The sequence below is a fragment of the Ranitomeya imitator genome, chromosome 2 (assembly GCF_032444005.1).
Source record: "Ranitomeya imitator isolate aRanImi1 chromosome 2, aRanImi1.pri, whole genome shotgun sequence".
NCBI lineage: Eukaryota > Metazoa > Chordata > Amphibia > Anura > Dendrobatidae > Ranitomeya > Ranitomeya imitator.
The window spans coordinates 18,576,964-19,153,679 of record NC_091283.1 but is presented as its reverse complement, the minus strand read 5'-3'; the positions used below and the strand labels follow the sequence as shown (position 1 = coordinate 19,153,679).

Sequence of the window (576,716 nt, the reverse complement as noted above, 5' to 3'; positions counted from 1 at the left end):
CAAAAGTCCTTGGCATCGAATTTGGCCAGGGGGATTACCCCAAACAAAATTGGGACAGCAGGCTAGAGATCGCCACTCAGAAGGTGAACCAATGGAAGGGTTGGTCTTTGACCCTAAGGGAAAGGGTAAACCTGATCAAAACTTACCTGCTCCCTTTACTGATTTATCTGGGCAGTGTATGCATCTTGCCGGAATCTCTCTGGACTCGGGTCTACAGTTTGTTCTTCCAACTGTTATGGGGGAATAGACTGAACCTGGTCAAGAGGGAGGTTACTTACCGTACGAGGAGACTAGGAGGGTTGGGTATGGTCAACCCTGTGGTATTCCTTGTGGATACCTTCATTAAGATCAATATCGCAAACCTCTGGAAAGAGAGGGCTCCTCCGTGGGTATTCTCCTGTAGGGGATGGTTTCAGCCTTTCTTCCAGGAATGGGAGACAAGAGGGCAAGTGAAGGATCTTCGCACACCGCATGGACATCTTCCGGCTTACGCTACCTTGGTTCTGAAGGTAATTCGTCGGTGGGGTCTGGGAATGTGGGAGATCAGGACTCTGCCAAGGAAACTCCTTGACAATAGGGTTCTGTTGACCCATTTCCAGAGGCCTCTGGCGCTCAGGGACTGCCCAAGTCGGGATTTTGGGGTGGGTTTGCATCTTTTGAATTCTATCAGGATCCCCTCGAAGTTTTGGGACTTAGCTTGGCGCTGCTTCCATGGGAAACTGTGTGTGAGGGACAATCTGAAGTGTAGGAGCTCTGAGGACAGGAATTGTCCTCGGGAGCATTGTGGTAACATAGTAACATAGTAACATAGTAACATAGTTAGTAAGGCCGAAAAAAGACATTTGTCCATCCAGTTCAGCCTATATTCCATCATAATAAATACCCAGATCTACGTCCTTCTACAGAACCTAATAATTGTATGATACAATATTGTTCTGCTCCAGGAAGACATCCAGGCCTCTCTTGAACCCCTCGACTGAGTTCGCCATCACCGCCTCCTCAGGCAAGCAATTCCAGATTCTCACTGCCCTAACAGTAAAGAATCCTCTTCTATGTTGGTGGAAAAACCTTCTCTCCTCCAGACGCAAAGAATGCCCCCTTGTGCCCGTCACCTTCCTTGGTATAAACAGATCCTCAGCGAGATATTTGTATTGTCCCCTTATATACTTATACATGGTTATTAGATCGCCCCTCAGTCGTCTTTTTTCTAGACTAAATAATCCTAATTTCGCTAATCTATCTGGGTATTGTAGTTCTCCCATCCCCTTTATTAATTTTGTTGCCCTCCTTTGTACTCTCTCTAGTTCCATTATATCCTTCCTGAGCACCGGTGCCCAAAACTGGACACAGTACTCCATGTGCGGTCTAACTAGGGATTTGTACAGAGGCAGTATAATGCTCTCATCATGTGTATCCAGACCTCTTTTAATGCACCCCATGATCCTGTTTGCCTTGGCAGCTGCTGCCTGGCACTGGCTGCTCCAGGTAAGTTTATCATTAACTAGGATCCCCAAGTCCTTCTCCCTGTCAGATTTACCCAGTGGTTTCCCGTTCAGTGTGTAATGGTGATATTGATTCCCTCTTCCCATGTGTATAACCTTACATTTATCATTGTTAAACCTCATCTGCCACCTTTCAGCCCAAGTTTCCAACTTATCCAGATCCATCTGTAGCAGAATACTATCTTCTCTTGTATTAACTGCTTTACATAGTTTTGTATCATCTGCAAATATCGATATTTTACTGTGTAAACCTTCTACCAGATCATTAATGAATATGTTGAAGAGAACAGGTCCCAATACTGACCCCTGCGGTACCCCACTGGTCACAGCGACCCAGTTAGAGACTATACCATTTATAACCACCCTCTGCTTTCTATCACTAAGCCAGTTACTAACCCATTTACACACATTTTCCCCCAGACCAAGCATTCTCATTTTGTGTACCAACCTCTTGTGCGGCACGGTATCAAACGCTTTGGAAAAATCGAGATATACCACGTCCAATGACTCACCGTGGTCCAGTCTATAGCTTACCTCTTCATAAAAACTGATTAGATTGGTTTGACAGGAGCGATTTCTCATAAACCCATGCTGATATGGAGTTAAACAGTTATTCTCATTGAGATAATCCAGAATAACATCCCTCAGAAACCCTTCAAATATTTTACCAACAATAGAGGTTAGACTTACTGGCCTATAATTTCCAGGTTCACTTTTAGAGCCCTTTTTGAATATTGGCACCACATTTGCTATGCGCCAGTCCTGCGGAACAGACCCTGTCGCTATAGAGTCCCTAAAAATAAGAAATAATGGTTTATCTATTACATTACTTAGTTCTCTTAGTACTCATGGGTGTATGCCATCCGGACCCGGAGATTTATCTATTTTAATCTTATTTAGCCGGTTTCGCACCTCTTCTTGGGTTAGATTGGTGACTCTTAATATAGGGTTTTCATTGTTTCTTGGGATTTCACCTAGCATTTCATTTTCCACCGTGAATACCGTGGAGAAGAAGGTGTTTAATATGTTAGCTTTTTCCTCGTCATCTACAACCATTCTTTCCTCACTATTTTTTAAGGGGCCTACATTTTCAGTTTTTATTCTTTTACTATTGATATAGTTGAAGAACAGTTTGGGATTAGTTTTACTCTCCTTAGCAATGTGCTTCTCTGTTTCCTTTTTGGCAGCTTTAATTAGTTTTTTAGATAAAGTATTTTTCTCCCTATAGTTTTTTAGAGCTTCAATGGTGCCATCCTGCTTTAGTAGTGCAAATGCTTTCTTTTTACTGTTAATTGCCTGTCTTACTTCTTTGTTTAGCCACATTGGGTTTTTCCTATTTCTAGTCCTTTTATTCCCACAAGGTATAAACCGCTTACACTGCCTATTTAGGATGTTCTTAAACATTTCCCATTTATTATCTGCATTCTCATTTCTGAGGATATTGTCCCAGTCTACCAGATTAAGGGCATCTCTAAGCTGGTCAAACTTTGCCTTCCTAAAGTTCAGTGTTTTTGTGACTCCCTGACAAGTCCCCCTAGTGAAAGACAGGTGAAACTGTACAATATTGTGGTCGCTATTTCCTAGATGCCCGACCACCTGCAGATTTGTTATTCTGTCAGGTCTATTAGATAGTATTAGGTCTAAAAGTGCTGCTCCTCTGGTTGGATTCTGCACCAATTGTGAAAGATAATTTTTCTTGGTTATTAGCAGAAACCTGTTGCCTTTATGGGTTTCACAGGTTTCTGTTTCCCAGTTAATATCCGGGTAGTTAAAGTCCCCCATAACCAGGACCTCATTATGGGTTGCAGCTTCATCTATCTGCTTTAGAAGTAGACTTTCCATGCTTTCTGTTATATTTGGGGGTTTGTAACAGACCCCAATGAGAATTTTGTTACCATTTTTCCCTCCATGAATTTCAACCCATATGGACTCGACATCCTCATTCCCTTCGCTAATATCCTCCCTTAAAGTGGACTTTAGACAAGACTTTACATAGAGACAAACCCCTCCTCCTCTCCGATTTTTACGATCCTTTCTAAACAGACTGTAACCCTGTAAGTTAACTGCCCAGTCATAGCTTTCATCTAACCATGTCTCGGTTATTCCCACTATGTCAAAATTACCTGTAGATATTTCTGCTTCTAGTTCTTCCATCTTGTTTGTCAGGCTTCTGGCGTTTGCGAGCATGCAGTTTAGAGGATTTTGTTTTGTTCCAATATCCTCGCTGTGGATTGTTTTAGAAATGTTCTTACCTCCCTTCTGAGTATGTTTTCCTGGGTCGTCTTTGTTCGAGTCTAATGTTTTTCTTCCCGTCCCCTCTTCTTCTAGTTTAACGCCCTCCTGATGAGTGTAGCGAGTCTTCTGGCGAATGTGTGTTTCCCAGGTTTGTTGAGGTGTAGTCCGTCTCTGGCGAGGAGTCCATCATACCAGTAATTCACACCGTGGTCCAGGAATCCAAATCCTTGTTGTCTGCACCATCGTCTTAGCCAGTTGTTTGCATCAAGGATCCTGTTCCATCTCCTGGTGCCATGCCCGTCTACTGGAAGGATAGAAGAAAAAACTACCTGTGCATCCAGTTCCTTTACTTTCTTCCCCAACTCTTCAAAGTCCTTGCAGATTGTCGGTAGGTCCTTCCTTTCCGTGTCATTGGTGCCAACATGTATCAGAAGAAATGGGTGGACGTCCTTGGAGCTGAAGAGCTTTGGTATCCTATCGGTCACATCCTTGATCATCGCACCTGGAAGGCAGCATACTTCTCTTGCAGTTATGTCCGGTCTGCAGATGGCTGCTTCGGTGCCTCTCAGTAGTGAGTCTCCCACCACCACCACTCTTCGTTGCTTCTTGGCTGTACTTTTTGCTGTCACTTGTTGCTGTGTGCCATTTTCTTTTTTGCTTGCTGGTATTGCTTCATTCTTAGGTGTGCCATCTTCATCCTCTACAAAGATTTGATATCGGTTCTTCAGTTGTGTGGTTGGTGATTTCTCCATGGTCTTCTTGCTTCTTTTGGTCACATGCTTCCACTCATCTGCTTTTGGAGGTTCTCTGACACTTTTTGCACCTTCTGTGACCAGTAGAGATGCTTCTGTTCTGTCTAGAAAGTCTTCATTCTCTTTGATGAGTTTCAAAGTTGCTATTCTTTCTTCCAGACCCCGCACCTTTTCTTCTAAAAGGGCCACTAGTCTACACTTCTGACAGGTGAAATTGGATTCTTCTTCTGGTCGATCTGTGAACATGTAGCACATGCTGCAGCTCACCATGTAGGTTGTCACATCTGCCATGTTGCTCCTAGATCCTGCTGACTTGCTGTGTGTTTTCCTTCTTGTGTAATCTACTCAGCCAAGCTCTCTTGCAATAATGTCCTACAGGCAAAAATTACGGCGCGCGGTTTGGTGATGCTTTCGAAGCAGCTGGTCCCGGCTGTATCCAACGATCTTCTAGCTTAGGGAGACTTCGCTTCTCCCAGAAGGCACCTGGAATATGCAAATTAGCCTCCTGAAGCTTGAATCCCTGGTTTGGTGATGCTTTCGAAGCAGCTGGTCCCGGCTGTACCCAACGATCTTCTAGCTTAGGGAGACTTCGCTTCTCCCAGAAGGCACCTGGAATATGCAAATTAGCCTCCTGAAGCTTGAATCCCTGGTTTGGTGATGCTTTCGAAGCAGCTGGTCCCGGCTGTATCCAACGATCTTCTAGCTTAGGGAGACTTCGCTTCTCCCAGAAGGCACCTGGAATATGCAAATTAGCCTCCTGAAGCTTGAATCCCTGGTTTGGTGATGCTTTCGAAGCAGCTGGTCCCGGCTGTATCCAACGATCTTCTAGCTTAGGGAGACTTCGCTTCTCCCAGAAGGCACCTGGAATATGCAAATTAGCCTCCTGAAGCTTGAATCCCTGGTTTGGTGATGCTTTCGAAGCAGCTGGTCCCGGCTGTACCCAACGATCTTCTAGCTTAGGGAGACTTCGCTTCTCCCAGAAGGCACCTGGAATATGCAAATTAGCCTCCTGAAGCTTGAATCCCTGGTTTGGTGATGCTTTCGAAGCAGCTGGTCCCGGCTGTATCCAACGATCTTCTAGCTTAGGGAGACTTCGCTTCTCCCAGAAGGCACCTGGAATATGCAAATTAGCCTCCTGAAGCTTGAATCCCTGGTTTGGTGATGCTTTCGAAGCAGCTGGTCCCGGCTGTACCCAACGATCTTCTAGCTTAGGGAGACTTCGCTTCTCCCAGAAGGCACCTGGAATATGCAAATTAGCCTCCTGAAGCTTGAATCCCTGGTTTGGTGATGCTTTCGAAGCAGCTGGTCCCGGCTGTACCCAACGATCTTCTAGCTTAGGGAGACTTCGCTTCTCCCAGAAGGCACCTGGAATATGCAAATTAGCCTCCTGAAGCTTGAATCCCTGGTTTGGTGATGCTTTCGAAGCAGCTGGTCCCGGCTGTACCCAACGATCTTCTAGCTTAGGGAGACTTCGCTTCTCTCAGAAGGCACCTGGAATATGCAAATTAGCCTCCTGAAGCTTGAATCCCTGGTTTGGTGATGCTTTCGAAGCAGCTGGTCCCGGCTGTACCCAACGATCTTCTAGCTTAGGGAGACTTCGCTTCTCCCAGAAGGCACCTGGAATATGCAAATTAGCCTCCTGAAGCTTGAATCCCTGGTTTGGTGATGCTTTCGAAGCAGCTGGTCCCGGCTGTACCCAACGATCTTCTAGCTTAGGGAGACTTCGCTTCTCCCAGAAGGCACCTGGAATATGCAAATTAGCCTCCTGAAGCTTGAATCCCTGGTTTGGTGATGCTTTCGAAGCAGCTGGTCCCGGCTGTACCCAACGATCTTCTAGCTTAGGGAGACTTCGCTTCTCCCAGAAGGCACCTGGAATATGCAAATTAGCCTCCTGAAGCTTGAATCCCTGGTTTGGTGATGCTTTCGAAGCAGCTGGTCCCGGCTGTACCCAACGATCTTCTAGCTTAGGGAGACTTCGCTTCTCCCAGAAGGCACCTGGAATATGCAAATTAGCCTCCTGAAGCTTGAATCCCTGGTTTGGTGATGCTTTCGAAGCAGCTGGTCCCGGCTGTACCCAACGATCTTCTAGCTTAGGGAGACTTCGCTTCTCCCAGAAGGCACCTGGAATATGCAAATTAGCCTCCTGAAGCTTGAATCCCTGGTTTGGTGATGCTTTCGAAGCAGCTGGTCCCGGCTGTACCCAACGATCTTCTAGCTTAGGGAGACTTCGCTTCTCCCAGAAGGCACCTGGAATATGCAAATTAGCCTCCTGAAGCTTGAATCCCTGGTTTGGTGATGCTTTCGAAGCAGCTGGTCCCGGCTGTACCCAACGATCTTCTAGCTTAGGGAGACTTCGCTTCTCCCAGAAGGCACCTGGAATATGCAAATTAGCCTCCTGAAGCTTGAATCCCTGGTTTGGTGATGCTTTCGAAGCAGCTGGTCCCGGCTGTACCCAACGATCTTCTAGCTTAGGGAGACTTCGCTTCTCCCAGAAGGCACCTGGAATATGCAAATTAGCCTCCTGAAGCTTGAATCCCTGGTTTGGTGATGCTTTCGAAGCAGCTGGTCCCGGCTGTACCCAACGATCTTCTAGCTTAGGGAGACTTCGCTTCTCCCAGAAGGCACCTGGAATATGCAAATTAGCCTCCTGAAGCTTGAATCCCTGGTTTGGTGATGCTTTCGAAGCAGCTGGTCCCGGCTGTACCCAACGATCTTCTAGCATAGGGAGACTTCGCTTCTCCCAGAAGGCACCTGGAATATGCAAATTAGCCTCCTGAAGCTTGAATCCCTGGTTTGGTGATGCTTTCGAAGCAGCTGGTCCCGGCTGTACCCAACGATCTTCTAGCTTAGGGAGACTTCGCTTCTCCCAGAAAGCACCTGGAATATGCAAATTAGCCTCCTGAAGCTTGAATCCCTGGTTTGGTGATGCTTTCGAAGCAGCTGGTCCCGGCTGTACCCAACGATCTTCTAGCTTAGGGAGACTTCGCTTCTCCCAGAAGGCACCTGGAATATGCAAATTAGCCTCCTGAAGCTTGAATCCCTGGTTTGGTGATGCTTTCGAAGCAGCTGGTCCCGGCTGTACCCAACGATCTTCTAGCTTAGGGAGACTTCGCTTCTCCCAGAAGGCACCTGGAATATGCAAATTAGCCTCCTGAAGCTTGAATCCCTGGTTTGGTGATGCTTTCGAAGCAGCTGGTCCCGGCTGTACCCAACGATCTTCTAGCTTAGGGAGACTTCGCTTCTCCCAGAAGGCACCTGGAATATGCAAATTAGCCTCCTGAAGCTTGAATCCCTGGTTTGGTGATGCTTTCGAAGCAGCTGGTCCCGGCTGTACCCAACGATCTTCTAGCTTAGGGAGACTTCGCTTCTCCCAGAAGGCACCTGGAATATGCAAATTAGCCTCCTGAAGCTTGAATCCCTGGTTTGGTGATGCTTTCGAAGGTACCTTGCTGGAAAGCATGGACCACTTCCTGCTTCATTGTCCCTTCAACACAGAGGTGTACAACAGGGTGGGCGCCTTCATTGGCTGGTCTCGGCTGGCCGGTCTCTCCTATGCGGAATGGGCCTATGGAGCATTCGGAGACCTTGGTGGTCGGGACCGCTGCACCTTATTTCTAGTTAGCGCAGTGGTTAGGTATCACACGTGGAACGCACGGTGCTTAGTATCGACGCAACGAAAAATCCTCCCAGTGGAAGATGTGTTTAGGACCATACTCGGTGACCTGGTGAAGGTGCGCTCTCTGGAGTATGGGAGACTGGGCGCACGGAGGGCCGCTCTCCTCTGGAGGGGCTTTTCTTTTAGTGTGCCCTAGTCTGGTCATCTCTTTTCCTGGTGGTGGGCTGCTGCTGACACTGTAGATTTTTGTTTTGTTTGATCATTATACAGTGATGTAGGGCTGCAGGCGCCGAACTTGGGCTTCGTGATTTGTAATTATTGTGGTGTGTGCTGCTGTATATAATGTATATATTGTATATAGGGATATAGATTTGGGTGTAGGTGTTAGGTTGGGTGGTGGGAAAAGGGGGGAGGTGGGATTATCTTGTGGGACTATAGGACACTGGGTTGTTTGGGGGAAAACTGTCACTGCCTGATCTGGCCTATGGACGTTGGACATGGACTGAGGCATGAGACGCAGAACCAGCTCTCAGGTCAGTGCGGGGGGTTGGGAATGAAGGATAGCTTAGTATTGTATATATTTGTAGTTGTTTTATTTAAAAAAAAAAGTTCATGTATATAGTTTTTGTTTGCCATTGTTTATTTTATTTGTTATTATTATTTTTGTTTGGTGACCGGACCAGAAGGTCAAAGTAGTTATTCTGTATATACTGTATAATATGTGTGAGAGGAGAGAATGAGCGGCTGGACCAGTGTTCAGTATACTGTTTATTTTCTGGCTAATATTTTTGTTATGTTTTCTGCTATTATTATTGTTATGTTTTTCATTTTTATGATAAAAGATCTACAGGATGTAACTCAGGATCAGTAATGTAATGTATGTACACAGTGACTGCTCCAGCAGAATAGTGAGTGCAGCTCTGGGGTATAATACAGGATGTAACTCAGGATCAGTAATGTAATGTATGTACAGTGACTGCACCAGCAGAATAGTGAGTGCAGCTCTGGGGTATAATACAGGATGTAACTCAGGATCAGTAATGTAATGTATGTACACAGTGACTGCACCAGCAGAATAGTGAGTGCAGCTCTGGGGTATAATACAGGAGGTAACTCAGGATTAGTAATGTAATGTATGTACACAGTGACTGCACCAGCAGAATAGTGAGTGCAGCTCTGGGGTATAGTACAGAATGTAACTCAGGATCAGTAATGTAATGTATGTACACAGTGACTGCACCAGCAGAATAGTGAGTGCAGCTCTGGAGGATAATACAGGATGTAACTCAGGATCAGTAATGTAATGTATGTACACAGTGACTGCTCCAGCAGAATAGTGAGTGCAGCTCTGGGGTATAATACAGGAGGTAACTCAGGATCAGTAATGTAATGTATGTACACAGTGACTGCACCAGCAGAATAGTGAGTGCAGCTCTGAGGTATAATACAGGAGGTAACTCAGGATCAGTAATGTAATGTATGTACATAGTGACTGCACCAGCAGAATAGTGAGTGCAGCTCTGGAGTATAATACAGGATGTAACTCAGGGTCAGTAATGTAAGATATGTACACAGTGACTGCACCAGCAGAATAGTGAGTGCAGCTCTGGGGTATAATACAGGATGTAACTCAGGATCAGTAATATAATGTATGTACACAGTGACTGCACCAGCAGAATAGTGAGTGCAGCTCTGGAGTATATAACAGAATGTAACTCAGGATCAGTAATGTAATGTATGTACACAGTGACTGCACCAGCAGAATAGTGAGTGCAGCTCTGGAGTATAATACAGGATGTAACTCAGGATCAGTAATGTAATGTATGTACACAGTGACTGCTCCAGCAGAATAGTAAGCGCAGCTCTGGAGTATAATACAGGATGTAACTCAGGATCAGTAATGTAATGTATGTACACTGACTGCACCAGCAGAATAGTGAGTGCAGCTCTGGGGTATAATACAGGATGTAACTCAGGATCAGTAATGTAATGTATGTACACAGTGCCTGCACCAGCAGAATAGTGAGTGCAGCTCTGGAGTATAATAAAGGAGGTAACTCAGGATCAGTAATGTAATGTATGTACACAGTGACTGCACCAGCAGAATAGTGAGTGCAGCTCTGGGGTATAATACAGAATATAACTCAGGATCAGTAATGTAATGAATGTACACAGTGTCTGCACCAGCAGAATAGTGAGTGCAGCTCTAGAGTATAATACAGGATGTAACTCTGGATCAGTAATGTAATGTATGTACACAGTGACTGCACCAGCAGAATAGTGAGTGCAGCTCTGGAGTATAATACAGCATGTAACTCAGGATCAGTAATGTAATGTATGTACACAGTGACTGCACCAGCAGAATAGTGAGTGCAGCTCTGTGGTATAATACAGGATATAACTCAGGATCAGTAATGTAATGAATGTACACAGTGTCTGCACCAGCAGAATAGTGAGTGCAGCTCTCGAGTATAATACAGCATGTAACTCAGGATCAGTAATGTAATGTATGTACACTGACTGCACCAGCAGAATAGTGAGTGCAGCTCTGGGGTATAATACAGGATGTAACTCAGGATCAGTAATGTAATGTATGTACACAGTGACTGCTCCAGCAGAATAGTGAGCGCAGCTCTGGAGTATAATACAGGATGTAACTCCGGATCAGTAATGTAATGTATGTACACTGACTGCACCAGCAGAATAGTGAGTGCAGCTCTGGGGTATAATACAGGATGTAACTCAGGATCAGTAATGTAATGAATGTACACAGTGTCTGCACCAGCAGAATAGTGAATGCAGCTCTGGAGAATAATACAGCATGTAACTCAGGATCAGTAATGCAATGTATGTACACAGTGACTGCACCAGCAGAATAGTGAGTGCAGCTCTAGAGTATAATAAAGGATGTAACTCAGGATCAGTAATGTAATGTATGTACACAGTGACTGCACCAGCAGAATAGTGAGTGCAGCTCTGGAGTATAATACAGGGTGTAACTCAGGATCAGTAATGTAATGTATGTACACAGTGACTGCACCAGCAGAATAGTGAGTGCTGCTCTGGAGTATAGTATAGGATGTAACTCAGGATCAGTAATGTAATATATGTACACAGTGACTGCACCAGCAGAATAGTGAGTGCACCTCTGGAGTATAATACAGGATATAACTCAGGATCAGTAATGTAATGTATATACACAGTGACTGCACCAGCAGAATAGTGAGTGCAGCTCTGGGGTATAATACAGGATGTAACTCAGGATCAGTAATGTAATGTATGTACACAGTGACTGCACCAGCAGAATAGTGAGTGCAGCTCTGGAGTATAATACAGGATGTAACTCAGGATCAGTAATGTAATGTATGTACACAGTGACTGCACCAGCAGAATAGTGAGTGCAGCTCTGGGGTATAATACAGGATGTAACTCAGGATCAGTAATGTAATGTATGTACACAGTGACTGCACCAGCAGAATAATGAGTGTAGCTCTGGGGTATAATACAGGATGTAACTCAGGATCAGTAATTAATGTATGTACACAGTGACTGCACCAGCAGAATAGTGAGTGCAGCTCTGGAGTATAATACAGGGTGTAACTCAGGATCAGTAATGTAATGTATGTACACAGTGACTGCACCAGCAGAATAGTGAGTGCTGCTCTGGAGTATAGTACAGGATGTAACTCAGGATCAGTAATGTAATATATGTACACAGTGACTGCACCAGCAGAATAGTGAGTGCAGCTCTGGAGTATAATACAGGATATAACTCAGGATCAGTAATGTAATGTATATACACAGTGACTGCACCAGCAGAATAGTGAGTGCAGCTCTGGGGTATAATACAGGATGTAACTCAGGATCAGTAATGTAATGTATGTACCCAGTGACTGCACCAGCAGAATAGTGAGTGGAGCTCTGGGGTATAATACAGGATGTAACTCAGGATCAGTAATGTAATGAATGTACACAGTGTCTGCACCAGCAGAATAGTGAATGCAGCTCTGGAGTATAATACAGCATGTAACTCAGGATCAGTAATGCAATGTATGTACACAGTGACTGCACCAGCAGAATAGTGAGTGCAGCTCTAGAGTATAATAAAGGATGTAACTCAGGATCAGTAATGTAATGTATGTACACAGTGACTGCACCAGCAGAATAGTGAGTGCAGCTCTGGAGTATAATACAGGGTGTAACTCAGGATCAGTAATGTAATGTATGTACACAGTGACTGCACTAGCAGAATAGTGAGTGCTGCTCTGGAGTATAGTATAGGATGTAACTCAGGATCAGTAATGTAATATATGTACACAGTGACTGCACCAGCAGAATAGTGAGTGCACCTCTGGAGTATAATACAGGATATAACTCAGGATCAGTAATGTAATATATATACACAGTGACTGCACCAGCAGAATAGTGAGTGCAGCTCTGGGGTATAATACAGGATGTAACTCAGGATCAGTAATGTAATGTATGTACACAGTGACTGCACCAGCAGAATAGTGAGTGCAGCTCTGGAGTATAATACAGGATGTAACTCAGGATCAGTAATGTAATGTATGTACACAGTGACTGCACCAGCAGAATAGTGAGTGCAGCTCTGGGGTATAATACAGGATGTAACTCAGGATCAGTAATGTAATGTATGTACACAGTGACTGCACCAGCAGAATAATGAGTGTAGCTCTGGGGTATAATACAGGATGTAACTCAGGATCAGTAATTAATGTATGTACACAGTGACTGCACCAGCAGAATAGTGAGTGCAGCTCTGGAGTATAATACAGGGTGTAACTCAGGATCAGTAATGTAATGTATGTACACAGTGACTGCACCAGCAGAATAGTGAGTGCTGCTCTGGAGTATAGTACAGGATGTAACTCAGGATCAGTAATGTAATATATGTACACAGTGACTGCACCAGCAGAATAGTGAGTGCAGCTCTGGAGTATAATACAGGATATAACTCAGGATCAGTAATGTAATGTATATACACAGTGACTGCACCAGCAGAATAGTGAGTGCAGCTCTGGGGTATAATACAGGATGTAACTCAGGATCAGTAATGTAATGTATGTACCCAGTGACTGCACCAGCAGAATAGTGAGTGCAGCTCTGGGGTATAATACAGGATGTAACTCAGGATCAGTAATGTAATGTATGTACACAGTGACTGCACCAGCAGAATAGTGAGTGCAGCTCTGGAGTATAATACAGGGTGTAACTCAGGATCAGTAATGTGATGTTATTGATTCTATATATTATCTACAAAGTGCACTTAGTGTTTGGTGATTAACATTTGTATCATAAATCTCTTCGCCAGAGAATAACGATGTTTCAGAGAATTTTCTCAGTATCTTAGAATTTGTTTTGGATTGTCTTAGTCTTTCGCTGTATGGGGATAAAATCCCGATGGTGAATTAATGAATTCTCCGCCTCTCGAGTCTTTTGCGCCTTTCATTATTTGCACGATGTGAGTGGCGGTTGAATAAGTGATGGCGCCCTCGCTTCACCGTTCACATTGACAAACAATGAGTAGAAGGAACATTATATTTCTTGGCTGACACTAAAGAAACAACTTGAATAATTGTCTGGTGCAGAGCAAACAATATTTCCTTATGATGAAGCAGAGCTCTGATCATGACAGTAATCCAGAGATAAAGGTGACGTTTGGTGCAGAAGCTCCAGAGGCAGCCGCCAGTGCTGGTGGATCTCCAAGCTGCTCCCGCACTCCACATTATGGACATTTTATTGGATCTTTGTAGAAATGTGCGTTCTGTGTTCTATCGTCTGGACCAGGTGTAAAAATGCAAGGTTTCCAGAAAGTGTATTTCCACTTACCTGCTTGACGTTTGTAAATTCACAAGCCGCATGACCTGAAAACATTGACATCACCCCCTGCTGGTTCAGTGTCTGCTGCCATAGTAAATAATGAACTGGATCAGTGGGGTCCTAGAGGTATGTTAGGATTGGAAATATTTCTGCATTTTACGTAAAACGTCCTTTAATGAGTGCGTCTGGCTGAGCGGCACCGGCGCTGCGCCATATACCTGCCCGTGACGCCAGCCATCAGCCGCACTCCGGCACATTTGCTTCTTGGTAAGCCAGACGAGGCGCTCGCAGCTTTGATATTCCGCTCATGTGGACGTCTCTCGCGGACTCGGAGGCTAAATATGAAACGTTTCATTTCTGGGTGAATGATCACACGGGGAGCGATTCGGGTTTATAGACAAGAAGAGATGTTATAACTCCTTCCCTCCCCGATGTCAGCTGTGAACTGACAGCTCCGGACCATCCGCCTCCAAACTTAAAAGAAATTGAAACCGCGGCCCTCAGTCCTCGGAGATCTTTTCATTCTGTGTTCAAATGAGGGTTATCAGACGTCTACATCCTTATGTGAGCCGTAAAACGAGCGCTAGACACGAGCCAAGGTCTAATGGATACGAGAAGCTCAAAACGCGTGGGGACAAATTTCCATCAGTTCTCGCATCATACACATCGAGCCATGTAGACCTGCGGGAATCAGAAGAATGATCCTTGGTCACTCGTGACTTATGTTGCTTAGCTGGAGGAACGAGGAGGCTGGAACAAATTCCATAATTCTTGAGTTGAAGCAATTGGATACTAATTCATGTCAAAAGTTAAGAAATTCACCTGTCCCAGCAAATTCAGATAATTTGGGATTCTAGTAGAGAGAATTGACAAAAAAAATGCAAGATGCCATTTTATACGATGTACAAGATTGCGTGAGCCAGAGATAGCTAAAATGACCTCATGGGCGGCCGCAGGAGCTTCCCCGCAATATTGTTAAGCCATCTTATCACACGGCCAATTAGGATACAGTATTGGAGCCTGTATAAAAGCAGAGGCAGGGAATGTAGCAGGCATACTGTATTTTGTTGAATCTGGATAGTGAGTGTTGTGAATTCTGTTGTCGGGCTCCCTCCTGTGGTCATGAATGGTACTTCGGCTGGTTCTGTCCATGGACTTTCTCTGGTGGCTGTGGGTGTTTCTGAGTTTCCTTCCACAGGTGACGAGGTTAATTCGTTAGCTGGCTGCTCTATTTAACGCCACTTAGATCTTTGCTCCATGCCACCTGTCAATGTTCCAGTATTGGTCTAGTTCACTCCTGGATCGTTCTTGTGACCTGTCTTCCCAGCAGAAGCTAAGTGACTGCTTGTTTTTCTCTGGTTTGCTATTTTTCTGTCCAGCTTGCTATTTTGATTGTTGTCTTGCTTGCTGGAAGCTCTGGGACTCAGAGGGAGCGCCTCCGCACCGTGAGTCGGTGCGGAGGGTCTTTTTGCGCCCTCTGCGTGGTCTTTTTGTAAGTTTTTGTGCTGACCGCAAAGCTACCTTTCCTATCCTCAGTCTGTTCAGTAAGTCGGGCCTCACTTTGCTTAATCTATTTCATCTCTGTGTTTGTATTTTCATCTTTACTCACAGTCATTATATGTGGGGGGCTGCCTTTTCCTTTGGGGAATTTCTCTGAGGCAAGGTAGGCTTTATTTTTCTATCTTTAGGGCTAGCTAGTTCCTTAGGCTGTGCCGAGTTGCATAGGGAGCGTTAGGAGCAATCCACGGCTATTTCTAGTGTGGTTGATAGGATTAGGGATTGCGGTCAGCAGAGTTCCCACGTCCCAGAGCTCGTCCTATATTATCAGTAACTATCAGGTCATTCCGTGTACTCTTAACCACCAGGTCCATTATTGTCCTGACCACCAGGTCATAACAGTACAGGTGGCCCAATGTACTAATGCATCTCAATAGAGGGATAAGAGAAGTTCTGAGACCATTTTTTTTTCTTTGCAGTGTGTTTTGTCTCTCTTTTCCCCTTTACCTCTGGGTGGTTCAGGATACAGGTGTAGACATGGACATTCAAGGTCTGTCCTCTTTGATGGATAATCTCACTATAAGTGTACAAAACATTCAAGATTTTGTGGTTCAGAATCCGATGTCAGAGCCTAGGATTCCAATTCCTGATTTGTTTTTTGGTGATAGATCTAAGTTCTTGAATTTCAAAAATAATTGTAAATTGTTTCTTGCTTTGAAACCTCGCTCCTCAGGTGACCCTGTTCAACAAGTAAAGATCATTATTTCTTTGTTACGTGGTGACCCTCAAGACTGGGCATTTTCCCTTGCGCCAGGAGATCCGGCATTGCGTGATGTTGATGCGTTTTTCCTGGTGCTTGGATTGCTTTATGACGAACCTAATTCAGTGGATCAGGCAGAGAAAATCTTGCTGGCTCTGTGTCAGGGTCAGGATGAAGCGGAGATATATTGTCAGAAGTTTAGAAAGTGGTCTGTGCTCACTCAGTGGAATGAATGTGCCCTGGCAGCAATCTTCAGAAAGGGTCTCTCTGAAGCCCTTAAGGATGTCATGGTGGGGTTTCCCATGCCTGCTGGTCTGAATGAGTCTATGTCCTTGGCCATTCAGATCGATCAACGCTTGCGTGAGTGTAAAGCTGTGCACCATTTGGCGGTACTATCTGAGCATGGGCCTGAGCCTATGCAATGTGATAGGACTTTGACCAGAGCTGAACGGCAAGAACACAGACGTCGGAATGGGCTATGTTTTTACTGTGGTGATTCCACTCATGCTATCTCCAATTGTCCTAAGCGCACTAAGCGGTTCGCTAGGTCTGCCACCATTGGTACGGTACAGTCTAAATTTCTATTGTCCGTTACTCTGATTTGCTCTTTGTCATCCTATTCTGTTATGGCATTTGTAGATGCAGGCGCTGCCCTGAATTTGATGGACTTGGAGTATGCTAGGCGCTGTGGTTTTTTCTTGGAGCCTTTGCAGTATCCTATTCCATTGAGAGGAATTGATGCTACGCCTTTGGCCAAGAATAAGCCTCAGTACTGGACCCAATTGACCATGTGCATGGCTCCTGCACATCAGGAGGATATCCGCTTTCTGGTGTTGCATAATCTGCATGATGTGGTCGTTTTGGGGTTGCCATGGCTACAGGTTCATAATCCAGTATTGGACTGGAAATCTATGTCTGTGTCCAGCTGGGGTTGCCAGGGGGTACATGGTGATGTTCCATTTTTGTCTATTTCGTCTTCCACTCCTTCTGAAGTTCCAGAGTTTTTGTCGGATTATCGGGATGTATTTGATGAGCCCAAAGCCAGTGCCCTACCTCCTCATAGGGATTGCGATTGTGCTATTAATTTGATTCCTGGTAGTAAGTTTCCTAAGGGCCGACTGTTCAATTTATCTGTGCCAGAACACGCCGCTATGCGGAGTTATATAAAGGAATCCTTGGAGAAAGGCCATATTCGCCCGTCGTCATCACCGTTAGGAGCAGGGTTCTTTTTTGTGGCCAAGAAGGATGGCTCTTTGAGACCTTGTATTGATTACCGCCTTCTTAATAAAATTACAGTCAAATTTCAGTATCCTTTGCCGTTGCTGTCTGATTTGTTTGCTCGTATTAAAGGGGCTAGTTGGTTCACCAAGATAGATCTTCGAGGGGCGTATAATCTTGTGCGTATTAAACAAGGCGATGAATGGAACACAGCATTTAATACGCCCGAGGGCCATTTTGAGTACCTGGTTATGCCATTCGGGCTTTCCAATGCTCCATCAGTATTTCAGTCCTTTATGCATGACATCTTCCGAGAGTACCTGGATAAATTCCTGATTGTATATTTGGATGATATTTTGGTCTTTTCGGATGATTGGGAGTCTCATGTGAAGCAGGTCAGAAGGGTGTTCCAGGTCCTTCGTGCAAATTCCTTGTTTGTGAAGGGGTCAAAGTGTCTCTTTGGAGTTCAGAAGGTTTCATTTTTGGGGTTCATTTTTTCCCCTTCTACTATCGAGATGGACCCTGTTAAAGTCCAGGCCATTTACGATTGGACTCAGCCGACATCTATGAAGAGCCTGCAAAAGTTCCTGGGCTTTGCTAATTTTTATCGGCGCTTCATCGCTAATTTTTCTAGTGTTGCTATACCGTTGACTGATTTGACCAAGAAGGGTGCTGATGTGGTCAATTGGTCTTCTGCAGCTGTAGAGGCTTTTCAGGAGTTGAAGCGTCGTTTTTCTTCTGCCCCTGTGTTGTGCCAGCCAGATGTTTCGCTCCCGTTTCAGGTTGAGGTTGATGCTTCTGAGATTGGAGCTGGGGCTGTTTTGTCGCAAAGAAGTTCTGATGGCTCGGTGATGAAGCCATGTGCTTTCTTTTCTAGAAAGTTTTCGCCTGCTGAGCGCAATTATGATGTTGGTAATCGAGAGTTGTTGGCCATGAAGTGGGCATTCGAGGAGTGGCGTCATTGGCTTGAAGGAGCCAAGCATCGCGTGGTGGTCTTGACAGATCACAAGAATTTGACTTATCTCGAGTCTGCCAAACGGTTGAATCCGAGACAGGCTCGATGGTCGTTATTTTTCTCCCGTTTTGATTTTGTGGTTTCGTACCTTCCGGGCTCTAAGAATGTGAAGGCTGATGCCCTGTCAAGGAGTTTTGTGCCTGACTCTCTGGGTGTTCCTGAGCCGGCGGGTATTCTCAAAGAGGGGGTAATTTTGTCTGCCATCTCCCCTGATTTGCGGCGGGTGCTGCAAAAATTTCAGGCTGATAGCCCTGACCGTTGCCCAGCAGAGAAACTGTTTGTCCCTGATAGATGGACTAGTAGAGTTATCTCTGAGATTCATTGTTCAGTGTTGGCTGGGCATCCTGGAATCTTTGGTACCAGAGATTTGGTGGCTAGATCCTTTTGGTGGCCGTCTTTGTCGCGGGATGTGCTTTCTTTTGTGCAGTCCTGTGGGACTTGTGCTCGGGCTAAGCCCTGCTGTTCTCGTGCCAGTGGGTTGCTTTTGCCCTTGCCGGTCCCGAAGAGGCCCTGGACGCATATTTCTATGGATTTTATTTCGGATCTCCCCGTCTCTCAAAAGATGTCGGTCATTTGGGTGGTCTGTGATCGCTTTTCTAAGATGGTCCATTTGGTACCTTTGTCTAAATTGCCTTCCTCCTCTGATTTGGTGCCATTATTTTTCCAGCATGTGGTTCGTTTACATGGTATCCCGGAGAACATCGTTTCTGACAGAGGTTCCCAGTTTGTTTTGAGGTTTTGGCGATCTTTTTGTGCTAGGATGGGCATTGATTTGTCTTTTTCCTCGGCTTTCCATCCTCAGACAAATGGCCAAACCGAACGAACTAATCAGACTTTGGAAACATATCTGAGATGCTTTGTTTCTGCTGATCAGGATGATTGGGTGTCCTTTTTGCCGTTGGCTGAGTTCGCCCTTAATAATCGGGCCAGCTCGGCTACCTTGGTTTCGCCATTTTTCTGCAATTCTGGGTTCCATCCGCGTTTCTCTTCAGGGCAGGTTGAGTCTTCGGACTGTCCTGGTGTAGATACTTTGGTGGATAGGTTGCAGCAGATTTGGACTCATGTGGTGGACAATTTGACATTGTCCCAGGAGAAGGCTCAACGTTTCGCTAACCGCCGGCGTTGTTTGGGTCCCCGACTTCGTGTTGGGGATTTGGTTTGGTTGTCATCTCGTTATGTTCCTATGAAGGTTTCCTCTCCTAAGTTTAAGCCTCGCTTCATTGGTCCGTATAAGATTTCTGAGGTTATCAATCCTGTGTCATTTCGTTTGGCCCTTCCTGCTTCTTTTGCCATCCATAATGTGTTCCATAGGTCGTTGTTGTGGAGATACGTGGCGCCTGTGGTTCCATCCGTTGATCCTCCTGTCCCGGTGTTGGTTCAGGGGGAGTTGGAGTATGTGGTGGAGAAGATTTTGGATTCTCGTATTTCGAGACGGAAACTCCAGTACCTGGTCAAGTGGAAGGGTTATGGTCAGGAAGATAATTCCTGGGTTTTTGCCTCTGATGTTCATGCTGCCGATCTGGTTCGTGCCTTTCATTTGGCTCGTCCTGGTCGGCCTGGGGGCTCTGGTGAGGGTTCGGTGACCCCTCCTCAAGGGGGGGGTACTGTTGTGAATTCTGTTGTCGGGCTCCCTCCTGTGGTCATGAATGGTACTTCGGCTGGTTCTGTCCATGGACTTTCTCTGGTGGCTGTGGGTGTTTCTGAGTTTCCTTCCACAGATGACACGGTTAATTCGTTAGCTGGCTGCTCTATTTAACTCCACTTAGATCTTTGCTCCATGCCACCTGTCAATGTTCCAGTATTGGTCTAGTTCACTCCTGGATCGTTTTTGTGACCTGTCTTCCCAGCAGAAGCTAAGTGACTGCTTGTTTTTCTCTGGTTTGCTATTTTTCCGTCCAGCTTGCTATTTTGATTGTTGTCTTGCTTGCTGGAAGCTCTGGGACTCAGAGGGAGCGCCTCCGCCCCGTGAGTCGGAGCGGAGGGTCTTTTTGCGCCCTCTGCATGGTCTTTTTGTAGGTTTTTGTGCTGACCGCAAAGCTACCTTTCCTATCCTCAGTCTGTTCATTAAGTCGGGCCTCACTTTGCTTAATCTATTTCATCTCTGTGTTTGTATTTTCATCTTTACTCACAGTCATTATATGTGGGGGGCTGCCTTTTCCTTTGGGGAATTTCTCTGAGGCAAGGTAGGCTTTATTTTTCTATCTTTAGGGCTAGCTAGTTCCTTAGGCTGTGCCGAGTTGCATAGGGAGCGTTAGGAGCAATCCACGGCTATTTCTAGTGTGGTTGATAGGATTAGGGATTGCGGTCAGCAGAGTTCCCACGTCCCAGAGCTCGTCCTATATTATCAGTAACTATCAGGTCATTCCATGTGCTCTTAACCACCAGATCCATTATTGTCCTGACCACCAGGTCATAACAAGTGAGAGAACGTCACATTTCATGCCTCTGCCATACAGATAGAGTGGGAAGGCCATACATGACTGAATAAACATTACAGTGTGTGACAGCACAGTCGTGGAGATCAATTACCATATATTTATCTATAACCAGATATGTGGAGCTTGAATGGGGTTGTATACTGTGCTAGGAGACCTCATGGTGTTGCACATGAGTTTTCAGGACAGTTGGGTGTTTTACAATATTTACATTTATGGCGTCCATGTGTCAGAATAAGAATTCTACTTTAGTTGTGAGCCATGAGTTGGAGTCAATTTCTGCTTGCATATGTTCCTTATCTTTACCCCCTACATCCCTAAAAAGGAATCACCCCCCAAAAACTCATACTGTAGAAATTTCGAAGAGAAGATATGGCATTAAATTTCCTCCTGGACTCTTCTATGTCTGGTTCAGCAGTGCTGGGGATCAGACATGAGCGAATTGATCCGTAATTAATTAATTTGATACAAATGTTTCCAAAATTTTTTATTTGAAAATTTCGGGATACGGTTCACACGATTCCTTAAATCCAGCCCAATGGTCACCACCAGCCGGCTGACATTTTGCTAGATTATTTTGAGAACCAGGTAGGGATGAAACGTTTTAACATCAGACTTAAGTCAGCTGAATCCGCTGATATGAACAGGTCTGTCCGGTGGTCTTACGTGCTTGGGATCGTTGGCCGACTGATGGTGGAGGGAGATGATGATCGGACAGCCGATTGCTTAGTTGCAACTGAGAGAAGCTGGTGGTCAATGTGTTAGTTGGCGGCTTTCTCATAGAGAACACAGGAGCGCTCGTCTGAACATACGCTCCCGTCTATGGGAGAGTCAGTTTAGATGGCCGTCGGCAGAAGGATCAGCCAAAGCAATCAGTCAACATCTCAAATAATCTTGGGAAGGAAGTCATACAATGGATCTGTTCTAATTAGACAAAATCCCATGAATTTTGATTGATTTAGGTTTGACAGTTTGTATTCTATAGGGAAGGCATTCATTTGGTTCTGTGGCCCCTTTATTTCAATACTTGGTAGTAGTCCTGACCCTGGGCTGGACCACCATGGATGACATCCCATGAGAAGTCTCAGGGTGGACACCTGGGATACAGTGTTGTGTTTGCACTGAGCAGTGAAACAAGACAGTAAAGCATCCTCCATTATTCCACCCGAAGACAACACGGGAGTCTCTAAATATATCTGCTGTTTTCTGGAAGTGACAGCAGCGAGCTGTAAATCACCGGAGCGGCCCTGTGTATCGCCATCGTTTGTCAATATGACAGCTGTGTATTCTTCTGCACAACCTTGTGCATCAGGACAGGAGGTTTTCAAGGTCGTTTTTTGGCCGAGCTCCAGCGTTCGTCACTTCTTCCAGATGTCAGTTAGTGAAGGTCTCTGACCTCTCCTGAGTTCCATCTTTTGTGCCTTCAGGGATTCATATCTCTGTTATGTTCTCCTTTATAAACTTCAGGCCAAGTCTCAATCTGTTGGTTAGGTCCTTGGACATTTCATATAACATAACATTAAATGTATATTGAGTATTGAAAAAAGGCTCCTTGGCCATATCACTACCCAACAAAGTCCTCAACATACTATACTCTGTAGAACGCACCTGTCCTGGCTCCAGTGCTGGACCTCACAGCCTTCACCTATGGGTGGATCCCTCTGTGTTAGTTTGCACCAGCTTACTTTGGTAACACAGCAAACATCTCTGATGCCATCATCAAAAGCCTTTTAAGAACAGCTATGTATTCAGGAAGGCATAGCACTGTTTTCATTATCCTCTTGATTTTGCTCCAGCCAGAAGACCAATCATCCTCCCTGCAGCTCCTTCATGCTTTCCAGACTTATACTTCTACAATTTGTTCATCCCAATGAATCTTGCTGTTATTTTAACTCTCCTGAATCTGACTTCAATCTGCAATTGGATACACAATTCTACTTATCCTGAGGTTAACTGTTTCCTTGCTGCAAGTTCTTGACTGCATGCATGTCTGTGCTTAACCATTTCACTTCTGCAAATTCATAATTACATGTGTCTGCTTATGCTGTTGCTCCCCTTAACCCTGCTGCAACTATATGATTAACTGATGCAATTTCATTATTTCAAGCACATTATGTGTCTACTAATCCTGTGGTTAACCGTATCACTGCTGCAAGTTCCTTTATACCACTATTCTCCAGCTCCTTCCACTGCTTTCAGCTTTGCTTATACAACTGCTGTCGTGCATACTTTGCGGTTCTTGTCCTCAATGATCCACACAGTCCATTTCCACTCCACCCTCACCTCTGTGGTCTGTGTTTTTAACTGTGACCTATGGTTTCCACCTTACCAGCTGAAACCAAAGTATTCTTAATTTTTTTGCTTCCAGGATTCATTAGTTGGAATAACTGTACATGTCTTTGGAAATAGGCACATGTGCCAGAGTTGGACCATCGCAGTCAGGTCCACACCTAGTTTCCAGAGGAGACAACCTCAGACCCTGTGAGTGGGACCCTGGAACTGATCACACATCACGGTCATTCACTGCGGCGTGTTCAAACCTGGACTCAAGGCGTAAAGTTTTTGTCTACACTGATACAATGCAACAAGCTCCTCATCACCTCGACTGTGAATACAAATAAGGACAATGATTCAGCCTATAAATATAAGCAATGAATGTTCTATTCACTGACAGCAAGAAGAGATGTGGCACCGATACAGGAGGCTTCAGGGACTCTATTATAGACTGGAAGACGCTTCCATCATCCAACGACAGCGCTGGGCGTCCGTCGTGTGTTATATCTGGATTATTTGTGCTGTTATTATTCTTAAATGCAAATGTTATTAATTCTGGTTGATTCATCTTGACTGTATAAGTAAGTACCCCCCGTGGCTCCAGATCATGTACAGACCAATTATCAAGAATAATGACACTTGGCGCACTGCCAGATGGGCAGGGAACGTGCGGAGCAGGAAAATGTCACAAATTTCCTTCACCAAGTAGCTAATTATATCTTGTTTATCACATTTACCTTGTTTATTGCTCTCTGCAGTCAGCCACATTCACTTCTCCATGAGGGGGAATCATACAAATATAAACAGCACAAAGGATTTCTAGGACAACGGTCATGAAAAATGGTCTGTTACCTGCAGCTAATGAGAGCGGAAAGTATGCCAATCGCAAGATCAGCGCTCCAACCGTCCGTGTGGTTAAACTCCAAATCCTACTGGAAGAGCCAGGGGCATTGGTGGAGATCAGGCAGGAAAATAACTTTAGGGGCCATGAAATGTGTGTCCGGAAGCCAAAGGTGCACCAACAGGCCAAGAAAGGGGCAAAATCTTATATACCTCTATATACAGGCAGCTCCTGGACCAATGCTGCGTTACAGGGGTCCTCTGGGGGATGTTATTGCAGCACGGATGGTACACTTCCCACAGGTGAAGCGGGGTCCCCAGGGGTCCCAATGTGTATGGTGGTGATGACGGTTGCCGGAGACAAGTTGCAATATCAAGGTGGATAAACCCGTACAGTCCACTGTATACAAAGCATGTAGTAGATGATATCTGCAGTCCTATGTAACAGCCCAGAGAACACAGTGATTAGAGTGCAGTGAAACAGAGCGAAGATCTGCCACCTCCAGGCTGAGTTTCTGCCGTTGCCCAGCCAGAGCAGTAATTGGATCCATAATGGATCAAAAAATGGTAAAAATGGTATGATAAGATCCTCATACAGCCTGACGTCACTGAGCCTTTCATCGTCGAGGTTGACGTGTCCAAGGTGGGAGTGGGGCCGCATTGTCGCAGGGTACGTCTCCTGGTGCAGTTTGTTTCCAAATTTTAGAGGACTTTTAGCACTCGTTTGGGGATCCACCTGTCGTTCTTTCCAACATTTTACCCGCAGTCTAATGGGCAAACTGAACAGTTAACCCTCTCTTAGGTGTTTTGTGTCTGAGAATCAGGAGGACTGGGTTATCTACTTACCCCCAGCTGAATTTGCGGTAAATAATCAATGTCATGAATCTACTGATAAGTCCCTGTTTTTCGGGGCATACGTGTTTCATTCTAATTTAATAAGAATCGTTCTTCTGGAATACATGAAGAGGTACAGTTTTCATCATCTACTACGTCCGTGTGACAGGGGGTTAGTGATAATTTGAGGAAGATGGGGATCGGTGATGTTTGGTGGGTCCGGACCTGTGTGTTGGTGACTTGGCGTGATTCTCCTCAAGGAACATTAAGTTGGAGGTTCCATCTTGAAAACTGGGTCCCAGGTTCATTGGTCCTTAAAAGATTGTGGCCGTCATCAATCTCCGTAGCATTCTGCCTTGCTTTGCCTCCTACTTTTAGTATCCATAATGTGTTTCATTGATTTCCTCTCAATAAATACGTTGCGTCCTCTGTAACATCTCCACTACCACCGTCTCCGGTCATTGTGGGTGGAAACTTAGAATTTCAGATAGCAAAGATCTTTGATTCTTGATTAGTTCGTACATTGGAGGAGGTATGGTCCTGAGGAGAGGATGTTGGTACCTGCTTCTGACGTCCACGCAGCTAGACTGATCCGGTCTTTTCACGTGGCACAACCTGATAAACCCAGTTCTGAGGTTCCAGAGGTCTCTCGTAGAAGGGGGGTACTGTTACGGGTTTACCGCGAGAGAGGAGCCAGAAGACGGCAGCATCTGAGTCCTACTCCTGTGCTGAATAGAAGCACTTCACCTTCAAATTAAAAGGTATAAATGTATTTTGGCATTGCAGGGGTTAATCTGCTCCGTTGAGAACTACTGGAGAGTTTAGACTCTCAGATGAGCATGGTTAGCTACTCCTATCTCCTATATAATCTGGGTCCTGCCTAGCACTCATTGTCAGAGATAGCTTATGCTGCATGGCTGGTGAATAGTGGTGGTTATATGAGAAGGTGTTTGGCAGATTAATCTGTGACTGTTGCTTTGGTTTTGAGTGTGTGTTGATTCACTTTCTTCTCCTTCTTTGATTTAACCCTATCCTCCACTCCCTGGTGCATTACTCTGTTATATGTGAGTGTGTGTTTGGTATTTTCCGTTATCTCTATTTATATTACCTTGTTAGTCTAGTTAGTGTGTTATGGTGCACTACTACTCCCCTCTTCCCTGGGTGGGGGAGGAGTACAGAGTGAAGGAGGATTCAGGAGCTAAGGCAAAGTATGTGGCCCCGGCATCTTCACCTTCAGAAGTAAACTGCGGAACATTGCTAGGTAGGGTGCCCCGGGCATTGGGGACAGGGAAGGATCCCCTGGTCTCGAGACACCTGACAACAGTCGTGTTTATAATTCTCTGAGTATAGATAATATAGTAGATGTCACTTGGAGTCCTATGTAACACCACAGATAACACAGTGATAACTCTCTGAGTACAGATAATGTAGTAGATGTCACCTGCAGTCCCATGTAACACCACAGATAACACAGTGATAACTCTCTGAGTACAGATAATATAGTAGATGTCACCTGCAGTCCTATGTAACACCACAGATAACACAGTGATAACTCTCTGAGTATAGATAATATAGTAGATGTCACTTGGAGTCCTATGTAACACCACAGATAACACAGTGATACCTCTCTGAGTACAGGTAATGTAGTAGATATCACCTGCAGTCCTATGTAACACCACAGATAAAACAGTGATAACTCTCTGAGTACAGATAATGTAGTAGGTCACCTGCAGTCCCATGTAACACCACAGATGACACAGTGATACCTCTCTGAGTACAGATAATGTAGTAGATGTCACCTGCAGTCCTATGTAACACCACAGATAACTCTGATAGCCCCGAGCCCCCCCACACACCAAACTCTGCTGCTTTTTTTACTTTGCTCTTTTTAGTTATACCAATTCTTTAGAAGACATGTAGAAATATTAGACAGATACAAAGTTTCCGCTCTGTGAATTCGCCCAGCACTATTAATACTGAGGAGCAGGCTCGGACTGGCCCACAGCAGAGCAGGAGAATCTTCCGGTGGGCCCCTGTGAATTAGTGCTAATGAGCCGGATAGAAAAAAAGTATCATCTTATCATTCATGAATCAAGCTAGCCCATTAATTATATTACATAGAAGCAGAAGTACATTTGTTCACTGGGGTCAGTTAGTTTTGCATTTCGCTGAACAGTGGACCCTATAAGCGCTGTTACTGGTGGGCCTCTGCCAATCCAGTCTGACACTGCTCCGGAGAGTCAGGCTCCGCCCCTTTTTCTTTGGCCGGAGGCGGCGCGGGGACGACTCTTCAGAGAGAAGTCGGTAAATGAGCTCTTAGTGTTTTATCAGAAGAGACATCAGACGCTCTCCGCCTCGCTACATTGCTCCTCGTCAGACGTCTCGCTTTCCTCCATCGTTCTCCGCGTTACGTTTTTGCGATGTCTAATTAGTAGATCTGACATTTTCTCCAGAATCTGAGAAGGATTTAGCAGAAGATATGAAGGAAACGTTACAGATAACTTAAGATTTCTGCTTTGACTTTGCGGAGATGATTCTGATATCAGGCGGTGAGAACGGAGAAGACGAGCTACAAAGTGGTGGGAGACGCAGAAATATAAAGGGGCGGCGTACACCAGCGCGGCTGCGAGTACCGTCCCCCACTGCGCTCTTGCAATCAGTTCTGACGAAAGTCTGAATTAAAGACCGAAAACATTCAACTTTTTCATTGCAACAAAAGAGACTTTATTTCACCGTTCAACCATTTGAGGGCCAAGTTTTTCTTATAGTGCTATACACGGGCTGAATATCCTACTCGTGCACCAACCCTCCAATTAGGAGTGCGGTATATCATTCTTTTACAAGTGTTTAACCGCTATAATACCTAATCCGAGCCCCACAATTCTACCTCGAGGTTCATCCGTCATAGTCAGATTTATTCCAGACCTTCAGCAAACTTTTTCCCTGAGCTGAGATGTATCCAGGGCCGGATGAAAGAAGAGTTACTTGTGTAACAATGTAGCGCCTAAATAATGCCGCCAAACCATGCCAAATCACACTGATACCATACATTGTACCACCGGCATTGTTCCTATGCACGGCTTTGAACCGACCACTAATTTCGGACCATCTCCAGCTCTTTTCATCCATTCTCCACAGCCTGATATATAAGTCTATGAGTCTGTTGAGTTCTCTGATCAGCCCCATTGTTGCGGGGCTCCATCCGAGCACGTGGGCGCACGGCCACAATGATCGCCGGAGACCTTGATCTAGACATTCGCTTTGCTACATCCTTCATGTATCATTGGAGACAATGGAGAGGAAACATTGCAGTAAGGCTACGTTCACATTTGCGTTGTGCGGTGCTGTGTCGGCGATGCAACGCACAACGCAAACAAGAACGCATGCAAAACGCATTGCTTTGTGACGCATGCGTCCTTTTTTGGCATGATTTTGGACGCAAAAAGAATGCAACTTGCTGCGTCCTCTGCGCTCTGACGCTTGCGCCAAAAATGACGCATGCGTCACAAAACGCAAGACAACGCATGTCCATGCGCCCCCATGTTAAATATAGGGGCGCATGACGCATGCGTCGCTATACGTCGCCGAACCTGCGCCCGACGCAACGCAAATGTGAACGTAGCCTAACAGAGACTTCCTACACTGCAGCTTCCCATGCGGCCGCCATCATTACCGCGCTGCACTTTGCAAATGTAGTTAAGTTTAATTAACTTTTTTTTTTTTAATTAATACTTTCCTGGAAATGCGGATGGAACATTTTCCTCCGCTTCTCGGGCTCCTTCCTCATATTTATGAAGCTTTCTTGAGATTTAATTACATCTGCGGCTTCAGACCTGAATGACGTCTTCCCAGCTGGAGCGCGGCACATTGCTGCCGTACAAGATATGAACACAAAGCTGTGAGCGATGTACAGCGGAGCGGAGAGCCAGCTACACCTGAATATCATTCATCACAGCCCCGGGCCCCCGGTGTACAGACACGGCCTCATCCCAACGCTCCGAAGCCGTCAGTCTCACTAAGGGGTTTCTGAGGGCTTCTGTGGTGGTCTAGTGAAGGATTAGAATAATATGCATTATGGTTTATGGCATTAAAAGGGCAAAATATTACATCACTGGTAGGTGGGCTAAGGTAATGAGGATAATAATGTAACATCCCTGGTGGGCTAGGGTAATGAGGATAATAATGTAACATCCCTGGTGGGCTAGGGTAATGAGGATAATAATGTAACATCCCTGGTGGGCTAGGGTAAAGAGGATAATAATGTAACATCCCTGGTGGGCTAGGGTAAGGAGGATAATAATGTAACATCCCTGGTGGGCTAGGGTAATGAGGATAATAATGTAACATCCCTGGTGGGCTAGGGTAATGAGGATAATAATGTAACATCCCTGGTGGGCTAGGGTAAGGAGGATAATAATGTAACATCCCTGGTGGGCTAGGGTAAGGAGGATAATAATGTAACATTCCTGGTGGGCTAGGGTAATGAGGATAATAATGTAACATCCCAGGTGGGCTAGGGTAATGAGGATAATAATGTAACATCCCTGGTGGGCTAGGGTAATGAGGATAATAATGTAACATCCCTGGTGGGCTAGGGTAATGAGGATAATAATGTAACATCCCTGGTGGGCTAGGGTAAGGAGGATAATAATGTAACATTCCTGGTGGGCTAGGGTAATGAGGATAATAATGTAACATCCCAGGTGGGCTAGGGTAATGAGGATAATAATGTAACATCCCTGGTGGGCTAGGGTAATGAGGATAATAATGTAACATCCCTGGTGGGCTAGGGTAATGAGGATAATAATGTAACATCCCTGGTGGGCTAGGGTAAAGAGGATAATAATGTAACATCCCTGGTGGGCTAGGGTAAGGAGGATAATAATGTAACATCCCTGGTGGGCTAGGGTAATGAGGATAATAATGTAACATCCCTGGTGGGCTAGGGTAATGAGGATAATAATGTAACATCCCTGGTGGGCTAGGGTAATGAGGATAATAATGTAACATCCCTGGTGGGCTAGGGTAAGGAGGATAATAATGTAACATTCCTGGTGGGCTAGGGTAATGAGGATAATAATGTAACATCCCAGGTGGGCTAGGGTAATGAGGATAATAATGTAACATCCCTGGTGGGCTAGGGTAATGAGGATAATAATGTAACATCCCTGGTGGGCTAGGGTAATGAGGATAATAATGTAACATCCCTGGTGGGCTAGGGTAATGAGGATAATAATGTAACATCCCTGGTGGGCTAGGGTAATGAGGATAATAATGTAACATCCCTGGTGGGCTAGGGTAATGAGGATAATAATGTAACATCCCTGGTGGGCTAGGGTAAGGAGGATAATAATGTAACATCCCTGGTGGGCTAAGGTAATGAGGATAATAATGTAACATCCCTGGTGGGCTAGGGTAAGGAGGATAATAATGTAATATCCCTGGTGGGCTAGGGTAATGAAGATATTAATGTAAGATCCCTGGTGATCTAGGGTAGTGAATGAGCTAATGCAAGATCTTGGTGATATAGGGTAGTGAATGAGTTCATGCAGGATCCCTGGTGATCTAGGGTAGTGAATGAACTAATGAAAAATCCCTGGTGGTCTAGGGTACTGAATGAGCTAATGTAAGATCCCTGGTGGTCTAGGGGGTAGTGACTGAGCTAATGTAAGATCCTTGGTAGTTTGGGGTTAATGGTGATCTCCCATTTAATAACATTTAGTGCAATGATTAATGTATTATATCTGTCGTTCAGGGATTATGAAGTGGTAAGAGGACCTGTCAGCTTTCATGTTCTGTTTGTTTTAGTAAATACAGTTAGGTCCATATATATTTGGACATGGACAACATTTTTCTAATTTTGGTTATAGACATAGACATTACCACAATGAATTTTAAACAAAACAATTCAGATGCAGTTGAAGTTCAGACTTTCAGCTTTCATTTGAGGGTATCCACATTAAAATTGGATAAAGGGTTTAGGAGTTTCAGCTCCTTAACATGTGCCACCCTGTTTTTAACGGGACCAAAAGTAATTGGACAATTGAGTCCAAGGCTATTTCATGGACAGGTGTGGGCAATCCCTTCGTTATGTCATTCTCAGTTAAGCATATGAAAGGCCTGGAGTTGATTTGAGGTGCGGTGCTGCATTTGGAAGGTTTTGCTGTGAAGTAAACATGCGGTCAAAGGAGCTCTCCATGCAGGTGAAACAAGCCATCCTTAAGCTGCGAAAACAGAAAAAACTCATCTGAGAAATTGCTACAATATTAGGAGTGGCAAAATCTACAGTTTGGTCCATCCTGAGAAAGAAAGAAAGCACTGGTGAACTCATCAATGCAAAAAGACCTGGACGACCACGGAAGACAACAGTGGTGGATGATCGCAGAATAATCTCCATGGTGAAGAGAAACCCCTTCACAACAGCCGACCAAGTGACCAACACTCTCCAGGAGGTCGGCGTATCAATATCCAAATCTACCATAAAGAGAAGACTGCATGAAAGTAACTACAGAGGGTTCACTGCACGGTGCAGCCACTCATAAGATTCAAGAATAAAAAGGATAAAAAACATCTAAAAAAGCCGCACAGTTCTGGAAGAACATTCTATGGACAGATGAAACCAAGATCAACCTCTACCAGAATGATGGAAAGAGAAAAGTATGGCGAAGGCGAGGTACAGCTCAGGATCCAAAGCATACCACATCATCTGTAAAACACGGCGGAGGCAGTGTGATGGCGCGGGCATGCATGGCAGCCAGTGGCACTGGGTCACTAGTGTTTATTGATGATGTGACACAGGAATGAATCCTGAGGTCTTCAGAGCCGCCATACTGTGTGCTCAGATCCAGCCAAACTACATAATACAGATGGACAATGACCCAAAACATAAAGCAAAAGAAACCCAGGAGTTTATTAAAGCAAAGAAGTGGAATATTCTTGAATGGCCAAGTCAGTCACCTGATCTCAACCCAATTGAGCAGCATTTCACTTGTTAAAGACTAAACTTCAGACAGAAAGGCCCAGAAACAAACAGCAACTGAAAACCACCGCAGTGAAGGCCTGGCAGAGCATCAAAAAGGAGGAAACACAGCGTCTGGTGATGTCCATGAGTTCAAGACTTCGGGCAGTCATTGCAAACAAAGGGTTTTCAACAACCAAGTGCTAAAAATGAACATTTTATTTAAAATTATTGAATCTGTCCAATTACTTTTGGTCCCTTTAAAAACAGGGTGGCACATGTTAAGGAGCTGAAACTCCTAAACCCTTCATCCAATTTTAATGTGGATACCCTCAAATGAAAGCTGAGAGTCTGAACTTCAACTGCATCTGAATTGTTTTGTTTAAAATTCATTGTGGTAATGTCTATAACCAAAATTAGAAAACTGTTGTCTCTGTCCAAATATATATGGACCTAACTGTATATGTATACCCTATGAAAAAAAAACAATTCTGGAACGTCTTATATCAGAGCTCTACATTGTGCCACTCCTTTGTTATTCCTCCAAAAACGTAAATAAAATGAAACTGAGCATCATAATTCCGCTGATAAAGGGGGCATCCATACACCTACACAATCTGTCAACGCTGACCGATCACTTCTGGACTGAGCAGGGACTCGCCACCTGCCGGTAGCACCCAGTTGTTCATTTATTCCGACATGTCCAGGTTTTTCCCCATTTGGAAGCAACAGAAAATAGTTGGAGTGAATGCACCATAAAAGGTCCCCATAACTGCTATGGAACCGTAAAGATAAGCGGCTCCGTCCTGGTTGTCGCCACTAGTTGTTGGTTTTCACGCTATGCCTATTGCAATATCAGCAATAAGAGAGAGTAATGAGATGGGGAACATACAGTTGTCACATGTTTGTCACACTTAAATGTTTCAGATCACAAAACAAATGTAAATAGACACAGATAAAGCAAGTAACCACAAAATGCAGGTTTTAAATGAAGGTCTTAATTATTAAGAAAAAAGAAATCCAAACCTACAGGGCCCTGTGTGAAAAAGTGATTGCCACTCCATAACATATAAATTAACTGTGGTTTATCACATCTTTTGGAAGCGAAGTTCAAATTCCCTAGCCACACCCAGGCCTGATTACTGCCACACACAGGCCTGTTCTCAATCAAGAAATCACTTAAATAGGAGCTGCCTGGCAAAGTGAAGTAGACCAAAAGATCCTCCAAAGCTAGACATCATGCTGCAATCCAAAGAAATTCTGGAACAAATGAGAAACAAAGTAATTAAGATCTAGCACACTGGAAAAGGTTATAAAGCCTTTAAAAAAATGGGGACTCCAGTGAGCCACAGTGAGAGCCATTATCCATAAATGGCAAAAAAAACATGGAGCAGTGGTGAACCTTCCCAGGAGTGGCCGACTGACCAAAATTATCCCACGAGTACAGCTACAACTCATCCAAGAGGTCACAAAAAGACCCTAGAGCAATATCCAAAGAACTGCAGGTCTCACTTGCCTCAATTAAGGTCAGTGTTCATGACTCTACCATATGAAAAGACTGGGAAAAAATGGCCTGCATGGCAGAGTTCCAAGACGAAAACCACTGCTAAGCAATAAGAACATAAAGGCTCATCTCAGTATTGCCAGAAAACATTTTGATAATCCCCAAGACTTTTGGGAGACTATTCTGTTGACTGACGTGACAAAAATTGAACTTTTTGGAAGGTTTATGTCCCATTACATCTGGTGTAGAAGTAATATAGCATTCAGAAAAGGAACAGCATACTAACAGTAAAGTATGGTGGTGGTAGTGTGATGGTCTGGGGTTGTTTCTCTGCTTCAGGATCTGGAAGACTTGCTGTGCTAGATGGAACAATGAATTCTGCTGCCTACCAAAAAATCCAGAAGGAGAATGTCCGGCCATCTGTTCCTGATCTCAATCTGTAGCGCGCTTGGGTTATGCAGCAAAACAATGATCCACAACACACCAGCAAGTCCACCTCTGAATTGCTTAAGAAAAACAAAACTAAGACTTTGGAGTGGCCTAGTCATAGTCCTGACCTTAATCCGATTGAGATACTGTGTCATGACCTTAAAAAGGCGGTTCATGCTGGGAAACCTCCAATGTGGCTGAATTACAACAATTCTCCAAAAATGAGTCGCCAAAATTCCTCCAGAGCGTTGTAAAAGACTCATTGCCAATTATCACAAACGCTTGATTGCAGTTGTTGCTGTTTAAGGGGGCAATCACTTTATCACACAGGGCCCTGTAGGTTTGGATTTCTTTTTCCCTTAATAATAAAGACTAGGGTTGAGCGAAACGGGTCGATATTGTTCAAAAGTCGCCGACTTTTGGCAAGGTCGGGTTTCATGAAACCCGACCCGACCCCAGTGGGGGGTCGGCCATGAAGTCGGCGATCTTTTTAATCTGGAATCGGAATTCCGATCCCGATTCCCGATATGTTTAAGATATCGGGAATTGGTATCGGAATTCAGATTAAAGTGTAAAATATAGAATTAAAATAAAAAATATTGCAATACTTACCCTCTGACGCGCCCTGGTACTAACCGGCAGCCTTCCTCCTTCGAATCCGCGCTTCTAGGACCTTGCTGTGACGTCGCGGTGACGTCGCGGCTTGTGATTGGCCGCGTGGCCGCCCATGTGACCGCTCGCGCGGCCAATCACAAGCCGCGACGTCACCCGCGACGTCACCGAAGGTCCTGGAAGGGCTGATTCTTAGGAAGGAAGGTTGTCGGAAGGAAGCAGGGCGCTTCCGAGGGTGAGTATATACCTAATAGGAATATACTCACCCTCGGAAGCACCCTGCTTCCTTCCGACAGCCTTCCTTCCTAAGAATCAGCCCTTCCAGGACCTTCGGTGACGTCGCGGGTGACGTCGTGGCTTGTGATTGGCCGCGCGAGCGGTCACATGGGCGGCCGCGCGGCCAATCACAAGCCGCGACGTCACCCGCGACGTCACCGAAGGTCCTGGAAGGCTGATTCTAAGGAAGGAAGGTTCCCGGTTAGTACCAGGGCGCGTCAGAGGGTAAGTATAAGGATATTTTTTATTTTAATTCTATATTTTACACTTAAATATGGATCCCAGGGCCTGAAGGAGAGTTTCCGCTCCTTCAGACCCTGGGAACCATGGAAACCCAATGCACTGCATTGGGTTTCGAGTTTCGGCCGACCCCGACTTTTTTATAGGATCGGCCGATTTCACTCGACCCGACTTATCCAAAAGTCGGGTTTCGTGAAACCCGACCCGATCCTATAAAAGTGAAGGTCGCTCAACCCTAATAAAGACCTTCATTTATAAATTGCATTTTCTGTTACTTGTGTTGTCTTTGATATTTACGTTTGTTTGGTGATCTGAAATATTTCAGTGTGATTAAACATGCAAAAGAATAGGACATCAGGAAGGGGGCAAACACTTATTCAAACAACTGTATAAAAGCCCTATAAATCCAGATGAGGAGGGACATGCTAGAGTTAAGAAAAGAGCCTCCGTTACACAGGAGCCCTCTTCCTGTTCTACTCAGAGAAAATCTTAGGTGTCACTTAGTTCCGTCTTTAGAAACACGGAAGTATTGTTCTATATATTACAACTGTACGCTTTTTGTTTTACAGAAGTACAATTGTTACATTTTTGTTAGTGACACGATATTCTTATTGTGTAACTGTCACGTTGTGTCCACTGTGCAATCAGCCTCGCTCCTCGGCCGTTTCGAGGGGAACCAAGGCATGATACAATGTCATTTTCTAATGAGTGCAATCCAATTGTCCTAATCTCTTCGTATTATTCTCGGCAGAACAGAAGTGTCCTCAGCGATTCCTTCAATCTCACAATCAATACTTAGGTTTACAGTGTAAATTACTTCTGCAGAAATTACAACAATGCTCCATATAAGACAGCGAGCAGAGGCCAGGCCGGGGAAAGGGACGCCACGAGCTCTAACAATGACATAAAAAAAAGCATTATGATCACTTGCGTGTTCGGTGAGCTTCTGGATTAGAAGATTTTTCAGAAGCACAATTGTGCTTTAACCCCTTTACCCCCAAAGGTGGTTTGCACATTAATAACCTCCCGAAGAAGCAGTGCGAAACGCGCGTCGGGGCAGAGGGACGCCGAGGCATTCACCCATGTGGCCCACTTACAGGTAGTTCACCCTTTTCTCTGTACTTAATGGTTTATTGTTCTTAGAACCATGCATTGCACTAGAGGACCAGCATTTGCTCACCTCAATAGAACATAGGTACTGAGAAGTACTTTCTAAATAGATGGTTTTATTTTTATGTCCATTACTTATTAAGGGTGTTATGCCTGTATGGGACGTGTACTATTGTTATTGACTCCATACTCAGATGTTGGCCCATAGTTAGGGTTTAGCCTATGGCATTTTTTGTCCCTCATGTGTTTGGTCCAGTACCCTTTTTTCTATACATTATGTTGTTTTTTAAGAGAACTATTTTCTAATAAACTGGTGTTTTACATTAGTACCATGGTCATAGTCATTTCTATTTTTGTTTGATTAGACCTGATGTGAGACATTAATAACCAGGCCAGTTTTTACAATTCTGACCAGTGTCACTTTATGTGGTTATAACTCTGGAACGCTTCAGTGGATCCCTGTGATTCTGAGACTTTTTTTTTTTTTCGAGACATATTGTATTTCATGATAGTGGTAAAATTTATTCGGTATGACTTAAGTTTATTTGAGAAAAAATCCTACATTTGGCAAAAATTTAGCAATTTTCAAACTTTGAATGTTCATGCCTTAAAGCCACAGAGATATGTTACACAAGTAGTTAATAAGTAATATTTCCCACATGTAACATAGTAACATAGTAACATAGTTAGTAAGGCCGAAAAAAGACATTTGTCCATCCAGTTCAGCCTATATTCCATCATAATAAATACCCAGATCTACGTCCTTCTACAGAACCTAATAATTGTATGATACAATATTGTTCTGCTCCAGGAAGACATCCAGGCCTCTCTTGAACCCCTCGACTGAGTTCGCCATCACCACCTCCTCAGGCAAGCAATTCCAGATTCTCACTGCCCTAACAGTAAAGAATCCTCTTCTATGTTGGTGGAAAAACCTTCTCTCCTCCAGACGCAAAGAATGCCCCCTTGTGCCCGTCACCTTCCTTGGTATAAACAGATCCTCAGCGAGATATTTGTATTGTCCCCTTATATACTTATACATGGTTATTAGATCGCCCCTCAGTCGTCTTTTTTCTAGACTAAATAATCCTAATTTCGCTAATCTATCTGGGTATTGTAGTTCTCCCATCCCCTTTATTAATTTTGTTGCCCTCCTTTGTACTCTCTCTAGTTCCATTATATCCTTCCTGAGCACCGGTGCCCAAAACTGGACACAGTACTCCATATGCGGTCTAACTAGGGATTTGTACAGAGGCAGTATAATGCTCTCATCATGTGTATCCAGACCTCTTTTAATGCACCCCATGATCCTGTTTGCCTTGGCAGCTGCTGCCTGGCACTGGCTGCTCCAGGTAAGTTTATCATTAACTAGGATCCCCAAGTCCTTCTCCCTGTCAGATTTACCCAGTGGTTTCCCGTTCAGTGTGTAATGGTGATATTGATTCCCTCTTCCCATGTGTATAACCTTACATTTATCATTGTTAAACCTCATCTGCCACCTTTCATCCCAAGTTTCCAACTTATCCAGATCCATCTGTAGCAGAATACTATCTTCTCTTGTATTAACTGCTTTACATAGTTTTGTATCATCTGCAAATATCGATATTTTACTGTGTAAACCTTCTACCAGATCATTAATGAATATGTTGAAGAGAACAGGTCCCAATACCGACCCCTGCGGAACCCCACTGGTCACAGCGACCCAGTTAGAGACTATACCATTTATAACCACCCTCTGCTTTCTATCACTAAGCCAGTTACTAACCCATTTACACACATTTTCCCCCAGACCAAGCATTCTCATTTTGTGTACCAACCTCTTGTGCGGCACGGTATCAAACGCTTTGGAAAAATCGAGATATACCACGTCCAATGACTCACCGTGGTCCAGTCTATAGCTTACCTCTTCATAAAAACTGATTAGATTGGTTTGACAGGAGCGATTTCTCATAAACCCATGCTGATATGGAGTTAAACAGTTATTCTCATTGAGATAATCCAGAATAACATCCCTCAGAAACCCTTCAAATATTTTACCAACAATAGAGGTTAGACTTACTGGCCTATAATTTCCAGGTTCACTTTTAGAGCCCTTTTTGAATATTGGCACCACATTTGCTATGCGCCAGTCCTGCGGAACAGACCCTGTCGCTATAGAGTCACTAAAAATAAGAAATAATGGTTTATCTATTACATTACTTAGTTCTCTTAGTACTCGTGGGTGTATGCCATCCGGACCCGGAGATTTATCTATTTTAATCTTATTTAGCCGGTTTCGCACCTCTTCTTGGGTTAGATTGGTGACCCTTAATATAGGGTTTTCATTGTTTCTTGGGATTTCACCTAGCATTTCATTTTCCACCGTGAATACCGTGGAGAAGAAGGTGTTTAATATGTTAGCTTTTTCCTCGTCATCTACAACCATTCTTTCCTCACTATTTTTTAAGGGGCCTACATTTTCAGTTTTTATTCTTTTACTATTGATATAGTTGAAGAACAGTTTGGGATTAGTTTTACTCTCCTTAGCAATGTGCTTCTCTGTTTCCTTTTTGGCAGCTTTAATTAGTTTTTTAGATAAAGTATTTTTCTCCCTATAGTTTTTTAGAGCTTCAATGGTGCCATCCTGCTTTAGTAGTGCAAATGCTTTCTTTTTACTGTTAATTGCCTGTCTTACTTCTTTGTTTAGCCACATTGGGTTTTTCCTATTTCTAGTCCTTTTATTCCCACAAGGTATAAACCGCTTACACTGCCTATTTAGGATGTTCTTAAACATTTCCCATTTATTATCTGTATTCTTATTTCTGAGGATATTGTCCCAGTCTACCAGATTAAGGGCATCTCTAAGCTGTTCAAACTTTGCCTTCCTAAAGTTCAATGTTTTTGTGACTCCCTGACAAGTCCCCCTAGTGAAAGACAGGTGAAACTGCACAATATTGTGGTCGCTATTTCCTAAATGCCCGACCACCTGCAGATTTGTTATTCTGTCAGGTCTATTAGATAGTATTAGGTCTAAAAGTGCTGCTCCTCTGGTTGGATTCTGCACCAATTGTGAAAGATAATTTTTCTTGGTTATTAGCAGAAACCTGTTGCCTTTATGGGTTTCACAGGTTTCTGTTTCCCAGTTAATATCCGGGTAGTTAAAGTCCCCCATAACCAGGATCTCATTATGGGTTGCAGCTTCATCTATCTGCTTTAGAAGTAGACTTTCCATGCTTTCTGTTATATTTGGGGGTTTGTAACAGACCCCAATGAGCATTTTGTTACCATTTTTCCCTCCATGAATTTCAACCCATATGGACTCGACATCCTCATTCCCTTCGCTAATATCCTCCCTTAAAGTGGACTTTAGACAAGACTTTACATAGAGACAAACCCCTCCTCCTCTCCGATTTTTACGATCCTTTCTAAACAGACTGTAACCCTGTAAGTTAACTGCCCAGTCATAGCTTTCATCTAACCATGTCTCGGTTATTCCCACTATGTCAAAGTTACCTGTAGATATTTCTGCTTCTAGTTCTTCCATCTTGTTTGTCAGGCTTCTGGCGTTTGCGAGCATGCAGTTTAGAGGATTTTGTTTTGTTCCAATCTCCTCACTGTGGATTGTTTTAGAACCTCCCTTCAGAGTATGTTTTCCTGGGTCGTTTTTGTTCGAGTCTAATGTTTTTCTTCCCGTCCCCTCTTCTTCTAGTTTAACGCCCTCCTGATGAGTGTAGCGAGTCTTCTGGCGAATGTGTGTTTCCCAGGTTTGTTGAGGTGTAGTCCGTCTCTGGCGAGGAGTCCATAATACCAGTAATTCACACCGTGGTCCAGGAATCCAAATCCTTGTTGTCTGCACCATCGTCTTAGCCATTTGTTTGCATCAAGGATCCTGTTCCATCTCCTGGTGCCATGCCCGTCTACTGGAAGGATAGAAGAAAAAACTACCTGTGCATCCAGTTCCTTTACTTTCTTCCCCAACTCTTCAAAGTCCTTGCAGATTGTCGGTAGGTCCTTCCTTGCCGTGTCATTGGTGCCAACATGTATCAGAAGAAATGGGTGGACGTCCTTGGAGCTGAAGAGCTTTGGTATCCTATCGGTCACATCCTTGATCATCGCACCTGGAAGGCAGCATACTTCTCTTGCAGTTATGTCCGGTCTGCAGATGGCTGCTTCTGTGCCTCTCAGTAGTGAGTCTCCCACCACCACCACTCTTCGTTGCTTCTTGGCTGTACTTTTTGCTGTCACTTGTTGCTGTGTGCCCTTTTCTTTTTTGCTTGCTGGTATTGCTTCATTCTTAGGTGTGCCATCTTCATCCTCTACAAAGATTTGATATCGGTTCTTCAGTTGTGTGGTTGGTGATTTCTCCATGGTCTTCTTGCTTCTTTTGGTCACATGCTTCCACTCATCTGCTTTTGGAGGTTCTCTGACACTTTTTTCACCTTCTGTGACCAGTAGAGATGCTTCTGTTCTGTCTAGAAAGTCTTCATTCTCTTTGATGAGTTTCAAAGTTGCTATTCTTTCTTCCTTTCTTCTTTACATCAGCACAATTTTGGAAGCAACATTTTTTTTTAGTTAGGAAGTTATGAGGGTTAAAAGTTGACCATCGATTTTTCATTTTTCCAACAACATTTACAAAACCTTTTTTTTACGGACCACCTCACATTTGAAGTCACTTTGAGGGGTTGACAGGTGCTTCTCACAAAATTAGAATATCATCAAAAACTTAATTTATTTTGGTTCTTCAATATAAAAAGTGAATCTCATATATTCTATAGAGCCATTACACACAGAGTGATCTATTTCACGTGTTTATTTCTGTTAATGTTGATGATTATGGCTTACAGCCAATGAAAACCCAAAAGTCATTATCTCAGTAAATTAGAATAATTAACAATAAACACCTGCAAAGGCTCCTAAGAGTTTATAAAGGTTCATTAGTCTGTTTCAATAGCTCCACAATCATGGGGAAGACCTGACAGATGTCCAGAAGGCGTCACTGACACTCCACAAGGAGGAGAAGCCACAAAAGGTCATTGGTAAAGAAGCCAGCTGTTCACAGAGTCCAGTATTCAAGCAGATTAATGGAAAGTGGAGTAGAAAGAACAAGTTAAATGTCACAATCTCTGACAGTGGCATTTAACTTGCGCTCCCGGGAAACGCGCCGGAAATCCCACTCATCGGTGAACCCGCTACATGATTCACCGATGGGTTGGCATGACAACCAGTGGTCTCCAGCAGACCTCTATGGTCGTCATTCCAGTGGTCGGCACTCGTAGCAAGTGAGGTGTTCTACTACATACACTTAATCTGTACACCATTGAGCGGTAAAGAAAGAGTAAATTACATTTTTACCACTAAAATGTTGTTTTAGCCCCAAGTTTTAAATTTTTCTAAGGGCTAATAGGAAATTTTTTTTTACAACAAATTGAGGTCCATTTTTTTCCTCAGTGTGCCAATAACCTACATGTAATCGGGAAACATTTTTTAGGAACAGTGCAAAGCTCAAAAGACAAGGAGCGCCAAATTTTACTGTTATGGTTTGCTGGGAGTGCCTATGAGGTGCTGGAACAGCAGAACCCCCCATAAGTGACCCCATTTTACAAACTACACTTCTCAATGAATTCATCTAGGGGTGCAGTGATGACATTGACACAATAGTCACAGAATTCTATACCATTGGGCAGTGAAGAAAAAATAAGTACATTTTTACCACCCAAATTTTGTTTTAGCCCCAGACTTTACATTTTCACACAAGAAGTGGGTAAAAATGGCAACAAAATGTATCCCATAATTTCTACTGAATGTGGCAATGCCCCATATGTGGCTGTACAGTACTCCTTAGCCATACGGATAGATTCGGGAGGAACGGAACGCTATTTGCCTCCTAGAGCGCAGATGTTCCTAGATCAGTTTGCAGACTCCATATACAGAGCCTCTAATTGCTAGAAGAACAGAATCCCCCCTCAAGTGACCCCATATTGGCGGGTCAGGAGCCATTTTGCTTTTCCAGAGCCTTTGTACTACCAGTAACATGGAGGCCACTATATTTCTGTTAAAAGATGACAGACCTGAATGGGGACTTGCCTTTTTGTTGTGGATTAAGTTGAAGCTTTTATTGGGAACATTTTGCATAACATTTATGATCACCGTTATCCAGCGCTCTACGCTGAGCACTTACTTTGGGGTTTCCATCTAAACCTCTGAGTGACTTGATTCAGATGAAACCCCCGAGGGATACATTCACTATAATGATGCAGCAGAGTTACTCTGGACTCTGACTGGCCACTGCTCAGCTGTGTCTTTCTTTTCAGTAGTGCACAAAATTGTGCACTTTTATGCAATCCTAAAAAATACTGACACGTGGATCACAGGTTAGATGGTGTCCACAGTGCTTCCATCTGCCTCATTATAGGGAATCTTCTGCCAAAGATTTTGTCTGAATCTCGTATTTCAGAGATTTACATGGAAACCTTGATGTATGCGCTCAGCGCAGAGTGCAGGATAAATGTCCGCCGAGCCCTACTGGGAGGCAGAATGAAAAAATCAACAGCAGGTGAAGAGTCAGTTTTATTTATTTTTTTATGCCGCTGTTGTGCAGTATAAATAATTAGGCAACTTTATTTTTAGGGTCGGCGCGATTACAGCGATATCTGATTTATATTGGGATTTTATGTTTGGCTGCTGTCACTAGAGATGAGCGAATATTTCAATATTCGGTTAGGCTCACAATTTGCAATATACGCCAATTTAATCGCACAATATAGCCAAACATACACAGTACAAACACAGACATAGCACTTCTGTTTGGCGGTATCATTACTGTCGGTAGATTGTTACCGCCATCAGAGCCCTGCGGTGTTACGGTGTCAGATATTGGCGTGACCCCGCAGAGATGCGGTAAAAAGCTTACCACATGACAGCAGGCATCGGCTGATGAGATAATGCTTCTCCCATCAGCCTGCATCTGCTGTCACTGATAATAGTGACAGCTGGTGCCGCTGATGGTAGGAGTAGTCTTTCGTCAGTCGGTGCATGTTGTCAAAGTTAGAAAAAAAAACAACTTACCACTGTTAGATGTCAGCATGATCCCGCAGATATACTGTGACCTGCAGCGGTGACCCGCGGTAAAAAGCTTACCGCAGGTAAGCAGGCACCGGCTGATGAGAGACTACTCCAATCAGGCTATGTCTGCTGTCACTGAGAACAGTAATAGCAGGAGCAGCTGTTGGGAAAAGTAGTCTCTCGTCATCCGGCGCCTGTGATCAAAGTTAAAAAGCAAACAAAAAACATGCAAATGAATTAAATACATATTCAAATAAGAACAAAACCACATTACACTCACCTAATGCCCAATCACTTATGCCCTTGTCTCCTATAAGAAATGTAACATAAAAAAACAACATATACTCACCTTAACACCTAATCCCCGATGCCCATGTCTCCTTGAAAAATATAAAAAATAATAAACCACAATATCTGCCGTAGTCCACTTATCCCGAGTGTCCCACAGAGATCTCACATGTAGAACAGTTACATCGGGAGATGTGATGTGACTGCTCTACCCAGCCGCCGGCGATATACTGACAGGAGCGTCATCGCTAGCGCAGTGTAAAGCGCTGAGCTACTGTGAGAGAGGTCACATGAGTTCATCGGCTGATGAACTATTGTGAACTTTTTCACGCAGCAGTACTGCCGTAAATGAGATCACCAGAACTCATCAACTGATGAACTCGTGTAACTTCTCTCCTGACAGCTCAGTGCTATACACTGCAGCAGCGATTACCTCCTGTCAGTGTATCGCCGGCTGTCTTTGAGAGAAGTCACATCGTCATGGGACATTATGGATTATTATTTTCTCGGTGGACAGGTGAGGAATATCGTGGTTTATTATTTTATATTTGTTTCAGGAGATGTTGGCATCAGTGAATTAGGCCTTCGATGAGTATGGTTTAATTTAGATTCAATAAAGAAGTCTGTGTCATTATTTCAAATAAAGGACTTTATTGTGTGGGTGTGCATTTTTTTAATAATATCACTATGGAGTTAGTAACAGGGGCGTCTTATAGCCGCTTATCCATAACTAATCTGTGAGCTTGAGGTCACCAGACAAAACAAATGTGACATCAACCCCCCAACCATTACCCCACTTGCCATCACTTCAGGGCAATTGGGAAGAGTGAGGCTAAGCGCCAGATTTGGCGCATCTTACAGATGCACCTTCTCTGGGGTGACTGAGAGATAATGTTTTTAGTCTGGGAGGAGGCCAATATCCATGGCCCCTTCCTAGGCTATTAATATCAGCCCGAAGACACAAAAGAGCACAGTGAGGTCAAAAATACTCTGTTGTAAAAAAAATCACAGTAATAAGCAAGTGCTATTCAAAAGATGGAAAAAACAGGGTATTTAGTTGATATGCTTTTTTCGCAAAAAATGTATACTAAGCTGCTCCACCAATCGTCAAGGTATACCCATAGAGAGCAGTCCTACCTAATGTATATAATCCCTATCTGATGTATTTAAAAACCTTATCATATGTATAGTACCTGTATAAGCAGGGTTCAGAGAGGGAATTTTCATGTGGACATGCTGGATGGAACAGCTTTGATGTAAATGACCCATAAGGAGTGGTGGACTTCTTAGTCTTGTAGAAACAAGAGAACAATTACAGAACCAGAAACACATGGGCTACTTGCACAATGAATAAGTCTGTAGGAACCTGTTCACACACCACCAAGAAACTTGAAGACACAAAAGAGCACAGTGAGGTAAAAAATACTCTGTTGTTTCTGGTTATTAATACCAGCCCTCAGCTGTCTGCCTAGTCATTGCTAGTTAGATTTTATAGGGGTCCCTATGTCAAATTTTTTCTTGAGTCCCTCTAGAAACTAGCCAGTAAAGGCTAAGCAAACAGCTGTCAGCTGATATTAATAGCCTGGGTACCTTTATGGATATTGGCTCCTTTCCAGAATATTAAAATCAGCCCTCAGCCATTGTCTCTACCTCTGCTGGTAATGAAAATTACATGGGAGCCCACGCCATTTTTTTTTAAAATATTAACAGTTGCTGCTTGGTTACAGCCTATGTAGGTTCATTCTGCTAATGCTCTAACATAGGTTGGTTACAGTGTGTGTATTTGAGCAGGTCTTTGTGTGTCTACTTACTGATTTAGTAAAGAGGGTGTCCGGTTGACACCTTTTCATTACTAAGCCTAGGGCTGGGTGTCAATGACAGCTGCTGACACCAAGCCTTAATCCCATTACCCTGATGCTACTGCATGATAATTAAAAGAAGATGTTAAACCAAGATATTACATCACAAAACTTTTTAAAATATCTTTATTTAGCTCAACAAATCCTTAATTGCTGCACAAAAATGCATGCAAAAACGCATACAAAACCGCAGCAAAAAAGTGCCAAAAACACGGCAAAATGTGTTTTTTTTGCTGCCAAGAGATGCAGAAATCTTACAGAAATTTCTGTAAACAAATACTCAACGTGCGCACATACCCTAGGCTGGTGTCACACTAGCAATTTTAAAATTGGTCCTATTTTGTTCCTGCAAATCATCATCACCGCCGGTCAGAGAGCCGTGTTCCGGCATGAGCGCTCAGCTGTGATCGGAGGCATAAAGTTCACCTCTGGACACTGGTGTCAGCTGATGGGACTACAGCTCCCATCTGCTGCCGCCTGCTGCCGCTAATAACAGCGAGATCAGGAGCGGCTGATGAGTATTCATCAGCCGGCTGCTGTGCTGTAAATAAATAATTAAAAAAAAAATAGGCATGGGTTCCCCTGTATTTTTGATAACCAGCCAGGTAAAACTCACAGCTGGGAGCTGCAACCCTCAGCTGTCAGCTTCAGCAAGTCTGGTTATCAAGAATAGATTGCACCCCACACCATATTTTTGAATTATTTAAATAAATAACTTTAGAAAACGGCGTGGGGTATTCCCCATTTTTGACAACCAGCCTTGCTAAAGCAGACAGCAGGGGTTTGGTATTCTTAGGCTGGTAAGGGGCCATGTATATTGACCCCCTCCAGCTTAAAAATAGCAGCCCACAGATGCCCATAAAATGCACATCTATTAGATGCGCCATTTCTGGTGCTTTGCCCGGCTCTTCCCTCTTGCCCTGTAGTGGTGGCAACTCGGGTTTATATTTGTGGTGTTGATATCACCTTTGTATTGTCAAGTGACATCAAGCCCATGGCTTAGTAATGGAGAGGCGTCTATAAGACACCTATCCAATACTAATCCTATAGTTATATGGTAAGTAAAGACACAGCCAGAATACAGTCTTTTATTAGACATAAAGCAAAACACACTTTTCCATTTTTATTTAAAAATAACAAACACAGTTATACTCACCTAACGCCTAATTCCACTGAATCCCTCGTCTCCTGTAAAAAAACAAAAATAACAAACAACCATATTCCTTCATTTCTCCGTCATTCTGTCCCATGCTGTAATCCATCTCTGAGGGATAAACAGTTTTCAACCTGGACGGTGCCAAGATGTGACCATCCAGGCTGAGAATCACTGGTGAATGAGCTCACCGCAGTTCAACTCACTGACTTCACCGTGAGAATTTCTCATTGAGATCTGTGGTGAAGTCACTGAGCTTGAACTGCGGTGACCTCATCACTGACTTTTTCCCATGGTGCTGAGGTCACCACAGTTCAGCTCGACTGGAAACGCAGCCTCAGTGACCGGCAGTAACCTCATGACATCACCGCTAGTCACTGAGGCTGCGCTCGTAGCAGCTCATTCATTAGTGGTTCTCAGCCTGGACAGTTGCATCTTGGCACAGTTCAGGTTGAAAACTGTTTATCCCCCAAACATAGATTACGGCGTGGGACAGAACGACGGAGAGGTGAGGGATATTGTTATTTTTCTTTTTTTTTTTTTCTATAGGAGACGAGGGATTCAGTGGAATTAGGCATTAGGTGAGTATAACTGTGTTTATTTTTAAATTCCTAGCTCTGGTGACCCGGATGTCATCATGACAACATCGGATCACCATGGCAACGATCAGGACCCCACATCACGCAGCGGGGTCTCCGATCCAAGGGCAGAGGGGCTGTTATCCCTCTGCCAGCTCCTGGAATACAGAGATCGTGTTTGATTGCAGCATTTAGGGGGTTAAAGTGTCGGGAGTGGTGCAGGACTGCTCCTGGCACTTAGTGCTTGGTGTCAGCTGTCAGAGTCAGCTAACACCTGGCGGGGATCACCCGCTTGCGCAGCCGATTGCGATGACGTATAAATCTGTTCATCGTCAATAAAGCCTGGGGTGCAGGAACAAATTTGTTACCCCAGATGTCAGAAAGGGTTAATATAATATACAGATATAAAAGGATTATACGTGTCCATAAATGTTTTAAGTTACAAAGTGTTTGTAAAAACAGAAACCTTGTCATTTACCTCTCATTAAAATTTCTCCCCACTCTCAAGAACAGAACGACTTTTAAGTCTTTATTCTACATTCCCACAATGAGTTTTTGGTGATTCTTTTTTATGCTGCGTAGTGTGGAAAAAATGCAAGTTAACTATTTTACTTAATGGATGGAGAAATGGTGCAGAAAATCTGCAACATCAAAAACTCATCGAAACCTCATTGTGCAAACGTAGCCTTAGTGCACAACAGCTCATGGGTTATCGGCCAATTCTGCAGTCTCAAAGTAGCCGGTTATTTAGGTAAGGAACAGACGCCTCTCTGAGGACGGACCGCTTCAGAACCCCTGTGCTTCTCCAATACTGCAGAGGTAAAGCTGGCCCTGCTAGCTGCATGGAAGAAAACACATTTGGACCAGCGGCACGACAATGCTACTGAACCAACCCGTCAATCGTCTAAAGAGCACCATAAAATACACAATGATGATTTATGTTGCTACAGGAAAGAAATATATCTTGGTACCGTGTTTTCCAGTAGATAGAAAAATATTTAGAATTTAGAGTCCTCCTTGGTTGATACCTTTTAATGGCTAACTGAAAAGATGGTAACAAATTGCAGCTTTCGAGACTACACAGGTGTCTTCATCAGGCAAAGACTAATACAGAATCTGAAGAATAACATATTTATGCACAACACAGCACAGAACTGTGATTATGGAAGAGTGATAAACAGTTGTGTCCATAAATATTCCTAGATAAGGAGTGAGGCTGTGTGCACACATCAGGATTTTTTGCGTTTTTTTTTTTGCGTTTTTTTTCCACGGTTTTCCGCTATAAAAACGTGATAAAACCGCGAAAAAAACACATACATTAAGCATTCTATTATTAGAATGCAATCCACAATTTTTGTACACATGTTGCATTTTGTTTTCGAAAAAAAAAAAACCGCAGCATGTTAATTAATTTTTGCGTATTTTTCCACGTTTTTGCCATTATATTATTGAATTGGGGAAGCTCTGGAAAAAATGTGAAAAATCCACACAAAAAAGGCGAAAAAAACACATGCGGATTTCCTGCAGAACAAGTCCGGTTTTGGTCAGTAAATTTTTGCAAGGAATCCTGACGTGTGCACATAGCCGGAATGTTTTGTTGTCCTGATTGGGGTCTGCTTCTGTTATGATGCCCCCATAAGATCTGAAGTGCAAATTCCTTAATTGATGTAAAAAGACATAAATCCATGCGACACATTCATTCCTGCACTAAGTGTGTCAAGGGTTGTCATAAGTTTATACTCCCAGATTCTTCTGTCTCTCTGAGATTTGAAGTTGCCTTTCAATACAAGTACTTTCAGGTCCATAATGCTATGATCAGGCATACAAAAATGTTTGGCCACAGGTAGATCTTTTCTTTTTTCTCTTATTGTGTGGCGGTGAGAATTTGTCATTGTTCTCAGCTTCTTAGATGTGTCGCAGCTGAAAGTACCTGGGATCTTGTAGTCCTGATGTGAATTGGGGATCTTTATCTTGTCCGTGGTCATTATAAATGGACGGGTTTTACATTTTTTCTGGTTGCAGGGAAAGGTTCCTGCAGCTGTTGGAGAGGACAGGGGGCTTCTGACAATGATACTTCTTAGATTTGGGGGCTGCCTAAAACACAGTAGTGGGGGGTCTGGAAAAATAGATTATAAGCGGGCATCTTTTTGCAGTAAAGGTTGTAATTTCCATGCTGCTCCCCTCAGCACCTCCAGATTTGGATTGTAGGTGACTACTAGAGGCTCCCGGTTATTTTCTTCTTTAGCTTCGTAATGTAGCAGGTGATTCCTTGATATTCTGGCGGCTCTTGTAATCTGGTTTTCAATTGTTCTAGGATGGTAGCACTGATTCAAAAAGGTCTTTCTGAGGCAACCAAGGTGTTCATCCCTATCCATGGTGTTAGGGTTGGCGGAACGCACCAAATATATAATTTATTAAATGGAATTGGTGCGTTCGCAACCTGGGATCCACCGTGCAGGAAAGCACCTGCTGCTAAATAATGGCGGCTCTATATGGCGGTATATACCAACACTGTTAGCTTCACAGAGTAACCGCGAGAGGAAAGCTCTGTGCCCTGTTAGACTTTCACAGAGGCACAGGCCAACTACCCAGATGTGAGCAGTGAGTGGTCATGCATGCATACACAATCTCCTCGCCGGAGATGCCAGCATTCTAGGGGCTTATTTCAGCCGGGTCCCTGAACACACTTAAACACAATCTCCTCGCCGGAGGTGCCAGCATTCTAGGGGCTTATTTCAGCCGGGTCCCTGAACACATTCAAACACATGACCACATTGGCGCAAAGCATATAGCATAAGACGATACTAGCGCATGGCCGTGCGGTCATGCGCAGTTTATATAGTTGCAGCACATGAAGCTGCTACTGAAGTTTTTGCCCTTTCAGGACCTTCCAGAAGGACCAATGGAAAGTGCTACAGTACCTGAGCATGTTTTGCCCTTTCAGGACCTTCCAGAAGGACCAATGGAATGTACTGCAGCACCTGAGCATGTGCCGAACATGTGGCCCTCGACCTCCAATGGGAGACCCTGCCCTGGGCATGCTCAGTGTGAGTAAACAAGGTCTTTGTCCCAGAGAGGCTCGCTCGCCGCAGATCAGTGCAGGGTACCATAGGAAAGCCAGAAAAGGCAGTAGTGACCCTATGCACCGAATCAGCCCCAGCGAGACGCTGGGAGCGACGTCTCCGCTGAGCAGAGCCCACTGCGGCCGATACCGAATGGGAGACCGCAGCAGACACGGATCGAGATTCCCCCTGTGCAGCAGAGGAAATTCGACTCCTAACATTACCCCCCCCTCCTAGGGCCCCCCCTCCTTAAGCCTCACTACGCTCAAGAGCTGCGATAAGCAGCGGAGCCCGAATGTGCTCCACAGGCTCCCAGGTTCTATCCTCTGGGCCGTGACCCTTCCAGTCCACCAGATAAAATTTCTTGCCAAGTACCACCTTGCACCCCACAATAGCATTCACCTCAAACTCATTCGTGGATGAACCCGATGTCCCAGCAGATGACTCGGAAAACCGGGACAAATGAACGGGCTTTAAGAGGGAAACGTGGAAAGTATCGGTGATACCAAGGCGTGGAGGAATAGCCAAACGGTAGACCACAGGGTTGACCTGTTCCAGAACCTTAAACGGGCCAATGTAGCGAGGAGCAAACTTAGTGGACTCAACTCGCAGCCTGATGTTACGGGCGGAGAGCCACACTAAGTCGCCAGGAGCAAAGACCGGAGCGGGGCGCCGGTGTGTATCAGCCGAAACCCTCATTCTCTCCTTGGAGGCCCGGATGGCATCCTGTGTGCGGTCCCAGATGTCACGTGCCTCCACCGCCCAGTCTGCCACCCTTGAATCGGTGGATGACACGGGCATGGGCACAGGGACACGCGGATGCTGGCCGTAATTAAGGAGAAAGGGAGTTTGACCAGTGGAATCGGCTACGGCGTTGTTCAGGGCAAATTCCGCCCAAGGTAGCAAAGATGCCCAGTCATCCTGCCTAGCACAGACGAAATGTCGCAAATATGTCACCAGAGTCTGGTTGGTTCTCTCCACCAACCCATTCGTCTCGGGATGGTATGCAGAGGAGAGGTTTAACTCTATGCTGAGTAAACGGCAGAGCTCTCTCCAAAACCGAGATGCGAACTGGGGACCCCGATCGCTGACAATCTTATCAGGCATACCATGCAAATGGAAAACGTGTTTAATGAACAACACCGCCAAGGCCCGTGCTGAGGGTAACCAAGGAAGCGGCACCAAATGCACCATCTTGGAGAAATGGTCGGTGACAACCCAAATAATGGAGCAGCCACGCGACTTGGGTAGACCCACCACAAAGTCCATCCCGACCATCTCCCAGGGCCTGTCTGCCACCGGTAGAGGGTAAAGCAACCCAGCAGGCCGTTGCCGAGGAGACCGATTCTGGGCGCAAGAAACGCACGCCTGAATATAGTCCTTGACATCTCGGGCCATATGCGGCCACCAGTATGATCTCGCCAGAAGCTCAGATGTCCTCTTGGTCCCAAAATGCCCACCCGCTCTGGAGGAGTGAGCCCAAGAGAGAACCTCCGGTCGCAAGTTAGCTGGTACGAAAGTCTTGCCCGGGGGCACAGACTCTATCGAAACCGGAGCTACAGTTCTCAGGCTCTCAGAAGGGACAATAAGCCGAGGCTCCTCCTCCTCCTCCGATGACACCACGGAGCGGGAGAGAGCGTCAGCACGAACGTTCTTCTCCCCGGAGAGGAAATGGAGAGTAAAATGGAACCGGGAGAAGAACAGGGACCATCTAGCCTGGCGAGAATTCAGCCGCTGGGCCGTTTGCAGATACACCAAGTTCTTGTGGTCAGTAAAGACTTGGAAGGGAAAGCGAGCTCCCTCCAAGAGATGTCTCCACTCTGAAAAAGCCAACTTCATGGCCAGCAACTCCCTGTCCCCGATGGAATAATTCCTCTCCGCTGGTGTGAAGGTCTTGGAGAAGAAGAAGCAAGGATGCTTCCGACCTTGAGCATCCTTTTGGAAAAGGACTGCTCCAGCACCAACGGATGAGGCATCCACCTCCAAGATAAATGGCTTATCAACATCGGGGCGATGTAGGATGGGAGCGCTAGCGAAGTGTGTCTTGATCGAGAGAAAGGCTTTGGAGACCTCCTCTGACCACAACTTGGGATTTGTTCCCTTCTTGGTGAGGGCAACCAAGGGAGTTACTAAAGTTGAGAAGTGTGGAATGAACTGGCGATAGTAATTAATGAACCCCATAAAGCGCTGCACCGCTTTAAGAGAATGGGGTTCCTGCCAGTCCATTACAGCCTGTAGCTTGGCAGGATCCATAGCCAAACCCTGGGCAGAGATGATATAACCAAGGAAAGGCAAGGACTCCTGCTCAAACACACACTTCTCCAACTTGGCGTAGAGGGAGTTTGCCCGTAAGAGGTCGAAGACTTTGCGAACATCTCACCGATGGGAGTCAATATCTGGAGAGAAGATGAGAATATCATCCAGATAGACTACGACCGAGGTGGTGAGCATATCCCGGAAGATGTCGTTCACAAAGTCTTGGAAAACGGCTGGGGCATTACAGAGCCCGAAGGGCATCACCAGATATTCATAGTGCCCATCCCTGGTGTTAAAAGCCGTCTTCCATTCATCCCCCTCACGGATGCGAATCAGGTTGTAAGCACCCCGCAGATCTAATTTTGTAAATACCCTCGCTCCCCGTAGCCTATCAAACAGCTCAGATATCAGGGGTAGTGGGTACTTGTTCTTAACGGTGATGGCTTTAAGACCCCTGTAGTCTATGCATGGACGTAAGTCTCCAGTCTTCTTCTGTACGAAAAAGAACCCTGCCCCTGCCGGTGACACTGACTTCCTAATGAATCCTCTTGCCAGATTCTCCTGGATGTACTGGGACATTGCCTCCGTCTCCGGGAGAGATAACGGATAGACTCGACCCCGGGGAGGCTCAGCACCAGGCAAGAGGTCAATAGGACAGTCATAGGGGCGGTGAGGCGGAAGGGTCTCCGCAGCTCTTTTGGAGAACACGTCTGCATAGGGCCAATAGTGCTTGGGGAGAGAGGAAAGATCTGCGGGTACCTGTGTAGTAGCAACCTGAACGCACTCCCTCAGACATCTACCCTCGCAAGATTTACTCCAACCCAAAATTCTCCCAGAGGACCACTCTATATGAGGAGAATGATAGCGTAGCCATGGTATCCCCAACAGGACCTCATCAATTCCCTCAGGAATGACTAATAGGGAGATTATCTTCTGATGTGATGGAGACACAGATAGCGTGAAAGGAATGGTTTGGTGGGTAATCTGTGAAGGTAGTGTTGACCCATTTACCACTCGAACGGTTACCGGCTTGGCGTGCATCACCAAGGGTATTGCGTGACGCTGGGAAAAAGCAGAAGACATAAAGTTACCCTCTGCCCCAGAATCCACGCACAGCTCGACCATAAGAGTGGATGGGCCTATGGTAATTGTCCCCTTGAAGGACAACTTTGAGGCAAACGTCGCCGTGTCTAGTGTACCTCCTCCAACTGCCACTAGACGCTGACGTTTCCCCGACCGCTGAAGACCCTTGGAGGCAAGGTGTCCTGACTGCTGGCAAACATGACGGACCTTATGTGCACGGGCAGACTGAGACTTGGATCCCGCTCGTGTCACCTCTAAGGCCTCATGTGACTCGGATGCCTGGACTGGAGATTCCAAAGGTTTGGCGAAGGTGGGAGCCAGCCGAAACCTCTGCCTACACTGGGCTCGCTCCAACCTCCGCTCGTTAAAACGGAGGTCAATACGAGTAGATACGGCTATGAGCTCCTCCAGTGTGGCGGGAATCTCCCTAGTGGCCAAAGCGTCCTTCACATGGTCAGCCAGCCCCCTCCAAAATACGGGAATGAGGGTTTTATCTGGCCATTCCAACTCAGACGCTAATGTCCGGAAGTGAACAGCAAAATGGCTGACCATGGTTGAACCCTGAGTCAAAGCCAGCAGTTGGAGCGCTGTATCATGGGTGACTTGAGGTCCTAAAAAGACCTGTTTCAGAGTGTCCAGAAACCTAGGAACACTCTGCACCACATGATCGTTGCGCTCCCACAGCGGCGTAGGCCACTCCAACACTCTGTCCGACAGGAGAGAGATTATGAATCCCACCTTTGCCCGCTCAGTAGGGAAACGTGCAGCCAGAAGCTCGAGGTGTATACCACATTGGCTCACGAAACCCCTACAGGACTTACTGTCCCCAGAGTATCTCTCAGGCAAAGGAAGGTGAAATAGGGTCGGAACAGAGGTGGCAGTGGGTAAAGCTGCTGCAGCCACGCTAGCAGCCTGAACAGCTATTGCGGTAACATCCACCGTTGAGGTTGCACGCTCAAGAGACGCCAACCGGCTCTCCAGCAGCTGGATGTACCCCTGCAATCGCTGTTCATCCGCCATTACTTAGCCAGATCCTGGCGCTAGTATACTGTTAGGGTTGGCGGAACGCACCAAATATATAATTTATTAAATGGAATTGGTGCGTTCGCAACCCGGGATCCACCGTGCAGGAAAGCACCTGCTGCTAAATAATGGCGGCTCTATATGGCGGTATGTACCAACTCTGTTAGCTTCACAGAGTAACCGCGAGAGGAAAGCTCTGTGCCCTGTTAGACTTTCACAGAGGCACAGGCCAACTACCCAGATGTGAGCAGTGAGTGGTCATGCATGCATACAAAACTCCTCGCCGGAGATGCCAGCATTCTAGGGGCTTATTTCAGCCGGGTCCCTGAACACACTTAAACACAATCTCCTCGCCGTAGGTGCCAGCATTCTAGGGGCTTATTTCAGCCGGGTCCCTGAACACATTCAAACACATGACCACATTGGCGCAAAGCATATAGCATAAGACGATACTAGCGCATGGCCGTGCGGTCATGCGCAGTTTATATAGTTGCAGCACATGAAGCTGCTACTGAAGTTTTTGCCCTTTCAGGACCTTCCAGAAGGACCAATGGAATGTACTGCAGCACCTGAGCATGTGACCGAACATGTGGCCCTCAACCTCCAATGGGAGACCCTGCCCTGGGCATGCTCAGTGTGAGTAAACAAAGACTTAGTCCCAGAGAGGCTCGCTCGCCGCAGATCAGTGCAGGGTACCATAGGAAAGCCAGAAAAGGCAGTAGTGACCCTATGCACCGAATCAGCCCCAGCGAGACGCTGGGAGCGACGTCTCCGCTGAGCAGAGCCCACTGCGGCCGATACCGAATGGGAGACTGCAGCAGACACGGATCGAGATTCCCCCTGTGCAGCAGAGGAAACTCGACTCCTAACACATGGGGTTGGAACATATACGATTGTATCTGATGGCTTGGCTGTAGACAATAGAGTTTTTTATAAGTATTTTATATTTTTATATTTTATATTTATTTATTTATTTATATTATAAGTAAGTTTTTTATGAGTATATAAGGGGACAATTCAAATATCTCGCTGAGGATCTGTTTATACCAAGGAAGGTGACGTGCACAAGGGGGCATTCTTTGCGTCTGGAGGAGAGAAGGTTTTTCCACCAACATAGAAGAGGATTCTTTACTGTTAGGGCAGTGAGAATCTGGAATTGCTTGCCTGAGGAGGTGGTGATGGCGAACTCAGTCGAGGGGTTCAAGAGAGGCCTGGATGTCTTCCTGGAGCAGAACAATATTGTATCATACAATTAGGTTCTGTAGAAGGACGTAGATCTGGGGATTTATTATGATGGAATATAGGCTGAACTGGATGGACAAATGTCTTTTTTCGGCCTTACTAACTATGTTACTATGTTACTATGTTTTATGTGTTTTGGATGGAAACTGTCCCATTTAAGGTATGTTGGGCGGTCGATTGGCTTCTGATACAGGGATGTCTCTATTTTATTGTTCTGCAGCTTAATGATGGTGTCCAAAAAGTTAATTTCAGTGCAGGAGTAGTTGAGTGTCAAGTTGATGGTGGGATGAAATTGATTAAACTGTTCATGGAACGTCTTTAGCTGCGGCTCAGACTCCGTCCAGATGATTAAAATGTCATCAATGTAGCGGTAGTACGCCGGAGGCCTGATGGGACATGAGGACAGAAAGTCGCTTTCAAGCTTGGCCATGATAACATAGTAACATAGTAACATAGTAACATAGTTAGTAAGGCCGAAAAAAGACATTTGTCCATCCAGTTCAGCCTATATTCCATATAAGATAAGATTTGCCTACTGTGGGGCCATTTTACTTCCCATCGCTGTGGCAGTCTCCTGTAGATAGATCTTGTTGTTAAATTCAAAGTAATTGTGGGTGAGGATGAATTTTATTATCCGCATCAGTCCCTGCGTTTTCCAGGAAGAATTTGCAGGCATTAAATCCATCCTGGTGTGGGATATTAGAGTACAGAGAATCCACATCCATGGTGGCCAGGATGGTTCCTTCTGGTGGAGGACCTATTGCTGATAGTTTATTCAATAGGTCAGTTGTGTCCTGAATGAAGCTGGGTGTCTCCTTTACCAGGGGTTTAAGAATACCCTCTACCCATCCAGATACCTGCTCAGTAAGGTGCCCACACACGAAATAATTGGTCTTCCTGGATTTCCAGATTTGTGGATTTTGGGAAGCATGTAGAATGTCCCTATTCTTGGACTTTCTGGTATTAGGTCCTCAGCTCTTGTGGATTCGTTGGGCAGACAAGATACCAACTTGTTTAGTTCCTTGTAATAGTCCTGTTTAGGATCTGACTCCAATTTGTTGTAGTAGCGTGTGTCCATAAGTTGTCTGTTTGCTTCCATCATATAGTCTGATGTGTTCATCATGACTATTGCACCTCCCTTGTCAGCAGGTTTGATGACAACCTTTGACACACTTAGTGCAGGAATGAATGTGTCGCATGGATTTATGTCTTTTTACATTAATTAGGAAATTTGTACTTCAGACCTTATGGGGCATCATGGCAGAACCAGACCCCAATCAGAGGACAATAAAACATTCACTCCTTATCTATGAGCTGTTCCAATATTTATGGCCACAACTGTTTATCACTCTCCCATACTGACAGTTCTGTACTGCGTTGTGTATAAATATGTGATTCTTCAGATGTTGTATTAGTTTATGCCTGATTTATGTTGCTGATATTCTCTTTTACTGATCTTTAATTACATGATGTTTTATCCCCTAGTGTTATCCAAGGCAGCATTTGCAATCTCCTGGCCGGTAACCTGCATTCATCAGCCCCGTGCAGAGACGCACACCCTCTATTAGTTTAGTCACACTGTCATGTGTGAAGTTCTGCTCCATTGCAGTGACAGACGCGTGTTTTATCTATCTCCCGCAGTAGAGCACGCTGTGTACAGGTAATAAATGTTCAGAGAACAGCAGAGAGCTGTGATGTGCTGAAGCATTGGGAACAATGAAAGTAAGGAGACATGCTGCAGCAAATTTGCAGGGTGGAATATATAAGGAAAGGTTGGATATTGCAATTTCTCATGAGCGAACCATATTGCCAATAGATGAGCAAGGTATGATGGTGACATCCAGTAAAAAGAGTAGAGTGCTATCACTTATTGTATAGTGTCCTCCTTTATTATGTATAGAGATTGATTGTGGAGACACAGAGGTCAGCAGGTGCCTTAGTCCGCCAGCCAAAACAGCATACACCAGGTATCATCCCACCGAACGCCCGCTCTCCTTTTCCCGTTGGCATAAGACTACTCACACAGCACAAGGTTTACCGTAAAACAGTATGGCAAAACTTTGTTCAACTCCAAAAAGCATACAAATAACATGCAGGATAGTCCCAGCACAATACCCATGATGCTGCAAAATTACAGAGTCTCACCCTTCTGCTGACTCGCCATCATAAGAGCAGATGTTACGTCAGAGTTCCAGGGCTGACTACAAGGGATGAGCGAATAGCTCTGGATAACTCCTTATCCAAAAAGCTACAGCGCTTACCGAATACCTGCATTGGGAAACCGGATACCTGGAGCGCTCCCGATAACCAGGTGTCTGGCGCCGCAGCAGCATGTGTCGGGGCTGTGTGAGAGTCACAACACATGAATGGAGAGCCTGTTTGTTGTGACTGTCACACAGCCATGACACATGCAGCTGCGGCTCCGAACAGCTGATTATCGGGAGCGCTCCAGTTATCAGGGTTCCCGATTCAGCTATTCGGTAAGCACTATAGTTATTTGGATAAGGAGTTATCCGAAGCTATTCGCTCGTCCTTACTGACTACCCTGCCTGTGTCATGCACAGAGAGGAGGTAATAACAAGCATTGGAAGGTGACAGTCGATAGAGGTGCAAGGCCAGTTGACCAGAGGGTCGCAACCTGGCTTCCCCAAAAATTTCCATGGAGCCAGGTGAATGGTTGGTCCCATTACTGACTTTCACAAATGTATCCATGGGGTTCAGATGACCGGTGAGTCCAAATCCCGACTACTCCAAACGTATTCACGGTTCAGCGATGGTAAATGGAGCAGATCTGTATTCTTTCAGCCATAAGCTGGCATCTTGTAGAATGAAAAATCTGTGTCCCTCGTGATGGAGCCATGATGTCTTGGCTGCAGTCCTGTAGAGAGTCTCTGGTTCTTTGGATGTCTGGATGTATATCTGTATATGGAGGTATCTGGCCTTTTCATAGTTAACGACTGTCCGTCAAGCCAGCACGAACAGATAAAAGGGAATAATGGTGACTATAACAACTCACGTTGTTTAATAGTGTAATCTATTTGCGTAGTTTTTCCTCCTCTGTTTTGCAAGTCAACAAACTAATACCCAAAGAAGAAAAGGAGTATTCAGTCCAAAAATTCATAAGAAGTGTATATAAATGTATTAAATAGTCAATCAAAAACATACAAATCAATATGACAACCTGTACATAAGGATGGATCAGGTCAGCCACAGGTATACCAGCAGGATATCGTAAACAACAAAAAGTGCCCAGTGCTTATAGTTACTGTGGGAAGCATCCACAATATACCCCTATTATAGGATACATTAACCAAATACGTATTCGTTGCTCAGTGGCAGCATAGTAATATGTAGCAATGCTTGTTAGGAATGCTTACATGCTTAGGAATTTTACAAGGTTCGCAGCTTGCAAAAGAGCCGCGAAATGCACGTCGGTAGCGGCGAGACACGGGTCCAGCATTACGCTTCAACATGGGTAAGTATTCCTAACAAGCACTGCTACATATTACTATGCTGCCACTGAACAACAAATACGTATTTGGTTAATGTATCCTATAATAGGGGTATATTGTGGATGCTTCCCACAGTAACTATAAGCACTGGGCACTTTATGTTGTTTACGATATCCTGCTGGTATACCTGTGGCTTACCTGATCCCTCCTTATGTATAGGTTGTCATATTGATTTGCAGGTTATTGATTGACTATTTAATACATTTATATACACTTCTTACAAATTTTTGGACTGAATACTCTTTTTCCTCTTTGGGTATTATTGCATTCAGGAGTGTCCTCTCGAAAGAGATTGCCTTAGACATAGAGTTAATGTGATGTATGTCTCTGGCACCCTAACGTCAAAATTGTTCCCTTTGGGTTGGATTTATAAGTCAACAAACTAGTTGGCCTTGACAATGTGTAATCAATATATCAGCAAACTCATTGTTTAGTTACCCTACATCTCCCTCATCCAGGATAATAGCACAATATGTTACAAAAAATGTCAACTTACAAGTCAATATTACAGACTTATACGAACAAAAGTCTTTGTTTAATTGACAAGCAGAAAGAAACACATAAATTCAAACTCAACATATAGATAACAGTCTATTCTTCCTGGCTTGCTGAAAATAGATGTCTGGTTAATTAAGATAAAATGCTGAGTCATTTCATGTGTTATAATACATACTGCCCTACCTTATTAACTTATTATGGATAGTGCTGTCTATTGTTTTATAATGTACCCTTATTATGTATAATACATTGTATATTACATCCTTGTTATGTAAAACACTATTCTTTTTGCATATAAACAGGAGAAAATCCAGCTCAAAAGACTCTCTTTATTCACCAAAAGTGCTCAGCAGAGGATAAAACACAATCAGCAATACAAGTTACATGATATGCGACATCGACATATTTCAGGTCGCTATGCCCCCTTAATTTGAGGTGCGCAGCCACCTGAAACACATCGATGTCGCATATCATGTAACTTGCATTGCTGATTCTGTTTTATCCTCTATAGAACACTTTTGATGAATAAAGAAAATGTTTGTTCACTAGTCCATAGCGCTGGATTTGCTCCTCTTTATGTGATTGCTCTACACTCTGGAACAGTGTTTCCTATGCTCAAAACAGCAAAGGATGTTTTCTACATTGAGTTGGACTTAATTTGTTTCACTATACTTGTATACATAGTGTTCTCCCTAATTATATAGCACCTTGCTGTATCACACAGTGTCCTGCCTTTTGTGTTTAGACCTATCCAATATTACAGTGTCCTCCCTTATTATGAATAGTGCAGGTTCTTAATATAGAAAAATTGTGCCTTATTATGTATAGTGTCATCACTTATTACATAGTGTACTCCATAATATGTATACAAATGTTTCTTATTACAGTGTCATCCTTTATTATATAATGTACTTAATAATTATGTATAGCCCTGTCCCTTATCAAATAGTATCCATCCTTATTATATATATTGCCATCCCTTATTACATGGTGTCCTCCCTTATTATGTATAGTGTCATCTCTTATTATATAATGTAGTTCATAATTATGTATAGCACTGCTGCTTATTACAGAGTGTCCTCTCTTATTATATACAGTGCTCTCCTTTATTACATAATGTCCTCCCTTATTATGAATGGTGCTATCCTTTATTGCATAGTGCCCTCCGTTATGTGTATTGTCATCCCTTATTATATAATGTACTTCATAATTATGTATAGCACTGTCCCTTATCACAGTGCCCATCCTTATTATATATACTGCCATCTATTATTGCATGATGTCCTCCCTTACTCCCTTATTGTGTATAGTGTCATCTCTTATTATATGATGTAGTTCATAATTATGTATATCACTGCCACTTATTGCATAGTGTTGTCCCTTATTATCGATAGTGCCATCTCTTATTAGTTTCCTCCATAATTATATCTAGCATGCCCCTTATTATGTAGTATCCTCCCTTATTAAGTGCATTGTTATCCCTTATTATACAGTTTACTTCATAATCATATATAGCACTTTCCCTTATTACATAGTGCCCTCCGTTTTATATATATAGTGCCATTCCTTATTACATAGTGTCCTCCCTTATCATGTATTGTGTCATCCCTTATTATATAATATACTTCACAATTATGTATAACACTGTTCCTTATTACACAGAGGCATCAAATGCTGTAGGTAGACCAATGTATAAAGAAAAATATTTTCCATGGCGTGCTTTACCATACCTTCATTGTCTATTAAATGTGCACCTGAGCACAAGGGTGTTGATCACATGACATTTCATGTCTTACCTGACATGTGACCGCTCTCCCATCACGCGATGCTCAGTCTGATCCGCTCTGTGTCCTGCCTAATATTAATCCACACGGTCCTGAAACGCGTGTCTAATAAAATAACTTCTTAACAAAATGCATTGAGCCCTCACCTGATCACACTAGCAGAATATTTATAGATATTTTCACAATGTCACCCTTCTATTACATCATTTCTTGTGTATTTTAAACATATCTTCATCAGCCATGTATCTCCTACAAATCGCATTGAGAAAATATTAAAAACCATTTCACTTCCACCCTTCTACTGGATGGTAAATGATGTTATCTGCCCGCGCCATTTCTCCTCGTATTTGCTGGCGCCAGTCTGTCTCTCCGGTCGCCCTCTGCATATAATGTGATGGTGCATTCTTTTATTTTTAGTCTCATGACGATCATTTGCTTGAAGACAAGGACTAGGGAGAAATATCTGATCATCGGATGCTTTGTCCTAGATGTAATCGGCTATTTATAGAGAAAACAAAATTAATTTTCCGGCTTTTCTCTCTCTTCTTCCATATGGCATCTTGAAAATGAGAAAAACGGATGAGTGTGAAATGTAACAGTAAAGTATCACCCGCTCTGGAAGTGGACGACAGATGTGAGCGCTCCATTCATGATATGTGCAGTGATAGAAAGATACAAAACTGCCACAAAGTAACAACATAATACGATGAACATTAACCTCTCAGGTCCAAGATAGATTTGTTCATAAAGTGGTTGTTACATTTCAATACTGTTCTATATAATATAGGAGAATCCTATAACCTATTGATCTGATTGAACGCTGTGTAATGCTTTACTACTCCTGTGGTGGCGCTGCAGAGCACTGAACACTTTCTGACAGATACAGCCAATAACTGGGGGTCTCAGTAGGAGGACACTTTGGGGCCCGTTCATTAGAGGCTCTTCCCTAATAATTAATTTGTAGCATTTTTTAGACAACCTCTGCATCAATATCTGAAGTTTAGGCCAGCAGCAGTGTGGAGTAGCTTTTTCCTACTATTTATGCCACTTTTTGGCATGAATCTGCTAAGTCGGGTCTGCTCATACTGCTACTGCTAAGCGGTACCCATTTCTTTATATAAAAAGGATTCGGGGAAAGTGTAAAAACACCTAAAATCACAAAAGTACAAAAAAAATCCAAATTTCATATACCATGAAGATTAATGCAAATAGGGATCAATTCTCCAGTTTGTAATTTGCTGATTGGTGGAATTATCTGTGACTGTTACTGGGTTTTGAGTGTGTGATAATTCCCTTTCTCCTCCTACTTTGGTTTAACCCCCATCCTCCACTCCCCGGTGTTTACCTCTGTTGTTTGTGTGAGTATATTTGTATGATTTGTATTTTTCTTTATCCCTGTTCGTTTTACCTTGTTAGTCTGGTTGGTGTATTGCGACACACTACTACTCCCCTCTTCCCTGTGTGGGGGAAGGGTACAGACTGAGGGTGGATTCAGAAGCAAAGGCAAGGTACGTGGCCTCGGCGTCTTCACCATCCGAAGTAATCTGTGGAACAGGGTGAGCTAGGGCGCTACTATCATTAGGGACAGGGAGGGAACCTCTGGTTCTGGGACACCTGACAACAGAGTCGTGACAGAAGGTCTGGATTTGAAATGATGCTCAAAATGAAAGTGAAAAATCAAATTTCAGGCTGATCCAACCTCAGTGGAAATGCCTCAAGACAAGAAAATGATGCTCAGTAGTGTGTGTGGCCTCCACGTTCCTGTATGATCTCCCTACAATGCCTGGACATACTCCTGATGAGGTGGTGGATGTTCTCCTGAGGGATCTCTTCCCAGACCTGGTTTAAAGCATCAGTCAACTCCTGGACAGTCTGTAGTTCAAAGTGACATTTGTAGATGGTGCGAGACATGATGTACCAGATGTGCTTGATTGGATTCAGGTCTGGTGAACGGACGGGCCAGTCCATAGCTTCAATGCCTTCATCATGCAGGAACTGCTGACACACTTGAGCCACATGAGGCCTATCAACCAATGGCCCATTGCGCCAGCATATGGTCTTAAGGGGTCTGAGGATCTCATCTCGGTACCTAGTGGCAGTCAGGCTACCTCTGGCGAGCACATGGAGGGCTGTGCGGCCCTCCAAAGAAATGCCACCCCACACCATTACTGACCCACTGCCAAACCGATCATGCTGAAGGATGTTGCAGGCAGCAGATCGCTCTCCACGGCGTCTCCAGACTCTGTCACGTCTGCCACATGTGCTCAGTGAAACCTGCTTTCATCTGTGAAGACCACAGGGCGCCAATGTTAAATCTGCCAATCTTGGTGTTCTCTGGCAAATGCCAATCGCCCTGCCCAGTGTCGGACCTGTAAGCACAACATTCACTTGTGGAGCACTTGAGCAGACACATGGAAGTTAATGGCCTGCTTGAGGTCATTTTGCAGGGCTCTGGCAGTGCTCCTCCTGTTCCTCCTTGCCCAAAGGAGGAGGTAGCGGTCGTGCTGCTGGGATGTTGCCCTCTCATGGCCCCCTCCCCATCTCCTGGTGTACTGGACTGTCTCCTGGTATTGCTCCATGCACTGGACACTGTGCTGACAGACACAGCAAACCTTCTTGCTGCAGCTCGCAGCTTCTTTCACTACCTGAGCAACTTCTGTGGGATGTAGACACCAGCTCATGCTAATGTATTGTACCTCTGGGGGTGAAAGCAATGATGAAATGCAAAAGTGACCAAAACTACATCCAAAAAGGATGAGAACAGAGAAATGGTCTGTGGACACCCCCTGCAGAACCTCTCCTTTATAGGGGTTGTCTTGTCAATTGTCTATTATTTCTACCTGTTGTCTGTTACATTTGCACAACAGCAGGTGAAATTGATTCATAATCAGTGTTGATTGACTTGGAGTTACATTGTGTTGTTTCAGTGTTCCCTTTATTCCCTTTATTTGTTTGAGCAGTGTATTTGGGATGATGTTATATATTCAGGTTAACTACTATATAACTGCCTAAGGGTCACTTCTGTCTGTCTTTCTGTCTGTCACGGATATTCATTGGTCGCGGCCTCTGTCCGTCATGGAAATCCAAGTCGCTGATTGGTCGTGGCAAAACGCCCACGACCATTGCCACGACCAATCAGCGACGGCCATAGTCTGGCAGCGAAATGGCCGCTGCTTTACTGCCCTGCAGTCAGTGTTGAGCGCTCACACAGGGTTAATGGACCATGGTGTAACGCACTTCGTTAACGCAGCTATTAACCCTGTGTGACCAACTTTTTACTATTGATGCTGCGTATGCAGCATCAATAGTATAAAGATCTAATGTTAAAAATAATAATAATAATAAAAAGGTTATTCTCACCCTCCGACGTGTTGTCCTGTCCTCGGCAGTGCAAGCGGCACGTTCCGGTGCCATGATGTCACAGTCATGTGACCGTGATGTCATCACAGGTCCTGCGCTCATACCAACCCTGGGACCGGAAGCTGCCGCGTGCACCGCACACAGGCGCCAGGACTACAAGGGGCCTTCGGAAGGTGAGTATATCTTTATTTTTTATTTTAAGTCTTTTTTAACCACGCATATAGTGCCCACATTGCTATATACTACGTGGGCTGTATTACATACTGCGTGGGCTCTGTTATATACTACATCTCTGTGCTATATACTATGTAGCTGGGCAATATACTACGTGGCTCTGCTATATACTACGTCGCTGACCAATATACTACATAGCTGTGCAATACACTACGTAGCTGTGTTATATACTTCGTGGCTGTGCAATATACTAAGTGGCTCTACAATATACTACGTGGCTATGTTATATACTACGTGGCTCTGCTATATACTACGTGGCTGACCAATATACTACATACCTGTGCAATACACTATGTGGCTATGTTATATACTACGTACGCTGTGTTACATACTACGTAGCTCTGTTATATACTACGTAGCTCTGTTATATACTACGTAGCTATGTTATATACTACGCCGGTTGTGTTATATACTATGTCACTGTGCAATATAGTACCTACATATTCTAGAATACCCGATACGTTAGAATCGGGCCACCATCTAGTGTTAAATAATGGAGCTGAGTGAATCTGATGAAATTCCATTCATCCCATCCCCTAAAATTAACAGTGATATTTGATTTGCATCACATTTATTCTAAGTGAAGCGATTTGTTGGTTAAGGCATTAATTATGTTCTGTGTTCTCTCCAGACTCTAGAATATAATGAACAGAAGGGCTGTCATAGAGAATACGTAAAATCCACAAGACCTCTCCAGATGGGAGAAAGAGCCGACGCTTCAAACTCCTTTTGAACATTTGGGGAAGGCAGAGAGAAACTAATTAAAACAAGCTTTAAAGAAGAGACCTTGTGCCGTGGACAGGTGATTACTAGGGTTGAGCGACCTTGACCTTTTTAGAGTCGAGCCGTGTTTCGCGAAACCCGACTATCTTAGAAGTCGAGTCGAGTGGAATTGGCCGATTATCGCGAAAAGTCGGGTATCGCCCGAAACACGAAACCCAATGCAAGTCAATGGGGGAGCATAGTCGGCAGTGAGTGGAGGCCAGGAAAACACCTACACTGCCCATTTTAATGGCAAAAACATCCATTCTTGTTAAAGAAGCTTGTCAAGCGTAATTTACCTTATAATAATTGGAAGGCATTTGAAATTGGGGGTCATTTGGCTAAAGTTGTGGTGGGTAGGGCTGGTTCAAGTAATTAGTGGGCCCAGTAAATCTGGACCACGTCACGGCAGTGGAGCAGGGAGAGGTAAGTATTTAAACTTTGCAAGTGCTGTGATCCTGAGCAAGCAGGGGGGGCCCACTCGTTGGCATTGGCACTGGCACAGGGCCCCTCAAAGTACAGCGATGTGTTTGCACGGCGGGGGCGCCTCCCACCGGCAGCAACACTTTTGCATACTATGAGAGGCCCTGTGCCAGTGACGTCGCCAACTAGTATTCCTCCCCCCACCTGATGAAGGAACCTGCACTTTCATCTGCACCTTCCTCTTTGTCCCCGTGTAAGGTGGTATGGTATGCGGGAAGAGGAACCTGACTTTCAGCAGGGTCACAATCTTGCTGTGTAGCGTGCACGGGGAATTTTGCGTTATGGGTCAATGTACCAGCAGACTCATCTATCACTGGCTGGGCAATGGGCAGGATGAGGAGGAAACACAGATATAGGCCCAAAGAATAAAGTGGGCTAAATGCAGTTCAAAATTGATAACACAGGACTAACCAGGGGGCATTGCAGTGGAGGCCAACTGGAATGAGAGGCTGACACAGAGAGTAGGCCCAAATCAGTAAGTAGTCGAAATGCAGTTCAAAATTGGCAACCGTAGTAAACAGGCGGCACAGCTTTGTTCAGTGGAGGAGAACAGCAAGGAGTGGCAGACACCGATAGTAGGCCCCAACCCAACTAGTAGGCCAAATGCAGTCTAACATTAACAACTAATTAACGAGAGCCTGAAAATGGAATTTCAGGACAGGAAACCAGGAGAACAGCAAGGAGTGGCAGACACCGATAGTAGGCCCCAAACCAACTAGTACGCCAAATGCAGTTGTTCCGTTTAACCACAATTTAATGAGAGCCTGAAGATAGAAGTTCAGGAAAGGCAACCTGGAGAACACCTTGGAGTGTAACACACCATCTCTCTACACCCCATACCCAATTTGTAGGCCTAATGCAGCGTAGTTTCCAACAACTACTAAACGAGAGCCGGAAGATCGAAGCTCAGGAAAGGCAACCTGGAGAACACCTTGGAGTGGAACACACCATCTCTCTACACCCCATACCCAATTTGTAGGCCTAATGCAGTGTAGTTTCCAACAACTACTAAACGAGAGCATGAAGATCGAAGCATTGGCGAGGAAACCTGGGGAACACCTTGGAGTGGAACACACCATCTCTCTACACCCCATACCCAATTTGTAGGCCTAATGCAGCGTAGTTTCCAACAACTACTAAACGAGAGCCGGAAGATCGAAGCTCAGGAAAGGCAACCTGGAGAACACCTTGGAGTGGAACACACCATCTCTCTACACCCCATACACAATTTGTAGGCCTAATGCAGTGTAGTTTTCTACAACTACTAAACGAGAGTCGGAAGACCGAAGCAATGTGGACGAAACCTGGGGAACACCTTGGAGTGGAACACACCTTCTCTCTACACCCCATACCCAATTTGTAGGCCTAATGCAGTGTAGTTTCCAAGAACTACTAAACGAGAGCCGGAAGATCGAAGCTCAGGAAAGGCAACCTGGAGAACACCTTGGAGTGGAACACACCATCTCTCTACACCCCATACCCAATTTGTAGGCCTAATGCAGTGTAGTTTCCAACAACTACTAAACGAGAGCCGGAAGATCGAAGCTCAGGAAAGGCAACCTGGAGAACACCTTGGAGTGGAACACACCATCTCTCTACACCCCATACCCAATTTGTAGGCCTAATGCAGTGTAGTTTCCAACAACTACTAAACGAGAGCCGGAAGATGGAAGCTCAGGAAAGGCAACCTGGAGAACACCTTGGAGTGGAACACACCATCTCTCTACACAGCATACCCAATTTGTAGGCCTAATGCAGTGTAGTTTCCAACAACTACTAAACGAGAGCATGAAGATCGAAGCTCAGGAAAGGCAACCTGGAGAACACCTTGGAGTGGAACACACCATCTCTCTACACAGCATACCCAATTTGTAGGCCTAATGCAGTGTAGTTTCCAACAACTACTAAACGAGAGCATGAAGATCGAAGCATTGGCGAGGAAACCTGGGGAACACCTTGGAGTGGAACACACCATCTCTCTACACCCCATACCCAATTTGTAGGCCTAATGCAGCGTAGTTTCCAACAACTACTAAACGAGAGCCGGAAGATCGAAGCTCAGGAAAGGCAACCTGGAGAACACCTTGGAGTGGAACACACCATCTCTCTACACCCCATACCCAATTTGTAGGCCTAATGCAGTGTAGTTTCCAAGAACTACTAAACGAGAGCCGGAAGATCGAAGCTCAGGAAAGGCAACCTTGAGAACACCTTGGAGTGGAACACACCATCTCTCTACACCCCATACCCAATTTGTAGGCCTAATGCAGTGTAGTTTCCAAGAACTACTAAACGAGAGCCGGAAGATCGGAGCTCAGGAAAGGCAACCTGGAGAACACCTTGGAGTGGAACACACCATCTCTCTACACCGCATACCCAATTTGTAGGCCTAATGCAGTGTAGTTTCCAACAACTACTAAACGAGAGCATGAAGATCGAAGCATTGGCGAGGAAACCTGGGGAACACCTTGGAGTGGAACACACCATCTCTCTACACCCCATACCCAATTTGTAGGCCTAATGCAGCGTAGTTTCCAACAACTACTAAACGAGAGCCGGAAGATCGAAGCTCAGGAAAGGCAACCTGGAGAACACCTTGGAGTGGAACACACCATCTCTCTACACCCCATACCCAATTTGTAGGCCTAATGCAGTGTAGTTTCCAACAACTACTAAACGAGAGCATTAAGATCGAAGCAATGGCGAGGAAACCTGGGGCACACCTTGGGGAGGCAGACACCGTTAGTAGGCCCTACCAAAGTTGTACCCCCAATGCAGTTTTAAAATTCCTAGAGGCTGAAAACAAGACTATTGACGCTCAGCTTTTTTCAAAGGAACACAGCTGAATTGAGTGGCGCAGACAGACACAGGTAGTAGGACTTAACCCAAAAATGTGGCTCACTGCAGCTTAAAAAAGTTACAGGGGTACACAAGCAGCAGTGCTCTGGGCAGTGGAGGACAATTTCAATAGTGGACCGCAGACAGACTTTGTACGCCTACTATTAAAAAAAGGATGCTCTATGCAATTAAAAATAGGTTCCAGGGGTCCACGGGCAGCAGTGGTGTGGTCAGTGGACGAGTATTGGAAGGAGGGACCGCAGACAGGCGTAGTAGGCCTAACATAACAAAATTAGGCTGTAGACACTGTAAAATTGGTTCCAGGGGTACACGGGCAGCAGTAGTGTGGTCAGCGGAGGAAAATTGGAATTAGGGACTGCAGACAGACTTTGTAGGCTGTCCCCTGTGGACCATGCATCCAACACATTAACCCAGTGCGCCGTAATGGACACGTAACTTTTTGTGGACATGCCTACTGGTCCATGCGTCTCTTGTCATGTGCACCTTTCAACTGTTTGATTGCCTGAGTGCTATGACAATGCAGACTTTTTCATGCCGGTGGAGGGCTGGGATGGCTTTTCTCGCAAAAGAAATGTCGACTGGGTAGCTTGAACCGTGGTACAGCGTAGTTCATCTGGGCTTTCTAAATATAAAACAAAGAAAAAAAGGAGGCTACATGCACTTTCAGCTGGGTTCCAGGGGTACACGGCCAGCATTGGTCTGGTCAGTGGAGAACTATTGGAAGGAGTGACCGCAAACAGGCATCGAAGCCCTAACATAATAACACATTGCTGTTGGCAATTTTAAATTGGTTCCAGGGGAAAACGGGCAGCAGTGGCCTGGTCAGTGTAGTAGTAGTAGAAAGAACGGACCGCAGACAGGCATCGAAGGCCTAAAATAAAAAAATTGGGCTGGCTGTAGGCAATTTTAAATTGGTTCCAGGGGTACACGGGCAGCAGTGGTGTGGTCAGTGGAGACATATTGTAAGGAGTGACCGCAGACAGGCATCGAAGGCCTAAAATAATAACACATGGCTGTAGGCAATTTTAAATTGGTTCCAGGGGTACACGGGCAGCAGTGGTGTGGTCAGTGGAGGCCTAGTGGAAGGAGTGACCGCAGACAGGCATCGAAGGCCTAAAATAAAAAAATTGGGCTGGCTGTAGGCAATTTTAAATTGGTTCCAGGGGTACACGGGCAGCAGTGGTGTGGTCAGTGGAGGCATATTGTAAGGAGTGACCGCAGACAGGCATCGAAGGCCTAAAATAATAACACATGGCTGTAGGCAATTTTAAATTGGTTCCAGGGGTACACGGGCAGCAGTGGTGTGGTCAGTGGAGGCCTAGTGTAAGGAGTGACCGCAGACAGGCATCGAAGGCCTAAAATAATAACACATGGCTGTAGGCAATTTTAAATTGGTTCCAGGGGTACACGGGCAGCAGTGGTGTGGTCAGTGGAGGCCTAGTGGAAGGAGTGACCACAGACAGGCATCGAAGGCCTAAAATAATAACACATGGCTGTAGGCAATTTTAAATTGGTTCCAGGGGTACACGGGCAGCAGTGGCCTGGTCAGTGTAGTAGTAGTAGAAAGAACGGACCGCAGACAGGCATCGAAGGCCTAAAATAAAAAAATTGGGCTGGCTGTAGGCAATTTTAAATTGGTTCCAGGGGTACACGGGCAGCAGTGGTGTGGTCAGTGGAGGCCTAGTGTAAGGAGTGACCGCAGACAGGCATCGAAGGCCTAAAATAATAACAGAAGGCCTAAAATAATAACACATGGCTGTAGGCAATTTTAAATTGGTTCCAGGGGTACACGGGCAGCAGTGGTGTGGTCAGTGGAGGCCTAGTGGAAGGAGTGACCGCAGACAGGCATCGAAGGCCTAAAGTAAAAAAATTGGGCTGGCTGTAGGCAATTTTAAATTGGTTCCAGGGGTACACGGGCAGCAGTGGTGTGGTCAGTGGAGGCATAGTGGAAGGAGTGACCGCAGACAGGCTTCGAAGGCCTAACATAACAAAAATGTCAATACAATGGTTTTGTCAGTGGCAGGCATTGAAGGATGTCAGCGCATAGACTAAACATTGGTGGAGCTGTGAGATAATTTTGCAAGTGGTAGAGCACTGTTTGAGCTGGGGGGGGGGAACTGTCTTGTGGCCGGCGGTACAGGCCCAGGGCCCCTCATATTACAACGGTGTGTCTGATGTTGGGTGCACACCACCACCGCCAGAGACACTTTATTGTACTAGGAGGGACCCAGTGGCAGTGCCGTCGACCAAAAGCGGGCACACCCACCTCTTCAGACAAACAGCACTCTCACGGGTGCTGTCGCCAAGTGTCGATACCACGGCCCCGTGTGGGGAGTTTGGCCATTTAGTGAGGTGTAAACATGTCGTATGCTGGACAATCAGGTGCAGAAAATTACGAGATTGGAAAAGGCATTCAGAATAGTCCACAGGCAAGACCTTTTCATAGGAAAGCTAGGTGTCAGCCGGGCAAGGTGGGGCAAAAGATTTCGAAATCCAGTTGTGGTTCATTTTAATGAAGGTTAGATCATCTACATTTTGGGTAGCCAGACGAGTCCTTTTTTCTGTTAGTATTGAACCTGCAGCACTGAATACTCTTTCTGATAGGACACTAGCTGCCGGGCAAGCAAGCTCCTGCAATGCATATTCTGCCAATTCTGGCCAGGTGTCTAATTTGGATGCCCAGTAATCAAATGGGAATGACGGTTGAGGGAGAACATTGATAAGGGATGAAAAATAGTTAGAAACCATACTGGACAAATGTTGTCTCCTGTCACTTTGAATTGATGCTGCAGTACCTGTCCTGTCTGCGGTCATAGCAAAATCACTCCACAACCTGGTCAGAAAACCCCTCTGGCCAACGCCACTTCTGATTTCTGCCCCTCTAACACCTCTGGTCTGCTGGCCCCTGCAGCTCATAGTAACATAGTAACATAGTAACATAGTTAGTAAGGCCGAAAAAAGACATTTGTCCATCCAGTTCAGCCTATATTCCATCATAATAAATCCCCAGATCTACGTCCTTCTACAGAACCTAATAATTGTATGATACAATATTGTTCTGCTCCAGGAAGACATCCAGGCCTCTCTTGAACCCCTCGACTGAGTTCGCCATCACCACCTCCTCAGGCAAGCAATTCCAGATTCTCACTGCCCTAACAGTAAAGAATCCTCTTCTATGTTGGTGGAAAAACCTTCTCTCCTCCAGACGCAAAGAATGCCCCCTTGTGCCCGTCACCTTCCTTGGTATAAACAGATCCTCAGCGAGATATTTGTATTGTCCCCTTATATACTTATACATGGTTATTAGATCGCCCCTCAGTCATCTTTTTTCTAGACTAAATAATCCTAATTTCGCTAATCTATCTGGGTATTGTAGTTCTCCCATCCCCTTTATTAATTTTGTTGCCCTCCTTTGTACTCTCTCTAGATCCATTATATCCTTCCTGAGCACCGGTGCCCAAAACTGGACACAGTACTCCATGTGCGGTCTAACTAGGGATTTGTACAGAGGCAGTATAATGCTCTCATCATGTGTATCCAGACCTCTTTTAATGCACCCCATGAACCTGTTTGCCTTGGCAGCTGCTGCCTGGCACTGGCTGCTCCAGGTAAGTTTATCATTAACTAGGATCCCCAAGTCCTTCTCCCTGTCAGATTTACCCAGTGGTTTCCCGTTCAGTGTGTAATGGTGATATTGATTCCTTCTTCCCATGTGTATAACCTTACATTTATCATTGTTAAACCTCATCTGCCACCTTTCAGCCCAAGTTTCCAACTTATCCAGATCCATCTGTAGCAGAATACTATCTTCTCTTGTATTAACTGCTTTACATAGTTTTGTATCATCTGCAAATATTGATATTTTACTGTGTAAACCTTCTACCAGATCATTAATGAATATGTTGAAGAGAACAGGTCCCAATACTGACCCCTGCGGTACCCCACTGGTCACAGCGACCCAGTTAGAGACTATACCATTTATAACCACCCTCTGCTTTCTATCACTAAGCCAGTTACTAACCCATTTACACACATTTTCCCCCAGACCAAGCATTCTCATTTTGTGTACCAACCTCTTGTGCGGCACGGTATCAAACGCTTTGGAAAAATCGAGATATACCACGTCCAATGACTCACCGTGGTCCAGCCTATAGCTTACCGCTTCATAAAAACTGATTAGATTGGTTTGACAGGAGCGATTTCTCATAAACCCATGCTGATATGGAGTTACACAGTTATTCTCATTGAGATAATCCAGAATAACATCCCTCAGAAACCCTTCAAATATTTTACCAACAATAGAGGTTAGACTTACTGGCCTATAATTTCCAGGTTCACTTTTAGAGCCCTTTTTGAATATTGGCACCACATTTGCTATGCGCCAATCCTGCAGAACACACCCTGTCGCTATAGAGTCCCTAAAAATAAGAAATAATGGTTTATCTATTACATTACTTAGTTCTCTTAGTACACGTGGGTGTATGCCATCCGGACCCGGAGATTTATCTATTTTAATCTTATTTAGCCGGTTTCGCACCTCTTCTTGGGTTAGATTGGTGACCCTTAATATAGGGTTTTCATTGTTTCTTGGGATTTCACCTAGCATTTCATTTTCCACCGTGAATACCGTGGAGAAGAAGGTGTTTAATATGTTAGCTTTTTCCTCGTCATCTACAACCATTCTTTCCTCACTATTTTTTAAGGGGCCTACATTTTCAGTTTTTATTCTTTTACTATTGATATAGTTGAAGAACAGTTTGGGGTTAGTTTTACTCTCCTTAGCAATGTGCTTCTCTGTTTCCTTTTTGGCAGCTTTAATTAGTTTTTTAGATAAAGTATTTTTCTCCCTATAGTTTTTTAGAGCTTCAATGGTGCCATCCTGCTTTAGTAGTGCAAATGCTTTCTTTTTACTGTTAATTGCCTGTCTTACTTCTTTGTTTAGCCACATTGGGTTTTTCCTATTTCTAGTCCTTTTATTCCCACAAGGTATAAACCGCGTACAGTGCCTATTTAGGATGTTCTTAAACATTTCCCATTTATTATCTGTATTCTTATTTCTGAGGATATTGTCCCAGTCTACCAGATTAAGGGCATCTCTAAGCTGGTCAAACTTTGCCTTCCTAAAGTTCAGTGTTTTTGTGACTCCCTGACAAGTCCCCCTAGTGAAAGACAGGTGAAACTGTACAATATTGTGGTCGCTATTTCCTAGATGCCCGACCACCTGCAGATTTGTTATTCTGTCAGGTCTATTAGATAGTATTAGGTCTAAAAGTGCTGCTCCTCTGGTTGGATTCTGCACCAATTGTGAAAGATAATTTTTCTTGGTTATTAGCAGAAACCTGTTGCCTTTATGGGTTTCACAGGTTTCTGTTTCCCAGTTAATATCCGGGTAGTTAAAGTCCCCCATAACCAGGACCTCATTATGGGTTGCAGCTTCATCTATCTGCTTTAGAATTAGACTTTCCATGGTTTCTGTTATATTTGGGGGTTTGTAACAGACCCCAATGAGAATTTTGTTACCATTTTTCCCTCCATGAATTTCGACCCATATGGACTCGACATCCTCATTTCCTTCGCTAATATCCTCCCTTAAAGTGGACTTTAGACAAGACTTTACATAGAGACAAACCCCTCCTCCTCTCCGATTTTTACGATCCTTTCTAAACAGACTGTAACCCTGTAAGTTAACTGCCCAGTCATAGCTTTCATCTAACCATGTCTCGGTTATTCCCACTATGTCAAAGTTACCTGTAGATATTTCTGCTTCTAGTTCTTCCATTTTGTTTGTCAGGCTTCTGGCGTTTGCGAGCATGCAGTTTAGAGGATTTTGTTTTGTTCCAATCTCCTCGCTGTGGATTGTTTTAGAAATGTTCTTACCTCCCTTCTGAGTATGTTTTCCTGGATCTTCTTTGTTCAAGTCTAATGTTTTTCTTCCCGTCCCCTCTTCTTCTAGTTTAACGCCCTCCTGATGAGTGTAGCGAGTCTTCTGGCGAATGTGTGTTTCCCAGGTTTGTTGAGGTGTAGTCCGTCTCTGGCGAGGAGTCCATCGTACAAGTAATTCACACCGTGGTCCAGGAATCCGAATCCTTGTTGTCTACACCATCGTCTTAGCCAGTTGTTTGCATCAAGGATCCTGTTCCATCTCCTGGTGCCATGCCCGTCTACTGGTGCCATGCCCGTCTACTCGTGTGAGAACGATCACGGGCGCTGTGTGCAGGGAATGCCAGAAGCAAACGGTCAACAAGAGTTGATTGTTTGGTTGCTAATATTAGTTCCAAGTTCTCATGTGGCATTATATTTTGCAATTTGCCTTTATAGCGAGGATCAAGGAGGCAGGCCAATCAGTAATCGTCATCGTTCATCATTTTAGTTATGCGTGTGTCCCTTTTGAGGATACGTAAGGCATAATCCGCCATGTGTGCCAAAGTTCCAGTTCTCAAATCTGCGGTTGTGCTTGGTTGAGGGGCAGTTTCAGGCAAATCCACGTCACTTGTCTCCCTCCAAAAACCAGAACCCGGCCTTGCCGCGCCACCAATTTCCAGTGGCCCCGGAAAAGCTTCCTCATTAAAAATATAATCATCCCCATCATCCTCCTCGTCCTCCTCCTCCTCTTCGCCCGCTAACTCGTCCTGTACACTGCCCTGGCCAGACAATGGCTGACTGTCATCAAGGCTTTCCTCTTCCTCAGCTGCAGACGCCTGATCCTTTATGTGCGTCAAACTTTGCATCAGCAGACGCATTAGGGGGATGCTCATGCTTATTATGGCGTTGTCTGCACTAACCAGCCGTGTGCATTCCTCAAAACACTGAAGGACTTGACACATGTCTTGAATCTTCGACCACTGCACACCTGACAACTCCATGTCTGCCATCCTACTGCCTGCCCGTGTATGTGTATCCTCCCACAAAAACATAACAGCCCACCTCTGTTCGCACAGTCTCTGAAGCATGTGCAGTGTTGAGTTCCACCTTGTTGCAACGTCTATGATTAGGCGATGCTGGGGAAGGTTCAAAGAACGCTGATAGGTCTGCATACGGCTGGAGTGTACGGGCGAACGGCGGATATGTGAGCAAAGTCCACGCACTTTGAGGAGCAGGTCGGATAACCCCGGATAACTTTTCAGGAAGCACTGCACCACCAGGTTTAAGGTGTGAGCCAGGCAAGGAATGTGTTTCAGTTGGGAAAGGGAGATGGCAGCCATGAAATTCCTTCCATTATCACTCACTACCTTGCCTGCCTCAAGATCTACAGTGCCCAGCCACGACTGCGTTTCTTTCTGCAAGAACTCGGACAGAACTTCCGCGGTGTGTCTGTTGTCGCCCAAACACTTCATAGCCAATACAGCCTGCTGACGTTTGCCAGTAGCTGCCCCATAATGGGAGACCTGGTGTGCAACAGTGGCAGCTGCGGATGGAGTGGTTGTGCGACTGCGGTCTGTGGACGAGCTCTCGCTTCTGCAGGAGGACGAAGAGGAGGAGGAGGGGGTGCGAACGGCTACAGCCAACTGTTTCCTAGACCGTGGGATAGGCAGAACTGTCCCAAACTTGCTGTCCCCTGTGGACCCTGCATCCACCACATTTACCCAGTGTGCCGTGATGGACACGTAACGTCCCTGGCCATGCCTACTGGTCCATGCATCTGTTGTCAGGTGCACCTTTGTGCTCACAGATTGCCTGAGTGCATGGACGATGCGCTCTTTAACATGCTGGTGGAGGGCTGGGATGGCTTTTCTGGAAAAAAAGTGTCGACTGGGTAGCTCGTAGCGTGGTACAGCGTAGTCCATCAGGGCTTTGAAAGCTTCGCTTTCAACTAACCGGTAGGGCATCATCTCTAACGAGATTAGTCTAGCTATGTGGGCGTTCAAACCCTGTGTACGCGGATGCGAGGCTAAGTACTTCCTTTTTCTAACCATAGTCTCATGTAGGGTGAGCTGGACTGGAGAGCTGGAGATCGTGGTACTAGCGGGTGTGCCGGTGGACATGGCAGACTGAGAGACGGTGGGAGATGGTATTGTTGCCGCCGGTGCCCTAGATGCAGTGTTTCCTACTACGAAACTGGTGATTCCCTGCCCCTGACTGCTTTGGCCTGGCAAAGAAACCTGCACAGATACTGCAGGTGGTGCGGAAAATGGTGGCCCTACACTGCCGGAAGGGATGTTGCGTTGATGACTAGCTTCATTGGCCGAGGGTGCTACAACCTTAAGGGACGTTTGGTAGTTAGTCCAGGCTTGCAAATGCATGGTGGTTAAATGTCTATGCATGCAACTTGTATTGAGACTTTTCAGATTCTGTCCTCTGCTTAAGGTAGTTGAACATTTTTGACAGATGACTTTGCGCTGATCAATTGGATGTTGTTTAAAAAAATGCCAGACTGCACTCTTTCTAGCATCGGATACCTTTTCAGGCATTGCAGACTGAGCTTTAACCGGATGGCCATGCTGTCCTCCAACAGGTTTTGGCTTTGCCACGCGTTTTGGGCAAGATACGGGCCCGGCAGATGGAACCTGTTGCGATGTTGATGCCTGCTGCGGCCCCTCCTCCTCCGCTTCAGAACTGCTGCCGCCTGCACCCTGTTCCCCCAATGGCTGCCAATCGGGGTCAAGAACTGGGTCATCTATTACCTCTTCTTGTAGCTCGTGTGCAACTTCGTCTGTGTCACCGTGTCGGTCAGTGGTATAGCGTTCGTGATGGGGCAACATAGTCTCATCAGGGTCTGATTCTTGATCATTACCCTGCGAGGGCAATGTTGTGGTCTGAGTCAAAGGACCAGCATAGTAGTCTGGCTGTGGCTGTGCATCAGTGCACTCCATGTCAGATTCAACTTGTAATGGGCATGGACTGTTAACTGCTTCACTTTCTAAGCCAGGGACGGTATGTGTAAAGAGCTCCATGGAGTAACCCGTTGTGTCGCCTGCTGCATTCTTCTCTGTTGTTGTTTTTGCTGAAGAGGACAAGGAAGCGACTTGTCCCTGACCGTGAACATCCGCTAACGACGCGCTGCTTTGACATTTACCAGTTTCACGAGAGGAGGCAAAAGAGCTAGAGGCTGAGTCAGCAAGATAAGCCAAAACTTGCTCTTGCTGCTCCGGCTTTAAAAGCGGTTTTCCTACTCCCAGAAAAGGGAGCGTTCGAGGCCTTGTGTAGCCAGACGACGAACCTGGCTCCACAGCTCCAGACTTAGGTGCAATATTTTTTTTCCCACGACCAGCTGATGCTCCACCACTACCACTACCCTCATTACCAGCTGACAATGAATGCCCCCGGCCACGACCTCTTCCACCAGACTTCCTCATTGTTTTAAAAACGTAAACAACAAACGGTATTTGTTGCTGTCACACAACTTACACGGTGAGCTATAACTTCAGTATGATTTAGCTACCCCTTTACAGGTGAGTGAGACCACAACGAAAATCAGGCACAATGTTACACACTCTGTTGTTGGTGGCAACAAATGAGAGAGATGCCACACACGCAGGACTGTCACTGAAGCACAAATGTAAATATTAATCTCCCACTGATTTGTTTTTTGTTTTTTTTTTCAGGGAGACTTTAGGAAAAAAAAATAATAGAATAAAATGATTATTTCAGGAAGAATTTAGAAACCAAATAAAATAAAATTATTTTTTCAGGGAGAATTTAGAAAACAAATAAAACAAAAAAAGGCTTTCTATGGCCCACTGAGTGAGAGATGACGCACACAGGAGTCAGGAGTGGCACACAAGCCCAGAGGCCAATATTTATCTCCCACTGATTGATGTAGTGATTTTTTCAAGTAGATTTTGGAACCCAAATCAAGCTAAAAAAATAATAGGCTTTCTATGGCCCACAATTGGAGAGAGAGAGAGAGAGATGGCACACCCAGGAGTCAAGACTGTCACACAAGCAGAAAGGGCAATATTAATCTCCCACTGATTTGTTTTTTTTTTTTTTTTTCAGGGAGACTTTAGGAAAAAAAAATAATAGAATAAAATGATTTTTTCAGGAAGAATTTAGAATCCAAATAAAATAAAATGATTTTTTCCGGGAGAATTTAGAAAACAAATAAAACAAAAAAAGGCTTTCTATGGCCCACTGAGTGAGAGATGACGCACACAGGAGTCAGGAGTGGCACACAAGCCCAGAGGCCAATATTTATCTCCCACTGATTGATGTAGTGATTTTTTCAGGTAGATTTTGGAACCCAAATCAAGCTAAAAAAATAATAGGCTTTCTATGGCCCACAATTGGAGAGAGAGAGAGAGAGATGGCACACCCAGGAGTCAAGACTGGCACACAAGCAGAAAGGGCAATATTAATCTCCCACTGATTTGTTTTTTGTTTTTTTTTCAGGGAGACTTTAGGAAAAAAAAATAATAGAATAAAATGATTTTTTCAGGAAGAATTTAGAAACCAAATAAAATAAAATGATTTTTTCAGGGAGAATTTAGAAAACAAATAAAACAAAAAAAGGCTTTCTATGGCCCACTGAGTGAGAGATGACAAACACAGGAGTCAGGAGTGGCACACAAGCCCAGAGGCCAATATTTATCTCCCACTGATTGATGTAGTGATTTTTTCAGGTAGATTTTGGAACCCAAATCAAGCTAAAAAAAATAATAGGCTTTCTATGGCCCACAATTGGAGAGAGAGAGAGAGATGGCACACCCAGGAGTCAAGACTGGCACACAAGCAGAAAGGGCAATATTAATCTCCCACTGATTGATTTATTGATTTTTTCAGGTAGAATTTAGAACCCAAATAAAGCAAAAAAAAAAAAAAAATGGGCTTTCTATGGCCCACTGAGTGAGTGATGATGCACACAGGAGTCAGGAGTGGCACACAAGCCCAGAGGCCAATATTTATCTCCCACTGATTGATTTATTGATTTTTTCAGGTAGAATTTAGAACCCAAATCAACCAAAAACATAAATAGGCTTTCTATGGCCCACTATTTGTGAGAGAGATGGCACGCTCAGGACTGGCACACAAGCCCAGAGGCCAATATTAATCTCCCACTTTTTATTTTTTTTCAGGGAAAATTTATAAACCCAATAAAAAAATAAATAAATAGGCTTTCTATGGCCCACTATCTGAGAGAGAGAGATGGCACGCTTAGGACTGGCACACAAGCCCAAAGGCCAATATTAATCTCCCTTTTTTTTTCAGGGAGAATTTATAAAACCAAAAAAAAAAACATAAATAGGCTTTCTATGGCCCACTATTTGTGAGAGAGATGGCACGCTCAGGACTGGCACACAAGCCCAGAGGCCAATATTAATCTCCCACTTTTTTTTTTTTGTTCCAGGGAAAATTTATAAACCCAATAAAAAAAATAATAAATAGGCTTTCTATGGCCCACTATCTGAGAGAGAGAGAGATGGCACGCTTAGGACTGGCACACAAGCCCAAAGGCCAATATTAATCTCCCACTGATTGATTTATTGATTTTTTCAGGAAGAATTTAGAACCCAAATAAAGCAAAAAAAAAAAAAATGGGCTTTCTATGGCCCACTGAGTGAGTGATGATGCACACAGGAGTCAGGAGTGGCACACAAGCCCTGAGGCCAATATTTTTCTCCCACTGATTGATGTAGTGATTTTTTCAGGTAGATTTTATAACCCAAATCAAGCAAAAAAATAAATAGGCTTTCTATGGCCCACTGACTGAGAGATGGCACACACAGGGATGGCACTCTAGCAGAAATGTCAATCTTAATCTCCCACAAAAAAAAAAAAAACAGGGAGTGTCCTTCAATTACTATCTCCCTGCAGTAATCTCAGCCAGGTATGGCAGGCAGCAATAAGGAGTGGACTGATGCACAAATTAAATAAAAAGTGTGGACAAACAAACAAGATAGCTGTGCAGAAAGGAAGGAGCAAGAGGATTTGTGCTTTGAAAAAAGCAGTTGGTTTGCACAGCGGCGTACACACAGCAATGCAGCTATCAGGGAGCCTTCTAGGGCAGCCCAATGAGCTACAGCGCTGAGGGGAAAAAAAAAAAAAAATGTAGCTTCCACTGTCCCTGCACACCGAAGGTGGTGTTGGACAGTGGAAATCGCTACAGCATAAGCGGTTTGGTGGTTAATGGACCCTGTCTAACGCTATCCCTGCTTCTGACGAAGCGGCAGCAACCTCTCCCTAGGCTCAGATCAGCAGCAGTAACATGGCGGTCGGCGGGAACGCCCCTTTATAGCCCCTGTGACGCCGCAGACAGCAAGCCAATCACTGCAATGCCCTTCTCTAAGATGGTGGGGACCAGGACCTATGTCATCACGCTGCCCACACTCTGCGTTTACCTTCATTGGCTGAGAAATGGCGCTTTTCGCGTCATTGAAACGCGACTTTGGCGCGAAAGTCGCGTACCGCATGGCCGACCCCGCACAGGGGTCGGATCGGGTTTCATGAAACCCGACTTTGCCAAAAGTCGGCGACTTTTGAAAATGAACGACCCGTTTCGCTCAACCCTAGTGATTACAACAGGAAGATCTACTGTGGGAACCAGATAACCAAATTGGACATTCAGAGGAGGAGAACCGTCCACCCCCAGCCAGAAGCTTCCTTTCATGGAAGAATGTGCTTCAGACCAGCCGGTGCTAGTGTTCAGATATGAATATCGGGGTTCGATCTAATAATTGTGAGAGATACATTTTCAGCTTCATAGAGAAAGGATGAATATCATGCATTCACTCACATCTCTGTGGGGCCATTCTAAAACCTCAAACCTAATAATGATCCGATAGATGAGGCTATCCAGGTTATGTTTGGTCTCTATGTAAAGGTAAAATCATGTAAAGAAATATGAAGACAATATCTACCCTCTAAGATCTGCAAGGGTGAAGATATCTTATAAGTTGGGGGATCTCATAAAATTCTGAAGGGCTGAGAACATCCCACAAAGAGCTCAAACATGAGGTCATAAAGTGGAGGTGTATGGATGTAACATAGATCTAATAAAAAGCCATATCAGGGTGTGAATCCACTCTCAGATTTTGGAAGGCATAGTTGGGTGTGGAGGTTCTGTCAGTTATTTTTCAATCACAGTGCTTCCCTCCGCTAAGCTCTAAGCCATTGCCGTGACAGGTTTAGTAGTTTTCTTTTATCTTTTATATTTTATGTTATTGTATATATCATATTCTTTGTTCCCATTTTGCATCATCTTTGTATATTTTATAAACATTGCCTATCTTTCTGGATTAAATATATCAAATTGAATAGTTCTATTCCTCTTGCTCTGGAAACCGCACCCCTGAAGCATACATTTAATCAGCACCGAAAAGTACAGCAAAAAGCAAATCAAAAACGATACAAAAATGCTAAAACATTTTCATTTCGAATGCAGCATTTTTACTGCCAAGAAAGATGTTTTTGGCTGGAAAAAAAACTGCAGCAAAAACCTGCCAGAACGCAGTTGTTGCAATATTACAGTAAAGACGAACTTACTGTATCTCAGATTCTTGTCCTCATGTTTTAAAGAACAGGAATTCCCCAGACACAAATCAAGGAGAGATAATTAACTTTTTAGTGCATGATAAAAGTCATTATTAGCTTAATTGATTTTAAGCCACTTTCTTTGCTCATTTATTTAAAGTGCAGCTAAACTATGTGACATTTGTGTGATAGAAATGATGAGGGATCAGACACGGTGTGATACATTTTACAGGAGGCAAAGAGGTAAAAGAAATATATCGTAGAAGTGTCCAGTGTTCTGGTTATGGGATGAGTGCGGCTCGGAGTCACGATGAGAGTTCTCCTCCTGCATTTGTCATCTATAATTAGGAAGATTGTAAGACTTTAAAAATAGATACTTATATGACTGCAAGCAGAGATCTTGAAAACTAATTAATATATTAAGGAATTAACCCCTTTACCCCCAAGGGTGGTTTGCACGTTAATGACCGGGCCAATTTTTACAATTCTGACCACTGTCCCTTTATGAGGTTATAACTCTGGAACGCTTCAATGGATCCTGGTGATTCTGACATTGTTTTCTCGTGACATATTGTACTTCATGACAATGGTAAAAATTCTTTGATAGTACCTGCGTTTATTTGTGAAAAAAACGGAAATTTGGCGAAAATTATGAAAATTTCGCAATTTTCCAACTTTGAATTTTTATGCAATTAAATCACAGAGATATGTCACACAAAATACTTAATAAGTAACATTTCCCACATGTCTCCTTTACATCAGCACAATTTTGGAACCAAAATTTTTTTTGTTAGGGAGTTATAAGGGTTAAAAGTTGACCAGCAATTTCTCATTTCTACAACACCATTTTATTTTAGGGACCACATCTCATTTGAAGTCATTTTGAGGGGTCTATATGATAGAAAATACCCAAGTGTGACACCATTCTAAAAACTACACCCCTCAAGGTGCTCAAAACCATATTCAAGAAGTTTATTAACCCTTCTGGTGCTTCACAGGAATTTTTTGAATGTTTAAATAAAAATGAACATTTAACTTTTTTTCACAAAAAAATTAATTCAGCTCCAATTTGTTTTATTTTACCAAGGGTAACAGGAGAAAATGGACCCCAAACATTGTTGTACAATTTGTCCTGAGTATGCCAATACCCCACATGTGGGGGTAAACCACTGTTTGAGCGCATGGCAGAGCTCGGAAGCGAAGGAGTGCCATTTGACTTTTCAATGCAAAATTGACTGGAATTGAGATGGGACGCCATGTTTCGTTTGGAGAGCCCCTGATGTGGCTAAACATTGAAACCCCCCACAAGTGACACCATTTTGGAAAGTAGACCCCCTAAGGAACTTATCTAGAGGTGTGGTGAGCACTTTGACCCACCAAGTGCTTCACAGAAGTTTATAATGTAGAACCGTAAAAATAAAAAATCATATTTTTTCACAAAAACTATCTTTTCGCCCCCAATTTTTTATTTTCCCAGGGGTAAGAGAAGAAATTGGACCCCAAAAGTTGTTGTACAATTTGTCCTGAGTACGCTGATACCCCATATGTGGGGGTAAACCACTGTTTGGGCGGATGGGAGAGCTCGGAAGGGAAGGAGCGCCGTTTGACTTTTCAAAGCAAAATTGACAGGAATTGAGATGGGACGCCATGTTGCGTTTGAAGAGCCACTGATGTGCCTAAACATTGAAACCCCCCACAAATGACACCATTTTGGAAAGTAGACCCCCTAAAGAACTTATCTAGAGGTGTGGTGAGCACTTTGACCCACCAAGTGCTTCACAGAAGTTTATAATGCAGAGCCGTAAAAATAAAACAAAATTTTTTTCCCACAAAAATTATTTTTTTAGCCCCCAGTTTTGTATTTTCCTGAGGGTAACAGGAGAAATTGGACCCCAAAATTTGTTGCCCAATTTGTCCTGAGTGCGATGATACACCATATGTGGGGGGAACCACTGTTTGGGCACATGGGAGGGCTCAGAAGGGAAGGAGTGCCATTTGAATGCAGACTTAGATGGAATGGTCTGCAGGTGTCACATTGCGTTTGCAGAGCCCCTAATGTACCTAAACAGTAGAAACCCCCCACAAGTGACACCATTTTGGAAAGTAGACCCCCTTAGGAACTTATCTAGATGTGTGCTGAGCACTTTGACCCACCAAGGGCTTCACAGAAGTTTATAATGGAGAGCCGTAAAAATAAAACAAAAATTTTTTCCCACAAAAATTATTTTTTAGCCCCCAGTTTTGTATTTTCCCGAGGGTAACAGGAGAAATTCGACCCCACAATTTGTTGTCCAATTTGTCCTGAGTGCGCTGATACCCCATATGTGGGGGGGAACCACTGTTTGGGCGCATGGGAGGGCTCGGAAGGGAAGGAGCTCCATTTGGAATGAGGACTTAGATGGAATGGTCTGCAGGTGTCACATTGCATTTGCAGAGCCCCTAATGTACCTAAACAGTAGAAACCTCCCACAAGTGACATCATTTTGGAAACTAGACCCCCTAAGGAACTCATCTAGATGTGTTGTGAGAACTTTGAACCCCCAAGTGTTTCACTACAGTTTATAACGCAGAGCCGTGAAAATAAAAAATCTTTTTTTTTCCCACAAAAAATATGTTTTAGCCACGAGCTTTGTATTTTCCCAAGGGTAACAGGAGAAATTGGACCACAAAAGTTGTTGTCCTATTTGTCCTGAGTACGCTGATACTGCATATGTTGGGGTAAACCCCTGTTTGGGCACACGGGAGAGCTCGGAAGGGAAGAAGCACTGTTTTACTTTTTCAACGCAGAATTGGCTGGAATTGAGATCGGACGCCATGTCGCGTTTGGAGAGCCCCTGATGTGCCTAAACAGTGGAAACCCCCCAATTATAAATGAAACCCTAATCCAAACGCACCCCTAACCCTAATCCCAACAGTAACCCTAACCACACCTCTAACCCAGACACACCCCTAACCCTAATCCCAACCCCATTCTCAACTGTAAATGTAATCTAAACCCTAACTGTAACTTTAGCCCCAACCCAAACTGTAGCCCTAGCCCTAACCCTAATCCTAACCCTAGCCCTAACCCTAGCCCTAACCCTAACCATAGCCCTAACCCTAACCCTAGCCCTAGCCCTAACCCTAGCCCTAACCCTAACCCTAGCCCTAACCCTAGCCCTAACCCTAACCCTAGCCCTAACCCTAGCCCTAACCTTAGCCCTAACCCTAGCCCTAGCCCTAACCCTAGCCCTAACCCTAGCCCTAACCCTAGCCCTAACCCTAGCCCTAACTCTAACCCTAGCCCTAATGGGAAAATGGAAATAAATACATTTTTTTAATTTTTCCCTAACTAAGGGGGTGATGAAGGGGGGTTTGATTTACTTTTATAGCGGGTTTTTTAGCGGATTTTTATGATTGGCAGCCGTCACACACCGAAAGACGCTTTTTATTGCAAAAAATATTTTTTGCATTACCACATTTTGAGAGCTATAATTTTTCTATATTTTGGTCCACAGAGTCATGTGAGGTCTTGTTTTTTGCGGGACGAGTTGACGTTTTTATTGGTAACATTTTCGGGCACGTGACATTTTTTGATCGTTTTTTATTCCGATTTTTGTGAGGCAGAATGACCAAAAACCAGCTATTCATGAATTTCTTTTGGGGGAGGCGTTTATACCGTTCCGCGTTTGGTAAAATTGATAAAGCAGTTTTATTCTTTGGGTCAGTATGATTACAGCGACACCTCATTTATATCATTTTTTTATGTTTTGGCGCTTTTATACGATAAAAACTATTTTATAGAAAAAATAATTATTTTGGCATCGCTTTATTCTCAGGACTATAACTTTTTTATTTTTTTGCTGATGATGCTGTATGGTGGCTCGTTTTTTGCGGGACAAGATGACGTTTTCAGCGGTACCATGGTTATTTATATCTGTCTTTTTGATCGCGTGTTATTCCACTTTTTGTTCGGCGGTATGATAATAAAGCGTTGTTTTTTGCCTCGTTTTTTTTTTTTTTTCTTACGGTGTTTACTGAAGGGGTTAACTAGTGGGCCAGTTTTTTTCTATTTAGATAAAGAAATGTATTTATGGGAATAATATTTTTTTTTTTTTTCATTATTTTGGAATATTTTTTTTTATTTTTTTTTACACATTTGAAAAATTTTTTTTTTACTTTTTTACTTTGTCCCAGGGGGGGACAATACAGATCGGTGATCTGACAGTGTGCACAGCACTCTGTCAGATCACTGATCTGACATGCAGCGCTGCAGCCTTCACAGTGCCTGCTCTGAGCAGGCTCTGTGAAGCCACCTCCCTCCCTGCAGGACCCGGATCCGCGGCCATCTTGGATCCGGGGCTGGAGGAAGCAGGGAGGGAGGTAAGACCCTCGCAGCAACGCAATCACATCGCGTTGCTGCGGGGGGCTCAGGGAAGCCCGCAGGGAGCCCCCTCCCTGCGCGGTGCTTCCCTGCACCGCCGGCACATCGCGATCATCTTTGATCGCGGTGTGCCAGGGGTTAGTGTGCCGGGGGCGGTCCGTGACCGCTCCTGGCACATAGTGTCGGATGTCAGCTGCGATAGGCAGCTGACACCCGGCCGCGATCGGCGGCGCTCCCCCCGTGAGCGCCGCCGTGAGCGCTGGACGTACTATCCCGTCCATGGTCATAGGGGCCCACCCCACATGGACGGGATAGTACGTCCGATGTCAGAAAGGGGTTAATATAGATTGTAAATTGGAATATTTTTCAACTTTTAGGCTATGTGCCCACGTTGCGGATTGGGCTTAGGAAGTTTTTGTGCATCTCTTGGCAGAAAACGCAGGTGCGGATTTTATGCAGATTTGCTGCGGATTTACTGCAGATTTTGTACGGATTTCTTGAATTTTTTACCCCTGTGGATTTCTAGAATGGAATGGGTACAAAAACGCTGCAGATCCACAAAAAAGAAGTGACATGCTCCTTCTTTTAATCCGCAGCGTTTCCACACGGAATTTTCCGCACCATTAGCACAGTGGTTTTATTTTCTCATCGATTTACATTGTACTGTAAATCACTTGCGGATCTGCAGCGTTTCTGCATGGAAAATAACGCTGCGGATCCCCAGGAAATCCGCAACGTGTGCACATAGCCTTAATCATATAAAAAGATTTCTTATTTTATTCTTGCGTTTATTCTTGCATTGAAATATGCAAATATCACAAGTTTTCTAACGAGGGTGATTTTCTTAAAGGGATTGTCTGATTAGAACCTGAATAGGAGTTGATCTGCAGTACCTGGCAGCGGCTGCTACACACTCAATGGAGGCACATACTGCAGCTTGGTTCTATGTGTTGTCATCCAGCATCTATAACCCAGGATCGGCCGGTGGAGGTGCTAAGTGTCGGCTTTGACGCTGCCCATTCGGAATGGTGGCATAATGCATCTAAACAGGTGTTATAAAATGTAAAGTCCTGCGCACTAATCAGGGTGCACTCACTTGCAATTTTTTGCTTTTAAATTTGAAATATTAAAATAAATGTATAAGAAACCAAAAGAGGAAGCAAAGCTCCAAAAATAGCGCAAATTCTAGGACAATAATGGCCCATGTGGTGACGTTTCGGATCATGGTGTGAACCTTTCTCGAGCCGTAATTAAATAGATACATGAAAGAAAACAAAAAAAACCTTATTATACATATTTGCCAATTTTGACTTTCATTTCAGGCTTCACATCCATATTCCCCATCGTGTTCTTATCTGCGGCTAAAATGCTAATTTCACGCAAAGGTCGCGGTCAGCGGTGAAGGTCAGAGATCTGGTTCCGCAGATTGACATCAATTAGGATGATGAAATGTAATGTGCGCCCTCAATAAATGTTTCCTAATCATTCACTGATGAGTCCCATGTATTTAATGACCCTGCCCAACAACAGGTCTGACCTTGTCTGTAATTCTGCCCCTGAGCCTGGAGAAAATTCAGCGTGTAAAAGTCCATGCGCCCCCATAACAGATGAGATTAACAAGTTGTAAAATAAAGAAATGTTACAATTCCATTATTTGTCCTCATCTTCCTCCGTCATGTAATTTCATCTCTCGCAGAAACAAGAAAATGACTTGATGATCCATCATCAGCATCCACCATAAACTGAATCACTATCAACCTAAAAAAAGAGAATGAAACAATGGGTTAAACCGATGAAGCAAAATAAGGGGGGACACAGCGACCTTATGAAAACAGGACAAGCCCCTCGCGTCACCGCTGGGTCGGAGGGCTATACGTTATCATGATGTATTTTAAACACTACAGATTTTTTTCTCATTGTTCATTTGCTTCCTAATGACAAATGGAAGCAACATTCCAAACAATGTTTAATCAGAATGTTTTCCCAGTTTGCAAACTCAAGTTTTGTGGTTACTTTTTTTTTGTTAAAAATTATGAAAAAAATAATCTTTTTCAATGTTGACATTTTCCATAACCTTTAAGTTACATGTCACGCATGGCTGAAATTTTTATTAGCTTAACCCCTTATGGACATCTTATAAATGTTTAAGGCACTTCTGTGTACCTAAGGAGCATCTCAGGGGCATCATCAAACCATTCCAGGAGTTCCCCCATGAGAGACATTTCTGGTTTATGAATCTGACCTCATCGATTCAACGTGGTCCTGTCTGTGCAATCACTCTCCATTATAGTCTAAGGTCCATAAGTGATAAAGGGCTCAAACAAATAAGGTATCCGTGCCTTTTATAGGAAACTCAAATACAACTTAAACTGGTTACAAATGTCCTAAAAAAAGTAAATTTCAAAAATGTTTTCTCCAAGTCTTTTCTAGAATAAGACTTGAATGTCATCTATATATCTGCCCGCGACATATTGTATGATACATTATAACACTTGTATGATGAGATGTAACATGACATGAAATAAGACAATAAGTAACAATGTAGCATTATGTAGCGCGTCCTATGGTAACAGGATTGGATGACATTGTAGCACTGACATAAGTGTCACACGTGTGGCCGCTAGTCACTTCAACCCGAAATAACGTGCATTGTTTATCCGCACTGTTTTCCTTCTGCCGCTCTCCATGTGTGTAGCAATCTCCAATTATTTCTCCATTAGGAAAAGGGAGACAGTTTTAATTGGAGATATGGTCCAGTGCACAAAATTCACAAACATGCATAAGACAGAATAATTACCCTGCCACATCTGCTTAGGCGAGACGCGGGTGTCACCCGGATAGAAGCCATCACTCCGAGTCCTGGTGACCTGAGCACTTCAAAACTGAAGGCAAAAATCAACTTCACATCACGGCCCAAGTCGCATCCTTATTACAGCCGCAATCACGCCGAAGTCCTTTTTTTCCCGACAAGTCAAGATTTGATTAATTTTCAGCTTCTTACAACATCACCCGTTTGTTGTCGCTTTGCATTTTTATGTGTCTTTGTGTGAATTTCTGGGTTTATTATAAGTAAAAAAAAAAGTAAAAAGTCAATTCTGGAATTTGTCTAATTTTATAATCTGCTTATACATAAGTCTGAGTGATATTAGATGTAATGCAACTGTAGCCAAAATATAAAAGAAAGTTTTGCTTTAAAAGTCCATTACTGTATAGAAATGTTACATTACGATGCGTAAAGTTCATGCACCAGGGAGAAGTTATTATCAAGCAAGCGACGACCAATATTAAAGAATTTGGACACATGATTTTTGGATAAAAGATCATATTTGTTACATTTAGGATTCTGCACCATTGGCCTTCTATTGCTGTTGCAGAATAAGTTAACTGAGAATCCTTTAGTGACGAGAAAGAGTGACTTTTATCTTCCTTATTCTCCGCACTTATCAATATATATAGGATCACATTAAAATTGAACTGAACATTATGAAAGGTTCTGAAAAGAATGAAGATGAATCCCCCCTTCACAAACAATTCAGTGATGGATTATTTTATTCAGCGGCCAGAAATTGTGCAACAGAAGAGTCAAACAGTGCAACATTTTTAATGAAACTCAAATTGCAAAAATAATTTTTCAGACAAAAAGATGCCTTTAAAGTCACAAAAAATTGCCTCTGAGTTGTCCACATCCTTTTATTTGCCCAAACACCTCAGATAAAAGTCATCCTAGCCTGCCAATGTGACAAGGATCCGCCAATTATCTAAGATACATGGTTGTGATGTGACCCCCCTAACATTCCTAATTCCGAGTGATCGATTGAATGGAATTGGATGAAAAAAAAGTTGGTTCTGGCAAATTTTAATCATTTACGGTTTAGTTCATGTGAATTGCAAAAAAAAATGCCAACGACTGTTTTTTTACTTTATAGAGTATTGCAGATGAATTGGGAAGGGGCTGAATTTTTGCTCTTTGCACACCTGTTTATCTAGTCCAATTTGATAATCATACACATCACACCTATAGACACATGAACCTAAATAACTCGCCTATCCAGCAATTCTTATTAAATTTTTGTTTGGCAAGGATTTAATAAATGAAGTTGAAAAAATTGCCAAAGGTTATTTACAGCATTGTACAAAAGAAAAAGTGGCAATGGAGGTTGTAGCGTAAAAAACAATAAAATATCAAACCACGGGTTAGAATGTCAGAGCCACTAACAGCAGCAGAAGCACAGTCACAACCAGCGGCAACAGCCATTCCGTCTACCGAGCAGAGGATACTATCAGTCGCCAAAAAAGAAAGATGTTACCCCTGACAGCGACACCGTCAGTTTGATTTAGTGTTCTGCACAGAATTGACTGTATCATCACAAATAAGTGAGATTTTTTATTAAAAAGAAAAAATCATGACAAGTCCATCAGTCTACTGCAACATTAAATGAGTTCACATTGGGGAGGTCACATTGAAATTAGTAAGGTTGTGCTTGCATTAAAGGGAATGAAAGGTGTTGGATACAGTCCCAGGAGACCTCACAGTGTGATTCAGTGGTGCTTTTTACAGATATTGCTTCTGGAGCTGGTGCAGACCTCTGGCGCAGCCTGGGCTGGATCCGCAGGCGTGATTCAAGGTGAATATGCCTCCATTTGTTTTTTTTAAAATCATCCATGCTGTTGGGCTGCCCCTTCAAATTCTTAAACTTCTGCTTTGAGTCCACATTTTGGTCTAAAATATAAGGCCGTGTTCACATTAGGGGTGTGCTATACACGGACCAGAGGTGGATTATTGTCATTGCTGATATCGTCAGTACTGGACATTGGAGTAAGAGGATTTATTACCATTAGTGTTTTGTCATCCATTGTTGTAGTCGATATATATATCACCTCCATCAGTGCCGGGTCTCAGAGGGTCACAAGTTACAGAAACACGAAGCCTAAAAACCTGCCCTATAAATAATAGTAATAAACCACAGGGGTAATCCCCTCCTGATTTATTTTGGATGCCATAAGCTTTGAGTGTCAGCTGCTGTCCACACGATTGCAAACATCTCAATGTAGGAGATGGCTCAATACGTAAAGTCAATGATGGGTGCTACAAAAAGTCACAGTGTATCCATCGCCCAAGACTCTATGGTCTTATTGTAGACAGAGCAGTGAGGAAAGGTTCTTGCTACAAAGAGTCGCCTAACTTGTACAAAAGACAGAGGTTCCTGATTCTCCTGGAAATCCAAAGTCCGAAGGGAAATGCTCATCATGAGAACTAGCTCAGTAGTGGACGGAAGAAAACTGTCTCATTAGCGCCACCTATAGACGGTTTTCCTGTAACTCAATGCTCAATGCTTTATAGAACCTTCAACATTTTACGGAATATTTGCCAAAAAGACACGTTCACCTGTCTTACAGATAGACAGGGATAGATAGGATGCTTCACATAGTTTTTGGTTCTGATTGTATTTGTAGGAGTATAGGAGGAAAGGTGGAGGTTAAGGGGGGATTGCTGGGGTTGGCTTTATGTTTAGTGGGTATTCAATACTTATAAATGGTCATGGTTGTTTCAACAAACTTTGCATAAATCAATAGTACCAATAAGACACTTTTCAACAAATCTTAGTAAGGCCGGTTTTAGGGTATGTTCACACGTTCAGGATTTCCATCCTTTTTTTTTCCTGACTGTTTTTTAAAAAACTGCAGCTCTTGGCAGAAAACGCAGGTCCTTTTTTTGGTCCTTTTTTGGTCCGTTTTTGATGCGTTTTTTGATGCGTTTTTTGATGCGTTTTTTTGATGCAGTTTTCTAGCCAGAGTCTGTGTGTTTTCTAGGAATTTTTTTAGGGTTAAAATGGCTGAAAATACCCTAACCCTACCCCTAACCCTACCCCTAACCCTAACCCTAACCCTACCCCTAACCCTAACCCTACCCCTACCCCTAACCCTACCCCTAACCCTACCCCTAACCCTAACCCTAACCCTACCCCTAACCCTAACCCTAACCCTACCCCTAACCCTACCCCTAACCCTAACCCTAACCCTAACCCTAACCCTACCCCTAACCCTACCCCTACCCCTATTCTAACCTTAGTGAAAAAAAAAAAAAAAAAATTCTTTATTTTTTTTATTGTCCCTACCTATGGGGGTGACAAAGGGGGTGTGTGTCATTTACTATTTTTTTATTTTGATCACTGAGATAGGTTATATCTCAGTGATCAAAATGCACTTTGGAACGAATCTGCCGGCCGGCAGATTCGGCGGGCGCACTGCGCATGCGCCCGCCATTTTGCAAGATGGCGGCGCCCAGGGAGAAGACGGCCGGACGGACACCGGGACGCCGGGTGAGTATAAGGGGGGGAGATTAGGGCACGGGGGGGGCATCAGAGCACTGGGGGGGGGCATCGGAGCACTGGGGGGGGCATCGGAGCACGGGGGGGGCGGGATCGGAACACGGGGGGGGCAGCCACACTCCGCCCACGCACTTCCGCCCGCTCCCCGCACTTCCTGCTGCAGCGGTTCTGCACATCAAACCGCAGTAAAACCCGCAGATATATTTTTGATCTGCGGGTTTTACTGCGGTTTGGACCTCACAATGGAGGTCTATGGGTGCAGAACCGCTGCGGCTCCGGAAAAAGAATTGACATGCTCCTTCTTTTTTCCGGGAGCTATTCAGCGCGTCTTTTTTTTTACAATTTCCGGACCATGTGCACAGTGTGTCCTGTTTTCCATAGGGTACAGTGTACTGTACCCTGCATGGAAAACAGCTGCGGAACCGCAGCGGCAAAACCGCCGCGGTTCCGCAGTAAAAAACGCACTGTGTGAACATGGCCTTACACGTCAGTGTCTCCGGTACGTGTAGTGACAGTTTTCTCACGTACCGGAGACACTGACACACGTAGACCCATTAGGATCTATGTGTTTCTGCACATGTGCGTGTTTTCACACGGACCGTGTGTCCGTGTGCAAAACACGTAGACATGTCCGTTTTTTACCGGCAGCAAGGACAACACTACGGACAGCACACGTGCACACGGAGAACAGTGTACACTCTCCTCCGTGTGCACATACCGCCCGCAGGAGAGACAGCGCTACAGTAAGCGCTGTCCCCGCTGCGTGTGGTGCTGAAGCCGGCATTTGCTCCTTCTCCCCAGCAGCGTTCGCTGGAGAGGCGGAATGAAAATCAATGTTTTTCTTTTTCATTTTCCCTTAAAAATAAAGTTTGTGCATCCCCTGTGCGTCCTCCCTCCCCCCCGCTTGCCTGCCCGGAAATACTCACCCAGCTCCTGCGATGTCTCCTCTCAGCGGCCGCTGGCAGCAGGTCCTGTGTGAGCGGTCACATAGTCCCGCTCCTACAGTGATGAATATGCGCATATTCCTCACTGTAGTGAGCGGGACCATGTGACCGCTCACACAGGACCTGCTGCCGGCGCAGAGAGGAGATATCGCAGGGGCTGGGTATTTCCCGGCAGGCAAGCTGGGGGGGGGGGGGGGGTGCGGGCGCACAGGGGATGGGAGGCGGGAGGGGACGCACAAACTTTATTTTTAAGGGACAATTTAAAAAAAAATTTGATTTTTCATTCCTTCTCTCCAGCGAACGCTGCTGGGGAGAAGGAACGAATGCCGGCTTCAGCACCACACGAAGGGGAGAGTGCTAAACTGTAGCGCTGTCTTCTGCACGGTCCGTGTGGTCATCAGTCGGCACACGGGCGGCACACGGCTGCCGCACGTTTGCCACACTGATGTGCTACGTGAGCATATGGACACACGGACACGGATAATTCCGGTACCGATTTCTCCGGTACCGGAATTATCTGGACGTGTGAAGAAGGCCTAAGAAAAATTTGCTTCTTTCTCCAATTTAAAAAAGTGCAAAGCGCAATAGGGTCTTATCCAATTATATAGGGTTGATAAGCAATGGTAACGTGACATAACCACTATTGTTACATAGTTGCCAGCTGCTCCATCATCCACAGAGGGGCATACAATGTCCAGAAAGCCAGGATTCCAGGACTTCCAATGTGCTGCTGATTCCTAAAAAGGATCTGAAGACAAGATTATTTTTAGTGCTTTATTGTCAACGCGTTTCAGAGTAAAAAATGACTCCTTCCTCAGGACGACCACTTGTCTTTCTTCACTTGTGATCCATTTCTTCTTCCTTCCACCTCTTAAACTCATAATTCACTCTGGAAAAGAAAGCTAAAATACCTCCAACTCACCGAGAGATCGGAGTAAAACTGTCTTTTTAAGTTTATGAGATCAAGAGGAAGGAGAGAAGGGCTTAGTAGAGAAGCACACAAGCTGAGCAAAAAATCTAGGGATGGATTCACAGCTACACAGCTCAGTATTGCTGTATAATGTCCTCCATTCTGCAGCTGCCTCTAAACATAAGCTACATAGACAGAAGAGCAAGAATCCCTCATATCGGTGTATGGAAACATTTAAGCAGCTAATCTACACCCACCAGCTCAGAGATACCTGAAAATTAGAGAGCTCGTATACTGATAGGAAAACTGGTGAAAATACAGGATACAAGTCATATAATGGCAGAACTAGGGTTATTCCTCACGTATAAACCCTGGACAGCTTATTCTGAACTGTCACCTGTAAGGGCAGTTATGCTTTAATGTTTCTTTGAGGTGCAGTTGATGGAAGCCCTTGGACAAAACATACAAGCTCCATACTCTGTACTTCTATAGATATGAACCTGGGAGTCTAGAACCACATGCACCAATATGAACCAATGAGTCACTAAGCCAAAGACAATGCATGCGTAAGGGAAAAATAACTGGAATTATAGTGTGTCGAAACCCGAAATGACGACATGAACCTACTTAGGTCAGGCCGATGCCAACTTCCATTGATTCAGATTACCCTCCCCTCTGTATGATGCACCAGCCATCAACGCTCTTCCGGTTAGAAACATTTGGCTGCAATAATCCTGGAAAACGCGGCCGCTCAGGATGGTCATTGTGCTAAAGCCTTTACCATAGAGACGGGAAATTGCTTCACAAATTAAATAACGATTGAGCTTGGAAGGATTGTAATAGAGTCATAAGAGATGAATGGGACATGATTGCATGAGACACAATGTATCAGCAGAAGGATGACACAACGCCAGGACAGCAACTGGAGAACATTCTTCTGCTGGGAGAGAGAAAGACGAAGGTCGAGCAATTAGCAGCACCTGACAGTAATGAATGTGGACAGGTACAGCTGCCGTTGTCGGAAAACCTAGGGAGGATCAAAGTGAATGAAACGAACGGAACGTCGCCGGCTTTAGAGAAATCGTCATGGATATTAATATTTACATATTTAATGCTGGAACGTATTGCACTTCTGATGGACGGTGAGGACTGGGGATTAGGTCAAACGGAGTTTATTGGACTCCAGGAGAAAAGCTGTATGATCGCTCCTATGTATCAGCCAAGGACATTTCCCTCTGGACTTATTCTCACAAAGACCAAAAAGAGAGAAATATGCAAAAATTTATCTAAAATGAAGCATAAAATATCTACACGATGGGCGGACACGTAGATGTTCAGGTCCGTCGAGCTTGTTCGAGCATTAAAAAAAGTTTGGTTCGGGTACCAAAACACTACCCAAAATCGAACCTGGGGCTCGAATGTCCAATTTTTCCCACGCTGTTATCTGTATGACAGCTGCAGAAACAGTGTCTCTGATAGGCGGCAACCTTACTGACATTACCGCCGGTCACAGTGCTGCGATTCCCATGCTGTCACACAGATAGCAGCGTGACCAGCGGTATAAAGCTTACCACCGGTCACAGGTCTCGGGCTGATGAGATTACTACTCTCATTATCCTATGCCTGGTCTCCCTGATAGCGTCGAGAGCAGGCTTGCGATTATGAGATCATTCACCAGCTGGCGCCTGTTCATTCAGCTAATAAATAATTAACAAAACAATGTGGTGTTCCCCTTCATTTTCAGAACCAACAGAGGTAAAGCCGATGGCTGAGGGCTGATGTTAATATTCTGGGAAGGGGCCAATAGCCATAAAGGCTCCCAGGCTATCAATATCAGCTCACAGCTGTTTGCTTAGCCTTTACTGGTTATTATAGGGGAGACACCCCCAAATAAATTAAGCGAGGTTCCCCTATAATTAATAACCAGCCACAGCTAAACAAGACACCTGTTGGTTGATATTAATAGCCTAGGAAGGTGCCATGGATATTTGCCCCCTCCCATACTAAGAACATCAGCTCTATAAGATGCGCCAATTCTGGTGCTTAGCCTCCACTCTTCCCACTTGCCCTGGTACAGTGGAAAGTGGGGTAATAGTTGTGGGGTTGATGTCTGCTGTTTTTTGGCCGTTGACATTCCACTAACAGGGATCAAGTGAAACATTAATGACACAAGTCAGAAGTACAATTCCAGAGGTCCAATGCTGGGAATCACATTTTCTGTAACTCAACATCAAGAAACTACCTGATTAATGCTCAAGTCAGAGATTGAAGGTTAGACAGCCGGGAACCTGAGTGAGTTGTTGTGGGAAACAGTCAGCAAGCTTGATGACAGACACCTGTGAGCTTAACTGAGCCGCAGATTGCGATTATCACTGCAATGCATACACCACCATTATGTCCGGAAGGATACTGACATAACACTGTACACTTATAAATATAGATACAATGTATAACAGTGTGGTAAATGTATGAATACAGTCAGAAGCGGAAATACACACTCGTCTATCATCAGGACAACTCATCACCTCCATCTGTCTCGAATCTGTGCACCCCGGTCCGCTAAACTTTGTTGTGCTCCACTTTGGGCTTTACAACTAGCCCAGTGTGCTCCCATATGTATATTTCCTAGATCTATATAACGCCTCCCAAGACATACACCTACTGTATTTCTTGGTATTAAGACTTTCTAGTGCAACATATAGTTTGACTGTGCCCAGTTCCATCCAGTCTCCATGATACCCATGATTTCCAGTGCCTGAGTTACATGTCTGCGGATTTCAGCACCACTGCCAACTGGCTGATTCTCCTGGATGTCTCCTATCTGCCTGCAGCTGCCATGGTTTTCAGACTTTTTTGTTACTCCGGAGTTCTGTCAGCTATGTGTTCTCAGTCTTCCTGGACCTCTGCTGCATGTTCAGCAGTTTCTAGGACGTCTCCTAGCTGCCTGCAGCTTCCATGGTGTTTAATCTTTCTTAGGGCTCATCTCCACTTGTGTGAGAAAAAAACGGTCCGATTTACGGACCAAAAAAACTGATGTAACGTCTGCGAGTGCCATGCGAGTGCCATCCGAGTGTCATGCGAGTGTCATGCGATTTTTTTATCGCAACATCCGTATGACATCCATATTGCTGTCCGATTTTTACGCACGGGTCTCCTTTGAAAAGCCGGTAATTCAGCGCAGAGTACAGTAAAATCACAGTGACAGGTTAGATGAGAGTAGATATATACACATAGAATAGGTATATATAAATATATATATGTCAGGGAGACACCTATATATATATATATATTTATATTTATTCCAGCGCTATACAGCTTTAAAGCTGGTAATTCAATTACCGGCTTTTGCTTTCTCCTTCACAAACCCGACATGATATGAGACCTGGTTTACATACAGTAAACCATCTCATATCACCATTTTTTTGGGCATATTCCACACTACTAATGTTAGTAGTGTGTATATGCAAAATTTGGGCGTTCTAGCTATTATATTTAAGGGTTAAATGGCGGAAAAAATTGGCGTGGGCTCCCGCACAATTTTCTCCGCCAGAGTAGTAAAGCCAGTGACTGAGGGCAGATATTAATAGCTTGGAGAGGGTCCATGGTTATTGGCCCCCCCCTGGCTAAAAACACCTGCCCCCAGCCACCCCAGAAAAGGCACATCTGGAAGATGCGCCTATTCTGGCACTTGGCCACTCTCTTCCCATTCCCGTGTAGCGGTGGGATATGGGGTAATGAAGGGTTAATGTCACCTTGCTATTGTAAGGTGACATTAAGCCAAATTAATAATGGAGAGGCGTCAATTATGACACCTATCCATTATTAATCCAATAGTAGTAAAGGGTTAAAAAATACACAAACACATTATTAAAAATTATTTTAATGAAATAAAAACAAAGGTTGTTGTAATTTTTTATTTAACGCCCAATCCACTCAGTGAAGACCCTCGTTCTGTGACAAAAAAAAAATAATAAACCAACAATACACTTACCTACCACAGATCTGTAAAGCTCCCAGGCTTTCTAGGAAAGTTCCCACGATCTATGAACAGCCAGCAGAGGGCGCCTCACCGCAAATGAAGCTAAATATAGCTCATTGATCTATATTTAGACTCATTCCCCGGGGTTTTGCAGCGAGGAGTAGCATTGCATTAGCAAAGCTCCTGGCTGCAAAATGTTTTAACCCCTTCAGAAGGATTTACATCGTTGGACTTTACAGATCTCTGGTAGGTAAGTGTATTGTTGGTTTATTATTTTTTTTTTGTCACAGAACGAGGGTCTTCACTGAGTGGATTGGGCGTTAAATAAAAAATTACAACAACCTTTGTTTTTATTTCATTAAAATAAGTTTTAATAATGTGTGTGTGTATTTTTTTAACCCTTTCTTTCAATTGGATTAATAATGGATAGGTGTCATAATTGATGCCTCTACATTATTAATTAGGCTTAATGTCACCTTACAATAGCAAGGTGGCATTAACCCTTCATTACCCCATATCCCACCGCTACACGGGAATGGGAAGAGAGTGGCCAAGTGCCAGAATAGGCGCATCTTCCAGATGTGCCTTTTCTGGGGTGGCTGGGGGCAGGTGTTTTTAGCCAGGGGGGGGGCCAATAACCATGGACCCTCTCCAGGCTATTAATATCTGCCCTCAGTCACTGGCTTTACTACTCTGGCGGAGAAAATTGTGCGGGAGCCCACGCCAATTTTTTCCGCCATTTAACCCTTAAATATAATAGCTAGAACGCCCAAATTTTGCATATACACACTACTAACATTAGTAGTGTGGAATATGCAAAAAAAATGGTGATATGAGATGGTTTACTGTATGTAATCATGTCTCATATCATGTCGGGTTTGTGAAGGAGAAAGCAAAAGCCGGTAATTGAATTACCAGCTTTAAAGCTATCTCGCGCTGCATTAAATATAAATATATATATAGGTGTCTCCCTGACATATATATATGTATATATACCTATTCTATGTGTATATATCTACTCTCATCTAACCTGTCAGTGTGATTTTACTGTACTCTGCGCTGAATTGCCGGCTTTTCTAAGGACACGGGTGCGTAAAAATCGGACAGCACTCGCATGGTGCGAGTGCTGTGCGTTTTTTTTCTCGCACCCATTGACTTGCATTGGCGAGTCTCGTCCGAGAATCTCAGCAATACGCAGCATGCTGCGATTTTTTTCTCAGCCGACACAGATTTTTCTCAGTCCGATTTCGGCTGGGAAAAAAAAAATCGCAAATGGAGTGTCACATATTGATTAACATTGGTCCGAGTGCAATCCGATTTTTTATCGGATTGCACTCGTCCGTTTTCCTCACAAGTGGAGATGAGCCCTTACTCTGGAGTTTTGTCTGCCTGTGGTTTCCATGTCATCTCCTGTCTGCATGTGGCTCCCAGTCCTTGAGTCTCCAATCTGGCTGTGGTCTTCAGTAACCCTGTAATCTGCCTGCAGTCTTCTGTCCTCCATGCCTCACCTGCTTGCTGCACCGACGCCCATGGCCTGTGTGCCCACCTGGAACTTAGGCTTAGGCTAAGTGCCCACGATCTTGAACTGCCATCTTTTGAATGCAGGTGTAACAATTATAGTGGTATACTTAGGAATCTCTTGGCTTGAGACAGGAAGGCAGCAAAAACAAAATTTGTAGTGTAAAGTCTGTATTATTCAAATAAACACAGGTGCAAGGTGTGAGCAAGTACAAAACACAGCAAACAAAGGTGAAACCAGGAGAAGATTCTTTGCAGCTCTGCTGCAGGCAGTCAGTGTTTATTGTTATGAACAGGTGATTCAGAACCACAATGGACCTAGTGGTTAAGAGCACACAAAGTGACCTGATAGTTACTAACATAGGATGAGCTCTGAGACGTGGGAACTCTGCTGACCACAATCCCTAATCCTATCATGCCACACTAGAGGTAGCCGTGGAGCGCTCCTGACCAGACCTAGGCGCCTCGGGCACAGCCTGAGAAACTAGCTAGCCCTGAAGATAGAAAAATAAGCCTACCTTGCCTCAGAGAAATTCCCCAAAGGAAAAGGCAGCCCCCCACATATAATGACTGTGAGTAAGATGTCTTTAGAAATACCCTGGTTTAGGGAAAGAGGGGAAAAAAAAAAAAAGAGACAAGTGCGGCGCTTCCTCTGAGCGTAATACGTTTTTACCAACAAGTTAAAAACATTTCTTTTATTTGTGGTTATGCTCACCTTCTATCGGTAGGAAATGCACGTTGAGATTCTCAAGGAATCAATTCTTTAGGCAACTCTTCTTCGTATGTTGTATAATCCAATAAGGTGTGCAGCTCACTTTGGAGAACTATGTGTTGATCCTGCTTCAGATCCACATAGGTGACAATTTCAAAGAGAAAAAAAAAAAAAAACTCCAAGTAAATGTGGCGCTAAGCACCTACGGATTTTTTGAATTCATCCACTTCAAGTGAAAAATGTTAAAAATAGGCTGCACTGTAAAAATAGCAGCCGAAACGCATTGTACTGTTTTTTAAAAAAATTTACAAATATATTTTATTTTTTTATTTTGAGAAAATAAATGAATTTTTTAACATTTTTCACTTGAAGTGGATGAATTCAAAAAATCCATAGGTGCTTAGCGCCACATTTACTTGGAGTTTTTTTTTTTTTTTCTCTTTGAATGTGAGTAAGATGAAAATACAAACACAGAGATGAAATAGATTTTAGCAAAGTGAGGCCCGACTTACCGAATAGACCGAGGATAGGAAAGATAGCTTTGCGGTCAGCAGGAAAACCTACAAACAACCACGCAGAGGGGGCAAAAAGACCCTCCGCACCGACTAACGATACGGAGGTGCTCCCTCTGCGTCTCAGAGCTTCCAGCAAGCAAGAAAAACCAATATAACAAACTGGACAGAAAATAAAGCAAACAAAAGTAACACAAGCAAAACTTAGCTTATGCAGGGCAGACAGGCCACAAGAACGATCCAGGAGAGAGCAAGACCAATACTGGAACATTGACTGGAGGCCAGGAACAAAGAACTAGGTGGAGTTAAATAGAGCAGCACCTAACGACTTAACCTCGTCACCTGAGGAAGGAAACTCAGAAGCCGCAGCCCCACTCACATCCACCAGAGGAAGCTCATAGACAGAACCAGCCGAAGTACCACTCATGACCACAGGAGGGAGCTTGACCACAGAATTCACAACAGTTTATATGCACGAACGTGGGTGCAGCATGTGCACATAAGTTCAAGAGAATGGCAAACAAGGTCCTTCTTAGAAGTTCTTTTGCAACTCTGTTGCGGGCAAAGTCTTATGGGCGTAGCATTCTCTGTTGTAAGCAGATCAAGGCACAGTTCATACCAGGGCTGGCACACTAGAAAAGTGTCCGAAAGCAGTGCAGAGCTAGAAGTCCAGAAACAGTCAAATAAACAAGCAACGGATGCCAAACAAGATTAGCTGTAGCAGGCTAAGCTTACATGTCCCAGCAGGCAGGAGAAGAATGCAGAGTAATGCAGGAGAACCTCAGGTGGATATCCCTGCCATCTTATAAGATACTGAAGGCAATTTCTGTGGATCCTTGAATCAACGATCTCCTCCACCAAGAATTGATCTTGCCTATCAACCAGTACGGGTCGTGGAGGGGGCACAATGCGTCCCTGAAAGCTATTAGGCTTCAGTAGAGAGACATGAAATACTGGGTGTACCTTCATAGTCTTTGGCAGCTTTAGACTGCAAGCCAGAGAACTCACAATACCGTTGATCTTGAAAGGACCGATAAACTTCTGTCCCAGTTTCTGTGAAGGAACGTTCAGTCTTAGATTCTTAGTGGATAACCATACTGAATCTCCTACCTTGAACATGGGCGCCGGCTTTCAAAATCTATCTGCAGACCTCTTGTAACGTTCTTGAGCTGAAGTTAAGGATTCCTTAACGACTTCTAGATTCTCCCTCGTAGCAGTCAATCTCTCCTCCACTGCCGGAACTGGAACATCCATTGGAGATCTAGGAAAGATGCTTGGGTGATAACCTAGATTAGCGAAGAAAGGTGTTACCATAGTGGAAATTGTCTCTTCAGAGAGGAAGAGGACTAGAACTCTAGTGCCACCTATTGGAAGTAGCAATCCTAATAGTCAATGTCGACCCTTTAACGAGCCCTGTCACATGACTTAGGATAATAGCCAAACCAGAATCTCAATTGATCGAGATATCATGTCACTCTCCGCAAGGAGAAACAATACTTCTTGGACCATAGTGGAGGCATTATTACTGAATTACTGTATGAGAATTCTCCTAAAGGAAGCAGTTCCAACCAGTCATCCTGAAGATGGCAGACGTAACATTGTAGATATTGCTCCAGAGTCTGATTGGTTCGCTCGGTCTGACCATTCGTCTGAGGGTGATATGCGGAAAAAAGACGAACATTAATATTAACCCCTTCCCGACCTTTGACGCCACGTAGGCGTCATGAAAGTCGGTGCCATTCCGACCCATGACGCCTATGCGGCGTCATGGAAAGATCGCGTCCCTGCAGATCGGGTGAAAGGGTTAACTCCCATTTCACCCGATCTGCAGGGACAGGGGGAGTGGTAGTTTAGCCCGGGGGGTGGCTTCACCCCCTCGTGGCTACGATCGCTCTGATTGGCTGTTGAAAGTGAAACTGCCAATCAGAGCGATTTGTAATATTTCACCCATTATAACGGGTGAAATATTACAATCCAGCCATGGCCGATGCTGAAATATCATCGGCCATGGCTGGAAATACTAGTGTGCCCCCACCCCACCCCTCCGATCGCCCCCCCAGCCCTCCGATCTGGCCGGTACACTGCTCCGGCTCCCCTCCGTTCAGTGCTCCGCTCCCCCCCGTGCTCTTGTCCGCTCCCCCCGTGCTCCAATCACCCCCCCGTGCTCCAATCACCCCCCCGGTGCTCCGTTCCACCCCCCCGTGCTCCATTCCAGCCCCCCGTGCTCCGTTCCACGCCCCCCGTGCTCCGTTCCACCCCTCCCGCACTCCGATTCCCCCCCCCGTGCTCCGATCCCCCCCCCGTGGTCCCCCCCCACCCCATCATACTTACCGATCCAGCCGGGGTCCCGTCCGTCTTCTCCCTGGGTGCCGCCATCTTCCAAAATGGCGGGCGCATGCGCAGTGCGCCCGCCGAATCTGCCGGCCGGCAGATTCGTTCCAAAGTGCATTTTGATCACTGAGATATAATCTATCTCAGTGATCAAAATAAAAAAAATAATAAATGACCCCCCCCCTTTGTCACCCCCATAGGTAGGGACAATAAAAAAATAAAGAAATTTTTTTTTTTCCACTAATGTTAGAATAGGGTTAGGGTTAGGGGTAGGGTTAGGGGTAGGGTTAGAGGTAGGGTTAGGGTTAGGGGTAGGGTTAGGGCTAGGGTTAGGGTTAGGGCTAGGGGTAGGGTTAGGGTTAGGGCTAGGGGTAGGGGTAGGGTTAGGGTTAGGGTTAGGGCTAGGGGTAGGGTTAGGGTTAGGGCTAGGGTTAGGGTTTCGGTATGTGCACACGTATTCTGGTCCTCTGCGGATTTTTCCACTGCGGATTTGATAAATCCGCAGTGCTAAACCGCTGCGGATTTATGGCGGATTTACCGCGGTTTTTCTGCGCATTTCACTGCGGTTTTACAACTGCGATTTTCTATTTGAGCAGTTGTAAAACCGCTGCGGAATCCGCACAAAGAAGTGACATGCTGCGGAATGTAAACCGCTGCGTTTCCGTGCAGTTTTTCCGCAGCATGGGCACAGCGATTTTTGTTTCCCGTAGGTTTACATTGAACTGTAAACTCATGGGAAACTGCTGTGGATCCGCAGCGTTTTCCGCAGCGTGTGCACATACCTTTAGAATTAGGCTATGTGCACACGGTGCGGATTTGGCTGCGGATTCGCAGCAGTGTTCCATCAGGTTTACAGTACCATGTAAACATATGGAAACCAAATCCGCTGTGCCCATGGTGCAGAAAATACCACGCGGAAACGCTGCGTTGTATTTTCCGCAGCATGTCAATTCTTTGTGCGGATTCCGCAGCGTTTTACACCTGTTCCTCAATAGGAATCCGCAGGTGAAATCCGCACAAAAAACACTGGAAATCCGCGGAAAATCCGCAGGTAAAACGCAGTGTCTTTTACCCGCGGAGTTTTCAAAAATGGTGCGAAAATATCTCACACGAATCCGCAACGTGGGCACATAGCCTTAGGGTTAGGGTTGGAATTAGGGTTGTGGTTATGGTTAGGGGTGTGTTGGGGTTAGGGTGGTGGTTAGGGGTGTGTTGCGGTTAGGGTTGTGTTTAGGGTTATGGCTACAGTTGGGATTAGGGTTAGGGGTGTGTTGGGGTTAGTGTTGGAGGTAGAATTGAGGGGTTACCACTGTTTAGGCACATCAGGGGTCTCCAAACGCAACATGGCGCCACCATTGATTCCAGCCAATCTCGTATTCAAAAAGTCAAATGGTGCTCCCTCACTTCCGAGCCCTGACGTGTGCCCAAACAGTGGTTTACCCCCACATATGGGGTACCAGCATACTCAGGACAAACTGCGCAACAATTACTGGGGTCCAATTTCTCCCTTGTGAATCAAAAAAAATGCTTGCTAAAACATATTTTTTGAGGAAAGAAAAATGATTTTTTATTTTCACGGCTCTGCGTTGTAAACGTCTGTGAAGCACTTGGGGGTTCAAAGTGCTCACCACATATCTAGATAAGTTCCTTGGGGGGTCTAATTTCTAAAATGGGGTCACTTGTGGGGGTTTCTACTGTTTAGGCACACCGGGGGCTCTGCAAACGCAACGTGACACCCGCAGACCATTCCATCAAAGTCTGCATTTCAAAAGTCACTACTTCCCTTCTGAGCCCCGACGTGTGCCCAAACAGTGGTTTACCCCCACTCATGGGGTATCAGCGTACTCAGGAGAAACTGGACAACAACTTTTGGGGTCCAATTTCTCCTGTAACCCTTGGGAAAATAAAAAATTCTGGGCTAAATAATTATTTTTGAGGAAAGAAAACATATTTATTATTTTCACGGCTCTGCATTATAAACTTCTATGAAGCGCTTGGGGGTTCAAAGTGCTCACCACACATCTAGATAAGTTCCTTTCGGGGTCTAGTTTCCAAAATGCGGTCACTTGTGGGGGGTTTCTACTGGTAAGCCACATCAGAGGCTCTGCAAACGCAACGTGACGCCCACAGAGCATTCCATCAAAGTCTGCATTTCAAAACGTCACTACTTCACTTCCGAGCCTCGGCATGTGCCCAAACAGTGGTTTACCCCCACATATGGGGTATCAGCGTACTCAGGAGAAACTGGACAACAACTTTTGGGGTCCAGTTTCTTCTGTAACCCTTGGGAAAATAAAAAATTCTGGGCTAAATAATTATTTTTGAGGAAAGAAAACGTATTTATTATTTTCACGGCTCTGCATTATAAACTTCTATGAAGCACTTGGGGGTTCAAAGTGCTCACTACACATCTAGATAAGTTCCTTTGGGGGTCTAGTTTCCAAAATGGGGTCACTTGTGGGGGGTTTCTACTGTTAAGCCACATCAGGGGCTCTGCAAACGCAACGTGACGCCCACAGAGCATTCCATCAAAGTCTGCATTTCAAAACGTCACTACTTCACTTCCGAGCCCCGGCATGTGCCCAAACAGTGATTTACCCCCACATATGGGGTATCAGCGTACTCAGGAGAAACTGGACAACAACTTTTGGGGTCAAATTTCTCCTGTTACCCTTGGGAAAATAAAAAATTGCAGGCTAAAAGATCATTTTTGAGAAAATAATTTTTTTTTTTTATTTTCATGGCTCTGCGTTATAAACTTCTGTGAAGCACTTGGGGGTTCAAAGTCCTCACCACACATCTAGATTAGTTCCTTTGGGGGTCTAGTTTCCAAAATGGTGTCATTTCTGGGGGATCTCCAATGTTTAGGCACACAGGGGCTCTCCAAACGTGACATGGTGTCCGCTAATGATTGGAGCTAATTTTCCATTTAAAAAGCCAAATGGCGTGCCATCCCTTCCGAGCCCTGCCGTGCGCCCAAACAGTGGTTTACCCCCACATATTGGGTATCTGCGTACTCAGGACAAACAGGACAACAATATTTGGGGTCGAATTTCTCCTATTATCCTTGGCAAAATAGGAAATTCCAGGCTAAAAAATCATTTTTGAGGAAAGAAAAATTATTTTTTATTTTCATGGCTCTGCGTTATAAACTTCTGTGAAGCACCTGGGGGTTTAAAGTGCTCAATATGCATCTAGATAAGTTCCTTGGGGGGTCTAGTTTCCAAAATGGGGTCACTTGTGGGGGAGCTCCAATGTTTAGGCACACAGGGGCTCTCCAAACGCGACATGGTGTCCGCTAACAATTGGAGCTAATTTTCCATTCAAAAAGTCAAATGGCGCGCCTTCCCTTCCGAGCCCTGCCGAGTGCCCAAACAGTGGTTTACCCCCACATATGAGGTATCGACGTACTCGGGAGAAATTGCCCAACAAATTTTATGATCCATTTTACCCTACTGCCCATGTGAAAATGAAAAAATTGAGGCGAAAAGAATTTTTTTGTGAAAAAAAAGTACTTTTTCATTTTTACAGATCAATTTGTGAAGCACCTGAGGGTTTAAAGTGCTCACTAGGCATCTAAATAAGTTCCTTGGGGGGTCTAGTTTCCAAAATGGGGTCACTTGTGGGGGAGCGCCAATGTTTAGGCACACAGGAGCTCTCCAAACGCGACATGGTGTCCGCTAACGATGGAAATAATTTTTCATTCAAAAAGTCAAATGGCGCTCCTTCCCTTCCGAGCCTTACCATGTGCCCAAACAGTGGTTTACCCCCACATGTGAGGTATTGGTGTACTCAGGAGAAATTGCCCAACACATTTTAGGATCCATTTTATCCTGTTGCCCATGTGAAAATGAAAAAATTGAGGCTAAAAGAATTTGTTTGTGAAAAAAAAGTACTTTTTCATTTTTACGGATTAATTTGTGAAGCACCTGGGGGTTCAAAGTGCTCACTATGCATCTAGATAAGTTCCTTGGGGCGTCTAGTTTCCAAAATGGGGTCACTTGTGGGGGAGCTCCAATTTTTAGGCACACGGGGGCTCTCCAAACGTGACATGGTGTCCGCTAAAGAGTGGAGCCAATTTTTGATTCAAAAAGTCAAATGGCGCTCCTTCCCTTCCAAGCCCTGCCGTGCGCCCAAACAGTGGTTTACCCCCACATATGAGGTATCAGCGTACTCAGGACAAATTGGACAACAACTTTCGTGGTTCAGTTTCTCCTTTTACCATTGGGAAAATAAAAAAAATGTTGCTAAAAGATAATTTTTGTGACTAAAAAGTTAAATGTTCATTTTTTCCTTCGATGTTGCTTCTGCTGCTGTGAAGCACCTGAAGGGTTAATAAACTTCTTGAATGTGGTTTTGAGTACCTTGAGGGGTGCAGTTTTTAGAATGGTGTCACTTTTGGGTATTTTTAGCCATATAGACCCCTCAAACTGACTTCAAATGTGAGGTGGTCCCTAAAAAAAATGGTTTTGTAAATTTCGTTGTAAAAATGACAAATCGCTGGTCAAATTTTAACCCTTATAACTTCCTAACAAAAAAAAATTTTGTTTCCAAAATTGTGCTGATGTAAAGTAAACATGTGGGAAATGTTATTTATTAACTATTTTGTGTCACATATCTCTCTGTTTTAACAGAATAAAAATTCAAAATGTGAAAATTGCGAAATTTTCGAAATTTTCGCCAAATTTCCATTTTTATCACAAATAAACGCAGAATTTATTGACCTAAATTTACCACTAACATGAAGCCCAATATGTCACGAAAAAACAATCTCAGAACCGCTAGGATCCGTTGAAGCGTTCCTGAGTTATTACCTCATAAAGGGACACTGGTCAGAATTGCAAAAAACGGCAAGGTCTTTAAGGTCAAAATAGGCTGGGTCATGAAGGGGTTAAGCGCAAAACAAAACCTAGTCCAGAATCTTGAAGTGAACTGTACTCCATGGTCAGAGATAACTTCATCTGGGACCCCATGCAGCCGAAAAATATTCTGTATTACTAAGTTCACAGTCTCCTTAGCCGAGGGGAGGCCAGCACAAGGAACAAAATGAGCAGCCTTAGTCAGACGATCAACCACCACTAGAATCATGTTCATGCCACCAGAAGTAGGAAAATCCACAATGAAGTACATAGGTATTGAACCCCATGAACGAGATGGAACTGGTAGTGGTTGAAGTAGACCCTTAGGAGAAGCATGAGGAGTCTTAAAATGAGCACATACCTCGCTAGAGAGAACATAGTCCTTTGTACTTTGTATCATTCAGGCAAGTTGGCCACCAGAAAATTCTTGTGTCTTCTGAACCCCCTATGACCAGCCAACTTGGAGTCATGTACCAACTTGAGGATCTGAAGACGTACGGCCTCAGGAATGTAGATACATCGGTCACGGAACCACAAGCCTCCCTTAAAGGCAAGATTGATATCCACAGGCGGGTTAGCAAGCAATATATCACCATCATAGGCCTCCTTGATCTCTGTCCATAGATCTGAATCATGGATTACTCCAATGAAGTTGGCATCCGATAGAATGGTCTTGGATGGGCTCCAGGTACGGAATCCGCAGAATGGATTCGGGACAAAGCATTAGCCTTCCCATTACGTGAATCTGGCCGGTATGAAATAATAAAGTTAAATTGGTTTAAAAATAAATTCCACTGAGCCTGACGTGGAGACAGACATTTAGCAGATCTGAGGAACTCTAAATTGCGATGATCAGTGAGCACTACGATCTGTTGTGTGGCCCCTTGCAGATGGTGTCTCCATCCCTTAAATGCTGCAATAATCGCTAGGAGTTCCTTATCTCCCACGTCGTAGTTCCTTTCTGCAAGGGTAAGTCTACGAGAAAAGAAAGCACAGGGATGTAATAGAGCCTTCTCTCAAGTTCTCTGAGAGAGAATGGCTCCCAGTGCCCAATCAGAAGCGTCCACCTCCACGATGAAAGGCAGTGCTGGGTCTGTATGAATCAAAAGCGGAGCTGAGGTCAAACAAGACTTAAGCCGATCAAAAGCCTCCTGAGCCTGTGAAGACCACTTAAAGGATCTCTCCTTCTTAGTCAGAGAAGTGATGGGACGGACAATCTCAGAAAATTTTCGTATGAAACGTCTATAAAAATTCGCAAAGCCGATAAAGCGTTGAATCTCCTTAATGTTCTTAGGCATCGGCCAATCCAGGATTGCTTGAATCTTACTGGATTCCATGTTTATTCCCTGAGGAGAGATGACATAACCTAAGAACTGAATTTCAGAACGATGAAACTCAAACTTCTCTGGCTTGATATAAAGATGGTTTTCCTGCAAATGCTTCAAAACCATCTTGACCTGTTCTTGATGCTCCTGTAGAGAGTCAGAAAATATTAGAATGTCATCCAGATAGATTACAACAAACTGGTCCAGTAAATCTCTAAAAATATAATTGGCGAGATGTTAAAATGTTGCAGGGGCATTACACAGCCCAAAAGGCATCACCAAATACTCAAAATGTCCATACCGACATTTGAATGCCATCTTCCATTCATCACCTGGTCGGATACGTATGAGATTATATGCCCCGCGAAGATCCAATTTAGAGAATATTTTGGCTTGACGGATTCTTTCCAACATTTCTGGGATCAAAGGCAAGGGATAACAATTCCGAATGGTCACCTTATTAAGTTCCCGGTAGTCTATGCACGGTCTTGGGTCCCATCCTTCTTCTTTACAAAGAAAAGGTGCCCCTGCTGGTGAGGAAGAAGGACGTATAAAGCCTTTAGCCAAATTTTCATCAATATACTCCTTCAAAGCTTGGAGCTCAGGAGCTGCCAACTGGTATACATTACTGAAAGGAATAGCTGCCCCTGGAAGCAGTTCAATGGGACAATCATAATCCCTATGTGGGGGAAGCTGGTCTGCCTTAGTCTTATCACAGATGTCAGAGTATTCCTTATACACAGCAGGTTGTTGTGAATTCTGTGGTCACAAGTGGTATTGCAGTCTCTGGGCGTCCTCCCTCAGGTGTTTTAGTGAGCTCGTTGGCTGCCTTGCTATTTAGCTCCACCTGAGTCTGTCTTCCTTGCTCCTTGTCAATGTTCCAGTGTTGGATCTGAGCTACTGCATCTTTCCTTGGGCCTGCTGCTCTGCTAGATAAGTGCTTCTAGTTTGTTTTCTGTTTTTTCTGTCCAGCTTGTTATTATCTTTTGCTGGAAGCTCTGAGAAGCAAAGGGGTGCACCGCCGTGCTGTTAGTTCGGCACGGTGGGTCTTTTTTGCCCCTTTGCGTGGTTTTCGTTTTAGGGTTTTTTGTAGACTGCATAGTTCTCTTTGCTATCCTCGCTCTGTCTAGAATATCGGGCCTCACTTTGCTGAATCTATTTTATTCCTACGTTTGTCTTTTCATCTTGCTAACAGTCATTATATGTGGGGGCTGCCTATTCCTTTGGGGTATTTCTCTGAGGTAAGTCAGGCTTGTATTTCTATCTTCAGGCTAGTCAGCTCCTCAGGCAGTGCCGAGTTGCATAGGTAGTGATAGGCGCAATCCACTGCTGCTTCCAGTTGTGTGAGGACAGTTCAGGTACTGCAGTCTACAGAGATTCCACGTCTCAGAGCTCGTCCTATTGTTTTGGGTTTTTGCCAGATCTCTGTATGTGCGCTGATTACTGCACGCTGTGTTGCCTGATTGCCAGCCATAACAGTACAAGGAGCCAATTCAATGATTTCCAATAGAGGGAAAAAAGAAATCCTGACATCATTTTTTTTTCTTAGCTCTGTCTTCAGTCTTTTTTTTCCCCTAGACATTAGAGTGCTTCAGGACACAGCTGTGGACATGGATATTCAGGCTCTGTGCTCCTTAATGGATAATCTCGTTGTAAATGTACAAAAGATTCAAGATACTATTGATCAGAAATCGATGCTAGAACCAAGAATTCCGATTCCTGATTTGTTTTTTGGTGACAGAACTAAGTTCCTGAGCTTCAGAAATAATTGTAAGCTATTTTTGGCCTTGAAACCTCATTCTTCTGGTAATCCTATTCAACAGGTTTTGATTATTATTTCTTTTTTGCGCGGCGACCCACAGGACTGGGCGTTTTCTCTTGCACCAGGAGATTCTGCATTGAGTAATATTGATGCATTTTTCCAGGCGCTGGGATTGCTTTACGATGAGCCTAATTCAGTGGATCAAGCTGAGAAAAATCTGCTGGCTTTATGCCAGGGTCAGGATGATGTAGAACTATATTGTCAGAAATTTAGAAAATGGTCAGTACTCACTCTGTGGAATGAATCTGCACTAGCGGCTTTGTTCAGAAAGGGTCTCTCTGAAGCTCTTAAGGATGTAATGGTGGGATTTCCTATGCCTGCTGGTTTGAATGAGTCTATGTCCTTGGCCATTCAGATCGGTCGTCGCTTGCGCGAGCGTAAATCTGTGCACCATCTGGCGGTATTGTCTGAGAGTAAGCCTGAGCCTATGCAGTGCAACAGGACTATGACTAAAGTAGAACGGCACGAACACAGACGTCTGAACAGACTGTGTTTCTATTGTGGTGATTCTACTCATGCTATTTCTAATTGTCCTAAACGCACTAGACGGTTCGATAGCTCTGCCGTTATTGGTACTGTACAGTCCAAATTCCTTTTGTCCATTACCTTAATGTGCTCTTTGTCATCATATTCTGTCATGGCGTTTGTGGATTCAGGCGCTGCCCTGAATCTGATGGATTTGGATTATGCTAAACGTTGTGGATTTTTCTTGGAGCCTTTGCGGTGTCCTATTCCGTTGAGAGGAATTGATGCTACACCTCTGGCCAAGAATAAGCCTCAGTACTGGGCCCAGCTGACCATGTGCATGGCTCCTGCACATCAGGAAGTTATTCGCTTTTTGGTACTGCATAATTTGCATGATGTGGTCGTGTTGGGGTTGCCATGGCTACAAACCCATAATCCAGTATTGGATTGGAACTCTATGTCGGTAACCAGCTGGGGTTGTCAGGGAGTACATGGTGATGTTCCATTTTTGTCTATTTCGTCATCCATTCCTTCTGACATCCCAGAGTTCTTGTCGGACTTTCAGGATGTATTTGAAGAGTCCAAGTCTGATGCCCTTCCTCCGCATAGGAATTGTGATTGTGCTATCGATTTGATTCCTGGTAGTAAATTCCCTAAGGGTCGTTTATTTAATTTGTCCGTACCTGAACACACCGCTATGCGCAGTTATGTGAAGGAGTCCCTGGAGAAGGGACATATTCGCCCATCGTCGTCACCATTGGGAGCAGGGTTCTTTTTTGTAGCCAAGAAGGATGGTTCGCTAAGACCGTGTATTGATTACCGCCTTCTTAATAAGATCACTGTTAAGTTTCAGTATCCCTTGCCATTGATTTCTGACTTGTTTGCTCGGATTAAGGGGGCTAGTTGGTTTACTAAGATTGATCTTCGTGGTGCGTATAATCTGGTGAGAATCAGGCAGGGAGATGAATGGAAAACGGCATTTAATACGCCCGAGGGTCATTTTGAGTATCTGGTGATGCCGTTCGGACTTGCCAATGCTCCATCTGTTTTTCAGTCTTTTATGCATGACATTTTTCGTGAGTATCTGGATAAATTCTTGATTGTTTACTTGGATGACATTTTGATCTTCTCAGATGATTGGGAGTCTCATGTAAAGCAAGTCAGAATGGTTTTCCAGGTACTGCGTGCTAATTCCTTGTTTGTGAAGGGATCAAAGTGTCTCTTCGGTGTGCAGAAAGTTTCATTTTTGGGGTTCATCTTTTCCCCTTCTACTATCGAGATGGATCCGGTTAAGGTTCAGGCCATCCAGGATTGGACTCAGCCGACATCTCTAAAAAGTTTGCAGAAATTCCTGGGCTTTGCTAATTTTTATCGTCGCTTCATCTGTAATTTTTCTAGCATTGCCAGACCATTGACCGATTTGACCAAGAAGGGTGCTGATTTGGTTAATTGGTCTTCTGCTGCCGTGGAAGCTTTTCAGGAGTTGAAGCGTCGTTTTTGCTGTGCCCCTGTGTTGTGTCAACCTGATGTTTCTCTTCCGTTCCAGGTCGAGGTTGATGCTTCTGAGATTGGTGCAGGGGCGGTTTTGTCACAGAGAGGTTCTGGTTGCTCAGTGTTCAAACCATGTGCTTTCTTTTCCAGGAAATTTTCTGCTGCTGAGCGTAATTATGATGTGGGCAACCGAGAGTTGCTGGCCATGAAGTGGGCATTCGAGGAGTGGCGTCATTGGCTTGAGGGTGCTAAGCATCGCGTGGTGGTTTTGACTGATCATAAGAATCTTACTTATCTTGAGTCTGCCAAGCGCTTGAATCCTAGACAGGCCCGTTGGTCGTTATTTTTTGCTCGTTTTGATTTTGTGATTTCATACCTTCCGGGCTCTAAAAATGTGAAGGCGGATGCTCTGTCTAGGAGTTTTGTGCCCGACTCTCCGGGGTTATCTGAGCCGGCGAGTATCCTCAAGGAAGGAGTCATTGTGTCTGCCATCTCCCCTGATTTGCGGAGAGTGTTGCAGAAATTTCAGGCTAATAAACCTGATCGTTGTCCGGCCGAGAAACTGTTCGTCCCTGATAGGTGGACTAGTAAAGTTATCTCTGAACTTCATTGTTCGGTGCTGGCCGGTCATCCAGGAATCTTTGGTACCAGGGAGTTGGTTGCTAGATCCTTTTGGTGGCCGTCTCTGTCGCGGGATGTGCGTGCTTTTGTGCAGTCCTGTGGAATTTGTGCTAGGGCTAAGCCCTGCTGTTCACGTGCCAGTGGGTTGCTTTTGCCCTTGCCGGTCCCGAAGAGGCCTTGGACACATATTTCGATGGATTTCATTTCTGACCTTCCCGTTTCTCAAAAGATGTCTGTCATTTGGGTGGTCTGTGATCGCTTTTCTAAAATGGTCCATCTGGTGCCCTTGGTTAAATTGCCTTCCTCCTCTGATTTGGTGCCTTTGTTCTTCCAGCATGTGGTTCGTTTACATGGCATTCCTGAGAATATTGTTTCTGACAGAGGTTCCCAGTTTGTCTCAAGGTTCTGGCGAGCCTTTTGTGGTAGGATGGGCATTGACCTATCTTTTTCCTCGGCCTTCCATCCTCAGACTAATGGCCAGACCGAACGAACCAATCAGACCTTGGAAACATATCTGAGATGTTTTGTTTCCGCTGACCAGGATGATTGGGTGTCATTTTTGCCGTTGGCTGAGTTCGCCCTTAATAATCGGGCCAGCTCGGCTACCTTGGTCTCTCCATTTTTCTGCAATTCTGGGTTCCATCCTCGTTTCTCTTCAGGACAGGTTGAGTCTTCGGACTGTCCTGGTGTGGATTATGTGGTGGACAGGTTGCAGCAGATCTGGACTCAGGTAGTGGACAATTTGACCTTGTCCCAGGAGAAGGCTCAGCTTTTCGCTAATCGCAGACGCCGTGTGGGACCCCGACTTCGTGTTGGGGATCTGGTTTGGTTATCTTCTCGTCATATACCTATGAAGGTTTCCTCTCCTAAATTTAAACCTCGTTTTATTGGTCCGTATAGGATTTCTGAGATTCTCAATCCGGTGTCTTTTCGTCTGACCCTCCCAGACTCCTTTTCCATACATAATGTATTCCATAGGTCGTTGTTGAGGAGATACGTGGCACCTATGGTTCCATCTGTGGAGCCTCCTGCCCCTGTTTTGGTGGAGGGGGAATTGGAGTATATTGTGGAGAAGATTTTGGATTCTCGTGTCTCTAGACGGAAACTCCAGTATCTGGTCAAATGGAAGGGTTATGCTCAGGAAGATAATTCCTGGGTTTTTGCCTCTGATGTCCATGCCCCAGATCTTGTTCGTGCCTTTCATGTGGCTCATCCTGGTCGGCCTGGGGGTTCTGGTGAGGGTTCGGTGACCCCTCCTCAAGGGGGGGGTACTGTTGTGAATTCTGTGGTCACAAGTGGTATTGCAGTCTCTGGGCGTCCTCCCTCAGGTGTTTTAGTGAGCTCGTTGGCTGCCTTGCTATTTAGCTCCACCTGAGTCTGTCTTCCTTGCTCCTTGTCAATGTTCCAGTGTTGGATCTGAGCTACTGCATCTTTCCTTGGGCCTGCTGCTCTGCTAGATAAGTGCTTCTAGTTTGTTTTCTGTTTTTTCTGTCCAGCTTGTTATTATCTTTTGCTGGAAGCTCTGAGAAGCAAAGGGGTGCACCGCCGTGCTGTTAGTTCGGCACGGTGGGTCTTTTTTGCCCCTTTGCGTGGTTTTCGTTTTAGGGTTTTTTGTAGACTGCATAGTTCTCTTTGCTATCCTCGCTCTGTCTAGAATATCGGGCCTCACTTTGCTGAATCTATTTTATTCCTACGTTTGTCTTTTCATCTTGCTAACAGTCATTATATGTGGGGGCTGCCTATTCCTTTGGGGTATTTCTCTGAGGTAAGTCAGGCTTGTATTTCTATCTTCAGGCTAGTCAGCTCCTCAGGCAGTGCCGAGTTGCATAGGTAGTGATAGGCGCAATCCACTGCTGCTTCCAGTTGTGTGAGGACAGTTCAGGTACTGCAGTCTACAGAGATTCCACGTCTCAGAGCTCGTCCTATTGTTTTGGGTTTTTGCCAGATCTCTGTATGTGCGCTGATTACTGCACGCTGTGTTGCCTGATTGCCAGCCATAACAGCAGGTAAAGTAAAGACCGGTTCAGGGGGTTCCGAATCAAGAGACTCCGGAACAGTTTCCTTTACGGTTGAATCACTCCTGGTTGGGAATGTAATCTCCTTGGTCTCCCAGTTGATTGTTGGATTCTGTGAACGCAGCCAAGGAATGCCTAGAATCACTGGAAAATGAGGAGAAGAAATTACTAAAAATGAGAGTTGCTCCTGATGGTCCGGTTCCAACAAAATGACAAGCGGTACAGTCTCCTGATCAACAGGCCCAGAAATTAAAGGTGAGCCATCTACCGTCTCCATAGCAATTGGAGAAGCTCTATGCTGAATCTCTATGCCGTGTTTCTTGGCAAATGCAATGTCCATAAAATTATCCCCTGCGCCGAAATCAATCATGGCTGCACTAGAGATCCACTGTCCAGAACATAAGATTTTAATAGGGAGTGAGCAGTGAGAGTCTTTTTCCTTCTGCTCCGTGGAAGGAGTAGTCATAGAGAGAGAATGAAAAACCGCATTCAATGGTAGGCTAAATTCAGAGACATCAGATTCATCGTCATCATTATCATATTCCCCTACCGCTGCTAACACCTTGTTAGGCCGCTTCGGACAGTTGAGAAGTGATCAGATTGGCCGCAATAAAAGCAAAGACTCTCCCGGAGGCGGCGCTCCCGACGTTCATTACTCTCACGTCTCTGCACTGAGTCAATTTGCATAGGCACTACCTCTGTCTCCCGAGTGGTTTTACCTGCAGGTTCTTTGGGAGAAAGGGAATAATTAGACATACGATTAAATATCGCCAATTTCTCCTGTCTACGCTCAGTAAGGCGAATATCAATGCGTACACAAAGTTGGATAAATGTTTCTAGCTCTTGTGGTGACTCAGAGCGGGCTAGTTCATCCTTTATAACACTAGACAGACCTCTCCTGAAAATAGGCAATTGTGCATAACAATCCCAATTAGTATCCACAGCTAGCCTTCTAAAATCAGTGGCATATTCAATAACTGAACGTTTACCCTGACGCAAGGACTGTAAGGCGGTTTCAGCAGAGGCGCGGCGGTTAGGGTCATCAAACATTAATGCCATGGCAGCCAAAAAATCATCCAATACATCGGATTTGCCCAGGCGAGTGCTCGGGATGTCAATAGCATAATAATACATAACACTTTAGATCAATCAGTGTGAAAGCGGTCGGCATGCACATCAAAATATAACAAACATTGATTTACAAAACCACGAAATTTATCATGATCACCATTGTATCGGAATGGCGGCAGCTTAGGAGGACTGGCTGCCCGTGGCTGTCCAGGGGCTAAGACCACTTGTGTGGCCATCTGAGCACTTAAGTCCTGAAAGGCCTGTCCATACTGAGACTCCATGCTTTTAACTTTATTTTCCTGAGCGTCCATTCGAGTACTCAGATCCTGCAGAGTGTGTCCAAACACCTGCTGATTATATTCCAAGCCTCCAACCTTACTCTGCAGAGTGCCCATCTCTTTTTGCAGAGATCTCACCATAGAAAACAGTTGTTCAATCTTAGGTTCAGTAGCAATTGTCTCAGCAGATGCCTCTTTTGGCTTGTGTATCCTGTAACAATTATAGTGGTACACTTAGGAATCTCTTGGCTTGAGACAAATAAGCAGTAGAACCAGAGTATAGTGTAAAGTTGTAAAGTCTGTATTATTCAAATAAACACAGGTGCAAGGTATGAGCAAGTACAAAATACAGCAAATAAGGTGAAATCAAGATACAGTTAGGGCCAGAAATATTTGGACAGTGACACAAGTTTTGTTATTTTAGCTGTTTACAAAAACATGTTGAGAAATACAATTATATATATATAATATGGGCTGAAAGTGCACACTCCCAGCTGCAATATGATAGTTTCCACATCCAAATCGGAGAAAGGGTTTAGGAATCATAGCTCTGTAATGCATAGCGTCCTCTTTTTCAAGGGACCAAAAGTAATTGGACAATGGACTCTAAGGGCTGCAATTAACTCTGAAGGCGTCTCCCTCGTTAACCTGTAATCAATGAAGTAGTTAAAAGGTCAGGGGTGGATTCCAGGTGTGTGGTTTTGCATTTGGAAGCTGTTGCTGTGAGCAGACAACATGCGGTCAAAGGAACTCTCAATTGAGGTGAAGCAGAACATCCTGAGGCTCAAAAAAAAGAAAAAATCCATCAGAGAGATAGCAGACATGCTTGGAGTAGCAAAATCAACAGTTGGGTACATTCTGAGAAAAAAGGAATTGACTGGTGAGCTTGGGAACTCAAAAAGGCCTGGGCGTCCACGGATGACAACAGTGGTGGATGATCGCCGCATACTTAATTTGGTGAAGAAGAACCCGTTCACAACATCAACTGAAGTCCAGAACACTCTCAGTGAAGTAGGTGTATCTGTCTCTAAGTCAACAGTAAAGAGAAGACTCCATGACAGTAAATACAAAGGGTTCACATCTAGATGCAAACCATTCATCAATACCAAAAATAGACAGAAAAACACCTCAAGAAGCCAGCTCAGTTCTGGAAAAGTATTCTATGGACAGATGAGACAAAGATCAACCTGTACCAGAATGATGGGAAGAAAAAAGTTTGGAGAAGAAAGGGAACGGCACATGATCCAAGGCACACCACATCCTCTGTAAAACATGGTGGAGGCAACGTGATGGCATGGGCATGCATGGCTTTCAATGGCACTGGGTCACTTGTGTTTATTGATGACATAAGAGCAGACAAGAGTAGCCGGATGAATTCTGAAGTGTACCGGGATATACTTTCAGCCCAGATTCAGCCAAATGCTGCAAAGTTGATTGGACGGCGCTTCATAGTACAGATGGACAATGACCCCAAGCATACAGCCAAAGCTACCCAGGAGTTCATGAGTGCCAAAAAGTGGAACATTCTGCAATGGCCAAGTCAATCTCCAGATCTAAACCCAATTGAGCATGCATTTCACTTGCTCAAATCCAGACTTAAGACGGAAAGACCCACAAACAAGCAAGACCTGAAGGCTGCGGCTGTAAAGGCCTGGCAAAGCATTAAGAAGGAGGAAACCCAGCGTTTGGTGATGTCCATGGGTTCCAGACTTAAGGCAGTGATTGCCTCCAAAGGATTTGCAACAAAATATTGAAAATAAAAATATTTTGTTTGGGTTATGTTTATTTGTCCAATTACTTTTGACCTCCTAAAATATGGAGTGTTTGTAAAGAAATGTGTACAATTCCTACATTTTCTATCAGATATTTTTGTTCAACCCTTCAAATTAAACGTTACAATCTGCACTTGAATTCTGTTGTAGAGGTTTCATTTCAAATCCAATGTGGTGGCATGCAGAGCCCAACTCGCAAAAATTGTGTCACTGTCCAAATATTTCTGGCCCTAACTGTAAGTTCCTTGCACCTCTGCTGCAGGCAGTCAGTGTTTATCTGCAGAAACGCAGGTGCAGCATGTCCACATAAGTTCAAGAGAACGGCAAACAAGGTCCTTCTTAGGAGAAGTTCTTTTGCAGCTCTGCTGCGGGCAAAGTCTTATGGGCGTAGCACTCTCTGGAGTAAGCAGATCAAGGCACAGTTCATACCAGGGCTGGCAGCACTAGAAAAGTGTCCGGAAGCAGTGCAGAGCTAGGAGTCCAGAAACAGTCAAATAAACAAGCAACGGATGCCAAACAAGATTAGCTGTAGCAGGCTAAGCTTACATGTCCCAGCAGGCAGGAGAAGAATGCAGAGTAATGCAGGAGAACCTCTGAGAGCTGAGAAGGTTTGCTGAGGAGGCAGAGCTGGAGTTTCTGAAGAGGGGAAGTCTCTTGCAGCACAAGCCAGGGATTCAGGCAGAATACACAAGCAAGGAGTAGGAGGCAAGCCAGGCTTATAAAGACAGGGAAGTCAGATCACATGAGCAGATTAGAGGCAGCAGACGCCATCTTGGAAAATGGCAATAAAGCGCCACAGATGAACAAGAAATCCAGAGTCCTTACAGCAGGTGAATCCACATGTGCTTACTAAACCGCATGTCCATCTCCATGGGTAAGCCGCGAGCATCTCTGGAGGCATGGTGGGCATGGGAGTTCTCAAAATCCCATCTACTATACTGTACCATCTGGATGCTGTAGATTTGATGCGGCACAAGTACTCAGTATCCAACCCGCAGCGTTGACTGTGTGCACTTAACCTTAGTGGATCCACCTCATCTATGGAGCCTTCTTAACTTGACAACACAATTATCAGTAAGTTAAAGTTGCCATTTTCTCCTGGCATTTTATTGCTGCCACAAGAATTGCTGAAAGAAAAAAAAAAATCATAAAAGAACATCGGGAATAAAATAGGGGAAATACCTGGAGACGTCTGACCCCAGGTCCTCAGGCTGCCTCCATATTTGGTTTGCGGAGACTGAATACAAATGTAACAAACACTCAGTTGTGAGAAACAATTGCTCTGCACAGATGGCAAAGCTGAAAAGTGTCCAGAACGTGTAACCACCAAGCTGTGGTGAAATATGTGTATATATACAGTGGGGCAAAAAAGTATTTAGTCAGTCAGCAATAGTGCAAGTTCCACCACTTAAAAAGATGAGAGGCGTCTGTAATTTACATCATAGGTAGACCTCAACTATGGGAGACAAACTGAGAAAAAAAAATCCAGAAAATCACATTGTCTGTTTTTTTATCACTTTTTTTGCATATTATGGTGGAAAATAAGTATTTGGTCAGAAACAAACAATCAAGATTTCTGGCTCTCACAGACCTGTAACTTCTTCTTTAAGAGTCTCCTCTTTCCTCCACTCTTTACCTGTAGTAATGGCACCTGTTTAAACTTGTTATCAGTATAAAAAGACACCTGTGCACACCCTCAAACAGTCTGACTCCAAACTCCACTATGGTGAAGACCAAAGAGCTGTCAAAGGACACCAGAAACAAAATTGTAGCCCTGCACCAGGCTGGGAAGACTGAATCTGCAATAGCCAACCAGCTTGGAGTGAAGAAATCAACAGTGGGAGCAATAATTAGAAAATGGAAGACATACAAGACCACTGATAATCTCCCTCGATCTGGGGCTCCACGCAAAATCCCACCCCGTGGGGTCAGAATGATCACAAGAACGGTGAGCAAAAATCCCAGAACCACGCGGGGGGACCTAGTGAATGAACTGCAGAGAGCTGGGACCAATGTAACAAGGCCTACCATAAGTAACACACTACGCCACCATGGACTCAGATCCTGCAGTGCCAGACGTGTCCCACTGCTTAAGCCAGTACATGTCCGGGCCCGTCTGAAGTTTGCTAGAGAGCATTTGGATGATCCAGAGGAGTTTTGGGAGAATGTCCTATGGTTTGATGAAACCAAACTGGAACTGTTTGGTAGAAACACAACTTGTCGTGTTTGGAGGAAAAAGAATACTGAGTTGCATCCATCAAACACCATACCTACTGTAAAGCATGGTGGTGGAAACATCATGTTTTGTGGCTGTTTCTCTGCAAAGGGGCCAGGATGACTGGTCCGGGTACATGAAAGAATGAATGGGGCCAAGTATCGTGAGATTTTGAGTGCAAACCTCCTTCCATCAGCAAGGGCATTGAAGATGAAACGTGGCTGTGTCTTTCAACATGACAATGATCCAAAGCACACCGCCAGGGCAATGAAGGAGTGGCTTCGTAAGAAGCATTTCAAGGTCCTGGAGTGGCCTAGCCAGTCTCCAGATCTCAACCCTATAGAAAACCTTTGGAGGGAGTTGAAAGTCCGTGTTGCCAAGCGAAAAGCCAAAAACATCACTGCTCTAGAGGAGATCTGCATGGAGGAATGGGCCAACATACCAACAACAGTGTGTGGCAACCTTGTGAAGACTTACAGAAAACGTTTGACCTCTGTCATTGCCAACAAAGGATATATTACAAAGTATTGAGATGAAATTTTGTTTCTGACCAAATACTTATTTTCCATCATAATATGCAAATAAATTGTTAAAAAAACAGACAATGTGATTTTCTGGATTTTTTTTTCTCAGTTTGTCTCCCATAGTTGAGGTCTACCTATGATGTAAATTACAGACGCCTCTCATCTTTTTAAGTGGTGGAACTTGCACTATTGCTGACTGACTAAATACTTTTTTGCCCCACTGTATCTATATGTGAGTAGTGACATATGTCTAGGGTTATATGTGTGAATAGTGATAATGTAAGATCTGTCCTGAAGGCAAGTCACACCTAGGTGTTAATAGGTACTTCATTGGGACTAGTAGAAATTGTGTCTCCATATCTGACCAAGAGGTCTAGCTAGGGCCAAGAAGAAAGGTAACACTTGACACCTCCTAGGTCTTGGAAGGGAGTTGCGGCCAGAGGTTATCTATTCCTGAGAGCCTTTTCACAAGTGTCTCAAGAGAAAAATAATATATTCATTAATAGCGCGGCCGGGGCCAATCAACAAGCCAGCAATTATGATTTTAACCTGAGGGGCCGGTCTAGAAACCTGACCTCCTGACCAAAGTTATAGCTTTAGGCTGCAGACAGAGAATTGTATTCACATGATGGGGGCAGCCTGAGAAGCTGGTGTGATCCAATCTACATCGTCCTACCCTCAGGGAGCAGAAAGCAACTACTAGTTAGATAATTTCTGTAGCTTCCTCCTCTTTATTTTATACTGTTTTGCATAAGTTGTATGTCTTTTTATTATCATATTTGTATACCTTTTTCTTATTGTAAGCATTGAACCTTTTGTTATTAAAGTATAAAACTTTAACAACTTGAACCTTGAATGTTCTAAAAGAATCCATAGCCTAAGGTGTGTGAGCCTTATGAGTGATAGACATTATTAGTATTATTAGTTCCGGGACTCATCACCCGTGTATTCGATGAGTGGTGGCAGCGTGTATGAGCGGGTGTGTGGTCTGGGTCGGTGTGTGATTTTATGCACCCATTACAGCATAGGACAGAGGCTGAAGGCTGGACTGAGAGTGGGGAGATAGATTAACCCTTGCAGGCACAACCACAAGTCATGTGTGAGAGCGGGTATGTGACAAGTTAGTGACACCACGGAGAAGGGATCCGTGACAATTGGTGGCAGAGCGGTGGGATAGAATTACTTCTATTAGAGCATTAGTGCATGGTTTAAGCAATAATTCCCTGTACTAAAGAATTGGTATCCTTGCGAGGACTGCACCAGTTCTTCAAGGTTCAACTCAGTGCTTACTTAGACATACTTGCAAACAGTTTCCCCTCCCCATTTTTCTTTTCTATCTTTTATTTGGCAAAGGCTGTTCATCGACATGGCAGCCCAGTACAAGAAGCAGAGCAAAGAAGCTCTGACTGACCTCTGTGAGCAGAGAGGAATAGAGACAGCCGACAGATCCAGGGAGCTGCTGATACGCGCCTTGGTTGAGCATGACATGGAGCAAAGTGCTGAAGCATCTGGCCAAGGAGACAGTACACCTCAGAGAGACCCAGCAATGCCAGCTCTTGCACCAGAGATACCTGATGGAAATGTCAGCAATGCCAGTGCTGAGTAGCCTATGGACTCTACTTTGCAAATGGACTTACAACGGCTGGGAACAAGTGATCCCAATCTACGCATGCAGCTGATTCTACAGTACCGACAGGCTGAGAGAGAGGCTGCAGAATGCCGGGACCGACAGGCTGAGAGAGAGGCTGCAGAACGCCAGGAGGACAGAGTGTTCCAGCTTCAGATGGCTCAAATAGAGCGGGGTATCAGTCCTCAGATAACCCCCTCCCAGGACATAAATCCAAGGAGACCACGTCTTGAAAACTTCCCTGTGATGGAGAAGGATACAGACTTAGATACTTTCCTTCGGGGGTTTGAAAAAACCTGCAGGCAGTACCATCTATCCAGTGAGCAGTGGGCACAGTATCTAACCCCAGGGTTGAGAGGCAAAGCCCTGGAAGTTGTTGCTGGCCTCCCACCAGAGCTAGATGCAAACTATGAGGCCATTAAAGAGGCCCTGATCAGGAAATACAACCTGACACCAGAAGTGTATCGTAGAAAGTTTCAGAACCTACAACGTGGATCAACTGACAGCTATGCGGATGTTGTGAGCACCTTGAGGACCACGTTCCACCAATGGATTAGGGGACTTTCTGTTAACAGTTTTGAGGACTTAACGGATCTTATGGTCAAGGATCAATTTCTTCACATGTGCCCCATGGATGTGCGACAATTTGTGTGTGATCGGGAGCCACAAACTGCGGATCAGGCTGCAAGGATTGCGGACTGCTATGTGGCTAACAGGATGCCTGAGGTGCGGAAGCCATCGGTATTAAGCTGGAAGGGAAGTAAGCCAAACGGGGATCCTTCTCCCTCTGCCGACCAATCACCAGTGCTGTCCAAGCCCACCTTCAATGGGGCGCCGGGGAATAGACATTCACTAGACGATTTTTTTGCAAAAAAACGTATGAACTAAATACCCTGTATTTTTTTCATTTTTTGACTAGCACTTGCTTATTTACTGTGACTTTTTTACAACAGAGTATTTTTGACCTCTCTGTGCGTTTTTGTGTCTTCAAGTTCTTTGGTGGTGTGAACAGGTTTCTACAGGCTTGTTCACTATGCAAGTAGCCCATGTGTTTTTGGTTCTATAATTGTTCTCTTGTTTCTACAAGACTGGGGAGTCCACCACTCCTCTGTGGGTCACTTGCATTGTAGCTGTTCCATCCTGCATTTCCACATGTATATTTTTTCTCTCTGAACCCTGCTTATACAGGTACTATACAGATGATCAGGTTTTTAAATACATCAGATAGGGATTATATACAGGGTGGAGCGCGGTAATTTGCTTTTTTGCACTGCATGCTGTGGCGGCACTGTCGGTCGAAGAGAGGGGAGAGTGGGTGTGGCTTACAGTGGCTGATGGGAGATTTGTATTCCTCTGCCTTTCAGTTGCCATCATGCAGTGGACACGTGAGGAGAGGTCATTTTGTGTTGAAGCGTATTTTTCAAATGCCCACTCGATCATTGCAGTGCAGCGTGCTTTTCGTTTACAATTCGCTGTTCCTCCACGCGGACGTGTTCCTGGACGGCAATCAATTGTAAATTGGGTGAATGCATTCAGAACAGCAGGGAATGTGTCATGTGTACGAAGGGGACCTGAGAGAAGGATTACAACACCACAAAACATCGAGAGAGTTAGAGCAGCAGTACTGCAATCTCCGAAACGCTCTGCTCGGAAGCAATCATTTGCTCTTGGCATTTCAAGACGTTCTCTCCACCGGATTCTTCATGATGAACTGAATTTTCACCCGTATAAAATGTGCGTGGTCCAACATTTGTCAGCATGGGACTATTTGACACGGCGGACCTCTTGTGAAGACATGTTAGCAACGATACCCCGTGACGCAATTGTGTTTTTTTCTGATGAGGCACATTTTCACCTCAGTGGGTGTGTGTGCTTATCTCTTTGAGGGGAGATGTGAACTGGCCAGCTCGCTCACCAGATTTAGCCCCATGCGATTTTTTCCTTTGGGGTTACCTGAAGTCTAAGGTGTATATCAACCGTCCCAACACCTTGGAAGACCTAAGGAACAATATTGAAGCTGAAATTGGCAGAATACCAGTGGACATGCTTGTTAGAGTTCATGAAAACTTCAGAAAACGTATGCAGCAGTGTGTGGATAGCGAAGGTCGACATTTGCCAGATACACTATTTAAAACCATGTAATTTAAAATTTCCATTACTGTTCAGTATAATTAAAATATAAAATAAATTTTTCTAATGATCATAATTTTTTTATTTCATTCCCAAATCAGCAAATTACCGCGCTCCACCCTGTACATTAGATAGGATTGCTCTATTATGGGTATACCTTGGCAATTGGTGGAGCAGCTTGACATACATTTTTTTGCAAAAAAAAGTGTTAACTAAATACCCTGTATTTTTTTCATTTTTTGACTAGCACTTGCTTATTTACTGTGACTTTTTTTACAACAGAGTATTTTTGACCTCTCTGTGCGTTTTTGTGTCTTCGTTCTCTAGACGATGCACGCCGGTGCTTCTCCTGCAACAAAGTGGGACATGTTAGCGCTGTCTGCCCTGATAGGGAGAAATGTCCAACTACAACCACAAAGCCGTCTGTGTCCCCACCATCTGTCCTCTTTGTAGCCGGCTCTGATGCGAGGGCTAATGAGAACTGTCAATCTGTCACTGTTGGCAATAAAGTCACCATTGGTCTCAGAGACACTGGGGCAGAGGTGACCCTAGTGCATCCAGCCATGATAACTCCTGCCGATATCATACCAGGAAAGACTATGTCTATCACCGGGATTGGAGGGGTCAGCCCCGTCGTGCCCATGGCCCGTATGTACCTGGACTGGGGAGCAGGGAAGGGACTGAGGGAAGTGGGAGTATCAGATGCTATCCCCACCAATGTGTTGCTTGGCACAGACCTGGGGAGGATTGTGTCCCACTATGTTCCTCCCTTGCAAGTAAATGATGCAGAGAAGGTGGAAGAAAGTGACCCACCTGAGATCCCGTGCGAGGAGGGAAAATGTCCCAATTCACAGGACTGTAATTATGTGGCAGCTGTGACCCGGAGTCAGGCTGCGGCTCAGACTCAGGCCCAGAGATTAGAGGATGAGTCTCAGACAGAACTGCCAGAACAGGAGGCCCATACTGTGGTCCCAGAGCCTCCATACATGGCAGACCCACCAAGGTCCCTGATAACAGACACTGAAGACTCCGCTTCAGACCAGGGCATGGCAGTCGCACTAGGCCAGGGTGTCATGATATGTACTTTTGCCCTGTCCTGTATTTGAATAATATGCCATTTGATGTATGTAACTGTTCTCTGGTTTCTATTAGCTGTAATTTATGTATTTTCTTGGCTGGGAGTTCACCTGTAACAATGTCTCCTTCCCCCAATACTTGCAGCCCTAAGCTCTAATGTAATTAAGCTTTGTCAACATCACTAGTGGAGGAATAGCCATTCTTCCTCACAGCAGGTGGCTAGTCAAATGTACATATTACATAGACTGCCTGGAGCCCACCAGTCTAGAATCTTCTGGTGGACCCAACCATTGAATAGAAGGTGTAACCCCTAGCCCCTTCATGGGCGGATCCCAGGAGCTCAAACAATCCATTCTTATTTTGAGATCAGATGTGAGTTGATCCTTGAAGGAGAAGGAGTGGGGATTCTTAGCTGAGGCAAGACCCCACGTCCAGCTGTGACTGCGGAAGCGAACTGGGCGAGACTTGAGCTGAGGACATATCTTGTCGTTCGTGAGATTGTTTTGGGATCCCTTGGACTAATTGTGGACTATTGCTTTGTTACCTGGCACAAGGATTATCGGGAGGTGCCCCCGAACCTGTTCCATTGGACTAATTGTGGACTCTGTAGATCTACCTGCATGTGTTGTTCCAGCGTTCTTGATAATAAATCTGTTGAATCATCCCTCGGCCTGTTGTCCCTTCTTGCTCTGCCGTACACCCCGTCACAAACTGGTGGCAAGCAGTGGGATCAGAGCAGAAGGAATGGAGGACAACGGCCCATCAACATCGAGATCCAACACCACAGAGTACAAGAACTGGAGTTTGGGGAGCCTACATTCAAAGGCCCGGGAAGTAGGAGTCCGTTTTAAAGGACTCTCCAAGGAGCAGCTTATTGAGGCTTTGGAAGGAGTTCGCCTGCAAGATGACGCTGAGGAAGGATCCTCACAGCAAATGGAGGAAAGAAGGCAGCCGGAGGTAAATACCCAAAAAAGTCAGTGGGTTGTGTGGTACGAGGAGGAGTTGGCATTGCTGGGAGAAGAGGCCACCATAGACTATAAGAAAGAGGCCATTCACCGAGCTCAGGAGAGGGAGAGGGAGGCCATTCACAGAGCCGAGGACAGAGCTCAGGAGATGGCATTGCTGGAGAGGCAGATCGCTTTGGAAGCAGCTAGAAGCTCCAGACAGACTCTAACCCCAGCACCCACCATGAGGGAACTCCCCAGAGTGTCCCGCAAAGACTTCAAGCCCTTTAATGAGGCTGCAGGCGACATTGAGGGCTTCTTCCAGGACTTTGAGCATCAGTGTCGATTAATGGAAGTCCCGGAAAGGGACCGAGTCCGACATCTGGTGGGGCTCTTAGAGGGTGGAGCTGCCGCAGCCTATAGAGCTATGGACCCTCAGGGGAACTGTGAGTATGCGGAGATTAAACGGACTATTCTAGAACATTATGCTGTTACCCCAGACACTTACAGGACTCAGTTCCGTACTTTAGCCTGTGATGAGGAAGTGTCTTTCAAGATGTATGCCCACAGACTCAAACAGATATGTCATCGCTGGCTGGAGGCAGATGAGGCCTTAACCTGGGAGACATTCCTCCAGGTTATCCTAAAAGAGCAGTTTTACTTCAAGTGCCCTGCTGAGATCCGGGAATGGGTGCGTGAGAGGAGACCAGCCACTGTGGAGGAAGCTGCAGCTCTAGCTGATGAGGCTCTCACCATCAAGCCTCAGTGGAGGGTTTTGTTGGAGGATGGAGAGAAGCCTACCAGCTCCACAACACCGGTGGCCCCCTGTTCTTCTGTCCCCATTGTTCCCTGTTCCTCTAAGCCACCACCTCATGCTGATACCCGTGAAAATGTGCCTCCAGTTGCTTCTACTGCGTTTTCTGGAATACGACAAGGAGAGGAAGTAGCAGAGCGCAGGTGTTATGGTTGTGGGCATCTGGGGCATCTGCAGGCCTCATGCCCAGCCAGCTCATGGAGAAGTCGTCCTCAAACCCCTACAGCACCTTCAGGTGGGAGCCGGCCTCCAGGTTCCCTTACCCCTCGCCCAAGAGGACGCCTTGGATGGAGTGAGACCCAGCAGAGATGCTATCGATGTGGACAGCCGGGGCACCTGCAAGCCTCCTGCCCAGCTGTTCAAATGAGGATTAATCCTGTACCCAGTCATAGTATTAATTATGTACACCCAAATGCCATGGAGGACGACGTGTCACCACTACGTGAGGACTGGCCTAGTGCTTCACCCACCCATGTTGCACCACTAGGAGTTTATGGTGTGCGACCCGCAGCTATGACGACTTTTGCTCATCGAGGTAAGCACTTGCAGGAGGTCGTGCTGGATGGACAGAGACTTATTGGATTTTGTGACTCAGGGGCTTTCCTCACACTGGCTGATCCCCAGGATTATCCCCCTAATCCCCAAGATTATTATTATTATTATTATTATTATTATTATTATTATTATCCCCGAGTGGTTCGGCCTGAGGCAATCCATCGAGGACCTGGGATTGTCATTGAACTGGCTGGTGGACAATGGAGGACTATTCCCACAGCCACTGTGCATCTGAACTTTGGTTTTGGGGTCAGGCGATGTGTGGTTGGGGTGATGGGTGGTCTGCCTGCAGATGTTCTCCTGGGCAATGATGTGGGAGAGCTAAGATGTCAATTTGTGGCTGCATGAAGCCACATGTAAGTTACGCTCTGCCTGTGTGTACTTAACCAGCGACCTGTAGAGGTCTCTGGTACGTACACAAATTGGGAGGGGAAGGGATTGTCATGATATGTACTTTTGCCCTGTCCTGTATTTGAATAATATGCCATTTGATGTATGTAACTGTTCTCTGGTTTCTATTAGCTGTAATTTATGTATTTTCTTGGCTGGGAGTTCACCTGTAACAATGTCTCCTTCCCCCAATACTTGCAGCCCTAAGCTCTAATGTAATTAAGCATTGTCAACATCACTAGTGGAGGAATAGCCATTCTTCCTCACAGCAGGTGGCTAGTCAAATGTACATATTACATAGACTGTCTGGAGCCCACCAGTCTAGAATCTTCTGGTGGACCCAACCATTGAATAGAAGGTGTGACCCCTACCCCCTTCATGGGCGGATCCCAGGAGCTCAGACAATCAATTCTTATTTTCAAAAAGGGCTCTAAAAGTGAACCTGGAAATTATAGGCCAGTAAGTCTAACCTCTATTGTTGGTAAAATATTTGAAGGGTTTCTGAGGGATGTTATTCTGGATTATCTCAATGAGAATAACTGTTTAACTCCATATCAGCATGGGTTTATGAGAAATCGCTCCTGTCAAACCAATCTAATCAGTTTTATGAAGAGGTAAGCTATAGACTGGACCACGGTGAGTCATTGGACGTGGTATATCTCGATTTTTCCAAAGCGTTTGATACCGTGCCGCACAAGAGGTTGGTACACAAAATGAGAATGCTTGGTCTGGGGGAAAATGTGTGTAAATGGGTTAGTAACTGGCTTAGTGATAGAAAGCAGAGGGTGGTTATAAATGGTATAGTCTCTAACTGGGTCGCTGTGACCAGTGGGGTACCGCAGGGGTCAGTATTGGGACCTGTTCTCTTCAACATATTCATTAATGATCTGGTAGAAGGTTTACACAGTAAAATATCGATATTTGCAGATGATACAAAACTATGTAAAGCAGTTAATACAAGAGAAGATAGTATTCTGCTACAGATGGATCTGGATAAGTTGGAAACTTGGGCTGAAAGGTGGCAGATGAGGTTTAACAATGATAAATGTAAGGTTATACACATGGGAAGAGGGAATCAATATCACCATTACACACTGAACGGGAAACCACTGGGTAAATCTGACAGGGAGAAGGACTTGGGGATCCTAGTTAATGATAAACTTACCTGGAGCAGCCAGTGCCAGGCAGCAGCTGCCAAGGCAAACAGGATCATGGGGTGCATTAAAAGAGGTCTGGATACACATGATGAGAGCATTATACTGCCTCTGTACAAATCCCTAGTTAGACCGCACATGGAGTACTGTGTCCAGTTTTGGGCACCGGTGCTCAGGAAGGATATAATGGAACTAGAGAGAGTACAAAGGAGGGCAACAAAATTAATAAAGGGGATGGGAGAACTACAATACCCAGATAGATTAGCGAAATTAGGATTATTTAGTCTAGAAAAAAGACGACTGAGGGGCGATCTAATAACCATGTATAAGTATATAAGGGGACAATACAAATATCTCGCTGAGGATCTGTTTATACCAAGGAAGGTGACGGGCACAAGGGGGCATTCTTTGCGTCTCGAGGAGAGAAGGTTTTTCCACCAACATAGAAGAGGATTCTTTACTGTTAGGGCAGTGAGAATCTGGAATTGCTTGCCTGAGGAGGTGGTGATGGCGAACTCAGTCGAGGGGTTCAAGAGAGGCCTGGATGTCTTCCTGGAGCAGAACAATATTGTATCATACAATTAGGTTCTGTAGAAGGACGTAGATCTGGGTATTTATTATGATGGAATATAGGCTGAACTGGATGGACAAATGTCTTTTTTCGGCCTTACTAACTATGTTACTATGTTACTATGTTACTATGTTATTTTGAGATCAGATGTGAGTTGATCCTTGAAGGAGAAGGAGTGGGGATTCTTAGCTGAGGCAAGACCCCACGCCCATCTAGGACTGTGGAAGCGAACTGGGTGAGACTTGAGCTGAGGACATATCTCGTCGTTTGTGAGATTGTTTTGGGATCCCTTGGACTAATTGTGGACTATTGCTTTGTTACCTGGCACAAGGATTATCGGGAGGTGCCCCCGAACCTGTTCCATTGGACTAATTGTGGACTCTGTAGATCTACCTGCATGTGTTGTTCCAGCGTTCTTGATAATAAATCTGTTGAATCATCCCTCGGCCTGTTGTACCTTCTTGCTCTGCCGTACACCCCGTCACACAGGGCCTGCAGGCTGACAGTCAGCTTCCAGGAGGCCCTGCAGACAGATGTCAGTTTGGAGGAGCTCAGATGTCTTGCAGACCGACCCCCTGCTGCTTCTGGCAAAGAGAGAGTATACTTGCACCAGGGCAGACTGTATAAGGACACACTCCCCACGGATACTACAGAATCTTGGGACTATGAAAGGCGGCTGATCGTCCCTTATCCATTTAAGGAACAATTATTGAGGATTGCCCATGAAATTCCTTTGGTCGGACACCTTGGAATACAAAAGACTAAAGCTCGCCTGACACATAACTTCTATTGGCCCAAGATGGGGACAGATATTGCCAATTACTGCCGATCGTGCGTAGTTTGTCAGAGAGTTGGGAAGTCCGGAAATATACAGAAAGCTCCATTGATACCACTGCCTGTGATCGATGAACCTTTCCAGCGAGTAGCTGTGGATAGCATAGGGCCACTTGCAATCCCTAGCAGCTCTGGCAAAAAGTACATCCTCACAGTGGTGGACTATGCTACTCGATACCTGGAAGCTGTGGCGCTATCCTCCATCCGAGCAGACAAAGTGAGAATGCTTGGTCTGGGGGAAAATGTGTGTAAATGGGTTAGTAACTGGCTTAGTGATAGAAAGCAGAGGGTGGTTATAAATGGTATAGTCTCTAACTGGGTCGCTGTGACCAGTGGGGTACCGCAGGGGTCAGTATTGGGACCTGTTCTCTTCAACATATTCATTAATGATCTGGTAGAAGGTTTACACAGTAAAATATCGATATTTGCAGATGATACAAAACTATGTAAAGCAGTTAATACAAGAGAAGATAGTATTCTGCTACAGATGGATCTGGATAAGTTGGAAACTTGGGCTGAAAGGTGGCAGATGAGGTTTAACAATGATAAATGTAAGGTTATACACATGGGAAGAGGGAATCAATATCACCATTACACACTGAACGGGAAACCACTGGGTAAATCTGACAGGGAGAAGGACTTGGGGATCCTAGTCAATGATAAACTTACCTGGAGCAGCCAGTGCCAGGCAGCAGCTGCCAAGGCAAACAGGATCATGGGGTGCATTAAAAGAGGTCTGGATACACATGATGAGAGCATTATACTGCCTCTGTACAAATCCCTAGTTAGACCGCACATGGAGTACTGTGTCCAGTTTTGGGCACCGGTGCTCAGGAAGGATATAATGGAACTAGAGAGAGTACAAAGGAGGGCAACAAAATTAATAAAGGGGATGGGAGAACTACAATACCCAGATAGATTAGCGAAATTAGGATTATTTAGTCTAGAAAAAAGACGACTGAGGGGCGATCTAATAACCATGTATAAGTATATAAGGGGACAATACAAATATCTCGCTGAGGATCTGTTTATACCAAGGAAGGTGACGGGCACAAGGGGGCATTCTTTGCGTCTGGAGGAGAGAAGGTTTTTCCACCAACATAGAAGAGGATTCTTTACTGTTAGGGCAGTGAGAATCTGGAATTGCTTGCCTGAGGAGGTGGTGATGGCGAACTCAGTCGAGGGGTTCAAGAGAGGCCTGGATGTCTTCCTGGAGCAGAACAATATTGTATCATACAATTATTAGGTTCTGTAGAAGGACGTAGATCTGGGTATTTATTATAATGGAATATAGGCTGAACTGGATGGACAAATGTCTTTTTTCGGCCTTACTAACTATGTTACTATGTTACTATGTAAAGTGGCGGATGCTTTACTGACTGTTCTCTCGTGTGGGTTTCCCCAGGGAAATGTTGACCGATCAGGGAACCCAGTTCATGTCTGATCTGATGGAAAGCCTCTGTGAAAGAATACAAGTACAGCATTTTGTGGCCAGCGCCTATCATCCCCAAACCAACGGACTCTGCGAGCGTTTTAATGGAACATTAAAGCAAATGCTCAAAATGCTGGTGGAGACTGAAGGGAGAGACTGGGAGCATTACCTCCCCCATCTGTTGTTTGCCTACAGAGAGGTACCCCAGGTGTCTACTGGATTCTCCCCCTTTGAACTGGTTTATGGGAGGAGGGTCAGGGGGCCACTTGATTTGATTAAGGACTGTTGGGAGGACGACCCCAGAACTACTGGAGTCTCAGTGGTCGAATATGTACTGCGGCTCAGAGAGAGAATGCAGAAACTGAGCAACCTGGCCCATGAGAACGTGACCCAGGCCCAAATCAACCAGAAGGTCTGGTACGACCGTAATGCCAGACTGAGGGCCTACGAGGAAGGGCAGAAAGTTTGGGTGTTGGTCCCTATGTTACAGAATAAATTGCAGGCCGCATGAGAGGGACCATATACTGTACATAAGCGGCTGAATTATGTTAATTATGTGGTGACAGTAGATGAGCATGCAAAGCGTCAGAAAGTATTTCATGTAAATATCTTGAAGGCTCATCATGACAGGGAGACCTGTGTCTTAAGGTACTGTCACACTAGACGATATCGCTAGCAATCCGTGACGTTGCAGCGTCCTCGCTAGCGATATCGTCCAGTGTGACAGGCAGCAGCGATCAGGCCCCTGCTGGGAGATCGCTGGTCGGGGAAGAAAGTCCAGAACTTTATTTCGTCGCTGGACTCCCCGCAGACATCGCTGAATCGGCGTGTGTGACACCGATTCAGCGATGTCTTTGCTGGTAACCAGGGTAAACATCGGGTAACTAAGCGCAGGGCCGCGCTTAGTAACCCGATGTTTACCCTGGTTACCATCCTAAAAGTAAAAAAACAAACACTACATACTTACCTACAGCCGTCTGTCCTCCAGCGCTGTGCTCTGCTCTCCTCCTGCTCTGGCTGTGAGCGTCGGTCAGCCGGAAAGCAGAGCGGTGACGTCACCGCTCTGCTTTCTGGCTGCCCGGAGCTCACAGTCAGACCAGAGAAGCAGAGCGCCGAGGACAGACGGCTGTAGGTAAGTATGTAGCGTTTGTTTTTTTACTTTTTAGGATGGTAACCAGGGTAAACATCGGGTTACTAAGCGCGGCCCTGCGCTTAGTTACCCGATGTTTACCCTGGTTACCGGGGACCTCGGGATCGTTGGTCGCTGGAGAGCTGTCTGTGTGACAGCTCTCCAGCGACCAAACAGCGACGCTGCAGCGATCCGGATCGTTGTCGGTATCGCTGCAGCGTCGCTATGTGTGACGGTACCTTTACCTGTCTGTAGCCGGCCTGAAGAGGGGGAGGCTGATCTGTTACTAGATGTGGGGGCCGGGACTCAGTGCATGGAGTCCCTGGAGTCAGCAGAGTTTAACCCTAAGCTATCCCACAGTCAGAGGTCTGAGCTGATGGGGGCGCTCAGCGAGTTCACCGAAGTCTTCACAAGGGAGCCTGGGAGGACACACTTAGCAGTTCACCATGTGGACACTGGTACTAATCCCCCAGTACGGCAGTCGGCGTACCGTGTGTCAGCAGAGGTGAAGGCACACATGAGAGAACAGGTAGAGGAGATGCTGAAACTCAAGGTGATACAAAAATCCCACAGTGCCTGGGCCTCGCCTGTGGTTCTTGTCCCAAAAAAGGACCATACTACCAGGTTCTGTGTAGACTACAGGAAATTAAATGTACTGACTACATGTGAGGTCTACCCCATGCCGAGGATAGATGAGCTGTTAGAGCAGCTAGCTAAAGCATCGTACCTCACCATCATGGACCTGAGTAGGGGATACTGGCAGATACCCCTGACCAGAGAAGCTCAGGAGAGGTCTGCCTTTATAACGCCATTCGGGCTGTTTGAGTTTCTGGTGATGCCCTTTGGTATGAAGAATGCCCCTGCGACCTTCCAGAGGTTGGTCAATCACTTATTGGAAGGATGTGATGGTTTTGCCATCACTTATCTTGATGATATAGCCATCTTTAGTGATTCTTGGGAGGAACAGTTAGATAATTTCTGTAAGTTTCTCCTCTTTATTTTATACTGTTTTGCATAAGTTGTATGTCTTTTTATTATCAAATTTTTATACCTTTTTCTTATTGTAAGCATTGAACCTTTTGTGTATTCGATGAGTGGTTGCAGCGTGTATGAGTGGGAGTGTGGGGAGATAGATTAACCTTTGCAGTCACAACCCCAAGTCACGTGTGAGAGCGAGTACGTGACAAATTAATGACACCACGGAGAAGGGATCCGTGACACAAGCGTACTGCCTCAACGTAACTAACGCATTGCTGTTTTTTACCCTGACTTTTTCACTTCAATGGTGGGTTTGTAGTTAGTTTTCGTTTTGGGAGAGGGGACAAGCTTTTTTTATCTTCTGATTGGCTATTTAGAAGGTTTTCTTTTTGTACTGGATCCCACAAGTGGATTTGCTCTTTTAGCTCCTTTACGATTGGCTGAAAGTGGTGGATCGGCTGTAACAATTCGCTGATCGCCGCAGGTCCAGCTGAAGGATACATCTGCGTCAGAAGTCCCAGACACGGAGGGACATTTTATATTTATATATATATTTTAAGGTTGCAAAGATTTTCTAATTAGCCTCATTTTTCCAGTGAATCGACGTCGATTCATGCTGACGAGGCTGAATCCAATGAATGTAGAATTCTGGATAATATACGCCGTCCTCCCGAGCAGCAGATTCCTGTGTATTGGTGAATTTCAGTTTTCACACCATTTCCCAACTCAATTACAAACCTAGACGCAGAGTAAGTGCGGCCGCTTATTACCACAATATCAGACCAGCAGCGTCCGCTCCGAAGACAAACAGTGAGCGTCCCACGCGTAATTAGATTCTCGGCTGTTCTTCATTGAGGCGCGGGGGAGGGGGACGTTTTTTAATCAATACTTTTATGTTTCTCTATTTGCACAAGGTTTTGCTCATTGTAGGAAATAGGAAAATCAAACATAAGAGGAATTGTAGGAGGTAACTATCGGAAAGGAAGAGAAAGTTTCAGTCTGGGTTCACACGGGGACATCGATGGAGAGAAACAAACAAACGTATAATGCAGTAACGGTGTGCACATAAATAATGCCGTCAGCGGATGGCAGCTTTCCAGAGTGGACCATTGCCCTGCGTCGATGATACTGTAACAATGCCCGCTCTCAGACTGGCATTCGGCCCAAACTAGATGACAACTTCCAGATGCTGAATTAAAGTCACCCCCAAAATGCTAATTAGTTTTTAGCTACATTTCCATATATATAGACTATGAGGGTCACACCAAAAATTAATGTGACTGATAAGGAAGAACAACTATGCAACTGTATCATCCAAACAGTATAAGGCGATATTACTAAGATGGAAGTAAAAAAGCAAAATGTGTAAAGAGGTGCAGAGTTATAATCCAAAAATGATAATTGCGTCAGCCAGACAGAAACAGAAAGCAGCCGGTCACATCCAGCTAAAAAGGGCAGAAACTTTCCGAAAGGTATGGCTTGAGTATTTAACGCAGTGGTGATGCCCAAACCATCACAGGCTCCGATATGTATTTCCTGTAGTTTTACTATATCTCTATAATGATCAGAGTCCCATTTTTCTGACACATTTCTGCAAATCCCCTGTATACACAGAGACAAATATTGAAATTCATTCTGCTGCCATCACTGGGGGAAACTCACGGCAAACTGTTTTATCTTTCAGTTTAATGCTTAAACCTTTTGCAATTAGCTAATGCAAATGATGGCTACAGACATGATCTTATCATGTACAGTATCTCTGTATACAGGGAGCTCCCCCTAGTGGTGGCTGCAGACAGGATCTTATCATGTATCTCTGTATACAGGGAGCTCCCCCTAGTGGTGACTGCAGACAGAATCTTATCATGTATCTCTGTATACAGGGAGCTCCCCCTAGTGGTGGCTGCAGACAGGATCTTAGGTATCTCTGTATACAGGGAGCTCCCCCTAGTGGTGGCTGCAGACGGGATCTTATCCTGTATCTCTGTATACAGGGAGCTCCCCCTAGTGGTGACTGCAGACAGGATCTTATGTATCTCTGTATACAGGGAGCTCCCCCTAGTGGTGGCTGCAGACAGGATCTTATCATGTATCTGTATACAGGGAGCTCCCCCTAGTGGTGACTGCAGACAGGATCTTATCATGTATCTCTGTATACAGGGAGCTCCCCCTAGTGGTGGTTGCAGACATAATCTTATCATGTATCTCTGTATACAGGGAGCTCCCCCTAGTGGTGGCTGCAGACAGGATCTTATCATGTATCTCTGTATACAGGGAGCTCCCCCTAGTGGTGACTGCAGACAGGATCTTATGTATCTCTGTATACAGGGAGCTCCCCCTAGTGGTGGCTGCAGACAGGATCTTATCATGTATCTCTGGATACAGGGAGCTCCCCCTAGTGGTGGCTGCAGACAGGATCTTATCATGTATCTCTGTATACAGGGAGCTCCCCCTAGTGGTGGCTGCAGACAGGATCTTATTATGTATCTCTGTATACAGGGAGCTCCCCCTAGTGGTGACTGCAGACAGGATCTTATCATGTATGTCTGTATACACGGAGCTCCCCCTAGTGGTTACTGCAGACAGAATCTTATCATGTATCTCTGTATACAGGGAGCTCCCCCTAGTGGTGACTGCAGACAGGATCTTATCATGTATCTCTGTATATATGGAGCTCCCCCTAGTGGTGACTGATGAGTGACAGAATATTATAATGTATCCTTGTATGTGGGGCTCTAGAATTTTGTGTTTTTATGATATTGGAGTATTGTGACATTTGTACCAGAAAAAAAAATCTGTAAGGTTTGGAAATCGAGGGAAAGTAATGAGGAAACTTTGTCCCAGGATTCATCTGTAAACTTGCCTTGAATTTTGAATAAAATATATGATTATTGCCTTGAAGTCTTTACTCTAGATCTCCGGTGCTGCAGTAGAAGTTTAGTGGTGCAATGATGCCGATCTGATTGCCCTGCGTTCCCTGGACTTATATCACACATTAAAGTTCAAAGAAAATATTGAAGAGTTTCAGCGATGAGCAAACCAATAAAATGGCTCATCAATTAGCGGACAGAGCGGGGGAGGGGTGGAGAGTCTCTGGGATCTCGTCCATGAAGGGTGAACATAATCTCATTTTACATTTCAAATTGGAAATGAATGAAACAGAGAGAATGACTTCCAATTCTTTCAAAGGGTAAATCTTGACATTGCAGATTTGAGCTCTAAAGGGGCCAAGGTTAACCCTTTCGTAGCACTGGAGATTTGACCTGATAACAATTTAGTATTGGATTTTAATCCAGCAGCACTATCGTAAATTTGTCTCCCGGTTGTTGGACACAGTCAGGAACCCTGGAGAGAAGACAGGAGCGGGTCATCACCACTTCTGGTTTCTTCGGCTCAGTAATTATTTTTGCAGCTTTACAGGACTGTTATGCTGTGCTATCAGGCAACACAGCGTGCAGTAATCAGCGCACATACAGTGATATGGCAATAACCCAAAAACAATAGAACAAGCTCTGAGACGTGGAATCTCTGCAGACTGCAATACCTGAACCTATCCTAACACAACTAAAAGCAGCAGTGGATTGCGCCTAACACTACCTATGCAACTCGGCACTGCCTGAGGAGCTGACTAGCCTGAAGATAGAAATACAAGCCTGACTTGCCTCAGAGAAATACCCCAAAGGAATAGGCAGCCCCCACATATAATGACTGTTAGCAAGATGAAAAGACAAAACGTAGGAATGAAATAGATTCAGCAAAGTGAGGCCCGATATTCTAGACAGAGCGAGGATAGCAAAGAGAACTATGCAGTCTACAAAAAACCCTAAAGCAGAACCACGCAAAGGGGGGCAAAAAGACCCACCGTGCCGAACTAACGGCACAGCGGTGCACCCTTTGCATCCCAGAGCCTCCAGCAAAAGAGAATAGCACAGCTGGACAGAAAAAACGGAAACAAAAACAAAGAAACACTTATCTAGCAGAGCAGCAGGCCACAGGAAAGATGCAGTAGCTCAGATCCAACACTGGAACATTGACAAGGAGCAAGGAAGACAGACTCAGGTGGAGTTAAATAGCAAGGCAGCCAACGAGCTCACCAAAACACCTGAGGGAGGAAGCCCAGAGGCTGCAATACCACTTGTGACCACAGGAGTGAATTCAGCCACAGAATTCACAACAGTACCCCCCCCTTGAGGAGGGGTCACTGAACCCTCACCAGAACCCCCAGGCCGACCAGGATGAGCCACATGAAAGGCACGAACAAGATCTGGGGCATGGACATCAGAGGCAAAAACCCAGGAATTATCCTCCTGAGCATAACCCTTCCATTTGACCAGATACTGGAGTTTCCGTCTAGAGACACGAGAATCCAAAATTTTCTCCACAATATACTCCAATTCCCCCTCCACCAAAACAGGGGCAGGAGGCTCCACAGATGGAACCACAGGTGCCAAGTATCTTCTCAACAACGACCTATGGAATACATTATGTATGGAAAAGGAGTCTGGGAGGGTCAGACGAAAAGACACCGGATTGAGAATCTCAGAAATCCTATACGGACCAATAAAACGAGGTTTAAATTTAGGAGAGGAAACCTTCACAGGAATATGACGAGAAGATAACCAAACCAGATCCCCAACACGAAGTCGGGGACCCACACGGCGTCTACGATTAGCGAAAAGCTGAGCCTTCTCCTGGGACAAGGTCAAATTGTCCACTACCTGAGTCCAGATCTGCTGCAACCTGTCCAGCACAGAATCCACACCAGGACAGTCCGAAGACTCAACCTGTCCTGAAGAGAAACGAGGATGGAACCCAGAATTGCAGAAAAATGGAGAGACCAAGGTAGCCGAGCTGGCCCGATTATTAAGGGCGAACTCAGCCAACGGCAAAAATGACACCCAATCATCCTGGTCAGCAGAAACAAAACATCTCAGATATGTTTCCAAGGTCTGATTGGTTCGTTCGGTCTGGCCATTAGTCTGAGGATGGAAGGCCGAGGAAAAAGATAGGTCAATGCCCATCCTACCACAAAAGGCTCGCCAGAACCTCGAGACAAACTGGGAACCTCTGTCAGAAACAATATTCTCAGGAATGCCATGCAAACGAACCACATGCTGGAAGAACAAAGGCACCAAATCAGAGGAGGAAGGCAATTTAACCAAGGGCACCAGATGGACCATTTTAGAAAAGCGATCACAGACCACCCAAATGACCGACATCTTTTGAGAAACGGGAAGGTCAGAAATGAAATCCATCGAAATATGTGTCCAAGGCCTCTTCGGGACCGGCAAGGGCAAAAGCAACCCACTGGCACGTGAACAGCAGGGCTTAGCCCTAGCACAAATCCCACAGGACTGCACAAAAGCACGCACATCCCGTGACAGAGATGGCCACCAGAAGGATCTAGCCACTAACTCTCTGGTACCAAAGATTCCTGGATGACCAGCCAGCACCGAACAATGAAGTTCAGAGATAACTTTACTAGTCCACCTATCAGGGACGAACAGTTTCTCGGCCGGACAACGATCAGGTTTATTAGCCTGAAATTTCTGCAACACTCTCCGCAAATCAGGAGAGATGGCAGACACAATGACTCCTTCCTTGAGGATACTCGCCGGCTGAGATAACCCCGGAGAGTCGGGCACAAAACTCCTAGACAGAGCATCCGCCTTCACATTTTTAGAGCCCGGAAGGTACGAAATCACAAAATCAAAACGAGCAAAAAATAACGACCAACGGGCCTGTCTAGGATTCAAGCGCTTGGCAGACTCGAGATAAGTAAGATTCTTATGATCAGTCAATACCACCACGCGATGCTTAGCTCCCTCAAGCCAATGACGCCACTCCTCGAATGCCCACTTCATGGCCAGCAACTCTCGGTTGCCCACATCATAATTACGCTCAGCAGCAGAAAATTTCCTGGAAAAGAAAGCACATGGTTTCAACACTGAGCAACCAGAACCTCTCTGTGACAAAACAGCCCCTGCTCCAATCTCAGAAGCATCAACCTCGACCTGGAACGGAAGAGAAACATCTGGTTGACACAACACAGGGGCACAGCAAAAACGACGCTTCAACTCCTGAAAAGCTTCCACAGCAGCAGAAGACCAATTAACCAAATCAGCACCCTTCTTGGTCAAATCGGTCAATGGTCTGGCAATGCTAGAAAAATTACAGATGAAGCGACGATAAAAATTAGCAAAGCCCAGGAATTTCTGCAGACTTTTCAGAGATGTCGGCTGAGTCCAATCCTGGATGGCCTGGACCTTAACCGGATCCATCTCGATAGTAGAAGGGGAAAAGATGAACCCCAAAAATGAAACTTTCTGCACACCGAAGAGACACTTTGATCCCTTCACGAACAAGGAATTAGCACGCAGTACCTGGAAAACCATTCTGACTTGCTTCACATGAGACTCCCAATCATCAGAGAAGATCAAAATGTCATCCAAGTAAACAATCAGGAATTTATCCAGATACTCACGGAAAATGTCATGCATAAAAGACTGAAAAACAGATGGAGCATTGGCAAGTCCGAACGGCATCACCAGATACTCAAAATGACCCTCGGGCGTATTAAATGCCGTTTTCCATTCATCTCCCTGCCTGATTCTCACCAGATTATACGCACCACGAAGATAGTAACATAGTAACATAGTAACATAGTTAGTAAGGCCGAAAAAAGACATTTGTCCATCCAGTTCAGCCTATATTCCATCATAATAAATACCCAGATCTACATCCTTCTACAGAACCTAATAATTGTATGATACAATATTGTTCTGCTCCAGGAAGACATCCAGGCCTCTCTTGAACCCCTCGACTGAGTTCGCCATCACCACCTCCTCAGGCAAGCAATTCCAGATTCTCACTGCCCTAACAGTAAAGAATCCTCTTCTATGTTGGTGGAAAAACCTTCTCTCCTCCAGACGCAAAGAATGCCCCCTTGTGCCCGTCACCTTCCTTGGTATAAACAGATCCTCAGCGAGATATTTGTATTGTCCCCTTATATACTTATACATGGTTATTAGATCGCCCCTCAGTCGTCTTTTTTCTAGACTAAATAATCCTAATTTCGCTAATCTATCTGGGTATTGTAGTTCTCCCATCCCCTTTATTAATTTTGTTGCCCTCCTTTGTACTCTCTCTAGTTCCATTATATCCTTCCTGAGCACCGGTGCCCAAAACTGGACACAGTACTCCATGTGCGGTCTAACTAGGGATTTGTACAGAGGCAGTATAATGCTCTCATCATGTGTATCCAGACCTCTTTTAATGCACCCCATGATCCTGTTTGCCTTGGCAGCTGCTGCCTGGCACTGGCTGCTCCAGGTAAGTTTATCATTAACTAGGATCCCCAAGTCCTTCTCCCTGTCAGATTTACCCAGTGGTTTCCCGTTCAGTGTGTAATGGTGATATTGATTCCCTCTTCCCATGTGTATAACCTTACATTTATCATTGTTAAACCTCATCTGCCACCTTTCAGCCCAAGTTTCCAACTTATCCAGATCCATCTGTAGCAGAATACTATCTTCTCTTGTATTAACTGCTTTACATAGTTTTGTATCATCTGCAAATATCGATATTTTACTGTGTAAACCTTCTACCAGATCATTAATGAATATGTTGAAGAGAACAGGTCCCAATACTGACCCCTGCGGTACCCCACTGGTCACAGCGACCCAGTTAGAGACTATACCATTTATAACCACCCTCTGCTTTCTATCACTAAGCCAGTTACTAACCCATTTACACACATTTTCCCCCAGACCAAGCATTCTCATTTTGTGTACCAACCTCTTGTGCGGCACGGTATCAAACGCTTTGGAAAAATCGAGATATACCACGTCCAATGACTCACCGTGGTCCAGTCTATAGCTTACCTCTTCATAAAAACTGATTAGATCAAGATCAATCTTAGTAAACCAACTAGCCCCCTTAATCCGAGCAAACAAGTCAGATATCAATGGCAAGGGATACTGAAACTTAACAGTGATCTTATTAAGAAGGCGGTAATCAATACACGGTCTCAGCGAACCATCCTTCTTGGCTACAAAAAAGAACCCTGCTCCCAATGGTGATGACGATGGGCGAATATGTCCCTTCTCCAGGGACTCCTTCACATAACTGCGCATAGCGGTGTGTTCAGGCACGGACAAATTAAATAAACGACCCTTAGGGAATTTACTACCAGGAATCAAATCGATAGCACAATCACAATTCCTATGCGGAGGTAGGGCATCGGACTTGGGCTCTTCAAATACATCCTGAAAGTCAGACAAGAACTCTGGGATGTCAGAAGGAATGGATGACGAAATAGACAAAAATGGAACATCACCATGTACTCCCTGACAACCCCAGCTGGTTACCGACATAGAGTTCCAATCTAATACTGGATTATGGGTTTGTAGCCATGGCAACCCCAACACGACCACATCATGCAGATTATGCAGTACCAGAAAGCGAATAACTTCCTGATGTGCAGGAGCCATGCACATGGTCAGCTGGGCCCAATATTGAGGTTTATTCTTGGCCAAAGGTGTAGCATCAATTCCTCTCAACGGAATAGGACACCGCAAAGGCTCCAAGAAAAATCCACAACGTTTAGCATAATCCAAATCCATCAGATTCAGGGCAGTGCCTGAATCCACAAACGCCATGACAGAATACGATGACAAAGAGCATATCAAGGTAATGGACAGAAGGAATTTGGACTGTACAGTACCAATGACGGCAGAGCTATCGAACCGCCTAGTGCGCTTAGGACAATCAGAAACAGCATGAGTGGAATCACCACAGTAGAAACACAGCCTGTTCAGACGTCTGTGTTCTTGCCGTTCAACTTTAGTCATAGTCCTGTCGCACTGCATAGGCTCAGGTTTACTCTCAGACAATACCGCCAGATGGTGCACAGATTTACGCTCGCGCAAGCGACGACCGATCTGAATGGCCAAGGACATAGACTCATTCAAACCAGCAGGCATAGGAAATCCCACCATGACATCCTTAAGAGCTTCAGAGAGACCCTTTCTGAACCAAGCCGCCAGTGCAGATTCATTCCACAGAGTGAGCACTGACCACTTCCTAAATTTCTGACAATATACTTCTACATCATCCTGACCCTGGCATAAAGCCAGCAAATTTTTCTCAGCCTGATCCACTGAATTAGGCTCATCGTAAAGCAATCCAAGCGCCTGGAAAAACGCATCAACATTACTCAATGCAGGGTCTCCTGGCGCAAGAGAAAACGCCCAGTCCTGTGGGTCGCCGCGCAAAAAAGAAATAATAATCAAAACCTGTTGAATAGGATTACCAGAAGAATGAGGTTTCAAGGCCAGAAATAGCTTACAATTATTTTTGAAGCTCAGGAACTTAGTTCTGTCACCAAAAAACAAATCAGGAATAGGAATTCTTGGTTCTAGCATAGATTTCTGATCAATTGTATCTTGAATCTTTTGTACATTTATAACGAGATTATCCATTGAGGAGCACAGAGCCTGAATATCCATGTCCACAGCTGTGTCCTGAAGCACTCTAATGTCTAGGGGAAAAAAAACAAAAAACTGAAGACAGAGCTGAGGAAAAAAAAAATGATGTCAGGACTTCTTTTTTCCCTCTATTGAGAATCATTGGTTTGGCTCCTTGTACTGTTATGCTGTGCTATCAGGCAACACAGTGTGCAGTAATCAGCGCACATACAGTGATATGGCAATAACCCAAAAACAATAGAACAAGCTCTGAGACGTGGAATCTCTGTAGACTGCAGTACCTGATCTATCCTCACACAACTAAAAGCAGCAGTGGATTGCGCCTAACACTACCTATGCAACTCGGCACTGCCTGAGGAGCTGACTAGCCTGAAGATAGAAATACAAGCCTGACTTGCCTCAGAGAAATACCCCAAAGGAATAGGCAGCCCCCCACATATAATGACTGTTAGCAAGATGAAAAGACAAAACGTAGGAATGAAATAGATTCAGCAAAGTGAGGCCCGATATTCTAGACAGAGCGAGGATAGCAAAGAGAACTATGCAGTCTACAAAAAACCCTAAAGCAGAACCACGCAAAGGGGGGCAAAAAGACCCACCGTGCCGAACTAACGGCACGGCGGTGCACCCTTTGCGTCCCAGAGCCTCCAGCAAAAGAGAATAGCACAGCTGGACAGAAAAAACGGAAACAAAAACAAAGAAACACTTATCTAGCAGAGCAGCAGGCCACAGGAAAGATGCAGTAGCTCAGATCCAACACTGGAACATTGACAAGGAGCAAGGAAGACAGACTCAGGTGGAGTTAAATAGCAAGGCAGCCTACGAGCTCACCAAAACACCTGAGGGAGGAAGCCCAGAGGCTGCAATACCACTTGTGACCACAGGAGTGAATTCAGCCACAGAATTCACAACACAGGACCTGGTGATCAAACAAATGCAGGGCGTCCAGCAGCACAGCTGAGCTAGGTACACGGGGGCCCGGATGAGCTCTGCTAGCTGTGTGCTTCACTTTAGTAGGCTGTATATCCCTGTGTCTGTGGCCACGTGTATGATAACACATACATACTGTGGTAGAGCGTGTCTCTCGGCTGGACACAGAGGTATAAATTGAACACTGTCTCTTTAGGAATGTGCTTGGTTTATCGAGGCAGCATAATCCAAGCAGGGAAAAATAAACACAGCCCTCTGGGCAAAACAGTAAAACAAAAATATAACAAAGCACAGTCCTCCTAGCGGGCTTCAGCCCCCTCATGGGAACAATGGTGGAGTTTTCTTTTTAGAAAAGATTTTGGCTTTACATCTGTAGTCATGTGGTAATGACTTCTAGTATCACTGCCTCCATTATGGGGCACTAGAGATCCTGTTCTTTTCCTCTGACCACCATAAGACACAACAATGGAAGAAACCTGGAGTCATGATTTTGCACTCAGTGCTATACACACGGCTGGCGTCACCACCTGACGCACGCACGCCGTAGAGAACACCGGAACGCTATGGAACCTGTGAGTCGGAGGTTGGGGGTTGGGGGATGTGGTGCACTGTACCTTAAACTATTTCAAATATTCAGCTCTCCCGGTTCCACGCTGCTCCAGTCTCCGTTGCTCTGATCTCCTCAGCGTCTTATGACTTTCTGTGATGTCTCAGTGTAGAGGGTGCAAAGACGTCACTATAGCATGTCCTCTGTGCAGAGAGTCAGAAGACGCTGAGGAGACCCGAGCAGCGGGAAACGGGGAGAGGTGAGTATTTGCTTATTTTTTTATGATTGGAGCACTCTATAGGGCTCATTATACTGTATGTAGCACAATGAGGGGGCTCAACATACTGTATGGAGCATTATATGGGGCCCATAATACTGTATGGAGCAATATATGAGGTCCATTATTCTGTATGGAGAATTATATGAGGGCCACTATACTGTATGTAGCAATATATGGGGCCCACTATACTGTATGGAGCATTATATGGGGCCCATTATTCTGTATGGAGCATTATATGGGGCCCATTATACTATATGGAGCATTATATGGGGCCCATTATGCTGTATGTAGCAATATATGGGGCCCACTATACTGTATGTAGCAATATATGTGGCCCATTATACTGTTTGGAGCATTATATGGGGCCTATTATACTGTATGTAGCAATATATGGGGCCCAATATACTGTATGGAGCATTATATGGGACCCATTACACTGTATGGAGCATTATATGGGACCCATTATACTGTATGGAGCATTATATGGTGCCATTACACTGTATGGAACATTATATAGGGCCCATTATACTGTATGGAGCATTATATGGGGCCCATTATACTGTATGGGACATTATATGGGGCCCATCATACTGTATGTAGCAATATATGGGGCCCAATATGCTGTATGGAGCATTATATGGGGCTCATTATACTTTATGGAGCAAAATATGGGGCTAATTATTCTGTGTGGAAAATTATATAGGGCCATTATACTGTATGTAGCAATATATGTGGCCCATTATACTGTATGGAACATTATATGGGGCCCATAATACTGTATGGAGCAATATATGAGGCCTTTTATACTGTATGGAGCATAATATGGGGCCCATAATACTGTATGGAGCAATATATGGGGCCTTTTATACTGAATGGAGCATAATATGGGGCCATTATTCTGTATGGAGCAATATATGGGGCCCATTATACTGTATGGAGCATTATATGGGGCCCATTATACTGTATGGAGCATTATATAGGGCCCATTATACAGTATGGAGCATTATATGGGGCCCATTATACTGTATTGAGCATTATATGGGGCCCATTATTCTGTATGGTGCATTATATGGGGCCCATTATACTGTATTGAGCATTATATGGGGCCCATTATACTGTATGGAGCATTATATGGGGCCCATTATACTGTAAGAAGCATTATATGTGTCCCATTATACTGTATGGTGCAATATATGGGGCCCATTATACTGTATGGTGCAATATATGGGGCCCATTATACTGTAAGAAGCATTATATGGGGCTAATTGTTCTGTGTGGAAAATTATATAGGGCCATTATACTGTATGTAGCAATATATGTGTCCCATTATACTGTATGGAGCATTATATAGGGCCCATTATACTGTATGGAGCATTATATGGGGCCCATAATACTGTATGTAGTCGCCATCTTTACTTGGGCCCACTGCACCATGAGAGTGCATTTGATTTGAGGCCTAGACAGGTAAGCACCTTTGCCTGTTTCTCTGTGGTGTTTTTTCTAGAATAGTGGAGGTTTTTTCCTCCTTTTTTTCCTCCTGTTGTAGTTTTTGCTGTTAGACTAGGACTGGCAAGCGTGAGGACCCTTGACGTGGGTTGCCAGCTCATGTATTGTGGCCATAATATTAACTAATACCTTACATATTTTGATATGTTCTTGTGCACTTTTTTTTACTTTTACTTTTTGAGGTGCAGTTGGGCTCTGATGGCTTTGTAAGTTGTGGCCTCTGTTCGCACAGACACATTACAGTTAGCGCTGGTCAGCCCGCCACATGGCGTTACTAATAGGCTAGGATCCAGTTGCTGTGCATACTCTGTGTGAACACTGCTGCAGATTATTTATTAGCACTGGTGTGCCAAGCAGCCATTCCCTGATTGTAGGCTGGCTGTCTTATTTGGTATTATCACACCTGTGTAGTCGCCATCTTTACTTGGGCCCACTGCCCCATGAGAGTGCATTTGATTTGAGGCCTAGACAGGTAAGCACCTTTGCCTGTTTTTCTGTGGTGTTTTTTCCACTATACTGTATGTAACAATATATGTGGCCCATTATACTGTATGGAGCATTATATAGGGCCCATTATACTGTAAGAAGCAATATAATGGGCTAATTATTCTGTGTGGAAAATTATATAGGGCCATTATACTGTATGTAGCAATATATGGGGCCCATTATACTGTATGGAACATTATATGGGGCCCATTATTCTGTATGGAACATTATATGGGGCCCATTATTCTGTATGGAGCAATATATGGGGTCCATTATACTGTATGGAGCAATATATGGGGTCCATTATACTGTATGGAGCAATATATGGGGTCCATTATACTGTATGGAGCAATATATGAGGCCTTTTATACTGTATGGAGCATAATATGGGGCCCATAATACTGTATTGAGCAATATATGGGGCCATTATACTATATGAAGCAATATATGTGGCTCATTATACTGTATGTAGCAATATATGGGGCCCATTATGCTGTATGGAGCAATATATAATATTCCGCAGAACTTTACATTTTTAGGGGGGACTTGAACATACAATAAAGACTTTATATAGCAAACATAACTCAGATAGCAAGAGGAGTGAGGGTCCTGCTGCTTTCCAGCTTACAATCTATGAGGAAATGGGGGGACACAAAAGGTGACCGGTACAGTGTGCTTATATTGTACAGTACAGCCATAATATAATAACTAGAGTCTGCACATGACGCTGCGTGAACCGGTTACCAGCCAGTATGTGTACAGCACAGACACAAAGGGCTAATAAGAGCATGGGGTGTGTGAACAGATGCTATGGGGGTCCTCATTTTGAAGAAAATTTTATATGGGCCAAACGGGGATAGTTAGATAAGTGAGGTGGTGCGATAGGCTAGTCTAAAGAAATGCGTTTTTAGGCCACACTTAAAACTGTACGCATTGAGAATTAATCGAATTGTCCTGAGTAGTGCATTCCAAAGGATTGACACAGCATGAGAGAAGTCTGTAGACGGGAGTGAGAGCTTCGGATCACTGAGGATGTTAGGCACGGGAAGGGTGGTAGATGGAGACGAGGAGGAGATGTAGGGTGGTGCTGAACTGTGGAGGGAACGGGTAGAGTGATGCGTTTATTTTTTACTCTGCAGTAGATGGAGAGGAACATGTTCCTGGCTGGATTGGAGAGGGGAGAGTTTAGTGAGAGGAGACTGCTCAATAGAGAGTTGAAATAGTCCAGATGACAATGAATAATAGCAAGAGATTTGCTGAGTCAAAGACAAGAAAAGGTCAAATTCTAGAGATGTTTTAAAGGAGTAGGTGATATGAGCGAGTGATCAAATGTGGGGAGTGAAGGGAAGATCTGAATCAAAGATGGCACCAAAACAGCGGGCATGTTGCTGGGGAGTAATGGTGGAACCACATACGTAAATAGCAATATTGGGCATAAGTAGGTTAGCGGAGGGAGGAAACACAAAGTGGCAATTGGGGCCATTATACTATGTAGCACTACGTGTGGACAATAAACTGTATGGAGCAATATATGGGGCCCATTATACTGTATGGAGGACTATGTGGGGCCATTATACTGTATGGAAGACTATGTGGTACCCATAATACTGTATGGAGCAATATGTGGAGCTATTATCCTATATGGAGGACTATGTGGTACCCATAATACTTTATGGAGCAATATGTGGGGCTAGTAGACTGTATAGAGGACTATGTGGGGCCATTATACTGTATGGAGGACTATGTGGAACCCATAATACTGTATGGAGCAATATGTGTGGCCATTATACTGTATGGAGGACTATGTGGTACCCATAATACTGTATGGAGCACTATGTGGGGCCATTATACTGCATGGAGGACTATGTGGGGCCATTATACTGTATGGAGCAATATATGGGACCCATTAGACTGTATGAAGGACTATGTGGGGCCCATTATACAGTATGGAGGACTGTGTGGTACCCATACTACAGTATGGAGCACTATGTGGGGCCCATTATACTGTATGGAGGACTATGTGGGCCCATTATACGTATGGAGGACTATGTTGTACCCATGATACTGTGTGGAGCACTATGTGGGGCCATTATACTGTATGGAGGACTATTTGGGGCCCATTATACTGCATCGATGACTATGTGGGGCCATTATACTGTATGGAGGACTATGTGGTACCCATAATACTGTATGGAGCACTATATGGGGCCCATTATACTGCATTGATGACTATGTGGGGCCATTATACTGTATGGAGGACTATGTGGGGCCATTATACTGTATGGAGGACTATGTGGTACCCATAATACTGTATGGAGCACTATATGGGGCCCATTATACTGCATTGATGACTATGTGGGGCCATTATACTGTATGGAGGACTATGTGGGGCCCAATAAACTGTAAGAAGGACTGTGTGGGGCCCAATAAACTGTAAGAAGGACTATGTGGGGCCCAATAAACTGTAAGAAGGACTATGTGGTGCCCATAATACTGTATGGAGCACTATATGGGGCCCATTATACTACATTGATGACTATGTGGGGCTATTATACTGTATGGAGGACTATGTGGGGCCCAATAAACTGTAAGAAGGACTATGTGGGGCCCAATAAACTGTAAGAAGGACTATGTGGTGCCCATAATACTGTATGGAGCAATATACGGGGCTCGTTATAATGCATGGAGCAATGTATGGGGCTCATTGTTCTGTATGGAGGACTATACTGCCCTGTTTCTGAGCTATTGTAGAATATACAATAGATATCACTCATGTAATGCAAGAAGTGAAATATTTGGCATTGTACTGTATCTATATTTCTTATCTGTGCATACTAAAACATGGCATGTGTTAAAGGAGCCCACTGAGACTCTTTCATATGGGGTCCATGAAAACCTGGATCAGGCCTTGGCCATACTAGCCCCCACAGGACTGCCAGTCAGTGAATGTGCTCCATGCAGCCTTCCCTCATAATGGGGTCCATCCTCTGTGACTGCCTCTCGTTTGAGGGGGTGCAAGAGTAAATTGACTGATCTGCTTGGTGTCTTTGTTGGTCTTTGTGTCCATTATGTTTCTTCCATTCATTGATCTCAGTCTGCCATGGCTGTAATGTACAAGATACCAATCTCATGATCTCTATGCTGCAATGAAGGGATTTCTCCCAGGTCCAGGTGGTCAATGTGCACACACTTGAGGGTATGGAGTTGTCAAAGTGCCCCACCATCTAATTTAGTTTGGACATGTCCACAAGATTATAGTCATTCTTCATGACTCAGGAGAAGAATCGGGAAGGCTGGGTAGCGTCTGTAGCTATCACAACCCCGCAGCAGGCTGCTCCGTCTGCATCTGTGCTCAGAGCTGCCCTCCCTGCATTGCCGACACTGTCCCTGCATAAGGATCAGCCTGGGACCCTTCTCCTGACTGGAGGCCAAGAAACCAGGCAATCGCACCCGGTCCCTGGAGCCTAGGGGGCCCTAAAAGTCCCTCCGGCCTATAGAAAAAGACTATTGCTACTAAAGATTTAAAATATTTGGGGGATGCTTTGGAGCTTTCGCATCGGGGGCCCGTGAGTTTCAGGTTACACCACTTCAAGAAACCCTTGATTTCTGGAATGTTCATTGGTGACTCAACAAACAGAAGGCAAGAAGGCGAACCATCAGACACACGGGTACAACAAAGTCAAACACAGTGAGGTGTTTATCCAACCCCATTCAATAGATGGTCACAGTGATATTCTGGGACCAGGGGAGAAAACAGTGAAAAAGTGCCGAGCTGTATCGGTGAGAATCCCAGAGGTTGGACCTGCAGTGATGATTACATGACGGAGCATCCTAGAGATTATTTACTCAGATGGAAATATCCCTTTAATTCTGGGCCCTTGACCTGTAACTGCTCTGAGCCTTCTCTAGTTAATGATCATTATCTCGTTAATCGAGTCTTAGCCTCCGGTCAGGTCTCCTGATGCCCGAGCCGATAGGCGGCCAGATTCACTGGAATTGCTTGCCTGAGGAGGTGGTGATGGCGAACTCAGTCGGGGGGTTCAAGAGAGGCCTGGATGTCTTCCTGGAGCAGAACAATATTGTATCATACAATTAGGTTCTGTAGAAGGACGTAGATCTGGGGATTTATTATGATGGAATATAGGCTGAACTGGATGGACAAATGTCTTTTTTCGGCCTTACTAACTATGTTACTATGTTACTATGTTACTGTGAGACCTGATAGAGCTGCTGATTCTCGTAATGAGATCGAACGGAAAAACCAAACACAGCAGAAAGATGACCGGATTCATGACTGATGTGAAAGACCCAGGAGCGGGATGTGACCGGGGAAGGGGCTCGTTGGTCTTTCATTGTAACCTAGGATGGAAAAAAGACTCAAAGCCGAGCGAAGTACAAAGCAGCGAGGGAGCTTGGACCTGACACTGGAGGTTAAGCAGCTCGTTTCTTCCTCTCCGCGGCGTCTCCTCCCCGCCTAGCCCCAGTAAACCTCATTATCCGCGTCCCACTGGTGAATGTGCTATCTAGAAGAATTAAGCTGATCGATTTGTTCCTGCGAGCGCTAAGATAAAAAGGCAGAGGAAGAAGAAGAAATCGTCTGAAGGTGACCACGAGATTGGGAAAAAAAACAAAAACTTCTGGCTCCTTGATGTCCTAAAGTCAGGAGACGACCCCCCGTCCTCGAAAGGAGATGAAAATGAGCTGCTGCAAAAAGCGCCAAAGGAATCGGGCACGAGGGGTCTGGTACATGAAAAGGAAAGAGTTCGGTGATGATGTCACCTAAGGGAGTTGAGCGGTGGAGACAAAAAACTGGTCGGTTGGGTCAGAAAGCTGGACAGCACCCAGTGGACCACCTCTACATCTACATCTAGGCACTGGGTCTCCAGCCTGAAGCCTGGAGTGGCATGTAAAAGTTTGGGCATCCCTGGTAAAAATTACTGTTATTGTGAACAGTTAAGAAAGTTGACAATGAAATGATCTCTTAAAGGCCTAAAGTGAAAGATGACACATTTCCTTTGTATTTGAGGGGGGAAAATATCTTGCAATTTTTTTTACATTTTAAACATTTCAAAAATGAAAATAGGCCGATGCAAAAGTTCGAGAACCCTTGGAGATTTGTGTGCTCAGATAACGTTGACCAAGGTTTCACACCTTAATTATTCTGTTAAGGCTATGGCTTGTTCACTGTCATCATTGGGAAAGGTCAGGTGATGCAAATTTCCCAGCTTTATAAAAACCCAGCCTCCTCTAACCTTGTGCCAAAAAGCAGCAGCCATGGGATCTTCTAAGCAGCTGCCGAGCACTCTGAGAATGAAAAAGGTGGAGACCCACAAAGCAGGAGAAGTCTATAAGAAGATAGCAAAGAGTTTTCAAGTTGCCCTTTCTTCAGTTTGAAATGTAATTAAGAAATGGCCATTACCAGGAACAGTGGAGGTCAAGATAAGGTCTGGAAGACCAAGCAAAATTTCAGTGACAGCTGCTGGTAGGATTGCTAGAGAGGCAAATCAGAAATCCCGCTTGACTGCAAACGACCTTCAGGAAGATTTAGCAGACTCTGGAGTTGTGGTACATTGTTCTACTGTTCAGAGACACCTGCACAAATATGGCTTTCATTGAAGAGTCATCAGAAGAAAACCTCTCCTGCATCCTCACCATAAAATTCAGCATCAGAAGGATGAAAAAGAAGATCTAAACAAACCTAATGCATTTTGGAAACCAGTCCTGTGGACTGGTGAGGTTAAAATACAACTCTTTGGCCACAACGATCAAAGGTATGTGTGGAGAAAAAAGGGCAGAGAACTTCAGGAAAAGAACATATCACCGACCATTAAGCATGGGGCTGGAGCAATCATGCTTTGAGGTTGTGTTCCAGCCAATGGCGCAGGGAACATTTCACAGGTAGAGAGAAGAATGGATTCAATGAAATTTCAACTAATTCTTGATGCAAACATAAGACATCTGTAAAAATGCTGAAGGTGAAATGAGGAAGAGGATGGCTTCTACAAATGAATAATGATCCTAAACACACATCACAATCACAATAGACAACATCAAAAGGCGCAAGGTGAACGTTTTACCACGGCCCTCACAGTCCCCTGATCTGAGCATCATTGAAAATCTGTGGCTAGACCTCAAAATAGCGGAGGATGCAAGACGACCCAGGAATCTCACAGAACTGGAGGAATTCTCCTAGGGAGAATGGATGAAAATCCCTCAAACAAGAATTGAAAGACTCTTGGATGGCTACAAAAAGCATTTACAAGCTGTGATACTTGGAAAAGGAGGTGCTACTAGGTACTAACCATGCAGGGTGCCCAAACTTTTGCATCGGCCTACTTTCCTTTTTTCAATTTTTAAGATAATGTAGTAGATGTCACCTGCAGTCCTATGTAACACCACAGATAACACAGTGATAACTCTGAGGACAGATAATGTAGTAGATGTCACCTGCAGTCCTATGTAACACCACAGATAACAGTGATAACTCCAAATACCGATAATGTAGTAGATGTCACCTGCAGTCCTATGTAACACCACAGATAACACAGTGATATCTCTCTGAGTACAGATACTGTAGCAGATGTCACCTGCAGTCCTATGTAACACCACAGATAACACAGTGATGACTATCTGAGTACAGATAATGTAGTAGATGTCACCTGCAGTCCTATGTAACACCACAGATAACACAGTGATAACTCTCTGGGTAAAGATAATGTAGTGATGTCACCTGCAGACCTATGTAACACCACAGATAACAGTGATAACTCTCTGAGTACAGATAATGTAGTAGATGTCACCTGCAGTCCTATGTAACACCACAGATAACAGTGATAACTCTCTGAGTACAGATAATGTATTAGATGTCACCTGCAGTCCTATGTAACACCACAGATAACACAGTGATGACTCTCTGAGTACAGATAATGTAGTAGATGTCACCTGCAGTCCTATGTAACACCACAGATAACACAGTGATAACTCTCTGAGTACAGATAATGTAGTGATGTCACCTGCAGACCTATGTAACACCACAGATAACAGTGATAACTCTCTGAGTACAGATAATGTAGTAGATGTCACCTGCAGTCCTATGTAACACCACAGATAACAGTGATAACTCTCTGAGTACAGATAATGTATTAGATGTCACCTGCAGTCCTATGTAACACCACAGATAACACAGTGATAACTCTCTGAGTACAGATAATGTAGTGATGTCACCTGCAGACCTATGTAACACCACAGATAACACAGTGATAACTCTCTGAGTACAGATAATGTAGTGATGTCACCTGCAGACCTATGTAACACCACAGATAACAGTGATAACTCTCTGAGTACAGATAATGTAGTAGATGTCACCTGCAGTCCTATGTAACACCACAGATAACAGTGATAACTCTCTGAGTACAGATAATGTATTAGATGTCACCTGCAGTCCTATGTAACACCACAGATAACACAGTGATATCTCTCTGAGTACAGATAATGTAGTAGATGTCACCTGCAGTCCTATGTAACACCACAGATAATACAGTGATAACTCTCTGAGTACAGATAATGTAGTGATGTCACCTGCAGACCTATGTAACACCACAGATAACAGTGATAACTCTCTGAGTACAGATAATATAGTGATGTCACATGCAGTCCTATGTAACACCACAGATAACACAGTGATAACTCTCTGAGTACAGATACTGTAGTAGATGTCACCTGCAGTCCTATGTAATACCACAGATAACACAGTGATATCTCTCTGAGTACAGATAATGTAGTAGATGTCACCTGCAGTCCTATGTAACACCACAGATAACAGTGATATCTCTCTGAGTACAGATACTGTAGCAAATGTCACCTGCAGTCCTATGTAGCACCACAGATAACAGTGATATCTCTCTGAGTACAGATACTGTAGCAGATGTCACCTGCAGTCCTATGTAACACCACAGATAACACAGTGATGACTATCTGAGTACAGATAATGTAGTAGATGTCACCTGCAGTCCTATGTAACACCACAGATAACAGTGATAACTCTCTGAGTACAGATAATGTATTAGATGTCACCTGCAGTCCTATGTAACACCACAGATAACACAGTGATATCTCTCTGAGTACAGATAATGTAGTAGATGTCACCTGCAGTCCTATGTAACACCACAGATAATACAGTGATAACTCTCTGAGTACAGATAATGTAGTGATGTCACCTGCAGACCTATGTAACACCACAGATAACAGTGATAACTCTCTGAGTACAGATAATATAGTGATGTCACATGCAGTCCTATGTAACACCACAGATAACACAGTGATAACTCTCTGAGTACAGATACTGTAGTAGATGTCACCTGCAGTCCTATGTAATACCACAGATAACACAGTGATATCTCTCTGAGTACAGATAATGTAGTAGATGTCACCCGCAGTCCTATGTAACACCACAGATAACAGTGATATCTCTCTGAGTACAGATACTGTAGCAAATGTCACCTGCAGTCCTATGTAACACCACAGATAACACAGTGATGACTATCTGAGTACAGATAATGTAGTAGATGTCACCTGCAGTCCTATGTAACACCACAGATAACAGTGATAACTCTCTGAATACAGATAATGTAGCAGATGTCACCTGCAGTCCTATGTAACACCACAGATAGCACAGTGATCTCTCTCTGAATACAGATAATATAGTAGATGTCACCTGCAGTCCTATGTAACACCACAGATAACACAGTGATAACTTTGAGTACAGATAATGTAGATGTCACCTGCAGTCCTATGTAACACCACAAATAACACAGTGATAACTCTGAGTACAGATAATGTAGATGTAACCTGCAGTCCTATGTAACACCACAAATAACACAGTGATAACTCTGAGTACAGATAATGTAGATGTAACCTGCAGTCCTATGTAACACCACATATAACACAGTGATAACTCTGAGTACAGATAATGTAGATGTCACCTGCAGTCCTATGTAACACCACAGATAACACAGTGATAACTCTGAGTACAGATAATGTAGATGTCACCTGCAGTCCTATGTAACACCACAGATAACACAGTGATAACTCTGAGTACAGATAATGTAGATGTCACCTGCAGTCCTATGTAACACCACAGATAACACAGTGATAACGCTCTGAGTACAGACAGTGTAGTAAATGTCACCTGCAGTCCTATGTAACACCACAGATAACACAGTGATATCTCTCTGAGTACAGATAATGTAGTAGATGTCACCTGCAGTCCTATGTAACACCACAGATAACACAGTGATATCTCTCTGAGAACAGATAATGTAGTAGATGTCACCTGCAGTCCTATGTAACACCACAGATAACAGTGATATCTCTCTGAGTGCAGATAATGTTGTATATGTCACCTGCAGTCCCATGTAACACCACAGATAACACAGTGATAACTCTCTGAGTACAGATAATGTAGTAGATGTCACCTGCAGTCCTATGTAACACCACAGATAACACAGTGATCACTCTCTGAGTACAGATAATGTAGTAGATGTCACCTGCAGTCCCATGTAACACCACAGATAACACAGTGATAACTCTCTGAGTACAGATAATGTAGTAGATGTCACCTGCAGTCCTATGTAACACCACGAATAACACAGTGATAACTCTCTGTGTACAGATAATGTAGTAGATGTCACCTGCAGTCCTATGTAACACCACAGATAACACAGTGATAACTCTCTGAGTACAGATAATGTAGTAGATGTCACCTGCAGTCCTATGTAACACCACAGATAACTCAGTGATAACTCTGAGTACAGATAATGTAGTAGATGTCACCTGCAGTCCTATGTAACACCACAGATAACACAGTGATAACTCTCTGAGTACAGATAATGTAGTAGATGTCACCTGCAGTCCCATGTAACACCACAGATAACACAGTGATAACTCTCTGAGTACAGATAATGTAGTAGATGTCACCTGCAGTCCTATGTAACACCACGAATAACACAGTGATAACTCTCTGAGTACAGATAATGTAGTAGATGTCACCTGCAGTCCTATGTAACACCACAGATAACTCAGTGATAACTCTGAGTACAGATAATGTAGTAGATGTCACCTGCAGTCCTATGTAACACCACAGATAACACAGTGATATCTCTCTGAGAACAGATAATGTAGTAGATGTCACCTGCAGTCCTATGTAACACCACAGATAACAGTGATATCTCATGAGTACAGATAATGTAGTAGATGTCACCTGCAGTCCTATGTAACACCACAGATAACACAGTGATATCTCTCTGAGAACAGATAATGTAGTAGATGTCACCTGCAGTCCTATGTAACACCACAGATAACAGTGATATCTCTCTGAGTGCAGATAATGTTGTATATGTCACCTGCAGTCCCATGTAACACCACAGATAACACAGTGATAACTCTCTGAGTACAGATAATGTAGTAGATGTCACCTGCAGTCCTATGTAACACCACAGATAACACAGTGATCACTCTCTGAGTACAGATAATGTAGTAGATGTCACCTGCAGTCCCATGTAACACCACAGATAACACAGTGATAACTCTCTGAGTACAGATAATGTAGTAGATGTCACCTGCAGTCCTATGTAACACCACGAATAACACAGTGATAACTCTCTGTGTACAGATAATGTAGTAGATGTCACCTGCAGTCCTATGTAACACCACAGATAACACAGTGATAACTCTCTGAGTACAGATAATGTAGTAGATGTCACCTGCAGTCCTATGTAACACCACAGATAACTCAGTGATAACTCTGAGTACAGATAATGTAGTAGATGTCACCTGCAGTCCTATGTAACACCACAGATAACACAGTGATATCTCTCTGAGAACAGATAATGTAGTAGATGTCACCTGCAGTCCTATGTAACACCACAGATAACAGTGATATCTCATGAGTACAGATAATGTTGTAGATGTCACCTGCAGTCCTATGTAACACCACAGATAACTCAGTGATAACTCTGAGTACAGATAATGTAGTAGATGTCACCTGCAGTCCTATGTAACACCACAGATAACACAGTGATAACTCTCTGAGTACAGATAATGTAGTAGATGTCACCTGCAGTCCCATGTAACACCACAGATAACACAGTGATAACTCTCTGAGTACAGATAATGTAGTAGATGTCACCTGCAGTCCTATGTAACACCACGAATAACACAGTGATAACTCTCTGAGCACAGATAATGTAGTAGGTGCCACCTGCAGTCCTATGTAACACCACAGATAACACAGTGATATCTCTCTGAGTACAGATAATGTAGTAGGTGCCACCTGCAGTCCTATGTAACACCACGGATAACACAGTGATATCTCTCTGTGTACAGATAATGTAGTAGATGTCACCTGCAGTCCTATGTAACACCACACATAACACAGTGATAACTCTCTGAGTACAGATAATGTAGTAGATGTCTCCTGCAGTCCTATGTAACACCACAGATAACTCAGTGATAACTCTGAGTACAGATAATGTAGTAGATGTCACCTGCAGTCCTATGTAACACCACAGATAACACAGTGATATCTCTCTGAGTACAGATAATGTAGTAGGTGCCACCTGCAGTTCTATGTAACACCACGGATAACACAGTGATATCTCTCTGTGTACAGATAATGTAGTAGATGTCACCTGCAGTCCTATGTAACACCACACATAACACAGTGATAACTCTCTGAGTACAGATAATGTAGTAGATGTCACCTGCAGTCCTATGTAACACCACAGATAACTCAGTGATAACTCTGAGTACAGATAATGTAGTAGATGTCACCTGCAGTCCTATGTAACACCACAGATAACACAGTGATATCTCTCTGAGAACAGATAATGTAGTAGATGTCACCTGCAGTCCTATGTAACACCACAGATAACACAGTGATAACTCTCTGAGTACAGACAGTGTAGTAAATGTCACCTGCAGTCCTATGTAACACCACAGATAACAGTGATAACTCTGAGTACAGACAGTGTAGTAAATGTCACCTGCAGTCCTATGTAACACCACAGATAACAGTGATATCTCTCTGAGTACAGATAATGTAGTAGATGTCACCTGCAGTCCTATGTAACACCACAGATAACACAGTGATATCTCATGAGTACAGATAATGTAGTAGATGTCACCTGCAGTCCTATGTAACACCACAGATAACACAGTGATAACTCTCTGAGTACAGATAATGTAGTAGATGTCACCTGCAGTCCTATGTAACACCACAGATAACACAGTGATCACTCTCTGAGTACAGATAATGTAGTAGATGTCACCTGCAGTCCTATGTAACACCACGAATAACACAGTGATAACTCTCTGTGTACAGATAATGTAGTAGATGTTACCTGCAGTCCTATGTAACACCACAGATAACTCAGTGATAACTCTGAGTACAGATAATGTAGTAGATGTCACCTGCAGTCCTATGTAACACCACAGATAACTCAGTGATAACTCGGAGTACAGATAATGTAGTAGATGTCACCTGCAGTCCTATGTAACACCACAGATAACTCAGTGATAACTCGGAGTACAGATAATGTAGTAGATGTCACCTGCAGTCCTATGTAACACCACAGATAACACAGTGATAACTCGGAGTACAGATACTGTAGTAGATGTCACCTGCAGTCCTATGTAACCCTACAGCGCCACTCTAGTACAGTCTATACAGTGATCCCTTGTTATTTTACCGTCTTCCTCTCTGCTTTTCGTTTTCCTGCTTTTTGTGTTACATTAATAAGCGTCGGCCGCTTTTCGCCTGGAACCAGAGAAGCGTTTATTATATATTTAGCTGCTTCTCTTTGTTCTTCCACGCGGGAGGAATAAAATCCAAGGAACTTAATTAAAGATCAGTGCTGGGTATTTCTCTGCCTCTCAGGGCCGCCCTGAGCTCCGGTGCTTTGTCTCATCATTAACCGTGATTTACCTGAGTCACGGCTCAAAAGCGAACAGTAGCGCACACCCCCGGCTCCGGGAGAGCGGCCCCTAATTACACCCCCGACTCCGGGAGAGCGGCCCCTAATTACACCCGCGGCCCCTCGTTGTGACTGTCGTACTCCGAGCCTCCTCGCAGCATTTCCTTCATTTTCTACATTAAAACCCTTTTAAGCGATTTAAGTTTAATAACCGACTAATCAAAAGTTCTGCAGTTTCCCAACAATATTTGTTCTTTAGTTCTTCACCATTTTAAATATCTCTGCTTGCTGTCAATGTCTAAAACACATTCAAAGTTAGCTGTGATTTTCTTCATTGATTCCTATGATATTCCTGCGGCATTTGTATCCAGTTTGGACAATCCTCTGTGCGATAAACATTTCTAGTACAACCCCTGGAAAACACTATGGAATCACCGGCCTTGGAGGATGTTCATTCAGTTGTTCAATTTTGTAGAAAAAAAGCCGATCACAGACATGGCACAAAACTAAAGACATTTCAAATGGCAACTTTCTGGCTTTAATAAACACTAATAGAAATCAAGAACAAAAAATGATGTAGTCAGTAATGGTTACTTTGGTTACTTTTTAAGAACAAGCAGAGGGGAAAAATTATGGAATCACTCAATTCTGAGGAAAAAATTATGGAATCATGAAAAACAAACAAAAACCCTCCAACATATCTCTAGTATTTTGTTGCACCACCTCTGGCTTTTCTTACAGCTTGCAGTCTCTGAGGCCTGGACTTACTGAGGGTCACACAGGACTCTTCATCAATCTGGCTCCAACTTTCTCTGGTTGCTGTCCCCAGATCAGCTTTGCAGGTTGGATTCTTGTCATCGACCATTTTCTTCAACTTCCACCAAAGATTCTCAATTGGATTGAGATCTGGACTATTTGCAGCCATGACATTGACCTTGTGGCTATTTTCCAGGAATGTTCTCGCAGTTTTTGCTCTATGGCAGGATGCATTATCATCTTGAGAAATGATTTCATCATCCCCAAACATCCTTTCAATTGATGGGATAAGAAAAGTGTCCAAAATATCAACATAAACTTGTGCATTTATTGAAGATGTAATGACAGCCGTCTCCCCAGTGCCTTTACCTGACATGCGGCCCCATATCATCAATGACTGTGGAGATTTGCATGTTCTCTTCAGGCAATCATCTTTATAAATCTCATTGGAACGGCACCAAACAAAAGTTCCAGCATCATCACCTTGTCCAATGCAGATTCGCAATTCATCACTGAATATGACTTTCATCCAGTCATCCACAGTCCACGATTGCTTTTCCTTAGCCCATTGTAACCTTGTTTTTTTCTGTTTAGGTGTTAACCCCTTAACGACTGCCAATACGCCTTTTAATGGCGGCCGCTAAGGGTACTTAAACCACAGCGCCGTTAATTAACGGCGCTGTGGAAAAAGTAAATAGCGCCCCCCAGAGTCCGATTTTCTCCGGGGTCTCGGCTGCCGGGGGGTAGCCGAGACCCTAGAGAACATGATTCAGGGTTTTTTTTACCGACCCCGCTTTTGCGATCGCCGGTAGTTAACCGTTTACCGGCGATCGCAAAAAAAAAAGCGATTTCTTTTTAATTTCTCTGTTCTCTGATGTGATCGCACATCAGAGGACAGAGAAATGGGGTCCCAGGTAGCCCCCCGATACTCACCTGTCTCCCCCGATGCTCCTCGTGGCTCCCGATGGGCGCCGCCATCTTTTTCCGGCAAAAAAATGGAGGGCGCATGCGCAGTGCACCCGCCGGCCGGCACCGGGAGAATCTTTGGGGTCTCGGCTGCCGGGGGTAGCCGAGACCCCAAAGAACATGATCGGGGTCGGTTTTACCGACCCCTGTTTTGCGATTGCCGGTAATTAACTGTTTACCGGCGACCGCAAAAAAAAAAAAAGTAATGTGTAATTCTCTGTCCTCTGATGTGATCGCACATCAGAGGACAGAGAAATAGGGGGATTCGGGGACCCTATTATACTTTCCGGTGTCCCTGGGTCCTCCTGCATCCTTCTCCTGCCCGCCGGCGTCTTCATGGGGAAAGAAAATGGCGGGCGCATGCGCAGTGCGCCTGCCATCTGTCGCCATCTGCCGGCCAGCAGGAGAACAGCAGTTGGGGCTAAAATTAGGGTTAGGGTTAGGGCTAGGGTTAGGGTTAGGGCTAGGGTTAGGGCTAGGGTTAGGGTTGGGGCTAAATTTAGGGTTACGGTTGGGGCTAAATTTAGGGTTAGGATTGGGGCTAAATTTAGGGTTAGGGTTCTTTCACACTTACGTCGGTACGGGGCCGTCGCAATGCGTTGGCCCAACATACCGACGCACGTTGTGAAAATTGTGCACAATGTGGGCAGCGGATGTAGTTTTTCAACCCATCCGCTGCCCAATCTATGTCCTGGGGAGGAGGGGGCGGAGTTACGGCCACGCATGCGCCGTCAGAAATGGCGGACGCGACGTACAAAAAAGTTACATTGAACGTTTTTTGTGCCGACGGTCCGCCAAAACACAACTGATCCAGTGCATGATGGATGCGACGTGTGGCCATCCATCACAATCCATCGGCAATACAAGTCTATGGGCAAAAAACGCATCCTGCGGGCACATTTGCAGGATCCGTTTTTTTGTCCAAAACGACGGATTGCGATGGATGCCAAACAACGCAAGTGTGAAAGTAGCCTTAGGGCTAGGGTTAGGGTTGGGGCTAAAGTTAGGGCTAGGGTTGGGGCTAAAGTTAGGGTTAGAGTTGGGATTAGGGTTAGGGTTTGGATTAGGGTTGGTATTAGGGTTAGGGTTGGCATTAGGGTTACGCTTGGGATTAGGGTTAGGTTTGGGATTAGGGTTAAGGTTTGGGTTGTGATTAGGGGTGTATTGGGATTAGGGTTAGGTTTGGGATTAGGGTTAAGGTTTGGGTTGTGATTAGGGGTGTATTGGGATTAGGGTTAGGTTTGAGGTTAGGGTTGAGATTAGGATTAGGGGTGTGTTGGATTTAGGGTTTTGATTAGGGTTATGGTTAGGGTTGACATTAGGGTTGTTTTGGGGTAAGGGTTGTGATTATCATTAGGGTTGGTGATTAGGATTATGGATCGGGTTGGGATTAGGGTTAGGGGTGTGCTGGGGTTAGGGTTGGAGCTAGAATTGGGGGGTTTCCACTGTTTAGGTACATCAGGGGGTCTCCAAACACGACAGCCAATTTTGCGCTCAAAAAGTCAAATGGTGCTCCCTCCCTTCTGAGCTCTGCCGTGCGCCCAAACAGTGGGTTACCCCCACATATGGGGCATCAGCATACTCGGAATAAATTGGACAACAACTTTTGGGGTCCAATTTCTCCTGTTACCCTTGTGAAAATATAAACTTGGGGGCTACAAAATCTTTTTTGTGTAAAAAAAAATATTTTTTATTTTCATGACCCTGCATTATAAACTTCTGTGAAGCACTTGGGCATTCAAAGTTCTCACCACACATCTAGATAAGTTCCTTGTGGGGTCTAGTTTCCAAAATGGGGTCACTTGTGGGGGGTTACTACTGTTTAGGTACATCAGGGGCTCTGCAATCGCAACATAACGCCCACAGACCATTCTATCAAAGTCTGCATTCCAAAACGGAGCTCCTTCCCTTCCGAGCTCTGCCGTGCATCCAAACAGTGGTTTACCCCCACATATGGTGCATCAGCGTACTCGGGATAAATTGTACAACAACTTTTGGGGTCCAATTTCTCCTGTTACCCTTGTGAAAATAAAAACTTGGGGGCTACAATATCTTTTTTGTGGAAAAAAATAAATATTTTTTATTTTCACGACTTTGCATTCTAAACTTCTGTGAAGCACTTGGGCATTCAAAGTTCTCACCACACATCTAGATAAATTCCTTGGGGGGTCTAGTTTCCAAAATCGGGTCACTTGTGGAGGGTTTCTACTGTTTAGGTACATCAGGGGCTCTGCAAACGCAACATAACGCCCGCAGACCATTCTATCAAAGTCTGCATACTCAGGACGAATTGGATAACAACTTTTGGGGTCCAATTTCTCTTGTTACCCTTGTGAAAATAAAAACTTGGGGGCTAAAATATCTTTTTTGTGGAAAAAAAAAATATTTTTTATTTTCACGAAGCACTTGGGCATTCAAACTTCTCAGCACACATCTAGATAAGTTCCATGGGGGGGGTCTAGTTTCCAAAATGGTGTCACTTGTGGGGGGTTTCCACTGTTTAGGCACATCAGGGGCTCTCCAAACGTGACATGGCATCCAATCTCAATTCCAGCCAATTCTACATTGAAAAAGTAAAACGGCGCTCCTTCTCTTCCAAGCCCTGCGGTGCGCCCAAACAGTGGTTTACCCTCACATATGGGGTATAGACGTATTCAGGAGAAATCGCACAACAACTTTTGTGGTCTAATTTCTCCTGTTACCCTTGTGAAAATAAGAATTTGTGGGCTAAAAGATCATTTTTGTGTAAACAAATGCGATTTTTTTATTTTCACAGCTCTAGTGGGAACCACTGGGTAAATCTGACAGGGAGAAGGACTTGGGGATCCTAGTTAATGATAAACTTACCTGGAGCAGCCAGTGCCAGGCAGCAGCTGCCAAGGCAAACAGGATCATGGGGTGCATTAAAAGAGGTCTGGATACACATGATGAGAGCATTATACTGCCTCTGTACAAATCCCTAGTTAGACCGCACATGGAGTACTGTGTCCAGTTTTGGGCACCGGTGCTCAGGAAGGATATAATGGAACTAGAGAGAGTACAAAGGAGGGCAACAAAATTAATAAAGGGGATGGGAGAACTACAATACCCAGATAGATTAGCGAAATTAGGATTATTTAGTCTAGAAAAAAGACGACTGAGGGGCGATCTAATAACCATGTATAAGTATATAAGGGGACAATACAAATATCTCGCTGAGGATCTGTTTATACCAAGGAAGGTGACGGGCACAAGGGGGCATTCTTTGCGTCTGGAGGAGAGAAGGTTTTTCCACCAACATAGAAGAGGATTCTTTACTGTTAGGGCAGTGAGAATCTGGAATTGCTTGCCTGAGGAGGTGGTGATGGCGAACTCAGTCGAGGGGTTCAAGAGAGGCCTGGATGTCTTCCTGGAGCAGAACAATATTGTATCATACAATTATTAGGTTCTGTAGAAGGACGTAGATCTGGGTATTTATTATGATGGAATATAGGCTGAACTGGATGGACAAATGTCTTTTTTCGGCCTTACTAACTATGTTACTATGTTACTATGTTACGTTATAAACTTCTGTGAAGCACTTGGGGATTCAAAGTGCTCACCACACATCTAGATAAGTTCCTTAAAGGGTCTAGTTTCCAAAATGGTGTCACTTGTGGGGAAATTCCACTGTTTAGGTACATCAGGGGCTCTCTAAACGTGACATGGCGTCCAATCTCAATTCCAGCCAATTCTGCATTGAAAAAGTCAAACGGCGCTCCTTCACTTCCAAGTTCTGCGGTGTGCCCAAAAAATGGCTTACCCCCACATATGGGGTATTGGCGTATTCAGGAGAAATTGCATAACAAAATTTATGGTTACATTTCTGTTTTTACACTTGTGAAAATAAAAAAATGGTTCTGAATTTAAATGTTTGCAAAAAAAGTTAAATGTTCATTTTTTCCTTCCACATTGTTTCAGTTCCTGTGAAGCACGTAAAGGGTTAATAAACTTCTTGAATGTGGTTTTGAGAACCTTGAGGGGTGTAGTTTTTAGAATGGTGTCACACTTCATTATTTTCTATCATATAGACCCCTCAAAATGACTTCAAATGTGATGTGGTCCCTAAAAAAAATGGTGTTGTAAAAATGAGAAATTGCTGGTCAAATTTTAACCCTTATAACTCCCTAACAAAATAAAATTTTGTTTCCAAAATTGTGCTGATGTAAAGTAGACATGTGGGAAATGTTATTTATTAATTATTTTTTGTGACATATCTCTCTGATTTAAGGGCATAAAAATACAAAGTTTGAAAATTGCAAAATTTTAAAAATTTTCGACATATTTCCGTTTTTTTCATAAATAATCGCAAGTAATATCGAAGAAATATTACCACTATCATGAAGTACAATATGTCACGAAAAAACAGTCTCAGAATCAGCGGGATCCGTTGAAGCGTTCCAGAGTTATAACCTCATAAAGTGACAGTGGTCAGAATTGTAAAAATTGGCTCGGTCATTAAGTACCAAATTGGCTCTGTCACTAAGGAGTTAATGATGGCTTTTGTTTAGCTTTTCTGTAGGTAAATCCCATTTCCTTTAGGCGGTTTCTTACAGTTCGGTCACAGACGTTGACTCCAGTTTCCTCCAATTCGTTCATTTGTTTTGTTGGCCATTTACTGTTTTGGAGACATATTGCTTTAAGTTTCCGGTCTTGACGCTTTGATGTCTTCCTTGGTCTGCCAGTATGTTTGCCTTTAACAACCTTCCCATGTTGTTTGTATTTGGTCCTGATTTTAGACACAGCCGACTGTGAACAACCAACATCTTTTGCAACATTGTGCGATGATTTACCCTCTTTTAAGAGTTTGATAATCCTCTCCTTTGTTTCAGTTGACATCTCTCGTGTTGGAGCCATGATTCATGTCAGTCCACTTGGTGCAACAGCTCTCCAAGGTGTGATCACAGAATAACGAGCAGATCTAATTTGATGCAGGTGTTAGTTTTGGGGTATGAAAATTTACAGTGTCATTCCATAATTTTTCCTCAGAATTGAGTGATTCCATAATTTTCCCCCTATGCTTGGTTAAAAAAAGTAACCATTACTGACTACCACATTATTTGTTCTTGATTTCTTTTAGTGTTTCTTAAAGCCAGAAAGTTGCCATTTGAAATGACTTTAGTTTTGTGCCATGTCTGTGATCTGCTTTTTTTTTCCAACAAAATTAAACATCTGAATGAACATCCTCCAAGGCCGGTGATTCCATAATTTTTGCTAGGGGTTGTACAAACCGATACAATGTGTCAGTGCAGGAAAAAAATATCAAACTGTGCAGGAAAATTATCAACAAATATTGGCTGGACAGGTTACAGATGAAAAGGTTCTGCCACTGGTCTATGTTCTGTTGTGATTGATGAAATGTGAAAATCTCTGGTTGCTGTCAGTGAATTTAACTGGTGGCTAAAATACAGAACCAAACAGACTCTTCTCACAGCCAAGGGTTTGCTACATTATACAGCATCTCATTCCTATAGTGATAGTTTGCTGAAACGTATCATTGCAAGTAAATTACAGATAAACTTGTAACAAGCCCTCATCTGTGAGAAGTATTATACAACTATTCCCCTCTTCATAGATGGATCTTGTAAATACAAACTATGTTGCAATTTACTTCTTATTAAAATTTGCAACTGTTTTTAGATCTTACCACTTTTTTCGTTTACAGCTCGTTGTCTAGGAGACCGACCTCCGCTGCCGTGTAGTTTGGAAGCACTGCGCTGAGGCTTGCCGGGGTTAGGAGGTAACAGTGCACTACAGAGATTCTGTTCAGCATCACAACAGTGCTTACAATCTCAATAGACAAGAGCTTGTAAGCACTGTGCATTTTCTGCTGTTTGGCAGCGGTGGTCGGTCTCCAAGGTAGCAAGATGTAAACAAAAGAAAAGTGTTAATATTTCAGGAACAGCTGAAAATGTTAATAAGCAATAAATTAAAAAGTTGCTTGTAATCACAAGCTCTATCCCAAAATACCCCATTTATGAAGATGGAAGATAACCTTAAAGTGTTAAAAATGGTTTTCATGCTCTGAATGTAGGAATGTTGTCATTCACAGAGATTTGAAAAATGAGGGAAAGAAATGTGTATTTTTGCTCTTAGTTTTATAAAATTGAAGAAAAACAGCATCTTAATGAAAGAGAAATTAACAGAAACCCTGCGGAATGCACGTACCATCACAATATGTATTGTCAATATGTAGCTACATGAACATTGGATACATTGTGTACACACTGCATCCTCCGGTGATACAGTAAGTCACAGAATGCTCCACCAGTGCGAATCCTTATCAGGTCTCAGGACGCAAAAGTAATAATGAAATTAATAATCGGGGTACACAGCGCACACGTACAAGACGCGGCGATGGTTACCCAGAGACATCCGCGCTCTACCGCTCATAATACCGGTGGATATAAGTATAACACCGCCTTGTTTATGAAATAATAGAGGACGTGTGGCCACCGGAGACGTCTATTAATAAAGGTAATAAAATCGTAGCTGTATGCGGTGTATATATCACATCTCATGTCTGCAATAAAGGTGTCACCAGAGAGTCCGCAAGACACAGGAGTGTCAGGTTTATAGTCTGTTTCCACTCACAATGAAGGTTACAAATATGACATTTATTAGATTCTTTTATGGCAAAGTTCACAAGATAAAAAAAATAACGTTACGAACTAAGTAGACAGAAGCACTAGGGTGTTTGTGTGATTGTCTGATACAGCTAAACAGGTGGCTATGATTGCATCACAGCTCAGATAAATAGTACATGCAAAAATTTACCATAACATGCTATGCGATATCCAGATAATTATTGCTCACATTTCCCAAATAGTGCCATAGAGTGCCCAGATAAATAGTGCCATAAAGTTCCAATACAAATAGTGCCTCAGAGTGCTCAGATAAATAGTGCCATAGAGTGCCCAGATAAATAGTGCAATAGAGTGCCCAGATAAATAGTGCCATAATGTTCCAAGTCAAATAGCGCCTCAGAGTGCCCAGATAAATAGTGCCATAATGTTCCAAGTCAAATAGCGCCTCAGAGTGCCCAGATAAATGGTGCCATAAATTTCCAAGACAAATAGTGCCATAGAGTGCCCAGATAAATAGTGCCATAAAGTTCCAAGACAGGTAGTGCCATAGAGTGTCCAGATAAATAGTGCCATAAAGTTCCAAGACAAATAGTGCCCAGATAAATAGTGCCATGAAGTTCCAAGACAAATAGTGCCATAGAGTGCCCAGATAAATAGTGCCATGAAGTTCCAAGACAAATAGTGCCATAGAGTGCCCAGATAAATAGTGCCAAAGAGTACACAGGTAAATAGTGTAATAGAGTGCCCAGATAAATAGTGCCATAAAGTTCCAAGACAGGTAGTGCCATAGAGTGTCCAGATAAATAGTGCCATAAAGTTCCAAGACAAATAGTGCCCAGATAAATAGTGTCATAGAGTGCCCAGATAAATAGTGCCATGAAGTTCAAAGACAAATAGTGCCATAGCGTGCCCAGATAAATAGTGCCAAAGAGTACCCAAGTAAATAGTGTAATAGAGTGCCCAGATAAATAGTGCCATAATGTTCCCAGACATAGTGCCTCAGCGTGGCCAGATAAATAGTGCCAAAGAGTACCCAGGTAAATAGTGTAATAGGGTGCCCAGATAAATAGTACCATAAATTTCCAAGACATAGTGCCTCAGAGTGGCCAGATAAATAGTGCCATAGAGTGCCCAGATCAATAGTGTCATAGGGTGCCCAGATAAATAGTGCACATACAGTATCTACCATTCAATGCTATATAGTGATAAGATATTTCGTGTGCGTGTGCCATGCAGTGTCCAGATAAATAGTGCACACATTTACAATAAAATGCCATACAGTACCTAGACTGCACCCATTTACCACATACAGTATGTAGAAGGCTCAGATAACGCCTTACATTCCCTCTTTTCTGTGTTTGCCCATCTGAACGGCCCCATTTTCACAAACTCTTTTTGGACGGGCCGATATTCTCAAACGCTGCAATATGTAAAGTACCAGATGACAGATTTGCCCTTTTGGATACAAACGTTCTGTGCGCTGCTGTTTTATTCATATATTGCACCATAAAAAATATTACGAGGCCCGCCGGAGGGATTCCATCATTTATCTGTGCGCCATAAATTGTATCCTTCTGACGGGATTACTGGCTGCCGGAGCTTAATGAGCAGAAGGGTTTATCCCTCGCCTTTCAACAGTCTATAGTTTATACTGTTAGCATAATTTTTTAATGCAATATGCCTATAAAAAGTATTCACACCTCTTGGGCTTTTACACACGTTATTTGTTACCACAGTGGATTTAATTAGGGTTTATCGCAGAATTGTACTCTGGTGCTAAAGTGATAACTCAGCACAATTATAAACCCCCCAATACCTGTGTGCAGAATTATTCACCCCCACTCCTAGGGCACATTCACATTAGGAATGACGCAGGCAACTAACTACTTAAATGGAAACTTAAATTACATTTTCATCTTTTACACTACCATTCTGATTATCTAATCCCATTGACATTGACAGATTAATTAATATTTAGAAAATCAATTTAGAAATCAGTGAAATTAAATCACTTTGAGTCATCTGGGCGGAGCTGCAGAAACAAGGTGTCACGGTGTCCCTGTTAGGGCTCATTTCCACTTGAGAGAATAAAAACGGTCCGATTTATGGACCAAAAAAACGGAGGTAAATCATGTGAGTGTCATGCGAGTGTCATGCGATTTTTTATGGCAACATCCGTATGACATCTGTATTGCTGTCCGATTTTTACGCACCGGTGTCCTTTGAAAAGCCGGCAACAGTAACATCACACTGATAGATTAGAATAGAAAAGATAGAATAGATATATACACATAGAATAGGTATATATATATATATCAGTGAGACACATATATATATATTTTTTTTTTAATGCAGAGCTAGATAGCAGAAAAGCCGGTAATTCAATTGCCGGCTTTTCATTTCTCCTTCACAAACCCGACAGGATATGAGACATGGTTACATACAGTAAACCATTTCATATCCCGCAGTTTTTACATATTCTTCACTACTAATGTAAGAAGTGTCTTTGTGTAAAATTTGGTGGCTCTAGCTCTTAAAATAAAGGCTTAAATCACGGAAAAAATTGGCCAGTCACTGGCTTTCCCACTCTGGCGGAGAAAATTGCGCGGGAGCCCACACCAATTTTTTTAGTGATTTAACCCTTTATTTTAAGAGCTAGAGCCACCAAATTTTACACAAAGACACTTCTTACATTAGTAGTGAAGAATATGTAAAAAATGCGGGATATGAAATGGTTTACTGTATGTAATCATGTATCATATCCTGTTGGGTTTGTGAAGGAGATAGGAAAAGTCGGCAATTGAATTACCAGCTTTTCTGCTATCTAGCGCTGCATTAAATATATATATATATATATATATGTATATATACCTATTCTATGTGTATATATTGTAAGATTACGCTACCTGAGTGTGTTGGGGGACACTCGCTTGGCACAAGATTCAAGCACTCAGGCACGGTACCTCACATGAGTCTGGTTTATTAAACTGCATAAACCATATGATGTACAGTCCATTGCAATCCAGCCACGAAACATTAAAGGACATCAGACAGTACATGTAGCAGATAGGCTTCTCTGCTGTATATTACAATTCCCCCAGTCCGGGGTTAACATTCAGGAGTCCACTCCTCAAACTGACTTCACGTCAGTCCCAGGTCCTCAACACAGACCATCCAGGTCTACGGTCTCCAGGTGCTTCCAGGAGGACTCCACTCCTAGGAGCCTCCAACACCGACCGTCCAGGACCTTGCAGCACCCAGGCCACTCTGTAGTGTCCAGCCAGGACACATGGAAGTCTGTCCACAGTTGCAGTCTCCCAAACACTCACACCGTCTGCTACACACACCTACTTTTCATAGGTGTAACCACACCCAGGTACCTGTCACATGGCTAGTCAGGTGAGTGTGACATCACCACAGGTCCTTCAACACAAAACCAACTTACGTGTTCAGACACGCCTCTTTGGGTGGGTTTGTAGGTGACTAGACCCACCCATCTCTCCAATCACCTGGAAGCCTTCCCAATGTAAACAAATCCCTCAGTAGTAGATCTGCTTGAGCAAAACATACCCAGGCTTCCATCACAGGGCCACCTACCTCTGTGATACATAGCGTCCATCAATCACATGACCAGTTGCTGTTTCAAGCCAATTATGTCTCCATGTGCATCCCGAAGTGCACATGCAGCGCCCCCTGGCTGCAACATTGGTCACTGCACCACATACCTCCCCACTTGGTTCAACCCTATACCGGGAACCCACGTCACCTTTGACAGGCCTCCCCCACCGGTCAGTTTGTTGGTCCTGGGCTTCAACCCTTGAGTCACCATCCGTTTGTGTCAGCAGACCCTTTTTGGTCAACATACTTACAGACGAACTGACTGTCTGGTCTGAGTCTGAGCCTCCGCTACTACGTCTGCTACCAGGTCTCCCACCTCGGTCACTCAGCCCTGAGTTAACAGAAGAGTCACTTCTTTGGGCTCTTCTCTTTAGGGTGCCTTTTCGTATCTCCATACTCTGGGTTGGAAGTGGTCGCCATCTTATATTCTGCAGCTGTTTATTAATCTTCAGACGGTCCAGTCTTAGCTGCTCTCTCTCCTTTAGATACCTCACTCGGTACTCAAGAAGCACTCGAATGTTCCTAAGGCTATCTACTGAGCCAATTACAACCAATGGAACCATCTCATTTTCACCAGATACCTGGACTTCACCATCATCCGGAATCCTCAGTCTTACCACATCGGATCTATTCACCAGGTCCTGCATCACTTTTCCAAATCTTCCAATGACTTTCCCCACCAGACTTCTGGGTACTTGAATGACATCTTCCACAAAGCCCAGCCGCCTTTGCGCTTTCCTGGCATGCTTCAAACGTCGAGCTGCTTCCTTGTTCCTCAACAGGATCATTTGTTTTGTGCGAAGACATTGTAGGTGCATATCCTTCAGGACAGCTACCCGCTTAACTGTGACTTCCATAGTCGACAGTATCACCAACTGTTTAGTCTCTGGTGCCCAGTGCACACTACATGCTTCCACCGCTTTTCTAAAGGCCTCATGCACACCTTCACCGGTACAGGCTTCTTGCACATCCTCGGGTACATCTATCACACTCTTGAAGAGCGGGGTCTCACTCTCTTCATGGACGGACGGCTCCTGTTCTTCTATGGACCTTTCCATTAAGACATCTGCCACGACCGGGTGACTGTCTTGTTCTGCTTTGAGTGCCAATTCTTCCTCCGCTTTACACTCTTCCAGATCCCTGGTCAGGATGAGCACTGGTAGCTTCACCTCATTACCACTCTGCTACCGCTGCTGTGAGTCTGTGACCAGCATCTCCTTCTCTTGCAGAAGACCATTTAATTCTTCCCTGAGCACATCCACATCTTCCCTTAAGGCTTTATTCACACTGTAAGAGGGTGAACTGTAGTCCCACTGAGAGGGCACTAGGACCCTGTGGTTTTTGCCTGTTGCAGCAGAAGACAGACCCTGCAAAACTCCTGGAGACAATGTGTGCTGGGGGGTGGGGTCTAGTGTCTCCTGTGTAAAGCGAAACTAGGAAGTGAGAGCTGAGAGAGAAAAGGCGGGAAGAAAAGGCAGAAGCTGCTGTGAGATCTTAAAAAGAGACTGTGTGTGGATTTACTGCAAGTGTTTTTGGAGGAAAAGAAGCTTTTGAGAGACTTTTTGTTGCTAACGTTCCCCTGGAGAAGAGCTAACCTTTTGTTTAACTCTGTGAGAGACTTGTGTTGCTAACGTTTCCTGGAGAGGAGCTAACCCTTTATCTAAGAAAAGACTGAGACTTTACTAAGAACCCAGTACGTATTTGGAAGTCTGTGGATTCCCTGTGCATTGAGTGGAGAAACAAGTCTGGACAGACTGCTGATACAGAGACAGACGGGTTATCGTGGAAGCATTCCTAGGAGCTACAGAAGCAGAGACAACATCGTGAGACCACTAACTAAGTCCCCGGCGTTTGGGCTCGGCATCGGCCGACAAGACAAGAGGAGCTTGCTGCAACTTATTGGCGCTGTAGATATGGACTGGCTGCAGCCTGTGCGGATTCCTGCCTGAGAGGAAATCCATCTCAGGATACGGTACCATAGTTATAGATACCCGCGTATCTCTGCTCAGAGTGTTAAATTGTTACTTTAGAGGTGTATCTTATATTAGAGTGGTGTAAGTTATACTCAGTGTGCCGTTCCAGGGGCTCCCTTGATAACACTACATTCAATTTACACTTGTTCCTGTTTTTAGTTGCCTGTTAGGTAAATTTCTTACTAGTCTGTTGTAGTATACAGTTCTCAGGAGACCTTGGAGTGGCACAGTGATTTCAGCTGCTGCTGAATTAGTGTATCTTTGGGGTGCATCTGCCTTAATATTCTCCATATTACCTTGATTATTTTGCCTTTGAGTAAATACCGTTGGAGATTTCTGCCTTGGTCTTGGTTTGTGACTCACTGGATCTTATTCGGACCTCTGGTCATTACAACACTTTGCCACGTTGACAGGTGATGTTTGAGCTCAGAGACTTCCTTCTCCAGTTCATCTACTCTGTGCTCAACGGCTTGTCTCAGATGCCTTAACTCGGCCTGTAAATCTGTTACCTTTTGCTTCTCATGAGACAACTCATTAGCGTGAACATGGACCTCCTCTTTATCAACCTTCTCAGAGGGTGCAATTTGTTCAGTCCCTTTTCCTCTTTTACGTCTCCGGCGACGGGAGGAAGACTTGTCACTTATACTTGAGTCAGCTATATTGCACTCTTTTCCGCTGGCGTCATCATCTGAATGGGAGTCACCACCACTCAATCGGTCATCCTGTGACCTGCAGTCGCCCCTTACACAGGTCATAATTTCTGTTATGGCTGCCCCTGCCATCCTGACTTTACCTTGTGGAGCACTGTCATTCCCCTGTGTCAGTGTTTCTGTCCGCACAACCTCGTACTCAGCTCTAGTGGTTGCTACTGGTAATGAAACGTCACATTCACCCCCAGAGTCTGTGTCACACCCCACGACATGGTGAACGCTCAAGTTGCTCCCTAACCGGGTGTCAGCTTCAGGGGCTTTATTAACCACGTCACTTGCAGTCTTCTTGGGGTACACATCAGGTGCCATGTCCGTAAGTTGGGCAGACGCTCCCTCCCCACTGGTCAACCCGACATTTGACCCTTCAACATTGGGAAGAACACATGTTTTAAGGTACGCAACCCCACCAACTGAGAGCCCTCCATTCTCCTGCGGTAAAGAAACTCCCTTCTCCCACAAGTCTGTGAAGAACTTAGAGTCCCGGCCAATTATCACTGGGCAGGGTAAGGTTGAGACTACGGCCACATAATGGATTGCACGATCTTTGGCCATCTCTAGGACCACCCTGACTATTGGAAAACGCTTAATATGCCCATAGATGCAGGTGACCTTGATTTTCCTACCGGGTATTTCGAGTCCCTCAGGTGCAACCCTCAGAGTCACCAAGCCCCCAGAATCGACCAGTCCATACATTTCCATCTCTTGCATCCATATGACACACCCCCGTAAACTTTCACCAGGTGGATAGTTCACACAACATACCGGACACACATAACTCACAGGCCCCGGGCACCAATTTATCTGCGGTACCTCTTTGGGGTGCTCCTGCCCCTTTTGGGAAACCACCATTTCTCGAGATTCCACCTCTTTTTTGGCGAATACCCTTCTTTGGGTTACCGCCCCCATTTGGGACTTCACCTGTTATGTTTGCTAATGACAGGTGTTATGAAGGCAATCCAGAAACACAGTGTGCTTAGCGATCAGAGCGCACACAGTGATCTGACAAATACCCAAAAATACAAGAACGAGCTCTGAGACGTGGAAACTCTGTAGACTGCACACCTGATCCTATCCTAAACACAACTAAAAGCGGCTGTGGATTGCGCCTAACAACTACCTAGGCAACTCGGCACAGCCTAAGAAACTAGCTAGCCTGAAGATAGAAAAATAGGCCTGACTTGCCCCAGAGAAATTCCCCAAAGGAAAAGGCAGCCCCCCACATATAATGACTGTGAGTAAGATGAAAAGACAAAACGTAGGGATGAAATAGATTCAGCAAAGTGGGGCCCGATATTCCAGGACAGAGCGAGGACAGTAAAGCGAACTTTGCAGTCTACAAAAAACCCTAAAGCAAAACCACGCAAAGGGGGCAAAAAAAAAAACCACCGTGCCGAACTAACGGCACGGCGGTACACCCTTTGCGTCTCAGAGCTTCCAGCAAAACAAAAGACAAGCTGGACAGAAAAAAAGCAACAAAAAAGCAAAAAGCACTTAGCTATACAGAGCAGCAGGTCACAGGAACAATCAGGAGAAGCTCAGATCCAACACTGAAACATTGACAAGGAGCAAGGATAGCAGCATCAGGCGGAGTTAAGTAATGAAGCAGTTAACGAGCTCACCAGAACACCTGAGGGAGGAAGCTCAGAAGCTGCAGTACCACTTGTGACCACAGGAGTGAATTCAGCCACATAATTCACAACAGTACCCCCCCCTTGAGGAGGGGTCACCGAACCCTCACCAGAGCCCCCAGGCCGACCAGGATGAGCCGCATGAAAGGCACGAACAAGATCGGAAGCATGAACATCAGAGGCAAAAACCCAGGAATTATCTTCCTGAGCATAACCCTTCCATTTAACCAGATACTGGAGTTTCCGTCTAGAAACACGAGAATCCAAAATCTTCTCCACAATATACTCCAATTCCCCCTCCACCAAAACCGGGGCAGGAGGCTCAACAGATGGAACCATAGGTGCCATGTATCTCCGCAACAATGACCTATGGAATACATTATGTATGGAAAAGGAGTCTGGGAGGGTCAAACGAAAAGACACAGGATTGAGAACCTCAGAAATCCTATACGGACCAATAAAACAAGGTTTAAATTTAGGAGAGGAAACCTTCATAGGAATATGACGAGAAGATAACCAAACCAGATCCCCAACATGAAGTCGGGGACCCACACGGCGTCTGCGATTAGCGAAAAGTTGAGCTTTCTCCTGGGACAAGATCAAATTGTCCACTACCTGAGTCCAGATCTGCTGCAACCTATCCACCACAGAATCCACACCAGGACAGTCCAAAGACTCAACCTGTCCTGAAGAGAAACGAGGATGGAACCCAGAATTGCAAAAAAATGGAGAAACCAAGGTAGCCGAGCTGGCCCGATTATTAAGGGCGAACTCAGCCAACGGCAAAAAGGACACCCAATCATCCTGGTCTGCAGAAACAAAACATCTCAGATATGTTTCCAAGGTCTGATTGGTTCGTTCGGTCTGGCCATTAGTCTGAGGATGGAAAGCCGAGGAAAAGGATAGGTCAATGCCCATCCTACCACAAAAGGCTCGCCAAAACCTTGAAACAAACTGGGAACCTCTGTCAGAAACAATATTCTCAGGAATGCCATGCAACCGAACCACATGCTGAAAGAACAAAGGTACCAAATCAGAGGAGGAAGGCAATTTAGCCAAGGGCACCAGATGGACCATTTTAGAAAAGCGATCACAGACCACCCAAATGACTGACATCTTTTGAGAAACGGGAAGGTCAGAAATGAAATCCATCGAAATATGTGTCCAAGGCCTCTTTGGGACCGGCAAGGGCAAAAGCAACCCACTGGCACGAGAACAGCAGGGCTTAGCCCTAGCACAAATCCCACAGGACTGCACAAAAGTACGTACATCCCGTGACAGAGATGGCCACCAGAAGGATCTAGCCACTAACTCTCTGGTACCAAAGATTCCAGGATGACCAGCCAACACCGAACAATGAAGTTCAGAGATAAGTTTATTAGTCCACCTATCAGGGACGAACAGTTTCTCTGCTGGACAACGATCAGGTTTATTCGCCTGAAATTTTTGCAGCACCCGCCGCAAATCAGGGGAGATGGCAGACACAATGACTCCTTCCTTGAGGATACCCGCTGGCTCAGATAAACCCGGAGAGTCGGGCACAAAACTCCTAGACAGAGCATCCGCCTTCACATTTTTAGAGCCCGGAAGGTACGAAATCACAAAGTCGAAGCGGGCAAAAAATAACGACCAACGGGCCTGTCTAGGATTCAAGCGCTTGGCAGACTCGAGATAAATCAAGTTCTTATGATCAGTCAATACCACCACGCAATGCTTAGCTCCTTCAAGCCAATGACGCCACTCCTCGAATGCCCACTTCATGGCCAGCAACTCTCGATTGCCCACATCATAATTACGCTCAGCGGGCGAAAACTTCCTGGAAAAGAAAGCACATGGTTTCATCACTGAGCAATCAGAACCTCTCTGTGACAAAACCGCCCCTGCTCCAATCTCAGAAGCATCAACCTCGACCTGGAACGGAAGAGAAACATCTGGCTGACACAACACAGGGGCAGAACAAAAACAACGCTTCAACTCCTGAAAAGCTTCCACAGCAGCAGAAGACCAATTAACCAAATCAGCACCCTTCTTGGTCAAATCGGTCAATGGTTTGGCAATGCTAGAAAAATTACAGATGAAGCGACGATAAAAATTAGCAAAGCCCAGGAACTTTTGCAGACTTTTCAGAGATGTCGGCTGAATCCAATCCTGGATGGCTTGGACCTTAACTGGATCCATCTCGATAGTAGAAGGGGTAAAGATGAACCCCAAAAATGAAACTTTCTGCACACCGAAGAGACACTTTGATCCCTTCACAAACAAAGAGTTAGCACGCAGGACCTGAAAAACCATTCTGACCTGCTTCACATGAGACTCCCAATCATCTGAGAAGATCAAAATGTCATCCAAGTAAACAATCAGGAATTTATCCAGATACTCACGGAAGATGTCATGCATAAAAGACTGAAACACAGATGGAGCATTGGCAAGTCCGAACGGCATCACTAGATACTCAAAATGACCCTCGGGCGTATTGAATGCAGTTTTCCATTCATCTCCTTGCCTGATTCTCACCAGATTATACGCACCACGAAGATCTATCTTAGTGAACCAACTAGCCCCCTTAATCCGAGCAAACAAGTCAGATAACAATGGCAAGGGATACTGAAATTTAACAGTGATCTTATTAAGAAGGCGGTAATCAATACACGGTCTCAGCGAACCATCCTTCTTGGCTACAAAGAAGAACCCTGCTCCCAGTGGTGATGACGATGGGCGAATATGTCCCTTCTCCAGGGATTCCTTCACATAACTGCGCATAGCGGCGTGTTCGGGCACGGATAAATTAAATAATCGACCTTTAGGGAATTTACTACCAGGAATCAAATTGATAGCACAATCACAATTCCTATGCGGAGGTAGAGCATCGGACTTGGGCTCTTCAAATACATCCTAATAATCAGACAAGAACTCTGGGACCTCAGAAGGGGTGGATGACGAAATCGACAAAAATGGAACATCACCATGTACCCCCTGACAACCCCAGCTGGATACCGACATGGAATTCCAATCCAATACTGGATTATGGGTTTGTAGCCATGGCAACACCAACACGACCACATCATGCAGATTATGCAACACCAGAAAGCGAATAACTTCCTGATGTGCAGGAGCCATGCACATGGTCAGCTGGGCCCAGTATTGAGGTTTATTCTTGGCCAAAGGTGTAGCATCAATTCCTCTCAATGGAATAGGACACCGCAAAGGCTCCAAGAAAAACCCACAACGTTTAGCATAATCCAAATCCATCAGATTCAGGGCAGCGCCCGAATCCACAAACGCCATGACAGAAAACGACGACAAAGAGCATATCAAGGTAATGGACAGAAGGAATTTGGACTGTACAGTACCAATGACGGCAGACCTAGCGGACCGCTTAGTGCGCTTAGGACAATCAGAAATAGCATGAGTGGAATCACCACAGTAGAAACACAGACCATTCAGACGTCTGTATTCCTGCCGTTCAACTCTAGTCATAGTCCTATCGCACTGCATAGGCTCAGGTTTAACCTCAGGCAGTACCGCCAAATGGTGCACAGATTTACGCTCGCGCAAGCGTCGACCGATCTGAATGGCCAAAGACAAAGACTCATTCAAACCAGCAGGCATAGGAAATCCCACCATGACATCCTTAAGAGCCTCAGAGAGACCCTTTCTGAACAAAGCTGCCAGCGCAGATTCATTCCACTGAGTGAGTACTGACCATTTCCTAAATTTCTGACAATATACTTCTATATCATCCTGACCCTGGCACAAAGCCAGCAAATTTTTCTCAGCCTGATCCACTGAATTAGGCTCATCGTACAGCAATCCGAGCGCCAGGAAAAACGCATCGACACTACTCAATGCAGGTTCTCCTGGCGCAAGAGAAAATGCCCAGTCTTGAGGGTCGCCGCGCAAAAAAGAAATAATAATCAAAACCTGTTGAATAGGATTACCAGAAGAATGAGGTTTCAAGGCCAGAAATAGCTTACAATTATTTTTGAAACTTAGAAACTTAGTTCTATCTCCAAAAAACAAATCAGGAATAGGAATTCTTGGCTCTAACATAGTTTTCTGATCAATAGTATCTTGAATTTTTTGTACATTTATAACGAGATTATCCATTGAAGAGCACAGACCCTGAATATCCATGTCCACACCTGTGTCCAGAATCACCCAAATGTCTAGGGGAAAAAAAAAAGTGAACACAGAGCAGAAAAAAAAAAAATGATGTCAGAACTTTTTCTTTCCCTCTATTGAGAATCATTAGTTTGGCTCCTTGTACTGTTATGTTTGCTAATGACAGGTGTTATGAAGGCAATCCAGAAACACAGTGTGCTTAGCGATCAGAGCGCACACAGTGATCTGACAAATACCCAAAAATACAAGAACGAGCTCTGAGACGTGGAAACTCTGTAGACTGCACACCTGATCCTATCCTAAACACAACTAAAAGCGGCTGTGGATTGCGCCTAACAACTACCTAGGCAACTCGGCACAGCCTAAGAAACTAGCTAGCCTGAAGATAGAAAAATAGGCCTGACTTGCCCCAGAGAAATTCCCCAAAGGAAAAGGCAGCCCCCCACATATAATGACTGTGAGTAAGATGAAAAGACAAAACGTAGGGATGAAATAGATTCAGCAAAGTGGGGCCCGATATTCTAGGACAGAGCGAGGACAGTAAAGCGAACTTTGCAGTCTACAAAAAACCCTAAAGCAAAACCACGCAAAGGGGGCAAAAAAAAAAACCACCGTGCCGAACTAACGGCACGGCGGTACACCCTTTGCGTCTCAGAGCTTCCAGCAAAACAAAAGACAAGCTGGACAGAAAAAAAGCAACAAAAAAGCAAAAAGCACTTAGCTATACAGAGCAGCAGGTCACAGGAATAATCAGGAGAAGCTCAGATCCAACACTGAAACATTGACAAGGAGCAAGGATAGCAGCATCAGGCGGAGTTAAGTAATGAAGCAGTTAACGAGCTCACCAGAACACCTGAGGGAGGAAGCTCAGAAGCTGCAGTACCACTTGTGACCACAGGAGTGAATTCAGCCACAGAATTCACAACATTCACCCCCTTTTTGGGCAATCATCCCCATTTGGGTCACCGCCCACTTTTATGGACACTACCCCTTTTAGGGACACCCCGTGGACTTCCCCACGGCACTCAGGCCCCAGTTCGCACAGTACACCCCTATGTCTCTGGGCTTGTACTGGCCCTTTAAGAGTCTGCACAACTTGCAAAAAAAAAATAATGTTTTTTTTTTTTTTTTTCTCTTCAACACTTCACCAGCTCTGTTATGAACAGGTGATTCAGAACCACAATGGACCTAGTGGTTAAGAGCACACAAAGTGACCTGATAGTTACTAACATAGGACGAGCTCTGAGACGTGGAAACTCTGCTGACCGCAATCCCTAATCCTATCATACCACACTAGAGGTAGCCGTGGATTGCGCCTAACGCTCCCTATGCAACTCGGCACAGCCTGAGAAACTAGCTAGCCCTGAAGATAGAAAAATAAGCCTACCTTGCCTCAGAGAAATTCCCCAAAGGAAAAGGCAGCCCCCCACATATAATGACTGTGAGTTAAGATGAAAATACAAACACAGAGAAGAAATAGATTTAGCAAAGTGAGGCCCGACTTACTGAATAGACCGAGAATAGGAAAGATAGCTTTGCGGTCAACACAAAAACCTACAAACAACCACGCAGAGGGGCAAAAAGACCCTCCGCACCAACTAACGGTACGGAGGTGCTCCCTCTGCGTCTCAGAGCTTCCAGCAAGCAAGAAAAACCAATATAGCAAGCTGGACAGAAAATATAGCAAACAAAAGTAACACAAGCAGAACTTAGCTTATGCAGGGCAGACAGGCCACAAGAACGATCCAGGAGAAAGCAAGACCAATACTGGAACATTGACTGGAGGCCAGGAACAAAGAACTAGGTGGAGTTAAATAGAGCAGCACCTAACGACTTAACCTCGTCACCTGAGGAAGGAAACTCAGAAGCCGCAGCCCCACTCACATATACCAGAGGAAGCTCATAGACAGAACCAGCCGAAGTACCACTCATGACCACAGGAGGGAGCTTGACCACAGAATTCACAACAGTACCCCCCCTTGAGGAGGGGTCACCGAACCCTCACCAGAGCCCCCAGGCTGACCAGGATGAGCCAAATGAAAGGCACGAACCAGATCGGCAGCATGAACATCAGAGGCAAAGACCCAGGAATTATCTTCCTGACCATAACCCTTCCACTTAACCAGGTACTGAAGTTTCCGTCTCGAAATACGAGAATCCAAAATCTTCTCCACTATATACTCCAACTCCCCCTCAACCAAAACCGGGGCAGGAGGATCAACGGATGGAACCACAGGTGCCACGTATCTCCGCAACAATGACCTATGGAATACGTTATGGATGGAAAAAGAAGCTGGAAGGGTCAAACGAAAAGACACAGGATTAAGAACCTCAGAAATCTTATACGGACCAATGAAACGAGGCTTAAACTTAGGAGAGGAAACTTTCATAGGAATATAACGAGATGACAACCAAACCAAATCCCCAACACGAAGTCGGGGACCCACACAGCGCCTGCGGTTAGCGAAACGTTGAGCCTTCTCTTGAGACAATGTCAAATTGTCAACCACATGAGTCCAAATCTGCTGCAACCTATCCACCACAGTATCCACACCAGGACAGTCAGAAGACTCAACCTGCCCTGAAGAGAAACGAGGATGGAAACCAGAATTGCAGAAAAACGGCGAAACCAAAGTAGCCGAGCTGGCCCGATTATTAAGGGCGAACTCAGCCAAAGGCAAAAAAGACACCCAATCATCCTGATCGGCAGAAACAAAACATCTCAGATATGTTTCCAAGGTCTGATTGGTTCGTTCAGTCAGGCCATTTGTCTGAGGATGGAAAGCCGAGGAAAAAGACAAATCAATGCCCATCCTAGCACAAAAGGCTCGCCAAAACCTCGAAACAAACTGGGAACCTCTGTCAGAAACGATGTTCTCCGGAATGCCATGTAAACGAACCACATGCTGGAAGAACAATGGTACCAGATCAGAGGACGAAGGCAATTTAGACAAGGGTACCAAATGGACCATCTTCGAGAAGCGATCACAAACAACCCAAATGACCGACATTTTTTGAGAGACGGGGAGATCCGAAATAAAATCCATAGAGATATGTGTCCAGGGCCTCTTTGGGAGCGGCAAGGGCAAAAGCAACCCACTGGCACGAGAACAGCAGGGCTTAGCCCGAGCACAAATCCCACAGGACTGCACAAATGAACGCACATCCCGCGACAGAGACGGCCACCAAAAGGATCTAGCCACCAAATCTCTGGTACCAAAGATTCCAGGATGACCAGCCAACACCGAACCATGAACCTCAGAGATAACTCTACTCGTCCATTTATCATGGACAAACAGTTTCTCCGCTGGGCAATGGTCAGGTCTATTAGCCTGAAATTTTTGCAGCACCCGCCGCAAATCAGGGGAGATGGCAGACAAAATTACCCCCTCCTTGAGAACACCCGCCGGCTCAGACAAACCCGGAGAGTCGGGCACAAAACTCCTAGACAGGGCATCCGCCTTCACATTTTTAGAGCCCGGAAGGTACGAAACCACAAAGTCAAAACGGGAGAAAAACAGCGACCAACGAGCCTGTCTAGGATTCAACCGTTTGGCAGACTCGAGATAAGTCAAGTTCTTATGATCAGTCAAGACCACCACGCGATGCTTAGCTCCTTCAAGCCAATGACGCCACTCCTCGAATGCCCACTTCATGACCAGCAACTCTCGATTGCCAACATCATAATTACGCTCAGCAGGCGAAAACTTCCTGGAAAAGAAGGCACATGGTTTCATCACCGAGCCATCAGAACTTCTTTGCGACAAAACAGCCCCTGCTCCAATCTCAGAAGCATCAACCTCGACCTGGAACGGGAGCGAAACATCTGGTTGACACAACACAGGGGCAGAAGAAAAACGACACTTCAACTCTTGAAAAGCTTCCACAGCAGCAGAAGACCAATTGACCACATCAGCACCCTTCTTGGTTAAATCAGTCAACGGTTTAGCAATACTAGAAAAATTATTGATGAAGCGACGATAAAAATTAGCAAAGCCCAGGAACTTTTGCAGACTCTTCAGAGATGTCGGCTGAGTCCAATCATAAATGGCCTGAACTTTAACAGGGTCCATCTCGATAGTAGAAGGGGAAAAAATGAAACCCAAAAATGAAACCTTCTGAACACCAAAGAGACACTTTGACCCCTTCACAAACAAAGAATTCGCACGCAGGACCTGGAACACCATTCTGACCTGCCTCACATGAGACTCCCAATCATCCGAGAAGACCAAAATATCATCCAAGTATACAATCAGGAATTTACCCAGGTACTCTCGGAAGATGTCATGCATAAAGGACTGAAATACTGATGGAGCATTGGAAAGCCCGAATGGCATAACCAGGTACTCAAAATGGCCCTCGGGCGTATTAAATGCTGTTTTCCATTCATCGCCCTGTTTAATGCGCACAAGATTATACGCACCACGAAGATCTATCTTGGTGAACCAACTAGACCCCTTAATCCGAGCAAACAAATCAGTCAGACAGCAGCGGCAAGGGGTACTGAAATTTGACCGTGATTTTATTTAGAAGGCGGTAATCAATACAAGGTCTCAGCGAACCATCCTTCTTGGCCACAAAAAAGAACCCTGCTCCCAATGGCGACGACGACGGGCGAATATGACCCTTCTCCAAGGACTCCTTTACGTAACTCCGCATAGCGGCGTGCTCAGGCACAGGCAAATTAAACAGTCGACCTTTAGGAAACTTACTACCAGGAATCAAATCGATAGCGCAATCACAATCCCTATGCGGAGGTAGGGCTCTGGACTTGGGCTCATCAAATACATCCCGGTAATCCGACAAGAACTCTGGGACCTCAGAAGGGGTGGATGATGAAATAGACAGAAATGGAACATCACCATGTACCCCTGACAACCCCAGCTGGACACAGACATTGATTTCCAATCCAATACTGGGTTATGGACTTGTAGCCATGGCAACCCCAACACGACCACATCATGCAGATTATGCAACACCAAAAAGCGAATATCCTCCTGATGCGCAGGAGCCATGCACATGGTCAATTGGGTCCAGTACTGAGGCTTATTCTTGGCCAAAGGCGTAGCATCAATTCCTCTCAATGGAATAGGATACTGCAAGGGCTCCAAGAAAAAACCACAGCGCCTAGCAAACTCCAAGTCCATCAAATTCAGGGCAGCGCCTGAATCCACAAATGCCATGACAGAATAGGATGACAAAGAGCAGATCAAAGTAACGGACAAAAGAAATTTTGACTGTACAGTACCAATGGTGGCAGAGCTAACGAACCGCTTAGTGCGCTTAGGACAATCGGAGATAGCATGAGTGGAATCACCACAGTAAAAACACAGCCCATTCCGTCGTCTGTGTTCTTGCCGTTCAGCTCTGGTCAAAGTCCTATTGCATTGCATAGGCTCAGGTTTATGCTCAGATAATACCGCCAAATGGTGCACAGTTTTACGCTCACGTAAGCGTCGATCGATCTGAATGTCCAAAGACATAGACTCATTCAGACCAGCAGGCATAGGAAATCCCACCATGACATCCTTAAGGGCTTCAGAGAGACCCTTTCTGAAAATTGCTGCCAGCGCACATTCATTCCATTGAGTGAGCACAGACCACTTCCTAAATTTCTGACAAAATATCTCTACCTCATCCTGACCCTGACACAGAGCCAGCAAGATTTTCTCTGCCTGATCCACTGAATTAGGTTTGTCATAAAGCAATCCAAGCGCCAGGAAAAACGCATCAACATCACGCAATGCCGGATCCCCTGGCGCAAGGGAAAATGCCCAGTCTTGAGGGTCACCACGTAATAAAGAAATAATGATCTTTACTTGTTGAACTGGGTCACCAGAGGAGCAGGGTTTCAAAGCCAGAAATAGTTTACAATTATTTTTGAAATTCAGAAACTTAGCTCTATCTCCAGAAAATAACTCAGGAATAGAAATTTTAGGTTCTGAACCACTAAATCTTGAATGTTCTGAACACTTATAGCGAGATTATCCATCAAAGAGGACAGACCTTGAATGTCCATGTCTACACCTGTGTTCTGAACCACCCTGATGTAAAGGGGAAAAGACAAAACACAGTGCAAAGAAAAAAAAATGGTCTCAGAACTTCTCTTTTCCCTCTATTGAGAAGCATTAGTACTTTGGGCCTCCAGTACTGTTATGAACAGGTGATTCAGAACCACAATGGACCTAGTGGTTAAGAGCACACAAAGTGACCTGATAGTTACTAACATAGGACGAGCTCTGAGACGTGGAAACTCTGCTGACCGCAATCCCTAATCCTATCATACCACACTAGAGGTAGCCGTGGATTGCGCCTAACGCTCGCTATGCAACTCGGCACAGCCTAAGAAACTAGCTAGCCCTGAAGATAGAAAAATAAGCCTACCTTGCCTCAGAGAAATTCCCCAAAGGAAAAGGCAGCCCCCCACATATAATGACTGTGAGTTAAGATGAAAATACAAACACAGAGATGAAATAGATTTAGCAAAGTGAGGCCCGACTTACTGAATAGACCGAGAATAGGAAAGATAGCTTTGTGATCAACACAAAAACCTACAAACAACCACGCAGAGGGGCAAAAAGACCCTCCGCACCGACTAACGGTACGGAGGTGCTCCCTCTGCGTCTCAGAGCTTCCAGCAAGCAAGAAAAACCAATATAGCAAGCTGGACAGAAAATATAGCAAACAAAAGTAACAAAAGCAGAACTTAGCTTATGCAGGGCAGACAGGCCACAAGAACGATCCAGAAGAGAGCAAGACCAATACTGGAACATTGACTGGAGGCCAGGAACAAAGAACTAGGTGGAGTTAAATAGAGCAGCACCTAACGACTTAACCTCGTCACCTGAGGAAGGAAACTCAGAAGCCGCAGCCCCACTCACATATACCAGAGGAAGCTCATAGACAGAACCAGCCGAAGTACCACTCATGACCACAGGAGGGAGCTTGACCACAGAATTCACAACACAGCTCCTGCTGGCAACCACAAGCCGCTGCTGCTGAACCTCTTCCTGCAGCTGCAGCCGCACTCCACAATGCTCTGCCGCAGACTTCGTGGACCCGCCGATCCACAGCAAGCCGCTTGTCACCTTCGTGGACCCGCCGATCCACAGCAAGCCGCTTGTCACCTTCGTGACCCCGCCGAGCCACAGCAAACTTCGTGACCTCACCGAGCCACAGCAAGCTGACTTGAGAAAAAAAACTTCACAGTCTCTCACTGACCCCAGTCAGCACAGACTCCTGTCTGTTACACCCGGTTCTCAGACCGTTCTCTGGGTCAGATCAGCCAGCGCTGCAACATGTGCTTCTTGGACCGTTGCCCGCATTCTCCACAATATGTAAGATTACGCTACCTGAGTGTGTTGGGCGACACTCGCTTGGCACAAGATTCAAGCACTCAGGCACGGTACCTCACATGAGTCTGGTTTATTAAACTGCATAAACCATATGATGTACAGTCCATTGCAATCCAGCCACGAAACATTAAAGGACATCAGACAGTACATGTAGCAGATAGGCTTCTCTGCTGTATATTACAATTCCCCCCGTCCGGGGTTACCTTTCAGGAGTCCACTCCTCACACTGACTTCACGTCAGTCCCAGGTCCTCAACACAGACCATCCAGGTCTACGGTCTCCAGGTGCTTCCAGGAGGACTCCACTCCTAGGAGCCTCCAACACCGACCGTCCAGGACCTTGCAGCACCCAGGCCACTCTGTAGTGTCCAGCCAGGACACATGGAAGTCTGTCCACAGTTGCAGTCTCCCAAACACTCACACCGTCTGCTACACACACCTACTTTTCATAGGTGTAACCACACCCAGGTACCTGTCACATGGCTAGTCAGGTGAGTGTGACATCACCACAGGTCCTTCAACACAAAACCAACTTACGTGTTCAGACACGCCTCTTTGGGTGGGTTTGTAGGTGACTAGACCCACCCATCGCTCCGATCACCTGGAAGCCTTCCCAATGTAAACAAATCCCTCAGTAGTAGATCTGCTTGAGCAAAACATACCCAGGCTTCCATCACAGGGCCACCTACCTCTGTGATACAGAGCGTCCATCAATCACATGACCAGTTGCTGTTTCAAGCCAATTATGTCTCCATGTGCATCCCGAAGTGCACATGCAGCGCCCCCTGGCTGCAACATTGGTCACTGCACCACAATATCTATTCTAATCTAACCTGTCAGTGTGATTTTACCGTACACCGCACTGAATTTCCGGCTTTTCAAAGGACACCGGTGCATAAAAATCGGACAGCACTCGCATGGTGCGAGTGCTGTGAGTTTTTTTTGTCGCACCCATTGACTTGCATTGGCGAGTCTCGTCCGAGAATCGCAGCAATACGCAGCATGCTGCGATATTTTTCTCAGTCCGATTTCAGCTGAGAAAAAAAAATCGCAGATGAGATGTCACCCATTGAATAACATTGGTCCGAGTGCATTTATATTTTTTATTAGATTGCACTCATTCCGTTTTTCTCGCAAGGGGAAACGAGCCCTTAGTATCACACTCATCTTCATGTCAGGTTTGGAGGTTTTTCTGTTTAGCCCTTTTCTAAAGATTAAAAAAACCCTAGAATACAATGTTTCTATTTGTCTGTTCCCCTAAATGATAGCAATGAAAACTCTATCTCAGCCTGGAAGAAAAAAAACACCCTCGCACAGCTCCTTTGATTAAAAAAAAAAAAAAGTTTAGAATATTGAGACACAAAATGTGTTTTTATTTTTTATTTTGCTTTTTAAAAAAAAAAAAAGTGAATCAAAAACTGTCTAACTTTGGTATTGCGCTTACCATCATTGCGCTGACCATCAAAAAGTTAATGTCATTTATACTGAGCAGTGAAAAGAAAATTCTAAATAAGTCATTTTTAATTAATTAAATTAAGTCACCCCTATGGGAGGTGGAGCCGCATATTCATCACTGTAATGAGCGGTACCACGTGACCGCTCACACAGGACAGGCTGCCGGCGCTGAGAGGAGGCATCGCGGGAGCTGGGTGAGTATTTCTCTGCAAGCGGGCGGGAGCACAGGGGGTGGGAGGCGGGAGGTGACCCCAAACTTTATTTTTAACAAAAAAAAATGTGATTTTTCATCTCTTCTCTCCTGCAGGGGAGAAGAGATGAATACTGCCTTCAGCACCACACGCTGGGGACAGCGCTTACTGTAGCTCTGTCTCTCCTGCATGGTCCGTGTTGTCCTCAATATTTATGCAGTTATTAATTATTTATTTTTTTCTAATAAAAATAAAAATCTGAAAAATATAAATGGAAAAGAAAGTTTTGGTTCATTGTTTACATTTTAAATATTGCATTTATTGCCAACATGGTCTCCGTTCTCCTGGCTGACACTGGGAGCTGAGACGGAGGCCACATTGGTTGTCACCCAGCTTTCCTGTATTAGTCTATGTTCACATGTGGCATTTTTGCAGCGTTTTTTATGCAAGTTTTCAGCTGCTTTTCACAGTACCAGCAAAGACTATGAGCTTTCAGAAATCTCATGCACGCATCTTGTTTTTTATACGTGACTACTGCGTCAAACAGTTGTGTTTTAGCAAAATGCGGCATGTGTCACTTCTTTCAGTATTTTTTCAGCATTTTTCCAGCTTTTTTTTTTCACCCATTGAAAGCAATGGGTAGTGCAAAAAATGCTGAAAAAAACGCAGGTATCAGGATTTGTTGCGTTTTTGGTGCCAAAACCTGATGAAGTTGAATCACATTATTTTTTTATGCACTAAAGTTTATCAGCATGCACAAGAGACAAATATACCCTGTATGAAAAAATAAGGAAAAAAATGCACAAATAAAGCAGCAAAACCTGCTTTTTGACGATGTTGTATGCTGTCAAGACTACAGGTTTTACGTGCGGCAAAAAAACGTATCAAAAACGCAATGTGTGAACATTGCCTAGCTTAGGGGCCATTCACACTGCGCTTTGCTCTGTTGGATGTTTAGGATTCATATGGAAACCCCCATAAAACCTCCTGCCCAGGGGCGGATTATCAGTGGGTCAATATGGGCGGTAGCCCAGGGCCCAGTGGTCTGGGGGGGCCCTGGGCTGCCGCACAGATTGACCCTCCACTAATCGTCTGTGAATGCCCACCGCCGGGCCGGCATGTATGTGCCCCCGGATCCGGTGGGCAGAGAGAGGGGGCCCGCATTGGGCCCCTTCTCATTTGCTCACCGGGCCCCTTCCGGCGCTGCGGCGGTTTCCTATTGATGTGCGGGCGCGCGCCCGCACATCAATAGTTAACAACAACAGCCGCCAGCCAATTGGAGGCTGGCAGCTGATGTCGGCCGCAGCGCACACGTCGCCAGAGTCTGACGTCATTGTCAGTCGCCGGAGAGTGTGCGCTGCTGGAAGGAGCTCGCCACCTGGAGCGCGGACAGGTGAGGAGACTGTTTTTTTTTTGTTTTTTTTTTATAAGCTAGTGTTTACGGTGGACACACTGGGGGGCTATGCTGGAGGACACACTGGGGCAATGCTGGAGAACACACTGGGGGGCAATGCTGGAGGACACACTGGGGCAATGCTGGAGAACACACTGGGGGGCAATGCTGGAGGACACACTGGGGCAATGCTGGAGGACACACTGGGGGCAATACTGGAGACACTGGGGCAGATTGCTGGAGGACACACTGGGGGCAATACTGGAGACACTGGGGCAGATTGCTGGAGGACACACTGGGGGCAATACTGGAGACACTGGGGCAGATTGCTGGAGGACACAGGGGGGGCAATACTGGAGACACTGGGGCAGATTGCTGGATGACACGCTGGGGGCAATACTGGAGACACTGGGGCAGATTGCTGGAGGACACACTGGGGGCAATACTGGAGACACTGGGGCAGATTGCTGGAGACACTGGGGCAGATTGCTGGAGACACTGGGGCAGATTGCTGGAGACACTGGGGCAGATTGCTGGACACACTGGGGCAGATTGCTGGACACACTGGGGCAGATTGCTGGACACACTGGGGCAGATTGCTGGACACACTGTCTGGGGGCAATGCTGGACACACTGGGGCAATATGCTGGACATTCTGGGGCAGATTGCTGGACACACTGGGGGTAATATGCTGGACACACTGGGGCAGATTGCTGGACACACTGGGGGTAATATGCTGGACACACTGGGGGTAATATGCTGGACACACTGGGGGTAATATGCTGGATACACTGGGGCAGATTGCTGAACACACTGGGGCAGATTGCTGGACGCTGTCTGGGGGCAATGCTGGACATACTGTGGCAGATTGCTGGACACACTGGGGGTAATATGCTGGACACACTGGGGCAGATTGCTGGACACACTGGAGGCAGATTGCTGGACATACTGGGGCAGATTGCTGGACACACTGGGGGCAATATGCTGGAGTCAGACACTGGGACAGATTGCTGGACACACTGTCTGGGGGCAATGCTGGACACACTGGAGCAATATGCTGGACATACTGGGGCAGATTGCTGGACACACTGGGGGTAATATGCTGGACACACTGGGGCAGATTGCTGGACACACTGGGGGCAGGACTGGAGGCATGGGCAGAATGTAGACACGTGGCATGATTGGAGACATGGGGCAGAATGAAAGACATGGGGCAGGATTGGATCATGGGGCAGGATGGATACGATGGAGACAGATGGGGCAGGATGGGGAGATCATATGGGGTAGAATGGATAGTCATGAGTGCAGGATGGGAGAACATATGGCTGGAGCCAGGAATGAGACACACGGGGCCAGGGTGGGGAATATTATTACCATAGGGGCTAATTAAGGGATATTATTACTGCAGTGATGTATTTATTTTATTTTTTTGAGTATACTGTTTTAAATGGGGGGGCGGTCCTGTTACTGTGCAGAGTGACACTGTCGCCTTTTTTTCTTCGTGTTGTAATGTAGAAGTTGTGAAAAATTAAGTAATGTGTTCTGCAAGCGGAGCTCGAGATAACTGTGTTATTTCCTGCAGAAACGAGTCCTGGCTGGAAAAAATGATGGCGGTCTTTGCTGGATGAAAGATGAAGGACTTCACCTAGAGACGTCACTGGTGAGTCAGTGTTACCTATACACTGACACTATACACTGTATACTATATACAGAGCTCCTGTGTACTATGTCACCAGTGATCACTGTATTCCATATACATTATATACAGAGCTCCTGTGTATAATACCACCAGTGATCTCTGTATTACCTCTACACAGACACTGCATACTAAGTACAGATCTCCTGTGAATACTGGCACTTATAGTGATAGTATTGTGTTTGTTTGTTTGTTTGTTTTTTTTTTTTATTACTGATCAGTATTGTAGTATTCAGTCACTATGTGGTGGTAATATGTGGTCTGGAAATGGTGTTGTGGTATTTGTCCCTTGCATGTGCTATTTGGTCACCAAGTGGTAATATGTGGTCTTGACATGGTGCGGTGGTATTTGTTCCTTGTATGTGATATTATTCGATCACTGTGGTTGTAATTTGTGGTCTGGTCATGGTGCGGTGGTATTTGTTCCTTGTATGTGATATTATTGGTCAAAATATACCTAAATTGTATTGCAGATTTTAACAAATATTTAATAGGTTACAGTAGAGTAGGGCCCGGCCATTTTTCTGGAATAATCTGGCTCGGGTATGTCACATGACCCCGTCACATGACCCCCGGGCCCCGTCACATGACCCCCGTCACATGACCCCCGTCACATGACCCCCGTCACATGACCCGGGGGGCCCACAGTGTCTGAACAGCCCGGGGCCCTGGCTACCCTTAATCCACCCCTGCTCCTGCCTGACTAAATATTATTATTACCGGCCTTTGGCTTGATCTCGAGCCATGGCAACTTGTTGGATGGTGGCTCTGTAGGAAGCTGGATCTTGGGCAGCCTAGATGGGTCCACCAGGGTCTTCTCCACCATCATCTCGACTGTATCAAACCATCAGGTTCCTGCATGGGACAAAAATACAAATAGAGCGCATTTGATCCCCATTTGTCTCACTTTTTTGGGAATCAATTTGGGCAAAACGCAATGTGAATGGCGCAGCGGACATTGCCACACATTGGTGAGTCGCCCAATATTCTCAATGGTTTCTCACCACCCTCCCTCCTGGTACACAGGATAATTGCATCTTCTTCTCTCCGCTGTTATTTTTTATGTATCCTTTGTAAACACAACACGTGCGTCACAATGAAAATATTTTGACACATGGAAGGGAGAAAGATCTGCCGGGGTTCCAGAAACGTCTTGGGATCTATTTAAAGCTGTTAAATAAACAGTATTGTTATGAAGAGACTGGCGTCCTCGGCGGCGGAGGAGGAGGAGAGGCCGCGTCCTGCACTTTACATCTACCGTAATCTTGTGTCTCATCTCCGGACATCACAGAGCGGACACTCACAGTCGTCAGGGTCTCTCCGCCATACTGCAAAGCAGTGGGGCCATCTCTGGGCTTAGAGACCCTCATGGCTTCATGCACATTAGATTAAGCTGTGTATGACTGCGGCGCAGTGACCCACGGACACATTTTATTCAATATCTTTTTGGAAATAATTTTCAACGAACGTTGTTTTGTTTGACTTTTGGCTGAAAAAAATGAAAGACGTCCGACTTTACGATGAGACTGTGACCATCGGCTGAAACCATCATCCATACTTGAGTTTTTATGCAATAAATGATCATTTTGGTTGAAATCATTCATTTTCTTCAACATTAATCTGATCACTCTGTCTATTTTACCAGTAACCGGAAAAGTGTTTGCAGCGGCCGTAAAGCAGAGCAGCAGTCGGGTTGATCATGGATGGAGACGTTTTATATTGTTCTGTGTTTAATTATCAGTTCAGCACGAAGTGAGGGTCAGAAACAAAGACCCCATCACGGGGAGACTATAGACCCCATACACAGTCAATAGCGGTGGATAAATGATTGTCCAGCCAACAGAGGTTTGTTTCCCGTCTTCTCTATGAAGAGGCGCTGGGGAACAGTAACTATGTTACTATCAATTATTAGGTTCTGTAGAAGGACGTAGATCTGGGTATTTATTATGATGGAATATAGGCTGAACTGGATGGACAAATGTCTTTTTTCGGCCTTACTTACTAACTATGTTACTATCGATCATTGAAATTCAACAGTCCGGAACCTAATCTCCCCGACAGTCATCTCTCGGGGAATAATCAGGAGGCCCCAATACACATTAGCTGGTTGGCGAATCCCATCCAACTCTGCGTGACCAGATGACTCTTATCTATTGTGTATGGCGGCCATTAGGGTTGAGCGAAACGGGTCGTTCATTTTCAAAAGTCGCCGACTTTTGGCAAAGTCGGGTTTCATGAAACCCGATCCGACCCCTGTGCGGGGTCGGCCATGCGGTACGCGACTTTCGCGCCAAAGTCGCGTTTCAATGACGCGAAAAGCGCCATTTCTCAGCCAATGAAGGTAAACGCAGAGTGTGGGCAGCGTGATGACATAGGTCCTGGTCCCCACCATCTTAGAGAAGGGCATTGCAGTGATTGGCTTGCTGTCTGCGGCGTCACAGGGGCTATAAAGGGGAGTTCCCGCCGACCGCCATGTTACTGCTGCTGATCTGAGCTTAGGGAGAGGTTGCTGCCGCTTCGTCAGAAGCAGGGATAGCGTTAGGCAGGGTCCATTAACCACAAAACCGCTTGTGCTGTAGCGATTTCCACTGCCCAACACCACCTTCGGTGTGCAGGGACAGTGGAAGCTACATTTTTTTTTTTTTCACCCTCAGCGCTGTAGCTCATTGGGCTGCCCTAGAAGGCTCCCTGATAGCTGCATTGCTGTGTGTACGCCGCTGTGCAAACCAACTGCTTTTTTCAAAGCACAAATCCTCTTGTTCCTTCCTTTCTGCACAGCTATCTTGTTTGTTTGTCCACACTTTTTATTTAATTTGTGCATCAGTCCATTCCTTATTGCTGGCTGCCATACCTGGCTGAGATTACTGCAGGGAGATAGTAATTGAAGGACACTCCCTGTTTTTTTTTTTTTTTTTTGTGGGAGATTAAGATTGACATTTCTGCTAGAGTGCCATCCCTGTGTGTGCCATCTCTCAGTCAGTGGGCCATAGAAAGCCTATTTATTTTTTTGCTTGATTTTGGTTCTAAAATCTACCTGAAAAAATCACTACATCAATCAGTGGGAGAAAAATATTGGCCTCAGGGCTTGTGTGCCACTTCTGACTCCTGTGTGCATCATCACTCACTCAGTGGGCCATAGAAAGCCCATTTTTTTTTTTTTTTTTTGCTTTATTTGGGTTCTAAATTCTACCTGAAAAAATCAATAAATCAATCAGTGGGAGATTAATATTGCCCTTTCTGCTTGTGTGCCAGTCTTGACTCCTGGGTGTGCCATCTCTCTCTCTCTCCAATTGTGGGCCATAGAAAGCCTATTATTTTTTTATCTTGATTTGGGTTCCAAAATCTACCTGAAAAAATCACTACATCAATCAGTGGGAGATAAATATTGGCCTCTGGGCTTGTGTGCCACTCCTGACTCCTGTGTGCGTCATCTCTCACTCAGTGGGCCATAGAAAGCCTTTTTTTGTTTTATTTGTTTTCTAAATTCTCCCTGAAAAAATCATTTTATTTTATTTGGTTTCTAAATTCTTCCTGAAAAAATCATTTTATTCTATTTTTTTTTTTTCCTAAAGTCTCCCTGAAAAAAAAAAAAAGAAAAAAAAACAGTGGGAGATTAATATTGCCCTTTCTGCTTGTGTGCCAGTCTTGACTCCTGGGTGTGCCATCTCTCTCTCTCTCTCCAATTGTGGGCCATAGAAAGCCTATTATTTTTTTAGCTTGATTTGGGTTCCAAAATCTACCTGAAAAAATCACTACATCAATCAGTGGGAGATAAATATTGGCCTCTGGGCTTGTGTGCCACTCCTGACTCCTGTGTGCGTCATCTCTCACTCAGTGGGCCATAGAAAGCCTTTTTTTGTTTTATTTGTTTTCTAAATTATCCCTGAAAAAATCATTTTATTTTATTTGGTTTCTAAATTCTTCCTGAAAAAATCATTTTATTCTATTATTTTTTTTCCTAAATTCTCCCTGAAAAAAAAAAAAAAAAAATCAGTGGGAGATTAATATTGCCCTTTCTGCTTGTGTGCCAGTCTTGACTCCTGGGTGTGCCATCTCTCTCTCTCTCTCCAATTGTGGGCCATAGAAAGCCTATTATTTTTTTAGCTTGATTTGGGTTCCAAAATCTACCTGAAAAAATCACTACATCAATCAGTGGGAGATAAATATTGGCCTCTGGGCTTGTGTGCCACTCCTGACTCCTGTGTGCGTCATCTCTCACTCAGTGGGCCATAGAAAGCCTTTTTTTGTTTTATTTGTTTTCTAAATTCTCCCTGAAAAAATCATTTTATTTTATTTGGTTTCTAAATTCTTCCTGAAAAAATCATTTTACTCTATTATTTTTTTTCCTAAAGTCTCCCTGAAAAAACAAAAAAAAACAAATCAGTGGGAGATTAATATTGCCCTTTCTGCTTGTGTGCCAGTCTTGACTCCTGGGTGTGCCATCTCTCTCTCTCTCCAATTGTGGGCCATAGAAAGCCTATTATTTTTTTAGCTTGATTTGGGTTCCAAAATCTACCTGAAAAAATCACTACATCAATCAGTGGGAGATAAATATTGGCCTCTGGGCTTGTGTGCCACTCCTGACTCCTGTGTGCGTCATCTCTCACTCAGTGGGCCATAGAAAGCCTTTTTTTGTTTTATTTGTTTTCTAAATTCTCCCTGAAAAAATCATTTTATTTTATTTGGTTTCTAAATTCTTCCTGAAAAAATCATTTTATTCTATTTTTTTTTTTTCCTAAAGTCTCCCTGAAAAAAAAAAAAAGAAAAAAAAACAGTGGGAGATTAATATTGCCCTGTCTGCTTGTGTGCCAGTCTTGACTCCTGGGTGTGCCATCTCTCTCTCTCTCTCCAATTGTGGGCCATAGAAAGCCTATTATTTTTTTAGCTTGATTTGGGTTCCAAAATCTACCTGAAAAAATCACTACATCAATCAGTGGGAGATAAATATTGGCCTCTGGGCTTGTGTGCCACTCCTGACTCCTGTGTGCGTCATCTCTCACTCAGTGGGCCATAGAAAGCCTTTTTTTGTTTTATTTGTTTTCTAAATTTTCCCTGAAAAAATCATTTTATTTTATTTGGTTTCTAAATTCTTCCTGAAAAAATCATTTTATTCTATTATTTTTTTTCCTAAAGTCTCCCTGAAAAAAAAAAAAAAAAAAAACAGTGGGAGATTAATATTTACATTTGTGCTTCAGTGACAGTCCTGCGTGTGTGGCATCTCTCTCATTTGTTGCCACCAACAACAGAGTGTGTAACATTGTGCCTGATTTTCGTTGTGGTCTCACCCACCTGTAAAGGGGTAGCTAAATCATACTGAAGTTATAGCTCACCGTGTAATTTGTGTGACAGCAACAAATACCGTTAGTTTGTTTACGTTTTTAAAACAATGAGGAAGTCTGGTGGAAGAGGTCGTGGCCGGGGGCGTTCATTGTCAGCTGGTAATGAGGGTAGTGGTAGTGGTGGAGCATCAGGTGGTCGTGGGAAAAAAAATATTGCACCTAAGTCTGGAGCTGTGGAGCCAGGTTCGTCGTCTGGCTACACAAGGCCTCGAACGCTCCCTTTTCTGGGAGTAGGAAAACCGTGTCGGGATCACACTCAGTCGGAGCAGCCTTTGGAAGTGGGGAATCACCAGAAATAATACACAAGACACGTCTTGTATATTGTATCACTGGGAAGTCTCTGAAGCACGCCTGCCTTCAAGGTGCTACCCCTTCTTTATATAGTTGTTTCAGTAGGTTTAGTGGTTATACAAGTTTTGCATGTTTAAACAAAGAGACAAAACAGGAAAGAAAGAAAAGAAAAGAAAACAGTTTCGTGGGCGGCAGTTTCACAACAAACAGTACAAAGGCAATTCCACAGACAAGAAAAATAGGATTTCATACTATAGCTAAAATGTCCTTGAATGGACAGGTCAATATTTATCACAAATTCTTTTTTTTTATTTTTGTTCATTGAGGTAATCATTTTTGTTCTGCTCTTCACAATCCCCCCTTTGACATATTCCATTCAAAACCTTGTCGATCATTTTAGTCATTCTTTTTGTGATATTACAAAAAAAAACTTTATATTCTCGCATCCATTACACAAAATTTATTTGTGCATACCGAGATACCCTTGAGTACAACCTTGAATAATACATATATAATTACAATAACCATAACTGTATGTATTAGGCTTTGCATAATCCCGGTAACCCACCCACCGATCCCTCTGAACCAATTGGCCGGGTTAAGAAAAGAAAAGGTATCTGACCACCAGCTATCCTTATTTTGGTCATTGTCTTTGTCATACTGATCCCTGAGTCGTTGTACGTCTTTTAATTTAAATCTCATACTCATAGTACTATTCGGGTCTATATAATGACAGCAGGTGGGTCCAATGATTTGACACATACCCCCTTGTGAGGCAGTTAGGTAATCCAATACCAGGGTATGTTGGTTAGTGACTATTATAAGCTGATTCTGTACAGCTATACTAGTATTTAATATGTCCAATATATCCCAAATCTGATCATCTAGATAATCCGTGGCTCTAACTAATTTATCCCACATTTGTGTTAACATAGGATAAATAAAAATGGTACTAGCAATTTTGTTGGGAATTCCCATTTGTACTATATGCGGCCTCCCCGAGGGACGTGGTGAGTTATCTGCAGCTCTTTTATACAGTGTGTGCTTGGGTACGGCTTGCATATTCACTTGTTTATTTGAAATTATGAAAGTAGCCGGGGTTAGGCGTCCTAATGTACAAGTACCCTTTATACCTACGGGAAGCCATTTATATGCTCCTTCTCCGCATATCCAAAATGTACCCTCAGGCAGATCCCACAAAGCTGAGTGCTGCAATACCAATCTGTGAGCCAAATCCACAAAACTAGATACATTCTGAAGCATACACCAAGAGGGTTTTTGTCCCAAGGGGCTACAGTACCCGGCTGCGGGATTACCACATACATGCATTCCGTTGACATACTCATTGGATTCATTACAAACCAGGTTCCCCGGCTTACTTGTACAACTGTTTGCATCACCTTGGGGGAACAACTCAGAATGTTCCCATTTTCTATTATGTATGTATCTTTCCAATACTACAGGTTTGAAAGCATCAGAGGAAGGGGTGGTTGTACTGAAACTGAGCTGTAGATTTTCAGTGGGGACCTGTCCTAAATCAGTTAATCCAGTCTTATTCCTAGGTACCCATTTTCCTCCCTTGAATGCTAAATATTGTAAGTTGTCTATTTTTCCTGTAAGATTGCCCTGCCACCAAGGAAATTCTACCCATCCCACAATTGGTATGGCGATTGTAGTATTCCATAGTCTAGTATTGCCAGGTTGGTTGTTGGCCAGGTTGTCTGAACAATTAGGCCAAGCGAATATTTCTTCAGCTGACACGGGAACTGCTAGAAAAGGTATACTTGTGGCTGATACTGGTGAATGGGTACAGATCCAACAATCTGCCAGGGGTTGCGTATTATTTAACAAGTCATGCACTAATTTTCTATGATGTTGTACGAATCTATTGTTCAAAGGGGCTAGAGAATTCAGTCTTTCCCATGCCTCCGTTGAGGTTAACATTATTAACATCAATATCATGAGTCTTATACTGCTTTTTTGCAATGGCTTGCATGTATCCATGATGCCTTTCCTTCAAGCTTGACTGCTGTTGGAGTTGTTAACAGGACTTGGAAAGGTCCGTCAAATCTCGGTTCCAGAGTCTTTCTGGTGTGTCTTTTCACGTAGACTTGATCACCAGGTTCCAACTTGTGGCCTCCTTCGAGATTTTCTGGATCTGGAAGGGAAGCAAAAACTTGCGAATGCACTTTAGTTAAACGTTTTTGTAATTCTTGTACATAAGCAGTTAAAGTCTCAGTATTCAACATCAGGACAGTCAGCCATTGTCTGGCCAGGGCAGTGTACAGGACGAGTTAGCGGGCGAAGAGGAGGAGGAGGACGAGGAGGATGATGGGGATGATTATATTTTTAATGAGGAAGCTTTTCCGGGGCCACTGGAAATTGGTGGCGCGGCAAGGCCGGGTTCTGGTTTTTGGAGGGACACAAGTGACGTGGATTTGCCTGAAACTGCCCCTCAACCAAGCACAACCGCAGATTTGAGAACTGGAACTTTGGCCCACATGGCGGATTATGCCTTACGTATCCTCAAAGGGACACACGCATAACTAAAATGATGAATGATGACGATTACTGGTTGGCCTGCCTCCTTGATCCTCTCTATAAAGGCAAATTGCAAAATATAATGCCACATGAGAACTTGGAACTAATATTAGCAACCAAACAATCAACTCTTGTTGACCGTTTGCTTCTGGCATTCCCTGCACACAGCGCCCGTGATCGTTCTCACACGAGCTGCAGGGGCCAGCAGACCAGAGGAGTTAGAGGGGCAGAAATCAGAAGTGGCGTTGGCCAGAGGGGTTTTCTGACCAGGTTGTGGAGTGATTTTGCTATGACCGCAGACAGGACAGGTACTGCAGCATCAATTCAAAGTGACAGGAGACAACATTTGTCCAGTATGGTTACTAACTATTTTTCATCCCTTATCGATGTTCTCCCTCAACCGTCATTCCCATTTGATTACTGGGCATCCAAATTAGACACCTGGCCAGAATTGGCAGAATATGCATTGCAGGAGCTTGCTTGCCCGGCAGCTAGTGTCCTATCAGAAAGAGTATTCAGTGCTGCAGGTTCAATACTAACAGAAAAAAGGACTCGTCTGGCTACCCAAAATGTAGATGATCTAACCTTCATTAAAATGAACCACAACTGGATTTCGAAATCTTTTGCCCCACCTTGCCCGGCCGACACCTAGCTTTCCTATGAAAAGGTCTTGCCTGTGGACTATTCTGAATGCCTTTTCCAATCTCGTAATTTTCTGCACCTGATTGTCCAGCATACGACATGTTTACACCTCACTAAATGGCCAAACTCCCCACACGGGGCCGTGGTATCGACACTTGGCGACAGCACCCGTGAGAGTGCTGTTTGTCTGAAGAGGTGGGTGTGCCCGCTTTTGGTCGACGGCACTGCCACTGGGTCCCTCCTAGTACAATAAAGTGTCTCTGGCGGTGGTGGTGCGCACCCAACGTCAGACACACCGTTGTAATATGAGGGGCCCTGGGCCTGTACCGCCGGCCACAAGACAGTTCCCCCCCCCAGCTCAAACAGTGCTCTACCACTTGCAAAATTATCTCACAGCTCCACCAATGTTTAGTCTATGCGCTGACATCCTTCAATGCCTGGCACTGACAATACCATTGTATTGACATTTTTGTTATGTTAGGCCTTCGAAGCCTGTCTGCGGTCACTCCTTCCACTATGCCTCCACTGACCACACCACTGCTGCCCATGTACCCCTGGAACCAATTTAAAATTGCCTACAGCCAGCCCAATTTTTTTATTTAAGGCCTTCGATGCCTGTCTGCGGTCCGTTCTTTCTACTACTACTACACTGACCAGGCCACTGCTGCCCGTGTACCCCTGGAACCAATTTAAAATTGCCTACAGCCATGTGTTATTATTTTAGGCCTTCGATGCCTGTCTGCGGTCAGTCCTTACAATATGCCTCCACTGACCACACCACTGCTGCCCGTGTACCCCTGGAACCAATTTAAAATTGCCTACAGCCATGTGTTATTATTTTAGGCCTTCGATGCCTGTCTGCGGTCACTCCTTACAATATGCCTCCACTGACCACACCACTGCTGCCCGTGTACCCCTGGAACCAATTTAAAATTGCCTACAGCCATGTGTTATTATTTTAGGCCTTCGATGCCTGTCTGCGGTGACTCCTTCCACTAGGCCTCCACTGACCACACCACTGCTGCCCGTGTACCCCTGGAACCAATTTAAAATTGCCTACAGCCAGCCCAATTTTTTTATTTTAGGCCTTCGATGCCTGTCTGCGGTCCGTTCTTTCTACTACTACTACTACACTGACCACACCACTGCTGCCCGTGTACCCCTGGAACCAATTTACAATTGCCTACAGCCATGTGTTATTATTTTAGGCCTTCGATGCCTGTCTGCGGTCACTCCTTCCACTAGGCCTCCACTGACCACACCACTGCTGCCCATGTACCCCTGGAACCAACATCAGAAAATATAAAAATAAGTATTTTGCTTATAAAAAAGAAAATACTGGAGAGATATCAAATGCAGACATTTTACCATTAAAAACAAACACATACAACAAAAATCTGGTACAGTACTAAAAATGGCCACCAGCTACAATAACTTTCTCCTGCAAGTAGTTAACTGAAAGTTTTTTTCAATTTAAAACACAGATATGGCATCCACCGAGTGTTGTCCTGTCGCGTCTTCTTTATATTATTGCCAAGAAGATGCAAAACAATGAAAATAATAAAATTATTATTTACCAAAAAAATAGAGTAAGTCAAAACCACATTGCAAATAAACATTCATTACAAATAAAGAAGCAGGGCGCGTCCGAGGGTGAGTATATACCTAATAAGAATATAATCACCCTCGGACGCGCCCTGCTTCTTTCCGACAGCCTTCCTTCCTAAGAATCAGCCCTTCCATGGTGTAGAGAGAGGGTTTGTTACACTCCAAGGTGTTCCCCAGGTTGCCTTTCCTGAGCTTCGATCTTCATGCTCTCGTTTAGTAGTTGTCGGAAAGTAGGCTGCATTAGGCCTACAAATTGGGTATGGGGTGGAGAGAGATGGTGTGTTACACTCCAAGGTGTTCCCCAGGTTTCCTTGCCATTGCTTCGGTCTTCCGACTCTCGTTTAGTAGTTGTAGAAAACTACACTGCATTAGGCCTAAAAAATGGGTATCGGGTGGAGAGAGATGGTGTGTTACACTCCAAGGTGTTCCCCAGGTTGCCTTTCCTGAGCTTCGATCTTCATGCTCTCGTTTAGTAGTTGTCGGAAAGTAGGCTGCATTAGGCCTACAAATTGGGTATGGGGTGGAGAGAGATGGTGTGTTACACTCCAAGGTGTTCCCCAGGTTTCCTTGCCATTGCTTCGGTCTTCCAACTCTCGTTTAGTAGTTGTAGAAAACTACACTGCATTAGGCCTAAAAAATGGGTATCGGGTGGAGAGAGATGGTGTGTTACACTCCAAGGTGTTCCCCAGGTTGCCTTTCCTGAGCTTCGATCTTCCGGCTCTCGTTTAGTAGTTGTTGGAAACTACACTGCATTAGGCCTACAAATTGGGTATGGGGTGTAGAGAGATGGTGTGTTCCACTCCAAGGTGTTCTCCAGGTTGCCTTTCCTGAGCTTCGATCTTCCGGCTCTCGTTTAGTAGTTGTTGGAAACTACACTGCATTAGGCCTACAAATTGGGTATGGGGTGTAGAGAGATGGTGTGTTCCACTCCAAGGTGTTCCCCAGGTTTCCTCGCCAATGCTTCGATCTTCATGCTCTCGTTTAGTAGTTGTTGGAAACTACGCTGCATTAGGCCTACAAATTGGGTATGGGGTGTAGAGAGATGGTGTGTTCCACTCCAAGGTGTTCTCCAGGTTGCCTTTCCTGAGCTTCGATCTTCCGGCTCTCGTTTAGTAGTTCTTGGAAACTACACTGCATTAGGCCTACAAATTGGGTATGGGGTGTAGAGAGATGGTGTGTTCCACTCCAAGGTGTTCTCCAGGTTGCCTTTCCTGAACTTCTATCTTCAGGCTCTCATTAAATTGTGGTTAAACGGAACAACTGCATTTGGCGTACTAGTTGGTTTGGGGCCTACTATCGGTGTCTGCCACTCCTTGCTGTTCTCCTGGTTTCCTGTCCTGAAATTCCGTTTTCAGGCGCTCGTTAAGTAGTTGTTAATGTTAGACTGCATTTGGCCTACTAGTTGGGTTGGGGCCTACTATCGGTGTCTGCCACTCCTTGCTGTTCTCCTCCACTGAACAAAGCTGTGCCGCCTGTTTACTACGGTTGCCAATTTTGAACTGCATTTCGACTACTTACTGATTTGGGCCTACTCTCTGTGTCAGCCTCTCATTCCAGTTGTCCTCCACTGCAATGCCCCCTGGTTATTCCTGTGTTACCAATTTTGAACTGCATTTAGCCAACTTTATTCGTTGGGCCTATATCTGTGTTTCCTCCTCATCCTGCCCATTGCCCAGCCAGTGATAGATGAGTCTGCTGGTACATTGACCCATAACGCAACATTCCCCGTGCACGCTACACAACAACATTGTGACCCTGCTGAAAGTCAGGTTGCTCTTCCTGCATACCATACCACCTTACACGGGGACAAAGAGGAAGGTGCAGATGAAAGTGCAGGTTCCTTCATCAGGTGGGGGGAGGAATACTAGTTGGCGACGTCACTGGCACAGGGCCTCTCATAGTACGCAAAAGTGTTGCTGCCGGTGGGAGGCGCCCCCGCCGTGCAAACACACCGCTGTACTTTGAGGGGCCCTGTGCCAGTGCCAATGCCAACAAGTGGGCCCCCCCTGCTTGTTCAGGTTCACAGCACTTGCAAAGTTGAAATACTTACCTCTCCCTGCTCCACTGCCGTGACGTGGTCCAGATTTCCTGGGCCCACTAATTACTTGAACCAGCCCTACCCACCACAACTTTAGCCAAATGACCCCCAATTTCAAATGCCTTCCAATTATTATAAGGTAAATTACGCTTGACAAGCTTCATTAAGAAGAATGGATGGTTTTGACATTAAAATGGGCACTCTAGGTGTTTTCCTGGCCCCCACTCACTGCCGACTATGCTGCCCCATTGACTTGCATTGGGTTTCGTGTTTCGGTCGATCCCGACTTTACGTCATAATCGGCTGATTTCACTCGACCCGACTTTTGAGATAGTCGGGTTTCGCGAAACCCGGCTCGACTCTAAAAAGGTCAAGGTCGCTCAACTCTAGCGGCCATTGTTGGCTCACAGACCAGACCTCTTTTCTTACAAGAACTACCAATACCCTCACAGGTAAGACTTGTTAGATCCTCTGGTCTGGCAGTGGTGCCACCGCAATGTAGATAAAGTCACCCACCACAGGAAAATGGCCAACGATTGGGAGACAGAATTGGTCATCGTGGTGGGGGGCACCTTGGCTTGATGCCGTCGGCCGCACGGTGTGGTCGTAAACACGGGACAGACTTATTAACTGACAGGATCAACATAATCTTAAAGTGAAGACTTATAAGCTCACAGACAGACCTCAGGCTTCCATACACGATAGATACAAAATGGCTAAAGCCGCCAACACTGGATGCCACCCCGCTCTCCCAACAGATAATGTCGGGGAAGAAAAGGATCCAACCTGCTAAATTTCAGATCCTGCAGTTCTGTTTGTTCAGAGCACCGATAAGTGGCTGCTGGAGGAAGAATAAGACTGAGGAGACTGGATGAGGAGGACAACCTGTAGATGTCTGTAGGATGAGGAAGACAATCTATAGGAGTCTGTAGGATGAGGAGGACAATCTGTAGGAGTCTGTAGGATGAGGAGGACAATCTGTAGGAGTCTGTAGGATGAGGAGGACAATGTGTAGGAGTCTGTAGGATGAGGAGGACAATGTGTAAGAGTCTGTAGGATGAGGAGGACAATCTGTAAGAGTCTGTAGGATGAGGAGGACAATCTGTAGGAGACTGTAGGATGAGGAGGACAATCTCTAGGAGTCTGTAGGATGAGAGGACAATCTGTAGGAGACTGTAGGATGAGGAGGACAATCTCTAGGAGTCTGTAGGATGAGGAGGACAATCTGTAGACTGTAGGATGAGGAGGAAAATCTGCAGGAGTCTGTAGGATGAGGAGGACAATCTGCATTAGTCTGTAGGATGAGGAGGACAATCTGTAGTAGTCTGTAGGATGAGGAGGACAACCTGCAAGAGTCTGTAGGATGAGGAGGACAACCTGTAGGAGTCTGTAGGATGAGGAGGATAATCTGTAGACTGTAGGATGAGGAGGAAAATCTGCAGGAGTCTGTAGGATGAGGAGGACAATCTGCATTAGTCTGTAGGATGAGGAGGACAATCTGTAGGAGTCTGTAGGATGAGGAGGACAACCTGTAGGAGTCTGTAGGATGAGGAGGACAATCTGTAGACTGTAGGATGAGGAGGAAAATCTGCAGGAGTCTCTAGGATGAGGAGGACAATCTGTGGGAGTCTGTAGGATGAGGTGGACAATATGTAGGAGACAGTAGGATGAGGATACTTAAGTCTGTAAAATGAGGAGGACAATCCGCAGGAGTCTCTAGAATGAGGAGGACAATCTGTGGGAGTATGTAGGATGAGGAGGACAATCTGCATTAGTCTGTAGGATGAGGAGGACAACCTGTAGGAGTCTGTAGGATGAGGAGGACAATTTGTGGGAATCTGTAGGATGAGGAGGACAATCTGTAGGAGTCTGTAGGATGAGGAGGACAATCTAAGGAGTCTGCAGGATGAGGAGGACAATCTCTAGGAGTCTGTAGGATGAGTGGGACAATCTCTAGGAGTCTGTAGGATGAGGAGGACAATCTGTAGGATTCTGTAGGATGAGGAGAATCTGTAAGAGTCTGTAGGATAAGTAGGACAATCTGTAGGAGTCTGTAGGATGAGGAGGATAACCTGTAGGAGACTGTAGGATGAGGAGGACAATATGTAGGAGACTGTGGGATGAGGAGGAAATCTGTAGCAGTCTGTAGGATGAGGAGGACAATGTGTAAGAGTCTGTAGGATGAGGACGACAATCTGTAAGAGTCTGTAGGATGAGGAGGACAATCTCTAGGAGTCTGTAGGAAGAGGAGGACAATCTGTAGGAGTCTGTAGGATGAGAAGGACAACCTGTAGGAGTCTGTAGGATGAGGAGGACAATCTGTAGACTGTAGGATGAGAAGGAAAATCTGCAGGAGTCTGTAGGATGAGGAGGACAATCTGTGGGAGTCTGTAGGATGAGGTGGACAATCTGTAGGAGTCTGTAGGATGAGGAGGACAATCTGTAGGAGACTGTAGGATGAAGATACTTGAGTCTGTAAAATGAGGACAATCCGCAGGAGTCTCTAGAATGAGGAGGACAATCTGTGGGAGTGTGTAGGATGAGGAGGACAATCTGCATTAGTCTGTAGGATGAGGAGGACAACCTGTTGGAGTCTGTAGGATGAGGAGGACAATCTAAGGAGTCTGCAGGATGAGGAGGACAATCTCTAGGAGTCTGTAGGATGAGGAGGACAATCTGTAGGAGTCTGTAGGATGAGGACAATCTAAGGAGTCTGCAGGACGAGGAGGACAATCTCTAGGAGTCTGTAGGATGAGGAGGACAATCTGTAGGAGTCTGTAGGATGAGGAGGACAATCTGTAGGATTCTGTAGGATGAGGAGGAGAATCTGTAAGAGTCTGTAGAATAAGGAGGACAATCTGTAGGAGTCTGTAGGATGAGGAAGACAATCTGTAGGAGTCTGTAGGATGAGGATGACAATATGTAGGAGACTGTGGGATGAGGAGGACATCTGTAGCAGTCTGTAGGATGAGGAGGACAATGTGTAAGAGTCTGTAGGATGAGGACGACAATCTGTAAGAGTCTGTAGGATGAGGAGGACAATCTCTAGGAGTCTGTAGGATGAGGAGGACAATCTGTAGGAGTCTGTAGGATGAGAAGGACAACCTGCAGGAGTCTGTAGGATGAGGAGGACAATCTGCATTAGTCTGTAGGATGAGGAGGACAACCTGTAGGAGTCTGTAGGATGAGGAGGACAATTTGTGGGGATCTGTAGGATAAGGAGGACAATCTGTAGGAGTCTGTAGGATTAGGAGGACAATCTATGGAGTCTGCAAGATGAGGAGGACAATCTCTAGGAGTCTGTAGAATGAGGAGGACAATCTGTAGGAGTCTGTAGGATGAGGAGGACAATCTGTAGGATTCTGTAGGATGAGGAGGAGAATCTGTAAGAGTCTGTAGGATAAGGAAGACAATCTGTAGGAGTCTGTAGGATGAGGAGGACAACCTGTCAGAGTCTATAGGATGAGGAGGACAATCTGTAGACTGTAGGATGAGGAGGAAAATCTGCAGGAGTCTGTAGGATGAGGAGGACAATCTGTGGGAGTCTGTAGGATGAGGTGGACAATCTGTAGGAGTCTGTAGGATGAGGAGGACAATCTGTGGGAATCTGTAGGATGAGGAGGACAATCTAAGGAGTCTGCAGGATGAGGAGGACAATCTCTAGGGGTCTGTAGGATGAGGAGGACAATCTGTAGGAGTCTGTAGGATGAGGAGGACAATGTGTAGGATTCTGTAGGATGAGGAGGAGAATCTGTAAGAGTCTGTAGGATAAGGAGGACAATCTGTAGGAGTCTGTAGGATGAGGAGGACAATCTGTAGGAGTCTGTAGGATGAGGAGGACAATATGTAGGAGACTGTGGGATGAGAAGGACATCTGTAGCAGTCTGTAGGATGAGGAGGACAATGTGTAAGAGTCTGTAGGATGAGGACGACAATCTGTAAGAGTCTGTAGGACGAGGAGGACAATATGTAGGAGTATGTAGGATAAGGAGGACAGTCTCCTACAATCTCTAGGAGTCTGTAGGATGAGTAGGACAATCTCTAGGAGTCTATAGGATGAGGACAACCTGCAGGAGTCTGTATGATGAGGAGGACAATCTGCATTAGCCTGTAGGATGAGGACAATGGAGTATGTAGGATGAGGAGGACAATCTGCTGGAGTCTGTAGGATGAGGAGGACAATCTGTGGAAGTCTGTAGGATGAGGAGGACAATCTGTTGGAGACTGTAGGATGAGGAGGAGAAAGGAATCTGGAGAAAATGGATAGAAAAGTCTGAAGGAGGGCAGAAGGTTCTCAAGGAAAAAATAAGAAGAGAGGAGACAGAAGAGTCTGGAGGAAGTATAGGCTGAGGAGACTGGAGTAGGAGGAAGAAGACAGATGATTCTGAAGGAGGAGTAAAATAGAGGAGTCTGGAGAAAATGGATGAGAGGTCTGGAGGAGAAGGGGGAGGATGATCCAGGGTTCTGAAGAGGTCAGAGGAGTCCAAAGGAGGACAAAGGAGAATGGAGGAGGAGGACAGAGTAGTCTGGTGGACAGAGGAAGACAGAGCAGGCTGGGGGAAGAGAAGAAGGACAGAAGATTTTAGAGGGAGGAGAACAGAGGAGTTTAGAGGGAGGAGGACAAAGGAGTCTGGAGGGAGGAGAAGTGGAGAGGATTCTGGAGGGAGAAGGAGGGCAGAGGATTCTGGAGGGAGGAGGGCAGAGAAGGTTAAAGGGGGAGTTTGGAGGGAGGAGGACAGAGGAGTCTGGAGAAAATGGACAGAGGAGTCTGGAGAAAAGAGACAGATAAGTCTGGAAGGATGAGGAACAGGGGGGGGGGAGGACAGAGGAGGTTAAAGGGGGAAGGACAGATGAGTCTGGAGGGAGAAGGACAGAGGAGTCTGTAGAAAAGGGACAGAGGAGTTTGGAGAGAAGAGACCGATAAGTCTGGAGGGATGAGGACAGAGGGGTTGGAGGGAGGAGGAGGACAGAGGAGTTTGGTAAGAGGAGTCTGAAAGGAAGAGGACAGAGAAGTCTGAAAGGAGGAGGAGGACAGATGAGTCTGGAGGAAGGAGGACGTAGAGGAACCTGGAGGGAGGACAGAGGAGTCTGGAAAGAGAATGAGGACAGAGGAGTCTGGAGGGAAAAGGACTTGTAACTTTGAGATTGGTAAAAATTTTCAGCAATTCTGGTTCTCAAGTCCTCAGACAGTTCTCTTCTCCTCTATCTGTTCTCCATGCTTAGTGTGACACACACAGACACACAATGCAAACAAAGATTTAGTCAACTTCTCCCCAAATTTCTCAGAGCCACTATTAGGGTTTTGTGTGAATTGTCCAGTTTGCATTTTTTTCTCTGTTTTCTGTTATTTCAATACACACAAAGAAAATAAACGTGTAATTGTAATAATTTTCTTTGAGAAATGCTTCATTTTCTAAAACAATTTCAATGGTGTCAACACTTTCGACCATAACAGTATATAATGCATAACCCTGAATCACAGCTGTAATTTATTATCTCACAGTGTTAATTTACTATGTTGTTGCATATCTTATGATATGTGAAATTAACGATCTCATGGATTCATATTCCGTCTAGAGCAGTCCTGACTCCTAACAGACCTACAAATGACATACTATTTCCCAGCTCTGGACTTGTTATCTCATTACAGGATTTGTTTTAGAACTAATTTATTGTCTCCAACCACCGGATTGGCATATCACTACTAATCCCAAAGTCCTGGCTCTTTATATCATTATTTTCTAGATTTTGCTGTTTATAACACTCCATTAGGCTGAAAAAAATAGAACAACAGGAAATGTCAGAATTTCGGACGATCACTTCGCAGCCATTTCCTTTCTATCTAAACCTTTCTATTCTGACTATTTTAAGAACTTTCTAATATCTCAGAGCGCCGACTGATGGATTCCGGATATTTATGTTGCAGCCAAAACTAACTTTCCACGTTACTGATATGAAGTTCAGACACATTTGTGGCCACACACAATAATCAAGAAGAGCTCAGAAATGTGAGATAAAAAGCTCCCGGGATCAATTCTCTGTATTCTGCACAAAATAATTTTTATGTCCAGTAATAACCAGTCACAATACAGTAAATCATAAATTCATCACTGAGCCTCACTTATCAATTAATCTACCTCAAACTAGTCTTGTACTTTACTTCAGAGCTGCACTCACTATTCTGCTGGTGCAGTCACTGTGTACATACATTACATTACTGATCCTGAGTTACATCCTGTATTATACCCCAGAGCTGCACTCACTATTCTGCTGGTGCAGTCACTGTGTACATACATTACATTACTGATCCTGAGATACATCCTGTGTTATACTCCAGAGCTGCGCTCACTATTCTGCTGGTGCAGTCACTGTGTACATACATTACATTACTGATCCTGAGTTACATCCAGTATTATACTCCAGAGCTGCACTCACTATTCTGCTGGTGCCGTCACTGTGTACATACATTACATTACTGATCCCCAGTTACATCATGTATTATACTCCAGAGCTGCCCTCACTATTCTGCTGGTGCAGTCACTGTGTCCATACATTACATTACTGATCCTGAGTTACATCCTGTATTATACCCCAGAGCTGCACTTACTATTCTGCTGGTGCAGTCACTGTGTACATACATTACATTACTGATCCTGAGTTACATCCTGTATTATACCCCAGAGCTGCACTCACTATTCTGCTGGTGCAGTCACTGTGTCCATACATTACATTACTGATCCTGAGTTACATCCTGTATTATACTCCAGAGCTGCACTCACTATTCTGCTGGTGCCGTCACTGTGTATATACATTACATTACTGATCCTGAGTTAGATCCTGTATTACACTCCAGAGCTGCACTCACTATTCTGCTGGTGGAGTCACTGTGTACATACATTACATTACTGATACTGAGTTACATCCTGTATTATACCCCAGAGCTGCACTCACTATTCTGCTGGTGCAGTCACTGTGTACATACATTACATTACTGATCCTGAGTTACATCCTGTGTTATACTCCAGAGCTGCGCTCACTATTCTGTTGGTGCAGTCACTGTGTACATACATTACATTACTGATCCTGAGTTACATCCTGTATTATACTCCAGAGCTGCACTCACTATTCTGCTGGTGCCGTCACTGTGTACATACATTACATTACTGATCCCCAGTTACATCATGTATTATACTCCAGAGCTGCCCTCACTATTCTGCTGGTGCAGTCACTGTGTCCATACATTACATTACTGATCCTGAGTTACATCCTGTATTATACCCCAGAGCTGCACTTACTATTCTGCTGGTGCAGTCACTGTGTACATACATTACATTACTGATCCTGAGTTACATCCTGTATTATACCCCAGAGCTGCACTCACTATTCTGCTGGTGCAGTCACTGTGTACATACATTACATTACTGATCCTGAGTTATTTCCTGTATTATACTCCAGAGCTGCACTCACTATTCTGCTGGTGCAGTCACTGTGTACATACATTACATTACTGATCCTGAGTTACATCCTGTATTATACTCCAGAGCTGCACTCACTATTCTGCTGGTGCAGTCACTGTGTACATTCATTACATTACTGATCCTGACTTACATCCTGTATTATACCCCAGAGCTGCACTCACTATTCTGCTGGTGCAGTCACTGTGTACATACATTACTGATCCTGAGTTACATCCTGTATTATACCCCAGAGCTGCACTCCTTATTAGGCCACCTTCACACGTTCAGTATATGGTCAGTATTTCACATCAGTTTTTGTAACCAGTAGTGATGAGCGAATATACTCGTTTTCATCGCAGCAGCTGAGTGATTTACAGCTACTAGCCAGGCTGAGTACATGTGAGGATTCTCTAGCAATCAGGCAACCCCCACAGAGCGTCGGACTGGAGCACCTTGGGCCCGCCAGAGAAAATCATTCTTGGGGCCCACTATGTAGCTACATAGAAATAGATACAAGACGACCAATTGTGCTGTAAAAAGCACTAATATCAGGGTATAATATAAAGGTAGTTCACGTCTTAATTATGTAGCAACGGTTGGGGTAGCCCCCTCACAGAATATAATTTAGTCCCCTCATAAAATTTAGCACAGTCCCTACCATAGAATATAATGTAGCACCCTCATAGGGTATAATGCAGTCCCCCTCATATAGTATAATGCAGCCACCACAGAATATAATGTAGTCAACTGAGAGAATGCAGCCCCACCACATAATATAATGCAGCCCCCCATAGAGTATACTGTAGCCCCTTCACATAGTATGATGTAGCCCCCATAATATAATATAGTCCCCAGAGAATAATGCAGTCCCCCCACAGAATATAATGTAGCCCCCTCAAAGTATAATGCAGCCCATCTCCACCCCCATCATTGTCCTCATCACCATCTCCATCATTGCATTCTCCCCCACCACCTCCATCACTGCCCATTCTACCACCTGCATCATTGCCTCCTTCCCCACCATCATTGTCCATTTCATCACCTCCATCATCACCTCCATCAATGCCTCCCCCCATCACCATCATTGCCCATCACCTCCATCATTGCCTCCCCCACCACCTCCATCATTGCTTTCTCCCACCACCATCATTGCCCATTTCATCACCTCCATCATTGCCTCCCACCACCATCATTGCCTCCCCCACCATCATTGCCTATCATGAGGATCTGTTTATACCAAGGAAGGTGACGGGCACAATGGGGCATTCTTTGCGTCTGGAGGAGAGAAGGTTTTTCCACCAACATAGAAGAGGATTCTTTACTGTTAGGGCGGTGAGAATCTGGAATTGCTTGTCTGCAGAACAATATTGTATCATACAATTATTAGGTTCTATAGAAGGACGTAGATCTGGGGATTTATTATGATGGAATATAGGCTGAACTGGATGGACAAATGTCTTTTTTCGGCCTTACTAACTATGTTACTATGTTACCTCCATCATTGCCTCCCATACCATCATTACCTATCACCTCCATCATTGCCTCCCTCACCATCATTGCCCATCACTTCGATCATTGCCTCCCCTCACCCTCATTGCCCATCACCTCCATCATTCCCTCCCTCACCATGATTGCCCATCACTTCCATCATTGTCTCCCCCCATCATTGCCCATCACTTCCATCATTGCCTCCCCTCACCTCCATCATTGCCTCCCCACCACCACCATCATTACCCACCACCTCGATCATTGTCTTCCCCCCACCATCATTGTCCATCACCTCCATCATTGTCTCCCCAACCACCATCATTGCCCATAACATCCATCATTGTCTCCCCCACCACCATCATTGCCCATCACCTCTATCATTGTCTTCCCCCACCACCATCATTGCCCATCACCTCCATCATTGTCTCCCCTACAATATCATTGTCCTTCACCACCCACACACAGCTCACCGCAGCAGCAGTTCATCACACACACACGCAGGCACACACACACACTCTCACACACACACACTCTCACACACACTCTCAAAAAAACACACACACACACTCACACACACACACACTCTCACACACATACACACGCAGACACACACGCAGGCACACAGCACAGCTCACCTTCCCACAGCAGCAGCTCATCCAAGCAGCCTCTTCCTTGCTGGAAGCTTTCTGACTGAGACAGCACGCTGGATGATGACGTTATCCAGCTGGGCTGTCTCAGACAGGAAGCAGGACGCCGGGAGGTGAGCTGCTCTGTGAGACTGTGTGCCTGCGTGTGTGTATATGTGCAGTGCTTTGTGAGTGTGTGTGTGTGGGTGTGTGGTGCTGTGTGTGTGCGTGTGGTGGTGCGGCTTTGCATGCGGCCAGTGTTAGCTGCACCCTGCAGCTAATGCTGCCCACTATTAAAGACAAATGGTACTCACGCCTCTCCATGCCCATAGGATCCTGTCTCCAGCTGCTGCTTCTGGCACAGGGTGGGCCCCTTGACTCAGGGGCCCTATAGCCTCTGGCTGGGGGCCCCTGGAGCAGTGGGGGCCGAGCCCTAGGCAGCTGCTGGCCAGTGTGCCAGCAGGTGTCAGTGCCTGGGCCCACTAGAGAATCCTCCGGTTCTCCGGTGGGCCAGTCTGACCCTGCCCCCACATGTACTTAGGCTGGCTAGTAGCAGTAAATCATTCAGCTGCAGTGATGAAAACTAAACCTCCGAACACTAACAAATACTCAGAGACCACCCGAGCAACGAGTATATTCGCTCATCACTAATGGTGACGTGTTTCTATTCTCCTATTCCTCTGATTGTTCCACTCCTGACTCACAAACACTGAGTGTGTGAACGTGGCTTTAGAGTATAAGGCTACTTTCACATTTCCGTCGGTACAGGGCCGTCGCTATGCATCGGGCCGACGTACCGACGGACGTTGTGAAATAACTGCAAGACGTGGGCAGCGGATGCAGTTTTTCAACACATCCACTGCCCATTCTGCAGTCCGGGGGAGGAGGGGGTGAAGTTTTCGGGCGCTCATGCACGGTCGAAAATGGCGGACACGTCGCATGAAAAAACGTTACATTGAACTTTTTTTTGCATCGCGTCTACCAAAACACGACGGATCTGTGTGCCCATCCGTCGCGATCCGTCGCTAATACAAGTCTATGGGCAAAAAACGCATCCTGCGAGCACATTTGCAGGAACCGTTTTTTTGCCCATAACGACGGATTGCGACGGCGGACAAAAGACAGAAGTGTGAAAGTAGCCTTAGGCTACTTTCACACTAGCGTCGTGTGACGTCCGTCGCAATGCGTCGTTTTGGAGGAAAGTTGCCCGCAGGATGCATTTTTTCTTCATAGACTTGCATTAGCGACGCATTGCGGCGTATGGCCACACGTCGCATCCATCGTGCGACGGATGCGTCGTGTTTTGGCGGACCATTGGCACAAAAAAAGTTCCATGAAACATTTTTTTGTGCGTCGTGTCCTCCCCAGACATTACAATGGGGCAGCGGATGCGTTGAGAAACTGCATCCGCTGCCCCCGTTGTTCATTTATTTCACGCATGGCGACGGCCCCGTACCGACGGAAGTGTGAAAGTAGCCTTAGTTATGAGATACTGCTCCTTTGCACACTGGTATAACACTGTCTTCTATGGACACATCTTCTGGACTGAACTCTTGTATGTTTTCTATGTCCCTGTTGTGGCACTTTTATGTAATACATACAGTGGTCAGCCCCCCGTTGTGGGGTGTGTGGCGGGGGGTGTACGGGTCGTCCCCCCATTGTGGGGTGCGTGGCAGTGGGTTATGGGTCGGCCCCCCGGTGTGGGGGGTGTGGTGGGGGGTGTACGGGTCAGCCCCCCGTTGTGGGGTGTGTGGCGGGGGGTGTACGGGTCGTCCCCCCATTGTGGGGTGCGTGGCAGTGGGTTATGGGTCGGCCCCCGGTGTGGGGAGTGTGGCGGGGGTGTACGGGTCAGCCCCCCGTTGTGGGGTGTGTGGCGGGGGGTGTACGGGTCGTCCCCCCATTGTGGGGTGCGTGGCAGTGGGTTATGGGTCGGCCCCCCGGTGTGGGGGGTGTGGCGGGGGGTGTACGGGTCAGCCCCCCGTTGTGGGGTGTGTGGCGGGGGGTGTACGGGTCGTCCCCCCATTGTGGGGTGCATGGCAGTGGGTTATGGGTCGGCCCCCCGGTGTGGGGGGTGTGGCGGGGGGTGTACGGGTCAGCCCCCCGTTGTGGGGTGTGTGGCGGGGGGTGTACGGGTCGTCCCCCCATTGTGGGGTGCGTGGCAGTGGGTTATGGGTCGGCCCCCCGGTGTGGGGGGTGTGGCGGGGGGTGTACGGGTCAGCCCCCCGTTGTGGGGTGTGTGGCGGGGGGTGTACGGGTCGTCCCCCCATTGTGGGGTGCATGGCAGTGGGTTATGGGTCGGCCCCCGGTGTGGGGAGTGTGGCGGGGGTGTACTGGTGCTGTGCTTTGTGTAGTTAGACCTTTGTTCTTCCATAGATGATGGTCACATGCTGACCGTCCCTCGGTGTCATCGCTCCACACCGTCACGTTACTCACTGGTTGTCATCTGCCCCTCACAGACCTGTCACAGGCGAGTGTCGAGCTTTCATGGAGGGATTGACCCTGCGCCGCTGCCTTGGAGTTGGAGAATTAGCTGTGACAGCGATGCTGAGGAGGAAATAATCCCTTTATTAGGATTATCAGCAGCGCTTACATCTCCCCTGATGGCAGATCATGCAGATCCAGGCTGTGAATACTCTGGAGAATTATCATTACATTCCACCGGAGAAACGTACGTGGGAAAGTCTCATTAGCCTCACAGATCATCTGCAGCGTTTCTTTACAATGTTACTTTCATCTATGTGAAAGTTTCTCTATGGTAAAGTGACTACAATGTAACAAAACGTGATATCACCTCCTGAGGTTCATGATAATACGACCACCAGGGGGCGCCCCTGCATTACGTCCATACAGATACAGTTAATGATATTTAGAACAGAGGGGACATTTATTTTTGCTCTTGGGCACCAAAAGTTCATGTTAGACAGCCCAGGAATTTACAGGAACTGGAGGCTTTTTGCCAAGAAGAGTGGGCAGCTTTACCATGTGAGAAAATAAAGAACCTCATCCACAGCTACCACAAAAGACTTCAGGCTGTCATTGATGTTAGAGGGGGCAACACACGGTATTAAGAAAAGGGGTATGTGAACTTTTCATCAGGGTCATTTGGATGTTTTTTGTTGTCATTATGATTTATAAAGAGAAAACACAGTAGTTTGGCAATAAATGGCTTCACCCAATCACTAACCATGAGTGGAGGAAAAGTGTTGGTGTTATCATTCATATTCTCAGAAAAAAAGACAAGAAAGCAAAAATTCTGCCGGGATATGAAAACTTTTGAGCACAATTGTATCTACCTAATCCTAAATCCAGCACATTTACCCAGGCTGGAAGTGAGATATCTCCATCAAAATAAAATATATCATTAGGATATTCAGTATAGAATACGGTGTGAGATACAAGTGCAAATATAGTTACCTCTCGTACTAGGAGGGATTTTGGCTCCAACAGGAGGCCGAGGTAGAATTAAGCCCTTGATTTATCATATTTTTACGTTTGTTTGTCCTTGCACCTGCACCTTGGGTTACGCAGCCCGTTTTATTTTGATATTTTAATTAATTAATAATAAAAGTAAAATTTCATCCCATTTGCTATATCTCACCTTAATTTTCTGTTGAGACACCGTATTATTGCTACAATAACAGAAAACCTCTATTATACAAAAGAACAAACAAACAATTCGGAGGAAGAAAGGAAAAGGGAGGAATAAAATAAATGGGAACAGGATATATACACACACGTACTACAGCAAACCACAGAACGCTACAACAACAACTCCACTCCAACCACTTAGCTTTAGGACTCAGCACAGGAAGACAAATCTTTCACCGGCAGGGACTGAACGCCCAGAGCCAGTATATATAGAAAGAGTAAATGATAAGCAGTTGCAGCTCAGAACAATCATGCTGTACGGTCTTAAGAAAGCAAAAATTCTGCCGGGGTATGTAAACTTTTGAGCACAACTATACATGAAATACAGAAATAACTCCCACTCCCCTCCCCCCCCAAAAAAAAGAACAAACACTGCTGATTCCATGAATTAGTGTACTTCTCCTTTAAGGGCGTAATGCAGCCAGAAGCAAAATCACGGAGGAGGACCTGAAGCGGAGGAAGAATTGTGCCGTAATTTATCAGATACACAAGAGTCACAGAACATCAGCTGAAATACGTCCCCTCGATATATCACTAGACAAACAGCGCGGCGCTGTTAGCTAATAATCCGCTGACTTATGACAAAGCTGCCGAGTGATCGATGGCCGCTGACGGCGCGGGCGATATTATACCCTGTAATGATATATCTACACCCACAGAGATAGAAATGTAAATGTGGCCCGAACAAAGCATCTGCTCCAGGAAATGTATTCAAGAGCGAAGAATTAGACCCCGGGACCATTCATCAACAACTTTGTCCTGAGACCCAACACGCCAATTTGTAGGTCGTAAATCTTACAGACATTTTATAAGTGTAAAACCCAAAACATGAAGTTCTCCCGATCTGCTCCGTGTGAGATGTATTCCCATTTATATATGGGTCACTAGACATTGCCGTTGTCTTCTCCTTAACTCTTAGGTTACGTTTATCAGTGTACAGGTGTGGGCCGTCCTGTGGCTGATCCTGGCTCACTTTACTCATTTTATTCCCATTTTACCAACTTAAAAAAGTGCTGGGAGAAACAGATGTAAGCAGAAGTCTCTGGTCCATGAGGGTCTTAAGATGTTATGGCACACAGAAGGGTCTAATACCTTTTTAGCCAGGTAATGTAATGCTGGGGGGTGGACCCACTGTGCCCCAGGCTGGGCTTACCCTGGAGGGGCCTGGCTACCGGTTATTCACTAAAACCTATGATGTTGAGGATAGGCAGGTCCACGGGTAGTCACCAGGTACTTCTCCAGGGCAGTCCGGGGGTCTGCTGCAGCTGATCGGAGGTTCAGAGTCTCAGGTATGTAGTACAGGAGGACAGAGTCAAATATGTGGCCTGACAATCCGAGGTCAGGGCCGGACAAGTATCCCAGGTCAGGAGGGGAGAGATCAGGACAAGAGTCAAACGAGAAGGGTCAATAACAGGAGCAACAGTACGAGCATGCACAAACAGGAACTAGAGACAAGCTATTAGGAACCTATGTTCAGGCAAGGAGCGATGGGGGGAGCTGCCTGAGAAACCCCCTAGTTGTGAATTCTGTGGCAGAGCTCCCTCCTGTGGTCACAAGTGGTACTTCGGCTGATTCTCTCTGTGAGCTTCCGTTGGTGGAGGAAAGTGGTACTGTGGCTTCTGAGTTTCCTTCCTCAGGTGATGTGGTGAAGTCGTTAGGTGCTGCTCTATTTAACTCCACCTAGTGCTTTGATCCTGGCCTCCAGTCAATGTTCTAGTTTTGGACCTGTTTCCTCCTGGATCGTTCCTGTGGCCTGCTGCTCTGCATAGCTAAGTTCTGCTTTGCTATTTTGTTTGCTGTTTTTTCTGTCCAGCTTGTCTATTTGTTTTTTCCTGCTTGCTGGAAGCTCTGGGACGCAGAGGGTGTACCTCCGTGCCGTTAGTTCGGTACGGAGGGTATTTTTGCCCCCTTTGCGTGGTTTTTGTAGGGTTTTGTGTTGACCGCAAAGTTACCTTTCCTATCCTCGCTCTGTTCAGAAAGTCGGGTCTCACTTTGCTAAATCTATTTCATCTCTACGTTTGTCTTTTCATCTTAACTCACAGTCATTATATGTGGGGGCTGCCTTTTCCTTTGGGGTATTTCTGTGAGGCAAAGGCAAGGTAGGCTTATTTTCTATCTTCAGGCTAGCTAGTTTCTCAGGCTGTGCCGAGTTGCATAGGGAGCGTTAGGCGCAATCCACGGCTGCCTCTAGTGTGGTTGGAGAGGATTAGGGATTGCGGTCAGCAGAGTTCCCACGTCTCAGAGCTCGTTCTATGTTTTTAGGTTATTGTCAGGTCACTGTATGTGCTCTGACCTCTATGTCCATTGTGGTACTGAATTACCTTATCATAACAGTACTGGAGGCCAAAAGTACTAATGATTCTCAATAGAGGGAAAAAAGAAGTTCTGAGACCATTTTTTTTTCTCTGCAATGTGTTTTGCCTTTTTTTTCCCCTAGACATTTGGGTGGTTCAGGACACAGGTGTAGCAATGGACATTAAAGGTCTGTCTTCATGTGTGGATCAGCTCACGGAAAGAGTACAAAATATTCAAGACTTTGTGGTTCAGAATTCTATGTTAGAACCGAGAATTCGTATTCCTGATTTGTTTTTTGGAGATAGAACTAAATTTCTGAGTTTCAAAAATAATTGTAAACTATTTCTGGCTTTGAAACCTCGCTCCTCTGGTGACCCAGTTCAACAAGTTAGGATCATTATTTCTTTTTTACGTGGCGACCCTCAGGACTGGGCATTTTCTCTTGCGTCAGGAGATCCTGCATTAAGTAATATCGATGCGTTTTTCCTGGCGCTCGGATTGCTGTACGATGAACCTAATTCAGTGGATCAGGCAGAGAAAAATTTACTGACTCTGTGTCAGGGTCAGGATGAGATAGAGGTATATTGTCAGAAATTTAGAAAGTGGTCCGTACTCACTCAATGGAATGAATGTGCGCTCGCAGCTATTTTCAGAAAAGGTCTCTCTGAAGCCCTTAAGGATGTCATGGTGGGATTTCCTATGCCTGCTGGTTTGAATGAGTCTATGTCTTTGGCCATTCAGATCGGTCGACGCTTGCGTGAGCGTAAATCTGTGCACCATTTGGCGGTATTACCTGAGCTTAAACCTGAGCCTATGCAGTGCGATAGGACTTTGACTAGAGTTGAACGGCAAGAACACAGACGTCTGAATGGGCTGTGTTTCTACTGTGGTGATTCTACTCATGCTATCTCTGATTGTCCTAAGCGCACTAAGCGGTTCGCTAGGTCTGCCACCATTGGTACGGTACAGTCAAAATTTCTTCTGTCCGTTACCTTGATCTGCTCTTTGTCATCGTATTCTGTCATGGCATTTGTGGACTCAGGCGCTGCCCTGAATTTGATGGACTTGGAGTATGCTAGGCGTTGTGGGTTTTTCTTGGAGCCCTTGCAGTGTCCTATTCCATTGAGAGGAATTGATGCTACGCCTTTGGCCAAGAATAAGCCTCAGTACTGGACCCAGCTGACCATGTGCATGGCTCCTGCACATCAGGAGGATATTGGTGTTGCATAATCTGCATGATGTGGTCGTTTTGGGGTTGCCATGGCTACCAGTCCATAATCCAGTATTAGATTGGAATTCCATGTCTGTGTCCAGCTGGGGTTGTCAGGGGGTACATGGTGATGTTCCATTTCTGACTATTTCGTCATCCACCCCTTCTGAGGTTCCAGAGTTCTTGTCTGATTACCGGGATTTATTTGATGAGCCCAAGTCCGATACCCTACCTCCGCATAGGGATTGTGATTGTGCTATCGATTTGATTCCTGGTAGTAAATTCCCAAAAGGTCGACTGTTTAATTTATCCGTGCCTGAGCACACCGCTATGCGGAGTTATGTAAAGGAGTCCTTGGAGAAGGGGCATATTCGCCCGTCATCGTCGCCATTAGGAGCAGGGTTCTTTTTTGTAGCCAAGAAGGATGGTTCACTGAGACCTTGTATAGATTACCGCCTTCTAAATAAGATCACGGTTAAATTTCAGTACCCCTTGCCATTGTTATCTGATCTGTTTGCTCGGATTAAGGGGGCTAGTTGGTTCACCAAGATAGATCTTCGTGGTGCGTATAATCTGGTGCAAATCAGGCGAGGCGATGAATGGAAAACTGTATTTAATACGCCCGAGGGCCATTTTGAGTATCTAGTAATGCCATTCGGACTTGCCAATGCTCCATCAGTGTTTCAGTCCTTTATGCATGACATCTTCCGAGAGTACCTGGATAAACTCCTGATTGTGTACTTGGATGACATTTTGATCTTCTCGGATGATTGGGAGTCTCATGTGAAGCAGGTCAGAACGGTGTTTCAGGTCCTGCGTGCTAATTCTTTGTTTGTGAAGGGATCAAAGGGTCTCTTTGGTGTTCTGAAGGTTTCATTTTTGGGGTTCATCTTTTCCCCTTCTACTATCGAGATGGACCCTGTAAAGGTCCAAGCCATCCATGATTGGACTCAGCCGACATCTCTGAAAAGTCTGCAAAAGTTCCTGGGCTTTGCTAATTTTTATCGTCGCTTCATCTGCAATTTTTCTAGTATTGCTAAACCATTGACCGATTTGACCAAGAAGGGTGCTGATGTGGTCAATTGGTCTTCTGCTGCTGTGGAAGCTTTTCAAGAGTTGAAGCGTCGTTTTTCTTCTGCCCCTGTGTTGTGTCAACCAGATGTTTCGCTTCCGTTCCAGGTCGAGGTTGATGCTTCTGAGATTGGAGCAGGGGCTGTTTTGTCGCAGAGAAGTTCTGATTGCTCGGTGATGAAACCATGCGCCTTCTTTTCCAGGAAATTTTCGCCTGCAGAGCAAAATTATGATGTGGGCAATCGAGAGTTGCTGGCCATGAAGTGGGCATTCGAGGAGTGGCGTCATTGGCTTGAAGGAGCTAAGCATCGCGTGGTGGTCTTGACTGATCATAAGAACTTGACTTATCTCGAGTCCGCCAAGCGGTTGAATCCTAGACAGGCTCGTTGGTCGCTGTTTTTTGCCCGTTTTGACTTTGTGATTTCGTACCTTCCGGGCTCTAAAAATGTGAAGGCGGATGTTCTGTCTAGGAGTTTTGTGCCCGACTCTCCGGGTTTATCTGAGCCGGCGGGTATCCTCAAAGAGGGAGTAATTGTGTCTGCCATCTCCCCTGATTTGCGGCGGGTGCTGCAAATATTTCAGGCTAATAAACCTAATCGTTGCCCAGCGGAGAAACTGTTTGTCCCTGATAGGTGGACGAATAAAGTTATCTCTGAGGTTCATTGTTCGGTGTTGGCTGGTCATCCTGGAATCTTTGGTACCAGAGAGTTAGTGGCTAGATCCTTTTGGTGTCCATCTCTGTCGCGGGATGTGCGTACTTTTGTGCAGTCCTGTGGGATTTGTGCTCGGGCTAAGCCCTGCTGTTCTCGTGCCAGTGGGTTGCTTTTGCCCTTGCCGGTCCCGAAGAGGCCTTGGACACATATCTCTATGGATTTTATTTCAGATCTTACCGTCTCTCAAAAGATGTCAGTCATTTGGGTGGTCTGTGATCGCTTTTCTAAGATGGTCCATTTGGTACCCTTGTCTAAATTACCTTCCTCCTCTGATTTGGTGCCATTGTTCTTCCAGCATGTGGTTCGTTTACATGGCATTCCAGAGAATATCGTTTCTGACAGAGGTTCCCAGTTTGTTTCGAGGTTTTGGCGAGCCTTTTGTGGTAGGATGGGCATTGACTTGTCTTTTTCCTCGGCTTTCCATCCTCAGACTAATGGCCAGACCGAACGAACCAATCAGACCTTGGAAACATATCTGAGATGCTTTGTTTCTGCTGATCAGGATGACTGGGTGTCCTTTTTGCCTTTGGCTGAGTTCGCCCTTAATAATCGGGCCAGCTCGGCTACCTTGGTTTCGCCGTTTTTCTGCAACTCTGGGTTCCATCCTCGTTTCTCTTCAGGGCAGGTTGAGTCTTCGGACTGTCCAGGTGTGGATACTGTAGTGGACAGGTTGCAGCAGATTTGGACTCATGTAGTGGACAATTTGACCTTGTCCCAGGAGAAGGCTCAACGTTTCGCTAATCGCAGACGCTGTGTGGGTCCCCGACTTCTTGTTGGGGATTTGGTTTGGTTATCTTCTCGTCATATTCCTATGAAGGTTTCCTCTCCTAAGTTTAAACCTCGTTTCATTGGTCCGTATAGGATTTCTGAGGTTCTTAATCCTGTGTCTTTTCGTCTGACCCTTCCAGATTCTTTTTCCATACATAACGTATTCCATAGGTCATTGTTGCGGAGATACGTGGCACCTATGGTTCCATCTGTTGATCCTCCTGCCCCGGTTTTGGTGGAGGGGGAGTTGGAGTATATTGTGGAGAAGATTTTGGATTCTCGTGTTTAAAGACGGAAACTCCAGTATCTGGTTAAGTGGAAGGGTTATGCTCAGGAAGATAATTCCTGGGTCTTTGCCTCTGATGTCCATGCTCCCGATCTTGTTCGTGCCTTTCATATGGCTCATCCTGGTCATCCTGGGGGCTCTGGTGAGGGTTCGGTGACCCCTCCTCAAGGGGGGGGGGTACTGTTGTGAATTCTGTGGCAGAGCTCCCTCCTGTGGTCACAAGTGGTACTTCGGCTGATTCTCTCTGTGAGCTTCCGTTGGTGGAGGAAAGTGGTACTGCGGCTTCTGAGTTTCCTTCCTCAAGTGATGTGGTGAAGTCGTTAGGTGCTGCTCTATTTAACTCCACCTAGTGCTTTGATCCTGGCCTCCAGTCAATGTTCTAGTTTTGGACCTGTTTCCTCCTGGATCGTTCCTGTGGCCTGCTGCTCTGCATAGCTAAGTTCTGCTTTGCTATTTTGTTTGCTGTTTTTTCTGTCCAGCTTGTCTATTTGTTTTTTCCTGCTTGCTGGAAGCTCTGGGACGCAGAGGGTGTATTTCCGTGCCGTTAGTTCGGTACGGAGGGTATTTTTGCCCCCTTTGCGTGGTTTTTGTAGGGTTTTGTGTTGACCGCAAAGTTACCTTTCCTATCCTCGCTCTGTTCAGAAAGTCAGGCCTCACTTTGCTAAATCTATTTCATCTCTACGTTTGTCTTTTCATCTTAACTCACAGTCATTATATGTGGGGGCTGCCTTTTCCTTTGGGGTATTTCTCTGAGGCAAGGTAGGCTTATTTTCTATCTTCAGGCTAGCTAGTTTCTCAGGCTGTGCCGAGTTGCATAGGGAGCATTAGGCGCAATCCACGGCTGCCTCTAGTGTGGTTGGAGAGGATTAGGGATTGCGGTCAGCAGAGTTCCCACGTCTCAGAGCTCGTTCTATGTTTTTGGGTTATTGTCAGGTCACTGTATATGCTCTGACCTCTATGTCCATTGTGGTACTGAATTACCTTATCATAACACCCCCTGCTGCCGAGGGATAGGCTGGGGAAGTTAAACCCTTTAGGACACAGCAGGGTTAAGTTCCTGCAGGATGTGACTGCGCCTCCTTATAGCCAGGTATAGACAGTAGGGATATGCAGCAGAGTTGGAAGATTCATCAAACTAAAGGCTTCTAGATTTCTGGCACAATTTGCACAAAAAGACCCCCCAAAAAACAATTTTTAACACCCTACTCCAGAGTTGTGATGTGTTTAAAACACTTTTTACGACTTGTCAGATTAGGGGCTGTGTTCGGACTGAAATGAACTGTGGTCTTGCTGAAAGGGGCTTGGCTTATTTGAAAGGGACCTGGTTTAACAAACGACACAAAGCGGAAAAGAACCAAGGTGCACAATTCTAGCACAAAGTAAGAAAACAGATGGCGCAAACCCAGAATGATCACTCTTAAAATGTGATACATTCATCAAACAAAACAAACGTGAGAGATCTCCTGATCAGTGCATCCTTGATGCCGATACACTTCACACTATGGACCAACGTTTTGGGAATTTGTAAGCAATGTGATAGCTTCACTTTAAATTTGTTAAAATTTGTACTTTTCACACAAAAATGTCAGACATTATTGGTGACATGATAATAATGGGGAAAAATGAGCTGAAAAGCCGTAATAGATTTCTCCACCTGTTTCCATGCTGTAGTTGTAGTCAGTAACATTACACTGAGCAGTCCTCTAATAGATATCTACCATCCCTAATATACAGGATGAATCTTCACTTGATCCAGATAAGGTGTAATCACAATGTGACTTGTTCCTGGTTCAGTGTACAATAACTCCCATCCTCTCTGGGTCCTTGTGGATGAGCAGGTCAGAGTCAGCCTTGTCTTATCATATACACAATATTAATACACTGCAGTATGAAGTCGCAGGAAGCTTCTCCACGAATCTGCTACATTGTGTCCATTATTTGTTACAATATGATCTACAGAAATAAACAAACATGATTCCAGCCCAAAATCAGCCCCTGCGCCTGGCAGAGACAGATGAGCCGTCCCAGCAGCCGGCGTCCTCTGCGGTGTAAGGGTCCGTACATTATTTATCAGGACCGTACAAATACCGGGAGGGAGACGCAGCCGCTGCGCACACAACAGGCACAGAGTTTTTTATTTTAAACCTTTCAGTTGTCAGAGAAAATTTTTTTTTTTTTCCTCAAGAATTGTCTGCAGCCGAAAAACCTGCACATTAATATCCAAGATGAAAGTGGCCTCCTGCGCTGCTCCTGAAGTCCCCGCTAAATAATGAATGAGCCGATGAATTATACATCTGATGTAAAGAGGGAAGAAAGAGACTCGAGCAAAGTCTGGGGCAGGAATGTGTGTTTCTGCAGATTGTTCTAATACAGGGTGAGGAGGCTCTGTGCAGGTGATATAATACAGGGTGAGGAGGCTTTGTGCAGGGTGACATAATACAGGGTGAGGAGGCTCTGTGCAGGTGATATAATACAGGGTGAGGAGGCTTTGTGCAGGGTGACATAATACAGGGTGAGGAGGCTCTGTGCAGGTGACATAATACAGGGTGAGGATGCTCTGTGCAGGGTGACATAATACAGGGTGAGGAGGCTCTGTGCAGGTGATATAATACAGGGAGAGGATGCTCTGTGCAGGGTGATATAATACAGGGTGAGGAGGCTTTGTGCAGGGTGACATAATACAGGGTGAGGAGGCTCTGTGCAGGATGATATAATACAGGGTGAGGAGGCTCTGTGCAGGTGACATAATACAGGGTGAGGAGGCTTTGTGCAGGTGATATAATACAGGGAGAGGATGCTCTGTGCAGGGTGATATAATACAGGGTGAGGAGGCTCTGTGCAGGATGATATAATACAGGGTGAGGAGGCTTTGTGCAGGGTGACATAATACAGGGTGAGGAGGCTCTGTGCAGGTGATATAATACAGGGTGAGGAGGCTTTGTGCAGGTGATATAATACAGGGAGAGGATGCTCTGTGCAGGGTGATATAATACAGGGTGAGGAGGCTCTGTGCAGGATGATATAATACAGGGTGAGGAGGGTCTGTGCAGTGTGACATAATACAGGGTGAGGAGGCTCTGTGCAGGGTGACATAATACAGGGTGAGGAGGCTTTGTGCAGGTGATATAATACAGGGTGAGGAGGCTCTGTGCAGGTGATATAATACAGGGTGAGGAGGCTTTGTGCAGGTGATATAATACAGGGTGAGGAGGCTCTGTGCAGGTGATATAATACAGGGTGAGGAGGGTCTGTGCAGGGTGACATAATACAGGGTGAGGAGGCTCTGTGCAGGATGATATAATACAGGGTGAGGAGGCTTTGTGCAGGGTGACATAATACAGGGTGAGGAGGCTCTGTGCAGGATGATATAATACAGGGTGAGGAGGCTTTGTGCAGGGTGACATAATACAGGGTGAGGAGGCTCTGTGCAGGTGATATAATACAGGGTGAGGAGGCTTTGTGCAGGTGATATAATACAGGGAGAGGATGCTCTGTGCAGGGTGATATAATACAGGGTGAGGAGGCTCTGTGCAGTATGATATAATACAGGGTGAGGAGGCTCTGTGCAGGTGATATAATACAGGGTGAGGAGGGTCTGTGCAGGGTGACATAATACAGGGTGAGGAGGCTCTGTGCAGGGTGACATAATACAGGGTGAGGAGGCTTTGTGCAGGTGATATAATACAGGGTGAGGAGGCTCTGTGCAGGTGATATAATACAGGGTGAGGAGGCTTTGTGCAGGTGATATAATACAGGGTGAGGAGGCTCTGTGCAGGTGATATAATACAGGGTGAGGAGGGTCTGTGCAGGGTGACATAATACAGGGTGAGGAGGCTCTGTGCAGGGTGACATAATACAGGGTGAGGAGGCTCTGTGCAGGGTGACATAATACAGGGTGAGGAGGCTCTGTGCAGGGTGACATAAAACAGGGTGAGGAGGGTCTGTGCAGGGTGATATAATACAGGGTGAGGAGGCTCTGTGCAGGTGATATAATACAGGGTGAGGAGGCTCTGTGCAGGTGACATAATACAGGGTGAGGAGGCTCTGTGCAGGGTGACATAATACAGGGTGAGGAGGCTTTGTGCAGGTGATATAATACAGGGTGAGGAGGCTCTGTGCAGGTGATATAATACAGGGTGAGGAGGCTTTGTGCAGGTGATATAATACAGGGTGAGGAGGCTCTGTGCAGGGTGATATAATACAGGGTGAGGAGGCTCTGTGCAGGTGATATAATACAGGGTGAGGAGGGTCTGTGCAGGGTGACATAATACAGGGTGAGGAGGCTCTGTGCAGGGTGACATAATACAGGGTGAGGAGGCTCTGTGCAGGGTGACATAATACAGGGTGAGGAGGCTCTGTGCAGGGTGACATAAAACAGGGTGAGGAGGGTCTGTGCAGGGTGATATAATACAGGGTGAGGAGGCTCTGTGCAGGTGATATAATACAGGGTGAGGAGGCTCTGTGCAGGTGACATAATACAGGGTGAGGAGGCTCTGTGCAGGGTGACATAATACAGGGTGAGGAGGCTCTGTGCAGGGTAACATAAAACAGGGTGAGGAGGGTCTGTGCAGGGTGATATAATACAGGGAGAGGAGGCTCTGTGCAGGTGACATAATACAGGGTGAGGAGGCTCTGTGCAGGGTGACATAATACAGGGTGAGGAGGCTCTGTGCAGAGTGACATAAAACAGGGTGAGGAGCGTCTGTGCAGGGTGATATAATACAGGGTGAGGAGGCTCTGTGCAGGTGATATAATACAGGGTGAGGAGGCTTTGTGCAGGATGATATAATACAGGATGAGGAGGCTTTGTGCAGGGTGACATAATACAGGGTGAGGAGGCTCTGTGCAGGTGATATAATACAGGGTGAGGAGGCTTTGTGCAGGTAACATAGTAACATAGTAACATAGTTAGTAAGGCCGAAAAAAGACATTTGTCCATCCAGTTCAGCCTATATTCCATCATAATAAATACCCAGATCTACGTCCTTCTACAGAACCTAATAATTGTATGATACAATATTGTTCTGCTCCAGGAAGACATCCAGGCCTCTCTTGAACCCCTCGACTGAGTTCGCCATCACCACCTCCTCAGGCAAGCAATTCCAGATTCTCACCGCCCTAACAGTAAAGAATCCTCTTCTATGTTGGTGGAAAAACCTTCTCTCCTCCAGACGCAAAGAATGCCCCCTTGTGCCCGTCACCTTCCTTGGTATAAACAGATCCTCAGCGAGATATTTGTATTGTCCCCTTATATACTTATACATGGTTATTAGATCGCCCCTCAGTCGTCTTTTTTCTAGACTAAATAATCCTAATTTCGCTAATCTATCTGGGTATTGTAGTTCTCCCATCCCCTTTATTAATTTTGTTGCCCTCCTTTGTACTCTCTCTAGTTCCATTATATCCTTCCTGAGCACCGGTGCCCAAAACTGGACACAGTACTCCATGTGCGGTCTAACTAGGGATTTGTACAGAGGCAGTATAATGCTCTCATCATGTGTATCCAGACCTCTTTTAATGCACCCCATGATCCTGTTTGCCTTGGCAGCTGCTGCCTGGCACTGGCTGCTCCAGGTAAGTTTATCATTAACTAGGATCCCCAAGTCCTTCTCCCTGTCAGATTTACCCAGTGGTTTCCCGTTCAGTGTGTAATGGTGATATTGATTCCCTCTTCCCATGTGTATAACCTTACATTTATCATTGTTAAACCTCATCTGCCACCTTTCAGCCCAAGTTTCCAACTTATCCAGATCCATCTGTAGCAGAATACTATCTTCTCTTGTATTAACTGCTTTACATAGTTTTGTATCATCTGCAAATATCGATATTTTACTGTGTAAACCTTCTACCAGATCATTAATGAATATGTTGAAGAGAACAGGTCCCAATACTGACCCCTGCGGTACCCCACTGGTCACAGCGACCCAGTTAGAGACTATACCATTTATAACCACCCTCTGCTTTCTATCACTAAGCCAGTTACTAACCCATTTACACACATTTTCCCCCAGACCAAGCATTCTCATTTTGTGTACCAACCTCTTGTGCGGCACGGTATCAAACGCTTTGGAAAAATCGAGATATACCACGTCCAATGACTCACCGTGGTCCAGCCTATAGCTTACCTCTTCATAAAAACTGATTAGATTGGTTTGACAGGAGCGATTTCTCATAAACCCATGCTGATATGGAGTTAAACAGTTATTCTCATTGAGATAATCCAGAATAACATCCCTCAGAAACCCTTCAAATATTTTACCAACAATAGAGGTTAGACTTACTGGCCTATAATTTCCAGGGTCACTTTTAGAGCCCTTTTTGAATATTGGCACCACATTTGCTATGCGCCAGTCCTGCGGAACAGACCCTGTCGCTATAGAGTCACTAAAAATAAGAAATAATGGTTTATCTATTACATTACTTAGTTCTCTTAGTACTCGTGGGTGTATGCCATCCGGACCCGGAGATTTATCTATTTTAATCTTATTTAGCCGGTTTCGCACCTCTTCTTGGGTTAGATTGGTGACCCTTAATATAGGGTTTTCATTGTTTCTTGGGATTTCACCTAGCATTTCATTTTCCACCGTGAATACCGTGGAGAAGAAGGTGTTTAATATGTTAGCTTTTTCCTCGTCATCTACAACCATTCTTTCCTCACTATTTTTTAAGGGGCCTACATTTTCAGTTTTTATTCTTTTACTATTGATATAGTTGAAGAACAGTTTGGGATTAGTTTTACTCTCCTTAGCAATGTGCTTCTCTGTTTCCTTTTTGGCAGCTTTAATTAGTTTTTTAGATAAAGTATTTTTCTCCCTATAGTTTTTTAGAGCTTCAATGGTGCCATCCTGCTTTAGTAGTGCAAATGCTTTCTTTTTACTGTTAATTGCCTGTCTCACTTCTTTGTTTAGCCACATTGGGTTTTTCCTATTTCTAGTCCTTTTATTCCCACAAGGTATAAACCGCTTACAGTGCCTATTTAGGATGTTCTTAAACATTTCCCATTTATTATCTGTATTCTCATTTCTGAGGATATTGTCCCAGTCTACCAGATTAAGGGCATCTCTAAGCTGTTCAAACTTTGCCTTCCTAAAGTTCAATGTTTTTGTGACTCCCTGACAAGTCCCCCTAGTGAAAGACAGGTGAAACTGTACAATATTGTGGTCGCTATTTCCTAAATGCCCGACCACCTGCAGATTTGTTATTCTGTCAGGTCTATTAGAAAGTATTAGGTCTAAAAGTGCTGCTCCTCTGGTTGGATTCTGCACCAATTGTGAAAGATAATTTTTCTTGGTTATTAGCAGAAACCTGTTGCCTTTATGGGTTTCACAGGTTTCTGTTTCCCAGTTAATATCCGGGTAGTTAAAGTCCCCCATAACCAGGACCTCATTATGGGTTGCAGCTTCATCTATCTGCTTTAGAAGTAGACTTTCCATGCTTTCTGTTATATTTGGGGGTTTGTAACAGACCCCAATGAGAATTTTGTTACCATTTTTCCCTCCATGAATTTCAACCCATATGGACTCGACATCCTCATTCCCTTCGCTAATATCCTCCCTTAAAGTGGACTTTAGACAAGACTTTACATAGAGACAAACCCCTCCTCCTCTCCGATTTTTACGATCCTTTCTAAACAGACTGTAACCCTGTAAGTTAACTGCCCAGTCATAGCTTTCATCTAACCATGTCTCGGTTATTCCCACTATGTCAAAGTTACCTGTAGATATTTCTGCTTCTAGTTCTTCCATCTTGTTTGTCAGGCTTCTGGCGTTTGCGAGCATGCAGTTTAGAGGATTTTGTTTTGTTCCAATCTCCTCACTGTGGATTGTTTTAGAAATGTTCTTACCTCCCAGGTGATATAATACAGGGAGAGGATGCTCTGTGCAGGGTGATATAATACAGGGTGAGGAGGCTCTGTGCAGGATGATATAATACAGGGTGAGGAGGCTCTGTGCAGGTGATATAATACAGGGTGAGGAGGGTCTGTGCAGGGTGACATAATACAGGGTGAGGAGGCTCTGTGCAGGGTGACATAATACAGGGTGAGGAGGCTTTGTGCAGGTGATTTAATACAGGGTGAGGAGGCTCTGTGCAGGTGATATAATACAGGGTGAGGAGGCTTTGTGCAGGTGATATAATACAGGGTGAGGAGGCTCTGTGCAGGGTGATATAATACAGGGTGAGGAGGCTCTGTGCAGGTGATATAATACAGGGTGAGGAGGGTCTGTGCAGGGTGACATAATACAGGGTGAGGAGGCTCTGTGCAGGGTGACATAATACAGGGTGAGGAGGCTCTGTGCAGGGTGACATAATACAGGGTGAGGAGGCTCTGTGCAGGGTGACATAATACAGGGTGAGGAGGCTCTGTGCAGGGTGACATAATACAGGGTGAGGAGGCTCTGTGCAGGGTGACATAAAACAGGGTGAGGAGGGTCTGTGCAGGGTGATATAATACAGGGTGAGGAGGCTCTGTGCAGGTGATATAATACAGGGTGAGGAGGCTCTGTGCAGGTGACATAATACAGGGTGAGGAGGCTCTGTGCAGGGTGACATAATACAGGGTGAGGAGGCTCTGTGCAGGGTGACATAAAACAGGGTGAGGAGGGTCTGTGCAGGGTGATATAATACAGGGAGAGGAGGCTCTGTGCAGGTGACATAATACAGGGTGAGGAGGCTCTGTGCAGGGTGACATAAAACAGGGTGAGGAGGGTCTGTGCAGGGTGATATAATACAGGGTGAGGAGGCTCTGTGCAGGTGATATAATACAGGGTGAGGAGGCTCTGTGCAGGGTGACATAATACAGGGTGAGGAGGCTCTGTGCAGGGTGACATAAAACAGGGTGAGGAGGCTCTGTGCAGGTGATATAATACAGGGTGAGGAGGCTCTGTGCAGGTGATATAATACAGGGTGAGGAGGCTCTGTGCAGGGTGATATAATACAGGGTGAGGAGGCTCTGTGCAGGGTGATATAATACAGGGTGAGGAGGCTCTGTGCAGGTGATATAATACAGGGTGAGGAGGCTTTGTGCAGGGTGACATAATACAGGGTGAGGAGGCTCTGTGCAGGGTGACATAAAACAGGGTGAGGAGGCTCTGCAGGGTGACATAATACAGGGTGAGGAGGCTCTGCAGGGTGACATAATACAGGGAGAGGAGGCTCTGTGCAGGTGATATAATACAGGGTGAGGAGGCTCTGTGCAGGTGATATAATACAGGGTGAGGAGGCTCTGTGCAGGGTGACATAATACAGAGTGAGGAGGCTCTGTGCAGGGTGATATAATACAGGGTGAGGAGGCTCTGTGCAGGGTGATATAATACAGAGTGAGGAGGCTCTGTGCAGGTGATATAATACAGGGTGAGGAGGCTCTGTGCAGGGTGATATAATACAGAGTGAGGAGGCTCTGTGCAGGGGATATAATACAGGGTGAGGAGGCTCTGTGCAGGGTGACATAATACAGGGTGAGGAGGCTCTGTGCAGGGTGATATAATACAGAGTGAGGAGGCTCTGTGCAGGGTGACATAATACAGGGTGAGGAGGCTCTGTGCAGGTGATATAATACAGGGTGAGGAGGCTCTGTGCAGGTGATATAATACAGGGAGAGGATGCTCTCTGCAGGGTGATATAATACAGAGTGAGGAGGCTCTGTGCAGGTGATATAATACAGGGTGAGGAGGGTCTGTGCAGGGTGATATAATACAGGGTGAGGAGGGTCTGTGCAGGGTGATATAATACAGGGTGAGGAGGCTCTGTGCAGGGTGACATAATACAGGGTGAGGAGGCTCTGTGCAGGTGATATAATACAGGGTGAGGAGGCTCTGTGCAGGTGATATAATACAGGGTGAGGAGGCTCTGTGCAGGTGATATAATACAGGGAGAGGATGCTCTGTGCAGGGTGACATAATACAGGGTGAGGAGGCTCTGTGCAGGTGATATAATACAGAGTGAGGAGGCTCTGTGCAGGTGATATAATACAGGGTGAGGAGGGTCTGTGCAGGGTGATATAATACAGGGTGAGGAGGCTCTGTGCAGGTGATATAATACAGGGTGAGGAGGCTCTGTGCAGGTGATATACTACAGGGTGAGGAGGCTCTGTGCAGGGTGATATAATACAGGGTGAAGAGGCTCTGTGCAGGTGATATAATACAGGGTGAGGAGGCTCTGTGCAGGGTGACATAATACAGGGTGAGGAGGCTCTGTGCAGGTGATATAATACAGGGTGAGGAGGCTCTGTGCAGGGTGACATAATACAGGGTGAGGAGGCTCTGTGCAGGTGATATAATACAGGGTGAGGAGGCTCTGTGCAGGGTGATATGATACAGGGTGAGGAGGCTCTGTGCAGGCTGACATAATAAAGAGTGAGGTGGCTCTGTGCAGGTGATATAATACAGGGTGAGGAGGCTCTGTGCAGGGTGACAATACAGGGTGAGGAGGCTCTGTACAGGGTGATGTAATACAGGGTGAGGAGGCTCTGTGCAGGGTGATATAATACAGAGTGAGGAGGCTCTGTGCAGGTGATATAGGGTGAGGAGGCTCTGTGCAGGTGATATAATACAGTGTGAGGAGGCTCTGTGCAGGTGATATAATACAGGGTGAGGAGGCTCTGTGCAGGGTGACATAATACAGGGTGAGGAGGCTCTGTGCAGGTGATATATTACAGGGTGAGGAGGCTCTGTGCAGGGTGACATAATACAGGGTGAGGAGGCTCTGTGCAGGTGATATAATACAGGGTGAGGAGGCTCTGTGCAGGGTGATATGATACAGGGTGAGGAGGCTCTGTGCAGGCTGACATAATAAAGAGTGAGGTGGCTCTGTGCAGGTGATATAATACAGGGTGAGGAGGTTCTGTGCAGGGTGACATAATACAGGGTGAGGAGGCTCTGTACAGGGTGATGTAATACAGGGTGAGGAGGCTCTGTGCAGGGTGATATAATACAGAGTGAGGAGGCTCTGTGCAGGTGATGTAGGGTGAAGAGGCTCTGTGCAGGTGATATAATACAGTGTGAGGAGGCTCTGTGCAGGTGATATAATACAGGGTGAGGATGCTCTGTGCAGGTGATATAATACATTTGTATTTGGTGCCATTGCCATTGCAAAGAATGACTTGGGTTTGACGTTTGGGATCTCCTTCCACAAGCTTCTCACAATAGTTGGTCGGAATTTGAGCCCATTCCTCTTGACAAAACTGGTGTGACTGATCCAGGTTTGTAGGTCGCCTTGCTCACATTGGCCTTTCCATAAATTTTCACTAGGATTGAGATCAGGACTATGTGATGGCTGCTCCAAAACATTGACTTTGTTATCCTGAAGCCACTTTGTTTCCATTTTGTCAGTATGCTTTTGGTCATTGTCCATTTGGACACCAATTTCCCCCAAGCTTTAACTTCTTGGCTGATGTCTTGAGACGTTGCTTCAGTTTTGCCGTATAACCTTTTTTTCTCATGATGTCATCTATTTTATGAAGTGCACCAGTCTCTTGTGGAGATACGATGGGTCGGAAGTCGCTTCTAGGATCGACGACTCCACCTGTGACAGACACACAGAGAGGAGGTAACGACATGTGTAGGAAGATGACAATTCATTCAGATACAAGGCCAGTTGACCGGAGTGTCGCAAACTGGCTTCATCTTCCAGGGTTGATTACCCCACCTGTAGCACGCACACAGAGAGGAGGTAATGACAAAGTCAACACACTATCTGGACTACACAATGCACAATTAGCATATCAGTAAACATCACTAGTCATCAAGGAAAAGAGCACAAAATGTTTTATCAAATATCAGCTTACAAGTCAATATTCAAGACTTACACAAGCAAAAGTTTGTTTTCTTGACCATCCAGAAATCAGCACTTAAATTGAAAAGTCAACATATACAGTACAGACCAAACGTTTGGACACACCTTCTCATTTAGAGATTTTTCTGTATTTTCATGACTATGAAAAATGTACCTTCACACTGAAGGCATCAAAACTATGAATGAACACATGTGGAATTATATACTTATCAAAAAAGTGTGAAACAACTGAAAATATGTCTTATATTCTAGGTTCTTCGAAGTAGCCACCTTTTGCTTTGATGACTGCTTTGCACTCTTGGCATTATTTTGATGAGCCTCAAGAGGTAGTCACCGGGAATGGTTTTCACTTCACAGGTGTGCCCTGTCAGGTTTAATAAGTGGGATTTCTTGCCTTGTAAATGGTGTTGGGACCATCAGTTGTGTTGTGCAGAAGTCTGGTGGATACACAGCTGATAGCCGTACTGAATAGACTGTTAGAATTTGTATTAAGGCAAGAAAAAAGCAGCTAAAGAAAAACGAGTGGCCATCATTACTTTAAGAAATGAAGGTCAGTCAGTCCGAAAAGTTGGGAAAACTTTGAAAGTGTCCCCAAAGTGCAGCGGCAAAAACCATCAAGTGCTACAAAGAAACTGGCTCACATGAGAACCGCCCCAGGAAAGGAAGACCAAGAGTCACCTCTGCTTCTGAGGATAAGTTTATCCGAGTCACCAGCCTCAGAAATCGCAGGTTAACAGCAGCTCAGATTAGAGACCAGGTCAATGCCACACAGAGTTCTAGAAGCAGACACATCTCTACAACAACTATTAACCGATTTGCCTTTAATTGGACTATCATTTATTTTTCAACAGGACAATGACCCCAAACATACCTCCAGGCTGTGTAAGGGCTATTTGACCAAGAAGGAGAGTGATGGGGTGCTCCGCCAGATGACCTGGCCTCCGCAGTCACCAGACCTGAACCCAATCCAGATGGTTTGGGGTGAGCTGGACCGCAGAGTGAAGGCAAAAGGGCCAACAAGTGCTAAGCATCTCTGGGAACTCCTTCAAGATTGTTGGAAGACCATTCCCGGTGACTACCTCTTGAAGCTCATCAAGAGAATGCCAAGACTGTGCAAAGCAGTCATCAAAGCAAAAGGTGGCTACTTTGAAGAACCTAGAATATAAGACATAATTTCAGTTGTTTCACACTTTTTGTTAGGTATATAATTCCACATGTGTTAATTCATAGTTTTGATGCCTTCAGTGTGAATGTACAATTTTCATAGTCAGGAAAATACAGAAAAATATTTAAATGAGAAGGTGTGTCAAAACTTTTGGTCTGTACTTTAGGTAACAGTCTAATCTTCCTGGCTTGCTAAAAATAGTCATCTGGTTAATTAAGATACAATGTTGTGTCTCCACATCCCACCTGCAGCAAAAGAATCCCACAGTTGGTATGGTGCTCTTAGGCTTCCAAGCGTCTCACTTTTTCCTCCAAAACAAACGATGGTCATTATGCCCAAAAAGTTCATTTATAGTGTCACCAGACCACAAAATAAGGTCTTTGTTCCTGTGTGCATTTGCAAACATTAATCTGGCTTTATGATTCTTTTGGAGTAATGGCTTCTTCCTGGCAGAGTGGCCTTTCAGCCCATGTTGATACAGTACTCGTTTCCCTGTGGATATTGACACAATCCTACCAGCTTCCATCAACATCTTCCCAAGGTCTTTTGCTTTTGTCTTTGTGTTGATATGCACATGTCTGACCAAAGCACGTTCATCTCTGGGACACAGAACCCATCTCCTTCCTGAGCGGTATGATGGCTGGACATTCCCATCTTGTTTGTACTTGCGTATAATTGTTTGTACAGATGAACAAGGTACCTTCAGGTATATTGACATTGTACCCAAAGATGAGCCAGACTTGTGCAAGTCCACAATTCTCTTCCTGATATCTTGGCTAATTTCTTTAGACCTTTCCATGATGCCACAGAAAGAAGCAGTGTGTTTCAGGTGTGCATTAAAATACATCCACAGGTGTGTCTCTAATTAACGCAGATGTTGCCAAAAAAACATCAACAATCAGAAGCTTCCAAACACAGGACATCATCATATGGGCAGTCCAGAATTATTTAAAGGCAGCGAAATCTTAGTGTATGTAAACTTTTGACTTTGCAGTAAGTAATAATGCTTTAAACATTCTCTCTATCATTATTCTGGCATTTGGCAAATATTAATAATTAAGGTAATCCTAATTGTCCTAAAACGGGAAAGATTTTTTCTGATTTCAAGTCAGATATTGAGAAAAACCTGCAGATGTGTCTTTATATATAGTGGATATAAACTTCCGGTTTTCACTGCATGTGCTGCTTTGCGGTTTTACGTAATTTCTTTAGGTTTATCCCTTTGCTCTTGGTTTATATCGGACATGTCTTTGCAGCATGTGATTTTTTTTCTGCTTTCTTTCCCTATTTATTTCTAGAACTTTTAACCCTCGCACTTGTTCGGTTTTATTTTCCGTGGAGATTGCACTCAGCGATGTTTTATTATTTTTCTGTGAGTGGCGTCGCTGCCGGCTGTCACTTTTATTAACGAAGAGCCGCTTATTAGGATGTTGGATCCCAGAGGAGTCCGACTGCAGCGTTCGCTGTTTAATTGCGCAGAATATCATCTGGGTCGTGAAATAAACACAATCTTCAGGCCTTGTTCCAGTTACTGGAGACGCTGCAGGCTGCAAAACCCGAAAGGCAAAACTCCAGCACATCATCCCCAGCGGAAGACGGCGCAGACAGCGCAGGGCAGATGCCGGAATTACACAGAACGTCTACTGCAACATTCCTTGGTTAATTTACCCCTTAAATATGATTAAACCTCCAAAATGTCAAGGCTTACGGTAATTATGTAGCAAGTGTTTCCCAGAAGTTGTTACATCAGCACCGGCTCATTTGCTCGGGGCCGGATCTGATTCTGGAGTTTACTTTCTGCAGTTTCGGTAAAGACTCCAATATTCTGACTTCTGTGCTGCAGGAAGGAGTCTCTTGTTGTGTTTGCACCAAAGCAATGTTGCATTGTAATCCTGAAAATGATAAATCGTGTCATTGCGCCTACGTTGCCTATTGTCTCTATGTTGCATATTTCCACAAAAAACAAGACCATGCCGTCTATCGGTGGAAAACCTCTTCTTGCCGTGTCCTCAGAAGTCGCCAAGCATGTTTGTGCAGAATGGAGTCAGTATTTAGGATTGTCCAGCACTTATATATTGATTGCTTTTCCCGATTTATGGTGGTCCGACACCCAAGCCCAACTGATCAGCTGTTTACTGCCCCCTTCAGCCCCGCTCCATACTTTGCAGTGCCCATTTTTCTCTACTGCAGCTCGCTCGGCTCATTAAACAGCTGATCACTGGGTGGTTCATGTGTCAGACCACCACTAATCTGACAGTGATCTATCCTGAGGATAGTTATATAACTACTGGACAGCTCCTTTAACAGTGTGGTCTTCTGCGGTGCCCCTGATGAGCCTCCTAAGACCACCATACTGGAATCATTGCTTTATAGATGTCACTGGGGCATCTCCTGATCACTTCCCATCAACTAGTTTTACATTGGTTTTTGTACATGACTCAGGATGCATTTACGCTGGCCAATAACCAGGGACGAGATCTTCTAGGAAGGCTCATTTCCCATTTATCAGCTTGTCTAAGCAGAAACAATGAGCGAGACTATTGTTCATCTGGTGAAATTATTTTTTAAATTGCTTGAAGGGAATCTGTCTACCAGTTTTTCGTATGTAAGTTGACATCAGCATAATGAAGGGGCAGAGACCCTGATTGCAACGATGTCTCACTTACTGGGCTGATTGCTGCAGTTTTGATACAATACCTGTTTTCTCTGCTGCAGATGTAGCAGAGCTCAGAATGCTGAGCCCTGTATAACCCCGCCCACACCCCTAATTGGCAGCTTCCTGTGTACACTGTGCACTCTCAGCTGCCAATCAGTGATGTGAGTAACACAGATTAGCTGGACTGTTGTGCACTTGAGAACTAGTCCTGCAATGATAATCTCCTGCTGACAAAACACAGATTATATATTGAAACTGCAGCACAATGAGTAATAAGTGACAAATCGCTGGAATCAGATTCCCTTTCCCTACATTATGCTGCTCGCTTCCATATTAACCCCCTTCTGACCTCGGACAGGATAGTACGTCCGAGGTCAGATCCCCTGCTTTGATGCAGGGCTCCGCGGTGAGCCCGCATCAAAGCCGGGACATGTCAGCTGTTTTGAACAGCTGACATGTGCCCATAATAGGCGCGGGCAGAATCGCGATCTGCCCGCACCTATTAACTAGTTAAATGCCGCTGTCAAACGCAGACAGCGGCATTTAACTACCGCTTCCGGACGGGCGGCCGGAAATGATCGCATCGCCGACCCCCGTCACATGATCGGGGGTCGGCGATGCTTCAGGATAGTAACCATAGAGGTCCTTGAGACCTCTATGGTTACTGATCCCCGGCAGCTGTGAGCACCACCTTGTGGTCGGCGCTCACAGCACACCTGCAATTCTGCTACATAGCAGCGATCTGATGATCGCTGCTATGTAGCAGAGCCGATCGTGCTATGCCTGCTTCTAGCCTCCCATGGAGGCTATTGAAGCATGGCAAAAGTAAAAAAAAAAGTTAAAAAAAATGTGAAAAAAATAAAAAAAATATAAAAGTTTAAATCACCCCTTTCGCCCCAATCAAAATAAATGAATTAAAAAAAAATCAAATCTACACATATTTGGTATCGCCGCACTCAGAATCGCCCGATCTATCAATTAAAAAAAAGCATTAACCTGATCACTAAATGGCGTAGCGAGAAAAAATGTGAAACGCTAGAATTACGTTTTTTTGGTCGCCGCGACATTGCATTAAAATGCAATAACGGGCGATCAAAAGAACGTATCTGCACCAAAATGCTATCAATAAAAACATCATCTCGGCACGCAAAAAATAAGCCCTCAACCGACCCCAGATCATGAAAAATGGAGACGCTACGAGTATCGGAAAATGGCGCAATTTTTTTTTTTTTTTTTTTTAGCAAAGTTTGGAATTTTTTTTCACCACTTAGGTAAAAAATAACCTAGTCATGTTAGGTGTCTATGAACTCATACTGACCTGGAGAATCATAATGGCAGGTGAGTTTTAGCATTTAGTGAACCTAGCAAAAAAGCCAAACAAAAAACAAGTGTGGGATTGCACTTTTTTTGCAATTTCACCGCACTTGGAATTTTTTTCCCATTTTCTAGTACACGACATGCTAAAACCAATGATGTCTTTCAAAAGTACAACTCGTCCCGCAAAAAATAAGCCCTCACATGGCCAAATTGACGGAAAAATAAAAAAGTTATGGCTCTGGGAAGGAGGGGAGTGAAAAACGAACACGGAAAAACAAAAATTCCCAAGGTCATGAAGGCGTTAAATAGCAAAATCCTGCTGAAAGATTAAAGCAGAAGGAAACAAGATGTGCTGCCGAAAACAATGATATTTTATGCTGAATATGTAGCCAATCAACAGGAGTTTTTCATTTTTTTATAAATGTTTTTTAAGTCTTTTTCTACATTTTTACTTAGTCCCATTACAGGACTTTAATATCTTTGATGTAGACAGCGAACTACAATAATACTGACTGGCGACCCAGTAGATTGTCAGCTGTCATCTACAGCCGCCCTCCGCTAATTTTTCACTCATCTGGCGGCAATAGTCACTCAGACTTCAGCGCTGTAAATAAGCCCAATTACATCCCAATTTCCAGATCCCCATCAAAACAGGCTGCTCTTAAAGGGACAGAACTAGTAAGCCAGAAATAGAGGCAAAGTAAGAAGTACAGCGCCGGTCATTAAAAATTTCTTCCTTATTGGGTATGGTGTAATATGGCTTACGTTCCATAATACGAGGTGGTTTTGGGTCCAATCTACATCAGTTATATACAGTTGTTTTTACAATTTTTGCTTTCTTGGCCTTTTTTCATAGAATATGAATCAAAATACCAAAACATTTTCTCCACTCATGGTTAGTGGTTGGGTGAAGCCTTTTATTGTCAAACTATTGCGTCTTCTCTTTTTAAATCATAATGCCAACCAAAACATCCAAATGACCCTGATCAAAAGTTCACATACCCCGGTGATTTTGGCCTGATAACATGCACAGAATTTGACACAAATGGATGTGACTGGCTACTTAAGGTAACATCCTCACCTGTGACCTGTTTTCTTGTAATCAGTGTGTGCATAAAAGCTGAGTGAGATTCTGGGATCCAGACAGACTCTTGCATCTTTCATCCAGCCACTGATGTTTCTGGATTGTGAGTCATGGGGAAAGCAAAAGAATTGTCAACAGATCTACAGGAAAAGGTAGTCGAACTATATAAAACAGGAAAGTCATACAAAAAGATATCCAAGGAATTGATAATGCCAGTCAGCAGGGTTCACACTGTGATTAACAAATGGAAAATCAGGGGCTCTGTAAAAACAAAACCACAGTCAAGTAGACCAACGAAAATGTCGCCCACAACTGCCAGGAAAATTGTTCAGGATGCAAAGAAAAACCCACAACCCATCAGCTGAAATACCGGATTCTCTGAAAACTAGCGGTGTGGCTGTTTCAAGATGCACAATAAGGAGACACTTGAAGACAAATGAGCTGCATGGTCGAGTCATCAGAAGAAAGTCATTACTGCGCAAATGCCACAAAGTATCTAGCCCACAATATGCAAAACAGCACAGAGACAAGCCTCAAAACTTCTGGAACAAGTTAATTTGGAGTGATGAGGCCAAAATGTAAACTTTTTGGCCACAACTATAAATGTTATATTTGGAGAGAGGTCAACAAGGCCTATGATGAAAGGAACACCATTCCTACAGTAAAGCACGGAGGTGGATCGCGGATGTTTTGGTAATGTGTGAGCTACAAAGGCACAGGAAACTTGGTCAAAGTTGAAGGAAAGATGAATGAAGAACTTTATCAGCAAATACTAGAGGCTGCGCTGCGCATGGGATGTACTTGGACATTCCAAGATGACAACGATCCAAAACACAAGACCAAGTCGACCTCTCATTGGCTACAGTAGAATAAAGTGAAGGGTCTGGAGTGGCCATCTCGGTCTCCTGATCTCAATATCATTGAGCCACTCTGGGGAGATCTCAAGCGCACAGTTCATGCTAGAAAGCCCAGGAATTTACAGGAACTGGAGGCTTTTTGCCAAGAAGAGTGGGAGCTTTACCATCTGAGAAAATAAAGAACCTCATCCACAACTTCCACAAAAGACTTCAAGAGTCATTGATGTTAGAGGAGGCAATACACGGTATTAAGAAATGGGGTATGTGAACTTTTGATCAGGGTCATTTGGATGTTTTGGGTTGTCATTATGATTTAAAAAGAGAAAACACAGTAGTCTGACAATAAATGGCTTCTCCCAACCACTATGAGTGGAGAAAAAGTTTTAGTGTTATTATCATTCAAATTCTCTGAAAAAAAAAGGCCCAGAAAGCAAAAATTCTGCCGAGGTATGTAAACTTTTGAGGACAATTGTATAGCTGGTAGTAGATGCAGGAGCTTCTCACAAAATTAGAAAATCATTAAAAAGTTAATTTATTTCTGTTCTTCAATACAAAAAGTGAATCTCCTATATTATATAGAGCCATTACACACAGAGTGATCTATTTCACGTGTTTATTTCTGTTAATGTTGATGATTATGGCTTACAGCCAATAAAAAACCAAAAGTCATTATCTCATTAAATTAAAATAATTAACAAAAAACACCCACAAAGGCTTCCTAAGCATTTATAAAGGTCCCTTAGTCTGTTTCAGTAGCTCCACAATCATGGGGAAGACTGCTGACTTGACAGATGTCCAGAAGGCAGTCACTGACACACTCCACAAGGAGGGGAAGCCACAAAAGGTCATTGGTAAAGAAGCCGGCTGTTCACACAATGCTGTATCCAAGAATATTAATGGAAAGTGGAAGGAAAAAGTGTGGTGGAGAAAGGTGCACAAGCAACCGGGATAACGGCAGCCTGGAAAGGATTGTTAAGAAAAGGCCATTCAATAATGTGGGGGAGATTCACAAGGAGCGGACTGCTGCTGGAGTCATTGCTCCAAGAGCCGCCACACACAGACGTGTCCAGGACATGGACTACAAGTGTCACATTCCTTGTGTCAGCCGCTCATGACCAATAGACAACGCCAGAAGCGTCTTACCTGGGCCAAGGAAAAGAAGAACCGGACTGTTGTCAGTGGTCCAAGGTGTTGTTTTCAGATGAAAGTAAATTTTGCATTTCATTTGGAAATCCAGGTCCCGGAGTCTGGAGGAAGAGTGGAGAGACCACAATCCAAGCAGCTTGAGGTCTCGTGTGAAGTTTCCACAATCAGTGATGGTTTGGGAGCCATGTCATCTGCTGGTGTAGGTCCACTGTGTTTTATGAAGAACAAAGTCAGCGCAGCCGTCTACCAGGACATTTTAGAGCTCTTCATGCTTCCCTCAGCCGACAAGTTTTTTGGAGATGGAAATGTCATTCTCCAGCAGAACTTGGCCCCTGTCCACACTGCCAAAAGTACCAATACCTGGTGTAAAAACAACAGTATCACTGGGCTTGATTGGCAGCAAACTCGCCTGACCTTAACCCCATAGAGAATCTATGGAGTATTGTCAAGAGGAAGATGAGACACCAGACCCAACAATGCAGATGAGCTGAAGGCTGCTATCAAAGCAACCTGGGCTTCCATAGCCCCTCAGCAGCGCCACAGGCTGATCGCCTCCATGCCATGCCGCATTGATTCAGTAATTGATGTAAAAGGAGCCACGACCAAGCACTGAGTGCATTTACTGAACAGACATTTCAGTAGGACAACATTTTGGATTTTTAAATAATTTTTCCAGCTGGTGTTATAAAGTATTCTAATTTACTGAGATAATGACTTTTGGGTTTTCATTGGCTGTAAGCCATAATCATCAACATTAACAGAAATAAACACGTGAAATAGATCACTCTGTGTGTAATGACTCTGTAGAATATATGAGATTCACTTTTTGTATTGAAGAACTGAAATAAGTTAACTTTTTAGTTATATTCTAATTTTGTGAGAAGCTCCTGTACTGTGCGGTTTTAAGCGTTTTTATCATTATGCAGAAGTTTGTTCTACTTATTGTTTGTGCAGCACAGGTTACTCGGTCCTCTCTGTCTCAGTTCTGGGGTTGTCACGGTGGCTGGACCCGGTCCGTGACCCTGCTAAGGGGCGTCCAATAAAAGGGGTGATGGTAGTTTGTCAAGGTTTCGTGACGCCACCTGTGGTATTCGGCCAGTGAGACCGACGCTGCTTGGGGTCCACTGGGGTGATGTTATGGTAGCTAGATGGTATACCTTCCCACAGGTGAAGTGTGTCCCCAGGGCTTCCCGATAATGTAGATGGCGATGGTGTGAGGCGCAGTCAATAATGAGGACACAAGGTTGCAGTCTCTTTACCTCTTTACTGAAGGCTTCAGGATCCGCAATCCAGAGGACGGTTAACAGGGCTATCTGAGACCGGCCGGTCCGAAGGCACATCCAGAGTTCCCTTTGCAGGTGGAAATCATGGCCTACCACTAGCGCCTGTGTGTTGTAGTGCTTCCCTGCTGAGCATTTGGGATAGTCCTCACAACTTCTGTTCTCGTTCGTTCCAGTTCTTTCTATTCTCCGTCCCCCAGGTTTGTTATGGCTAGGACGCACCCGTTTGACGGGAAGGCTCGGAGCTCTTCCGGGACCCTAGAGATGCCCTGCTCCACGCGTTGCCCCCTATGTCTGCTTAGGTGATGTAAGGTAGACAGCCAACCTATAATTAACTGTCCTGCGGTATTTGAAGTAAGGCATAAAGTCAGTTACTTCCTCGGTGTTCCGGGCACCGGCTGCGCGCCTCAGTAGGATGTTGCCGTTCTCCGGGCACAACTACTACTGGCTCTCCTTTGTGCTTTGATCTCGTTTCTCACTGTCCACAATATCCTTCGCTTCGTGTCCTTTCTTTGGATGCTGCCGCAGATAGCGCAGGTGCGGCTCCGTAACATTCTATCCTTGTCGCTAGGTGCCTGCCAGGTTCCCACGCCTGACAGGGACCCCCCTGAATCTTCCCCCCGCAACACCCCCTGCCACGGGATGTTGCCTGAACAAAACCCAGTCAGCTTCTGACTAACTTCCTATCCAACCCCTAGTTTTACCAGTGTGAGGAGTGGCCTAATAAATAAAACCCTTTGCTCCCCCTAGTGGCCGGAGTGTGAAGTGTACTGTGTGCTGGTGATACCTGGTCAGATGAACTCCTTTAGTGCTATCAGATGTACCATCACTCCCCTTGGTGGCAGAGCGATACTACTGCAACGACCAGGTCTCTGGGGCGCTGAACTAACATTCTCAGGTGACCGCTGCAGCCAATCACTGGTATCAGCTGTCCTGTGCCGGCTGCTATCGCCTCTGAGGCCAGCAGTGGTTGCATGTTGCTATCCAGGTCGGTATCAGGCCATGGGGATCACTGGGCAGTGGGGCCGCGGGTGAGTTCTCTTCCAGAAGAATGTATTTGTTATTTATTGCATTTCCTGTTTTTTTTGCTATTAACAAACAATAAATATTGACCTCGTCGCCTCTGCGCAGCCTCAGTTCCGCGTCTTCTATGCGGCCATTCTTACTTTTTCCATGTTCTTTTCTTTGATCATGGAGAATTCATGAACTTGCATTTCCCGTCTCCCCTGATTTGTTTCTGTAAGGAGCTGGGATCTGCGGCAGGAGCGGATCCTTCCTCCTGGTAATCGCGGTCCTAATTCTGCGCTCCTCCCCGGGGCCCTGACGTGATGAGCAGGAATAGCACCTTCTGCAGAAACTAAATATAAGACCATGATTAATCCTAACATTGCAGGCGCCGGAGTCATGACAAAACCTCCTGACCCAGCGGAATTCTGTGAAATATTTTGATTTCGGGATATTTTCGGCAGCATTTACATTTTGCAGAGCTCGTTTTGTTTCTGTGTTCTGCAAAATGTAGGTTTATAACATAAGGGACATATAGACCACAGGGTTCCTGCATCACAAATCAATTATCTCTTCTGTGACGTCTGAGCGTCGCCCTCTTTACTTTCCTGAGTTATATTGGTCTCCTACTAAAGTATGGGCAATGGGGGAGAAGACTAAAGGCGACTGCTGTAGGGGGTTGTCACACAGCTTTCCACAGGCAGAACGGCACAAATATCTGCGCTGCTAGGCAGTGCTAGAAATCTTTTCTTCTTTTATTACACTGTGCATTGTATTAATGAACCAGGAAGCACAGGATGAACAGAGAAGATAAGTCTGAGGGAAGGAGACTATAGAAAACTGTCATCCAGTGTAATAATGGAATAATGGAAGGTTGCCGTCTCCTTGTCTCCACACTTCCAGTGGCGTAACTACAGTGCAAGATTAGGACCAGGGCCCTCTGTCATCCTGCTTATTTTTATATATATATATATATATATATATATATATATATATATATATATATATATATATATATATATACAACTCCTGGTAAACATTATGGAATCACCGGCCTTGGAGGATGTTCATTCAGTCGTTTAATTTTGTAGAAAAAAAAGCCGATCACAGACATGGCACAAAACTAAAGTCATTTCCGATGGCAACTTTCTGGCTTTAAGAAACACTAAAAGAAATCAAGAACAAAAAATGTGGTAGTCAGTAATGGTTACTTTGGTTACTTTTTTTAACCAAGCAGAGGGGAAAAATTATGGAATCACTCAATTCTGAGGAAAAAATTATGAAATCATGAAAAACAAACAAACAAAAAACCCCTCCAGCACATCACTAGTATTTTGTTGCACCACCTCTGGCTTTTATAACAGCTTGCAGTCTCTGAGGCCTGGACTTAATGAGGGTCACACAGGACTCTTTATCGGTCTGGCTCCAACGTTCTCTGGTTGCTGTCCCCAGATCAGCTTTGCAGGTTGGATTCTTGTCATCGACCATTTTCTTCAACTTCCACCAAAGATTTTCAATTGGATTGAGATCCGGACTATTTGCAGCCATGACATTGACCTTATGTGTCTATTTTCCAGGAATGTTTGCAGTTTTTGCTCTATGGCAGGATGCATTATCATCTTGAAAAATGATTTCATCATCCCCAAACATCCTTTCAATTGATGGGATAAGAAAAGTGTCCAAAATATCCACATAAACTTGTGCATTTATTGAAGATGTAATGACGCCCATCTCCCCGGTGCCTTTACCTGACATGCAGCCCCATATCATCAATGACTGTGGAAATCTGCATGTTCTCTTCAGGCAGTCATCTTTATAAATTTCATTGGAACGGCACCAAACAAAAGTTCCAGCATCATCACCTTGTCCAATGCAGATTCGCGATTCATCACTGAATATGACTTTCATCCAGTCATCCGCAGTCCACGATTGCTTTTCCTTAGCCCATTGTAACCTTGTTTTTTTCGGTTTAGGTGTTAATGATGGCTTTCATTTAGCTTTTCTGTATGTAAATCCCATTTCCTTTAGGCAGTTTCTTATAGTTCGGTCCCAGACGTTGACTCCAGTTTCCTCTAATTCGTTCCTCATTTGTTTTGTTGTAAATTTCCTGTTTTGGAGACATATTGCTTTAAGTTTCTGGTCTTGACGGTATGATGTCTTCCTTGGTTTACCAGTATGTTTGCCTTTAACAACCTTCCCATGTTGTTTGTATTTGGTCCAGATTTTAGACACAGCTGACTGTGAACAACCAACATCTTTTGCAACATTGGATGATGATTTACCCTCTTAAAAGTTTGATAATCCTTTCCTTTGTTTCAACTGACATCTCTCCTGTTGGAGCCATGATTCATGTCAGTCCACTTGGTGCAGCAACTCTCCAAGGTGTGATCAGAGAATAACGAGCAGATCTAATTTGATGCAGGTGTTATTGTTGGGTATGAAAATTTACAGGGTGATTCCATAATTTTTTCCTCAGAATTGAGTGATTCCATAATTTTTCCCTATGCTTGTTTTAAAAAATTAACCATTACTGACTACTACATTTTTTTCTTTATTTCTTTTAGTGTTTCTTAAAACCATAAAGTTGCCATTTGAAATGTCTTTAGTTTTGTGCCATGTCTGTGATCTGATTTTTTTTCTACAAAATTAAACAACTGAATGAACATCCTCCAAGGCCGGTGATTCCATAATTTTTGCCAGTGGTTGTATATATATACTCCATCCTTGTATATATGTATAGAACTTCTTTCATGGACCCTGTCCTGGTATATATGTCCCACATCCTGGTATAACTATGTCCCTTATCCTGTGCTCCTTCCTGGTATTTATATCCCCCATCCTGGTATTTATATCCCCCATCCTGGTATATGTCCTCCTTCCTGGTATATATGTTCACCATCCTTATATATATCGTCCATCCTGGTATACATATCCCCCATCCTGGTATATATAACTCCTATCATGGACCCCGTCCTGGTATATATGTCCCACATCCTGGTATAAATATGACCCTTATCCTGTGCTCCTTCCTGGCATATATACCCCGCATCCTCCTTGTATATGTCCCACATCCTCATATATATCCTCCATCCTCATATATATCCTCCATCATGGTATATGTTCCCTTTCTGCCGCTGTTCTTTAATGTATAGAAAAAAATAAATCATTATACTCACAAGGGGCGAACATAGACGTCATGGGGCCTATAGTAGAAGTCTAATGCACTCCTTGAAGTCCTTCATATAGTATAATACACCCCATAGTCCTGCTGACGAGGGGCACTACCCAAAACACTACGTTTGCAAATCAAGATTCTGATTTGGCTTTTATCCAAAGTCATACTGCAAGACTCGTTAAAGGGTCGATACTGACTTGTAGGATCGCTACTTCCAACAGGTGGCGCTACAGAGTTAAAGTCCTCTTCCTCTCTGAAGAGAAAATTTGCATATTTAATTTCCCAAAGAAGCATTGCACGGCAAATCAGCCTCCTTAGGCTACGTTCACATTTGCGTTGTGCGCTGCTGCGTCGGCGACGCAACGCACAACGCAAACAAGAACGCATGCAAAACGCATAGTTTTGCGATGCATGCGTCCTTTTTTTGCCAGATTTTGGATGAAAAAAAAATGCATCTTGCTGCGTCCTCTGCGCCCTAACGCTTGCGGCACAAAAGACGCATGCATCGCAAAACGCATGCAAACGCATGTCCATGCGCCCCCATGTTAAATATAGGGGTGCATGGTGCATGCGTCGCCGCGGCTGCGCCCGACGCAGCCCGGCAGAATGCAAATGTGAACGTAGCCTAACATTGGCATGCCAGAGACAGTATGTCACTATCCACAAGGAGAAACATTTCCTCATGTTTGTATCAAGAATTTGGTGAAATTTCAGTGAATCCATTCTTCCCTCTACCCGTGAAATGTTCCTCGTGCCATTGACTGCAACACAATCCCAAAGCATGATTGATCCACCCCCATGCTTAATGGTTGGTGAGATGTTCTTTTCCTGGAAGTTCTGTGCCCTTTTTTCTCCACACATACCTTTGATCATTGTGGCCACACAGTTTAATTTCACCCCCCTGGGTCCACAGGACTTGTTTCCAAAATGCGTCATGCTTTTGCATACTTCTGATGCTGAGTTTTATGGTGAGGACGCAGGAGAGGTTTTCTTCTGATGACTCTTCCATGAAGGCCATATTTGTGCAGGTGTCTCTGAACAGTTGAACAATGTACCACAACTCCAGAGGTTGCTAAATCTTTCTGAAGGTCTTTTACACTCAAGTGGGTATTCTGAATAGCCTCTCTAGCTATCCTACCAGCAGTTCTCACTGAAGTTTTGCTTGGTCTTCCAGACCTTATCTTGACCTCCACTTTTCCTGGTAACTGCCATTTGTTAATTACATTTCAAACTAAAGAAAGGGAAACTTGAAAACACTTTGCTATCTTCTTATAACCTTCTCCTGCTTTGTGCACATCAACCATTGTCATTTTCAGAGTGCTAGGCAGCTGCTTAGGAGAACCTATGGCTGCTGTTTTTTGGCACAAGGGAGGAGGCTGGGTTTTTGTAAAGCTGGGAAATTCCCATCACTTGAACTTTCCTAACGATGATAGTGAGCAAGCCATAACCCTAACAGGCTAATTAAGGTTCCCCAGCTGCGGTTCTGCATAGATTGTGCCTGCAGCTCTGCATCTGTACCGCACCCGCAGCTCTGCATCTGTACCGCACCTGCGGCTCTGCATCTGTACCGCACCTGCAGCTCTGCATCTGTAACGCAACTGCTGCTCAGCATCTGTGCTGCACCTATGGCTCCTTGTTTGTCCAGTTTGTACTGGGTCCTACCCTTCCCTGTATTCCAGTCGTACCTGCCTGTGTCCAAGTCCTTCCTGAAACTGTTCCTGTTCCTCCAGTCTAAATTGTGCCCGCCTGCCGGCCTATTTGAGTGTCAGCCTTGCCCGGCAACTAAAGTGTCAACTGTGCCCACGTGTACATCACCCGTGCCCGCCAGTACTTGCCTGTCTATATATCAGCTGAGCCAGACAGTATATCTACAGTATTTGCCTTACCTGTTGTTACAGTGTCCTGTCCCCTTGGGGATCAGCTGCTACTGCCAGACGCTGCCCTAGAGTGGTACCTGGCAGCTACCTGCCACACAAGCCTGACCTCACCACTAGAGGCTTTAGCAAACACAAATGTTGCTGCATAATTGTACCCCTCCATAGAATCATAGAATGATAGAGTTGGAAGGGACCTCCTGGGTCATCTGGACCAACCCCCCTGCTCAAATCAGGAGTCACTAAATCATCCCAGACAGATGTCTGTCCAGCCTCTGTTTGAAGACTTCCATTGAAGGAGAACTCACCACCTGTCTTGGCCGCCTGTTCCACTCATTGATCACCCTCACTGTCAAAAAGTTTTTTCTAATATCTAATCTGTGCCTCCTCCCATTCAGTTTCATCCCATTGCTTCTAGTCTTTCCTTGTGCAAATGAGAATAAAGATGTAGACAGCTATTAAATCTCCTCTCAGTCTTCTTTTTTGCAGCTAAACATAACCAAATCCTGTAACCGTTCCTCATAGGACATGGTATGCAGACTGGTCACCATTCTGGTCACTCTTCTCTGAACTTGCTCCAGTTTGTTGATGTCTTTTTTTAAAATGTGGAGCCCAAAACTGGACCCAGTATTCCAGATGAGGCCTGACCAAAGAGAAGTAGAGGGCGATAATGACTTCACGAGATCTAGACTGTATCTAGAATTGCATTTGGCTTTTTTACTGCTGCATCACACTGTTGACTCATGTTTAGTTTATGATCTATTAGTATACTCAGGTCTTTTTCACATGTGCTGTTGCTTAGCCCTATTCCTCCCATTCTGTATATGTTTTTTTCTGAGTCTGGTTTGTCGCACAGTGGGGCCACAATCCCTCGCTCACGCCATCCGGTCTGGGCGTGAGCATTACATCGTAGTCATGTATCAAACACAAAACTAGCAAAAATAAACTAAAACAGCAAAGCGCCATTACTGGGAATGGGAAACAGACTGAGACTCCACAATGTAACAAACACTGTATCAGTAAGCAGTGGAAAAGCATCGCCTCCTCTGAGGTCTCCGCATTTCTGTTGCACATTTCAGGGTTGAATATTGTTCGGGGAGGGTTGTCCTGGTGCACCCCGGCTCCTACGATACCTGTGGATGGCGGTTTGGACGGCGGGGATCACCTAAGAGTTGTGCCTGTTTCCCCAATGGAAGTAGGACAATGCTCTGTGCCACAATGGTTCTATAGTCGCGGAGTTCGAATAATGTTTAATGCCTAATAACCATTCAGAGTCACATATAACCTGTTAGTTTGTTCAGTTCCAATGCTGCAAATATAGGTTTGATCAATGTCATGTTGGGGAGGGGGGTGGATGTAAAGTGTATTGCGTGGGACTCTTACAAAAAGATTATAGGTTCTTGCTCCACCAACAGGCCAGGTTCCAGTGCAAGGGTACAGGATAAGCCACGTAAAGACCTGTTACCCTCCAGCTTTGAGAGCAGCGATGACTTGTCATCCTCATTTCTCGCTCTGGTTTAATGGTTTTTATAATAAAGTCGTCATTTAAACTTGTGATGCAGATAAAAAAAAAAGTCATCAGAACAAAGAGAAATGGAGCAGAAACTAACGATCAGCCGCCGAATATAAAGCGATATCTGCAATATCCAGCAGTTCAGCATGTAATAACATTTTCCTACCATGGGCCCCCAGACGCGCCCTCGTCTTTTATATGACGCCCTCTACGTGTTTTGCATAAAATGCCAAGTGTCATATATTCCCAATATATTAATAGTGAGTGCTTAACTGGAAGTCCGCAAGGAATAAGGAATTAATGGTTAAATAACTTTCATCTCCGGAAGACATTAAGTAAATTTACATTTGCAATAAATTCTGAAATGATTTTACATATAAAAAGTTACAGACATCATAAAATAGTCCTGCACTGAACAGCGCCCCTAGTGGTGAATTCAAGTAAAATGAATATCTATTATTCAAAGGGGATGTCCGAGAATAAAAATAATACCGTACATCCAAAAGCAGCAAATGTGCTAGAATAATAAAACAATAATTATCCACCGCAACTTCCATGCAGACATTCTGGTGGTCCCCATTTAGTTTAGTAAGTTGTAGGAATGACTGTAATCTTGTGCCATATCTGCAAGCATCAATTCTGACGGCAGCGATTGACTGCAGCGGTCACATGAATGGCTACAGTAAATCTATATATAATTGTCTAAGGGTCACTTCCATCTGTCTGTCACGGAAATTTGTGTTATATACTATTTGGCCTGTGTTATATACTACGTGAGCTGTGCTATATACTGCGTGGGCTGTGTTATAAACTACGTGAGCTGTGCTATATACTGCGTGGGCTGTATTATACACTGCGTGGGCGGAGCTATATACTACGTGGGCTGTGTTATACACTGCGTGGGCTGTGCTATATAATGCTTGGGCTGTGCTATATACTACATGGGCTGTGCAATTTACTACGTGGCTGTGCTATATGCTACGTGGCTGTGTTATATACTACATGGCTGTGCTATATGCTACGTGGCTGTGCTATATGCTACATGGGCTATGCTATATGCTACATGGGCTGTGTTATATACTACGTGGCCTGTGCTATATACTACGTGGCCTGTGCTATATGCTACGTGGGCTCTGTTATACGCTACTTGGCTGTCGTATATTTCTCTGCTGTATCTGTGCATCATGAATCGTGGTATGTGTTAAAGAGGGGGGCCCACTGAGACTTTTTCACCCGGGGCTCTCAAAAACCTGGAGCCGGCCCTGGTTTCACTAATTGGTCACGCCCGGCCAGCCGCGAACAATCAGCGACAGGCACAGTCCGGCCACGAATTGGCACGGTAATTGAACCACGCTTCGCTAATTGGTCGCTCCTGCCCGGCCGAAACCTGTGTATAAATTTGTTAGAACAATAGATACCGCGCTTGAGGATGCGTGAACAGGCAAGGACTAAACGGGATACTTAGGGAACAAATGATCCAAAGAGACCCCATATTCGTTTATATTTAGACTAGAGGTAAACACTTCCAGGTCATGTTGTGATCCTTCACAAATAAACAAAACATCGTCGATGAACCGACGCCAAAGTACCAGATTTTTCATGGAGTTTTCCGGCTACAAAAATTTTCGACTCCTCCCACTTGGCTACATATAGGTTAGCATAGCTCGGGGCAAACCGTGTCCCCATAGCCGTGCCCCACTTTTGCAAAAAGAATTGGTCTTTATACAGGAAATAATTATGTTTTAAAATAAATTGTATACTATCCTGAATAAACTTAACCTGCGTGATGCGGCCAGCATAGGGGTCTTTTTAGCAGATTGGTTGTTTGCCAATGGTTTTAGTGGGATTTTGTTACTTGGAATTTATTTGGTGTCTCTTTTGATCATTTGTTCCCTAAGTATCCCGTTTAGTCCTTGCCTGTTCACGCATCCTCAAGCGCGGTATCTATTGTTCTAACAGGTGTATATTGGTATACAGGGTGGCACTACCCTGGTTGATCCCAGCAGCTGAGGATTGCTAGTTTCGGGTTGAGCGCCAGTGTGACTATTTTCTGTGTATAAATTGCATTATTCTGAAAACTTCATAAATAAACTACATACATATTCTGGAATACCGGATGCGTTAGAATCGGGCCACCATCTAGTTCTGAACATAATTAGTATTTAAGCTGTGTTGCTTGAGTGGAGAAAAATATACAAGAGAAGTAATTAGAATTTTCTTCTACTAAACAGTTTTGTTTAAATTCTGGACGCCTTTCATAAATTTAAACAAACATTAAATTGTACTAAATGCAAAATCCCTTTACCCCTAATGGTCAAAATATGACAAAGTATCATTTTTTTCCTTGACTGTTGATCCGATTCCATAATCTTCTTGCAACCCATTAAAAAAAAAAAAATCAAGATGGGGTTCTTCTATTCAAGTGTCCCACAAAGAATGTAAAGTATCCCTGTACAGAGAAGAGACAAGCACCAGACTAATAATGAGTTCAGCTCTGAAGTAAAATACAGGATGTAACTCAGGATCAGTAATGTAATGTATGTACACACTGACTGCACCAGCAGAATAGTGAGTGCAGCTCTGGAGTATAATACAGGAGGTAACTCAGGATCAGTAATGTAATGTATGTACACAGTGACTGCACCAGCAGAATAGTGAGTGCAGCACTGGAGTATAATACAGGATGTAACTCAGGATCAGTAATGTAATGTATGTACACAGTGACTGCACCAGCAGAATAGTGAGTACAGCTCTGGGGTATAATACAGGATGTAACTCAGGATCAGTAATGTAATGTATGTACACAGTGACTGCACCAGCAGAATAGTGAGTGCAGCTCTGGGGTATAATACAGGATGTAACTCAGGATCAGTAATGTATGTACACAGTGACTGCACCAGCAGAATAGTGAGTGCAGCACTGGAGTATAATACAGGATGTAACTCAGGATCAGTAATGTAATGTATGTACACAGTGACTGCACCAGCAGAATAGTGAGTGCAGCTCTGGGGTATAATACAGGATGTAACTCAGGATCAGTAATGTAATGTATGTACACAGTGACTGCACCAGCAGAATAGTGAGTGCAGCTCTGGGGTATAATACAGGATGTAACTCAGGATCAGTAATGTAATGTATGTACACAGTGATTGCACCAGCAGAATAGTGAGTGCAGCTCTGGGGTATAATACAGGATGTCACTCAGGATCAGTAATGTAATGTATGTACACAGTGACTGCACCAGCAGAATAGTGAGTACATCTCTTGAGTATAATACAGGAGGTAACTCAGGATCAGTAATGTAATGTATGTACACAGTGACTGCACCAGCAGATTAGTGAGTGCAGCTCTGGAGTATAACACAGGATGTAACTCAGGATCAGTAATGTAATGTATGTACACAGTGACTGCACCAGCAGAATAGTGAGTACATCTCTTGAGTATAATACAGGAGGTAACTCAGGATCAGTAATGTAATGTATGTACACAGTGACTGCACCAGCAGATTAGTGAGTGCAGCTCTGGAGTATAACACAGGATGTAACTCAGGATCAGTAATGTAATGTATGTACACAGTGACTGCACCAGCAGAATAGTGAGTGCAGCTCTGGGGAATAATACAGGATGTAACTCAGGATCAGTAATGTAATGTATGTACACAGTGACTGCACCAGCAGAATAGTGAGTGCAGCTCTGGAGTATAATACAGGAGGTAACTCAGGATCAGTAATGTAATGTATGGACACAGTGACTGCACCAGCAGAATAGTGAGTGCAGCTCTGAGGTATAATACAGGAGGTAACTCAGGATCAGTAATGTAATGTATGTACACAGTGACTGCACCAGCAGAATAATGAGTGCAGCTGTGGAGTATAATACAGGAGGTAACTCAGAAATGCAATAGCGAGTGCACCTCTCCAGTATAATACAATCTATAAATTAGGACTGGTTTCAGATATCTAATGCAGTGCACTAGGCATCTGTGTTACATTGCTGCTCACTTTGCCACCCCTGCTGCAGTAAATAACACTGAACACTTTTTATAATTTACCTTTCTGACCATTTTCCATTCAATGTTCTGATTGATTCCCACATTATTTTCTCCCATACACTCTCACACTCCAGGCTAATTACAAATGTGTCAGATCAATGTATACAACTTACCTCAATGTCAGATGGATCAATTTCTGCAGCGCCTATGGTATCCTTCCTTCCCTACACAACCTTTATATTATTCCTATATTATACATTTTACCAGCCTTTGTGTTTGGAGCTTATGACCCAGAACAATGTAGCATCATCATAACACACCGAATTTGGCTGGTAATATACTTTGTACATTCAGCTATGGATTGATACATTGTTTACCCTTCCCCCAGTTTCCTGAGCAATAGACTAGATAATATCATGGAAGGAGCTGGAGGACATGCAGACTGCATGGCTGTGGAGTCTTCTGCCATGAATGCTGGGTTCTGCTTTGCTTGCCTGTGTTTCCCATTGCAGCCTGCACTCTCTGGAGATCCTGTGAGCTGGGCTATGTGCCTGTGATGGAGCCAGCAGCTGACTGGTGTTGTGCTGCTGCTACTTTCCTGTGCTAAGCTGATTTACTTGTTTAAGGTCTGACCTCATCATCCTGTCAGTGTGGAATCCCACCTACACAGTTAGCAGCAGTGGCAGAGCATGGGCTGGAGGTGCTTGCAGCATGCACCAGTCACAGGGACAAGTCTGCTCAGCTCCTCATGCACTGAAGGACTAGAGGGAGACAGATCTGCACTGTTTAACAGAGTCCATTTGGTTTATTTTTTTGCAAAAAAGGAAAATGTCAGTGTCAGGGAAAAAAGAGTTTGATGTGAAGCAGATCCTCAGGCTGCGCTGGAGGTGGTTCAGCCACCCCTCACAAGGGTCTCCAGGATCTGGGGGGTGCCTGCAGCAGGAAGGATATGAGCACAGGGGGACTCCGGTTCACAATAGGCTCAAAAACCATTCCCGGGACAGGAATGGACTAAAGAAGAACAGCAGCCCTGTCCACAACATCCTGGCACCGGTGCCAGGTCCGACCCCTGTACACCAGCGATCCATCCCGTCCTGGCACCAACACAACCTTATAGAGCACCTGCAAAACAGTGAGGAAATCCCCAAACCCAACAACAGCACCGAGGAAAAGCTGAGGAAAGAAGAGGACAACAACACCCAGGAGGTCTCCATCACCCCCCAGGAGAACAGGGAGGAATCCGCTGACAGGTAGGAAACTGCAGGGTCCCCACTGAGCCGCCGCACGTCCTCGCTCACACCGGTGCGCTGCTTGATACATTGTATCCACTTTATTGATCGCAGCGTTCTATTTACACTTTCTCCGCAACGTTCCATTTGTTGTCACTTTCTATTCACTCCTCCTCGTTTTTCTCCCATTCTCTTGGTTTTGTTGTTACCTTTGATCTCATCTCTTCTTCTTGGTCGTTGATAAGAATCATCCAACTCTTGTATCTGATCTCACACAAAAAAGATGGAGGACAGAAAGCTTGTAAATATCGCACCCCTCCAATCCACCAGCGCACTATTGTTCATCCTTCAACACAATTAACCTTGAGCCGTGAGAGATGCCACAAGTTCTCCTCTGCCTGCTGCTGCTGGGTGCATCTAGGTGCGACTCTGCTTCACATCCAAGTGTGAACACGCTCCATCTACAGGGCATGAATCTCAATGCAGATGCCAAGTGGTTCAGAAGGTGATGTGATTCTAGGAGAGGATTGTGTGCTGGGATGGACTCCATGAACTATGTCCTGTAGAAGAGTGATGAGCATGTACCCTCTAAGAAGAGGCAGAAGGCAGGGAGGGTTATGAGATCTTACACTGTGTGAAGGTTCAGGCTTGGCCAATGGACAGTATGTAATCTGTGCAGGTCTTGCTAAACAAAGTGAGGTGGAAATGTCATATGTGAACATGCACTTTATATACTATATGTACCAGTATACAGGATATATGTACCAGTATACAGGACACAGGGTCAGGCAGGAAGCAGCCAAGACAATGGCTCCAGAAGTTCTCACATCTCCACTCCAGACATGAAATGTTCACACTTTTTATGTGAATTTTGAAGAAAATGTGCTCCAAAATGTACTGTCAATGAAGCAGTTTATGGTCTGGTCCTTAAAGGAGATCTTGATCCAAAAACTCAGTGTGATTGTAAAGAGATTTCACACTTGACAATATAGAGCTTGTATCTAAAGTAGTGCGAAATATCCTCATCTTCCTGCTATGTAAGATTGCAATCCTATGTTTAGATGAAGTTGGATTGTAATGTTCTGATAATGACCATTGTACTCAATGTAACAGTTCTAATGCTCAGAGAATGCAAAAGATTAATAATGTTAAGCTTATGAAAAGTTTGTAAAGACTTCTGTACCTGGATATCTGTCATTGTGCAGATGAGTTATTATTATGACTGCATAGAACATCTTATAGATATTACTGCTATCACTCATCAGATAAGATTCGGTGCTGAGATCACAGTATTATTATATAAGAAGCTCAGTATGAAGGCTGATTTGGTAAAATGCAAAGTCTGTGGGGAAGTATTTCTTGTTTGCACACTTCTTCCTGTATCTCAATTATTCACAGCTTATAGTACAGAGACAGGGGTGGATATATCATTGGTGCAATCTGTGCAAAGGTAAGGGGCCCATGTCCACCTCCAAAACAGGTGAAATGATGGCTAATGTAAAGTGCCCATATAATGTTCTTGCACAAGGGCTCTTTTTGGTTTGTGTCCACCATTGTTCAGAGGAGAACACATAGGAATGGTCAGAATATTTAGCAGAGGTCATAGTGAACTGGATAATTAATAAATACACTCACAGCTCCTTTATAATAGGATGGCATCTGAACGGACAACGGAAAATTACTGTTTCATAGAAGTGGATTGGTGATAGACTCCAATAAAATCAATGGCTTAGGGTACAAGCACAGTGGGGTCTATCTAAATTCTCCAAAGCAAGCAATGCTAAAGCTCTACTCCGACTAATAACTGATGTAGAAGCCTAAAAGCTGCAGGATACTTTGTGGCTGATTATAGGAGAATGACAGACTTATTTGGATACTTTGTGGCAGTGATGTTATATTCCGCTGTTTAGGCACCGTATGGTGATAATTGTGGCACTGTGGGTATTTGCAGAGCTCTGTGTTGTGTACGGTATAATTATATTATATAGCACTATTAATTGAACATTATATGACAGTACAATGCATAAAGATGGGTTTTTAAGTCCTCTAAGACAATATTGTCCTGACATTGCATGGCGCCATTATTTCAATTGTTGATGGAATTGCAACTTAAGCACTTTTTGGCAGTATTATTTAGGAATTGTCTAGCATTATTGTACATAAAAATAATTATATTAACTTATTTTATTCTTGCTGCACGATTCCCTCTTTTCTGTTCAACAGAGAAAAAGTGGAGGCAATTCTCCAAAAACAGGCTTTCTCATAATCCTCTTCTGGACCTATAATGGGAAAGAAAATTCTCATAAGCAATAACTTCAGCGTGTGCAGACATAACTATTGGGAAAGGACCAAATTCCTTGTAAAATAGTAATGTGCTCTATGCAAATCATTCTGGACACAACATGGGTGATATGGGCAGGTACCGTTATTTGCTAGAACATTGGTTAATTAGTAACCATTGTGTTTTTTTCTTTTATTCATAAATCAATATTTCATGTGTAATAAATAAAAATAGATAGCGTTGTAATATATCTTAAATCAGGGGCAAAATCTGTCATCAGTGAATACAGACCCTTCATTACTGAGATAGGAGATGGCAGTTGGTGCCCATAAAACTCTATGGAGGGAAGGAGATGAGGGAGAAGGTAGAGGCCGACACAGACATACTGCTGAATGTTCTATTGAAATGAAACCTCAAAAGTTACACTTTCATTTTAAGTGCAGCTATACTGCGGCTTAGTCACATAAATAAGTGATGATGTTAATTACAAACATTTTCTGCAAATTGGCCCCAACAGACTGATACAAATCCTCCTTAAATGTGGAGCATATAGGATAAAAAAAGCTGTTAGGTGCAGTTGTTAAATGCATCAACTCACGCACCTAAAATAATGTCACTAAAACCTCACATTCTAGTGCAGATTTGCGTCATTGCTTTATTTTTTCTCTCAACGATGGATCTGTCAGTCCTATGTAAATTGAAGCTAGGTATATTTTTATCTGAATCACTGGGCCAGTGAACAAAGGCAGAGACGAGTCCAGTGTCACCCATGGCCGGCTTCTCCCAGCACCACTCTCACTGATTGGAAGGCCGATCTCCTGCATGTATATAGGCTGGGACCTGTCAATCACCTGGAGTTGGCCGAGGAGAAGGTGGAAGCGGACTAGTCGAGTCTCTCTCTTTAGTCCCTGGCCAGATCTTTAAACTTTATTAAAACATTTCTGCAGTCAGGCTCTGATTAATGCTCTGTGATTTGGGCAGCATGAATCAACTTGCAAGTTCCCTATGAGGCCGGTTTCACACGTCAGTGGCTCCGGTACGTGAGGTGACAGTTTCCTCACGTATCGGAGACACTGACTCACGTAGACACATTAAAATCAATGTGTCTCTGCACATGTCAGCGTGTTTTCACGGACCGTGTGTCCGTTTGAAAAACACGGAGACATGTCAGTGTTTGTGGGAGCGCACATATCACACGGACCCATTAAAGTCAATGGGTCCGTGTAAACACGTACCGCACACGGATGCTGTCCGTGTGCCGTCCGTGTGCTGACAGGGTACCACAGGCACCATGCAGACAGCGCTAGAGTTAAGCGCTGTCCCATGCTTTGAGTGCTGAATCCTCCGGAATTCATTCCTTCTTCCCAGCAGGTTCGCTGGAGAGAAGGAATGAAAAATCTGTTTTTTTTAAAAAATTTTTTGTTGTTAAAATAAAGTTTCCGGTAATCAACCCCCTCCCACCCCCTGTGCGCCCACCCGCTGGCATTAAAATACTTACCCAGCTCCCTCGATGCTTCCTCTCAGCGTCGCTGCTTGTCCTGTATGAGCAGTCACGTGGTGCCGCACATTACAGTGATGAATATGCGGCTCCACCTCCCATAGGGGTGGAGCTGCATATTCATCATTGTAATGAGTGGGTGCACAGGGGGTGGGAAGGGGGAGATTACCGGGAACTTTATTTTAACAACAAAAAAAATAAAAAAACAATGATTTTTCATTCCTTCTCTCCAGCGAACCTGCTGGAAAGAAGGAATGAATTCCGGAGGATTCAGCACCCAAAGCAGGGGACAGCACTTACCATAGCACTGTCTCCTGCACGGTCCGTGTGGTACCCAGTCGGCACATGGCCGGCATACGGCTGCCGCACGTGTGCCACACTGATGTGCCACGTGAGCACACGGACATGGATAACTCCGGTACCGATTTTTCCGGTACCGGAATTATCTGGACGTGTGGGACAGGCCTGAGTCTGCATAGCACTCGGTCCAGTGTTATTCTTTGGGGCAGTTCACATCTGCAATGATTTTCTTATGCCAATTCGGCAGCATGCTGCAATTGGCAGTGATACTAGGCTCACTCTCACCCATACAAGTCTATGAGTGAGTGTGAAACTTTGAACTGCACTCAGATGTCATCAAAGTGCAGTCAGGCCATGGAGGAGATGGAGAATTCTTATATAATCTAAGAAAAAAGAATATTGAAGTGATTTGTCCCAATTTACTAAAGAATTAGGGTGAGTTATCCGCTATCTGTAGGTTGCATCCTGATGGAGCAGATGTGCACTTCCTCTATTCATTGTCCAAGGGTCTTCCGGAGAAAGCCAAGTACAGTGTTCCGCACCTCCGCTCTACTCCAAACCCAGTCCTGGAGGTCCTATCTCAGAATCCATCTGGAGGTCTAACTGCTGAGACCCCCAGGAATCAGCTGTAATGATAGGCGCCAACACGTTTTAGTTACTTTAATTAATCCTTTACAGCTACTTTCTCTAAATGTGATGCATTTTCAGCACTTAAATCGAAAAGTCAAATCTACACCCGATGCAATTAGTTCCAAAGCTATTCAGCAAAGATAAAGGAGAAGAGGTGTAAATATTTGCACCTTCTCTAACATTCTGGACTGCATACACTTTTTATGCGCTGATACATTGTTGCAAACTATCCTGACACAAGAGACTTTTGTGCTACTTCTCTGTTCTTAATACAGAATATTTTCTATCAAGATTGCAAATGTGCAAACTGTCGGCAGGAATAACACAAAACATTTTTTTTTTCAGCCTAGGAATGTAAAGAAGGATGCTGCTATTCACGGACAGTAAGCAACGATCCTAAAACTAGGGAGAAATTGGAATTCATTGTTGTTGAACTTTTCATTATAAAAACCATTAAGGTTTACTTACATAAAAATAGAAAACCCCTTTAATAGTTGTTGTACTGGGGAAATTGGAAGCAGGAAGTTTCTTGTAACATTAACAAATGGATCCGGCCGCGCCGATCTCTCCGCAGGGCGCTCAGGAATACGTGTCAGGGGGTCAGTTCATCTTGTCAGGGAGAATAAAAGACGTTTTGGATTCTGCGAGGCTTCGGGCTGATAGAACTGTCTGCCTTGTGCAGATAAGGACAAGGGATGTCACCAAGCAATGGGCCGAGATCTGCACACTGATATTTACTATTAAAGGTGTAAAACAGCGCAGCGACCATGGAGGACCCCAGTATTACACATCTAATATCGGCTTCAACAACACACGACTTTTAGACTGTTTCCAGATAAAATATTGTGAACAAGAGAGAAAAAAAATCACAAATTGTTACATTTGTAATTAGGAGCGAAGGAAATTAATTGTTTAAATTCAAATGTGCAAACATTTATTGCTACAACGTATCCAATATTAACATGTAGAAATTTTTCAAATAATTTTGGATTGGTAATAACCTACCGTTTTGTGTCTACAGCTCCTATGCAGAATTAATGTGTCTCCATGGTTGCAAAGTATAAACAAACCTTCTGTGTAATCAGACTCCTCAGTGACGTTTCTCTCCATCTGCAGGATGTGAAGGGAGCGGATTAAATCTGTAAAGTAGAGATATTAAAAATAGCAAACAGTTTTGGCCTTTTTTTCCAACCATTGATGACTTTTTTGATCTTAACAGGTCCCGACTCAGTGCAGACATTTGTGAAACGTTGTTCTGCTGAGTTGGAGATCCATCAGTGGAGACCACAATAAGGTCACAGATCACGGCAGAGAGATCCTCGATCTGCTATCTTAATAGGACCTTCATGGACCAAAAAAGACCCGTGTACGTTCGCCAAACACATGCTTGCTTGCACATAGGTTTGCAGAGGAGCTGCAGACATAAAACGGTAAATTAAAACTATTTGCACAGCTGCTTCATTTTTATACTTATGATATTTCATAAATGGAAGACTAATAGTAAAATTCAGTTTGCTCAGTAGAACGTGGAAAGTAGAGATAAGTGAGATAAGTGACTCAAGTGCATATCACATTTTTGGAAATTTCCACGTTCCATCAAATATAAACAATTTGTTATTTGTTTTGTGATAATCTAAAAAATACAAAACTATTTTACATGAAATAGAAGATTCAATTGACAAAGAAGGCTCACATTGTCACGCTCACGCCCTGGCTGGAGGGTGTGAGCTCGGGGGGGTTTGTGTCCCACTGTGCCACGAACCAGACTACCCTGGAAGGGGCTTGACTATGACAGCTGCCTTGGTCTTCTCTGGAGCCTCTGATGGTGAGGTCAGGCTTGTGTGGCAGGCAGCTGCCAGGTGCTACTCCAGGGTGGTGTCTGGCTGTGGCTGCTGATCCCACTTGGGAAACAGGAACACCGGGATTGGTGTGGGCATCAGGACTAGCAGATGAGCACGGATGAAACTCAGATGAGTAGGCTGGCACGGTTGAGACACAGAGCTGGCAGAGACACAGGACTGGCAGGAACGGCTGAGACACAGGGCTGGCTGGTACAGCAGAGAACACAGGGCTGGCAGGCACAGCAGAGACACAGGACTGGCAGGAACGGCAGAGACACAGGGCTGGCTGGTACAGCAGAGAACACAGGGCTGGCAGGCATGGCAGAGACACAGGGCTGGCAGGCACGGCAGAGACACAGGGCTGGCAGGGACAGCAGAGACACAGGGCTGGCAGGCACGGCAGAGACACACGGCTCGCAGGCACGGCAGAGACACAGGGCTGGCAGGCACGGCAGAGACACAGGGCTGGCAGGCACGGCAGAGACAGAGGGCTGGCAGGTATGGCAGAGACACTATGGCAGAGACACAGGGCAGGTTGGTGTGGTGTATGAAGGAACAGGTAGGGAGTGGGACCTGTTTACACAGGAGGTGCAGGTACGGAAAGAAGCCGGAAGGAAAAGAGTATGAAGGAACAGGTTGGGACCTGTTCACACAGGAGGGTTACGGCAAGGCTGCGGATAGGAGCGGTAGAGCAGCAAGAGATAGCACAGCAACAGAAGCTAAGCAGAGCGGAACCGCAAGGAATGCGGAGAGGAGCTGCAGCAAGAGTTTACTGCAGCAACAGGAGCGGAGCAGAGTAGAATGGAGCAGAACCGCAGGAGTGTGGAGCAGAGGTAAAGCTGCAAGACAGACAAGGGTAGAAAAACAAAAGTGCAGAGCCAAGAGCAGAGTGAAGGCACAGAGTGCAGAGCCAAGAGCCAAGTGAAGGCACAGAATGCAGAGCCAAGTGCAAAGCAAAGGCACAGAGTGTAGAGACAAGAGCAAAGCAAGGTCGCAGAGTGCGGCGCCAAGAGCAGAGAGGCACTGCAGGGAAAGAAACCACAGACAAGGAGACGGAGATAGTACAAAGTTCAGACAGGGAATGGAACAAGACAAGGTACAAGAGCAAAGACACAGGGACCAGACTAGACAGCCTCCTGGAGGGTAGACAAACTAGATACAAGGCAAAGCAAGGAGAACAGCCTTCAGCGAAGGCAAGACACAAAGCAAGGCCTGGCAGCTCAGAAGCAAAACACAAACTGAGTTAACACATTGCACAGGCCCAGTCCTTTGGGTGGAGCTGCACTAAATACTGGAGGGCTCTTGGTAATTGGTCAGGAACAGATTAGACAGGTGCACCTGATTCCTATAAGAACCAGAGAGTTCAGGCGCCGCCCCCCATGCACCAGCCAGGAAGCATGCAGAGAGCAGAGGCACAGAATATGGAGCTGGCAAAAAACAGAAACCACATCATGGCCTGGAGCAGTGGGTAAGATAGTATGAGAGATGAGAGGCCATGTCGTGATGCCAGCAGAGTTGTTACACACATGACCTCAAGCAGGATCGGACAGGATCCCCCATAATGCCCTGCTGCTTTAAAATCACATGGTAGAGCACAGCCAATCAGGATGGAGTATCTTGGCCTGTATAAAAGCTGAGGCAGGGAATTCAGCTGCCATTTTGGGGTGAATCTAGATAGTGACAGTACATCACAAGTCAGCAATAGAGAAAGAGAGAAAGCTGTAAAACAAGTATAAATTACAATACTATGTGACAGTACTGCAGTGAATAATAGTTACCATCTACAGTCATGGCTAAAAGTGTTGGCACCCTTGAAATTGTTCTAGAAAATTAAGTATTTCATGCTGACACTGGTGCACCCTGAGTCTGCAGGGCACATTGAGTTTCTTTGGCCCTTGGTTGGGGCTACTTATCCACCATCTGGACTATCCTACGTTGCAACCTTTCAACAATTCCTCTCTGCCTTCCACATCCAGGGAGATTAGCTACAGTGCCATGGGTTGTAAACTTCTTGATTATGTTGTTAACCATGGATAGAGGAATATCAAGATCCCTGGAGATTAGCGCGTAACTTTAAGATTGTTTATATCGCTCAACAATTTTGGTTCTTAAGTCCTCAGACAGTTCTCTTCCCCTTTTTCTGTTCTCCATGCTTAGTGTGGCACACAAAGACACACAATGGAAAAATTGAGTCAAATTCTCCCCTTTATATCTGGTTTCAGGTATGATTTTCATATTGCCCACACCTGTTACTTGCCACAGGTGAGTGTGAACGAGCATCACATGCTGGAAACAAAGATGTTTACCCACATTTTTGGAAAGGTGCCAACAATTTTGTCCAGCCCATTCTTGAGATTTTATGAGAAATGATGTCCAATTTGACATTCTTTTTCTGTTTTTTTTTGTGTTGTTCCAATACACACAAAGGAAATAAACATGTGTATAAGAAAACATGTAAGTGCAATAATTTCCTGTGAGAAATACTTCATTATGTTCTAGAACAATTTCAAAGGTGCCAACACTTTTGTCCAGGACTCTATTTACCCACAGATGTATGTGTTTAGTTCACATGTATTTGTGTTAGAAATCTTGTAATAAGTTGTATTCAGTCCTAGGAGTCCCCAGAGTTTTACACGCACCTTTTCAGGGCAGTGAAATCCTTGCGAATCATCAATAGTCCAATTTTTTTGAAAAATTTGGTGAACCTGATGAATTTGAATCTATTTAACTCATCTCTGAGATCTGAACATTCTAAATAGATGGATTGTTGCTGCATCCAAGTTCGGTGCCGCCCTCCCATGCTTTTTGTATGGTGTAATGTGCCACAATGGCAGGTAAAGAGGTGCTGCATCAGCAGGTTGAATTAAAAAGACACAAAAACAAAGTTGTTCCATAAGTTTGGGACCAAAAATGACCGAATCTGTCTTGATTCAAATTTGTCAAATTTGCATCAAATTTATTAAAAGTGAATTGAATGTATCATAATTGATAGTAAACAATTTTTATTATCTTCTGAGTTGTTTCCAGATCCCTGAATTCATGTTGACAAACGTGATTTATATTTATTTTTTTAATCCTTTCTCTTTATTATTAAATAGAAAGGATTAAAAAATAAATATAAATATTCCATTCACCTCGCCCATCGCCTGTCCCGCTGCAGCTCTCCGCCGACTCGCTTCCTCCAACTCAAGTCTTCTTCTCTTCGGTCTTTGGTGACATCGTGAGCGGCGACGCTGGGACAAGTGAGCGATGGGTTAATGTATTTTTCTTAATGTTTTTACCTTTTTTCCAGACCTAAAGGAAATTCAGCAAAACGTTGGATCTAAACTTTGCTGAAACTTTGTAGCAAAACCAACCATGACGACTTTTCGTTCTAAGAAAATCGAAGAAACCAGTGCACAGCCATAAATGTAGTATCTAAACAGGGGGTGCAAGCAGCAGAATAATAGTAACATACATAGTAACATAGTTAGTAAGGCCGAAAAAAGACATTTGTCCATCCAGTTCAGCCTATATTCCATCATAATAAATCCCCAGATCTACGTCCTTCTACAGAACCTAATAATTGTATGATACAATATTGTTCTGCTCCAGGAAGACATCCAGGCCTCTCTTGAACCCCCCGACTGAGTTCGCCATCACCACCTCCTCAGGCAAGCAATTCCAGATTCTCACTGCCCTAACAGTAAAGAATCCTCTTCTATGTTGGTGGAAAAACCTTCTCTCCTCCAGACGCAAAGAATGCCCCCTTGTGCCCGTCAACTTCCTTGGTATAAACAGATCCTCAGCGAGATATTTGTATTGTCCCCTTATATACTTATACATGGTTATAATAGACAAGAGAAGGGAAGAAAAAAGACACTGCTACAAAATTGCACACTGTGCAATTTTGTAGCAGTGTCTTTTTTCTTCCCTTCTCTTGACTTTTCGTTCTAAATCACTTTTGCATCGATGAAGTAGATAAATGCCGGTATCTCTGCCGGGACAAGTGTCTGGGTGACGTCTTCCACCGAATTGCTCTGAAGGCCATGTTGTAATAACCAAGGTTTAACCCTTGCTGCTCTGCTGTCTGATTTAGCAGTTTCCATGGGTTGCACAGACTTTCGGCAGACGGTTGCACACCTACGATATAGATACCATTATTACCAGGGCTGGAATTCTCACAGGAACGTCTGACAAATGTCTGTGTCGCACAGATTCTAATGAAAGCGAAGACGAAATGAGATACCGGCGCTCAGCGAATTCCTGTTTTCCAATAAAAACGTAAAAAATAAATAAAAGAACACGTTTGCCAGTCTCTGCCGCTACTCCCTGGGGGTGACATTGTGGGAACGGAGACCACGCCAAGCATTGTCTGCAGTGAGGACCCTCCGAGCAGCTTGCTTTAGTGAAAGGCGGCTGCAGAAAAGACGTCTCCTGCTATCGGGCGGAGAGATTTGTAAGATCTGTGAATTCCTTCACATTCTCATTAATGTCATTTATCTTCATACCGCGGAGAGAGGACAATAAAACCCGCTCCATCTGTTATCATAAATCCAGGCTGGTTCCTTTCCTGCAGTTCTAGTTACAGTATTCTATTAACACTTAATGGCGTTTCCAGCATCTTAAAATAATTGGCAAAAAGGCACAGTGATGTGCTGTCCATATGTACGAGACCGCTGCAGCCAATCCCTGCACTCAGTGATGATGCTGATTGGTATGACATATGACTGCCCAAGGCAGTGATGGGCTGCAGGGGTCTCACCATATGGATGGCACGTCATTGCTGCAGGAAGTGAGCAGAGATGAGTACAGGTGCTGTGTAACTTCTTTATTTTCTACCTTCCCCTCGTCATGGATGATTCTGCGAATGTGGATGATGGAATCTAGAGCTGAGGTGAATTGTCCATGGTGGGCTCTGTGGCCGCTGGACAGGAGCGGGGGCAATGATTCACTCACTGTACTGGAAACCCTTCTGTAAGTAGACTGAGAAGCCAGCTACTCCATCCTTTACTGATGTCCGCAGAGACTTCAGAGGAGGTAGAGACTGCACAGGAGGAAAGATGGCACACAGTGAGTGCACAAAAAGAAGAGACTGCACACAGTGACTGCACAGGAGGAAAGATGGCACACAGTGACTGCACAGTAACTGAACAGAAGGAACAGACAGCACACAATGATACACAGGAGGAAAGGGCTGCACACAATGATTGCACAGGAGGAGGAGGCTGCACACAGTGACTGCACAGGAGGAGGAGGCTGCACACAGTGACTGCACAGGAGGAGGAGGCGGCTGCACACAGTGACTGCACAGGAGGAGGAGGCTGTACACAGGAGGAGGCTGCACACAGTGGCTGCATATGAGGAGGAGGAGGCTGCACACAGTGGCTGCACAGGAGGAGGAGGATGCACACAGTGGCTGCACAGGAGAAGGCAGCACACAGTGGCTGCACATGAGGAGGAGGAAGCACACAGTGGCTGCACATGAGGAGGAGGATGCACACAGTGATTACACAGGAGGAGGAGGCTGCACACTGGCGGCACAGGAGTAGGAAGCTGCGCACAGTGGCTGCACAGGAGGAGGCAGCACACAGTGGCTGCAGAGGAGGAGGCTGCACAGGAGGAGGCTGCACACAGTGACTGCACAGGAGCAGTGTGGTCAAGGGCAGTTTCATTTTGAGATTCACTTAATTTATATTATGACCCCTAAAGCTGTTTGACTTTTCCTACCTGTATTGTAACTTTTTTCCTCCGTCAACTAGAGGACTTTCCATGTATATCCAGCTGCGCCCACTCGGGTTTAGCAAAATCAGATAAAGAGAGTGCCATGAATCACAGGGGGGATATTTTTGATTATCCCACCGCTGCCACCAATATGTCGTGAACCGGGGTTGCTTGGTTGCCCCAGTTCTTTCTTCAGGAATTTATTTATATCCCACTTCCCAGTTCCGGTTTGGAACTTGTAGCTCTCTGGCGCCCCCTCACCCTCAGGTCAGTCAGGGAACTGCACCTAAGATAGTTAGTCGCCAGAAATGCTGCCTGCTATGTACTGGCTATTGGGCACGCTGCAGCAAGGGCGATATAACTACTCCCGCTCAGGCGGGAATTATAATGATCAAACGCCGTCCATCACTGCCAGTGTTGCCCAACCAGCTCAGAGTGCTTCGCTGCCACCAGCTCCTATTACTACGATTAATAGCGGGTCAAGAGCCAACTAAATCAGTAGCGTAATTTACTTCAGAGGACATTGGGGGTACGTTTTAGAGCAAGGAAAATGAAGCTAGTAAATATTATAACTTTTACTCCAAACAGATTAGGCAGTGTTTTCAAAAAGTATAAAAAAATGATATTACAAGATAAGACAATTATAGTATGTATAGGACGATTACAAAATAAAAGGGATTAAGGATGAAAATAAACTTACATTTGTCTTATGTCATTCCATGGTAAGCCATGCGGCAGGAGGAGGAGGAGTATATGCCCCAATGCATTAGGCACAGTATCTGCTACGTGACTTGCCAGGCCAAGAGAGACAGAGGGAGAAAGAGAGCTCTAGTCCTGCCTCTGTGTCTTATACATGGGCTCAAACTAAAGGCACTCCCACTGTCCTGACCTCACTGGGTGGTTGGGGAACTCGCCTTTCTGAACAGTTAAGAAATACTCTATTACCTATATCTCTGATGGTGAACCTCGTAGAAGGACAACGAACGTATTATATGACTTCTCACGAAATTAGCTTACATATAAGTCAAAACATGGCTTGGCTATGTGACTAGGGTAAGCAGTAAGGTGTTTCTCAAATTCTTCCAGGTGCTGAGCTTAGAAACAGCACTGTGTGATGGCCCGGCCGATGCAGAGGCCAAAAATGTAATTGTCCTGCCGCCAGACCTAATCTGCGCGATTATATACCAGTTTAAGAGAATAAAGGGAATGCCCCGACTGTGCTTTTTGCACAAGGCTGAGTAGGCCTGCTCACAGCACTCTGGTTTCACATTACAGCTGTATGCAGGGGGGAGGTGCTCTTTACACAAACCTAATGGGGGGAAGAGAAGCATGTATATGCTGGTAAAGCAGTGGAAAATTCTAGGAGGGTACGTTGGATATGAACATATTCGTAATATCATTACAGAGAGTTGTAGAGGAAATATAATAGTTTGACAAATAAATCAACCCCGAAAAACTTTTTGAAATAATAATATTGATAGCAATGATGAATATTCACAGCGGCGACAACAAGCAGCGCCTGCAGATCATCTGGATGTGAATCCACTGTGGATGTCGGCATTTCTGTGGCGCGGTCATCTGTCCCTGTGGGTATTTGGGGACTGGGGCCGGACAGATGGGCTGGGTCATACGATGGAGCGCTGCTTCGCTTGGTGCTGACAGACCTGTGGGTCGCAGGAGCTGAACAGTTGGTGGATATGGTGAGAGCGTGAGGACTATCAGCGAGGGACGGCCGGATGGCGCATCTCATTACCCACCGCTCTGCTGGTAATCAACAGTCAGGGCCCCCCGGCCGACACCGTGTCAATGTCAATGTGCTGGAGTGCCGAGGCGAAACGCAGCCGCCACACTGCTCAGTAATTGCTTTGGCAGAATGCAGCGTACAGAGGTGCACACTTATTGTCCTTCACTCCATCTTACTGTCTCAGCAAAAAACATTCATTCTGCACATTAATCCGCCAAAGAATATGAATTCCAAACCCTCATCATGTTTACGATCTCTCCTTGCTGTCAGTGAAAAGCAACATTCTTGCTTGTGTTCGATAGCTGAAAATCATCCTGAATTAAAACTTTTCACAGCTGAAAATTTGCTGCAGTTGTCAACCATCTAGTCTTGACCTGTGCTGAACTGCGGCCTGTGGGCCATCTTTGGACACTTCTGGCCTCCTCTGGCCACCTCTGGCCTTTTGGCTCTACCTGGTTGCAGTGGCAGATGCCGTTAGAGTTGGGGGAGCCCCGTCTGCTCACCGGCCACCACAATCCTCGGAAAGCAGACACAGGTGAGTACAATGTTGATGGAGGGAGCAGTCGGATACACGTTCTGTGCAATGATGTCCCTAGATCGCGCCGGTGGTGCGGAGCCTTACTCCACACTCAGGAAAGACTTAGCAGCGTGTCAGAGGAAAGGCGGTGAGAAGAGAAGTGTTTTTTATTATTGTCAGTCACTAGGGATGAGCGGACCCCTGAAAGTTCGGGTTCAGGTAACCTGATCAAAAGTTATGTCCACAGTTCGGTTCACTTTACCCGAACTTGCACATGAACCTGAACTTCATTGAATTGTGTGGGGAACCGAACTTCGGAGCTGGAAAATTCTCTCTTTTCTCTCACTTGTTTGAAGTGGGGGTTCAGGTTCACTCATCTCTATCGGTCACATTTGGGGGGAAGCTGTGGGGTTATCATACTGTGTTAGTAGGAGGATTAGGGTGTTGGGGCTGTGGGACCATCATACTGTGTGCATGAGGGGACTTCAAGGGCATCATACTTACGTTAAGGACTGTAGAGGCTTCATACTGTATATAGGGGACTGTGGGGCATCATACTGCATATAGGGGACTGTGGGGCATCATACTGTATATAGGGGACTGTGGGACATCATACTGCATATAGGGGACTGTTGGGCATCATATTGTATATAGGGGACTGTGGGGCATCATACTGTATATAGGGCACCGTGGGGCATCATACTGTATATAGAGCACTGTGGGGCATCATACTGCATATAGGGGACTGTGGGGCATCATACTGTATATAGAGCACTGTGGGGCATCATACTGTACATAGAGCACTGTAGGGCATAATACTGTATATAGGGGACTGTGGAGCATCATACTGTATATAGGGCACTGTGGGGCATCATACTGTACATAGAGCACTGTGGGGCATAATACTGTATATAGGGGACTGTGGGGCATCATACTGTATATAGGGCATCATACTGTACATAGAGGACTGTGGGGCATCATACTGTATATAGGGGACTGTGGAGCATCATACTGTATATAGGGGACTGTGGGGCATCATACTGTATATAGAGGACTGTGGGGCATCATACTGTATATAGAGCACTGTGGGGCATCATACTGTATATAGGGCACTGTGGGGCATCATACTGTATATAGGGGACTGTGGGGCATTATACTGTATATAGGGGACTGTGCGATATCATACTGTGTATAGGGGGATGTGGGGCATCATACTGTATATAGCGGACTGTGGGGCATAATACTGTATATAGAGGAATGTGGGGCATAATGCTGAATACAGAGGACTTTGGGGAATCATACTTTATATAGAGGACTGTGGGGCATCATACTGTACATAGGGGACTGTGGGGCATCATACTGTATATAGAGGACTGTGGGGCATCATACTGAATATAGAGGACTGTGGAGCATCATACTGCATATAGGGGACTGTGGGGCATAATACTGTATATAGAGGCCTGTGGGGCATTATAATGAATATAGAGGACTGTGGGGCATCATACTTTATATAGAGGACTGTGGGGCATCATACTGTATATAGGGGACTGTGGGGCATCATACTGTATATAGGGGACTGTGGGGCATCATACTGTATATAGAGGACTGTGGGGCATCATAATGTATATAGGGGACTGTGGGGCCTCATACTCTATATAGGGGGCTGTGGGGCATCAAACTATATAGGGGCTGTGGGGCATCAAACTGTATATAGGGGCTGTGGGGTATCATACTGTATATAGAGGACTGTGGGGCATCATACTGTATATAGGGGGCTGTGGGGCATCATACTGTATATAGGGGACTGTTGAGCATCATACTGTATATAGGGGACTGTGGGGCATCATACTGTGTATAGGGGGATGTGGGGCATCATACTGTATATAGGGGCTGTGGGGCATCATACTGTATATAGGGGACTGTTGAGCATCATACTGTATATAGGGGACTGTGGGGCATCATACTGTGTATAGGGGGATGTGGGGCATCATACTGTATATAGGGGGCTGTGGGGCATCATACTGTATATAGGGCACTGTGGGGCATCTTACTGTGTATAGGGGGATGTGGGGCATCATACTGTATATAGGGGGCTGTGGGGCATCATACTGTATATAGGGGGCTGTGGGGCATCACACTGTATATAGGGGACTGTGGGGCATCATACTGCATATAGAGGGCTATGGGGCATAATACTGTATATAGAGGACTGTGGGGCATAATACTGTATATAGAGGACTGTGGGGCATAATACTGAATATAGAGGACTGTGGGGCATCATACTGTATATAGAGGACTGTGGGGCATCATACTGTATATAGAGGACTGTGGGGCATCATACTGTATACAGGGACTGTGGGGCATCATACTGTATATAGAGGACTGTGGGGCATCATACTGTAAATAGTGGACTGTGGGGCAACATACTGTATATAGGGGACTGTGGGGCATCATACTGTATGTAGAGGACTGTGGGGCAACATACTGTATATAGGGGACTGTGGGGCATCATACTGTAAATAGTGGACTGTGGGGCATCATACTGTAAATAGTGGACTGTGGGGCATCATACTGTAAATAGTGGACTGTGGGGACACCATACTGAATATAGAGGACTGTGGGGCATCATACTGTATATAGAGGACTGTGGGTCATCATAATGTATATAGGGGACTGTGGGGCATCATACTGTATATAGGGGCTGTGGGGCATCATACTGTATATAGGGAGCTGTGGGGGATCATACTGTATATAAGGGACTGGGGCATCATACTGTATATAGGGGACTGTTGAGCATCATACTGTATATAGGGGACTGTGGGGCATCATACTGTGTATAGGGCGATGTGGGGCATCATACTGTATATAGGGGACTGTGGAGCATCATACTGTATATAGGGGACTGTGGGGCATCATATTGTAGATAGGGGGCTGTGGGGCATCATACTGTATATAGAGGACTGTGAGGCATCATACTGTATATAATTGTCTAAGGGTTTTTCCGTCTGTCTGTCCTGGAAATCCCGCCTCTCTGCACAGCATCGACGTAGAAATCCCGCGTCTCTGATTGGTCGAGGCCGCCAGGCCTCGACCAATCAGCAACGGGCACAGCGACGATGATGTCATAAAGGACGTAGAAATCCCACGTTTCTGATTCAGCGACGGGCACAGTATCGACGTAGATGTCATAATGGTTGCCATGGCGACGATGATGTCATAAAGGTTGCCTCGACCAATCAGCGACGGGCACAGTCTGCCGCGAATTCTGGAATCATCATTGTCCATATACTACGGGGACATGCATATTCTAGAATACCCGATGCGTTAGAATCGGGCCACAATCTAGTACTGTATATAGGGGGCTGTGGGGCATCATACTGTATATAGAGGGCTGTGAGGCATCATACTGTATATAGGGGACCGTGGGGCATCATACTGTGTATAGGGAGATGTGGGGCATCATACTGTATATAGGGGACTGTGGGGCATCATACTGTATATAGGAGACTGTGGGGCATCATACTGTATATAGGGGGCTGTGGGGCATCCTACTGTATATAGAGGACTGTGGGGCATCACACTGTATATAGGGGACTGTGGAGCATCACAACTGTATATAGGACACTGTGGGGCATCATACTGTATATAGGGGGCTGTGGGGCATCATACTGTATATAGGGGGCTGTGGGGAATCATAATGTAGATAGGGGGCTGTGGGGCATCACACTGTATATAGGGGACTGTGGGGCATCATACTGTATATAGGGGGCTGTGGGGCATCATACTATAGGTGACCGTGGGACATCATCTATATATATAATTGTCTAAGGGTTTTTCCGTCTGTCTGTCTGTCTTTCTGTCTGTCAGTCTGTCTGTCCTGGAAATCCCACGTCCCTGATTGGTCGAGGCCACTAGGCCTCGACCAATCAGCGACGGGCACCGCATCGACCTAGAAATCCCGCGCCTCCTCGACCAATCAGCGACGGGCACAGCGACGATGATGTCATAATGGTTGCCATGGCGACGATGATGTCATAAAGGTTGCCTCGACCAATCAGCGATGGGCAGTCTGCCGCGAATTCTAGAATCATCATTGTCCATATACTATGGGGACATGCATATTCTAGAATACCCGATGCGTTAGAATCGGGCCACAATCTAGTCTATATATATAATTGCCTAAGGGTTTTTCCGTCTGTCTGTCTGTCCTGGAAATCCCGCGTCTCTGATTGGTCGAGGCCGCCAGGCCTCGACCAATCAGCGACGGGCACAGCGACGATGATGTCATAAAGGACGTAGACATCCCGCGTCTGATTGGTCGAGGCCGCCAGGCGATGATGATGTCATAAAGGTTGCCTCGACCAATCAGCGATGGGCACAGTCTGCCGCGAATTCTGGAATCATCATTGTCCATATACTATGGGGACATGCATATTCTAGAATCGGGCCACAATCTAGTACTGTATATAGGGGGCTGTGGGGCATCCTCATGTATATAGAAGACTGTGGGGCATCATACTATATATAGGGGGCTGTGGGGCATCATACTGTAGATAGGGGGCTGTGTGGCATCATACTGTATATAGGGGACTGTGGGGCATCATACTGTATATAGGGGACTGTGGGGCATCCTACTGTATACAGAGGATTGTGGGGCATCATACTGTATATAGGGGGCTGTGGGGCATCATACTGTATATAGGGGACCGTGGGGCATCATACTGTATATAGGGGGCTGTGGGGCATCATACTGTATATAGGGGACTGTGGGGCAACATACTGTATATAGGGGGTTGTGGGGCATCATACTGTATATAGGGGGCTGTGGGGCATCATACTGTATATAGGGGACCGTGGGGCATCATAATGTATATAGGGGCTGTGGGGCATCCTACTGTATATAGAGTACTGTGGGGCATCATACTGTATATAGGGGGCTGTGGGGCATCATACTGTGTATAGGGGGCTGTGGGGCATCATACTGTATATAGGGGACTGTGGGGCATCATACTGTATATAGCAGTCACAGTTACTCCTGAGGCCCCTTTAGTCTTGTGAATCTTTCACCTGCACTGATTGTTTGCTACAATGTATCAAGTATAATATGTAACATGTATCAATCTAGAAGGATTAGTAAAACATGGCTGCCTTCTTTTCAAAATGGTGCTTAGTCTGGAATTGCAGCTTAGCTCCATTAATGCAAATGTTCCAGAGGCTGTAGTACCACACACACACTGTAGGCAGAGGTTGCGCTGTGGATTCTTCTTTTGGGGGAGAAGGCAGCCATGTTTTTATAATCCAAATCAAACTAAGGCTCCAATTTTTCAAACAGTTTTTTTCCAGAATTGTTGCATAAAAATATTTGAAATGTTACAAAATTTGTACTCATAGTTGTACAAAATGTAGCGAGTTATGGTATTTTTACACAGTGATCACAGCTCCGCCCACTGTTGAAAGTGGGATGGGCTTAGCTGTGATGGGTGTGACTGAACATGCGGGACAAAAGTGTCATAAAGCGCAACATAAATGCACATCGGTCCCTGGAGTTTCATTCCTTTGGGTGGTGCATGACGGCCGGAAGATGCAGCGAATCCCTTAAGGAGTTCACGCTGCTCAGTGAATTTGGGGCATCTTACTGCAGCGTTCATCATGGCCGACCTAAAACATTGGCCTTGATAAATAGGGGCCTAAGACTCAGTGTTGTCTGGATACAAATGTGACAAACCTTCAGCTGTGAGAATTACTAGACTATGTAGCCTCTGGTTGTAAAAACGGGATGCTCACAGTTCACTGACAGCAAGCAGAGGTATCAAGAAAAGAAAACTCAAAACAAGACATATGAGACTAAATGTAGAGTGAATAAAGCGAGGAGCAGAAAGAGAACAAAATTAACAATATAATATGAAAGATCTGGAATAGCGGCTATATGAATACCTGGAGGTTTTCCGCACTCCTGGAGATTCTACTGTTTTATTAAAAAAAAAAACAGAACCAACATTTTTCATCTGGCGCATTTTACCTGGAGCGTCAGCCAGACTGTGAAACACGAGGGCAGGAGAGAAACCAGGAGCCGATCAGACAGGAGCACGGGGAGCGCAGGCCTGGAAGCCAGGAGAGCCAGTCTGGAGCTCATTATCAAGAAGATGGGAAATCTGTAGATGTACAGTACATATAAAAAGTCGACACACCAACGGTTAAAATATCAGGTTTTTCTCATGTAAAAAAATCTAACCAAGAAGAATCATTTCAGAACCTTTTTTCTCCTTTTATTGTCGCTGATAAATTGTACAATTTAATTTTGAGGGTAAAAAGAAAAATAGCAAACCTACAATAAAGTGGTTTCATAAGTGTGAGCACCCTCTTATAATCAGGGATGTGGTGGTATTCAGAATTAATTAATTACATTTCTCCTCCGCCGCCGTCGTTTACAGCGATTCTCATTCACCCCAGAAAAAGTGTCTCTGTTCTAGGAGGATTTTCAGGACATTTTATGGTCCATAAACAGCTGACAACACAGCAAAGGATCTCATTGTGGAAAATCCTCAGTCAGGAGAAGGTACGTAAACATTTACAAGGCATTAGATCTGCGATGGACACTGTGAAGACTTTATCAAGCAGTGGCTTAAATTTGGCACAACAGTGACATTACCTAGAACTGGACATCCTTCAAAAACTGATGAAATCACAAGAAGAAAATTGGTCCATGACGCTGCCAAGAGGCCGACAGCAACATTAAGGGAGCTGCAGAAATTTCTGGCCAGGGTAGGTTGTGTCCTGCATGTGGAAACAATCTCCGGTAATCTTCGTATTTCTGGCTTGTAAGGTCAGGTGGCAAGATGGAAGCCTTTTATTACAAAGAAAAACATCCAGGCCTGGCTATCTTTGTCAAAATCTTCATCACCGCTGCAAAAAGTATGTAGGATATGGGTTCAGGTCTGATGAGACCAAGGTTGGACTTTTTGGCTATAATTCCAAAAGGCACAAAGCAAGCAGCATGTATAACCAGAAAATCACCATCCTCACAGTGAGACATGGTGGGGGCAGCATTGTGCTTTGGGGCTGTCTTTCAGCAGCTGGAGCTGGGTCTTTGGTAAAGATGGAGAGAATTATGAACAGTTCCAAATATTAGTCAATTTTGCATCATAACTTTTAGTCCACTGCTTGGATATGGATGGATGATGGATGGATGGACATGAAGAGGCATTTCACCTATCGGCAGACAACGACCTTAAGCGACCTCCAAATCAGCAAATGAACGGCTTCACCAGAAGAAGGTGGAAATTTTGGAAAGGCCAAGCCCAGACCTGACCCCAAGGGACAATCTTTGGTGACCTGCAGAGGGCGCTGTACCCAGGAGATGCCCCGCAATCTGACAGATGTGGAGCTACTGCAATTAAGAACGGGCAAAGATCGAAAATTCTAGATGTGCTGCACTGATTGACCACAGCCCAAAGAGACTGAATGTGGTCAGAAATGCACAGGGGACTTAAACAAAGTATTAGTGTAAGGGTGTGGAGATATATGCAACCTCATTATTTTACTTCTTTATTATTTTTTTTCCATTTCAAAAGACTTCACTTTATTTCTCAATGGATTTGTACAGATTATGGGCGACATTAAAGAGGGGGAAAGTTCTGAAATGATTCTTCTTGGTAGGATTTTTTTTTTTTTAACTAGACAAAAATCTAGGATTTTAACAGGGGTGTGTAGACTTTTTATATCCACTATGTGATATAGTAGTGTGATAACATATGTTACGAAGAGTACCTACTCGTTTCCCATGCTCCTCTTTGGTTCCTTTACATTATAATCTTCTGCTCTTACTGTCATGAGAATCTCCTCTCCACTCCCAGCTGATACAGATGAGAAAATTGATTTGATGCAAATTGAATCTGTGTCAAATTTTATTAAAGTCACTACACCCGATATATTTGTACAATTTGCAACTTGATTTGCGCATAGCAGCAAAAAGGGCCACCATCATTTTATACACTGCAGAGGTCATAGAAGGCTCACATGATTTCAAGTGCGGCTGCGCAGGTTTCCCCATAATTCCTTGCAGCTGTAACATCACATGTTAAGGCATAGCTAAGGTGGAGGGACTACAGGAGCCTGTATAAAAGCTGAGGCAGGGAATGCAGCGGCCACTTTAAGGTGAATCTGGATAGCGAGAGTTCTTTGCAGCTTACAGCTTAAGGCCGGTTTCACACGTCAGTGGCTTCGGTACGTGAGGTGACAGTTTCCTCACGTACCGGAGACACTGACTCACGTAGACACATTGAAATCAATATGTCTCTGCACATGTCAGTGTGTTTTCACGGACCGTGTGTCCGTGTGCAAAACACGGAGACATGTCAGTGTTCGTGGGAGCGCACGGATTACACGGACCCATTAAAGTCAATGGGTCCGTGTAAAACACGTACCGCACACGGACGCTGTCCGTGTGCAGTCCGTGTGCCATGCAGGAGACTGCGCTACAGTAAGCGCTGTCCCCCCAGCGTGTGGTGCTGAAGCCGCCATTCATATCTTCTTTCCAGCAGCGTTCCCTGGAGAGAAGATATGAAAAATCCTTTTTTTAAATTTTTTTTCGTGTTTAAAATAAAGATCCCTGTCCCCTCCCCCCTCCCACCCCCTGTGCGCCCGCCCGCTGTTAATAAAATACTCACCAGGCTCCTTGCAGCGTCCTCTCAGCGCCAGTTTCTCCTGTATGAGCGGTCACGTGGTGCCGCCTATTACAGTCATGAATATGCGGCTTCACCTCCCATAGGGGTGAAGCAGCATATTGATGACTGTAATAGGCGGCACCACGTGACCGCTCATACAGGAGAAGGTGCGGCGCGGAGAGGACGCTTCGAGGGAGTCGGGTGAGTATTTTATTAACAGCGGGCGGGCGCACAGGGGGTGGGAGGGGGGTGGGGACAGGGATCTTTATTTTAAACACGAAAAAAAAAAAAGGATTCTTCATATCTTCTCTCCAGCGAACGCTGCTGGAAAGAAGATATGAATGGCAGCTTCAGCACCAGATGCAGGGGACAGCGCTTATCTCTAGCGCTGTCTCCTGCACGCTCCGTGTGGTACCCAGTCGGCACACGGGCGGCACACGTGTGCCGCATGTGTGCCACACTGATGTACCACGGGAGCACACGGACACACGGACACACGGACACGGATAATTCCGGTACCGATTTTTCAGGTACCGGAATTATCTGGACGTGTGAGACTGGCCTAAAGCATTGAGAAGCAGCGGAGAGGCAAGGGTGCTCATCCTCTTGCTGTAAATTAACCAGTTCTGCCCCGCTACATAACAGACACATCTCACCGTCTTCTCCGCTTCTTACAGCTTTGGAGTAATGGCCGATTCTCTGCTCCATTATTGCAGGCAAATGAAGAATAAAACCCATTGTGAAGGGTGACCCCTCGGAGGGAGCTCGTCTCTGTAGATGTTACTAAGTACTTAACTGCTGGAATTGGATTTTCGGCATGAAACGTGAAACATTTTCAGAAATGCGTCTCAAGGTCAATGTCTTCCATTAACACCTCTGAACATTTTACTTTCATGGAGCCCTCGAGGGTTCACATATTAAAAAATGCAAGGAGAAAAATAAAACGTTGCCGCCTCTTATGGCGGAAAAAAAAAGTATTGAAGCCTCAAGGAGTTGTCACAGTAAAACTGCGGCATTAGGCTATGTGCCCACGTTGCGGATTAGGCTTAGGAATTTCTGGTGCGGATTGTGCCTCTCCTGCCAGAAAATGCACCTGCGGATTTGTCGCGTTTTTTGTGCGGTTTCGCAGCGTTTTTTGTGCGTTTTTGCTGCATTTTTCTTGTGGATTTGTTGCGTTTTTTACCCCTGCGGTTTTCTATAATGGAATGGGTACAAAAATGGCTGCAGATTCACAAAAAAGAAGTGACATGCTCCTTCATTTAAACAGCAGCGTTTCCGCAGCGGATTTTCTCTCAAAGTGTGCACAGCATTTTTTTTTCTCATTGATTTACATTGTACTGTAAATCAATTGCGGATCTGCAGCGTTTCTGCACCTCAAATACACGCCGCGGATCTGTAGAGAATCTGTAACGTGTGCACATAGCCTTAGAGCAAAACCTCAATCTTCCTCCATGAGTGAAGAAGTGATGGACGATGTGACCTTCTCTAGAATTTGGGATATCTGTAATAACTTGTGGTTGCCATATAAGTGGTCAAAGCCCCCGTCGTTCACGGTGTTCCCTAAATATGGCGCACATCGCGGCAGCGCTAAAACACCCTGGGAAATCTCCTTGAGCAGAGGGTCTATGGGAGACTTGGACGCACATTAGCTTCCGAGAGGGTGGAAGCGGCTCTCTAGCGCCGCCCTATAAATCAGCGTAAACCCTACAATGCCACAAGACGTGGGACATTCAGCCAAACATTAAGCAAGAGCCCTCCAGGTGCAGGCAGCTGTTTGGGGGCTTTGTGGCCTATGACAGGGCTAGGGGCCACGTTTCTACTATGTGGGAGACCTATAGGGCCACTATGCTTCCTGTGCACTTGGTACGGTTTTCCTTTTTCCAGTATAGTGAGACACGTTTCTGCTCGGAGCGGGGAAAACCTTTATAATTATCCCCATCGACGTCTGCTTGGCAGAAGTAAAATCATTTAGTCCCCGGGATCAGCGTAAGACGCAATGTTAATAATGCAGAAATTGCCGTCTCCATCAGTCACAGGATAATTGGCGCAAAAACAGCAAAATAACAACGTGTCCTCAAACAGCGTCTAATGGCAGCGAGCGGAGAAATGTCACCGACTACTCAGAGATCTGTGTAATTAGCCGAATCCACAAGGCACCAGCACGACGTGCGACGATTGTTACCGAAGCTCGGGGGACGCCGCACAGCACGGGCAGAGAACTATAAGAAAATACACGGCCTGAGGTTGTCAGTGCACTCATCAATCTACTGCGACATATTACAGGGCCTGCACCCATCACTATGGGCCTGGGGAAGACATAAGAGGTCGTATTAAAAATGTAACTGAGCCTGGAATCCACCCCACTGACACTGACTGCTATCTGGTCGGTTACAGGATCTCCCACCGCCCAACACGCGGTTTATAATGAATAAGATCAGAACTCTGCCCCGTCATCCACTGCCACATCCTAATAGGTAACGAGGTAAATGTATCTACAGGAAGGAGGAGAACAGGCAGGAAGGAAGGAAAGAAAGAAGAGAGGAAGGAAGTAAGGGAGGGGGAAGAAAGGAAGTAAGGGAAGGGGAGGAAAGAAAGTAAGATAGGGAGGAATAATGGAAGTAAGGGGGAGTAAAGGAAGTAAAGGATGGGGAGTAAAGAAAGTAAGATAGGGAGGAATAAAGGAAGTAAGGGAGGGGGAATAAAGGAAGTAAGGGGGGAGTAAAGAAAGTAAGATAGGGAGGAATAATAGAAGTAAGAGGGAGTAAAGGAAGTAAGGGGGAGTAAAGGAAGTAAGGGGGGAGTAAAGGAAGGTAGGGAGGGGGAGTAAAGGAAGTAAAGGAGGGGGAGTAAAGGAAGTAAGGGAGGGGGAGTAAAGAAAGTACGGGAGGGGGAGTAAGGGGAGGAATAAAGGAAGTAAGGGAGGTGGGAGTGAAGGAAGTAAGGGAGGGGGAGTAAAGAAAGTAAGATAGGGAGGACTAATGGAAGTAAGGGGGAGTAAAGGAAGAAAGGGGGGAGTAAAGGAAGTAAAGGAGGGGGAATAAAGGAAGTAAGGGAGGGGGAGTAAAGCAAGTAAGAGGGGGAGCAAAGGAAGTAAGGAAGGGTGGAGTAAGGGGAGGAATAAAGGAAGTAAGGGAGGTGGGAGTAAAGGAAGTAAGGAAGGGGGAAATAAAGGAAGTAAGAGAGGGGGAGTAAAGGAAGTAATGAAGGGTGGAGTAAGGGGAGGAATAAAGGAAGTAAGGGAGGTGGGAGTAAAGGAAGTAAGGAAGGGGGAAATAAAGGAAGTAAGAGAGGGGGAGTAAAGGAAGTAATGAAGGGTGGAGTAAGGGGAGTAATAAAGGAAGGGGTAAGTAAAGGAAGTAAGGGGGAGCAAAAGAAGTAAGGAAGGATTGATTAAGGGGAGGAATAGAGGAAGCAAGGGAGTGGGGAGTAAAGGAAGTAAGGGAGTGGGGAGTAAAGGAAGTAAGTGAGGGAGGAGTAAGGGAAGTAAGAGGGGGGAGTAAAGGAAGTGAGGAAGCAGGGGGTAAAGGAAGTAAGGTGGTGGGGAGCAAAGGAAGGAAGGAAGGGTTTAGTAAGGGGGAATAAAAGTAAGGGAGGGGGAGTAAAGGAAGTAAGGGAGAGAAAAGTAAAGGAGGTAAGAAAGGGGGGAACAAAGAAAGTATGGTAGGGGGAGTAATGGACGTAAGGAAGCAGGAAGTAAAGGAAGTAAGGGAGCTGGGAGTAAAAGAAGTAAGGGAGCGTGGAGTAACTGGGGAATAAAGGAAGTAAGTCAGAGGGGAGTAAAGGAAGTAAGGGAGGGGGAATACAGGAAGTAAGGGAGGGACGAATAAAGGAAGGTGGGTGGAAGAAAAGAAGAAAAAAGGAAGGGAGTGATAAAGGATGGAAGAGGAGAGTAAAGGAAGTAAGGGAGAGATGAGTAAAGGAAGTAAGGATGCATGGAATAAAGAAAGTAAAGGAGGGAGGAATAAAGTAAGGTGGGAAGAAAGAAAGAAAGAAAAGGAAATGTAAAGGAACACATTTTAAAAAGGGAAGGAGTAAGAAATGAAGGAAAAGATTGAGAGATTGGTAGAATGGGCGAGGAAGAAAGGAAGGAAGCATAAGAAGAAGATAGGAGTGCGAGAGATAGGAAGAATGTAACGGGAAGAGGATGATGCCTGTAAAGTTCTGTTGAAATTAATGGCGGAATATAAGCAAGTAAAACCAATGAATAAATAGAGGACGGAAATAATGGATGAAGGAAGGAAGAAAGCTAAAAAGGGAAAAAAATAAGGATGGAAGAAGGGGAGGGAAAAAGCAAAGAATGAGAAAGGTCAGGGTGGAATAAAATAAGAAAGGGATGAAGGGAATAAGGAGCAAGCTGGGAAATATAGAAGGAAGTAAAGGAAGGATAAAAGGAAAGAAGGAAGGAAGGTTGGAAGGGAGAATAATTGGATGGAAGGAAGAAAGGAAAGAAAAAGATGAATATTTAACTTCCTTAAACGGGTAGTGTTGTCTAAATCGATAAGCCTGCAGTCCTCTATGTGACTGCAAGCTTACGAATCACCCCAGTGCATTCACTGTATTCCAGTCGGCGGGTACATATGAGCTATGCATCCTACCGGGCAGAACCCGTCTAGTGGGCGTGGCCTCACTCCATACACTAATATTGAGCGAGGCCATGCCCCATCTAGTGATGGGCCCTTCCAGTGGGCACGGCCTTGGTCATTACAAGTGCATTGAGCGACACTGCGCCAACTAGACGGGCTTTGCCCTGGAGTATGCATCACCACACGTGCTGGGGGGATTTATAAGTGTCTGCAGTCACACAGAGAGACACACAGAATGACTGCAGGCTTTCACTATTCTGCTGGTGCAGTCACTGTGTACATACATTACATTACTGATCCAGAGTTACCTCCTGTATTATACTCCAGAGCAGCACTCACTATTCTGCTGGTGCAGTCACAGTGTACACACATTACATAACTGATCCTGAGTTACCTCCTGTATTATACTCCAGAGCTGCACTCACTATTCTGCTGGTGTAGTCAGTATGTAAGTACATTGCATAACTGAACCTGAGTTACATCCTGTATTATACTCCAGAGCTGCCCTCACTATTCTGCTGGTGCAGTCACTGTGTACATACATTACATTACTGATCCTGAGTTACATCCTGTATTATAACCCTGAGCTGCACTCACTATTCTGCTGGTGCAGTCACTGTGTACATACATTACATTACTGATCCTGAGTTACATCCTGTATTATACTCCAGAGCTGCACTCACTATTCTGCTGGTGCAGTCACTGTGTACATACATTACATTGCTGATCCTGAGTTACATCCTGTATTATACTCCAGAGCTGCACTCACTATTCTGCTGGTGCAGTCACTGTGTACATACATTACATTATTGATCCTGAGTTACCTCCTGTATTATACCCCAGAGCTGCACTCACTATTCTGCTGGTGCAGTCACTGTGCACATAGATTACATTACTGATCCTGAGTTACATCCTGTATTATACTCCAGAGCTGCACTCACTATTCTGCTGGTGCAGTCACTGTGTACATACATTACATTGCTGATCCTGAGTGACTTCCTGTATTATACTCCAGAGCTGCACTCACTATTCTGCTGGTGCAGTCACTGTGTACACACATTACATTGCTGATCCTGAGTTACATCCTGTATTATACTCCAGAGCTGCACTCACTATTCTGCTGGTGAAGTCACTGTGTACATACATTACATTGCTGATCCTGAGTGACTTCCTGTATTATACTCCAGAGCTGCACTCACTATTCTGCTGGTGCAGTCCCTGTGTGCATAAATTACATTACTGATCCTGAGTTACCTCCTGTATTATACCCCAGAGCTGCACTCACTATTCTGCTAGTGCAGTCACTGTGTACATACATTACATTGCTGATCCTGAGTTACATCCTGTATTATACTCCAGAGCTGCACTCACTATTCTGCTGGTGCAGTCACTGTGTACATACATTACATTACTGATCCTGAGTTACATCCTGTATTATACCCCAGAGCTGCACTCACTATTCTGCTGGTGCAGTCACTGTGTACATACATTACATTACTGATCCTGAGTTACATCCTGTATTATACCCCAGAGCTGCACTCACTATTCTGCTGGTGCAGTCACTGTGTACATACATTACATTACTGATCCTGAGTTACATCCTGTATTATACCCCAGAGCTGCACTCACTATTCTGCTGGTGCAGTCGCTGTGTACATACATTACATTACTGATCCTGAGTTACATCTTGTATTATACTCCAGAGCTGCACTCACTACTCTACTGGTGCAGTCACTGTGTACATACATTACTGATCCTGTACTGATTCTGAGTTACATCCTGTATTATACCCCAGAGCTGCAGTCACTATTCTGCTCGTGCAGTCACTGTGTACATACATTACATTACTGATCCTGAGTTACATCCTGTATTATACTCCAGAGCTGCACTCACTATTCTGCTGGTGAAGTCACTGTGTACATACATTACATTGCTGATCCTGAGTGACTTCCTGTGTTATACTCCAGAGCTGTGCTAACTATTCTGCTGGTGCAGTCACTCTGTACATATATTATATTACTGATCCTGAGTTACATCCTGTATTATACCCCAGAGCTGCACTCACTACTCTGCTTGTGTAGTCACTGTGTGCATACATTACATTACTGATCCTGAGTTACATCATGTATTATACTCCAGAGCTGTGCTCATTATTCTGCTGGTGCAGTCACTGTGTACATATAATACACTACTGATCCTGAGTTACATCCTTCATTGTATCCCAGAGCTGCACTCACTATTCTGCTGGTGTAGTCAGTATGTACGTACATTGCATTACTGAACCTGAGTTACATCCTGTATTATACTCCAGAGCTGCACTCACTATTCTGCTGGTGACAGACACAATTGGTAGAGGGTCTCTGCGCGTCTCCGCGTCATTTATCCGGGAGAGTTTTTCGTATGAAGCAGAGAACATGGCTTGTCCCAGGAGCGCTGTATTCAGAAATTACACCTGAATGATGGCCACCAGCACCGAGGAACGTTTCCTCCATGTATGGTCTCCTTAATCTGTGACCGATGCTGTGCACGGCCAGTAATGGGCGGCCATAGAAGTGGAGACCTGGGTCCTCCATGTTGGGGGCGTTTGTGCCCATTACCCAGGGTTTCTGCAGTAGAGAAGGCAGAATATGCAGCGACTTCAGGGTCGGGGGCAATGGAAATCCTTTAACTCCTCATAAATATTGCATTTCATCATCTCTTCCATTTCTCGTCCATAAGTGACATTTGTCAATTACACTTTGAGAGGAGCGCATCCTCCCATGGAGCCTGAAATAGGGTCTGACCCCAATCTCTGAGCCAGCGCCATGTATATCACCTGCAGAGAGGACCTCAGAGCGCGCACCAGCAGAAGCTACAGACTGGGAAGACTCACTGACGGGGCAGCTGCAAAATCTTCCTGAGGCCCCAGCGCTCCTGAGGGGCCAGTGTCTGAGGCTGCACCTGCCTCTCTACAGGAGGGGAAGAAATCATTTATACGAAAATCACACAAGAGTACAGCGAGAAATCTCCGCCAGATGGAAAATGCACATTTATTTCTACCACGCACACCTCACACTGACAAAGTGTGGCTCATCAGGAGAGTAAATATAATGCTATCATGTCAGAGCGCCCCAATAAACAATACTACTACCAGAGCGCCCCCAATAAACAATACTTCTACCAGAGTACCCCTAATAAACAATATTACTACCAGAGTGCCCCCAATAAACAATACTTCTACCAGAGTGCCCCCAATAAAAAATACTACTACCAGAGTGCCCCCAATAAACAATACTACTACCAGAGTGTCCCCAATAAACAATACTACTACCAGAGCGCCCCCAATAAACAATACTACTACCAGAGTGTCCCCAATAAACAATACTACTACCAGAGCGCCCCCAATAAACAATACTTCTACCAGAGTACCCCTAATAAACAATATTACTACCAGAGTGCCCCCAATAAACAATACTTCTACCAGAGTGCCCCCAATAAAAAATACTTCTACCAGAGTGCCCCCAATAAACAATACTACTACCAGAGTGTCCCCAATAAACAATACTACTACCAGAGCGCCCCCAATAAACAATACTACTACCAGAGCGCCCCCAATAAACAATACTACTACCAGAGCGCCCCCAATAAATAATACTTCTACCAGAGTGCCCCCAATAAACAATACTTCTACCAGAGTGCCCCCAATAAACAATACTACTACCAGAGCGCCCCCAATAAACAATACTACTACCAGAGTGCCCCCAATAAACAATACTTCTACCAGAGTGCCCCCAATAAACAATACTACTACCAGAGCGCCCCCAATAAACAATACTACTACCAGAGCACCCCCAATAAACAATACTACTACCAGAGTACCCCCAAAAAACAATACTACTACCAGAGCACCCCCAATAAACAATACTACTACCAGAGCACCCCCAATAAACAATACTACTACCAGAGCGCCCCCAATTAACAATACTTCTACAAGAGAGATCCCAATAAACTACAATGAAATAGGACTCTGGGGCGCTGCACCCCCCACCCCCCCTCCCCCTGTTAAATCCAGTACTCCCGGACTGGGAAAAAGAAAACAACAATACATCAGCAAAAGACATGCAAAATTTTTGAAATGCTAATAGACAAATGAATATATAATAAGCTTCCCTTTATGGGAGGTGAGAACACTTGAACGTTACAAACAATAACATTTTTACAGTGTGCGTTCAACTTTTAAAGGCAAATATAAAACAATTACTATCTATCTATGAAACATAATTACCCATACAGGTATTCTATATTACTAAGTGCAAGTACCCTCTAAGGGTATACTATCGTTAACCCTTATGGTGCAAATCAACAGTTTCCTTATCTCTCTTCTACATATGCAGGACTATCTGTCTACCCCCACGGGCTTACTGCATTTTCTTTCCTAAAACCTCAATTTTATTTAAAGTACATCATTTAAATTATTTCCTATTCTGAATACTATCAAACATTTTATACTAACTAGCTTCTTAAGGCAACATTATTACCCTTTAGCAAAGTGCAACAAGTAAACATTCCCTTTAAGAGGGAAACTCAAGTCTCTTCTGAGGTAGTGCAAACAATCAATATGCAAGTCGCTTATAAACTTGAAGACAATAGAAACTTTCACGTCGTCATCAGGAACAGTTTGTTCGCAAAGACTTCTTCTTGTAAAACCAGTAGAGAGCATCTTTAAGAAGGTGCAAACTATGTAAAGGGGACAGTTTGTGAACCATTCACCGTCCATGATTCCAATGTTCTTTAAACAATGAAGAAGTTGCAAAACTTGAAACAATAGGGATCCCGGGTAAACAAAGGGATCCCTTTAAGGAATTAACCCTGGACGGGTTTTAAAGCAAAGAAACAGGAAAAGTTTTAAAAGAACTATTTACAGGTTGCAGTTTTCCGAGGTTTATTCAAGTTCTGGAGGTAGCAAAGGTCGAGGTAGCCCGGCTGGATACTGGCGGCTACCAGGTGCTACATAGGGGGCTCCCTCACTCCAGATGGGGGTTTGTGTACCCACAGTCTTCTGTTTAGGAGCCACTGGAGCATAGGCCATAACAGAAGTCATCTCCTTGGCCACCACAGCGGTAGTAGTGGCGACGTTACAGGTCGTGGTCCGGATGATGGTACACGTCGGGGTTACGGTTGTGGTCTTTGTGACAGCAGAAGTCTGGATGCAAGGTGGCACTGTTGCCACAGGAGACAATCAGGCTGGAGCTTTGGCCTGGTGCACCGCAGGGTCTCTCTTTTTGTGCACGTTTAAGGCGAACCAGCCCTTCTCACCGAAGTGCCTGGTGTAGGTAACGGTGTCTCCCGGGTAAAGGTCTCGGTCCGGATGGCCTTCCTGTAGGTGGGACTCCACGTCCCTCCTATTTACAAAGACCTCGGCGTACAGCCCTGGCTCTTTGATGAAGCCCAATGCTCCTTGGAGTTTGAAGGCTACAACTTTGCCCTGCTTACGTGGGGCCTGGTGGGTGCTGCGGTTTTTACAGGCCTTGGCCTTGATTGCTAGGTCCTTTTGGTCATAAGCCTGGTGGTGGGCCTAGTATTCCACCTCTTTCTCCTCCCACTTTTGGGCAAGTTGGGCCTGGTATTCCTCCCAACTGAGTACTTCCACTGTCTCTCCCTCTTGCCACTCTTCCCTGGGGAACCCCATGAAATCCGATCCAGGGTTCACCCAGCGGTATACAGTCCACTCCGCATAGACCTCACCCGACAGGGTGGTGGGCGAAATTGGGGCATTCTAGAACTGCTCCATGCCCATGGCCTGGTCCCAGGGCTCAAGATGCTGGAGGCGGTGAGCACCGCGGGGAGGTGGCGCTGCTACAGGGCCCACTAGCAGGTCCTCAGTCACCGGGGCAGGGTCAGCGTCCTTACCTGCTACCACGGTGTCCTGGATGTCGACTGGCTCTGCTGGCGGCGGCGTCCGCGATGGTGTGGTTAGCGGCTCTGGTAGCGGTGTAGGGAGTGATGTCAGCGCCGGTTGATCTTCTACAGGCGCCACCTGGTACCAGGCCCTGGTCTTCACCTGCAGCTGCAGGAGTTGGTCTATCAGCTCCTCCATTCCAAGCTGCAGGGAACCAGCGTCAGCGGTGAAGGTTTGGCTGCGGTGCCCTTCTGGGTAGCTGGGGGGAGCCCTCTGTTCCGACCTCACATTCTGGTTCCGGGCGACTGGCCATGGCATCCTCCACGTGGCTCACTTCCTCGTCCTTTTCCCACTCTCTCCTCCGTGGGAGGTTCCTGTTTCGTTGTCACCGCCCGCCATTGAGGGTCAGGAGGCGGATCTCGGCTGCTGACGGACATGTCCTCAAGGTAAAAAGATATGTGGACTGGGCGGCCATTGTTTTTCGCGCTTCGCAATTCATTCATGCCCACAACTCTACGCCCTTCTTCTTCTCCGGCGCTCCTTGTGGCGCGGTAATGGCGGCAGTTTTCGCGGGAATTTTGGCAGCAAATGGCAATATACAGTCTTTAAGCACAAACAGTTCAAATACGATTCTGGCACAGTTTCTAGGCACACATGGCCCGATTCCTCAGGCTTAAATAGATCCTGTTCGTGATGCCAAAATTTGGAGCGCCCCCACGTCAGGGCAATGGGGTACTTGGATCCGGGCCCTTCTGTAGTCGGTGGGAATGTCACGGTGGCTGGACCCAGTCCGTGGCCCTTTGAGGGGCGTCCAATAAAAGGACAACAGTTTATAGGATAATGTTCGTGACGCCACCTTTGGCATTTGGTCAGGGTGTTATGGATGTTATGGCAGCTAGATGGTATACCTTCCCACAGGTGAAGTATGTCCCCAGGGCTTCCCAGAGTGTAGATGGTGGATGGTGCAAGGCGCAGTGAATAATGAGGACACAAGGGTGCAGTCTCTTTACCTTTACTGAAGGCTTCAGCATCCACAGTCCAGGGTAGGGACCACAGGGTAGGCAGAGTCCGGCCGGTCTGAAGGCAAATCCAGAGTCCCCTTATCCAGGAGGAATTCAATAGCCTTCCCCTAGTGCACAGTAACTCAGTAGGTCCCTACTTGCATAAGGTCCAATAGGGTCCTCACTGTTGTTATTCCTCCCACTGTTCCCCGTAGTTGGATAGAACAAACCCGTATGACTGATGGCCTGAGGCTTTTTATAGGGACCCTAGAGACACCCCGACCCCCACAAGTTGCCACCGTGTCTTCTTAGGTATTAAAGGTCGGGCAGCTAACATGGAATTAACTGTCCTGCCAGTCTCTGAAGTAACGGCATTGAGCTCTTTACTCCCTCGGTATTCCGGCCACCAGATCTGCGCTTCAGATGAAGGCAGCCTGCTTCTAGCTGGTCTCCCACTGATGTTTCACTCCTGTTGCTATGACTTCTTTTCTCACTCACTACAGCACAATTCCTTTCGTGTCCTTTCTTACGATGCTGCCGCATGGGATGCAGGCGCAGCTCCGTGTACCCTCGTCCTCCTCAGACCGTAGTCTGGATCTGACTGGAGATCACTCCAGCCAGCTCGACCTGGAGACCTTTCCTCGTCGGTCCCCAGCCAGGAACTCTCCTCTCCTCGTTCTGCCTAACTTCCTAACCAACCCACCAGCTTTACCCTGTGTGAGGAGTGGCCTAATAGATAGAACCCTTAGCTCCCCCTGGTGGACTGGAGTGTGAAGTGTGTGTGTGGCTGTGATACCTGGACAGAAGATCTCCTTCATTGCCTTCAGACGTAACATCACTCCCCCTGGTGGAAGAATAACATTACTGCAACGAACCAGGACTCTGGGGTGCTGCACCTCCAATAAACAATACTTCTACCAGAGCTCCCCCAATAAACAACACTTCTACCAGAGCGCCCCAATAAACAATACTTCTACCAGAGAGCCCCAATAAACAATACTACTACCAGAGTACCCCTAATAAACAATACTACTACCAGAGTGCCCCCAATAAACAATACTTCTACCAGAGCGCCCCCAATAAACAATACTACTACCAGAGTGCCCCCAATAAACAATACTTATACCAGAGTGCCGTCAATAAACAATACTACTACCAGAGTGCCCCCAATAAACAATACTTCTAACAGAGCGCCCCCAATAAACAATACTTCTACCAGAGTGCCGTCAATAAACAATACTACTACTACTAGAGTGCCGTCAATAAACAATACTTCTACCAGAGAGCCCCCAATAAACAATACTTCTACCAGAGAGCCCCCAATAAACATTACTTCTACCAGAGAGCCTCCAATAATCAATACTTCTACCAGAGAGCCTCCAATAAGCAATATTTCTACCAGAGCACCCCCAATAAACAATACTTCTACCAGAGCACCCCCAATAAACAATACTTCTACCAGAGAGCCCCCAATAAACAATACTTCTACCATAGAGCCTCCAATAAACAATACTTCTACCAGAGCGGCGCCCCAGTAAACAATACTACTACCAGAGCACCCCCAATAAACCATACTTCTACCAGAGCGCCACCAATAAACAATATTTCTACCAAAGCGCCCCCAATAAACAATACTTCTACCTGAGAGCCTCCAATAAACAATACTTCTACCAGAGTGCCCCCAATAAACAATACTTCTACCAGAGTGCCCCCAATAAACAATACTTCTACCAGAGTGCCCCCAATAAACAATACTTCTACCAGAGCTCCCCCAATAAACAGTACTTCTACCAGATTGCCCCCAATAAACAATACTTCTACCAGAGTGCCTCCAATAAACAATACTTCTACAAGAGCGCCCCAATAAACAATACTACTACCAGAGCACCCCCAATAAACAATACTACTACCAGAGCGCCCCAATAAACAATACTTCTAACAGAGCTCCCCCAATAAACAATACTTCTACCAGAGCTCCCCCAATAAACAATACTTCTACCAAAGCTCCCCCAATTACCATACTACCCCAGAGTGCCCCCAAATACCATACTACCCTAGAGTGCCCAAAATTACCATACTACCCCAGAGTGCCCCCAATTACCATACTACCCCAGAGTGCCCCCAATTACCATACTACCCCAAAGTGCCCCCAAATACCATACTACCCCAGAGTGCCCCCAATTACCATACTACCCCAGAGTGCCCCCAATTACCATACTACCCCAGAGTGCCCCCAATTACCATACTACCCAAGAGTGCCCCCAATTACCATACTACCCCAGAGTGCCCCCAAATACCATACTACCCTAGAGTGCCCCCAATTTCCATACTACCCCAGAGTGCCCCCAAATACCATACTACCCCAGTGTGCCCCCAATTACCATACTACCCCAGAGTGCCCCAATTACCATACTACCCCAGAGTGCCCCCAAACACCATACTACCCCAGAGTGCCCCCAATTACCATACTACCCCAAAGTGCCCCCAAATACCATACTACCCTAGAGTGCCCCCAATTACCATACTACCCCAGAGTGCCCCCAAATACCATACTACCCTAGTGTGCCCCCAAATACCATACTACCACAGAGTGCCCCAATTACCATACTACCCCAGAGTGCCCCCAAATACCATACTACCCCAGAGTGCCCCCAATTACCATACTACCCCAGAGTGCCCCCAAATACCATACTACCCTAGAGTGCCCCCAATTACCATACTACCCCAGTGTGCCCCCAATTACCATACTACCCCAGAGTGCCCCCAAATACCATACTACCCCAGAGTGCCCCCAATTACCATACTACCCCAGAGTGCCCCCAAATACCATACTACCCTAGAGTGCCCCCAATTACCATACTACCCCAGAGTGCCCCCAAATACCATACTACCCCAGTGTGCCCCCAAATACCATACTACCCCAGAGTGCCCCCAATTACCATACTACCCCAAAGTGCCCCCAAATACCATACTACCCTAGAGTGCCCCCAAATACCATACTACCCCAGAGTGCCCCCATTTACCATACTACCCCAAAGTGCCCCCAAATACCATACTACCCTAGAGTGCCCCCAATTACCATACTACCCCAGAGTGTCACCAATTACCATACTACCCCAGAGTGCCCCCAAATACCATACTACCCCAGAGTGCCCCCAAATACCATACTACCCCAAAGTGCCCCCAAATACCATACTACCCTAGAGTGCCCCCAATTACCATACTACCCAGAGTGCCCCCAAATACCATACTACCCCAGAGTGCCCCCAATTACCATACTACCCCAAAGTGCCCCCAAATACCATACTACCCTAGAGTGCCCCCAAATGCCATACTACCCCAGAGTGCCCCCAATTACCATACTACCCCAAAGTGCCCCCAAATACCATACTACCCTAGAGTGCCCCCAATTACCATACTACCCCAAAGTGCCCCCAAATACCATACTACCCTAGAGTGCCCCCAATTACAATACTACCCAGAGTGCCCCCAAATACCATACTACCCCAGAGTGCCCCCAATTACCATACTACCCCAAAGTGCCCCCAAATACCATACTACCCTAGAGTGCCCCCAATTACCATACTACCCAGAGTGCCCCCAAATACCATACTACCCAAGAGTGCCCCCAATTACCATACTACCCCAGAGTGCCCCCAAATACCATACTACCCCAGAGTGCCCCAAATACCATACTACCCCAGAGTGCCCCCAAATACCATACTACCCCAGAGTGCCCCCAAATACCATACTACCCTAGAGTGCCCCCAATTACCATACTACCCAGAGTGCCCCCAAATACCATACTACCCCAGAGTGCCCCCAATTACCATACTACCCCAGAGTGCCCCAATAAACCTCAATAAACAATATTGCAGAATAACCCCAATAAACATTACCAGAACAGTGCCGTAACAATACTATCACTAGTGACCCAAATAAACAGTATTGCAGAATACCCCAATAAACAATCCTACCAGCATAGCACCGCCATTATAAAATATCAGCAGAATACAATAGTACACCAATATTACTGACAGAGTGCCCCCAATAAACACTGGCAACACAAAGCCTTAATAAATTATATATTCAGTAGAGAGCCCCAAAAAGCACAATCACCAGAATAACATGATGCTGCAAGTAGAGTGCTGCCAATAAATAATACCACCAGATGAGCGCAAACAACAAGAATGTCACCAGTAAAGTACTGCGAATAGCAACACTATCATCAAAGTATGCAAATAAATATTACTATTAGCAGTGTACCCCATAAGCTATACTATCACCTGAGTACCCGCAAAAAACTATACTGCTAGTGCTAGAAGAGTATCTCAATAAGCAACACCGCCACACCGTGCCCATAAACATCTCTGCTAACGACACAATAAAACCAAATGGCAAAATTGTTGTTGCATCAACCACCACTAGGGGGAGCTCACTACGCACATACAGAACATCTCCTATAGAGGTATATGGGAGCAATGTCAGCCCAATTCAATTGTTCTTGCAGATTCATTCTGTTTATGATCGGTGTGCGGCGTGCAGAGAGGGATCCGCTGCTGCAGATTACTGACAGTCGCCTGCTCAGCTATCGAATTCACAAAGATTTCCAATGTATATGCATCAAAGTTATCAGGTCCCTTAAGGTCTGTAAAGCCCCCGACTCAGCGGAAAATCTCTGATATTTACAGGACCCTCAGACTTCACCTTCAGTCTGAGTAACAACCAGCATGGCCAAAGCTGCAGAGTCTGGAAGTCTGATCATCTGGAAGCTTTTTCCAGCCCAGAACTGAGAACTTCTCAAGACCTTAAAGGGAACCTGTCACCTGAATTTGGCGGGACTGGTTTTGGGTCATATGGGTGGAGTTTTCGGGTGTTTGATTCACCCTTTCTTTACCCGCTGGCTGCATGCTGGCTGCAATATTGGATTGAAGTTCATTCTCTGTCCTCCATAGTACACGCCTGCGCAAGGCAAGATTGCATTGCGCAGGCGTGTACTATGGAGGACAGAGAATCAACTTCAATCCAATATTGCAGCCAGCATGCAGCCAGCGGGTAAGGAAAGGGTGAATCAAACACCCGAAAACTCCACCCATATGACCCAAAACCAGCCCCGCCAAATTCAGGTGACAGAGTCCCTTTAAGAAAAAAAAGTATCAGAACCAGAAGAGCTTCTGAATCATCTCTGATCATCTGATAATCCAGAACATCTGATAATCCAGAACATCTGATAATCCCAAACATCTTGTAATCCAGAACATCTGATAATCCAGAACATCTGATAATCCGGCCCTATTGTTACCATCTCACTGTATATGGGGGTACGATTTGCTTGTTCTGACTATTATAGCCACAGTGCTTCAGAAATACATTAATAGGTAGTCAATTGGAGAGGTCTCGGGGGACTAGAGAGTCCAGCGCTGGGAGAGACCCCAAAACTTCAAATTAATCTTGGGTCTGACCCTACTCGTTAGAGGCGAAGCAGCGAGGACCGTCCAGGTCGCAGGTCCGGCCGCTGCCATCTTCTGGGCATCATCTCCTGCCCTGTAGGACTCAGATCTCTGTGTCCTGTTCCTGCCAATTAACGTACTAAAGTCTTAAAATTTAAAAAAAAAAAAGTTTGGCGAGTGTGATAGCATCTATTTTGAGATGTTTCAGAGGATTCCTGTTGCTAAGGAAACCACATTTTTCACAGAATGTCTTTGCAGCAGCTGCTGCTTGGAACCTTTCACTGGTAATTTTGTTACATTACAATAATAAAGAAATAATAATTGAGGAAACAAGAGTCCAATGTCTGGGCCGACCCCTGACCCCTGAGAAGAGATGACCCCGGTCTGGGGCTTGTGGGGAAGGGTCGATTGAGACCAGGAAATATATAAATAAGACACTGAACAAGTTTGATCATGTATCAGATGCGGGTAGAAAGATACAATGTATCGCTCTGCTTTATGGATCCTGCCCCCATACATCCCATAGGGCGTCTCTATCCTATAGGCAACCGTGCAGAGCAGCAGAAGAACCTGGAATATTGAAGATTAACAAATCACAAACTGTCTTAGTCAGAAAAGCTTTGATTTACATGAAAAATAAAAACAAAATAACAACACAAAGTAACCGTCTGGAATCTCCAAGCCCTGCCAGCCACATGCACGGCTATCCCACCTATGGGGCAGGGTGTGAGGACTTTTACTAGTGGTGGAGCCTGTAGGGAATGGCTGCAGTATTAAAGGGAAGGTTCCAGGGTTTGCTATCTGGTAGCTGATTGGATGGATGTAAATGGTTCTTGGGATCATACATTTCTTACTAGGAGAGAACAGTAATGGCTGCTTCCTTCATAGCCCGGACACTGAGCTTCATACGACTGCTCCCGGACCCCTAAAAACTAGTGAAATTGATAAATGTAGAAGTCCAGTGTATGGATATCTAAAACATACCCTTTCTTAGGTCCTCTAAAATCAATAAGTGCATCTATTATGGGGTTAATAAGCTTCTATATAAGGGGGGAAATAGTATGGGGTCAGCAATGGAGATGTCTTATAATATATATAATATACGTTATATACTCCCCTGATGAGTTACTCTTGATTAATGCATAGGAAGAAACCTGATCTTACCCCCTCTGGCACTGAAGATGGGGGGTATTTGGACCCCCCACCGGTACTGCCGTTAATGGATCATTCATAACAGGAATCATCACATCCTTGGGTGAGACGGTTGAATTTATGTTACAGAGCCTCCATATTTCACACAATCCCGTCTTTGTACATACATAATATGTTGGAGTATGGTGCCAGGGTTAACATTATGAGTTTAATGCACTGTTCTGGTAGTGACTATTGGTATTGCCATACACTCACTATATTACTCCCGAACACCACGTCCGCTGCCTTGGGGTCACTCTTGATCTACATCTTTCCTTTGTCCCCTACATCTGATCACTGGCTCCCTCTTGTCACCTACACCTCAGCAATATTTCTAGAATTTGACCTTTTCTTACCTTTGACTCTGCAAAAACTCTGACTGTGGCTCTTATTTATTCTCGTCTGACTATTGTAACTCTCCACTAATCAGTCTCCTTCTTGCTTAAACCTTCCCTTCTCCAATCCGTCCTGAATGCATCAGCCAGGATCATATTCCTCACCAACCCCTACACTGATGACTCCACCCTGTGCCAGTTACTACACTGGTTACCCATCCACTACAGAATCCAACATAAACTTATCACTCTCACACACAAATCGCTCCACGGTTCAGCACCACCCTACATCCCCTCCTCATCTCAGTCATCTACCCTATCCATGCCCTTCATTTTGCTAATGATCTACAATTAACATCCTCAATAATCTGAACCTCCCTCTTCGGTAAGACTTCTCTCGTGCTGCACCAATTCCTTGGAATGCACTACCCAGGACAATTCGATTAATCTCCAATATCCACAGTTTTAAGCGTGGCCTAAAAACGCATTTCAACATCTAAATCTCCTTGTTTTGCCCACACAAAATTTTCTTCCAAATCAGGACCCTCGCATCATTTGTTCACACACTCTCCGCTCACGTATTAGCCCTCTGTGTCTGTATTTGTACTGATACTGGCTGGTGACTGGATCATGCAGCGTTGTGAATCCTCCTATGTAGTTTATTGATGGTTGGACCGTAAAATACAGACATTTTATACATGGTAATGTCGTATTGTTTAAATACTGGGCTTATTGATTTTAGAGGACCTAATAATGGTTGTGTTTACACTGCTTTTTACATTTATGATATTTAGTGGGACTTTTTGATACGTTGTTTTACTGCTAGATCTCTGGTAAATTTTTTAGTTTGCATTGAACTCTATGGACATATTTACGGGGAACTGCCTTATATATGTCATAATTCATAAATATGCATTGTATTACTTTGTGCAAATGCCTTTGCTCTCCTGAATCTGTTCATGTTTTACCTTTGTCCGGCTTCTCTCCATTCCTAAGGTATGGCACCTTCTTCCTTTTATACAAATCTGTTTTTTCAAGCCAGCGAAATGTGATCTTCAAGAATACACCAACAGATGAGAGCTGAGGATCACGCCCACTTGGCTAATAACACTAAATTTACAAGGGAATAGGGGTCCTTATCTCAGGAATGGAAAGGAACAGGAACAAAAGGAAAATAACGCTGGATTCAGAACAGCATGTACACCAAATAAAAAAACTCCACAATATTATGAGATAAAGGGGAGCAGTGCTGGTTTGGACAAAGAGCTTTCCATAATATTGCTGTCAAAACTCCACACTGTGAAAAACTGGTAGAAGAAAAGCAGGACAAACCAGAGCGGTAGTTTGAGAGTATCAGTTTTTATTTTGTTTTTTATTGTTTCTTCTCTAGAAATGCATTAAAAAGTAAATATTGCTTTCTCAATTTTTGATCAGCCTTTGCAAAGTTATGAGACATTGTAGCATACGCCATTATCATAGCGCCACATTTTTACTACGATGTCAACTTTTTTATGAAGCTGCTTTATCAAGAATAGAAGTTGAATTCTACTTTCACCTTGTAAATAGTCCGACCTTCTCTGTTCCCCTCCCTTGTGCTGTGGAAGTTCCAGTGTTTGTAAACAGAGTTTTTGTATCGATTCTTGTAGAACAGTTCAAAGCAGCTACAAAATAAGCAGGAAGAATGCAGGTAAAACAGCACTTTATCACGGTGTTTAGGGGTTCAGGAAGCAAATAAAGGTAATGGCGGATATTACAAAGATTTATAACTATACAAAGGTTGATCAAGAGTTAAAAAAATAAAAGTTTACTCGCACCTTAAAAATCCTAACCAAAAGGCAGGATCCTGAAATATGATGTTATTTAACAATACTAATAATTGATGGCATGACTGCATAACTCTGATCATCTGGCAAATCTGCAGTGAGAATCTTCACCCAGAAATCAGTTCTCTAAACATGACATTGACCACAAATGCACAATGTAACCGTCACTGCTTCTTATAGATCCTTCTTCAATCATATTAGCACTAAGAGCCCTCAGGAGATGAGTAACGTACGGACCCGACCATTAATTGAAATAGTCTTACTATTACTTAGATCGGTCACATCATTTCCGATCAGCCTTAGCCTCTGTTCACGCTGCGTAGAGTCCGACGTTTCTTTCTGCCTCTATAATCGTTATATTGTGGAATTACATGGACACTAAGTTGCTGTTTTATTTCACTATTAAATGGCGGTATTATGAGCGTAACATAATGAAAGTTACATGTACTCTATGTGGTCACGTTGTTTGTATATCGGAGTAAAATGTTATTTATGCGTTGTATGGCAGTTTTTTTATTGGCTATATTGCGGTATTGTATGTGAATACACATCAGTTTTTTGCCGTCAGACTCAATCCGGCTAATGATGCCGCCGGATCCGTTTTTTTTTCTCATAGACTTCTATAAGTGCTGGATTGCGCCGGATGGCCTCACGTTTCATTAAAAATTGCCAGAAAGAACAGACAAAGTAACGTTTTTAGTCTGCAGCAAAAAAACGGACAGCGTCGGATCTGGCACCGTCCAGCGTTTGCTAGAATGGAACCCTATGGCGACGGATTCCGTTTTTTTTAACTGAGCATGCTCCGATTTTTTGGGCGATCCAATTAGCTGTTTTAACTAGTCTGATCCGTCAAAAAAAAAAGGATCCATCCCATCAGTTTATCACAATTTGTGACGGATCCATTTTTTTTTTCAACATTTGACAGATTGTGCCTGACGGCAAAAACCTGATGTGTGAAAGCAGCCTTAAAGGAAAGAATGAGGAGAAGTGTAAAAACCTCCCTGGCCGATATGATCACTACTTTATGTCAGATTTCTCAAGTGCTGAAGCCACCAGAGATCAGTTGCTCCCGGTATAAAACTGCTGTACTGCTATAGGCTGATGATTATAGGATGCGTGGCCCTTTAAGAACAATCAGCCACCAAACATCGCCTACGTGGAAGGTATTTTCCATTCTAGATCTTACAAATAACCGCAAATAAATATTTAATTCTGACAAGTCTGGCGCCCCATCCAGCATAATATATTAGACACCTTTAGAGTAAGTAGCTTATTGATCGTTACTGTGCTAGTGGATTTGATTAAATGTCTGCTCTGTGGGCGTCCTGGGAGACGTAATTGGGTGAAGATATGAGATGGAGTTTACAGGGAAAATAGGTCTCCATGACTTTAATGGATTATGTGTTTGGGTTTCATTTAGCTGAATGTTACAATCATTAGCAGTAAATAAAAAAATCAAATATTTATTAGTTTCTTACTGATTTTGTTTTTAAATCGGATTATTTGTAGAGAGTTTATCAATAAACCAAACAAATAACAAATGAACAAACAGTGAAAAGGGCTCCTGTGCAAGAACAATATATGGGCCCAGTCCAATAGTTCTGTCTGGTTCTGTAGGCAGAAGTGGCCCCTCACCTCTTGGGCCCCTCTGTGGCTGCACATGTTGCACCACTCATATGTCTGCCCATACATACAGTACATATATATATATATATATATATATATATATATATATATATACAGTGCTAAAAAAAATAAAGGAAACACCAAAATCCCACATCCTAGATATCACTGAATGACATATTCCAGCTGTAAATCTTTATTCATTACATAGTGGAATGTGTTGAGAACAATAAAACCTAAAAATGATCAATGTAAATTACAACTAATATCCCACGGAGGTCTGGAGTTGTAATGATGCTCAAAATCAAAGTGGAAAATGAAGTTACAGGCTGATCCAACTTCAGTGGACATGCCTCATGACAAGGAAATGATGCTCAGTAGTGTGTGTGGCCTCCACGTGCCTGTATGACATCCCTACAATGGCTGAGCATGCTCCTGATGATGAGGCGGCTGATGGTCTCCTGAGGGATCTCCTCCCAGACTTGGACTAAAGCATCCGACAACTCCTGGACAGTCTGTGGTGCAACGTGACGCTGGTGGATGGTGCGAGACATGATGTCCCAGATGTGTTCAATCGGATTCAGCTCTAGGGAACGGGTGGGCCAGTCCATAGCTTTAATGCCTTCATCTTGCAGGAACTGCTGACACACTCCAGTCAGGCTACCTCTGGCGAGCACATGGAGGGCTGTGCGGCCTTCTAAAGAAATGCCACCCACACCATTACTGACCCACTGCCAAACCGGTCATGCTGAAGGATGTTGCAGGCAGCAGATCGATCTCCATGGCATCTCCAGACTCTGTCACGTCTGTCACATGTGCTCAGTGTGAACCTGCTTTCATCTGTGAAGAGCACAGGGCGCCAGTGGTGAATGTGCCAATCCTGGTGTTCTGGGGCAAATGCCACCGTCCTGCACGGTGTTGGGCTGTGAGCACAACCCCCATCTGTGGACGTCGGGCACACAGACCATCCTCATGGAGTCAGTTTCTAACTGTTTGTGCAGACACATACACATTTGTGGCCTGCTGGAGGTCATTTTGCAGGGCTCTGGCAGTGCTCCTCCTGTTCCTCCTTGCACAACGGCTGAGGTTGCGGTCCTGCTGCTGGGTTGTTGCCCTCCTACGGCCCCCTCCCCATCTCCTGGTGTACTGGCCTGTCTCCTGGTAGCGCCTCCAGCCTCTGGACACTGCGCTGACAGACACAGCAAACCTTCTTGCCACAGCTCGCATTGATGTGCCATCCTGGATGAGCTGCACTACCTGAGCCACTTGTGTGGGTTGTAGAGTCCGTCTCATGCTACCACGAGTGTGAAAGCACAACCAACATTCAAAAGTGACCAAAACATCAGCCAGAAAGCATTGGTACTGAGATGTGGTCTGTGGTTCCCACCTACAGAACCACTCCTTTATTGAGGGGGTCTTGATAATCGCCAATAATTTCCATCTGTTGTCTATTCTATTTGCAGAACAGCAGGTGAAATTGATTGTCAGCAGTGTTGCTTCCTAAGTGGACAGTTTGATTTCACAGAAGTTTGATTTACTTGGATTTAGATTCTGTTGTTTAAGTGTTCCCTTTATTTTTTTGAGCAGTGTATATTGCTTTCCGAAGATTCATTGCTGCAATTTTAATAAGATTTGTAGCAATTTAATTGAAAATGTATCATTATTGTCCCGGGTCTAAGAGGTAATGTACCTCCTTGTGGTGAGTGACACAAGCCTGACATGCCAGTGTAAGGAGACTTATAGGCCATGCAATGCTCCTCTGGGAAATTGAATATGCAAATTGCCTCTTCAGAGAGGAGGAGGACTGGATCTCTAGTCTAGTGCATCGTTATTGTTTTCAGACTATGAAAACGATACATTTTAGCACGGCTCACTAGACTTGTCACTCAGTTTCCATCTCAATGCTGCTTGTCGATTACAATTTATACCAATATTTTGCATCACAAAAATGGTCCACAGACAATTAGAGAGGCTAAAAAAGTCAGTTTCCGTTGAAGACACTCCACACCTGGCCACAGGTTGTGAGTTATTGGAAATCAGCCCCTTTCACTTCAGTGCTGTTTTTTGGGGGGAAAGTAGCCATTATTTTTCCAATCCTGGAAATCCTCTTCTATGAGTCCACATTCACACTATCAGTATTTGGTCAGTTTTTTTTTTATATCAGTGTTTGTAGCCATAATCAGGAGTGGAACAATCAGAAGAGATGTATAAGGCCGGTTTCACACGTCAGTGGCTCCGGTACGTGAGGTGACAGTTTGCTCACGTACCGGAGACACTGACTCACGTAGACACATTAAAATCAATGCGTCTCTGCACATGTCAGCGTGTTTTCACAGACTGTGTGTCAGTTTGGAAAACACGGAGACATGTCAGTGTTCGTGGGAGCGCACGTATTACACGGACCCATTAAAGTCAATGGGTCCGTGTAAAACACGTACCGCACAAGGATGTTGTCCGTGTGCAGTCCGTGTGCCGTGCAGGAGACAGCGCTACAGTAAGCGCTGTCCCCCCAGCGTGGTGCTGAAGCCGCTATTCATTTCGTCTCTCCAGCATCGTTCGCTGGAGAGAAGATATGAAAAATCTTTTTTTTTTTTTTTTGGTGTTTAAAAAATGATCCCTGTCCCCAACCCCCTCCCACCCCTTGTCATTTTATTTGCTGCAGTCATAATCCTGGTGCATTTTGCTTTGTAAACCGGATATTAGCAAACACTAATAAAGCAGACAATTACTAATAGAGCAATTCCATAATATACTGAGACTTGTGGATCAGCAGCAAGCAATAGCCAATGTTACTTATCAAACATTCTTTTTTGACTGCTACATAAAGGGGGAAAGAGCACTGAATGTAATGTATCAACTGCTTAAAGGGAATGTATCAACTGCTTAAAGGGACACTCCAGCCAAAACTGACTCAGTGTTATACCCAGTGGGGGAGAGAAGGGCGTTAAAAGGGAATTGTTGTGTTATCCACCATCCATTTTGCTGTAAGCAGAAGACAGGAGATCAGCTTTGCTGTAAATTTGCTCTAGAAAAGTAGTTTCAACAGAAAGTGGTGTATAAGAGCAGAGTGGCAACCTATGTGATTAAATGAATGGTATGTAAAGGACTGATATATTAGATACCTGGAGGGAGCTGATCTGGCAAAAAGAGGGGCATCTAGATCTGCAGACCCCCAGTTACATGTCCAGAAAAAGATAAAACAATGAATTAGCATTCATAGAAAGAAACACGTGAAATCCTGAAATCAAATAATAAATGTATCAGCGATGAAAGGGAACAGCGCGATCCAGCCGTAAAATCACATTACACATAACTGCATCCATCCTGCGCCAAACCCCTAGAGCCACCCGAAAATGAACCCCACAATAATAACCCAGCGCCCCCCGCTTATTACATTACAATCGATCAGGGGAAAACGGAGAAAGATTAGTTATAAACCCAGAACTCCATAATAAAGATACAGAGAGGACAAAGCCAACAAAGCACAAGATATTACACTGAAATCAATAGGATCCCGGGGGAAAAATCTATATAAGGAGGAAACAAAATACAGAACAGAGGAGAATCGACCAGAAGCTTCTACATCATCACAATACAATAATCCAGCAATAACAGATATTATACAGAAGCGCTGGGCAGATCTGAAGAAATATGAGGTTCTCCCACACATTCAGATCAATACACGAGGCTGCGCGGGGCCGGACCATTGTAGTCGCAGCTACTTCACTACATTGAGGGCTCTCGCTTTTGCTTTTGCGCTATTCCCTTAACCTCCCTCACGACCTTGATATTTTCGATTTTTTGCCCCCCTTCTTCCCAGATCTATAACTTTTTTTTTTTTATCAATATGGCCATGTGAAGGCTTGTTTTTTTGTGGGACGAACTGGACTACACCATTGGTTTTACCATATAGTAAAAACTTTTGGACTACACCATTGGTTTTACCATATAGTAAAAACTTTTGGACTACACCATTGGTTTTACCACATAGTAAGAACTTTTGGACTACACCATTGGTTTTACCACATAGTAAGAACTTTTGGACTACACCATTGGTTTTACCACATAGTAAAAACTTTTGGACTACACCATTGGTTTTACCACATAGTAAAAACTTTTGGACTACACCATTGGTTTTACCATATAGTAAAAACTTTTGGACTACACCATTGGTTTTACCATATAGTAAAAACTTTTGGACTACACCATTGGTTTTACCATATAGTAAAAACTTTTGGACTACACCATTGGTTTTACCATATAGTAAAAACTTTTGGACTACACCATTGGTTTTACCACATAGTAAGAACTTTTGGACTACACCATTGGTTTTACCACATAGTAAAAACTTTTGGACTACACCATTGGTTTTACCACATAGTAAAAACTTTTGGACTACACCATTGGTTTTACCATATAGTAAAAACTTTTGGACTACACCATTGGTTTTACCATATAGTAAAAACTTTTGGACTACACCATTGGTTTTACCATATAGTAAAAACTTTTGGACTACACCATTGGTTTTACCACATAGTAAAAACTTTTGGACTACACCATTGGTTTTACCACATAGTAAAAACTTTTGGACTACACCATTGGTTTTACCATATAGTAAAAACTTTTGGACTACACCATTGGTTTTACCATATAGTAAAAACTTTTGGACTACACCATTGGTTTTACCATATAGTAAAAACTTTTGGACTACACCATTGGTTTTACCATGTAGCTTACTGGAAAATGGGAAAAAAAATCCAAGTGCTATTAAAAAACACTGCAAATCCACGATTGTTTTTTTTTTTTCCTAGCATGTTCACTAAATGCTAAAACTGACATGTCTATGTTCTTTTTCATTTAAGTGGTGAAAAAAAAATCCAAAGTTTGTAAAAAAAAAAAACAAAACGAACCCATGTAGCCCATGTGTTCCTGTTTCCATAATTGTTCTCTTGTGTCTACAAGACTGGGGAGTTCCACCACTCCTCTTGGGCTATCTGCACAAAAGCTGTTCTACCCTGTATGCACACATGGATTTTTCCTCTCTGAACCCTGTTCACACAGGTTATATACAGATGATCAGGTTTTTAAATACATCAGATAGGGATTGCATACATTAGTTAGGACTGCTCTGATATGGGTATACCGTGAAGATTGGTAGAGCAGCTTAGTATACATTTTTTGCAAAAAACGTATCAACCAAATACCCTGTTTTTTACATCTTTTACTAGCACTTGCGGATTACTGCAACATTTTTTCAAACTGAGTGTTTTTGGTTTCACTATTCTCTTTTGTGTCTTCAGGTTTCTTGGTGGTGTGTGAACATGATCATACAGACTTGTTCACTGTGCAAGTAGCCCATGTGTTCCTGTTTCCATAATTGGTTTTACCATATAGTAAAAACTTTTGGACTACACCATTGGTTTTACCATATAGTAAAAACTTTTGGACTACACCATTGGTTTTACCATGTAGCTTACTGGAAAATGGGAAAAAAAATCCAAGTGCTATTAAAAAACACTGCAAATCCACGATTGTTTTTTTTTTTTCTAGCATGTTCACTAAATGCTAAAACTGACATGTCTATGTTCTTTTTCATTTAAGTGGTGAAAAAAAAATCCAAAGTTTGTAAAAAAAAAAACAAAACGAACAAAAATGGCGCCATATACCGAGACCTGTAACGTTTCCATTTTCTGGGATCTGGGGCTGGGCAAGAGATTATTTTTTACTTGCCGATCTGACATTTTCATTAATGCCGTTTTGGGGTTGATACAATCTTTTGATAATCTGTTATTTTATTGCAATGTTGCGGCGACCAAAAAAAAAGTTTTTGAGGCATTTTGATTTTATTCTTAGTACGTCGTTTACCGATCAGATTAATTGTTTTCATATTTTGATAGATGGGGCGATTCTGAACACAGTGATACTAAATATAACAACTATGTAGAACTAGATTCTCTATAGGGTTCAGGTCAGGTGAGTTTGCTGCCAATCAAGCCCAGTGATACTGTTGTTTTTACACCAGGTATTGGTACTTTTGTCAGTGTGGACAGGGGCCAAGTCCTGTTGGAGAATGACATTTCCATCTCCATAAAGCTTGTCGGCAGAGGGAAACATAAAGTGCTCTAAAATGTCCTGGTAGATGCTGCACTGACTGTGGTCTTGATAAAACCCAGTGGACCTACACCAGCAGATGACATGGCCCCCAAACCATCACTGATTGTGGAGACTTCACACCAGACCTCCAGCAGCTTGGATTGTGGCCTCTCCGCTCTTCCTCCAGACTCTGGGACCTTGATTTCCACATGAAATGCAAAATTTACTTTAATCTGAAAACACCTTGGACCTTCTGTACATCTGTCAGGTCAGCAGTCTTCCCCATGATTGTGGAGCTCCTGAAACAGAAGAAGGGATCTTTATAAACTCTTAGGAGCCTTTGCAGGTGTTTTTGTTAATTATTCTAATTTACTGAGATAATGACTTTGGGGTTTTAATTGTCTGTAAGCCATAATCATCAACATTAACAGAAATAATAAATGCGTGAAATAGATCACTCTGTGTGTAATGTCTCTATAGAATATATGAGATTCACTTTTTGTATTGAAGAACTGAAATAAATTCACTTTTTGATGATATTCTAATTTTGTGAGAAGCTCCTGTAGTAAGTATATTGTTATGTGTAGGGGCCAATGTGTTTGTTGCACAGTTTTACATAGTCTAATATTTATTTATCTGTGAGAAAAAAAGTGTAAATATCTGAATTTCCTTCCTAACCACTTTATATATATAGAATGGAGATTATTAGCACAGATTTCACCCTCTAATTTATAGGATCTATTTCAGGATTATTCTAAGCTGCCATTTATCTGTTACTTAATATCTCATCAGCTCCGTTCAGTAAAAGCTGTCGACATTTAACTTGGGCTGAAAGGTGGCAGATGAGGTTTAACAATGATAAATGTAAGGTTATACACATGGGAAGAAGGAATCAATGTCACCATTACACACTGAATGGGAAACCACTGGGTAAATCTGACAGGGAGAAGGACTTGGGGATCCTAGTTAATGATAAACTTACCTGGAGCAGCCAGTGCCAGGCAGCAGCTGCCAAGGCAAACAGGATCATGGGGTGCATTAAAAGAGGTCTGGATACACATGATGAGAGCGTTATACTGCCTCTGTACAAATCCCTAGTTAGACCTCACATGGAGTACTGTGTCCAGTTTTGGGCACCGGTGCTCATGAAGGATATAATGGAACTAGAGAGAGTACAAAGGAGGGCAACAAAATTAATAAAGGGGATGGGAGAACTACAATACCCAGATAGATTAGCGAAATTAGGATTATTTAGTCTAGAAAAAAGACAAATGAGGGGCGATCTAATAACCATGTATAAGTATATAAGGGGACAATACAAATATCTCGCTGAGGATCTGTTTATACCAAGGAAGGTGACGGGCACAAGGGGGCATTCTTTGCGTCTGGAGGAGAGAAGGTTTTTCCACCAACATAGAAGAGGATTCTTTACTGTTAGGGCAGTGAGAATCTGGAATTGCTTGCCTGAGGAGGTGGTGATGGCGAACTCAGTCGAGGGGTTCAAGAGAGGCCTGGATGTCTTCCTGGAGCAGAACAATATTGTATCATACAATTATTAGGTTCTGTAGAAGGACGTAGATCTGGGGATTTATTATGATGGAATATAGGCTGAACTGGATGGACAAATGTCTTTTTTCGGCCTTACTAACTATGTTACTATGTTACTATGTATTTAGAACAGCATCAAAACAAATTACAATTTCTGACCTTTTACAAGTTTTTGAAGTGTTAATATCTTCTGTCCACAGAGAAATTAGTGGAATCGCTACTAAATAAATGTAATCTAATTGCTGTACCGCCGGGGCTGCCAGTTCAGTAATTACAGTTAAATTCCACATATCCCCAAAGCTTCAGCACTAACCGGAAATGTCAGAAAAGAGCAGCAACAATATATAAACAGGAAGGATCATTCCTCGCATTCCTAATATTATCTCGTGACTCATCCTTTAGGCAACAATAAGGAACATACAAATGAGATTCATTCATTACTGACTTGCGGCAAATTAGTTAACCTGGTGCAGATATGAATGAGAAGCTGAAGCGAAATATTTGATAAAAACTTATAAAAGCAGAAATGTTGCAAAAGTTTCAAAACAATCTTAAAGGTATTTTTTTAAGATCAAGATATTGATGACCTAGCCAACATCAAGATCACTGGGAGTCCAAGTTCTGGTACATTCTTGGTGTTGCAGATTCCAATGAAGTGAACGTGATGTGAGCTGCAGTACCGAGAATGGCCACTATGCAGTGATCAGCGCTGTGCTGGCTCCACACAATAAGGTTCCACCAGGTGTGGGCAATGAGTGGGGGAGATCCATCTAATATTGATGACCTAGCAATAAACAATAGTGATAAGCAAGTGTTCGGGTTTTCCCGAGTATTTATGACTGCTCGGAGATTTAGTTTTTCTTGCCATAGCTGGATGATTTACAGCTACTAGCCAGCTTGATTACATGTGGGGATTACCTAGCAACCAGGCAACCCCCACATGTACTCAGGCTGGCTAGTAGCTGTAAATCATCCAGCTGCTGCAAGGAAAACTAAATCTCCGAGCACTAACAAATACTCGGAGACCATCCGAGCGTGCTCTGGAAAACCCGAGCAACGAGTACACTCGCTCATCACTAATCATGAATGATTTACAGCTACTAGCCAGCCTGAGTACATGTGGGGGTTGCTTGGTTGCTCGGGAATTCCCGCATGTAATCAAGCTGGCTAGTAGCTGTAAATCATCCAGCTGCTGCGAGTAAAACAATCTCCGAGCAGTCATAAATACTCGGAGACCACCCGAGCGTGCTCTGGAATACCCGAGCAACGAGTATACTCGTTCATCACTAATAAGCAATCAATATCTTAGAGAATCACATTAATGCTGGAGCACAAGTTATACATACCATAGTGAGAGATTGAGCAGTTCATTGAGAGAAAGGGTCCAGTCATGTTATGCTAGAACTTAATGCAAAAATAAAAATTCACGTATAATTTGTGTCATACAATGTTCACCCATCACTACACAATCAGGATTTGTAGTACCGAGGATTTAAAAAAAAACATTTTTGGTAGATCAAGAATTCAAAGTGGTACAAATTAGCTAAGTGTGACAACACAGAATTTTATCATAATTAATCAGAGGTCTATTTTCACCAGGAAGAATAGACTATTATCTATATGTTGACTTTTAAATTTATGTACCATAAAAAGATTTCCTTTTGTTAAATAAGTAATTTAAAATAACCAGGCAGAATATGCAAATATAATATCAGAGGCTGCAAATGCCACACATTAGTCACAGGAGACCAAATCCTGAGGAAGTGACCACACGAAACGTGCGTTGGGGCGGTGGGAGCACCATCACTATAGCCTATCTTCCAATGTAAGTCACTTTACCATTATCATATTGTATTACATATGTACGCTATTAGGCAGCACTTTGCACTGTTTGCACTTTCCTATGCATCTGACTAAGCTTAGATCTATACTTACTTATGTGGACATGTGGTAGGATTTGATTAGGGTAAAACATATATATGATTTGGTCTGCTGTGAGTAATATATGGCATTTGCAGCCTCTGATATTGTATTTGCATATTCTACATGGTTATTTTAAATTACTTATTTAATAAAAGGACTCTCTTTTTTCATGGGGAGTTTATAAGTATTATGTTCTAGAGTTACAGTGCCTTGGAAAGTATTCTGCCCTCTGGCACCTTTCAACCTTTTCCCATATATCATGCTTAAAACGTAAATATGCCAAATGTAAAATTTTGGTGAAGAATCAACAACAAGTGGAAAACAATTGTGAAGTTGAACAAAATTTATTGGTTATTTTAAATTTTTGTGGAAATTAACTGAAAAGTGGGGCGTGCAATATTATTCGGCCCCTTTACCTTCAGTGCAGCAAACTCACTCCAGAAGTTCATTGTAGATCTCTGAATGATCCAATGTTGTCCTAAATGCCTAATGATGATAAATATAATCCACCTGTGTGTGATCAAGTCTCCGTATAAATGCACCTGCTCTGTAATAGTCTCAGGGTTCTGTTTGAAGCACAGAGAGCATCATGAAGACCAAGGAACACAACAGGCAGGTCCGTGATACTGTTGTGGAGAAGGTTAAAGCCGGATTTGGATACAAAATGATTTCCAAAACTTTAAACATCCCAAGGAGCACTGTGCAAGCAATCATATTGAAATGGAAGGAATATCATACCACTGCAAATCTACCAAGACCCGGCCGTCCCTCTAAACTTTCATCTCCAACAAGGACAAGACTGATCAGAGATGCAGCCAAGAGGCCCATGATCACTGGATGAACTGCAGAGATCTACAGCTGAGGTGGGACAGTCTGTCCATAGGACAACAATCAGTCCTACACTGCACAAATCTGGCCTTTATGGAAGAGTGGCAAGAAGAAAGATATTTCTCAAAGATATCCATAAAAAGTTTGGCGTAAAGGCAACACAGCTCATCACCTTGAACACACCATCCCCACTGTCAAACATGGTGGTGGCAGCATCATGGATTGGGCCTGCTTTTCTTCAGCAGGGACAAGGAAGATTGTTAAAATTGATGGGAAGATGGATGAAGCCAAATACAGGTCCGTTCTTGAAGAAAACCTGTTGGAGTCTGCAAAAGACCTGAGACTAGGACGGAGATTTGTCTTCCAACAAGACAATGATCCTAAACATAAAGCAAAATCTACAATGGAATGGTTCACAAATAAACGTATCCAGGTGTTAGAATGGCCAAGTCAGAGTCCAGACCTCAATCCAATTGAGAATCTGTGGAAAGAGCTGAAAACTGCTGTTCACAAATGATCTCCATCCAACCTCACTGAGCTCGAGCTGTTTGCCAAGGAAGAATGGGCAAGAATTTCAGTCTCTCGATGTACAAAAACTGATAGAGACATAACCCAAGCGACTCGCAGCTGTAATCGCAGCAAAAGGTGGCGCAACAAAGTATTAAGTTAAAGGGGCCGAATAATATTGCACGCCCCACTTTTCAGTTTTTGAATTACCACAAAAATTTAAAATAACCAATAAATTTCGTCCAACTTCACAATTGTGTTCCACTTGTTGTTGATTCTTCACCAAAAATTTACATTTGGTATCTTTATGTTTGAAGCATGATATGTGGAAAAAGGTTGAAAAGTTTCAGGGAGCCAAATACTTTTGCAAGGCACTGTATGTACATTCTTCTATAGTTTTTGGTATCAATTGTTGCTCTTTTAAATTTATGTGTTTGTTCTTTGGTTGGATAAGAACACACAGACATTTGTTTGTATAAGCCTGTAAAATTGACTTTTAAGTTGGTTTGTTGTTATATATTGTTCTGTTATTCTGGGTGACAGAGACGCAGTGTAATTGAACAATGATGTTTGCTGTTACTATATGTTGATTACAAATTGTCCAGGTCAGCTAGTTTGTTGACTTGCAAAATAGAGGAGGAATAACTATGCAAATTGATTAAATAGTCAAACAATGCAAATCAATCTCATCAAATCTTCCTCTTGACATTTGGATGCTGGCTTGAAGAACAACAATTGTGAGCTATATAATTGGGATATGCCTATGTAATAGATGAGCCAAGCTATCCAAAGATACAAAGAATCATAGACTCTTTACAAAACCACAGCCAGGAACATTCTATGGATAACTGTCAGATCATGGCTTCATCACGAGGGACACAGACTTGTGATTCTACAGGATGCCAGCTTAGGGGACCATGGCCCTGGGTGACAGAATCCAGATCTGCTCCACTGACCACTTAACCCTTGGATATGTTTGAGTAGTAAGGATTTGGACTCACTAGTCTCCTGAGCCCTGTGGGTCCATTTGGAAAAGCCAAGAATTGGACCCATCAGTCACCTGGCTCCATGAAGATGTTCGGAGAAGCCAGGTTGTGACCCTCAGGTCACCTGGCCTTGTTCATCATTGGACTTGTCATCTTCCTAAGCTTGTCGTTACATCCTCTCTGTGCGTGTCACAAGTGGGGTAGTCGGTCCTTGAAGCTCTGAATTGACAGCTGGCGAGTCAGTAATTTTGTTACTAGAGCACTGTTCTACATGTTATTTACCTGTTTGGTGGTTCAGTGAGGCATTACCACATTGTTTTACCCCCACCTTTGTTGTCTGAGTAGTATTATGCCCACAGGGAAAGGAGAGTGGGCATTCAGTGGGATGAGCCCTGGTCCATGTGGTTTTGGCTAGCGGACCAGGGCACCCGCTGACCCATGTTTCATCATAGTAAGCATTTGCAGATATATATATATATCACCTGCTGTATTTGTGTGATTGTATAGATACAGCAGATGCAAGTTGTGAATGGAGTGGAAGAAGCTGCTAGCTGACTGGGTGACAGACTGCCAACAGACAGCTATTTCCTGTCCTAGTAACAGAAGGCAGAAGAAAAGCTCTGCAGGTAGACTGCAAATAAGGAAGAGACAGCACACAGTGACTGCATATGAGGAGACGGCACACAGTGACTGCATGGAAGAAAGACTGCACACAGTGACTGCATGGAAGAAAGACTGCACACAGTGGCTGCACAGAAGAAACACTGCGCACAGTGACTGCATATGAGGAGACGGCACACAGTGACTGCATGGAAGAAACACTGCACACAGTGACTGCATGGAAGAAAGACTGCACACAGTGACTGCATGGAAGAAAGACTGCACACAGTGACTGCACAGAAGAAACACTGCGCACAGTGACTGCATATGAGGAGACGGCACACAGTGACTGCATGGAAGAAACACTGCACACAGTGACTGCATATGAGGAGACGGCACACAGTGACTGCACAGAAGAAACACTGCGCACAGTGACTGCATATGAGGAGACGGCACACAGTGACTGCATGGAAGAAACACTGCACACAGTGACTGCATATGAGGAGACGGCACACAGTGACTGCATGGAAGAAACACTGCACACAGTGACTGCATATGAGGAGACGGCACACAGTGACTGCATAGAAGAAACACTGCACACAGTGACTGCATATGAGGAGACGGCACACAGTGACTGCATGGAAGAAACACTGCACACAGTGACTGCATATGAGGAGACGGCACACAGTGACTGCATGGAAGAAAGACTGCACACAGTGACTGCATGGAAGAAAGACTGCACACAGTGACTGCATATGAGGAGACGGCACACAGTGACTGCATATGAGGAGACGGCACACAGTGACTGCATGGAAGAAAGACTGCGCACAGTGACTGCATATGAGGAGACGGCACACAGTGACTGCATGGAAGAAAGACTGCGCACAGTGACTGCATGGAAGAAAGACTGCACACAGTGACTGCATATGAGGAGACGGCACACAGTGACTGCATGGAAGAAAGACTGCGCACAGTGACTGCATATGAGGAGACAGCACACAGTGACTGCATAGAAGAAACACTGCACACAGTGACTGCATATGAGGAGATGGCACACAGTGACTGCATGGAAGAAAGACTGCACACAGTGACTGCATGGAAGAAAGACTGCACACAGTGACTGCATGGAAGAAAGACTGCACACAGTGACTGCATATGAGGAGACGGCACACAGTGACTGCATAGAAGAAACACTGCGCACAGTGACTGAATGGAAGAAACACTGCACACAGTGACTGCATATGAGGAGACGGCACACAGTGACTGCATGGAAGAAACACTGCACACAGTGACTGCATATGAGGAGACGGCACACAGTGACTGCATAGAAGAAACACTGCACACAGTGACTGCATATGAGGAGACGGCACACAGTGACTGCATGGAAGAAACACTGCACACAGTGACTGCATATGAGGAGACGGCACACAGTGACTGCATGGAAGAAAGACTGCACACAGTGACTGCATGGAAGAAAGACTGCACACAGTGACTGCATATGAGGAGACGGCACACAGTGACTGCATATGAGGAGACGGCACACAGTGACTGCATGGAAGAAAGACTGCGCACAGTGACTGCATATGAGGAGACGGCACACAGTGACTGCATGGAAGAAAGACTGCGCACAGTGACTGCATGGAAGAAAGACTGCACACAGTGACTGCATATGAGGAGACGGCACACAGTGACTGCATGGAAGAAAGACTGCGCACAGTGACTGCATATGAGGAGACAGCACACAGTGACTGCATAGAAGAAACACTGCACACAGTGACTGCATATGAGGAGATGGCACACAGTGACTGCATGGAAGAAAGACTGCACACAGTGACTGCATGGAAGAAAGACTGCACACAGTGACTGCATGGAAGAAAGACTGCACACAGTGACTGCATATGAGGAGACGGCACACAGTGACTGCATAGAAGAAACACTGCGCACAGTGACTGAATGGAAGAAAGACTGCACACAGTGACTGCATATGAGCATACCTCGTATGAACTTTTGAAGAAGGGAAAGCGGGACAAAGTTTGCAGTGCGCGCAAATTTTAGGCCAAGCCTCTGACCACAACCATTCACAACTAGTCACTCCCATATCCACGTCCCAACCACACCCATTTAACATTGCTGATCACACTGTTTCATAAACAATAAATATGAACAAAAAAATATGGCCACACATGATATTGCACACGGTATTATGGCCACACATAGTTACTCCTACACACGCGGCTCCGTTCCGTACACCTCGTACACATGCGGCTCCGCTCCGTACACCTTTCACACATGGCTCCGCTCCGTACACCTCGTACACACGTGGCTCTCTGCTCCGTACACCTTGTACACATGCGGCTCCGCTCCGTACACCTCATACACATGCGGCTCCGCTCCGTACACCTCATACACACGCGGCTCCGCTCCAAACACCTCGTACACACGTGGCTCCGCTCCATACACCTTGTACACACGGCTCCGCTCAAAACACCTCGTACACATGTGGCTCCGCTCCGTACACCTCATACACACACAGGGGGCAGGCGTCGGCACCCACCGGAGGTATCTACTTACAGATTGATATAGGTAACTGCTCTTGGAGGTTCTCTATGATTAGTGATTCTTTTTGATATCATGCTTACAGACCTACCATGTGCACCATTTTGGTCCATTTAGTTTTCTGTGAAGTGCCTCTTTATTGAGTATGGTGGGTTCCTGCTCCGTTTTTGGTTTCCCACTCTGTGACACCTACCAGGTTTAGTATTTTGTTGTTTTGTATGTTACTGTTTTTGTGTTTTTTCTTTAATAAAATGTGTATTTTTTATACTTTGTTCTTGTGTACATTTTTTTATCGGATTTTCATATTTTTCTGTACTGAACAGTTATTGTGTCCATCTAATGGGTAAAATAGGATTAGAACTAGGTTATTATCATGGTTTAATTAGATCTTTATTTGGTATGTGTATACCCCTATTTTTATTGACCCGATTCCTTCTGTTTTCATTACCTCATACACACGCGGCTCCACTCCGTACACCTTGCACACGCGCGGCTCTACTCCATACAAGTCGTACACACACGGCTCCGCTTCGTACACCTTGCACATGCGGTTACGCTCTGTACACCTTGTACACATGCGGCTCCACTCCATGCACTTTCTACACATGTGGCTCTGCTCCATACACCTCGTACACACGTGGCTCTGCTCTGTACACTTAGTACACACACGGCTCCGCTCCGTACATCTCATACACACGTGTCTCCGCTCCATACACCTCGAACATATGCGGCTCCGCTCCGTACACCTTGCACACACGGCTCCGCTCTGTACACTTCGTACACGTGGCTCCGCTCCGCACACCTCGTACACGTGGCTCCGCTCCGCACACCTCGTACACACACGGCTCTGCTCCATACAACTTGCACACACGGCTCCGCTCCGTACATCTCATACACACGTGTCTCCGCTCCATACACCTCGAACATATGCGGCTCCGCTCCGTACACCTTGCACACACGGCTCCGCTCTGTACACTTCGTACACGTGGCTCCGCTCCGCACACCTCGTACACGTGGCTCCGCTCCGCACACCTCGTACACACACGGCTCTGCTCCATACAACTTGCACACACGGCTCCGCTCCGTACACCTTGTACACACACAGCTCCGCTCCATACACCTCGTACACACACGGCTCCGCTCCATACAGCTCATACACACACGCTCCGCTCCATACACCTCGTACACACAAGGCTCCACTCCGTACACCTCGTACACACATGGCTCCACTCCGTACACCTCATACACACACGGCTCCGCTCCATACAGCTCATACACACACGGCTCTGCTCCGCACACCTCATACACACAAGGCTCCACTCCGTACACCTCATACACACACGGCTCTTCTACATCCACACTGTAATCCCCTCCTGACCCAACACATAAGTTTACCCTCATCCAGCACCATGACAGCACAGCAGAGTCCTGCATACACTGAGACCCTTGATCATGTGACTCCTGACTCCTCCCTTCCTGTGACCTCATCACAGGTCCCGTTAGAACAGAGCAGCGGCAGCCATATATGTGGTGTGCGGCTCTCTGCAGGTGGAGGGATGCGGCTCTGCAGTGTGGGACAAGTACAGTCCCGCCCGTGACCGTGGGGCAGACTCTCAAAATAGGGACTGCCCCGCGGGATACGGGACGGTTGGGAAGTGTGCATATGAGGAGAGTCACTGCATATGAGGAGACTGCACATGGTGACTGCACAATTAAATAATTTGCAGGTCAGGAGATAGTTAATTTTTGGCTTTAGTGCCCTTCATTGAATATTACTGAGTAATTGTGTCAGGCTTTGTGTGCCATATGTAGTGGGGGGCACCTGATCTATTTGTAGATGTGTGATCCAAGAGACTTTAGTAAGTTTACTTTGGTTACATTGTTCAGCAAAAACATCAAGCACAATGATGGCATATACTGTACACATCCCAGAGGAAGATTCCTCCCCAGTCCTGAGATCAGAGGCACACATTCCTTTGTTGCTTGATAGTTTGTTACATTTTACTTGTCCTGATGAATTGTATCAGCATCTCAGGTCTTAAGGCTCCAAAGACATTAGAAAGCTGCTGTCCGAGTACTCTCTCCCCCTACTCTGCCATACACAGGAGTGCTCAGCTGCTGAATGATCCATGAGAGATCAGATGCCTCTGTCCCCTCCAGACCCCTCTGCCCGCTCCAGACCTCTGTCCCCTCCAGACCCCTCTGCCCTATCCAGACCCCTCTGCCCTCTCCAGACCTCTGTCCCCTCCAGACCCCTCTGCCCTCTCCAGACCTCTGTCCCTTCCAGACCCCTCTGCCCTCTCCAGACCTCTGTCCCCTCCAGACCCCTCTGCCCTCTCCAGACCTCTGTCCCCTCCAGACCCCTCTGCCCTCTCCAGACCTCTGTCCCCTCCAGACCCCTCTGCCCTCTCCAGACCTCTGTCCCCTCCAGACCCCTCTGCCCTCTCCAGACCTCTGTCCCCTCCAGACCCCTCTGCCCTCTCTAGACCTCTGTCCCCTCCAGACCCCTCTGCCCTCTCCAGACCTCTGTCCCCTCCAGACCCCTCTGCCCTCTCCAGACCTCTGTCCCCTCCAGACCCCTCTGCCCTCTCCAGACCTCTGTCCCCTCCAGACCCCTCTGCCCTCTTCAGACCTCTGTCCCCTCCAGACCCCTCTGCCCTCCCCAGACCTCTGTCCCCTCCAGACCCCTCTGCCCTCTCCAGACCTCTGTCCCCTCCAGACCCCTCTGCCCTCCCCAGACCCCTCTGCCCTCTCCAGACCTCTGTCCCCTCCAGACCCCTCTGCCCTCTCCAGACCTCTGTCCCCTCCAGACCTCTCTGCCCTCTCCAGACCTCTGTCCCCTCCAGACCCCTCTGCCCTCTCCAGACCTCTGTCCCCTCCAGACCCCTCTGCCCTCTCCAGACCTCTGTCCCCTCCAGACCCCTCTGCCCTCTTCAGACCTCTGTCCCCTCCAGACCCCTCTGCCCTCCCCAGACCTCTGTCCCCTCCAGACCCCTCTGCCCTCTCCAGACCTCTGTCCCCTCCAGACCCCTCTGCCCTCCCCAGACCCCTCTGCCCTCTCCAGACCTCTGTCCCCTCCAGACCCCTCTGTCCCCTCCAGACCCTTCTTTCCTCTCCAGACCTCTGTCCCCTCCAGACCTCTCTGTCATCTCCAGACCTCTGTCCCCTCCAGACCCCTCTGTCCTCTCCAGACCCCTCTGCCCTCCCCAGACCCCTCTGCCCTCTCCAGACCTCTGTCCTCTCCAGACCCCTCTGTCCCCTCCAGACCTCTCTGCCTTGTTTGTCTCCTGCAGACCCTTCTTCCCCCTCCAGAATCCTCCGCCCCCTCCAGATCAGTTTATCTCAGGATTTTCATCTTCTGAATGTAAATAGGAATATACTCATTGACAGCAGGAAATGATTTTAAAAAGTGCGAGGAATCGATATTTTAAATCTAAAAATTGCAAACGTTCTTATTATATATTCACCTAAAATTAAACCTTTTTAAATAAGTCGTAACCAAAACCATCTTTCTTCATCTTTTTGGAAATATTTGATGGTTCGGAATCATTAATGAACTATAATGCAGCTCTGGAAATACATGTGTTACCTAGAAAGTGCAGGAGTCGGATTCTTTTCCCCACATTCCATCTTGGTGGCAGTCCTAATCCGGGTGTCTCAGAAGAGGTAGGTCGCCATCCTGTCTTTCCAGTAATTTCCTAAGTTAATTTTGTCTATTAAAATCCTGGCAGCTGGAGATACTGATAGCAGTCACTATAAAACCCAATGGGAAACTGGGACGGAACAAGAAAGAAACTTCTGACAAAGTCTTTGTAATACAATCTTTAATTTCTTGCTTCTCTGCTACAAAGTCATTGCAGGCTGAGAATGCACAAGGCTCATCCTGGCCAGTACAAGTGTGAAGGGGCAGAGAGAGGTTATAGTATATAGATCTAACCATGTGGGAAGAAAGGTGGGAAGGAATATCAATAAACATTAAGGAAATACATTGTATCATATGGATAAAACTTGGGAAGAAGTCACAATATCCTCATTAACCAAGTAACCTCTGGATATTGATCTCCTACTCTGGAATAGCCACTGCACCCCTGAATCCCATGTACTTCTCTCCCTCTTTCCTAACTACTGACCTGCTCTCTAACCTCAGACCTCGACCACCAAAATATAATATAAACCAATTACTCACCTTCACCCACCTGCTTCTTTCTCTGCTTATTCTCACTGCTGGCGACACATCCCCCAATCCTGCCCCCCCCCCACCTCATTCATCACTAATCCTCACCCCTATCCTTCTCACACTATGAGAAGCTATCGCAACCCCTCACACTTAAAATCTGTGCCACTGACCCCCACCCCCCTGCTTCCCCTCTCTGGGGCACTTTGGAATGCCCACTCTGTCTGCTACAAGCTCCACGTGATCCACGATCTCTTTACTTCCCGCAACCTTTCCTTCCTGGCCCTCACGGAGACCCTGACACGGCCTCCCCTGCAGTACTGAGCTACGGTGGCCTCCAATTTACGCACACTCCTCGCTGTGGCAACAGACATGGTGGAGGAGTGGGAATCCTTTTTTCTAAAACTGTTCCTTCAACCCTATCCAACCCCCACCCTCCCTTATCCTCCCTTCTTTCGAGGTTCACTCTGTCCGTATCTACGCTCCCTCTAATCTCCAAATGGCTGTCGCATACCAACCACCGGGCTCAGCCACTGCCTTCATCGACCAATTCTCCACCTGGCTTCTTCACTTTCTCTCTGATGACATCCCCACCATTATCATGGGCGACTTTAATATCCCTACTGACACCCGCCAGCCAGCAGCCTCCAAACTCCTGTCCCTTACTTCATCCTTTGGACTCACTCAGTGGTCCTCCACAGCCACCCACACAGACGGACATACACTAGACCTCATCTTCACCCACCTCTGTTCCTTATCTAATCTCACAACCTCTCCCTTCCCCTTATCTGACCACCATCTACTCACCTTCTCATCCTTGTCCTCCTCACCTGCCCCCCATGTCCAGCCATTACCACATCCTCGCAGAAACCTCGCACACCTAGACATTCACAGACTCTCAGACTCTCCTACCCTTGTCCTCCATATCTTCACTCCACGACACGGACAGCGCCACCGCTTTCTATAACTCCACCCTCACATCAGCCATAGACTCAGTCGCCCCTCTCATGCATGCCACAGTGCGACGAACCAATAGGCAACCTTGGCATAACAATCTCACAAAAAAACTTCGTCAAGCATCCAGGGTTGCTGAGCGGCGTTGGAAGAAAACACGCCTGCCAGACGACTTCACCGCTTTCAAACAAGCTACATTTGACTTCAAATTAGCCCTTACCTCGGCTAAACAGACCTATTTCACCAACCTTGTATCTTCACTATCCTACAACCCAAAACAACTGTTCAGCACATTTACCTCCCTCCTCCGCCCACCACTGCCACCTCCAACTCCCCTCATCTCCGAGGACTTTGCCACCTACTTCAAAAACAAGATCGACCAAACAACGCAAACCTTTACTGTTCCATCACCCCAACCACTCCATATACCAGACCTCTGCCCTTCCCCAATAACTTTCCTCTCCAACATCACTGAAGGAGAGCTTACTCGCCTCTTTTCCAAATCGCACCTCACCACCTGTGCACTTGACCCCATCCCCTCCCACCTGCTCCCCAACCTCACTAACACGCTCATTCCAGCCCTAACCCATCTCTTCAACCTATCACTATCTTCTGGTACCTTCCCCTCAGCCCTCAAACATGCCACCATCACACGCATCCTCAAAAAAACTAACCTTGACCCAACTGCTATGCCCAGCTACCGCCCCATATCACTGCTCCCGTTTGCTTCAAAACTCCTTGAGCAGCATGTCCATGCTCAAATTTCCTCCCACCTCTCATCTAACTCTCTCCTTGACAACCTCCAATCTGGCTTTCGCCCCCACCACTCCACCGAAACTGACCTGACCAAAATTACTAATGACTTACTCACAGCCAAAGCTAACAGACAGTTCTCCATCCTCCTCCTTCTTGACCTGTCCTCTGCTTTCGACACAGTCGATCACTGCCTGCTGCTACAGATTCTTTCTTCCCTTGGCATCAAAGGCCTCGCCCTGTCCTGGATTGCCTCATACCTTTCCGACCGCACATTTAGTGTTTCCCACTCCCATACTACCTCACCCCGCCCTCTCTCTGTTGGAGTCCCTCAAGGTTCGATCCTAGGGCCCCTACTTTTTTCCATCTACACTCTTGGCCTAGGACAACTCGTAAAGTCCCACGGCTTCCAGTATCACCTGTATGCGGACGACAATCAGATCTACCTCTCTGGCCCAGATGCCACCTCTCTGCTGTCCAGAATCCCGGAGTGTCTGTCAGCCATATCCTCCTTCTTCACCTCTCGCTTCCTAAAAATCAATGTAGACAAAACCAAACTCATCATCTTTCCCCCATCTCACGTATCCCCCCTACCTGATCTGTCTATTATGGTAAATGGCATGATGCTCTCTCCCGCACCTGAAATCCGCTGCCTCGGGGTAACACTCGACTCTGCCCTGTCCTTCAAACCGCACGTCCAAACTCTTGCCTCCTCCTGTCGCCTCCAGCTCAAAAATATTGCCAGAATCTGTTCCTTCCTCAGCCCACAATCTACCAAAACTCTTGTGCATGCCCTCATCATCTCCCGCCTCGACTACTGCAACACCCTCCTCTGTGGCCTCCCCGCTAACTCTCTTGCACCTCTCCAGTCTGTCCTCAACTCTGCTGCCCAGGTAATCCACCTCTCTCCTCTCTACTCCATTGTTTCTCCCCTCTGCAAATCCCTCCACTGGCTCCAATTCCCCAACGAATCCAGTTCAAACTACTAACACTGATCTACAAAGCCATCCACAACCTGTCCCCTCCCTATATCTCTGAACTAATCTCCCAATATCTTCCCTCACGTGATCTCCGATCTTCCCAAGACCTCCTACTCTCCTCTACACTTATTCGTTCCTCACACAACTGCCTCCAAGATTTCTCCCGAATATCCCCCATCCTCTGGAATTCCATGCCTAAACATGTCCGACTATCCACCACCTTCGGCTCCTTCAGACGGAACCTGAAAACCCATCTCTTCAGGAAAGCTACAGCCTACAATAACCATTCTGCCGCCTCGCCACCACCAGAGCCGCCGCCTCACCCCCTACCTTCTGCCTCTTCCCCACTATCCCATAGAATGTAAGTCCGCAAGGACAGGGTCCTCTCCCCTCTGTACCAGTCTGTCACTGTATACCTGCTTACTGTAATCGATATCTATAACTCTGTATGTAACCCCTTTCTCATGTACAGCACCATGGAATTAATGGTGCTATATAAATAAATAATAATAATAATAATAATAATATTGGGAAAAAGCGATATACTGGTAATTGTCTGGGTACTGAGCAGATTATTCACAGTTCTGAGTATGTAACGGCTGGAAATGAAGAGTCAGTGGTATCACAGTGCCCTTGTGGAGCACCTACATGACGGGTGACCAGTCATCTATAAGGCACATGTAATAGGCGAGACTCATAGAGTACAGACCAAAAGTTTGGACACACCTTCTCATTTAAAGATTTTTCTGTATTTTCATGACTATGCAAATTGTAAATTCACACTGAAGGCATCAAAACTATGAATTAACACATGTGGAATTATATACTTAACAAAAAAGTGTGAAACAACTGAAATTATGTCTTATATTCTAGGTTCTTCAAAGTAGCCACCTTTTGCTTTGATGACTGCTTTGCACACTCTTGGCATTCTTTTGATGAGCTTCAAGAGGTAGTCACTGGGAATGGTCTTCCAACAATCTTGAAGGAGTTCCCAGAGATGCTTAGCACTTGTTGGCCCTTTTGCCTTCACTCTGCGGTCCAGCTCACCCCAAACCATCTCGATTGGGTTCAGGTCTGGTGACTGTGGAGGCCAGGTCATCTAGCGTAGCCCCCCATCACTCTCCTTCTTGGTCAAATAGCCCTTACACAGCCTGGAGGTGTTTGGGGTCATTGTCCTGTTGAAAAATAAATGATGGTCCAACTAAGCGCAAACTGGATGGAATGGTATGCCGCTGCAAGATGCTGTGGTAGCCATGCTGGATCAGTATGCCTTCAATTTTGAATAAATCCCCAAGCGTGTCACCAGCAAAGCCCCCCACACCATCACACCTCCTCCTCCATGCTTCACGGTGGGAACCAGGCATGTAGAGTCCATCCGTTCACCTTTTCTGCATCGCACAAATACACGGTGGTTGGAACCAAAGATCTCAAATTTGGACTCATCAGACCAAAGCACAGATTTCCAGTGGTCTAATGTCCATTCCTTGTGTTCTTTAGCCCAAACAGGTCTCTTCTGCTTGTTGCCTGTCCTTAGCAGTGGTTTCCTAGCAGCTATTTTACCATGAAGGCCTGCTGCACAAAGTCTCCTCTTAACAGTTGTTGTAGAGATGTGTCTGCTGCTAGAACTCTGTGTGGCATTGACCTGGTCTCTAATCTGAGCTGCTGTTAACCTGCGATTTCTGAGGCTGGTGACTCGGATAAACTTATCCTCAGAAGCAGAGGTGACTCTTGGTCTTCCTTTCCTGGGGCGGTCCTCATGTGAGCCAGTTTCTTTGTAGTGCTTGATGGTTTTTGCCACTGCACTTGGGGACACTTTCAAAGTTTTCCCAATTTTTCGGACTGACTGACCTTCATTTCTTAAAGTAATGATGGCCACTCGTTTTTCTTTACTTAGCTGCTTTTTTCTTGCCATAATACAAATTCTAACAGTCTATTCAGTAGGACTATCAGCTGTGTATCCACCAGAATTCTGCACAACACAACTGATGGTCTCAACACCATTTATAAGGCAAGAAATCCCACTTATTAAACCGGACAGGGCACACCTGTGAAGTGAAGATCATTCCCAGTGACTACCTCTTGAAGCTCATCAAGAGAATGCCAAGAGTGTGCAAAGCAGTCATCAAAGCAAAAGGTGGCTACTTTGAAGAACCTAGAATATAAGACATATTTTCAGTTGTTTCACACTTTTTTGTTAAGTATATAATTCCACGTGTTAATTCATAGTTTTGATGCCTTCAGTGTTAATGTACAATTTTCATAGTCATGAAAATACAGAAAAATCTTTAAATGAGAAGCTGTGTCCAAACTTTTAGTCTGTACTGTGCACACAGTTTTTACCTTAAAAACAGGGACACTAAACAGCGATTCGGTATTGCAACTCATACCCATTCAAAGTAAATGTTACACAGTCCATTGCCAAAAATCACGATGCTTCCAAAATACACAAAAGGAAAATACTTTTTTTATCCAATAGTTAAAGAATTTAACCCCTTTACCCCCAAGGGTGGTTTGCACGTTAATGACCAGGCCAATTTTTACAATTCTGACCACTGTCCCTTTATGAGGTTATAACTCCGAAACGCTTCAACGGATCCTGGTGATTCTGACATTGTTTTCTCGTGACATATTGTACTTCATGATAGTGGTAAAATTTCTTTGATAGTACCTGCGTTTATTTGTGAAAAAAAACGAAATTTGGCGAAAATTTTGAAAATTTCGCAATTTTCAAACTTTGAATTTTTATGCAATTAAATCACAGAGATATGTCACACAAAATACTTAATAAGTAACATTTCCCACATGTCTCCTTTACATCAGCATAATTTTGGAACCAATTTTTTTTTTTGTTAGGGAGTTATAAGGGTTAAAAGTTGACCAGCAATTTCTCATTTTTACAACACCATTTTTTTTTAGGGACCACGTCTCATTTGAAGTCATTTTGAGGGGTCTATATGATAGAAAATGCCCAAGTGTGACACCATTCTAAAAACTGCACCCCTCAAGGTGCTCAAAACCACATTCAAGAAGTTTATTAACCCTTCAGGTGTTTAATAGGAATTTTTGGAATGTTTAAATAAAAATGAACATTTAACTTTTTTACACAAAAAATTTACTTCAGCTCCAATTTGTTTTATTTTACCAAGGGTAACAGGAGAAATTGGACCCAGAAAGTTGTTGTCCAATTTGTCCTGAGTACGCTGATACCCCATATGTGGCAGTAAACCACTGTTTGGGCGCATGGGAGAGCTCGGAAGGGAAGGAGCGCTATTTGACTTTTCAATGCAAAATTGACAGGAATTGAGATGGGACGCCATGTTGCGTTTGGAGAGCCACTGATGTGCCTAAACATTGAAACCCCCCACAAGTGACACCATTTTGGAAAGTAGACCCCCTAAGGAACTTATCTGGATGTGTGGTGAGCACTTTGACCCACAAAGTGCTTCACAGAAGTTTATAATGCAGAACCGTAAAAATAAAAAATCATATTTTTTCACAAAAATTATATTTTTGCCCCCAATTTTTTATTTTTCCAAGGGTAAGAGAAGAAATTGGACCTCAAAAGTTGTTGTCCAATTTGTCCTGAGTACGCTGATACCCCACATGTGGCAGTAAACCACTGTTTGGGCGCATGGGAGAGCTCGGAAGGGAAGGAGCGCAGTTTGACTTTTCAATGCAAAATTGACAGGAATTGAGATGGGACGCCATATTGCGTTTGGAGAGCCACTGATGTGCCTAAACATTGAAACCCCCCACAAGTGACACCATTTTGGAAAGTAGACCCCCTAAGGAACTTATCTGGATGTGTGGTGAGCACTTTGACCCACCAAGGGCTTCACAGAAGTTTATAATGCAGAGCCATAAAAATAAAACAAAATTTTTTTCCCACAAAAATTATTTTTTAGCCCCCAGTTTTGTATTTTCCCTAGGGTAACAGGAGAAATTGGACCCCAAAAGTTGTTGTCCAATTTGTCCTGAGTACGCTGATACCCCATATGTGGGGGGGAACCACCGTTTGGGCGCATGGGAGGGCTCGGAAGGGAAGGAGCGCCATTTGGAATGCAGACTTAGATGGAATGGTCTGCAGGCGTCACATTGCGTTTGCAGAGCCCCTAATGTACCTAAACAGTAGAAACCCCCCACAAGTGACACCATTTTGGAAAGTAGACCCCCTAAGGAACTCATCTTGATGTGTTGTGAGAGCTTTGAACCCCCAAGTATTTCACTACAGTTTATAACGCAGAGCCATGCAAATAAAAAATATTTTTTTTTCCACAAAAATTATATTTTAGCCCCCAGTTTTGTATTTTTCCAAGGTTAGCAGGAGAAATTGGACCCTAAATGTTGTTGTCCAATTTGTCCTGAGTACGCTGATACCCGATATGTGGGGGGGAACCACCGTTTGGGCGCATGGGAGGGCTCGGAAGGGAAGGAGCATCATTTGGAATGCAGACTTAGATGGATTTGTCTGCAGGCGTCACATTGCGTTTGCAGAGCCCCTAATGTACCTAAACAGTAGAAACCCCCCACAAGTGACCCCATATTGGAAACTAGACCCCTCAATGAACTTATCTAGATGTGTTGTGAGAACTTTGAACCCCCAAGTGTTTCACTACAGTTTATAACGCAGAGCCATGAAAATAAAAAATCTTTTTGTTTTCCCACAAAAATTATTTTTTAGCCCCCAGTTTTGTATTTTCCCAAGGGTAACAGGAGAAATTGGTCCACAAAAGTTGTTGTCCAATTTGTCCTGAGTACGCTGATACCCCATATGTTGGGGTAAACTCCTGTTTGGGCACACAGGAGAGCTCGGAAGGGAAGGAGCACTGTTTTACTTTTTCAACGCAGAATTGGCTGGAATTGAGATCGGACGCCATGTCGTGTTTGGAGAGCCCCTGATGTGCCGAAACAGTGGAAACCCCCCAATTATAACTGAAACCCTAATCTAAACACACCCCTAACCCTAATTCCAACGGTAACCCTAACCACACCTCTAACCCTGACACACCCCTAACCCTAATCCCAACCCTATTCCCAACTGTAAATGTAATCTAAACCCTAACCCTAACTTTAGCCCCAACCCTAACTGTAGCCCCAACCCTAACCCTAACCCTAGCCCTAACCCTAGCCCTAACCCTAACCCTAGCCCTAACCCTAGCCCTAACCCTAGCCCTAACCCTAGCCCTAACCCTAGCCCTAGCCCTAGCCCTAACCCTAGCCCTAACCCTAGCCCTAACCCTAACCCTAACCCTAGCCCTAACCCTAGCCCTAGCCCTAACCCTAGCCCTAACCCTAGCCCTAATGGGAAAATGGAAATAAATACATTTTTTTTTTATTTTTCCCTAACTAAGGGGGTGATGAAGGGGGGTTTGATTTACTTTTATAGCGAGTTTTTTAGCGGATTTTTATGATTGGCAGCCGTCACACACTGAAAGACCCTTTTTATTGCAAAAAATATTTTTTGCAATACCACATTTTGAGAGCTATAATTTTTCCATATTTTGGTCCACAGAGTCATGTGAGGTCTTGTTTTTTGCGGGACGAGTTGACGTTTTTATTGAAAACATTTTTGGGCACGTGACATTTTTTGATCGCTTTTTATTCCGATTTTTGTGAGGAAGAATGACCAAAAGCCAGCTATTCATGAATTTCTATTGGGGGAGGCGTTTATACCGTTCCGCGTTTGGTAAAATTGATAAATCAGTTTTATTCTTCGGGTCAGTGCGATTACAGCGATACCTCATTTATATCATTTTTTTATGGTTTGGCGCTTTTATACGATAAAAACTATTTTACAGAAAAAATAATTATTTTTTCATCGCTTTATTCTCAGGACTATAACTTTTTTATTTTTTTGCTGATGATGCTGTATGGCGGCTCTTTTTTTGCGGGACAATATGACGCTTTCAGCGGTACCATGGGTATTTATATCTGTCTTTTTGATCGCGTGTTATTCCACTTTTTGTTCGGCGGTATGATAATAAAGCGTTGTTTTTTGCCTCGTTTTTTTTTTTTTTTCTTACGGTGTTTACTGAAGGGGTTAACTAGTGGGACAGTTTTATAGGTCGGGTCGTTACGGACGCAGCGATACTAAATATGTGTACTTTTATTGGTTTTTTTTTTTTATTTAGATGAAGAAATGTATTTATGGGAATAATATATTTTTTTTTTTTTTCATTATTTTGGAATATTTTTTTTTATTTTTTTTACACATTTGCAAAAATTTTTTTTTACTTTTTTACTTTGTCCCAGGGGGGGACATCACAGATCAGTGATCTGACAGTTTGCACAGCACTCTGTCAGATCACTGATCTGACATGCAGCGCTGCAGCCTTCACAGTGCCTGCTCTGAGCAGGCTCTGTGAAGCCACCTCCCTCCCTGCAGGACCCGGATCCGCGGCCATCTTGGATCCGGGGCTGGAGGGAGCAGGGAGGGAGGTGAGACCCTCGCAGCAACGCGATCACATCGCGTTGCTCCGGGGGTCTCAGGGAAGCCCGCAGGGAGCCCCCTCCCTGCGCGGTGCTTCCCTGCACCGCCGGCACATCGCGATCATCTTTGATCGCGGTGTGCCAGGGGTTAATGTGCCGGGGGCGGTCCGTGACCGCTCCTGGCACATAGTGCCGGATGTCAGCTGCGATAAGCAGCTGACACCCGGCCGCGATCGGCCGCGCTCCCCCCGTGAGCGCGGCCGATCGGCTATGACGTACTATCCCGTCCAGGGTCAGATAAGCCCAGGGCACCTCGACGGGATAGTACGTCTAAGGTCACAGAGGGGTTAAAGACTTTTTTTTTTACTTAAATGCATATATTTTTTGGATAAAAATCAATTTTGCAATTGTGTTTCTTTAAAAATATTACACTGTTTACCTGCTATGTCCTCCATGTGCACTGCTTATTGCTTTCTGTAGAGTGACACACCGGTGAATTGTCAGCGAGCTCATTCTGCTGGGAGACCTTGTCAATCTTATCCTCCTAATTCCAAGCCGCAGTTGATTTGTGATGACCATATAAAAGCTGAGCTGAAATTTGTAGCCTTAAATCAACTGAGTGGAGCTGAGAAGAAATAAGATAATATTCTTAAAATAAAATTAAATAAGTTCTTTTTTTATAAAATTCTTTATGCAAAACAAGTTCGCTGACAGATTTTCAGTTAACTCATTCTGCAGTTAGTAGAAAAGGCCACAGAAAATGCAAACGATCTAAAATATGTAATGAAACCTAATTACAAATATGATTTTCAGCCAATAATGAATCCTGTCAGAGATAAGTTACTTGTTCACATCCATAGGCGCTGATCCGTTCCTGATCTCAGCTAATGAGCTTGTTACAATGTATTAGTCTAGAGCCCAGAGGCGGTGGCAGTCCTGTGCTGCTGTTAGTGCTTGAACTGATACATTGTAACAAGCTTATTGAACATTTTGTTACTGTTCTTGTAAGAAAAAAAATTCACATTTACAGAAAAAAAGGGACAACTAATTCATGAAGTCTAGTTGGAAATTCGTGATTAAATGTTCTAAATATAAATAGATATGGGCTATGTTAATGTAAAAATAGGTGGGCATTCAGATGAGACGATCAGCGGAAAAACTTGCCAGCCCTTTCTAATAGGATTTCTAAAACATACAAACTGTAACCCAAAAATGGTTTGCAAGGAGTGTCCTACTTCTGACTTGATAAAAGGAGACAAACAAGTGCTTCTCAGAAAATAAGAATATCAGCAAAAAGTTAATTTAATTCAGTTCTTCAATACAAAAAGTGAATCTCATATATTCTATAGAATCATTACACACAGAGTGATCTATTTCACTGGTTTATTTCTGTTAATGTTGATGATTATGGCTTACAGCCAATGAAAACCCCAAAGTCATTATCTCAGTAAAATAGAATAATTAACAAAAAACACCTGTAAAGGCTCCTAAGTGTTTATAAAGGTCCCTTAGTCTTTTTCAGTAGCTCCACAATCATGGGGAAGACTGCCGACCTGACAGATGTCCAGAAGGCGTCATTGACACACTCCACAAGGAGGGGAAGCCACAAAAGGTCATTGGTAAAGAAGCCGGCTGTCCACAGAGTGCTGGATCCAAGAATATTAATGGAAAGTGGAAGGAAAACGTGTGGTAGAGAAAGGTGCACAAGCAACCGGGATAACCGCAGCCTGGAAAGGATTGTTAAGAAAAGGCCATTCAGTAATGTGGGGGAGATTCACAAGGAGCGGACTGCTGCTGGAGTCATTGCTTCACCACACACAGACGTGTCCAGGACATGGACTACAAGTGTCACATTCCTTGTGTCCGGCCGCTCATGACCAATAGACAACGCCAGAAGCGTCTTACCTGGGCCAAAGAGGAAAAGAACTGGACTGTTGTCAGTGGTCCACGGTGTGTTCAGATGAAAGTAAATTGTGCATTTCATTTGGAAATCAAGGTCCCAGAGTCTGGAGGAAGAGTGGAGGCCACAATCCAAGCTGCTGGAGGTCTAGTGTGAAGTCTCCACAATCAGTGATGGTTTGGGGAGCCATGTCATCTGCTGGCAGGGCCGCCATCAGGGCATTACAGCCATTACATGTGTAAGGGGCCCGGTGAGGAGAGGCAAGGAGGGAGGGCCCGGACTGACCAGACTCGCAGTCAGCACGTCTCATACACTTTGGGCCCCACCTCTTTTCCTGCTGGGCTGGAGGCATTATGAGGTGATCATCGCTCCTGTCTGATGTGGCCGCACTCACTGCAGCAGACGCTGCACAAGGACCTGGGCTTTTGCTCTGTGCAGAGCTCGGTGCCGCCTCCAGCAGAGGCTCCGCCTCCATCATCTCTCACCCTCACCTAGTCCAGAACAGAACAGCAGCAGTGACCGGAGCTCTGCAGGAAGAGATTGAAGCCAGTAAAGGTCAGTAATCCTGTGCTGCTGCCTCCTAGTGGCTCCAGAACTAGGGACCCCGGGGCCCCACTATTCCTGTGGGATCAAGCTGCCGGCACTAGGCTACACTTCTGTCCCTCCATAACTCCAGTGCTAGGAAACTGCTGTGTAGGAAGTCTCCCTGTACTCATCACTTGCAGTCGGGACCGGGGGAGGGGGTGACCAAGAGTTTGCACTGGAAGAGGAAGCAGCCGCTCTATAGTCTCCTGCTGACTGCTGCCCTGGCTGTCTGCTGGCCTGGGATAATGGTGCAGGTGGTGAAGGCCCTGCAGGATAGGTAAGTATATATAATAGTGTGCGTATGATACTATGGTGTATATAGTGTATGTAATATATAGTGTGCAGTATATGTATTTTCTTGTTTGTAAATAAGTGTATGGATATACTGGAGATGATCCTTGTATATGTAATAGTGTATCTGCAGTATATAGTGTAGTTAATGTATAGCGTACATTGTGTGTGTATGTATATATATATATATATATATATATATATATATATATATATATATATGATCCTTGTATCTGTAGTATATATTGTACGTAATGTATAGTGTACAGTGTGTGTGTGTATATGTGTATGTATATATATTATAGTTCTATCAGTGTAGAGATGCCATGTCTGCAGAGGAGTGCTGCACCCTGTACCCTAATGCCAGCACACAATGCATGTGTGTATTTTTATGAATTATCTTTAATAACACACCTCACCTATAATGCGTGAGAAGACGTCATATACTGGTATACTGTATGTATATATGTGAGCATTTTACAGGGCCGCCATCAGGGCATGACGGCCGTGACTGGCGTATGGGGCCCGGTGGGCAGAGGGGGCCCGCATCGGGCCCCGTCTCATCTGCTCACCGGGCCCTACCGGCAGCCGCAGGCTGAACCGGGCCCTTAGCGCCGACGCTGCAGCTGTTCAAAGCTATTGACGTGCGGATGCGGGCCCGCACATCAATAGTTAACAGCCGCCAGCCAATCTGAGGCTGGCAGCTGACGTCAGCCGCAGCGTGCGTGCATGTCGCCGGCGTCTGACATCATTGTCAGTCACCGGCGAGTGCACGCTGCAGCTGCGTGGAGACTTCGCCCGCCGCAGGAGCACGGCCAGGTAAGAAGAACTTTTTTTTTTCCTTGAGAGCGGAGATCCGGGGGGCCCAGGGAAGAATGCTGGACAGAGAAGGGGCAGAGTGCTGGACAGAGATGGGGCAGGATTGGAAACAGATGGGGCAGAGTGCTGGACACAGATGGGGCAGAGTGCTGGACACAGATGGGGCAGAGTGCTGGAAACAGATGGGGCAGAGTGCTGGAAACAGATGGGGCAGGATTGGACACAGATGGGGCAGAGTGCTGGACACAGATGGGGCAGAGTGCTGGACACAGATGGGGCAGAGTGCTGGACACAGATGGGGCAGAGTGCTGGAAACAGATGGGGCAGGATTGGACACAGATGGGGCAGAGTGCTGGAAACAGATGGGGCAGAGTGCTGGAAACAGATGGGGCAGAGTGCTGGAAACAGATGGGGCAGAGTGCTGGAAACAGATGGGGCAGAGTGCTGGAAACAGATGGGGCAGCGTGCTGGACACAGATGGGGCAGAGTGCTGGACACAGATGGGGCAGAATGCTGGACACAGATGGGGCAGAGTGCTGGACACAGATGGGGCAGAGTGCTGGACACAGATGGGGCAGAGTGCTGGACACAGATGGGGCAGGATTGGAAACAGATGGGGCAGAATGGAGACAGATGGGGCAGGATTGGAGACAGATGGGGCAGGATGGATACGATGGAGACAGATGGGGCAGGATGGGGAGATCATATGGGGCAGGATGGGAGAACATATGGCTGACGCCAGGAATGAGACACACGGGGGCTAGGATGGCGAATATTACCATAGGGGCTAATTAAGGGATATTATTATTGCAGTGATGCATTTATTTTATTTTTTGAGTATACTGTTTTAAATGGGGGTCGGTCCTGTTACTGTGTAGAGTGATACTATGTCGCCTTCTTCATGTGGTGTAATGTAGAGGCTGGGAAAATTAAGTAATGTGTTCTACAAGCAGAACTCGAGATAACTGTGTTATTTCCTGCAGAGACGAGTCCTGGCTGGATGAAGTGATGGCGGTCTGTGCTGGATGAAAGATGAAGGACTTCACCTAGAGACGTCACTGGTGAGTCAGTGTTACCTATACACTGACACTATACACTGTATACTATATACAGAGGTCCTGTGTACAATGTCACCGGTGATCACTGTATTACCTGTACACAGACACTGCATACTAAGTACAGATCTCCTGTGTATAATGGCACTGATGGTGATAGTATTGTGGGTTTTTTTTTTATTACTGATCAGTATTGTAGTATTCAGTCATTGGTGGTAATATGCGGTCTGGTCATGGTGTAGCGGTATTTGTTCCTTGTATTTTATATTATTCGATCACTGTGGTGGTAATATGTGGTCTGGTCATAGTGCTGTGGTATTTGTTCCTTGTATGTAGTATTATAGGTCATTTTAAAAATTGAAAAATAAATAAAAATATACCTAAATTGTATTGCATATTTTAACAAATATTTAATAGGTTACAGCAGAGTAGGGCCCGGCCAAAAGTGTCTACCATGTTATGGTGGCGGCTTAAAAAATCTTTTGGCCAAAACAAAAGCTGCCGGCTATATGTGTGATCTGGTGATGGGAACTGTCAATGTGTGATAGGTGAGAAGTGGAGATTTTCCAAGAGAGGTGGGACTGCGGACAGTTCGAGGGGTGGAGCCTGGAGGCGGGGCTGGGGTGGAGCCTGGGCGGAGTTTCAAGGGGGCCCCGAAAATTTTGCCAGTATGGGGCCCCGAAATTTCTAGTGGCAGCCCTGTCTGCTGGTGTAGGTCCACTGGGTTTTATCAAGACCAAACTCAGCGCAGCCGTCTACCAGGAAATGTTAGATCTCTTCATGCTTCCCTCTGCCGACAAGCTTTATGGAGACGGAAATGTCATTCTCCAGCAGGACTTGGCCCCTGTCCACACGGCCAAAAGTACCAATACCTGGTGTAAAAACAACAGTATCACTGGGCTTGTTTGGCAGCAAACTCGCCTGACCTTAATCCCATAGAGAACCTATGGAGTATTGTCAAGAGGAAGACGAGCTGAAGGCTGCTATCAAAGCAACCTGGGCTTCCATAACCCCTCAGCAGCGCCACAGGCTGATCGCCTCCATGCCATGCCGCATTGATGCAGTACTTGATGTAAAAGGAGCCCGACCAAGTATTGAGGCCATTTACTGAACAGACATTTCAGTAGGACAACATTTCGGATTTTAAAATCATTTTCCAAGCTGGTGTTATAAAGTATTCTAATTTACTGAGACAATGACTTTTGGGTTTTCATTGGCTGTAAGCCATAATCATCAACATTAACAGAAATAAACACATGAAATAGATCACTCTGTGTGTAATGGCTCTATATAATATATCAGATTCACTTTTTGTATTGAAGAACTGAAATAAATTAACTTTTTGATAATATTCTAATTTAGTGAGACGCTCCTGTATACAGTGAAGCATTCTCTATATCTGTCTATGTGTTATAGAATTGCAGCCCAAGCTGCAGCAGAGCGGCCATAACTTTAATCTCCGATAATGACAATGACCCTATTACAGAAAACCAACCTCATTCTAGTAATTAATGTGAATTATGCTCATCAGAGGAATCTCAGGTAATGGAGATCTGACAGAGTGATAATAGAAAGATGGCTTGATGCCCCCATTAAAATATTCTGTGCTCATAAACCCATCTGCAGTGAAGGAGCCACTATTACCAAAAATTGACTTGACCCAAAATGGACCTGAGTGTAAGAAATGACAGAACTACCGTTTTAAAAAACAGTAAATGATGCTAGAAAATTCAGGGTTCTCAGGAAGTTTTAAATTTACCTAATGAGAGACAGCATTTACTATGTATTATTCAGTGTAAGGTCATCATATATAACACAGAATGAGTGCAGCTCTGGAGTATAACACAGGATATAACTCAAGATACAAGTAATGAAAGTATACAGTGACTGCACCAGCAGAATAGTGAGTGCAGCTCTGGGGTATAATACAGGATGTAACTCAGGATCAGTAATGTATGTATACAGTGACTGCACCAGCAGAATAGTGAGTGCAGCTCTGGGGTATAATACAGGATGTAACTCAGGATCAGTAATGTATGTACACAGTGACTGCACCAGCAGAATAGTGAGTGCAGCTCTGGAGTATAATAAAGGATGTAACTCAGGATCAGTAATGTAATGTATGTATATAGTGACTGCACCAGCAGAATAGTTAGCACAGCTCTGGAGTATAACACAGGAAGTCACTCAGGATCAGCAATGTAATGTATGTACACAGTGACTGCACCAGCAGAATAGTGAATGCAGCTCTGGAGTATAATACAGGATGTAACTCAGGATCAGTAATGTAATGTATGCACACAGTGACTGCACCAGCAGAATAGTGAATGCAGCTCTGGAGTATAATACAGGATGTAACTCAGGATCAGTAATGTAATGTATGTACACAGTGACTTCACCAGCAGAATAGTGAGTGCAGCTCTGGAGTATAATACAGGATGTAACTCAGGATCAGTAATGTAATGTATATACACAGTGACTGCACCAGCAGAATAGTGAGTGCAGCTCTGGTGTATATTACAGGATGTAACTCAGGATCAGTAATGTAATGTATGTACACAGTGACTGCACCAGCAGAATAGTGAGTGCAGCTCTGGGGTATAATACAGGATGTAACTCAGGATCAGTAATGTAATGTATGTACACAGTGACTGCACCAGCAGACTAGTGAGTGCAGCTCTGGGGTATAATACAGGATGTAACTCAGGATCAGTAATGTAATGTATGTACACAGTGACTGCACCAGCAGAATAGTGAGTGCAGCTCTGGAGTATAATACAGGAGGTAACTCAGGATCAGTAATGTATGTACACAGTGACTGCACCAGCAGAATAGTGAGTGCAGCTCTGGAGTATAATAAAGGATGTAACTCAGGATCAGTAATGTAATGTATGTATATAGTGACTGCACCAGCAGAATAGTTAGCACAGCTCTGGAGTATAACACAGGAAGTCACTCAGGATCAGCAATGTAATGTATGTACACAGTGACTGCACCAGCAGAATAGTGAATGCAGCTCTGGAGTATAATACAGGATGTAACTCAGGATCAGTAATGTAATGTATGCACACAGTGACTGCACCAGCAGAATAGTGAATGCAGCTCTGGAGTATAATACAGGATGTAACTCAGGATCAGTAATGTAATGTATGTACACAGTGACTTCACCAGCAGAATAGTGAGTGCAGCTCTGGAGTATAATACAGGATGTAACTCAGGATCAGTAATGTAATGTATATACACAGTGACTGCACCAGCAGAATAGTGAGTGCAGCTCTGGTGTATATTACAGGATGTAACTCAGGATCAGTAATGTAATGTATGTACACAGTGACTGCACCAGCAGAATAGTGAGTGCAGCTCTGGGGTATAATACAGGATGTAACTCAGGATCAGTAATGTAATGTATGTACACAGTGACTGCACCAGCAGACTAGTGAGTGCAGCTCTGGGGTATAATACAGGATGTAACTCAGGATCAGTAATGTAATGTATGTACACAGTGACTGCACCAGCAGAATAGTGAGTGCAGCTCTGGAGTATAATACAGGAGGTAACTCAGGATCAGTAATGTAATGTATGTACACAGTGACTGCACCAGCAGAATAGTGAGTGCAGCTCTGGAGTATAATACAGGAGGTAACTCAGGATCAGTAATGTAATGTATGTACACAGTGACTGCACCAGCAGAATAGTGAGTGCAGCTCTGGAGTATAATACAGGATGTAACTCAGGATCAGTAATGTAATGTATGTACACAGTGACTGCACCAGCAGAATAGTGAGTGCAGCTCTGGTGTATATTACAGGATGTAACTCAGGATCAGTAATGTAATGTATGTACACAGTGACTGCACCAGCAGAATAGTGAGTGCAGCTCTGGGGTATAATACAGGATGTAACTCAGGATCAGTAATGTAATGTATGTACACAGTGACTGCACCAGCAGACTAGTGAGTGCAGCTCTGGGGTATAATACAGGATGTAACTCAGGATCAGTAATGTAATGTATGTATACAGTGAATGCACCAGCAGAATAGTGAGTGCAGCTCTGGAGTATAATACAGGAGGTAACTCAGGATCAGTAATGTAATGTATGTACACAGTGACTGCACCAGCAGAATAGTGAGTGCAGCTCTGGAGTATAATACAGGATGTAACTCAGGATCAGTAATGTAATGTATGTACACAGTGACTGCATCAGCAGAATAGTGAGTGCTAGGGTTGAGCGACTTTTCTTTTTATAGGATCGGGTCGGGTTTCACGAAACCCGACTTTTTCAAAAGTCGGGTCGAGTGAAATCGGCCGATCCTATAGAAAAGTCGGGGTCGGCCGAAACACGAAACCCAATGCAGTGCATTGGGTTTCTAATGGTTCCCAGGGTCTGAAGGAGAGGAAACTCTCCTTCAGGCCCTGGGATCCATATTTAAGTGTAAAATAAAGAATCAAAATAAAAAATATTGATATACTTACCCTCGGACGCGCCCTGGTTCTCACCGGCAGCCTTCCTTCCTAAGAATGAGCGCCTGAAGGACCTTCGATGATGTCGCGGCTTGTGATTGGTCGCGTGAGCGGTCACATGGGCGTCACGCGACCAATCACAAGCCGCGACGTCATCTAAGGTCCTTCAGGCTCTGATTCTTAGGAAGGAAGGCTGCGGGTTAGAACCAGGGCGCGTCCGAGGGTGAGTATATCAATATTTTTTATTTTTATTCTTTATTTTACACTTAAATGTGAATTCCGATACCGATTCCCGATATCTTAAACATATCGGAACTTGGTATTGGAATTCCGATTCCAGATTCAGAAGATCGCCGACCTCATGGCCGACCCCACACAGGGGTCGGGTCGGGTTTCATGAAACCTGACTTTGCCAAAAGTCGGCGACTTCTGAATCTGGCCGACCCGTTTCGCTCAACCCTAGTGAGTGCAGCTCTGGGGTATAATACAGGATGTAACTCAGGATCAGTAATGTAATGTATGTACACAATGACTGCACCAGCAGAATAGTGAGTGCAGCTCTGGGGTATAATACAGGATGTAACTCAGGATCAGTAATGTAATGTATGTACACAGTGACTGCACCAGCAGAATAGTGAGTGCAGCTCTGGGGTATAATACAGGATGTAACTCAGGATCAGTAATGTAATGTATGTACACAATGACTGCACCAGCAGAATAGTGAGTGCAGCTCTGGGGTATAATACAGGATGTAACTCAGGATCAGTAATGTAATGTATGTACACAGTGACTGCACCAGCAGAATAGTGAGTGCAGCTCTGGGGTATGATACAGGATGTAACTCAGGATCAGTAATGTAATGTATGTACACAATGACTGCACCAGCAGAATAGTGAGTGCAGCTCTGGGGTATAATACAGGATGTAACTCAGGATCAGTAATGTAATGTATGTACACAGTGACTACACCAGCAGAATAGTGAGTGCAGCTCTGGAGTATAATACAGGATGTAGCTCAGGATCAGTAATGTAATGTATGTACACAGTGACTACACCAGCAGAATAGTGAGGGCAGCTCAGGGGTATAATACAGGAGGTAAATCAGGATCTGTAATGTAATGTATGTACACAGTGACTGCACCAGCAGAATAATGAGTGCAGCTCTGGGGTATAATAAAGGAGGTAACTCAGAATCAGTAATGTATGTACAAAGTGACTGCACCAGCAGATTAGTGAGTGCAGCTCTGGAGTATTATACAGGATGTAACTCAGGATCAGTAATGTAATGTATGTACACAGTGACCGCACCAGCAGAATAATGAGTGCAGCTCTGGGGTATAATAAAGGATGTAACTCAGGATCAGTAATGTAATGTATGTACACAGTGACTGCACCAGCAGAATAATGAGTGCAGCTCTGGGGTATAATAAAGGATGTAACTCAGGATCAGTAATGTAATGTATGTACACAGTGACAGCACCAGCAGAATAGTGAGTGCAGCTCTGGGGTATAATATAGGATGTAACTCAGGATCAGTAATGTAATGTATGTACACAGTGACTGCACCAGCAGAATAGTGAGTGCAACTCTGGAGTATAATACAGGATGTAACTCAGGATCAGTAATGTAATGTGTGTTCTGTCCCCACATGAGGCGAATGGAGGTGTCGTTGACTAATGAGGGTTGTGAGAGAGAGAAAATCATACCTTCCGTATTTTCCTCCACGTGAGGCAGACAGGACCAATGCTGCTCAGCGTCCGAAGAGATGATGCACACCAGGGATTGTGCAATCCAGACTTGTTTATTTGTAGATCTGGACATACAGCGTATAACTGGAAATACAGTACTTTCTCCAGAAATGCAGGTGTAGACAGGGTACAGTAAGATGTAGCACCTAGTGTGACTGCAAGTGTGAGCAGCAAGAGAGAGTGTGTGTGGAAAGACTGATGCCTTCCTAAGCCAGTTAAAGAGAGTCCTCTCACAAACTGAAAATGGCTGCCAGAGGAAGAGAAGACTTGACCCCTGAACCGGAAGTAAGACATGCCCACAAGAAGGAATAAGAAAAAAGGCCATTGGGTGGCAGCAGAGTTAAATACAGAGTAAAATATAACAACACACATGGAAACTGAGGAATATACATGGAACAGCACACTCCCCATCTGAAATTCCGTAAGGGATTTCACTATATTAATGTCCTTGAAACAATGTCCAACAATCTAGGAAATGAAACCAAACATGCATGCAATTCAATAACACAACTTTAAACAAGATAAGACATTAAGTCAGTTCCTGAGATAATCCAAAGGAAAACCCATCTTCGGATCAGAGAAGCCGCACTAGACCAAACTATCTCTGACCCACTGTAATCCAATGGACAAAGTACTAGTGCAGTGTTCTGTTCATGGTTTATCCTCCCGGCATGTCCTCAGTAGAGAATGGTTTTTGGCAGATGTGCCGACCATGACAGTCTTTGTCTCTATGTGAGTTGAGATAAGATCTTGCAATGTGGACTAACCTTGCTAGAGTCTTAACGAGTTTTATCCAATTGGAGAAGCGTTTGAAGCGCTGGCAACCAAGGGTGGAGGTTGGTTTAGTGTTCGTGGCCAGAGCACTGACCTCGGAATGGACTTCTGGATCGTTATCCGGATTCTGGATGCTGAAGACTTCCTGGACACATTCGCTTCCCTTCTGTTTCAGCAGAAACCTTTGACCTGAAAGCCAAGAGTAGTTAGCAAAAGAATTTATAGACATAGGTCTAGTGGCATGGTCGGCTGGATTAAGTTCAGATGAGATATAGTGCCACTGCTCAGGTTTGGAAGACCTTCTTATTCTCTCAATGCAGTTACTGACATACACGTAGAAGCGCCTTGTTTGGTTGTAGATGTAACCTAAGACAACTTTACTGTCACTGTAGTATTGTACGTCATCTATGTGAGTGTCCAGCTCATGCTGAATAAAGTCTGCGAGTTCTACTGCAAGCACAGTCCCACAGAGTTCAAGCCTGGGAATAGTGTGGTCAGGCTTGGGAGCCAACTTAGCTTTGCCGAAAACGAAACCAACGTGATCTTGATTGTCAGATCCTGTCACCTTCAGGTAGGCAACAGCTGCAATGGCCTCCGTGGATGCATCCGAGAACACATGGAGTTCCGTCCTAGTGCTAGCAGCAAGTGAGATTCCAGCGTAGCATCTCGGTATATGGATTTTATCCAAGGCACACAAAGACTGCTTCCAGGTTTCCCATTTCGATTCCTTATCAGGAGGTAGTGGGGTATCCCAGTCCTTGACGGTTTCGGAGAGCTGTCTTAGAAGGGATTTACCTTGTATGGTAATTGGTGCCACGAATCCCAGTGGGTCATACAGGGTATTTACCACTGACAGGACACCACGTTTAGTAAATGGTTTGTCTGCACAGTTGATTTGGAAACCAAAGGCGTCGGCTGACAGGTTCCACCTCAGGCCTATGCTTCTTTGCACAGGCGGACAGTCTGGTCCTAGGTCTATGTCCTTGAATCCATGTGCGTGGTCACTTGACTCAAAGGCTCTCATGACAGCCAGGCTGTTTGAAGCAATTTTGTGCAGTCTAAGCTTAACTCGGTACAGCATATGTTGGGTCCTTTTAAGTAGGTCGATTGCAGCTTCTTCTGTAGGTAGAGATTTTAGTCCATCATCTACGTAGAAGTCTTTCTCTACAAAGTCTCTGGCGTCTGTTCCATACTCGGACTCTCCTTCTTGTGCGGTTCTCCGCAGGCCATATGTTGCCACAGCGGGTGAAGGGCTGTTCCCGAATACGTGCACCCGCATGCGATACTCCACCATCTCTTTGCTGGGGTCATTGTCCTTGTACCACAGGAACCTGAGGAAATTCCTGTGGTCCTCTCGGACTATGAAACAGTGGAACATCTGTTCAATGTCGGCGGTGATGGCAATGGGCTCTTTCCTGAACCTCATCAACACTCCTACTAAGTTGTTTGTCAGATTAGGACCTGTGAGGAGGACATCATTGAGAGATACGCCATGATGTTTGGCGCTTGAATCAAAGACAACTCTAATTTGTTTAGGTTTCTTCGGGTGATATACTCCAAATGAGGGTAGGAACCAGCACTCCTCGTTTTCCTTTAAGGGAGGCGTTGGCTCCACATGGTTGTTATGGAATATTTTGTCCACGAAGGTGACAATGTGTTCTTTTATCTCCGGTTTATTGCTTAGTGTGCGCTAAGGAGAGAGTTGAATCTGGACAAGTCTTGTTCACGATTGTTCGGGAGCCTTACCCTGGTAGCTTGGAAGGGTAAGGGAAAAACCCAGTGATTAGTCTCGTCCTTAAGGAACTCATTGTCCATTATCCTGACAAATTCCTTGTCTTCCATAGATGGAGCTACTTTGTTGTCATCCTTAGTGGTACGAAACACCGATCTTCCCAAGTCGTTTGCATAGGGAGAAGGGATAACATCAGGCAGCTGTACAGAATCTGGAAGCTTTTCCTTCACCTCATAGTGATGAGGACATGGTCTGCAGAAAGTAGTACGCCCGTCCCGGCGTACATAGGTTTTAAAGGAATGGACTCCTGTTCGGTCCAAGCATGCATTTCCTATGATCACCCACCCCAAGTCAAGTCTCTGGGCGTAGGGGGCATAGTCAGGACCATTACACTGTTGGCGGACCTTATGTATCCTCAAATTGTCTCTGCCGAGCAGAAGTAGGATTTCAGCATCTGTGTCCAAAGGTGGGATAACGCTGGCTAGGTGCCTTAGGTGTGGTTGGTGGAAAGCAGCTTCTGGGGTAGGGATCTCATCCCTTTGGTCTGGTATTTGATCGCACTCGATTAGCGTAGGTAGTTGTATTTCTACGTCTACGTTGATAGGAGAAGCAATGAAACCTTGTGCTCTTCTGCCGCTAGTCTCTATGCGCCCCGAGCAAGTATTCAGCGTGTAGGGCATTGCTGGTCCCTTGATTCTAAAGGCTTCAAAGAACTTAGGTCCAGCTAGGGATCAATTGCTCTGATCATCAATGATGGGATACATTTTTACCGCCTTCCCTGGTTGCCCTTCTGGATAGACTCTGATTAGGCATATCCTGGCCCAGCATTTAGCACTTTGATTCTCCCCACATACCTCTGAGCATGAGCAGGAAACAGCTGTGGTGGACTTGGCGTGATTCTGTGGCTCCCCGCCATGGTTTGTAGCGGGACCAGAGGTAACTGCGACTGCTGGATCACTGGTGGCTGAGCCTGGGTGCAAGGCTGATGGGTGTCTGTTGCTGTGACACTCTTCACAGTTAATGGCAGATTTACAGTCCTTGGCCATGTGTTCTGATGAAGCGCAGCACTTGAAACATACCCCAAGTTCGCTGAGGATTTTCTTGCTCTCCTGCATGGTTTTGGACCTGAAACCTCTACATTTGTTCAGTAAGTGCGGTCTTTTGTGAATGGGACACTCACGATTGAAAGACTTATCCCTCGATGGAATAGTGTTCTGCTTATCGGCAGGTACTGCAAGTGATGGCATGTTAGTCTTTCTGATGCTTACACTGCTGCTCGAGTCCTTGCGTCTATGTGTGATGCTTTCATACCTTGATGAAGGTGTTGCTGGAGCTGCAGTGTTAGACTCCAGGAAGTCGAGGCTAGGGTCGTTCCTCATTTGGGCTTGTTCGTCAATGAACTTGCAGAACTGAATGAACGGAGGAAAGGTGACGTCATGTGACCTTTTATACCTGGAGACGCACATTGCCCACTTCTCTTGCAGACTATGTGGCAGCTTTGAGACTATTGGGTTCACCCCATGGGCAGTGTCCAGGTAGCACAGTCCAGACAGACGAGGGTCTCTTTTAGCAAGTTCCAGCTCCATAAGCAGGTCACTTAAGTCCAGAAGCTTGTGGGCTTCCTTAAGGTTGATCCTTGGAACGTTCTGCAGTCTCTTGAATAGGGACTTTTCTATGGCTTCAGCACTGCAGTAGGTTCTTTCAAGTCTCTTCCAGGCTGCAGCGAAACCTGCTTCAGCTTGCCCCACATAGACAGTCCTAAGACTCTTGATACGGTTTGTGGATTCAGGACCCAACCATTTTACCATGAGGTCGAGCTCCTGCTCCGCGGATAGGTTGAGATCAGCAATGGTGGCCTTGAAGGTTTCTTTCCAGGCTCTGTAGTTCTCTGCACGGTCGTCGAATTTTGAGAGGCTAGTGCTGATTAGCTCTCTGCTCACCATGAACCTGGCAAACTCGGACATGTCCGATCCTTCACTCCTTGTTACCATATTAGCTTGTGGTGCCCCTCGGGCATACAAGCTGTGTGGCGTGGAAGGGTGAATTGTTCCCGGGTAGAATGATGTTGCTGCAGGGTTGAGCTGTGGTTTGACCTCTGGAGATTCTGATAACTGCTGCTTGAACTGTGGAGGCAGGCTGGAGTGTGCCTTGCGGTCGTCTTGCAGTGATGACTGCTCCTGAGGGGGTACATCACGGCGTTGGTCTTGGGTCTCTGTAGGGGCTGTAGGCGATACTGGCACCATAGGTTGGGCTGACTTGGACGTTTCTGCAATGTTGGGTTGAACGTCGCTGGAGAAGGTGTGTGCTGCAGGTATCGGTTTCTGCACATAGTCTCTGGTACGAACAGCTGGGTCGTCTTCTTCCTGTGGTGGAAGGCAAATCGGGTCGAGGTTATGCTTCAATGCTTGCTCGAGTATTCTTACTTCGGCTAATGCAATTTCTTCCTCCATTTCTGTTTGAAGAATCTTTGCTTGAGCCTCTTCTGCTCTCTTCGCTTCTACTTCTGTTTGATGAATCTTTGCCTTTGCCTCTGCTTCTGCTTTCTTTTCTGTGTATGAACGTCTTAGTTTTGACCTCTCTGCATTCAAACGGGCTTCTAGGATTCTGTCGCTGAGGGCTGAAGTCCTTGAGCAGGATGATTTATATGACCGAACAGAGTGTTTAGACAAGGCTGACCTGTGCGATCTAGTTTCTTGCAGATGGGCGATACGAAGCTCCGCTTTATCTTTGGCGTCTTGCACGGCGGCGTCCCTCTCTCTGTCTTTGGAGTCTGCCTTGCTTAACTCTGATAGGGCTTCGTCGATTTTAGAGTCTTTTAGGAAGGCAGCATACTTTGCGGACAGTCTCTTGTATCTGCCGTGAGCCGTGTCTAGCTGTCTTATAATGTCCTGTAAACTCGCTGCATCATCTTTGTGGCATTGGACGCTTGACATGAGGGAGGTGACTCGTTCCAATAGGCCGTCCAGGTTGTCATTGAACTCATCCCTTGTGGAACAGTAATTCTCGAGGACCTTTAATGTTGGCTTGATGGAGCGTACTGGTCGTGCATCTGGGTCTGCTGCAGAAGCGGGCTCTGCTTCCCGGTCTTCATAATGGACAGTATCGGGTTGTATTTGCTCTGTTTCAGCATTTGGGGAACTGCGTAAGGTCCTTTTCGGCCATTTTGATTTAAGGTGCACTGTCACTTTATGAAACTGAACTTTTGAATTGGGGGGCTGGAAATCGCGGTGCAGCTTAGTTGCGACCCCTTGATAAGATTCCCAAGGTGTTTTTGGAGAATTGTGGGGTTCTGCGGTCCGACGATCTGCAGCAGTGTGGTATAATACACAGAGAGTCTTTATGGGCGCTGCGGTCTGAGGGGATGCTGCAGGAGATTTGTTAGCAGAGCGGGGCTGCAGTATATGAGCGGGCAGAGAGCGGGCACGTGAATAGTGATATAAGGGTGATTCTGGCCGGGCTTCATGGCAGTCTTTTGACTGTTCTGTCCCCACATGAGGCAAATGGAGGTTTGGTTGATTAATAAGCATTGTGAGAGAGAATCGTACCTTCGTATTTCCTCGATATGAGGCAGACAGGACCAATGCTGCTCAGCGTCCGAAGAAATGATGCACACCAGGGATTGTGCAATCCAGACTTGTTTATTTGGAAATCTGGACATACAGCGTATAACTGGTAATACAGTACTTTCTCCAGAAATGCAGGTGTAGACCAGGGTACAGTAAGATATAGCACCAAGTATGTCTGCAAGTGTGAGCAACAAAAGAGAGTGGTCGAAAGACGGATGCCTTCCTAAGCCGGTTAAAACATGTCCTCTCACAACAACAAGTAAACTGAAAATGACTGCCAGATGAAGAGAAGACTTGACCCCTGAACCGGAAGTGAAAGACATGCCCACAAGAAATAACGAATAACAAGCTGCCATACGGAAAAAGGCCATTGGGTGGCAGCAGAGTTAAATATAACATATATACATAGCATGAAGATGCATAAAACTAAAGAGCACAACTTACACGGAACAGCACAACTGTTAGGTTGTAATATTGCTCTTTTTAGGTAGCAGTTTTTTAAAAATTTAGTAGCAGCTAAATGTAATTGTCATAGTAAAGGGTGTATGGTGGTATCATTGGTCTTTGTATAGAATATAGTTTCATATAGAGGTAATGGTGATATTATAATAATATGTATTCTCTGTGTAGTGGTGATAGTAGTAGGCACTGTGTAGCCGTATTGTATGTATGTTTGTAAGTAAGCTCCATTATGGCACAATATCTAACCAGTAAGCTTGGTTCTAGTACTGTATCTATGTAGTAATCTAGATTATGGTACCGTATGTATGCCGTAATCTCGGTTCTGCTCCAGTTTCTATGTAGCAGGCTTGGTTCCATAGACCTATTAAGTTCTGTTCTGCTCCCATATCTCCAGAGTAAGCTCGGTTCTGCTCCCATATCTCTGCAGTAAGCTCTATTCTACTCCCATATCTCTGCTGTAAGCTCGGTCCTGCTCCCATATCTTTGTAGTAAGCTCTCTTCTGCTCCCACATCTCTGTGTAGTAAGCTCTGTTCTGCTCCCATATCTTTGTAGTAAGCTCTGTTCTGCTCCCATATCTCTGTAGTAAGCTCTGTTCTGCTCCCATATCTCTGTAGTAAGCTCGGTCGTGCTCCCATATCTCCGGAGTTATCTCACTTCTGCTCCCACACTTCAATAGTAAGCTCTGTTCTGCTCCCTTATCTCTGCAGTAAGCTCTGTTCTGCTCCCATATCTCTGTAGTAACCTCCGTTCTGCTCCCATATCTCCGGAGTAAGCTCCGTTCGGCTCTCATATCTCTGTATTAAGCTCGGTTCTGCTCCCATATCTCCGAAGTAAGCTCCTTTCTGCTCCCATATCTCCGGAGTAAGCTCCGTTCTGCTCCCATATCTCTGTAGTAAGCTCCGTTCTGCTCCCATATCTCTGTAGTAAGCTCGGTTCTGCTCCCTTATCTCCGGACAACCTACAAGCGAACAGGAGTATACTCTCATATATAAGTGTACGTAAAAATGAAGCCCTGAGTCTAGAAGTAGTATCAAAAAAAGTGAAACATTTTTATTAGACAAGGCTCATTGTGGATACAGGGAATGGCTAAAAAGCCTGAATACACAAAAACATGACGAGAAAACAAGGAAAAACCACATAAAAACAAAAACAAAAAACAACAACTACATGTGGAGGAACACCCCTAGAGATATTGGTGCTACGAGTGGGCATAGAGTGACTAGAAATGGCATCCCACCATTAAAGGACAAGTGTAAAGGGAGCCCATATAAGCCACTATTACAGCCCCTATGCTAGATATAATCACACTCGTGCAGCCAGCATCACCGTGACTTACCCATGTGGGAAGGGGGAACCTCGACAGGCAGCAGAAAGGGCCCCAACGCGCGTTTCGCGAAGTTGGCTTCCTCAGGGGACCATAAAAAGCATCCATCAGTGCCCGGCCATATATACATGCTGGATGGCAACCTAAACTAATCGCAAGAGCCGCGCCAGGTGCGGCGCGTGCGCAGTGCCGCCCACGGCGTCCGACGCCACATCCGGCCATCCAGACCTCGGCGCGGGTCAAGGAAAACATTTCCTGTGACGTCAGAGACCCGCGCCGGGTCTTCAGGATGCCTTCGGTGACGCGGACGGAGTCGGGGCCGCAGTGCGCACGCGCACAGCGCGGCGGCCATCTTACATCCTGGATAGAGTATGGGCAGGGACTGAGGGGCTGCTAATAGTTATAAAAGACTGCGGTGTAAGTGCGAGAACAGAAACAATACCATAAAAACACTGTTAAGAGAAAAGAGAGGGACAACAAGAAAATGTACAACGGAGTTCATGGCAAGAACAGACAGTATACACTGTAATACTCCGTTAGTGTTCTAATCCGGAATGTCCGCAATCCAAAGGGTGCTCCCATGCAATCCATATGTGAATTTGTTCCACAATACGAAGAATCAATCCTTATCTGGTCACAACTGGCCAGAGGGAGATATATATCCAGAACAAAAGGAGTTGGTGGACCTCCAATCACTAAACAGATAGAAAGTGAAACACATAAAAAAATGTTAAAATGCAGAACATGCAACACCCAAAATATAAAAGGGAGAGTAGGATGACGCGAAAGCAGACTGTCAAACAATTGGCAGTTACCTCTGCTGATATAAGTACATTAATTAATAAACACGATCCGAAAATAAACCCCTCAGCCATGAAGGAGATGCAGCAAAGGAAGGGGCCAGGTACATACTTATTAAAGAAAAGGGGTGAAGGATAATTGTTCGTTGAGCCCGTGCGGGGACATGGTGCCCAGAGTCACAATCCATCGGCACTCCAGCTGCGCCAGAATACGTTTGCGGTCACCTCCCCTAATACCACAGTGTACCTTGTCTATGCCCCGCACCTTGAAAGAAGCGGGGTCACATCCATGGCACAGTCTGAAGTGCCGAGGGACCGGTTCCAATTCAGCAATGTCCACCGCATTTCTGGCCGCACTAATGCCCCGCACGTGCTCACGTATCCTCACCCTGAGTTCACGAGATGTAAGTCCTACGTAACCGAGATTACAGGCACAGACGGCATAGTACACCACATAGGCAGTATTACACGTAATATAGTTGGTAATACGGTATTCTTTATCGCTATTAGCTGATGTAAATGTTGTTGCTCTAACGGAATTGCGACAGGCCAAACACGACCCACATGGGAAAAAGCCCCATTTTTGTTTACCCATCCCAAACAGAGTGGCCGGTTTTGCCACATAGTGACTTTTTGTCAAGATGTCTTTCAGATTTCTTCCTCTCCTTGCTGTTAGGAGAGGATATTCTGGAATTAATCTTTCCAGAGTTGGTTCAGTCTTAAGGACCGGCCAATGCTTAGATAGGATATTTCGGATACATCCCCATTGGTCATTATACGTTGTGATAAAACGTACGGGTTGTTCTCTATTTGCTGCCCTAGTCCTCATAGTGCCAAGAAGATGTTCTCTTGGTACTCTCTTGGCTCGCAAATATCCCTGTTTAATACTCCTATTGCTGTACCTCCTCTCCCGGAACCTGCTGGAAAGGTCACGAGCCTGGGCCTCAAACATTCCATCCAATGAGCAGATCCTCTTCATCCGTAAGAATTGTCCTATAGGGACCGCTCGTATTGTAGAGGAGATGTGAGCACTGGATGCATGGAGAAGTGCATTTACTGAGGTTTCCTTTCGGAAAACATCAGTTTGTAGCATCCCCGAATCATCAGTCAGAATTTTTACATCCAGAAAGTCAATAGTTTTGGAGGCAATCTTATAGGTAAGTCTGATGTTATATTGGTTCTGATTAAGCTCATGGATGAACTGTCGGAGCCCAGGCTCGCCACCCTGCCAAATAAGAAGGATGTCATCGATATAGCGATACCAGCACTGCGCCTGGGAGGCGGCGCATGCGCCATCACCGAAAACCTCCCTCTCCCAATACCCGAGAAAGAGGTTTGCGTAGGACGGCGCACACGCCGCGCCCATCGCAGTGCCGCGCTGTTGTAAAAAGTAGCGATCCATAAAAGTAAAGAAATTATGTGTCAAAATAAATTCCAGCAGTTCCAGGATGAGGGAGCACAACTCAGGATTCAGGTTGCTTGATTCCAGATAGAATTTAGTGGCCCTTATACCATCTGTGTGGTCAATGCTCGTATAGAGCGACTCAACATCAATTGTTGCGAGAAGCATATCTGGTTCCATTACCAAGCCGTCCAGCCTCCTCAGGACGTCCGTAGTGTCTCTGACATAGGAGGGCAGCATCTCAACCAGCGGATGAAGATAGTATTCAATAAATTTACAAGCTGGATCGCATAGCCCTCCCATGCCAGAGACAATAGGACGCCCGGGAGGTGTGACGGGATCCTTATGGACCTTGGGCAGCAAATATAGTGTTGGTATCACTGGGGCTTTAACACATAGTCCATCAAAGATTTTTTTGGGGATAATCCCTAGTTGGTAAGCCCTATCCAATATTTCATACAAGAGCTCAGAGAACATTGCCAGTGGATTGTGGGGTAAGAGTGTGTATCCCCCCCTATCCCTAAGTTGGCGAAAGGCCTCCCTCTCATACATATCCGTCGGCCAGATCACCACGTTCCCCCCCTTGTCTGCAGGCTTGATGACCACATCAGTCATAGATCTCAATTCCTTTAACGCCTGACGTTGAGATCTACTAAGATTATCTCTCCCCCTGCTCTGTGAAATAGCCCTAAAATCGGCCAAAACCAACTTATTAAAAATCTCAATTTGGGGGCATACAGAGAAGGGGGGGAATGTGGTTGACCTCGGCACGACGGAGGTAGGGAAGGTACCTCTGGTAGGGGCAGCACTCTCACTTCCAAGTTCTTCCAACGTGGCCAGTGTCTCCCGATTTTTACAACAGCGCGGCACTGCGATGGGCGCGGAGTGTGCGCCGTCCTACGCAAACCTCTTTCTCGGGTATTGGGAGAGGGAGGTTTTCGGTGATGGCGCATGCGCCGCCTCCCAGGCGCAGTGCTGGTATCGCTATATCGATGACATCCTTCTTATTTGGCAGGGTGGCGAGCCTGGGCTCCGACAGTTCATCCATGAGCTTAATCAGAACCAATATAACATCAGACTTACCTATAAGATTGCCTCCAAAACTATTGACTTTCTGGATGTAAAAATTCTGACTGATGATTCGGGGATGCTACAAACTGATGTTTTCCGAAAGGAAACCTCAGTAAATGCACTTCTCCATGCATCCAGTGCTCACATCTCCTCTACAATACGAGCGGTCCCTATAGGACAATTCTTACGGATGAAGAGGATCTGCTCATTGGATGGAATGTTTGAGGCCCAGGCTCGTGACCTTTCCAGCAGGTTCCGGGAGAGGGGGTACAGCAATAGGAGTATTAAACAGGGATATTTGCGAGCCAAGAGAGTACCAAGAGAACATCTTCTTGGCACTATGAGGACTAGGGCAGCAAATAGAGAACAACCCGTACGTTTTATCACAACGTATAATGACCAATGGGGATGTATCCGAAATATCCTATCTAAGCATTGGCCGGTCCTTAAGACTGAACCAACTCTGGAAAGATTAATTCCAGAATATCCTCTCCTAACAGCAAGGAGAGGAAGAAATCTGAAAGACATCTTGACAAAAAGTCACTATGTGGCAAAACCGGCCACTCTGTTTGGGATGGGTAAACAAAAATGGGGCTTTTTCCCATGTGGGTCGTGTTTGGCCTGTCGCAATTCCGTTAGAGCAACAACATTTACATCAGCTAATAGCGATAAAGAATACCGTATTACCAACTATATTACGTGTAATACTGCCTATGTGGTGTACTATGCCGTCTGTGCCTGTAATCTCGGTTACGTAGGACTTACATCTCGTGAACTCAGGGTGAGGATACGTGAGCACGTGCGGGGCATTAGTGCGGCCAGAAATGCGGTGGACATTGCTGAATTGGAACCGGTCCCTCGGCACTTCAGACTGTGCCATGGATGTGACCCCGCTTCTTTCAAGGTGCAGGGCATAGACAAGGTACACTGTGGTATTAGGGGAGGTGACCGCAAACGTATTCTGGCGCAGCTGGAGTGCCGATGGATTGTGACTCTGGGCACCATGTCCCCGCACGGGCTCAACGAACAATTATCCTTCACCCCTTTTCTTTAATAAGTATGTACCTGGCCCCTTCCTTTGCTGCATCTCCTTCATGGCTGAGGGGTTTATTTTCGGATCGTGTTTATTAATTAATGTACTTATATCAGCAGAGGTAACTGCCAATTGTTTGACAGTCTGCTTTCGCGTCATCCTACTCTCCCTTTTATATTTTGGGTGTTGCATGTTCTGCATTTTAACATTTTTTTATGTGTTTCACTTTCTATCTGTTTAGTGATTGGAGGTCCACCAACTCCTTTTGTTCTGGATATATATCTCCCTCTGGCCAGTTGTGACCAGATAAGGATTGATTCTTCGTATTGTGGAACAAATTCACATATGGATTGCATGGGAGCACCCTTTGGATTGCGGACATTCCGGATTAGAACACTAACGGAGTATTACAGTGTATACTGTCTGTTCTTGCCATGAACTCCGTTGTACATTTTCTTGTTGTCCCTCTCTTTTCTCTTAACAGTGTTTTTATGGTATTGTTTCTGTTCTCGCACTTACACCGCAGTCTTTTATAACTATTAGCAGCCCCTCAGTCCCTGCCCATACTCTATCCAGGATGTAAGATGGCCGCCGCACTGTGCGAGTGCGCACTGCGGCCCCGACTCCGTCCGCGTCACCGAAGGCATCCTGAAGACCCGGCGCGGGTCTCTGACGTCACAGGAAATGTTTTCCTTGACCCGCGCCGAGGTCTGGATGGCCGGATGTGGCGTCGGACGCCGTGGGCGGCACTGCGCACGCGCCGCACCTGGCGCGGCTCTTGCGATTAGTTTAGGTTGCCATCCAGCATGTATATATGGCCGGGCACTGATGGATGCTTTTTATGGTCCCCTGAGGAAGCCAACTTCGCGAAACGCGCGTTGGGGCCCTTTCTGCTGCCTGTCGAGGTTCCCCCTTCCCACATGGGTAAGTCACGGTGATGCTGGCTGCACGAGTGTGATTATATCTAGCATAGGGGCTGTAATAGTGGCTTATATGGGCTCCCTTTACACTTGTCCTTTAATGGTGGGATGCCATTTCTAGTCACTCTATGCCCACTCGTAGCACCAATATCTCTAGGGGTGTTCCTCCACAGGTAGTTGTTGTTTTTTGTTTTTGTTTTTATGTGGTTTTTCCTTGTTTTCTCGTCATGTTTTTGTGTATTCAGGCTTTTTAGCCATTCCCTGTATCCACAATGAGCCTTGTCTAATAAAAATGTTTCACTTTTTTTGATACTACTTCTAGACTCAGGGCTTCATTTTTACGTACACTTATATATGAGAGTATACTCCGGTTCGCTTGTAGGTTGTGCATATTTTGTGGAGTCGCGGCTGCGCTCTCATTTTGGTCCCGTCTCTATAGGACCATATACTCTCTATGTATATCCAGTATGTCAGTTCTTGTTAATCCCTTATCTCCGGAGTAAGCTCCGTTCTGCTCCCATATCTCCAGACTAAGCTCTGTTCTGCTCCCATATCTCCGGAGTAAGCTCCGTTCTGCTCCCATATCTCTGAAGTAAGCTCTGTTCTGCTCCCATATCTCCGGAGTAAGCTCCGTTCTGCTCCCATATCTCTGTAGTAAGCTCTGTTCTGCTCCCATATCTCCGGAGTAAGCTCCGTTCTGCTCCCATATCTCTGCAGTAAGCTCTGTTCTGCTACCATATCTCTGCAGTAAGCTCCGTTCTGCTCCCATATCTCCGGACTAAGCTCTGTTCTGCTCCCATATCTCCGGAGTAAGCTCTGTTCTGCTCCCATATCTCCGGAGTAAGCTCTGTTCTGCTCCCATATCTCCGGAGTAAGCTCTGTTCTGCTCCCATATCTCCAGAGTAAACTCGGTTCTGCTCCCATATCTCTGCAGTAAGCTCTATTCTACTCCCATATCTCTGCTGTAAGCTCGGTCCTGCTCCCATATCTTTGTAGTAAGCTCTCTTCTGCTCCCACATCTCTGTGTAGTAAGCTCTGTTCTGCTCCCATATCTTTGTAGTAAGCTCTGTTCTGCTCCCATATCTCTGTAGTAAGCTCTGTTCTGCTCCCATATCTCTGTAGTAAGCTCGGTCCTGCTCCCATATCTCCGGAGTAAGCTCCCTTCTGCTCCCACACTTCAATAGTAAGCTCGGTTCTGCTCCCTTATCTCTGCAGTAAGCTCTGTTCTGCTCCCATATCTCTGTAGTAAGCTCCGTTCTGCTCCCATATCTCCGGAGTAAGCTCCGTTCGGTTCCCATATCTCTGTATTAAGCTCGGTTCTGCTCCCATATCTCCGGAGTAAGCTCCGTTCTGCTCCCATATCTCTGGAGTAAGCTCCGTTCTGCTCCCATATCTCTGTAGTAAGCTCCGTTCTGCTCCCATATCTCTGTAGTAAGCTCGGTTCTGCTCCCTTATCTCCGGAGTAAGCTCCGTTCTGCTCCCATATCTCCGGACTAAGCTCTGTTCTGCTCCCATATCTCCGGAGTAAGCTCAGTTCTGCTCCCATATCTCTGTAGTAAGCTCTGTTCTGCTCCCATATCTCCGGAGTAAGCGCCGTTCTGCTCCCATATCTCTGCAGTAAGCTCTGTTCTGCTACCATATCTCTGCAGTAAGCTCCGTTCTGCTCCCATATCTCCGGACTAAGCTCTGTTCTGCTCCCATATCTCCGGAGTAAGCTCTGTTCTGCTCCCATATCTCCGTAGTAAGCTCCGTTCTGCTCCCATATCTCTGTAGTAAGCTCTGTTCTGCTCCCATATCTCCGGAGTAAGCTCCGTTCTGCTCCCATATCTCCGGAGTAAGCTCCGTTCTGCTCCCATATCCCTGTAGTAAGCTCTGTTCTGCTCCCATATCTCCGGAGTAAGCTCCGTTCTGCTCCCATATCTCTGTAGTAAGCTCTGTTCTGCTCCCATATCTCCGGAGTAAGCTCCGTTCTGCTCCCATATCTCCGGAGTAAGCTCCGTTCTGCTCCCATATCCCTGTAGTAAGCTCTGTTCTGCTCCCATATCTCCGTAGTAAGCTCTGTTCTGCTCCCATATCTCTGCAGTAAGCTCTGTTCTGCTACCATATCTTTGCAGTAAGCTCCGTTCTTCTCCCATATCTCTGTAGTAAGCTCCGTTCTGCTCCCATATCTCTGTAGTAAGCTCGGTTCTGCTGCCTTATCTCCGGAGTAAGCTCCTTTCTGCTCCCATATCTCCGGACTAAGCTCTGTTCTGCTCCCATATCTCCGGAGTAAGCTCCGTTCTGCTCCCATATCCCTGTAGTAAGCTCTGTTCTGCTCCCATATCTCCGGAGTAAGCTCCGTTCTGCTCCCATATCTCTGTAGTAAACTCTGTTCTGCTCCCATATCTCCGGAGTAAGCTCCGTTCTGCTCCCATATCTCTGTAGTAAGCTCTGTTCTGCTCCCATATCTCTGCAGTAAGCTCTGTTCTGCTACCATATCTCTGCAGTAAGCTCCGTTCTTCTCCCATATCTCTGTAGTAAGCTCTGTTCTGCTCCCATATCTCTGTAGTAAGCTCGGTTCTGCTGCCTTATCTCTGGAGTAAGCTCCTTTCTGCTCCCATATCTCCGGACTAAGCTCTGTTCTGCTCCCATATCTCCGGAGTAAGCTCCGTTCTGCTCCCATATCTCTGTAGTAAGCTCCGTTCTGCTCCCATATCTCTGTAGTAAGCTCTGTTCTGCTCCCATATCTCTGTAGTAAGCTCTGTTCTGCTACCATATCTCTGCAGTAAGCTCCTTTCTTCTCCCATATCTCTGTAGTAAGGTCTGTTCTGCTCCCATATCTCCAGAGTAAGCTCCGTTCTGCTCCCTTATCTCCGGAGTAAGCTCCGTTCTGCTCCCATATCTCCGGACTAAGCTCTGTTCTGCTCCCATATCTCCGGAGTAAGCTCCGTTCTGCTCCCATATCTCTGTATTAAGCTCGATTTTGCTCCCATATCTCTGTAGTAAGCTTCGTTCTGCTCCCATATCTCTGTAGTAAGCTCTGTTCTGCTCCCATATCTCTGTAGTAAGCTCTGTTCTGCTACCATATCTCTGCAGTAAGCTCCGTTCTTCTCCCATATCTCCAGAGTAAGCTCTGTTCTGCTCCCATATCTCTGTAGCAAGCTCCATTCTGCTCCCATACCTCTGGAGTAATCTTGATTTTTCTCCCATATCTCCGGACTAAGCTCTGTTCTGCTCCCATATCTCCGGAGTAAGCTCCGTTCTGCTCCCATATCTCTGTATTAAGCTCAGTTCTGCTCCCATATCTCTGTAGTAAGCTCCGTTCTGCTCCCATATCTCTGCAGTAAGCTCCGTTCTGCTCCCATATCTCTGTATTAAGCTCAGTTCTGCTCCCATATCTCTGTAGTAAGCTCCGTTCTGCTCCCATATCTCTGCAGTAAGCTCTGTTCTGCTCCCATATCTCTGTAGTAAGCTCTGTTCTGCTCCCATATCTCTGTAGCAAGCTCCATTCTGCTCCCATATCTCTGGAGTAATGTTGATTCTTCTCCCATATCTCTGCAATAAGCTCTGTTCTGCTCCCATATCTCTGTAGGAAGCTCCATTCTGCTCACATATCTCTGGAGTAATCTTGATTTTTCTCCTATATCTCTGCAATAAGCTCCATTCTGCTCACATATCTCTGGAGTAATCTTGATTTTTCTCCTATATCTCTGCAATAAGCTCGGTTCTGCTACCATATCTCTGTAATAAGCTCCGTTCTGCTCCCATATCTCCAGAGTAAGCTCGGTTCTGCTACCATATCTCTGTAATAAGCTCCGTTCTGCTCCCATATCTCTGGATTAAGCTCTGTTCTGTTCCCAAATCTATGTAGTAGGCTCTGTTCTGCTCCCAAATCTATGTAGTAGGCTCTGTTCTGCTCTCAAATCTATGTAGTAGGCTCTGTTCTGCTCCCAAATCTATGTAGTAGGCTCTGTTCTGCTCCCAAATCTATGTAGTAGGCTCTGTTCTGCTCCCATATCTCTGGAGTAATCTTGATTCTTCTCCCATATCTCCGGAGTAAGCTCGGTTCTGCTCCCATATCTCTGGAGTAATCTTGATTTTTCTCCTATATCTCTGCAATTAGCTCGGTTCTGCTACCATATCTCTGTAATAAGCTCCGTTCTGCTCCCATATCTCCAGAGTAAGCTCTGTTCTGCTACCATATCTCTGTAATAAGCTCCTTTCTGCTCCCATATCTCTGGAGTAAGCTCTGTTCTGTTCCCAAATCCATGTAGTAAGCTCTGTTCTGTTCCCAAATCTATGTAGTAGGCTCTGTTCTGCTCCCAAATCTATGGAGTAGGCTCTGTTCTGCTCCCAAATCTATGTAGTAGGCTCTGTTCTGCTCCCAAATCTATGTAGTAGGCTCTGTTCTGCTCCGAAATCTATGTAGTAGGCTCTGTTCTGCTCCCATATCTCTGGAGTAATCTTGATTCTTCTCCCATATCTCCGGAGTAAGCTCGGTTCTGCTCCCATATCTCTGGAGTAATCTTGATTCTTCTCCCATATCTCCGGAGTAAGCTCGGTTCTTCTCCCATATCTCCGGAGTAAGCTCGGTTCTGCTCCCATATCTCCGGAGTAAGCTCGGTTCTGCTACCATATCTATGCAGCAAGCTCCGTTCTGTTCCCATATCTATGAACCAGCCTGTTTTTAAAGCCTGTTATCTCTGCTACTTTTATGCAGTGGCCAGAGATTATTAGGGAAAAGGAGGGCCACCGCAACTCAAGGGCCACTGCCTTGTGATTTGCTGAAAAATGCCAGCCAGCCCCTGCTCACACTGTAGGTTCCCGTCAGATCCCATCACCCAACATAAAATCCTTCTGCTTTTGTACAGATTTTGAGGCATATTATTGATCTACGTCCACACCAGAAGAAAAAATGATAATTCTACCTGGAATATCACAGATCCTTTGCTTTCCAGGTTTTCTGCTCTCTGCTCTGCAAGTCCCTATTTGGGTAACAGGACTACACTACTGTACTTTAAGCAGTGTGTTTGCCAGAAATGTAACAAATGTTGGAGTTTTCTGTTGAGACAGAGTATTTCAGTGACACATTGGTGCAGAGCTCTGGAAGTAGCTGCCAGGAATGGGTCAGGAGCAGGAGCAGGAGCTGTCCTTCAGCACCACAGCAAGGAGAAGACTGCAGGGTCCAGGAGAATAAGGAGAACATTCCAGCTCCATTGCTGTATAGTGACAAGTTCTACAACTTCTTCATAGACACTGAGCCCCTGATGCATCATTGTTGCTTTTCTGGAGTAATACTTTGCACTTTATTAGTTTGTTTAGTATTTGCTCCTTATTTTACCTAAGTTTTGTGCCTTTTTTAAATTCATTTTTCTCTATTTTTTATTTCCTCAACAACTTTGATTCTGCAGATGTCTTACACACATTAAACTTTTTTAAACAGTGTTTTTTTTTTGTTTTGGGTATCTTTCTCCAGTAAAATTTAATGTGGATTTATATTTTGTCGAAGTCGAAAACTAGCCCGCTACATTGTAAAGGATTATGCAATTTGTCTCCAAAAAGATGCAAAAAAAAAAGATAAAATACATTAAAAAAAAAAACATTTTGGGGTAAAATTCAATAATCCCTTGAACCATTTTGAAGAACACGGTGCAAAAAATTGCAACCAATATCACAAAGCAAAAAAAAGAAAGGCAACTTAAAAAAATGAAAATGATGAATTATCCAGATTTTACAAGATTAGATGGCACTAAGTAAAGGAAGCACGACATAGGATGAGGACTAGACGAGAACATAACGTGCCGCCATGCAACAATAGACCTCCCGCATGACAATGATTGTCACGAATGGCGCCTGAGTCATCAGATGACAAGTTCAGGAAGGCGACAGAGACCTCAGGCGGTATCACAGCGCAGCTGCCAAGAAAGTTATGAAGGTGAAGGGTCTCAATCAAGACTGTTTGTAGCTGGGCGAGAAATCCGATTTCTCTGCTAAATAAAAACTGAAATCAAAATATTAATTAATTTAATTAAAGAGATTAAAGTGACAACCACTATATCCAGCATTGTGTCCCTGAGTGGGTGGGCACCCATCCATCCCAGACTCCTGTGAAGTGATACTAATCCCCTTCCGGGGTCTCTGATGTATCGAGGCTTTTCCATTCTAGACCCCAGGAAAGATGAATGAGAAACAGTATAACCAACCCTACCGCTCCTAAAAGAGATGTTGACTTCTGAGTGGCAAATAAATATAATTATCCAGTAAATGCTACAATTACTGTATCTCCATTTGTCATTTTCCAAGAAGAAAGGGAAGATGATGGCAATTACACATTATTTTAAGTGAAACAAAGCTCAGGCATTCAATAATGAAAAGTTCCAAACTTTCTAATATTCTTTAGATTTGACTTCCTAATTATTCTCATGTCTCCGTTTGCTGTCAGCGAGCGGTAACATTGATTACTCATATTTAGAGGCTCGGAACCTTGCAGAAATGTAACACTTTCACAGCTGATGGTTAATTGTATCCAATCTGTAAAATGCTCTGCCGGCAGGAAAGTTTAGATTCTGTTCAAACTGATATATACTTTAAGTGCACTGATACAAAGTAACAAACTGCGAGGACATCAAATATAAGGAATCTTCGTCTTTTTAGAAGATTGTATACATAGTACACATTATAGGAAACCCTCAGTTGCTGGAAGCAGTGCGCTCCTGCAGGTTTTCAGTCTTCACACGACAGAATACAGAGATTTGGAAAATGGCTAGGAATCGAGGCACACAATATGTTAGAAAGTTGCGGAACGTCTCTTTCTGGGTTGATTAAGCTTTATTTACACGATACTGGACGAGACGTTTTATCGCTGTAGTAATTGTTTGCCCAATGTGATAGTTTAAGTTCCTTCTAAGTAAAATTAAAGTAATTAGAGGAACCAGAGTTGTTAATTCTGAAAGAACCGCAGGTCCCCGGCTGATCATGTGCAGGAATCTTGGTGCACAATTATCAAGAAAAAAGAGCGTGGCGGGTAATAAATCACTTATCACACCCAATTAGCAGAAATGTATAGAGATGTGGACGTTGCGCTGACAGATTACAATGGCGGAGTCATCAATTCCCACGGATAATTGCTTTGTAAACAGAACAGGTTTTGATGCTCGTTTGTTTTATTGCTGAAGCGGGAAACATAATATCAAGCAATGGAAAAAGGAGGAGGAGGGCGCCGAGAATAATGCAAATGTATGAAAATACAAGTGACCTCATTAGTATCAGCAGAAGCTTCAGTGAAGTCATAGGGGAAAAGTGTCAATCTGCAAGTTTACAATCGCACAGTGAAGCGGCGTATGTCGAGAATATCAAGACGGAAAGGGATGGAAGCTACAATAACCGGACCTCCACCCACTGGAGATGGTTTGTGGTGAGATAGGTGCAAAGTGAAGGCCAAGCAGTGATAAGTGCTCAGCACCTCCGGGATCTCCTCCAGGACGGTGGGAGCCATTCCTGGTGATGCCATATACACACCGTGCATCACCACACAGCGGTTAATGAATACATGAATGCCAATTTGTTGGGGGGAACCTTAATAGCGTAAGCTACTTAGTTAGCGTTTTTTGACCAAAGAGCACAACAACCATCCAAACATATAAAGGTGTACATAAAAATATGGATGTACCGAACCACTGCATGTCCTGCCCTCCACGTACTGAGCCAGCCCTCGTCTTAATGGGGTAGTGAACAAGAAACCAGGTGTAGCTCGCAATAAAACCATGTCTGGGGTGGATGTGGAGATAAAGGAGCTGAGCACCGGAGAGGGCCATCACCCAATGGATACAGAAATAAAACAACAAAACTCAAAGTGATGGCTGATGAATCTGCGGAGAGAAGACAAGTGGGAGGGAGCTGTTACTGTTATGGTTGTGGACAGGGTTCCTTCCCTGTCCTCTCAGGGTTAACTTTGTATGGCCTTCTTTTGGCCGCTTCAGTGCATGCCGACCAGTTGGTTCGAGCTTTTCATGCCAGGCATCCTGAGAAGCATGGGGGTCCGGTGGCATTCTGTTAAGAGGGGTAATTGACTTCAGCACATTCAAAGTACTCTCCGGTTTTGCCGGTCACCGCTGCTACTTGGCATCTGGCTCCACCTCCGGCCCCTCCCCCGGTGGTCACGTGTTTCAGGTCCTGCGCTCTGGCAGGTAAGCTCACTGCAGTGCTCCTCTCTCGCCCCCCTGTCCTTCTGTATCTCATGCATAGAGTCCTCCTGTAAGTTTGCAGCAGGGTTCTTATCACTAACATTTAAACACGGTTTTGTACTTTTTTTTTCCTTTGGCCATGGATCCGCTGCATGCGCTCTCTGAGCAAGTGAATAGCCTCAATCAAATGATGCAAAAACTATCTCTGGAGCAACGAACTTTGGCTCAGTCACACCAACAGGTTCAGAGGGAGGTTGCTGGTGTTGTGTGGGGTACTTTTCCTTCTGGGGGTCGGGGTGAGGGTGCAACACATGTTTCCTTAGTTTCCACTGAACAACCTGTTAAGTTACCCGACACCTTTTCTGGGGACAAAAAATTATTCAGGGTGTTCAAAGAGGGGTGTAAATTGTTTTCTCTCTGCATCCGCGAGCCTCTGGGAATGAAAGCCAGAGGGTGGGAATTATTATTTCTTTATTAAGGGTGCTCCACAGGCTCGGGCTTTTCGTCTCTCACTCTCCACTCCAGAACGTATGTCTGTGGATCTGCTTTTTGAGGCTCACGGATATGTTTATGATGAACCTGATAGAGTGTGTCTGGCTGAAGACATGGTGATGAGTGTGACACAGGGGAAGCACTCAGTGGAATGGTTTTGCTCCAAGTTCAGGCAGCTGAGATATCCTGGAATGATGCCGCCTTAAGAGGGTTGTTCGGCAGAGGTGTGTCCAACCGTTTGCAGGACACACTGGGATTGCATCCTCCCCTGGATACCCTGGAGGACGCCATGACCCTAGCTGTCCATATGGACTGCAGGCTCCATACCAGAGGGGTGATGCAGGAGGAATCCCCTTTATACTCCAGCTCAGGGGACACCTCTTCAGAACCCATGAAGGTGAGAGAGGAGGCGCTGCAGAGATAACCAGCTTTGCTCCTACTGTGGAGCCCCAGGACTCTGGAAAAAAGACTGTCCTTCTTGTCCCTCCTCATCTAAGATGTTGGGAAATGCCTAAGTCTGTCTGGGTAATGATTGAGGAGGTTGCCCAGACTACCAGGTACAATTTTCCTCATTTACTAAAATCCTTCTCCAGGTGGAGTTGGAGGTTGGTGGTGGTCCCGTTTTGACTACCGCTTTTGTTGACTGTGGATCTACCATCAATTTAATTGACTCTCTTATTGTGACTCTTTATAAGATAGGAAAAACTTTGAAAAAAAGATATGTAATCAGGGTCTCACACCTTACTCATAATAATCCCTATGTAGACAAACCTTTATTGATTAAAAGAACCCACAAATTGGTTAACACCACAAAAAATGACCCAATACAAAACAAGAAATTAAAAAATTGGGGTATACTAGGTGTCCTTGGTGCGTACACTATACTTGAACTTGCCTGGCTGCGGAGGTTGCCACCCTAGGGGAGAGCGTTATAGTGCCCCCGCTCCACGATGGCTAACCCTAGGGTCCCTATTAAATCCTACCACCACTCGGGAATCCCTCTATCCAGGATCTAAAGGGATCCCTAGCAATAGACAAGGAGATATACTGCGCTATAGGAACCCTAGGCCCAACACATAAAAACAATAGTATATAGAACACACATGGCAGATTCTTGGTAGTATGGTGAAGTACTTCAATTCTATACATATGGCACCTGGTGTTAATAGATTCATCACATATATCACCAGGTTCTAGCCATAAACTGCTCTCACAATCTTGAACCCTTTTCCCCTATGGGAAAATCCTACAATGCCAATATTGATATTCTGAGATAAGTGCAGGGGCAATTTAATTTTATATGCCCCTTGGCTGCCAACAATCAACCAGCTACTCAATTTTTAAATATCTCAAAAGGGTTCACATCCAACAGAGAAGAGCACATGATATTTCAACAGTACATCAAGTAATGTGAATACTCATCTTCCTTCTCCCGCCATCTGCCGAGTATAACGCCTCAACGCATTTCGCCTTTTAAGGCTCATCAGGGGGCTTAATTTAAAGATATCATGTGTCCCGATGTGGTGTAGTAGCCCAGACTCCCAGGTACAATTTTTCTCATTTGCTAAAATCCTTCTCCAGGTGGAGTTGGAGGTTGGTGGTGGTCACGTTTTCACTACCGCTTTTGTTTACTGTGGATCTACCATCAATTTAATTGACTCTCTTATTGTGACTCTTTATAAGATAGGGACAGTTAGGCTTGAGTCACCAGTCAAGGTGATGGCAATTGACTCCTCTCCTCTCACCCGAGAGGGAATCTGTTTTGTGTCCGAGGTCTTCTCATTAAGAGTGGGCCATGCTCATGTGGAAAATACTGTATAAGCTGTTTTGTCTTGAATAATTTGCCTGCGAGTCTGGTATTGTGTATGCCTTGGCTTCAATGCCATAACCCTGTTATTGATTGGGTAACTGGGGCAATTGTTCAATGGGGGCCCAATTGTACCGGTGTGTGTTGCAATTCTGTACCAATGTCCACCCTGTTAAAATCTGTATCTGTGTTGTCTGTTGGTCTAAAGGGAATTCCAAAGTACCAAAAGGACTTTGGAGACATGTTCTCTGTAAGCGAGGCTGAGGGGCTTCCACCACATAGACCTTTCGATTGTGCCATTGACTTAGTTCCTGTGACTAAACTTCCCAAGGCTCGTTTGTTTAATCTGTCCGGGCACGAGCGCCAAGCCATGAAGGAATATATTGCAGAGAGTCTCCATTAAGGGCATATTCGTACTTCTGTCTCGCCTGCAGCCGATGGGTTCTTTTTCGTTAAAAAAAGATGGTGGTTTGTGGCCATGCCTCGACTTTTGGGAACTTAACAAGATTACCGTGAGAAACATGTATCCACTACCCCTCATTCCAGATCTGTGTATCCAACTTTCTGGGGCCAAATGGTTTTCCCAACTTGATTTACGGGGGGCTTATAACCGTATAAGAGTTCATGAGGGGGATGAGTGGAAAACGTCGTTTCTCACGTCAGAAGGACTGTTTGAGAACCTGATCATGCCTTTTGGTCTGACTAACGCTCCTGCTGTCTTTCAAAATGTTATTAATGTAATTTTTCTGATCTGATTGAGCGCTATGTGGTCATTTATCTCCATGACATTTTAGTGTACTCACCTGATAGTCAAACCCACTTGCACCATCTGCGAATGGTTCTTCTGAGACTTGGAAAAAACCAGTTGGAGAAGTGCTCATTCTTTGTACAGGAATTGTCTTTCTTGGGTTTGATTGTCTCTTATGAGGGATTTTGCAAGGATCCGAAAAAAGTCCAGGCTATAACGGATTGGGTTTAGCGAAACATCACCAAGGCCCAGGGAAGGTTTAAGCTTTTGCGGACAAGAGAAGGAGATTGGGTCCCGCGTTTCTTGTGGGTGAGAAGGTGTGGTTATCCACCTGCAATATTAAGCTCAAAGTCCCCTCAGCCAAACTGGGTCCTAAGTTCATTGGCCCAAATAAAATTGTGGAGGTCGTCAACCCCGTGGCCTACAGGTTACAACTTCCAGCCTCCTTCAAATAACTAATGTTTTTCACAGGTCCCTTCTGAAACCATTGGGAGCGGTCGAGGAGGACTCCTCATCCATCAGTCCTCCTGTATTGGTGGAGGGCCATCTGGAATATGATGTGGGACACATTGTTGATCCTCGGTGGATGTGTGCCGTAATCTGCATTATTTGGTGCAATGGAAGAGGCATGGTCCGGAGGATTGGTCTTGTGTCTCGGCTGGTTCAGTGCATGCCGACAGATTGGTTTGAGATTTTCATGCCAGGCATCCTGAGAAGCCTGGGAGTCCAGTGGCCCCCCTTTAAGAGGGGGGTACTGTCATGGTTGTAGACAGGGTTCCTTCCCTGTCCTCTCAGGGTTAACATTGTATGGCCTCCTTTTGGTTTGGGGAGGGCTATATTTACTGTACTTCTGTATCTCGTGCATAGACTGCTGCTGTAAGTTTGCAACAGGGTTACATCCTGTATAATACTCCACAGCTGCACTCACTTTTCTGCTGGTGCAGTCACTATTTACATACATTACATTACTGATCATGAGTTACATCCTGTATTATACTCCAGAGCTGCACTCACTATTCTGCTGGTGCAGTCACTATGTACATACATTACATTACTGATCATGAGTTACATCCTGTATTATACCCCAGAGCTGCACTCAGTATTCTGCTGGTGCAGTCACTGTGTACATACATTACATTACTGATCCTGAGTTACATCCTGTATTATACCCCAGAGCTGCACTCACTATTCTGCTGGTGCAGTCACTGTGTACATACATTACATTACTGATCCTGAGTTACATCCTGTATTATACCCCAGAGCTGCACTCACTATTCTGCTGGTGCAGTCAATGTGTACATACATTACATTACCGATCCTGAGTTACATCCTGTATTATACTCCAGAGCTGCACTCACTATTCTGCTGGTGCAGTCACTGTGTACATACATTACATTACCGATCCTGAGTTACATCCTGTATTATACTCCAGAGCTGCACTCACTATTCTGCTGGTGCAGTCACTGTGTACATACATTACATTACTGACCCTGAGTTACATCCTGTATTATACTCCAGAGCTGCACTCACTATTGTGCTGGTGCAGTCACTGTGTACATACATTACTGATCCTGAGTAACAGCCTGCATTATACTCCAGAGCTGCACTCACTATTCTGCTGGTGCAGTCACTGTGTACATACATTACGTTACTGATCCTGAGTAACAGCCTGTATTATACTCCAGAGCTGCACTCACTATTCTGCTGGTGCAGTCACTGTGTACATACATTACATTACTGATCCAGAGTTACATCCTGTATTATACCCCAGAGCTGCACTCACTATTCTGCTGGTGCAGTCACTGTGTACATACATTACATTACTGATCCTGAGTTACATCCTGTATTATAACCCAGAGCTGCACTCACTATTCTGCTGGTGCAGTCACTGTGTACATACATTACATTACTGATAATGAGTTACATCCTGTATTATACTCCAGAGCTGCACTCACTATTCTGCTGGTGCAATCACTGTGTACATACATTACATTACTGATCCTGAGTTACATCCTGTATTATACCCCAAAGCTGCACTCACTATTCTGCTGGTGCAGTCACTGTGTACATACATTACATTACTGATCCTGAGTTACATCCTGTATTATACTCCAGAGCTGCACTAACTATTCTGCTGGTGCAATCACTGTGTACATACATTACATTACTGATCCTGAGTTACATCCTGTATTATACCCCAGAGCTGCACTCACTATTCTGCTGGTGCAGTCACTGTGTACATACATTACATTACTGATCCTGAGTTACATCCTGTATTATACTCCAGAGCTGCACTCACTATTCTGCTGGTGGAGTCACTGTGTACATACATTACATTACTGATCCTGAGTTACATCCTGTATTATACTCCAGAGCTGCACTCACTATTCTGCTGGTGCAATCACTGTGTACATACATTACATTACTGATCCTGAGTTAGATCCTGTATTATACCCCAGAGCTGCACTCACTATTCTGCTGGTGCAGTCACTGTGTACATACATTACATTACTGATCCTGAGTTACATCCTGTATTATACTCCAGAGCTGCACTCACTATTCTGCTGGTGGAGTCACTGTGTACATACATTACATTACTGATCCTGAGTTACATCCTGTATTATACCCCAAAGCTGCACTCACTATTCTGCTGGTGCAGTCACTGTGTACATACATTACATTACTGATCCTGAGTTACATCCTGTATTATACTCCAGAGCTGCACTAACTATTCTGCTGGTGCAATCACTGTGTACATACATTACATTACTGATCCTGAGTTACATCCTGTATTATACCCCAGAGCTGCACTCACTATTCTGCTGGTGCAGTCACTGTGTACATACATTACATTACTGATCCTGAGTTACATCCTGTATTATACTCCAGAGCTGCACTCACTATTCTGCTGGTGGAGTCACTGTGTACATACATTACATTACTGATCCTGAGTTACATCCTGTATTATACTCCAGAGCTGCACTCACTATTCTGCTGGTGCAATCACTGTGTACATACATTACATTACTGATCCTGAGTTAGATCCTGTATTATACCCCAGAGCTGCACTCACTATTCTGCTGGTGCAGTCACTGTGTACATACATTACATTACTGATCCTGAGTTACATCCTGTATTATACTCCAGAGCTGCACTCACTATTCTGCTGGTGGAGTCACTGTGTACATACATTACATTACTGATCCTGAGTTACATCCTGTATTATACCCCAGAGCTGCACTCACTATTCTGCTGGTGCAGTCACTGTGTACATACATTACATTACTGATCCTGAGTTACATCCTGTATTATACTCCAGAGCTGCACTCACTATTCTGCTGGTGCAATCACTGTGTACATACATTACATTACTGATCCTGAGTTACATCCTGTATTATACTCCAGAGCTGCACTCACTATTCTGCTGGTGCAGTCACTGTGTACATACATTACATTACTGATCCTGAATTACATCCTGTATTATACTCCAGAGCTGCACTCACTATGTGTGTGCATTCATTACATTACTTATGCTGTATTATACCTCAGAGCTGTATGTTGCTAAATTGCCTTTATTCCAAGCACTATGCCATCAGTTCATATAATCTATCCATCTACTCCCTGAGTTACAGGATGTTACCTCGACTTTTTATCTTTTCATTTTTTTCGGTCTTTACAAAAGACTTTCTTATTCTGATTTGATCCTCACTTTTTCTTTCTGCAGATTTTAGTTGGAGTTTGCTTTGTCAGAAAAACTTAAAATTTGTCTTTTACATTAAATTATACAAGCACATAACCTTGTGAAATTTTTATAAGATTTATTAAATATGCAGGAAAACAAGGGCGATATTTATAATTTATAATAAAAGTTTCTCCTGCTAGTAGCATGCCTGATTACCTATATCAAAAGAAGGAAGAAAAATGCTACAAACTATTAAAAATGAGAGATTGTGTCTTAGGAAGCAGCAGGTTTAGTCTCTAGAGTATCTTGTAGGAAGCAACGGGTTCCATCTCTGATGTATCTTGTAGGAAGCAGCGGGTTCCATCTCTAGTGTATCTTGTAGGAAGCAGCTGGTTCCATCTCTGGTGTATCTTGTAGGAAGCAGCGGGTTCCATCTCTAGTGTATCTTGTAGGAAGCAGCTGGTTCCATCTCTGATGTATCTTGTAGGAAGCAGCGGGTTCCATCTCTGATGTATCTTGTAGGAAGCAGTGGGTTCCATCTCTGATGTATCTTGTAGGAAGCAGCGGGTTCCATCTCTGATGTATCTTGTAGGAAGCAGTGGGTTCCACCTCTAGTGTATCTTGTAGGAAGCAGTGGGTTCCATCTCTGATGTATCTTGTAGGAAGCAGTGAGTTCCATCTCTAGTGTATCTTGTAGGAAGCAGTGAATTCCATCTCCAGTGTATCTTGTAGGAAGCAGCGGGTTCCATCTCTAGTGAATCTTGTAGAAAGCAGCGGGTTCCATCTCTGATGTATCTTGTAGGAAGCAGTGAGTTTCATCTCTGTTGTATCTTGTAGAAAGCAGCGGGTTGCAGCTCTGTTGTATCTTGTAGGAAGCAGCGGGTTGCAGCTCTAGCGTGTCTTGTAGGAAGCAGAGGGTTCCATTTCGAGTGTATCTGGTAGGAAGCAGCGGTTCCATCTCTGATGTATCTTGTAGGAAGCAGCGGGTTCCATCTCTGATGTATCTTGTAGGAAGCAGCGGTTCCATCTCTACTGTATCTTGTAGGAAGCAGTGGGTTCCATCTCTGATGTATCTTGTAGGAAGCAGCGGGTTCCATCTCTGATGTATCTTGTAGGAAGCAGTGGGTTCCATCTCTGATGTATCTTATAGGAAGCAGTGGGTTCCATCTCTGATGTATCTTGTAGGAAGCAGTGAGTTCTATCTCTGATGTATCTTGTAGGAAGCAGTGGGTTCCATCTCCAGTGTATCTTGTAGGAAGCAGCGGGTTCCATCTCTAGTGAATCTTGTAGAAAGCAGCGGGTTCCATCTCTGATGTATCTTGTATGAAGCAGTGAGTTTCATCTCTGTTGTATCTTGTAGAAAGCAGCGGGTTGCAGCTCTGTTGTATCTTGTAGGAAGCAGCGGGTTGCATCTCTAGAGTGTCTTGTAGGAAGCAGAGGGTTCCATTTCAAGTGTATCTGGTAGGAAGCAGCGGTTCCATCTCTACTGTATCTTGTAGGAAGCAGTGGGTTCCATCTCTGGTGTATCTTGTAGGAAGCAGCGGCTTTCATCTTTGGTGTATCTTGTAGGAAGCAGCAGGTTCCATCTCTGATGTATCTTGTAGGAAGCAGTGGGTTCCATCTCTGGTGTACCTTGTAGGAAGCAGCGGGTTCCATCTTTAGTGTATCTTGTAGGAAGCAGCGAGTTTCATTTCTTGTGTTTCCTGTTGGAAGAAGCAGGTTCCATCGCTAGTGTATCTTGTAGGAAGCAGCAGGTTCCATCTCTAGTGTGTTTTGTGGGAAGCAGTGTGTTCCATTTCTAGTGTATCTTGTAGGAAGCAACAGGTTCCCTCTCTGGTGTATCTTGTAGGAAATAGTGGGTTCCATCTCTAGTGTATCTTGTAGGAAGCAGCGGGTTACATCTCTAGTGAATCTTGTAGGAAGCAGCGGGTTCCATCTCTGATGTATCTTGTAGGAAGCAGTGAGTTCCAGCTCTAGTGTGTCTTGTGGGAAGCAGTGGGTTCCATCTCTAGTGTATCTTGCAGGAAGCAACAGGTTCCATCTCTGTTGTATCTTGTAGGAAGCAGCGGATTGCAGCTCTAGCGTGTCTTGTAGGAAGCAGTGGGTTCCATTTCGAGTGTATCTTGTAGGAAACAGCGGGTTCCATCTCTAGTGTATCTTGTAGGAAGCAGTGGGTTCCATCTCTATTATATCTTATAGGAAGCAGCGGGTTCCATCTCTAGTGTATCTTGTAGGAAGCTGCGGGTTCCATCTCTGATGTATCTTGTAGGAAGCAGTCGGTTCCATCTCTAGTGTGTCTTGTAGGAAGCAGTGGGTTCCACCTCCAGTGTATCTTGTAGGAAGCAGTGGGTTCCATCTCTGATGTATCTTGTAGGAAGCAGTCGGTTCCATCTCTAGTGTATCTTGTAGGAAGCAGTGGGTTCCATCTCTAGTGTATCTTGTAGGAAGTGGCGGGTTCCATCTCTGATGTATCTTGTTGGAAGCAGCGAGTTCCAGCTCTAGCATATCTTGTAGGAAATAGTGGGTTCCATCTCTAGTGTATCTTGTAGGAAGCAGCGAGTTCCATCTCTAGTGTGTCTTGTGGGAAGCAGTGGGTTCCATCTGTAGTGTATCTTGTAGGAAGAAGCGGGTTCCATCTCTGGTGTATCTTGTAGGAAGCAGCGGGTTCCATCTCTGGTGTATGTTGTAGGAAGCAGCGGGTTCCATCTCTAGTGTATTTTGTAGAAAGCAGCGGGTTCCATCTCTAGTGTATTTTGTAGAAAGCAGCGGGTTCCATCTCTGGTCTATCTTGTAGGAAGCAGTGGGTTCTATCTCTAGTGTGACTTGTAGGAAGCAGCGGGTTCCATCTCTGGTATATCTTGTAGGAAGCAGCGGATTCCATATCTGGTGTATCTGGTAGGAAGCAGCGGGTTCCACAACTGTTGTTTCCTGTAGGAAGCAGCAGGTTCTATCTGTGGTGTATCTTGTAGGAAGCAGCTGGTTCCATCTGTGGTGTATCTTGTAGAAAGCAGCGGGTTCCATCTCTGGTGTATCTTGTAGGAAGCAGCATGTTCCATCTCTGGTGTATCTGGTAGGAAGCAGCGGGTTCCAACTCTGTTGTTTCCTGTAGGAAGCAGAAGGTTCCATCTCAGGTGTATTTGGTAGGAAGCAGCGGGTTCCATTTCTGATGTATGTTGTAGGAAGCAGCGGGTTAATACTTGGTTCTATCTCATGGGATGGAGCATTGTCCTTCTTTAATGCATATACCTGGTTGCAGCCGGTTCCTTCTCTGCAGCATCTGTTAGGAAATATTGTAGTCTTTTTCCTAAACACTTTGGCCATTGAAGAAAGTATATTTCTCTAGAAGCAATTGTCGGTGTATCAAGGTCCTTAGACAAATAATTAAAACGTAAAAGCGCCGGGTGTATACAATGCCATTAAAAAAATAAAATAAAGTTATTGCGGTATATAAAGAGTAAAGAAATCAAGAATGGTATGATTTCGAAATCTCTTATCATATTTTATTGTCTACAGAACGTATAACATAATTCAGAAGTTGAAGATTTCACAAGATTTAATTTGAAAAATAAACTGATTTAGACACTGATGAGAGTAACACAAAAAGTAAAAAGTAAAAAAAAGTGGAAAAGTAAGTGGTGCTAACCAAAAACAGCTGGAGGTCAATTTGCAAGTAAATCACGTCTGTATATGAAGAGCATAGTCGGAGGCTACCAATCTGAAAAACTGCTTAAAAAAATTGTGGAACAATTTCAGAAAAAAGGTTCCTGAGGATAAAATTACTAAGACTTTGGATATCGTCCATCTACAGCACATAATATCATCAGAAGATTCAGAGATTCTGCAGAAATCCATGAGCACAAGGCTGACAGTCAGTACTGAAGGCTTGTGATCTCTGGATCCTGAGGTCGCACTGCAATACATGATTTGCACGGGGTCAGGAAAACTTCTGGAAATCATTGTTTGTCAACACAGTTCTCCATGCAATCCATAAAGACAAAAAAACTCAGTCATGTAAAGAGAAAGCCACATATGAGCACAATCCAGAAATGCTGCCGCCTTCTCGGAATCGAAGATTGTTTATAACGCGAGATACTGTGATAAGCAGATTTAGAAGGATAGGGATCTCCAGCTTGTTATCGAGGAGAGGGAACATCCAGCTTGTTGTTGAGGAAAGGGATCATCCAGCTTGTTATCGAGAAACCATACATCTTGTTATAGAAGAGAGGGACCAACCAGCTTGTTATTGAGGAGAGGAACCATTCATCTTGCTATTGCAGAGAGGGACCATCCAGATTGTTATCGAGAAACCATACATCTTGTTATCGAAGACAGGGACCAACCAGCTTGTTATCGAGGAGAGGAACCATCCATCTTGCTATTGAGGAGAGGAACCATCCAGCTTGTTATCGGGGAGAGGAACCTTCCATCTTGTTATTGATGAGAGGAACCATCCAGCTTGTTATTGAGAAGAGGGAGCATCCAGTTTGTTGTCGAGGAGAGGAACCATCCTGCTTGTTATCGGGGAGAGGAACCTTCCATCCTGTTATTGAGGAGAGGGACCATTCAGCTTGTTATGCTGAATGCTGAACATTATAAAGAGGTGATAGAATACCATCTGCTCCATCCAGACAATGTCTATTTCAGGGGAGACCTTGTATCTTTCAGAAGGACAATGGTAAACCACATACTGCATCTATCATAGCAGCACAGCTCCGCAGAAGAAATAATAACTGCAATCAGTCGCTTTCTAGAACCACCAAACTTCTCACTCTTCTCAGCTGGAATTTTGGACCACTCTTCTTTTGGAAACTGCCCTAGGTCTCTCATATTTTGCCTTCTTCCAAGAGCAATTTTAAGATCTCTTCACCGGTGATGAATGGGATTTAGATCTGGATTCATTGCTGACACTTCAGAACTTTCCAACGCTTGTTTCCATCCACTTCTGGGGGCTTCTTGAAGTATGTTTGGGGTCATTATCCAGACTATCCTCTGTTACAACCTTTCGTCAATTTTTTTCTGCTGTCCTCATCCAGGGAGGTAAGCTACAGTGCCATGGGTTGAAAACTTCTTGATTGTGTTGCGCACAGTGGACAAAGAAATATCAAGATCTCTGAAGATGGACTTGTAACCTTGAGATTGTTGATATTGTTCAATAATTTGGTTCTCAAGTCCTCAGACAGTTCTCTTCTCCTCTTTCTGTTCTCCATGCTTAGTGTGACACCCACACACGCACAATGCAAAGATTGAGTCAACGTCTTCCCTTTATATCTGGTTCCTGGTGTGATTTTCATATTGCCCGTGCCCGTTACTTGCCACAGGTGAGTGTGAACGAGCATCACATGCTTGAAACAAAGTTGTTTACCACAATTTTAAAGGTGCCAACAATTTCGTCCAGCCCATTTTGGGGGTTTTGTGTGATATTATGCACAATTTGCCTATCTTCTGTAGTTTTTTGTTGCTGTTCCAATGCACACAAAGGAAATAAACATGTGTATAACAACACATGGGGAATTGCTATAATTTTCTGGGAGAAATAGAATAATTTCAAGAGTGCCAACACTTTTAGCCATGACTGTATGTTATTTGTAGCTTATGTATTGCTCTTAGACTTATTATTATTATTATTATTATTATGTATTGCTCTTAGACTTATTTCCCATGATTATATCACTATTATTACAAGTATTACCAATGTTAATAGCAGTGTTTATTTACTTTATATTTACTTATCTCTGTCACTATTATTACTAGCTATCAGCTTTATCTCTCTCCCTATCTATGACCTTTTCTGTCTCTTTAAGTTCCTTTTTATTTTCGCTGGCTTCTTTCTCAAGACAAATAAAAACTTTAAGGATGCAGACTCAGACAATTACCCAAATCAATGAATGTAATTAATGCAGTGAAATCCCGGAGTCCTCATCTTCTGTAGAGCTCTATACTGAGATATCTTGCATTGTGGAGGTCTCCACTGATAAATAATATCATACTGCTTTCTAGGAGACATTGCACGTTTTACTTTTACAGACTGCCTGTAGCAATAACTTTATCGGCATGAAAACTAATTAAATCCGTGTGTTTAAAATAGACCATTAGCACAAGTTATAGTTGTAATTATTCACTTATTGTAAGTAACACTTCCAACAATAGAAGAAGAGCCAGTGACTGTGCTGAATACCCCAAATCATCAAAGCGGGGGTCACTGGAGAATTGGCGCCAATTTGAAGACCAAATCCTTGATATGAATGGACGACACAAAGACGCCATCCATGTTGCACAACTTTGTGAATTTGGCCAATGTTCCCTTATGGGCAGGACATACCGGCACCAGGCGGCTCATACACCATATTTTGGGTTATAATTCCAGGGATTTACAAAGATTTCAATTAAAGAGAAACGTTATCCTCCCGATTATTTCACTTTTTGCAGGCTTCTTCCCTCTGTGCAGATGATTTCTCGCAGCTTTAATGTTCCTGAATCCAGTAAGAGACAATTGAGCTGCGTTGGTCGCCCATATCTGCCGCTGACACATCGAGCGCTGTAATCGCCCTGTCCGTGCACAGACGTCCTCTATACAATGCGGAGCTTTTATCTTTACTGTCCGGACAGTCTGCATCCCACGACAATCACAAATGGACACAACCAGAGGCTGCAATAAACCTCCGATTATTCCATCATTCGCCCCCATCTCTCCTATTAATGCAGAGAATGAGTCATGTACCCAATATAATCCCCCTCCCCAATTATCCTCTATTATTTATTGTGGCAGACAATAAGCCAGCAGGATTTTCACAATGTTCCTTGTAAACATTGTCAGCCTCCATGTTCCATTGCTGTTAGTGGCAGCACATTGTATGAGGATCTTCTTGGCAGAGATGAGCGAGTCTTGTATCAGGAGCGAGTGCCTAAAAGAGAAGAAAGCAGAGCCAAGTGTCATCATCCTGAGAGCGAGGAATGGGCTGCTGCTAATATCATGGGCGGCCCAGGCAGGATTCAGTGTATCCACATAGAAAATGTATCCATATAGCAAAAGTATCCATATAGTAAATGTATCTATATAGTAAATGTATCAATATAGTAAATGTATCCACATAGTAAATGTATCCACATAGTAAATGTATCCATATAGCAAAAGTATCCATATAGTAAATGTATCAATATAGTAAATGTATCCATATAGTAAATGTATCCACATAGTAAATGTATCCATATAGTAAATGTATCTATATAGTAAATGTATCCATATAGTAAATGTATCAATATAGTAAATGTATCCACATAGTAAATGTATCCACATGGTAAATGTATCAATATAGTAAATGTATCCACATAGTAAATGTATCCACATAGTAAATGTATCCATATAGTAAATGTATCCATATAGTAAATGTATCAATATAGTAAATGTATCCACATAGTAAACGTACGCATATAGTAAATGTATCCATATAGTAAATGTATCCAGAGTAAATGTATCCATATAGTAAATGTATCCATATAGTAAATGTATCAATATAGTAAATGTAGCAATATAGTAAATGTATCAATATAGTAAATGTATCTATATAGTAAATGTATCCACATAGTAAATGTATCAATATAGTAAATGTATCCACATAGTAAATGTATCCACATAGTAAATGTATCCATATAGTAAATGTATCTATATAGTAAATGTATCCACATAGTAAATGTATCAATATAGTAAATGTATCCACATAGTAAATGTATCCACATAGTAAATGTATCCACATAGTAAATGTATCCATATAGCAAAAGTATCCATATAGTAAATGTATCAATATAGTAAATGTATCCATATAGTAAATGTATCCACATAGTAAATGTATCCATATAGTAAATGTATCTATATAGTAAATGTATCCATATAGTAAATGTATCAATATAGTAAATGTATCCACATAGTAAATGTATCCACATGGTAAATGTATCAATATAGTAAATGTATCCACATAGTAAATGTATCCACATAGTAAATGTATCCATATAGTAAATGTATCCATATAGTAAATGTATCAATATAGTAAATGTATCCACATAGTAAACGTACGCATATAGTAAATGTATCCATATAGTAAATGTATCCAGAGTAAATGTATCCATATAGTAAATGTATCCATATAGTAAATGTATCAATATAGTAAATGTATCAATATAGTAAATGTATCAATATAGTAAATGTATCTATATAGTAAATGTATCCACATAGTAAATGTATCAATATAGTAAATGTATCCACATAGTAAATGTATCCACATAGTAAATGTATCCATATAGTAAATGTATCTATATAGTAAATGTATCCACATAGTAAATGTATCAATATAGTAAATGTATCCATATAGTAAATGTATCAATATAGTAAATGTATCAATATAGTAAATGTATCCACATAGTAAACGTACGCATATAGTAAATGTATCCATATAGTAAATGTATCCACATAGTAAATGTATCCACATAGTAAATGTATCCACATAGTAAATGTATCAATATAGTAAATGTATCCACATAGTAAATGTATCCACATAGTAAATGTATCAATATAGTAAATGTATCAATATAGTAAATGTATCCACATAGTAAATGTATCCATATAGTAAATGTATCCACATAGTAAATGTATCCACATAGTAAATGTATCAATATAGTAAATGTATCCACATAGTAAATGTATCCACATAGTAAATGTATCCATATAGTAAATGTATCAATATAATAAATGTATCCATATAGTAAATGTATCCACATAGTAAATGTATCAATATAGTAAATGTATCTATATAGTAAATGTATCCACATAGTAAACGTACGCATATAGTAAATGTATCCATATAGTAAATGTATCCACATAGTAAATGTATCAATATAGTAAATGTATCCACATAGTAAATGTATCCACATAGTAAATGTATCAATATAGTAAATGTATCCACATAGTAAATGTATCCACATAGTAAATGTATCCATTTAGTAAATGTATCCATATAGTAAATGTATCCACATAGTAAATGTATCCATATAGTAAATGTATCCACATAGTAAATGTATCAATATAGTAAATGTATCAATATAGTAAATGTATCCACATAGTAAATGTATCCACATAGTAAATGTATCAATATAGTAAATGTATCCACATAGTAAATGTATCCACATATTAAATGTATCAATATAGTAAATGTATCCACATAGTAAATGTATCCATATAGTAAATGTATCCATATAGTAAATGTATCCACATAGTAAATGTATCCACATAGTAAATGTATCCATATAGTAAATGTATCCATATAGTAAATGTATCCACATAGTAAATGTATCCACATAGTAAATGTATCAATATAGTAAATGTATCTATATAGTAAATGTATCCACATAGTAAATGTATCCATATAGTAAATGTATCCACATAGTAAATGTATCAATATAGTAAATGTATCCACATAGTAAATGTATCCATATAGTAAATGTATCCACATAGTAAATGTATCAATATAGTAAATGTATCCACATAGTAAATGTATCCACATAGTAAATGTATCCACATAGTAAATGTATCCATATAGTAAATGTATCCACATAGTAAATGTATCCACATAGTAAACATACGCATATAGTAAATGTATCCATATAGTAAATGTATCCATATAGTAAATGTATCCATATAGTAAATGTATCCACATAGTTAATGTATCCATATAGTAAATGTAGCCATATAGTAAATGTATCCACATAGTAAATGTATCAATATAGTAAATGTATCCACATAGTAAATGTATCCACATAGTAAATGTATCTATATAGTAAATGTATCCACATAGTAAATGTATCCATATAGTAAATGTATCCACATAGTAAATGTATCCATACAGTTAATGTATCCACATAGTAAATGTATCCATATAGTAAATGTATCCACATAGTAAATGTATCAATATAGTAAATGTATCCACATAGTAAATGTATCCACATAGTAAATGTATCCACATAGTAAATGTATCTATATAGTAAATGTATCCACATAGTAAATGTATCCACATAGTAAATGTATCTATATAGTAAATGTATCCACATAGTAAATGTATCCATACAGTTAATGTATCCACATAGTAAATGTATCCATATAGTAAATGTATCCATATAGTAAATGTATCAATATAGTAAATGTACCCACATAGTAAATGTATCCACATAGTTAATGTATCCATATAGTAAATGTATCCACATAGTAGATGTAGCCATATAGTAAATGTAGCCACATAGTTAATGTATCCATATAGTTAATGTATCCACATAGTAAATGTATCAATATAGTAAATGTATCCATACAGTTAATGTATCCATATAGTAAAGATGTGTGGTCGACGCCTGCAGAACGCTCCGCACCATCATACTGTTACCTGCTTGTCTGATGGTCCTTACACAGATCTGTGGGAGAAAAGAGCATTGAGACCCGAAGGCCATGTTCCCTCGTGCAATGATACTTTCCTTCCACCAAATTTTTTTTCTATATGAAAATACAAAACAATATTGTTTTTGGTGCAGATTTGAAAAAGCTTTTATTTTTGCAGAAAATCTGCTGCATTCTACCCCTGTGCAATGTGCATTGAAAAACACAAAAAATAAATATTAGCAATTGCATTCTTAAATGCAAATTCCCAGCATTTCTACACTAACACATAAAAATGGTACAAATAAGCACCAGAAAGCATAAAAAACACATGAAAAGGTAATACTCAGCGCTTGCTATTATTGCATAGTTTGATGCCATCACTTCCAGAAATAATGCAGTAGGAAATAAAGCAGCAACTTTGCACTTGGGGGCATGTTATTTGTTTTTTACCTTTCTCCCATATTATAGCATGCAAACCTCCTGTCCAGCCATTCTCCACGAGACTAATGGTACTCGGTGTACACTGTGCTCAGGGATCTACCGCAGCCCTACCCAAAATAAATGGAGCAGATAGGCAGCCATAGTTGACTTCATCTCAGGGACTTTTCAGAGCCCTGATCTCTGCCCTAGAATTAGACTTTATAGATGGTCCCTAGTACAGGACTCCATATACGGGTCAGAACCAGAGACTCCTGATTCTGCTGGACTCATTAAAGACGAACTCCTCCTCCAGTCAAAGTTTTATATTCTTAATATATTGCAGTCATATTATACAGCACTGTGTACTTACAATTGCTCATTTTGCATTTCTACTCAGATAATTATTCTCTTTGGTCTATATAGAAATAGGAAGTCTCTTTTTCTTGTGTGAGTCATCCCCCTCTCCACCGCCTGCTGCAGCTGTTCCTTTCCTCCCCCTGCCAGGGACTTTGCAGAGAAGGGAGACTTCCTGTTCCTGCATAGAGCTTAGAACCATTCAGCTCCTCAGTTTTTAATCATGTGACATCATAGACCTAATGGAAAAGAAAATAATTATCTGGGTAGAAAGGCAAAATGAGCAATTGTAACTTCACTGTGGTATATAATATGATGATTGTAAACATCATTGATGGGAGAAGTGTTTCTTTAATGGCTGTCATGTGAGGATACATTGTTGCAAAGGCAACGCTGGTCTGGTCACAACTTCTCTCTGCAAAATTAGCTCTTTCCATCAGTGCCAGAAACAGGAACAGCTGTGATCAGATGATGCCCACCTGAAAGAGGGTGAAACATCTCCTGTAGAAAACACATTGCCACTGCTGTACAGCGATAGATAACCCTTGTGTAGACTGTCAATTGTAATCAGAAATCCATTTTAAGTCACAGGATTGTCCAGATTGGATACAAATGGAACAAACTGTCAATTGTGAGAAATAACAGTGAAACGTTGTTTCCATTCACTGACAGCAAACAGACCTGTACTATGCACTAACTCAAGCAGAGTTGCAGAATTTTGCATTATATCTATAGGCTTCATGTATGATTTCCATAATGTATCATCTCTAAGTCCAGTGTGGCCTCTATGAGGTCTCCAGAGTTCCTCATCCGGATCCATAGCTCAGCGCTGATTCACCTCCATCTCATCTCTGCTATAAGCACAAATCATTCTTCATCATTTAGGAAATCGCCAGATACAAAAGTCAATGCATGGTTGCTCCATACTGGGATTGATCCTATTGTATTATTGCTCCATGAGTCACCAGGAACACGGATCCTCTCCCTGATAGAAGCGATCACTATGAACAGAAGAATTAATAGCTTACATAAAAGGCAAATCTTATTTTCTGTCTTCCCAGACAAGGAAAATGTGTTTATGTGTAAAAGGTGTCGGTAATTACGGAAGCTTTTCACCCGAATACATCAGAGCATCTCAAAATGTTGGAGGATGCGAAACGCGTCTTGTGTTCCCTGTCACCGAGTTCACGTAGGAGCAGCAGAATACACGTGTCAGGCTCGCCCCCACATCACACGAAGTCCTGAGCAAGAACATGGAGGACAGGCAGCGCGGCAGAACATAGGAGAGAGGATAGAGAGGAAAAGGCGGATATTCACCGGAAAGGAGGAGGAAATGTGCCAAATACGACCGAAATACCGCACAATCCTAAAATAGGCTTCACTGCTTAACACAGCTACATTTCCATCATGTCTCAGGGAGGAGCACGGATATATTCTCTGCACCCTGCTCACCATAACTCCCTGCGAAGGAACAGAGGAAACGTGAGGGCATCCCTGCACAAAATCAACTGCACAAATATTACTCTGACACTAAATATACATATATACTGTATACAAGCATATAGCTATTATAATACTGCTCCTATGTACAGGAATATAACTACTATAATGCTGCCCCCTATGTACAAGAATATAACTACTATAATACTGCTCCTATGTACAAGAATATAACTACTATAATACTGCTCATATGTACAGGAATATAACTACTATAATACTGCTCCTATGTACAAGAATATAACTACTATAATACTGCTCCTATGTACAAGAATATAACTACTATAATACTGCTCCTGTGTACAAGAATATAACTACTATAATACTGTCCCTATGTACAAGAATATAACTACTATAATACTGCTCCTATGTACAAGAATATCACTAATATAATACTGCTCCTATGTACAAGAATATCACTACTATAATACTGTCCCTATGTACAAGAATATAACTACTATATTACTGCTCCTATGTACAAGAATATAACTACTATAATACTGCTCCTATGTACAAGAATATAACTACTATAATACTGCTCCTATGTACAAGAATATAACTACTATAATACTGCTCCTGTGTACAAGAATATAACTACTATAATACTGTCCCTATGTACAAGAATATAACTACTATAATACTGCTCCTATGTACAAGAATATAACTACTATAATACTGCCCCTATGTACAAGAATATAACTACTATAATACTGCTCCTATATACAAGAATATAACTACTATAATACTGCCCCTATGTACAAGAATATAACTACTATAATACTGCTCCTATGTACAAGAATATAACTACTATAATACTGCCACCATGTACAAGAATATAACTACTATAATACTGCCCCTATGTACAAGAATATAACTACTATAATACTACCCCCTGTGTACAAGAATATAACTACTATAATACTGTCCCTATTTACAAGAATATAACTACTATAATACTGTCCCTATTTACAAGAATATAACTGCAATAATACTGCTCCTATGTACAATAATATAACTACTATAATAATGCTCCTATATACAAGAATATAACTACGATAATACTGCTCTTATGTACAAGAATATAACTACTATAACACTGCCCCTATGTACAAGAGTATAACTACTATAATACTGCCCCTATGTGCAAGAATATAACTACTATAATACTGCCTCTATTTACTGGAATATAACTACTATAATACTGCTCCTATGTACAAGAATATAACTACTATAATACTGCCCCTATGTACAAGAATATAACTACTATAATACTGATCCTATGTACAAGAATATAACTACTATAATACTGCTCCTATGTACAAGAATATAACTACCATAATACTGCCCCCTATGTACAAGAATATAACTACTATAATACTGCCCCTATGTACAAGAATATAGCTACTATAATACTGTCCCTATGTACAAGAATATAACTACTATATTACTGCTCCTATGTACAAGAATATAACTACTATAATACTGCTCCTATGTACAAGAATATAACTACTATAATACTGCTCCTATGTACAAGAATATAACTACTATAATACTGCTCCTGTGTACAAGAATATAACTATTATAATACTGTCCCTATGTACAAGAATATAACTACTATAATACTGCTCCTATGTACAAGAATATAACTACTATAATACTGCCCCTATGTACAAGAATATAACTACTATAATACTGTCCCTATATACAAGAATATAACTACTATAATACTGCCCCTATGTACAAGAATATAACTACTATAATACTGCTCCTATGTACAAGAATATAACTACTATAATACTGCCACCATGTACAAGAATATAACTACTATAATACTGCCCCTATGTACAAGAATATAACTACTATAATACTACCCCCTGTGTACAAGAATATAACTACTATAATACTGTCCCTATTTACAAGAATATAACTACTATAATACTGTCCCTATTTACAAGAATATAACTGCAATAATACTGCTCCTATGTACAATAATATAACTACTATAATACTGCTCCTATATACAAGAATATAACTACGATAATACTGCTCTTATGTACAAGAATATAACTACTATAATACTGCCCCTATGTACAAGAGTATAACTACTATAATACTGCCCCTATGTGCAAGAATATAACTACTATAATACTGCCTCTATTTACAGGAATATAACTACTATAATACTGCTCCTATGTATGTACAAGAATATAACTACTATAATACTGCCCCTATGTACAAGAATATAACTACTATAATACTGATCCTATGTACAAGAATATAACTACTATAATACTGCTCCTATGTACAAGAATATAACTACCATAATACTGCCCCCTATGTACAAGAATATAACTACTATAATACTGCCCCTATGTACAAGAATATAGCTACTATAATACTGCCCCATGTACAAGAATATAACTACTATAATACTGCCCCTATGCACAAGAATATACCTACTATAATACTGCTCCTATGTACAAGAATATAACTACTATAATAATGCCCCTATGTACAAGAATATAACTCCTATAATACTGCTCCTATGTACAAGAATGTCACTACTATAATACTGCTCCCTATGTACAAGAATATCACTACTATAATACTGTCCCTATATACAAGAATATAACTACTGTAATACTGCCCCTATGTACAAGAATATAACTACTATAATACTGCCCCTATGTACAAGAATATAACTACTATAATACTGCCCCCTATGTACAAGAATATCACTACTATAATACTGTCCCTATATACAAGAATATAACCACTATAATACTGCCCCTATGTACAAGAATATAACTACTATAATACTGCCCCTATGTACAAGAATATAACTACTATAATACTGTCCCTATATGCAAGAATATAACTACTATAATACTGCTCCTATGTACAAGAATATAACTACTATAATACTGCTCCTATGTACAAGAATTTAACTACTATAATACTGCCCCTATATACAAGAATATAACTACTATAATACTGCCCCTATGTACAAGAATATAACTACTATAATACTGCTCCTATGTACAAGAATATAACTACTATAATACTGCTCCTATATACAAGAATATAACTACTATAATACTGCTCCTCTGTACAGGAATATAACTACTATAATACTGCCCCTATGTACAAGAATATAACTACTATAATACTGCTCCTATATACAAGAATATAACTACTATAATACTGCTCCTCTGTACAGGAATATAACTACTATAATACTGCCCCTATGTACAAGAATATAACTACTATAATACTGCTCCTATGTACAAGAATATAACTACTATAATACTGCTCCTATATACAAGAATATAACTACTATAATACTGCTCCTCTGTACAGGAATATAACTACTATAATACTGCCCCTATGTACAAGAATATAACTACTATAATACTGCTCCTCTGTACAGGAATATAACTACAATATTTTTATGCTGCATATATCATTGGCTTGGATTGTAAATATTATGACTATTAACATTAATATTATTTCAGACAAGGTGGCTCCGTTGTGTTCGGTTTATGATACAGAACCTTTATCGCACACATTGTATGAAGCCGTTCATTTAACAGAGGAACCCGAAGACGATATTGAAACCTTCCCGACCTGTTGAGGATAAAGCGCACTATTCTGAATGCTGCGGGGGGAGGGCGGCAGGCGATTATGTGCGTATATGAATTACAGATCAAGTGCAAATGTCTGTGCCATAGAGGCGGCGGCTGAGAGACTTTATGTAAATGTGCGACTATTTTTACATTTCTTCAACATAAATTCTACATACGAGGAGCGGCTCAGCTCACATCTAATAGAAAATGGCAGAAAATGATTCCGGGGAGAAATCGTGTTTGATTGGATTTAGTTTTCCCGCACAGTGAGCGGCGTAACAGCGTGAATGTGAAATGGCCATAAAACGCGCCTGTCCTGATCAGTCCTCTGATAGGATGACTCTTTTATTTTCTTAGGAACAGATGACAATGAGACTGATGACGAAGTTGTTACAATTTGTCATCTTTGATTCACAAAAGCAATTTTCTGCTTATTATTGGAAACAGTCAGCAAGTTTGTGGATAAAGACAACCCGCACGGCCCTGCTAAGTGCCTATAAGACAGGGAGGTCAGATACGGCGTTCCATCAGGCATTGATAGGAAGACGACACTTCGCACTATGCAAATCTACAGAGCAGACGCCGATCAAGCAGGGGATGCCAGGAACTGCAGCTTTTATAATGCAGTGTACAAAATGTAACTTATTCACAAAGTTTGTTCAGGTGATACATAGAGTGTGATTTATGGTTTTGTTACAATGTGTCTTTTTATAATAATAATAATAATAATAATAATAATAATAATAAAGCCATCAGCCTGGAGCGGAGGACAGGTAAAGGCTTGTGCTTGTTCCATGAGAAGCTATGAAGCCGTTTGAGCAGAACTACACTGGGTAGGAAAGTATTCACACCCCTTTACATTTCTCACTCTTTGTTTCATTGCAGCCATTTAGTAAATTCTATAAAGTTCATTTTTTCTCATTAATATACACTCTGCACCCCATCTTGACGGGAAAAAAAAAGAAATGTAGAAATTTTTGCAAATTTATTAAAAATGTAAAGGGGTCTGAATACTTTCCGGACCCACTGTAGGTCAGGATGGATTTTTAGCCACGGCTTACATAATAAATGTTCCCTTTCATTGACAGCAAGCAGAGATATTGAGAAAGATGAGGAAGAAAAACACTAAGGAGGCGTAAGAAAAAAAAAAAATTGTTCCCAACTTTGGTAAAAGTTCTGTTGGTAGAAAAGTTAGAGGATCGTTTAGAACTTTTTCTCCAGTTTCCATGGAGAGTGGAGGCAGCGCAAAAAAAATATCACTCTAATTTATCACTCCAGTAGGATTTTACTCGTGTGTGGAACATTTCCTCATTTCTTTTACTAAGGTGCAAAACCTTTCATTATACTGTATGTTGATCAGGATATATTTTGATTAGTCTGGACGCCGGCCCTTTAAGCTGGACCCGGGGATTTACTGCTACGTCCACGCTTTGCATACATTGTTAATGAGCAGAATTTGCAGATTTCCCTCCTTTGATGTAAATGCTGCAGGTTTACATATTACATTTGTGTAAAGAGCTTGTTCTGTGGCTGAGGGTCCGGGGGGCCGGAGTGCGACCTCCAGCTTCATCACATCAATGCACAAACAAACGCTAAGATAAATAATTATCGATGCCGCACAATCAATCGTGTGCAGAAATCATGCTGCAGAATAAAGGAACGTGGACGGCTTAAAGGAACGGTGGCGACATAATTAGTGTACTGGAAAATGTGCGCAGTGCTCGTTCTATGGAATGCGATGCCTCAAGGTTCGGCATTAGGAGAAGGGCGGCTCCCTGCCTTAATAAGAAGCCACTGAATGTCTCTCTCCGGTGTGAGGGATCAGCAGCGAGCGCCTCGGTGTGAGGGATCAGCAGCGAGCGCCTCGGTGTGAGGGATCAGCAGCGAGCGCCTCGGTGTGAGGGATCAGCAGCGAGCGCCTCGGTGTGAGGGATCAGCAGCGAGCGCCTCGGGGGCAGAGCTCCCCTTATTTAACCCTGTGATCCTCTCCATCCCTTCTCAGGCAGAGGAATAATTGATTGATCGGCCCAGTTGATTTTAGGCTTCCAATGGCCGAAACATAAACTTTAATTTCAGACATAATTACGTGTCCGGCATATATTCTCCTACGGTTCTGTTCACACTTTGCACTTCTTGGCATCTGTTTTTTTTTTTGCCACATTCGTCCAGATTTTCCACAAATTTGCAGCAGTTTTATCATAAGTTTGGATCTCTGCTGCAAAAAATGTTGTGAACATCGTCCACCAGGGGTTATGCATGACTTGGCTTGTTTTTCACTCTGGGGCTAAACACTTACTGACAGGCACTTGCTAACTACCTGACTGTTGTATCCGGCACAGAGAAATCACGGGGCGCTCCTGCCGGCGATTCTGCAGCTCCAGTTCTCCACACGTCAGCAGAGCAGCTTTGTCTTCCTCTTCCGCTCTGTGGACTGGGCATCACGGCCAACGTCATGCTGAATGACAGCCATCCCCCCAGTTATGAGGCAAGGAGCGGCTGTCAATCAGCATGACATCGCCTAAGACCCCCATCCATAGAGAAGAAGCTGCTCTGTCGAGGTGATGTCAGTGGAAAATGCAGAATTGCCGCCAGGAGCGGTCTATGCCGGAGATCGGTGCCGGAGAGAACAGACAGGTCCTAGTTAGTGACTGCCTACTGGTAAGATCATAGCCCCATAGCGAAAAATGAGCAAAGTCCCGGATAACCCTGCAACCAGTGGCGTGCGTCACATTTGTAAACTGTAACAGCGGGTAAGTGGCGGTCAGGCCAGGGAACCAGTGTAGACGGTTATGGGTTACTCCCACACTCACTGGTGGATCATTTTATGAATCAAGTCAATTTTATTTATTGCATATTAAAACTTGTGGCCATTTTTGACATAATATTTGTGTACAGCTTGTAGCCTAGGAGAAGTGTAGCTTGTAAGAAGTGCACTGAAGCTGTCGGGGATTATGGTGTAACAGCACGCAGCTTGTCGCCTAGGAGACCGACCACTGCTGCTGTGTAGCTTGTAAGAAGTGCACTGAAGCTGTCGGGGATTATGGTGTAACAGCACGCAGCTTGTCGCCTAGGAGACCGACCACTGCTGCTGTGTAGCTTGTAAGAAGTGCACTGAAGCTGTCGGGGATTATGGTGTAGCAGCGTGCAGCTTGTCGCCTAGGAGACCGACCACTGCTGCTGTGTAGCTTGTAAGAAGTGCACTGAAGCTGTCGGGGATTATGGTGTAGCAGCGTGCAGCTTGTCGCCTAGGAGACCGACCACTGCTGCTGTGTAGCTTGTAAGAAGTGCACTGAAGCTGTCGGGGATTATGGTGTAGCAGCGTGCAGCTTGTAGCCTAGGAGACCGACCACTGCTGCTGTGTAGCTTGTAAGAAGTGCACTGAAGCTGTCGGGGATTATGGTGTAGCAGCGTGCAGCTTGTCGCCTAGGAGACCGACCACTGCTGCTGTGTAGCTTGTAAGAAGTGCACTGAAGCTGTCGGGGATTATGGTGTAACAGCACGCAGCTTGTCGCCTAGGAGACCGACCACTGCTGCTGTGTAGCTTGTAAGAAGTGCACTGAAGCTGTCGGGGATTATGGTGTAGCAGCACGCAGCTTGTCGCCTAGGAGACCGACCACTGCTGCTGTGTAGCTTGTAAGAAGTGCACTGAAGCTGTCGGGGATTATGGTGTAACAGCACGCAGCTTGTCGCCTAGGAGACCGACCACTGCTGCTGTGTAGCTTGTAAGAAGTGCACTGAAGCTGTCGGGGATTATGGTGTAGCAGCACGCAGCTTGTCGCCTAGGAGACCGACCACTGCTGCTGTGTAGCTTGTAAGAAGTGCACTGAAGCTGTCGGGGATTATGGTGTAACAGCACGCAGCTTGTCGCCTAGGAGACCGACCACTGCTGCTGTGTAGCTTGTAAGAAGTGCACTGAAGCTGTCGGGGATTATGGTGTAACAGCACGCAGCTTGTCGCCTAGGAGACCGACCACTGCTGCTGTGTAGCTTGTAAGAAGTGCACTGAAGCTGTCGGGGATTATGGTGTAACAGCACGCAGCTTGTAGCCTAGGAGACCGACCACTGCTGCTGTGTAGCTTGTAAGAAGTGCACTGAAGCTGTCGGGGATTATGGTGTAGCAGCGTGCAGCTTGTAGCCTAGGAGACCGACCACTGCTGCTGTGTAGCTTGTAAGAAGTGCACTGAAGCTGTCGGGGATTATGGTGTAGCAGCGTGCAGCTTGTCGCCTAGGAGACCGACCACTGCTGCTGTGTAGCTTGTAAGAAGTGCACTGAAGCTGTCGGGGATTATGGTGTAACAGCACGCAGCTTGTCGCCTAGGAGACCGACCACTGCTGCTGTGTAGCTTGTAAGAAGTGCACTGAAGCTGTCGGGGATTATGGTGTAGCAGCACGCAGCTTGTCGCCTAGGAGACCGACCACTGCTGCTGTGTAGCTTGTAAGAAGTGCACTGAAGCTGTCGGGGATTATGGTGTAACAGCACGCAGCTTGTCGCCTAGGAGACCGACCACTGCTGCTGTGTAGCTTGTAAGAAGTGCACTGAAGCTGTCGGGGATTATGGTGTAACAGCACGCAGCTTGTCGCCTAGGAGACCGACCACTGCTGCTGTGTAGCTTGTAAGAAGTGCACTGAAGCTGTCGGGGATTATGGTGTAGCAGCACGCAGCTTGTCGCCTAGGAGACCGACCACTGCTGCTGTGTAGCTTGTAAGAAGTGCACTGAAGCTGTCGGGGATTATGGTGTAACAGCACGCAGCTTGTCGCCTAGGAGACCGACCACTGCTGCTGTGTAGCTTGTAAGAAGTGCACTGAAGCTGTCGGGGATTATGGTGTAACAGCACGCAGCTTGTCGCCTAGGAGACCGACCACTGCTGCTGTGTAGCTTGTAAGAAGTGCACTGAAGCTGTCGGGGATTATGGTGTAACAGCACGCAGCTTATCGCCTAGGAGACCGACCACTGCTGCTGTGTAGCTTGTAAGAAGTGCACTGAAGCTGTCGGGGATTATGGTGTAACAGCACGCAGCTTGTCGCCTAGGAGACCGACCACTGCTGCTGTGTAGCTTGTAAGAAGTGCACTGAAGCTGTCGGGGATTATGGTGTAGCAGCACGCAGCTTGTCGCCTAGGAGACCGACCACTGCTGCTGTGTAGCTTGTAAGAAGTGCACTGAAGCTGTCGGGGATTATGGTGTAACAGCACGCAGCTTGTCGCCTAGGAGACCGACCACTGCTGCTGTGTAGCTTGTAAGAAGTGCACTGAAGCTGTCGGGGATTATGGTGTAACAGCACGCAGCTTGTCGCCTAGGAGACCGACCACTGCTGCTGTGTAGCTTGTAAGAAGTGCACTGAAGCTGTCGGGGATTATGGTGTAGCAGCACGCAGCTTGTCGCCTAGGAGACCGACCACTGCTGCTGTGTAGCTTGTAAGAAGTGCACTGAAGCTGTCGGGGATTATGGTGTAACAGCACGCAGCTTGTAGCCTAGGAGACCGACCACTGCTGCTGTGTAGCTTGTAAGAAGTGCACTGAAGCTGTCGGGGATTATGGTGTAACAGCACGCAGCTTGTCGCTTAGAAGACCAACCACTGCTGCTGTGTAGTTTATAAGAATTGCACTGAAGCTGTCGGGGATTATGGTGTAGCAGCGTGCAGCTTGTAGCCTAGGAGACCGACCACTGCTGTTGTGTAGCTTGTAAGAAGTGCACTGAAGCTGTCGGGGATTATGGTGTTGCAGCGCGCAACTTGTAGCCTGGGAGACCGACCACTGCTGCGGTGTAGTTTGTAAGAAGTGCACTGAAGCTGTTGGGGATTATGGTGTAGCAGCGCGCAACTTGTAGCCTAGGAGACCGACCACTGCTGCGGTGTAGCTTGTAAGAACAGCGCTGAAGCCGTTGGGGATTATGGTGTAACAGCATGCAGCTTGTAGCCTAGGAAACCAACCACTGCTGCTGTGTAGCTTGTAAGAACAGCGCTGAAGCTGTCGGGGATTATGGTGTAGCAGCACGCAGCTTGTAGCCTAGGAGATCAACCACTGCTGCTGTGTAGCTTGTAAGAAGTGCACTGAAGCTGTCGGGGATTATCATGTAGCAGCGTGCAGCTTGTAGCCTAGGAGACCGACCACTGCTGCTGTGTAGCTTGTAAGAAGTGCACTGAAGCTGTCGGGGATTATGGTGTAGCAGCACGCAGCTTGTAGCCTAGGAGACCGACCACTGCTGCGGTGTAGTTTGTAAGAAGTGCACTGAAGCTGTCGGGGATTATGGTGTAGCAGCACGCAGCTTGTAGCCTAGGAAACCAACCACTGCTGCTGTGTAGCTTGTAAGAAGTGCACTGAAGCTGTCGGGGATTATCATGTAGCAGCGTGCAGCTTGTAGCCTAGGAAACCAACCACTGCTGCTGTGTAGCTTGTAAGAACAGCGCGGAAGCCATCGGGGATTATGGTGTAGCAGCGTGCAGCTTGTAGCCTAGGAGATCGACCACCGCTGCTGTGTAGCTTGTAAGAACAGCGCGGAAGCCATCGGGGATTATGGTGTTACAGCGCGCTCCCGCAATCCTAGTCAGCTTCAATGCTCAACAGAAAAGTGCTTGTCCTGTGCAAGTTCTGCTGTCCAACAGCAACGGCCGGTCTCCAAGGCAACTGTAAAGAAAACAAAAGCAATAACATCTCAAGAAAGGCTGAAACACTTTATAAGCCGTAAATTGCAAAATTGTTCATGTTTACAAGCGCGGTCTGACAATATTAGTTTATTAAAATGGGAGTAAACATTTATAGGTAAATTGTCAAAATGTAATTACGGTGTAACAATAAATGGCAACAATAATCTAACATGGGGAACTCAATATTTCATCATCAGCCAATCAGAAAATGACCTCATTACACCTTCATCTATTTCTTCATCTCAGATGTCTGTACTCTGCGCTGGCACAAGGAGCATTCAGCACGCTATATACATGTATTACTGAATAGGGAAAATCCAATTAGAAAAGTAAAACTTCCCAAGAAACAGATTTTACTTCTCTCTGTGACCCGATAACTTTGTAATTTGCTCTTCTGAACGGAAATCAATAAAGATAATGAATGTGAAGTGGATGAATCTGCATTAACGTTTTCTGGGTTTGGACTTCACAGGCTCCCGGTGACGAGCGCTTCCCCCAATAGAATGAACGCCGCTGGTTCTGATGAATACTTTCACAGCCTGAACCATGCAGAACAGACTTTCCGTAAGATGGAGAGCTACCTCCAGCAGAAGCAGCTCTGCGACGTCCTCCTGATTGCCGGAAACTACAAGATCCCAGCACACAGGTAAGACAGATACGGTATACAGCGGAATACGAGGGGGCGCGGATGGTGGGGGTGCAAGCACCTTGGTTCTGGTGCCGTAGGGGGCCTAGAGGCTACCATACCGAAAAGTAAAAATGGCGCATGGCTGGTGAGTGCCAGCTTATACTACCATACCGAAAAGTAAAAATTGCGCATGGCTGGTGAGTGCCAGCTTATACTACCATACCGAAAAGTAAAAATTGCGCATGGCTGGTGAGTGCCAACTTATACTACCATACCGAAAAGTAAAAATTGCGCATGGCTGGTGAGTGCCAGCTTATACTACCATACCGAAAAGTAAAAATGGCGCATGGCTGGTGAGTGCCAGCTTATACTACCATACCGAAAAGTAAAAATTGCGCATGGCTGGTGAGTGCCAACTTATACTACCATTCTGAAAAGTAAAAATGGCACATGGCTGGTGAGTGCCAGCTTATACTACCATACCGAAAAGTAAAAATGGCTCATGGCTGGTAAGTGCCAGCTTATACTACCATACCGAAAAGTAAAAATGGCTCATGGCTGGTGAGTGCCATCTTATACTACCATACTGAAAAGTAAAAATGGCTCATGGCTGGTGAGTGCCATCTTATACTACCATACCGAAAAGTAAAAATGGCTCATGGCTGGTGAGTACCAGTTTATACTACCATACCGAAAAGTAAAAATGGCTCATGGCTGGTAAGTGCCAGCTTATACTACCATACAGAAAAGTCAAAATGGCTCATGGCTGGTGAGTGCCAGCTTATACTACCATACCGAAAAGTCAAAATGGCTCATGGCTGGTGAGTGCCAGCTTATACTACCATACCGAAAAGTAAAAATGGCGCATGGCTGGTGAGTGCCAGCTTATACTACCATACCGAAAAGTAAAAATGGCGCATGGCTGGTGAGTGCCATCTTATAGGTGTTGCATTGGGGCCAGAATTGTGTCGTTGCAGGACAGACAGATGGACTCTGCAATGTCCGTGTGTCCGTTTTATCCATCAGTGATTTTTACAGGAGTCACATAAAAAATTAATTCACTAAACCGATGACCAAAAGTTTTACATCCAAACTGAAATTGTTTAAAGAGGAAGGAAGGGGTTAAAAAAACCTTTTTGTACTCACAGTTCTGCCCCTCTTCAGCCACCTCTGGTCCTCTGCACCAGTCTGATATTCTTCCACCCCTCCATCCCTATCCTGGCAACGATGATAATCTGATCCCCGTGATCTTTATCACTCGATGCATGTCACGACCGTCAACATGGAGCAACGGTGAAAGACTGGGGGAGAGGTGGTGGCAGAATAGGTAACAAAGAGGTCAATAAATTGTATTTTATTTTTTTTAAATTTACTCTTCTCTGGTTCTAAAAAGAATCCAGGATAACAGCGGCCGTCCGGATTCCTGTAATTCACATCTTGAAAAATTCAGATTCTGGCAAATTCCAATTTTTTCAGGGAAATTTTAAGAACATTAATGTGTTGTGAATCCATCAGCTTTTCTCCAATGGTTCTGATTTACCAACACCAGATAATGGCCCCAGTGTGATTTAGACTGAACGCATTTGTTGGATACATTTATGAAAGAATATTTACCCTTATGCTTAAACATTGTATCCTGAAAGATATTGTTGCTGGATTGAGGCGGTGGCCGTGGATGAGGAGGCGGCGCTCATCACTTTAATGTAGAATGGTCGCACTCATCGTCATCCTCGCGGTCAGCGGTGTCACAGTAGCCTCCGGCCACCACAATCTCACATGTTACAAAGTAAATCTGTGGACAACTCCTTCTAATAATGAAGTGACTGGCTCCTATATCTCCCGGAAATGATTTCCCATGAGCTTAAGCTCCATGGCCCCAACTCATAGGGGCCCATGTATGTAAAATATTAACCCATTCTGCACTGAGTCACCTCCTCTCCTTCAATCCCGTACAGTCGCCCACTCCTGTGAATTTCTGCCCGCAGGTTGGTCCTCAGCGCGGTTTCGGACTACTTTGCTGCTATGTTCACCAACGATGTCCGCGAAGCGAAAGAAGAAGAGATAAAAATGGAAGGCGTGGACCCCGATGCCCTTAAATCCCTCGTACATTATGCTTATACAGGTACCGGTCGCTGGACGCCATGTTGTAGACTTGCAGAATGTGCCGTGTATTTTGTGCTTTTAAAAACACTAATAGAAAACTTAAACTTTGCATAAATATATAGTAAAAGTAAATGCAAGAAACTTTACAATATATCTTGGCAGACAAACACTCTTCTTTCTCCACCTATGAGCCCATTCTACTCCCTCCTGCCTTCTGAACTCATTATTCACACCTAGAAATCACTAATCCTGCTCGTGGGCTGCCAACTCACTGATAGATCAGATGATAACTGGCTATTAGAGTGTATTGAGGATAAAGAGAGAGATTCTAGCAAGTGTTTTATCTCATCATAGAGCTGGATTCACAGCTACACTGCAGTAAGCCATGAACAACTTAAGCCCCAGATACTTAAAGGATCGTCTGAAGCCCCACACTACCTGCCGATTGCTCAATTCAGCAGGCAGGAATAAACTGTCAATACCCATTTTACAACATTCGGAGGCAGAGCCTTTTGTTGCACAGCTCCCACTCTCTGAAACACATTACTTGGATCATCCAGGGAGATATCGTCTCTGGACACATGTAAATTTCCACTCAAGAAGCACTGATTCAGTCTGGAATTTAAAAACAAAAAACAGACAATCCTCTATATCAGACATTATATCAGGTTGCCTACTTTCGAAATGTGTTTTGAGTTCATTGTGATAAAAGAGTAATACAAATGGTTGTTGTTATAATATCCTCCATCTTGCTGCTTTCAAATAACTGTTTTTTTCTCATTCAATGATGGATTCCCTGTTACACTGCTCAGTACTGCTGTATGCCAGTACTGCTGGTTTCTCTCTTGTAAGTGTTTCATATCACCCTAGAGCTGGATTCACAGTTAAGCTGCTCAGTACTGTTGTATAATGTCCTCCATGTTGCTGCTTCTGAACATGTGTTAAATAATGACAGAAGAACAGGAATCAATCACATATGTGTGTGCTGTGTATGGGAGACATTATAACAGGACATTTCCATCCACCAGCTCAGAGAAAACTGTAAATTACAGATAGAGGCTGCAAAAGAAAAACTAGTGCAAAATGCAGGATATAAGTTATTTAATGGCCAGAGATGGTGTTATTAATCATGGACAAACACAGGACAGATTATTCTGAAAAGTCCTGTGAAACGTCAGGCAGAGAAAAAAATAGATAAGATTTGCAGACACTTTCCCTTCAATGCTACTGGAAAAAGAGCCTAAATATGTCAAGTAAAGGAACAAGAATGGCGGCGCGTGAGACACAAGGAAGATGTGAGATACAAGAGACAGACGGAGATACGAGAGACAGACAGCGATACGAGGGAGAGAGCGAGAGACAGATGGAGATACAAGAGACAGACGGGGATATGAGAGACAGACGGAGATACGAGAGACAGACAGCGATACGAGAGACAGACGGAGATACAAGAGACAGACGGAGATACAAGAGACAGACGGAGATACGAGAGACAGACAGCGATATGAGGGAGAGAGCGAGAGACAGATGGAGATACAAGAGACAGACGGAGATACGAGAGACAGACGGAGATACAAGAGACAGACGGAGATACGAGAGACAGACGGAGATACGAGAGACAGACAGCGATACGAGGGAGACAGCGAGAGACAGACGGAGATACAAGAGACAGACGGAGATACAAGAGACAGACGGCGATACAAGAGAAAGACGGAGATACAAGAGAAAGACGGAGATACGAGAGACAGACGGAGATACGAGAGACAGACGGAGATACAAGGCAGAGAGCGAGAGACAGACGGAGATATGAGAGACAGACGGAGATACAAGGGAGAGAGCGAGAGACAGACGGCGATACAAGAGAAAGACGGAGATACAAGAGACAGACGGAGATACGAGGGAGAGAGCGAGAGACAGATGGAGATACAAGAGACAGACGGAGATACAAGAGACAGACGGAGATACAAGGCAGAGAGCGAGAGACAGACGGAGATATGAGAGACAGACGGAGATACAAGGGAGAGAGCGAGAGACAGACGGCGATACAAGAGAAAGACGGAGATACAAGAGACAGACGGAGATACGAGAGACAGACAGCGATACGAGAGACAGACGGAGATACAAGAGACAGACGGAGATACGAGAGACAGACAGCGATACGAGAGACAGACGGAGATACAAGAGACAGACGGAGATACAAGAGACAGACGGAGATACGAGAGACAGACAGCGATACGAGGGAGAGAGCGAGAGACAGATGGAGATACAAGAGACAGACGGAGATACGAGAGACAGACGGAGATACAAGAGACAGACGGAGATACGAGAGACAGACGGAGATACGAGAGACAGACAGCGATACGAGGGAGACAGCGAGAGACAGACGGCGATACAAGAGACAGACGGAGATACAAGAGACAGATGGAGATACGAGGGAGAGAGCGAGAGACAGATGGAGATACAAGAGACAGACGGAGATACAAGAGACAGACGGAGATACGAGAGACAGACAGCGATACGAGAGACAGACGGAGATACAAGAGACAGACGGAGATACAAGAGACAGACGGAGATACAAGGGAGAGAGCGAGAGACAGACGGCGATACAAGAGAAAGACGGAGATACAAGAGACAGACGGAGATACGAGAGACAGACGGAGATACAAGAGACAGACGGAGATACGAGAGACAGACAGCGATACGAGGGAGAGAGCGAGAGACAGATGGAGATACAAGAGACAGACGGAGATACGAGAGACAGACGGAGATACAAGAGACAGAAGGAGATACGAGAGACAGACGGAGATACGAGAGACAGACAGCGATACGAGGGAGAGAGCGAGAGACAGATGGAGATACAAGAGACAGACGGAGATACGAGAGACAGACGGAGATACAAGAGACAGAAGGAGATACGAGAGACAGACGGAGATACGAGAGACAGACAGCGATACGAGGGAGACAGCGAGAGACAGATGGAGATACAAGAGACAGACGGAGATACGAGAGACAGACGGAGATACAAGAGACAGACGGAGATACAAGAGACAGACGGAGATACGAGAGACAGACAGAGATACAAGAGACAGACGGAGATACAAGAGACAGACGGAGATACGAGAGACAGACAGCGATACGAGAGACAGACGGAGATACAAGAGACAGACGGAGATACAAGAGACAGACGGAGATACGAGAGACAGACGGAGATACGAGAGACAGACAGCGATACGAGAGACAGACGGAGATACAAGAGACAGACGGAGATACAAGAGACAGACGGAGATACGAGAGACAGACAGCGATACGAGGGAGAGAGCGAGAGACAGATGGAGATACAAGAGACAGACGGAGATACGAGAGACAGACGGAGATACAAGAGACAGAAGGAGATACGAGAGACAGACGGAGATACGAGAGACAGACAGCGATACGAGGGAGAGAGCGAGAGACAGATGGAGATACAAGAGACAGACGGAGATACGAGAGACAGACGGAGATACAAGAGACAGAAGGAGATACGAGAGACAGACGGAGATACGAGAGACAGACAGCGATACGAGGGAGAGAGCGAGAGACAGATGGAGATACAAGAGACAGACGGAGATACGAGAGACAGACGGAGATACAAGAGACAGACGGAGATACAAGAGACAGACGGAGATACGAGAGACAGACAGAGATACAAGAGACAGACGGAGATACAAGAGACAGACGGAGATACGAGAGACAGACAGCGATACGAGAGACAGACGGAGATACAAGAGACAGACGGAGATACAAGAGACAGACGGAGATACGAGAGACAGACGGAGATACGAGAGACAGACAGCGATACGAGAGACAGACGGAGATACAAGAGACAGACGGAGATACAAGAGACAGACGGAGATACGAGAGACAGACAGCGATACGAGGGAGAGAGCGAGAGACAGATGGAGATACAAGAGAAAGACGGAGATACGAGAGACAGACGGAGATACAAGAGACAGACGGAGATACGAGAGACAGACGGAGATACGAGAGACAGACAGCGATACGAGGGAGAGAGCGAGAGACAGACGGCGATACAAGAGACAGACGGAGATACGAGAGACAGACGGAGATACAAGAGACAGACGGAGATACAAGAGACAGACGGAGATACGAGAGACAGACAGCGATACGAGAGACAGACGGAGATACAAGAGACAGACGGAGATACAAGAGACAGACGGAGATACGAGAGACAGACAGCGATACGAGGGAGAGAGCGAGAGACAGATGGAGATACAAGAGACAGACGGAGATACGAGAGACAGACGGAGATACAAGAGACAGACGGAGATACGAGAGACAGACGGAGATACGAGAGACAGACAGCGATACGAGGGAGAGAGCGAGAGACAGACGGCGATACAAGAGACAGACGGGGATATGAGAGACAGACGGAGATACGAGAGACAGACGGAGATACAAGAGACAGACAGAGATACGAGAGACAGACGGAGATACAAGAGACAGACAGCGATACGAGGGAGAGAGCGAGAGACAGATGGAGATACAAGAGACAGACAGAGATACGAGAGACAGACGGAGATACGAGAGACAGACGGAGATACAAGAGACAGACGGAGATACGAGAGACAGACGGAGATACAAGGGAGAGACAGACGGAGATACGAGAGACAGACGGAGATGCAAGGCAGAGAGCGAGAGACAGACAAAAATACGAGGGAGAACCGGAGATACGAGGGAGAGAGCGAGAGACAAAAATACAAGAGACAGACGGAGATACGAGAGACAGACGGAGATACGAGGGAGAGAGCGAGAGACAAAAATACAAGAGACAGACAGATACGAGAGACAGACGGAGATACGAGAGACAGACGGAGATACAAGAGACAGATGGAGATACAAGAGACAGACGGAGATACAAGAGACAGATGGAGATACGAGAGACAGATGGAGATACGAGAGACAGACGGAGATACGAGAGACAGATGGAGATACGAGAGACAGATGGAGATACAAGAGACAGACGGAGATACAAGAGACAGATGGAGATACGAGAGACAGATGGAGATACAAGAGACAGACGGAGATACGAGGGAGAGAGCGAGAGACAAAAATACAAGAGACAGACGGAGATACAAGAGACAGATGGAGATACGAGAGACAGACGGAGATACAAGAGACAGATGGAGATACGAGAGACAGATGGAGATACAAGAGACAGACGGAGATACGAGAGACAGACGGAGATACAAGAGACAGACGGAGATACAAGAGACAGATGGAGATACGAGAGACAGATGGAGATACAAGAGACAGACGGAGATACGAGGGAGAGAGCGAGAGACAAAAATACAAGAGACAGACGGAGATACGAGAGACAGACGGAGATACGAGAGACAGACGGAGATACAAGAGACAGACGGAGATACGAGAGACAGATGGAGATACAAGAGACAGACGGAGATACAAGGCAGAGAGCGAGAGACAGACAAAAATACGAGGGAGAACCGGAGATACGAGGGAGAGAGCGAGAGACAAAAATACAAGAGACAGATGGAGATACAAGGGAGAGACAGACGGAGATACGAGAGAGAGAGAGAGCGAGAGACAAAAATACAAGAGACAGACGGAGATACGAGAGACAGACGGAGATACAAGGGAGAGACAGACGGAGATACGAGAGACAGACGGAGATACAAGGGAGAGACAGACGGAGATACGAGAGAGAGCCGGAGATACGAGGCAGAGAGCGAGAGACAAAAATACAAGAGACAGACAGAGATACGAGAGACAGGAGATACGAGAGACAGACGGAGATACAAGAGACAGATGGAGATACAAGAGATAGACGGAGATACGAGAGACAGACGGAGATACAAGAGACAGACGGAGATACAAGAGACAGACGGAGATACGAGAGACAGACGGAGATACAAGAGACAGACGGAGATACAAGAGATAGACGGAGATACGAGAGACAGACGGAGATACAAGAGACAGACGGAGATACAAGAGACAGACGGAGATACGAGAGACAGACGGAGATACAAGAGACAGACGGAGATACAAGAGATAGACGGAGATACGAGAGACAGACGGAGATACAAGAGACAGACGGAGATACAAGAGACAGACGGAGATACGAGAGACAGACGGAGATACGAGAGACAGACGGAGATACGAGAGACAGACGGAGATACGAGAGACAGATGGAGATACGAGAGACAGACGGAGATACAAGAGACAGACGGAGATACAAGAGACAGATGGAGATACAAGAGACAGATGGAGATACGAGAGACAGATGGAGATACAAGAGACAGATGGAGATACAAGAGACAGATGGAGATACGAGAGACAGAAGGAGATACGAGAGACAGACGGAGATACAAGAGACAGACGGAGATACAAGAGACAGACGGAGATACAAGAGACAGACGGAGATACAAGAGACAGCTGGAGATACGAGAGACAGATGGAGATACGAGAGACAGACGGATATACAAGAGACAGACGGAGATACAAGAGACAGATGGAGATACGAGAGACAGACGGAGATACGAGAGACAGACGGAGATACAAGAGACAGACGGAGATACAAGAGACAGACGGAGATACAAGAGACAGATGGAGATACGAGAGACAGATGGAGATACAAGAGACAGACGGAGATACGAGGGAGAGAGCGAGAGACAAAAATACAAGAGACAGACGGAGATACGAGAGACAGACGGAGATACGAGAGACAGACGGAGATACAAGAGACAGACGGAGATACAAGAGACAGACGGAGATACGAGAGACAGACGGAGATACGAGAGACAGACGGAGATACAAGAGACAGACGGAGATACAAGAGACAGACGGAGATACAAGAGACAGACGGAGATACAAGAGACAGATGGAGATACGAGAGACAGATGGAGATACGAGAGACAGACGGAGATACAAGAGACAGACGGAGATACAAGAGACAGACGGAGATACAAGAGACAGATGGAGATACGAGAGACAGATGGAGATACGAGAGACAGATGGAGATACAAGAGACAGATGGAGATACGAGAGACAGACGGAGATACAAGAGACAGACGGAGATACAAGAGACAGATGGAGATACGAGAGACAGACGGAGATACGAGAGACAGACGGAGATACAAGAGACAGACGGAGATACAAGAGACAGACGGAGATACAAGAGACAGATGGAGATACGAGAGACAGATGGAGATACAAGAGACAGACGGAGATACGAGGGAGAGAGCGAGAGACAAAAATACAAGAGACAGACGGAGATACGAGAGACAGACGGAGATACGAGAGACAGACGGAGATACAAGAGACAGACGGAGATACAAGAGACAGACGGAGATACGAGAGACAGACGGAGATATGAGAGACAGATGGAGATACAAGAGACAGATGGAGATACGAGAGACAGATGGAGATACGAGGGAGAGAGCGAGAGACAAAAATACAAGAGACAGACGGAGATACGAGAGACAGACGGAGATACGAGAGACAGACGGAGATACAAGAGACAGACGGAGATACAAGAGACAGACGGAGATACGAGAGACAGATGGAGGTACGAGAGACAGACGGAGATACGAGAGAGAGAGCGAGAGACAAAAATACAAGAGACAGACGGAGATACGAGAGACAGACAGAGATACGAGAGACAGACGGAGATACAAGAGACAGACGGAGATACGAGAGACAGACGGAGATACGAGAGACAGACGGAGATACAAGAGACAGACGGAGATACAAGAGACAGACGGAGATACGAGAGACAGATGGAGGTACGAGAGACAGATGGAGATACGAGGGAGAGAGCGAGAGACAAAAATACAAGAGACAGACGGAGATACGAGAGACAGACGGAGATACGAGAGACAGACGGAGATACAAGAGACAGACGGAGATACAAGAGACAGACGGAGATACGAGAGACAGATGGAGGTACGAGAGACAGACGGAGATACGAGAGAGAGAGCGAGAGACAAAAATACAAGAGACAGACGGAGATACGAGAGACAGACAGAGATACGAGAGACAGACGGAGATACAAGAGACAGACGGAGATACGAGAGACAGACGGAGATACGAGAGACAGACGGAGATACAAGAGACAGACGGAGATACAAGAGACAGACGGAGATACAAGAGACAGATGGAGATACAAGAGACAGACGGAGATACGAGGGAGAGAGCGAGAGACAAAAATACAAGAGACAGACGGAGATACGAGAGACAGACGGAGATACGAGAGACAGACGGAGATACAAGAGACAGACGGAGATACAAGAGACAGACGGAGATACGAGAGACAGACGGAGATACGAGAGACAGACGGAGATACAAGAGACAGACGGAGATACAAGAGACAGACGGAGATACGAGAGACAGATGGAGATATGAGAGACAGATGGAGATACGAGAGACAGATGGAGATATGAGAGACAGATGGAGATACAAGAGACAGACGGAGATACGAGAGACAGATGGAGATACGAGGGAGAGAGCGAGAGACAAAAATACAAGAGACAGACGGAGATACGAGAGACAGACGGAGATACGAGAGACAGACGGAGATACAAGAGACAGACGGAGATACAAGAGACAGACGGAGATACGAGAGACAGATGGAGGTACGAGAGACAGACGGAGATACGAGAGAGAGAGCGAGAGACAAAAATACAAGAGACAGACAGAGATACGAGAGACAGACGGAGATACGAGAGACAGACGGAGATACAAGAGACAGACGGAGATACGAGAGACAGATGGAGATACGAGAGACAGACGGAGATATGAGAGACAGATGGAGATACGAGAGACAGATGGAGATATGAGAGACAGATGGAGATACGAGAGACAGACGGAGATACAAGAGACAGACGGAGATACGAGAGACAGATGGAGATATGCGAGACAGACGGAGATACGAGGGAGAGAGCAAGAGACAAAAATACAAGAGACAGACGGAGATACGAGAGACAGACGGAGATACGAGAGACAGACGGAGATACAAGAGACAGACGGAGATACAAGAGACAGACGGAGATACGAGAGACAGATGGAGATATGCGAGACAGACGGAGATACGAGGGAGAGAGCAAGAGACAAAAATACAAGAGACAGACGGAGATACGAGAGACAGACGGAGATACGAGAGACAGACGGAGATACGAGAGACAGACGGAGATACGAGAGACAGACGGAGATACGAGAGACAGACGGAGATACAAGAGACAGACGGAGATACAAGAGACAGATGGAGATACGAGAGACAGATGGAGATACGAGAGACAGATGGAGATACGAGAGACAGATGGAGATACGAGAGACAGATGGAGATACAAGAGACAGACGGAGATACGAGGGAGAGAGCGAGAGACAAAAATACAAGAGACAGACGGAGATACGAGAGACAGACGGAGATACGAGAGACAGACGGAGATACAAGGGAGAGACAGACGGAGATACAAGAGACAGACGGAGATACGAGAGACAGACGGAGATACGAGAGACAGACGGAGATACGAGAGACAGACGGAGATACGAGAGACAGATGGAGATACAAGAGACAGACGGAGATACGAGGGAGAGAGCGAGAGACAAAAATACAAGAGACAGATGGAGATACAAGGGAGAGACAGACGGAGATACGAGAGAGAGAGAGAGAGAGCGAGAGACAAAAATACAAGAGACAGATGGAGATACGAGAGACAGACGGAGATACGAGAGACAGACGGAGATACAAGGGAGAGACAGACGGAGATACGAGAGAGAGCCGGAGATACGAGGGAGAGAGCGAGAGACAAAAATACAAGAGACAGACGGAGATACGAGAGACGGACGGAGATACGAGAGACAGACGGAGATACAAGGGAGAGACAGACGGAGATACGAGAGACAGACGGAGATACGAGAGACAGACGGAGATACAAGGGAGAGACAGACGGAGATACGAGAGAGAGCCGGAGATACGAGGGAGAGAGCGAGAGACGAAAATACAAGAGACAGACAGAGATACGAGAGACAGACGGAGATACGAGAGACAGACGGAGATACAAGAGACAGACGGAGATACAAGAGACAGACGGAGATACGAGAGACAGACGGAGATACGAGAGACAGGAGATACGAGAGACAGACGGAGATACGAGAGACAGACGGAGATACAAGAGATAGACGGAGATACGAGAGACAGACGGAGATACGAGAGACAGACGGAGATACGAGAGACAGATGGACATATGAGAGACAGACGGAGATACGAGGGAGAGAGCAAGAGACAAAAATACAAGAGACAGACGGAGATACGAGAGACAGACGGAGATACGAGAGACAGACGGAGATACAAGAGACAGACGGAGATACGAGAGACAGACGGAGATACAAGAGACAGACGGAGATACAAGAGACAGACGGAGATACAAGAGACAGACGGAGATACAAGAGACAGATGGAGATACAAGAGACAGACGGAGATACAAGAGACAGATGGAGATATGAGAGACAGATGGAGATATGAGAGACAGACGGAGATACGAGAGACAGACGGAGATACAAGAGACAGATGGAGATACAAGAGACAGACGGAGATACAAGAGACAGACGGAGATACAAGAGACAGATGGAGATATGAGAGACAGACGGAGATACGAGAGACAGACGGAGATACAAGAGACAGATGGAGATATGAGAGACAGACGGAGATACGAGAGACAGACGGAGATACAAGAGACAGACGGAGATACAAGAGACAGACGGAGATACAAGAGACAGATGGAGATATGAGAGACAGACGGAGATACGAGGGAGAGAGCGAGAGACAAAAATACAAGAGACAGACAGAGATACGAGAGACAGACGGAGATACGAGAGACAGACGGAGATACAAGAGACAGACGGAGATACAAGAGACAGACGGAGATACAAGAGACAGACGGAGATACAAGAGACAGACGGAGATACAAGAGACAGATGGAGATACGAGAGACAGATGGAGATACGAGAGACAGACGGAGATACGAGGGAGAGAGCGAGAGACAAAAATACAAGAGACAGACGGAGATACGAGAGACAGACGGAGATACAAGAGACAGACGGAGATACGAGAGACAGACGGAGATACAAGGGAGAGACAGACGGAGATACAAGAGACAGACGGAGATACGAGAGACAGACGGAGATACAAGAGACAGATGGAGATACGAGAGACAGACGGAGATACGAGAGACAGACGGAGATACGAGAGACAGACGGAGATACGAGAGACAGACGGAGATACAAGAGACAGACGGAGATACAAGAGACAGACGGAGATACAAGAGCAGATGGAGATACGAGAGACAGACGGAGATACGAGAGACAGACGGAGATACGAGAGACAGACGGAGATACAAGAGACAGACGGAGATACAAGAGACAGACGGAGATACGAGGGAGAGAGCGAGAGACAAAAATACAAGAGACAGACGGAGATACGAGAGACAGATGGAGATACGAGAGACAGACGGAGATACGAGAGACAGACGGCGATACGAGGGAGAGAGCGAGAGACAAAAATACGAGAGACAGACGGAGATACGAGCGACAGACGGAGATACGAGAGACAGACGGAGATACAAGAGACAGACGGAGATACGAGGGAGAGAGCGAGAGACAAAAATACAAGAGACAGACGGAGATACGAGAGACAGACGGAGATACGAGAGACAGACGGAGATACGAGAGACAGACGGAGATACGAGAGACAGACGGAGATACAAGAGACAGACGGAGATACGAGGGAGAGAGCGAGAGACAAAAATACAAGAGACAGACGGAGATACGAGAGACAGACGGAGATACGAGAGACAGACGGAGATACAAGGGAGAGACAGACGGAGATACAAGAGACAGACGGAGATACGAGAGACAGACGGAGATACGAGAGACAGACGGAGATACAAGAGACAGACGGAGATACAAGAGACAGATGGAGATACAAGAGACAGACGGAGATACGAGGGAGAGAGCGAGAGACAAAAATACGAGAGACAGACGGAGATACGAGAGACAGACGGAGATACGAGAGACAGACGGAGATACAAGAGACAGACGGAGAAACGAGAGACAGACGGAGATACAAGGCAGAGAGCAAGAGACAGACAAAAATACGAGGGAGAACCGGAGATACGAGGGAGAGAGCGAGAGACAAAAATACAAGAGACAGACGGAGATACGAGAGACAGACGGAGATACGAGAGAGAGACAGACGGAGATACGAGAGAGAGCGAGAGACAGAGATACAAGAGACAGACGGAGATACGAGGAAGAGAGCGAGAGACAGAGAAACAAGAGACAGACGGAGATACGAGGGAGAGACAGACGGAGATATGAGGGAGAGAGCGAGAGACAAAAATACAAGAGACAGACAGAGATACGAGAGACAGGAGATACGAGAGACAGACGGAGATACGAGAGACAGATGGAGATACGAGAGACAGACGGAGATACGAGAGACAGACGGAGATACAAGAGACAGACGGAGATACAAGAGACAGACGGAGATACAAGAGACAGACGGAGATACGAGAGACAGACGGAGATACAAGAGACAGACGGAGATACAAGAGAGAGACGGAGATACAAGAGACAGACGGAGATACGAGAGACAGACGGAGATACAAGAGACAGACGGAGATACGAGAGACAGACGGAGATACAAGAGACAGACGGAGATACAAGAGACAGACGGAGATACAAGAGACAGACGGAGATACGAGAGACAGACGGAGATACGAGAGACAGACGGAGATACAAGAGACAGACGGAGATACAAGAGACAGATGGAGATACGAGAGACAGACGGAGATACGAGAGACAGACGGAGATACGAGAGACAGACGGAGATACGAGAGACAGACGGAGATACAAGAGACAGACGGAGATACAAGAGACAGATGGAGATACGAGAGACAGATGGAGATACGAGAGACAGACGGAGATACGAGAGACAGACGGAGATACGAGGGAGAGAGCGAGAGACAAAAATACAAGAGACAGACGGAGATACGAGAGACAGACGGAGATACAAGAGACAGACGGAGATACGAGAGACAGACGGAGATACAAGGGAGAGACAGACGGAGATACAAGAGACAGACGGAGATACGAGAGACAGACGGAGATACAAGAGACAGATGGAGATACGAGAGACAGACGGAGATACGAGAGACAGACGGAGATACGAGAGACAGACGGAGATACGAGAGACAGACGGAGATACGAGGGAGAGAGCGAGAGACAAAAATACGAGAGACAGACGGAGATACGAGAGACAGACGGAGATACGAGAGACAGACGGAGATACAAGAGACAGACGGAGATACAAGAGACAGACGGAGATACGAGGGAGAGAGCGAGAGACAAAAATACAAGAGACAGACGGAGATACGAGAGACAGATGGAGATACGAGAGACAGACGGAGATACGAGAGACAGACGGAGATACGAGGGAGAGAGCGAGAGACAAAAATACAAGAGACAGACGGAGATACGAGAGACAGATGGAGATACGAGAGACAGACGGAGATACAAGAGACAGACGGAGATACGAGAGACAGACGGAGATACGAGAGACAGACGGAGATACGAGAGACAGACGGAGATACAAGAGACAGACGGAGATACGAGGGAGAGAGCGAGAGACAAAAATACGAGAGACAGACGGAGATACGAGAGACAGACGGAGATACGAGAGACAGACGGAGATACAAGGGAGAGACAGACGGAGATACAAGAGACAGACGGAGATACGAGAGACAGACGGAGATACAAGAGACAGACGGAGATACAAGAGACAGACGGAGATACAAGAGACAGATGGAGATACGAGAGACAGATGGAGATACGAGAGACAGACGGAGATACGAGGGAGAGAGCGAGAGACAAAAATACGAGAGACAGACGGAGATACGAGAGACAGACGGAGATACGAGAGACAGACGGAGATACAAGAGACAGACGGAGATACGAGGGAGAGAGCGAGAGACAAAAATACAAGAGACAGACGGAGATACGAGAGACAGACGGAGATACGAGAGACAGACGGAGATACAAGGGAGAGACAGACGGAGATACAAGAGACAGACGGAGATACGAGAGACAGACGGAGATACAAGAGACAGACGGAGATACGAGGGAGAGAGCGAGAGACAAAAATACGAGAGACAGACGGAGATACGAGAGACAGACGGAGATACGAGAGACAGACGGAGATACAAGAGACAGACGGAGAAACGAGAGACAGACGGAGATACAAGGCAGAGAGCAAGAGACAGACAAAAATACGAGGGAGAACCGGAGATACGAGGGAGAGAGCGAGAGACAAAAATACAAGAGACAGACGGAGATACGAGAGACAGACGGAGATACGAGAGAGAGACAGACGGAGATACGAGAGAGAGCGAGAGACAGAGATACAAGAGACAGACGGAGATACGAGGGAGAGACAGACGGAGATATGAGGGAGAGAGCGAGAGACAAAAATACAAGAGACAGACAGAGATACGAGAGACAGGAGATACGAGAGACAGACGGAGATACGAGAGACAGATGGAGATACGAGGGAGAGAGCAAGAGACAAAAATACAAGAGACAGACGGAGATACGAGAGACAGACGGAGATACGAGAGACAGACGGAGATACAAGAGACAGACGGAGATACAAGAGACAGACGGAGATACAAGAGCAGATGGAGATACGAGAGACAGATGGAGATACGAGAGACAGACGGAGATACGAGAGACAGACGGAGATACAAGAGACAGACGGAGATACAAGAGACAGACGGAGATACAAGAGACAGACGGAGATACAAGAGACAGACGGAGATACGAGAGACAGACGGAGATACAAGAGACAGACGGAGATACGAGAGACAGACGGAGATACGAGAGACAGACGGAGATACAAGAGACAGACGGAGATACAAGAGACAGACGGAGATACAAGAGACAGACGGAGATACGAGAGACAGACGGAGATACAAGAGACAGACGGAGATACGAGAGACAGACGGAGATACGAGAGACAGACGGAGATACGAGAGACAGACGGAGATACAAGAGACAGACGGAGATACAAGAGACAGATGGAGATACGAGAGACAGACGGAGATACGAGAGACAGACGGAGATACAAGAGACAGACGGAGATACAAGAGACAGACGGAGATACAAGAGACAGACGGAGATACGAGAGACAGACGGAGATACGAGAGACAGACGGAGATACGAGAGACAGACGGAGATACGAGAGACAGACGGAGATACAAGAAACAGACGGAGATACAAGAGACAGATGGAGATACGAGAGACAGATGGAGATACGAGAGACAGACGGAGATACGAGAGACAGACGGAGATACGAGAGACAGACGGAGATACAAGAGACAGACGGAGATACAAGAGACAGACGGAGATACAAGAGACAGATGGAGATACGAGGGAGAGAGCGAGAGACAAAAATACAAGAGACAGACGGAGATACGAGAGACAGACGGAGATACGAGAGACAGACGGAGATACAAGGGAGAGACAGACGGAGATACAAGAGACAGACGGAGATACGAGAGACAGACGGAGATACAAGAGACAGACGGAGATACAAGAGACAGACGGAGATACGAGAGACAGACGGAGATACGAGAGACAGATGGAGATACGAGAGACAGACGGAGATACGAGGGAGAGACAGACGGAGATACGAGAGAGAGAGAGAGCGAGAGACAAAAATACAAGAGACAGATGGAGATACAAGGGAGAGACAGACGGAGATACGAGAGAGAGAGAGAGCGAGAGACAAAAATACAAGAGACAGACGGAGATACGAGAGACAGACGGAGATACGAGAGACAGACGGAGATACAAGGGAGAGACAGACGGAGATACGAGAGAGAGCCGGAGATACGAGAGACAGACGGAGATACGAGAGACAGACGGAGATACAAGGGAGAGACAGATGGAGATACGAGAGACAGACGGAGATACGAGAGACAGATGGAGATACGAGAGACAGACGGAGATACGAGGGAGAGACAGACGGAGATACGAGAGAGAGAGAGAGCGAGAGACAAAAATACAAGAGACAGATGGAGATACAAGGGAGAGACAGACGGAGATACGAGAGAGAGAGAGAGCGAGAGACAAAAATACAAGAGACAGACGGAGATACGAGAGACGGACGGAGATACGAGAGACAGACGGAGATACAAGGGAGAGACAGACGGAGATACGAGAGACAGACGGAGATACGAGAGACAGACGGAGATACAAGGGAGAGACAGACGGAGATACGAGAGAGAGCCGGAGATACGAGGGAGAGAGCGAGAGACGAAAAAACAAGAGACAGACAGAGATACGAGAGACAGGAGATACGAGAGACAGACGGAGATACGAGAGACAGGAGATACGAGAGACAGACGGAGATACGAGAGACAGACGGAGATACAAGAGACAGACGGAGATACGAGAGACAGATGGAGATACGAGAGACAGATGGAGATACGAGAGACAGATGGAGATACAAGAGACAGATGGAGATATGAGAGACAGACGGAGATACGAGGGAGAGAGCAAGAGACAAAAATACAAGAGACAGACGGAGATACGAGAGACAGACGGAGATACGAGAGATAGACGGAGATACGAGAGACAGATGGAGATACGAGAGACAGATGGAGATACGAGGGAGAGAGCAAGAGACAAAAATACAAGAGACAGACGGAGATACGAGAGACAGACGGAGATACGAGAGACAGATGGAGATACAAGAGACAGATGGAGATATGAGAGACAGACGGAGATACGAGGGAGAGAGCAAGAGACAAAAATACAAGAGACAGACGGAGATACGAGAGACAGACGGAGATACGAGAGACAGACGGAGATACGAGAGACAGACGGAGATACAAGAGACAGACGGAGATACAAGAGACAGATGGAGATACGAGAGACAGATGGAGATACAAGAGACAGATGGAGATATGAGAGACAGACGGAGATACGAGGGAGAGAGCAAGAGACAAAAATACAAGAGACAGACGGAGATACGAGAGACAGACGGAGATACGAGAGACAGACGGAGATACGAGAGACAGATGGAGATACGAGAGACAGATGGAGATACGAGAGACAGATGGAGATACAAGAGACAGATGGAGATATGAGAGACAGACGGAGATACGAGGGAGAGAGCAAGAGACAAAAATACAAGAGACAGACGGAGATACGAGAGACAGACGGAGATACAAGAGACAGACGGAGATACAAGAGACAGACGGAGATACAAGAGACAGACGGAGATACGAGGGAGAGAGCGAGAGACAAAAATACAAGAGACAGACGGAGATACGAGAGACAGACGGAGATACAAGAGACAGACGGAGATACAAGAGACAGACGGAGATACAAGAGACAGATGGAGATACGAGAGACAGATGGAGATACGAGAGACAGACGGAGATACGAGGGAGAGAGCGAGAGACAAAAATACAAGAGACAGACGGAGATACGAGAGACAGACGGAGATACAAGAGACAGACGGAGATACGAGAGACAGACAGAGATACAAGGGAGAGACAGACGGAGATACAAGAGACAGACGGAGATACAAGAGACAGATGGAGATACGAGAGACAGATGGAGATACGAGAGACAGACGGAGATACGAGAGACAGACGGAGATACGAGAGACAGATGGAGATACGAGAGACAGACGGAGATACAAGGGAGAGACAGACGGAGATACAAGAGACAGACGGAGATACGAGAGACAGACGGAGATACAAGAAACAGACGGAGATACAAGAGACAGATGGAGATACGAGAGACAGATGGAGATACGAGAGACAGACGGAGATACGAGAGACAGACGGAGATACGAGAGACAGACGGAGATACAAGAGACAGACGGAGATACAAGAGACAGACGGAGATACGAGAGACAGACGGAGATACAAGAGACAGACGGAGATACAAGAGACAGACGGAGATACAAGAGACAGACGGAGATACAAGAGACAGACGGAGATACGAGAGACAGACAGAGATACAAGGGAGAGACAGACGGAGATACAAGAGACAGACGGAGATACAAGAGACAGACGGAGATACAAGAGACAGACGGAGATACGAGAGACAGACGGAGATACAAGAGACAGACGGAGATACGAGAGACAGACGGAGATACGAGAGACAGACGGAGATACAAGAGACAGACGGAGATACAAGAGACAGACGGAGATACAAGAGACAGACGGAGATACGAGAGACAGACGGAGATACAAGAGACAGACGGAGATACGAGAGACAGACGGAGATACGAGAGACAGACGGAGATACGAGAGACAGACGGAGATACAAGAGACAGACGGAGATACAAGAGACAGATGGAGATACGAGAGACAGACGGAGATACGAGAGACAGACGGAGATACAAGAGACAGACGGAGATACAAGAGACAGACGGAGATACAAGAGACAGACGGAGATACGAGAGACAGACGGAGATACGAGAGACAGACGGAGATACGAGAGACAGACGGAGATACGAGAGACAGACGGAGATACAAGAAACAGACGGAGATACAAGAGACAGATGGAGATACGAGAGACAGATGGAGATACGAGAGACAGACGGAGATACGAGAGACAGACGGAGATACGAGAGACAGACGGAGATACAAGAGACAGACGGAGATACAAGAGACAGACGGAGATACAAGAGACAGATGGAGATACGAGGGAGAGAGCGAGAGACAAAAATACAAGAGACAGACGGAGATACGAGAGACAGACGGAGATACGAGAGACAGACGGAGATACAAGGGAGAGACAGACGGAGATACAAGAGACAGACGGAGATACGAGAGACAGACGGAGATACAAGAGACAGACGGAGATACAAGAGACAGACGGAGATACGAGAGACAGACGGAGATACGAGAGACAGATGGAGATACGAGAGACAGACGGAGATACGAGGGAGAGACAGACGGAGATACGAGAGAGAGAGAGAGCGAGAGACAAAAATACAAGAGACAGATGGAGATACAAGGGAGAGACAGACGGAGATACGAGAGAGAGAGAGAGCGAGAGACAAAAATACAAGAGACAGACGGAGATACGAGAGACAGACGGAGATACGAGAGACAGACGGAGATACAAGGGAGAGACAGACGGAGATACGAGAGAGAGCCGGAGATACGAGAGACAGACGGAGATACGAGAGACAGACGGAGATACAAGGGAGAGACAGATGGAGATACGAGAGACAGACGGAGATACGAGAGACAGATGGAGATACGAGAGACAGACGGAGATACGAGGGAGAGACAGACGGAGATACGAGAGAGAGAGAGAGCGAGAGACAAAAATACAAGAGACAGATGGAGATACAAGGGAGAGACAGACGGAGATACGAGAGAGAGAGAGAGCGAGAGACAAAAATACAAGAGACAGACGGAGATACGAGAGACGGACGGAGATACGAGAGACAGACGGAGATACAAGGGAGAGACAGACGGAGATACGAGAGACAGACGGAGATACGAGAGACAGACGGAGATACAAGGGAGAGACAGACGGAGATACGAGAGAGAGCCGGAGATACGAGGGAGAGAGCGAGAGACGAAAAAACAAGAGACAGACAGAGATACGAGAGACAGGAGATACGAGAGACAGACGGAGATACGAGAGACAGGAGATACGAGAGACAGACGGAGATACGAGAGACAGACGGAGATACAAGAGACAGACGGAGATACGAGAGACAGATGGAGATACGAGAGACAGATGGAGATACGAGAGACAGATGGAGATACAAGAGACAGATGGAGATATGAGAGACAGACGGAGATACGAGGGAGAGAGCAAGAGACAAAAATACAAGAGACAGACGGAGATACGAGAGACAGACGGAGATACGAGAGATAGACGGAGATACGAGAGACAGATGGAGATACGAGAGACAGATGGAGATACGAGGGAGAGAGCAAGAGACAAAAATACAAGAGACAGACGGAGATACGAGAGACAGACGGAGATACGAGAGACAGATGGAGATACAAGAGACAGATGGAGATATGAGAGACAGACGGAGATACGAGGGAGAGAGCAAGAGACAAAAATACAAGAGACAGACGGAGATACGAGAGACAGACGGAGATACGAGAGACAGACGGAGATACGAGAGACAGACGGAGATACAAGAGACAGACGGAGATACAAGAGACAGATGGAGATACGAGAGACAGATGGAGATACAAGAGACAGATGGAGATATGAGAGACAGACGGAGATACGAGGGAGAGAGCAAGAGACAAAAATACAAGAGACAGACGGAGATACGAGAGACAGACGGAGATACGAGAGACAGACGGAGATACGAGAGACAGATGGAGATACGAGAGACAGATGGAGATACGAGAGACAGATGGAGATACAAGAGACAGATGGAGATATGAGAGACAGACGGAGATACGAGGGAGAGAGCAAGAGACAAAAATACAAGAGACAGACGGAGATACGAGAGACAGACGGAGATACAAGAGACAGACGGAGATACAAGAGACAGACGGAGATACAAGAGACAGACGGAGATACGAGGGAGAGAGCGAGAGACAAAAATACAAGAGACAGACGGAGATACGAGAGACAGACGGAGATACAAGAGACAGACGGAGATACAAGAGACAGACGGAGATACAAGAGACAGATGGAGATACGAGAGACAGATGGAGATACGAGAGACAGACGGAGATACGAGGGAGAGAGCGAGAGACAAAAATACAAGAGACAGACGGAGATACGAGAGACAGACGGAGATACAAGAGACAGACGGAGATACGAGAGACAGACAGAGATACAAGGGAGAGACAGACGGAGATACAAGAGACAGACGGAGATACAAGAGACAGATGGAGATACGAGAGACAGATGGAGATACGAGAGACAGACGGAGATACGAGAGACAGACGGAGATACGAGAGACAGATGGAGATACGAGAGACAGACGGAGATACAAGGGAGAGACAGACGGAGATACAAGAGACAGACGGAGATACGAGAGACAGACGGAGATACAAGAAACAGACGGAGATACAAGAGACAGATGGAGATACGAGAGACAGATGGAGATACGAGAGACAGACGGAGATACGAGAGACAGACGGAGATACGAGAGACAGACGGAGATACAAGAGACAGACGGAGATACAAGAGACAGACGGAGATACGAGAGACAGACGGAGATACAAGAGACAGACGGAGATACAAGAGACAGACGGAGATACAAGAGACAGACGGAGATACAAGAGACAGATGGAGATACGAGGGAGAGAGCGAGAGACAAAAATACAAGAGACAGACGGAGATACGAGAGACAGACGGAGATACGAGAGACAGACGGAGATACGAGAGACAGATGGAGATACGAGAGACAGACGGAGATACGAGGGAGAGACAGACGGAGATACGAGAGAGAGAGAGAGCGAGAGACAAAAATACAAGAGACAGACGGAGATACGAGAGACAGATGGAGATACAAGGGAGAGACAGACGGAGATACGAGAGAGAGAGAGAGCGAGAGACAAAAATACAAGAGACAGACGGAGATACGAGAGACAGACGGAGATACGAGAGACAGACGGAGATACAAGGGAGAGACAGACGGAGATACGAGAGAGAGCCGGAGATACGAGGGAGAGAGCGAGAGACAAAAATACAAGAGACAGACGGAGATACGAGAGACGGACGGAGATACGAGAGACAGACGGAGATACAAGGGAGAGACAGACGGAGATACGAGAGAGAGCCGGAGATACGAGGGAGAGAGCGAGAGACGAAAATACAAGAGACAGACAGAGATACGAGAGACAGGAGATACGAGAGACAGACGGAGATACGAGAGACAGGAGATACGAGAGACAGACGGAGATACGAGAGACAGACAGAGATACAAGAGATAGACGGAGATACGAGAGACAGATGGAGATACAAGAGACAGATGGAGATATGAGAGACAGACGGAGATACGAGGGAGAGAGCAAGAGACAAAAATACAAGAGACAGACGGAGATACGAGAGACAGACGGAGATACGAGAGATAGACGGAGATACGAGAGACAGATGGAGATACGAGAGACAGATGGAGATACGAGGGAGAGAGCAAGAGACAAAAATACAAGAGACAGACGGAGATACGAGAGACAGACGGAGATACGAGAGACAGATGGAGATACAAGAGACAGATGGAGATATGAGAGACAGACGGAGATACGAGGGAGAGAGCAAGAGACAAAAATACAAGAGACAGACGGAGATACGAGAGACAGACGGAGATACGAGAGACAGACGGAGATACGAGAGACAGACGGAGATACAAGAGACAGACGGAGATACAAGAGACAGATGGAGATACGAGAGACAGATGGAGATACAAGAGACAGATGGAGATATGAGAGACAGACGGAGATACGAGGGAGAGAGCAAGAGACAAAAATACAAGAGACAGACGGAGATACGAGAGACAGACGGAGATACGAGAGACAGACGGAGATACGAGAGACAGATGGAGATACGAGAGACAGATGGAGATACGAGAGACAGATGGAGATACAAGAGACAGATGGAGATATGAGAGACAGACGGAGATACGAGGGAGAGAGCAAGAGACAAAAATACAAGAGACAGACGGAGATACGAGAGACAGACGGAGATACGAGAGACAGACGGAGATACGAGAGACAGACGGAGATACAAGAGACAGACGGAGATACAAGAGACAGACGGAGATACAAGAGACAGACGGAGATACAAGAGACAGATGGAGATATGAGAGACAGACGGAGATACGAGAGACAGACGGAGATACGAGGGAGAGAGCGAGAGACAAAAATACAAGAGACAGACGGAGATACGAGAGACAGACGGAGATACAAGAGACAGACGGAGATACAAGAGACAGACGGAGATACAAGAGACAGATGGAGATACGAGAGACAGATGGAGATACGAGAGACAGACGGAGATACGAGGGAGAGAGCGAGAGACAAAAATACAAGAGACAGACGGAGATACGAGAGACAGACGGAGATACAAGAGACAGACGGAGATACGAGAGACAGACGGAGATACAAGGGAGAGACAGACGGAGATACAAGAGACAGACGGAGATACAAGAGACAGATGGAGATACGAGAGACAGATGGAGATACGAGAGACAGACGGAGATACAAGGGAGAGACAGACGGAGATACAAGAGACAGACGGAGATACGAGAGACAGACGGAGATACGAGAGACAGATGGAGATACGAGAGACAGACGGAGATACAAGAGACAGATGGAGATACGAGAGACAGACGGAGATACGAGAGACAGACGGAGATACGAGGGAGAGAGCGAGAGACAAAAATACGAGAGACAGACGGAGATACGAGAGACAGACGGAGATACGAGAGACAGACGGAGATACAAGAGACAGACGGAGATACGAGGGAGAGAGCGAGAGACAAAAATACAAGAGACAGACGGAGATACGAGAGACAGACGGAGATACGAGAGACAGACGGAGATACAAGAGACAGACGGAGATACGAGGGAGAGAGCGAGAGACAAAAATACAAGAGACAGACGGAGATACGAGAGACAGACGGAGATACGAGAGACAGACGGAGATACAAGGGAGAGACAGACGGAGATACAAGAGACAGACGGAGATACGAGAGACAGACGGAGATACAAGAGACAGACGGAGATACAAGAGACAGACGGAGATACAAGAGACAGATGGAGATACGAGAGACAGATGGAGATACGAGAGACAGACGGAGATACGAGGGAGAGAGCGAGAGACAAAAATACGAGAGACAGACGGAGATACGAGAGACAGACGGAGATACGAGAGACAGACGGAGATACAAGAGACAGACGGAGATACGAGGGAGAGAGCGAGAGACAAAAATACAAGAGACAGACGGAGATACGAGAGACAGACGGAGATACGAGAGACAGACGGAGATACAAGGGAGAGACAGACGGAGATACAAGAGACAGACGGAGATACGAGAGACAGACGGAGATACGAGAGACAGACGGAGATACAAGAGACAGACAGAGATACAAGAGACAGATGGAGATACGAGAGACAGATGGAGATACAAGAGACAGACGGAGATACGAGGGAGAGAGCGAGAGACAAAAATACGAGAGACAGACGGAGATACGAGAGACAGACGGAGATACGAGAGACAGACGGAGATACAAGAGACAGACGGAGAAACGAGAGACAGACGGAGATACAAGGCAGAGAGCAAGAGACAGACAAAAATACGAGGGAGAACCGGAGATACGAGGGAGAGAGCGAGAGACAAAAATACAAGAGACAGACGGAGATACGAGAGACAGACGGAGATACGAGAGAGAGACAGACGGAGATACGAGAGAGAGCCGGAGATACGAGGAAGAGAGCGAGAGACAGAGATACAAGAGACAGACGGAGATACGAGGGAGAGAGCGAGAGACAAAAATACAAGAGACAGACAGAGATACGAGAGACAGGAGATACGAGAGACAGACGGAGATACGAGAGACAGACGGAGATACAAGAGACAGATGGAGATACGAGAGACAGATGGAGATACGAGAGACAGATGGAGATACGAGAGACAGACGGAGATACAAGAGACAGACGGAGATACGAGAGACAGATGGAGATATGAGAGACAGACGGAGATACGAGAGACAGACGGAGATACAAGAGACAGACGGAGATACAAGATACAGACGGAGATACAAGAGACAGATGGAGATACGAGAGACAGATGGAGATACGAGAGACAGACGGAGATACGAGGGAGAGAGCGAGAGACAAAAATACAAGAGACAGACAGAGATACGAGAGACAGACGGAGATACGAGAGACAGACGGAGATACGAGAGACAGACGGAGATACAAGAGACAGACGGAGATACAAGAGACAGACGGAGATACAAGAGACAGACGGAGATACAAGAGACAGATGGAGATACGAGAGACAGACGGAGATACGAGAGACAGATGGAGATACGAGGGAGAGAGCGAGAGACAAAAATACAAGAGACAGACGGAGATACGAGAGACAGACGGAGATACGAGAGACAGACGGAGATACAAGAGACAGATGGAGATACGAGGGAGAGAGCGAGAGACAGACGGAAATACAAGGTAGAGACAGAGATACGAGGGAGAGAGGGAGAGATGAAGATACAAGAGACAGATGGAGATATGAGGGAGAGATGAGGGAGCGACAGAGACACGAGGGAGAGATGAAGATATGAGAGACAGACGGAGATACGAGAAACAGACGGAGATTCGAGGGAGAGAGGAAGATGTGGTGCCCCAAGGCTCGGGTCGTCACAGTGGTATTGCTTTCCTCTCGGGGAGAGTGATGCTACATTTGGAGGCAGGAAAGGATAACTGCATCCAGGTACCACAAACATGCAACACATTCACACTCCAGGCCACCAGGGGGAGCTTCTGATCCCATTTACTAGGTGCCTGTATATATATATATATATATATATATATATATATATATATATATATATATATATATATATATAAACTGGTAGTCTGCAGAGAAAGTTAGAAAGTTCCAGATGTCCATCTGAGGAGGACAGAGGGTCCACGGAGCTGTGCATGCCCTAAGAGCTGCAGCTCCCAGAAGGAGACATTTTAGAAAGCAGAGTACTTTGGAGTAAGCATGCAGGACAGCAAAGCATGGGAGAGGATACCAGAAGGGGACCAGCCCCGAGCAGGCTGCCTCCTTCTGAGGCACAGATAACCGGTAGCCGGAACACCAAGGTAGTGAGAACCTCTACACCTTATTTCAGAGACCGGCAGGACAGCTAATTGCACGTTACCTGTCCGCACCTACACCCAGGAGGCACGGTGACACCCCACAGAGCCGGGTTATCTAAGAGACCCTATAAACAGGCTCAAGACACCAGTCATACGGGTTTTGTCCTATTCTATACGGGGGACAGAGAGAGAGAAACACCACATCTGTGAGGACCTTACGGGAGGCTTAGCAGTAAGGGACTACACCACTACAGCGCAAGGGAAGGCTTCTATTCTCTACCTGGACAAGGGGACTCTGGACTTGCCTCCAAACCGGTCGGACCCTACCTGCCCTGTGGTCTGGTGCCCTGGACTGTGGCTGCTGAAACCAACATTAAACAAGGTAAAGAGACTGCAACCTTGTGTCCTTGTTCTTCACTGCACCTTTCACCATCCACCATCTACACACTGGGAAGCCCTGGGGACACACTTCACCTGTGGGAAGGTATACCATCTAGCTGCCATAACATCACCCCAGCGGACCCCTAAGCAGCGTCGGTCACCCTGACCGAATACCACAGGTGGCGTCACGAACATAAACTTTATTCCTTTTAAAGACCTTTCCCTTTTATACGGACGTCCCACGGCCACGGACCGGGTCGCAGCCACCGTGACATCCCCCTGTGAACTGCAGGACCCGGTACCGAGTACCCCACGGCCCTGACGGGGCGCACCAAAGAAACGAAGATACGAGAGGCAGAAGGTAGACATGAGGGAGAGATGAAGATACAAGAGACAGACAGAGACACGAGGGAGAGACGGAGACAAGAGTGAGAGATGAAGATATGAGGGAGAGATGAAGATATGAGGGAGAGATGAAGATATGAGGGAGAGATGAAGATATGAGGGAGAGATGAAGATATGAGGGAGAGATGAAGATATGAGGGAGAGATGAAGATATGAGGGAGAGATGAAGATATGAGGGAGAGATGAAGATATGAGGGAGAGAACCTCGTGTGCTGATTTTGAATCAAAAATATCTCAGACTTCAAAGATTCCATTCAGGATCATGCACCAGTCTCCACGGCACCAAATCTTTGTGGGCATATATCAGTATAAACGACACGACCCGATCAGTCATCCCTATCCAGAGACTAAATACATACCTGCAGGAAAGCAAGAGGAACCTCAAAGCACCAACCAAAAATCATAGAAGACAATCGGTTAATGCCAAAGAGGCCACGAAAAAGAAACCTGCAAACGATAATGGAAGAATTACAGCTTCAGCACCAAGTATTACAGGAGTCTTCAGAAGTCCTATGTAACAGCACAGATACACAATGATATATCTCTGAGTACAGATAATGTAGTAGATGTCACCTGCAGTCCTATGTAACACCACAGATAACACAGTGATAACTCTCTGAGTACTGATAATGTAGTAGATGTCACCTGCAGTCCTATGTAACACCACAGATAGCACAGTAATAACTCTCTGAGTACAGATAATGTAGATGTCACCTGCAGTCCTATGTAACGCCACAGATAACACAGTGATAACTCTCTGAATACAGATAATGCAGTAGATGTCACCTGCAGTCCTATGTAACACCACAGATAACACAGTGATAACTCTCTGAGTACAGATTATGTAGTAGATGTCACCTGCAGTCCTATGTAACACCACAGATAACAGTGATAGCTCTCTGAGTGCAGATAATGTAGTAGATGTTCCCCGCAGTCCTATGTAACAGCACAGATAACACAGTGATATCTCTCTGAGTACAGATAATGTAGTAGATGTCACCTGCAGTCCTATGTAACACCACAGATAACAGTGATAACTCTCTGAGTACAGATAATGTAGTAGATGTCACCTGCAGTCCTATGTAACACCACAGATAACACAGTGATAACTCTCCTAGTACAGATAATGTAGTAGATGTCACCTGCAGTCCTATGTAACACTACAGATAGCACTTTGATATCTCTATTAGTACAGATAATGTAGTAGATGTCGCCTGCAGTCCTATGTAACACCACAGATAGCACTTTGATATCTCTATGAGTACAGATAATGTAGTAGATGTCACCTGCGGTCCTATGTAACACCACAGATAACACAGTGATAACTCTCTGAGTACAGATAATGTAGTAGATGTCACCTGCAGTCCTATGTAACACCACAGATAACACAGTGATAACTCTCCTAGTACAGATAATGTAGTAGATGTCACCTGCAGTCCTATGTAACACCACAGATAGCACAGTGATAACTCCCTGAATACAGATGATGTAGTAATTGTTATGTGCAGTCCTATGTAACCCCCACGATTACACAAATTGCAGATAATGTGAGCTGTAGGATAACGTTTCGTCTTCTCGCCATCGCTTTAGCTTTGTCCTCTTTTAGCCTTTTCACTATTGCGGTTATAATAACTGCAGATCGTCTCCTTAACGCTTCACCGCCATCATTTTCTTTCCTACTTAAGTCTTTAATTCTCTTGGTAGATTCTGAAAGGTTTTTTCTATCTACAAATAGAAGACTCGGCGGTTTCCTGCTCCCTTGAGACCCCACAGGACAACTCTCACCTTCTGGAGGCTTCACACATTTCCCTCCTGTGATAAAGAGCTTTTCTTACAGTAGAAATTGCTGCTTCTTGTTCCCGTCTCTGAGCAAAGGAAGACGAAGAAAACATGACAAGAAGAGGTCAAAGGAGGGACAACTGCAACAATGTTACTATTTATTGTTAGAATCAAATACAGCAAGAAATATAAAACATCTAGAAAGTAACCAGATAATGCGATACAGTATAATAACTATCCTACAGTATGATTATTATTTACTTATATTAATGATAGAATATTAATGATAAAAAGAATATAATGTAATATTGTATAATTACATCACCTAAATAGTCATATAAATAGTAATAGAGCGGCAGCAATCTAGTGTAATTATAAGTGGGGAGGGCTGTATGTTTTTCTGCAAATACTATTAATAAAATATAAACTAGTCTGACAACATTCATAGGATGGTAATACTCATTAAAACACAATAAAATAATAGCAACAATCATGTAATGCAAAAATAATAATCATAAAATAGCAATCCTCATGGCACGTAGTATGGTATAAAAACAATAATCAAATACAATAAAATGTACTAAAGTATCGCAAGAATCATGATAACGATAGAGCGTAACACTGCATAAAAATGGAAACAGCAGCCTCTTATTTCCATCTTTCACTGATCCCACGTCTGCGGCACGCACGCACGCACGCACGCACGCATGCCACCTCTCCAATCATTCTCGATAAGACGGCCAGATAGGGTTGTGCTGCTCTTCTCGGAGTCCAAGGAAAATGCCCTATTCCCATGAGGAATATTAGAGCGCGGTTTTCAGGATAAGTATTTGTTCCCCACTAAGGACATTCACACTCCTATTTGCTATAGTCATGCAGTCAGAAATACTGGGGGGCACGGGACCTCTCCTGTGGATGGATAATAAATGTCCTTTATGAGAACGTACCTTTAAAAGCAATTGGTTAACGGTCTTCCATACTAACATCCTTTTTTTAAAAAAAAAAAAACAACATATCCTAACATATCACATTAATCTATATTATCTATCAATATTTTTTTTTTCAATATTTGTTTATGAGGTCTTTAAACAATAGCAATACAAGTAAAGCATTGGATATCTTAAGTTACATCCATGCCTTCAAAATGTGGAGCTGGAGAGGGATGTTCTCGATACCATGGGTGGCAATAGGACAAACAAATCAATTTTGGAACAAATCAAGCCAGACATGTCACTGGAAGCAAGGATCACAAGGTTACCACTTGTTTGCTTTGGACAAATCATATGTATGTATGTATGGTAGCTCAGTGGTTAGCACTATATATGGTGGCTCAGTGGTTAACACTGTATGGTGGCTCAGTGGTTAGCACTATATACGGTGGCTCAGTGGTTAACATTGTATGGTGGCTCAGTGGTTAGCACTATACATGGTGGCTCAGTGGTTAACACTGTATGGTGGCACAGTGGTTAGCCCTATATATGGTGGCTCAGTGGTTAGTATTGTATGGTGGCTCAGTGGTTAGCATTGTATGGTGGCTCAGTGGTTAGCATTGTATGGTGGCTCAGTGGTTAGCACTATATATGGTGGCTCAGTGGTTAGCACTGCATGATGGCTCAGTGGTTAGCACTGTATGGTGGCTCAGTGGTTAGCACTATACATGGTGGCTCAGTGGTTAACACTGTATGGTGGCTCAGTGGTTAGCACTGTATGGTGGCTCAGTGGTTAGCACTGTATGGTGGCTCAGTGGTTAGCACTATACATGGTGGCTCAGTGGTTAACACTGTATGGTGGCTCAGTGGTTAGCACTGTATGGTGGCTCAGTGGTTAACACTGTATGGTGGCTCAGTGGTTAGCACTATACATGGTGGCTCAGTGGTTAACACTGTATGGTGGCTCAGTGGTTAGCACTGTATGGTGGCTCAGTGGTTAGCACTATATATGGTGGCTCAGTGGTTAGCACTATATATGATGGCTCAGTGGTTAGCACTGTGTGGTTGCTCAGTGGTTAGCACTGTATGATGGCTCAGTGGTTAGCACTGTGTGGTGGCTCAGTGGTTAGCACTATATATGGTGGCTCAGTGGTTAGCACTGCATGGTGGCTCAGTGGTTAGCACTATATATGGTGGCCCAGTGGTTAGCACTGTATAGTGGCTCAGTGGTTAGCACTGTATGGTGGCTCAGTGGTTAGCACTCTTGCATTGCAGTGCTGGCATCCTGGGTTCATATCCCACCGAGGACAACATCAACAAGGAGTTTTTGTGGGTTTCTTCCGGGTACTCAAGTTTTTGATAGGGAGGGTAAATTATGAGCCCCAATGGGGACAGTGATGATGATGTCTAAAAAGCGCTGTGGGATTAATGGCATTATATAAGTGAGTAAAAGAAAAAATAATGGTGGAGAAGACCGTTATGGACCTATCTATTCTTGCACAAGATCGATCTTCCTACAGGGCATTTATCCATCAAGTCACCGAGGCTCAAGATCGAGCTGAAGGCCGTCCATTAAATGAATAAAAATAGAGTTCACAAGGCAAAACTGTTTTCTATTCAAAGCAACTCTTCATGGTAAAGCCCAGTCCTCCATTAGCTATAATTTTATAATTTCATAATATTTTCCAACCCATTCTTCAACTTCCCTTGGAATAGGTAGGTGTAAAACACAGGGATTTTTCTTTACCATACTCAGAATGTAGATTATGTGATGGTGGGCAGGATCAACATATGTTTGGGTTCATATAGTTTTTCAAAACAAGTGATTTCAAATGCATTTTTAGAATACACTTTTGTGGAAACATGAGAAAATACCGTATTTATGGCCTTTAATAAATTTTTATCCTGGATTTTTCAAAACTTTTCCCATTTGAGGGATTCAGCTTTAGTTTTCAGTTGTCTCTGAGCTAGTGGATGGAGGCTAGCTGCTATGATGTTTCCCAATCACAGCACACACAGACATAGGGGATTCCTGCTCAATTGTTTCTATATAGCACATGTTGAGAATCAGCAGCAGCATGAAAGATATTATACAATAGTAATGAGCATTTCAGCTGGAAATCTAGCACTCCATAAAACACTTACTAGAAATCAGTAACATGGATGATATTATATAGAAGAATTAAACAGTGAACTAGAAAGAAAAAAAAAACACTAGAAGATATAACAGCATGGAGACATTATACAACAATACTGAGCTGTGTAGCTGTGAATCTAGAATTGGGTGAGATAAACACTTACTACAGTAATGACATTAAACAGCAGCACTTAGCAGTGTAGCTCTAAATCATGCACTAGGGTAAGGTAACACAATTACTTGAAAGTAGCAGCGTTTCGAACGCTATACTGTACATCAGAACTGAGCAGGGTAGCTGTAAATTCAGCACTGAGGTGAGTTGAAACACTTACTGTAAAGCAGCAGAACATTGTGTCTTTCTACACATTTCCCTCTGCATACACTTTAATAGGAAGCTGCAATTTGATTCCTCAATGAACTGGAAGTTCATTTTGTCTTAGGTAAGATTAATTTAAGCAGTAGAGTGAGTGATGAGTTCAAGAAGCAAAGGAATAGAAGTGGCTCATAAGTGGAGAAAAAAAGCAGAATTCTGCTATATTATATATTTTCTTATATTCCCTTGTACTATTGATTTTAAGTTTTTCATTACCTGTGCACTGACACTATATATATATATACCGAGCTCCGGGGTATAATGCCACTGGTGATCACTGTATTACCTGTGCATTGACTCTATACACTGTATACTGTGTACAAAGCTCCTGGGTACAATGACACTCATGGTACTATTAGTATTGTGTGTTTTTTTTATTAATGATCAGTATTGTAGTATTTGGTCACTATGTGAGAACTCTTTGTGGGACACCTCTGAGGATAAGAGGCATCCGGGAACCTGTGTGTAATGGACAGGAATCCGTGTAATGCAGACTGGGGTCAGTGACTGTGTTTGTTCTATAGAGACCAACGTGTAACGGACAGTGTACTGGTCGCTGCATGCTACCAAGTTTCTGAGGAGCGGTTTATGCTGTTTACTAATAAACCAAATGGACTTTTTTTTTTTTTTAACCCTGAGCGTCCCAGCGTATGCCTCAACGACCAGACAAGCGAGTAATCCCTGTCCACAGATAGTGTGGGACATTACAATATATATTTTATACTCTTCTCAATCTATACACTCGGCCTGGGACAACTCATAAGGTCCCATGGATTCCAGTACCACCTCTATGCCGATGACACTCAGATCTACCTCTCTGGCCCAGACGTCACCGCTCTGCTGTCCAAAATCCCAGAGTGCCTATCAGCCATATCCTCTTTCTTCTCCTCTCGCTTCCTCAAACTCAACGTGGACAAATCTGAACTCATCATCTTTCCTCCATCTCATAGATCTTCCCTACCTGACCTATCTATCGCAATCAATGACATCACGCTTTCCCCCATACCGGAAGTCCACTGCCTCAGAGTAACCCTTGACTCTGCCCTGTCCTTTAAACCGCAAATCCAAGCTCTTTCCACCTCCTGTCGCCTCCAGCTCAAAAATATCTCCAGAATCCATCCTTTCCTCAACCGTCAATCTATTAAAATGCTTGTGCATGCCCTCATGATCTCCCGCCTAGACTACTGCAACATCCTTTTCTGTGGCCTCCCTGCTAACACCCTTGCACCTCTCCAGTCCATCCTTAACTCTGCTGCCCGACTAATCCATCTCTCTCCTCGCTACTCCTCCGCTTCCCAGTCTGTAAATCTCTTCACTAGGGTTGAGCGAAACGGGTCGAAATTGTTCAAAAGTCGCCGACTTTTGGCAAGGTCGGGTTTCATGAAACCCGACCCGACCCCAGTGGGGGGTCGGCCATGAAGTCGGCGATCTTTTGAATCTGGAATCGGAATTCCGATCCCGATTCCCGATATGTTTAAGATATCGGGAATTGGTATCGGAATTCAGATTAAAGTGTAAAATATAGAATTAAAATAAAAAATATTGCAATACTTACCCTCTGACGCGCCCTGGTACTAACCGGCAGCCTTCCTCCTTCGAATCCGCGCTTCTAGGACCTTGCCGTGACGTCGCGGTGACGTCGCGGCTTGTGATTGGCCGCGCGGCCGCCCATGTGACCGCTCGCGCGGCCAATCACAAGCCGCGACGTCACCCGCGTGACGGTATATACTCACCCTCGGAAGCGCCCTGCTTCCTTCCGACAGCCTTCCTTCCTAAGAATCAGCCCTTCCAGGACCTTCGGTGACGTCGCGGGTGACGTCGCGGCTTGTGATTGGCCGCGCGAGCGGTCACATGGGCGGCCGCGCGGCCAATCACAAGCCGCGACGTCACCGAAAGTCCTGGAAGGCTGATTCTAAGGAAGGAAGGTTCCCGGTTAGTACCAGGGCGCGTCAGAGGGTAAGTATAAGGATATTTTTTATTTTAATTCTATATTTTACACTTAAATATGGATCCCAGGGCCTGAAGGAGAGTTTCCGCTCCTTCAGACCCTGGGAACCATGGAAACCCAATGCACTGCATTGGGTTTCGAGTTTCGGCCGACCCCGACCCCGACTTTTTTATAGGATCGGCCGATTTCACTCAACCCGACTTTTCCAAAAGTCGGGTTTCGTGAAACCCGACCCGATCCTATAAAAGTGAAGGTCGCTCAACCCTACTCTTCACTGTCTCCCATTCCCTCAGCAAATCCAGTTCAAATTACTAACACTGACCTAGATCCAAGAAGTATCGTTTCTCCTTGTGGGGAGTGACATGATAAGCATGTCGAGGTGAGGAGACTTAAAGCCGCAATGCTCCTCTGGGAAATATGCAAATTGTCTCTTTAGAGAGGGAATGGAAGAGGACTAGAACTCTAGTGCCACCTATTGCAAGTAGCAATCCTAACACTCAATGTTGACCCTTTAACGAGCCTTGTCACATGACTGACCTACAAAGCCATCCATAACCTGTCTCCTCCATATATCTCTGAACTAATCTCCCGATATCTTCCCTCACGTAATCTCCGGTCCTCCCAAGACCTCCTTCTCTCCTCAACACTTATCCGCTCCTCACCCAACCACCACCAAGACTTCTCCCGAATATCCCCCATCCTCTGGAATTCTTTGCCCCAACACGTCCGACTATTAACCACATTTAGATCCTTCAGATGGAACCTGAAAACCCATCTCTTCAGGAAAGCCTACAGCCTGCACTGACCCTGCTGCCTCCTCATCACTACCGAAGCTACCGCCTCATCAACAGCGGAGCTCCTGCAACCCTCAACCTACTGTCTCCTTCCCCACCATCTTGTAGAATGTAAGCCCGAAAGGGCAGGGTCCTCGCCCCTCTGTATCAGTCTGTAATTGTTAGTTTGCTTACCATAAGTGATATCTGTAATTTGTATGTAACCCGGTCTCATGTACAGCACAATGGAATCAATGGTGCTATATAAATAAATAATAATAAAAATAAAAAATATGTGGTGGTAATATGTAGTCCAGTCATGGTATGGCGATATTTGAGCCTTGTATGTGGTATTATTCGGTCTCTATGTGGTGGTAATATGCAATCTGGTTCTGGTCACAGTGTTGCAATATTTGTTTCTTGTATGTGGTATTAATCGGTCACTATGTAGTGATAATATGTAATCTTGTCACAGTGTTGCGATTTGTGTCTTGTATGTGGTATTAATTGGTCACTATGTGGTGCGGCCATGGTGTGGTGATATTTGCTCATTGCATGTGGTATTATTTGGTCACTGTGTGGTGGTAATACAGTTGTGTGAAAAACTGTTTGCCCCTTTCCTGATTTCCTATTCTTTTGTATGTTTCTCCCACTTAAATGTTTCAGATCACCAAACAAATGTAAATATTAGACAAAGATATAACAAGTAACACAAAATGCTGTTTATAAATGAAGGGTTTATTATTAAGTGAAAAAGAAATCCAAACATACAGGGACCTGTGTCAAAAAGTGATTCGTTGGGTCACCCTTAGCAGCAAAAACTGCAATCAAGCATTTACAATAACTGGCAATGAGTCTTTTTACAACGCTCTGGAGGAATTTTGGCCGCTCATCTTTGCAGATTTGTTGTAATTCAGCCACATTGGAGGTTTCTGAACATGAATCACCTTTTTAACCCCTTCATGACCCAGCCTATGTTGACCTTAAAGACCTTGCCGTTTTTTGCAATTCTGACCAGTGTCCCTTTATGAGGTAATAACTCAGGAACGCTTCAACGGATCCTAGCGGTTCTGAGATTGTTTTTTCGTGACATATTGGGCTTCATGTTAGTGGTAAATTTATGTCAATAAATTCTGCGTTTATTTGTGATAAAAACGGAAATTTGGCGAAAATGTTGAAAATTTCGCAATTTTCACATTTTGAATTTTTATTCTGTTAAACCAGAGAGATATGTGACACAAAATAGTTAATAAATAACATTTCCCACATGTTTACTTTACATCAGCACAGTTTTGGAAACAAAATTTTTTTTTGTTAGGAAGTTATAAGGGTTAAAATTTGACCAGCGATTTGTCATTTTTACAACGAAATTTACAAAACCATTTTTTTTAGGGACCACCTCACATTTGAAGTCAGTTTGAGGGGTCTATATGGCTGAAAATACCCAAAAGTGACACCATTCTAAAAACTGCACCCCTCAAGGTACTCAAAACCACATTCAAGAAGTTTATTAACCCTTCAGGTGCTTCACAGCAGCAGAAGCAACATGGAAGGAAAAAATGAACATTTAACTTTTTAGTCACAAAAATTATCTTTTAGCAACAATTTTTTTATTTTCCCAATAATAAAAGGAGAAACTGAACCACGAAAGTTGTTGTCCAATTTGTCCTGAGTACGCTGATACCTCATATGTGGGGGTAAACCACTGTTTGGGCGCACGGCAGGGCTTGGAAGGGAAGGAGCGCCTTTTGACTTTTTGAATCAAAAATTGGCTCCACTCTTTAGCGGACACCATGTCACGTTTGGAGAGCACTCGTGTGCCTAAAAATTGGAGCTCCCCCACAAGTGACCCCATTTTGGAAACTAGACGCCCCAAGGAACTTATCTAGATGCATAGTGAGCACTTTGAACCCCCAGGTGCTTCACAAATTGATCCGTAAAAATGAAAAAGTACTTTTTTTTCACAAAAAAATTCTTTTAGCCTCAATTTTTTCATTTTCACATGGGCAACAGGATAAAATGGATCCTAAAATGTGTTGGGCAATTTCTCCTGAGTACACCAATACCTCACATGTGGGGGTAAACCACTGTTTGGGCACATGGTAAGGCTCGGAAGGGAAGGAGCGCCATTTGACTTTTTGAATGAAAAATTATTTCCATCGTTAGCGGACACCATGTCGCGTTTGGAGAGCTCCTGTGTGCCTAAACATTGGCGCTCCCCCACAAGTGACCCCATTTTGGAAACTAGACCCCCCAAGGAACTTATTTAGATGCCTAGTGAGCACTTTAAACCCTCAGGTGCTTCACAAATTAATCTGTAAAAATGAAAAAGTACTTTTTTTTCACAAAAAATTTATTTTCGCCTCAATTTTTTCATTTTCACATGGGCAGTAGGATAAAATGGATCATAAAATTTGTTGGGCAATTTCTCCCGAGTACGCCGATACCTCATATGTGGGGGTAAACCACTGTTTGGGCACTCGGCAGGGCTCGGAAGGGAAGGCGCGCCATTTGACTTTTTGAATGGAAAATTAGCTCCAATTGTTAGCGGACACCATGTCGCGTTTGGAGAGCCCCTGTGTGCCTAAACATTGGAGCTCCCCCATAAGTGACCCCATTTTGGAAACTAGACCCCCCAAGGAACTTATCTAGATGCATATTGAGCACTTTAAACCCCCAGGTGCTTCACAGAAGTTTATAACGCAGAGCCATGAAAATAAAAAATAATTTTTCTTTCCTCAAAATGATTTTTTAGCCTGAAATTTCCTATTTTGCCAAGGATAATAGGAGAAATTGGACCACAAATATTGTTGTCCAGTTTGTCCTGAGTACGCTGATACCCCATATGTGGGGGTAAACCACTGTTTGGGCGCACGGCAGGGCTCGGAAGGGAAGGCACGCCATTTGGCTTTTTAAATGGAAAATTAGCTCCAATCATTAGCGGACACCATGTCACGTTTGGAGAGCCCCTGTGTGCCTAAACATTGGAGATCCCCCAGAAATGACCCCATTTTGGAAACTAGACCCCCAAAGGAACTAATCTAGGTGTGTGGTGAGGACTTTGAACCCCCAAGTGCTTCACAGAAGTTTATAACGCAGAGCCATGAAAATAAAAAAAAAAAATTATTTTCTCAAAAATGATCTTTTAGCCTGCAATTTTTTATTTTCCCAAGGGTAACAGGAGAAATTTGACCCCAAAAGTTGTTGTCCAGTTTCTCCTGAGTACGCTGATACCCCATATGTGGTGGTAAATCACTGTTTGGGCACATGCCGGGGCTCGGAAGTGAAGTAGTGACGTTTTGAAATGCAGACTTTGATGGAATGCTCTGTGGGCGTCACGTTGCGTTTGCAGAGCCCCTGATGTGGCTTAACAGTAGAAACCCCCCACAAGTGACCCCATTTTGGAAACTAGACCCCCAAAGGAACTTATCTAGATGTGTGTTGAGCACTTTGAACCCCCAAGTGCTTCATGGAAGTTTATAATGCAGAGCGGTGAAAATAATAAATACGTTTTCTTTCCTCAAAAATAATTATTTAGCCCAGAATTTTTTATTTTCCCAAGGGTAACAGGAGAAATTGGACCCCAATAGTTGTTGTCCAGTTTCTCCTGAGTACGCCGATACCCCATGTGTGGGGGTAAACCACTGTTTGGGCACACGTCGGGGCTCAGAAGGGAAGTAGTGACTTTTGAAATGCAGACTTTGATGGAATGGTCTGCGGGCGTCACATTGCGTTTGCAGAGCCCCTGGTGTGCCTAAACAGTAGAAACCCCCCACAAGTGACCACATTTTACAAACTAGACCCCCCAAGGAACTTATCTAGATGTGTGGTGAGCACTTTGAACCCCCAAGTGCTTCACAGACGTTTACAACGCAGAGCCGTGAAAATAAAAAATCATTTTTCTTTCCTCAGAAATGATGTTTTAGCAAGCATTTTTTTTAGATTCACAAGGGTAACAGGAGAAATTGGACCCCAGTAATTGTTGCGCAGTTTATCCTGAGTACACTGATACCCCATATGTGGGGGTAAACCACTGTTTGGGCGCACGTCAGGGCTCGGAAGTGAGGGAGCACCATTTGACTTTTTGAATATGAGATTGGCTGGAATCAATGGTGGCGCCATGTTGCGTTTGGAGACCCCTGATGTGCCTAAACAGTGGAAACCCCTCAATTCTACCTCCAACACTAACCCCAACACACCCCTAACTCTAATCCCAACTGTAGCCATAACCCTAATCACAACCCTAACCACAACCCTAATTCCAACCCTAACCCTAAGGCTATGTGCCCACGTTGCGGATTCGTGTGAGATATTTCCGCACCATTTTTGAAAAATCCGCGGGTGAAAGGCAATGCGTTTTACCTGTGGATTTTCCGTGGATTTCCAGTGTTTTTTGTGCGGATTTCACCTGCGGATTCCTATTGAGGAACAGGTGTAAAATGCCGCGGAATCCGCACAAAGAATTGACATGCTGCGGAAAATACAACGCAGCGTTTCCGCGCTGTATTTTCTGCACCATGGGCACAGCGGATTTGGTTTTTCATATGTTTACATGGTACTGTAAACCTGATGGAATACTGCTGCGAATCCGCAGCGGCCAATCCGCAGCCAAATCCGCACCGTGTGCACATAGACTAATTCTAAAGGTATGTGCACACGCTGCGGAAAACGCTGCGGATCCGCAGCAGTTTCCCATGAGTTTACAGTTCAATGTAGACCTATGGGAAACAAAAATCGCTGTACACATGCTGCGGAAAAACTGCACGGAAACGCAGCGGTTTACATTCCGCAGCATGTCACTTCTTTGTGCGGATTCCGCAGCGGTTTTACAACTGCTCAAATAGAAAATCGCAATTGTAAAACCGCAGTGAAATGCGCAGAAAAAAACGCGGTAAATCCGCCATAAATCCGCAGCGGTTTAGCACTGCGGATTTATCAAATCCGCAGCGGAAAAATCCGCAGAGGACCAGAATACGTGTGCACATACCGAAACCCTAACCCTAACCCTACCCCTAACCCTAACTCTAACCCTAACCCTACCCCTAACCCTACCCCTAGCCCTACCCTAACATTAGTGGGAAAAAAAAAATTTCTTTATTTTTTTATTGTCCCTACCTATGGGGGTGACAAAGGGGGGGGGGGGGTCATTTATTGTTTTTTTTATTTTGATCACTGAGATATAATCTATCTCAGTGATCAAAATGCACTTTGGAACGAATCTGCCGGCCGGCAGATTCGGCGGGCGCACTGCGTATGCGCCCGCCATTTTGGAAGATGGCGGCGCCCAGGGAGAAGACGGACGGGACCCCGTCAGGATCGGTAAGTATGATGGGGTGGAGGGGGACCACGGGGGGGGGGGGATCGGAGCACGGGGGGGAGGGAATCGGAGCGCGGCAGGCGTGGAACGGAGCACGGGGGGCGTGGAACGGAGCACGGGGGGCTGGAACGGAGCACGGGGGGGCTGGAACGGAGCACGGGGGGTGGATCGGAATGCAGGGGGGGTGATTGGAGCACGGGGGGGTGATTGGAGCACGGGGGGAGCGGACAAGAGCACGGGGGGGAGCGGAGCACTGGATGGAGGGGAGCCGGAGCAGTGTACCGGCCAGATCGGGGGGCTGGGGGGGCGATCGGTGGGGTGGGGTGGGGGCACATTAGTATTTCCAGCCATGGCCGATGATATTGCAGCATCGGCCATGGCTGGATTGTAATATTTCACCCGTTATAATAGGTGAAATATTACAAATCGCTCTGATTGGCAGTTTCACTTTCAACAGCCAATCAGAGCGATCGTAGCCACGAGGGAGTGAAGCCACCCCCCCTGGGCTAAACCTCCACTCCCCCTGTCCCTGCAGATCGGGTGAAATGGGAGTTAACCCTTTCACCCGATCTGCAGGGACGCGATCTTTCCATGACGCCACATAGGCGTCATGGGTCGGATTGGCACTGACTTTCATGACGCCTACGTGGCGTCATGGGTCGGGAAAGGGTTAAAGGGAACCTGTCACCCCCAAAATCGAAGATGAGCTAAGCCCACCAGCATCAGGGGCTTATCAACAGCATTCTGTAATGCATTCTGTAATGCTGTAGACAAGCCCCGATGTATGCTGAAAGATGAGAAAAATAGGTTAGATTATAGTGACTTGGGTGGGCTGTCCGATCCGATGGGCATCGCGGTCCGGGGCCTCCCATCTCCTTACGATGACAATCTCTTCTTGTCTTCATGCTGCGGCTCCGGCGCAGGCGTACTTTCCTGTTGAGGGCAGAGCAAAGTACTGCAGTGCGCAGGTGCCGGGTCTCTCAGACCTTTCCCGGCGCCTGCGCACTGCAGTACTTTGCTCTGCCCTCAAAAAGGCAGACAAAGTACGGCTGTGCCGGAGCTGCAGCATGAAGGCAAGAAGAGGACGTCATCGTAAGACGATGGGAGACGCCGGACGGAACCGCGACGCCCATCGGACCGGACCGCAGCGGGACCGCCCCTGGGTGAGTATAATCTAACCTCTTTTTCTCATCTTTCAGGATACATCGGAGGCTTATCTATAGCATTACGGAATGCATTACAGAATGCTGTAAATAAGCCCCTGATGCTGGTAGGCTTAGCTCATCTTTGATTTTGGGGGTGACAGGTTCCCTTTAAGGTCATGCCACAGCATCTTGATCGGATTAAGTCAGGACATTGACTAGGTTATTCCTAAGTATTCTTTTTGTTTATCTTCAGCTATTCAGAGGTGGACTTGCTGAGATGTTTTTGATCATTGTCCAGCTGCATAACCCAAGTACGCTTCAGCTTGAGGTCAGGAACAGATGGGCGGACATTCTCATTCAGGATCTTTTGGTAGATGGCAGAATTTATGGTTCCATTTACCACAACAAGTCTTCTAAGTGCTCAAGCAGCAAAAAAGCCCCTGACCATCACACTACCACCACCCTATTGCTCTGTTGGTATGATGTTCCTTTTCTGAAATGCTGTGTTACTTCTACGCCAGATGTAATGGGACATACACCTTACAAAAAGTTCAACTTTTGCTTTGTTAGTCCACAGAGTATTCTCCCAAAAGTCTTGGGGATCATCAAGATGCTTTCTAGCAAAACTGAATCAAGCCTTTATGTTATTGCTCAGCAGTGGTTTTCATCTTGGAACTCTGCCATGCCGGCCATTTTTGATCAACCTCTTTCTTATGGTGGAGTCATGATACTGACCTTAAGTGAGGGAAGTGAGGCCTGCAGTTCTTTAGATGTTGCTGTGAGGTCTCTCTTGACCTCTTGAATATGTCGTCGCTGTGCTTTTGCGGTAATTTTGGTCAGCCGGCTATTAATGGGAAGGTTCACAACTAGTCCATACTTTCGCCATTTGTGAATAATGGCTCTCACTGTGATTCACTCGAGTCCCAAAGCTTTAGATATGGCTTTATTAACTTTTTAAGACTGATATGTCTCAATTACTTTGTTTCTCATTTGTTCCAGAATTTCTTTAGATCATGGCATGATGTCTAGCTTTTGAGAATCTTTTGGTCTACTTCACTTAGTCTGTCAGGTCCTATTTAAGTGATTTCTTGATTGAGAACAGGAGTGGAAGTAATCAGGCTTGGGTGTGGCTAGAAAATTTAGACCCAGCTTCCCAAAGATGTGGTAAACCGCAGTTAATTTATGTTTTAGGGGGGGTCAATCACTTTTTCACACAGGGCCCTGTAGGTTTGGGTTTTCTTTTCGCGGCCATGGTGTGGTGGTATTTGTTCCTTGTATGTGGTATTATTTGGTCACTATGTGGTGGTAATATGTGGTCTGACCATAATGTTGTTGTAGGGTAGGATGCTAGCAGGTGCATAGGATGCAGTGACACACAGGAGGCAGAACAAGGGTTAACAGTTTCTATATGTGTAATAACAGTAATGGTACAAGCGGGGGGGTAAGGAATGTAAGTGGAGGATAGGGGGAAGTCAAATGCAATAGAATGTAACAGGTTAACTTATCAGTCTCTGTGCGCTGGAGGAAGACGGCTGGAAGATCCCACGGTGGCGCCTCAGGTGGTGCGAGATGTCTCTGATCCGGTCCCGCAGATGAGAGTTGCACTTTCTCCTTGCGACGACGAATCCTCCGGGTTCTTCAGCACGCGATCTCCTGATCTGTGCACACGGGGAGGCAGAGGTGATGGTCGGCGGCACAGAAGAGGAAGCAGAGAGTTCAGTGAGGAAGGCCGCAGTAGAAGCACACAGTCCAGCGGACACAGGCACATGCTGGTCCTCAGCAGACACCACAAGGATGGGACTAAGCGGTGCCTCCGCGGTGGTGAGCGGAGCAAAGGTCTGTACTTTATCCTGGTCACTACCCGGTAAGGAAGTCTCTCTGGGCTGAGGGTAGGAAGCGTTGGCAGTCTGGCTAGCTGGGTTATAGGCACAGCTAACGGGCGTGGGTCCGTGAAGAGGGAGTTAACCGTCTTACTACTCACAAGCTTGGTCCCTGCCAAGTGTCCTGTCTACCCTCTCAAACTGTATTTAAGTCTGACCCACCCCATCATTCAGGTGCCCTGTGCTGCTCCGGTCAGTAATCTTTACCCTGAAACACTGGTGACAGCCCCGACGGTTCTGGCCCAGATACGCAGGAGAGACCATCAACTTGGTTCTGTTCTCTACATTGTGATGGTATTTGTCCCTTATATATGGTATTATTCGGTCACCATATGGTGGCATGATGTAGTCTGGTTATGGTGTGATGGTATTTGTCCCTTGTATGTGGTATTATTTGGTCACTATGTGGTGGTAATATGTAGTCTGATCATGGTGTGATGATATTTGTCCCTTGTATGTGGTATTATTCAGTCGCCATTTGGTGGCACGATGTAGTCTGGTCATGGTGTGATGGTATTTGTCCCTTGTATGTGGTATTATTCGGTCACTATGTGGTGGCAATATGTAGTCTGGTCATGGTGTGATGATATTTGTCCCTTGTATGTGGTATTATTTGGTCAATGTGTGGTGAGTAGTGTAGGGCCTGGCCAAAGGATGCTACCTTGTTGTGGAGGCGTCTTAAAAAATCTTTTGGCCAGAACAAAAGCTGATGGCTATATATGTCATCTGGTGTTTGTTGGGAATTGTTAATATGTAATTAGTGAGGATATGGTACAGATGTGGAGATTTTCCAAGAATGGATTGTGGGACTGTAGAAGGTTCGAGGGGTGGAGGCTGAGCTGGGGTGGAGCCTAGGTGGAGTCTCAAGGGGGCCCACAAATTTTGCCAGTATGGGGCTCTGACATTTCTGGTGGCAGCCCTGAATATTATTACATGCATCCACAAGTAAACCACAAAGAGTGACAAGAATGAAAATGTCATCTGCTAGGATGAAACATCTACAAGAAAGAACTCGTGTGTGATTCATATACAGCTCCAATGGCTCCTGTAATAGAGACACAAGGGGCTGACACTATCAAACAGCCTCATTATCACAGGAAAGTCCAGCACCTGATTTCCATATAAATCCAGTTATAAAATGTGCAAAAGACGAGTTCAAACACTGACACATTTCCCAGGGTGAGAGCCCTTAATCTGCAGATATAATGGAAGGAGCCTGATTATTCCTATTACAAGTTGCTGAATGCGGCCAGATGTGGAGGCTGAGGGTGCGCTGCATTCATCTGTCCGTCTTTTATCGAGATTGCATCTGTGAATTAGAATGCATGCAGGGAGGAAACCCATTGACCAGTGGAGGAAGTGGCAAATGTCAGAGCAACTCCCAGAATAAAGAAGTAGCGTAGAAATGAACAGTCTAGGATGTTCTGCTACAACCTGATAGGAAAGAGGCCACCGCATTATTGAGCGCAACAAAGAGTTTACACATAATGGACGCAATATATCACCTACAAAAAAATTTAAAGTCACCTTTCTGTCTTGTGGTATCTGTTGACTTTATCAGCAAAAAATTCTTTATCATGGTGCATAAGGCCCATGAATTTTGTACATAAAACAGCAATTTTTGTATTTAACCTTTTTTGTCTTTTTTGGTACAAATAAATCAAATATTTCAATAAAATGCTGCAAGATTTAAGCTAAAATTTTAGGTCTACGTAAAATTATTCCATAAGAGGACGGAGAATCAAGTAACATACATTACATTACTTATCCTGTACTGATCGTGAGTTACATCCTGTATTATACTCCAGAGCTGCACTCACTATTCTGCTGGTGCAGTCACTGTGTACATACATTACATTACTGATCCTGAGTTACATCCTGTATAATACCCCAGAGCTGCACTCACTATTCTGCTGGTGCAGTCACTGTGTTCATACATTACATTACTGATCCTGAGTTACATCCTACATTATACTCCAGAGCTGCACTCACTATTCTGCTGGTGCAGTCACTGTGTACATACATTACATTACTGATCCTGAGTTACATCCTGTATTATACCCCAGAGCTGCACTCACTATTCTGCTGGTGCAGTCACTGTGTACATACATTACATTACTGATCCTGAGTTACATCCTGTATTATACCCCAGAGCTGCACTCACTATTCTGCTGGTGCAGTCACTGTGTACATACATTACATTACTGATCCTGAGTTACATCCTGTAGATCTTTTATTATTAAAATGAAAAACATAACAATAATAATAGCAGAAAACATAACAAAAATATTAGCCAGAAAATAAACAGTATACTGAACACTGGTCCAGCCGCTCATTCTCTCCTGTCACACATATTATACAGTATATACAGAATAACTACTTTGACCTTCTGGTCCGGTCACCAAACAAAAATAATAATAACAAATAAAATAAACAGTGGCAAACAAAAACTATATACATGAACTTTTTTTTTTTTTTTAAATAAAATAACTACAAATATATACAATACTAAGCTATCCTCCATTCCCAACCCCCCGCACTGACCTGAGAGCTGGTCCTGCGTCTCATGCCTCAGTCCATGTCCAACGTCCATAGGCCAGATCAGGCAGTGCCAGTTTTCCCCCAAACAACCCAGTGTCCCATAGTCCCACAAGATAATCCCACCTCCCCCCTTTTCCCACCACCCAACCTAACACCTACACCCAAATCTATATCCCTATATACAATATATACATTATATACAGCAGCACACACCACAATAATTACAAATCACGAAGCCCAAGTTCGGCGCCTGCAGCCCTACATCACTGTATAATGATCAAACAAAACAAAAATCTACAGTGTCAGCAGCAGCCCACCACCAGGAAAGGAGATGACCAGACTAGGGCACACTAAAAGAAAAACCCCTCCAGAGGAGAGCGACCCTCCGTGCGCCCAGTCTCCCATACTCCAGAGAGCGCACCTTCACCAGGTCACCGAGTATGGTCCTAAACACATCTTCCACTGGGAGGATTTTTCGTTGCGTCGATACTAAGCACCGTGCGTTCCACGTGTGATACCTAACCACTGCGCTAACTAGAAATAAGGTGCAGCGGTCCCGACCACCAAGGTCTCCGAATGCTCCATAGGCCCATTCCGCATAGGAGAGACCGGCCAGCCGAGACCAGCCAATGAAGGCGCCCACCCTGTTGTACACCTCTGTGTTGAAGGGACAATGAAGCAGGAAGTGGTCCATGCTTTCCAGCAAGGTACCACAATGCTCCCGAGGACAATTCCTGTCCTCAGAGCTCCTACACTTCAGATTGTCCCTCACACACAGTTTCCCATGGAAGCAGCGCCAAGCTAAGTCCCAAAACTTCGAGGGGATCCTGATAGAATTCAAAAGATGCAAACCCACCCCAAGATCCCGAATTGGGCAGTCCCTGAGCGCCAGAGGCCTCTGGAAATGGGTCAACAGAACCCTATTGTCAAGGAGTTTCCTTGGCAGAGTCCTGATCTCCCACATTCCCAGACCCCACCGACGAATTACCTTCAGAACCAAGGTAGCGTAAGCCGGAAGATGTCCATGCGGTGTGCGAAGATCCTTCACTTGCCCTCCTGTCTCCCATTCCTGGAAGAAAGGCTGAAGCCATCCCCTACAGGAGAATACCCACGGAGGAGCCCTCTCTTTCCAGAGGTTTGCGATATTGATCTTAATGAAGGTATCCACAAGGAATACCACAGGGTTGACCATACCCAACCCTCCTAGTCTCCTCGTACGGTAAGTAACCTCCCTCTTGACCAGGTTCAGTCTATTCCCCCATAACAGTTGGAAGAACAAACTGTAGACCCGAGTCCAGAGAGATTCCGGCAAGATGCATACACTGCCAAGATAAATCAGTAAAGGGAGCAGGTAAGTTTTGATCAGGTTTACCCTTTCCCTTAGGGTCAAAGACCAACCCTTCCATTGGTTCACCTTCTGAGTGGCGATCTCTAGCCTCCTGTCCCAATTTTGTTTGGGGTAATCCCCCTGGCCAAATTCGATGCCAAGGACTTTTGCAGAGACTTTGGGTCCCGGAAGGGTGTCCGGGAGATCAAAACCAGGATCTCCTCCTCCCAGCCAGAGACTCTCACACTTATCCCGGTTGATCTTGGACCCGGATGCCTCCGAGTAGCGATCTACCTCTGACATCAGCCACCCTGCCTCCTCATGAGAGGAAACAAACACAGTGACATCATCGGCATACGCCACCACCCTCAGAGTGGCTTCCGGTGCTGCCTGGTCCATCCCAATCCCGGCCAACGGTCCACGCTCCACCCTCCTAAGAAGAGGGTCAATCGCAAACACGTACAGCAGCGGGCTCAAGGGACAACCCTGGCGAACACCGGACCCAACCTCAAAAGAGCTGCCAATCCAACCATTCACAAGCGGGAAACTCTCTGCCCCACTGTACAAGGTCTTAAGCCAATCAACAAACCCCCCGGGCAGGCCATATCTCAGAAGGACGGACCAGAGGTACTCATGATTAACCCGATCAAACGCTTTTGCCTGGTCCAGTGACAGCATGTACCCCTTCCAGTGACCAGCCCTACCCTGCTCCACTGCCTCTCGGACACTGAGCACAGCACTAAATGTGCTGCGGCCTGGAACAGAGCAATGCTGGGCCCCCGAAAGGAGTCGGGGTGCAAATTTCACCAGCCGATTAAACAGCACCTTTGCCAGAACCTTCCTATCTGCATTGAGAAGCGCTATGGGACGCCAGTTCCCAATGCAAGACGGGTCCTTACCCTTTGACAAGATGATGAGAGCAGACCTCCTCATTGACTTCGGCAGAGTGCCCGAGGAAAGACACTCATTGAATACCTCAGTCAAGAGGGGAACCAAAACGTCCTTAAAGGTCTTATAGAATTCAGATGTTAAGCCATCTGGACCAGGCGATTTTTTGGGGGCAAGCCCTTCAATCGCCAACTGAACTTCCTCTTCACTGATCATTTCTGTCAAAACGTCAAGAGAGGGGTCTACCCCTGGTTCGGGGACAGCTTCAGCCAGGAAAGCCGACATCTCATCCCAATCAAGATCCCTCTTCCCCAAGAGGTGCGAGTAGAAGGATCTGACAACCTCCAGGATCCCTGATCTGGATCGTCTCAGGGACCCCGCAGTGTCGACCAGTCCTGTAACCACTTTACTATTCACTGACATCCTGCAGTTTCTGTAAGGGTCGGGTGAGCGGTACTTCCCGTAATCCCTCTCAAAAACCAAAGATGCGTGTCTATCGTACTGACACCTCATAAGCAAAGATTTCACTCTGGAGATCTCCTCGCGGCTACCTCCAGTTGAGACAAGATGCTCGAGTTTCCTCCTCAGACCCTGATACAGACGGTACCTGTTCAGACTCCTGAGGCTCGAGAGCTGGCGGAAGAATCTCGCCACCCTTTCCTTAAACATCTCCCACCACTCTGACTTACTACTACAAAGATCCAGTAATGGTACCTGGCCCTGAAGAAATTCCTCAAAGGACTGTCTTATCTCCGCTTCTTCCAAGAGAGACGAATTGAGCCTCCAAAAGCCTCTTCCCATCCGGAGGGTCTCTGTAACATTCAGAGAAAACAAAATTAAACAGTGGTCGGAGAACTCCACCTCAACAACAGACACTGCTGAAGAGACAGCTTCCTCCTTTAAATAAAACCTATCTATTCTGGACCTACAGTTACCTCTATGATAGGTGAACCCCTCGTGGCCTGGGGTATGCCGAATGTGGACATCCACCAGGCGAGCCTCACTAGCTATACTATTAAGGGCGACGCTATCATAAGTCAGCTTGTCTCTGGAATCTCCTCTATCTCGGGGCCTCGTGACAGCATTGAAGTCCCCTCCAAAGACAACCTGCCGACTTGTAAAAAGGTAGGGCTTGATCCTCATAAAGAGACACTTCCGGTCCCACTTAGATTGGGGACCATAAATGTTGATGAGCCGGAGCTCTTGTCCCTTCATGAGGACATCTAAGATCAGGCACCTCCCCATTTCTAACTCAATAACCCGTCGGCATTCCACCGGTGCGGTAAAAAGGACCGCCACTCCGCTATACGGCTCGGCCGCAAGAGACCAATAGGAGGGCCCGAGTCTCCACTCCCTCTTAGCTTTAAACACATCTGCCATGTTTGGCAGCCTGGTCTCTTGCAAAAAGAAAATGTCAGCTTCAACCCGGCTGAGAAAATCAAAGGCCGCAAATCTAGCTGTATTTGACTTTATGCTGGCGACATTAATGGATGCCAGCGTCAACGGAGTGGGTACCGCCATCACTGGTGATTGAGTTAGATGGCTTTCTTTTTCCCACTCCCCTTATCCTCTGCCTCAGAGGAGGAATCCTTCCCCCTCTTTAATGACAATGTGGTATCCATACCCACGTGTTTTTTAATTTTTTCGTCCTCGTCTCCGGACTCTGGGCCAGTCCCTCCCTCCAAGGATCTTACATTCCCAGATGGAGGAGACTCGGCGTCCCCTGTGAGCCCCGCCGAAGCCAGAACCTCACCCTCAGCTTCCTCCTCAGAGGAAGAGATGTTTTCAAGGGCTTGGAACCGGTTAGAAAGACCAACCAGAGGGGAGTCGGTTTTTCCTTCCTTAGGTACCTTGGTCAGAGCGGGAGAAGATGTTTTATCTCCCTTCTTTCTCTTCTTTTTGGTGCCGAGCTTACGCTTGTCCTCTAGCCACTGCCTATTATCCTCATCCATACTTTCATAATGGGAGGACTCTGAGGCAGTGGCACTTTCCTCCCTGTGGATCCTCCTGACCTCCTCATCCAACTCATCATCCCTCGGGCCCTCAGCAGCAAGACTGGCATCCAGGACAGGGGCCGCCCCAGTAGTACGAGGCTCGCCCAGCTCCCTATCCTGTCTGCGCTTGTCTAGACGCCTTAGCTGTGCAGGCGTCTTTTTATTGCTTTTCTTCCTTGGCCCCTCAGCTCCCTCACCCCTGCTAGTCCCTTCCCCAGCAGAATCAGCCTCACGGCTTTCTCCCACCGGGGTCACGACTGCATTAGCGAAGGAGCGAGGACAACGGCTGAATGGGTGACCTAACTCACCACACAGGTGACACCTAATCTCCACACAAGATGCAGCAAGATGGCCGATATCCCCACACAATGCACACTTCTGCACAGTGCAGTTTGCGCTGAAGTGTGTGGGGTCGCTGCACTTGTGACAGAGCTTCGGTTGCCCCTGGTAGAAGACCAGGATACGATCCCTACCCAGGAAGGCAGATGATGGTATGTGGGCAACCGTACCACCTGAACGCTTAAGTTTTACCATAAACGTCCAGGCCCCTGACCAGATACCAAACTCGTCACGGTTTTTCTTTGGCATTTCTACCACCTCTCCATACCGGCCAAGCCACGTCATGATGTCATAACAAGAAAGTGACTCGTTACAAGTCATCACGGTCACTTTCTTGACTTGGTTTTGGCGAGACACCACCTGAACGGCAAAGTCTCGCCAGCTGGGCTCATTTTTTGTCAACTCATAGTTCGACCAGAAGAGCTCAAGCCCCTCCGGCCGAACAAAGCTGACATCAAAATTAGGTGTGGAATAGGGATGTATCAAGGCGTAGATGTCAATCGCACTGAAGCCCATCCTCAGCAGGAGCTCCACAACTTTAGACCTTGGAGGACACGCATCATTGCCCCTCCACTGAAGACGGACCACATTCCTACGCACACTACCCGGCCCGGCTGTTGGGAGGGACCACACTGTATCCCCCCCTCTTTGCTCTCGGAAGGCCCCGAGGCCATGCCTCTCTATCCAGAAGGATAGATCAACCTCTCGACCCTCTACTATTAGTGATCTCTCCCCCCTCTTTAGAGCCTCCAGGAGACGCCGTTGCAACATGCCGTCCCCAGAGCCCGGAGATGAGGAGGATGCCCTATTTCCCCCGGAGGTGACAGCGGCATAACTCCTGACAGGCGCTGCCACCACCGGGGGGGCAACCGGACCAGTGACCACATCCACACCATCAGCATCACCATTACCCACCTCCATAACCCTCTCACCCTCTACCAAACCAGCAACCACACCACTAGACAAAGAGTTTTCTGCATCCATACCCACCACCACATTCACTCCTGCTGGACCAGTGATAACAGGGGGTGACACTTTGGCCTCCGCATCATCAGGCACAAGGGGCTGAGTCTCCTCCACAGAACTGGAGGTGACCTCACCCCTGGTTTTTTGTGTGCCCTCCGCATCATTAGTTAATATTTTCCGCTGCTTCATGGTTGCTACCAGTCGTCGTTGATCTTTAGCTGCTGTGGGGCACCGCTGATCCTTAGCATCAGGATCTTGTTGACCAGCGGCACCAACACAAAATAGGACTTTGGGAAGACCGGAATTCCCAGCCCCGGTAACCCCCTCACACTGCCGCCGCCCCTCAACTAAGTGATCAGCGGCAACAGTATTCAGGGGCACCGAGGCTACCGGAGCTGCCCCCGACACCGGGCCGCTCCCCCCTCCCACTGAGGAGCGGACCACAGTATCGTGGCCTGATCGTATGCCCGCCACCTGGCCGCCCTCACTGTCCAGCCTTTCGGCTGATGCACCTGCTGCTACGTCCCCGCTACTACAAGCAGAGACGGAGCTCTGCGCCTCATTACCGTGCTCTGTAATCTCCCCGCGCCTTTGCACCGGATCCACAGCAGAACCCGGGCTGGGCTGGGCAACGGGGCTTATACAGCGAGCTGACCCTGCAGCCGACTCAGGGGGTACAGGGAGGGGGGCATATACATAGCTTACCGCTTCCTGCAGCTTTGGCTTGGTGGTTTTCTTTGCCTTTTTCTTCTGGCCCCCAGGTGCCTCCTCTGGTAAATCATCACCAAGATGGAAGTTCTGAAGGCACACTGGGGACTCCAGCAGCTTGATCTCTGCCATTAGCGCCCCTCCCTGGCCGATGTCACTGTCCTCCCCAGAGCCAGCAGAACTGCGACGAGATGTCATTGTCGCCTGTCCAGCAGGGAGCTCGCTGCACGTGGCCTCTGAGTGGCTAAGAGGGCTGCCAGGTGGAGCTTTCTGCTGGTCATCCTCCTCCTCATCATCATCATCCACCTGGCACTCAGGCTGCAGCCCCATCTGCCTTTGCTCTCTGTTATCAGCCATTTCTCTGAATCTGTCTTCATTTATAAGCTTTTCTTTAAATGGTCCACTTTTTTCTCGAATAAATGCTTTTCTTACCTCCAGGTCATTAATTTCAAGCTTCAGAATCTTTACCTCCGCCTGGAATTGCGTCTTCCTGGGTCTGGAGGTGCCTGCAGCTTTAGCGCTTGTGCAGCGCAGCTCCTCCCGAAGCCTTCTCAAGGTCTTGCTAGCATCTTCATACTCACGAAGGTGGCTCATGACCCGGGAGGCATAGGTGGACACAGACTCCCGGGGTCTCTGCAGCGCCCAACCCTCCTCGGTGAGGTCGGCCTCACCTCCGTGAGCACTCAGCTTTCCTCCGGAAGGGCCGCCATCTTGCACGCTAGCAGGCTTCTCCTCCATGGAAGCCTTGCGGCTTCTCTGGGTCTCTGCAGACCTGGGGGGAGTAGGAGCCACATTGCTGCGACTCCTGGTGGAGCGTCTCACCCCCGAATCCTCTGATGTGCAGGCTGGTTGCTGGTTCCTTCTGCCCCCCGCCAGCCTGGTCCGGGAAGCAGAAGCCTGGGACTTGGCTCCTTCACTCATCCCAGGAAACCCACTCCCTCCCTGGGTAAGAGAGAGAGCAGGTCCCCGGGTGGAGAGATGGTGGTTCTCTGGAGCTCAGGAGCACACTGCAGGTTCAGCAGCGACCGCACCCACAATCAGCACAATGAGCAGCAGCTGAGCTGCACTCACTACTCTGAAGGTGCAGTCACTGTGTACATACATTACATTACTGATCGTGAGTTACATCCTGTATTATACTCCAGAGCTGCACTCACTATTCTGCTGGTGCAGTCACTGTGTTCATACATTACATTACTGATCCTGAGTTACATCCTGTATTATACTCCGGAGCTGCACTCACTATTCTGCTGGTGCAGTCACTGTGTTCATACATTACATTACTGATCCTGAGTTACATCCTGTATTATACTCCAGAGCTGCACTCACTATTCTGGTGGAGTCACAGTGTACATAGATTACATTACTGATCCTGAGTTACATCCTGTATTATACTCCAGAGCTGCACTCACTATTCTGCTGGTGGAGTCACAGTGTACATAGATTACATTACTGATCCTGAGTTACATCCTGTATTATACTCCAGAGCTGCACTCACTATTCTGCTGGTGCAGTCACTGTGTACATACATTACATTACTGATCCTGAGTTACATCCTGTATTATACTCCAGAGCTGCACTCACTATTCTGCTGGTGCAGTCACTGTGTACATACATTACATTACTGATCCTGAATTACATCCTGTATTATACTCCAGAGCTGCACTCACTATTCTGCTGGTGCAGTCACTGTGTACATACATTACATTACTGATCCTGAGATACATCCTGTATTATACTCCAGAGCTGCACTCACTATTCTGCTGGTGGAGTCACAGTGTACATACATTACATTACTGATCCTGAGTTACATCCTGTATTATACTCCAGAGCTGCACTCACTATTCTGCTGGTGGAGTCACAGTGTACATACATTACATTACTGATCCTGAGATACATCCTGTATTATACTCCAGAGCTGCACTCACTATTCTGCTGGTGCATTCACTGTGTACATACATTACATTACTGATCCTGAGCTACATCCTGTATTATACTCCAGAGCTGCACTCACTATTCTGCTGGTGGAGTCACTGTGTACATACAATGCCTTGCGAAAGTATTTGGCTCCCTGGAACTTTTCAACCTTTTCCCACATATCATGCTTCAAACATGAAGATACCAAATGTAATTTTTGGGTTAAGAATCAACAAGTTGAACACAATTGTGAAGTTGAATGTAATTTATTTTATTTTACATTTTTGTGGAAATTCAAAAACTGAAAAGTGGGGCGTGCAATATTATTCGGCCCCTTTACTTTCAGTGCAGAAGTTCATTGTGGATCTCTGAATGATCCAATGTTGTCCTAGATGCCTAATGATGATAAATATAATCTACCTGTGTGTAATCAAGTCTCTGTGTAAATGCATCTGCTCTGTGATAGTCTCAGGGTTCTGTGTGAAGCACAGAGAGCATCATGGAGACCAAGGAACACAACAGGCAGGTCCATGATACTGTTGTGGAGAAGTTTAAAGCCGGATTTGGATACAAAATAATTTACAAAACGTTAAACATCCCAAGGAGCACTGTGCAAGCGATCATATTGAAATGGAAGGAGTATCATACCACTGCGAATCTACCAAGACCCGGCCGTCCCTCTAAACTTTCATCTCAAACAAGGAGAAGACTGATCAGAGATGCAGCCAAGAGGCCCATGATCACTGAATGAACTGCAGAGATCTACAGCTGAGGTGGGACAGTCTGTCCATAGGACAACAATCAGTCGTACACTGCACAAATCTGGCCTTTATGGAAGAGTGGCAAGAAGAAAGATATTTCTCAAAGATATCTATAAAAAGTGTAGTTTAAAGTTTGCAACTAGCCACCTGGGAGACATCAAACATGTGGAAGAAGGTGCTCTAGTCAGATGAAATCAAACTCGAACTTTTTGACAACAATGCCAAACGATATGTTTGGCGTAAAGGCAACACAGCTCATCTCCCTGAATACACCATCCCCACTGTAAAACATGGTGGTGGCAGCATCATGGATTGGGCCTGCTTTTCTTCAGCAGGGACAGGGAAGATGGTTAAAATTGATGGGGAGATGGATGGAGCCAAATACAGGACCATTCTTGAAGAAAACCTGTTGGAGTCTGCAATAGACCTGAGACTGGGACAGAGATTTGTCTTCCAACAGACAATGATCCCAAACATAAAGCAAAATCTACAATGGAATGGTTCACAAATAAACGTCTCCAGGTGTTAGAATGGCCAAGTCAGAGTCCAGACCTCAATCCAATCGAGAATCTGTGGAAAGAGCTGAAAACTGCTGTTCACAAACGATCTCCATCCAACCTCACTGAGCTCGAGCTGTTTGCCAAGGAAGAATGGGTGAGAATTTCAGTCTCTCGATGTACAAAACTGATAGAGACAGACCCCAAGAGACTTGTAATCACAGCAAAAGGAGGCGCAACAAAGTATTAAGCTAAAGGGGACGAATAATATTGCACGCCCCACTTTTCAGTTTTTGAATTTCTGCAAAAATGTAAAATAACCAATAAATTTTGTTCAACTTCACAATTGTGTTCCACTTGTTGAGTCTTCACCAAAAATTTACATTTGGTATCTTTATGTCTAAAGCATGATATGTGGGAAAAGGTTGAAAAGTTCCAGAGGGCTGAATACTTTCGCAAGGCACTGTACATTACATTACTAATCATGAGTTACATCCTGTATTATACTCCAGAGCTTCACCCATTAATCTTCTGGTTGAGTCTTGTGTCACATCTTGCATTACAATCTAAAGTTTCACTGTCGGAGATCATGACTTTGTGTCTACATCAATGTACTGTGTGATTGGTGAATTCAACAATGCACTACAGCAGAAAATGCAGCTACACTGTAAGAAGTGCTGAGTTCTGAGAGTTAACAGAACAAGAATAGAAGTTAGAATATTTGTAAACACAACATATTCTTTTTTACATTTTAGGTATTTTGGAACTCAAGGAAGACACCATAGAAAGTTTGCTGGCTGCTGCTTGTCTTCTTCAGCTCTCCCAAGTTATAGACGTTTGTTGCAACTTTCTTATGAAACAGCTTCATCCGTCTAATTGTCTGGGGATTCGGTCATTTGGGGACGCACAGGGTTGTGTGGAGCTCTTGCAGGTGGCTCACAGCTACACAATGGTAAGATTCCTGGTAGAACTTCATTGTATGTGAATTCAGTGTTGTGCATTTAATGTGGATTAGGAATGGTTACAACTTTCTGATCTTATTCTTGGACCAGAGTGGGACCGCCATGGGGTCTGTAGTCATCCCTTTAAAATTTTTGACTTTATGAAGTGCACATAAAATATTGGTAATATATTGTTATGTATCAAACAGTGCGACAACTACTAAAATGTATTCTGCAAATATCTAACATACTTTTAAATATCTCTATCAGCTGTCAGTGAATGAAAAGTTTTTTTGCTTAAATTTAGAGACAGAAAACCACTATTTTGACCTTGTCCTGCTGAGAATGATGAAGGAATTTTATAATAAATCAGTCATCACAATTGTTGTGACATCAACTAAACAGCACAACATATTTTATCTTGTTCCGAGAGCTTGTAACAACATAACAGTTCGGATAAAAATGCTTCGGTTAACATTATATTGCCCTAAAAACTCAGCTTTATGAGCAGAACCAGGAATAGAAGAGATGTCAACTTATTGGTGCAAAGAAGAAGAGTCCTATAAACTAACAGAAAGCAGATACATGCTGTATGGAAATTAGAAAGATTGGACAATGAAGATGGAACATATTCCTTTCTTTCTTTGTTTCTTTCTCTCTTTTTATCAATTGTTAACGTGTGCTATGATGGTTCTGATACAATGCGGTTCTCACTACATCTGTAGAGGAGTTGGGAAACCTTAGAAGAAATTCTGTACTTGTGTGCCAATTTCACAAATAAACATGGCTGCCACATCCTGTCCTCCTTGTTAATATCCATTAAAAAAGCAGTAAGGAAAATCCTTTTGAAATGGAATAAAAGTCATTTGTATCAGACAGAGAAACATCTGACTGAGGGAGACAGGAGAAAGGAAGCATCATCATCACATCTCCAGACATTTCACAGACATCTGCTTGTTTGTCCTGGATTGTTACAATTAGCAACTTGTCAAAAACACAAAGAAAAGATTGTCAAAATACGTCTGTGATTAGGCATTCTAAGGAGACGTCAGGACTGATTACATATTATTCATAAAAAACAAGCCCGCAGTCCTATGTAACACCACAGATAACACAGTGATAACTCTCTGAGTACAGATAATGTAGTATATGTCACCTGGTGCCCCCATAGAATGTAATGCAGCACAGCCCCCACAGAATGTAATGCAGCACAGCCCCATAGAATGTAATGCAGCACAGCCCCCACAGAATGTAATGCAGCACAGCCCCCATAGAATGTAATACAGCACAGCCCCATAGAATGTAATGCAGCACAGCCCCATAGAATGCAATACAGCACAGCCCCCATAGAATGTAATGCAGCACAGCCCCCACAGAATGTAATGCAGCACAGCCCCATAGAATGTAATGCAGCACAGCCCCCACAGAATGTAATGCAGCACAGCCCCCATAGAATGTAATGCAGCACAGCCCCCCTAGAATGTAATACAGCACAGCCCCCATAGAATGTAATGCAGCACAGACCCCATAGAATGTAATGCAGCACAGCCCCCACAGAATGTAATGCAGCACAGCCCCCATAGAATGTAATGCAGCACAGCCCCCACAGAATGTAATGCAGCACAGCCCCCATAGAATGTAATGCAGCACAGCCCCCATAGAATGTAATGCAGCACAGCCCCCATAGAATGTAATGCAGCACAGCCCCCATAGAATGTAATGCAGCACAGCCCCATAGAATGTAATACAGCACAGCCCCCATAGAATGTAATGCAGCACAGCGCCCGTAGAATGTAATACAGCACAGCGCCCGTAGAATGTAATACAGCACAGCCCCCGTAGAATGTAATGCAGCACAGCCCCCATAGAATGTAATGCAGCACAGCCCCATAGAATGTAATACAGCACAGCCTCCATAGAATGTAATGCAGCACAGCCTCCATAGAATGTAATACAGCACAGCCCCCATAGAATGAAATGCAGCACAGCCCCCATAGAATGTAATACAGCACAGCCACCATAGAATGTAATACAGCACAGCCCCCATAGAATGTAATGCAGCACAGACCCCATAGAATGTAATGCAGCACAGCCCCATAGAATGTATTGCAGCACAGCCCCATAGAATGTAATGCAGCACAGCCCCCATAGAATGTAATGCAGCACAGCCCCATAGAATTTAATACAGCACAGCCTCCATAGAATGTAATGCAGCACAGCCTCCATAGAATGTAATGCAGCACAGCCCCCATAGAATGTAATGCAGCACAGCCCCCATAGAATGTAATACAGCACAGCCACCATAGAATGTAATACAGCACAGCCCCCATAGAATGTAATGCAGCACAGCCCCCATAGAATGTAATACAGCACAGCCCCATAGAATGTAATGCAGCACAGCCCCATATAATGTAAAGCAGCACAGCCCCCATAGAATGTAATGCAGCACAGCCCCCATAGAATGTAATGCAGCACAGCCCCCATAGAATGTAATACAGCACAGCCCCATAGAATGTAATGCAGCACAGCCCCATATAATGTAAAGCAGCACAGCCCCCATAGAATGTAACACAGCACAGCCTCCATAGAATGTAACGCAGCACAGACTCCATAGAATGTAATGCAGCACAGCCCCCATAGAATGTAATGCAGCACAGCCCCCATAGAATGTAATGCAGCACAGCCACCATAGAATGTAATACAGCACAGCCACCATAGAATGTAATACGCACAGCCCCCATAGAATGTAATACAGCACAGCCACCATAGAATGTAATACAGCACAGCCCCCATAGAATGTAATGCAGCACAGCCCCCATAGAATGTAATGCAGCACAGCCCCCATAGAATGTAATGCAGCACAGCCCCATAGAATGTAATGCAGCACAGCCCCATAGAATGTAATACAGCACAGCCCCCATAGAATGTAATGCAGCACAGCCTCCATAGAATGTAATACAGCACAGCCCCCATAGAATGTAATGCAGCACAGCCCCATAGAATGTAATACAGCACAGCCCCCATAGAATGTAATGCAGCACAGCCTCCATAGAATGTAATACAGCACAGCCCCCATAGAATGTAATGCAGCACAGCCCCCATAGAATGTAATACAGCACAGCCACCATAGAATGTAATACAGCACAGCCACCATAGAATGTAATACAGCACAGCCCCCATAGAATGTAATGCAGCACAGCCCCCATAGAATGTAATACAGCACAGCCACCATAGAATGTAATACAGCACAGCCCCCATAGAATGTAATGCAGCACAGCCCCCATAGAATGTAATACAGCACAGCCCCATAGAATGTAATGCAGCACAGCCCCATAGAATGTAAAGCAGCAAAGCCCCCATAGAATGTAATGCAGCACAGCCCCCATAGAATGTAATGCAGCACAGCCCCATAGAATGTAATACAGCACAGCCCCCATAGAATGTAATACAGCACAGCGCCCATGGAATGTAATACAGCACAGCCCCCATAGAATATAATGCAGCACAGCCCCATAGATTGTAATACAGCACAGCCCCCATAGAATGTAATACAGCACAGCCCCCATAGAATGTAATACAGCACAGCCCCCATAGAATGTAATACAGCACAGCCCCCATAGAATGTAATGCAGCACAGCCCCCATAGAATGTAATGCAGCACAGCCCCCATAGAATGTAATACAGCACAGCCCCCATAGAATGTAATACAGCACAACCCCCATAGAATGTAATGCAGCACAGCCCCCATAGAATGTAATGCAGCAAGCCCCATAGAATGTAATACAGCACAGCCCCCATAGAATGTAATACAGCCAGCCCCATAGAATGTAATACAGCACAGCCCCCATAGAATGTAATACAGCACAGCCCCATAGAATGTAATACAGCACAGCCCCCATATAATGTAATACAGCACAGCCCCCATAGAATGTAATGCAGCACAGCCCCCATAGAATGTAATGCAGCACAGCCCCCATAGAATGTAATGCAGCACAGCTCCATAGAATGTAATGCAGCCAGCCCCCATAGAATGTAATACAGCACAGCCCCATAGAATGTAATACAGCTCAGCCCCCATAGAATGTAATGCAGCACAGCCCCATAGAATGTAATGCAGCACAGCCCCCATAGAATGTAATGCAGCACAGCTCCATAGAATGTAATGCAGCCAGCCCCCATAGAATGTAATGCAGCACAGCTCCATAGAATGTAACACAGCACAGCCTCCATAGAATGTAACGCAGCACAGACTCCATAGAATGTAATGCAGCACAGCCCCCATAGAATGTAATGCAGCACAGCCACCATAGAATGTAATACAGCACAGCCACCATAGAATGTAATACAGCACAGCCCCCATAGAATGTAATGCAGCACAGCCCCCATAGAATGTAATACAGCACAGCCCCATAGAATGTAATGCAGCACAGCCCCATATAATGTAAAGCAGCACAGCCCCCATAGAATGTAATACAGCACAGCGCCCATAGAATGTAATACAGCACAGCCCCCATAGAATGTAATGCAGCACAGCCCCATAGATTGTAATACAGCACAGCCCCCATAGAATGTAATACAGCACAGCCCCCATAGAATGTAATACAGCACAGCCCCCATAGAATGTAATGCAGCACAGCCCCCATAGAATGTAATGCAGCACAGCCCCATAGAATGTAATGCAGCACAGCCCCATAGAATGTAATACAGCACAGCCCCCATAGAATGTAATGCAGCACAGCCTCCATAGAATGTAATACAGCACAGCCCCCATAGAATGTAATGCAGCACAGCCCCATAGAATGTAATACAGCACAGCCCCCATAGAATGTAATGCAGCACAGCCTCCATAGAATGTAATACAGCACAGCCCCCATAGAATGTAATGCAGCACAGCCCCCATAGAATGTAATACAGCACAGCCACCATAGAATGTAATACAGCACAGCCCCCATAGAATGTAATGCAGCACAGCCCCCATAGAATGTAATACAGCACAGCCCCATAGAATGTAATGCAGCACAGCCCCATAGAATGTAAAGCAGCAAAGCCCCCATAGAATGTAATGCAGCACAGCCCCCATAGAATGTAATACAGCACAACCCCCATAGAATGTAATGCAGCACAGCCCCCATAGAATGTAATGCAGCAAGCCCCATAGAATGTAATACAGCACAGCCCCCATAGAATGTAATACAGCCAGCCCCATAGAATGTAATACAGCACAGCCCCCATAGAGTGTAATACAGCACAGCGCCCATGGAATGTAATACAGCACAGCCCCCATAGAATATAATGCAGCACAGCCCCATAGATTGTAATACAGCACAGCCCCCATAGAATGTAATACAGCACAGCCCCCATAGAATGTAATACAGCACAGCCCCCATAGAATGTAATACAGCACAGCCCCCATAGAATGTAATGCAGCACAGCCCCCATAGAATGTAATGCAGCACAGCCCCCATAGAATGTAATACAGCACAGCCCCCATAGAATGTAATACAGCACAACCCCCATAGAATGTAATGCAGCACAGCCCCCATAGAATGTAATGCAGCAAGCCCCATAGAATGTAATACAGCACAGCCCCCATAGAATGTAATACAGCCAGCCCCATAGAATGTAATACAGCACAGCCCCCATAGAATGTAATACTGCACAGCCACATAGAATGTAATACAGCACAGCCCCCATAGAATGTAATACAGCACAGCCCCCATAGAATGTAATGCAGCACAGCCCCCATAGAATGTAATGCAGCACAGCCCCCATAGAATGTAATGCAGCACAGCTCCATAGAATGTAATGCAGCCAGCCCCCATAGAATGTAATACAGCACAGCCCCATAGAATGTAATACAGCACAGCCCCCATAGAATGTAATGCAGCACAGCCCCATAGAATGTAATGCAGCACAGCCCCCATAGAATGTAATGCAGCACAGCTCCATAGAATGTAATGCAGCCAGCCCCCATAGAATGTAATGCAGCACAGCTCCATAGAATGTAATACAGCACAGCCCCATAGATTGTAATACAGCACAGCCCCCATAGAATGTAATACAGCACAGCCCCCATAGAATGTAATGCAGCACAGCCCCATAGAATGTAATGCAGCACAGCCCCCATAGAATGTAATGCAGCACAGCCCCCATAGAATGTAATGCAGCACAGCCCCCATAGAATGTAATGCAGCACAGCCCCATAGATTGTAATACAGCACAGCCCCCATAGAATGTAATACAGCACAGCCCCCATAGAATGTAATACAGCACAGCCCCCATAGAATGTAATACAGCACAGCCCCCATAGAATGTAATACAGCACAGCCCCCATAGAATGTAATACAGCACAGCCCCCATAGAATGTAATGCAGCACAGCCCCATAGAATGTAATGCAGCACAGCCCCCATAGAATGTAATGCAGCACAGCTCCATAGAATGTAATACAGCACAGCCCCATAGATTGTAATACAGCACAGCCCCCATAGAATGTAATACAGCACAGCCCCCATAGAATGTAATGCAGCACAGCCCCATAGAATGTAATGCAGCACAGCCCCCATAGAATGTAATGCAGCACAGCCCCCATAGAATGTAATGCAGCACAGCCCCCATAGAATGTAATGCAGCACAGCCCCATAGATTGTAATACAGCACAGCCCCCATAGAATGTAATACAGCACAGCCCCCATAGAATGTAATACAGCACAGCCCCCATAGAATGTAATACAGCACAGCCCCCATAGAATGTAATACAGCACAGCCCCCATAGAATGTAATACAGCACAGCCCCCATAGAATGTAATGCAGCACAGCCCCATAGAATGTAATGCAGCACAGCCCCCATAGAATGTAATGCAGCCAGCCCCCATAGAATGTAATACAGCACAGCCCCATAGATTGTAATACAGCACAGCCCCCATAGAATGTAATACAGCACAGCCCCCATAGAATGTAATACAGCACAGCCCCCATAGAATGTAATGCAGCACAGCCCCCATAGAATGTAATGCAGCACAGCCCCCATAGAATGTAATGCAGCCAGCCCCCATAGAATGTAATACAGCACAGCCCCATAGATTGTAATACAGCACAGCCCCCATAGAATGTAATACAGCACAGCCCCCATAGAATGTAATGCAGCACAGCCCCCATAGAATGTAATGCAGCACAGCCCCCATAGAATGTAATACAGCACAGCCCCATAGATTGTAATACAGCACAGCCCCCATAGAATGTAATACAGCACAGCCCCCATAGAATGTAATACAGCACAGCCCCCATAGAATGTAATGCAGCACAGCCCCCATAGAATGTAATGCAGCACAGCCCCCATAGAATGTAATGCAGCCAGCCCCCATAGAATGTAATACAGCACAGCCCCATAGATTGTAATACAGCACAGCCCCCATAGAATGTAATACAGCACAGCCCCCATAGAATGTAATGCAGCACAGCCCCCATAGAATGTAATGCAGCCAGCCCCCATAGAATGTAATACAGCACAGCCCCATAGATTGTAATACAGCACAGCCCCCATAGAATGTAATACAGCACAGCCCCCATAGAATGTAATACAGCACAGCCCCCATAGAATGTAATGCAGCACAGCCCCCATAGAATGTAATGCAGCACAGCCCCCATAGAATGTAATGCAGCCAGCCCCCATAGAATGTAATACAGCACAGCCCCATAGATTGTAATACAGCACAGCCCCCATAGAATGTAATACAGCACAGCCCCCATAGAATGTAATACAGCACAGCCCCCATAGAATGTAATGCAGCACAGCCCCCATAGAATGTAACACAACACAGCCCCCATAGAATGTAATACAGCACAGCCCCATAGAATGTAATACAGCACAACCCCCATAGAATAGAAATAAAGAAAAAAAAATCCTCACCTCTCCCGTTCCCAGCGCAGGTCCGGTGCACTCAGCGTCTCTCCGGCCCGCGTCTTATTTTTTTTCTTTCTCCTCCTCCTTCTCTCTGGGTCGGGGCCCACCGGTCATTTCACCGGTATCCCGGTGGGCGAGTCCGACCCTGCAGATAACACAGTGATAACTCTCTGAGTACAGATAATGTAGTAGTTATCACCTTCAGTCCTATGTAACACCACAGATAACACAGTGATAACTCTCTGTTGGCCTAATGCATATTGATCTGTATGTATTGCAACAACTATTGTTTGTTTAATATGATGTGATTTATATATCTGCATGCATCTTGTTCACATGTCAACAAAGTAAAAAAAAAAAAAGGGAGTCCTCATTTACAGCCAGGATGTTCCTCCTCCCCCTTCCCTGTGAGCATGAGCACATTTTTCTTGTGTGGAGCTGAAACTGAAAGCACAGCAGATCTGTCTCTCTCTGAGTACAGATAATGTAGTAGATGTCACCTGCAGTCCTATGTAACGCCACAGATAACACAGTGATAACTCTCTGAGTACAGATAATGTAGTAGATGTCACATGCAGTCCTATGTAACACCACAGATAACACAGTGATAACTCTCTGAGTACAGATAATGTAGTAGATGTCACCTGCAGTCCTATGTAATACCAGAGATAACACAGTGATATCCCTCTGAGTACAGATAATGTAGTAGATGTCACCTGCAGTCCTATGTAACACCACAGATAACACAGTGATATCTCTCTGAGTACAGATAATGTAGTAGATGTCACCTGCAGTCCTATGTAACACCACAGATAACACAGTGATAACTCTCTGAGTACAGATAATGTAGTAGATGTCACCTGCAGTCCTATGTAACACCACAGATAACACAGTGATGACTCTCTGAGTACAGATAATGTAGTAGATGTCACATGCAGTCCTATGTAACACCACGGATAACACAGTGATAACTCTCTGAGTACAGATAATGTAGTAGATGTCACCTGCAGTCCTATGTAACACCACAGATAACACAGTGATAACTCTCTGAGTACAGATAATGTAGTAGATGTCACATGCAGTCCTATGTAACACCACAGATAACACAGTGATAACTCTCTGAGTACAGATAATGTAGTAGATGTCACCTGCAGTCCTATGTAACACCACAGATAACACAGTGATGACTCTCTGAGTACAGATAATGTAGTAGATGTCACATGCAGTCCTATGTAACACCACGGATAACACAGTGATAACTCTCTGAGTACAGATAATGTAGTAGATGTCACCTGCAGTCCTATGTAACACCACAGATAACACAGTGATAACTCTCTGAGTACAGATAATGTAGTAGATGTCACATGCAGTCCTATGTAACACCACAGATAACACAGTGATAACTCTCTGAGTACAGATAATGTAGTAGATGTCACCTGCAGTCCTATGTAATACCAGAGATAACACAGTGATATCCCTCTGAGTACAGATAATGTAGTAGATGTCACCTGCAGTCCTATGTAACACCACAGATAACACAGTGATATCTCTCTGAGTACAGATAATGTAGTAGATGTCACCTGCAGTCCTATGTAACACCACAGATAACACAGTGATAACTCTCTGAGTACAGATAATGTAGTAGATGTCACCTGCAGTCCTATGTAACACCACAGATAACACAGTGATGACTCTCTGAGTACAGATAATGTAGTAGATGTCACATGCAGTCCTATGTAACACCACGGATAACACAGTGATAACTCTCTGAGTACAGATAATGTAGTAGATGTCACCTGCAGTCCTATGTAACACCACAGATAACACAGTGATAACTCTCTGAGTACAGATAATGTAGTAGATGTCACATGCAGTCCTATGTAACACCACAGATAACACAGTGATAACTCTCTGAGTACAGATAATGTAGTAGATGTCACCTGCAGTCCTATGTAACACCACAGATAACACAGTGATGACTCTCTGAGTACAGATAATGTAGTAGATGTCACATGCAGTCCTATGTAACACCACGGATAACACAGTGATAACTCTCTGAGTACAGATAATGTAGTAGATGTCACCTGCAGTCCTATGTAACACCACAGATAACACAGTGATAACTCTCTGAGTACAGATAATGTAGTAGATGTCACATGCAGTCCTATGTAACACCACAGATAACACAGTGATAACTCTCTGAGTACAGATAATGTAGTAGATGTCACATGCAGTCCTATGTAACACCACAGATAACACAGTGATAATTCTCTGAGTACAGATAATGTAGTAGATGTCACCTGCAGTCCTATGTAACACCACAGATAACACAGTGATAACTCTCTGAGTACAGATAATGTAGTAGGTGTCACCTGCAGTCCTATGTAGCACCACAGATAACACAGTGATATCTCTCTGAGTACAGATAATGTAGTAGATGTCACCTGCAGTCCTATGTAACACCACAGATAACACAGTGATAACTCTCTGAGTACAGATAATGTAGTAGATGTCACCTGCAGTCCTATGTAACACCACAGATAACACAGTGATATCTCTCTGAGTACAGATAATGTAGTAGATGTCACCTGCAGTCCTATGTAACACCACAGATAACACAGTGATAACTCTCTGAGTACAGATAATGTAGTAGATGTCACCTGCAGTCCTATGTAACACCACAGATAACACAGTGATAATTCTCTGAGTACAGATAATGTAGTAGATGTCACCTGCAGTCCTATGTAACACCACAGATAACACAGTGATAACTCTCTGAGTACAGATAATGTAGTAGATGTCACCTGCAGTCCTATGTAACACTACAGATAACACAGTGATAACTCTCTGAGTACAGATAATGTAGGTGATGTAATCTGCAGTCCTATGTAACACCACAGATAACACAGTGATAACTCTCTCAGTACAGATAATGTAGTAGATGTCACCTGCAGTCCTATGTAACGCCACAGATAACACAGTGATATCTCTCTGAGTACAGATAATGTAGTAGATGTCACATGCAGTCCTATGTAACACCACGGATAACACAGTGATAACTCTCTGAGTACAGATAATGTAGTAGATGTCACCTGCAGTCCTATGTAACACTACAGATAACACAGTGATAACTCTCTGAGTACAGATAATGTAGTAGATGTCACCTGCAGTCCTATGTAATAACAGAGATAACACAGTGATATCTCTCTGAGTACAGATAATGTAGTAGATGTCACCTGCAGTCCTATGTAACACCACAGATAACACAGTGATATCTCTCTGAGTACAGATAATGTAGTAGATGTCACCTGCAGTCCTATGTAACACTACAGATAACACAGTGATAACTCTCTGAGTACAGATAATGTAGTAGATGTCACCTGCAGTCCTATGTAACACCACAGATAACACAGTGATGACTCTCTGAGTACAGATAATGTAGTAGATGTCACCTGCAGTCCTATGTAACACCACAGATAACACAGTGATATCTCTCTGAGTACAGATAATGTAGTAGATGTCACCTGCAGTCCTATGTAACACTACAGATAACACAGTGATAACTCTCTGAGTACAGATAATGTAGTAGATGTCACCTGCAGTCCTATGTAACACTACAGATAACACAGTGATAACTCTCTGAGAACAGATAATGTAGTAGATGTTACCTGCAGTCCTATGTAACACCAGAGATAACACAGTGATATCTCTCTGAGTACAGATAATGTAGTAGATGTCACCTGCAGTCCTATGTAACACCACAGATAACACAGTGATAACTCTCTGAATACAGATAATGTAGTAGATGTCACCTGCAGTCCTATGTAACACCACAGATAACAGTGATCACTCTCTGGGTACAGATAATGTAGTAGATGTCACCTGCAGTCCTATGTAACACCACAGATAACACAGTGATATCTCTCTGAGTACAGATAATGTAGTAGATGTCACATGCAGTCCTATGTAACACTACAGATAACACAGTGATAACTCTCTGAGTACAGATAATGTAGTAGATGTCACCCGCAGTCCTATGTAACACCACAGATAACACAGTGATAACTCTCTGAGTACAGATAATGTAGTAGATGTCACCTGCAGTCCTATGTAACACCACAGATAACACAGTGATATCCCTCTGAGTACAGATAATGTAGTAGATGTCACCTGCAGTCCTATGTAACACCACAGATAACACAGTGATATCTCTCTGAGTACAGATAATGTAGTAGATGTCACCTGCAGTCCTATGTAACACCACAAATAACACAGTGATAACTCTCTGAGTACAGATAATGGAGTAGATGTCACCTGCAGTCCTATGTAACAACACAGATAACACAGTGATGACTCCCTGAGTACAGATAATGTAGCAGTTGTCACCTGCAGTCCCATGTAACACCACAGATAACACAGTGATAACTCTCTGAGTACAGATAATGTAGTAGATGTCACCTGCAGTCCTATGTAACACCACAGATAACACAGTGATAACTCTCTGAGTACAGATAATGTAGTAGATGTCACCTGCAGTCCTATGTAACCCCACAGATAACACAGTGATAACTCTCTGAGTACAGATAATGTAGTAGATGTCACCTGCAGTCCTATGTAACGCCACAGATAACACAGTGATAACTCTCTGAGTACAGATAATGTAGGTGATGTAATCTGCAGTCCTATGTAACACCACAGATAACACAGTGATAACTCTCTCAGTACAGATAATGTAGTAGATGTCACCTGCAGTCCTATGTAACGCCACAGATAACACAGTGATATCTCTCTGAGTACAGATAATGTAGTAGATGTCACCTGCAGTCCTATGTAACGCCACAGATAACACAGTGATATCTCTCTGAGTACAGATAATGTAGTAGATGTCACATGCAGTCCTATGTAACACCACGGATAACACAGTGATAACTCTCTGAGTACAGATAATGTAGTAGATGTCACCTGCAGTCCTATGTAACACTACAGATAACACAGTGATAACTCTCTGAGTACAGATAATGTAGTAGATGTCACCTGCAGTCCTATGTAATACCAGAGATAACACAGTGATATCTCTCTGAGTACAGATAATGTAGTAGATGTCACCTGCAGTCCTATGTAACACCACAGATAACACAGTGATATCTCTCTGAGTACAGATAATATAGTAGATGTCACCTGCAGTCCTATGTAACACTACAGATAACACAGTGATAACTCTCTGAGTACAGATAATGTAGTAGATGTCACCTGCAGTCCTATGTAACACCACAGATAACACAGTGATGACTCTCTGAGTACAGATAATGTAGTAGATGTCACCTGCAGTCCTATGTAACACCACAGATAACACAGTGATATCTCTCTGAGTACAGATAATGTAGTAGATGTCACCTGCAGTCCTATGTAACACTACAGATAACACAGTGATAACTCTCTGAGTACAGATAATGTAGTAGATGTCACCTGCAGTCCTATGTAACACTACAGATAACACAGTGATAACTCTCTGAGAACAGATAATGTAGTAGATGTCACCTGCAGTCCTATGTAACACCAGAGATAACACAGTGATATCTCTCTGAGTACAGATAATGTAGTAGATGTCACCTGCAGTCCTATGTAACACCACAGATAACACAGTGATAACTCTCTGAATACAGATAATGTAGTAGATGTCACCTGCAGTCCTATGTAACACCACAGATAACAGTGATCACTCTCTGGGTACAGATAATGTAGTAGATGTCACCTGCAGTCCTATGTAACACCACAGATAACACAGTGATATCTCTCTAAGTACAGATAATGTAGTAGATGTCACCTGCAGTCCTATGTAACGCCACAGATAACACAGTGATATCTCTCTGAGAACAGATAATGTAGTAGATGTCACCTGCAGTCCTATGTAACACCACAGATAACAGTGATATCTCTCTGAGTACAGAATGTAGTAGATGTCACCTGCAGTCCTATGTAACACCACAGATAACACAGTGATATCTCTCTGAGTACAGATAATGTAGTAGATGTCACCTGCAGTCCTATGTAATACCAGAGATAACACAGTGATATCTCTCTGAGTACAGATAATGTAGTAGATGTCACCTGCAGTCCTATGTAACACCACAGATAACAGTGATAACTCTCTGGGTACAGATAATGTAGTAGATGTCACCTGCAGTCCTATGTAACGCCACAGATAACACAGTGATATCTCTCTGAGAACAGATAATGTAGTAGATGTCACCTGCAGTCCTATGTAATACCAGAGATAACACAGTGATAACTCTCTGAATAAAGATAATGTAGTAGATGTCACCTGCAGTCCTATGTAACACGACAGATAACAGTGATCACTCTCTGGGTACAGATAATGTAGTAGATGTCACCTGCAGTCCTATGTAACACCACAGATAACACAGTGATAACTCTCTGGGTACAGATAATGTAGTAGATGTCACCTGCAGTCCTATGTAACGCCACAGATAACACAGTGATATCTCTCTGAGTACAGATAATGTAGTAGATGTCACCTGCAGTCCTATGTAATACCAGAGATAACACAGTGATATCTCTCTGAGTACAGATAATGTAGTAGATGTCACCTGCAGTCCTATGTAACACCACAGATAACACAGTGATATCTCTCTGAGTACAGATTATGTAGTAGATGTCACATGCAGTCCTATGTAACACTACAGATAACACAGTGATAACTCTCTGAGTACAGATAATGTAGTAGATGTCACCCACAGTCCTATGTAACACCACAGATAACACAGTGATAACTCTCTGAGTACAGATAATGTAGTAGATGTCACCTGCAGTCCTATGTAACACCACAGATAACACAGTGATCACTCTCTGAGTGCAGATAATGTAGTAGACGTCACCTGCAGTCCTATGTAACACCACAGATAACACAGTGATAACTCTGAGTACAGATAATGTAGTAGATGTCACCTGCAGTCCTATGTAACGCCACAGATAACACAGTGATATCTCTCTGAGTACAGATAATGTAGTAGATGTCACCTGCAGTCCTATGTAACACCACAGATAACAGTGATATCTCTGAGTACAGATAATGTAGTAGATGTCACCTGCAGTCCTATGTAACGCCACAGATAACACAGTGATATCTCTCTGAGTACAGATAATGTAGTAGATGTCACCTGCAGTCCTATGTAACGCCACAGATAACACAGTGATATCTCTCTGAGTACAGATAATGTAGTAGATGTCACATGCAGTCCTATGTAACACCACGGATAACACAGTGATAACTCTCTGAGTACAGATAATGTAGTAGATGTCACCTGCAGTCCTATGTAACACTACAGATAACACAGTGATAACTCTCTGAGTACAGATAATGTAGTAGATGTCACCTGCAGTCCTATGTAATACCAGAGATAACACAGTGATATCTCTCTGAGTACAGATAATGTAGTAGATGTCACCTGCAGTCCTATGTAACACCACAGATAACACAGTGATATCTCTCTGAGTACAGATAATGTAGTAGATGTCACCTGCAGTCCTATGTAACACTACAGATAACACAGTGATAACTCTCTGAGTACAGATAATGTAGTAGATGTCACCTGCAGTCCTATGTAACACCACAGATAACACAGTGATGACTCTCTGAGTACAGATAATGTAGTAGATGTCACCTGCAGTCCTATGTAACACCACAGATAACACAGTGATATCTCTCTGAGTACAGATAATGTAGTAGATGTCACCTGCAGTCCTATGTAACACCACAGATAGCACAGTGATATCTCTCTGAGTACAGATAATGTAGTAGATGTCACCTGCAGTCCTATGTAACACTACAGATAACACAGTGATAACTCTCTGAGTACAGATAATGTAGTAGATGTCACCTGCAGTCCTATGTAACACCACAGATAACACAGTGATATCTCTCTGAGTACAGATAATGTAGTAGATGTCACCTGCAGTCCTATGTAACACCACAGATAACACAGTGATGACTCTCTGAGTACAGATAATGTAGTAGATGTCACATGCAGTCCTATGTAACACTACAGATAACACAGTGATATCTCTCTGAGTACAGATAATGTAGTAGATGTCACCTGCAGTCCTATGTAACACCACAGATAACACAGTGATATCTCTCTGAGTACAGATAATGTAGTAGATGTCACCTGCAGTCCTATGTAACACCACAGATAACACAGTGATATCTCTCTGAGTACAGATAATGTAGTAGATGTCACCTGCAGTCCTATGTAACACCACAGATAACACAGTGATGACTCTCTGAGTACAGATAATGTAGTAGATGTCACCTGCAGTCCTATGTAACACCACAGATAACACAGTGATATCTCTCTGAGTACAGATAATGTAGTAGATGTCACCTGCAGTCCTATGTAACACTACAGATAACACAGTGATAACTCTCTGAGTACAGATAATGTAGTAGATGTCACCTGCAGTCCTATGTAATAACAGAGATAACACAGTGATATCTCTCTGAGTACAGATAATGTAGTAGATGTCACCTGCAGTCCTATGTAACACCACAGATAACACAGTGATATCTCTCTGAGTACAGATAATGTAGTAGATGTCACCTGCAGTCCTATGTAACACTACAGATAACACAGTGATAACTCTCTGAGTACAGATAATGTAGTAGATGTCACCTGCAGTCCTATGTAACACCACAGATAACACAGTGATGACTCTCTGAGTACAGATAATGTAGTAGATGTCACCTGCAGTCCTATGTAACACCACAGATAACACAGTGATATCTCTCTGAGTACAGATAATGTAGTAGATGTCACCTGCAGTCCTATGTAACACTACAGATAACACAGTGATAACTCTCTGAGTACAGATAATGTAGTAGATGTCACCTGCAGTCCTATGTAACACTACAGATAACACAGTGATAACTCTCTGAGAACAGATAATGTAGTAGATGTTACCTGCAGTCCTATGTAACACCAGAGATAACACAGTGATATCTCTCTGAGTACAGATAATGTAGTAGATGTCACCTGCAGTCCTATGTAACACCACAGATAACACAGTGATAACTCTCTGAATACAGATAATGTAGTAGATGTCACCTGCAGTACTATGTAACACCACAGATAACAGTGATCACTCTCTGGGTACAGATAATGTAGTAGATGTCACCTGCAGTCCTATGTAACACCACAGATAACACAGTGATATCTCTCTGAGTACAGATAATGTAGTAGATGTCACATGCAGTCCTATGTAACACTACAGATAACACAGTGATAACTCTCTGAGTACAGATAATGTAGTAGATGTCACCCGCAGTCCTATGTAACACCACAGATAACACAGTGATAACTCTCTGAGTACAGATAATGTAGTAGATGTCACCTGCAGTCCTATGTAACACCACAGATAACACAGTGATATCCCTCTGAGTACAGATAATGTAGTAGATGTCACCTGCAGTCCTATGTAACACCACAAATAACACAGTGATAACTCTCTGAGTACAGATAATGGAGTAGATGTCACCTGCAGTCCTATGTAACAACACAGATAACACAGTGATGACTCCCTGAGTACAGATAATGTAGCAGTTGTCACCTGCAGTCCCATGTAACACCACAGATAACACAGTGATAACTCTCTGAGTACAGATAATGTAGTAGATGTCACCTGCAGTCCTATGTAACACCACAGATAACACAGTGATAACTCTCTGAGTACAGATAATGTAGTAGATGTCACCTGCAGTCCTATGTAACCCCACAGATAACACAGTGATAACTCTCTGAGTACAGATAATGTAGTAGATGTCACCTGCAGTCCTATGTAACGCCACAGATAACACAGTGATAACTCTCTGAGTACAGATAATGTAGGTGATGTAATCTGCAGTCCTATGTAACACCACAGATAACACAGTGATAACTCTCTCAGTACAGATAATGTAGTAGATGTCACCTGCAGTCCTATGTAACGCCACAGATAACACAGTGATATCTCTCTGAGTACAGATAATGTAGTAGATGTCACCTGCAGTCCTATGTAACGCCACAGATAACACAGTGATATCTCTCTGAGTACAGATAATGTAGTAGATGTCACATGCAGTCCTATGTAACACCACGGATAACACAGTGATAACTCTCTGAGTACAGATAATGTAGTAGATGTCACCTGCAGTCCTATGTAATACCAGAGATAACACAGTGATATCTCTCTGAGTACAGATAATGTAGTAGATGTCACCTGCAGTCCTATGTAACACCACAGATAACACAGTGATATCTCTCTGAGTACAGATAATATAGTAGATGTCACCTGCAGTCCTATGTAACACTACAGATAACACAGTGATAACTCTCTGAGTACAGATAATGTAGTAGATGTCACCTGCAGTCCTATGTAACACCACAGATAACACAGTGATGACTCTCTGAGTACAGATAATGTAGTAGATGTCACCTGCAGTCCTATGTAACACCACAGATAACACAGTGATATCTCTCTGAGTACAGATAATGTAGTAGATGTCACCTGCAGTCCTATGTAACACTACAGATAACACAGTGATAACTCTCTGAGTACAGATAATGTAGTAGATGTCACCTGCAGTCCTATGTAACACTACAGATAACACAGTGATAACTCTCTGAGAACAGATAATGTAGTAGATGTCACCTGCAGTCCTATGTAACACCAGAGATAACACAGTGATATCTCTCTGAGTACAGATAATGTAGTAGATGTCACCTGCAGTCCTATGTAACACCACAGATAACACAGTGATAACTCTCTGAATACAGATAATGTAGTAGATGTCACCTGCAGTCCTATGTAACACCACAGATAACAGTGATCACTCTCTGGGTACAGATAATGTAGTAGATGTCACCTGCAGTCCTATGTAACACCACAGATAACACAGTGATATCTCTCTAAGTACAGATAATGTAGTAGATGTCACCTGCAGTCCTATGTAACGCCACAGATAACACAGTGATATCTCTCTGAGAACAGATAATGTAGTAGATGTCACCTGCAGTCCTATGTAACACCACAGATAACAGTGATATCTCTCTGAGTACAGAATGTAGTAGATGTCACCTGCAGTCCTATGTAACACCACAGATAACACAGTGATATCTCTCTGAGTACAGATAATGTAGTAGATGTCACCTGCAGTCCTATGTAATACCAGAGATAACACAGTGATATCTCTCTGAGTACAGATAATGTAGTAGATGTCACCTGCAGTCCTATGTAACACCACAGATAACAGTGATAACTCTCTGGGTACAGATAATGTAGTAGATGTCACCTGCAGTCCTATGTAACGCCACAGATAACACAGTGATATCTCTCTGAGAACAGATAATGTAGTAGATGTCACCTGCAGTCCTATGTAATACCAGAGATAACACAGTGATAACTCTCTGAATAAAGATAATGTAGTAGATGTCACCTGCAGTCCTATGTAACACCACAGATAACAGTGATCACTCTCTGGGTACAGATAATGTAGTAGATGTCACCTGCAGTCCTATGTAACACCACAGATAACACAGTGATAACTCTCTGGGTACAGATAATGTAGTAGATGTCACCTGCAGTCCTATGTAACGCCACAGATAACACAGTGATATCTCTCTGAGTACAGATAATGTAGTAGATGTCACCTGCAGTCCTATGTAATACCAGAGATAACACAGTGATATCTCTCTGAGTACAGATAATGTAGTAGATGTCACCTGCAGTCCTATGTAACACCACAGATAACACAGTGATATCTCTCTGAGTACAGATTATGTAGTAGATGTCACATGCAGTCCTATGTAACACTACAGATAACACAGTGATAACTCTCTGAGTACAGATAATGTAGTAGATGTCACCCACAGTCCTATGTAACACCACAGATAACACAGTGATAACTCTCTGAGTACAGATAATGTAGTAGATGTCACCTGCAGTCCTATGTAACACCACAGATAACACAGTGATCACTCTCTGAGTGCAGATAATGTAGTAGACGTCACCTGCAGTCCTATGTAACACCACAGATAACACAGTGATAACTCTGAGTACAGATAATGTAGTAGATGTCACCTGCAGTCCTATGTAACGCCACAGATAACACAGTGATATCTCTCTGAGTACAGATAATGTAGTAGATGTCACCTGCAGTCCTATGTAACACCACAGATAACAGTGATATCTCTGAGTACAGATAATGTAGTAGATGTCACCTGCAGTCCTATGTAACGCCACAGATAACACAGTGATATCTCTCTGAGTACAGATAATGTAGTAGATGTCACCTGCAGTCCTATGTAACGCCACAGATAACACAGTGATATCTCTCTGAGTACAGATAATGTAGTAGATGTCACATGCAGTCCTATGTAACACCACGGATAACACAGTGATAACTCTCTGAGTACAGATAATGTAGTAGATGTCACCTGCAGTCCTATGTAACACTACAGATAACACAGTGATAACTCTCTGAGTACAGATAATGTAGTAGATGTCACCTGCAGTCCTATGTAATACCAGAGATAACACAGTGATATCTCTCTGAGTACAGATAATGTAGTAGATGTCACCTGCAGTCCTATGTAACACCACAGATAACACAGTGATATCTCTCTGAGTACAGATAATGTAGTAGATGTCACCTGCAGTCCTATGTAACACTACAGATAACACAGTGATAACTCTCTGAGTACAGATAATGTAGTAGATGTCACCTGCAGTCCTATGTAACACCACAGATAACACAGTGATGACTCTCTGAGTACAGATAATGTAGTAGATGTCACCTGCAGTCCTATGTAACACCACAGATAACACAGTGATATCTCTCTGAGTACAGATAATGTAGTAGATGTCACCTGCAGTCCTATGTAACACCACAGATAACACAGTGATATCTCTCTGAGTACAGATAATGTAGTAGAAGTCACCTGCAGTCCTATGTAACACTACAGATAACACAGTGATAACTCTCTGAGTACAGATAATGTAGTAGATGTCACCTGCAGTCCTATGTAACACCACAGATAACACAGTGATATCTCTCTGAGTACAGATAATGTAGTAGATGTCACCTGCAGTCCTATGTAACACCACAGATAACACAGTGATGACTCTCTGAGTACAGATAATGTAGTAGATGTCACCTGCAGTCCTATGTAACACCACAGATAACACAGTGATATCTCTCTGAGTACAGATAATGTAGTAGATGTCACCTGCAGTCCTATGTAACACTACAGATAACACAGTGATAACTCTCTGAGTACAGATAATGTAGTAGATGTCACCTGCAGTCCTATGTAACACCACAGATAACACAGTGATATCTCTCTGAGTACAGATAATGTAGTAGATGTCACCTGCAGTCCTATGTAACACCACAGATAACACAGTGATGACTCTCTGAGTACAGATAATGTAGTAGATGTCACCTGCAGTCCTATGTAACACCACAGATAACACAGTGATATCTCTCTGAGTACAGATAATGTAGTAGATGTCACCTGCAGTCCTATGTAACACTACAGATAACACAGTGATAACTCTCTGAGTACAGATAATGTAGTAGATGTCACCTGCAGTCCTATGTAACACTACAGATAACACAGTGATAACTCTCTGAGAACAGATAATGTAGTAGATGTCACCTGCAGTCCTATGTAACACCAGAGATAACACAGTGATATCTCTCTGAGTACAGATAATGTAGTAGATGTCACCTGCAGTCCTATGTAACACCACAGATAACACAGTGATATCTCTATAAGTACAGATAATGTAGTAGATGTCACCTGCAGTCCTATGTAACGCCACAGATAACACAGTGATATCTCTCTGAGAACAGATAATGTAGTAGATGTCACCTGCAGTCCTATGTAACACCACAGATAACACAGTGATAACTCTCTGAGTACAGATAATGTAGTAGATGTCACCTGCAGTCCTATGTAACACCACAGATAACACAGTGATAACTCTCTGAATAAAGATAATGTAGTAGATGTCACCTGCAGTCCTATGTAACACCACAGATAACAGTGATCACTCTCTGGGTACAGATAATGTAGTAGATGTCACCTGCAGTCCTATGTAACACCACAGATAACACAGTGATAACTCTCTGGGTACAGATAATGTAGTAGATGTCACCTGCAGTCCTATGTAACGCCACAGATAACACAGTGATAACTCTCTGAGTACAGATAATGTAGTAGATGTCACCTGCAGTCCTATGTAACACCACAGATAACACAGTGATAACTCTCTGAATAAAGATAATGTAGTAGATGTCACCTGCAGTCCTATGTAACACCACAGATAACAGTGATCACTCTCTGGGTACAGATAATGTAGTAGATGTCACCTGCAGTCCTATGTAACACCACAGATAACACAGTGATAACTCTCTGAGTACAGATAATGTAGTAGATGTCACCTGCAGTCCTATGTAATACCAGAGATAACACAGTGATATCTCTGAGTACAGATAATGTAGTAGATGTCACCTGCAGTCCTATGTAACGCCACAGATAACACAGTGATATCTCTCTGAGTACAGATAATGTAGTAGATGTCACCTGCAGTCCTATGTAATACCAGAGATAACACAGTGATATCTCTCTGAGTACAGATAATGTAGTAGATGTCACATGCAGTCCTATGTAATACCAGAGATAACACAGTGATATCTCTGAGTACAGATAATGTAGTAGATGTCACCTGCAGTCCTATGTAACGCCACAGATAACACAGTGATATCTCTCTGAGTACAGATAATGTAGTAGATGTCACCTGCAGTCCTATGTAACACCACAGATAACACAGTGATATCTCTCTGAGTACAGATAATGTAGTAGATGTCACATGCAGTCCTATGTAACACTACAGATAACACAGTGATAACTCTCTGAGTACAGATAATGTAGTAGATGTCACCTGCAGTCCTATGTAACACCACAGATAACACAGTGATAACTCTCTGAATACAGATAATGTAGTAGATGTCACCTGCAGTCCTATGTAACACCACAGATAACACAGTGATATCTCTCTGAGTACAGATAATGTAGTAGATGTCACCCGCAGTCCTATGTAAACCACAAATAACACAGTGATAACTCTCTGAGTACAGATAATGGAGTAGATGTCACCTGCAGTCCTATGTAACAACACAGATAACACAGTGATGACTCCCTGAGTACAAATAATGTAGTAGATGTCACCTGCAGTCCTATGTAACACCACAGATAACACAGTGATGACTCCCTGAGTACAGATAATGTAGCAGTTGTCACCTGCAGTCCCATGTAACACCACAGATAACACAATGATAACTCTCTGAGTACAGATAATGTAGTAGATGTCACCTGCAGTCCTATGTAACACCACAGATAACACAGTGATAACTCTCTGAGCACAGATAATGTAGTAGATGTCACCCGCAGTCCTATGTAACACCACATATAACACAGTGATATCTCTCTGAGTATAGATAGTGTAGTAGATGTCACCTGCAGTCCTATGTAACACTACAGATAACACAGTGATAACGCTGAGTACAGATAATGTAGTAGATATCACCCGCAGTCCTATGTAACACCACAGATAACACAGTGATGACTCTCTGAATACAGATAATGTAGTAGATGTCACTTGCAGTCCTATGTAACATCATAGATAACACAGTGATGACTCCCTGAGTACAAATAATGTAGTAGATGTCACCTGCAGTCCTATGTAACACCACAGATAACACAGTGATATCTCTCTGAGTACAGATAATGTAGTAGATGTCACCTGCAGTCCTATGTAACACTACAGATAACACAGTGATATCTCTCTGAGTACAGATAATGTAGTAGATGTCACCTGCAGTCCTATGTAACACCACAGATAACACAGTGATGACTCCCTGAGTACAGATAATGTAGCAGTTGTCACCTGCAGTCCCATGTAACACCACAGATAACACAGTGATAACTCTCTGAGTACAGATAATGTAGATGTCACCTGCAGTCCTATGTAACACCACAGATAACACAGTGATAACTCTCTGAGCACAGATAATGGAGTAGATGTCACTTGCAGTCCTATGTAACATCATAGATAACACAGTGATCACTCTCTGAGTACAGATAATGTAGTAGATGTCACCTGCAGTCCTATGTAACACCACAGATAACACAGTGATGACTCCCTGAGTACAGATAATGTAGCAGATGTCACCTGCAGTCCCATGTAACAGCACAGCTAATAGTGATAATTTGTCGAACATGAACATGTGAAGTTAACCTAAAACACTTTGTAACATAAAATCTTGATCTGTCTCCACATAGAAATAAACATTTTCCAGGTATTTTAGTAAGAAGTTGAGTAACATTGTTTCCATTTTTCATAATGTCAGAAGGATGAACAGTAAAACGTTAAATACCCCGCTGACATTGGAGGAATTACACAGGACGCAGAGCGGTCCTTTCTTGCTTTCTCGGCTCACTGTGCCTGAAGAATATTTTGATAAAATTCATCACTTATTATTTCTGACTGATATTATAAAACGACCCACAAGCTACTGTTAGGGCAGTGAGAATCTGGAATTGCTTGCCTGAGGAGGTGGTGATGGCGAACTCAGTCGAGGGGTTCAAGAGAGGCCTGGATGTCTTCCTGGAGCAGAACAATATTGTATCATACAATTAGGTTCTGTAGAAGGACGTAGATCTGGGGATTTATTATGATGGAATATAGGCTGAACTGGATGGACAAATGTCTTTTTTCGGCCTTACTAACTATGTTACTATGTTACTATGTTACAGGTACGACCGCGATACTCGTCGTCATCCCTCAGTGCTGTCAGGAAATAAATATTACAGCCACAAAAATGGGAAAAAAATTCTTACCTCGCTCCGGTTATACAGATTCAGATTATTCCAAATCATCAAATCCATATTATACACTGACACTGATATAACAGGTCATAGTCCGAACTTAATAATGTCATGATTCTATAACTTATGTAACATTATATTTCCTTTCCACAAGCTCATTGATATTTAGTTTTAGAGTAAGAATGACAAGAATGTCTTATGTAAAACGTAACAAAGGAAAGCTCAGCAGAAAGGTGACAATGGAAGCAGAGAATCATTGTAGGTTGGTGTTTCCTTTGTGGTGGAGGCAGCGGGCGGAGAGTGATGATGATTAGATACATTTCATCTATAAGTGGTGTGTGATATGTGCAGCATCATCCATGTACTGAGATCAGCAAAACGTGTCAATGTAATAATTCAGCGCTGCAGCTTAGTGGAGCTCAGCTGCACATGGGGAACTACAACATGAAACTTCATGACAGCGCGTAATGGTGTAACAAGAAACTGATCATCTCCTAAATTAAGCAGAGAATATCGGGTCAAAAAACGGCATGGGCCAAATTCAGCTGATGGGTGTGAGTATTTGGACGACATGAAATGTTATTCTTGGCTTTGTAAATAAGGAATCTGATCACTCATGGATTTAGTACAAGTCAGTTGTTTTATATAGTTGTTTTGTCCTTGTTAATGTAGAATATCAGTATAATACTGCTCCTATGTACAAGAATATAACTAATATAATACTGCTCCTATGTACAAGAATATAACTACTATAATACTGCCCCCTATATACAAGAATATAACTACTATAATACTGCTCCTATATACAAAAATATAACTACTATAATACTGCCCCTATGTACAAGAATATAACTACTTTAATACTGCTCCCTATGTACAAGAATATAACTACTATAATACTGCTCCTATATACAAAAATATAACTACTATAATACTGCCCCCTATGTACAAGAATATAACTACTTTAATACTGCTCCTACGTACAAGAATATAACTACTATAATACTGCTCATATGTACAAGAATATAACTACTATAATACTGCCCCTATGTACAAGAATATAACTACTATAATACTGCCCCTATGTACAAGAATATAACTACTATAATACTGCTCCTATGTACAAGAATATAACTACTATAATACTGCTCCTATGTACAAGAATATAACTACTATAATACTGCTCCTATGTACAAGAATATAACTACTATAATACTGCTCCTATGTACAAGAATATAACTACTATAATACTGCTCCTATGTACAAGAATATAACTACTATAATACTGCTCCTATGTACAAGAATATAACTACTATAATACTGCTCCTATGTACAAGAATATAACTACTATAATACTGCCCCTATGTACAAGAATATAACTACTATAATACTGCCCCTATGTACAAGAATATAACTACTATAATACTGCCCCTATGTACAAGAATATAACTACTTTAACCCCTTCCCGACCTGTGACACAGCGTATGCGTCATGAAAGTCGGTGCCAATCCGACCTGTGACGCATATGCTGTGTCACAGAAAGATCGCGTCCCTGCAGATCGGGTGAAAGGGTTAACTCCCATTTCACCCGATCTGCAGGGACAGGGGGAGTGGTAGTTTAGCCCAGGGGGGGTGGCTTCACCCCCCCCGTGGCTACGATCGCTCTGATTGGCTGTTGAAAGTGAAACTGCCAATCAGAGCGATTTGTAATATTTCACCTATTATAACTGGTGAAATATTACAATCCAGCCATGGCCGATGCTGCAATATCATCGGCCATGGCTGGAAACATTGATGTGCCCCCACCCCACCCCACCGATCGCCACCCCAGCCCCCCGATCTCTCCTTTACACGGCTCCGCTCCCCTCCGTCCTCCTGTCCGCTCCCCCCCGTGCTCTTGTCCGCTCACCCCCGTGCTCCAATCACCCCCCCGTGCTCCAACCACCCCCCCTGCACTCCGATCCACCCCCCCTGCAGTCCGATCCACCCCCCCTGCAGTCCGATCCACCCCCCGATGCTCCAATGCACCCCCCCGTGCTCCGATCCACCCCCCCGTGCTCCGATTTACCCCCCCCATGCTCCGATCCACCCCCCCGTGCTCCCCCCCCCACCCCATCATACTTACCGGGCCTCCCGTGGTCCGTGGTCTTCTTTCCTGGGCGCCGCCATCTTCCAAAATGGCGGGCGCATGCGCAGTGCGCCCGCCGAATCTGCCGGCCGGCAGATTCGTTTCAAGTGCATTTTGATCACTGCGATAAAACCTATCGCAGTGATCAAAATAAAAAAAATACTGAATGACCCCCCCCCTTTGTCACCCCCATAGGTAGGGACAATAATAAAATAAAGATTTTTTTTTTTCTTCCACTAAGATTGGGGTAAGAATTAGGGTTAGGGCTAGGGTTAGGATTAGGGTTAGGGGTAGGGTTAGGGTTAGGGTTAGGGGTAGGGTTAGGGGTAGGGGTAGGGTTAGGGGTAGGGGTAGGGTTAGGGTTAGGGTTTCGGTATGTGCACACGTATTCTGGTCCTCTGCGGATTTTTCCGCTGCGGATTTGATAAATCTGCAGTGCTAAACCACTGCGGATTTATGGCAGATTTACCGCGGTTTTTCTGCGCATTTCACTGCGGATTTACAACTGCGATTTTCTATTGTAGCAGTTGTACAACCGCTGCGGAATCCGCAGAAAGAAGCGACATGCTGCGGAATGTAAACTGCTGCGTTTCCGTGCAGTTTTTCTGCAGCATGTGTACAGCGATTTTTGTTTTCCATAGGTTTACATTGAACTGTAAACTCATGGGAAGCTGCTGCGGATCCGCAGCGTTTTCCGCAGCTTGTGCACATACCTTTAGAATTAGGCTATGTGCACACGGTATCACCCAAAAGGCCCCCAAGAATGTTATTCAGGGCCCAGAATGTTTTGGTTCAAAAATATAAATTTTTATTGATCCATATGCTTTTACACTTTATACTTACCATCGTAACATTCTAACTGAGTATGTGCAGGACTATTAAGGTGACCACTAAGGGACCTTCCAGTGAAGTTGAGCCAAAAAAACAGTCGATTTACTTTACCTTTATATATATTAGCACTTCCATAGTGGATTTTGGCCGCCAAATTCTGGCATATAAATAAGCACATTGGCACTTTAGTGATTTTTAAGGCAGCCACCTTGCAGTAATAGTAACTTAGAGCCTGCATAGCATTGTCATATAAAAATTGACTTGAAATAAGGTATTCAACCAAAGAGAAATATGCATGTCAGGTATTATTATTAAGCACATGTCAATTGTTGTTCTTTTGGATTGGAGGTACATGTACAAATTGTCATATTTTATATGTTTTTTTATAAAGTTGTTTCTTATGGATCAATAAAAATTTATATTTTTGAACCAAAACATTCTGGGCCCTGAATAACACTCTTGGGGGCCTTTTGGGTGATATCAGATTTTTGAATGTGTTCCAGCAATAATTATATGGACTAATATGTATAAAAAATATGTGCACACGGTGCGGATTAGCCGCTGCGGATCCGCAGCAGTATTCCATCAGGTTTACAGTACCAAGTATACCTATGGAAAACCAAATCCACTGTGCCCATGGTGCGGAAAATACCACGCGGAAACGCTGCGTTGTATTTTCCGCAGCATGTCAATTCTTTGTGCGGATTCCACGGCGTTTTACACCTGTTCCTCAATAGGAATCCGCAGGTGAAATCCGCACAAAAAACACTGGAAATCCACAGTAAATCCGCAGGTAAAACGTAGTGCCTTTTACCCGTGGATTTTTCAAAAATGATGCTGAAAAATCTCACACGAATCCGCAACGTGGGCACATAGCCTTTGGGTTAGGGTTGGAATTAGGGTTGTGGTTAGGGTTAGGGGTGTGTTGTGGTTAGGGTTGTGATTAGGGTTACGGCTACAGTTGGGATAAGAGTTAGGGGTGTGGGGGGGTTAGTGTTGGAGGTAGAATTGAGGGGTTTCCACTGTTTAGGCACATCAGGGGTCTCCAAACGCAACATGGCGCCACCATTGATTCCAGCCAATCTTGTATTCAAAAAGTCAAATGGTGCTCCCTCACTTCCGAGCCCCGACGTGTGCCCAAACAGTGGTTTACCCCCACATATGGGATACCAGCATACTCAGGACAAACTGCGCAACAATTACTGGGGTCCAATTTCTCCTGTTACCCTTGTGAAAATAAAAAAATGTTTGCTAAAACATCATTTTTGAGGAAAGAAAAATGATTTTTTATTTTCACGGCTCTGCGTTGTAAACGTCTGTGAAGCACTTGGGGGTTCAAAGTGCTCACCACATATCTAGATAAGTTCCTTGGGGGGTTTAGTTTCTAAAATGGGTCACTTGTGGGGGGTTTCTACTGTTTAGGCACACCAGGGGCTCTACAAACGCAATGTGACGCCCGCAGACCATTCCATCAAAGTCTGCATTTCAAAAGTCACTACTTCACTTCCGAGCCCCGACGTGTGCCCAAACAGTGGTTTACCCCCACACATGGGGTATCAGCGTACTCAGGAGAAACTGGACAACAAATATTGGGGTCCAATTTCTCCTGTAACCCTTGGGAAAATAAAAAATTCTGGGCTAAATAATTATTTTTGAGGAAAGAAAACGTATTTATTATTTTCACGGCTCTGCGTTATAAACTTCTGTGAAGCACTTGGGGGTTCAAAGTGCTCACCACACATCTAGATAAGTTCCTTTCGGGGTCTAGTTTCCAAAATGGGGTCACTTGTGGGGGGTTTCTACTGTTTAGCCACATCAGGGGCTCTGCAAACGCAACGTGACACCCGCAGAGCATTCCATCAAAGTCTGCATTTCAAAACGTCACTACTTCACTTCCGAGCCCCAACGTGTGCCCAAACAGTGGTTTACCCCCACATATGGGGTATCACCGTACTCAGGAGAAACTGGACAACAAATATTGGGGTCAAATTTCTCCTGTTACCCTTGGGAAAATTAAAAAATTCTGGGCTAAATAATTATTTTTGAGGAAAGAAAACATATTTATTATTTTCACGGCTCTGCGTTATAAACTTCTGTGAAGCACTTGGGGGTTCAAAGTGCTCACCACACATCTAGATAAGTTCCTTTCGGGGTCTAGTTTCCAAAATGGGGTCACTTGTGGGGGTTTCTACTGTTTAGCCACATCAAGGGCTCTACAAATGCAACGTGACGCCCACAGAGCATTCCATTAAAGTCTGCATTTCAAAACGTCACTACTTCACTTCCGAGCCCCGGCATGTGCCCAAACAGTAGTTTACCCCCACATATGGGGTATCACCGTACTCAGGAGAAACTGGACAACAACTTTTGGGGTCAAATTTCTCCTGTTACCCTTGGGAAAATAAAAAATTGCAGGCTAAAAGATCATTTTTGAGAAAATAATTTTTTATTTTATTTTCATGGCTCTGCGTTATAAACTTCTGTGAAGCACTTGGGGGTTCAAAGTCCTCACCACACATCTAGATTAGTTCCTTTGGGGGTCTAGTTTCCAAAATGGGGTCATTTGTGGGGGATCTCCAATGTTTAGGCACACAAGGGCTCTCCAAACGTGACATGGTGTCCGCTAATGATTGGAGCTAATTTTCCATTTAAAAAGCCAAATGGCGTGCCTTCCCTTCCGAGCCCTGCCGTGCGCCCAAACAGTGGTTTACCCCCACATATGGGGTATCAGCGTACTCAGGACAAACTGTACAATAACATTTGGGGTCCAATTTCTCCTAATACCCTTGGCAAAATAGGAAATTCCAGGCTAAAAAATCATTTTTGAGGAAAGAAAAGTTATTTTTTATTTTCTTGGCTCTGCGTTATAAACTTCTGTGAAGCAGCTGGGGGTTTAAAGTGCTCAATATGCATCTAGATAAGTTCCTTGGGGGGTCTACTGTCCAAAATGGGGTCACATGTGGGGGAGCTCCAATGTTTAGGCACACAGGGGCTCTCCAAACGCGACATGGTGTCCGCTAACAATTGGAGCTAATTTTCCATTCAAAAAGTCAAATGGCGCGCCTTCCCTTCCGAGCCCTGCCGTGTGCCCAAACAGTGGTTTACCCCCACATATAAAGTATCGGCGTACTCGGGAGAAATTGCCCAACAAATTTTATGATCCATTTTATCTTATTGCCCATGTGAAAATGAAAAAATTGAGGCGAAAAGAAATTTTTTGTGAAAAAAAAGTACTTTTTCATTTTTACAGATCAATTTGTGAAGCACCTGAGGGTTTAAAGTGCTCACTAGGCATGTAGATAAGTTCCTTGGGGGGTCTAGTTTCCAAAATGGGGTCACTTGTGGGGGAGCTCCAATGTTTAGGCACACAGGGGCTCTCCAAACGCGACATGGTGTCCGCTAACGATGGAGATAATTTTTCATTCAAAAAGTCAAATGGCGCTCCTTCCCTTCCGAGCCTTACCATGTGCCCAAACAGTGGTTTACCCCCACATGTGAGGTATCGGTGTACTCAGGAGAAATTGCCCAACAAATGTTAGGATCCATTTTATCCTGTTACCCATGTGAAAATGAAAAAAATGAGGCTAAAAGAATTTTTTTGTGAAAAAAAAGTACTTTTTCATTTTTACGGATCAATTTGTGAAGCACCTGGGGGTTCAAAGTGCTCAATATGCATCTAGAGAAGTTCCTTGGGGTGTCTAGTTTCCAAAATGGGGTCACTTGTGGGGGAGCTCCAATTTTTAGGCACACGGGGGCTCTCCAAACGTGACATGGTGTCCGCTAAAGAGTGGAGCCAATTTTTCATTCAAAAAGTCAAATGGCGCTCCTTCCCTTCCAAGCCCTGCCGTGCGCCCAAACAGTGGTTTACCCCCACATATGAGGTATCAGCGTACTCAGGACAAATTGGACAACAACTTTCGTGGTTCAGTTTCTCCTTTTACCATTGTGAAATCAAAGAAATTGTTGCTAAAAATAATTTTTGTGACTAAAAAGTTAAATGTTCATTTTTTCCTTCCATGTTGCTTCTGCTGCTGTGAAACACCTGAAGGGTTAATAAACTTCTTGAATGTGGTTTTGTGCACCTTGAGGGGTGCAGTTTTTAGAATGGTGTCACTTTTGGGTATTTTCAGCCATATAGACCCCTCAAACTGACTTCAAATGTGAGGTGGTCCCTAAAAAAATGGTTTTGTAAATTTCGTTAGAAAAATGAGAAATCGCTGGTCAAATTTTAACCCTTATAACTTCCTAGCAAAAAAAAATTTTGTTTCCAAAATTGTGCTGATGTTATTAACTATTTTGTGTCACATATCTCTCTGGTTTAACAGAATAAAAATTCAAAATGTGAAAATTGCGAAATTTTCAAAATTTTCGCCAAATTTCCATTTTTATCACAAATAAACGCATAATTTATTGACCTAAATTTACCACTAACATGAATCCCAATATGTCACGAAAAAAGAATCTCAGAACCGCTAGGATCCGTTGAAGCGTTCCTGAGTTATTACCTCATAAAGGGACACTGGTCAGAATTGCAAAAATCGGCAAGGTCTTTAAGATCAAAATAGGCTGGGTCATGAAGGGGTTAATACTGCTCATATGTACAAGAATATAACTACTATAATACTGCCCCTATGTACAAGAATATAACTACTAGAATACTGCTCCTATGTACAAGAATATAGCTACTATAATACTGCCCCTATGTACAAGAATATAACTACTATAATACTGCCCCTATGTACTAGAATATAACTACTATAATACTGCACCTATGTACAAGAATATAACTACTATAATAATGCCCCTATGAACAAGAATATAACTACTATAATACTGCTCCTATGTGCAAGAATATAACTACTATAATACTGCTCCTATGTGCAAGAATATAACTACTATAATACTGCCCCTATGTATAACAATATAACTACTATAATACTGCCCCTATGTACAAGAATATAACTACTATAATACTGCCCCCTATGTACAAGAATATAACTACTATAATACTGCTCCTATGTGCAAGAATATAACTACTATAATACTGCCCCTATGTATAGCAATATAACTACTATAATACTGCCCCTATGTACAAGAATATAACTACTATAATACTGCTCCTATGTGCAAGAATATAACTACTATAATACTGCCCCTATGTATAACAATATAACTACTATAATACTGCCCCTATGTACAAGAATATAACTACTATAATACTGCCCCTATGTACAAGAATATAACTACTATAATACTGCCCCTATGTACAAGAATATAACTACTATAATACTGCCCCCTATGTACAAGAATATAACTACTATAATACTGCTCCTATGTGCAAGAATATAACTACTATAATACTGCCCCTATGTATAACAATATAACTACTATAATACTGCCCCTATGTACAAGAATATAACTACTATAATACTGCCCCTATGTACAAGAATATAACTACTATAATACTGCCCCTATGTACAAGAATATAACTACTAGAATACTGCTCCTATGTACAAGAATATAGCTACTATAATACTGCCCCTATGTACAAGAATATAACTACTATAATACTGCCCCTATGTACTAGAATATAACTACTATAATACTGCACCTATGTACAAGAATATAACTACTATAATAATGCCCCTATGAACAAGAATATAACTACTATAATACTGCTCCTATGTGCAAGAATATAACTACTATAATACTGCTCCTATGTGCAAGAATATAACTACTATAATACTGCCCCTATGTATAACAATATAACTACTATAATACTGCCCCTATGTACAAGAATATAACTACTATAATACTGCCCCTATGTACAAGAATATAACTACTATAATACTGCCCCTATGTACAAGAATATAACTACTATAATACTGCCCCCTATGTACAAGAATATAACTACTATAATACTGCTCCTATGTGCAAGATTATAACTACTATAATACTGCCCCTATGTATAACAATATAACTACTATAATACTGCCCCTATGTACAAGAATATAACTACTATAATACTGCCCCTATGTACAAGAATATAACTACTATAATACTGCCCCTATGTACAGAAATATAACTACTATAATACTCCCCCTATGTACAAGAATATAACTACTATAATACTGCCCCTATGTACAAGAATATAACTACTATAATACTCCCCCTATGTACAAGAATATAACTACTATAATACTGCCCCTATGTACAAGTATATAACCACTATAATACTGCTCCTATGTACAAGAATATAACTACTATAATACTGCTCCTATGTACAAGAATATACCTACTATAATACTGCTCCTATGAAATATTTGGACTGATTTTAACTAAGTATCTCTGTTCAACCACTAGATGAATGCAGAAATAGTTCATTACTTGTGTTGTCCGGTTTTCATGTGAAGTTTTTTTTGTAGTATGAGACACTTTTGATAATTGTTCTATTTTACATGTAAATTCATTTCACTTTTATTCCCTTATTTTCCTTTCCAGTAAAGCAGAACCTCTAAATGTCAATATTGGAGCTGTGAATAATTCTATTATTTGTCTAGGTGATTGATAAATCCTCATTCTTATTTAATGCACCACTATATTTATTTTATTTCAGGAACATTTTATTGAAGTAATTCGTAATCAGGAATTTCTCCTGCTGCCAGCGAATGAAATCTCCAAACTGCTGTCAAGTGATGACATCAATGTCCCAGATGAGGAGACTATCTTCCAAGCGTTAATGCAATGGGTGAAACACGACGCACAGCTGCGGCAGAGAGATCTAGGCACGCTCCTCTCTTACATCAGACTGCCGCTGCTCCCTCCCCAGGTGGGTGGTAAAACAAAAACTATTCTGATAAAATACACATTTGACTATTTAGGAAAACACTTTTTACCTTGAGAACCAGACCTGGTATGTCACTCTCCACAAGGAGAAACGTTGCCCCTTAGACCCCAGTCCAGAGCCCCTCACCTAGTCAAATCAGTTCTCACGCTTCGCACTGACGAGGGTCAACAGCCCGAAACACCGTGTCTGCGAATTGAGATGCTGATTTGGCTTTTATCCTAAGTCATATTGCACGACTCGTTAAAGGGTTGATTGTGACTTGTAGGATCGCTACTTCCAACAGGTGACGCTATAGAGTTCGAGTCTTCTTTTTCTCTGAAGAGGCAATTTGCATATTAAATTTCCCAGAGGAGCATTGCACGGCGAATAAGCCTCCTTACCTTGACAAGCCAGAGCCGGTATGTCACTCTCCACAAGGAGAAACCTTACGCCTCATACTATAGTGGGGACCGACACCTCTTCCAGTACATCCAACCCAGCAGATGGAGACTGTAACGGGCAAGGTGGTGGAATCACTGTCCTGCATCCTCGGAAAGCCTGGAAGGGACGTAACTAGGTGGCCTACCAAATTCCATCTTGAATAAGTGGCAAAAACTGTGCGACCCAAGGAGGGACAAGGAGGTGGCACCAAGTGCTGCAGAGGAATGGAGCAGATGGAAGTCGGCAGAGATGGGCTCTGGATGAGAAAACTCATCATGGGGTCTGGACAAGATGAAGGAAAGAAGGAGAACGACTCCAGAGGTGACAACATCTATAAGATGCCTGGATGTAAATGTGATTTGTGATACTGACTAAGGCCGGGGTTACACATGCGAGGGTGATGCGAGAAACTCACACAAGTCTCTCGGCACTCGGGACCGGAGCGTGCCGCTACATGTAGTGCCGCACACTAAGTGTGCAAATCGCATATGTGCTAGGGGGGCGACAAACTGAATTCTTGCCCCGGGTGCAAGAAAACCTAGATACACCACTAAGTCTACTACTAATAATAACCTTTATTTATATATCACATACACATTCCGCAGAACTCTACAAGTCAGCAGTTCATATAAAACAGTCAAAAGTGACCAAGTTTAAGATAAACAATTAAAGCAAAACTAATGATGACCCTGCTCTTCAGAGCTTACAATCTACAATGATGGGGGTAACAGCAATTACGGGGGGATTATTTACAATGATGGTACAACCATCCGGAGGAAGTGGGGGGTAAATAAAGGCTGCATGAGGCTTTTGGGTTTGGTTGAATTTGATGGTGGTGACTCATGTTCAGAGAAGTAGAGAATTAAGGTACCTTCACACTGAGCGACTTTAGAACGATAACGATAGCGATCCGTGACGTTGCAGCGTCCTGGATAGCGATATCGTTCAGTTTGACAGGCAGCAGCGATCAGGATCCTGCTTGTTGTGAATTCTGTGGTCAAGCTCCCTCCTGTAGTCATGAGTGGTACTTCGGCTGGTTCTGTCTATGAGCTTCCTCTGGTGGATGTGAGTGGGGCTGCGGCTTCTGAGTTTCCTTCCTCAGGTGACGAGGTTAAGTCGTTAGGTGCTGCTCTATTTAACTCCACCTAGTTCTTTGTTCCTGGCCTCCAGTCAATGTTCCAGTATTGGTCTTGCTTTCTCCTGGATCGTTCTTGTGGCCTGTCTGCCCTGCATAAGCTAAGTTTTGCTTGTGTTACTTTTGTTTGCTATATTTTCTGTCCAGCTTGCTATATTGGTTTTTCTTGCTTGCTGGAAGCTCTGAGATGCAGAGGGAGCACCTCCGTACCGTTAGTCGGTGCGGAGGGTATTTTTGCCCCTCTGCGTGGTTGTTTGTAGGTTTTTGTGCTGACCGCAAAGCTATCTTTCCTATCCTCGGTCTATTCAGTAAGTCGGGCCTCACTTTGCTAAAATCTATTTCATCTCTGTGTTTGTATTTTCATCTTAACTCACAGTCATTATATGTGGGGGGCTGCCTTTTCCTTTGGAAAATTTCTCTGAGGCAAGGTAGGCTTATTTTTCTATCTTCAGGGCTAACTAGTTTCTCAGGCTGTGCCGAGTTGCATAGGGAGCGTTAGGCGCAATCCACGGCTACCTCTAGTGTGGTATGATAGGATTAGGGATTGCGGTCAGCAGAGTTCCCACGTCTCAGAGCTCATCCTATGTTAGTAACTATCAGGTCACTTTGTGTGCTCTTAACCACTAGGTCCATTGTGGTTCTGAATCACCTGTTCATAACAGTACTGGAGGCCCAAAGTACTAATGCTTCTCAATAGAGGGAAAAGAGAAGTTCTGAGACCATTTTTCTTTCTCTGTACTGGGTTTTGTCTTTCTTTTCCCCTAGACATTTGGGTGGTTCAGGACACAGGTGTAGTGATGGACATTACAGATCTGTCTTCTTGTGTGGATCATCTCACTGCAAGAGTACAAAATATTCAAGACTTTGTGGTTCAGAATTCTATGTTAGAACCAAGAATTCCTATTCCTGATTTGTTTTCTGGAGATAGAGCTAAGTTTCTGAGCTTTAAGAATAATTGTAAACTGTTTCTGGCTTTGAAACCCCGCTCCTCTGGTGACCCAGTTCAACAAGTTAAGATCATTATTTCTTTATTACGTGGCGACCCTCAAGACTGGGCATTTTTCCTTGTGCCAGGAGATCCTGCATTATGTAATATTGATGCGTTTTTTCTGGCGCTCGGATTGCTGTATGATGAACCTAATTCAGTGGATCAGGCAGAGAAAAATTTGCTGGCTCTGTGTCAGGGTCAGGATGAGGTAGAGATATATTGTCAGAAGTTTAGGAAGTGGTCTGTGCTCACTCAATGGAATGAATGTGCGCTGGCAGCAATTTTCAGAAAAGGTCTCTCTGAAGCCCTTAAGGATGTAATGGTGGGATTTCCCATGCCTGCTGGTCTGAATGAGTCTATGTCTTTGGCCATTCAGATTGGTCGACGCTTGCGTGAGCGTAAAACTGTGCACCATTTGGCGGTATTATCTGAGCATGGACCTGAGCCTATGCAGTGCGATAGGACTTTGACCAGAGCTGAACGGCAAGAACACAGACGTCAGAATGGGCTGTGTTTTTACTGTGGTGATTCCACTCATGCTATCTCCGATTGTCCTAAGCGCACTAAGCGGTTCGCTAGGTCTGCCACCATTGGTACGGTACAGTTGAAATTTCTTTTGTCCATTACTTTGATCTGCTCTTTGTCATCCTTGTTGTGAGTTCTGTTTTTGGGCTCCCTCTGGTGGTTACTGATGGTACTGGGTGACTTGTGTTCTCTGCGGTCTCTGGTGTCCACCTGTTCCATCAGGTTATGGGAGTTTCCTATTTAACCTGGCTTTTTTGTCATTTCCTCGCCGGCTATCAATGTAATCAGCGTGTCTTTTTACCTCTGCTACCTGCGTCTGTTATCTTCAGGACAAGCTAAGTTTTGATTTTCCTGTTCCACGTTTTGCTTAATTTTTGTCTTAGTCCAGCTTGCAGATATGTGATTCCTTGCTGCTGGTTGCTCTAGTGGGCTGATATTACTCCTCATGTTCCATGAGTTGGCACATGAGTTCAAGTAATTTCAGGACGGTTTTTTTGAAGGGTTTTTCGTTGACCGCGCAGTTCACTTTTGTATCCTCTGCTATCTAGCTTTAGCGGACCTCATTTTTGCTGATTCTATTTTCATAACTACGTATGTGCTTTCCTCTCATTTCACCGTTATTACATGTGGGGGGCTGCTATTTCTGTGGGGTATTTCTCTAGAGGCAAGTGAGGTCTGTGTTTCTTCTAATAGGGGAAGTTAATCCTTCGGCTGGCGCGAGACGTCTAGGAATCATCGTAGGCACGTTCCCCGGCTACTGCTAGTTGTGTGTTTAGGTTCAGGATCGTGGTCAGCTCAGGTTCCATCACCCTAGAGCTTGTTTTGTTTTTGTGCTTGTCCTTTTGTGATCCCCTGCCATTGGGATCATGACAGTATAGCCGGCCTGAAAAAATTGGTCATCGTTTTGGCTGAAGTAGGAGGAAAAGTAGTCTGAGGAAGTTTTTTTTTTTTTTTTCCCTCCTCAGTGTTTGCTGCCTAACCTTAATTGCAGCTTGGCTGCTTCTTTCCTCCTCTTAATCCTTGAATGGCTCTGACCTCAGCTGTTTATCATGGACGTCCAGAGTTTGGCTTCCAGCCTGAATAATCTTGCTGCTAAGGTTCAAAATATACAAGATTTTGTTGTACATACTCCTATGTCTGAACCTAGAATTCCTATCCCAGAGTTTTTTTCTGGAGATAGATCTAGTTTTCTGAATTTTAGGAACAATTGCAAGTTGTTTCTTTCCTTGAAATCTCGCTCCTCTGGAGACCCTGCTCAGCAGGTCAAGATTGTAATATCTTTCCTGCGGGGTGACCCTCAGAATTGGGCATTTGCATTGGCACCAGGGGATCCTGCGTTGCTCAATGTGGATGCGTTTTTTCTGGCATTGGGTTTGCTCTATGAGGAACCTAACCTAGAGATTCAGGCTGAAAAAGCTTTATTGGCTCTCTCTCAGGGGCAAGATGAAGCAGAAATATATTGTTAGAAATTTCAGAAATGGTCGGTGCTTACTCAGTGGAATGAGTGCGCTCTGGCTGCAAAATTCAGAGATGGCCTTTCTGAGGCCATTAAAGATGTTATGGTGGGGTTCCCGGCGCCTACAGGTCTGAATGAGTCCATGACTATGGCTATTCAGATTGATCGGCGTTTACGGGAGTGCAAACCTGTGCACCATTTGGCGGTGTCTTCTGAACAGGCACCTGAGATAATGCAATGTGATAGAATTCAGTCCAGAAGTGAACGGCAAAATTATAGGCGGAAAAATGGATTGTGTTTTTATTGTGGTGATTCAGCTCATGTTATATCAGCATGCTCTAAACGCACAAAAAAGGTTGATAAGTCTGTTGCCATTGGTACTTTACAGTCTAAGTTCATTCTGTCTGTGACTCTGATTTGTTCATTATCATCCATTTCCGTCGATGCCTATGTGGATTCAGTCGCTGCCCTGAGTCTTATGGATTGGTCATTTGCCAATAGCTGTGAGTTTAGTCTGGAACCTCTGGAAGTTCCTATTCCTTTGAAAGGAATTGACTCTACACCTTTGGCTATGAATAAACCTCAGTACTGGACACAAGTGACCATGCGTATGACTCCCGTTCATCAGGAGGTGATTCGCTTCCTGGTACTGTATAATTTACATGATGTCTTAGTGCTTGGTCTGCCATTGTTACAAACTCATAACCCAGTCCTGGACTGGAAAACAATGTCTGTGTTAAGCTGGGGATGTCAGGGGGTTCATGATGATGCATCTCCGATTTCTATCGCTTCATCTACTCCTTCTGAGGTTCCGGTATTTTTGTCTGATTATCGGGAGGTTTTTGAGGAGCCTAAGCTCAGTTCGCTTCCTCCTCACAGGGATTGCGATTGTGCTATAGATTTGATTCCTGGCAGTAAATTCCCTAAAGGTCGTTTGTTCAATCTGTCAGTGCCAGAGCATACTGCTATGCGGAATTATGTTAAGGAGTCCTTGGAAAAGGGACATATCCGTCCATCTTCGTCCCCTTTGGGAGCAGGTTTTTTTTTCGTGGCCAAAAAAGATGGTTCCTTGAGGCCTTGCATAGATTATCGTCTTTTGAATAAGATTACAGTCAAATATCAGTATCCTTTGCCATTGTTGACTGATTTGTTCGCTCGCATTAAGGGGGCTAAATGGTTCACTAAGATTGATCTTCGGGGTGCGTATAATCTTGTGCGGATAAGGCAGGGTGATGAGTGGAAAACCGCATTTAATACGCCTGAGGGCCATTTTGAGTATTTGGTGATGCCTTTTGGACTTTCTAATGCTCCTTCTGTCTTCCAGTCCTTTATGCACGATATTTTCCGTGAATATCTGGATAAATTTATGATTGTGTATTTGGATGATGTTTTGGTTTTTTCTGATGACTGGGAGTCCCATGTTCAGCAGGTCAGGAAGGTGTTTCAGGTCCTGCGGGCCAATTCTTTGTTTGTAAAAGGTTCAAAGTGTCTCTTTGGAGTCCAGAAGATTTCTTTCTTGGGGTATATTTTTTCCCCTTCTACTATTGAGATGGATCCCGTCAAGGTTCAGGCTATTTGTGACTGGACGCAGCCTATATCTCTTAAGAGTCTACAGAAGTTCTTGGGCTTTGCTAATTTTTATCGTCGCTTCATAACTAATTTTTCTAGTGTTGTTAAGCCTTTGACGGATTTGACTAAGAAGGGTGCTGATGTTGCTGATTGGTCTCCTGCGGCTGTGGAGGCCTTTCAGGAACTTAAGCGCCGGTTTTCTTCTGCTCCTGTGTTGCGTCAGCCAGATACGTCGCTTCCTTTTCAGGTTGAGGTTGATGCTTCCGAGATCGGAGCGGGGGCGGTTTTGTCACAGAGAAGCTCCGATGGCTCGGTGATGAAGCCATGTGCGTTCTTTTCTAGAAAATTTTTGCCCGCTGAACGGAATTATGATGTTGGTAATCGGGAGCTTTTGGTCATGAAGTGGGCATTTGAGGAGTGGCGTCATTGGCTTGAGGGTGCTAGACATCGTGTGGTGGTCTTGACTGATCACAAAAATCTGATGTAACTTGAGTCTGCCAAGCGTCTGAATCCTAGACAGGCTCGTTGGTCACTGTTTTTCTCCCGTTTCAATTTTGTGGTTTCATACCTGCCAGGTTCAAAGAATGTGAAGGCGGATGCTCTTTCTAGGAGTTTTGTGCCTGACTCCCCTGGAAATTCTGAGCCCACTGGTATCCTTAGGGATGGGGTGATTTTGTCGGCTGTCTCCCCAGACTTGCGACGTGCTTTGCAGGAGTTTCAGGCGGATAAACCTGATCGTTGTCCGCCGGAAAGACTGTTTGTTCCGGATAATTGGACCAGTAGAGTCATCTCCGAGGTCCATTCTTCTGTGTTGGCAGGTCATCCTGGAATATTTGGTACTAGAGACTTGGTGGCCAGGTCTTTTTGGTGGCCTTCCTTGTCGAGGGATGTGCGTTCTTTCGTGCAGTCTTGTGGAGTTTGCGCTCGGGCTAAGCCTTGCTGTTCTCGGGCCAGTGGATTGTTGTCACCTTTGCCTATCCCGAAGAGGCCTTGGACGCACATTTCCATGGACTTTATTTCGGATCTCCCTGTCTCTCAAAAAATGTCCGTCATATGGGTTGTGTGTGACCGCTTTTCTAAGATGGTTCATCTGGTACTCTTGCCTAAGTTACCTTCCTCCTCTGAGTTGGTCCCTCTGTTTTTTCAAAATGTGGTCCGTTTGCATGGCATTCCGGAGAACATCGTTTCTGACAGGGGATCCCAGTTTGTGTCTAGATTTTGGCGGACGATCTGTGCTAAGATGGGCATTGATTTGTCCTTTTCGTCTGCATTCCATCCCCAGACGAATGGCCAGACGGAACGAACTAATCAGACTTTAGAAACTTATTTAAGGTGTTTTGTTTCTGCTGATCAAGATGACTGGGTTACCTTTTTGCCGCTTGCCGAGTTTGCCCTTAATAATCGGGCTAGTTCTGCTACCTTGGTTTCTCCTTTCTTTTGTAATTCGGGGTTTCATCCTCGTTTTTCCTCTGGTCAGGTGGAGCCTTCTGATTGTCCTGGAGTGGACATGCTGGTGGATAGGTTGCATCGGATTTGGAGTCATGTGGTGGACAATTTGAAGTTGTCCCAGGAGAGGGCTCAGCAGTTTGCTAATCGCCGTCGCCGCGTGGGTCCTCGACTTCTTGTTGGGGACTTGGTGTGGTTGTCTTCTCGTTTTGTTCCTATGAAGGTCTCTTCTCCTAAGTTCAAGCCTCGGTTCATCGGTCCCTATAGGATCTTGGAAGTTCTTAACCCTGTGTCGTTTCGTTTGGATCTCCCGGCATCGTTTGCTATTCATAATGTGTTCCATCGGTCGTTGTTGCGGAAGTATGAGGTACCTGTTGTTCCTTCGCTTGAGCCTCCTGCTGGTGGAGGGTGAATTGGAGTATGTTGTGGAGAAGATCTTGGATTCTCGTGTTTCCAGACGGAAACTCCAGTATTTGGTCAAGTGGAAGGGTTATGGTCAGGAGGATAATTCTTGGGTGGTTGCCTCTGATGTTCATGCTGCCGATTTGGTCCGTGCTTTTCATAGGGCTCATCCTGGTCAGGAAAGAGAAGGAGATCCAGCTCAACGAAATAGTGAAAAACCCATAATTTATTTCACTCAAAATACAATGAAAGGACAAAACATCAGCATACAGAAAAAATTATAAAAACAAGGTCAACGCGTTTCCAGTGACTAAGCACCCTTAATCATGAGCTTGTCAGGTTCCATCACCCTAGAGCTTGTTTTGTTTTTGTGCTTGTCCTTTTGTGATCCCCTGCCATTGGGATCATGACACATCCTATTCTGTCATGGCATTTGTGGATTCAGGCGCTGCCCTGAATTTGATGGACTTGGAGTTTGCTAGGCGTTGTGGGTTTTTCTTGGAGCCCTTGCAGTGTCCCATTCCATTAAGAGGAATTGATGCTACGCCTTTGGCCAAGAATAAGCCTCAGTACTGGACCCAGCTGACCATGTGCATGGCTCCTGCGCATCAGGAGCATATTCGCTTTTTGGTGTTGCATAATCTGCATGATGTGGTCGTGTTGGGGTTGCCATGGCTACAAGTCCATAACCCAGTATTGGATTGGAAATCTATGTCTGTGTCCAGCTGGGGTTGTCAGGGGGTACATGGTGATGTTCCATTTCTGTCTATTTCATCATCCACCCCTTCTGAGGTCCCAGAGTTCTTGTCGGATTACCGGGATGTATTTGATGAGCCCAAGTCCAGTGCCCTACCTCCGCATAGGGATTGTGATTGTGCAATCGATTTGATTCCTGGTAGTAAGTTTCCTAAAGGTCGACTGTTTAATTTGTCTGTGCCTGAGCACGCCGCTATGCGGAGTTACGTAAAGGAATCCTTGGAGAAGGGTCATATTCGCCCGTCGTCGTTGCCATTGGGAGCAGGGTTCTTTTTTGTGGCCAAGAAGGATGGTTCGCTGAGACCTTGTATTGATTACCGCCTTCTAAATAAAATCACGGTCAAATTTCAGTACCCCTTGCCGCTGCTGTCTGATTTGTTTGCTCGGATTAAGGGGGCTAGTTGGTTCACCAAGATAGATCTTCGTGGTGCGTATAATCTTGTGCGTATTAAACAGGGCGATGAATGGAAAACAGCATTTAATACGCCCGAGGGCCATTTTGAGTACCTGGTTATGCCATTCGGGCTTTCTAGTGCTCCATCTGTGTTTCAGTCCTTTATGCATGACATCTTCCGAGAGTACCTGGATAAATTCCTGATTGTATACTTGGATGATATTTTGGTCTTCTCGGATGATTGGGAGTCTCACGTGAAGCAGGTCAGAATGGTGTTCCAGGTCCTGCGTGCGAATTCTTTGTTTGTGAAGGGGTCAAAGTGTCTCTTTGGTGTTCAGAAGGTTTCGTTTTTGGGTTTCATTTTTTCCCCTTCTACTATCGAGATGGACCATGTTAAAGTTCAGGCCATTTATGATTGGACTCAGCCGACATCTCTGAAGAGTCTGGAAAAGTTCCTGGGCTTTGCTAATTTTTATCGTCGCTTCATCAATAATTTTTCTAGTATTGCTAAACCGTTGACTGATTTAACCAAGAAGGGTGCTGATGTGGTCAATTGGTCTTCTGCTGCTGTGGAAGCTTTTCAAGAGTTGAAGCGTCGTTTTTCTTCTGCCCCTGTGTTGTGCCAACCAGATGTTTCGCTCCCGTTCCAGGTCGAGGTTGATGCTTCTGAGATTGGAGCAGGGGCTGTTTTGTCGCAAAGAAGTTCTGATGGCTCGGTGATGAAACCATGCGCCTTCTTTTCCAGGAAGTTTTCGCCTGCTGAGCGTAATTATGATGTTGGCAATCGAGAGTTGCTGGCCATGAAGTGGGCATTTGAAGAGTGGCGTCATTGGCTTGAGGGAGCTAAGCATCGCGTGGTGGTCTTGACTGATCACAAGAACTTGACTTATCTCGAGTCTGCCAAACGGTTGAATCCTAGACAGGCTCGTTGGTCGCTGTTTTTCTCCCGTTTTGACTTTGTGGTTTCGTATTTGGTGGCTAGATCCTTTTGGTGGCCGTCTCTGTCACGGGATGTGCGTTCGTTTGTGCAGTCCTGTGGGACTTGTGCTCGGGCTAAGCCCTGCTGTTCTCGTGTCAGTGGGTTGCTTTTGCCCTTGCCGGTCCCGAAGAGGCCCTGGACGCATATTTCCATGGATTTTATTTCGGATCGCCCCGTCTCTCAAAAAATGTCGGTCATTTGGGTTGTTTGTGATCGCTTCTCTAAGATGGTCCATTTGGTACCCTTGTCTAAATTGCCTTCCTCCTCTGATTTGGTGCCATTGTTCTTCCAGCATGTGGTTCGTTTACATGGCATTCCGGAGAACATCGTTTCTGACAGAGGTTCCCAGTTTGTTTCGAGGTTTTGGCGAGCCTTTTGTGGTAGGATGGGCATTGACTTGTCTTTTTCCTCGGCTTTCCATCCTCAGACTAATGGCCAGACCAAACGAACCAATCAGACCTTGGAAACATATCTGAGATGTTTTGTTTCTGCCGATCAGGATGATTGGGTGTCCTTTTTGCCTTTGGCTGAGTTCGCCCTTAATAAGGCTGCTTTGGTTTCTCCGTTTTTCTGCAATTCTGGTTTCCATCCTCGTTTATCTTCAGGGCAGGTTGAGTCTTCTGACTGTCCTGGTGTGGATACTGTGGTGGATAGGTTGCAGCAGATTTGGACTCATGTGGTGGACAATTTGACATTGTCTCATGAGAAGGCTCAACGTTTCGCTAACCGCAGGCGCTGTGTGGGTCCCCGACTTCGTGTTGGGGATTTGGTTTGGTTGTCATCTCGTTATACTCCTATGAAAGTTTCCTCTCCTAAGTTTAAGCCTCGTTTCATTGGTCCGTATAGGATTTCTGAGGTTCTTAATCCTGTGTCTTTTCGTTTGACCCTTCCAGCTTCTTTTTCCATCCATAACGTATTCCATAGGTCATTGTTGCGGAGATACGTGGCACCTGTGGTTCCATCCGTTGATCCTCCTGCCCCGGTTTTGGTTGAGGGGGAGTTGGAGTATATAGTGGAGAAGATTTTGGATTCTCGTATTTCGAGACGGAAACTCCAGTACCTGGTTAAGTGGAAGGGTTATGGTCAGGAAGATAATTCCTGGGTCTTTGCCTCTGATGTTCATGCTGCCGATCTGGTTCGTGCCTATCATTTGGCTCATCCTGGTCGGCCTGGGGGCTGTGGTGAGGGTGCGGTGACCCCTCCTCAAGAAGGGGGTACTGTTGTGAATTCTGTGGTCAAGCTCCCTCCTGTGGTCATGAGTGGTACTTTGGCTGGTTCTGTCTATGAGCTTCCTCTGGTGGATGTGAGTGGGGCTGCGGCTTCTGAGTTTTCCTTCCTCAGGTGACGAGGTTAAGTCGTTAGGTGCTGCTCTATTAAACTCCACCTAGTTCTTTGTTCCTGGCCTCCAGTCAATGTTCCAGTATTGGTCTTGCTCTCTCCTGGATCGTTCTTGTGGCCTGTCTGCCCTGCATAAGCTAAGTTTTGCTTGTGTTACTTTTGTTTGCTATATTTTCTGTCCAGCTTGCTATATTGGTTTTTCTTGCTTGCTGGAAGCTCTGAGACGCAGAGGGAGCACCTCCGTACCGTTAGTCGGTGCGGAGGGTCTTTTTGCCCCTCTGCGTGGTTGTTTGTAGGTTTTTGTGCTGACCGCAAAGCTATCTTTCCTATCCTCGGTCTATTCAGTAAGTCGGGCCTCACTTTGCTAAAATCTATTTCATCTCTGTGTTTGTATTTTCATCTTAACTCACAGTCATTATATGTGGGGGGCTGCCTTTTCCTTTGGGAAATTTCTCTGAGGCAAGGTAGGCTTTATTTTTCTATCTTCAGGGCTAGCTAGTTTCTCAGGCTGTGCCGAGTTGCATAGGGAGCGTTAGGCGCAATCCACGGCTACCTCTAGTGTGGTTGGAGAGGATTAGGGATTGCGGTCAGCAGAGTTCCCACGTCCCAGAGCTCGTCCTATGTTAGTAACTATCAGGTCACTTTGTGTGCTCTTAACCACTAGGTCCATTGTGGTTCTGAATCACCTGTTCATAACACCTGCTGTGACATCGTTGGTCGGAGCAGAAAGGCCAGAACTTTATTTCGTCGCTGGATCTCCCGCAGACATTGCTGAATCGGCGTGTGTGACGCCGATCCAGCGATGTCTTCACTTGTAACCAGGGTAAACATCGGGTTACTAAGCACAGGGCCGCGCTTAGTAACCCGATATTTACCCTGGTTACCATTGTAAATGTAAAAAAAACAAACACTACATACTTACATTCCGGTGTCTGTCACGTCCCCCGGTGTCAGCTTCTCGCACTGACTGTGAGCGCCGGCCAGCCGTAAAGCAGAGCACAGCGGTGACGTCACCGCTCTGCTTTACGGCCGGCGCTTACACAGTGCAGGGAAGATGAAGGCGGGGGACGCGACAGACACCGGAATGTAAGTATGTAGTGTTTCTTTTTTTTACATTTACAATGGTAACCAGGGTAAACATCGGGTTACTAAGCGCGGCCCTGCGCTTAGTAACCCGATTTTTACCCTGGTTACCAGGGGACTTCGGCATCGTTGGTCGCTGGAAAGCTGTCTGTATATATACATATATATATATATATATATATATATATACACACACACAACTATAATGTCTCTCAGCACTGACAGAGGTTGTAGGTCATATTTAGCTTTTAACAGGTACCAGTCACTCTCCCCTTCTGACCTCAGATGGAGGCTGGTAAATGAGAAGAGGCTCATGTACCAAAAATTATGAGCATCTCGATTTTAAGGTTATCTGCCCCCCTGGAGGTCCCAGGTGGGAGATATTAATGTCATATTTCCCATCATAATTTTATCTGGGTCACTTCACTACCTGCTGCTTGATCTCTGGGTCTGCTCTCCATGAGATAACCTACTTCATTATCTGTTCACTGAAGAAGTATGGGAGGTCGTAGAGCAAAGGGGTTCATGGAGTGTTAGTTCTCTCTTCATTTACAATTTATAATGAAGCCATGCTTCTATGCTCAATTTGAGGGAGACTCTTCCCCCCCCCCCCCCCCCGCCAAGAGTTGGTTTACAAGATTGGTCCTTTTTTACCATTTATTTATGACAGTGTTTTGTTATTGATATATGCAATGTAGTTACTGTCACACTGCTGCAATGCAGGTAGGTGCAGGCTCCACTAGATGGCAGTAGAGTGGAAGTAGGACTGCACCTAAACAGAGCTGGCCTGCAGTGCAGCAGTGAGGCTGCCAAGAGAGGCAGCAGAGTAGTCAAACAAGCCGGGTCAGATCCTAGACTGTAGCGCAGTACCAAAGGAATAAGCAAACTCATGGTCAGAGACAAGCCAGGGGATCAGTAACGGTCAGGAGCGGATAAGCCAGAAGACAAAAAACAGAAGCAGGTCAGGATACAAGCCAAGTCAAAACCAGGGAGTCTGTACACTAAAGGGAACACAGAGTCAAGATGGGAATATGGGAAAACAGAGAATCGGGTTCAGACAGCAAACAGAGCAGGACAAAACAGAGCAATCAGAGTCAGCTACAGCAGCACTAGGCAGAAACTATAACTGACATCGCCTGCAGGAAGCAGCAGTGATAAATGGCCAACCTGAACCCAGACAGGGGCAGGGAAAGGTTAACTCTTGACATGACCAGACCGGGAAAAAGGGAAAACAGGACTCAAAGCCTGGTCTGGATCATGACAGTTACAAATCTCAAGAAAAGGCACAAGAGGAAATGATAAAATTCTAGTTACCTGCAAACACCACAAGGGAGAGCGCAAGATATTACAATATTACAGTCTATTCTTTATGCACTGTATGCAGACAGCTCCTGGGCGCCCTCTAGTGACGGCTGCAGAGTACTAGAATGTTCATATTTAATTCAAGAATTTCCATAGGATTTTTAGTGCTGTGTCACAAAAAAAAATCAAAGCTCCAAATTCTGTAAGACAAAGAAGATTCATTTCAAGAGGAAACGTTCACGTTGTAAGGAAATAGTGAAGATTAATCATTGTTTAACTAGAAAATCGAGTCTGCAGCAAACATGTTCATCATTGCGATCTCACAGAGGCTGTCAGTGCACGTGTGCAATAAATGGAAGGAGCAATGCTGTGTTTCACACCCCTGCTCATGCCATGACTGAAGCTAATTCAAACCCTTCAAATCTGTACCAAGGGCATCCTTGGCACCAAAGGCGTTCACTCCACCTCCCCCGTGACTTGTACACAGATTGCTAAAGAGGTCGAACAATGACCCATAGGCCTCCCATTGAATTACCTTTACTAAGCTGCGCCAAAGGCACAATATATAATGACATATAATGCAGCTCTGGAGTATCGATCCAAAGGTCAAATGCTATTTATTCTGAGATTAAAACAGCAGCCGCGTCACTTGTGCAGAAAATCTGCTGCATTTAACAGTTCAAGAAAAATGCACCCGTGAAACTCATGACCGCGATTTTATTTTTGTAGTTTTGAGCATTTTTTTCTCTGCAGTCTTCTTCCAGGAGTCTGACAAAAGACACATATGAAGGGCAGAAACCCAGAATTCCTCAATAAAATTGCTGCCTCAAATCAGCATCAAAAAGGCATAAAAGGGGAAAACGCAGCAAAGAGTCAATAATCAGAGCAGATTTTTATTGCGTATTTTGATGCGGACACTCGCAGAAAAAAATACAGCCTTCGAGTCTGTGGGAACGTGGACAGATACTTTGTCCCACCGAGAAAACCAGCCTTCATACTGCTGTATACCGGATCATGCTGTTTATGTCTTCAAAGGTTTTTCGGATTGAAGAATACATGGTAAAATAAAGCTTAAAATCTCGTCGGCATTTTTTCTGCTTTGAGTCAGTGGGCAAATGTGTTCCTTTTTCAATGCTGAAAAATCCATGTGAAAAAAAGCTAAACAGCTCCGTGTGCCACATTCCACTGAAAATATTAGGTAGCTTATTCAAAGAGTTTTTGAAGCAGTTTTTGATGTGGATTTGTGAGCAGAATCTGTCAGCCGGATTTCACCCATGTAAGCTACTTACAGCACATGTAGCTTTTAAAGACAGTTCCAGTGATACCGTGACATGGCTGTTTTTCTATTACTGAAAAATCAGTTTTTAATTTGATATGCAAATGAGGCTGAAGTGCTACGGTAGATCTGAAGCCTCTGTCACTCCAGCTCTATTCTCCACCCAGTTCAGCCTTCTCCTTTATAGTCCCCGTTTTAATCTCTCACCATTTTCAGGAACAAAGAGAAACTTTCCCTTTAACATTCAGTCCGATCCTTGCGGGTGGGTGTGTAGGTGACGAGAGGTTGTGGCAGACGATCCTTCGCTGATCTGAGTGAGACTTGTCCATTTCTCGCTTCTAATTAAACCTTGGCCTTCAGTTACTTGCAGATCTAGAAAACAGCCCGATGTTCGCCAATGACCTGGATTGTCAGAAATTTCTGATGGAAGCCATGAAATACCATCTCTTACCAGAAAGAAGATCCATGATGCAGAGTCCTCGGACGAAGCCCCGGAAGTCCACAGTGGGGGCGCTTTATGCGGTGGGTGGAATGGACGCAACCAAAGGTGAGAAATTCATGAACGATCTGTAATTATTAGGATTCCGGTAAATGATACAATGTAAACAGTGACGCAACAATGGAGACTACAGAGAGAAACTATGAAAGTCAGGTTAATCCAAAATGCACATAATGCAAAAAACCCCCCTGTCCTGCCGGCAGCTTTGGATATGGAACAGATATGCAGCAACCATGTTGCAAATATCCGGCAGAACTTGTGCATTTTTCCTCCCTTCTGCTTGTGTCTCTGTGCAGCTCCTGCTCCCCTCTCACAGCAGCACCTTCACACCCACAGAGATAAAGCAGCGGCGTCCCCTCTCCTCCTCCTGTCTTACAGCTTTACACCTGATTATTTTGGGGAACTTATGAGGTTCCTGACCTATTTCTGAGAGAGGGAGCTCCAGCTCCCAGAAGATGAGGAACCCAGTGCTTTATCCATAGGATGTGCTGGGGTAATGAAAAACTTGTATTAAATTGAAGTCATTTTATCTTCCAAAACAATCAGCTGTGAATCTGATCGGGATGTCTCCGTCCGGTGGAGATTAAACAGAATGTGTCAGAAATTGACCAATTATGTAAATAAGATTTTACAAGTTTTTTTTTTTAATGTTCTGGAATTTTTTTTTTTCATTTCACAATTTAAAAAAAAAAAGTTGCATTGGTCACTGGGGCTGTGTAAGTATTATTGTTCCTGTCCTTTCAGGAAGAGTTTTCAACTGACTCCTTATCAGCAGAGGCAGGATTACAATGACTGATAAAACTTCTACATATAACTGATAACACAGGATCCACCATTCACAATAGGGGACTTCACAGCTCACCTCCACCTCCTGTACAATGACTGATAACACCTCTATATACAGTAGATAACACAGGATCCAAAATTCACAATAGGGGACTTCACAGCTCACCTCCACCTCCTGTACAATGACTGATAACACCTCTATATACAGTAGATAACACAGGATCCACCATTCACAATAGATGATGTCACAGCTCACCTCCTCCTCCTGTACAATGACCAATAAAACCTCTATATACAGTAGATGACACAGGATCCACCATCCACAATAGGTGATGTCACAGCTCACCTCCTCCTGTACAATAACTGATAACACCTCTATATACAGTAGATAACACAGGATCCACCATTCACATTAGGTGATGTCACAGCTCACCTCTTCCTGTATAATGACTGATAACACCTCTATATACAGTAAATAACACAGGATCCACCATTCACAATAGGTGATGTCACAGCTCACCTCCTCCTCCTGTACAATAACTGATAACACCTCTATATACAGTAGTGGAGCGCCCCCAGACACAGGGCCACAGGTTCTCGGTACTCGGTACCTCTCTGTCTCGGTGCTGGGGTTGTCACGGTCGCTGGACCCGGTCCGTGACCCTGCTAAGGGGCGTTCAATGAAAGGGGTGATGATAGTTTGTCAAGGGTTTGTGACGCCACCTGTGGTGTTCGGTCAGGGTGACCGACGCTGCTTAGGGGTCCGCTGTGGTGATGGAATGGCAGCTAGATGGAATACCTTCCCACAGGTGAAGTATATCCCCAGGGCTTCCCAGTAGTGTAGGTGGCGATGATGTGAGGCGCAGTTAATAACGAGGACACAGGGTTGCAGTCTCTTTACCTCTTTACTGAAGACTTCAGGATCCGCAATCCAGAGCACTGCTAACAGGGCTGGCTGAGTCCGGCCGGTCCGAAGGCACATCCAGAGTTCCTTTTGCACGTGGAAATCAGTGCCTACCACTAGCGTCTGTGTGTTGTAGTTTTTCCCTGCTAAGCATTCGGGATAGTCCTCACAACTCTCGTGTTCGTTCTTTCTCTCTCTCTCTCTCCGTCCAAGTTTATGTGGATAGGATGCACCCGTTTGACGAGACGGCTCGGAGCTATTCTGGGACCCTAGAGACGCCCCTCTCCACGCTTGCCCACTATGTCTTCTTAGGTGATGTATGGTAGACAGCCAACCTATAATTAACTGTCCTGCGGTATTTGAAGTAATGCTTGAAGTCAGTTACTCCCTCGGTGTTCCGGTCACCGGCTACGCGCCTCAGTAGGATGATGCCGTTCTCGGGGCACGACTCCTACTGGTTCTATCTCCTTGTGCTTTGATCTCATTTCTCACTTTTCCACAATATCCTTCTCTTCGTGTCCTTCCTTGGGATACCGCAGCAAGGTAGTGCAGGCGCGGCTCCGTAACGATCTGTCCTTTCTGCTAGGCCCCTGTCAGGAACCCACCCCTGACAGGTCCTCCCTGGAGCTCTCCCAGGCTGCATTCTCACTAACTTCCTATCCAACCCCCAGTTTTACCAAAGTGTGAGGAGTGGCCTAATGCATAGTGCCTTTTGCTCCCCCTGGTGGCCGGAGTGTGAAGTGTAATGTGTGACTGTGATACCTGGTCAGGTGAACTCCTTTAGTGCAATCAGACATAACATCACTCCCCTTAGTGGCAGAGCGACATTACTGCAATGACCAGGACTCTGGGGCGCTGCAGTAGATAACACAGGATCCACCATTCACAATACATGATATCACAGATCACCTCCTCCTGTACAATGACTAATAACACCTCTGTATACAGTAGATAACAGAGGATCCATTATTCACAATAGATGATATCACAGCTCACCTCCTCCTCCTGTACAATGACTGATAACACCTCTATATACAGTAGATAACACAGGATCCACCATTCACAATAGGTGATGTCACAGCTCACCTCCTCCTCCTGTACAATGACTGATAACACCTCTATATACAGTAGGTAACACAGGATCCACCATTCACAATAGATGATATCACAGCTCACCTCCTCCTGTACAATGACTGATAACTTCTCTATATACAGTACATAACACAGCATCCACCATTCACAATAGGTGATGTCACATCTCACCTCCTCCTCCTGTACAATGACTGATAACACCTCTATATACAGTAGATAACACAGGATCCACCATTCACAATAGGTGATGTCACAGCTCACCTCCTCCTGTACAATGACTGATAACACCTCTATATACAGTAGATAACACAGGATCCACCATTCACAATAGGTGATGTCACAGCTCACCTCCTCCTCCTGTACCATGGCTGATAACACCTCTATATACAGTAAATAACACAGGATCCACCATTCACAATAGATATCACAGCTCACCTCCTCCTGTACAATGACTGATAACTTCTCTATATACAGTACATAACACAGCATCCACCATTCACAATAGGTGATGTCACATCTCACCTCCTCCTCCTGTACAATGACTGATAACACCTCTATATACAGTAACATAGTAACATAGTTAGTAAGGCCGAAAAAAGACATTTGTCCATCCAGTTCAGCCTATATTCCATCATAATAAATCCCCAGATCTACGTCCTTCTACAGAACCTAATTGTATGATACAATATTGTTCTGCTCCAGGAAGACATCCAGGCCTCTCTTGAACCCCTCGACTGAGTTCGCCATCACCACCTCCTCAGGCAAGCAATTCCAGATTCTCACTGCCCTAACAGTAAAGAATCCTCTTCTATGTTGGTGGAAAAACCTTCTCTCCTCCAGACGCAAAGAATGCCCCCTTGTGCCCGTCACCTTCCTTGGTATAAACAGATCCTCAGCGAGATATTTGTATTGTCCCCTTATATACTTATACATGGTTATTAGATCGCCCCTCAGTCGTCTTTTTTCTAGACTAAATAATCCTAATTTCGCTAATCTATCTGGGTATTGTAGTTCTCCCATCCCCTTTATTAATTTTGTTGCCCTCCTTTGTACTCTCTCTAGTTCCATTATATCCTTCCTGAGCACCGGTGCCCAAAACTGGACACAGTACTCCATGTGCGGTCTAACTAGGGATTTGTACAGTGGCAGTATAATGCTCTCATCATGTGTATCCAGACCTCTTTTAATGCACCCCATGATCCTGTTTGCCTTGGCAGCTGCTGCCTGGCACTGGCTGCTCCAGGTAAGTTTATCATTAACTAGGATCCCCAAGTCCTTCTCCCTGTCAGATTTACCCAGTGGTTTCCCGTTCAGTGTGTAATGGTGATATTGATTCCCTCTTCCCATGTGTATAACCTTACATTTATCATTGTTAAACCTCATCTGCCACCTTTCAGCCCAAGTTTCCAACTTATCCAGATCCATCTGTAGCAGAATACTATCTTCTCTTGTATTAACTGCTTTACATAGTTTTGTATCATCTGCAAATATCGATATTTTACCGTGTAAACCTTCTACCAGATCATTAATGAATATGTTGAAGAGAACAGGTCCCAATACCGACCCCTGCGGTACCCCACTGGTCACAGCGACCCAGTTAGAGACTATACCATTTATAACCACCCTCTGCTTTCTATCACTAAGCCAGTTACTAACCCATTTACACACATTTTCCCCCAGACCAAGCATTCTCATTTTGTGTACCAACCTCTTGTGCGGCACGGTATCAAACGCTTTGGAAAAATCGAGATATACCACGTCCAATGACTCACCGTGGTCCAGCCTATAGCTTACCTCTTCATAAAAACTGATTAGATTGGTTTGACAGGAGCGATTTCTCATAAACCCATGCTGATATGGAGTTAAACAGTTATTCTCATTGAGATAATCCAGAATAACATCCCTCAGAAACCCTTCAAATATTTTACCAACAATAGAGGTTAGACTTACTGGCCTATAATTTCCAGGTTCACTTTTAGAGCCCTTTTTGAATATTGGCACCACATTTGCTATGCGCCAATCCTGCGGAACAGATCCTGTCGCTATAGAGTCCCTAAAAATAAGAAATAATGGTTTATCTATTACATTACTTAGTTCTCTTAGTACTCGTGGGTGTATGCCATCCGGACCCGGTAAATAACACAGGATCCACCATTCACAATAGATATCACAGCTCACCTCCTCCTGTACAATGACTGATAACACCTCTATATACAGTAGATAACACAGGATCCACCATTCACAATAGGGGATGTCACAGCTCACCTCCTCCTGTACAATGACTGATAACACCTCTATATACAGTAGATAACACAGGATCCACAATTCACAATAGGGGATGTGTTACAGCTCACTTCCTCCTCCTCCTGTACAATGACTGATAACACCTCTATATACAGTAGATGACACAGGATTCACCATTCACAATAGGTGATGTCACAGCTCACCTCTCCTCCTTTCTTTTTAATGACCTTTGTCTGTTGTACCTGTGGATTTCCTGAAACTGCAGAAGTTAGAGTTTAATAAAGCCCTAGTGGCCGATGTAAGAACTGCAGATTTCTGATTTTTTAAAATTTTAATAACAAAAGACGGTGTCAGAAACTCTGAGAGTAAAATCCATTTGAATAAGACAATTTGTCCTTTTCTGTTGCTCGCTTCCATATTTGTCCCCTTGCTGTGATCTGCTCTTCTCGGGGCAGGTGCGGTGATCCTGGAGATCCGGGATCATCTCCATTGTGTTCTGAAGAGCAATGTGACGGACAGTCATAGGAGACAAGAGAATAAATCACCCAATCACCTCTGCGCTCGGGCCCCTCATCGATTCCTGGCTGGATCATGTCCCCCTGTGGTGTCACCTTCATCCAAAGTGACAGACAGACGAAAACAATCAATGAGAAGAGACCGAGGAGCCGCCGCTGTCACAGGTGATTATATGTATAAATGTCACCTCAGCCCAACCGAGAATGAATCCATCCCCGACACCCAACCGAGGCCTCAAACAAACTCTTTGATGTCAAAAACCAATTTAGGAGCTTCTTAAATGTCAGGAGAAGTGAAGGCATCAAGTCTCCACCACTGCGGGAACGGAGCGGAATCCCAGCTCTAAAGAAGGCAAAATCCAGAAACTGGAAATGTTAATGATCCTTCTCGCAAAGAATAACAAGCAAGAGGGGCGCCGATAATTAATTCCAGATCTCCAGGCGGACGCTCACTCTCCGCCGCACGAGCAGGATGAATATTAATGACGCGCCCTTCTATCCAGGAGCAGTCTGATCTCCAGATTATCCTGATGCAAGGAGAAGCTTTCTGATCTTCTGCTCTGCTCTTGTATTTTACTTGTAAGGAGCCGAGGCTCCTCCATTCATCATCAAATGGCGCTAATAATACATGTACAGGTAGATATGGAGAGTACAGTACATCAGGGAGGCGGACAAAACCCACCGTCAATCAGGAGAACAGGCACTCTGTAACTACATTACTGATCCTGAGCATCCAGTATTATACTCCAGAGCTGCACTCATTATTCTGCTGGTGCAGTCACTGCGTACATACATTACATCACTGATCCTGGGTTACATCCTGTATTATACTCCAGAGCTGCACTCACTATTCTGCTGGTGCAGTCGCTGTGTACATACATCACTGATCCTGAGGTACATCCTGTATTATACCCCAGAGCTGCACTCACTATTCTGCTGGTGCAGTCACTGTGTACATACATTACATTACTGATCCTGAGTTACATCCTGTATTATACTCCAGAGCTGCACTCACTATTCTGCTGGTGCAGTCACTGTGTACATACATTACATCACTGATCCTGGGTTACATCCTGTATTATACTCCAGAGCTGCACTCACTATTCTGCTGGTGCAGTCACTGTGCACATACATTACATCACTGATCCTGGGTTACATCCTGTATTATACTCCAGAGCTGCACTCACTATTCTGCTGGTGCAGTCACTGTGCACATACATTACATCACTGATCCTGGGTTACATCCTGTATTACACTCCAGAGCTGCACTCACTATTCTGCTGGTGCAGTCACTGTGTACATACATTACATTACTGATCCTGTGTTACATCCTGTATTATACTCCAGAGCTGCACTCACTATTCTGCTGGTGCAGTCACTGTGTACATACATTACATCACTGATCCTGGGTTACATCCTGTATTATACTCCAGAGCTGCACTCACTATTCTGCTGGTGCAGTCACTGTGCACATACATTACATCACTGATCCTGGGTTACATCCTGTATTATACTCCAGAGCTGCACTCACTATTCTGCTGGTGCAGTCACTGTGCACATACATTACATCACTGATCCTGGGTTACATCCTGTATTACACTCCAGAGCTGCACTCACTATTCTGCTGGTGCAGTCACTGTGTACATACATTACATTACTGATCCTGTGTTACATCCTGTATTATACTCCAGAGCTGCACTCACTATTCTGCTGGTGCAGTCACTGTGTACATACATTACATCACTGATCCTGGGTTACATCCTGTATTATACTCCAGAGCTGCACTCACTATTCTGCTGGTGCAGTCACTGTGCACATACATTACATCACTGATCCTGGGTTACATCCTGTATTACACTCCAGAGCTGCACTCACTATTCTGCTGGTGCAGTCACTGTGTACATACATTACATCACTGATCCTGGGTTACATCCTGTATTACACTCCAGAGCTGCACTCACTATTCTGCTTGTGCAGTCACTGTGTACATACATTACATTACTGATCCTGAGTTACATCCTGTATTATACTCCAGAGCTGCACTCACTATTCTGCTGGTGCAGTCACTGTGTACATACACACATTACATTACTGATCCTGAGTTACATCCTGCATTATACTCCAGAGCTGCACTCACCATTCTGCTGGTGCAGTCACTGTATACATACATTACATTACTGATCCTGAGTTACATCCTGTATTATACTCCAGAGCTGCACTCACTATTCTGCTGGTGCAGTCACTGTGTACATACATTACATTACTGATCCTGAGTTACCTCCTGTATTATAATCCAGAGCTGCACTCACTATTCTGCTGGTGCAGTCACTGTATACATACATTACATTACTGATCCTGAGTTACATCCTGTATTATACTCCAGAGCTGCACTCACTATTCTGCTGGTGCAGTCACTGTGTACATACATTACATTACTGATCCTGAGTTATATCCTCTATTATACTCCAGAGCTGCACTCACTATTCTGCTGGTACAGTCACTGTGCACATACATTACATCACTGATCCTGGGTTACATCCTGTATTATACTCCAGAGCTGCACTCACTATTCTGCTGGTGCTGTCACTGTGTACATACATTACATCACTGATCCTGGGTTACATCCTGTATTACACTCCAGAGCTGCACTCACTATTCTGCTGGTACAGTCACTGTGCACATACATTACATCACTGATCCTGGGTTACATCCTGTATTACACTCCAGAGCTGCACTCACTATTCTGCTGGTACAGTCACTGTGCACATACATTACATCACTGATCCTGGGTTACATCCTGTATTATACTCCAGAGCTGCACTCACTATTCTGCTGGTGCTGTCACTGTGTACATACATTACATCACTGATCCTGGGTTACATCCTGTATTACACTCCAGAGCTGCACTCACTATTCTGCTGGTGCAGTCACTGCGTACATACATTACATCACTGATCCTGGGTTACATCCTGTATTATACTCCAGAGCTGCACTCACTATTCTGCTGGTGCAGTCACTGTGCACATACATTACATCACTGATCCTGGGTTACATCCTGTATTACACTCCAGAGCTGCACTCACTATTCTGCTGGTGCAGTCACTGTGTACATACATTACATCACTGATCCTGGGTTACATCCTGTATTACACTCCAGAGCTGCACTCACTATTCTGCTTGTGCAGTCACTGTGTACATACATTACTGATCCTGAGTTACATCCTGTATTATACTCCAGAGCTGCACTCACTATTCTGCTGGTGCAGTCACTGTACATACATTCCTGTGTGTTCACATACACATCTGTTTCGGATCTCCTGGCTCACAATAAGGAGCTGATAATGGAGGTGGATCGCGCCGTTGTCTCCTGTGTATGAGCAGCTGTAGCAGTGAATGTGCAGACACGAGAGAGCAGCGGAGTGAACAGGATGAGCACAGGCTGATAATAATCGATGGTGTAATAACAGGATTACAAATGAATTTTTAATATCACACAAGACCTGGATGCAGATCCGGTGCCCCGACGCGCGCTCAGCTCTGCTCCACACAATGATAATGCTCTTTATGTATTGTAGGGGCCACGACGATTGAGAAGTACGACCTGAGGACCAACAGCTGGATCCAGGTCAGCACCATGAATGGTCGGCGCCTGCAGTTCGGGGTGGCAGTGATCGATAACAAGCTCTATGTGGTTGGAGGACGAGACGGACTCAAGACCTCGAATACTGTGGAGAGCTTCAACCCCATCAACAAAGTGTGGACAATTATGCCCCCGATGTCAACGCACCGGCACGGACTGGGTATGAGCGCATCATGGAGACAGTCATACTGATTACCCCGAGGGTGACTGCACCCATCTGTAGGGTTAATGGGATTAAAACGTGACTTTTATTGTTATTAATATGATCTGACAGATAAAGGATAGAATAACTGCGGTGGTCGATGTGCAGCATCTCTGTGTGACTCCTCTATGGGACATCACTCTCCTAAAGCTGAGATATCTCCTGCCCGGATTATTGGCTGCAGGTCACCGGCCAGGATCCCTCTTCTCAGGACAATTATACATGTCAGCAACAAGACCACTAGAGCGGATTAAAGTTCACCTATTGCCTCACCTCTATTTCTGATTGGACACAATTTGTGGGAAGACCTGATTGGTTTGTTAATTTGATGATGTTACAATAGAAGCCTTAAAACACCATACACTCTGATTTATTTATTTTTTTTAAACTCAATTTAGCCTCAGTCCCCAGATGGAGCGAGTCATGGCGAAACACATCAGTGAGGCAATATGTGAATTTTAGAGGTCTTGCGATTGACATCTACTGTATAATTGTCCTGGGAAGAGTGATCCTGGCTAGTGACCTGCAGCCATTAATCTGGGCAGGAGATATCTCAGCTTTAGGAAAGTGGTGTCGCATAGAGCAGTCACACAGAGATGCGGCACAGTGACCACCGCAGTTATCCTTTATCTGCTACACCATATTAATTACAATAAGTCACGTTTTATTCCCAGTCTCCCATGAGTTGGGTCCAGTCAACCTCGGGGACAGGGCAGGCTCCAGGTTTTTGAGGGCCCCGGGCGAAAGAGTCTCAGTCTTTAACACATACCACGATTCATGATCGCATATAAACACAGCCATGTTGTATATAACACAGCCATGTAGTATATAACACAGCCACGTAGTATATAGCACAGCCACGTAGCATATAACACAGCCATGTAGTATATAGCGCAGCCACATAGTATATAGCACAGCCACATAGCATATAACACAGCCATGTAGTATATAGCACAGCCACGTACTATATAGCACAGACATGTAGTATATAGCACAGCCCACGTAGCATATAACAGCACATATAGTATATAGCACAGCCATGTAGTATATAGAGACACTTGCCCCATATAGTGCTGCACAAACGTTATGGCCCCATATAGACACTTGCCCCTTATAGTGCTGCACAAACGTTATTGCTCCATACAGACACTTGCCCCATTTGCTGTTGCTCCGATAAACAAAAACAAAATGAAACATACTCACCTCTCCGTCGCTCAGGCCCCCGGCACTTTCAATACTCACCTGCTCCTCATTCCAGCCACCTCTCCATCTTCAGCATCTTCTGCACTGACGCCAGGCAGAGGGCGCGCACTAACTACGTCACCACGCCCTCTGACCTCAGCGTCACTGCAGAAGGCTCTGAAGACGGAGGCAGAGCAGCGGCTGGAACGAGCAGCAGGTGAATATCGCGCAGCGCAGCGCTCCCCTCCCCGTTATACTCACCTGCTCCTGGCGCTGTGCAGTCCCTGCTTCCCGGCGTGGCAGCTTCTTCCTGTATTGAGCGGTCACCGTTACCGCTCATTACAGTAATGAATATGCGGCTCCACCTCCCATAAGGGTGGAGCCGCATATTCATTACTGTAATGAGCGGTACCATGTGACCGCTCAGTACAGGAAGAAGCTGGGGAGCCAGGGACCTGCAGGGGCCGCGCCAGCCGCCAGGAGTAGGTAGGTGAGTATAATTAGACAGCCCTCAGCCGCTCACCCTCCCGGTGGTCCTAGGCACTGGCAGCTGCGTGCCTGCCCCTAACGCCGGCCCTGAATGGGCCCCCCTGTCTCGCCAGGGCCCCGGCACTTGCCCGGGTACACCGGGTGCTGACGCCGGCCCTGCTCGGGGACATGTGTTACTATAATTGTCTCCTCCATGAAGAGTTTTGTTAGACACTCAGGTTTCTATCGTCACTTAGGTCAGTGTCACATGTTCCAGATATTTCCGGTATCGGAAGAAACGGTCCCGTAGGTATCCATGTCCGTGTGTGCACGTAGGCCATCCGTGTGCTGTCTGTGTGTCCATGTTTATCGTGTGCGGTCCGTGTCCGTGTATTGAAACAATTTGTGAATTTGTGACTTGTGAAACCGGCCTTAGACAATACCCAGAGAATTCATGGAAACCTCTGCAGCCTGTCTATGAGACTGCTGAATCCTGACAGTGTGCGATGTGCGCTCTATTGTGAGTCTCCGGAATATCACATTGTAATCCACTACTCTGAAAGTTCTTCTGAGAATCTAGTCGGCATGTCACATGACTGCTCAGTCTCATGGTGAATATAGGGGGATCATGACAGTGTGAGCGGTGCACCCTGTGATGAATTTGGAAGACTACTGCTGAGCTGCTGTATCCAAGCGCATAATGTGTGATATTAACTGCTGGGCTACTGTATCTAATCCAATACTGTGTGATACTATCTGCTGAGGTCCTGTATCTAATCCAATACTGTGTGATACTGTCTGCTGAGCCATGTATCTAATCCTCTCCTGTGTGATACTGACTGCTGAGATGTGTATCTAATCCTATCCTGTGTGATACTGTGGGTTGTGAGCTGTGTATCTAATCCTATCCTGTGTGATACTGTCTGCTGAGCTGTGTATCTAATCCTCTCCTGTGTGATACTGTCTGCTGAGCTGTGTATCTAATCCTATCCTGTGTGATACTGTCTGCTGAGCCGTGTATCTAATCATATCCTGTGTGATACTGTCTGCTGAGCTGTGTATCTAATCCTCTCCTGTGTGATACTGACTGCTGAACCGTGTATCTAATCCTATCCTGTGTGATACTTTCTGCTGAGCTGTGTATCTAATCATATCCTGTGTGATACTGTCTGCTGAGCTGTGTATCTAATCCTCTCCTGTGTGATACTGACTGCTGAGCTGTGTATCTAATCCTATCCTGTGATACTGTGTACTGAGCTGTGTATCTAATCCTATCCTGTGTGATACTGTCTGCTGAGCCGTGTATCTAATCATATCCTGTGTGATACTGTCTGCTGAGCTGTGTATCTAATCATATCCTGTGTGATACTGTCTGCTGAGCTGTGTATCTAATCCTCTCCTGTGTGATACTGACTGCTAAGCTGTGTATCTAATCCTATCCTGTGTGATACTGTCTGCTGAGCTGTGTATCTAATCCTCTCCTGTGTGATACTGTTTGCTGAGCTGTGTATCTAATCCTATCCTGTGTGATACTGACTGCTGAGCTGTGTATCTAATCCTCTCCTGTGTGATACTGACTGCTGAGCTGTGTATCTAATCCTATCCTGTGATACTGTGTACTGAGCTGTGTATCTAATCCTATCCTGTGTGATACTGTCTGCTGAGCTGTGTATCTAATCCTCTCCTGTGTGATACTGACTGCTGAACCGTGTATCTAATCCTATCCTGTGTGATACTGTCTGCTGAGCCATGTATCTAATCCTCTCCTGTGTGATACTGACTCCTGAGCTGTGTATCTAATCCTCTCCTGTGTGATACTGATTGCTGAGCTGTGTATCTAATCCTCTCCTGTGTGATACTGACTGCTGGGCCGTGTATCTAATCCTCTCCTGTGTGATACTGTGTACTGAGCTGTGTATCTAATCATATCCTGTGTGATACTGACTCCTGAGCTGTGTATCTAATCCTCTCCTGTGTGATACTGACTGCTGAGCTGTGTATCTAATCCTATCCTGTGATACTGTGTACTGAGCTGTGTATCTAATCCTATCCTGTGTGATACTGTCTGCTGAGCTGTGTATCTAATCCTCTCCTGTGTGATACTGACTGCTGAACCGTGTATCTAATCCTATCCTGTGTGATACTGTCTGCTGAGCCATGTATCTAATCCTCTCCTGTGTGATACTGACTCCTGAGCTGTGTATCTAATCCTCTCCTGTGTGATACTGATTGCTGAGCTGTGTATCTAATCCTCTCCTGTGTGATACTGACTGCTGGGCCGTGTATCTAATCCTCTCCTGTGTGATACTGACTGCTGAGCCGTGTATCTAATCCTCTCCTGTGTGATACTGTCTGCTGAGCTGTGTATCTAATCCTCTCCTGTGTGATACTGGCTGATGGGCCATGTATCTAATCCTCTCCTGTGTGATACTGACTGCTGATCTGTGTATCTAATCCTCTCCTGTGTGATACTGACTGCTGAGCCGTGTATCTATTTCTCTCCTGTGTGATACTGTCTGCTGAGCTGGGTATCTAATCCTATCCTGTGTGATACTGTCTGCTGAGCCGTGTATCTAATCCTATCCTGTGTGATACTGACTGCTGAGCTGTGTATCTAATCCTCTCCTGTGTGATACTGTCTGCTGAGCTGTGTATCTAATCCTCTCCTGTGTGATACTGACTGCTGAGCTGTGTATCTAATCATCTCCTGTGTGATACTGTCTGCTGAGCCGTGTATCTAATCCTCTCCTGTGTGATACTGTCTGCTGAGCCGTGTATCTAATCCTATCCTGTGTGATACTGTCTGCTGAGCTGTGTATCTAATCCTCTCCTGTGTGATACTGACTGCTGAGCTGTGTATCTAATCCTCTCCTGTGTGATACTGTCTGCTGAGCCGTGTATCTAATCCTCTCCTGTGTGATACTGTCTGCTAAGCTGTGTATCTAATCCTATCCTGTGTGATACTGTCTGCTGAGCTGTGTATCTAATCCTCTCCTGTGTGACACTGTTTGCTGAGCTGTGTATCTAATCCTCTCCTGTGTGATACTGTCTGCTGAGCTGTGTATCTAATCCTCTCCTGTGTGATACTGTTTGCTGAGCTGTGTATCTAATCCTCTCCTGTGTGATACTGTTTGCTAAGCTGTGTATCTAATCCTATCCTGTGTGATACTGTCTGCTGAGCTGTGTATCTAATCCTCTCCTGTGTGATACTGACTGCTGGGCCATGTATCTAATCCTATCCTGTGTGATACTGTCTGCTAAGCTGTGTATCTAATCCTATCCTGTGTGATACTGTCTGCTGAGGTGTGTATCTAATCCTCTCCTGTGTGATACTGTCTGCTGGGCCATGTATCTAATCCTATCCTGTGTGATACTGTCTGCTAAGCTGTGTATCTAATCCTATCCTGTGTGATACTGTCTGCTGAGCTGTGTATCTAATCCTCTCCTGTGTGATACTGTTTGCTAAGCTGTGTATCTAATCCTATCCTGTGTGATACTGTCTGCTGAGCTGTGTATCTAATCCTCTCCTGTGTGATACTGACTGCTGGGCCATGTATCTAATCCTATCCTATGTGATACTGTCTGCTAAGCTGTGTATCTAATCCTATCCTGTGTGATACTGTCTGCTGAGCTGTGTATCTAATCCTCTCCTGTGTGATACTGACTGCTGGGCCATGTATCTAATCCTATCCTGTGTGATACTGTCTGCTAAGCTGTGTATCTAATCCTATCCTGTGTGATACTGTCTGCTAAGCTGTGTATCTAATCCTCTCCTGTGTGATACTGTCTGCTGAGGTGTGTATCTAATCCTCTCCTGTGTGATACTGTCTGCTGGGCCATGTATCTAATCCTATCCTGTGTGATACTGTCTGCTAAGCTGTGTATCTAATCCTATCCTGTGTGATACTGTCTGCTGAGCTGTGTATCTAATCCTCTCCTGTGTGATACTGTTTGCTGAGCTGTGTATCTAATCCTATCCTGTGTGATACTGACTGCTGAGCTGTGTATCTAATCCTATCCTGTGATACTGTGTACTGAGCTGTGTATCTAATCATATCCTGTGTGATACTGTCTGCTGAGCTGTGTATCTAATCCTCTCCTGTGTGATACTGACTGCTGAACCGTGTATCTAATCCTATCCTGTGTGATACTGTCTGCTGAGCCATGTATCTAATCCTCTCCTGTGTGATACTGACTCCTGAGCTGTGTATCTAATCCTCTCCTGTGTGATACTGACTGCTGAGCTGTGTATCTAATCCTCTCCTGTGTGATACTGGCTGCTGGGCCGTGTATCTAATCCTCTCCTGTGTGATACTGACTGCTGAGCTGCGTATCTAATCCTATCCTGTGTGATACTGACTGCTGAGCCGTGTATCTAATCCTCTCCTGTGTGATACTGTCTGCTGAGCTGTGTATCTAATCCTCTCCTGTGTGATACTGGCTGCTGGGCCATGTATCTAATCCTCTCCTGTGTGATACTGACTGCTGAGCTGTGTATCTAATCCTATCCTGTGTGATACTGACTGCTGAGCCGTGTATCTAATCCTCTCCTGTGTGATACTGTCTGCTGAGCTGGGTATCTAATCCTATCCTGTGTGATACTGTCTGCTGAGCCGTGTATCTAATCCTCTCCTGTGTGATACTGACTGCTGAGCTGTGTATCTAATCCTCTCCTGTGTGATACTGTCTGCTGAGCTGTGTATCTAATCCTCTCCTGTGTGATACTGACTGCTGAGCTGTGTATCTAATCATCTCCTGTGTGATACTGTCTGCTGAGCCGTGTATCTAATCCTCTCCTGTGTGATACTGTCTGCTGAGCCGTGTATCTAATCCTATCCTGTGTGATACTGTCTGCTGAGCTGTGTATCTAATCCTCTCCTGTGTGATACTGACTGCTGAGCTGTGTATCTAATCCTCTCCTGTGTGATTCTGTCTGCTGAGCCGTGTATCTAATCCTCTCCTGTGTGATACTGACTGCTGAGCTGTGTATCTAATCCTCTCCTGTGTGATGCTGACTGCTGAGCTGTGTATCTAATCCTCTCCTGTGTGATACTGTCTGCTGAGCCGTGTATCTAATCCTCTCCTGTGTGATACTGACTGCTGAGCTGTGTATCTAATCCTATCCTGTGTGATACTGTCTGCTGAGCTGTGTATCTAATCCTCTCCTGTGTGATACTGACTGCTGAACCGTGTATCTAATCCTATCCTGTGTGATACTGTCTGCTGAGCCATGTATCTAATCCTCTCCTGTGTGATACTGACTCCTGAGCTGTGTATCTAATCCTCTCCTGTGTGATACTGACTGCTGAGCTGTGTATCTAATCCTCTCCTGTGTGATACTGGCTGCTGGGCCGTGTATCTAATCCTCTCCTGTGTGATACTGACTGCTGAGCTGCGTATCTAATCCTATCCTGTGTGATACTGACTGCTGAGCCGTGTATCTAATCCTCTCCTGTGTGATACTGTCTGCTGAGCTGTGTATCTAATCCTCTCCTGTGTGATACTGGCTGCTGGGCCATGTATCTAATCCTCTCCTGTGTGATACTGACTGCTGAGCTGTGTATCTAATCCTATCCTGTGTGATACTGACTGCTGAGCCGTGTATCTAATCCTCTCCTGTGTGATACTGTCTGCTGAGCTGGGTATCTAATCCTATCCTGTGTGATACTGTCTGCTGAGCCGTGTATCTAATCCTCTCCTGTGTGATACTGACTGCTGAGCTGTGTATCTAATCCTCTCCTGTGTGATACTGTCTGCTGAGCTGTGTATCTAATCCTCTCCTGTGTGATACTGACTGCTGAGCTGTGTATCTAATCATCTCCTGTGTGATACTGTCTGCTGAGCCGTGTATCTAATCCTCTCCTGTGTGATACTGTCTGCTGAGCCGTGTATCTAATCCTATCCTGTGTGATACTGTCTGCTGAGCCGTGTATCTAATCCTCTCCTGTGTGATACTGACTGCTGAGCCGTGTATCTAATCCTCTCCTGTGTGATACTGTCTGCTGAGCCGTGTATCTAATCCTCTCCTGTGTGATTCTGTCTGCTGAGCCGTGTATCTAATCCTCTCCTGTGTGATACTGACTGCTGAGCTGTGTATCTAATCCTCTCCTGTGTGATTCTGTCTGCTGAGCCGTGTATCTAATCCTCTCCTGTGTGATACTGACTGCTGAGCTGTGTATCTAATCCTCTCCTGTGTGATACTGTCTGCTGAGCCGTGTATCTAATCCTCTCCTGTGTGATTCTGTCTGCTGAGCCGTGTATCTAATCCTCTCCTGTGTGATACTGACTGCTGAGCTGTGTATCTAATCCTCTCCTGTGTGATTCTGTCTGCTGAGCCGTGTATCTAATCCTCTCCTGTGTGATACTGACTGCTGAGCCGTGTATCTAATCCTCTCCTGTGTGATACTGACTGCTGAGCTGTGTATCTAATCCTCTCCTGTGTGATACTGACTGCTGAGCTGTGTATCTAATCCTCTCCTGTGTGATACTGACTGCTGGGCCATGTATCTAATCCTATCCTGTGTGATACTGTCTGCTAAGCTGTGTATCTAATCCTCTCCTGTGTGATACTGACTGCTGAGCCGTGTATCTAATCCTCTCCTGTGTGATACTGACTGCTGAGCTGTGTATCTAATCCTCTCCTGTGTGATACTGACTGCTGAGCTGTGTATCTAATCCTCTCCTGTGTGATACTGACTGCTGGGCCATGTATCTAATCCTATCCTGTGTGATACTGTCTGCTAAGCTGTGTATCTAATCCTATCCTGTGTGATACTGTCTGCTGAGGTGTGTATCTAATCCTCTCCTGTGTGATACTGTCTGCTGGGCCATGTATCTAATCCTCTCCTGTGTGATACTGTCTGCTGAGCCGTGTATCTAATCCTCTCCTGTGTGATACTGACTGCTGAGCTGTGTATCTAATCCTATCCTGTGTGATACTGTCTGCTGAGCTGTGTATCTAATCCTCTCCTGTGTGATACTGACTGCTGAACCGTGTATCTAATCCTATCCTGTGTGATACTGTCTGCTGAGCCATGTATCTAATCCTCTCCTGTGTGATACTGACTCCTGAGCTGTGTATCTAATCCTCTCCTGTGTGATACTGACTGCTGAGCTGTGTATCTAATCCTCTCCTGTGTGATACTGGCTGCTGGGCCGTGTATCTAATCCTCTCCTGTGTGATACTGACTGCTGAGCTGCGTATCTAATCCTATCCTGTGTGATACTGACTGCTGAGCCGTGTATCTAATCCTCTCCTGTGTGATACTGTCTGCTGAGCTGTGTATCTAATCCTCTCCTGTGTGATACTGGCTGCTGGGCCATGTATCTAATCCTCTCCTGTGTGATACTGACTGCTGAGCTGTGTATCTAATCCTATCCTGTGTGATACTGACTGCTGAGCCGTGTATCTAATCCTCTCCTGTGTGATACTGTCTGCTGAGCTGGGTATCTAATCCTATCCTGTGTGATACTGTCTGCTGAGCCGTGTATCTAATCCTCTCCTGTGTGATACTGACTGCTGAGCTGTGTATCTAATCCTCTCCTGTGTGATACTGTCTGCTGAGCTGTGTATCTAATCCTCTCCTGTGTGATACTGACTGCTGAGCTGTGTATCTAATCATCTCCTGTGTGATACTGTCTGCTGAGCCGTGTATCTAATCCTCTCCTGTGTGATACTGTCTGCTGAGCCGTGTATCTAATCCTATCCTGTGTGATACTGTCTGCTGAGCCGTGTATCTAATCCTCTCCTGTGTGATACTGACTGCTGAGCCGTGTATCTAATCCTCTCCTGTGTGATACTGTCTGCTGAGCCGTGTATCTAATCCTCTCCTGTGTGATTCTGTCTGCTGAGCCGTGTATCTAATCCTCTCCTGTGTGATACTGACTGCTGAGCTGTGTATCTAATCCTCTCCTGTGTGATTCTGTCTGCTGAGCCGTGTATCTAATCCTCTCCTGTGTGATACTGACTGCTGAGCTGTGTATCTAATCCTCTCCTGTGTGATACTGTCTGCTGAGCCGTGTATCTAATCCTCTCCTGTGTGATTCTGTCTGCTGAGCCGTGTATCTAATCCTCTCCTGTGTGATACTGACTGCTGAGCTGTGTATCTAATCCTCTCCTGTGTGATTCTGTCTGCTGAGCCGTGTATCTAATCCTCTCCTGTGTGATACTGACTGCTGAGCCGTGTATCTAATCCTCTCCTGTGTGATACTGACTGCTGAGCTGTGTATCTAATCCTCTCCTGTGTGATACTGACTGCTGAGCTGTGTATCTAAAGTCCACTTTAAGGGAGGATATTAGCGAAGGGAATGAGGATGTCGAGTCCATATGGGTTGAAATTCATGGAGGGAAAAATGGTAACAAAATTCTCATTGGGGTCTGTTACAAACCCCCAAATATAACAGAAAGCATGGAAAGTCTACTTCTAAAGCAGATAGATGAAGCTGCAACCCATAATGAGGTCCTGGTTATGGGGGACTTTAACTACCCGGATATTAACTGGGAAACAGAAACCTGTGAAACCCATAAAGGCAACAGGTTTCTGCTAATAACCAAGAAAAATTATCTTTCACAATTGGTGCAGAATCCAACCAGAGGAGCAGCACTTTTAGACCTAATACTATCTAATAGACCTGACAGAATAACAAATCTGCAGGTGGTCGGGCATTTAGGAAATAGCGACCACAATATTGTACAGTTTCACCTGTCTTTCACTAGGGGGACTTGTCAGGGAGTCACAAAAACATTGAACTTTAGGAAGGCAAAGTTTGAACAGCTTAGAGATGCCCTTAATCTGGTAGACTGGGACAATATCCTCAGAAATAAGAATACAGATAATAAATGGGAAATGTTTAAGAACATCCTAAATAGGCAGTGTAAGCGGTTTATACCTTGTGGGAATAAAAGGACTAGAAATAGGAAAAACCCAATGTGGCTAAACAAAGAAGTAAGACAGGCAATTAACAGTAAAAAGAAAGCATTTGCACTACTAAAGCAGGATGGCACCATTGAAGCTCTAAAAAACTATAGGGAGAAAAATACTTTATCTAAAAAACTAATTAAAGCTGCCAAAAAGGAAACAGAGAAGCACATTGCTAAGGAGAGTAAAACTAATCCCAAACTGTTCTTCAACTATATCAATAGTAAAAGAATAAAAACTGAAAATGTAGGCCCCTTAAAAAATAGTGAGGAAAGAATGGTTGTAGATGACGAGGAAAAAGCTAACATATTAAACACCTTCTTCTCCACGGTATTCACGGTGGAAAATGAAATGCTAGGTGAAATCCCAAGAACAATGAAAACCCTATATTAAGGGTCACCAATCTAACCCAAGAAGAGGTGCGAAACCGGCTAAATAAGATTAAAATAGATAAATCTCCGGGTCCGGATGGCATACACCCACGAGTACTAAGAGAACTAAGTAATGTAATAGATAAACCATTATTTCTTATTTTTAGTGACTCTATAGCGACAGGGTCTGTTCCGCAGGACTGGCGCATAGCAAATGTGGTGCCAATATTCAAAAAGGGCTCTAAAAGTGAACCTGGAAATTATAGGCCAGTAAGTCTAACCTCTATTGTTGGTAAAATATTTGAAGGGTTTCTGAGGGATGTTATTCTGGATTATCTCAATGAGAATAACTGTTTAACTCCATATCAGCATGGGTTTATGAGAAATCGCTCCTGTCAAACCAATCTAATCAGTTTTTATGAAGAGGTAAGCTATAGGCTGGACCACGGTGAGTCATTGGACGTGGTATATCTCGATTTTTCCAAAGCGTTTGATACCGTGCCGCACAAGAGGTTGGTACACAAAATGAGAATGCTTGGTCTGGGGGAAAATGTGTGTAAATGGGTTAGTAACTGGCTTAGTGATAGAAAGCAGAGGGTGGTTATAAATGGTATAGTCTCTAACTGGGTCGCTGTGACCAGTGGGGTACCGCAGGGGTCAGTATTGGGACCTGTTCTCTTCAACATATTCATTAATGATCTGGTAGAAGGTTTACACAGTAAAATATCGACATTTGCAGATGATACAAAACTATGTAAAGCAGTTAATACAAGAGAAGATAGTATTCTGCTACAAATGGATCTGGATAAGTTGGAAACTTGGGCTGAAAGGTGGCAGATGAGGTTTAACAATGATAAATGTAAGGTTATACACATGGGAAGAGGGAATCAATATCACCATTACACACTGAACGGGAAACCACTGGGTAAATCTGACAGGGAGAAGGACTTGGGGATCCTAGTTAATGATAAACTTACCTGGAGCAGCCAGTGCCAGGCAGCAGCTGCCAAGGCAAACAGGATCATGGGGTGCATTAAAAGAGGTCTGGATACACATTATGAGAGCATTATACTGCCTCTGTACAAATCCCTAGTTAGACCGCACATGGAGTACTGTGTCCAGTTTTGGGCACCTGTGCTCATGAAGGATATAATGGAACTAGAGAGAGTACAAAGGAGGGCAACAAAATTAATAAAGGGGATGGGAGAACTACAATACCCAGATAGATTAGCGAAATTAGGATTATTTAGTCTAGAAAAAAGACGACTGAGGGGCGATCTAATAACCATGTATAAGTATATAAGGGGACAATACAAATATCTCGCTGAGGATCTGTTTATACCAAGGAAGGTGACGGGCACAAGGGGGCATTCTTTGCGTCTGGAGGAGAGAAGGTTTTTCCACCAACATAGGAGAGGATTCTTTACTGTTAGGGCAGTGAGAATCTGGAATTGCTTGCCTGAGGAGGTGGTGATGGCGAACTCAGTCGAGGGGTTCAAGAGAGGCCTGGATGTCTTCCTGGAGCAGAACAATATTGTATCATACAATTATTAGGTTCTGTAGAAGGACGTAGATCTGGGGATTTATTATGACGGACTATAGGCTGAACTGGATGGACAAATGTCTTTTTTCGGCCTTACTAACTATGTTACTATGTTACTATGTTACTATGTTATCTAATCCTCTCCTGTGTGATACTGACTGCTGAGCCGTGTATCTAATCCTCTCCTGTGTGATACTTTCTGCTGAGCTGTGTATCTAATCCTCTCCTGTGTGATACTGTCTGCTGAGCTGTGTATCTAATCCTCTCCTGTGTGATACTGACTCCTGAGCTGTGTATCTAATCCTCTCCTGTGTGATACTGATTGCTGAGCTGTGTATCTAATCCTCTCCTGTGTGATACTGACTGCTGAGCTGTGTATCTAATCCTCTCCTGTGTGATACTGGCTGCTGGGCCGTGTATCTAATCCTCTCCTGTGTGATACTGACTGCTGAGCTGCGTATCTAATCCTATCCTGTGTGATACTGACTGCTGAGCCGTGTATCTAATCCTCTCCTGTGTGATACTGTCTGCTGAGCTGTGTATCTAATCCTCTCCTGTGTGATACTGGCTGCTGGGCCATGTATCTAATCCTCTCCTGTGTGAAACTGACTGCTGAGCTGTGTATCTAATCCTCTCCTGTGTGATACTGATTGCTGAGCCGTGTATCTAATCCTCTCCTGTGTGATACTGTCTGCTAAGCCGTGTATCTAATCCTATCCTGTGTGATACTGTCTGCTGAGCTGGGTATCTAATCCTATCCTGTGTGATACTGTCTGCTGAGCCGTGTATCTAATCCTCTCCTGTGTGATACTGTCTGTTGAGCTGTGTATCTAATCCTCTCCTGTGTGATACTGTCTGCTGAGCCGTGTATCTAATCCTCTCCTGTGTGATACTGTCTGCTGAGCCGTGTATCTAATCTTCTCCTGTGTGATACTGTCTGCTGAGCCGTGTATCTAATCCTCTCCTGTGTGATACTGTCTGCTGAGCTGTGTATCTAATCCTCTCCTGTGTGATACTGACTGCTGAGCCGTGTATCTAATCCTCTCCTGTGTGATACTTTCTGCTGAGCTGTGTATCTAATCCTCACCTGTGTGATACTGTCTGCTGAGCCGTGTATCTAATCCTATCCTGTGTGATACTGTCTGCTGAGCCGTGTATCTAATCCTATCCTGTGTGATACTGTCTGCTGAGCCGTTTATCTAATCCTCTCCTGTGTGATACTGACTGCTGAGCTGTGTATCTAATCCTCTCCTGTGTGATACTGACTGCTGAGCCGTGTATCTAATCCTCTCCTGTGTGATACTTTCTGCTGAGCTGTGTATCTAATCCTCTCCTGTGTGATACTGTCTGCTGAGCTGTGTATCTAATCCTCTCCTGTGTGATACTGTCTGCTGAGCCGTGTATCTAATCCTCTCCTGTGTGATACTGTCTGCTGAGCTGTGTATCTAATCCTCTCCTGTGTGATACTGTCTGCTGAGCTGTGTATCTAATCCTATCCTGTGTAATACTGACTGCTGAGCTGTGTATCTAATCCTCTCCTGTGTGATACTGACTGCTGAGCCGTGTATCTAATCCTCTCCTGTGTGATACTGACTGCTGAGCCGTGTATCTAATCCTCTCCTGTGTGATACTGACTGCTGAGCTGTGTATCTAATCCTCTCCTGTGTGGTACTGTCTGCTGAGCCGTGTATCTAATCCTCTCCTGTGTGATACTGTCTGCTGAGCTGTGTATCTAATCCTATCCTGTGTGATACTGTCTGCTGAGCCGTGTATCTAATCCTCTCCTGTGTGATACTGACTGCTGAGCTGTGTATCTAATCCTCTCCTGTGTGATACTGTCTGCTGAGCTGTGTATCTAATCCTCTCCTGTGTGATACTGACTGCTGAGCCGTGTATCTAATCCTCTCCTGTGTGATACTGACTGCTGAGCCGTGTATCTAACCCTCTCCTGTGTGATACTGACTGCTGAGCTGTGTATCTAATCCTCTCCTGTGTGATATTGTCTGCTGAGCTGTGTATCTAATCCTATCCTGTGTGATACTGGCTGCTGAGCCGTGTATCTAATCCTCTCCTGTGTGATACTGACTGCCGAGCCGTGTATCTAATCCTATCCTGTGTGATACTGTCTGCTGAGCTGTGTATCTAATCCTCTCCTGTGTGATACTGACTGCTGAGCCGTGTATCTAATCCTCTCCTGTGTGATACTGACTGCTGAGCTGTGTATCTAATCCTCTCCTGTGTGATACTGTCTGCTGAGCCGTGTATCTAATCCTCTCCTGTGTGATACTGTCTGCTGAGCCGTGTATCTGATCCTCTCCTGTGTGATACTGACTGCTGAGCCGTGTATCTAATCCTATCCTGTGTGATACTGACTGCTGAGCCGTGTATCTAATCCTATCCTGTGTGATACTGTCTGCTGAGCCGTGTATCTAATCATCTCCTGTGTGATACTGACTGCTGAGCCGTGTATCTAATCCTATCCTGTGTGATACTGTCTGCTGAGCCGTGTATCTAATCCTCTCCTGTGTGATACTGTCTGCTGAGCCGTGTATCTAATCCTCTCCTGTGTGATACTGCCTGCTGAGCCATGTATCTAATCCTATCCTGTGTGATACTGTCTGCTGAGCCGTGTTTCTAATCCTCTCCTGTGTGATACTGTCTGCTGAGCCGTGTATCTAATCCTCTCCTGTGTGATACTGGCTGCTGAGCTGTGTATCTAATCCTATCCTGTGATACTGTCTGCTGAGCTGTGTATCTAATCCTATCCTGTGATACTGGCTGCTGAGCTGTGTATCTCATCACTATTACTTTTTCTGTTTCTTTGCACCTTTGTTACTTTGTTTCCCTCCAATCTCTTGGATATAAGTACGAGCAGTCGTTGTGCCGCCATGACGCCCCGCGACCTCTCCGCGCAGGACACGAGCGCTGTCCGTTTTCTTTCTCTCTGAGCCGCAATTTCTGGAAATGTGTAAATTATAAATGAAATAATTCTTCAGGTCGTGAATCCATCAGTCTCCAAATCACAAACTAAACCCATAAATTATGAGCGCAGCAGACAAGGATTATCGCCGGAGTGCAGAGCTGGAATCCCCGGCTCTGGGATTAGTGTAAAAAGTAAAGATTATTATTATTAGTGTAGATGTGATCAGCCGTTTCGTGTACGCAGCACCGCTGTTACTTTTCAGTGACAGGTGACATTTTCTTGCCTTTTCCAGGGGTGGCCGTGCTGGAAGGCCCCATGTATGCTGTAGGCGGCCATGATGGCTGGAGCTATCTGAACACAGTGGAGCGCTGGGACCCTCAGGCGCGGCAGTGGAATTACGTGGCCAGTATGTCCACACCCAGGAGCACGGTCGGCGTCGCAGCTTTGAATAACAAGTGAGTGTTGGCAGACATAAAATGCAGTCAGCGTGCGCAGTCTCTACATCATCCTTGCAAACACTGTGTGTACAGTCACTGTGTGCAGCCTCCTCCTCCTCCTGTGCAGTCACTGTGTGCAGTCTCTTCCTGTGCAGTCACTGTGTGCAGCCTCCTCCTCCTGTGCAGTCACTGTGTGCAGCCTCCTCCTGTGCAGTCACTGTGTGCAGTCTCCTCCTCCTGTACAGTCACTGTCTGCAGTCTCTTCCTGTGCAGTCACTGTGTGCAGCCTTCTCCTCCTCCTGTGCAGTCACTGTGTGCAGTCTCTACCTCCTGTGCAGTCACTGTGTGCAGCCTTCTCCTCCTCCTGTGCAGTCACTGTGTGCAGCCTCTTCCTCCTCCTGTGCAGTCACTGTGTGCAGCCTTCTCCTCCTCCTGTGCAGTCCCTGTGTGCAGCCTTCTCCTCCTCCTGTGCAGTCACTGTGTGCAGTCTCCTCCTCCTGTGCAGTCACTGTGTGCAGTCTCCTCCTCCTGTGCAGTCACTGTGTGCAGTCTCTTCCTGTGCAGTCACTGTATGCAGCCTTCTCCTCCTCCTGTGAAGTCACTGTGTGCAGCCTCCTCCTCCTGTGCAGTTACTGTGTGCAGCCTTCTCCTCCTCCTGTGCAGTCACTGTGTGCAGTCTCCTCCTCCTGTACAGTCACTGTCTGCAGTCTCTACCTCCTGTGCAGTCACTGTGTGCAGCCTCCTCCTCCTCCTGTGCAGTCACTGTGTGCAGCCTCCTCCTGTGCAGTCACTGTGTGCAGCCTTCTCCTCCTCCTGTGCAGTCCCTGTGTGCAGCCTTCTCCTCCTCCTGTGCAGTCACTGTGTGCAGTCTCCTCCTCCTGTGCAGTCACTGTGTGCAGTCTCTTCCTGTGCAGTCACTGTATGCAGCCTTCTCCTCCTCCTGTGAAGTCTGTTGTGAATTCTGTTGTCGGGCTCCCTCCTGTGGTCATGAATGGTACTTCGGCTGGTTTTGTCCATGGACTTCCTCTGGTGGCTGTGGGTGTTTCTGAGTTTCCTTCCACAGGTGACGAGGCTAAGTCGTTAGTGGGCTGCTCTATTTAACTCCACTTAGATCTTTGCCCCATGCCAGCTGTCAATGTTGTACTATTGGTTTAGTTCGCTCCTGGATCGTTCTGGTTTCCTGTTATTTCCAGCAGAAGCTAAGTTCCTCTTTGCTATTTTCTTGTTTGCTATTTTTTCTGTCCAGCTTGCTATTGTGAATATTACCTTGCTTGCTGGAAGCTCTGGGACGCAGAGGGAGCGCCTCCGCACCGTGAGTCGGTGCAGAAGGTTTTCTTTCCCTGCACTCTCTGCGTGGCTTTTTGTAGGTTTTTGTGCTGACCGCAAAGTTGCCTTTCCTATCCTCTGTCTGTTCAGTAAGTCGGGCCTCTCTTTGCTAAATCTATTTCATCTCTGTGTTTGTGATTTCATCTTACTCACAGTCAATATATGTGGGGGCTGCCTTTTCCTTTGGGGAATTTCTCTGAGGCAAGGTAGGCTTTATTTTCCTATCTTTAGGGCTAGCTAGTTTCTTAGGCTGTGTCGAGTTGCATAGGGAGCTGTTGTGAATTCTGTGGCAGAGCTTCCTCCTGTGGTCACGAGTGGTACTTCGGCTGGTTCTCTCTGTGAGCTTCCGTTGGTGGAGGAAAGTGGTACTGCGGCTTCTGAGTTTCCTTCCTCAGGTGATGTGGTGAAGTCGTTGGGTGCTTCTCTATTTAACTCCACCTAGTGCTTTGATCCTGGCTTCCAGTCAATGTTCTAGTATTGGATCTGTTTCCTCCTGGATCGTTCCTGTGGCCTGCTGCTCTGCATAGCTAAGTTTCTCTTTGCTATTTGTTTGCTGTTTTTTTTCTGTCCAGCTTGTCAATTTGTTTTTTTTCTGCTTGCTGGAAGCTCTGGGACGCAGAGGGTGTACCTCCGTGCCGTTAGTTCGGTACGGAGGGTCTTTTTGCCCCCTTTGCGTGGTTTTTGTAGGGTTTTGTGTTGACGGCAAAGTTACCTTTCCTATCCTCGCTCTGTTCAGAAAGTTGGGCCTCACTTTGCTAAATCTATTTCATCTCCACGTTTGTCTTTTCATCTTAACTCACAGTCATTATATGTGGGGGCTGCCTTTTCCTTTGGGGTATTTCTCTGAGGCAAGGTAGGCTTATTTTCTATCTTCAGGCTAGCTAGTTTCTCAGGCCGTGCCGAGTTGCATAGGCAGCGTTAGGCGCAATCCACGGCTGCCTTTAGTGTGGTTGGAGAGGATTAGGGATTGCGGTCAACAGAGTTCCCACGTCTCAGAGCTCGTTCTTGTTTTTTGGGTTATTGCCATATCACTGTATGTGCGCTGACCTCTATGTCCATTGTGGTACTGAATTACCTTTCATAACAGGGAGCGTTAGGAGCAATCCACGGCTATTTCTAGTGTGTGTGATAGGATTAGGGATTGCGGTCAGCAGAGTTTCCACTTCCCAGAGCTTGTCCTGTATTTTTGTAGCTATCAGGTCTTTCCGGGTGCTCTTGACCATCAGGTCCATTCTTGTCCTAACCACCAGGTCATAACAGAAGTCACTGTGTGCAGCCTCCTCCTCCTGTGCAGTCACTGTGTGCAGCCTTCTCCTCCTCCTGTGCAGTCACTGTGTGCAGTCTCCTCCTCCTGTACAGTCACTGTCTGCAGTCTCTACCTCCTGTGCAGTCACTGTGTGCAGCCTCCTCCTCCTCCTCCTGTACAGTCACTGTGTGCAGCCTCCTCCTCCTGTGCAGTCACTGTGTGCAGCCTCCTCCTACTGTGCAGTCACTGTGTGCAGCCTCCTCCTCCTCTTGTGCAGTCACTGTGTGCAGCCTCCTCCTCCTCATGTGCAGTCACTGTGTGCAGCCTCTTCCTCCTCCTGTGCAGTCACTGTGTGCAGCCTTCTGCTCCTCCTGTGCAGTCACTGTGTGCAGCCTTCTCCTCCTCCTGTGCAGTCACTGTGTGCAGCCTCCTCCTCCTGTGCAGTCCCTGTGTGCAGTCTCCTCCTCCTGTGCAGTCACTGTGTGCAGCCTCCTCCTCCTCCTGTGCAGTCACAGTGTGCAGCCTCCTCCTCCTGTGCAGTCACTGTGTGCAGCCTCCTCCTCCTCCTGTGCAGTCACTGTGTGCAGTCTCCTCCTCCTGTACAGTCACTGTCTGCAGTCTCTACCTCCTGTGCAGTCATTGTGTGCAGCCTCCTCCTCCTCCTCCTGTACAGTCACTGTGTGCAGCCTCCTCCTCCTGTGCAGTCACTGTGTGCAGCCTCCTCCTACTGTGCAGTCACTGTGTGCAGCCTCCTCCTCCTCTTGTGCAGTCACTGTGTGCAGCCTCCTCCTCCTCATGTGCAGTCACTGTGTGCAGCCTCTTCCTCCTCCTGTGCAGTCACTGTGTGCAGCCTTCTCCTCCTCCTGTGCAGTCACTGTGTGCAGCCTTCTCCTCCTCCTGTGCAGTCACTGTGTGCAGCCTTCTCCTCCTCCTGTGCAGTCACTGTGTGCAGCCTTCTCCTCCTCCTGTGCAGTCACTGTGTGCAGCCTTCTCCTCCTACTGTGCAGTCACTGTGTGCAGCCTCCTCCTCCTGTGCAGTCACTGTGTGCAGCCTCCTCCTCCTCCTGTGCAGTCACAGTGTGCAGCCTCCTCCTCCTGTGCAGTCACTGTGTGCAGCCTCCTCCTCCTCCTGTGCAGTCACTGTGTGCAGCCTCCTCCTCCTGTGCAGTCACTGTGTGCACTCTCCTCCTCCTCCTGTGCAGTCACAGTGTGCAGCCTCCTCCTCCTCCTGTGCAGTCACTGTGTGCAGCCTCCTCCTCCTGTGCAGTCAATGTGTGCAGCCTCCTCCTCCTTTGCAGTCACTGTGTGCAGCCTCCTCCTCCTGTGCAGTCACTGTGTGCAGCCTCCTCCTCCTGTGCAGTCACTGTGTGCAGAGACATGCTGGATGGAATTTTTGCCTGTGTGAGATCTGATGAGTGAATGTTTGATGAATCTGTCAGAGATCGATCAGATTGACCCTTTTTCACCCCATTTACAAGATGAAATAGCCAAGATTGCTGGGAGATGTAGTTCAGTGAGACAGCAGTTACTGTGTATTTGCTCCTACTTGGGTTTGAACTCCACATTTATGGTGACAGGATGAGCGCACAGGTAGGACACAGTGGCAGGACGATCACATTCATCACCATTGACTTGGGCTCCATAAAACAACCTGTCACATGACCCATGACCTTACATAAAATAAGACATAAAAAGTATCTTTATTCCATAACTTTACTCTTGGCGCCACCTAGCGGTGAATGGGAAAAATCGTCCACTGTATGTTTTTTTTTCCCTTATGAAAAATGTCTTGTTATTTTGGCCAAACAATTTGTTTTCATTTGAAGCAAACAATTAGCAACTTCTCCTTCCCTGGATGCGGGTTCATGTATGGAGCACCAATGGAATGGGCGCCACTACAGGGTTCCCAGTGCATCATTGCACTATTGCAAGGAAGACTGGACTGTTCTCTTTTGTTCTGGCCGGTGGTGACCTTTTCGTGCAGTTACAGAGCAGGGTTAAGAGCGGAATCAGGAACAGAACAGAGTGAGATACAACCTATGATTTTTGCATTTTCAGGAAATAAGGAACATACAGGATGTCCCAATCAGCTGTGCAGCAGATAGCAGCCAGTACAGAGCTCCTGGGATGGATGAGAAATCTTAGTACAATACTGACCCCTAGTGGTGAAAAGTGAGAAACGCACAGCGAACTGTGGAACAGCTTTGCTCATTTAATGAAAACAAAGTATATATAATATAACCAATCATGTCGCAAGTTTCTAATAAACGTATTTCAATTGTAACAGTTTTCAAGACCTCTAATTATCAGTGGTTGGGAAAATAATTGTTTACATTCTAATATGAAAATCAGAACTTCTAAAACTTCTCATGACTCAGGGTTTATATAGGGTCAATTATATAGAAAATGAGGCTGTGGGGAAGAGAAATGGGGACATTGATGGGTAGTTTTTCTCATAAGTTATTTGGAATGGTATAATAGTAAAGTTTATGGTGTTCTAAGATGTGAAGGGGTTAATAGTAATGTGTCCCTGGTGTTCTAAGAACTGTAATTGGATAATAACAATGTCCCTGGTGGTCTAGGACCATAAACAGGTAACAACAATGTCCTTGGTGGTCTACAACCATAAATAGGTAATGGCAATGTCCCTGGTGGTCTACAACCATAAATAGGTAATGGCAATGTCCCTGGTGGTCTACAACCATAAATAGGTAATGGCAATGTCCCTGGTGGTCTACAACCATAAATAGGTAATGGCAATGTCCTTGGTGGTCTACAACCATAAATAGGTAACAACAATGTCCTCGGTGGTCTACAACCATAGATAGGTAATGGCAATGTCCCTGGTGGTCTACAACCATAGATAGGTAATGGCAATGTCCCTGGTGGTCTACAACCATAAATAGGTAATGGCAATGTCCCTGGTGGTCTACAACCATAGATAGGTAATGGCAATGTCCCTGGTGGTCTACAACCATAAATAGGTAATGGCAATGTCCCTGGTGGTCTACAGCCATAGATAGGTAATGGCAATGTCCCTGGTGGTCTACAACCATAGATAGGTAATGGCAATGTCCCTGGTGGTCTACAACCATAGATAGGTAATGGCAATGTGGCTGGTGGTCTACAACCATAAATAGGTAATGGCAATGTCCCTGGTGGTCTACAACCATAGATAGGTAATGGCAATGTCCCTGGTGGTCTACAACCATAAATAGGTAATGGCAATGTCCCTGGTGGTCTACAACCATAGATAGGTAATGGCAATGTGGCTGGTGGTCTACAACCATAAATAGGTAATGGCAATGTCCCTGGTGGTCTACAACCATAAATAGGTAATGGCAATGTCCCTGGTGGTCTAGAACTGTACTCGGCAGCCACGATAAGGCGACTCTCGTTCATTTGTTTGGTTGTATATGGAGATGGCTACTCTTAGTAAGCACCTGTTCATATGTGATTTCTTCTTAGAAGTGACAGTCAGTCTTTTGATATCTGTATGCATTAGCTCTCTGACTGAGCACTCCACCCCTCAGCCTTAAGCAGTTTTAGTTACAGCAGGATCCTTCCTTTCCATAGAGACGTAGACTTCAGTCTAAGAGAGGATTCACATTAGGCAGGTCCTGGCAATGAGAGTCGCCTTGTCTTGGCTGTCAGGTACACATGAATTGGCCAACTTATGCGCTAAGTATTCTCAATTTTTCATATTTTCTAGTGCATTAATGCAATTCAATTTTCATATTGAATTGGGTTCACCCATCTTTATCCTTTATTAATCCTATAGTTGTACTGTAAATAAACACGCAGCCAAAATAAAGTCCTTTTTTTGAAGTACACAAAACACACTTTAACTTTTTCATTTAAAAATAACAAACACAGTTTTACTCACCTAACGCCCATTCCATGGAATCCCTCGTCACCTGTAAAAAAAAAAACAATAATAAAAAACAACAATATCCCTGACCTGTCCATCATTCTGTCCCATGCCATAATCCATGTCTGGGGGATAAATAGTTTTGAACCTGGACGGTGACAAGATGCGATCGTCCAGGCTGTGAACCACTGGGGAATGACCTGCTGTAAGCGCATCATCAGTGACCAGTGGTGACGTCATCGAGGTTACCGCTGGTCACTGAGGCTGCGTCCCAGCCGGGCTAATGAACTGCGGTGACCTCAGTGAGATCATTGTTAGCATTGTGAGAAAAAGTCTTACGGAGCAAAGGTGAGTTCACTGCAGATCACTGTGAGAAATGTCTCACGGTGAACTGCGGTGAAATCACTGAGCTCAGCGCTGCACCGTGATTGGGGTCCGGATTCAGATAATGTTCTTGTACCCGAACAAAACTTTTTTTTAACTGTTCGGCCGAACACACACTGGACCCTAACATCCAGGAGTTTGCCCATCTCTACACGTCACAAGTATGGCACTAAATAGTCACAAATGTTTGCACCAGCTGTTTTCTAACCCAGTGGGACCGGGACGGACAGTGCATACAATACACAATACACTCCAGGTTTGGGCTCATGGGATGCACAAAATCTATTAAGAGCCGTGCACCAATGTAACAAAAAATGGACACATTTGTAACCAATGATCCAGTCTTCAGAAAATGTGTGCCCTATTAACTATAGGAAGGTGCGGGTGTTTACTATGCGATGAGCGGACGCCAGCCCTTTAACTACAAGTCACAGCTGTGATCTGCCCACTTTTCATTATCTGCCACCTGCACATTAGTGAAGTGTTTCCTCCGCGCTGATAAATATATGGAACTATTTCAGGTTATTTAATAATCGCTGCAGTTTCCTGCACTAAGCAGTTCTCCGGAAATGCGATTACAGCAGATTTTTTTTCTCCGAGCTGCAGATAAACCATTTAATTTGCCCTTTGCGAGCAGCTGCGGAGTTAATGTGCCGCTCCAGAGAACAATCCGACAATCAGCCGCCATTCATCCCGGGGACGAGAAACCATCACTATGAGGCCGAGGTCACACCAGAGAGAAATACGGACGTATGAGAGGCGCAAAAACAACAAATTGCATTCGGACCAATGATTCTCTACGAGGCAGCTTCCATCAGCCGTATATTTCTCGGCCGTATTTTACGGGCTGAGAAAGTCGCAGCATGCTTCGTTTGTCAGCGTATTCCTCCAAAAATCCGCCAATGACAGTCTATGGGGGCGAGAAAAATACAGATTAAACACGGACCACACGTGCGACTTGTGAGAAATACGCACGGGTGTTCTATAGAAATTAATAATTCAGTTCGGTGTACAGTAAAATCACACTGACAGGTTAGAATAGAATAGATAAAACAAATGTCTACACATAGTATAGGGGTATATATACTGCTCAAAAAAATAAAGGGAACACTAAAATCCCACATCCTAGATATCAATGAATGAAATATTCCAGTTGCAAATTTTTATTCATTGCATAGTGGAATGTGTTCAGAACAATAAAACATAACAATTATCAATGCACATCAAAATGAAAATCCCACGGAGGTCTGGAGTTGGAATGATACTCAAAATCAAAGTGGAAAATCAAATTACAGGCTGATCCAACTTCAGTGGAAATGCCTCAAGACAAGGAATTGATGCTCAGTAGTGTGTGTGGCCTCCACGTGCCTGTATGACCTCCCTACTGTACAACGCCTGGGCATGCTCCTGATGAGGCGGCAGATGGTCTCCTGAGGGATCTCCTCCCAGACCTGGACTAAAGCATCCGCCAACTCCTGGACAGTCTGTGGTGCAACATAACGTTGGTGGATGGTGTGAGACATGATATCCCCGATGTGCTCAATCGGATTCAGGTCTGGGGAACGGGCGGGCCAGTCCATAGCTTCAATGCCTTCATCTTGCAGGAACTGCTGACACACTCCAGCCACATGAGGTCTGGCATTGTCCTGCATTAGGAGGAACCCAGGGCCAACCACACCAGCATATGGTCTCACAAGGGGTCTGAGGATCTCATCTCGGTACCTAATGGCAGTCAGGCTACCTCTGGTGAGCACATGGAGGGCTGTGCGGCCCTCCAAAGAAATGCCATCCCACACCATTACTGACCCACTGCCAAACCGGTCATGCTGAAGGATGTTGCAGGCAGCAGATCGCTCTCCACGGCGTCTCCAGACTCTGTCACGTCTGTCACATGTGCTCAGTGTGAACCTGCTTTCATCTGTGAAGAGCACAGGGCGCCATTGGAGAATTTGCCAATCCTGGTGTTCTGTGGCAAATGCCAAGCGTCCTGCACGGTGTTGGGCTGAGAGCACAACCCCCATCTGTGGACATCGAGCACTCAGACCATCCTCTTGGAGACAGTTTCTAACTGTTTGTGCAGACACATGCACATTTGTGGCCTGCTGGAGGTCATTTTGCAGGGCTCTGGCAGTGCTCCTCCTGTTCCTCCTTGCACAAAGGCAGTGGTAGTGGTCCTGCTGCTGGGTTGTTGCCCTCCTACGGCCCCCTCCACGTCTCCTGGTGTACTGCCTGTCTTCTGGTAGCGTCTTCAGCCTCTGGACACTACACTGACAGACACAGCAAACCTTCTTGCCACAGCTCGCATTGATGTGCCATCCTGGATGAGCTGCACTACCTGAGCCTCTTGTGTGGGTTGTAGAGTCCGTCTCATGCTACCACGTGTGTGAAAGCACAACCAACATTCAAAAGTCACCAAAACATCAGCCAGAAAGCATTGGTACTGAGATGTGGTCTGTGATCCCCACCTGCAGAACCTCTCCTTTATTGAGGGTGTCTTGATAATTGCCAGTAATTTCCATCTGTTGTCTATTCCATTTGCACAACAGCATGTGAAATTGATTGTCAGTCAGTGTTGCTTCCTAAGTGGACAGTTTGATTTCACTGAAATTTTCTCTGCCAGAGTGGGAAAGCCAATGACTGAGGGCAGATATTAATAGCCTAGAGAAGGACCATGGTTATTGCCCCCCCTGGCTCAAAACATCTGCCCCCAGCCACACCAGAAAAGGTCTTCCCAAATTTTCTCTGCCAGAGTGGGAAAGCCAATGACTGAGGGCAGATATTAATAGCCTAGAGAAGGACCATGGTTATTGCCCCCCCTGGCTCAAAACATCTGCCCCCAGCCACACCAGAAAAGGTCTTCCCATTCCCCTGTTGCGATGGGATATGGGGTAATAAGGGATTAATGTCACCTTGCTATTGTAAGGTGACATTAAGCCTGGTTAATAATGGAGAGGTGTCAATAAGACACCTCTCCATTATTAAACCATTAGTAGGAAAGGGTTAAAAATACGTCTTATTGACGCCTCTCCATTATTAACCAGGCTTAATGTCACCTTACAATAGCAAGGTGACATTAATCCCTTATTACCCTATATGCCATCGCAACAGGGGAATGGGAAGAGAGAGGTTTAGTGCCGGAATAGGCGCATCTTCCAGATGTGCCTTTTCTGGGGTGGCTGGGGGCAGATGTTTTTAGCCAGGGGGGGGCCAATAACCATGGACCCTCTCCAGGCTATTAATATCTGCCCTCAGTCCCTGGCTTTACCACTCTGGCGGAGAAAATTGCGCGGGAGCCCACGCCAGTTTTTTCCGTGAATTAACCCTTTAATTTAATATCTAGAGCTCCCAAATTTCTAACATTATTAGTGAGGGATATTTCAAAATATAACGGATGTGTAATGGTTTACTGCATGTAATCATGTCTCATATCCTGTCGGGTTCGGGAATTATTTAGCAAAAACCGACAATTGAATTACCGGCTGTTCTGCTATCTAGCACTGTATGAAATATGAATATATATATGTGTCTCACTGATATATATATATATATATATATATATATATATATATATATATATATATATACAGTTAGGTCCATATATATTTGGACAGAGACAACATTTTTCTAATTTTGGTTATAGACATCACCACAATGAATTTTAAACAAAACAATTCAGATGCAGTTGAAGTTCAGACTTTCAGCTTTCATTTGAGGGTATCCACATTAAAATTGAATGAAGGGTTTAGGAGTTTCAGCTCCTTAACATGTGCCACCCTGTTTTTAAAGGGACCAAAAGTAATTGGACAGATTCAATAATTGTAATAAAATGTTCATTTTTAGTACTTGGTTGAAAACTCTTTGTTGGCAATGACTGCCTGAAGTCTTGGACTCATGGACATCACCAGATGCTGTGTTTCCTCCTTTTTGATGCTCTGTCTTCACTGTGGTGGTTTTCAGTTGCTGTTTGTTTGTGGCCTTTCTGTCTGAAGTTTAGTCTTTAATAAGTGAAATGCTGCTCAGTTGGGTTGAGATCAGCTGACTGACTTGGCCATTCAAAAATATTCCACTTCTTTGCTTTAATAAACCCCTGGGTTGCTTTGACTTTATGTTTTGGGTCATTGTCCATCTGTAGTATGAAACGACGACCAATCAGTTTGGCTGCATTTGGCTGGATCTGAGCACACAGTATGGCGGCTCTGAATACCTCAGAATTCATTCTTCTGTCCTGTGTCACATCATCAATAAACACTAGCGACCCAGTGCCACTGGCAGCCATGCATGCCCGCGCCATCACACTGCCTCCGCCGTGTTTTACAGGTGATGTGGTATGCTTTGGATCATGAGCTGTACCACGCCTTCGCCATACTTTTCTCTTTCCATCATTCTGGTAGAGGTTGATCTTGGTTCCATCTGTCCATAGAATGTTCTTCCAGAACTGTGCGGCTTTTTTAGATGTTTTTAGCCTTTTTATTCTTGATGCTTATGAGTGGCTGCACCGTGCAGTGAACCCTCTGTATTACTTTCATGCAGTCTTCTCTTTATGGTAGATTTGGATATTGATCTGCCGACCTCCTGGAGAGTGTTGGTCACTTGGTCGGCTGTTGTGAAGGGGTTTCTCTTCACCATGGAGATTATTCTGCGATCATCCACCACTGTTGTCTTCCGTGGGCGCCCTGGTCTTTTTGCATTGATGAGTTCACCAGGCTTTCTTTCTTTCTCAGGATGCACCAAACTGTAGATTTCGCCACTCCTAATATTGTAGCAATTTCTCGGATGGTTTTTTCTGTTTTCGCAGCTTAAGGATGGCTTGTTTCACCTGCATGGAGAGCTCCTTTACCGCATGTTTACTTCACAGCAAAACCTTCCAAATGCAGCACCGCACCTCAAATCAACTCCAGGCCTTTTATCTGCTTAATTGAGAATGACATAACGAAGGGATTGCCCACACCTGTCCATGAAATAGCCTTGGAGTCAATTGTCCAATTACTTTTGGTCCCTTTAAAAACAGGGTGGCACATGTTAAGGAGCTGAAACTCCTAAACCCTTCATCCAATTTTAATGTGGATACCCTCAAATGAAAGCGAAAAGTCTGAACTTCAACTGCATCTGAATTGTTTTGTTTAAAATTCATTGTGGTAATGTCTATAACCAAAATTAGAAAACTGTTGTCTCTGTCCAAATATATATGGACCTAACTGTATATATATATATATATATATATATATATATATATATATATATATATATATATATAATGTATATATACACAGAGGTCCAAAAGTAGGTGGACAGGATGTGTTATAGGGTTATGAAGGGGGAGATTTATCAAACATGGTATAAAGTGAAACTGACTCAGTTACACTTAACAACCAATCAGATTCCAGCTTTCATTTTCCAAAGCGTCTTTGAATAATGAATAGTGGAATCTGATTGGTTGCTAGGGGCAACTGAGTCAGTTTCACTTTACACCATGTTTGATAAATCTCCCCCTTCATAACCCTATAACACATCCTGTCCACCTACTTTTGGACCTCTGTGTATATATATATATATATATATATATAACTGTATACCGTATATGTTTTCACGAATATTTGAGCCGATGGATCCATTATATGTCCATTTTGCAAGCCGGCGAGAGAATCTGGCCATACGGATGTCGCACAGATACTTTTTGGAGAAAAAAATCGCATCCTCGCATTGAATACGGATGACATGCGGATCACTGTTCATGAACATTTCTACGTATCTCGGTCGTAAAAAAACGGACCGTATTTTTCTATGTTAGATGTGACTCCGGCCTGAGAAATATACGGAGCGGTCGCTGGGGGCCAGAAATGTGACCTGCGGGGTCCTAACACCAAACATCATACATTTACTGTCTAGCGCCCCTCCATGGTCACTACTGTAACTGCCTTTTATTAGTTGGGGGCGAAAACGCTTTGATCTGTTGCTGCGATAAAATAATCTGATTTTATGTTAAAAAAAAATCCAACTCTGATTTAACATAGCAGCGATAATCTCACTCCCTTTTACTGTTCAGTACTGAATGTTTGTTACAATGTATCAGTGCAGACAATCCTGTGAGAAACTCAGCCCAGATTTCAGAATGACACATTGTAACGAACCCATCAGGATGAGACAGAGAACGGTGATGTGTTCAGATCAGTAAATTGTCTACTGGATCCATTGTAACAAACCATCAGCTGTGAGACGGTTCAGGTCCATTAACGTTATTAACCTCTGCATGTAAACACTACTGTTCTCATTCATGACTCCATGACTTATTTCCGCAGGACTGTGCACCGGCCCTTTAATAACGTATGGCTTCTTTTCTTGCCCCCCCCAGGTTGTACGCAGTCGGGGGCAGAGACGGCAGCTCCTGCCTCAAATCCATGGAATGTTTTGATCCTCACACGAACAAGTGGAGCATGTGTGCGCCGATGTCGAAAAGACGAGGAGGCGTTGGGGTGGCCACGTACAACGGATTCCTGTACGCCGTCGGGGGCCATGATGCGCCAGCGTCAAACCTGTGCTCCCGGCTATCAGACTGCATGGAGAGGTGAGCGGAGACAGGAGCCAACACTGGCAGACACCGCCACATAGGGGCGCTCCGCTACATGACAGGCAGATAATGAGCGAGACCCTGCACCCCTAATCCGCTGCCCCCCATGTGACAGTAATACATAATGTACAATGTACAGAGCCCAGCACATAAGTATTCACACCCCGTCCGGAGCCCCCTCTGATCGCTACGTCAAAGAATCACATGACAAAAAGCAAATCAGCAAGAAAAGTGACAGCCCCCCAAATTATATACCTCCATACACCATTGTGTCATTATACTGTACCCCGAGTGTCATTATCCTGTACCCCGAGTGTCATTATCCTGTACCCCGAGTGTCAGTGTCATTATCCTGCACCCCGAGTGTCATTATCCTGTACCCCGAGTGTCATTATCCTGTACCCCGAGTGTCAGTGTCATTATCCTGTACCCCGACTGTCATTATCCTGTACCCCGAGTGTCAGCGTCATTATCCTGCACGCCGAGTGTCAGTGTCATTATCCTGTACCCCGAGTGTCATTATCCTGTACCCCGACTGTCATTATCCTGTACCCCGAGTGTCAGTGTCATTATTCTGTACCCCGAGTGTCAGTGTCATTATCCTGTACCCCGAGTGTCATTATCCTGTACCCCGACTGTCATTATCCTGTACCCCGAGTGTCAGTGTCATTATCCTGTACACCGAGTGTCAGTGTCATTATCCTGTACCCCGAGTGTCAGTGTCATTATCCTGCACCCCAGTGTCAGTGTCATTATCCTGTACCCCGAGTGTCAGTGTCATTATCCTGCACCCCAGTGTCAGTGTCATTATCCTGTACCCCGAGTGTCAGTGTCATTATCCTGTACCCCGAGTGTCAGTGTCATTATCCTGTACCCCAGTGTCAGTGTCATTATTCTGTACCCCGAGTGTCATTATCCTGTACCCCGAGTGTCAGCGTCATTATCCTGTACCCCGAGTGTCATTATCCTGTACCCCGAGTGTCAGTGTCATTATCCTGTACCCCAGTGTCAGTGTCATTATCCTGTACCCCGAATGTTAGTGTCATTATCCTGTACCCCGAGTGTCAGTGTCATTATCCTGTACCCCGAGTGTCAGTGTCATTATCCTGTACCCCGAGTGTCAGTGTCATTATCCTGTACCCCGAGTGTCAGTGTCATTATCCTGTACCCCGAGTGTCAGTGTCATTATCCTGTACCCCGAGTGTCAGTGTCATTATCCTGTACCCCAGTGTCAGTGTCATTATCCTGTACCCCGAGTGTCAGTGTCATTATCCTGTACCCCAGTGTCAGTGTCATTATCATGTACCCCGAGTGTCAGTTTCATTATCCTGTACCCCGAATGTCAGTGTCATTATCCTGTACCCCGAGTGTCAGTGTCATTATCCTGTACCCCGAGTGTCAGTGTCATTATCCTGTACCCCCAGTGTCATTATCCTGTACCCCGAGTGTCAGTGTCATTATCTTGTACCCCGAGTGTCAGTGTCATTATCTTGTACCCCGAGTGTCAGTGTCATTATCCTGTACCCCGAATGTCAGTGTCATTATCCTGTACCCACAGTGTCAGTGTCATTATCCTGTACCCCGAGTGTCAGTGTCATTATCCTGTACCCCGAGGGTCAGTGTCATTATCCTGTACCCCGAGTGTCAGCGTCATTATCCTGTACCCCGAGTGTCAGTGTCATTATCCTGTACCCCGAGTGTCAGTGTCATTATCCTGTACCCTGAGTGTCGGTGTCATTATCCTGTACCCCAGTGTCAGTGTCATTATTCTGTACCCCGAGTGTCAGCGTCATTATCCTGTACCCCAGTGTCAGTGTCATTATCCTGTACCCCGAGTGTCATTATCCTGTACCCCGAGAGTCAGTGTCATTATCCTGTACCCCGGGTGTCAGTGTCATTATCCTGTACCCCGAGTGTCAGTGTCATTATCCTGTACCCCGAGTGTCAGTGTCATTATCCTGTACCCCGAGTGTCAGTGTCATTATCCTGTACCCCGAGTGTCAGTGTCATTATCCTGTACCCCGAGTGTCAGTGTCATTATCCTGTACCCCGAGTGTCAGTGTCATTATCCTGTACCCCGAGTCAGTGTCATTATCCTGTACCCCGAGTGTCAGTGTCATTATCTTGTACCCCGAGTGTCAGTGTCATTATCTTGTACCCCGAGAGTCAGTGTCATTATCCTGTACCCCGGTTGTCAGTGTCATTATCCTGTACCCCGAGTGTCAGTGTCATTATCCTGTACCCCGGGTGTCAGTGTCATTATCCTGTACCCCGGTTGTCAGTGTCATTATCCTGTACCCCGAGTGTCAGTGTCATTATCCTGTACCCCGAGTCAGTGTCATTATCCTGTACCCCGAGTGTCAGTGTCATTATCTTGTACCCCGAGTGTCAGTGTCATTATCTTGTACCCCGAGAGTCAGTGTCATTATCCTGTACCCCGGTTGTCAGTGTCATTATCCTGTACCCCGGTTGTCAGTGTCATTATCCTGTACCCCGAGTGTCAGTGTCATTATCCTGTACCCCGAGTGTCAGTGTCATTATCCTGTACCCCGAGTGTCAGTGTCATTATCCTGTACCCCGAGTGTCAGTGTCATTATCCTGTACCCCGAGTGTCAGTGTCATTATCCTGTACCCCGAGTGTCAGTGTCATTATCCTGTACCCCGAGTGTCAGTGTCATTATCCTGTACCCCGAGTGTCAGTGTCATTATCTTGTACCCCGAGAGTCAGTGTCATTATCCTGTACCCTGGTTGTCAGTGTCATTATCCTGTACCCCGAGTGTCAGTGTCATTATCCTGTACCCCGAGTGTCAGTGTCATTATCCTGTACCCCGAGTGTCAGTGTCATTATCCTGTACCCCCCGTGTCAGTGTCATTATCCTGTACCCCGAGTGTCAGTGTCATTATCCTGTACCCCGAGTGTCAGTGTCATTATCCTGTACCCCGAGTGTCAGTGTCATTATCCTGTACCCCGAGTGTCAGTGTCATTATCCTGTACCCCCAGTGTCATTATCCTGTACTCCGAGTGTCAGTGTCATTATCCTGTACCCCGAGTGTCAGTGTCATTATCCTGTACCCCGGGTGTCAGTGTCATTATCCTGTACCCCGAGTGTCAGTGTCATTATCCTGTACCCCGAATGTCAGTGTCATTATCCTGTACCCACAGTGTCAGTGTCATTATCCTGTACCCCGAGTGTCAGTGTCATTATCCTGTACCCCGAGTGTCAGTGTCATTATCCTGTACCCCGAGTGTCAGTGTCATTATCTTGTACCCCGAGTGTCAGTGTCATTATCCTGTACCCCAGTGTCAGTGTCATTATCCTGTACCCCGAGTGCCATTATCCTGTACCTCCGAGAGTCAGTGTCATTATCCTGTACCCCAGTGTCATTATCCTGTACCCCAGTGTCAGTGTCATTATCCTGTACCCCGAGTGCCATTATCCTGTACCCCGAGTGTCAGTGTCATTATCCTGTACCCCAGTGTCATTATCCTGTACCCCAGTGTCAGCGTCATTATCCTGTACCCCCAGTGTCAGTGTCATTGTCCTGTACCCCGTGTGTCAGTGTCATTATCCTGTACCCCAAGTGTCAGTGTCATTATCCTGTACCCCGAGTGTCAGTGTCATTATCCTGTACCCCGAGTGTCAGTGTCATTATCCTGTACCTCGAGTGTCAGTGTCATTATCCTGTACCCCAGTGTCAGTGTCATTATCCTGTACCCCCAGTGTCAGTGTCATTATCCTGTACCCCGAGTGTCATTATCCTGTACCCCGAGTGTCAGTGTCATTATCCTGTACCCCGAGAGTCAGTGTCATTATCCTGTACCCCCAGTGTCAGTGTCATTATCCTGTACCCCGAGTGTCAGTGTCATTATCCTGTACCCCGAGTGTCAGTGTCATTATCCTGTACCCCGAGTGTCAGTGTCATTATCCTGTACCCCGAGTGTCATTATCCTGTACCCCGAGTGTCAGTGTCATTATCCTGTACCCCGAGAGTCAGTGTCATTATCCTGTACACCCAGTGTCAGTGTCATTATCCTGTACCCCGAGTGTCAGTGTCATTATCCTGTACCCCGAGTGTCAGTGTCATTATCCTGTACCCCGAGTGTCAGTGTCATTATCCTGTACCCCGAGTGTCAGTGTCATTATCCTGTACCCCGAGTGTCAGTGTCATTATCCTGTACCCCCAGTGTCAGTGTCATTATCCTGTACCCCGAGTGTCAGTGTCATTATCCTGTACCCCGAGTGTCAGTGTCATTATGCTGTACCCCGAGTGTCAGTGTCATTATCCTGTACCCCGAGTGTCAGTGTCATTATCCTGTACCCTGAGTGTCAGTGTCATTATCCTGTACCCCGAGTGTCATTATCCTGTACCCCGAGTGTCAGTGTCATTATCCTGTACCCCGAGTGTCAGTGTCATTATGCTGTACCCCGAGTGTCAGTGTCATTATCCTGTACCCCCAGTGTCAGTGTCATTATCCTGTACCCCGAGTGTCAGTGTCATTATCCTGTACCCCGAGTGTCAGTGTCATTATCCTGTACCCCGAGTGTCAGTGTCATTATCCTGTACCCCGAGTGTCAGCGTCATTATCCTGTACCCCGAGTGTCAGTGTCATTATCCTGTACCCCAGTGTCAGTGTCATTATCCTGTACCCCGAGTGTCAGTGTCATTATCCTGTATCACAAGTGTCAGTGTCATTATCCTGTACCCCGAGTGTCATTATCCTGTACCCCGAGAGTCAGTGTCATTATTCTGTACCCCGAGTGTCAGTGTCATTATCCTGTACCCCGAGTGTCAGTGTCATTATCCTGTACCCCGAGTGTCAGTGTCATTATCCTGTACCCCGAGTGTCAGTGTCATTATCCTGTACCCCGAATGTCAGTGTCATTATCCTGTACCCCGAGTGTCAGTGTCATTATCCTGTACCCCGGGTGTCAGTGTCATTATCCTGTACCCCGAGTGTCAGGGTCATTATACTGTATCCCGAGTGTCAGTGTCATTATCCTGTACCCCAAGTGTCAGTGTCATTATCCTGTACCCCGAGTGTCAGTGTCATTATCCTGTACCCCGAGTGTCAGTGTCATTATCCTGTACCCCGAGTGTCAGTGTCATTATCCTGTACCCCGAGTGTCAGTGTCATTATCTTGTACCCCGAGTGTCAGTGTCATTATCTTGTACCCCGAGAGTCAGTGTCATTATCCTGTACCCCGGGTGTCAGTGTCATTATCCTGTACCCCGAGTGTCAGTGTCATTATCCTGTACCCCGGGTGTCAGTGTCATTATCCTGTACCCCGAGTGTCAGTGTCATTATCCTGTACCCCGGGTGTCAGTGTCATTATCCTGTACCCCGAGTGTCAGTGTCATTATCCTGTACCCCGGGTGTCAGTGTCATTATCCTGTACCCCGAGAGTCAGTGTCATTATCCTGTACCCCGGGTGTCAGTGTCATTATCCTGTACCCCGAGTGTCAGGGTCATTATCCTGTACCCCGAGTGTCAGTGTCATTATCCTGTACCCCGAGTGTCAGTGTCATTATCCTGTACCCCGAGTGTCAGTGTCATTATCTTGTACCCCGAGTGTCAGTGTCATTATCCTGTACCCCGAGTGTCAGTGTCATTATCTTGTACCCCGAGTGTCAGTGTCAATATCCTGTACCCCGAGTGTCAGTGTCATTATCTTGTACCCCGAGTGTCAGTGTCATTATCCTGTACCCCAGTGTCAGTGTCATTATCCTGTACCCCGAGTGTCATTATCCTGTACCCCGAGAGTCAGTGTCATTATCCTGTACCCCGGGTGTCAGTGTCATTATCCTGTACCCCATTGTCAATGTCATTATCCTGTACCCCGAGTGTCAGTGTCATTATCCTGTACCCCAGTGTCATTATCCTGTACCCCAGTGTCAGCGTCATTATCCTGTACCCCCAGTGTCAGTGTCATTGTCCTGTACCCCGTGTGTCAGTGTCATTATCCTGTACCCTGAGTGTCAGTGTCATTATCCTGTACCCCAGTGTCAGTGTCATTATCCTGTACCCCAGTGTCAGTGTCATTATCCTGTACCCCGAGTGTCAGTGTCATTATCCTGTACCCCGAGTGTCAGTGTCATTATCCTGTACCCCGAGTGTCAGTGTCATTATCCTGTACCCCGAGTGTCATTATCCTGTACCCCGAGTGTCAGTGTCATTATCTTGTACCCCCAGTGTCAATGTCATTATCCTGTACCCCGAGTGTCAGCGTCATTATCCTGTACCCCAGTGTCAGTGTCATTATCCTGTACCCCGAGTGTCAGTGTCATTATCCTGTACCCCGAGTGTCAGTGTCATTATCCTGTACCCCAGTGTCAGTGTCATTATCCTGTACCCCGAGTGTCAGTGTCATTATCCTGTACCCCCAGTGTCAGTGTCATTATCCTGTACCCCAGTGTCAGTGTCATTATCCTGTACCCCGAGTGTCAGCGTCATTACCCTGTACCCCGAGTGTCAGCGTCATTACCCTGTACCCCAAGTGTCAGTGTCATTATCCTGTACCCCCAGTGTCAGTGTCATTACCCTGTACCCCGAGTGTCAGCGTCATTACCCTGTACCCCGAGTGTCAGTGTCAGTATCCTGTACCCCCAGTGTCAGTGTCATTACCCTGTACCCCGAGTGTCAGCGTCATTATCCTGTACCCCGAGTGTCAGCGTCATTACCCTGTACCCCGAGTGTCAGTGTCATTACCCTGTACCCCGAGTGTCAGTGTCATTATCCTGTACCCCCAGTGTCAGTGTCATTACCCTGTACCCCGAGTGTCAGCGTCATTACCCTGTACCCCGAGTGTCAGCGTCATTACCCTGTACCCCGAGTGTCAGTGTCATTATCCTGTACCCCCAGTGTCAGTGTCATTATCCTGTACCCCGAGTGTCAGCGTCATTACCCTGTACCCCGAGTGTCAGTGTCATTATCCTGTACCCCCAGTGTCAGTGTGATTATCCTGTACCCCGAGTGTCAGTGTCATTATCCTGTACCCCCAGTGTCAGTGTCATTATCCTGTACCCCGAGTGTCAGTGTCATTATCCTGTACCCCGAGTGTCAGTGTCATTATCCTGTACCCCGAGTGTCAGTGTCATTATCCTGTACCCCGAGTGTCAGTGTCATTATCCTGTACCCCGAGTGTCAGTGTCATTATCCTGTACCCCGTGTGTCAGTGTCATTATCCTGTACCCCGAGTGTCAGTATCATTATCCTGTACCCCGAGTGTCAGTGTCATTATCCTGTACCCCGAGTGTCAGTGTCATTATCCTGTACCCCGAGTGTCAGCGTCATTATCCTGTACCCCGAGTGTCAGTGTCATTATCCTGTACCCCGAGTGTCAGTGTCATTATCCTGTACCCCGAGTGTCAGTGTCATTATCCTGTACCCCGAGTGTCAGTGTCATTATCCTGTACCCCGAGTGTCAGTGTCATTATCCTGTACCCCGAGTGTCAGCGTCATTATCCTGTACCCCGAGTGTCAGTGTCATTATCCTGTACCCCGAGTGTCAGTGTCATTATCCTGTACCCCGAGTGTCAGCGTCTTTATCCTGTACCCCGAGTGTCAGTGTCATTATCCTGTACCCCGAGTGTCAGTGTCATTATCCTGTACCCCGAGTGTCAGTGTCATTATCCTGTACCCCGAGTGTCAGCGTCTTTATCCTGTACCCCGAGTGTCAGTGTCATTATCCTGTACCCCAGTGTCAGTGTCATTATCCTGTACCCCGAGTGTCAGTGTCATTATCCTGTACCCCGAGTGTCAGTGTCATTATCCTGTACCCCAGTGTCAGTGTCATTATCCTGTACCCCGACTGTTAGTGTAATTTTCCGCTGTCAGTATTTTCTGTATTTTGGGATTTTATGTTTTTTTCTGTAGATATGATCCTAAGACTGACAGCTGGACGACGGTGGCGCCGCTGAGCGTGCCTCGGGATGCAGTTGGCGTTTGTTGTCTCGGTGACAGACTTTACGCTGTGGGTGGATACGACGGACAGACGTACCTTAATACCGTGGAGTCCTACGATGCACAGAGCAATGAGTGGACGCAGGTAACTGAAGGGTGCGAGTTGTATCCGGGTGAGGTGCGGTGAGTGGGAAAGTGAGGGGAGATGATGGAGGGTCCGTGCAGCCCCCCGGGAGAGTCATTAACTCCTTCTTACCCATTTCTGATCACAGTTGAGTTGTTCCAATACTGTATTGATTATGAGAATAGCGCCATCGTCTGGGCAGCAATGAGAATTGCGGTGATGCTGAAATGTCTCAGCCACTTACCTGCCTCCATGCTGCAGTGATCATGACTGTGTAACCCCAGAACAGCTCCACCCCAGTCTGCAGGTTGTGTGCGGTATTGCAGGTCAGCTCCATTCATCTCATTGACAAGGACAAGAAAAAGTGGAAAAAGTCGAATCGTCACAATCACAAACATTCCGACCATTACCTTTTTGTGGCGGTCGCAGGGTGACTTATTACCATTTATTGAAGGTTACGTTTTTGTCTCACCAACTTGTGGTGATTCCGCCTCAATGTGCCGCTCGTCCAGAGGAATTATTATAAATGGTGGGATAGGATTAACATCGAGCGTCTTATCTCTGGGATCCCTCTCCGAAAAAAAGGAGCCCTGTTTAATTTTTTTCCCCATCCATTGAGATAGAGAATAACCACACATAGAATAGCAATTCTTTGTAAAATGGTTTTTGGTATTGAGAGGAAAAAAATCAGACGCCCTGTGAATCATAGCTTTGTGACATGCTGACCCCTGATGAATGGAATGATGGAAACCCCTTGCAGTCATTTTCTGGGGTCCGCGCAATGCGAGTCCTGATCATGAATATCTATAAAACTTGACTTTTTTTATTTTCTCATAATTGCAGAATGATGTGCATCTAGTGCCCTCTAGTGTCCACATAAAGATTGCAACAAAAGTATGAAAGTTCTAACCGTGCGTTGTCTGTGTCGTTCGCAGGATGTCCCGCTGAACATTGGACGGGCCGGAGCGTGCGTCGTGGTGATAAAACTGCCATGAATGTATCTGTTGTGTCCGGCTCAGAAAGGACAAGATTGAGTAATGGAAGCAAAACCGACACTGACTCAACGTGGTCAAAAGAAACGTTTTCTGATAAAGTCCGGGGTAAAAAAACTGCCATTTTATAAGAACAAAATATTGTTCGGAATTAGTAAAACAATAAGAAAAGTTTAAAAAAAAATGACAAAGAAATGGCCACATTTTACATCTAGAATAAAACTCTATAAATATATTTTATGTAACATCCGAGAGTGACGGCGCCTTATATTTTAATAGATCTCATTCTGTAAATTAATTAAAGGGGGATTTTTATAAGGAGGATGAAAAATCATTGAAGTAATAGGATTCAGACCGTGTAGATATTCTTCTCCTGGTTTAAGGGATTTTACCTTTTTTATGCACTAAATTGTTTTTTTTCCCCATAAAATGGAGATTTATTACATACAGTGGCATGCAAAAGTTTGGGCACCCCTGGTCAAAAATTGCTGATATTGTGAACAGTTAAGCAAGTGGAAGATGAAATGATCTCTAAAGTTACAGATGACAAATTTACTTTGTATTTTATGAAAATTATATATATATATTAATCTTTAACATTTAAAAAATTACAAAAAGAGAAATGGGCTGATGCAAAAGTTTGTGCACCCTGCATGGTTAGTACCTAGTAGCGCCCCCTTTTGCAAATATCACAACATGTAAATGCTTTTTGACATCAGACAAGAGTCTTTCAATGGATTTTCCTCCATTCTTCCTAGGAGAATTCCTCCAGTTCTGTGAGATTCCAGGGCCGTTTTGCTTCCTCTGCCTTTTTGAGGTCTAGCCATAGATTTTCAATGATGTTAAGATCAGGGGACTGTGAGGGCCATTGTAAAACCTTCATCTTGCGCCATTTGAGGTCGTCTATTGTGGATTATGATGTGTGTTTAGGATCATTATCCATTTGAAGAAGCCATCCTCTTCCTATTCCTCTTTTCATCTTCAGCTTTTTTACAGATTTGTTTGCATCAAGAATTTGTTGTGATTTCATTGAATCCATTCTTCCCTCTACCCGTGAAGCATGATTGATCCACCTCCATGCTTAATGGTTGGTGAGATGTTCTTTTCCTGAAATGTTGTGCCCTTTTCTCCACCTTTGATCATTGAGGCCAGAGATCTATTTTAACCTCATCAGTCCACAGGACTTGTTTCTAAAATGCATCAGGCTTCTTTAGATTTTTTTTTTGCATACGTCTGAATTTAATGGTGAAGACACTGGAGAGGTTTTCTTCTGATGACTCTTCCATGAAGGCGATATTTGTGCAGGTGTCTCTGAACAGTAGAACAATGTACCACAACTCCAGAGTCTGCTAAATCTTTCTGAAGGTCTTTTGCGGTCAAGCGGGGATTCTGATTTGCCTATCTAGCAATCCTGCCAGCAGCTCTTACTGAAATTTTGCTTGGTCTTCCAGAACCTATCTTGACCTCCACTGTTCCTGGTAACTGACATTTATTAATTACATTTCAAACTGAAGAAAGGGCAACTTGAAGACGCTTTGCTATCTTCTTACAGCCTTCTCCTGCCTTGTGGGCTCCACCATTGTCATTCTCAGAGTGCTCGGCAGCTGCTTAGAAGAATTCATGGCTGAAGTTTTTTGGCACAAGGTTAGGAGGCGGCTGGGTTTTTATAAACCTGGAAAATTGAACAAGCCAGAGCCCTAACAGGCTAATTAAGGTCTGAAACCTCGGTCAAAGTTATCTGAGCACAGAAATCTCAAAGGGTGTCCAAACTTTTGCATCGGCCCATGTTTCTTTTTGTAATTTTTAAAATGTAAAAGAGGAAAAAAAAATTGGAGGGGGGGGGGGGGCCTAAAATACATATGAAATGTGTAATGTTTAACTTTAGGCCTTTTAGAAATCATTTTATCTTCAACTTGCTTAACTGTTCACAATAACAGTAATTTTGACCAAGGGGTGTCCAAACTTTTACATGCCACTGTATATGAAGGGACTTAAAGGGAATGTCTCATTTTATCATTTTAAATTCAGCAATGTTATCTCAGCCTGAAAAAAATAATGTTTTTTTCTTAATTTTTTTTAATAATTAAAGGGGTATTCCGCTTTTGGCTTGGCATTTTTTTTCTTAAAATATATGCAGGTCCCAAAAATGGCAGTCTATTATGACACATCTTGTGCTTATGCCATAAATATCTGAGAAAAGGATAATCCTTTTAAAATTTCTACCACAAGACAGGATGACTGTTGATCTTACAATTTTATGCTGTTGAGATGACTGTGCTGTTTCTGAGCCAGTCTACACAGCAAAGCCAAGCAGGAAAATACAGGGGGGGGCAAGAAGTGACAGCCTATTGTATGCGCTCCGCTGGCAAATAGGAAACCTGCAATATCCTTTTATTTCTTTTTAAAGTCACAAAAATTAGAATTTACTAAATAAATATGTTTATAATTATCTGGTGATACATTCCCTTTAAGAAACTTTTTCTGATTGAAAACTCCTTGCATCATCTTAAAGCTGCAAAAGTATATTCAAGTATGAAAAAAAAAGTCCGCAATCCCCCCCAAAAGTAATAATTGTGCTTCCAAACGGCTTCATTTATGACATTGAAGTCCAATTACTTGACTCTTGATGCTTCTGTAGAGACAAATCTATTGTGACAGCACTGGAGTTGCCGGGAGGTAAAAAGAAATGTCATTTCCAGCAGAATCCGTCCCGTTTTATCAATTAAGAAAGATTTAAAGAAAAAAGAAAAAGAAAAAAAAAAAGAAAAGAAAAAGCTCTTTGTATAGATCGTCCTTGGCATGAAATGTAAATGGAAGATGAAACTAACTTTTTCTTAATATTTTTAAGACAATTTATACTTATTTGTAAATTTAAGTAAAATGGAATGAAAATTAGTAAATTTTCTATTCAATTTTTTTTTATTTTATTTGCCTGGTTATCAGAACCACTAAGTGTCCATTGTAGTGTGAAAAACATTCCGTGTAGAGTTTATGGCAGAATATATATATATATTTTTTGTAGTTGTAGCAAATAGTACGACAGTATTATCAAAGCTAAACAGAAGAATGAGAATGTTATAAAATTATCCATTAATATTCAATAAATAGAGATTAAATCATATGGACTCCATTAATGTGATCAATGGTCGCAAATTAGGACCGAGGAGCTCAGAAAAAGACAAATAAAAGAGTAAGAAAATCTCATATTAGGCTGCCGTCACGCTATCAGTATTTGGTCAGTATTTTACATCAGTATTTGTAGCCAAAACCAGGAGTGGGTGATAAATACAGAAGTGGTGCAGATGTTTCTATTATACTTTTCCTAATTGTTCCACTCCTGGTTTTGGCTACAAATACTGATGTAAAATACTGACCAAATACTGATAGTGTGACGGCAGCCTTATATGAGCTCACTGATGGATTCTCAGTTATCTCATTCTGCAGCCATCAATAGACAGTGCAACACAGGGACATAAAGGGAAACAGTGCAAGACTTCTAATGAAACCAAATGGAAACATTGTTTTTTTATCCTTAAATACATGACATTAGGTTCAAATAAATAAACTATATGTATATATTTTTTTCTTCTTGCACAGTCATGGACTTAAGAACAAAAAATAATTTTTCAATTAGGGTTACAAAATAAATAGTATGTATTTACAGTACAGACCAAAAGTTTGGACACACCTTCTCATTTATAGATTTTTCTGTATTTTCATGACTATGAAAATTGTACATTCACACTGAAGGCATCAAAACTATGAATTAACACATGTGGAATTATATACTTAACAAAAAAGTGTGAAACAACTGAAATTATGTCTTATATTCTAGGTTCTTCAAAGTAGCCACCTTTTGCTTTGATGACTGCTTTGCACACTCTTGGCATTCTCTTGATGAGCTTCAAGAGGCAGTCACCGGGAATAGTTTTTACTTCACAGGTGTGCCCTGTCAGGTTTAATAAGTGGGATTTCTTGCCTTATAAATGGGGTTAGGACCATCAGTCGTGTTGTGCAGAAGTCTGGTGGATACACAGTTGATAGTCCTACTGAATAGACTGTTAGAATTTGTATTATGGCAAGAAAAAAGCAGCAAGTAAAGAAAAACGAGTGGCCATCATTACTTTAAGAAATGAAGGTCTTTCAGTCCAAAAAATTGCGAAAACTTTGAAAGTGTCCCCAAAAACCATCAAGCGCTACAAAGAAACTGGCTCACATGAGGACCGCCCCAGGAAAGGAAGACCAAGAGTCACCTCTGCTTCTGAGGATAAGTTTATCCGAGTCACCAGCCTCAGAAATCGCAGGTTAACAGCAGCTCAGATTAGAGACCAGGTCAATGCCACACAGAGTTCTAGCAGCAGACACATCTCTACAACAACTGTTAAGAGGAGACTTTGTGCAGCAGGCCTTCATGGTAACATAGCTGCTAGGAAACCACTGCTAAGGACAGGCAACAAGCAGAAGAGACTTGTTTGGGCTAAAGAATACAAGGAATGGACATTAGACCAGTGAAAATCTGTGCTTTGGTCTGATGAGTCCAAATTTGAGATCTTTGGTTCCAACCACCGTGTCTTTGTGCGGCGCAGAAAAGGTGAACGGATGGACTCTACATGCCTGGTTCCCACCGTGAAGCATGGAGGAGGAGGTGTGATGGTGGGGGGGGGGGGGGGGGGCTTTGCTGGTGACACTGGTGGGGATTTATTCAAAATTGAAGGTATACTGAACCAGCATGGCGACCACAGCATCTTGCAGCGGCATGCTATTCCATCCGGTTTGCGTTTAGTTGGACCATCATTTATTTTTCAACAGGACAATGACCCCAAACACCTCCAGGCTGTGTAAGGGCTATTTGACCAAGAAGGATAGTGATGGGGGGCTATGCCAGATGACCTGGCCTCCACAGTCACCAGACCTGAACCCAATCTAAATGGTTTGGGGTGAGCTGGACCGAGAGTGAAGGCAAAAGGACCAACAAGTGCTAAGCATCTCTGGGAACTCCTTCAAGATTGTTGGAAGACCATTCCCGGTGACTACGTCTTGAAGCTCATCAAGAGAATGCCAAGACTGTGCAAAGCAGTCATCAAAGCAAAAGGTGGCAGCTTTGAAGAACCTAGAATATAAGACATATTTTCAGTTGTTTCACACTTTTTTGTTAAGTATATAATTCCACATGTGTTAATTCATAGTTTTGATGCCTTCAGTGTGAATTTACAATTTTCATAGTCATGAAAATGCAGAAAAATCTTTAAATGAGAAGGTGTGTCCAAACTTTTGCTCTGTACTGTATATATATTGTCTAATTATTTTACTTATTTTACATAAAGTCATGAGTTTAGATATAAAAATCATTTTTCCATTTCGGCTTCCATAAAGGTTTTGCACTGTTTGTCCTTGATAACCTCCATGCTGCACTGTCTATTGCTGGCTGCAGAATGAGATAACTGAGGATCCATCAGTGAGCTCATTCTGATGAGTGGTTTGAAATCATTTTATCTGTTTTCTTCTTAGTTGCTACTCTTATGTCCAGTGTCGGACTGGGATTACAAGGGCCCACCAATAACATTGACTTTGGGGGGCCCACTTTTCACCTGCATGCAAATATTACACTACCTTTGTTCACAAATGTAGTTATATCTCTATATAATAATAAACTGGGTAGTTGGTTAATGAATGATGAGGTGCTGCATTTTTCTGTACAGAGTGAATCAAGTGAATTATGCCAAGTGCTGCCCACACAGTGGGGTTGGGGGCCCACCGGGGGATTCCCCTGTTACCCTGTGGGCCAGTCCGAGCCTGCTTTTGTCTTTTTCTAAGCTCCTCAGTCTTGATTTCTGAGCACAGATGACGACTGAACCTTGGCAGGAAAAAAAAAAGTTACAAACGCCTGTGTTTAGAATTAGCTTACTGAATGATTCTCAATTAACTGATAAACTCAGCTATCAGTTTTCAGGGAAATAAAGAGCCTGTAAAACTCAAAAAACGCAACATCTTTAATGAAACGCAATCAAAAAAACGACTGCTGCCCCAAATGTAAGTAAAATAGATGACGAAATAAAATGCCCTCAATGGAGTCCACATATTATAAGTCTATTGCAAAAATGGCATAAAATAAAAGATTAATAATTTAACAACTAAAACCTCAATAAATAGACATTAGGGAGACACGGAATAAGAGCCGGTGTCGCTCCAGGGAACCATCAATGACCACAGAAACTTATGGCTGCCCCCATAGCAATCATCTGACTCATCTTAATGATCCAATTTAATTATTGAGCTACTTTACATCCAGAATAAGTATCTCTATGTGCACGACAAGTCCAAATTCTAAATCTGCATATTCTTCCCATATTAAATTATAACAATAAATAGAATCAAAATTATGTTAAATAATTTCACAAATACATATATATATTGACTTAATTTTGATTATTTTATTTACTATTTACCCTGCTCAGACATGTGGACATGTGATGAGAGGGTGACAGTCCTCGCTGACCCTTTCCATTTTGATAGTATAGATCTGCGCAGGGCTCCGATCCCTTCGACGACCTATAAACACAAAGTTTTAAGGAAGATACCAAAGTTGCAAAACTTTTTTTTTTTGTTCATTTTGAAACTATGATTTCTTCTTGTGAATACCTGCTGAATTTCATTTTGTTTACATTTTTATTAACTAATTTTTGTTGCTAAATTAAAAAAAAATTCATCTTAAAAAAAAGTGCAATGTGCATTGTAAAATACTGTGAATTATGACAACCCTAACTGCTCAGCCGGCTAATACAGGTCCTTCTCAAAAAATTAGCATATAGTGTTAAATTTCATTATTTACCATAATGTAATGATCACAATTAAACTTTCATATATTATAGATTCATTATCCACCAACTGAAACTTGTCAGGTCTTTTATTGTTTTAATACTGATGATTTTGGCATACAACTCCTGATAACCCAAAAAACCTGTCTCAATAAATTAGCATATTTCACCCATCCAATCAAATAAAAGTATTTTTTAATAACAAACAAAAAAACCATCAAATAATAATGTTCAGTTATGCACTCAATACTTGGTCGGGAATCCTTTGGCAGAAATGACTGCTTCAATGCGGCGTGGCATGGAGGCAATCAGCCTGTGACACTGCTGAGATGTTATGGAGGCCCAGGATGCTTCAATAGCGGCCTTAAGCTCATCCAGAGTGTTGGGTCTTGCGTCTCTCAACTTTCTCTTCACAATATCCCACAGATTCTCTATGGGGTTCAGGTCAGGAGAGTTGGCAGGCCAATTGAGCACAGTAATACCATGGTCAGTAAACCATTTACCAGTGGTTTTGGCACTGTGAGCAGGTGCCAGGTCGTGCTGAAAAATGAAATCTTCATCTCCATAAAGCATTTCAGCCGATGGAAGCATGAAGTGCTCCAAAATCTCCTGATAGCTAGCTGCATTGACCCTGCCCTTGATGAAACACAGTGGACCAACACCAGCAGCTGACATGGCACCCCACACCATCACTGACTGTGGGTACTTGACACTGGACTTCAGGCATTTTGGCATTTCCTTCTCCCCAGTCTTCCTCCAGACTCTGGCACCTTGATTTCCGAATGACATGCAAAATTTGCTTTCATCAGAAAAAAGTACTTGGGACCACTTAGCAACAGTCCAGTGCTGCTTCTCTGTAGCCCAGGTCAGGCGCCTCTGCCGCTGTTTATGGTTCAAAAGTGGCTTTACCTGGGGAATGCGGCACCTGTAGCCCATTTCCTGCACACGCCTGTGCACGGTGGCTCTGGATGTTTCCACACCAGACTCAGTCCACTGCTTCCTCAGGTTCCCCAAGGTCTGGAATCGGTCCTTCTCCACAATCTTCCTCAGGGTCCGATCTCCTCTTCTCGTTGTACAGCGTTTTCTGCCACATTGTTTCCTTCCAACAGACTTACCATTGAGGTGCCTTGATACAGCACTCTGGGAACAGCCTATTTGTTGAGAAATTTCTTTCTGGGTCTTACCCTCTTGCTTGAGGGTGTCAATGATGGCCTTCTTGACATCTGTCAGGTCGCTAGTCTTACCCATGATGGGGGTTTTGAGTAATGAACCAGGCAGGGAGTTTATAAAAGCCTCAGGTATCTTTTGCATGTGTTTAGAGTTAATTAGTTGATTCAGAAGATTAGGGTAATAGGTCGTTTAGAGAACCTTTTCTTGATATGCTAATTTATTGAGACAGGTTTTTTGGGTTATCAGGAGTTGTATGCCAAAATCATCAGTATTAAAACAATAAAAGACCTGACAAATTTCAGTTGGTGGATAATGAATCTATAATATATGAAAGTTTAATTGTAATCATTACATTATGGTAAATAATGAAATTTAACACTATATGCTAATTTTTTGAGAAGGACCTGTATATAAAAATATATATATATATGAAAAAAAAAAAAAATTCGAATTTTCATAAAGTTTTTATTCTGTTTAAAACTGAAAATGTAACAATTTGCCGACCTTTTCCTGCCGATCGTGTGACCACGGTGTCGTCGCATTTCTCTCTTTTGACCGCAGTTTGTGTTTTTGTGTTATGGATGAGTACGGTATATCACATTGATATATGATGAATTATGACCTCACATTACCAGTGCCAATGCTGACCGCGTCACGATGATGTACGTGACCCTCAGAAGCGCGTACGCTGTGAATAATACGACTACCGCATCACCAACGCATGTTTACATTCAACCAGCAACTTGAAGATTTAGAGAAATATAAACAAATATCACATTGATAAGAAAATACTTTTTTTTTTTTTGCATGAGGTTTATACCCCGATGGCGGATTCTTCAGAAATCTGCTCCAGACACTGGATTATTACTTTGTAACAATGTAAGTCTCATTATTACCAGGTTAGTCGTACGTTACACAAAAATAAATCACAAGTCAGCCATGTGCTCCATTTAAAGGGGTTGTCTTGCTGAGAAAAAATATTGGGGAGGTCGGCATTATTAGAGGGTCCCTCATTTGTGACCTCTTTCCTGTGCAGGACCCAGCCCTTTTATGCTTTATACAGTCCATTGATTAATATGGGCACATTGTAATACACCATGTCGCCTAAGGTGGCGCTGCAGGAAAACTTAGCACTTGTTGCCAACTTGCGCCAAAGTTGATCACTGGGGGTCTCATGAGTCTATTTTAGGGGATCTATTAACAAATTGAGGTTACTTATGGCAGAAAACCCCATCCTGGAAGTGATACATTGTTACTATCATTTTTGTATTTTTTTTTAAATAAAGTCTTTTTTTATTGTTGTTTTTTTCCAGTTATTTATTTAAAGGGATTGTTTTTATCAGAGATAATCTGCCTCATGTTGTGGTCATCAGGGTGATCGTGTTTCTGGCTGCACCATATGGGGGATCCGCTGCCCCCTATGATTTCCATAAGTCATATGGACAGGGGGAGGATTTACGAGACCACCCTGCAACATTCCAGGAAGGGTGCAGCAGATATCTGATTGTTTTGTTTGTAAAAAAAATCCCAAATCTTTACATTCTTTTGATGATTTCTGGGCATGGTTTTATGGAACATTTTATGAATAAAGGAATTCTCTATATATTTGTGTGTGGGGGTCTCTGTTCTGTGACACTAGTGACATCCCACATTGGGGGTGGGCCGCTAGGATTAATTATTAGATTGCACCATACAGGATACATAGTGTACGGCTCACACCCAGAAATGTGAGGTGTAACCTACAGATTTGGGGTCTTTGGCTGCTACTGATCCTGCACGGTTTCTCTGAAGCTATGCCAAGTGGGTGGGCTCTTATTGTGATGTCATGCCCCTGAACCAATCAGATCTCCATCCTGCTCTATCATTATTACATCATGCAGCCTCATACAGAAAGAAAGATGGAGACTGCACCTGCATCCCCCTCCTCCCCTTCTGCCTGTAATTATATCTGTGAATTTCTTACATGATCACTATGTCAATATCGGACATTTGTAACACTTCTCATAAGAAAATGTATCGTCTTTCTCCAATTATGAGCCACTTCTTCTCCCTCCATCTCCTGGACTATTTTTTTTTTTACTATTAAAAACGTTTAAAATCTACAAGATGTACTGCCAAGTCACTGAGAGATCAGGTTACAGCTTTATATTGTAATCTATAGGGAGGTGGGAGAAGAGGTGGGCCTATTGAGAAAGGGACAGACAATCCAGGGAAGTGAAAGTGTTCTAGAGAGAGAGTCTTATCCTCTGTGCTGAATTCACAGCTAGACTGCTTAGTCCTTCAATATAGTAGCCTCCATGCAGAGGACGTTTTCTAGTAAGCGTTTTATTTTACCACCGTGCTGGATTTATATCTACACTGCTCAGTACTGCTGTATAACATTCCCCATACTAAGAATTTCATCACATCCCGCTGCTGAATTAACGACTACACTGCTCAATACTATAAAAAGGAAAAGATTCGGCGCTCCAGCCTGTTTCTTTTATGATTGGACCCAGCCCAACGTGGTTTCATTTTTGGATTACGTCGAAAGCTCCCAAACCTCTCTCTCCCGCTCGATACTATATTGTCCTCCACGTTGCTGCTGCAGTTTAGTAAGGTTTCATGCCGACATCTGTGGAACTCGGTCCGATCCCAGACCGCAATGCTTGGAAAGTCGGCGTGTCACCTGACTCCAGCGTGATAGTCTCAAAGAAATGTATGAAGCTGACAGTCTGGAAACCCGTGACCAGTGCATGCAGTCCATGTACAGACTGATTTATATGGACATCTGCATGAGCCCTTAGTCTTTTGTCTTCCACCAGTGCTGGATTCACAGCTACACTGTACAGGTACTGCTGTATAACGTCCTCCATGCTGCTGAAGCTTCTGAAGATTTGTAACATAGAGACAAGAGAGAAGGAATTACTCAGGTCTGAGTGCGCTAGGTATGGGAGTCAAAACAGTGACTTTTCTGATTCGAATAGCTAAAAAACAACAGAAAATTACAGATAATCGGAGAAAATGCAGGATATAAATAATTTGTGTATTAATCTTCATGTACACACAATGATTCTGGAAAGTGAAAGGAAATAAATACAATTTCTATAAACCGTAATCAGCGACAGCTGAGAGATGGGAAAGTAAAAAGTAAAAACCCTCAGCAGAGAGAATCAGGAACAATAAAGGCGAAGAGCAGGAGACGGAATCACAAGAAGCAAAACGAGTGGACACAAAAAGATACTGTAACAATCTAAAGATTAGTGAGAATAATTTCTCAGACATCAGACAGATGGCAGAATACAGAGGATCAGTGACAAAATGAAATGTTATATGGGCTGAAACAAATTACATAGGTTCTTGTTGTGAATTCTGTGGCTGAGTTCACTTCTGTGGTCACAAGTGGTATTGCAGTCTCTGGGCTTCCTCCCTCAGGTGTTTTGGTGAGCTCGTTGGCTGCCTTGCTATTTAGCTCCACCTGAGTCTGTCTTCCTTGCTCCTTGTCAATGTTCCAGTGTTGGATCTGAGCTACTGCATCTTTCCTTGGGCCTGCTGCTCTGCTAGATAAGTGCTTCTAGTTTGTTTTCTGTTTTTTTCTGTCCAGCTTGCTATTGTCTTTTGCTGGAAGCTCTGAGAAGCAGAGGGGTGCACCGCCGTGCTGTTAGTTCGGCACGGTGGGTCTTTTTGCCCCTTTGCGTGGTTTTCGTTTTAGGGTTTTTTGTAGACTGCATAGTTCTCTTTGCTATCCTCGCTCTGTCTAGAATATCGGGCCTCACTTTGCTGAATCTATTTCATTCCTACGTTTGTCTTTTCATCTTGCTAACAGTCATTATATGTGGGGGGCTGCCTATTCCTTTGGGGTATTTCTCTGAGGTAAGTCAGGCTTGTATTTCTATCTTCAGGCTAGTCAGCTCCTCAGGCAGTGCCGAGTTGCATAGGTAGTGATAGGCGCAATCCACTGCTGCTTATAGTTGTGTGAGGATAGATCAGGTACTGCAGTCTACAGAGATTCCACGTCTCAGAGCTCGTCCTATTGTTTTTGGTTATTGCCAGATCTCTGTATGTGCGCTGATTACTGCACGCTGTGTTGCCTGATTGCCAGCCATAACAGTACAAGGAGCCACACCAATGATTCCCAATAGAGGGAAAAAAGAAATCCTGACATCATTTTTTTTTCTTAGCTCTGTCTTCAGTCTTTTTTTTCCCCTAGACATTAGAGTGCTTCAGGACACAGCTGTGGACATGGATATTCAGGCTCTGTGCTCCTCAATGGATAATCTCGTTGTAAATGTACAAAAGATTCAAGATACTATTGATCAGAAATCGATGCTAGAACCAAGAATTCCGATTCCTGATTTGTTTTTTGGTGACAGAACTAAGTTCCTGAGCTTCAGAAATAATTGTAAGCTATTTTTGGCCTTGAAACCTCATTCTTCTGGTAATCCTATTCAACAGGTTTTGATTATTATTTCTTTTTTGCGCGGCGACCCACAGGACTGGGCGTTTTCTCTTGCACCAGGAGATTCTGCATTGAGTAATGTTGATGCATTTTTCCTGGCGCTCGGATTGCTTTACGATGAGCCTAATTCAGTGGATCAGGCTGAGAAAAATCTGCTGGCTTTATGCCAGGGTCAGGATGATGTAGAAGTATATTGTCAGAAATTTAGGAAATGGTCAGTACTCACTCTGTGGAATGAATCTGCACTAGCGGCTTTGTTCAGAAAGGGTCTCTCTGAAGCTCTTAAGGATGTAATGGTGGGATTTCCTATGCCTGCTGGTTTGAATGAGTCTATGTCCTTGGCCATTCAGATCGGTCGTCGCTTGCGCGAGCGTAAATCTGTGCACCATCTGGCGGTACTGCCTGAGAGTAAACCTGAGCCTATGCAGTGCGACAGGACTATGACTAAAGTAGAACGGCAAGAACACAGACGTCTGAACAGACTGTGTTTCTATTGTGGTGATTCTACTCATGCTATTTCTAATTGTCCTAAACGCACTAGGCGGTTCGATAGCTCTGCCGTTATTGGTACTGTACAGTCCAAATTCCTTTTGTCCATTACCTTAATGTGCTCTTTGTCATCGTATTCTGTCATGGCGTTTGTGGATTCAGGCGCTGCCCTGAATCTGATGGATTTGGATTATGCTAAACGTTGTGGATTTTTCTTGGAGCCTTTGCGGTGTCCTATTCCGTTGAGAGGAATTGATGCTACACCTTTGGCCAAGAATAAGCCTCAGTACTGGGCCCAGCTGACCATGTGCATGGCTCCTGCACATCAGGAAGTTATTCGCTTTCTGGTACTGCATAATTTGCATGATGTGGTCGTGTTGGGGTTGCCATGGCTACAAACCCATAATCCAGTATTGGATTGGAACTCTATGTCGGTAACCAGCTGGGGTTGTCAGGGAGTACATGGTGATGTTCCATTTTTGTCTATTTCGTCATCCATTCCTTCTGACATCCCAGAGTTCTTGTCGGACTTTCAGGATGTATTTGAAGAGTCCAAGTCTGATGCCCTACCTCCGCATAGGAATTGTGATTGTGCTATCGATTTGATTCCTGGTAGTAAATTCCCTAAGGGTCGTTTATTTAATTTGTCCGTACCTGAACACACCGCTATGCGCAGTTATGTGAAGGAGTCCCTGGAGAAGGGACATATTCGCCCATCGTCGTCACCATTGGGAGCAGGGTTCTTTTTTGTAGCCAAGAAGGATGGTTCGCTAAGACCGTGTATTGATTACCGCCTTCTTAATAAGATCACTGTTAAGTTTCAGTATCCCTTGCCATTGATTTCTGACTTGTTTGCTCGGATTAAGGGGGCTAGTTGGTTCACTAAGATAGATCTTCGTGGTGCGTATAATCTGGTGAGAATCAGGCAGGGAGATGAATGGAAAACGGCATTTAATACGCCCGAGGGTCATTTTGAGTATCTGGTGATGCCGTTCGGACTTGCCAATGCTCCATCTGTTTTTCAGTCTTTTATGCATGACATTTTCCGTGAGTATCTGGATAAATTCTTGATTGTTTACTTGGATGACATTTTTATCTTCTCAGATGATTGGGAGTCTCATGTGAAGCAGGTCAGAATGGTTTTCCAGGTACTGCGTGCTAATTCCTTGTTTGTGAAGGGATCAAAGTGTCTCTTCGGTGTGCAGAAAGTTTCATTTTTGGGGTTCATCTTTTCCCCTTCTACTATCGAGATGGATCCGGTTAAGGTTCAGGCCATCCAGGATTGGACTCAGCCGACATCTCTAAAAAGTCTGCAGAAATTCCTGGGCTTTGCTAATTTTTATCGTCGCTTGATCTGTAATTTTTCTAGCATTGCCAGACCATTGACCGATTTGACCAAGAAGGGTGCTGATTTGGTTAATTGGTCTTCTGCTGCCGTGGAAGCTTTTCAGGAGTTGAAGCGTCGTTTTTGCTGTGCCCCTGTGTTGTGTCAACCTGATGTTTCTCTTCCGTTCCAGGTCGAGGTTGATGCTTCTGAGATTGGTGCAGGGGCGGTTTTGTCACAGAGAGGTTCTGGTTGCTCAGTGTTCAAACCATGTGCTTTCTTTTCCAGGAAATTTTCTGCTGCTGAGCGTAATTATGATGTGAGCAACCGAGAGTTGCTGGCCATGAAGTGGGCATTCGAGGAGTGGCGTCATTGGCTTGAGGGTGCTAAGCATCGCGTGGTGGTATTGACTGATCATAAGAACTTGACTTATCTCGAGTCTGCCAAGCGCTTGAATCCTAGACAGGCCCGTTGGTCGTTATTTTTTGCTCGTTTTGATTTTGTGATTTCATACCTTCCGGGCTCTAAAAATGTGAAGGCGGATGCTCTGTCTAGGAGTTTTGTGCCCGACTCTCCGGGGTTATCTGAGCCGGCGAGTATCCTCAAGGAAGGAGTCATTGTGTCTGCCATCTCCCCTGATTTGCGGAGAGTGTTGCAGAAATTTCAGGCTAATAAACCTGATCGTTGTCCGGCCGAGAAACTGTTCGTCCCTGATAGGTGGACTAGTAAAGTTATCTCTGAACTTCATTGTTCGGTGCTGGCCGGTCATCCAGGAATCTTTGGTACCAGGGAGTTGGTTGCTAGATCCTTCTGGTGGCCATCTCTGTCACGGGATGTGCGTGCTTTTGTGCAGTCCTGTGGAATTTGTGCTAGGGCTAAGCCCTGCTGTTCACGTGCCAGTGGGTTGCTTTTGCCCTTGCCGGTCCCGAAGAGGCCTTGGACACATATTTCGATGGATTTCATTTCTGACCTTCCCGTTTCTCAAAAAATGTCGGTCATTTGGGTGGTCTGTGATCGCTTTTCTAAAATGGTCCATCTGGTGCCCTTGGTTAAATTGCCTTCCTCCTCTGATTTGGTGCCTTTGTTCTTCCAGCATGTGGTTCGTTTACATGGCATTCCTGAGAATATTGTTTCTGACAGAGGTTCCCAGTTTGTCTCGAGGTTCTGGCGAGCCTTTTGTGGTAGGATGGGCATTGACCTATCTTTCTCCTCGGCCTTCCATCCTCAGACTAATGGCCAGACCGAACGAACCAATCAGACCTTGGAAACATATCTGAGATGTTTTGTTTCCGCTGACCAGGATGATTGGGTGTCATTTTTGCCGTTGGCTGAGTTCGCCCTTAATAATCGGGCCAGCTCGGCTACCTTGGTCTCTCCATTTTTCTGCAATTCTGGGTTCCATCCTCGTTTCTCTTCAGGACAGGTTGAGTCTTCGGACTGTCCTGGTGTGGATTCTGTGGTGGACAGGTTGCAGCAGATCTGGACTCAGGTAGTGGACAATTTGACCTTGTCCCAGGAGAAGGCTCAGCTTTTCGCTAATCGCAGACGCCGTGTGGGACCCCGACTTCGTGTTGGGGATTTGGTTTGGTTATCTTCTCGTCATATTCCTATGAAGGTTTCCTCTCCTAAATTTAAACCTCGTTTTATTGGTCCGTATAGGATTTCTGAGATTCTCAATCCGGTGTCTTTTCGTCTGACCCTCCCAGACTCCTTTTCCATACATAATGTATTCCATAGGTCGTTGTTGAGGAGATACGTGGCACCTATGGTTCCATCTGTGGAGCCTCCTGCCCCTGTTTTGGTGGAGGGGGAATTGGAGTATATTGTGGAGAAGATTTTGGATTCTCGTGTCTCTAGACGGAAACTCCAGTATCTGGTCAAATGGAAGGGTTATGCTCAGGAAGATAATTCCTGGGTTTTTGCCTCTGATGTCCATGCCCCAGATCTTGTTCGTGCCTTTCATGTGGCTCATCCTGGTCGGCCTGGGGGTTCTGGTGAGGGTTCGGTGACCCCTCCTCAAGGGGGGGGTACTGTTGTGAATTCTGTGGCTGAGTTCACATCTGTGGTCACAAGTGGTATTGCAGTCTCTGGGCTTCCTCCCTCAGGTGTTTTGGTGAGCTCGTTGGCTGCCTTGCTATTTAGCTCCACCTGAGTCTGTCTTCCTTGCTCCTTGTCAATGTTCCAGTGTTGGATCTGAGCTACTGCATCTTTCCTTGGGCCTGCTGCTCTGCTAGATAAGTGCTTCTAGTTTGTTTTCTGTTTTTTTCTGTCCAGCTTGCTATTGTCTTTTGCTGGAAGCTCTGAGAAGCAGAGGGGTGCACCGCCGTGCTGTTAGTTCGGCACGGTGGGTCTTTTTGCCCCTTTGCGTGGTTTTCGTTTTAGGGTTTTTTGTAGACTGCATAGTTCTCTTTGCTATCCTCACTCTGTCTAGAATATCGGGCCTCACTTTGCTGAATCTATTTCATTCCTACGTTTGTCTTTTCATCTTGCTAACAGTCATTATATGTGGGGGGCTGCCTATTCCTTTGGGGTATTTCTCTGAGGTAAGTCAGGCTTGTATTTCTATCTTCAGGCTAGTCAGCTCCTCAGGCAGTGCCGAGTTGCATAGGTAGTGATAGGCGCAATCCACTGCTGCTTATAGTTGTGTGAGGATAGATCAGGTACTGCAGTCTACAGAGATTCCACGTCTCAGAGCTCGTCCTATTGTTTTTGGTTATTGCCAGATCTCTGTATGTGCGCTGATTACTGCACGCTGTGTTGCCTGATTGCCAGCCATAACAGTACAAGGAGCCACACCAATGATTCCCAATAGAGGGAAAAAAGAAATCCTGACATCATTTTTTTTTCTTAGCTCTGTCTTCAGTCTTTTTTTTCCCCTAGACATTAGAGTGCTTCAGGACACAGCTGTGGACATGGATATTCAGGCTCTGTGCTCCTCAATGGATAATCTCGTTGTAAATGTACAAAAGATTCAAGATACTATTGATCAGAAATCGATGCTAGAACCAAGAATTCCGATTCCTGATTTGTTTTTTGGTGACAGAACTAAGTTCCTGAGCTTCAGAAATAATTGTAAGCTATTTTTGGCCTTGAAACCTCATTCTTCTGGTAATCCTATTCAACAGGTTTTGATTATTATTTCTTTTTTGCGCGGCGACCCACAGGACTGGGCGTTTTCTCTTGCACCAGGAGATTCTGCATTGAGTAATGTTGATGCATTTTTCCTGGCGCTCGGATTGCTTTACGATGAGCCTAATTCAGTGGATCAGGCTGAGAAAAATCTGCTGGCTTTATGCCAGGGTCAGGATGATGTGGAAGTATATTGTCAGAAATTTAGGAAATGGTCAGTACTCACTCTGTGGAATGAATCTGCACTAGCGGCTTTGTTCAGAAAGGGTCTCTCTGAAGCTCTTAAGGATGTAATGGTGGGATTTCCTATGCCTGCTGGTTTGAATGAGTCTATGTCCTTGGCCATTCAGATCGGTCGTCGCTTGCGCGAGCGTAAATCTGTGCACCATCTGGCGGTACTGCCTGAGAGTAAACCTGAGCCTATGCAGTGCGACAGGACTATGACTAAAGTAGAACGGCAAGAACACAGACGTCTGAACAGACTGTGTTTCTATTGTGGTGATTCTACTCATGCTATTTCTAATTGTACTAAACGCACTAGGCGGTTCGATAGCTCTGCCGTTATTGGTACTGTACAGTCCAAATTCCTTTTGTCCATTACCTTAATGTGCTCTTTGTCATCGTATTCTGTCATGGCGTTTGTGGATTCAGGCGCTGCCCTGAATCTGATGGATTTGGATTATGCTAAACGTTGTGGATTTTTCTTGGAGCCTTTGCGGTGTCCTATTCCGTTGAGAGGAATTGATGCTACACCTTTGGCCAAGAATAAGCCTCAGTACTGGGCCCAGCTGACCATGTGCATGGCTCCTGCACATCAGGAAGTTATTCGCTTTCTGGTACTGCATAATTTGCATGATGTGGTTGTGTTGGGGTTGCCATGGCTACAAACCCATAATCCAGTATTGGATTGGAACTCTATGTCGGTAACCAGCTGGGGTTGTCAGGGAGTACATGGTGATGTTCCATTTTTGTCTATTTCGTCATCCATTCCTTCTGACATCCCAGAGTTCTTGTCGGACTTTCAGGATGTATTTGAAGAGTCCAAGTCTGATGCCCTACCTCCGCATAGGAATTGTGATTGTGCTATCGATTTGATTCCTGGTAGTAAATTCCCTAAGGGTCGTTTATTTAATTTGTCCGTACCTGAACACACCGCTATGCGCAGTTATGTGAAGGAGTCCCTGGAGAAGGGACATATTCGCCCATCGTCGTCACCATTGGGAGCAGGGTTCTTTTTTGTAGCCAAGAAGGATGGTTCGCTAAGACCGTGTATTGATTACCGCCTTCTTAATAAGATCACTGTTAAGTTTCAGTATCCCTTGCCATTGATTTCTGACTTGTTTGCTCGGATTAAGGGGGCTAGTTGGTTCACTAAGATAGATCTTCGTGGTGCATATAATCTGGTGAGAATCAGGCAGGGAGATGAATGGAAAACGGCATTTAATACGCCCGAGGGTCATTTTGAGTATCTGGTGATGCCGTTCGGACTTGCCAATGCTCCATCTGTTTTTCAGTCTTTTATGCATGACATTTTCCGTGAGTATCTGGATAAATTCTTGATTGTTTACTTGGATGACATTTTGATCTTCTCAGATGATTGGGAGTCTCATGTGAAGCAAGTCAGAATGGTTTTCCAGGTACTGCGTGCTAATTCCTTGTTCGTGAAGGGATCAAAGTGTCTCTTCGGTGTGCAGAAAGTTTCATTTTTGGGGTTCATCTTTTCCCCTTCTACTATCGAGATGGATCCGGTTAAGGTTCAGGCCATCCAGGATTGGACTCAGCCGACATCTCTAAAAAGTCTGCAGAAATTCCTGGGCTTTGCTAATTTTTATCGTCGCTTCATCTGTAATTTTTCTAGCATTGCCAGACCATTGACCGATTTGACCAAGAAGGGTGCTGATTTGGTTAATTGGTCTTCTGCTGCCGTGGAAGCTTTTCAGGAGTTGAAGCGTCGTTTTTGCTGTGCCCCTGTGTTGTGTCAACCTGATGTTTCTCTTCCGTTCCAGGTCGAGGTTGATGCTTCTGAGATTGGTGCAGGGGCGGTTTTGTCACAGAGAGGTTCTGGTTGCTCAGTGTTCAAACCATGTGCTTTCTTTTCCAGGAAATTTTCTGCTGCTGAGCGTAATTATGATGTGGGCAACCGAGAGTTGCTGGCCATGAAGTGGGCATTCGAGGAGTGGCGTCATTGGCTTGAGGGTGCTAAGCATCGCGTGGTGGTATTGACTGATCATAAGAACTTGACTTATCTCGAGTCTGCCAAGCGCTTGAATCCTAGACAGGCCCGTTGGTCGTTATTTTTTGCTCGTTTTGATTTTGTGATTTCATACCTTCCGGGCTCTAAAAATGTGAAGGCGGATGCTCTGTCTAGGAGTTTTGTGCCCGACTCTCCGGGGTTATCTGAGCCGGCGAGTATCCTCAAGGAAGGAGTCATTGTGTCTGCCATCTCCCCTGATTTGCGGAGAGTGTTGCAGAAATTTCAGGCTAATAAACCTGATCGTTGTCCGGCCGAGAAACTGTTCGTCCCTGATAGGTGGACTAGTAAAGTTATCTCTGAACTTCATTGTTCGGTGCTGGCCGGTCATCCAGGAATCTTTGGTACCAGGGAGTTGGTTGCTAGATCCTTCTGGTGGCCATCTCTGTCACGGGATGTGCGTGCTTTTGTGCAGTCCTGTGGAATTTGTGCTAGGGCTAAGCCCTGCTGTTCACGTGCCAGTGGGTTGCTTTTGCCCTTGCCGGTCCCGAAGAGGCCTTGGACACATATTTCGATGGATTTCATTTCTGACCTTCCCGTTTCTCAAAAAATGTCGGTCATTTGGGTGGTCTGTGATCGCTTTTCTAAAATGGTCCATCTGGTGCCCTTGGTTAAATTGCCTTCCTCCTCTGATTTGGTGCCTTTGTTCTTCCAGCATGTGGTTCGTTTACATGGCATTCCTGAGAATATTGTTTCTGACAGAGGTTCCCAGTTTGTCTCGAGGTTCTGGCGAGCCTTTTGTGGTAGGATGGGCATTGACCTATCTTTCTCCTCGGCCTTCCATCCTCAGACTAATGGCCAGACCGAACGAACCAATCAGACCTTGGAAACATATCTGAGATGTTTTGTTTCCGCTGACCAGGATGATTGGGTGTCATTTTTGCCGTTGGCTGAGTTCGCCCTTAATAATCGGGCCAGCTCGGCTACCTTGGTCTCTCCATTTTTCTGCAATTCTGGGTTCCATCCTCGTTTCTCTTCAGGACAGGTTGAGTCTTCGGACTGTCCTGGTGTGGATTCTGTGGTGGACAGGTTGCAGCAGATCTGGACTCAGGTAGTGGACAATTTGACCTTGTCCCAGGAGAAGGCTCAGCTTTTCGCTAATCGCAGACGCCGTGTGGGACCCCGACTTCGTGTTGGGGATTTGGTTTGGTTATCTTCTCGTCATATTCCTATGAAGGTTTCCTCTCCTAAATTTAAACCTCGTTTTATTGGTCCGTATAGGATTTCTGAGATTCTCAATCCGGTGTCTTTTCGTCTGACCCTCCCAGACTCCTTTTCCATACATAATGTATTCCATAGGTCGTTGTTGAGGAGATACGTGGCACCTATGGTTCCATCTGTGGAGCCTCCTGCCCCTGTTTTGGTGGAGGGGGAATTGGAGTATATTGTGGAGAAGATTTTGGATTCTCGTGTCTCTAGACGGAAACTCCAGTATCTGGTCAAATGGAAGGGTTATGCTCAGGAAGATAATTCCTGGGTTTTTGCCTCTGATGTCCATGCCCCAGATCTTGTTCGTGCCTTTCATGTGGCTCATCCTGGTCGGCCTGGGGGTTCTGGTGAGGGTTCGGTGACCCCTCCTCAAGGGGGGGGTACTGTTGTGAATTCTGTGGCTGAGTTCACTTCTGTGGTCACAAGTGGTATTGCAGTCTCTGGGCTTCCTCCCTCAGGTGTTTTGGTGAGCTCGTTGGCTGCCTTGCTATTTAGCTCCACCTGAGTCTGTCTTCCTTGCTCCTTGTCAATGTTCCAGTGTTGGATCTGAGCTACTGCATCTTTCCTTGGGCCTGCTGCTCTGCTAGATAAGTGCTTCTAGTTTGTTTTCTGTTTTTTTCTGTCCAGCTTGCTATTGTCTTTTGCTGGAAGCTCTGAGAAGCAGAGGGGTGCACCGCCGTGCTGTTAGTTCGGCACGGTGGGTCTTTTTGCCCCTTTGCGTGGTTTTCGTTTTAGGGTTTTTTGTAGACTGCATAGTTCTCTTTGCTATCCTCGCTCTGTCTAGAATATCGGGCCTCACTTTGCTGAATCTATTTCATTCCTACGTTTGTCTTTTCATCTTGCTAACAGTCATTATATGTGGGGGGCTGCCCATTCCTTTGGGGTATTTCTCTGAGGTAAGTCAGGCTTGTATTTCTATCTTCAGGCTAGTCAGCTCCTCAGGCAGTGCCGAGTTGCATAGGTAGTTGTTAGGCGCAATCCACTGCTGCTTATAGTTGTGTGAGGATAGATCAGGTACTGCAGTCTACAGAGATTCCACGTCTCAGAGCTCGTCCTATTGTTTTTGGTTATTGCCAGATCTCTGTATGTGCGCTGATTACTGCACGCTGTGTTGCCTGATTGCCAGCCATAACAGGTTCTGTGTAGCACTGAGGATCAGTGATGAGCGACTGTACTCGCTGCTCGGGTTTTCCAGAGCTCGGGTGACCTCCGAGTATTTATGACTGATCGGAGATTTAGTTTTCCTCAGCAGCAGCTAGATGATTTACAGCTACTAGCCAGCCTGATTACATGTGGGGATTCCCTAGCAACCAGGCAACCCCCACATATACTCAGGCTGGCTAGTAGCTGTAAATCATCCAGCTGTGGGAGATGAAAACTAAATCTCCGAGCACTAAAAAATACTCGGAGGTCACCCGAGCGTGCACTGCAAAACCCGAGCAACGAGTACACTCGCTCATCACTACTGAGGATCAGTTTGGTTCACTAACGGAACATGATATTGGCCAGGTGTAAGTGTTCACACAAGGCAGTCAGGTCAGTGACCCATCCGATCCATGAGATTACCTGGACGTTGGTGGATGGGCTCACATTTTTTGGCCAAATTTTGTGCTAAGCATCTTGTACATAGGGAGCTGTATTATAATAGTTATATTCTTGTACATAGAGGGCAGTATTATAGTAGTTATATTCTTGTACATAGGAACAGTATTATAGTAGTTATATTCTTATACATAGGAACAGTATTATAGTAGTTATATTCTTGTACATAGGAGCAGTATTATAGTAGTTATATTCTTGCACATAGGAGCAGTATTATAGTAGTTATATTCTTGTACATAGGGACAGTATTATAGTAGTTATATTCTTGTACATAGGAGCAGTATTATAGTAGTTATATTCTTGTACATAGGAGCAGTATTATAGTAGTTATATTCTTGTACATAGGAGCAGTATTATAGTAGTTATATTCTTGTACATAGGAGCAGTATTATAGTAGTTATATTCTTGTACATAGGAGCAGTATCATAGTAGTTATATTCTTCTACATAGGAGCAGTATTATAGTAGTTATATTCTTGTACATAGGAGCAGTATTATAATAGTTATATTCTTGTACATAGGAGCAGTATTATAGTAGTTATATTCTTGTACATAGGAGCAGTATTATAGTAGTTATATTCTTGTACATAGGAGCAGTATTATAGTAGTTATATTCTTGCACATAGGAGCAGTATTATAGTAGTTATATTCTTGTACATAGGGAGCAGTATTATAGTAGTTATATTCTTGTACATAGGAGCAGTATTATAGTAGTTATATTCTTGTACATAGGAGCAGTATTATAGTAGTTATATTCTTGTACATAGGAGCAGTATTATAGTAGTTATATTCCTGTACATAGGGACAGTATTATAGTAGTTATATTCTTGTACATAGGGAGCAGTATTATAGTAGTTATATTCTTGCACATAGGAGCAGTATTATAGTAGTTATATTCTTGTACATAGAGTCAGTATTATAGTAGTTATATTCTTGCACATAGGAGCAGTATTATAGTAGTTATATTCTTGTACATAGGGAGCAGTATTATAGTAGTTATATTCTTGTACATAGGAGCAGTATTATAGTAGTTATATTCTTGTACATAGGAGCAGTATTATAGTTGTTATATTCTTGTACATAGGAGCAGTATTATAGTAGTTATATTCCTGTACATAGGGACAGTATTATAGTAGTTATATTCTTGTACATAGGGAGCAGTATTATAGTAGTTATATTCTTGCACATAGGAGCAGTATTATAGTAGTTATATTCTTGTACATAGAGTCAGTATTATAGTAGTTATATTCCTGTACATAGGGACAGTATTATAGTAGTTATATTCTTGTACATAGGAGCAGTATTATAGTAGTTATATTCTTGTACATAGGAGCAGTATTATAGTAGTTATATTCTTGTACATAGGAGCAGTATTATAGTAGTTATATTCTTATACATAGGAGCAGTATTATAGTAGTTATATTCTTGCACATAGGAGCAGTATTATAGTAGTTATATTCTTGTACATAGAGTCAGTATTATAGTAGTTATATTCCTGTACATAGGGGCAGTATTATAGTAGTTATATTCTTGTACATAGGAGCAGTATTATAGTAGTTATATTCTTGTACATAGGGAGCAGTATTATAGTAGTTATATTCTTGTAGATAGGAGCAGTATTATAGTAGTTATATATTTTTGTACATAGGGGCAGTATTATAGTAGTTATATTCTTGCATATAGGAGCAGTATTATAGTAGTTATATTCTTGTACATAGAGTCAGTATTATAGTAGTTATATTCCTGTACATAGGGACAGTATTATAGTAGTTATATT

At 44.8% G+C, this 576,716-nt stretch overlaps 1 protein-coding gene across 2 annotated transcripts; it reads left to right on the top strand.

Moving 5' to 3' along the window:
- Nucleotides 1-260,219: 260,219 nt before the first annotated feature.
- Nucleotides 260,220-555,248, top strand: KLHL4 (kelch like family member 4). 2 transcript variants are annotated; one of them, XM_069746101.1, is made up of 11 exons: nucleotides 260,220-260,922; nucleotides 396,552-396,725; nucleotides 398,693-398,829; nucleotides 454,470-454,666; nucleotides 489,078-489,290; nucleotides 504,738-504,924; nucleotides 513,993-514,217; nucleotides 529,957-530,119; nucleotides 543,278-543,490; nucleotides 551,371-551,542; nucleotides 552,457-555,248. In XM_069746101.1, exons 1-11 carry the CDS (start codon nucleotides 260,501-260,503, stop codon nucleotides 552,514-552,516), a joined length of 2,163 nt encoding a protein of 720 aa, XP_069602202.1. In that variant the 5' UTR covers nucleotides 260,220-260,500; the 3' UTR covers nucleotides 552,517-555,248. The 2 variants fall into 2 exon arrangements, with proteins under 2 accessions (XP_069602202.1, XP_069602203.1); XM_069746102.1 differs by lacking the exons at nucleotides 543,278-543,490; nucleotides 551,371-551,542; nucleotides 552,457-555,248 and adding an exon at nucleotides 534,732-534,961 and having other exon boundaries at nucleotides 260,501-260,922.
- The last annotated feature ends 21,468 nt before the right edge of the window (nucleotides 555,249-576,716 follow it).

Coding starts and splice junctions, on each gene's coding strand:
- KLHL4 (XM_069746101.1), top strand. CDS start 260,501: ATGTCAGTGTCAGGGAAAAAAGAGTTTGATGTGAAGCAGATCCTCAGG. Junction 260,923..396,551: donor AGGGAGGAATCCGCTGACAG/GTAGGAAACTGC, acceptor TGGACTTCACAG/GCTCCCGGTGACGAGCGCTT. Junction 530,120..543,277: donor GTCGCAGCTTTGAATAACAA/GTGAGTGTTGGC, acceptor TGCCCCCCCCAG/GTTGTACGCAGTCGGGGGCA.